The sequence below is a fragment of the Martes martes genome (assembly GCF_963455335.1).
Source record: "Martes martes genome assembly, chromosome: 2".
NCBI classification, from domain to species: Eukaryota; Metazoa; Chordata; class Mammalia; order Carnivora; family Mustelidae; genus Martes; species Martes martes.
Window position 1 is genome coordinate 96,345,243 of NC_137889.1, and position 576,716 is coordinate 96,921,958.

Consider the following 576,716-nt stretch of genomic DNA (forward strand, 5'->3'; position numbering starts at 1 on the left):
AGTGGCTTATGATTTTCATAGTACGTAACTTTAATTCTGAGGAGTCAGGGACCCAATAATAATAATGACGATACTAGGGTATATCTGTCGTTATTTAAATGAACAACAAAAACCCCTTTCTCACATAGTTGCTTATAAGAGGTGCAGAGTAGATCTTTTGGAACTGCCTTCCCATAGTGTGAAGAAAACCGCCTCTTTTGTGAAAACAAAAGACTCATCTGATGAGGGGAGAACCACATTACGTGGTTCTGGTGATGTCACTGATCTACTTTTCCTTTCTGAGGCTGCAGAGTTGCCTCCCTGTATCTCCTAAGGCACGGGACTATTCAGGGGAAATAAAACCTCCTTCTTTTAACTCCAGGGCCCCTCACTCACGTTAGTTGCTTTGCTTGTAAAATATGATCGATAATACATGTGTCGAAGAGCTGTTGGGAAAGTTAAAAAGAGTATCTACAAGACACTACTTTAAATTAATGATAATATATCTGTTTTACTTATGCTTATCATTATTCTCAACAAATAACACACATGCTGTAAAGGAGAGGACCATTTCTCACTGGGTCTGAAACCGCTGACCTCTGAGTACATTGCTGTGGCTTCCAGAGTGTCTGGAGCTCCTCCTCTGAATCGGTAGGTTTGGTCTTCTGCTCCAGCCCTCAGCATTTTTGGCAGTTATGTTCCCTGAATGAGTCTCATCAGTCCCCAGAATCTCTGAGGCCTCCATCTACTTAGAGGACTATTTCTGTTCTAGTTATTTCTTGAAGGGTGAAAACATATGGGTCTCTAGCTCGTGAAGTACTAGTGTCTGATCCTGTCGGGGCTTCACCAGTTCCAGACCTTGTTGGCTTAGGCACACGTAGATTTTCATCTGTAAATGTGAATGGTATCACCTACCACACAGGGAGGGAGTGAGAATTAAATGAGGTAATCAATGTTAGGTATATCGCCCAGTGCCTAACAAATCATAAAAGCTCAACAAGTGGTGGGGCACCTGGTTGGCTCAGTGGGTTAAAGCCTCTGCCTTTGGCTCAGGTCATGATCCCAAGGTCCTGGGATCGAGCCCACATCAGGCTCTCTGCTCCGTGGGGAGCCTGCTTCCTCCTCTCTCTCTCTGCCTGCCTCTCTGCCTACTTGTGATCTCTGTCTGTCAAATAAATAATAAATAAAATCTTTAAAAAAAAAGTTCAGCAAGTGGTATGGCTCATTAGCATCATCATCATTCTATATTCAATCTAGAAATAACTCGATTTGTCTTCCTGAGTTCATTGCTTGCCAACTCCTGCCAAGACATTCTCCTCCCATTCAGTTTTAGTTTGTGGTCTGAGGTAATCGTACCGATCAGGTGATGGATTCCTCTTTAGTGATTAATGTCAAGAATAATCTCACATCTTATGTATCACCTGGCTGGTTATCACTAGGGTACAGGTTTGATCTTAGCCTTTAGTTGAGTGATACTGAAACCAGATAATAAACTGTACAAAATTATGCCAGCTTGGGAATCCTGGGGTGCTCTAGAAGTTTGTTTTATTTTGTTTTTATTTTAACTGTAGAACTTAGCAAATTCACTGGATTAATTTTCATTGGTAGTTGAATCATGCAAGTTGCCTTTAGTTCTCTTCTTATTCTTTAATGTTAATTGCTTTTTGTGTCTAGTCTTCTTATTTTGTATGCAGGCTGTGCATAGCCTTGTTATATTCATGGTCTAACATGAGCTCATAAAAAGAACTCCACAATCAGTAAGAAAACGATACTGTCATAGATTTAAGATATCATTCTGTTATGAAGTTCCTTGAAGCATTTTGCTTTGATGGGTTTGGTTGTGCTGACGATCAAATTATACCCTCCGAGTACACAGTGTTATAGTGTTTTAGGAGAATACAGTTTGGGACTTAATTTGTTCTTTTTCAAAAGCCATCTCAAATCCCTTTAATGAGTTGTGGGGAGTAGCAGTGGTGAAAGACGAACACTGAAAGCCTGTATCAGAAGATATTGTCACGTCTATCACCTAATATTGAGGCTAGCCTGTTAATAATGATAATATTTGTATTAGGTGGAAAATGGTTTGTGGTGTTGATTAGTGCTTAAATTATATGAAGATATGTTCAGAGTATTTCATGACAAATGTGGTTTCCTCTATTACTTTTATAAAAATGCCTCAAAAAAGGTACCTATTATGTATGGCTGCTACAAAAAATTTATGTCTTTAGTTTTTGAAATATATCCTTAATGAACCATTATTTCAGGGAAAAAAAAAAGGCAATCTGCTCAAGCCATCGAGACCTGGTTGTTGTATAGTAAAAGTTTTAAAATTTTAAAGCTGCAGTGAAACCTAGTGGTCTCTTTATATTTGTGTATGAATGTCTTTGTTGCTTGTTGTAACTATAGAGAATTTTTTTCAAAGAGCACCCTTTTAATAACAATGGTCTCCCCCAAATATACTGTGGCACAGCTTTAAACTTTATTAAGTCTGTCTTGGACTCCCCTTCCTCTCCCCGAGTAAATGGAAGAAAAGTTTGGCAGGCTCCATGCTGTGCATTTGATTGATGTCCAGAACATCTGAAGGACTTTTGTGTCCTGCCTGCTCTCCATGAGTGCATAATGTGTGAATACTTAAAGAAGGTCAGCCCTTATCACACGTAATCTAGGCCTGAAAGCAGATCAACAGTGACAGTCATATCCCGTAAGTAAGAACACAAATCATCCTCTACACGCTTTAGACAAGTTGTGGGATATTTTCTCTCTCCTTTTACCCCTTCCCACTCTCGGGGGACGTTGGCAGAGCAATGAAAGCAGAGAGGAGACGTGCTCAGAATAATGTGTCACTTGTCGGAGGGAGGAAGGGATTGTTTATATGTGCTGGTCTTTCAATGGGCAGCCGAAGGGAGCTCCGACTTGTTAATGACCAGTGATGTGGAAGGCTGCAAATGAGACCGGGGTGGGGAGGTAGGAGGCAGCCCGAATGCGGCCGAAGTTGCGGTCTTTATAAACCCCAGAGTCAGGGGAAAAGTTTTCGTACACTCGAGTTCTATTGTTCATGTGCTCCCCCCTAATGCAGTAACTTTTTGTGTCACCATGTGAGTGTATGGCTGAAAATCAGAGTCGGAAGATGAATTAGTCAGTACAATTCTGAGAAGTTTAAAGAAAATATTTTAGGGCAAAACTCAATGGAATGGTAGGGTCCTAAAATGCTATAGCTTGCAAAAGGAAGAAGGAAACAACTGTTGTTTTTATGTGCCTGTGTGTTTGAACAGAAGTTTAATTAAAAAGTTAATGTTTTTCCAATCAGTATTTGCAGGGACTTTCAAATAATAAAGAAAATAACACTTTGTTGTTCTTATCAAGGATTAGAAGGATATTGTTAAATTTTCTTAGATACAAAGGAATGTACTTATCATCGTGGTTTTCACAACCTCATGGTTTCTTTTGAAATGCAATCAGCTGCGAGTAGTTGTAGTCAGTTCGCATGATGGAACATAAACTGTGCAAATATCTCCTCCAGAAATGAAGGCATGCCTTCCCACAAAATCACATTATGAGACAGAGGTCCTTCCCACCTTCTCCCATCTACTTTTCCAGCCTAACATCTGTCCGTTCTCCAGGCATATCCAGGCTCCCACGTTCTCTCAGCGGACATTGCTTTTTTTCTTATTCCTGAGTCTCTTTTTTTCGCCATTCCCTTTGCTTAGGCTTCCTTTGCCCTCCCTTCACTCAGTGAATATCTACTTATCTTTGAAGACCTAGTTGGCATGCCTCCTCCCCGGCAAGTCCAGTCCCCACCCCCAGTCCGAATGCATCTTTGTCCATTGTACTTTCCGTTTTCCTGCCGTTCCCCGGCAGTGGCTGTCCTGCACAGTCATTATTCCATTGTACATTTGTCCTCAACTTACAGGGGCAGTTGTGTCCTGCAGGCAGGTACTGTCTCTTAAATGGTCTCCTATCCCATTACTAGATACAGTTCCCCCACTTCAGTTTAAAAACTGCATATATACATAAAATTGGTGCATTTGGGGAGTTTCTATGTGAGAATGAGTCACAGATTGAAGTTGTTAACACAGTAATATCATATACATCTGCTTCAATTGTATGAATGTTCAATGAATTAAGTAAAAGTAGACGGATTAAACATTTGCCTTCGCAGGTGTAATTCAAATTTTTAAAACCTGATCTAACTAACGTAAGACACAATTTGTATCTTTGTGTTAGTGACCACATTGTTTATGAGCGAACAGTTTGGCAAATGTTACATTAAAGAACGTTACTGTTAACAAGGGATTTTTTCTTTTCTTTTCTTTTTTCTTTTTTTTTTTTTTTTGCCAGGAGGCAGGGGCGTGATTAGTGAGAGTGTTTTGGAAATTGACCATTTTCTGATATTTACCTTTGTTCTGGGCACCATATTCAGTAATTAATACTCATTTACTTGTCTAATCTGTATAACACTCTACATTAGGTAATAACCAAAGTGTAGAACAAAGTTCACATGATTTGTCCAAGGTTACATGGATAGCACAACTAGGCTCTTGACTTCAGGTTCCATAAATCTAGAATGAGCAGATCTGTTGAAGAATTCGACAGTTGGCAGGTAGCGGTGCACATTCTACTCATATGGGCAGTACTAGCCATAGTCGTCCTCTTCTCTTTCCTTGCCTTTCTCTCATGTTTCAAATAGACACCTTTCTGTTAATGTTCTCTGAGAGCTTCCTTTGAAGCCTTCTTTGGTGTGTACTGCAGGGTGAGTGGCTTAAGTCATATGCCAGTCTGGGGGTGGTTTTATTATATCTTTTCAGCCTTATTGTCTGGACCATAATTATACATTTTATAGCATCTCTTTCACGGTTGGCACCCAGCATATATTAAACAATAAAAGGCAGAATGGAGGGAGTTAATATGGATAAATTCATTTTGGATTTCTTAATATGATAATGAAAGAAGGAGGTCTGCATTACCAAAAAGTTGGACTAAGTGGGAGCCTCTCTTCATGCTTCTGATTTTCGCTTCTCCTCAGAGTTAGAAGCTCAGGTTCAGAGACTCATTCTATGTGCTGATTTTCTAAACCTTTTTTTTTTTTTTTTTTAATTCATCGAGCTGGTCAGTATTCAAAAGCCTTTAGTTATTTATGTAATATATAGTCTAAACTCTGTAATCTACGTTCTGAGTCCTGCACAGTCTGGTTCCACTCTGTCTAGGTTTCTCTCCAGCCATTTACTAATAGGAGCGGTCTGCTCCAGTAAGATATTTCTTCTCATGCTATTACACAAATGAAATATTTAATCCTACCTCTAATCCTTGCTCATATAATTTCTTCCTTTCCATCTCCTCTATTGCTGTATAAATTCAATTTTAATTCAGCATCCAGCTCTCCCTTCAGTTTTTTGGCCCAGTCTAATCCATCTCTTACTCTGATTTTCCATCTTTATTCCATTTGAGGACACTTCATCTTAAAATGTTACATTCTTCACAGTTCTCTATTATATATACTGTTTTTGCTGTGGCACTGTAAACTGCTTGAGTACAGTTATTTCAGCGAGCATGTAGTACAAAATTAGAAATGATTGCTGATATGAATTGCTTTGTACTGAATTAGGATTCCAGGGAGAAAGCAATAGCTCTCTCTTTAGGCTTTCAACCACTTATGGATGCTCATATTGGGGAAATGCGAGCAGTGGGAGCTGTCCCACATTTCAGCCATTCACTCGTCCTCTCAAAGCTCAAGGCTGGGTTCCAAATTGGCAGTGGAACCATGTTGTGATGTGGCTCTGAGCCGAATATAGAAGGTTTGAACAGGAGATTCTACTGCTTGATTTTTGTCATCTTTTCCCACATATTACCCTCTGCTCCTGATCACTCTTACTCATTTTAGTATGCCTCAATCTCCCTTTTTAGCTAAAAAGGATATAGATAAATGGTACTAAAATGATACCACCCTGACTTAAGTTTTCTGACAAGTCAGTTGCATGGCTTCTGTGAAATACAAAATGTATAGTTTCTGAAGTTTAGGATATTCCAGGATCTCATATGTGATTAAAAATCCTATATTTCTTTTACATTTTATTTCATGAAAATGTGAATTGAGGGCGTTGGATTGACAGTCGTATTTGTAAATTCATACAAAGCAATTTTTGGTATTCCTAACTGGAGTGTGGATTTGAATGGTGCCTAGTCGGGTGGTGCTGGGAGGTGCTAGAGTGTGTGGAGGGGTGGGGGTGTCATTGTTTTAAGAATGAGAAGATGGCAGAGATTTTTTTCCAAGAAAAGCATTCTTAAAATATCGAGTAAACACATTCTGACGGTATCTGAGATATAAACATTGAAATATGTCTCTTATTTCATTACCATAAATCCTTTATCATGTAAACTGATGGCATTTTAATAACTACTTCTGTTTATATCTGTGGTGACACTGTAGTTTCTCCACATACAGTCAATTCATTTATATTTCTTGCTGTTCTTCTAGGATTGACAGTTCCCAGAGTCAAATACAACACAGAGCCTTCAAAAATGTTCTTTAGTATTAAAAGAAGGCCACTCGGGATATCATTGGAAGTGGAATTTTACAAATTGTTTGTAGTTTATGTTTATTACAGTAAAAATCAGTTTGTTACAGTTTATTACAGTAAAAATCTTAAAAAATTGAATAACTGGTGTTAATAAGATGGGTTAGGTTCATATACTTTTTCTACATAGGAAACCTCAGACTATCGTCACTTAAAATTAGTTGATTAATGACTAGCTTAACTAAAATACTCTAACTTGAAATATTCATTAGAGATACTCTTTACACGGGACCCTTTTTCATATCTGTGCCCTTGATTCAGAGGCATTTGCTCCATTACTTAAATAGTCATGTGAGAAAAGTGTCCTAACATGACATTTTAGGACTCTTGCAGTCTTTCTATCATCTCATTAAAAAAAGCATTTTTTCCCCTTGTCTTGCTACAATTCCCAAATAGTGAACAATTCTTAGCAAGAAAAAAAAATCTGGACAAAAGAAGTAAGCTATTTCATGACAGCCAAGTATAGGCGCATGTGGCTTTGCAGTCCCTTCCTTGCTGCCTGAGAGATTTGGGGGACTTTGGCATGGCCAGTGCAGAGAGAATCCTCCCCTCCCCATGCGCTGGCCCTTGTGTGGGCAGCTGGGTCAGGCTCCTTTCTTAAGAAAACAATCCAGCTCAGGGTCCTCACCGCCCTTTGTTGTCCTCCCCACGAGGTGATCGGTTGAAGTCTGTGGTGACAGAACCAGTTTGTAACAGGCTTGTCTTTCACGGTCCTGTCTCAGGCTTGCTGGCAGGCTTGCCGGAAGCTCTGACAAGAGTGGCAACAGAGAAGGCTCAGTGAAAGAAGGAAAGGCAAGAAACAGGAGGCTGAAACAGGCGGGTCACAGTTACTGCTCTCCTGCGCAATGGGTTGGCTGGAAGAACTAAACTGGCAGCTTCACATTTCCTTGCTCATTCTTCTGCCTATGCACACGAGGGGTAAGAAGATCAGTGCCCCATGGTACAGTGCTGACAGGGGGCTGCGTTAATGTCAGGTTGTGTGGCTTTTATCACAGAAGGGAAGGTTCTGGGCAGAAGTACAGTGGCTAAACATTTCCAGTCCCCATCCTCCAACTGCTCTGTAATTTTACTACTTTTTTTTTTCCTTTTGGGCAAAAGCTTGCTAGATAGCATGGGGGGATGATTTTAAAGGGAATCAAAGTTTCTGGTTTTTTTTCTAGTCATTAAGAATTAAATCCAATCCAGTTTGGAACTTTGAATGTGAAGTTGCTTGTCAACATACTGAGACAGTTTGTATATGAAGAATTTATAAAAATAATTCTAATAAACTTTGTTTTGATCATTTAAATGTGAATACTGTTAGATTTTATAGGTTAGCTGATTAACTTTGAAGTTCGTTATAAGTTTTATGTAGATGCCTTGAGTAAATCTCCAGTTTTATGATTTCAATAATTATAAATTGTGAATAGGTCAGATGTTTGTCCACATTTCAGAACAAGGGCTTGCTTAGTGATCATTTTGTCCAGAATTATTCTTGTATAAAGTTGGCTAAAGGATGGCAATTTTTAAAAGTTACTTTAAACTTTTAAATAAAAGAGCAGTTGTAAAAGCAGATAAACTGTCTTCAAAATAGAGGAAAGATAATGTAATGAAACAACTTCTGAAACAACTCTCTGTGATAGTGATTTGCAATGAGGGAGTCATGAAGTTAGAGATAAGAAGAGAGTGGCTGTATAAAATTAAGCCAGGTGACAAAAGGAATATGGCTGAGATGGAAATGCATTTATAATTCAGTCTCATGTCCTTGTAAATGTGTCTTATAGAACCACTTTGGCAATACTATTTATTTGGAAAGTGTGTATTATCAATTGGCTTGTACTTTTGATTGGCATTTGTAAGATTCATGTTCATAATCTCAAATATTCCATGGCACTAGCACAATATTACATGTTGGGTCTTGGCTCTATGAAAAAAAGCTTTTAATTTCTGACATGGGTAAGTGTAACCCAAAGGAGTTTTATATATTGATATGAAGGAAGAGTAGGTAGTTGATTTACCTGATTTGCTAATTTATTTTCCAAAAATTGTTATAATAATATGGTACCTTCTCGAAGACAGTAGAAAAGCCTCAGGGAAACTGTTTCTTAAGAATGTTCCAGAAAGCTCAAGGAATGATATATGTGAGGTGAAATTCTTATTCCTCTATTCATGCTGCTACTATTTCGTGATTGCCTGAAGCTAATTTTTCACTCTTTTAGCGTTTTCCTTGAAAAATACGAATACCTGAACTCATTATTGGTTTATGTCAGTAAAAAGGAGAGGCTATATGCTACACACTGAACTTTTGAATCACAAATACCAGGGTTAGGATGTACCTTAAAAAAATACTGGAGAACTGTTTTACTTTTCTGGTGAGGAGGTTGAAGCTCAGGAACATTCCTTACCTTTCTCTAGGTAACAGTCTTTTAAATTCTCTGTCCAGAGCTCTTTCGTGTGTGTGTGTGTGTGTGTGTGTGTTTCTATGATTTATTCTATAGCAGCGTGGTTAAGAGTATTAAATCTGGACCCAGAATGTTTGCATCTTAGCTGTACCACTTAAAGATATCTTATTAGTTCCTCAATTTTCTCAACTGTAAAATAGGGATAATAAGAATACTTACCTTAGGGTCAATTTGATTACTAAATAGGCAAGTGCTTGTAAAGCACTTAGAACAGCGTCTGTAACGCATAGTATTTCCTGAGCATTTGTTACTATTCATGTTACTGTTAATGGTTTATGCAGAAATAGGGGACACCTAAGCTGGAAATGTAAATTGAGACCTGATTTTAAAAGACTCTGATAACTCACCTTAGTGTGATAGGCATACTAAATCCTAACATGTATTTCCAGCTTTGTCACAAATGAACTTTTAATTTTTTTAAAGCAGTTTCTCTACCTGTAAACTTTTATAATAGTTTTATAAAAAATAAGCTTCCTGGTTTTTATGATTTTGCCCCAATGAAGACAAAATGTGCTACAGACAAGGACTACTAGTTTAATCAAGACTAAGCAACTTTGACTATTGAAGTTGTTATTCATTGATAACTTGTAATGCTTTATGATCATTAATTCTGCCTGTATTTCAGTAAAAATGATGATCACAAAACTGGTAAATACAAAGAAGTGGTTGTGATTCTTAAGTGAATGGCAAAGCCAAGAGTATTGTTCTGAGACCTTTAATTCTTCTTAAAAGTAAATGTATTTCAAAATGACAGCTTGAGACATTTGGAGAACGTGAGCATCCGGCTAATACAAATATTCTGTTGATTATACTATGGAAACTTAAAAGTTTTATATGAAAGAAATATGTACAACACTCCAGTTCTACCATAAATGGAACGAGTCTCTGTAGAGTCACAGAACGTGGAAAAGAGAATTCTCACTTCGAACAGAATAGCTAGGGTGACCTGTGGGTAGGTGAATCATCTTAAATCTTATCATTGCTTAAATCGTATCTTGAATGTTTCCCTTGAGGAGATACAGGCTTAAGAAAAAGGGAGACAAAGGTACATCTTGGTAGAAGATTTGAACTTTGTGGTTTTTTATATTGGCACATTGCCAATTGCTTCCCAGATGGATTTTTTTTTAAAGCTAGAATCATCAAATGCAGAATTGCCTTTTTCTAAAAGTGAGAATAGGACCTGGAGTGGTGAAAATCTGCAGTGTTCATTTCTACTTGTGAAATGTTTTCTTTTGAGGATTGAGCTGCCCCTTTATTTTTAAAATACAGTAGAAAATCGCAGGCAATCGTGGCGAATGTAGTGCAATAGGTAAACAGTATTAAAGTATCACTTTGGTGACTACTATTCTTCTTAAGTTGTGCCAAAGGAATTTAGTGAGGTTATAAACGTGATCAACTGACAGACCTAAAAACTAAAGGACTCCTTCTGTTTATTGTTCTAACACATTGGTGGCAACAGTGTGCCTTTCCTGACATGGATGGGCCTCATGTTCTGGCATTTAAAAGGGTGAGACTTTTATTTAGCTTCCTGTTAAATATATATGTGAACATTTTTACTGTCCCTTCCCCCCTTCATAAAATCATGGTCATAGATTATCTCAGCAATCAGATTAAAGTCAAAATTGGTAGCCAACTTTTTGTCCTTAGGAGTAATTCTCCATCAATAATGAGTTATAGGAAAAAAAGGTGAGATAGGAAGTAATCAGCTGTTTTTGAATACAGGAAAATCCCTAAGCCTGGGGAACAAAAATAAGTCCCAGTCTTCCTGGCTCCTACAGTTTTATAGAACCCAGATATTGCATTCTGCTTCTTCATTGCCAGGTCCTACTCGGTAGATTTCCTACTTATAATATCTGTGTTTGATCTAGTTGGTACTCATTTAAAATTAAAAAAAAAACACTATGTTATTAAATATTTTAACTAAAATTAAGGCCAATAGAGAATATAACAACAGGTGGATAACAGACATGGGCTGTGAATGTGTGGTTTCAAAACGGGAATGGTAATATTGCTATAGGGCATCAATTTTTGGTAATATTTTTAAGTGAAAAATGATCCTTGTTACCATATGGCAAAATACAGTGAAAATCTGAACTGTTAGACCAACACAGCTGTTAAATGCATAAATGTGGGTCTGTGTTTAAAATGTTTTCTCCTACAGCTATTATGTGGCACTTCCAACAATTAATCTCAGGCTATTAATCGGCAGTAACTGCAAGTTGTGGTGAGCATCACAGATGTAAGAAATTTGATCTCTGTGGTAATTTACCTGGGAGGAAAGTGGCTAAACTATAGTTCTCAACTTAAATTCTTCAGAGTATATTGGATAATAGATGTTCACATAACTATTGAGCACAAACTCCAATTATTTGGCTGTACTTTTGTTATAGGAAGTTATATTCTTTAATTGTGGCAATCATAGATGTGAACTGTGTATGTGCGTGTTTGTGTGTATCAGTGCATACATATTTTTTAATCTTTAAAATCACAAATATATGAAGGCTTCTGGAAGAATAATAGCATTAGATCGGAGTACTCAAATGAAGTTTTTTTTTCCCCCTTAGGCCTTTAAGCTAGTTGAATCTGAAATGACATTTTTTTTTCTGAAATGACATTTTACAAATATTTATTGATTTAGAACTGCCAGGAACAAATTATGAATATGTTTTTTTGTCCCCTAATTTTTCAAATACATACCTAACTTTAGAATTCATACAGGACACAGGGAAAATCCTTAAATAAGACAAAGTATATTGGCAATTAATTACAAGGAAATTATCTTAATCAGTTAAATTGCCTATCAAGCTTTCTTTTGCTATATTTTGGGTTCAGAGGGACTCTTAGGGTCTTGATTATTATACTTTTTTCCATCTGTGAAATAGTTACATTTTCCATTTTAGTGGTTTTTTTGTTTTTTGTTTTTTGTTTTTTGTAGAAATGTTCATATTAAAATCTCTAGGGATGCCTGGTGGCTCAGTTGTTAAGCGTCTGCCTTTGGCTCGGGTCATGATCCCAGTGTCCTGGGATTGAGCCCAGCATCAGGCTCCCTGCTCCACAGGAAGCCTGTGTCTCCTTCTCCTACTCCCCCTGCTTGTGTTCCCTCTCTCGCTGTCTCTCTCCGCCAAATAAATAAATAAAATCTTTTCTCTTCTTTTTTTTTTTTAAATTTATTTATTTATTTGACAAAGAGAGATTACAAGTAGGCAGAGAGGCAGGCAGAGAGAGAGGAGGAAGCAGGCCCCTGCCAAGCAGAGAGCCCAATGTGGGGCTCAATCCCAGGACCCTGAGATCATGACCTGAGCCGAAGTCAGAGGCTTTACCCACTGAGCCACCCAGGTGCCCCAATAAATAAAATCTTTAAAAAAAAAATCTCTAAAGATTATTTTGTGACCATGCGCTCAAAATAACCTTAGTCTTGTTTTTAGACCCCACCATTTTTCTTTTAACATTAGAGAGGCTGTGGCTTTTGGATTAACTAATCTCTCTACTTGATATCATCTCTGTCACATTCCTTCAGTACTAAGTTAACTTTTCATATAAAATCACATTATTAGTATTGCTCGTTTGGTCACAAAGAATGGAAACTTACGTACAGAAAGAAGTTGAGTAGCTGACAGAAACACAGGCCTGGTGGGACACGGAAGCCGTGAAGGTCTGAGTTTCTACTCATGTGTGTCTTTAAGGGGCTTCCCCTCTTCTTTCCTCTATATGACTCTGTCCCTTTACTTCTTTCTTTTTAGAATTCTTTAATGGAGACCTCTTGCATTTAGGGTGAAATCCAGATCTTTACCTGGCTGGCAGGGCTTAGTGTCTGCCGGCCCCTAACTCCCAGTTCATCTCCCTAACTATTGATCATCAACCCCATGGGTCTTTTCTTTTCTGAAATCATCCAAACCTTTGAACCCACATGGATGTTTCACATATATATGCTGTTTCCAGGACCTGGACAGTTCTTTGCTTCTCTGCTTATCCATTTGCTTAAATGTCACTTAAGTTTTCCTTAACAATCCAAAGTAAGTGAGAGCCCCTTGATATTATCCCTCATTGTAAGTTTTATTTTTCTTTTATAGTACATATCATGACTTATCATTATACATGTCACTTTCCTGCTGGAAGTTCAGTTTCTTAGAGGAAAAGCTATGCCCGTTTTATTTATTGCTGTATTCCCAGTGCATACAGAGAAGACTACCTCCCTAGCCATACTCATTAGGCTGCATTCCCTGTTATTCCAAGACATTTTTTGCTTAGTTCTGTAGAGTTAACTGATAAACGTTTCACTGCCTCTTACTTCTAATTTTTTTGGAGAGAGAATTTGATTGGCTGCTGACCTTTATGGTAATTGTACTTAACCCAGCTGGGACCTGTGCAGTCACTCAGTACCAAGGTGGCCACCTGACAACAGACACCCTGGGCAGAAGTTTTTTAGAAGAAGTTTTGGATTAGATTGATGATCAAAAACCTCTGATGCAGTTGCCACTGTCATTTGTAACAGTGACATGAATATTTCTAGTGCTCTTTTGTTTATAAATGAATTCCTCCTGGCTGCCGAGTTATTTATTAGCTGTATGCGTAGGAAAATTATACAAAACACTTTAATATTTTTATATGAATTTTGGTATCCAGAAAATGTTACTACCAAAAATAATGGTACTATATTTCTGTAGTTTCTATAGAATTATTTTAGCAGCAAATGAAATGGTATGACTTTTTTTTTTCTCTATAAAGAAGATGTTATCTAGAAAATTCAAGATACCAATTTGGTGGCAAAAATTATATATAAAAAAGTAGTGCAACCACTTGGACACTTGGAAGACTAGTTCTGTCAGATTGTTGCATATAATTTTCACTCCTTAATTAAAAAGGTAGTTGTAGGGGCGCGTGGGTGGCTCAGTGGGTTATGCCGCTGCCTTCAGCTCAGGTCATGATCTCGGGGTCCTGGGATTGAGTCGCGCATCAGGCTCTCTGCTCAGCGGGGAGCCTGCTTCCCTCTCTCTCTCTCTCTCTCTGTCTGCCTCTCTGCCTACTTGTGATCTCTGTCAAATAAATAAAAAATCTTTAAAAAAAAAAAAAAGGTAGTTGTAAACCTTACATAGCACAAAGAACTTCTTGTAAATTTTGCATTATGATCCCTAAACAGGCTGCAAGTTTTAGGTGAGCAGTACACATTTTTCATTTGTTCAGATTATGGGAATTTCATGTCTGAAACTATGCTTTTGATCCCTTCTGGAGTCTGGAGGAAAATTGATATAGCTATCTAATTCATGAGATTTTTAAAAATCTCACGAGTACATGCAGAAAACTGGCTTTGGTTCATAGTTTTTCAGTACACATAGTTCATAGTATCCTGTAGTACACAATGTCTCATATTCATCTTAGTATCTTCACAATTTTAACGGGAGTCTTACATATAAGGAAACAGTGACTTACATCACTTTTGCATCATCTGTGGAACTTCTGTGATATGGGAATTGCATCGATGAGATACCAACGGAGTGTGAAGCAATTTAGCATAACAAGAAATCTTTTTTTTTTTTTTCCCCCTGGCCTTTTATGTTTACCTTCAGATATGAGCTATGCCAAGGCCAATAGCAGCGGAGCCTCAGAAAATCTGAGTCCAGGTTTTTTTTGCAAACTCTGCAGGAAATTATCCTTCTGTTACTATGTTTGTAGAAATATTCATGATCAAACTAGGTCTTTGCTAAAGTGTTTAGCTTTATTTTGATTTCTCTCTAAAGGAAAACTAAGACAGTATATTTCTCAAAAATGAAAAAAAAATAGTAACTTGCCAATTATAATTGCCCACCATTTTAATGATTAGGTACTTTATTATGGGGCTAAATCCCAACCGAATGTTTGTCTCGATTCAAGTTAATATGTTCAATTGAGTATTGTTTTCACATTCCATTACAAAATACTTTTATGTTTCTATTTTTAAAAAAAGGTTAATATTATAAAAGAATATGCTATATTTACCCTTGAATCATCAGCTCATTTGAGCGAGGGAATGTGCAGCAGCTCATTGGCGGAATACTTGAGGGGCTCTCTGAGTTTAACGCGGGCTCTGAAATCTGCCCAAGCTATTGAGACCGGGGCAGTGGTCTGGAAACAACAACAGAGCGTTCTGGGTGACATGGTAACAGCAGAAAGGCGGGGGGGGCACTTAACTGAGGCTGCTAAACAAATTGCCTTTTTACCTCTACATATATGCACAGCCACACACATGTGTTTCTTATATGGATGTTTTTGCAGGATTATTACAGTTTATTGAAATCAGAGAATATCACTAAATATTTCCTACCTAATTTCCTAGGCCCTGAGTGAAAACGTGTTCAAATTGGGGAGTGGGTCTAAAGGAAAAAGGATGCTCGTGCTCAATCATGTGATTTCACAGACACATGACATTCTCTCAGTAGGCATTTCTGAAGATGGTGTTTGGCATGGATTTTGTGAACGTATACTAACAGTTTATCCTTAACATGCATTTTAGCAGCTATTATGCATATTATTAATCTCCCCCACTTAACCTCTTGCATTGAAAAATATAATTTTCCGTCTTTTTTTGTTCCACAGACTTCATGACAAACATCTTGCAAATTAGATTTTCGTATATTTCATCTCTTTCTTATGCTCAATTTAATCTATCAGAGCCACACATTGTAGAAGACATCTGGTATTGAGCTTAAGCAGCTGGGTTTCATTTGCAAAGGTTTTGAGCAAATTCTGGTGCTTGCCAACAATAATATAGCAATTGGCCAATGTGTTTTCTCTGTGGCAGCTTGGTGCAGTGTGGTGGAAGGGACCTGAATTCAGAATCAGGTGATGTTCCACCTCTCTCGGGCATGACTGGCGAGACTGGAGGGTTTCCGCAGGTGTTTCGGAGAGCGCCCGCTGGGGGCCGCTCAGTAGCTCTTGAGGATGAACCCGTGAACAATGTTCAGTCATCCATTTGAGAAACAAGGAGTCTGCAGTTTTCCTCACAGGGTGGTTCACCATATTGCCTATATCAGAATCACGGAGTCATTTTTGAGATGCAGTTCCTTCCACCCTATCCCAGATCTACTAAGCCAAATATCTCAGAACTGAGCCCAGAAAGCTGCAGTTGATGAAGCTACCTCAAGGGGTCCGGGAAACACTGGATTGGAGTGAATAAATTTCAGTTCATTCTTTACCTACAGACAGAACCTCTAAACTCCCTTTTCTGACCAGAAGAGGAACCTACTTTAGTAATGTGTATTTGAAAGGAATTGTCAGAATTTGTTTCAAAAATGGCTTAACCACATATCCAGTGTAGCTGTTCTTTCAGGAAACGTTATATTACTGGGACCTCTTGTTTAATCAAGCAGCTGTTCTAGCACTAGTAAAACTGTGCTCCTAATGATGAAGGGATATTAAGTCTTAACTTACTTGGAATGCTCCAGATAGGACCTGAAGGATTTCTGGGAGAGGGAAACAGAAATGAGACTCCCAAATTTCTGGTTTCTTTCTCAGATGCATTAATTAATTTCTTTCTCCAAAAAAGTCACTGGACACCAAAAAAGTCACTGGTAGGTTCCTGGAAATTGTTTTAGAGCGTGGTCCCTCCTGAGCCCTGTACCCACCTCCAGTTACATTCAGCATGTTATTCCCAATTAAGATAGTTGGTCTTTTGGCCATATAGAGGTCTGGGGGACTTTTCTGAACATAAACTGAGTCATAACTCTCTCCTTTGCTTCTGCTGAAAAAGTTCCATACCAGAATTCTTACGATCATAGTTTAGTATTCTTCTTTTGCTGGTTTTTAGTTCAGAATTGAGTTTTCCAGACAAACACTTTTGAGTTCCAGGGCTATATGGAAACATAGCCAGGGAATGTGTGGTTGGTGTGAGGATTGCCTCTTTGGAAGTTAATAGGTAGTGACTGTCTGTTCTTAAAATGTCGTTAACTGGAAATGTACTTTTTACCTTATCTTGCTTTGGAAATTAGCACTCAAGATAGTCATTTTAGAGAGCTCCTGCCTTCTCTCAGGGACTTGATTTAAAATAAACACACACACACACACACACACACACACACACACACACACACATCCCCACTTAACGTAGGGAGCAACAGCCCAGCAAATATGACATTGAAAGAGGGGAAAAGAAGGGGCGATCTGAATGCTTCAGATTGTCTCATTCCATGATCCATGTCATGCATGGGCTACATCTGCAGCTTTTTAAAGTTTCTGGAGGAAGCTCAGCAATGCAGCTGTCTCTAATGTACTGTGAACCTTGAAAAGGAATTTCCTTTCAAGTAAGAACGGAAGTAGTTTGTGTGTGGGATGATGGAGCCGAGGTTTTCCTTTAACAGAAAATAAAGTGCCATTATATAAACAAACATCTGCCCAACCTAAAGTAAACCCAGCAGAAATATATGCTACAGGCCCCTACATTTTAAAAAGACCTTGTTCATTTTAACGCTCTTCTTGTGTTTTCCCATTTTCACAAGTTAGGGCAGTGAGGCATGCAGTTGTCAGATTACTTTTCGAAAGTCTGTCACTTCGAGAGCCAGAACCAGAACTTGGGTTTCCAGGTGTAGTTTGTGTTCTTTTGGGAACACAAACGTTTAAATTTGACGTCTAAATTTGCTATTCGGACTAAATGTTTAGAAAGTTGAAATGAAGCCTTTGCCATATGAACATACCCCCGCCATAAGTATTTCAGTGTATGAATAAAACTCAGAACCAAAGACCTCTGCTTTAGTTTTACTATTTATTCAAATACATGCTAATATGTAAAAGGTACTCTATATTCAACCACTTTTTGAATGTCCTAACTTCGTGCTTATGGAACTGCAAATTATCCACAGTTCTGAGCCACCACACATTGCCATCTGAGGTAAGAAGAAGACAAAGTTAGGAAAAGGTTTGAGTTATTTTTTAGAAAAAAAAAATTTGCATCCTGCATTGAAGAATGGGGCATCCTTTTCTTATTCCTCTTCCCAAGATTTCCAGCAAATGTTAAGCTAGAGATTACTTGTAAACTATCCTGAGTAGCTATTAGTGCAAACAAGAAATGTGATCTGCAGCTTTACACCTCGAGAGTGAGGGCTAACACCTCTACAGATTTATTTCTTAATGCTAAAATTACAAGGTCATTGTTCCTTCCCATTGTAAGATGTCATTTGTACTGGGATCCTTTAGATTTACACATTTGGTTTTATGGTTTTGGGCTGTTGTTGTAGAATGTTTTAGAATAATTGATGAACTGTCTTTACCAGGTAAAATTTCTGTGGTGTTTATCATAATTTTTCTACCTCTCCACTGACTGTTTCTTCAGTAATTGAGAATTCAGACTGGGTTTTTTGTTGTTGTTGTTTGTTTTTTTTTCAAATGGAATGAAAATATTTGGTCATTTGTCCTGTGGCTTGGTTTGGATTCTTGTATTTGCTACATAGGGGTTTTAAAGATCTGCTGAGGATTTCATATCACCTATTTGTACTTTCAAGATACTTGAGCAAAACTACCCTCCAGAAGTTCTATAATGTTAGTTCTTAGTCTGGATTCTTTGTTTCTTATTCCTGTGGCTTTCAGTGAATCATTACCTTATTATATACAAAATCATCAGAATTGTTTAGGGGTAAAGAAGAAAGCAGCATTCTTACAGTCTAATAGTCCCTGATATATTTCATTTGTGATTTTATAATTCACAAATTTAAGAATACAATTGTCAGCATTCTTATTCAATTTGTGAAATGTCTGCAAGCTAAAATAATAAGAGCTAGCAAGTTATAGTCAATTGGCAAAATAATTGACAGTCTGAGATTATTAAGATTTGGTAATGATGTAGATAAATGGGAACCCTTATCACTATTAGCAGGAACATAGTTTCAATCATATTGAGGAATGAAATATCATTTATTGATCTAGAGAATAATTATATAGAAATATTCATAAGATTAAACAATAGTTTAAGATGTGACACCAAAAGTATGTGACAATAAAAAATAATAGAATTGATCTCACTAATTAAAAAATCGTGCCTCCAAGTACACAATCAAGAAAATGAAAAAAGAGGCCTACAGAAAAGGAGAATACATTTGCGAATCATGTATCTGATAATGAACTTGTGTCCAGATTATATGAAGAACTCTTACAAATTAATAGGAAAAAGATTATTAGCACCATTTAAAAATGGGCAAGGATCTGGACAGATTTTTCTCCACAGAATATATACAAGTGATCAATAATCACATGAAAAGAAGCTAAATATCATTAGGTATAGGTGAAATTCAAATCAAAATCCCATGAGATCCTACTTCCACTCAGATGGTTGTAACCAAAAAGATAATAACAGGTGTCAAGGATGTGGAGAATTTGGAATCCTCATACACTACTTCTGGGATATAAAATGGTGCAGCCACTTTGGAAAACAGTTGGGCAGTTCCTCAAAATGTTAAAAATTTAGTTACCTTGTCACCCAGAAATTTCACTCCTGGGTACATATCCTAAACGAAATGAGAAACTAGTGCCCACAAGAAAGTTGTATACAGATGTTCATAATGGCATTATTCATAATAGCCAAAAAGTGAAAACAACCCAGCTGTCTGTTAGCTGATGAATGGATAGACTGTTGTTTATCTATATAACAATATTATTGAACAGTGAAAAGAAGTGGAAAAGAAATGGAGAACTGATACATGCTGTGACATGAATAAACTTGGAAAACATTATACTAAATGAAAGAACCCAGAAACAAAGACCATGTATTGTATTGTTCCATTTCTATCAAAAGTTAAGAATAGGTAATGCTAGATAACTAGAAAGCAAATTAGTAGCCATAAGTTGCCTGGGATGGGAGACTGGGGTCAAGAATGGGGTGACTGCTAATGGGTATGGTGCTTACCTTGGGGGTAATGAAAATGTTCTAAAATGAGACTGTGATACAACTTTGTACATATACTAAAAAGCATTTCACAGAACATGTTACATGGGTGAATTTTTTGGCATGTGGATTATATTTCTATGAAGCTCCTTCATAGGAGTGATAAGTAGCAAAATTGGGAGAGTGGGAATAAGGGAGAAGGGGCTCATTTGGCTTTATAGTATTTTATTCTGTGGTGATAAAAAAACCTGTTAAGATTTTATAAAAATTAGTTTTAAGAACACAGTAGTCTCTAACTTTTTTTTTGTATACTTGTGGAATTTTATATAACAAAAAAGATAACTAGAAACAAAATTAAGTACATATCTACTCCACCCCCTTTTAACTAGAAAGCATAATGGATTTTCCTTTTCCCTGATAATTAAAGACCTTGACTCAGAAAATACTTTATACAAATGAAATGTTGTAATAGGGCTCCTATATTGACTGTTGTTAGCTTTTCCTGGTATCAATTATAATAATATATTATCTCTGAAATCTGAGTTTTAGTGAGACAGTTTTGCCATTTTATTAGTAGGTTTATGAGAAAAATTCCTTGTGATTAAGAAGTACTGTTCATTCTGGTTAAAATCAGATCATATTTCCTTTGCTAAAAATGTAGCTGAGTAGCCCACCTGCAACCCTGTTTACTCAATTAAGGGAAAAACTTATCTTCTTGGGACAGCTGCTGTTCATAATTCTGATTCTGGGTCTTGTGGGAATCTCTTAGTTTGCTTATGAGCCTTTATCATGAACTTTCCCTATGTAGATTAAAAGATTGGCTTGAGGGAAAGAGAGCATGCCTATAGTCCAGGAGGGCTCATGCCTGAATCAGAGGTGCCCATTCCTTTTCTATTTGTTAATGTAGCAGAAATGTCTTTCCGGTCATGGGGTTAGAGTGGTTGGGAAATTGCCCACACTGACAAGCTCTTCTTAGATAGGAGGAGCTCATAGTCATAACAAAAACATTTTCCCAGAATATTGTTTCATGCTTCTCCCACTCAGGGCCATGACCATCATGAGGGCGGGAAAACGACCTCTGGGCCTTGAGGTTTGTGCATCAGAGTCTGAATAACAAGTGATGCTGAAGTTGATTCAGGGTAAGTTGGACTGTAGTTGGGGCAGCATTTAAATACAGTTGAAATGCAGTTGCCCTGTAGAGTACAGGTTAGGTAAGAGTTCTTTCTTTTAACTTCAGAGCCCATAAATATAAGAACATTTGGAACAGTTTAAACAAAAATCAAAGGTTGTAAATTTTACGTGGGGGTATGGCCATTAGCACACAAAAACTAGATTGTTGATGGATAGTGGTTTTCACATTGTGGTCCCTGCCTCAGCATTACATGGGAACCTATTGGAAATGTAAATTTTGGGGTCCTACCCCAGCTTGACGGAATCAAAAAGCTTGGGGGATGGGTCCAGACATCTGTGTTTCAACAAGCCCTCCAGGTTATACCGATGTGTGGCTAAAGTTTGAGAACCACTGAACTACATTATGTTGCTGGTGAGTAAACTTGAACTTTACCCCACATGCAGTGGAAATTTGTGGATGATCTGTGAGCAGAGTTATGGAATGATGAGTGTTTTAGTTAGATAGTAGAGTCTTCTGCCTTGCTTTTCTAGTTATGGACTCGGGGAAGCAAACAGAGACTTTTAGAAGGAAGGGGGCTGGGGGGATGGGTGAGCCTGGTGATGGGTAGGATTGCATGGAGCACTGGGTGTTATCTGTGAATAATGAATCACAGAACACTGCATCAAAAACTAATGATGTGCTGTATGGTGACTGTTATGCCCCAATAACGGGTCCGTGATTAAAGGAGCGAGACTGATACAAAGCGAAGGTCAAGCAAAGCTTTATTTCGTGCCAAGCATCAAGAATCTAACCGAACGTTCGGGGCCGCACCTCTTACAAGAGAGGGCGACCCTTGTCTGTTTCACAGTCTAGCTTTTAAGGGCAAAGACCATGCGGTCGGGCCTGGCCACGCACAGGTGGCCAATGAGATTGTAACACACACAGGAAACCCCACAGTGATGTTAGGTGACCAATTGAATTATAATTTACCCTAGTAGACATTTGAATCAGCCTATTACACCTTGATTAGGATTGGCGCCAAAAGGGTACCCAAAGGGCGGGGGCCCATGCTCCTTGGTAGCTAGGGAGACAGTATGCAACCCCCTACTGATCGGATGTCTCCACCTGGCTGGTTTCCGGGACCGCCTTTAAGTGAATCCCCTGGGGGAAGGGGAGCGAGGACAGTTCAAGGGCTAAACAACAAGTTTTGTTTAACCTCAATGAAAGCCTCTTGACAAAATATAAACATAAAATAGGTCCTTACAGTGACTAACATAACACAATTTTTAAAAAAGGAATTTTAGTTTAGAAAGTATAAAAATGCCACATTTGGTGATCTCATTTAACTCACACATCTCAGAAGGGTATATTAGTTTGTACTTGTAACTTAATATGAGAGTTGTTTAATGACTTAGTAGGACTTCAGAAGTTTCAGACAAGTGATTTTCATTCACTGGAAATTATAGAATGATGCTTTCTTTTGTATGCCATTCTATTCCCTAAACTTAGAACATGTTACAGATTTAATAAGACCTAGGTGTACTCTTAAATCCCGAGGATATTATCCAAATAATTTCAGAAAATTGCTGAGGGCATTCCCTGGGTCACTTTACTGTGTAATTCTTTCCCAAGTATGTTTTGCATTTTAAGTGTTTTCATTTTTCCTCTTAATCTCATTATGTATCAGTAACACATGATGTGTTGGCATCTTCTGGAATAACACATTTGTTCCAAGTGAGAAGGACTAGGTTTAGAAAATCTAGTCGGCCAAGAAGGTTACCGGATAGAAACGTATATTGAATCTAAAACTAATGTGCTCACACTTTCCATCAGAATTAAAATGGAATGAAGCCAAGAAGGTACTATTAGAAGTTTGCTGGTCTCTGCTTTGTATGAATAGCATTAACTAAATATATCATTTAGTCCTGTAGATAATAGACATGTTGAAAAAGTTCTTTTACCTCTAAGTCTGCAGACCTGGGGCCAACTGCATAAAATCAGATTATATTATACCTCTCCTTAAGAGTCATTAAGATTTCAGATTCTCTAGAACAATTTTCTTTTACTTCCAGATGGTCTTATTTTTATGTTTAAATGGCAAATTGGTATTAAAATGCAGTAGGTATTTCTACTCTTTAGCAACCTAATCCTATAATATATCTTAGAACATATTAGACTTAGGTCCTGTCCAGGATTTGGAGGGAAAAAGCAGTAGCCTTTTCTGAGAGGAATCAGAAAAATTGAATTTTAATTGTTGACCCACTACTAAATACTGACTATTTAATACTATTTAATATTCAATTTAATACTAAGTTATGACTTTGGGCATAATTTTCATTATCTCAGAAGATGAGATGGTATATTAAAGTATTGAAATAGTTAATATGGAAAGATGATTTGAGGCATGGATATTGTAGCTAAATATAAATAAATATATAGTGACTTGGAGAAGCCATTAATTTATACCTTCATTTATCATACTTTTATTGTACACCTAGTATCTTCAGTGTTGTCATGTGCTCTGTGAGCTCGAGGAAAATATTCCTGGTTACATTCTGGAGGGGAGGCAGACAAATACAATGAATACTTTGGGAACAAATAGATGTATATCTGACTGAAAGGAGGTAACAACTAAGTTGGCAACTAAAGGTTAATAAGGAACTATCTGGGCAAAGAAAGGAAGTGAAGAGATCCCACATAGAGGGAACCAATGTGACCAAAATCTTAGAGAGACCAAGGAGGGCATGGGGTAACCAGAGGATGGCCGAGTTTAGTGTTAACTACTGAATTGGAGGTGAGGGGTAGTGAGTGGCTAATTCGAGATTGTAAGCAGGGGACAGAAGATGAGGGTGTGTGTGGACCCAGCTCAGGAAGCAAATACTTCTTGCAGTGGATTGTGTAGATCCGTGACTGGCTTTGAAAGAGAAGTTAATATAATCGTATTTCCCATTGTCTTCCCTTTCAGTTAATGGCGGTTCCATCCTTGTAATCTATTAGGACAAGATCTTTGGTATTATCCTTACCTTTCCATTATCTCTCATATAAAACATACAGTCCATCTGACAGTTATTTTAATAATGTCTCTACTGTGCACCTCTGTGTACCACTTCAGAATCCTTTTGCAACTGTGGGCAGCCAGACATGACCAATGGGGGACAGGAGCTGAGGGAGAAGCACTTCTTCATTCCCCAGGATGGATACGCTGAAACTCATGTCATAATACTTTTAGTGTGGGTGAACTAGATAACTCATTCTCAAATCGCCATTTTTTTCCTTCTCTATTTCTTAGCCCAGGTCATGTACTCCTGTTTCCTGGGATGACATTCCCAAATAAACTACTTCTGAGCACACAGTTGTCTTAGGTGCTGCCTTTCTGGGAGACTAAGGTCATGGCAGTACCCTCAAAATGTATCTTCAGTCGGACCACTTCCTGTCGCCTCTGCCACTGCCAGCCATCAAACCACAGTCAGTGCTTGTCTCAACAAGAAAACAGCAGTTTTCTAACTGGCTTGGTACTTTTATTTTGGCCCTCCATAATCTTTTTTCAGGACAGTGAGTGAGTAAGTGTTTTATCCAGCAAGACCCTCTAGGATCTGCCCCCACTTCCTCTCTGACCTCACTTCCTACTAGTGTTCCTGGGGCAGGATAAGCTGGCACCTCCTGTTCCTCAAGGATTCCAGCTGCCCTTCCAGCTCAGAGCTCTTGCTTGCTCTTTCCTCTCTTTAGAGCACTCTCCCACCTCATAGCTCCCTCTCTTCACCTTTCCCTTTTCAAAAATTACTTCCGCAGTGAGGAAATTCTGACCATCCACTTTAAAATAACAGCCACTCGCAGCAAATTCTATCCGCCTTCGGTGTTTTGTTTCTCACCACAGCACCTAGCATTATTAATATGCTTTCAGGTTTATTTTGCTTACTCTCTCTTTCCCTCTGGTAACTATAAGCTTTGTTGGGGCAGGGAGTTGTGTCTGTTTCTTTCCACTGTTCCATCGTTGGGCCCACCACAGAGCCTTGGTACCCAGTAGGTGCTCAATAAATAACTATCGTGTTAAGCAAGTGAATGAATGAATATTTTAGAAAATAAAAGTATTTTAGAAAAATGTAAAGATGGTTGAAGGAAGATAGGTCTAGAGAACAGAGATTAGGAGCTTATTGCAGGCAACCAGGTAAGAGATGATGAGGGCTGCGCTTGTCATCTTTTAAGGGCATCAGTGGAGAGTTAAGAAAAGATGACAGAAAAATTGGAAGAGTAGAATGATTGTGTTGTGGATGGATTGTATATGACGGATAAGAGAGAGGGAGGCCTCTAGGCAGCATCTTGGGTTTCGGTTTTGGCAGCTGGGAGGATGGTGGCCTCATCAGAGTCATCAGAGAGATGCTGAAGGTGGAGCAGACTTAGGGAGCTGATAGGATGTAGAGGCTTCCGGAAAGAGGAAGGAGAACATCATATTTAAATATGTTGAATTTGGTGTACCAGCGAGACTACTTAGCGTGAAATGTTAGAGACCCAAGAGTCCTTCGACTGGGTAGGACTGGAGCTCAGAAAAGGGTACTTGGGGATTAACTAGAGCTAATAAGGGAGTTGTAACTTGAGGTAGTACCCTCACAAAAATCAAACGAGGAAAACCCATTTATTACTCTGCGTTCCTATATAAACAGAGGAGTTCTTAACTGTGGTCACTATTTCTTTCCTTGATTATTTTAGAAAAAAATGAGAATGAGAAAACCTTGAAAAAAATTAAAAAAATCTCCTTGATTCATTTTTGTTGGCACATTTTGAAAGAATGAAAAAGGCATTTATCTTAGGATGAAGTGTCTGAGTACCTCTGGAGTACAAAGAATTTACCTTGAGCTTGTCCTGGCCAGCCTCAAACTCCATATTTTACTTTCACAGCCATCATCTTTTATTGAAAACATGTTGAAGTACTTTTTTCCCCCTTTACTCACTGGAAATGAGTAAGTTCTTTAGTAAAATATCCAGAATGCATGTAATAAAAAATGTCTAGATGTTTCAAGTAAGATTTCTGGTATATGTTTGTCTGTTTAGTAATACAAATTTTATGTGGGTGTGTTCTTCACCAACATTTTTCATGTATTTTGAAGCTTAGCTTTTTGCCAATAGCTTTTATACCTCTGGTACTTTTTATTACCTTATTTAGTAGAGAGTTGAGTGTTTGGAACTGGTCTTCAACCTAGAAGTTTATTAAACAATTTGATTTCCCAAGGGGCCAACACTATTGGAAAAGATTACTATTTACAAATCTCTAGGCCAGTAGGGATGGGAAAGATACTGCCCAAGGAAATTTACAGAAATGAAAACAAAATCACGTCTGATCTGTGATCATCTTATAGTTGGTGAGTACACTTTAGCTTTGGACAAAATCTTGTTATTTGAATTGAATCCTTGCTATTTAATCTCATGTTGACACTTTACATTACAATAGTAAGATGTTAAAGATCTCATAGTCTTAGCATGATTGGATACTCCCCAGAGCACAGAGACATTAGGGGCTACACTGCCTAAACTGCTATCAATAGAGCATAGATTCTGAATACATACATGAGATTTCAGCTGTGTTGCTGACAGTTAAATTATAATTCTTCATTAGCTGGAAGAAATTCTAAGAACCACAATTCGAGGACCTAAGAGACTTCATGTTTAATTAAAAGAACCTTTCATATTTACTTACAAGAAGCCTGGGTATTGAAGGAAACTGTGAAAATGAACAATAACTGTATTAGCATTCTCTGTAGCGCCAGAACCAAGTCCCAAGATGTGTAGTTGGAAGCTGGAGACCCAGGAGAACCAGTGGTGTAGTCGGAAAGCTGGGCAGGCTTGAGACCTCAAAAGACCTGATGTTTCACTTTGAGTTTGCTTGCAGAAAAAACCTGCCTCAGCTTGAAGGCAGGAAGAACTCTCTTATTTGGAGGAGAGTCCACTCTTTTGTCCTATTTAGGTGTTCAACTGATTGGGTGAGGCCCATTCGCATTAGAAAGGCCAATCTGCTTCACGCAGTCTGTCAGTGTAAATGCTAAGCTCATCCCAAAATACCCTCATGGAAATACTGGAATGATGTTTGACCAGATATCTGGGCACCCCTTGACCCTGTCAAATTGGCACTTAAAATTAACTATCACAATAATTTATTTTAAAACTATTCAAATTCACTTAATCAATAAGCATTTTAAACATAGCTTTGTGGATTCAGCAAAAGGCAAGACATTTTGAGAATCTAAAATAGAAGACAGGGGGCAGGTAACCCTTAGTAAGACCAAAATAAAGTATTGTAAAATCAAGAAAAAAAAGCGTACAAGTTTTTTTCAGTGTTTACATTCTTTACTAAGACATTTTTCATGTATATTGAAGCAAACTACATGGGACTAAAATTGAATTTCTCATTCTGAATTTTAAATTATTAAATAGACATTAAGAAAAGCATATACTTGTTTTTTCTCTTTTATTCCCTTTTTATTTATTTATGTCAAAATATATACTCATCATGAAGTTGGTAGTATAATTATAAAGTAACGAACCAATATAAACTTACTCTGTTAAAAAACTCATCTGGTAGATAGCACAAAAAACATTCTTTAGCATTTTTTTTTTGTCCCCAAGTTGCATTATTTTATTCTTATTTCACAATTGTGAGCTATTTTGTGCTATGTCTTTCTGAATTCAGGCAGTATACAATGTTTTTCTTTACTGGACATGGTAGGTTAACAAAGTTTTGATTTTATTTTTTTATTTGAAAAAGCAAGAAGCATCCTTATAAACACAATTATTTAGCCACAGAGTATAGCTTTTTATATTCTTATGGGTATGTAAAGACTGCCTTTATCCCACCTGGATCCAGTCCCACCCATATTTCAGGGAGTGAGAAATACAAGGCAATGACCATTTTAAGAATCTGTAACTGTCCAATTTTCCCAGCACAATTTATTGAAGAGACTGTCTTTTTAAGAATGAAACTCGACCATTCTCTTATACCATACATAAAGATAAACTCAAAATTGATAAAAGACCTCAACGTGAGGCAGGAATCTGTCAAAATCCTAGAGGATAACATAGGCAGTAACCTCTTCAACGTGGGCCACAGCAACTTCTTTCAAGACATGTCTCCAAAGGCAAAGGAAACAAAAGCCAAAATGAACTTTTGGGACTTCATCAAGATCAAAAGCTTCTGCACAGCAAAGGAAACAGTCAACAAAATAAAGAGGCAACCCACGGAATGGAAGAAGATACTTGCAAATGCCACTACAGACAAAAGGCTGATATCCAAGACCTATAAAGAACTCCTTAAAGTCAACACACCCAAAACAGATAATCATGTCAAAAAATGGGCAGACATGAACAGACACTTCTCCAAAGAAGACATACAAATGGCTAATAGACACATGAAAAAAATGTTCATCATCATTAGCCATCAGGGAGATTCAAATCAAAATGGCATTGAAATACCACCTTACACTAGTTAGAATGGCCAAAACTATTAAGACAGGAAACAACAGGTGTTCGAAAGGATGTGGAGAGAGGGGAACCCTCTTACACTGTTGGTGGGAATGCAAGTTGGTGCAGCCACTTTGGAAAACAGTGTGGAGATTCCTCAAAAAATTAAAAATAGAACTACTCTATGACCCTGCAATTGCACTACTGGGTATTTACCCCAAAGATACAGATGCAGTGAAAAGAGGGGCCATCTGTACCCCAGTGTTCATAGCAGCAATAGCCACAATTGCCAAACTGTGGAAAGAGCAGAGATGCCCTTCAACAGAGGAATGGATAAAGAAGATTATGGTCCGTATATACAATGGAGTACTATGCCTCCATCAGAAAGGATGAATACCCAACTTTTGTATCAACATGGATAGGACTGGAGGAGATTATGCCGAGTGAAATAAGTCAAGCAGAGAAAGTCAATCATATGGTTTCACATACTTGTAGAGCATAAGGAATAACATGGAGAAGAAAAAGAAAAGTGAATTGGGGTAAATCGGAGGGGGGAGACAAAGCATGAGAGACTGTGGACTCTGAAAAACAAGCTGAGGGTTTTGGAGGGGAGGAGGTTGGGGGATGGGTGAGCCTGAGGGCAAGCATTGCATGGAGCCCTGGGTGTGGTGGATAAACAATGAATCTTGGAACGCTATAAAAATAAAAGAAAAAAAAATCTGTAAGTGTATTTGGCTTATTTAGACACTTCAGAGTCAAATACAAAACAAAAATCTGATTGTTTTTAAATTTAAAGTTAAGAAAAACCTTTAAATGATTTAATAATTCTGAATTTGGCTCATATTGGAAATAATAGAACTAGGGACTCCACTAAATAAATATTCTAATTTTCTCAACATCAGTGTCTTATTTTCTCCAAATGTGACTGGTGTGTCTCTTATTTATAGTTACAAGATTAATGACAAGGTAGCTACTTTCATAATGCATAGACTTTATAGACATAACTTTATAGAAAGCTATATGTTTATTTCTCTTGGTTGAGGATGTAAAAAAATGTTAAGAGAAAAGGGGAAAAATTATTGCTGTACGTCTGGAAATAGCAAACATTATTTATTCTTCTTTTATAGGTACGTTTTTAGCCTGCTTTAGTAAGAATCAGATGTGGTGGGTTTTGGAGAGATTCGTTTCTGTGAGTTAAAATTTGACTTGCCAGGCCTTCTGTATTTGCAAAGCTGACTTTGGGAACACTGGCCTTGCCTTGATACCTGGTGGTCATCTCCCCACTTTGGCACCTAGGAAATATTTGATGAAGCTGTGGCTTCATCAGGAGGAAGCTATTTGTGTGATAATATTCCCTGACTACTGTGTAGGATTGGTACAAAATACAAGACTTTGGCAATGCTTTCTTTGAAGACTCAAATCTAATGTGAAAACATTTTTTTTCCCTTTTTTTTTTTATGAAGAAGGTTTGTGGCACTTTCATAATAGCTGGGCCTGCCCTGTTGATTTAGATCAAAATCATTTCCTCCCATCATCATAACCATTTTACTGTTCAGTGGTGCAGAAGGCAGCGTGAAGTGTTGGTGAAATGTTTTGGATCATTCAGAAGTAGATGAAAGATAAAAATGGAAATATCTCCAACAAAGGTGATACTCTGGAGAACTTCTTATAAGAGCAAAAATGAAAGTATCCAAGTATCTCTACACTAAGAATTTTTTTTTTTAAGTTTTCTAATGATGTGAACGATTCAGATAAACATCTAAGACAAAACCAAAAGTTTATAAATCCTCTTAGACTTTCTGCATGCTTATTCCATTTTGAAGTTTTAACTGTTTTCTCTTTTAGCTTTTTGGGAAAGGAAACACAAATTCTCTTGATGTTTAATGAATATTTATGAAGTCCTCTGACAATTAAGGACTCATTAACATTTCACTTTAAAAGAGTTAAAAACACTTTTAAGGCCAAAGCAGAATGTGGTAGCAAGGAGAAACTCCCATCTCTCTTTGATTGTTGTGAACTGTCAGGTCAGAAACACTGCAAATGAATGCAGATTTTTTAAAGAAAGGATTCTAGGTAGTAGTTTGAAAATAATAGACATGTTTTATTTTTACACAATGACTTTCATTTTGTATTGACTCTTGTCTTAGTGAGTAATTTTTGGCTTGTTTTCTGAAGATACGCAGAAACCCTGCTTTTATATGTCAAATAACGTGTAGATCCAATTTTGGAGTCAGACTTTTTTGTGTTTAAATTTCAGTTTCAACTCTTTCTAGCTTTATGACCTCCAGCAAGTTCTCAGTGCCTCAGTTTCTACATTGCAGTTTGGGGGAAATGGTGCTATAGGACTCATTAGCTTGTTAGACAAAGCACCTGAGTTAATGCATGAAAAACACTTAAAATTGTGCCCGGCACACTGGTTTTCTTGGCTTTGAGAAATCTTTCCTTTCAATTTACACTTCTTTGGCCCTTGTTTTAGGGCCTTGGGAAAGGTCTTTGTTTCCCCAGGCTGAGGTGCTGCAAGGAATAGTTAGTGAATGAATCCTCACTTCTGATGGGTAGCGCTCAGCTTTCTTTTTACATTTCAGATTTTCTCCATTCTTTATTCCCAGCACCCCAAGGCTTTGTGTCCGGCCATTTCTGGCTACCTTGGACTGCAGCTATTCTCATGGTCCAAGTACAATCCACAGAAAGTAAGAATGCCTAAATATACATTCACTCACTTTCAAAAGCACAGTCTTTTATGAATGAGAAATTGCTAAAGTCAGCAAGCTTCTTTTTTTAAAAGATTTTATTTATTTATTTGACAAAGAGATCACAAGTAGGCAGAGAGGCAGGCAGAGAGAGAGAGGGGGAAGCAGACTCTCTGCTGAGCAGAGAGCCCGATGCAGGGCTCCATTCCAGGATCCTGAAATCATGACCTGAGCCGAAGGCAGAGGCTTAACCCACTGAGCCACCCAGATGCCCCAGTCAACAAGGTTTTTGAAGCAAGAGCGGTTACACCATTTTTGCTGTCACTCCTTATAAATCATTGTTATTTGGTAGTATGGAAATAAAGAAATACATGGGCATGAAATCAAATGGGGGCCTAGAAAGTTACATGCCGGCTCATCATTATTTTAAACATGAAATAGAAGTATGTGTTGGGATGAGCAGAGAAGTCCTAAAGCATCAGTCCACATCTGTCTCCTTCTGGGAGGCTTCACACTTACAGATGTCAGCAGTGACCTGAAAGCTAAACCTTGGTAATTCTGCTGATAAATATATTCCTCTAAAGAACATGCCACTTATTCTTAAGTAATTTACCATCCTTCTTTGCTTACTATAGGTCATAAGATTAAATTTGTCTTTGTGAAGTGCTGAGTTGCTGTTATTTAACTCAGAACTTATCTTTAAGTCAAGCCTCATAAATTTAATAATAATTAGTCATAGTTACCACTGGAATTTTTACTGCTTTCACCATCTGCTCCTCTCAGTATATGCAAGGTGTTAGATCTATTTCACAATAACTGAGTAAACTTTCACTTCTAATAATTACTTTCTGTTGGAGAAGTGATTGATATATTTATGGTTTTTGAGAAGATGATGGGAATCTTCTGTGACTTATTCTTCGGTTTTCTAGGTGCATCATAGGGAGGCTTCATTTCCACTGGTTATTTGTGCATGATACAGTATTGGTAATGACCCTGATATTAGATTATAATCCATTTACCATTCAGTGACTGTTGTGTACTTGGGTATTTACTCCTAGTTTTGATGTTGTTAAATTTGTCTTTATTATTCTTAGCCATCCAATCCTCATTTTGGAGTGTAAACTCTTTAGCTTAGAGAGCTAAAGAGAGAGCACAGTTAATTATTTCTGTATTTTCCAAGGAGGCTTGGAAATGGAATGGAATGCAAAAATGGAAATGTTCAGTGAATAGGCTTATCTCTTTCCAAGAGTTCTACCTTAATTTATAACCCTCATTTCATTGTATAAGTAGTAAAGTTTCAGGATGAACTGGTGCTCTGCGTGGAGGGATGAGCTTTTTTTGTGCTCTGCAGGAATCCTTTCTGACGTATTAACAATATACTCTAGAAAGTGCTTATAGTCAGCTTGTCTTTTAGTCCATTATTATAATGGTTATATTTGCTCGTATAAACTACTATGAAAAGTTATAAAGTCAGTATTATAGTTTTTTTAAAAATAAGATTTTATACTTTAAAACTCTGTTTTGAAGATTTGTGAAAGCTAAAATCAGAGTTGGATGAAAAAATGTGCCCGTTAGCATCAAATAATGAAATTCTTGGTCACGAATTTCAGCTAATAATACAGAAATTGTTCACATTTATATGGGGCAAATTCTGCTTAAGGAATTGTTGTAACCATTTTACATATATGTATGAACAAATACTGTTATTATCCTCATTTGACAAATGAAAAATGGAGATTCTTGGAGGTAAATTGGCTGAGGTCACACAACTAATCTTCCAAATTAATAGTTAACGAAGTGACTTATAAGTAAATTATACTACTTACTAGTGATACTTGATAGGCTGGAATATACATGCAACTAACTCTTACTTTAGGTAGAGTAACATATACAACATGGTGAATCTCCATGGAAACATCAGAAAAAGTTGCATGTGTCTCTGATTGGGCAATGTGACGTAGATGGTGAAGGAGAGGGACACTGTTAGAGGCTGAAAGAATATTCTGAACAAAGGCATGGGAGTATGAAGAACACGTTGAACATAGTGAGAGTAAGGTGTGGATAGGGAGTAGATCATGAGAGGCGGTAAGGCTGGGAAGATAGATGGGGCCAATTCATGAAGAGCCTTGAATGCCTTCCTAAGATCTTTAGAAACATTAGAGCTTTTGTTTGCTTTGTTTTAGCTTTTTCGTTTTGCGAGTTCATGCATGTGTGTTGTTATTTTTAGAAGGCAGCAGTGCAAATAATAGATTACAGAAGTGGGAGAGAGATCAGAGAGTACTATAGTAGTACTAATTAGGGACAGGGATTAAGAAGATAGAAAGGAGAGGCTCTAGCCAGTAGCTCATATTCTGCCCAAAGGGAACATGGTAGACTGTCCTGTCCTTGCTGTTGGGGGAAAAGAAATTGAAGCTACTCACACCTGCTGATGGTGATGATGAGTAATCTTCCTTCTCCTTTTTATTATTATTAATATTATTTTTATTGAGTGGTTTGGTTAAAGCAGTTAAGTGGAGTAGTGAAAGTCTCATCTTGGCCTTAAGACCTCAGTTCTGATCCTCAGTCATTTAAAAATGGGAATAATTGCACCTGCCTTGCTGGTCTCTGGTAAGAATTGTATGAAACAATTGGTAAGTATTTGATAAATAGTAGTTGTATTTCCTTCATTTGCTAGTTATTTCAGGCATTATTTATTTGTGTGCAGTGTACAAAGCCCATGGTGATAGCCTTTGTAGACAGTAAAGTGTTAACCGGCAAGCCGTCTTCTACAATTTTTAGATTGTCTTTATACATTTTAAAGTGAGTGTTTGTATTACATATATGTTCTCTTAGCTCTTTTCTTATTAAAAACCAGGAAATTAGAGTCCCGTGAAGTTATATTATTGGCTTTACATGATTATATATCAGTGGAAGAGCTGAGGGAAATGATTACATGTAGGCCAGTTTTAAAACTTCAGTAACACTTTATGTGGATGTTATAGAACGCACATGTGTATAATTTCTGCATCTAACACACACATATATGTTCATGTAAGTATGTTGTGAATTTTAAGATGTTATGAGGATATAAAATATCATTAGAGAGTAATAGGTAGTATTACCTAGCAGTTAGCAGTAACATGTAAAGTGAATTGCATATGGCATACGAGTCATGCTGTGTTATGCTATGTTAAAGATACGTTTATGGAAAGTGCTTTGAAGGCAAAGTTGATATGACATACTAAACAGCCCTAAATACGAATAAGTAATATTGATATATTTCACGTGATGCAGTGTTCTGTAGTGTCGTTTCCTTTAACAGTACCACATTTCTTTATCAGTACTAGCAGGAGCCTTGATAATGAAATTTCCACATGTCTTTTCTTCTAAATAGTGAAATCATTTTCTAGAATAAATGAGAAAGTGGCTAAAATTGACCAAGAATTGGAAATATGAATTTAGTGTCAGTATTTATGGTAGTCCCTGGTAAGTGATGAATGTCAGTAGCTCATTTATCATGCTCTAGAAAATAGATTTGTGTTTGTCTATTTCTTAACTAGAGTGTGTCTTTAAATTGGTGGTGGATTCTGGTAGTGGCTTTATACCTTCTGTAGTGGAGTGAAAGGTGTGTGCTTTTCTGTGTTACAAACACCAGAGTCTTTACTGTCAAGTTTGAAGCCTGGATTTCTGTAAAATGAAGCAAACTAACATTTATTGGGCATTTACTCTGTTTCAGTCACTGGGCCTTTTGTGCTACGTGCTTTATGTAGTACTTCATTTAATCTTAGCAACAGCCATGTGAAAGTAGACATTATCATGCCTGTTTTCGAGATGGAGAAATGGAGGTCTACAGAAACTAATGTATTTGCCCAGAGGCATACAGCTTATTAGTGGAACTGGGCATTGATCCAGCCATGTGCTCTCTTCTGTAAGTGCTGTCCGGGTTACATTGGGATTAGAGACATCGTTCAGAACCTTCCTCTCAAATCCATGTTCCAGTGTTATACTCTTCTTTAACCTTAAGTAAAATTTAGTTGAATTGGCTCTGTCAAAGTCTTATGTTTGAGTTTGAAGATTTTATGGCTAGGGAGCAAAAGGAGTGTCAGAAAAATTCAGCTAAATTTTCGTTTTCAATTTTATTTTGTCATTTTTTTTAAGATTTTATTTATTTATTTGAGAGAGAGTGAACAAGAGAGAGGACATGAGCTGGAGGAGGGGCAGAGGGAGAAGCAGGCTCCCTGCTGAGCCCGATGCAGAGCTTGATGCGGGACTCAATCCCAGGACCCCAGGATCATGATCTGAGCAGAAGGCAGATGCTTAACCGACTGAGTCATCCAGGTGCCCCAGTTTTTAATTTTAAAAAGGGGAGATTTTACCAAGTAACAGTCATAGTTAGAACACACACACATGGGGCGCCTGGGTGGCTCAGTGGGTTAAGCCTCTGCCTTCGGCTCAGGTCATGAGCAGGCTCTCTGCTCAGCAGGGAGCCTGCTTCCTCCCCTCTCTCTGTCTGCGTCTCTGCCTACTTGTGATCTCTCTCTCTGTCAAATAAATAAAAACATTAAAAAAAAAAAGAACACACACATATTTGAGATAACATATTGTAATACATGTGAAATATTTATGTTAGTCTATTCTCTCAGATGATCCTTGCAGCTTCCAGGATAGAGGAGTTGTTCTACACACCTGGTTTATTTTTTTATTGCATGTGTTCAAGGAGCCTCATGCTATACTAGGAGGTGAGGATGTTGTGGTTAACCAATGAGATGTCATTCTTATTCCTATGCACTGTGTATCTATTCTAAATATTTCATCAGAATGTAAAATAATAGCACATTTAAGACCTCCTATTGGAAAGATACCTTCAGAGTTTCTCCATAGAGTATTTGTAGGTAGGGGGAAAATGTTCTGCTAAGGGTGTCCCTTCTTCAACAGCTTTACATGATATAAAATCTCTGACTTTTCTTGATTCAGAATTGGCTGTTTTCTGCAGCATGGAAGAAAAACTGATTGGTGTTTGGAAATCAAGACTTTAAGTGAGTTAAAGTCAAGACATAAGCAAATGTAGTGAAAGTTAGAGAAAAGCTTGTCTCCCTGTAGTCAGCCTTTTGGTGTTCAGATATGAAAAAGAAAACCAACCAACCAACACACAAAACACCACACAGTAGAAACAGAAAAGACTGCCTGTGACAGCTTACAACCCAAAACCAAAGCAAACAAACAAAAATCAACCAAGACTAATTAGTGCCACATTTGGAAAACTCTTTTTCTCTTTTTAATTACTTTTCTGAGAATGTGAGCTTTCTGTATCTGTTTGTTTTACTCTCCTATTAATGAATCGTTTCTTCTGAAGAGCTTTTCAACGTTTCATAACTGGCAGCATCTAAGTGGTGTTAGGTCAGCTAAGGTTCTGTACGTTAATTATGCCGTTTAGAGACCAATTAAGAGCATTAAAGCATATATTTACGTTAGTAATTGCTTTCACAGTCATTTGGTATACATAATACTTTTGTGAACAGTATAGTGTTTCCAAGTGAAAATTTCTCTCTAGAATTCAAAAGAGTTCAATGTTTTCTTAATTTTTTTCTTTTAAAAATCATCTTAAACTCCTTTCTCTTCCACCATCCTTAAAATCTCTTAACTTATCTTAAACTATGTGTAGTTTTCTATCTCAATTCTGATGGCCAATAGTTGGTCATCCCCTGTGGGAGTTCTCAAAGTATGATTTGCAAGCATAATAATATGTGTATACATAATAATGATGTATTTACAATGATAATGCAAAAGAGATAGTGGGTAGAACTCTGGCAAAATCTTAGCACAAATCAACACAGAACCCCAAACTGTATTCTTATATTCTTCACTACCATGTACTCACAGTAAAAACAAGCCACCAAACCATTCATCCACTAAAACACCAAACCCGCCAACCAAATAAACACTCAACCAACCAAACACCAAACAAAGAAAGCTAGCTTCATCTAATAATATCCTGAATGAAGTAGTAAAAAAATTTAATTTTATTAAATTCCAACCTCTGAGTCAATTCTGGGTAACAGAATGTGGAGCATATGTAATGAAATTCTTCAGCATACTGAAGATTAGTGGTTACGTTGAGACTTTTTTCATGAAACACAACTTTTACTAGAAAGAATGACAAACTATGGTTTTTTAGATGTATTTACAGACATTTCCTCAAAAATGAATGAAGTGAGCCCGTTACTTCAAGGAAAACAAATGACAGTATTTATTCCAAATGATAAAACTCAAACTTTCAAAGAAAAATTAGGATTTTGCAAAGCCTGTATCTACAGAACTGATCTACCTAGCGGAGTCAATCAGTTTTTTTTTCAACCAGTGCCCATGTTTCATATTCATGTATGTGTAAAAAATCCATTCAAACTATGCACTAGACAGTAGATTGTAATTTATCAGAATATGAAAATTTCATCAATAGGGTTTCAGATTTCACATTGCATCTGACTTTTAGGAGACTCCTGCTTGTCCACTTTTTGTGAAGTATCAAAGATTAAACACTATTATGTAAGGCTCTTAAAATATATCTCCTTTCCCAGCTATGTATTTGTGGCCACATCTCCATATATGTCAGCCACAGCAACATACTGTGATTGATTTAATGCAGAAGCAGATATCCAATTTCTTCTATAAAGCTAAACATTAAAGAGATTTGAAAAAATGTAAAACTGTTCCACTTTGCTCAGAGTTTAAAAAATATGTTAAAATGGGATTATCAAAATTTTTTTAATTTAAGTATAGTGAAGTGTAGTTAACACACAATGTTTATGTTAGTTTCAAGTGTACAACAGAGTGATTCCACAACTGTGTGTTTTACGCTATACTCACCACAAGTGGGGCTACCCTGTGCCACCATGTGATACTATTCCCATACCATTGACTATATTCCCTATGCTGTACATTTCATCACCATGACTTATTCATTCTATACCTGAAAATCTGTACCTTCCCTTCCCTTTCACCATTTTTTCCCATCCCCACCCCCTCCTCTCTCACAACCATCAGTTTGTTCTCTATATTTGTGGGTCTATTTTTACTTTTAAAAATCTGTTCATTTGTTCTTTAGATTCCACTTACAAGTGTAAACATATGGTATTTGTCTTTCTCTGTCTGACTTATATTACTTAGCATATTACTGCTTCAGTCCATCCATGTCACAAATAGGAAGTTCTCATTCTTTTTGTGATAAATATTCCATTATATGTGCACACACACCACATCTTTTTCATCCATTAGTCAATTAATGGACACTTAGGTTGCTTCCATATCTTGACTCTTGTAAAATAAAATGGGTTCATTTTTATTAAATGAATTATACATTTTTAAAAATTATTCACTTTTGATTTCTAACACGGTAAATATTGACAACTTTAATTGCACAAACAAAAATTTGGTGCCTTCGATAATTTGATAATGAAAAGGGTCCTGAGAACAAGACATTTGAGAACTGCTCTCTGGAGGAGTCCTTGCTCTTAAACAGAAACCAGAACTTACCTCTTACATTGATATGTTTCTCACTTATTTGTTTTCAGGTGGGTCACCTCTCTCACCTCTAAGTTTCTCATTTATAAAATGAGCATTTTGAGGAGTATATTATATGAGATTTATAAATACATAAAGATTTTATTTATTTGTCAGAGAGAGAGCTCAAGCAGGCTGGGGGCAGCAGACAGAGGCAGAGGGAGAAGCAGGCTCCCTGCTGAGCAGAGAGTCCAATGTGGGGCTTGATCCCAGGACCCTGGGATCATGACCTGAGCTAAGGCAGACACTTAACTGATTGGCCACCCAGGCGTTCTGTAAATGATTATGTCTTATTTAATCCTCTCAAAAACTCCTTAAAATGTAGATATTATTATCATGAAGTGTTTGAGACCAAAGGAAATTAAGAATTTGCCTAAGTTCACAACTAATAACTGGCAGAACAGAAATCCTTGTATTTTATGAATGTAATATTTAATAACCTCTTTTCATGCTTTAGATATGAAAAAAAGAATGGATACCAGCAAAGTAGAAGTTATGTAGGACCGTAATGTGTTTGAAGTAGAAGGGAGGTTAGAAAACATATCTTGATACCATCTATTTTTTTTTTTTTTAAGATTTTACTTTTAAGTAATCTCTGCACCCAATGTGGGGTTCAAACTCACAATCCTCAGATCAAGAGTTACACGCTCCAGCTACAGAGCCAGCCAAACCCCTTCTTCCTACCATATTGTTTTCCTGATGAAATAATTCAGGGTATACAAATATATAGTATTGTGACCCCTAAATTGCTTTGAACCTGTCAGTATTTTTATTTATTTATTTATTTATTTATTTATTTATTTATTTATTTGAGAGAGAGAGAGAACAAGCAGGGGTGCTGCAGAGGGAAAGGGAGAAGCAAACTCCCTGCTGAACAGAAAGCCTGACACAGGGCTCCAGGCTCAATCCCAAGACCCTGGGATCATGACCTGAACAGAAGGCAGATGCTTAACCAACTGAGCCACCCAGGGGCCTTGAACATGGCAGGATTTTTAACATAATTGTTCTTATTTTTACTTAGCCTCCTTTTATTCTTTTTTGTTTAGCCAGATGAAAAGAACTTCAGTATCTTTGGCAAGAATAACTATGTTATTCTCACATAGATGTTTATGAAAAGAAAAACAAAAACAGGCGCGCCTGGGTGGCTCAGTGTGTTAAAGCCTCTGCCTTCAGCTTGGGTCATGATCCCAGGGTCCTGGGATGGAGCCCCGTATCGGGCTCCCTGCTCAGTGGGGAGCCTGCTTCCCCGTCTCTTTCTCTGCCTACTTGTGATCTCAATCTGTCAAATAAATAAATAAATAAAATCTTTAAAAAACAAAACAAAAACGAAAACAAACACAAAAGAGAAAGACAGAAGGTTATGGTAGAATAGCCATTGCTTTCTCTGAAGAATGACTGATAAATACTCTACTTCTGTTAGTAACAAAATTACCAATAGATTTTATTCTGGTCCTACGAACTCAGTACATGTTAGAAATTTAGCTGAAGTGATCTAGAAAGAGTGTATGAGAGAAGATTAATACCATGTTAAAGCAGAAGGAACTGCAGGTGTTTGGAACAGGAAAGTGCTTATGATAGTCAAGGCAGACAACCCATCTCCTCAGAGTAGACTAATAAGATTTCAGGATAACACTCATGTTTTTTGTGATTTCTAGAGAGCAGGCCATAGTACGTACTTACTATAGTGTGCGTGCTGATGCTTCCTCTCTTCACCTGCAACCCCAAATACCTTATGGAGGGTGGAATTAAGGTTTGGTACCATCACTCTGTTTATTCCTTTTTGCCTTTCTTCCTAGTTTGTTCCCATTTAATATTGCTAAGTAGAATTTAAAACAAGTAGGGCCTCTGGGTGGCTCAGTTGGTCAAGGGTCTGCCTTTGGCTCAGGTCATGATCTCAGAGGCCTAGGATCCAGTCCTGCATCAGGCTCTCTGCTCAGCAAGGAGTCTGCTTCTTCCTCTCCCTCTGCGCCTCCCCTCTGCGTGTGCTCTCACTCACTCATTCTGCCCTCTCTCTCAAATAAATAAAATCTTTAAAAAAAATTAAAACAAGTTTAATCGATTGAGTTAGTATGCTATGCCAGCATAAAATTCAACCTTTATTTAAATATAGTTTATGTAAATAATAAGCTCAAGGGAAATGAAAGTTTATTCCAGACTACTCTGTTTAATTTTGGGAATTCAGGACTGCTGTTCATTTTTGGCCGTTTGTCCTGTCCTTGCTCCCCTTTCTCTAATACAGCATAGTCTCCTTTCAGTCTATGCCAGTCTCTTCTCAGCAAACTCAGTCATGCAGACTCACAAACATAAATAACTTTTTATTATGTAATATTCCCTCAATATGTAAATGTAAATGTCAGCCTTAAAATCTGCCTGAAATTAGGTGAGTGAAGTCAGGAATATCCATATTTATAGCCATAGCCTATATATATTAAAAAAAAATGTACTTAGTTGTGAATGGTTTCCTGTGTTTGTAGCCAGGCAGGTTCGCATTTGTTTTTATCCCTCGTGTCCATGGCTGGTTATGATTTTAGGCAATGGGAAGTTATATGTCCTTTCCCCAAATTCTTTATTAGGTAAGGATAGAGTTGGGAACAGAGGTATTACATGTTACAAGGTTTGCAATATTTTGGTTACCAGAGCAACCATGGCGTCTTGCTGCACACGAGTCTTTTCTGTAGAAACACCTGTTATCACTCTTTGTTGCCTGTGCAGGGAATGCAGTCATGGGAAAAGCAGTCACCGTGCAGCTCTGCTATATTATGGTATTGACTCAGGGTCATTGGCTTTGCAGTGAATTTCTAATCTAGACAGGTATGTTTGGCTGAGTCTTTTCTGGTAATCTAATTCATTCATCGGCATTCCTTACACAAACATGTCCTGAGAACCTGTGTTTACTGCTTAAGCCTTATTGGTAAATCATCACTGTGCTGCCTTTTTTTTTTTTTTTTTTTAATAAACCATTCTGGACATTCTGGAGATTTCCAATTAGTAGCGTAGCTAAGGTTAGAAATCATGATTCTTATACCTGTTTGGAGTCTAGTTATCCTGTTACACATGTGACTTGTCTTATTGTAAGAGTTGGTGCTTGGTTACATGTTTTGAATATAAGTTACTACAAGATAAACATGTCAAATTTTCCTTTCAGGTTTTTTTTTCCCCCTTTCTTTACAGTACACTTGTTTTCTCTTTGTCCTAAGCCCTTTCTTGAGCTGGGCTGATCCAGGCTGGGAAAACTACTCTTTGCTCATAACCTGGGAAGGAACGGATGAGAGCACGTCATTCTCTGTGAGAGACGCTGTGTTCCTGGGGGTGCATCTGGCTGTGGGAGAAGAGGACACACAAATGGTGGGGAAACTCCCCTGAGATGACAAGCAAGGATGAAAGTTCACAAGCAGCGAGGGTGGGGGTGTTGAGTTGGGGGCAAATAGGAATATTTCACACCTGGTGTTTCCTATCTTCTCCATGGGAGTGGAGAAGAAGAAAGGAAACATCTGGGTCTTTAAGAATACTGAAGTTTTCTAGAAGACTTTGGGGGTTGGGAGGCAAAAAATGAGAAAAGAAAACAGAAAATGATCTCAGATCAAAGAGCACATACACTTGAATAGAGAGAGAGCCCTGCTCCCGTTTTCCCTGTATATCGTGGAATCTCACTGGCAAAGGCCTCTGGGTTTGCTGCTACTAAGAAGAAAAGGAAAGCTGCAAAACTTGGTATACATAGATGAGAAATATATAAGTAAATCTGTCAGCTACCGCCAGTACTGCAGCAGACGTTGAGAATGGCATGGTGCAGCTCGCTGAACAGGAGCTCTTGTTCGGGGCATCACCATTTAGGCACTAGATGAGGGACTGAGAAGTAGAAAAAGGAAAAAAGAATGTTTTAAATGTTTTGGTTTGGGGATCCTTAGCTAGGGGGGTTATTCAGTAGTGAGACATTTTTGAGGTTTGGAAAATACTAGGAACGTTTGGCAGGAAGAGATAGGTTTTATGACAGTAATTTGTTACTTGTGGGTCCTAACTCTGGATGTGTGTGTGTGAGAGAGAAAGAGAGAAGGAAAAGGAAGGCTTATAGAAATACTAAATCTTTTGAATGACTGTTAATATGATTGACTGTGAATTATTAAAGTTGAAATTGATGTGGTTATTCTGGAGTATTAGTAAAGATAATCAGATCTGTGACTATTGGGTCATTTTACCGGTAGGCAGAATTTTTCCAATCTCAATTGGAACCTCGTCATTCAATGGCAAGAACGTTCTTCCGATCCCTTCTTTTTTTAAAATGAAGAAAGTTGCTGTTTGTGTTGAATAGAGGTTTGGAATGACCAGGCACATGGTTTTTTAGCATAAGCACTCGTTGTTTCAGGGACTGAAATACTACTGCCATCTTTCTGTTTCAGGCTGGTTACATCCAACAGTCAAAATGTAGTATGGTTTTCCCAAGGCCTAGTGGCTGTTCATGTGAACCAGTTACACTTAAGCATTTGTCACTGTTATCCTCACATTTAAGTTTTTTGTGGGTTGTCATAGTTTTCATGATATGACAAAAACTTATGTGTGTTGATGTTGAATATTTTACCGTTGCTGTACCCGTTGTATTGTCAGTGAAAGTAGAGCAGAAGTGATATTGGAGAAAAGATTAAAGGTTTGCTAAGAGGTGGTAGAGAGTTTGCTGTTACTAGCAGAGATGCTTTTGAACAATGCTGCTAAGGAATAGATCTAATGAGATTTGGGATGTTTTTTAAAATAAGTCAGCATTAGTGTAATATTCCTTCAGGGAGCGTTTGTAATGCTCACAAGAATGTGCTGGTGGAGGGATCGGATTCCAGGCTAACCTTCAGTTGCTTTCAGTAGTTGACATAACACACACCTGTGTGTTCTCTTCCCTGACCTCAGGATTGTTTTGAAAAGCTTCTGACATCTGGGAGTGTGAAAAAGAGCAGATTTTGATTTGTTCTCTGACAAGTAGGAAAAATAAATTCTAAATGCAGCGTGTTACCTGTGTATGGTACTTGCAGTAAGGGCCTTGATTTATCTTCTGTCCTTCTCGTCAACTGTGGAATCCAAGGTTCCATGAAAGATTAGTGTTTTTCTGGAAGCGTTTTCACATGCTGGAGGTAGAAATATGTATATATATTTACAGAAAAATGTAAATAAATGTAAAATAGCACTTAGGTTGTGTTTTTTTTTCCCCCCTTGGGAAGAGTCATTTAGAAATTATTTCTCCAAATAGTTAAATTGTTTGTGTGTAGGAAGACTGCTGACGAAGAAAACTGACCTAATTCAGCTTTACCTTTTATGTAGTGATAGGTAATGCTCTCCTTGATAAACATACATTTGTTCAACATGAGTATTACCATAAATGCTGTCACTTAAGGGAATATATCTATCGAGTACCAGTAAATTTACTTCAAACTTGAACCACACTGCAATAACTTTGGTAACTGAATCAATTGGCCTTTTAAAATATATGTTATAACATATATCTTTTATATTTATAGTTTAAAATAAAGTGGGATCCTGGATTGATCTTTATTAAATTCACAGATTTTTCTTCTCAAAATTAAGCTTCACTTGGTTTGGCCTCAGCAGCCTATTCCTTGCAATCTATTTAATTGAGTGGCTTCTGCTGTTTATTCTAAAATGTAGATAAATGGCTTTCAGCACACTGTTTATAGTTTAATAGTTCCTGAAGTGAGTCAACATTATCTGCTAGCGTCTACATGTCATAACTAATGATCTCTCTGCTTAGACTTTCTTGCAAGTGAAGAGACACTGAACTCAACAAAGGCAAGAGCCTGGCACAGTTGGGGGTGGATGGATTGTTTGGGATGGCGCCTATTGGATAAGACTTTCTTTGCCCCTTATTGGTATGAAATTGGAAGAGCAGTGTTACCTTTACCACAATTTTGGCATGCACAAAAGCTGTCACAAAATGCTATATTCCAAAGGCTGGGGTGAAACTATTTTAGGAAGTAGCTGTTAGAGGGGTGTGTTTTATTTCACATTCTCTATCTAATTAGTAATTAGCACAAGTTTAATACTTTTCTGGTCAGGCTAGTTGATTGGATGATAGAGAATGGGAGTCACCAGCAAATTTTCACATTACTCTCTAGTAGCTACTGTGGTTTTAGTGATGAAAGCGAATATTTTTTGTCGGCCAAGAAAGATGGAAAGAAAATTAATAACTTTAATTGCTAAGTAATCATTGATTGTAAGTGGGGTCTATTCATTCTGAAAGATCATCATGCTCTTTCCTTAGGGAAAAGACAAAACAAAACAATGAACCAGTATGAGACTTTGCTTCTAGAGAGGATCAGCAGGTCTGATGACCATAATTGTTAGAGTTGATTAGTTTTACCAGTCTCCAACTCATTAAATAATGAGAAGTCTTGCCTTCTCTACTAAATTATTTTCTGGGTTTTTAGGTGGAGAATAGGACATTCTATAGCTAAACAGAAGGAACGGTTTCTTAATAGCTGAAATACCAACTCTTACATTTTGGTAAAATATTTTGTTTGATCTCATATACTCTTTGTGAATGTGGACAACTTTCTAACTAATCTAATTAAGAGAGCCACTGTCCTTTGCTCCCATACAAGTATCACTAGTCTTGGGGAGCACTTTGGTAGTTGAAATAGAACGTAAGTATAGATTTCTTACCTTCTTATACTGATTCTGAACTTTAAGATCATATACCCAACTTACCAAAATATTTCAGGGTGAAAAATATAACACACATAAATACCTTATGTCGATATGATTTCAAATACAGAAACATCTTAAGAAAGGGTTTATGAGAGGAAAATATTTTTCCTGTAGCATCCTTGGATTCACATTTTTTTTCTTTTTTAATTGTTTGTGTGTGATGAGACCCCATACTGGTAACTATTTGAAGGAGGAGGAAGGAAACATTTTGGCCTTAGAATATAGTGATATAGTTTGTGGGTATGTATATTATTAGCATAAATGAGGAGATACAAATTGGATAAGGAAATACAAAGGAAGAAAATTTAAAGGTAAGATCAGCAAGGATTTTCAAAGTCTGGGCCACTGAGTCTACTAGGCTTTATGCAATTAAAAATTAAAAATAATAAAATTGTTTTGGAGAATGTTTTGAAAACTGAAGCCATTTGTTTATCAAAAGAGGGACAGCTTGAGCAGTATCAGGCCAGAATGTTCCGATGTGTGCCATACTCAGATTTAAGATAACACAATCATTATAATAACATAGCCTCAGTTTAGATCTTTCCTCAGTGTTTCTGCCCAAAAGTCAACAAGCTTGTCCTTTGGCAAACTTATTCCTAAAAATCAAAGCTGAGCAGATGTGGTTCAAAATCTCAGCCTTATTTTAATGGCCAATTAATTCACAGGAAAAAATTTTTCGTCTTAAAATATCAAAAGTCTGTATGTTGCTAGTCATATACGTACCCAGGAGACAATTCAGCCATCTTGTTTTAATTCAGATGCCCAAACTGGATTATGGGAATAGTCAGGAGAAGGTGAATAGAACATATTGTGGCCTACCACCTAAATTTTGGTCCTCCTTCAGTTGGTCTGAGAGTGTTACTGGGAACCCTAAATGTAGTATTATCTCTAACCCCAAAATCCAGATATAAGTCATACAACTTGTCAAATTCTGATTAGAATGTTTTTATAGTCACGGGAATTTTTTTTTTCTCTATTGTTCTTAACATATATCATGGAGAGTTTTTCTAATATTTTTTTGTAAACTGCTTGCCTTAGCAGATAATTAGTATGTAATTGATTAAAAAAAACATTAAAACCTTTTCTTTACTGTATATATTTAAGGTTTTTTTGAAATGGATATATTTTCTTCATCTCTTTTTGTGCCTATAAATTAATTTTTTATTTTTATTTTTTAACCATCTGCTATTAGGAAAGGGTATCTGGTTTTTTGGATAAGGTTTTAGATTATTTATTTAAAACAGCACAGATACTAGCCTGGGGGCCAGATGGTTTTGTATAGAGTGTAAAAAGGAAATGGAGTGCAGGCGTTGGTGTGAGGGAATGGTCAGCAGCCCTTTTATGACTAAAGAACAACAACCACAACAGAAAGTAACTTCTGTTCCACTGTCCACTAATAGATTTTATGGCTCCTGAGCATCGTGGCCATTTTTTCTTCATCTCTGTGAAATCACAGTGCCGTGTAGTCAGCCTTGTGAATGACACGTGTCTCTTAAATCAGTTTGGACTTGCTAGTCATTTTATGCTGGGTAAAATAAATATCTTATGCTGGTTTAACCATATGTGATGAATAGGATAGTTATGTCTCAAATTCAGATTTTATATAAAAAATGTTAATAAGTCAGATGATATGGTGGATTTAATAAAAAGAAAAAATTAATGGAAATCATTTGGTTTTCAGGTTTCCCAACATTTTGAAAGGTTCCAAATTGTAAGAGGAGTTTGACTTTTAGGTTTGATAAACCTCTTTAAAGAAAGATTTAAAAATGTTTACATAGCTGATCAGCTGGTGAAGTTGTGCTTATTTTAAAATAAACTTAAGAATTGCACATTGAAGTACCACTCTGAGTGGCAGCAGCGTTATATCGAAAATAGATTTCTAGATATTTTAACGTCCTATATTTTCTGCCTTGGTTATAATCAGAGGCAGCTTTTAACCATCTGGAAATGATATATAATACACTGTGGTCAGTGACTTTTTTTCTTTTCTTTCTTTTTATTTATTTTTGTGATTCTAAGGTTTCCTTTCTCTTTTACCTTTCCACTGTCATATGCCATGTATCCTGAGCATAGCTCAATGCCTGACTGGAATAATCTCTCTTGCCAGTTTATAATCAAAGGGAGGACTGAAAAAACAGCTGAGCTGTATTAGGCAACCACAGTCTGGACTGCATTTCTTAACTGGGGAATAACACATCACAGGTGCAGGATTAGTGCTGCCTACGGTGCTGGTCTTTTTAGTGGAAACCCCTAGCAATTCTGTGCCTCCTCCTCATGTCTCATCCCAGGGAACCTGGCAACGATCTATCAAGCGTACAGAAATCAAAAGTGAGTAGTGGGAGAAGCTTTATATCTTAGAGCCTGTTTTTACCCTCCAAAAAGTGTTTGCAAGGCCAGTGAAGCCCATTTCGGCACAAGAAAAGATGATAGAACTTAATCTTTCTTGGCATAGAGGGTGGAATAGAGCAGTTTAGGGGGTTCAAAAACTTTCTGCACAAAAATCACATGTCAGGAAAGTGCAGTTCAGCTTAGCCCTCCCAGGAGTCTATAATTTAGCTTACTTTTAACTACGGAAACTTTTACATGTGTTTTGTGCTGTATATATGTTGGAGTGTGTGTGTGTGTGTGTGTGTGTGTGTGTGTGTGTGTGTTTACCCTGACACATTTTCCAACACTGTCATGCTTAGAATCAAGTGTTGGGGTTGTGTAAAGTCCTTGTGGTATAATTTAATTGTTCATAGCTCTGACACTGGGAATTCTTCTGTTCTCTCTGACATGTAACTCTGAATTCGTAGGTTTTAAAAGCCAAGGTTGCTTTCTTCCAAACAGGGTTTTTGAAAAATGCCAAAACTCTGTTCAAAGTATTAATTATGCTTTTAAATATTAGTACACATGAATGTTTTGAAAGTGTAGTTACTAAGTCGCTTACTTTTGATCAAGAATGTTATAAATTCTTTTTAGCAAAGTAGACGCTCAGAATGGAAGACAAAGATATTTTAGTACTTCATGTCAGTTTTGGCATCTGTCTCAGAAGACATTGTTAAGAAGCATAAAGCATAAATGTAAACGAAGCAATGTAGATGACACTGCAGCGGGTGAACAGTTGTTTCTTCACAGTTTTACCCTTAAAACTAGGAGGGCTTTCTAGTATTCAGATTTTGTTTGAATACATTTTGTTGGTGGTACCATCATTCCATATTGTCTTACCAGAGTTAAACCCTTTAAGTTACTGGTGATGAGTAGTTGGTAATAGTGCATTCTAAGTTAAGATTTAAAAATATAAACACATGTAGTCTCTATGCTTTATGCCTCAAATAGTTAAACATTTGAAATAGCGACGTGTCTGTATTTTTAGGTCAATATGCACCCTAACTAAGGTATCCTTTAACAGTTATCAAATTAGAGGTTACAGAAAGGATAAGAAACTCAGAGATCCTAAAGGCTTTCCAGGTTTTTTTCCTTTGGGGAAAAAGAATAGCATGAACGTGGTGATTTGGTTTCTGCTCTGTCTGCCTTCATTGTGACTTCTTGTCTTTACCTGTAGGAATATGTTCCAAGTAGTTTTACATGTCAAGCTGTCTTGGGACTGCTTATGAGGAGTAAGTTTGGGTGTGGTGGCAAGTTGAACATCGGCTTTGATTAGCCTCAGAATTCTGTGGAACAGAGCATTGGTAGGAGTCACTGAATAAAACCATAACTCCTGGTTCTCTGCCAAGTCCAAGTTGACTCTCTGACATTACTGCCATGGGGACTGTGGTTCAGTTTCTTTGCCAACAATATGGCTTTAAACAGGGATAAAATACACAGACACTTTTAATTTTTAATTTTTAAACCATCCTATCAGTTGTGATTATGCTATTTTCTGGATATAGATTGTTTGATGTTAAATTATTTTTAAACATAGTAGTTACTTGCTTGTCAAGTTCATTACTTCTTGTATTGATGCTTTCATTAAGATAACTTTAACCACGTTATAGTTTTGAGTATTTTCAAAGATTTTTAATTTATTTGAACATGTTGTTTGAGTTTCTCTAAATTTAAAAGCATATTAAGACCCAAGGGAAAGGCCAGATGCTGCCTTACCTTTAAAGGGTATACATGTGATGTCCAAAGAACTGTATTCACTCATAATCACTTGTGTTTACTCAGGCTCATAGCTCTGCATTTGTTACCTACCAAACAAATAAATATAAATGTATATGTTGTCTGTTCAGATTTATGTGATATTTAATCCTTTTATGATTTGCTCAAGTCATAATCTAGCATCCCATAAAATAAAATACTTGAATGATTGAAGTGTTCACTTTTTATCCAGATGTTTTGGGATCTCTTGGCAGGACTTTTATGATGTAAAATGTTGAAAACATGATTATCCTACAGAGCCTGAGTGATGTGGTAATGTGGATGTGTGAGTGTGGTGAAAAGAGATGCAATTGCCAATAAATGGAAACATGTAGAGATATTTTATGATAAAAGCCCTTGTTTCTGTAGAGAGCCAGCACATCTCTAACATTTCTAAACTAATGTGTTTTCTTAACCTACTCAATAGTGTCAACAATAAACCGCAGAAATGAAAACCTGTCAGTATCCCTGGTTTTGGTGCTTCTGTTTTCTGTAAAAGATACTGGTTCATTACTGCCACCCATAGTCCTCTTCCATCCTGTGCACCCCTACCTAGGACTGACTTATATTTGACAATTATACGTGGCATTATGACATCTATTTGATTGTTTGCATATACTGGTTTTTGGTTTTCCATATGTAGTTGATTTGTCTCACCATGTTCCACGTGTAGTTGATTTGTCTCACCAGCAAGATTGTTATTTTATTGGGGGCACTTCAAGGGCTCTGGGCCATTGTGTTTTGTGAATGGAATGGGTCTAATGATTATTTGCTAAATAAATTAATGCACAATAAGAAAAAAAATTAAAAACAATGTATTAGTTGGCTTTGCACAAATTTTCAATGTTTTTTAAACCCCAAACTCTGTATTTTATAGACTTTTTGCTCCCAGTGATGAAACTAGAAAGAAAGAGAAACTAAAAGTAAGTAAAATGAAGCAGGAGAAAGGGGACTTGAAGAGGGATAGAGAGTTGAGAAAAAGAGGTTGGGGAGAGAAGAAAAAGAAAAATAGGAAACAGAGGAATGTAGAAGATGAAGGGGTAGGGGAAAGGAATGAAAAAACTGAGACAGGGAAAGAAAAATCTGAAGAATGAACACACAAAAATTGAATAGTAAGCTTAAGCAGCACAGCAAATGACAGTGATTGCTAATATCACTCTTTCTACTTGCAAGGAACTATGACAGATCTTTGCTTGGAATATCTCCTCCAGTCCTCACAGCAAACCAGTGAGTGCTGGTGCTCTCTGCATCTTGTGTAAGGAAGGTGAAGTGATTTGCAAAGGGCCCAGAGCAAGGGAATAGTGGAGCTGGGGCTTGAACTATTTTGTCTGTTTAAGCCTCTGTCTTGGTCAAGCCTGTGTCCACTGCATGGTGACCATACCTGGTACTGGTTTCTCATCTGACATTTCACTTCCCACCCCTCACCCCCCAGCATGTCCAGGAATTTACCACAGAATCTTACCTTTGTCTCTCTGTCCGACTTCTGAGACTCTTGAAGGAGAAAGATTCATGTACAGGTAACATTACAGTTAATAAGAGAAAGTCTACTCTCCCCTTAAACTATATGTGATTTCGCTTTGGCATTTTTGAATCAGAGTCGTATTTGTATTTTGTTACTTTTTAAGAATTTACATATTCCAATTTTTTTTATTAATGACTGGGTTTCATTGTTCATATGTTTTTTTTTCTAATTTTTTTTGCAGACAACTTAGAAAACTTATCTGAAAATGGTTTCATATAATAAAAGAGGATTAGGCAATGAGAATTGAGATTGGGCCTTTTAACTCAATAAACTTACTAGACAGTAAATTAAATCACTGAACTGAGTTAAAGGATTCAAGGTTTAAATGATGAAAATAATTTAGTTATTTAAACACATTGTTTGAGATCACCAGAAGTTATTTTAAAGATTAATATTGTTTTTAAGCTCTGATTCAAGATTTATTCCGATGTACCATAAGCCTTTGTTTTAACCAATGTGTTTAAATCAGTTTTGTTTGAGAAGGGAATGGGCATTGAGTCACATTATTTATTATCATAACAGCGTGGATAGGAGTAGGATAGATCATTCCCAAAGCACTGCTCACCAGTTTAGTACTTTTAAATGTTTCTTCATTAATCTTTTTGTCCAAGATACTTAAAGTACAAACTTGTGTGATAGGAATTTCAATTTCTCTTCTTGCTCCTGCCTGCCCTCTGGTGAAGATGAGGTAGATCAGTGATGACAGTTGAAACTTTGTTAATTTTTGAGATATTCAGAGAGCTAAAAAAACAAAACAAACAAACAAACAAACAAAAAAACACCTAACAAAATGAAGAAAGGGGAAAGATTACTAGTAGATCCTGTGGCACAAAATAATCCTATGTCGTCTTTCAAGGAATTTTGAAGAGTCAAATCCAGTTCTTATTGTGTTGTGTATTACAATTTAAGCTTCCTTAATTAGAGACCTCTATTGTTCATAGATTGTTTTGTGTTTTAATGTGACAGTGAATTCTGATATTCTCTTCACTATGACATATGAAACAGTTTTTTATGTCACAAAACTTAAAATGTTTTATTTATTCTGTTTTTGAAGTGATAAGAATGTTACTGAGAAAAAAGTTTAAACCAAATATAGCTAAAATATACTTCAGGATATAATGGATGAATATGGAAGCTAAAATTTAACTTTTGGAGAGCTGTACTGTTGTAAATTCTTTTTATATATTTACTTTTGTTCTGTGTTTCCTGAATTTTTGTAAAAATCTTATTTTGTTTTTCTGTAAAACTCATGAGGAAGAGTACACAGTAATACAAAATAATATAGAAACATTTTTAAAATAATTGAATTATTAAGCATATAGATAAAAAATTAGGTATTGTGAGGTTTTATACCAAGCTACTAGCTAATAATTGTCCACTGATCCTGAACAAACACTTTATTTTATTTTATTTTTTAAAAGATTTTATTTATTTATTTGACAGACAGAGATCACAAGTAGGCAGAGAGGAAGGCAGAGAGAGAGAGGAAGGGAAGCAGGCTCCCTGTCGAGCAGAGAGCCCGATGCAGGGCTTGATCCCAGGACCCTGAGATCATGACCTGAGCCGAAGGCAGGGGCTTTAACCCACTGAGCCACCCAGGCGCCCCCCGAACAAATACTTTAAAGAAACTCTTTATAACACTGAGTTATAAGGAGTTATTTGCTAAATTATGCAAGAAGAGATGCCACAGAAAACTTAAAGTATTTAAGTATATACAAGTATACAAATAACTGAAAACACGTATATAACCAGAACATATATCCAAGTAAAGATATTCAAGATATTCAATAAAAGTAACTTCCTATTTAAACTTTGTGATTGAACGAAAGTCATACTATTGCGTGATAATCATTAGGTTATTTCATGAAGTTTGATTAATTTGCCTAAAAAGTCTATAAATCTCCTAGGTATGAAAATAATAAGGAATATAAATATAATCTAGTTGCAATTCATTAAAAACACTCAAATGCGCAAACATATGCCTCGGAGTCATCTTGTGGTTCATTTGCTCCCTAAAAATCTCATCATCCTCTAAAAAAATGAAAACTAATTTTATATTGGCTTCCACAGGCCTGTTTTTTACTATCAGGGTGATTTCCATAATTAACTATTTGTGTTAACTATAATGTAACCAGCTATGCCAGGGGGACAGCATTTGAACTGTCTGGATTCACACCGCTAAGTTAAAGATTGTTTTTAGAGAGACAGGGGAGGGGGGATGGAGGGAGTAGGAGGGAGAAAGGAAAGTGAAAAATGGAATGAGCTTCAAAGAGTGATTTACTCAGTGAAGTATTCTAAGAAATTTCTAGAAGTCAGACTTTTTCCATTTTTTCCCTTACATTTTTCTGTCAGGTTTATTTATAATTCTCTTACTAAATATAAAAAAAAAACAATTGGCTGGAAAGCTATTGATAAGAAATAATCACTTTTGTTGAAATCCTATTCAACTAATTAGAATTTTGTTGAAATCCTATTCAATTAATTAGAAGCTGTTAACTATTTAGCTTTCCTTAGAAGATTTTTTATATAGATTTAACCTGTTGATTTAGAAAATATGATGTACTAAGTTATACTTAATGTTTCTTTAGTAGTTAGTTATTTTTCAATTGCTTTCAATCTTTTATATAAAATTTATATATATCTTTTATATAAAATATAATCTTTTATATAAAATTTAATACAAAATCAAGTAAAATGAAGATCTAATTAATAGAGAATCTTATATTATTTGAATGAGCTGAATAATCAAATTTTTTTATCTCTTAAAGTCTCCCTTTCTCCTGTTTCAAATGGAGCGATACTAGAAATCTAATAAATATAATGACATGTAAAAAATACAATTTGATAATTGTCTTAGTCAGACATCTCATATTTGGGATAAATCTGCATGATTGCTATTCTGTTGTTTATCTGGATATTCACACTTATCACACATTATCATCAATATGTACCTTTGTCTTTTCTTCTAATTCTTATTTCAACATCATTATTATCTGGCTAAATTCATGCTTTTATAAAATCATTATTCTTTGTATATTCATTTAATTGTGCTTTTTATGCCTTAGTTGATGTGTTCTGTCTTCTTTTTGTTCCAAAATGCCTGGCTTATGTTTGTGAGGCTGGCTTAATTTTGCACAAATTGAATATGGTTTTATATGAAAGTTACTTTTTACAGATAAATCCCTTTTCATAATGATAACAGTTGACAAAATAGTCCAGTTTCTTATTGTCCCTTTTTCTCAAATGGAAACTGGCTGTTAAGAAAATCTTAATCAGTAATTAAGAACCCCCAACAAACAGAAGTCCAGGACTTGATAACTTCACTGGTGAATTCTGCCAAACAATCAAAGAAGAATTAATACCAATTCCTCTCAAACTCTTCCAAAAAACAGAAGCGGAAGGAATACATTCAAACTCATTTTATGAGGCCTGCAGTACCATGATACTCAAACCAGACAAAGACGCCACACGAAAAGAAAATTGTGAACCAATATCCCTGATGAACACAGATGCAAAAATCCTCAGCAAAATCTTTGCAAACTGAATACAACAGTACATTAAAAGGATCATTCACCATGATTAAGTGGAATTTATTCCAGGGATACAAGGATGGCTAAACATCTGCAAATTAATAAATGTGATATACGACATTAAAAAATGAAGAATAAAATCATATGATCAACACGGTAGATACACAAAAAACATTTGACAGAAATCAACATCCGTTTATAATAAAAAACTCTTGACAAAGAAGGTATAGAGGGAACTCACATCAAAATAATAAAGACCATATATAAGAAGCCCACAGTTAACATTATATTCAGTAGTGAAAAGCTATTAGCCTTTCTTCTAAGAGCAGGAATAAGACAAGGATGCCCACTCTCACCACTTCTATTCAACATAGTATTGGAAATCCTAGAGCACTTGTAAGAAAAAGGAATAAAAGAGATCCAAATTGGAAAAGAAAAAGTAAAGATGTCACAGTTTACGGATGCAAAGGACTTCACCAAAAAACAGTAGAACTAGTAAATGAATTCCAGTGAAGTTACAGGATATAAAATCAATATATGGTAATCTGTTGCATTTCTATACACTGGTAATGAAATATCAAAAAGAAAAAATTAAGAAAATAGTCTCATTTACAAAAGCATCAAAAAGAATAAGATACCTAGGAATAAATTTAACCAAGGAGATGAAAGATCTATACACTAAAAACTACAAGTCATTGTATGAAAGAATTGACACAAATAAGGGGAAAAATAGCTCATGCTCACAAATTTTAAGATTTAATATTGTTAAAGTGTTCATACTACCCAAAGCAATCTACAGATTCAATGCAATCCCCATCAAAATTCCAGTGGCATACAATTCTAAATAATGTTTATGGAGCCATGAAAGACATCAAATAGCCAAAGCAATCCTGAGAAAGAACAAAGCTGGAGGCATCATGCTCCCTGATTTCAAACTATAGTTGATCCTTTAACAATGTGGGTTTTAGGAATGTTTATCCCCCATGCAGTAAAAAATTCATTTATAACTTTTTATTTCCCTAAACTAGTAGCCTACTGTTGACTGGAAGCCTTACCAAAAACATAAACAATTGATTAACACATATTTGCATGCTATATATATTATTTACTGTATTCTTTTTTTTTAAAAGATTTTATTTATTTATTTGACAGACAGAGATCACAAGTAGGCAGAGAGGCAGGCAGAGAGAGAGAGGAGGAAACAGGCTCCCTGCTGAGCAGAGAGCCCTATGCGGGGCTCAATCCCAGGACCCTGGGAGCATGACCTGAGCCGAAGGCAGAGGCTTTAACCCACTGAGCCACCCAGGCGCCCTATTTACTGTATTCTTAAAGTAAGCTAGAAAAAAGAAAATGTCATTTAAAAAAATCATAAGAGAAAATACATTTACAGTACTGTACTGTATTTACCTAAAAAACCTACTTATAAAATCTGCACATTTCACACCAGTGTTTTTCATGGGTCAACTATATATTATAAGACTATAGTAATCAAAACAGTATGGTATTGGCATAAAAACAGACACATAGATTGATAGAACAGAAAGCTTAAAAATAAACCCGGCATACATGGTCAATTAACTTGGGACAAAGGAACCAAGAATATATAAGTAGGAAAAGACAGTTTCTTCAGTTAATGTTGTTGTTGGGAAAACTCAACCACAGTCTTACACCATACACAAAAATTAACTCAAAATGGATTAAAACCTCGATCCTAAGACCTGTGACCATAAAACTCCTAGGAGAAAACATAGGCATAGGCTCCTTGATATTAGTCTTGGTGATGATTTTTTGGATCTGACCCCAAAAGCAAAGGCAACTAAAGCAAAAAAAAAAAAGAAAAAGAAAAAGAAAAAAAGAAAAGAAAGAAAGAAACAAGTGGTACTATATCTCAAACTGAAAAGCTTCTGCGCACAATAGGAAATCATTGACAAAATAAAAAAGGCAACCTACTAAGTGGGAGAAAATAGTTGCAGATCATATAGCTGATAAGGGATTAATATCCAGAATATATAAATAACTTGCACAACTCAATAGTAAAAAAAAAAAAAAAAAAAAAAAAAGATTTGAAAATGGGCAGCAGGTCTGAATTGATGCTTTTCCAAAGAAGACATACAGATGCCAAACAGGTACATGGAAAGATGCACAACTTTATTAATATCAGGGAAATGCAACTCAAGATGAGATTTTACATCACACCTGTTAGAATGGTTGTTATCAAAGAAACAAACAATGTACAAATGCTGGCAAGGATGTGGGGGAAAAGGAACCCTTGGGCCCTATTGTCTAATTGGTGCAACTGCTATGGAAAACAGTATGGAGCGTCCTCAAAAAATTAAAAAAAAAAACAACAACCTACCATATGTCCAGCGATACCACTTCTGGATATTTATCCAAAGAAAAATGAAAATACTTAACTTGAAAAGACATATACACCCCATCGTCATTGCTGCATTATTTACAATAGCCAAGATACGGAAACAACCTAAGTGTCCTTCAGTGGATGAATGGATAAAAAAATGTATATAAGTACACACTGAAATATTATTCAGTCATAAAAAGAAGGAAATCTTGCCGTCTGTGGCAGCATGGATGGACCTTGAGGCCATTATGTTAAGTGAAATAAGACAGAGAAAGACAAATACCAGATGGTCTCACTTATATGGGGAGGCTTACAAAACAATACAAAACAAAGAAGTCAAGCTCATTGATAAAACAGATTGGTGGTTGCTAGAGGCAAGGGATGGGAATGAGTGAAATGGATGAATAGAGTCAAAAGGTACAAACTTCCACTTGTAAATAATTCATGGGAATTTAATGTGCAGCATGGCACTGTGTAATATTGTAATACAGTTAATATGCAATATACCTGACAAATACCATATTGCATATTTGAAAATTGCCAAGAGAGATCTTAAAAATTCTCATCATAAGAAAAAAAGCCAATGCATGGTAATAGATGTTAATTGGGCTAGTGTGATGATCTTTTGTAATATACACACATGTTCAATCATCGTGTTGTCCACCTGGAACATATAATGTTGAATGTCAGTTATATCTCAATAAGAAAAAGATGTTATAGTTTTTCTTTTTAATAGCGTCCTTAGATTTTAAGATTAATCTAATAAGATCATCCTACTAATCATTTAATCATTCTGCTGCTTCTCTTCCCCCTTGTCTTCTATTAACCTCCAAATTATCACTCAATTATTTTATCTCACAACTAGAAATATTAATTATGCGATAATGAATTTCATTTCACAGGGAGTTAAACACATATAGATTAATTGACTCCTAAGTAGCAGTTGAAGACTTTTACATAAATTACTCTCTTGATTTGATTATTTTGGCAAAAGCAAGTGAAGAAGTCTCCAATTGTCTCATTTGCATTTAACCATTCATTTCTTTAATGATGCTAATTAGAGAAATCATTTTATCATCTCACCACTTTTACTTGTACAGGTTACATTGTATGAATGCAACCTAACATGCTTATTCAGGATCTTATCTGTTAACTCACTTTATAGAAATAGTATCTCTATTATGAGCTAGCAAAATTTTTTTTCTCCCTGAGGAGTGTGTTTCTGGTAAAATGATATACATTCAGACTACATGTTAGTGTTAAGTATTTTAGAAAGATGATGCAGCACTATCTCATCTTTATAATTTTTAAAGAAGGTATGGTTTTTAACTGATTTGTCTAGTGTTTGAGACCAGGAATTGACAGAAACTTGCTTGGAGCTAGCAGACTCAGATATCTTTCCATATTAATAACTGAAGTAGTTAACTTAGAATGTTCTACAGAATACCTCAAAATAGATTGTTGGTAATTTGCAATATAGATTGAGGCACACACACATACAAACACATAAAATATGGTAAACCATAGTGGATTCAGTGTCACTACCAAGCCAATGCTCATTGGTTTGGTGCTGTATCCCATAATGAAGATTATTTAGGGAAGTTTCTTCTTCCTTGATGGATTTTCTTTTTTGATTGCCCGAGTGTTCCTTGTTCACTGATGTTCTTTATTCCCCATCAGGCTATGAGACTAATTACTCCCTTGTTTTGAACTGAGAAGCAGTTTGCAAATGCATTTAAATAGCTCCAGCTACTATCTAGAGCTACTCCATGGATCTAGTCTGATGTAGAAACACAAATCATGGTCCTTTTGAATTCAAGCTGTGAAAAATTTCACGATGTAAAATATGAAAATTTCATGATGCAGAATTCAGTAGTCCTTGACAGAGGTAATTAAATTTTCCACAAGAACTAAGATCTTCCTACATTTCATCACTATGCACATATATGTGAATCCTTCATTTTTTTCAGACAAACACAGACTACAGAGGATTCACCATATGAGATATATTATTTCAAAACTTGCTAATTTTTGTTTTAACATAAAGAGGCTGGCTTATTTTTTCTTAAAATATCCTTCCAACTTCTTCTGTTTAGTAACGAATGCACCTGTTCTTTTTACATTCATTCTTTTGGTATTTTTTCTCCAATTCTCTAAGCAGATAATTGTATGGCTATCTCTTGATTATTCACTTTTAGGCATTACCTTTGACTTTGCACTTTTGAAGCTTTACCACTTTCTCCCACTATATACATATTTCCATCCCTTATGCTATATGTCTAGAAGTTAAAACGTTATCTGTTTCCTTAGATTCCTATATTTCCATCACAAATTAATTTCCTAACTCTTGATCAGTTTAAATTTAAAACACCTGAGTTATTGTATTAATTTTAACTTCTTGGACTTCTTCTCCCAGAATTTTTGGACCTGCCTTCAGTTAGGCCTGATGTTTCTTCGGTCCAGTCACAGTTTTCATCTTACCAACCACCTTTACCATTATCTTGAGAGTATGCTTCTCCTTGCGCTTGGGTTGGATCTCCCATAGCGGAAACTCCTTTCTTCTGTCTTCTTGCTTACACATTCATTTGGAGAGAGCCTCTCTTCCAGTAGCTTCCTGAGAAAGGTGTATGAGAGGTAAATTTTTGATACCTTGAAAATCTTCAGTTTTTTTTTTTCATATCATATTTGATTTGTAATTTACCCAAGTATTGATTTCTGGATTTGAAATACTTTCTTTTCAGAATTTTGAAGACATTACTCTATTTTATTCTACTTTTCAGTTTTGCTATAGAAAATTCAGTGCCACCCTTACTTTTAATCTCTTTTGTTTTTATCTTTTATATATATAAGATATATGTTATTTAAGATCTCCTTTTTTCTGTCATGTTATAAAATTTTGTAACAGACCTTTGTATGTAGGTCTATTCATATACTCTATGAATCCTTTCAAACTAGAAAACCATGATTTCAGTTATGGGAATGGTACATAATTTATTTGTTTGATGATTTCCTTCCCTCTATTTTCTCAAGTCTCTCTGGAGATAATATTATTACTCATATTTTGAATTTCTGAGATTGATGCTCTAATTTACTAAACTCTTCTATCTCTATGTTTTGACCTACATTGTGGGAGATTTCCTGATCTTTATCTCAACTCACCTATTGGGATTTTAATTTATGCAATCCTATTTTTAGAGTTCCTTATTTGTTACTCCCTTTTGGTAGTAACATGTTCTTGATTCATTGATGTATTTTTTTTTAATGAGAATGACAGTATTAATTGTAGTTTTTTAAAGTTTTGTTCCCATTGTATGTTTTTTCCAAGTAGATTTCTTTTGTGCATGTGATTTGTTCTCAATATTTGGTGTTTGAGGCTTTCTTCATATATCTAGCAACCCTGAATTAGTGGCTTGTACATAAGAGAATGGATCACTCTAAGATCTGATTGGAAACTTAATTCATTTGGTAGATCTTGTCATATAATATTGAGGGGCTGTTTCACTGAGAAATCTCTAATATCCCTGTCTTTGGGTATTTTGTTTGTTCTTGACCTGTTCAAATTCCTGAGTAAAGAAGAGATAAGCCAGGCTGTATCAAGTTCTGGAAGCCATGTAGAGGGAGAGGACAGGAGGAGTCGACAGCCAGTGTAGATGGTCACTGAATGTTTGCAGTAAGATGGTACCCCCTGCCCTCCCCTGTGCTTAGTTTTCTACAGGCCCTCACCTTGATGGTAAAACAGGAATTCATAAGGAAGGCATCTCATAAGGAAGGTATAACAGATTTACTCTTCCAGTCTTCTGCTGGAATGCAGGGGAGGGGAGGGTGGAGGCGATGTTACCAGCCTTTAGGGATAGGAGAGGGCAGCCGAACTATACTTCTGAAAGCCACCTCTGGTACCATTCTGGGGTCTTTTTGGAGTTAAGTGGTAAAATTGGTTTGCTTTTTGGCTTTTCTCCACCTTTGGAAGGAGTCAGCATCTTTGCTTAGTTAAATCAGTAAACTGCTTTCCTTCTGCTTACCAGGTTTTTATTGATCTCTTTTATATTGTAGGTTCATTTTTTAAGCCTTTTTTCCTGTTATTCTAGTGGGATTCATAATTAAAATACTTTTTAATCTACCTTTCCAACAAAAAATATATTTCCACACCAACATTTTAATGACTACATAGGAATCTCTTTTTAGAGCTCTGACCTGTCGCCTATTATAAACATGAGCTGTTAGAAGCAATATTGCAAAGAACTTCCTTCTAGCTAGAATTTATATCAGTCTTTAATTAAATTTAAAATGTAAAAAAATTATGAATCCTTTCTTAAAGTATTTCTTACTAAAAGACATCTTATTTCCGGTATTAAGAAGATGTTTCTTTCTCTAACAGAGACCTTTCAGTGTAAACATTCCATTTAATCACTTTTCCCACCAGATGGGAAATCCTGTGTATGTTCAGTTCATCCTACATAGGCAGGCTGTGCCTGGAACAGGAAAGGAACCCGATATATATTTGCTAATGAGACATATGCATAATAAATGAATTTTAATTATTTTGTTTTAAAACTTCAAAGTGAAAGGGTCTGGTATGAAGGAAGCAGGATGTAATAAATTTTAAATAACTTATTTTCATCACTTGGAATTACTTTGAGATTACTCAGGTCATAAAGTTAGAAAGATTGGGAACCAGCTTTAAAAAGAAAGAAGCCCGAGGAGGGGAGAAAGATGGCGGAGAAGTAGCAGGCTGAGACGACATCGGGTAGCAGGAGATCAGCTAGATAGCTTATCTAACCATTGTGAACACCTACAAATCCAACGGGAAATCGAAAAGAAGAAGAGCAACAATTCTAGAAACAGAAAATCGATCACTTTCTGAAAGGTAGAACCTGTGGAGAAGTGAATCCAAAGCTACGGGAAGATAGACCCCGGGAGGAGGGGCCGGCTCCCGGCAAGCGGCGGAGCGACGGAGCACAAAATCGGGACTTTTAAAAGTCGACTCCACTGGGAGACATCGCTCTAGGAGCTAAACCAGGGGGAAACCCAGGCGGGGTCAGCATAACCCCGGGTCCCGCGGGGGTCACAGAAGGACCGGGGGTGTCTGAGGGCTGCGGAGCTCGCAGGTATTGGAGTGGGGAAGCCGGCTACAGCGACAGAGCCGAGGACTGAGCTCTCAGCCCGGGGTTACCTTGTGCCGGTTGCAGGCTGAGTGGGCTCGGAGTGCGGCTGGAGGCCACGGAGAAGGAAGCGACCGGCCGCTTTTCTCCAGACTCCAGCAATTGACTGCTTTCCTCAAGGCGCGACCGCAAGCCAGGGAGGCGGGGCGGTTGGGCGCTTTTCTCTAAGGGCGCACTGAGGAGCGGAACCCCAAGCTCTCGGCTCCTCTGAGCTGAGAGATTGGGAGGCCGCCATCTTCATTCCCGTCCTCTGGAACTCTAGGGAAAGCGCTCAGGGAACAAAAGCTCCCTAAAGCAAACCCGAGCGGATTACTTAGCATGGCCCCTGGCAAGGGCGGTGCAATTCCGCCTGCGGCAAAGACACTTGAGAATCACTACAACAGGCCCCTCCCCCAGAAGATCAACAAGAAACCCATCCAAAACCAACTTCAGTCACAAAGAACAGCAGAATTCCACAGCAGGAGAAAGCAAATCTTACCTGGACAAAATGACAAGGCGGAAAAACTCACCTCAAAAAAAAGAACAAGAGGCCGTACCGAAGGCTGGAGACCTAATCAATACGGACATTGGTAACATGACAGATCTAGAGTTCAGAATGACGATTCTCAAGGTTCTAGCCGGGCTCGAAAAAGGCATAGAAGATATTAGAGAAACCCTCTCCAGAGAGATAAAAGCCCTTTCTGGAGAAATAAAAGAACTAAAATCTAACCAAGTTGAAATAAAAAAAGCTATTAATGAGGTGCAATCAAAAATGGAAGCTCTCACTGCTAGGATAAATGAGGCAGAAGAAAGAATTAGTGATACAGAAGACCAAATGACAGAGAATAAAGAAGCTGAGCAAAAGAGAGACAAACAAATACTGGACCACGAGGAGAGAATTTGAGAGATAAGCGACACCATAAGACGACACAACATTAGAATAATTGGGATTCCAGAAGAAGAAGAAAGAGAGAGGGGAGCAGAAGGTATATTGGAGACAATTATTGGAGAGAATTTCCCTAATATGGCAAAGGGAACAAACATCAAAATCCAGGAGATGCTAAGAACACCCCTCAAAATCAATAAAAATAAGTCCACACCTCGTCACCTGATAGTAAAATTTACAAGTCTGAGCGACAAAGAGAAAATCCTGAAAGCAGCCTGGGAAAAGAAGTCTGTAACATACAAGGGTAAAAACATTAGATTGGCAGCAGACCTATCCACAGAGACCTGGCAGGCCAGAAAGAACTGGCATGATATATTCAGAGCACTAAACAAGAAAAACATGCAGCCAAGAATACTATATCCGCCTAGGCTATCATTGAAAATAGAAGGAGAGATAAAAAGCTTCCAGGACAAACAAAAGCTGAAAGAATTTGCAAACACCAAACCAGCTCTACAGGAAATATTGAAAGGGGTCCTCTAAGCAAAGAGAGACCCTAAAAGTAGTAGATCAGAAAGAAACAGAGACGATATACAGTAACAGTCACCTTACAGGCAATACAATGGCAGTAAATTCATATCTCTCAATAGTTACCCTGAATGTTAATGGGCTCAGTGCCCCAATCAAAAGATACAGGGTATCAGAATGGATAAAAAAACAAAACCCATCAATATGCTGCCTACAAGAAACTCATTTTAGACCTGAAGACACCTCCAGATTTAAAGTGAGGGGATGGAAAACAATATACCATGCTAATGGACATCAGAAGAAAGCTGGAGTGGCAATCCTTATATCAGGTCAATTAGATTTTAAGCCAAAGACTATAATAAGAGATGAGGAAGGACACTATATCATACTCAAAGGGTCTGTCCAACAAGAAGACCTAACAATCTTAAATATCTATGCCCCTAACATGGGAGTAGCCAACTATATGAACCAATTAATAACAAAATCAAAGAAATACATCGACAGTAATACAATAATAGCAGGGGACTTTAACACTCCCCTCACTGAAATGGACAGATCATCTAAGCAAAAGATCAATAAGGAAATAAAGGCCTTAAATGACACACTGGACCAGATGGACATCACAGATATATTCAGAACATTCCATCCCAAAGCAACAGAATATACATTCTTCTCTAGTGCACATGGAACATTCTCCAGAATAGACCACATCCTGGGTCATAAATCAGGTCTCAATCGGTACCAAAAGATTGAGATCATTCCCTGCATATTTTCAGACCACAATGCTCTGAAGCTAGAACTCAATCACAAGAGGAAATTTGGAAAGGATCCAAATACATGGAGACTAAACAGCATCCTTCTAAAAAATGAATGGGTCAACCAGGAAATTAAAGAAGAATTGAAAAAATTCATGGAAACAAATGATAATGAAAACACAACAGTTCAAAATCTGTGGGACACAACAAAGGCAGTCCTGAGAGGAAAATATATAGTGGTGCAAGCCTTTCTCAAGAAACAAGAAAGGTCTCAAATACACAACCTAACCCTACACCTAAAGGAACTGGAGAGAGAACAACAAAGAAAGCCTAAACCCAGCAGGAGAAGAGAAATCATAAAGATCAGAGCAGAAATCAATGAAATAGAAACTAAAAAACCAATAGAACAAATCAACAAAACTAGGAGCTGGTTCTTTGAAAGAATTAATAAGATTGATAAGCCCCTGGTCAGACTTATCAAAAAGAAAAGAGAAAGGATGCAAATAAATAAAATCATGAATGAAAGAGGAGAGATCACAACCAACACCAAAGAAATACAAACAATTATAAGAACATACTACGAGCAACTCTACGCCAACAAATTTGACAATCTGGAAGAAATGGATACATTTCTAGAGACGTATAAACTACCAAAACTGAACCAGGAAGAAATAGATAACCTGAACAGACCCATAACCAGTAAGGAGATTGAAACAGTCATCAAACATCTCCAAACAAACAAAAGTCCAGGACCAGACGGCTTCCCAGAGGAATTCTACCAAACATTTAAAGAAGAATTAATTCCTATTCTCCTGAAACTGTTCCAAAAAATAGAAATGGAAGGAAAACTTCCAAACTCATTCTATGAGGCCAGCATCACCTTGATCCCCAAACCAGACAAGGATCCCACCAAAAAAGAGAATTACACACCAATATCCTTGATGAACACAGATGCGAAAATTCTCACCAAAATACTGGCCAATAGGATCCAACAGTACATTAAAAGGATTATTCACCACGACCAAGTGTGGATTTATTCCAGGGCTGCAAGGTTGGTTCAACATCTGCAAATCCATCAATGTGATACAATACATTAATAAAAGAAAGAGTAAGAACCATATGATACTCTCAATACATGCTGAAAAAGCATTTGACAAAGTGCAGCATCCCTTCCTGATTAAAACTCTTCAAAGTGTAGGGATGGAAGGCACATACCTCAATATTATCAAAGCCATCTATGAAAAACCCACCGCAAATATCATTCTCAATGGAGAAAAACTGAAAGCTTTTCCGCTAAGGTCAGGAACACGGAAGGGATGTCCGTTATCACCACTGCTGTTCAACATAGTACTAGAAGTCCTAGACTCAGCAATCAGACAACAAAAAGAAATTAAAGGCATCCAAATTGGCAAAGAAGTCAAACTATCACTCTTTGCAGATGATATGATACATATGTGGAAAACCCAAAAACCTCCACTCCAAAACTGCTAGAACTTATACAGGAATTTAGTAAAGTGTCAGGATATAAAGTCAATGCACAGAAATCAGTCGCATTTCTTTACACTAACAACAAGACAGAAGAAAGAGAAATTGAGGAGTCAGTCCCATTTACAATCGCACCCAAAACCATAAGATACCTAGGAATAAATCTAACCAAAGAGGCAAAGAATCTATACTCAGAAAACTATAAAGTCCTCATGAAAGAAATTGAGGAAGACACAAAGAAATGGAAAAATATTCCATGCTCATGGATTGGAAGAACAAATATTGTGAAAATGTCTGTTCTACCTAAAGCAATCTACACATTTAATGCAATCCCTATCAAAATCCCATCCATTTTTTTTAAAGAAATAGAACAAATAATCCTAAAATTTATATGGAACCAGAAAAGACCTCGAATAGCCAAAGGAATATTGAAAAAGAAAGCCAAAGTCGGTGGCATCACAATTCCAGACTTCAAGCTCTATTACAAAGCTGTCATCATCAAGACAGTATGTTACTGGCACAAAAACAGACATATAGACCAATGGAACAGAATAGAGAGCCCAGAAATAGACCCTCAACTCTATGGCCAACTAATCTTCGACAAAGCAGGAAAGAATATCCAATGGAAAAAAGACAGCCTCTTCAACAAATGGTGCTGGGAAAATTGGACAGCCACATGCAGAAAAATGAAATTGGACTATTTCCTTACACCACACACGAAAATAGACTCAAAATGGATGAAGGACCTCAATGTGAGAAAGGAATCTATCAAAATCCTTGAGGAGAATGCAGGCAGCAACCTCTTTGACCTCAACCACAGCAACTTCTTCCTACGAACATCGCCAAAGGCAACAGAAGCAAGGGCAAAAATGAACTATTGGGATTTCATCAAGATCAAAAGCTTTTGCACAGCCAGGGAAACAGTGAACAAAACCAAAAGACAACTGACAGAATGGGAGAAGATATTTGCAAACGACATATCAGATAAAGGGCTAGCATCCAAAATCTATAAAGAGCTTAGCAAACTCAACACCCAAAGAACAAATAATCCAGTCAAGAAATGGGCAGAGGACATGAACAGATATTTCTGCAAAGAAGACATCCAGATGGCCAACAGACACATGAAAAAATGCTCCACATCACTCGGCATCAGGGAAATACAAATCAAAACCACAATGAGATACCACCTCACACCAGTCAGAACGGCTAAAATTAACAAGTCAAGAAATGACAGATGCTGGCGAGGATGCGGAGAGAGGGGAACCCTCCTACACTGCTGGTGGGAATGCAAGCTGGTGCAACCACTCTGGAAAACAGTGTGGAGGTTCCTCAAAAAACTGAAAAGAGAGCTACCCTACGACCCAGCAATTGCACTCCTGGGTATATATCCTAAAGATACAAACGTGGTCCTTCGAAGGGGCACGTGTACCCGAATGTTTATAGCAGCAATGTCCACAAGAGCCAAACTGTGGAAAGAGCCTAGATGTCCATCAACAGATGAATGGATAAAGAAGAGGTGGTATATATACACAATGGAATACTATGCAGCCATCAAAAGACATGAAATCTTGCCATTTGCGACGATGTGGATGGAACTAGAGGGTATCATGCTTAGCGAATTAAGTCAATAGGAGAAAGACAACTATCATATGATCTCTTTGATATGAGGAAGCGGAAATGCAAGGCGGTGGGGGGTTTGGGGGGAGGTAGGAAAGAAAAAAATGAAAAGATGGGATTGGGAGGGAGACAAACCATAAAAGACTCAATCTCAAAAAACAGACTGAGGGTTGCTGGGGGGAGGGGGGACGGGAGAGGGTGGTGGGGAAATGGACATTGGGGAGGGTATGTGCTATGATGAGTGCTGTGAAATGTGTAAACCTGGCGATTCACAGACCTGTACCCCTGGGGATAAAAATACATTATATGTTTATTAAAATTAAAAAATTAAATAAATTAAAAAAAAAAAGAAAGAAAGAAACCCGCATGGCAGGGTGACATACAGGTTTACCAACACCCACTTGGATAGCAAGCAGTGCTGTGGTGTTTATGCAGGCAAACTTGTAGCAAATGGCTTTAAATACAAGATACATATAATATGTTTACTTTGGAATTTAAGGATGAGCCTCCTATTGTATAGAGGTAACATACATCTATTGCAATGAATTATATGGTTGGATTAAATAAATACTATTTGCTTAATCTAGTCCCGGGTTTCTCAAAGTGGAGTCTGCACATGATCTGTTTCAGAATCTCATGGGGTCTTGAACATTCACTTTCCTTGGCTCATCTGAGACCTATGGAATCAGAATCACTGCAAGTGGCCCGGGATTCTGTCTCTAACAAACTCTGCCTGTGCACATGACAATCTACATGTCTTCTCTAGACTAAAATTTAAGAAACTTTGAGGGAGTTAGGTACATGTCTTGTATAAATTTGAACAATCTAATGAATTAAGAATTAATGATTGGGGACATTCTGGTGAATGGATTTAATACATTTTATTGTTTTCCCCTTCAATTATTACTTCCTAGGAATTTACATAATTAGCTTACCATGCAGAAAGGAAAATTTATATATATTTTTTAAACTTCTCCATTCTCTGATGTGACCAGTGGCTAGAGGCATTAATTTGTGATTTAAGCAATGAATGTGGGGCACCTGGGTGGCGCAGTGGGTTAAGCCTCTGCCTTCGGCTCAGGTTGTGATCTCAGGGTCCTGGGATGGAGCCCTGCATTGGGAATCTCTGCTCAGCAGGGAGCCTGTTTCCTCCTCTCCCTCTGCCTGCCTCTCTGCCTACTTGTGATCTCTGTCTGTCAAATAAATAAGTAAAATCTTAAAAAAAAAAAAAGAATGTGTGCACACTGCATAAAGCATCTATTGAGTATATTGCATCTCTGGCCTAGATTTTCTGTTTTTTAACCCAATGTATTTTAGATAATATTTTTGTTGAGATTTGTTTTAATTATAGGCAAGCTCGATGTGTTGTGAGAGAGATTGTAAATCAAACATTGCTTGGGTTGACAATTTATGCAGTGACGTAGCATGTATGAGAACTCCTGCCACAATGTCTGGAACATAATAGGTATTAGTTAATGCATGTCCCCCTCGTGAGCATCATTACTTTCCAAAAGTGGTGGTAGAGAGGGAAAGTATGAAAACCATCTCAGTGATAGGTCACCCTATATGAATGAAATCTTTCTATTTAAAACATAAAAAAATTAGATCTTTCCAATAATACTAGCTAACATCTATCAAGTATTACTACGTAACATAGGCATCCTAAGCTGTTGACACGAAGTAGGTGCTTATAATTATCTCTGCTTTAATGATAAGTGAAGCACAATATGATTATTTATAAAGTTAACCAAGGTCAACCAACTGGTTAATAGTAAAGTCTAATTATGAACTCAGAAAATCTGTCTCTAGAGATAACATCTACTATCGTATCCTGTCCTCCATTCAAGATGTACAACCATTGCTAGTATAACAGAAAGGCACTTTTCAGGTAAAAGCTGATGGGGAAGATGTATCATTTGATGTACCTTAGTGATAACTAAGTTTTCATCTTCCTACCAATTTTGCATATTGAATATTTCTAACAATTTCCTTAAAAATATATGATACACCTAAAGTAAAGAGACTGGTAGGAAGACAGTTTTAGGGCCCAAAAAATCTGGGTTTAAGTGCTGGCTTCATGATTTATTAGCTGTGTGCAGGTCACTTAAACTTTGAGTCTTTATTTTCTCATCTGCAAGTGGGAATGATATTTACCCATACTGTTACCATACAGAGTAGAGATGATCTATGTACTAGTGCTTGTTGAGCTCATTGTACTCAATCAAATACAAGTATTACAATTTAATGGATATGATGCTATCCACAAAGGGTTATGAGAATTTCTGTACTTTATATGAGACATATATTACATAATTATAACAATTCTATAAGTAGAGTTATATTGAGCATCAAAATCTTTAAAATAACTGCTTTATATTTAAATCTTTAAGTCTCGTGAATACTTAATATTTTGTTTAATCTCATTGTTCCTTTAAGTAGAAGACTTTGGCTGGGTTATCCCACAGATACTTAAACTCTTACTCTTTGTTCTTTTCAGCAAATTTACTTGATAACATGCTTTTGCGAAGCTCAGGAAAATTAAATGTGGGCACCAAGAAAGAGGATGGTGAGAGTACAGCGCCCACCCCTCGTCCAAAGATCTTGCGTTGCAAATGCCACCACCATTGTCCAGAAGACTCAGTCAACAATATTTGCAGGTTGGCCATATAAATTACTTAAATCTCATTTTAACAAAGATTCATGCTTTTTTGACTATGGAATTGTAGGCTGATATTTTCTAAAAACACATTTTGGGGAATAGTGCCTAACTCCATTACCTCTCAGAGCTGTGCCTGTGTTTGGAAAAGTATTAGATCGCATTTGGGCCTGAAATGGTGTTCTGAGAGTCTCCTTCCTTGCTGCAAATATCACACATGTACATAAACATAGAACACAAGTCCCAGGCTTGGGACAAGTGTCAAGGAGCAAAAACCAATTGTTTTCCTTCAAAAAAACTTGTCCTCAAAATAAATTCAATAGCAGGTGGTGTCACATGTGTGAGGATTTTTATTTGTTTTAACCATTCATCATATCAAAGGTGGTTAATATTTTGGAAAGAACACCTGAGTTGTTATGGATATTCACTGGCTCTGGGAAGCAGTATAGTGATAGAGCCCACATGATGAGTCTACCAGATGTTAGGAAAGACATTGTCAGAGTTCTAGAGAATAAATTCCTTAGTGGATAATCATATTTGTATCAAGACTTTATTTGAAACTGGATTATTTACTGCTTTCTTTTTTACACATCTTAATGCAGCTACATCCATTTTGGTGGACACTGTAGCCTGCCTTTACACCCCCCAAGGGGACAGCAGTGGGTAAAGAGGTATAGTGTAATGAGGCCAGTGTGCCCAGGGAGACATGGCAGAATAACCAGACAAGTGCAGATCTCAAGAGTTAAAACGGCAGGAAAGCAGAATCTCTGTCAAGAAGGGTAATAGACCCAAATGGGAGAATGGGCTGCTGGGTTTGAAGCCCGGGCAGAGTATCTGAGCAATCATTTGGAGCCTCTTGACCCGAGAAGGAGCATGAAGCTGAGCTGAATGCTTTTTTTTCTTCCTGAGAAAGAAAGCATATCATGAGATATATATAGCTCAAAAAATATGTATTAACTGAATGACATGGAAGAATGTTGGGTGTATTCATAAATACATATCTCCTTTAATCAGCAAAACAACTCAGCATGGTAGGGCATGCTTATTTCTTAAAATTACCTGTAAGGAATTCAGGGCCCAGAGAAGTCTAGTAACTCAGCTCTTATATGATAGAACAAATTTGGAATCGCTGAGTCTGTGCTGTGGTAAAATGATTCCAGAGGTCAGACATATTTCTGGGAAACACTACCTGTTTGTAGTAAATGGCAAAAGTATCAGGAAAATGTCAAAGTTTTCTGAAGAAAATATTGTCAGGAGGAAATGTGCTAGAAAGATATTTTACTGATTTTCCTGAGTGTGTAGTAATTAAGAATAAATCAATGTGCATCATTTGAGCTGTAGTTCTGGTGATCATATGTGTAGACCTTCCGAAATTATTCCAACTTTAATTATTTTGTCCTCTTGTCCTTGTTGGCCACTGGAGTGTCTGTCCTGCATTGATTTGGAAGAAAGTGTTTGGACAGGGCTCACTGGAGCACAGATGCTGTGTGTGGGAAGGAGAAGGTTGGTATGTTCAAAGAAGACTGGTTTTCCTAACATGCAGGGAGCAGGAGGAGGTGTGGCTGTAGTGGAGTCTGGAGTCAGGAAAGATGACCCATGGCCTGGTCGGCTCTATTAAGAATATTCATTTTATACCTGGAAGCATTGGGAGGCCATGGAGGGGCATTGGTTTCAGCAGGAGTAACAGTAGTATTGATGAGTATTTCAGAAGGACAGTTGGTGTGAGAGAACATGATCTTGGACTCAGGTGGTGCCTGCGCAAGAGGGATGTGCATGTGTTGGGGAGCTATGTAGAAGGAAAATTTTACGTTGATGAACTCTGTGTGCGAGGGGCCCAAAGGGGTTTCACAGGTTGTTGGATGTACATTGAGTTGTACAGTGTAGGCTTTTAATGAAAAAGGACAGAGGGGAATAATTAAGCTCCAATTTGGACATGCTGAGTTTAAGGTTTTTGACACCTGCAAATGGAGACACCAAAGAGTTGGCCATGGGAAATGGATCTGGAGCTGGGATAAGAGTTGGGGGGGAGAGTCTAGAGTGAGTAGAACATGAGTTAGTTTTTGTTGTGAAACAAATAACCTCAAAATCACATCGACTCACAACTAAAGATATAAACAATTAAAGATAAACTGGGTCTACAAATGGGCTGCAGCTGTGCTGGACCCTGCTGGATTGGGTGGGCTTGCTTGAATTCAGGCCTGTTCCACATGTTTGTTCATCCTTCTTGGACAAGAAGCTAACCAGGGCATGTGCTTTTTAACTTGCCTGGAAAGGAGCAACCTCTTGTTCTTGTAACATGTCCTCTAGCATTCCACTTAACCAAATCAAGTGATACGGTCAAGCTCAACTTTGGAGAGAAGCCATGGCTCGGGCAGGGCACGAAAATTGAGTACAGTAATAGAACAATCTGGTAGACCAGAGTAGGACTGAGCCTTGAGACATTTAATGCTTGGGTCAAGGAGGCTCTTCTCAGAAGATTCAGAATGAACAAAAAGCAGTGAGTATGGTAATCGTTGAAGCTGGGTTTACAGAGGGAGGCAGTAAGGTCAGCTGTGTTAAATGCTGTTAGAGGTCAAGTCGGATAAGAACCAAAATCTGGCAGTTGTATTTATTGACCTTCATAACTGCAGTTTAGAAATACGTATTCCAAAGTTCTGAATTCCTGACCATCACCCAACCCCTGAACTTGATCTCAAAGGAGTGAATATTCATTCTTGGGTAAAAGGCACATCCTTTTTGCGAACAAGATGTTAACTCCATTTGAGTCTCCTGTGAGCTGAGATCAGTTGTGTGAAGCACAGGGGCTGCTTTTGTTCCTGGGCCCCGAGACCTAGAATAAATTCAGGCCTCCATTCTTGTAAGCCCATGATGTACTCTTTTGACTTCCAACAATCAGTACTTCTCATACTATTTCTGGTAAAATATAACCCCCCACCAACTGCAATCAGCTGCATTGATACTTTTCTAAAGTACAATAAAAATGAATTACTAGAAAATAAATTTTAAGATCTTTATAAATTGTATGTTCAAATTTTTCTATTTTTCCATTATTGAGATTTAGTAGAGCTAAGTTTATTGCTATGCAAGTTTCCACTTCTGTATTAACTGCTCACAGACCAGTAACAAGCAATTTGCTGACCTGCAAGGGAATACACTTGGAGTAATATTGCATTCAGTATTGCACTCCTAGGTAAACCAGTTCTAAAGACCAGAGTATGCTTTGTTGAGGCTTAGAAAAGGGCTGGTTCAAGCTGTGTGGCCTGAGGCCTTATAGTAAGCAGTTCTTAGCCAATCTGGTTGTTGTAGGTAGGTCTCAAGCACATTACCAACCCCGTATTCCTAGACCGAATAATCTTAAAAAGTGGCCTGAATCAAGAGTATATCCTCCTTAAAAGAGATTCCGAAATTCCATCTGATAATTCAGAAAATATATGTAAAGTTTAGAGGGGTTTTAAACTCTTCATAGCAGCAATCACATTACCTGCCCACACCAAGGCCAGACTCATTCTTGGTCTTGGTTCCTACCTGATGCAAGTGTGTCTGCTTCCAAAATCCATTTCTATTGCCTCATGGCGTACATGTTAGAGGATGTAGCACAAATATGCTGAAGAAAGTATTAGAACCTTTTTTAATATCCATAATTCAGAATGAGGGGTGAAGCCACTACTCCATTTCCATTTCCAAAGGGAAGGGGTGAATCCTTCCCATTCCATTTCTAGATTAATTCCTAGAACCTGAGACTATCACTGTATACCCTTGAATGCTTCAAAGTCTCCTGCAGTAACTCTTTACATGACTTTCACCATGCCAGTGTTTTGTCTTATTTTCCAGTTTTCTTTGTCTATTTTTTTTCTCTATATAGTCTGCTCCTGCTTTATATATCCTTCCCTGTTTTATTTGGCTTGGCCTGTGATAGTCATCTTTGTTACTCCTCATCACCTCTCTCAAGTTCACCCAGACTGTCACAGAAGTCTATCCATTTCTAAAAATTATTTTTCATTCTTTTTCAGAGATGATTTTAAATATGCTACCATTTATCTTACTGGGTTTGACCAAGAATTCTGCCTGGACAGTTTTCAGGGTTTACAGGTATAATAAATCACATCGGATGTTTGCACAGAGGGTGCGCATGTGACAGCAGGCTGCCTAAATGAAGAATTAGATGAGTCTCCCGACTGTACCTTGAAGACTCAGAGTGGGAACAAGGGAAAGCTTAGGGGCTGGGAGCCTTTTTATAAAGTTTGCATTAACCCAAGAGTTTTAAACCCCTTGCTGAATGTGATGATGTGAGTTTTCAGACAGGCGCTCCCTAGCTAAGATCTCAGAACGTTTAAAGTGCACGCTCTTCTCCTCTGTTTATACATCTTCCATCACATCCGTTTTATTCCACTGTTGCTCAAACTGTCTGAATATTGAGCTTGATGATCTTTTAAAGAACCATTGAAGACTTTCAAGCAGAGAAGGAAAATGTGAGATTTCTCAGCAAGTATGCTGTACAGAGTCCTTCCGAGTCCAGCGAGAGGGGACAGGCAGGCCTGCTGGAAAGCTCTCAGAACAATCGAAACAATCAAAGTGAGAGACAGAGAGCATCTGCTCAAGGTAGTGGAGGTGAGACTATATAAATGCTGGATTCATATAAAAATGGAGACAAATTCAGAAGATCTTTTACCTCGTAGAAAAAAAATGAACAAAATGCCAAATCACTCGGTATGGCTGCTAGAGAAGGGTGTAAGGTAGTTACACATTCTTGAAGATAAAGTAAAAGACATTTCTCACATTGGAACTTTACTAGCAACCTAACTTCACCTGCCTGTAGAGATAGGATGTCTCCGAGGAAAACCAGAGATGGGGAGCAGTAGTGGTCCTATATGTTTTACCCTCTTTCCCTCACTACCATGGAAATCCGCCCATCTAAGATGATAAGGAAAAAAACATAAATTTTGGGATTCTATTATTTTGATAATTCCCAGTGTTCAACATTCTTCTTTGCCTTTTTCCCAAATCTGTAGGAAACATTTTGACTAGCTTATGATTTCTATCCTTATTGCCAGAAGTGGGATGACTTGGTTTCTCCTAGGATCGTAGCATTCATAGACTATGAGCTCCCTCAAAGCGAAGACTACATCTTCCTTAGCTTATGTCTGGGCATCTAACTCTGCCTGAATTGTCATGTGCTGAATAAATGTTTGTCAAATGAACTACCGTTAGTAAAGATCTAAGCAGCTTTCACTGTTATAGTTGACTAAAATTTACATGATTTAAATAACCTCTCTAAACTTTGTATGAACCTTTGAGATTATCTGTGACAGAAAACTTCAAAAACTTTATTTCCCTTGAAGGTGAAATAGGTGTTTTAGAAGACAGAATGTTCTCAAGGACTGATTTTAAAATCTACTTAAAATCAAACAGTCTTTCTAATCAATTGTGGCTGAAACCTAAGAGGAATTTAAAAGAAATTTAGGAATTCTAGTATTTCTTGCATTCTGAAATAAAATTAGAATAAATATTGATCAGTCAAGAGATCTCTATGCCTTGTGGGCGGAGAGATCCACTTCAGCAATTATCCATATATATAATTAATTTCTGTCAAGAGCAAAATTTTAAACTACTCAGTAAATAATTTATTTGATAATAAAAAATAATATTTTAATGGTGCTTTAAGATTTCCTGGCACCCTGATTGAGCAGAACAGTTAAACTCCTCTTAACTAATACTTAAAAATTATTTTATAGTGAAATTCATCTTTATGAGGATCTAAACTAGTTAGAAAAAAGTTCTACAGTAGTCCCTTCTAAACTGTGTGGTCGTGTGTGTGAACAACCCTAGCATCTGCAACAGGGAAACATAACATCTTAGTGGAAGAATAGAGGGAAAGGGACCACGTTGGGAATAAACCTTATAAACACTTGATTCCCTGAAACAAAACAATCAAGAGAGCAGCTTAGATAAAGATTCTGGTGGTGCAACTTTAGACATTTATGGAATTGGCTTCTGACTATCCTTCAAGAATCATGGATGAACTGGAGTCCAAGAGGCAGCTTATAAACCCAATTTGACGACAGATGAGAAGAGTGCAGGTTCTGGTTGCATATCCATCCCAGACTTTGAGCCCCGTGTACCTGTTTCTTACTTGCTTACTTGCTTCTTACTGAAAATGTCTGGAGAGAGTTAACTCCCTAATGAGCTCTCTAGATGGATGAGGCACGTCTTTGCTTTTGGAATATTGGGCAGATTCAAGGCACCCTCTGATAGTGTTAACAAAAGTTCATCATCAGTGCTTTGACCTCACCTGACCTATATTCTCAAATGCTTTGCTTTTTCATAAATTAACATGATGCTGAGAGGCAGTCAGTGATGATGACTGATCTCCTTGGTAGACAACTATTATATTTTGTTCATTACTTGTCTTTACCTGTTAATACAGGGGCAGCATTTTTGAAATGTCGCATCAATTTCCTTTTTTTTTTTAAAATTCATTATCACTACTGTAACCAAATGACATGCCTTTGTATACATCTCACTGCTCTCAGTTTTGCTTAAAATGATTTCTACTTGTGTTTTCTTCATGAGGCTTCATTTCTTCTTGTTACCACTTTCAACACAGTGGGAATGATGGGGTAATAATAATCAATATAAAGCATTTAAAAACTAAGATTTAACATGGGAGCCAGGCAGCAGATTATTCAAATAAACTGGTGCCAAGCCTTAATTGCCTTTTGTGACAGTCAGCAGGCATCTCTTAGTGGAGGTGGTTGAACAGCTCGGACTCAGGAGCACAGCTTGGTTTATGTTTGTGTTTGCTCAAGAATTTCAAGTTCTCAAGTGATTCTTATTAAGCTTCTGTAATTGTACTACTCCTTTCCAGTTAGTGTCTCTTGCTAGCTAGTAATTTCAGTGAGAAGCTTATAAATGATTTTTGCTTTGCTTTGTTTTGTGCCTGGGTGGCTCAGTCAGTTAAGTGTCTGCTTTTGGTTCAGGTCTTGATCCCAGTCCTGAGATGGAGCCCTGCACTGGACTCCCTGTTTAGCAGGGAGCCTGCTTCTCCCTCTCCTTCTGCCTGCCCCCACCCCCACCCTGCCCTTTTCATGATTGCTCTCTCCGTCTCTCTCATGAACAAATAAAATCTTAAAAAAATACTATTTTGCTTTGTTGCTGATAACATGCACTTGAAATTGTTCTCTAACCTTTCTCCTTCTCCTCCAGCTACATATTTGGTTTCTGTCCCAATTGTTGACTTATGGGACACTGACTTTTCTCCAGGACTTTTCTCCTCCTCCACACTCTTTGTATTTTTAGCCCCGGCCCCTTTGCAGACAAGGGAGTGTATTTTTTTTTTTTTTTTAAGGTTTTATTTATTTATTTGACAGACAGAGATCACAAGTAGGCAGAGAGGCAGTCAGAGAGAGAGAGGAGGAAGCAGGCTCCCTGCTGAGCAGAGAGCCTGATGCAGGTCTCGATCCCAGGACCCTGGGATCATGACCTGAGCCAAAGGCAGAGCCTTTAATCCACTGAGCCACCCAGGTGCCCCCAAAGGAGTGTATTTTTAAGGCTTGAATTTACTCTCTCTGATTTCTTTAATTTCCCAGGACATTGTTGGAGTGACTTGACCACAGCTTAACCAGTTATTTATTTATTTATTTATTTTTTAATCCTTATGAGTGTGTTTCCACATATTCAGATTTTGAGGAAGGGGAACTCATAAATAAGGAGAAATTAATCTTTTTAGATTTAACATATTGTATCACTTTTTCTAGCTCTGTGAATTCTTAATGTCAGAAAATTAAGAGGTGCCTGGGTGGCTTAGTGTGTTAAGCCTCTACCTTCAGCTCAGGTCATGATCTCAGGGTCCTAGCATTGGACCCCGCATTGGGCTCTCTGCTCAACAGGGAGCCTCTTCCCTGCTTCCCCCTCTCTGTCTCTGCCTGCCTCTCTGCCTACTTGTGAATTCTCTCTCTCTTTCAAATAAATGAATAAAATCTTTAAAAAAAATTAAATTGACTTTATTTCTGATAATTTCTGAATTTTACTTTTGATCAGAAAAGGAAGTTACACGTATGGTCTAAATAGGAAGGAAAGGAATAAAAAAAACAGATGGATATTATCTGCTCATATTGTTTGAATTTCTAAGGGATGGCTCTTTTATTTATTGTCTTCAGTGTTTACATGCTTTAGATTTTCCTAGCAATTTCAGTAAGTTGGCTAAAAAGCCCCCTAAGAATTCAGACCAAGGGCTGTTCAGAGGCAGTCTTTCTTCCATGACAGTATTCATGCATTTGACCTCAGTCTAATGAAGAGATTTATCATTGGCCCTTCCTAGCCATTCGTTAGTATATTTGAACTTTGCCAGTCTAGTTCTTTAAACTGAGGTATTTTGCATCACTTGAGGGTTATAAACTGAGTAAACAATTCTAAGGGTGTTGATGATAACTGGAGGGCTAATGTATGGCAGAACGCTGCTGCCATGGATACCGAATAGACAAGCCCACAAATCACAGCTAATGCCCTGCTCAGCGCTTTCTTCCCTTGACCTTTCAGGACGACGCTGCCGTTGTCTGTCTTGGACACTGAGCAAGCATATGTATGAGAAAAAGATGGAGATATAATTTAGTATTTTAATTCTCAGCACACGCAGTAGTGGTGGGTGACTAACATTAGGAGTCTGCTGGCATTCATCACCCTAACTTATGAAGACAGTGAAGTCGGTTTATCAATAGTTCTGTATGTCAGAGTTCTTGTTTTCCAGATTTGGCCCCAGGAGAGGATAGCGCAAAATGGGGGGATGAATGACTCAAGGCCTGATTCTGTTACCATTTTTTCTGCGACCCTGTACATGTTTATTAGACTCTCTGCCTTTAATTTCCTCATCTGTAAAATAGAAATACTATCACTTTCTTTCCATTGTTGGGAGGATTAAATGAGGTAGAATAAGTAATTTTTTTTAATCTAGAAAGCCATACATAAATTTAGAATTTTCTTTGCTTTCTGTGGTCCTGTTAAAACCCCTTCTTTCTGTTATTCATCCTCACCCCATCCCCCAGTATAAGCTCTGCCTGTTTACAATAGAGCTCGATGTTTCTTCCGTATGACAGATCAACCCCAAAGCAGAGGGACCAAATGGTAGAATCTTAGCTGGGTTATGCTGTGCTAATCCCAGCTCTTACCTGTCTTTCTTTGGTGCCTTAGTAAAAGAGAAGTTTATTTCATTTGGAGCAAATAGAACCAGCATAAATGTTCACCTGCATGGGGGCAAACCTACAGGGCCTCTCATTTGCTGTAAGGTTCTTGAGAAATTGCTCAAGCTCTCTGAGCCTCATTCGAAGATGAGCATAATACTGCCTTCCTCATGAAGTCATTTTCCTGGATGTGTTGGGGGGATGTCTACGGAGGACCAAGGCAGGTGTTCAGTAATTGGTACATATGGTTATTAATGGCGTATGTTATATGGAAAGTTTGGCTCCTTCTTTCTCACAGGTTTCTAGACAGAGAAGATATTACCGAATGTTTTATGGTTATTAAATCAAATTTCATAAAAGGAGTTTTGGAATTCTCTTAACCGATTGTAACCTGTAATGATCATCAACTTTGTCCTTGTACGTAATTGAACAAATGACAAACGTGTTCCTCCCCCCCGCCCCACACACACTTACTTTGCCTGCTTGGTCTTTAGCACAGATGGATATTGTTTCACAATGATAGAAGAAGATGATTCTGGGATGCCTGTGGTCACTTCTGGATGTCTAGGACTAGAAGGCTCAGATTTTCAGTGTCGGGTAAGGAAGATAAGTTAATTCTACTTTGTAACCTTTCATTGTCAGCTTTCAAACAGTCAGGTTTCACATTAGATAAAACAATTGCTTTTCTTGACTAGCCTGTTTTTAGTAAGTTGGAAAGTAATTTGAAAATTCTTTCATTGGGCCAATTCTGCCTTTATTAACCAAATCAAACATGGTTAACTTCTTGCGTTAGTGATTCATTCGATTGTCTTGCTCAGATTCCAATTTAGTTAATTGCATTAATCCAAGCCTTCTTCCTCGGTTTATAATTATGTGCCCTGGCTCTTATAAATGCAATAGTAGTTTTGTTGAAATGCAAAAGCTGCAGTAAGATAATACATGGGAAATTTAAGAGCAATTTCCTAATAGAAAACAAAATATTCAGGATGTTTGAGAAAAATCATCAGAATTTTAAGTGAGCTCTCTAAATAGTGTTAGTTCTTTAAAAAGCTTTCGATTATGTGACTTTGAAATGTAGGGGGCTCCACTAATCGCTGTTTGGGTTCAACTTTAGGACACCCCCATTCCTCATCAGAGAAGGTCAATTGAGTGCTGCACAGAACGGAATGAATGCAATAAAGACCTTCACCCCACTCTGCCTCCCCTGAAAACCAGAGGTAAGGAGAGGAATGCTTGGAGCTAGGAGGGCTTTAGGCACAGAATTGCTCTGTCCTCCCTAAATGAATGCACCTGTATCGTTTTCCTCTGCTGGGGCAGGAGACTGAAGCAATAGGACATAATTCAAGTAGTTCTTGGAAAAGTAGTCTTATGTGGCTTCATGCTTGAGAATCTTATTTCTTTAACTTCTCCCCACTTCCCTGTAAAAACTAGAGGTCCTAGAGCTTGTAGTATGTTTCAGGAGCATGGAGGAAGGAGACGGCATTTTACGCTTACCTCGAAGTGTTATTCAGAAGTTGCACTTCAGTCAAAAACTGCCGTGAGGCTAAGGTGCATTAAAAGAAATAAAGGACCAAATTGGATTATTTGCCAGATGCATTTCCTTTTGTCTGTGCTAGAGCAACTACATTTTAGTCAAATCATGTATCAGTATATTGATAGGATGGGAAAGATGTCTAGAGAATTTAATCTAAAAACTTATACATTTAAGTGTTGCTCATTGAAAAAAAGACAAATACTGCAACCTGAAAGACTTTTTGTTAAAAACCACTCCTATGTTTCCTTTCTTCTCCTTGCTCTCACCACGGAATAAATGACTGGGATTGTCACAGAGTCCTAAAGCTTAAGTCTTATATAAGTGGTTTAAAATGATTTCTCACGATTGATTTTATTTCTTGAGTAAATCTTCCTAATAAAATATAATGACATTTCATAGTTTTGATGATAACATTTTATAACACTTGTTTCTGCTGAAGCCTAGAAAGCTTTAAAGGATTCATTCATAATAATTCAGATAAAACATTCTATTTCCAGTCAGCATAGCAGGCATTAGGGATACAGAAATGGATGAAGAAAATTCCTGCTCTCAAGACATGCCTACTGGGATGTGAGAAATATGTAAATATTTAAATTATATTTGGTCAGGAATAGCTTAGTAGAGTTAAATTATAAGTGCAGTAAACAGGTCAGTGGTTTACTTGCTTGGGGTGGGAGGATGTCAAAAGAGCTTCATAGAAGTGACACGAACAGACTTTAAGGGTGAACAAGAGTTCCCTAAGTGGATAAAACAGGAATAAAAATTTAGAAAGTTCCCTAAGTGGGTAAGACAGGAATAAAAATTAAAAAGAAAAAATTATAATGGCTAACATAAGCCAAGAATTATTATCAGTATCACATTAATTAACCCATTCGAGTCCCACCATAGTCCAAAGAGGTACCCGGAATTATTCCTTGTTTAAAGATGAGGAAATTGGGGGCACCTGGGTGGCTCAATCCTTAAGTGTCTGCCTTCGATTCAGGTCATGATCTCAGTCCTGGGATTAGAGCCTTGCCTCAGACTCTCTGCTCATCGGGGAGTCTCCTTCTCCCTCTCACTCTCTGCACATGAGCTCTCTCTCTCTCTCTGCTCTCCCTCTCACTTTCAAATAAATAAATAAAATCTTTAAAAAAAAAAAGTGAGGAAATTGCAGCACAGGGAGTTTACCTAATTTTCCCAAATTTGCACAGTCGCTTAGTAGCAGTGACTCTAAACAGAGGCAGTAGTGAATGGAGAGGTTCCGTTTGCAATACTTGAGAGGCATTTGCAAAATACAGGCATAGCAAACAGCATGGCTGATTGGAGAAAATCTCATAATTAAGTTGTCTAAAAACCTCATTATTTAAAGTAGGTCTGTAGATCTCTCATTAGTATCACTTGGAACTCATTAGAAATGTGGAATGTCGGGACACCTGCATGGCTCAGTTAAGGTTAGGTGTCTGACACTTGATTTTGGCTCAGGTCATGATCTCAGGGTTTGAGATAGAGCGGGGCGTGGAGCTCCATGCTGAGAGTGGACCCTGCTTAGGATTCTCCCTATTCCTCTCCACCTCCCTCCAACTCACTCAAGCACTCTCAAATAAATAATAAATAAATAATTAAATAAATAAATAAAGATTAAATAAATGTGGAATCTCTGGCCTACCCCCTACTACCAAACTTACTTTTTAACGGTACTCCTCAAGTGATTTGTATGCACATTACAGTTTGGGTAATACTTTTGGAGGAAAAAAGTAGGACCTTTAGAGGATATCGCTAGCACACTTGTGCCTTACCGTGTGAGTCTGATAACACCTTGTTCAAAGAGAAGTCTGATGTCAAATTGCTGTAAAGTTCTAAATGTTTACTTTCAGGTTTCCTAGGCATTTCCTTGTGAACCAGTTGCAGAAAGTTGGCGGTTTATAGACACTGTTTTGAACAGCACTGGTATAAGGGCTCACGTATTAGGAATGGGGGAGGGAGGAGGGTGGGAAGTGGCTGGATGTGAAGGTAGAAGTGCTAGATTTTAGGATCTCTTTCCTCCAGGGGAGAAGGTTGCTTACATGCAAGTGAAGGTGCTGAGTTCTAGAAGTTGCAGTAGGGTTTAGGAAAATTCGGATTCTTCCTATTGCTGAGGGCTGCAGTGTGCATATTGTCCTGTAGATGGAGCCAGATTCTACTTAGCACTAAGCAGATGACGGACTGTTGTCTGAGGAGGTTGAGAATGTAGGGACTTTTAAAAATAGTAGAATAGGGGCGCCTGGGTGGCTCAGTGGGTTAAAGCCTCTGCCTTCGGCTCAGGTCATGATCCCAGGGTCCTGGGATCGAGTCCCATATGGGGCTCTCTGCTCAGCGGGGAGCCTGCTTCCTCCTCTCCCTCTGCCTGCCTCTTTGCCTACTTGTGATCTCTGTCTGTCAAATAAATAAAATCTTAAAAAAAAAAATAGTAGAATAAGTCTCTAGAGAACAGGGTGAAGAGGCTTTGAATAGAAAGGCAGCAGCATAATCCTTGTTTTAGAGCAGTATGGGAAGGAGGACGTAGGAATGGTTGATGCAAAATGCTGAAAATTATGCAAGGTGGTAGGCGTGGGTGGAGTTTAGTGGCATTAAGGTTTACTGCTTTGAACTTTGAGGATCCCAGGTAGTCCCTAGGTGAGTTCTCTGCAGATCCCATCGGTGCAGTCATTCTGGGGTCCAGTAAAAGTCCCAGCAGGCTGCAGTCTAAGAATGCTGCCATTTTTTAACATAGCTCTACCATAAAGCTACTGTTTCCTTTTTTTTTTTCTTTTTCTTTTTCTTTAACCTCCGCCAGAAACACCGCCATGGCCAGTGGTTTAAAAGGAGAGTGGGATGGGACAAGTTCAGAGTGGACACATCCCCTGTGTCCTGTGGAGCCACTGCTTGATGGAAAGGGGCACGGGTGGAGGAAGTCAGAGTGGGGCCCTTTAAAGCTCAGAACCCAGGCTGATTTTCTGGCCTAAGGGCTATGGAAATCATCCTCATAATTGAGATATTTGCTAATGAGAATGGGATGCTTACTTACTATGGCTCTCTTTTAAGTACCTTATGTATGCTAACTTACCGAATCCTCATAGCCTGATGAGGAAGGCATTGTGGTTATTATCCCCATTTCACAGACAGGGAAACAGAGGAACAGTAAGGTTAAGTACTCTGTGAAGGATACCTAGCTAAAGTAGTAGAGAGGAAATGGGTCAGTGGTGTTATCTCACAGCATCTTCTTCAGAGAGTTCTGAATGATGTTCTCAAAAAAAAAAAAAAAAAAAAAAGAAGTTTTCCTTTTGTAAGAGTGAGGAAACTAAATAAAACAATGGAAAATAATGGTTAGCCATGGCAGCTAATAATCAATACGCAATTTTACATTAAAGCCTTTTGTTTATTATATTTGCTTTGCTTTATTTATTAAATTAGCATTTTCTCTATTCTTAGGATATGGTATCAGGGGTTGCTCTCTCCCTCCTATGTGCTGGCATGTGCTGGCTCATTCTTCCCCCTCCCATCCTTCTAAGTTAACATTTACTGCATCCCACTTGTGTGGTTGCCAGTGATTCTCAAACTTCAGATGCAACAGAATTCACCTGGAGGGCTTGTTAAAACACAGACTACTGGCCCCACCCAGAGTCTGATTCAGTGTATCTGAGTGGGCCCTAGGCATTTGCATTTCTCAGGAGTTCCCAGGTGTTGCTGATGCTGTTGGTCCAGAAACTACTCTTTGAGAACCCCTGTACTTGGCATTGCCTAGTAGATTATTATGTATTATTATAGCAGATTCATTATAAATCTGTATGTCAGATGACTAGAAAGCAGAGACCTTTTCAGAAGACTAGAAGGCTAAAATATCCAGCTTGCCATTTGGTTGTTGTTGTTCTTGTTCTTATATAATTGCTCTTCCAAAAAAGGTAAATGAATAACCACACCACAAAACATCTGTATTACTAGATGCTCCATAATAGCTTAGGCGAGGTTTCATTACTAGAGATCAGAGAAGTTCTAAGTATAGGGGTAAAAACTGACAAATAAATTGTCCTTATTAAAAACAAACAAAATCTTTTCTACTAATCCAGAATTTTCTCAGACTCTTTTTTTTTTAAACTTAGGTACATTTAGCAGGAAATTAGAGATATACAATCTCATGCAACAAGTATTTATCAACATGTATTTATGTCCTTGAAATTTCATTTGTCATCTTCTGTTTTGAAAGAGAAGATGACGGGCAGCCAGAATACCGTTTAAATTCTTAGGTGAATACTGGTCTTCCTTTTGCTTTTGGTTATTCCCTTTCAGCACCAGAAAAGCAGAACATCCTAGGATAACGTTCTTTCTCTAGAAGGTGGAAATATGTAAAGTTATTAGATCAAATGCAGCACCTTCACATAAACAGTAAAATATGATCTGGGCAGCCTGAGTAACATTGCAGCTGGTGCTAAGGATTGGAAGCAATGTCTATTTTGATGTAGAGGCTTATAGGGAGAAGTGGTGCTGCCCTGGCGTCTGGTTCCTTGCCTGCAGAGCTGATCAGGGCACTAGAAGGCTGGGAGGAATGATGCGTGTTTGGACTCTCAGCATCAGATGGTTTGACCAAGATACTGTGAGTAAAATGCTCTCTTGGAATTATGTGTGGGCAGGAGAAATTGAAGAGAGCCCCACCCTACCCCCAAGTGACTTATTATAGTTACGTATTTTTGTTTACTTTTTTTTAAATGAGCACTTTTAGAAGTGAATGGTGTTAAGTAGAAGTTGTTGCTCTACTAAATGGGATCCTCTAATTTGGCTTTTGTAAAAACAAAGGAAGTTTATATGGTTTTTTGAAATAGATATGTTTGTGTGTTAAAATAGAGTAATTCCTCATATATACTACATGTGTACTTCGTAGAAAATGTATCAGAAATAACATTCCATTTTGAAATATGCTAATCTCAATGTAGTTTAAGTCAAATTACAGCACAGAACTTCCAGAGTTAAAATTTATCTTATTTTCCTACTCAGTTAAAAAGTATATCCTGAGCAGCTTACAGATTTGCTTTAAAATGCTATTCCTTAGCTTAGATATTGCCGATTAGAAATCAAAGTCTGTAGGTAAGTTATTTAAGCAATGAAACCTCTCCCTTGTTCGCCACAACACAGATAGATTGCATATACAGTAATGTACAGAATGCAAAGATGAGTTTCAAAATTTTCCATCTGATACGTATATTATGCCCTTGGCAGTGTGAACCAATGCATGAGAGTCTAAGCTTAAATTCCTTGCTAGAGAGTAGCTCTAGCATGTGTTGGAATGTTTAGCTCCTAACTATTTCTAGGTGATTTTGTGTTTGAGACAGATGAAAGGAATTTAGAAATAATTAGTCTTTTTCTTTCTCATGGAACACAGTAATCTGGATATAAAAATTATGTCCTCAGAATCATAAATACAGAGAACAAACTGGTGGTTGCCAGAAAGAAGGGGATTGGGAGGATGGTATCAAATAGCTGATCAGGATTAAGAGACACAGAGTTCCAGTTATAAAATAAATGAGTCATGGGTATGAAAAGTACAGTATGGCAGATCTAGTCAATACTGTAATAACATCGTATGGTGCAGATGGTAACTACACTTATCCTGGTGAGCACAGTTTAACGTCTAGAACTGTTGAATCACTGAAACTAACGTACATTGTATGTCACCTGCATGTAAAAATAAGAAAAAAATAAGTAAATAATAAAGTTACCATTAACCAAATATGTCTTAACCTACTGTGTTTCCAAGAAATATAATCCTAAATATTTTTATGCAGGAAAATAACTAGAAAATTGTCTTTATTGTTACAGTCAATTTATTTCTAGATGTTACTATAAGAAAGAATCCCAATGTAAGATGAAAGTAAGTTACTTTTACAATATTCTTTGTTGACTAAAATCCTTTGATAAAAATACACTTTTCAGGTGCTTTGTGCTTTATTAATTGAAAGATGTCTCTAATTTATCCATGATTATAATATTGAGAATACAGGCAGAGATGTCTTTGGGCAATCTTATTTCCAAGATCTGTTCTAGCTACAGGGTTTTTTTCTTCTATTTCTTATTGCAATTAGGAACCGTCTTATGGCCTTATTAAACAAACAAACAGAAAACAGGCCCTGCCATTTTTAACAGTTAGAAACTGCTTACTGATCAGAGAAGAGACAAGTAGTGACAGAACGCTATCTTGTTAAAAAACCGCCGGTGACTCTCACTTGTTTCTAAGACTGAGCCAGACTTCCCTGGAGGCTTCTCTGTTCTACTTCCTTGAGCAGCTGGAGTGACAGCGCAGGTAAAAATCTGCTGCCCCAGAGAGAACTGTGTGCTCTGTTCTTTTCCTGATAGGAATCTGGACGGATTCGCTTTCCGCTTTCCGAGACTCTGGCAGTGACTTGAATGTTTACATTGTTAATGCTCTGAGCACAGGTAATGGCAGATTAAAACATGACCAGCATGACCAACAGAAACAAAAGGTTTATTGATAAGGATCACCTATTCATGTTGGAAGACAAGGAGGCAGTAGATGAGGTTGCAGGGAATAGGGTTATTGAGGCAAAGAAAAGGAAAATGGGAGCTAATGCTAGCTTGAGGAAAAACTGCTTGATGGTTGAGGAAAGAATCCCTTAGATCCTTTCTAGTCTTGTTGCTCTCATAAATCAGATATCAGATAAGATGGGTAATACAGTGTTCTACGAATTCAGAGTGTATTCTGCACTTACCGTGGAAAGTAAGAGGCAGTGAGGCTGAGAGGTTCAGTGCAATTAATCACTTGGATGACAAAATGTTCTCTATGCAGATACTGATTATCTATTGTGCTTAAGTAGTTAGTTCTTGCAGTTTTAATTGTATGCAGCATTCTCTCTCTCTCTCTCTCTCTCTTTTTTTTTTTTTTTGCAAACTAAGGCTTTTTGCTTTCGTTATCCTTGAAATTGGAAACACGTTTTATGCGAAGTTTCCAGCGACCATGTTTGCACGTATGTGCATGTGTACCGTGGCATCTGTGCACCTGCCTGTGTATAAACACCGCGGACTGGGCTCTCCCCAGCAGAGGGACTGTGCTCACCTGGGCTTTATTGCCTACAGCCTAATGGAAGGAAATTTTGCTAAACAATTCATTAGATAAAAATCTTGGCCTCTTTAAGAGGATTTCAGGATTTCCTAAGTAACACTTTTCAGACATGCATGTGCTACTTTATACAATGTCTGTGGGCTTTTGAGCCTGAATGGCTTTTTGGACCTGTCCTGTCATGGGTCAAGGTCCTGAACTCCTTTTTATCTGGACCATTGGCAGTGTTTCTGAAGTTGTTGATATCAAACTGCTTTTCTTTAATGGCCTCTTACTTAGTCTTTTTGGAGGCAGACTACTTCCATTAATATTTTGTAAGTAGTGTACATCATAAGTAATTGTTAAACATATGTTCTAGGCTGATGAGTAAATTACCACATTAATCGTAACAGGATTTGGACTTGGGATTTAGTATAAAGACCTGTGGATTTTAATTTACAACAAAACTCCAGATATTTTAAAGTAAGATTTATTTTCAGTTTATATGTTCATGGTAATTTCTTCATTTTGATAATTTCATTACCATTTTGTAAAACAATGTCCTTGTTTTTAGGAGGTGCATTCTGAAGTGTTTATGGGGAGGAACATTATATCTGTAACTTCAAATGATCTACAAACCACACATATAAATAAATATAAATATGAATACAAATATATAAATATATGTATGTATATACATATGTGTGTGTGTTTATATATAGACAGACACACAGATACCCATACTGAGAGAGCAAGAGAATTGTAAAGCAAATAAGGTAAAATTTTAAAAATGGTAATTTTCTGGGAAGGGCACATTAGAGCTCTTTCTCCTTACAGGTTTTCTATAAGACTGAAATTATTTCAACATAATTAAAACATGTGTTCACACTGATGGTGAAATAGAAACTGTTGTAATCTTTTTAAAAGATTATTTTGACAAAATGTATGAAAAGCCTTAAAATGTATATTCTTTGAATAATTCTGCTTCTAGAAATCTAGATTAAGGAAATAATCACTGACATGTGCAGTGATGTACCTTTAAGAGTGCCCACAGAATTTTATGTATTTCAGCAAGGATGTATTACAGAAAAATCTTTACAATCTTCTAAATATATATTATCGGAAGACTCACTTTATAATTAGGATGTATCTGTGTATATACTGTGTGATCTTTAAAACTCATGTCATGGGAGAAATTTATTGTTTTGGAAAACATTCACAGTATTATCAATGAAAATAATCTAACTATAGAGCAACAGTATTTTTTTCCTAAGTTTTTTTTATTGTGGTAAAATACACATCCCGTAAAATTTACTATCTATAAACCACTTTGAAGTGGATAGTCCAGTGGTATTAAATATGTTCATAATGTTATACAGCCATCACCCTCCTCCATCTCCATAGCTCTGTTCATCTTACAACCTGTAACTCTATACACATTAAATATTAACTCCCCTGAGCTCCTGGCAACGACCATTCTACTTTTTGTCTTTTGATTTTGACTACTCTAAGTATCTCATAGAAGTGGAATCATACACAATATCTGTCCTCTTATTACTGGCTTATTTCCCTTGGTATAATGTCCTCAGATTCACCATGTTGTAGAATATGTCAGAATTTACTTCCTTTTTAAGGTTGAATAGTAGTCCGTGTGTGTATCTACATATACCATATTTTGCTTACCCGTTCATCTGCCAGTGGACAGTTGCTCTTCCTCCTTGTTTTAGCTGTTGTGAATAAATCTGCTATGGACATGGGTGTATGTAAGGCCGCCTTGCGGGATATTTTGCTAATTATTATTATTTTTTTTTCTGTTCATTGAAATGATACTGCAAAGGCATAGGTTAAAATGTTAGTTGTAATTTTCCTAAATAATGAGATGGTGGCGGTTTTATTCATTGCATTAGTTGGTGCTTTTTAGTTTTTATTCATGGGATATATAATACTTTTGAGTGAAAAAAATATTACATTGGGGCCCTTGGGTGGTTCGGTGGGTTAAGCCTCTGCCTTCAGCTCAGGTCATGGTCTCAGGGTCCTTGGATCCAGCCCTGCGTTAGGCACTCTGCTCAGCAGGGAGCCTGCTTCTCTCTCTCTCTCTCTCTCTCTCTCTCTCTGCCTGCCTCTCTGTCTACTTGTGATCTCTCTCTGTCAAGTAAATAAATAAAATCTTTTAAAAAAATTGTTACATTGAGTAGGATAAGGTCCCCAGCCGAAATGTTTAGGTAGCCATGCACTTAAAAGTATACAGCACTGTTGGAAAATTTCTTATTCATAGTAACTGAAGTCATAAATTAGAGTAATACCTTTAAAAATTAAATAACAGTAATCACTTTCTCAAGGGTATATGGTGCCCATAATAAGAACATTGCTAATTCTGTTACTACATAAGTGCACCTGGTTTTAGGTCAGTTTTCTCAAAATATGTTTCAGAGACTCTTTGTATATAAATCACCTGGGATGATTGTAAAAAATAAAATACTCAGAATAAAAATCTCTGAGGCTGAATTCAGCAAATAAGCATTTGTATAAAGCTCTCCAAGTTACTCTTATTTATATGAAGCTTGAGAAGTCATGCTGCAAGTAAATCTGATTTGTCAAGAACTGGAGTTAAAACAACATGAATAATATTTAATAATTTGTTTTATAAAAGGATCACACAATAATTCTTTGAGTAGCACATGCCCATTCTTTTAAAATATGATGCAGTTTATGGAAAAGTTAACTATGTGGTTTTGAAAGGCATCTTTGTTTAAAGCAGTGCACGTCCATATATTCTGTATTCGGCAACCTTTGAGGAACCCTGTTGCTTTGTACCCATCATAAGATGACTGTGTGTGTTTTATGTACAAAGAATATAGATCAGGCTTTTTTGCCCAAACTCATGATATGGAACACTTCAGAAGCCACATGAGAAAAACGTGTAAACCCTTCAGCTGGGTCTGAGATAAAGATGAACCACCTACTTACATTTTGGAGGCCTTGATCCATTTTCATTTGTTCATACTCTGTACTTCTATTCTGTGTCAAGCCTGTTCCTTCCAGAGGGGAAGAAATGCATGCTCTTGAAACAAGTGCCTGCATGAATTATGTTTCACACTAGTTGAGCTTCTAATAATTTTGAAGATATGTGTACATACTTACTGTGCAATATGCCATATTGTTCTTCTCTGTGGGCAGATTAAAAGGACCTGGGACATCTTGCATATGGGGCTTAGCCAACACTTTTAGGAAAGAGTTTCTTCCTAATTTTCAAGTGAAAATATCCTCCGTATTATGGCTCCTTTTCTTTTTAATTTCAGATTTTGTTGACGGACCTATACACCACAAGGCCTTACTTATATCTGTAACCGTCTGTAGTTTGCTATTGGTCCTTATTATTTTATTCTGTTACTTCAGGTAAGTTTCCAACATCTAGATGTAGAATTTTGAGTTTAAAATATCCGCCTCACATGACTGTTCTACCAGTTGACGTTTTTTACCACAGCTTTCTTTGACTTAATTAAATCTTAGATTTCCCAGATAATATCAGTGACTATTGATGGATATTTGTCTTAATGAAGCTGTTAATAGATAGCTGTCTCATTTCTGCTTCGGACATCAAAGTCACGCAGGTAAATTTCACTCTTAGGGAATTTAGGACAGTTAAGGAATTCAGGATCTAGTTGTTACTAAGGTTTGATTCTGAGTGGAGAAATGGCCATGTTGAACTGAGAATCACTCCAGTAATCCCTTATTTCCCAAGCTAACAATTTCCTCTTAATATGGAAGAATTTTCAACTAATTTATAAATTAGTTATTCAGATAAAATAAACTTGACTATTGAAGTTAAGTGACAGTTATGAATTATTTTCGTACACCTAAGAACTTATTTCCTATTCTGTGATATATCAAGGATGTTTAAATTTTTACATTTGCTTTTTTTAACACTCGTTTATGATACTGTCCTGCAAGTAGGAGTTGATTCAAGTAAATTCATTTCTAATTGGAAGCATAATTATTGACAAAATGATTCTAAAGTTGAAATTTATTTCATTTATTTATATTATTGCTTTATACATTGCCTGAGATGAGAGAGTTAGCTTTTATGTCTTCTGTAAATCCTAAATATTCATCTTTAATTAAAGGCCTTATGAGTATTGAAGCTATATAGAAATATTTTTGGAATCCTTGCCAGCAAATAGGCCGTTGAATGGAGAAGAATTGTAGATGGTTGAGATCAAGTAAAAACATGTAGTTAACTTAAAAATAGGTTAGCAAAATAATTATGATCTGTATTTTAGAAATGATAATGAAGGGTAATAAATACTAAAAATTTATCTTCTTTTGTGCTAAAATGAAATCTGCTGTGATTACTGTTTTATCTGCAGTGTTTTACTCCTGTTGCTGCAACTCAGTATCTTCATTACCTTCTTCTGTGCGTCTTTAGGTATAAAAGACAAGAAACCAGACCTCGGTACAGCATTGGGTTAGAGCAGGATGAAACGTACATTCCTCCTGGAGAATCCCTGAGAGACTTAATTGAGCAGTCTCAAAGCTCAGGAAGTGGATCAGGCCTCCCTCTGCTGGTATGAGAAGAACATGCCTCAAATTTAAAGGAAATGCCTTCTGAGAGGAAATGTGGATAACCACAGGGTTTCATTTTACTGAAACAGATAGGGTAGTGGACAAAGAGGAGCTCTGCCTAGTGGATTAGACATCAGATCTCAGGTGCAGGGCTTCCTGATAACATTTTGACATACTGGGGGTAAGGTGATTGTTTTTTAATGTAAGTGTATGGTTAGACATTCTGATAAGGAGCAGATTAGAAAACAGTAAAGGTGGGACCATCTCCCCTCTGTTTTCAGTAAGGATAGCATTACCGAACTTCGGCTTGGTGTTTGAAGGCAAAAGTATTACAATCGACTGGGATCTGAGTATTTCTACAGGGGAAGAATACTGCATTTCAGCTGGAGAGCTTACGTTTCAGGGCGAAGTCCTGGCTTTTCCATTCATGAGAGATTTAATTTTCTGATGGTCCGCACTGCCAACCTTGAAGAAAACATAGAATGCATCCAAGGCACTTGTTTTAATGAAAAAAGCATTTGGTTCCTTTATAGACCCTGCAAAAAGATTGATGGGATGGAAAATAACAATTTCAATGGAACTATTTTCCTTCACAAACTTTAAAGATTGATTTTCCTCATCTTTTTTTTTTTTTTTTAATCTTCCTCATCTTTATTGTCTGGTTCTGACTTTGGGTATCATGTTTATTTGATTGTTTTGGTGACCTTTTATTTATTTTAGTACTAAAAAATTTTTTTTTAATCTAAGGCAAGAATTATAACTTTATTGAGATAGGAAACTATATGTATTTAATGTATAGAAGTATGTATTTGGTGTGTGCAGCTGGAAGAGTTTGGGGTAAGTATATATCGATGAAACTATACCCACAACTTATGCCATGAGCATATCCATAATCTGCAAAAGTGTCCTTCTGCCCTCTTTATTTTTTGTTATTTTTTAATTTTACATGTAAGAACACATAACGTAAGATCTACTTTTTCAATTTTAAGAATACAACACCCTGCTGTTAATTGTAGGCACTATGCTGTGCAGCAGAACCCTTGGCCTGACCAATCTTGCATAAGTGAAACAATGTTCTCTTTGATTAATATGTCCTCTCCGGGTGATAGGACAGAAAACAAGTAGTGAGGTAGTCATTACGAGCCAACTGTTACTACTTAGGATGTAGATTTTTTTTTTAATGTAGAAGTTTTTATTGTCAAAATTTTTTTTATTCTTGGAATTTAATATATAGCAGATACAATTCTCACATTTAGAAACCTGGATTGTAGTTTTTTTTTAAAAAGAAAAGTACAATTATGAAAATCCTTTCTAGTATTAATAAATCAGATGTTTATGCTCTCGGAACTGAAACCTGCTTGTTTGTCAGTGTTTTCCTCCTTAGATGTTGCGATAAGTCTCAAACCAAAAGTACACTTTAAATTTCTGAATATAATTTAGTGACACTTTTTATCTTTGAGATAAATTCCTAGTCTTTCAAGCATTGCCAATTTCATTAGTACGTTCATTAAATTATAAGAAGATATATTATCGCTAGAAAAGAAGCGAATACAAAACTGTTTGTGTTAGGAAATGTTCCGTAGATTTACATAAGCAATGCTTTGTAACATCTGTAAATTAAATATAATATTTCTGTAATAAATGTGGGAAGTTTCCTCTCTAGTCCATAATTTAACTGCTAGCAGATTTGGCTCTCCTCTGCTTAGTGCTTAGTGCTCTTGATGCTTCTGTTCCCCCATTTGGAAAATGGAAATACACGGAACATTTCCTTGTATGGCATGTTTGACTCCTAAATTTTTCCTTACTTCCTTCAGACTAAGTGGCTGAATTGCATGTCAGCAATGCTTTTTGATTTTTTAATCCTCCTTTTTAGAAGATAACATTAAAAAAAAAAAGATTTTATCTTTTCCCAAAAAGCTTTCAGTCTGATATTGGTGCTGTTAATGGCTCTGGCAGTGATTAGTATTACCTCTTGAATTAATAAAACCAACTATTATGCAAATACAGGACCCACCGTCCCTGGTAGACATCTGCAGTAGGCATGCTAATGACCCCCCAAACGGCCCAATTCCCGGAATCTGCTATTTTACCTGGCAAAGGAGACTTACTGGCTGCTGGTCAGCTTGCCTTGAGATGAGATTACTGTGGGTTATCTGGGTGGACCCATTGTAGGTCACATAGTCCTTCAAAGTGTAAAAACAGAAGGAAACACTGCAGCTTTACTTCCTGGGAAGTGTATCTCTGCAAAGAGTGCATTCCAGTTTTCTGGACAGATCTTCTAAGAGCTCTCTGCTAGGTTCTTTATATATGCTTCCTGAGTTAGGCCAGTTGTCATCAGGATTCAGCCATGTCAGTCATGGAGTTCTTCAGATACTCTGCTGTGAGTGCGGATGGGCTGCAGTCGCGTGTGAAGGGACATTTGACCTGTAGGCCACTTCCTCGCCTGTTTTCTCTCTCCTTGCTCTGCCTCTCTCTCTCTGTAAGTCTTCACAGCGCTTAACTTTCTCTCCAAATCTAACCTCTTTTTCCTCTGCCTGTCCAGTTTACATTCTTGACCGTGGCAAGGAACCATTCCACTTCATCGTTTAATTTTCAACAATTTCTTGCTGTTTCCTTCTTTTCATTTTATCTTCTGTTTCTTTACATATTGCATATAGTGTCCCTTGGCATTCTATAGCTGAGAATTCTAGTATCTGTAATCTGATGGGGTTCAACCTTGTTTTTCTTGACTCTCATCTATGGTGGCTGTTTAAGGAATTTATTCCATGGGGTCTTCTTTCCCTTTCCCCCTCCCTTCCTTCCCTCTCTCCCTTCCTTCTTCCCCTCCTCCATACTTCCCTCCCCTCCTCTCCCCTCCCCTCCCCTCTTCTTCTCTCCCTCCCTTTCCTAACCCTTTCCTCCCTGCCTTGGGGAATTTCCTGTATTCCTTTGTGAGGTCAGTAATTCATTAGTTTTTTATTTCTTATATTTTGCTATAATCAAGTTGTGTGGTGGCAAGAGTTCCTTCAAGGTATCTAATGCATCTGGCTGCAGTGGTGGCCAATAAGATTCTCAGGAGAGGATTTGTATTTGTTTTTGCTGGGAGCCATGGTGTGCTACCAACCTCTGGCAAATTTAGTGTCCCTCCATGGTCCCAGCTTCATGCTGAAGCCCAGGTTCAGTTTCTTTACTTTTAAGGAGTTCAGGGTTTCGATTCCAGATCCCAGTGCTGGTGTTCTTCCTCTCCCAGATAGCAACCTAGCTTTTTGTGGGTTCTTAATGCTTACTGTTCCCTGCTCTGACCTCAGCTCTTCCCTCCCTCCCTCTCCCCGTCCTCCCCCCTCTATCCTCCCCTTTCTACTGGGAGATTTCCTTTATTTTGGGGGGTGTCCAACAATGCATTACAATTTTGTTTCATTGTATTTTATCTACAATCAAGTGCATAGTGGATGAATCCCTTCAGAGGGTCCCACTGCAGAAGTGGAAGTGAAAAGTATTCTATTCTGCCAATGACTGTGAACCCATTCAGGGCTTTCTCCCCCCGCCCCCCGAATATTATAGTAAGTAAGAGGAAATATTTAATGTGGAAGCAATAATTCAAACATTCAGAACCCACAATCAGTCTCAAATGCTTTTAAAAGGGGGCAACATAAATGAATAAATAAATACAAGTAACGTGTCTATATAAAGAAAAACTACCAGCTAAATATATTTTGCATGCAGTAATTGTGTCTTCTCTGGAGGAAAAAAAAAGAAGATTAAACAAATCTGTAGTGCTGTGAATACACTAACAGTGTGTTTTGGGATTTAACAGGTCCAAAGGACTATAGCTAAGCAGATTCAGATGGTGAAACAGATTGGAAAAGGTCGCTATGGGGAAGTTTGGATGGGAAAGTGGCGTGGCGAAAAGGTAGCTGTGAAAGTGTTCTTCACCACAGAGGAAGCCAGCTGGTTCCGAGAGACAGAAATATATCAGACAGTGTTGATGAGGCATGAAAACATTCTGGGTGAGTCGGTGCAGCAGTGTTCAGGGTTCCCTCGCTTTCCTCCAGTTTCTGTTCACATCTGCCCATGAACTCATCTGTCTAGACCTGTTATGAAATATATAGACGTTGGCTTCTTGGCCTGAGCCCAAGAACGTCACAAGCCTCTAATGGGAGACCTCACAGGAGGAATGACTAAGGCACTTCTGTGAATGATTCGTGGGCTGGAAATGGGCCCTGTTTTTCTTCAGGGACAGGAAATGCAAATGTAACACCAGCATTTCTTAGGGTTTCTTAGGGATTTGAAGGAGCACACAGTTAAATGTTGTGAAAAGTTCTAGAGGTTTTATCTGCAGGGTTTATATATAGCCAGAGTTTATATATGGAGAACTGAGTTTAAAAAAAAAAAAGAAAATCTCTCAAGTTAGCAATGATATAGCTGAATCATTCAAGTGGAAAGCGTGTGTGCCCCGACTCAAGACCCTGTTTTGTAAACAGTGTCTTATGTATAACTACGATGCCTGAGCTATTTACTGTGACCATAAAAATAACTTAAATATCAACTACCGACCAGGAAGGGATCATGTTTTCAGGTACAGACTCTCAATGCTCTCTCCCTCTACTGTTTTGATTGCCTATAATTGGTTTTAATAATTCAATACTGTCACGGGCATAATTGTAAAGCTGAATGAAATGCCCAACAAAGACACCTGTGACAAAGAATGATGTTTGGGGTTATGAATTATCCTTGATATTGTTCAGAACATGCTTGGGTTCAAACCTTTTTGTCTTTCTTCCTTTTAGGGTTCATTGCTGCAGATATCAAAGGGACAGGGTCCTGGACCCAGTTGTACCTAATCACAGACTATCATGAAAACGGTTCCCTCTATGATTACCTGAAGTCCACCACCCTCGATACAAAATCGATGCTGAAGTTAGCCTATTCCTCCGTCAGTGGCTTATGCCACTTACACACAGAAATCTTTAGCACCCAAGGCAAACCGGCAATTGCCCACCGAGACCTGAAAAGTAAGAACATCCTGGTGAAGAAAAATGGAACTTGTTGTATAGCTGACCTGGGCCTGGCTGTTAAATTTATTAGGTTAGTACCAAAGTGAACAAATACACTTTGTGTGATTCTTTTCTCTCACTTTTTACAGCTTGTGCATTCTGGAGCGCAGTGCTTCTAGGGTATTTAGTAGAGAAGGAGTTTTATGAATGATGACATTTCTTGGGAGGGAAAAAGAAGCGTTTATTTGAAGAAACATGTATTTGTGTCCTGTGGTGTGTGCGCTCATCAGTGACCTGGCTTCCAGAATTTGCATTTGGTTTGCTGCTCTCATTCAGCTCTTTAGAAAAGAGGTCCCTCATGTCTGGGATGATTTGGCGAGGCTTCTGCTTAGCATTTGTAAGTAGGAAAAGGTTTTAGTATAGATCTACGTGTTACATAGCGATAAAGGCAGGTTTTTTTTTACGTGATATAAAAAATGATAACTTGCATAGATATTCTGAGAAACTAACAAACCGCACACTCAGCGTTCGGCACTGCTATACTGTGACTTACACAGCGAATATGACACCGGGACACATACCCCAGCGTATGTCACAAAACAGTGATTTCAGACCCCGTGTTTCTGGGAGTGACAGCAGTAGCTTCTACAGAATGGGGAGGAGGACTGCCCAGTGGGTTCGGCTCTTTTTTGCCCACGCTCCTTCTGAAGGGAGCAGCCCATTCTATCTTGCAGAGGACTTAATTAGAAGAAATGATTCCTTTGCTTTGAAGGCAAAACAAAGAGTTTGCAAACTACTGGCATAGAGGGATCATCCTGTAACTGCCTTTTTAAAAACTCAGTCTAGGCTTAGCCTTTATTAAATTGCTGCATCCTCTTCTGTTTTTTTTTTAAATCCCAAAGAAGACTTGATAAAATATGGAGAAGAGCACAGAGGAAAAGCTATGGAGATGATTAAACATTTGGAAAATAAAACTCATGAGAAAGGACTCATGGATTGGTATTTTTACCCAGAGGTGAAGACTGAGGTGTGATTTAATAACAGGCCCCAAAAACAGGAAGGCCTTCACCATTTAAAGGGTGGTAAATTAGATGTTCTCATCTTTAAAATCAAATGATCTGGATTATAGATTTCAGTTAGAAATAAGAACCGCCTGTCAATAAGATGCGTAAATCCTCTCTCTCTCATGAATTCTTTTTTCTGACCTATAGCCTTTTTCAAGTCTCCTCTACCAAAAAAGAAAAAAGAAAAGAAAAAAAAAATGCCATGATTCTTCTCACATAACCAGCCTCTCTTTTGTCCTCCCATGTTAGATTTCTTGAGCGTTCCAAAGAGTAATCAGCTTTCACAATTCAGTAATTCATAATATCTTGTGATTTTGTGTCTTCTGCTCCCATCTCTCCTGAGCTGCCTTTTTTGAGGGATACCATTGGTCTTTGTCACCAGGAGCCTTTCCTTTTGTCATTCCACCTTCCACAGAGCACAAACCTTTCTTCCTGCTGTTTTCTTGATGTACCTTTTTTCTAGGTTCACTTTCTTTCTCTGTGGGTTCTGTTCTCTGTGTACCTCTTACATATTTCCCCACTGCTAGATTTCCTGCTGGGTCTGCTTTTTCTTTCTTGCTCCCAGTTTTGGTTGATCCATTCTAAAATGTGAGGTGCCTGACATTTCCTTTGTTCCTTAAGATTTTGGTTTGCTCAGTTGAATGAATTCTGTCTCTGTGACATTCCCATTTGAACTTCATTCAGTTTGGGTCCTCTGTCGTTTTTCTAGATTCTGAAGTAAAGCATTTTGTTGCTACCTGCTCTTTGTTTTTCCTATTTTCATTTTTCCCCCTCCATCATGCTGCCAGATTTATCTTTTTGAAATGTAATTTTGGATGGCAAGATAATTTCATAGTTTCCTATAGCTTAGAGTTCAAATATAGTTTATAGTCTAAACACACCTTGAAGTGTGTTTAACATGCTTTTAACTTTACTTGAATACCCAGCATTTCCTCTTCTGTTTAGGTAAACTACTATTTATCTTCACACTTTCTTCCTTTGGGATACCTCCTATTGATCCCTTCCAAGTCTGAATTTTAGTTGGCCTTCTGCCTTCCCCTGTGACCCTGGGCACACTGTCATGACCTTTCTCACTCTCTTGTCCAGTAATCATTGCCTACGTCTCTGTCATTCCCAATGAAGACTAGGTTCCATGAAGGTGGATACCATGTTTTTTTCTCAAATTTACATCCCTAGTGCCTTTCCTTGGTGCCCATTACTTAGACATTGCTTCAAAATTATGTATAATGGACAGATAAATGATTCCTCGTGAACTACAGGATGAAGAAAGAAAAAGCATCTTTTCTTAGCTCCAGAGGTTCTATGCACTCTGGATTAAACCTACCTTCCTAGTTTTATATCTTGTAAACCCTCCAACTTACATGCCTTCTTTTGCAAAACTGAAGTATTTGTGTTTCTCCATATGAATTCCTTGTTTGCTACTGCCTTGCATTTGATTGAACAGTCTATAGTTTGGAATTCCCTTGCTTCTCCCTGTACCCTAATCCAGTCTCAAAGCTGCTTTTAGGTCCCTTTACCCATCCCCAGCTAGGAATAATGACATCATCTTCTCTACTTCTGCAGTAATTTCCTGGCCCTTGTCTGCCTGATACTGTAAGTATTTTGTGCAAGCCTCCTCTTGTCTACTCGTCCTTGGACATTTTGAGAGTGAGGTCCAGGCCAGATTAATTAATGTATTTCCCATTTGACGTGACATATTGAATTATCCGTAATAGGTATTTCCACATTGTTTTGAATCGATACATCTTGGCAATATCAAAGTAAATGAGAACTTTCCTTCTCTATAGACCTTAAAACAAACAAGGAAGCGAGTGTTATATTTCTGAAACTCAGCTCTGCTGAATGTAAGGAGAATGAATGTAATGACCTCTCAAATTTCATGCAAACCCTGATTCTAGGAAGTGGAGGGGAATTTTTTAAGGGATAATTCAGAGATATGTTTGGCACATATTGACCATTCATCAAGAGAGGAAAGCTTAAGGATACTGTCTCGGATGGGTAACTGTGGCTGTTGGAGGCACAGACCTCATATGGCTAGAGAGTAGCTCTGGGGCCACTTACTGTTCTGGGCCTCAGTTTCCTTCCGTTAAATGGAGGTTGCCTTTGATAAGTTCAGAGGCCCTTTTCACATTTTATTTTCTGTGTTTCAAAGGAACTCTGCTCTTCTCGATGTTTGAGCCTCGCTTTTAAACCTTGCCTTTTATGTTTCTTTGGTTTTCATTCTTTTCCTGATTTTCCTGTTTGAGGGCACTGCACACACAGAGATAGTTAGAGATCTGATTACAGGTGGGGTCAAAACTAACCCAGTATGGAGTTCTCGGACTTCATAAGTGAACTTCCTGTGAGAATTGAATCTTTACCATGGTCTTTACATGGTAAGTGTTCTCTCAGGCTTTTAAGTAATTTCTGGGAGGTTTCCAGGGAAGTTGTGAGCCACAGGGAGAGCAGACTATACTTTAGAAGTTTCCTGCTTATGTAATTTTTTTTAATCCCGTATGCATTTTTTTCATGCACTCTCTCAAAAATGATGTAAGTGGTGATGTATTTCCTGCCCAACCGAGATTGAGTCCAGGTGATGCTGTAGCAGACATCATCCTAACCCCAGATCTCTCTGGGGAGGAGAAAACAGTGACCCGTGAAATCCCTTAAAGGAACTCAGAGATCTTTTTACTTTGGAGGATCAAGCAGCTCCACTGGTTCTCCAGTGTCAGAATCATATTTTCTTATGAGGAACGTAAATCCTGGTTTAGGGCTTCTCCGGTATTAATTTTTAAATAGAAAAACTACAGCAAAGACTGATCTGCGACACAGATCTCGCAGCTGATGATTGTCAGGTTGTCCAATAGCTGAGGAGGTGGGGTGGCGCAGCCCAGAGGGCAGAGCATTTCTCCAGTGTCTTTCTCAGGTCCTGACTACTAGCCATGCTTCCCCTTTGCGTACCTAGTGGCATTTTCAAAAAGTGACACGCCTAAGGACTCTCCAGAGGCCAAGGACTAAACGAATTAGCAGCTGGGTCAGCACGTTCAGTCAAGATTTCTGCAGCCCTATGCACTTTCTTTTGAAGGGTCTTTAGTTCGGGAGTTCTGTTTCGCAGAAATCACTGAAGCATTGAGTCCTTTCGAAAGTGCAGCAGAAAACTCTGCTCACTGGTTAACATCTGACTGGGCAGAGTGGAGGGCAGCCGGTCAGCAACACAGCCACTTCCCAGATGCTCCAAGAAACACCAGCGGGTGCGTGCAGCCCCTTCTTCTGGAGGCTCATGACAGACAGTCTCTCATGGTTGCTCAGTCTGCTTAGGAGAAGGTTCTGTAGTCTCTGGTGTATTTCACAGGGAGTTAATTTCAGAGCTCAGTTTCAAGCCTGGAACCAACCAGTGGCGCCCTCACCCGTCTTCTGTCCCCTGCCCTTCTTTCATTGTTCTTTAAAGCTCAGTTCTTATTTTTTAAAAAGCTTTGTAGCTTATTAAAGGTGTACGATGTTTGCTTCTCTTCTTTCTCTATTACCTTTTTACCTTCCTTCTCCCTCTCTCCCCCTTTTTTCTCTCCATTTTAGACAACCAGCAACACCCAGCAGAAGACCACCCATATGTGTGCCAAGGCTCAACGAGGTAGAGCTGCCTCGTGGGAGCTAACACCTCGATTCCCCAGCAGGTCACTCATGGCCACGGTGGGCTCTGCGTGTGACTTTCATGCAACTCGCCCTGCAGCTGATGGTCCAGTGGGAAAGTGCGCTGTGCTGAACCAGTGGCTTTCTCCTTTACATAATCCTTCTTGCAAGAATTCCTGCTATGCATTTATACTTAGGAAGTTTAACTGACATGAAAATTTTAACTCAAAATAAACTTAAGGCAAAAAGACTCTATTTTAAAAAATCCACTTTATTATATTCTACCACCAAAATAAAGAACTTTTGCCTGCCTTTCCTCTGGTGCATCATGGCTGAGAGCACGAGGCACGCCTTGTTCCCCAATCTCGTGCTTTTTGCCCATGTTCTTTCTCCAGGCCTCACAGGCTCCTGGTTGGAAGCTCTACTTTCAGCCTTTCTAGATTCATAGGAGCTCTGCGGTTCCCTCTGTTGTTTACTTTAACACCTGCGAGGCATGTGTGTCACTCTGGGCACCAGGGCCAGACCCAGGCGGACACTGCCGGAAGCCCACCTGAGTGTATGCGGTAGGTAGGGAGTTGCACTGTCTATAGACAATAAAACCAATTAAAATGATAACCATGTGCCCAAATTCTAACCCATGTCAGTGACAACAGCAGTCTCCCAGCAGGTCCCATCGCTTCCACTGTCCCCTACTTTTTAAGCCTGCCTTATCACCTTCAGAGGAGGAAAGTCTTAGTTTTGTATCATTTAATTTCCTTCTCTTCTTCTCTTTTCTGGCTGTTACTGTCTCACGCTATCTGTCTTCCTTGCCACCCTCCCCCTGCCTAGAGCACTTGCCTTGAGAACTCTCACTCACTTTGTGTCCCCAAGGGAGGAGAAGAGCCACTGACATGTGTGGTGTGTGTATACTTGAAGACCCTTTGTTCATGGCTGTTGACTTCCCACGTCACCATGCTGGCATTTTCTTCATCAGCCAAGGGACTTTGGTCAGAAATACGAAGTTTGTTTTCATACCTCTTTATGGAATCCTAGCTGAGGGCACCCTGCATTTTGAGATTCAAATAAAATTACCCTCTATCACCCTTAATCCTGCCTACTCCAGTAGGGAACTCCGTGTCATTCACAGCATCTGGGGATTCTAAGGAGTCGTGTTCCTCTCCTTCCACCTTCGGTCTCTGTCGTGCCTTTTCCATGTGGTGTAGTTGCTGGTGTTTCACTTCCGCAAATACCATCAATGCAAGGTTGGAGAGAGTTTTACTCGGGTATGGTTAGCCATAAAATTCATGCTACTGGAACATTTTTCAGATTTTTGTTTTCTACAGGAGCTTAACATCTTGTCATGACCCTAAGCCAGAAGGGAGAACCTGTTTTCTCCTTAATTGTTTTGCCTTATTCTCTGATTCTTCCAAATTACTGTTTTTTTACTCAGAAAATTATAAGTATTTTTATTTTTTATTTAATCCTGCCCCAGACCATTGTCTCTAAAGTTCATAAAGAAAAACACCCACTAATGTAAGATTCTAAATCATTTTTTTTTCCTGATGAGGAGTGTGCCTGACATCACTTAATTTAGTTTATTTTGTTCAGATTATATTTTTATGTTTTTCCAGTTCTATGGAAATCTTTATTATACTGCTGCTCACATTAACAGGGATAAAAGCCATGGGGGATTTAATGGAAGTGTTAATTATAAAAGTATATGTGGACAAAAATACCTACCCCCATGGTACTCTAAACTCAGTTTTTCTGTCTTTAGCCCTTTGCACATATATTTCCAACCCTTCTCCAAGGGAAGGGAGGAGAGGGATCATGTTTCTTCCGTGGTGAACGTCGTACCCATGTTTTTGATGGACTATTTTCAGTTCTCCTTGGTAGAAACGCATCTTCTCTGTACTTTTCTCCACTTTCTTTAGATGTCTTTTGCTCTTCAGAGCCTTATACCACCAACCTATCTATCCCTTAACTCTTGAAATGTACGTTTTTCTTATTCCTGATCCTACTGAGTTCTTATTTATAATATCCTAAATGAAATATATGTACATAAAAGTATAACAAATAGTAAGGCACTCATATAACAATTATAATGTGGACAAAGTCAACAATTTGCCTTATTTTTATCTGGTCTTCTTTGTGTTGAAAATAGCCCTTTGCATTCTCTCTATTTTATTCCCCTTTATCAGTCCCAGAAGTAGCCAGTATCCTGAGGTTGATACTCACTTTTGCTCTGTGTGATTCTGTGATTTGACCACATGGATGTGTAGCCTCCCCAGCACCAAGGGTTATTTGTGCACTTGGAGTTCATTTCTCTGACTCTGCCCTCCTTGTGCAATATCTGTCTTTCCTAAGGAACCTTGTTTCTCACTCCTCTGGCCCTTTCCTGGACAAGAAAGCAAGGAAAAGCTGAAGGCACCCTGTCCTTTCCTGCTTTCTTCTTCCCCCTTGCTCCTTTCCTTTAGTGACTTTATACCCTCTTCTTATGTGCCCTGTACCATCAGACTCTTACAGCCTCTTTTTGTCCCTTTGTTCTTGGTGCCCCAGCATTTAATATCTCTGGCTTCTATTTTTGCTCTTGAAGATTAACAAGCTTAACATGTTTTTCTCTGCCCTAATTTGGGAACAGGTAAGATAATGTTACTGAGAACCTGAGAGAGAAATGCAGTTTAATTACTTTCCAGTATAGAAACACTCCTGAGAGAAGGAGGGATGGAGCTGTACGTCTTGGAGGCTCTGACCCTCAATAACATCAGAAATGAATTACTTATAATTAACATGTTTGTCATTTAAATATAGTGCTAAAGGCATTTGCCATTAGGTTCACAGTAATCTTTTACAAAATTGACTTAACAAAATTCTGTTTATCATTTTACCTATTGGTAATGTCTCATTTTATGGTCTACCTACAAAAGAGATTTTTATATTTCTTTTCCAAGTATTCATTGCAAAGTTTACTGCAAACAAACCTTTTCTTTCTTTCACTGAGAATATATTATTTACCTACTATGTGCAAGCAATTATACATGGAGATGGATTGAGACGATACCCTTTAGGGCTGTAACAGATGATTACACCAGATATTCAGGCTTCAAGGAGTTTACACTTTTATGTGGGAAGACGGATATTTATTCATATACTACTAGGGCGACACGAAGGGTGGGGAGAAGAAGGTAGAGGAGAGACAGTAGTGCCAAGCTTCATGGCCTGTATAGGAAACTGTTTTTTGGGAATCTGACGGACCAGCAAAATCCTTGATTGTGTGTTTGTTCAGTGTTTGAAGGAATGAGAGTTTAGGGATGAACTCTGTCTAGTCTGGCCGTCACAGCTCTTATTCTATCATAGATAACAATTACCGTTCTGTTTCCAATAGATGTTTCCATGTCACACATTCTGTTAGCCCTTCCTGACCTTCCAAATCCAAATAAAGCCCAAAGGATCTAAGAGTAAGAATGGGAAGGAATCACCTAAAATCTTTATCAACTGTGGTCAGAGTGTATCTTTGGCCTAAATACACCCTTATAGGGCACATACTAAGACTATTCATGGTTTCCTTTCCCAGTCTATGTTCTGGAATATAATTTAGGCCCTTTACCAGTTTCTTTCCATCTGCAAGACCCCATGTTTGTTCCTCGGCATGGAACCCAGAATTCTGTACCCATACCCCCTGCTGTCTTCCTCTAATGATTCAGTTACAAATTATGACACATGAATGAGATGCCTACTATGTGCTCACAGAAGAGATGTCAGTATAATTAAAGATGGAATTTTCGTGGCATCTTTTAAATCGGATATTTTCCCTTTTATCATGAAGTTATTTCTTGGCTCATTTTCTTTCCTTATCATTTACTATTTAGGTACACAAATGACATTTTTCTGTTATATTGTACTGGTAAATACTAGGAATTCACATTTTTCTAGAAAATGAGCCTTTTAGAGCCCAGAACATTAAGATCTACATTTATAGATTAAGGCTTTTTTATTTATTTTCCTTTTAAAAAAACTTACACTTTAAGTTTTATTTAAAAAACAAAACAACCAACCAAACAAACAAAACAGGCTTCTTCAGAGTAGTTGCTCCTGGAAGATCCCGAGGAGCCTAATAAGAATACTGGGGGCCCGTCTGTTGTAATGGCTTTAGATTGAAGATTTTAGCTGGATATGAATTTAAAATTGTTCTAAGAATGAAGCTTTCTACATTTTAGTAAATGTTAACAGTTTGGAGATCTGCAGAGAGACATCTGCCATCCTTTAAATTTTCCAAAGTGACATATGTATTTTATGCTTCAGAAACTAGAAATCGAGGCAATAAGATCAAACCCAGAGATTCTTTCCAAAAGCCACTAGTGTTTAGGAAAGTTTGGTATCGCCTGTGGCACAGCCTGATAACTGTGATATTTGCTATATGTAATTTCTTCGTTGAGTAAAAACAAACAAACAAAAACCATGTAAATGCATGAGAGTCAGTGGAGTGTGATGAAAAGAAGAAGAAAATTCTCAAGAATCAGGAGATAACAAAGTTTATCCACAATTGCCCACAACCTTTGGTTGATAATAACTTTTTGGTCCCTTTTTCTTTCTTTCTTTCTTTTTTCTTTTTTTTTTTTTAAGATTTTTTTAAATTTATTTGACAGAGAGAAAGAGAGAGAGAGAGATCACAGAGGGAGAGGGAGAAGCCTCCACACCAAGCAGGGAGCCTGATGCGGGGCTCCATCCCAGGACCCTGAGATCATGATCTGAGCCAAAGGCAGATGCTTAACCAACAGAGCCACCCAGGCGTCCCAACTTTTTGTCCCTTTTCTGTCTGATAGCTTCTACCTCAAAACTGGGGTTTATTGCTCTTCTTAGTTCCACTGGTTTCTACTGATGTCGTGTCAGTGACACCTCTGATATGGGCTTCACACTGTCCTGGCTGCGAGATTACACATCTCATCTTGTTTAATCATCAGCTGATGGAGAGACCCTAGTGCCCCGCTTGAGTCATCTCCTGCAGAGCTCTAGCTCCTGCTCCACTGGGTTGAGTTGGTGGTCCCCAGGGCCATCCTGCAGATCGGGGTCCACCCATCCCCAGGGATGGGGGAAATGATAAGAAGTGGGTCGTGTTCTGAAACTTTGATGGAGCTGCTGGTTTTATATTCAGTTATTCCTTTCCTCCTCTTATTAAAAAATACATGTTATCTGGTTGACGAAATAATGGTGACCATAGAAAGCTTTGTCATGGGTCCTGCTTACCAGAGTAAAACAGGTTCAGGTCTTTGTTGGCTCTCTTCCCCCTTTAGATGTTTGTACCTCTAAAAACCTTGCAACACTTGGTTTAAAAAACACTGTCTCAAACAAACCACTTTGGCATGTACTTATGCCAGTTTGAAGAGCCATGCTATGAAAATAGGAAGGGGAAGACGATACTATGTAGACATTTACTAGATACTTAGCAATTATTTCAAGTTTATACTTGATGTCAATGCAAACTTGTATGTTGCAGCTTCCCTTTGATTGCCCTCTTCACTGGATTTTTACCTGTGAATATCTAATACAACTCTCGGCAAGAAATATTTTTCAGGGAAATGTTATTCCCCGAAAAGATATCCCTTCACCTTTGCCTGAAAGCCTGGTTCAGGAATCACTTTGATTTGTCATGTGTTGGTCCTTTTCAGCGCTGATAGTGCTTTGCTTTACTTTTTCCTCAGTGATACGAATGAAGTTGACATCCCACCCAACACGCGAGTTGGCACCAAACGCTACATGCCTCCCGAAGTGTTGGATGAGAGCTTAAATAGAAATCACTTTCAGTCTTACATTATGGCCGACATGTACAGTTTTGGACTCATCCTTTGGGAGGTTGCTAGGAGATGTGTATCGGGAGGTAAGTAACAGTGATGCCATTGCACCTGCTAGAGATCCTTGCTTTCTGATCGGAAATCAGAGTTATCATATTGTCCCCAAATCTGATTTTTATTTCCACCTTATTTCTGTCAGTGAAGTCACAATCCTCCCAGGAAATGATACTTAACCTCTTAGAATTCCATTTGACCCCCCCTTTCCTGCTTCTCACCAACCTGCTGGGGCCCATTCCCAGCTCTAGTGCCCCATCCCCTATGGCTTCCTCTCTGTAGATGAAGGTAGAGACAGAGATGTGGGGTGAGATACCCCTTCTTTACCCCTCCCCCCACTTGACTTTCTACAGTTCTTCTTCATAAAGCAATTTGAAAACATCAGTTTTTATCAAAAGGAAATTAAAGCATGAGAATGTTACTACTGGTCATGATAATTTTTCTGCAAACAAGGATTCCTTGGTAAGATGATATCAGAGGATATTATTAAATATTCAGAGGCATTATTATTGTTTGCTGTATTTAGTTTACTGCTGCGTCGTCTGCCTTTAAATAGATTCCAGCACTTTTTAGGTGAGAAGCTGAATCTTAGGCTCTTCAGTGACAAGTATCCTGTTGACGGTCATACTCACGGCCGGGCTTGGTTAGAAACCATGCTACTGTTGCTGCTGCCTCTCATGGCCAGTTTAAACTCACTTTTGTGAGACCTTGAGCTTGCCCGAGGTTCTGAAAGTCTAGTGAACACTTAAGTGGTACTGGAATTCACTCTTGGACCTGCCACCATGAACCTCTGACAAGTGACTCAGCTTTGTTCCCGTTCTTTCATCTCAAGAAGGAAGTGAATTAAAAAGAATTAAAACTGCCTGGTACATAAATAGCATTCAGTATATCTCAGCTCTTACTTAATATTTTGCTTTTGGTTGGTAGAGGCTTAACTTATATTTAGATTCATATTTGGGGCCGCCTGGGTGGCTCAGTCAGTTAAGTGCCTGCCTTCGGTTCAGGTCATGATCCCAGGGTTCTGGGATTGAGCCCTGCATCAGGCTCCCTGCTCTGCGGGGAACCTGCTTCTCTCTCTCCCAGGCCCCCTGCTTGTGTTCCCTCTTTCGCTGTGTCTCTGTCAAATAAATAAATAAAATCTAAAAAAAAAAAAAATAGATTCAAAGTTAAATAGCGAAGAGAGACGGTTAATCACCAGGCATTCATACTTTGGGAGACAGACCGTGTTGCAGTGACACAATGCCTTCTAATCACTTGGGGAGCTCTGAGCCTATTCTGAGCTTAATTTAAAATAGAACGCATTTCCTCTCAAGTGAGAGAACTCCAAAATGAAAGTTAACATGGGAAATGTTTCCTGACCAGATAGTGAGTAAATCTCCCGTCTTCTCTGAAGAAGGAAAGAGCTAACGAAAATATAAGTTAACTAATTGTCTATGCCTTGCCTCATGTTTTATAAAGAGTAGATGAGCCTATTTTGGAATAACATACTTACACTCAGGATTGGTTTATAGAAGCTGAAGGAGTAGTAGAGTACAAGATTACTTTCTCATTACACTTTCCTGAACATCTAAAACAAACCGGGCCACAAGAAACCTGTATCTGGAAGCCTCTGAGTCAGAATACAGAAGAAACGATCCTTCGCTTAAAAACAAGCCAGCCTTAGAAAAAACGTTAGGATTTTGACTGCTTTACTGGGTCTGCCTTTGCCTGTGGAGATTTGAGAGGCACTAAGGTGTTGCCTTATCTCTTTATGAGATTGGTTCGTGTTTGTCACAGCTGTTCGATTCTCAGCTCGGCCTCGTACCAGCTGTGTGGCCTTGGACAATTAGTAAATCCCTCAAAAGCAAGTTTTCTCACCTGGATAATATGGATAATAATGCTATCTCATAAACATGTGTCTAAGAATTTAGTAAGATAAATTATACAGCATACTTGCTGATACATGGTATAGACCATATTTGCCTGGTAGGCTCCTAACAATCAGGTTTGTCTCCTCTTTCCAGAAAGGTAAAACACACAGAATTCTATTCTCTAACACATTCCTTTATGAAGATGTTGGAAGTTATGGGCTTGTCTTTCTAGTCTAGGTACTTTTGGATGAAGTAGATTTTGGATGTAGGTCTTCTAAACTTGGGAAGAAAAAGAGAATTCTTGAGGTTTCAGACACCCTTAAGTGGCAGCCCATGTGGAAATTTTGATAATTGCATAATAAGGAGAAAGAAGTAAGGCCTGTAGTTCAAAGACAGACTTCGATTAATTCATAAATTCGTGTGGTTCGCTGTGTCTGTGGTGGTATGTACACTTACCCCACTGTGGTATATCAGTCCAGCCGGGCACTGGCACCAGAGCTAGGCACTGAGGGAAACATGAGAGGAGTCAGATAGATGGTCTTTGCCCTCAAGAGTTTTCCAGAACCACTGTCCTGAGAATTAGAAAGGGAGGAAGAACTCAAGGGAAGTGAGCCTCCCCCATTCGTTAGGCCTCGTGCTTTTAGTATTTCCTGTAGAATTGAAACACAAGAGAAGGAACGATGAACATAGATACGTATAATCATGCTGTGTGGTCTCAGTGAGGGACAGAATAAATGGTGAGTGGGAATGGTCTGAGGAAGCTTTTGAACCTTCTGGTCCTTTATGTATGGGTTTGAGTTTGCAGGAAAGGGCATAATACTCCAGATTTTGTCCGAGTACACCCCAGCGAGTTTAATGATGAGTTGGATAAAATCTGCCAGCTTGATAGTATCATCTTGTTCCAATAAAAAGCAATGACATTTCTATAATAGATGATTTAGGATAGGGAGGGAAGGTGCTCCAGATACATTGTTCAGAGTAACATCCTTTAAGGACAGAGGCTGCTTATAATTATTGTGAGGAGTTAATCAGATAGGATTGAAAAGAAGATAAAAGTAGCCTACTTTTCTAAAGGACACAAGGAATAAGGTAGAAACTAGATACTAGGAAAAATGAGACGGAATTTGTCACAATAAGGGCCACTTTCCTAAGATGACACAGACTTGAATTCCTTAACCCTTCTTTCAACAATACTGATTTTTTCTGATAGTGATTTTTTTTTTTGTAGAAAGTTTGGTGAAATACAGAAAATTTAAAGAAGAAAATAATAAAAATCTGACAGTCCTTGCACCTAAAAAAAATCATGGTTAATATTTTTAGGTGTGTATAATTTTTAAAATTTTAAATCTGGAAAAATGCATTCTTATGATTAAGCAGAAAGAAAATGTAAATCTCACATTTTGTTCAAGTAGGATACACTGCCAAATGTATCATGAGATTCATAATCTCATATTGCAGTAATAGAAACAGTCACATATTATGCAGTATGAGTTTGGGATGTGTCTGCCAAATTCGCATTGAGATTTAATGTAGATTTTTTTTTAATTTGGCATATAAGACCCTTTAAAAAATTGGAAATAAATTTGAGATGCTTGTTTTACTTAGCTTTGGGAAATTTAAAAAAAAACACTTGAAAACCTATAATAATATGTTTCATTAGGTTTTCTATTTATATTTTTAATTAGATTAAGTGTCATTTGGGCACATTTTTTTTTTCAAGACTTACTTTGCAGTTTCTTGAGCCTGAACGTGTTTTGAGTACTGATAGGACCTTGCTTTGAGAACAGTCTGTATGTTAGACTTTCATTTCCACCTCCCAGAAGATATTAATAGTAGCAATAATTTAAAAACAACCCATATTCTAGGTATAGTGGAAGAATACCAGCTTCCGTATCATGATCTCGTGCCCAGCGACCCTTCTTACGAGGACATGCGAGAGATTGTTTGCATCAAAAAGCTCCGTCCCTCATTCCCCAACCGGTGGAGCAGTGATGAGGTAAGGCTTGAGGTAACCGTGTGACCACGACAGACTTCTAAACAGACTTTACTCCTTTTGCCAAAATTCCAGATACCTATTACAGGAATACTCCCCCTTTGTTTTGATGGTGTTGGTAATGGTTCTTCGCCGCAGTCATTGGTGTCATATGTTAAATTATCTGTTTCTTTTTGCCAATTTGAGTTTGCTATTTCTAAAGTATATGGGAGGGGGTGGTTCCCCTTAGCCTGGACAATAGGTAACACTATTCCATTTACTGACGCTATCCTGACATTTGCCTAAAGGACGTTATTTCTCTGTGTGCGTCTTTGAAGCACCATGAGTTTTCTCCATGACAGACCAGTGTATACCGGTCTCTCATCTTGATGAGAGAAAAGATAGGCGTCTGCAGAATCTAGTCTTCTTTACACAGAAGGGACACAAGCTGTGGCTGGGCTGCCTGACTGCACCGTTCGTCTTTGTTAGTAGGGCTGATGTTTGCCCTTTGAAGAAATCCATATTCAGCCTGGCTCTCAGGATGCAGGGAGGAAACCTAACCAGGGCTGAAAAGGGGCTGTTCAGAAGGAGGAAATGATTTGGGTGGGCCTTGCCCTTCCTGTCTCATGTCATCCTCGACATCCTGCCCATCTATCCTCCATACTTGCCAACTCACCAACTCTCGGAGCCCTCTGGCAGGCGGACATCTTCAGAGATGAGTTTGAAGCATCCCCAGGATAAAACACAACCCCCACCCCCAAACCCACCTCATCAAACATGTAGCAAAGCCAACACAAACACAAGGAAAGAGCACTGTTGATAAGCTAATTCTTTAATGTACAGTGCATTTAAAAATAACCTTTGGTTCATTAGTTTGGTGTCTCATTCCTGAAATGCTAAATAACGCATATGTTTTCCAACGAGCTATGCAGAAAACTTTATGAGATGCTGGAATTATATTATTTTGAGGGTGGTTATGGGCATTGGTATTACTCAGAATCCCTTTACTGCAGACTTCTAATGAAGTGAAATTGTGCTTTTCCACAGGAAGACCAGTAATTGATGGAGCATAGGAGAACACAGGAGAAAGTTTTAGTGAGGCTGTGCACAGGTCATTAATCTTGTTAAATGGTACAGTGCGATGCTATTATTGGAGCAGACAGCTGTGATTTAGGAATAACCATGTTTGTTTGAATAGTATGGAATTAGATAAAAGATTTAAGCTTATCAAGTGTTATAAACAATGTAGGAGTGTGGAGTGGAATACAGATTCCCTGGGTATTTTTATATTTGGTTAAGACCAACTTCAAAGACACTCTTCTACAATTAGCAAAACCACCTGCTTGCTGCTGTCATAGGGAAGACATGAAAATCTGTTTTCGTTGTTTAGAATTTGTACGAGAAAAGAGTTTTTATGGAATTTTGTCTACATGGTTTTAGGAGTATCTTTGAAAAATGTATTTGTACTCCAGAAACCACACACTAAAGGCCACATGTCTGATGGCATCCTTGTAGATAATACATTTCTCTAGTGTTACTCCTTTTTTCCTTTCCCTCCCCACAGTGTCTAAGGCAGATGGGAAAACTCATGATGGAATGCTGGGCTCACAATCCTGCATCAAGACTGACAGCCCTACGTGTTAAGAAGACACTAGCCAAAATGTCAGAGTCCCAGGACATTAAACTCTGATGTGAGGAGAAGAAATAAGTGTCTCTGGAGAAAGCCAGGAGATATTCTTCTGTTTGTGGGCAGAGCAGAAGATGTTCCAGAAGTATCCACAGTACAAGCCTTGAACATCACCCTGCTTCCCAGTGGGTTCAGCCTCACCTCTCAGGGAGCAGCCTGGACAAAGAGAAGTTCCCAGAAACATGTTCTCATCATGTCTGTCTGTAGGAGGGAGAAACTGCTTGGGTAACTCGTTCAAGATACATGATGCATGTTGCTTTCTAAGAAAGCCCCATATTTTGGGATTGCCTTTTTTTCCCCCCAAAAGATGCTTTAATTTTGCCAAAATAGAACAAATCATGTAGAAGTTTTAAGGTTTATACTGTTACAGTTTAATAAATAATAGCAACGAAAGTTCTTCCCGGAAATTCTGCTGGAAGGTAAATTTTAAAATACCTTTTTCCATTAGTGAAATTTTGTTGCACTCTGCACACCAAAAGACAGTCTGTGGAGTTGGAGAACATAGAAGGGAACTCATGTGAAAATCTCCCCGCTTCTGCCTCCTCAGACCGCTTTGGCCGGCCCTGCCTTCAGGGGCCGCTGCAGCAATGTGAATGCACCTGGGCACAAATACCACCTGTGTGGGCCACGTTTTGGGGTTCCCGTGGGTGCCCTTTTGTAGCTTCAGAAGACACGGAACAAATGAAGGTTTTCTGTGACTCTGTTAGAATTAGTAAGTGTCGATGCCATTCTTCAGAACTACTTTGTGTTTCTGATTCTTTTAAGGCATTTCTGTCATGGTGAAGTCCTTTCCTTTTCATTGAACACAAACAAAGGTGTTTTTTATGTGCAGAGAATTGACTCATGCCTGGTTTTGATCTCTCAAATGAAAGGATCAATATTAAATAAAATCACAGTCAGCTGGGTTGAAAACAAGGCTCTTTAAAATAGAGATACTTTGCTCCTGTGTTGCAAGAAAGATGTGTCAGTAGGACAGAGGATGAGGGTGGGGGTACAAGTGGCCTGTTTCTTGCATATGCAGAAGAGCCTGTCTCAGAACCACAAGGGGAAAGGACGCACACCTTATTTTGTATAGACAAAGACAGTTTCTTTTGTGTCTGAGTGAAGGGAAGGAGAGGAAAGCATGTTAGGTTAATTTAACTAAATTTTAATTTAAAAAATATAAATATAACCTCCAGATGGGACAGTAGAAAGAGCTAGTGGAGGCCACAAAACATTGTAGCTGCTGTGACTTGTTTTTCCAAAATAGATACGGATCAAGCACATACATCTTACATGATAAGTTCACGTCTTAGAGGAGTGCTGACTCGGTTTGTTTTATTCTTGTGATGTTCGGTTCACTTTTTATTTATATATTTTTTCTTCTCTGTGGCGCTTGTGCAAAACATCTCCTCGCCTCCTCAATTCTGTGGGGTTTTAAACTTTGGAGGAATGTGAGTCAAATCATTGACAGGGCCAATATTCCTTAGCAACAGGAACATAAAGCTCAGAATTATGAGTGCCCCTCTCAACTGTGTTCATTTACATTTCCTTACTTGTCTTTGGTTTTCTTTTGTTTCTTCGAAAATCCTGCAGTGTTCAGTGAAGAATTGGGAAGTGCTTCTCCTTGGTCTTTTTAAAAAGGACGTTCCTTCCAGAATACTCTAGGGGGCACTGTTTTATAACACATTTTCACCACTTGGTGCCTGAAGGTTGGAGGGTTTTCGAACATTTGACAGCTGCAAGAAAAATGAGAAGATATTCCCCTCACTGCTGAAGGAGGCTTGCAGCTGGTGACTTGTTCATCCTGAAAACCTCTCAGAGCGCAGAGTGGTTGTGAGCCCCGCGTAAGTTTGGGGAGAACACAAGGAGAACTGGTGTTCTCCATTCTAAGCATTCACTTCCCAGTGGCTCGTAGCTGCATTTTATTTGTAACAAAGAAAGATTTTCTTAACCCTTGAATAGGAACAAAATTTCTGGTTTTTAAAGATCACAAGCAGTTGTTTCCAAATATAATTGTAATCAGAATGCTGCTTTTAGTAATATTAAAGTCACCTGAATAGCAGTGTAAACAAAGGTTCCTTTCCCTTGCATCAAATTGTATTCTTTGTGATAGCTTAGAAGGAATATGTGTCTAGAACTATGCGTGATAATCATCTGAGCCGTGGAGAGAAGCTTCAGTGCTTCTAATCTGATAATCTACAAACACATGAGGAAACATGGATGCCAGTTCAGTGGGGACGCGTTTGTGTTTCTTGGTTTTCTCCAAATTTAAGCGAGGTTGGGCTTGCTTACATCTTCGATTAAAAATTCATGTTCTTTTTGGCAAATTTTTATACATAGATAACTTCATATCAAAATATTCTGTGGGGAGGTGATGATTTAAAAGTAAACTAGATTTTTAGAGCAGTGTTAGTTCCAATGAAGAAAGGGAAGAAATCAAATAGCATCCAGATTTCTTCTAGATTATTTGTTGTTTTGGAAAAATCTATAGCTTACTTTCTAACTCTCAAACTGATTTACTCACTATGAACGTTTAAAAATTATTCTCAAGATATTTAAAAAGGTCCTTTAGTTCTTAGAGTCTTTCAGTGAGATAGGAATTTATTTATGAGTAGATTTTTCTTTGTGTCTCACCCAAATCTGCCTTGCTTAAGGAATACTAAATTGTTCTCACAGAGACTACCTACTCACTTCCAAATAATCCTTTTTGGTTTTTAAATTTTTAGTAGCTTAGAAGTGAATTTTAGTTTTTTGTTTTGTCTTTCGATAGAATAAGGGGGAACCTGGAAATTATTGTAGTCAATTGTTTCCTTTCAGGACTCTTTCAAAGTCTAAAATTTTTCTCCTAATCACTCCCTCCCCTTCAAGGGAATCCTAAAATATTAGTTGTTAGCTAATATAAGTTTTATAGGCTAAGATGTTCAGGTTTATAGTTTATGTATGTGTGTACATATTATATAAATATATATGTATATATAAATATTATGTTCAGCTTGGAGTCTGGCACAACTCCATTATGTGGATTAGAGAGTAAAATATTATAGATGATAAAGTACTAAATGAAACATAGTATTTATTTATGAAAGTGTGTAGTTGGTCCAGTCACAAGTGACAGTGCTATGAACACTGTGTATGAGGAGACAGGCCATTGGCTCCTGGACAGCACCACTCCGAAGTCACTAGTGACCATTCTTTTTATTCTTTAAACATAAAGCTTCTTAGAAAACATGTCACGATTTGATTTACAAGGAATCCTTTGACAGATTTCAATTGTGTAGTCAGGTATAGGAAATACTGAATAATGACAGAATTTCATGTTCCTCAGAGTCATGCATATTCATTAGAAGTTACGGTGGTTTACACTGTTGGTCTGTTCTGGTTCTTCTTTGCTGGTCAGCAGAAAGGCACTGGAAGAAGCCGAAATTTCTAAATTTGAATAGTTCTGCAGTTACATCTCCTTAGAAAACCCAGTCACATAGCAGTGGGAATGAAAGAAGGGGTATCAGAAGTGATTTAATTTAGCAATTATGATTCCTCTTGTAAAACAAAACAAACCAGAATGCCATATTTTTTGGAGAGAAGTTGGCACTATATAAGGGGTTTTGTTGTCTGTCTGTTTCAAAAGAAGATTCATTTGTGTTCTTTTGGGGAACCAGTGCCTTATTGAATTTGTATATACTGTAATTATTCAGGACTAGGGAACAAACAATTGTATTTGTTACAAATTGTATATGGCTTTGTTTTAACATTCCCCGAAATAAAATGGTTTCTTTCTCCCCTTGGAAAGAACATGTCTGTTATCCTACAGTTGTGTCTTTTTTTCTGTCTTCAAAAACATCGCACTTCGAACAGGCATGTATAAAAGAGAGCCATGCAGGTAAGTCTGTATGTTTGGTGGTGGGAGAGCAAGGCAGTGGTCTGATGGCTTCTATTCTCTCTGTAATTAGGAGCCACAGTCATCAGTTGTTAGAGGAAAGGTAGGGTAGTCAGTGGGCTGGGAGAAGGGAAACAGTTTAAAATTGCACTATGGAAAATGACAGGTGGGTTGTTATGGGCAGCACTGAGGGTCTGGTTCGCTGAGAAGACCGGCTGTGAGAACGGGGGTGGGCAGTGGGAGGGTTGCAGTCTGTGAGGGGAGAGAGTAGAGACTGGGGCCGGTGGGGCCTGATGGGCCGAAGCCCGCAGCAGTGGGTGCCACAGAAGGGCAGTGGACTGGAAGTAGCACAATGGTAGGAGAACGTTCCCAACTTTCCTCCCAACTGTGACATCTGTCGGGTATGGAGGACTGAGACCACTGTTGTTGCCCAGCAAACAGTGTCCCCTTGGACAAGAGAAAGCCCTCTGCAAAGGGAGGGGAAAGTGTTAGGTGATATTAGGTGATGGTTCCTGAATCTTGGAAGGCAGCATAGAAAGTTAAGGTTTGAGGAGATCTGTGGGAGACGGGATCAGGAGAGACGAAACCCAGACTTGTCTGGGCATGGAGGGCATATAGGAAGGCTTGCATCTTGGTTACTGGGACTCGGGAGTTCTCATGAGAATTGGCTGTATTTAGCTGGTTGCGCTGATGCCAAGAGAATTCATCCCAGTGCTGGGATTCTGATCAACTTGGCTCACGTTCCACGGTTTTCACTTTCTCACTTCTGTGGAAGTACACAGTCTGAGCACCATTTTCTCCCCTGTGCGTGGGCTAAAAATACCCGTCTCAAAGGGCTCTTCGGAGGAACAAATGAGATGAATATGTGAAGGAGGGGACGGCCCCACTCCAAGCACCTAGCGGGTGCCCGTAAATATTGCTTCTCCTTACTGGTATTAGCTCCACAGGATACAGAGCTAGCGACATTCAAAAGAAGTCACAGTTCACTGTGGGCACACTCTTCCAGCCCCTCTGTGTCCTGCGTTCCTGGGCTCACCTTTCTTTTCCTACCTAGTAGTGCAGTTGCTTGCAAATGTCATTTAAAATCAGAACTCTCAGGGTGGGACCTCGTATTCCTTGGTTCCCCAGGGCCTTCTGATGCTGGGCCTCTAAGACTCTGGGTCTCCCCATTAACTGCTCATCACTCTCACCTGGGGGCATTAAATACTTTTAATAACCACACCAACCCCCCGGATCTGTAAAGTCAGGATCTCTGGGGTTGGGAGTCAGCTTTTCTAAAGCTTCTCAGGTGATCCAATGTGCAGAGAGGCTTAAGAAACCCCAATTCCAGAACCCCATCCTGTCCCTGAGGGAGGCCGTGATAACCATCCTTGCAGAGTCTAAGAGCTTCTCTGTGCTAATGAAGAGACACAGGATGACTCTTCACACAGAGGAGTGTTTTGTTATGAAGACACCAAGGAGGGGGTGCCTCAGTGGCTTGGTTGTTTAAGTGTCTCTTTTTTTTTTTTTTTTAAGATTTTATTTGTTTGACCAGGCGAGGGAGAGAGAGAGAAAGCGCATGCACCCGCAAGCAGAGGGAGAGGGAGAGGGAGAAGCAGACTCCCCACTGAGTAAGGAGCACAATGTGGGGCTTGATCCCAGGCCCCCAGGGTCATGACCTAAGCCGAAGGCAGATGTTTACCCCACTAAGCCACCCAGGCGCCCCAGTGTCCAGCTCTTGATTTCAGCTCAGGTCCTGATTTCAGGGTTGAAAGTTTAAGCCCTGCATTGGGTTCCACGGTGGGCATGCAGCCTCTTAAAAAAATAATAATAATAAAAGAAACAAAGGAGGTATCACTCTTTGTTGCTTATAAATATAATTTATTACCTGTTTAAAAATTCTTTCTTACATTTTGTACATGTTGGCTGACGGAATAAATGCAGGCAATTTACAAACCAAGGGACTGCAGGAAAAAATGGGGAGAGGCAGCGGGAGAGAGAAGGGCCACACCCAGAGGGGGCAGCCCTCACCTCCACCACACAGCGGCACGGCAGAGGGGATGCCCGGAGAGCACTCCTCCGCCAGGGATTTTCTAGAAAAGGAATTGCATAGAAGATACAGCAAGAGGGAACTCCACAGCAACAAAAGAAGTGTTCTATATCTGAAAAGCCAAAGTTGTGTTGTCGTGTTTCAAAAAGAAAAATGACAAAGCACAAAATCTCCATCCGACATTTCTGCAGTTGAACCTGTTCCAAAGGGAACAGCGGGTGGATGACACAGGCTCTTCACCACAGACTGCTGGGGTTTTTCTCTAACAAACACTGCTTGTCTTCTTTAGAAAGAGCAAAGAGGAAGGTCACCAACTTGCTACAGCTCAACCTTCAACTCGATGAACACATCCAACACTGGCATCCAACACACACACACACACACACACACACACACACACACACACACACACACAGAGAGACACATCCTGCAGTTGGGCTAAACGCATTCTGTCTGGAGCACGAGGGCGTCACTACCAATAACAGATCTAGGGAAGAGTGAAGGGGAGAATGCAAGTCACTCACTCAACTTGTTCTGCTTGCTGTCCTCTTCATTCCCCAAGGCCGGGAGGGGTATGCACTTGAGCTCCCCCCCTATGTCACATGAGACTTTAAGAATATAGAAAGGCAAAGGCATGTTCCACTGGCTGCCGATCTCTCGGTCTTTTAAGCTGTTCTAAGACAGGTCTGTCTGAACAGGTAGAAGATAGCTCAGGCTGTGATTCCTGGACGTTGCCTCACCACAGTGCCGAGGTCAAGGCTCATTGACTCCTGGGCTACCGCCCAGCAATACCTGTCTACAAGTCCCATTCTGAACTCCAAAAGTGAGGGTTGTTGCCCCCAGGGTCAGTGCCATCAGTTCAACAGCAGCTCTGATGGTGCCAAATTCCAACAGATCTTTGGAACTGAAGGTTGACACCCAGAACTCAAGAATGTTTAGAAGGGATCCTGAAGTCTGAGGCCTCCAGCAATTCATCATCTTGCTGAGGCACAAATCTGAAATGGCTAGTGAAGAGACTGGAGTAGAGCAGCAAACACTTTGGCTGGCGGGCCACTGACTGTATCTTGGGGCAGTTTCCTTGTTTTCTTCTCAAAAGCAGGTGGGCGCTAACTCTTGTGACATTCTGTAGAGATTCCCAGGTTGGGATTCCAGAAGGGTTCCTCAGTACCCGGGAGTCTAAGTATACAGCCGTCTGGGAAATGGTCTGTTACAGTTGTGTGGTTTTGGCTACAAGTATGTTTGTAGAGTTCCTGTTGGTTTGTCCCGGTGATGCCTCTCTCAGCCTTTCTAAAATGGGTCTAGGGCATATATTACATTTGGTTGAGTTGAGACCATGACTATCCCACCACAAGTCAATACAAGGAGGGGACAAGCCTATCAGAAAAGCTGGGAGCCATAAACTCTCTTTTGAAGACAGGTTTTGCTTTGTTTTGAAGTAAGATTTCTGACAATGGGGGCAACCACGGGGCCAATATGTCCAACAGATCAGGGAGTAACTTGTCAGACCTAGTTCGTAGGGAACAGTGACCTACAATGCCATCTCCCTGATTTTCAAAAATAGGTTTGAGGCATGAATTTGGGAAATACTTATGACTCCATTTGGCTAACTTGACCTGTATGGACACAGGTTTAAATTAACGTTGGGTGCAATGTATTTATTCCCCTTATGCCTTATTCCAATAAAAAAAATCATTACAGATGCAAGGAAAATCTTTCAAAGTAATCATTACAGCCAGAGATTATACAAATAGATTTCTTAGGGTAGAGAAACAGCACTTCACTGCACAGAGGCAAAGTTCTAAGGATTTTAGTCAACATTAGCTCAGTAAGGTTAAAACAAACAAAAAAAAAGAACCCACAAAAACAAAAAACCCAAAGTGTAATAGTTGGTCCTATGAGGCACTCGGAAGATAAAAAAATGTTTTATTACCTTGAGATAATAATAAAAATATTTTTCCTTATTGGATCTATAAAATCTAATGCTCATTGACCACTATCATCTTTACAAATAATTGGCTTTAAGCAACAGCATTCTGATTCACAAAAGCTCCTCTATTCTCAAAGAAGATGGATCAAACCCAGTTTCCTTTCAGCTGATCCCATGGTCATCCTTCCCCTCATTGGCCTTGGACTAGTACTGAGTTCTCTATGTGAAACAGATCACTTGTCCAGAGCAATTGCTCAGCAAAAGCTAAAGCTCACATTCAACTTGAGACTGAAAATTCAACATGTAAACGTTTTCTACTTTCTCTACAGTCTTTTGCAGGTCCTCGTATAGTTTTGATTTGCTTGGCCCCATGGGGGCAGACCTTACACTGGCAAAGGCTTGTGAATCCTGGAAAGTTAGTGAGCACTTTCCTGGCTCCTTTCCTCACACACTGACAACAGAAGCAGACCCAGAGCATAGCCGCTGTGGTCCTGACAGTGATAGACACGGGGATCTGTAAGACAAGAGCCTCCTTTGCTCCTCTCTAGAAGCAAAAAGTCTTGATCCCACCGTTTGAATGCTTACTTTGAAGGTATCTGATATCTTTTAAAAAAAAAATTATGGAATGTCTAATTTCCAGAGGGTCCTAAACTCAGAATCTATGACTTTGTCCTAAAGAAAGGCTCTACTGGTTGAGAGTTGAGAGAGTAAAATCCCTAAAATAATTGTATATATGAAAATGGGGAATGATTTATAGTTTCTTAGATACCTCACCCAAAATCTTGCCCTGCCTTGGAAGAGCTTATATTGCTCATGTGAGGATGGGGATTTTTCCTTCTAGGGGAGGTAAGTGTCCACGTTGGTGCCCACACAGTTTGTGAAAAGGCTATTAGCTGTTAGGTGGCTGTCATCACCATGTTTTCAGTTACCAATTCTGAATCCAATTTCTAATCCTTCCAGATCACACTAAGGAAAGCTGAGTGAATGCGGTGAGAAGAAAATGAAAATATGATGAAACTTCTGCCTTTAGACAGCCTAACTCAGAAGAAAGGAAGCTTCTTCCTAGTCCTGCATTAGTAATCACAACTGTGGCTTCCTTAGACACAGTTCTCTCCTTTGCATATGTGAAACATTTTGAGGTGAATGCTGCTTACATTTCCAAAAATAAGTATTAGCGAACTAAAAGTAAGGAGATTCAAAACATTTTATGCCCAATCAAAAATGTAAATGTTCAGGGGGTGAACTGGGTGGCTCAGTGGGTTAAAGCCTCTGCCTTTGGCTCAGGTCATGATCCCAGGGTCCTGGGATGGAGCCCCGCATGGGGGGGGGGGTGGTTCTCTGCTCAGCAGGGAGCCTGCTTCCCCCCCCACCACTGCCTGCTTCTCTGCCTACTTGTGATCTCTGTCTGTCAAATAAATAAATTAAATCTTTAGAAAAAAAATGTAAATGTTCAAAGTGACAACTCTTCAGAAACTGTTTTATACAGGTATTTATGTAGTTCTGTTGTTTCTATTACCAAAAACCAATTCCAGACCTGTGGTTGTGTGAAGGAGATGATGACATACTAGCCTCGATGTAATTTTGGTATGGGTGTTTTAAGTAAAAGAGTGTAACAATAAGAAAACTATATATTTGAAGTGAAAATTTACCCACAGCTATCTGCCATAAAGGTCCCATTGACTCTTCAGCTATTAATTCCCTTTGTCAACTTCTAGTGAATTTTTGTTAAACTCAGGGTAGATTGCATTGTGCACCACTAGATGGCACCATGCACAAGTGATAGGCGGGGCTTTTTCCGGTCCAAAGGACGTAAGCTGGTCTTTCCCCATAAGCCACATGGAAGCCCTAGGAATCAAAGGCGGGACATGTCACATAGAAAGATGAAGCGGCTTTCTATGAAATGAACTGTTGAATCCGGACCTTCTAAGTTTGAGAGCAATCTAACAGCTATTATTTTACTCCAAAGGAGAAGGAAATCAGAATTCGTAGTGAAAATTATTGGACATAAATGGTGTGTTGTACGTAAGGGAGCTGCCGTTCACTTGACGGGCACATAACAGGTTCTATGACAGATGAGTACCTCACGTAGAAGGAATCAACACTCATCCCTTTTCACAAGGCATGGAAGCTCTTCTGAGCATTCTTCAGGTTTCTAATTCTTGATTTCCGTAGATGACGGATCCCAAGCCAGGAGCGATGAGCAAATCTTGAGAAGTTATTTCAAATTGAAGTAATGGGCAATAGCTCTCTTTCCTCCTCCTCCTCCTTTTAAAAAAATATGTATTAAAAAATCTTTTTATGTAGAATACAGTGATACTATCTTTTGGTCAAATATGCGTTGGTGCAAACATTATCCACTGAACTTGCTACTGCCAACTCTTCCTTTCACATTAGCATAGCATATATTGATGTGTGATGCAGAGGGTGGCCCGAGAGAGACAGAAGATAAGAAACAAAAGGGGTGAGAAAAGAGGCTCCATACCAGATTATCAGTAGTTCCTCAATGAGGGGGATGGAGGAGTCTTGGGAATATCAAGAAGTCAGCAAAATAGAAGAGGAAATGCACGTGTAAAGAAGGAGGAAAACATACAGAATGATTTCTAATTCAACTCCAGTCAGCAACGTGTATACCTCCAGCCCAAAAGTCGACCACAGCCATGTTCCGAAGGTTCTGATTCACCCACATCTGTGCTTGTAGTGAATCGTGTTTTGGCTACTGGGCTGTGGACCCTTTATTTCCCACTTGCTGAATGAATTGAGTCCCTGGGTTAAAACAAAGAGCCTGTGACAGTTCTAAGGAAATACCATAGTTTATACAAAGTAGTCTTTTGACTACTTACTTCTCAGTTAATTTTTTTAATTAAAAAAAGTCTGATTAAGACAATAATAGAACATAATTTGCAATCAGTCAGGAGGACAAGTAGTCCCAAGAAAGAAAAGAAAATGATAATAAAGGGATGCTATCTCTTGGCAAGCTATCAAAGACAAGGTTTGAAAGCGTGAGAAATAGGTTACAGGTTAGAATCCTCCTCTTCCAAGCTGGAACTGTTTGGAAGGCAGACTGTAGCCTGGGCAAGAGACTAGCTGACTCCTTCAATGATCGAGGTCAGAGTCCATGGTGGTCCTCGGACTGATGAAGGAGACTAGAGACATCACTGTAAGAGATCAGCATTTTAGAACCTTGAGAAGACCTATTACTGCCGCCCCTTCATTTGACACGTGAGGGAATTGAGGTCCAGTGAAGTTAGATAACTTTCCCAGGAGAACACAGCTAGCCAGTTACACACCCAGAACGAGAACCGATTTTCCAGTTGCCAGCTCAGAGGCTGTCCTCCATGCACACAGCCTCTCAAGTGGACAGAGTACCCGGGAGGTCACAGAACCACAATGTTCAGTGAACTTCAGTAGGGAATGCTTCTCACAACAAGGCTTGGAGGAGGAAGACCTTGCCTGAGCCAGCTGAAAGAAGAGACTAACAAAGCCCGTAAGCATTGACTACGTTTCTGGGGCAGAAGGATGCAAGAAAGATAAGAGGCCAAGGAAGCAAAGCCTGTTATAAACTGGTGACCATGCCCACCTTATTCCATCAGAAGGTGAGGCAGGTCTAGTCAATATCTAAATACTAACAGTACTGCTAACAAAAAAAGAAGTTAAAAGAAAATCCTTTTACTAGAATACTTGTAAATACTCATCAATAATAATAATAGTGATAGTAATAATGATACCTTTCTTTATAAAAAAAAAAAAACACTTCAAATTGCATCTTACAAACACACATGTGGTGAAGAAATGCTTGTTCGTGTGGTTAAACATGAATCACTGTCTTCCCTGCAATGCTACAGCTTTGTTCCCAGAGGGTGACCAGACGGGTACCCTCGAGGAATAAGGAATATTAGTTATTTCTCCTTTATACTTAGATTCTCCACTTCCCTGATACAAACAGTAACACTGGTTCTACAAGTTCTAGAAACAGAACACCGATGGGAGGGTTATCTGAGACACTTGATGTAAGCAGTTTGTAGCAAAAGTCTGTGATTTCTGTGTGAATTACTAATCTGAAATAGACACAACAAACCGTCCACAGCTTCAACTTCAAATGATTTAAACAAAAATAGAACGAGCCATGGACAGCGTCTGCCTCCCTGTCCAATTTGATGTAAACAACGTTTGTAGAAATTGGGTTTGTTAAGAAAGTTTATCCATATACCTGGATAGCAATAAAAAGCGTTTCCTAGGAAACTGTAAGATCCTGTACCACACAGCATACAGCCCAACTAAGAGGAAAATTAGGTCGATTTCTAAAGTCAAGGTACAAATTTACACAATTGTTCTTAACTCCTGTGAGGATGTCCTGGTGAAGTGGGCGTGTCTGTCCAGCAGTAGTGTCTGCTTTCCTTCTCTCTCCCGCTTGCAGTCTTGCCTGTGAAACTCATCGGTCATGGTCTATTCTGGAATTCCTTCTCAACGGCCAAGCCCTGGACGGCCACAGACCCCTGGTGCATTCCCACCCTTCATTTTCAGTTCCGGCGTGGGTCAGTACTGTCCTTCTGCTGCTAACGATACTACTGTTTCATGCCTTCCCATTTCTTCCAGGACGGCCGCCAGCATGCTCAAGTTTCCATCTGGGAAGTTCTGTGCTTCCCAGAGATCCAGGATTACGCCAGTTGGGCTGGATTTGGTGGCGAAGTAATTCAAGTACCTGTAATTGGGAATGGGAGAGTGTGCTGAATGGTGAGCTGTACAGATCTGTTTCCTCTGCAGTTTGTCCCAACCCTTCCTGCCTCTCCATTTGTCTTGTGAGGAGCTGGGTCCCACTGGAGGAGCTGTGGTTTACAGGGAGCCGTCCTAAATAACTAGCACACACTTAATTAGATCAGCCCCAGACAGGAGACGCGATGTTTAACTTTGTTAACCTCAACTCTGAGTAAGATAATTTTAGAGACGAGATGTCTATGGGTCATATCCTAAACAGGAAATCGAGACACTTATGTTTTCTTTCCAGCCTACGCTCTGATCATCTCTGACAGGTCATGCCATGTCTTGTGGTGCTTGGTAGTGATGGCAACATTCCACAAAGAGGAGGCTCCTGAGGTCTTTTTATAACTCAGTGTCAGTGCGTTGATTAGCATGTTAATTAAGTAAGCATCCAGTGGCAAGCCTTGCTCAACAGGAGATGAGGAAAGACAATTACTGTAAGTGAAGGGATCTACTATTTCAGGGGATTTAGCCCATCAGCTTTGCAAAGTGGATCACAGAACCCGATACTTATCTTGTCAGATAAGCCCAGAATCTCTCTCCCCAGAGTGATTGCAAGACCATGGTGCAAGGTACAAAAAAGAAGCTTCATACAGGTTTGCAGAATGAAAAGTAAATGGACGGACAGGAAAAACAGCAACCCCACCCACAGAGGCCACCCTCCGTCTGACAGTTCCCAGCCCCAGTGCTCTCTGTCTACCAGAAAGCTGTCCTGAAAACCTGGCCACACCCACCTGTCCAGGCTCAACTTATGGGCCAGCATCCTCCAGTCATGCCCTCTGGTCTGTGGGGCGTCCAGGCTGCTACAGAGCTTCTGCCGGATGGGGGGAGGAATGCTGAAAGCGCCGGGGCCGGTCATGGTGGTGATGGTGCTCGCCGGGTCCAGCAGAGGCAGATCGATGCCAGTGGGTTCCTGTAAGTTCAGGCACAGGGACAACACAGCATTATCTCCAAAGACAAAAGTAAGTTCTGTTGAACCAATCGACATAACGCCTTGCTTTGAGCGATAAGGAGAGAATGAGTGCTATTCTTCTTCCTGGTACGAATGGCTTCTTCCCAGCCGACAGCTGGGACCTGGCTGAGGACACCAGGGACGTTCCGAGCTGACTTTGCACAGCCTTGGATGTATAGGTTTCTGCTGCGGACTGGGCTGGGCGAGGTGGGACCTCTGTGTGATACAGTAACGCCTTTTCTCTCATCCTTTTCAGGATGAAAGAGGAGAGAAGACTCTCCATACTCTTAACGGTTTAGATTTCAAGAGGGGAGAAATGTTCAAAAGGGCAGTTCTTTGAGAATGAACAGATCTGAGATTAGAAGGCAGAGCTTCTAGAAACGGCGTCACCCTGAGGGGAATGCCCAAGTCAATTCCTTCTCTAACCTCTGCAGAAGTAGGGTCGGTTCTGCTTTTGTTGAAGGAAGTGGAACACAGCCCTCCTCCAAATGATATCAAATTAAGACTAATTTTTTTAAAGAAAATGGTGAACACAGTGGATTGCCTTAGGGCCAGCGCTAATGGCATCCTGCAATTGCTGTACACCCTTATTTTTGTTAAATCTAATTTTAGGAGAGAAAACCATAAATTGGCTCTTAAAATAGTTTCAGCTCATAAAACAGCACAAATGTGAAATCTGAATTTCATCTGCAGGAGAAACTCTAATCATTTTCTGATCACTTCTGCTGGTTGGAAAAGCAAAAGCAAATGTTGTCTGGGAACTATTACAGCAATAAAAGAAAATCTACTTAATCTACTTTAAATGTCACCTCTCTCTCTCTCTCTTTTAAAGCAGGTAACTTCTTGGTGTACATAATTAGCACCTGTGGGATAAACTAGCCACATACAGTTTGAGTTATCATGAAGTCTCTGGTCCCATGCAGAGTGCTCCGCTCAGGGGAGGCAGTGCCATCCCTGCCCAGAGCCCCCCAAACCTGGTTGCCCCACGGGGATCACTGTGATCTGTGTCTCAGTGTAGACCGACAGCATGCTCTGGATTCTGGGGCCGACAGCCAAGGCTCACTGCTAAGCAGTGAGGGGTCCATCTAGGGGCTTGGAGGGCACATTAGAACAAAACGAATTCTTTGCTGTGATACACATGGGGGTGTTGGCTGCCATCGTGGTATTTAGCCTTAATACCCCCAAACTGGCAGACTGAGCCTTTGAGGAGTCCATGCGCTCTTTGTGTTAACTCCAGCACATGCCAGTTAAAAGACTGGTATGAATGGGGCACCTGGGTGGCTCAGTGGTTTAGGCCTCTGCCTTCAGCTCAGGTCATGATCTCAGGGTCCTGGGATCGAGCCCCGTGTCTGGCTCTCTGCTCAGCGGGGAGCCTGCTTCCCCCTCTCTCTGCCTGATTCTCTGCCTACTTGTGATCTCTCTCTCTGTGAAATGAATAAATAAAATCTTAAAAAAAATTTATTAAAAGACTGGTATGAATGAAACACATTGGCACGAAATGGAGGTTGGAGTCCCAGAATGGGGATGAGGCATGCAGCTCTTTGCCCACACCTGGCAGAGCTCCTTCCAGGGGACGCCGAGGAGAGAGGGTGTCTGACCTCCAGGGTATAGGGCTTCAATGTAGGGGCCCAGAAGAGTGACATGGGGGCAGGTGGTGGTGTTTTATCAATGGATTTGTGTTGGGGATTTCTGAACCAAAGTGCTTCATCACTTGTATTAGGCAAAAAAAAAAAAAAAAAAAAAAAAAAGTGTAAAGAGTTGGGGTGAAGAAAAATCATGGTATTTCCACAACTTAGTGCCATCACTCATGCTGAGATCCATCCTATGTGGACAATAATGACAGGGCCTAGAAGGAAAGCCACCATATCCCCAGATGTGACCATCCGGTGGTGGCAGTGAAGATCAGGTTGGCACAAGGAGGGATCTGCTTTGTGGAGCTCTGACTTCTGTCCCCAGAAATTCTTCTCGCTGTTGCCCACAGTATTTCCTTACTGTGTACCCGTGGTCTATCCCAGTCTGTCAGACTCACCTTCCCAAAGTGTCATATACTGATGTTTCTCCTTTTCTCTCTCTTATTAAGAAGATTTGAGTGCTCCTTCTACCACATGGAGTCCCCACTTTTAATCACACTGTGTGGTAATTACCTCATTGGCTGGTATGAGGCCTCGGAGCTGAGGCCTATAGAGTGCAGAGCTGTGTCTCACATGGAGTAAGGGCCCTGTCCCCCTGACTTGACAATCCGACCCATCCCTTTCTCTGGTTGCCTGGACATGGCTCAAACTCATCTCAGACTGGACCACTCACTGTTCCCAGAGCCTTTTTTTTTTTTTTTTAAGGCTCTACCTCTGATAATTCTTCTTTCCCTTAATCTCTAACAGGGAAACCCCTCAAAGTCTGGACCAAAGACATGTCCCAGAGCCTCCCCTGAGCAAACTCACCCAAAGCCGCCAACCGGGGACCTCCTGCCTCACTTTTCGGGTGCACGCATTCCACCTGTCTTAGGCATGTTGGCCGTATTTAGGGGATACTTCTTTTGATTCCTTAAATTTCTTGGAGATGAAAGTATTTTTGTCATTCTCAGAGCCCCTGTGATACTCAGCACAGTGGCCTACACACAGAAGCTCTTCAAGTCATATTTGTTGACACAAGAGAAAATAAGTTTCCTAGTACAGAAGGAGTATAAAGCTGCCTCTTGATAGAAGCCCACCCCACAGAGTCCTGTGTTGAGCGTCCTTCCAATTAAATGGGACTAATAATATGGCTGTTCTCACAGTTAAATCCTGAAGTAGAGGCCAGGTAAAGGCAGGCCTGCCTCTCAGAGGATCTGCCACATATTCACTTTGCCATCCTTTTCTTAGTGAGTAAAAACCTTCACCGCTTCATGTGGGCCTTCAAGGCCCGAGTCACTAACCCCCGCTTCTGTGCCTCTTTCTTTCTCTGTTGCTGAAACAAGCCTCCCAGGGCATCATTCCTTGTCTCTCTTATCAGATGGCTGACAACAGGCTTGGAGGTAAAAGGAAAATATACATTTCCATTTCATCTAAAAATTTCAGTTGCTATTAGTTCTTCCTTTCCTTCCAGGTAAGAGTAGAGTTCACTCTCACAGAATGCTTATTACAATAATCGTTTATGATATTGGTACCATCTGTCTCCGATGCCACGATTCCCTCAGTTAAACATATGATTTTTCAACATTAGCCGAACAGCTGCTGTGGGTGACAGCGCACATTTTCAGCACCGTGTGGGAGAAACAACTTTCCACTCCCGTGTCCTGACTCTTCCTCCTGAAGTCACCTCAAAACACTAGATCTTCCTCATGGTTGTTTAAATAGGCTATAGAAAACTGAAGAGTAAGTAGATGGGATAAGTTCAGCAGACAGATGCTACTTTGCACATTTTAAGCATTCTTCTTCATGTACAAAAAGTGTATGGAAAGTGGCTGTAAGGTCCAGCAAATAGTGGGAAATGATAATCGTTACTATTATCTGGGAATCCATTAGTCAAACAAATGGCTAACGCTGCCTCGTGAAGCTCCACCTTTTCCAGGGTTCAAAGTGATGAACTAAAGCAAGGTGTGACCAACCCACTCGGGAAAATAAGCCATCTTCTTTACTCTGGGAACTAATATTGATTCATTTACTTACTGAGATTTATTTCTCATTCCTTTGTTTTTATAGTGGCTGACTGAGGTGTTATTTTATTATTTTGATAGGAAAGGAATCCAAAGTTTAATTTGATGACAGATGCCACAGACTACAGAGGTAGAGTTTCCTCAAGACCTCAGTAATCCTAACAGCACCAACGGGAGCAGCAGTAATGATGAACCCTGGCTGAACATGGGCCATGAGCCGAGTTCTGCTCAGTGCACTAATATTCACACCTTCGTTTCTCACAGAAGTTCATCCTTTATTATTGTACCAGTTTACACATGACGAACCTGAGGCAAGATGGGTGAAGTGATTGCCATATCTGCATGGAACTGTCCATTTGGGTATTTCCTACCATAGGTTTGTGTTTGGCTAACGCTAAGTAGAAGGCCTGACAAGACTTTAAATTTCCCTCGCTTCTCTACGCTGTTTTTTCTCTTGGGTGTTGATGGGTAGCTTCCCCGTTATTACTACCCACCCCCCCGCCCCCCGTGTCCTTCTTAAAAAAAAAAAGAAAGAAAGAAAAGAAAAGTAAAACCTTTCATTATTTACATTCGGGCATGCACTCATGCCCCTGCTTCTACTCTTTGAGATATTTTCAATTCTTAAACTCCACCTCTGTGAGACTAAAGGCTTTGTCTCTTGTTAAGGCAACTCTGGCCAAAGCAATCAGTGAGGAACAATTGGCCGACTCTTGACATCCCACGGTCTCTGTCAAGCACAGCCTGGTCTCCCTGGGGGGCAACAGGTCCTTCCTGACTAGAGAGGCCAAGGGCCATGGCTTTATAAATGACTGCTGGTGAGTGCCTTGAGTGGTGGGTGGCTGGGGGGAGGGTGCAGCGCATTCCTGGCACGTCAGCTCATTCTTGGAAGAGAGCACTTTGGAACTGCAACCCCAGCCCACCTGCCAGCTAGCCCTGTGACCCTAGGAAGGAGGCCCGTGCAGGAGAAAGACACCACAAATGGCGTCTTTTCTCTGTTTGGTTACGGTTTGTCAGTCACAATGTACCCCTACTTGGAGCTTTTGATGAGGATCCGGGGCTCAGGGCTCTCCAGAATCAATTGTTCAGAGCTGAGCCTTGTTCCTCAACATCAGTACCCAGCCCCACACCTCTCCCCTCTGTGGGCCGCATGCACCCGCATTCAAATGCTAACCACAGTGGTGGAACTCAGTGACCCAGAAGTAAAAGCAGCAGAGTGCCCCATAATCCCCAAAGTCATCTGACTCCAGTCATTTCTTGCCCCTCCCTCAGAGAAACGTGCTTGTCTGTCACACGTGCGGCCAAAGGCCTCTCGCAGGTCTGAGGGTTGGCCTCTCAGACTGCCACCGAGTTGCAAAAGAAATCATCTCTCCTTTACGTTGGCACAAGGCTGAAAGTCCTTAAATGGTGATCACGCTTTGCAAAAAGCGGCCCTTGCCCAGCAATGGCCGTCTCGGGGGCCTGGGGGGCGGGCGGGGGCCGCTGAACAGCTCCCTTTCACTTGAGGCCCCGCGCCTCATCCAGCTTTTCATCACGCAGCAAACGTTCACACTGAACTGAAGGCAAGCATCAAAGGAGCAGACGTCCTCGCCCCCCTCCAAAATTCCGCAGCCTTTGTTGTCACTGGAGCTGGGTGGTTATTGAACTTTGCAGACCTGCTGGGCCTGGAAAGTGAAAACACCCTCCGGAGCCAGCAGGGGTGGTGCTGTGTGCCTGGGAGATAGGGCCTGCTCCTCCGAGGGCCTGGCGGTTGCCATGGTGCCCTGACACCGAGATCATGCCTTATGAATGTCACCGGGGTCTGTGACTAAAGTTGTTTATGAGTCAAAAGTCTCATGGAACTACAGCAGGAAACGGTGGCCACGGCTCTCGGCAGGCTGTGGGAAAGAGGGATGGAACGTCCTGGAGCCTGACATGTTTTCCCCCTGCTTGGTTTGCCAAGGAAGACAGTCTTTAAATACAACGTGGAGCGCGAGACACACCGCGCAGAGTGACATTTCATTCGTCACTGTGCATGAGACAGTGAGGGAGAAGGAGTCTTTTAAATCATCGCCTGTCCCCCTGTAGTTGTAAAATATGACAGTCCTGCTCTTTGTGGTTTAGTCAGGGGCTCGGAGCTTGGCTCTGCGAGGCCCTGGGAAATGCTGCCTTCTGACCATTTGGCTTACACTTTCTCCTTTGTTCCTCCAGCGTGGAGGGTTCCTACTGTTCGAAAGGAGGATGGGGAGAACACGGCGCACCCAGGGAGCCTTCAGGAAAAGTGGCTCCATGCGCACGCCACCTCCATTCTACCCTATCCTTGAAATTCTAACTAAAAAATTAGAACCTGATCCTTACATTCATGTCCTTATTTTTTGAGAAGGATTTCCTGTCCTTTTCTTGTATATATCTAGCTCTGTGTGTTCATTAAAAATATTATTGTATTAATAAATAGGACCTATACAATACGTTTCAGGGCTCTCCACATGGCCCCTGTTGAGACACCTTCACCCTCCGCGCCTCTCTTTCCTTCCCCCGGTCATTGTCTCCCCTGACCTCTGAGGCAGACAAGAGCTTCTTACCTCTGACACGGTGCAGTTGAGCTGGAAGATCTGCCCTTCTCCTTCTACCTGCCGCACGCAGAGTTTGCAGACCAGCTCCACTGTGTTCAGGCTAAATCTTTCCAGGGTGAATGTGCAGTGGAGGTTTCTTTGAGACCCACTCCAGATATGATAAAAAGGAATTTCCTAAAGGATATAACCAAGTTAACTACCGATGAGCGACTAACACTGAAAACAACTCTCAGACACTGCCTGCCAGGTACTTTTCTCAGAAGTACATGTTACCTTATTTAATCCTCGCGACAGGCCCATGCCTAAGGACATCCCAACTCACTTTTCGGATGAAAAATAACGAGGTCCAGAGACGTTAAACACCACCCTCCCCCAATCCCACAGCTCCTAAGTGGCAGAGCTATGAACCCAGGGGAGTTGGACTCCAGAATCCATATTCCTAACCAGTCTGCCACTGCTTCGTCATTTACAAAAGAAGCCATTGTAAGTGGTTTTTCAAAAGTTTAGCGAATTCCCAAAATAAAACCTACACACTCCAGTCATTGCTCATTAAAAGGAATCCCTGCCGTGGTATTCTGGAGAAAAGCAAAGAAAGTCTAAAGAGTAAAGCACTGATCCAGTTCCCTTTCATGCCTGTGCACTCCCTCCGCACAGGACAGGGGAAAACCAAAACTCACTGCAAGCAGAACACTGCGGGCCCGGGGAGCTGCCGCAGAAAATCCTTGGCCTAAAAAGGACCAAGCCGCTAAAAGACAGAAATTTTCTGAAAGTCTGGACCACGTTCAGAGCCCATCCTAGAATCTTGCTTCCATAAAGGAAAGAAAAGGGTGATACATTTAAAAAATAATAATAATAATAATAAAGTGAGGAGAATATGGTGGTTAAGAATGGAGGCTCTGGAAACCAATTCAGTATAAATTAGAACACGCTCCTTTTGCTTACTTGGTGTTGTGGGGTAAGTAAACTTTCCCACGCCTCAGTTTCCTTATCTGTGAAAAAGTAAGCGAAAGAGTACCTAATCATAGACCTGCTGGGGTTAAATGGGGTAAATCAAAGTGCACGGGTGTCTGGCAGATGGTAAGCATTCAGGCAGGCTTGGCTTGAACTACTGTCAGATTATCATTATTATTAAAATAGTATTTTCTGTTATGATTGCACAAAGGATATTGCTCACAAAAGGGAAAGATTTATGGGGCTTTAAGGCAGTTGCAAAGAAGGGTGAGAAGAAAGCAAAGGGAGAGATCTAATGAGAAAGTCAAAAGCCAGATGCCACTACCGAGTGCTGAGTTACACAGAAGAGGCTGGTAGACAGCCCGATGAGAGCTTCGGAGTGTTAGCAAGCTAGCAGATTTGTTTCCCACGACTTAGGGGTAAGTACTAGCCCTACAAGACTAAGAATGAGCTGGAAATCTTCCCTTCACTCTTAATATGTTCACTGACTTCTACTAGAAAGTCAGTCAGTGGAGTTGCGGCCTTGGGGTGTGGGACTGGAGCCACATGTGTGTAGACACGGACTCGCAGCTTATCCGAGTGCGTCTGCGTCTCCTGAGATTGGGTATGAGGCTAGAGATCCCGTCGCACGGCCTCCTGGGAGCTCAGGCTCAGAGAAGCTGGGGGGCTGGTGACAATCCCTGGAGAGGCCTCTGCTTTTCCCATGTGTCCATGCAGTGAGACTTTGGACCAGTATTTTTATGCTGCTATCTAATAAAATCCTGATCAGATTTATTTTTAGGTGCTATTTCAATTTCCAAATTGGTATTACTTCCAAGTTTTCAAGGTAAAGGTATTTTCTTAACAAGGCTGAGGTCTAATTTGTGTCACAGCATGGAGGGAATAACACTGTTCTTCCCTTTTTCCTTAGGAATGCATTTTTTTGAGGTTCTTTTTTAATCAATTCAATGTTAGCATTTATTCTGAAAATGAAATGAAATGATGGACTTGGAAGTCCTTTTACTAAAAATAAAACAATGAGAGTACAATTATTTGAAGGAGAATTAAGAAAAATTCTTTCAAATATTCTGAAGTATTTTTCAGAAATCCTAAATAACTCGATACTATTTTGGAGAAACAAGTACTGATACAGAATTAATTTCAAGGAAAGGAATTCTCATGTTTAAATAATTTTAGACCTCTTTCTTGGAGCTGTCTCCGATTCTTTGGTTCAGCTCGGGAACCTTACCTGGTATTTCGCCAGCAATTTACTTTTCCAGAGCGAATGGGTGATATCGTGAATCGACAGGCGCAGGTTGTGGGTACTGCCCTTAAAATGAAGAGCCTTAGGTTCTTCTAGGAGCTGTCCTCCCATCTGTCTCTCAAGCTGCAGTACTTCCTACAATGACATGCCCAAAGTCAAAAGCAAATCTCTGAATCGTGTGACTTCTGCTGGCTGGCTCTCTCAACAAATGAGTATGTTCCTCACCGCGCCTCCCCCACTCGACAACTAACTCGCGCACACTCCCACTTCTGGAGCCTGGAGACCCTCCAACTGATGCCCCTGCCAGCTTGTGTGTGACTCAGTCCTCCTGACCATCAACTCTCTCTCAGCTACCTGCATCATATGTTGTGAGGCAAATTCAGTACAGTCTGCATTTCCCGATGGACAAGTGGAAGATTTAATCAAATCCTGGAAAATAACAATCAGAACCCCAAATGGGAAGAATTCCAAATGAAAGAAAAATCAGGCAGAAATATAAATAAGCAGTAAAATAAGTAGATTTTCAATGAACTTTTGGGGAAAAGGGCAAATCACTAGAAAACAAATCCATGTCTTGGACTTGGCAAAACCAGCCAACAAGTAAAGACTTGGAATGAATTTGGCACTTTTCTTTTTCCTTTCAATTTTTTTTTTTGTAGTTTCTTTACCTACAGAAATAATATTTTTGCCTAAGAATTATCTGTTGCACAATTCCCAATTATCAAAAACTAAAATAAAATATACTCACTATCTGTCCTATTAGAGGAAAATATACTAATACAGATTAGGAAGTTCTGGTAGCACCAAATACTGAACTAGACAGTCACTCAGATTAAATTTGGAAAAGAATACCTCATTTCTCAAGAACTGTGGCTGATCAAAAAATTTGCTATATAACTTTACTTAAACTATAAAGATGTAACATGAAGACAAATTCTAAATAGACTTTCATTCCTCAAACAAGCTAATGGGAGTTAACGAAGCATTTCAAAGTACAGCTGCAATTACCCAAATAGCAGCAAAGCATAAGTTATCAATGAACAAAATATGCTGAGTCTCCTTTGTCATCAGAACCATCCCTGCGCACTCTGCTCTTGTGCTCTGAAAGTTTCAGTGACACACATGTGTAGGCAATTTGTGACCTTTCTTTCCTTTTTAAGGGTTCAGGAAAATAATGGATTTTAAAAAAATATAAAAATATAAAAGGAAAAAAATCTTCTTTCTTGGGGACATTTCCAGCTGGAAGCAGGGGCTTCCATAATGCAGCGCCCATTCAGGTCATCAGGTCATTCCACAAGCACGTGTTGGGCATCTACCAGAGTACCGAATGCAGATGGATCACAGCAGAGAATTTTGAGTGTGGGGACCAGATTGGCTTTTACCCAGAAATACATCCACTCTGCATTTGTTGAATGAATTCTAACGCACACACATGTAGCCCAGTAAGTGCAGAGCTTACCAACATCATTGATTAGATGTAAACAGCTCATTTCTAGCTGCTTCTTAGTGGTTCTTAGCATCCATCATCTTTGAGTCAGGCCACTATTCTGAACAATGCAAGCTGCTGAAAGGTCTTATAAGGTGTAGGGAATATTAGGGTAATGTGGAATATGGTCTCAGGCATGGATTCCTCTAATTAGTGTTTAATGGAAGCGATGAGGCAACAGCACATTGATGGAGAGACGGGCATGGCCCAGCTGCTTCAGAATATTTACACCGAGAGGATTCAACCTTGCTGGCTGATGAGTAGCTATTACTTGTGACAGGAGTCTGAGCAGTCAGCCGACTCCCAGCCAGCCAGTCGGCCACCAGGACACATATGTTGTGCCCTGGCTCTCTGTGCCTACAGCTCAGCAGGCTCTGAGGGTCCCCAATAAGCCATACACGTCTACCCAACCCAGAGTCACACATGTTCCTCATGGAACACTTCACACTCCATTCCTCGACAAGGATCTGGCCATGTGGAAATGAAGATGAATAAGAAAAGCGAGGGTTAATTGCAGTTTCTTCTGCTTCAGCAGCAAGGCATAATGAGCTTATGTTGATCATGTTTGGTGTCTAGTTAGCATAATAGAGAAAGCTGATGTTCCCAGTGAACCTGGCACCTGACAAATTCTAAAGCTAAAATGATGTTTGTTTATAAGCCATTAGAAGAAAAGAAACATAATTAGAAATCTTTGAGATTACAGTCATGCCAATCAATCAGTTCTAGCTTCTTTCCAGTACACCCTAATTACCTCATCAAGACGTCTAAAGAGCAATCGATAGTAATTATCTGATTACTATAGATCTTCATTATGTCCAAATTATCTCCCTGGGATGTCTAAAAGAAGATGCATTGTATTCTGGGAGGAAATTGTACCCAACAATGTATAATCCACACCCCATTCCTACAATCAACATAGATTGCTGGAGGATATGGAGAACATCATCAGTTTTCTTGGCAGGGAGGACTACTGAAAAAAACCTAAATTGCCTATCGGCCATGACCTTGAAGTCAAGAAATCTAATTTCACATTTGAATGAGGAGTCTGGGTGGGAGTCAGCCCAAGAATAGGACTCAGTCCTTGGTTTCTTCGGCATTCACCTCAAAAGGCATAATTAAGAGTTCTCACTAATGGGGAAAGATGGCGTTGGCTTGAGCCTTTTTTGAAAGTACCAAGTAAAATGCCATTTTATTTTATTTTATACTGTTTTATTTTATTTTAAAGATTTACTTATTTGTTTTAGAGAAAGAGAGTGGGGGTGGGGAGGGGCAGAGGGAGAGAGAATCCCAAGTAGACTCCCTGCTGATCATGGAGCCAGACAACGGGCTTGATCTCATAACCCCGAGATCATGACTTGAGCCAAAATCAAGAGTTGGAAGCTCAACTGACTGAGCCACCCAGGCACCACAGTAAGATCTCATTTGTTTTAAAGATAATGGAGCTAGAGAACACATCTCCATAGTCTTAAGCTCTCTGTTTTTCCATCAACCAGGAATGACACAAAGTGGCTGCACAGAGCTGGGAGAACCTAACTTTTTTGTCCCCTTTGATTAGACACGAACCCTGGTGAAAAACTGCCCATTGGTATGTACCCATGCTTATAGCAGAGGTCCCTCTCCAAACATATCTGACTGCATATGCCTATCAGTCAAAAAATTGAGCATGCATTTTATGCTTCTTTATAAATGATATAGCAACATGTCAGTAAATTACTGTATTACATTATAAAATACACATAAGGTTAAAAGGATGAGCCAAGATGAATAAACATGAAAGTATTATTATCTTTTTGGCCCCCAAAGTTCATTGGGCCTGGGGTGTGTGAGGCCATTTTCGAGACACTGACTTGGGCAGATGTCTTTTCACTGCTAGCTCTGGGAGGAATCAGCCCTAGAATAAGTGATTCAGTAAGAAGAATCCCTACCAAACTTAAATTTAATGATCTTCCTGAGAAGTGGCAACAGATCTCACACTCAGGGTGTTTGACTTTAAGGAAACATAACAAAATAAAGGAGGAGACCATAGCCAAACCACAAATTAAAAATATTAAAGTGAATTAAAGATATTGTAAGTGATAAATAAAACACCTCCTTGGAAACTACAACCCATCTAAAACTACACAAGTCAGAGATGACTTGACACATACAGCAAATCCACATACAGGTTTGAGCTTCATGTGTTCTCTTACACACCAGGTTTTTCCAACAAGGATAGGACACGACTGCAAATGTATTTGCTCTTCCTTATGATTTTCTTAATAGCCTTTTCTTTTCTCTAGCTTACTTTATGGTAAGAACACTGTGCAAAATACATACAACATACAACATGTGTTAATTGGCTATTTATGTCATTGGTAAGGTTTTCAGTCCACAGGAGGCTATTAGTAGTCAAGTTTTGGGGAAGTCAAAAGTTATATGCAGATTTTCAACTGCCTGGGGGTTCAGTGCCTATAACTCCCACAGTGTTCAAGGGGCAACTATATAAATCTTACATCAGAAGAAAGAAGAAGCAAGCCCACTTGACACACTAGTCAGGCTTGTGTCCTGTATTGTTACATTTTTCACTGTCATAATCTCAGACATGTTATAACAGACCCCACTTAAAAATATGCTGTAACTTATATTTCAAAAGGCTTGATTTTCTGAATTCCTTCAGCATGAAATCATTTTATTATACATATGATACACAGAAGGAAAAGGACATAAAAATAACAAACGTATGAATCAATAGGATATAGCTTTACAGTTAAATACTTTCGTCTCCTTAATCTTCCTGAGAGCATTCATTCAACATCAGTAAAAAGCACATGGCCTGCTGGAAACCGTGTCAGGCTCTGGGGTACGAGCCCCCAACCCTGCCTCATACCCCTCAGGGAGGGGAGATCGCCATGTAAACATGTGACCCCAACATTGTGCTCAGCCCCAAGACAGCTTCCAGACAGCTGCTTTTGGATCACACAGTTAGGAAATATTATGCACTTTATGAGAGAATAAGAACAAAATTTATTTAAGTCAAAGGATTTAGTTAGACTTCAGAAAAATGTAGTGATCTTGGAAAGAAATGCCATCATAGGAATTAGGATCATCTAGGCTCGTTGTTCTCAGAAATATAAATGTTACCTTCCTTTGCAAAGGTTGTCCTCCCTCTTGGCAGGTTTCCCATCTCAGGGTCCTGTTTGGTTCTGGGTGACTCTACCTGCTGCTTTGATGAGCTTGCTCTGTTTCTGTGAGAAGGGGTCACTTCCTGACTTCCTTTGTCACATTGGTCTTCACCCCTGTAACTTAACCTTGAGAAGACTCTCTCAGGAGTCAGTTATTGGCAGAGGTGGGAACACATGCCAGTCCCCAGTCACAGAGTCACCAGGAGCAGGCCCCTGTGTGTGTGTCTCATACCAGGACCCGAGCAATCCTGCAGGATGGCTGCTTCCCCAGCCCAGTGGCTGCCCAGTGCAGGCTCTTCAGTGGCCCTGAGTGAGGGCTGTATTGATTCAGGGGGCCTGTGAGGGATCGCTTGAAAGGCAGGGACAAGGGATTCCACAGTAGAAACAAGCGGCTTTCACAATAACCAATTAAACCAAGACATTATCCATGCCAAGCCATTAGCCTGGGCCACTTAAGAGCCACAATAAATCTGAGCTGTTTTAAAGGCTTGTGTGAATGTACAGAGGGAGCACCACTGGCCAGTACCCAGATCTCTCCCAGGCTCTTAGCCCAGAGGATCAGTTCTCATGAAGGCAGCACAGGACAAGGCGAGTGGCAGGAGCCTCACAGCTCCCACACTCTGGTCTTCCTAACCCCAGGGTTTTTTCATGCTGCCTTACTTCGGGGGTTAGACCATCTTCAGGGCTGCTGGAGTGCCAGTCTCCCAGCTAGTACACGGAAGAGCCCCCGGAGCAACACAGCTGCTGGTGGAGATGCTCATGGCGCAGGTTTCAGAATGCAAGAAGTCTGCCTGAGGGGAGCCTGTGCCAGGGAGTACGTGAAGCGCTGGGGCCCTGGCCTGTTCTCCACGCTCTACGCTCACCCTCCTTCTGCTCAAGAACCTGCCTCCTCTCTTCCCTCTCTTCTCTGAACCATACAGCTTCTTTGGTTGCAGGCACTTGTTTTAGCTTCCAGCTCCTCAAGGAGCGCTCATTCCATTCGGGGGTTACTGGCTTTTAGCCTTCTCCCCCTCAAGCCCCTTCATCTTCCTCACCGCCCTCCTAGCAATTCTTTCCTGTCCTTATGAGAATCTTATCAGTTAGAGAAGGGAGGAAACAAATGATTAAACTCGAATCTCATATAATGCATTAAGATTTCTTCTGGAAGAGAAGGCTGGAAGGAGGTTAAATCAAGGCTTTGTTTTACATTGTCTGGCTTTGTTCTCTGCATCGTGTGGATGTGATTTGTCTGTTCACTCTTTATTCCTGACAGAAACACACAGCCCCAGTTCGGCCGACCCTATTGAGTGCTGCCAAGGAGCCTGGGGCCAGCACTGGGAACCTAAGCTTTGTGATCCAGAGTTTTTCAGCCTGGGGACAGCTGGACGGAGAGGGACCCACACTCCACGCTCTGTCCCTGGCACTGGACCAGATACTGGAGACCGAATTGCACAGTTCACACCCTGAGCCCCACCTTTACCATGCTTCTCCCACATGGGCCAGGGGTCTCAAGAGCCCAAACCAGGCGACATTCAGCCTGCCACACATGCTTCAAAAGACCAGCCCTCAAGTGTTGTGCTGGCTTAGTTTAAAAGAAATCGCATCTTCATTCCGTCTTTATGGAACCTGCCTTACTCCTGTTCATTCTTTAATTCTATGCTGAGACCTGCCCTTGTCACTGGGGATGAGAAATTTCTCTTTTTGCTGCCAAGGCTCTCTGTGGCTCTCACAGCTGTGGGTCTGCATGCTTCCCAAACAGAGGCCACAGAGAGCGGCTGTCCTTCTCTGCTGGTCCCTGCCAACTCTTCAGCCAAACTACTCTCCGTTCTCGCCGGCTGACTCCCCTCCTCTGGCCACAGGGCCCGGAGGCCAGCCCTCGGCCACCTCTGCCACCTGCTTGGGTCACCACCACTAGCTCTGCTACCTCTTCTTCCCGTGCTCACACCAGGGTGCTGTGCTCTCCTCGCTGAGTGTGTCTGCCGTGCTCCATCCCTCATGATAACAAGGCTGGACTCTGGGGACTGTGGGCAAACATTCCCCACCGAGTCACCTGGTTTCCAGGGCTCTGCCTGCTGCTCCCGCAGCTGCCGCCGCCACCGATGCTCAGTCTGAGCTGCCATGTCTGGCTTGCCTGGTCAGGGTGCTTTGTGACGTTTAAAACAAAATGGCAAAGGGGGGGGGCACTCAAGGAAGCGGCGGTGTCACCTGTCCACCTCTGAGCATAGTTCTGAAGAAAAGATGATCTCTCACATCTCTGGAATTAGGAATAGGGCTTTTGAGGTTGTTCTAGAACCTCTGAAGCCATCTTGTATTATTTTTCACCACTGAACTTGCCATTTTTAAATTTCTACATTAGTTTCTAATTTTGCCATAAGAAATTACTGTAGGCTTCATGACTTTAAACAACTCACATTTATTACCTTACAGTTGTATAGATCAAAAGTCTGATCCCGGTCCCACTGAGCTAAAGTCAAGGTGTTGTTAGGGCTGCCTTCCTTTTTGGAAGCTCTAGGGGAGAATTTGCTTTTCTGTCTTTCCCACCTTCCAGAGGTTGACTACATTCTTGGGCTCAGCGTCCCCTTCCTCCATCTTCAAAGTCGGCAATGGTGCATCTCTCTGGTCTCTCTCCCACGGTCATGGCTCCCTGGACTATAGATGAGAGAAGTTCTCCACTTTCACATACCATGTAATTAGATTAGACCCACCCAGAAAATCCAGGATAATCTCTTCATCTCAAGGCCCATACCCTTAATCATATCTGCAAAGTCCCTTTTGCCATGTGAGGTAACATATTTGGAGGTTCTGACCATTGGGTACAGATATTTTTGGGGGCCTCTATACTGCCTACCACAACTTTTATTTTTTTCCTTCTCTCTCAGAAAATAAACTCAACATAGCAGGTCATTTCCAAAATACATGGTAGGGTCAGGGCCAAGACTCATGAGAAGGTAATAAAGATTCAGTTTAAGTTTAGATTCACCAAGAAGATCCCTGTCCCAATACGGCTGACCAAATAGCCTGCCCACAAACCTGAAACTCACCTCACAATTAGATCACAACTAGATTTAGCATCCTCATTGAGCCATTATCTTCAAAATGCCGTTCTATCTAAATGTCTATCTAGGAATAAGGAACATCATCAAGCACTGTTTGTGCTAAGAAATTTAATAATTTTAATCTCCTTGAATCATCTAAGGGTCTCTGATGTAGACCAAAGGACTGTTAGTCAAAGAGGTCAAGTTCAATGACCAGAGCCACAGACCTGAGGAGGGGCAGAACTAATCGCATTAATGAGCCTACTCCAGGTTTCCCTACCACACCACACATACACTCAGCAGAAGGATAAGAGAAATGCATGTGCAATCTTTAACACACTGTTTGGTGTTGTCCAATACTTGTGTTACATGTACAAATGTATTAACTTAATTGCAGAGACCAGCATCCTGAAATTATAAAACACAGGTCAAGCTAGTTTTGAGGCTGTCTGAGGGAACTGAAAGAAAAGAGAAGGCTAATGGGGCCAATTTAAGAGAAGGCCAGCCTTCACAAACCTGGAAGAGGCAGGCTGGAGGTGTTCTGGGTTCTGCGGGGTCACAGCTGCCATGGAAGGGGCGTCAGAAGGACAGTGGGAAGGATTGGCAGCAGGAAGAAGACAAAAGCTTCTCCGGGCTACCTGCGACCTTCTGCAGCTGCCACCCAAGAGACAGTATCGCACAGCTCTCAACGAGACCTCCCACTTCGTCTCATTTTCAGCATTTCTTTCATTTTCTCTTCTTTTCCACATAATATGATCTTTCACGGAATTGCTATACTCTAGACGGCAGCCTGAATTAGGGTACGGGAAAGCTGAAGAAATCCAAAGACGGCTCTTCTCCATGCCAAATGACTACACGAAGAGAGCCAGCTTATGCTAATTTACATATTCAGTTCCTATCATATGTACATTTGTCAGCAATTCAATAAACATCACATGCTGTCCGTAATGTATGCAAATAACTCTTCTTTTAAGTTCTGAATCTCACGGTTTATGATAAATCTATTTATTACAAAAGGAAAATCTCAGAAACTGTACCCTCAGGATAGCGGGACAGAAATGCCTTATTTCCACATAGATGTCTGTTTCTCCCTGGGTGTTTCAAAACTTACTGAAATATAATCTTGTTCTGTGCTAATTTCTGGTCTTTTTATATTAGGATTTAAGTCTTTGCAAATAACGAGAGAACATCATTATTATTATTTTAATCACCTGGAGAGGTGGGAAGCAGAAAAACTGATTTTTAAAGATTTTATTTATTTGAGAGGGAGAGAGAGTAAGAGAGAGAGAGAGTAGAGAGTGTGAACATGGGCAGGGGAGGAGTCGAGAGAGAGAGAGGGAGAAGCACACTCTCTGATGAGCAGGGAGCCCGATGTGGACCTTGATGTGGGGCTCAATTCCAGGACCCCAGGATCATGACCCGAGGTGAAGGCAGATGCTTAACTGACTGAGTCACCCAGGCATCCCCAAAACTCTGATCTTTGATCCAACTTCGTCTTTACAATAGATGGGACCTCTCTGTGTGAGCCAAGAATGGCCTCTGAACTGTTTTTACAATCCCTGCCATTTCTGTCTGTGTGAACTCTCCCTCACTGCTCCCGCTGGTCCTTCGAGCACTTGCATAGGAGAAAAACCCACCCAAAAGGCAGATGAAAGAACCCCCTGTCTCCCAGTAGCCTTGACTTTTATTCTAAAACTCACCTCTGGCATCCTAATTCTCAGCAATTCTTCCCAACTCTTAAACACAGCTTTTAAGTTTCAGGTGACCATTTTTGCCTGCAGGCTTAACAAAACTCAGAGAAAGTGTCCTCAGGACTGCTGAGCTCCAAGAGCTGGGTGCAAAGATGAAAGGACGCACCCGGTTCGCTTGAGGCTGACTGATGGGGTGGTCTCCTTTTTTTTCCCCCCCTCCCTATCCACATGGACATTATAAACTCATATGATAAAAAGTGGGAATTAATATTCTCGATATGTTCACTTCCAGACACTGGGCCACAGGTTTTTCCAGTAGCTCTGCAGACTGTGTAATTCTGAACCTCTGAGAATGAGTGGCCAGCTGGGCTCCCCCTCTGCCCCAGTCCAACCTTCTGAGAGGGTTTCCGCAATTCCGAAGCAGTCCCCAGGACACAGTGGTAACTAAAAGAAAATATCAGGTCTGGGGAGACCCACTTTTGGTCCTGTGCCATTTGCTGCTTGGAGATGGAGGGCTAGAGGAGCTGGATTAAAGCCCAAACAAGGAAGTAGAGTTCCTTTGCATCAAAGCCCAGAATGGCTGAGGAGAGGCTGAAAGAAAAGGTTTGAAGAGTAAAGGTCAGGAGCTAAGGGAGGGTCCCTCGAGTGGGCAGGAGGAGGCAGGTCACTGTGCAGCATGGAGGGGCTGCTGTATAAACAGGGATGTGGGGAGAGAGGAAGAGAACCAGAAGAAGCGCTCTGTGAGATCTGAGGCTTCGAGAAGGTATAAGCGGAAGGAGCGCAGAGAAGCAGGGGAGGCATAATTTAGGGCAGCTACCTTGAGAGTAGAGAAGACTCAAGTAGACATTTATGATTTTCAGAGCAACTCAGCAACCTAGAAGTAGACCCAGAGGGCTTATTCAGGGGCGGTCATCTTGAGCTGTGGAAATGAGAAAAACCTGCAGCGGCTCTAGCAGGCAAGAGATTTAGAGTAGAAGTGAGTTCCCTGGAGATCTGGAGGAGAGCAGAGGAGGGTTTGTGGCAGGACATCAGGAAAGATTGAGGGACGTCTTCCTTGAGAACCAAGGGTGGCCCGTGTGCCTTTTGTGAGTGAGAGATGAAAGGTCAGAAATGGGGAGCTTCACAGGTGGGGATCTCTGCAGGTGGAGATGCTAATGAGGGTGAAATCCGGAACACATCTACATCGGCAGAAAGATAACGTGGGATGATGTGAGGGTTACCAGAATAACTTGGGGCAAAGATTCGTGGTGACTGTGACTGTGATTCGTAGTAACTTTGAATCTGAGAGGATGATAGGAATAAAATGAGTGGAAAGAAAGACCCTGAGGCAGGTACTGCTGGGCTGGGGGTAGGCACTAGGGGATTCGGGGCTAGGGAACTGAAATAGATCACGGATGGCAGAACAAAAGAATAAGAAGGGCAGTAGAAAAAGCCAGTCCTTCAGGTAGAACAATGCCCCAGAAGTGGTCTTGAGAAGGACCGGACCGGAACTCCTCCTCTTGGCCTTGGCATTAGCTCAAGGGAGTGGTCTTCATAGCAGGGACTGTGAGGGAGACCCCGTGACTCGGAAGATCCAGGTGCAGCTAATGTGAGTAGGTGAAGGAATGGTGGAGAGAGCGATTCAAGGATGTAGGGAAGTTTGTCCTTAGTAGGATTAAAGTTCCAAAAAGATCTGTGCAAGTGTTAAGGAGAACAGTTCTTAATCTTAGATGCACAACAGAATAACCCAGGGAGTGAGCAAAGAAAAGCCCCAATACCCACACCAATTAGGTCAGAACCTTTGGGTTGGGACCCCAGAGCAAGTCTTTTTTTTTTTTTTTTTTTTTTTGAGCAAGTCTTTTTTGAAACTTCTCCAACTGAGTCTTCTGTGCAGGACTGGAGAACTACTGATTCAGGAAGGATGAGAGTGGGGAGGGGGGAGCCGGTGGGCTCGAAGGAGGAAGAGGTGTTTGGAAAGGTCGTATTTATAGGCAATGGGCATTAGAGAAGCAGGGAGATGGCAGAGACTGGTGGGGAGCCCTGGCAGGGAGATGGCAGAGACTGGTGGGGAGCCCTGGCAGGCAGGGTGCCAAGATGGCAGAATTCAGGTAAGAAAGGGCCTTTCTAAAAATCAGCCCCAAGGTTCCAATTCAAGCATGGATGTTAGGCAGCATTTCTGGGACCGAACTAATTGTCTCTTCAGTATGTGGGCTAGACCGTTTACCTATAACTAGGATTTTGGTATTTTTACATTATTAAAAGGCCATGAGGTGCAGGAAAGCCTTATCCATTATTCATATTTGTTTCAGGCTAAGTGCTGGATCCCCAGATGCTGAGAATTTATAAATGTCTATTTGGAAAGCACTGACCATGATGCAAACTGCTCCTGGGTTGTGTTTACTGCTTAAACCTGTTTGTCAGTTTTTCTCGGTGTTGGCCATTTGCATTTCTTTTCACCAATTAAAACAATTAAAATTATTTTATTGAATTACTACCTTTTCTTGCACAAAGAAAAGGTTTCTCTTAGGAAGAAAGGTCGAGAGTGCCTAAGTATGAGAACTATGTGAATGAATATAAAATACGTGTATCAAACATTTCAAATATGATGTAGAGCTTCTATAGTGTGCTTTTTATAATGATTTTTCTCGGAATGGTTAAAAGATTTGCCTTAATCAGATCCCACAGCTCCACTACAAATACAGTTTTCCCTATGCAGAATTTAAGCCTAGGATGACTTCTATCCTGACAGGGCCTTAGATGCAGCACATCTGCAAGGAATATAAAAGAAAGAACCATAAGCTTGACACTACAGCTGCGCCTTCCCATCATTTATTCAACATCACAAACTCTTACAAGGTCACCCATCAAAAATAGATCCTGTGTCTCATCCCCTCCGTGGACGCAACCTGCAACACTCTGCTTTCATGACCCAGAACTACTTTCTGGATGGAAATTCCAGAAGGAAATACTTTGATGTGTAGAAAATAATTCTTCCCTTGGCTTCCTTGACACATTTTTTCCTCCAGGTCTCCTCTTCCTCCTCCGGGTGCTCATCCTTCTATAGCTCCCTCTGCTGGCTGCCCTTGCTCACCCCCTGCAAAGGCAGGGCTCCCCTTTGTCTCCTGTGTTGAGGGTGTGGCTCTTCCAGCAACTCACATTACAGAGGGGGAGGGGGGAGGATCTAGCCTGCAGCCAGCTGCCTGGGCTTGAAGCCTGTTTGCTCCATTCAACGGTTGTATGCCCTAGAGCGATTTACTTAATTTTTCTTTGCCCCGAATTGAACATCTGAAAAATGGGGTTAATGGTATCTTACAGGGTTGCTGTAAAGATTAAGTGAGTTAATAAGCATTTAGAATCGTGCCCGGCGCATAGGTAGTTCTTGGTAATGCTTGTTATTTTCAACAAGGTTGCTTGTCTTATCCCTCTGCTCTCCGCTGTCTCCCTGATCACAGGGATGACACATATCAATATTATATCATTCGTGCCTGAGTCTCTACTTCAGGATCTGCTCTCTGTCCAGAAAGCCGCGCCTGGATTTCTAACTGTGCCTGGGCACCATGGTCCTGATGTCTAAGGCAAAACTCTAGCTTGATATTTCTCAAAGCAAAGTCACCATGTCCACACCCTAGAGCTACCTTCCCCTAAGCGTGCTGCTGCTACTTAGAGGCACCTTCGATCTTCTGCTCCGCCCATGCAGTGTGGGTCACCAGGTCCCGCGGGAGTTCCTATAGGTCCTTCCACAACTCATTCCCTTCTTCTCACTCTTCCATCCTCCGCCCAGATCTACCACACTTTTCTTCTTGACTCTACCTTTTCACTGATGTCAGACTAATATGTCCAATGTATATTTCCAATCATGTCTTTCATTGGTTGTAATCTGTCCACTGGCTCTCCAGTAACTCAAGACGGCTGAGTCTCAACTCCTCTCTCTGGCAGTTGAGGTTCACTCAATAAAACTCCTATGTATCATTCCGGGCTTCCTGGAAATAGTATGCTCATATGAAGTCTGTATTTACTGTTTCCTCTGTGTTTCTTCCCGCTGTTCTCTTCACCTTGGTATTTTGTATTTTTTCTCATGATGCTGGTCAAACCCTCCCTTTCATTTGGGCCAATTTCACATATCAGCTCTTTTCCACATGTCCTGAAAATAATACTATGCCCCCACCTCCCCTGAACTGCCTCCCGTAGAACTTTGTATTCATCTCTAGCATTTATCAGACTCTGACTTGTCTCCCCGTCCTTGGCATACTTCTTTTATTCCTCCTTCTAGATCATAACTTCTTCAAAGGCACTATATCCTTTAAAGCTTCAAATGGGATAAAATGAATCGCAATAATAGCACCAGGAATTAAGCTCATTTATTCTGCAAAGCAGCAGCCTGTTGTCAAATGCTAACCCTCTTCCTCACAGTCCTCATAAAAAGAATGGGAAAGCATATAAATGAAGTGGCACACAAGAGGAACATACAGTGTGAGCAATTACGCCAATTCCTTTTATAGGAAGCACACAGCTGAGATAAACATGGAAGCACATTATTTACCATCCACATCTCGTTGCCAAATTCTTCTACTTCTTCTAAATTTTTCATTAAAGGAAATCAAGGAAGGTAAACAAAAGTAGCCCTTGGGAGGAATCAGCACAACGGAAACCACTCATTTATCAGCATGGCCTAAGAGAAATGTCTGTCTTTTTTTTTTTTTTTCCCCCAACTGCATCTTTGGGGCTAGACGCTTAGGTTCCCGCATTGGGCGTGCACACACACACCCCTTCTCTGGGTGTGCTCCACCACACCACATGCTGGCTTTGGTGTGAAGGGAGAGAAGGAGGTTTGGCAGGAGCGACATACCTTCAGGGCATCCTGGGTATCGTCCAGACAGTAGACTCGAACACTGTACTCCAGAGAGGAGCAGCAAAGTGGACCGAAGATGGCCAGCTTCAGGCGCTTCGCAGCAGCTTTGGTGGTGGACTGCCCCACCAGGGCATAGGTGCTAAGGTTCTCTGTGAGGAGGTGGCAAGCCTCTGTATCCAGCTGAATGTAGCAGGGGGTGGTGAAGTTTTCCTCCCCAACCACCACCACATCCTGAAGGAGAGAATGAATGGAGCTGTGATTGAGCCACTGCGGGTCCCGCTGGCCGCCATAATGGCAGCCAGGCAGACACAGCAGCATCTCTTCTGCAAGTGTGATCATCCTTTTCCCTGTATTTTTCCCCCCTTTCTTTGGCTTTGTTATACCATATTTCCATTCTTAATCATTGTCTCCCTTGCCCTTGCCTTCATATTGCTAATATTTTTTATTTAGATGTCCCCTATTTAGCATTTTTTTCCATCTGCAAGTCTACATTACTGGAATCAACATAAAATTCCAAAAGAAATTCATGAATTATCCTCTTAATTTCAGTACACCTGAGTTTATTACCGATTGCTGAGAATTTAATGTTTTAATCTCTAAGGGTCTGATTGAATCTAGAAGTACTGTTTTATTTCAACATCATTATAGAGTAGTAAGTTTTCCCTAAAAATCTAGGGGTTCAAAAAGGTTTAGAGAAATTAAGGAATTATGCAACACCATTCTACTGTGTTTTTCCAAACTCACCTATTACTTTTCAAAGCAGTACACTGCTTTTTCTCAGTAATCTGGGCTGCTAGACCCTAGAGAAAGTACAATATAGCAAGCTCAATGCTTTTCTCTGGTAAAACAGCCTATCCTTTCAGCTTTTGAAAATATTTAGCAAGAACTAAAAATAAATGGAAGTGCTGAATATTGTTAAAACAGTTACAAACTCAACTAAGTTTTGATTTATGCAAATGGCTCAGGCCACAGAAGAAAATCATCTGAAAGACCAAGTGTAGGACCTATAAACCAAGGGTCAAAATTCCTCATGCATCTAAGGGCAGCCAGGTAATAGGAACTTGTGAAGCAGGTAGGGCAGAAGACAATAGGGAGTAGGGGAGACTGGGGCAAAGTGTAGCACAAGCCTGTCTAAAGACCTCAGCCTCTACTGGGCTCAGCTCATCACAGCTATGCAGACATGCAGACCCAGTGAGAAAACCACCCTGAATTTTTCAAGAGAAGCTGGAAGTTCACATTTTTCATGTGAAATTTTCCAACTTTTATTAATTCAAATTTAAAAGAAAACTCCATGTGGGAGAAATAAAATACATGCGAGGGCCTGATTCTGCCTCCCCATTAGGCTACTTTCTCTCCACAGAGGCAGGAACTACATATGCTTTGATTCCCACTGCAGCTCAGTGGGCCTGGCTCATGGGGAGCAAAGAGCTATTTGTCACAAAAAAAAAAAAAAAAAAAAAACAAAAAAAGAATGAATGTGTCATCATAAATTGAGTCTCTGGGGCTGATCAAAGATATGAAAGAAGTTGCCACCTCAGGTGGTTGTGTATTAGCTAGGTCTTGCAACATCATCTGAACGATAGTTGGGCGGGGGGGGGGGGGGCGGGTAATGCCATCCACGAAATCATTTCTTCAACTGTGCCTGTCCTCAAAGATGAAGCTCAAACCGTACCGGCAAAGAAAGAAAGAATCTCAGTATCTTTTTATTTTAGCCCAAAAGGACACCTGGAAATAAGTTTTGTTTTGTTTTGTTTTTCCCCTCCAGCAGGGTGAGGGCAAGCCTCGAAATGAATCCATGAAGCATGTCACAGAAAGCCCCCAGTAAGACATAGTAGAGAATAAACATGCACCCTGTCCCTGCCACGGGTCTAGGAGTGCATTCTTAAGCATTGCCCTCTTCTACTCTTCTCATTTCTTTATTTCATTTTGTTGCCGTTACTGTTATTATTACTGAAGTCCAGAAATAAGGTAATAGGGTATCAAGCAGAGTCTTGTGCAAACAATTTAGAATCACTTGAGATTAAGACTTCGGTATGTTTTCGAGATAAATCATTTCAAGCTTAAATGGACGGGAAGTTAGGTCTGGCTAAGTCTGGTCATAATTTAACATAAAGCATACACTTAAACTTTAGTTTTGGATTTTCGGTCCTCTGGCAAGGAGTGATCCCCTCATGTGGCCAAGAGAACATGTCCTTAAGAAGGAAATTATAGTAATCCCAGGGATGCCTTTCTAATTGTAATACTACTTTTTCCTATAATATTAAAGGTTTGACTCTTCATGTGCATTTTTTTCTAAAAATTTCTTTCCTAAAAGAAAAATACCACAAGTAATCACAAAGTATATAATATATAGGTTGGAAGCTTTGAAATGATTACACAAAAATACAGGGGTAGCTTTCAAAACTATTAGACATTTTTTGATGAACATATTCCTGAAATATGCCTTCTTTGGAATATTCTAAAATGTAATGTTTAATTGGGCGATTTCCCACTTAAACAACAGATATTGTCTTTTCAAGGGATGACATGAAAATACGCAAGCTGTTTTTTTTTTTTTTTTAGTTAGTAGGTATAAAATCTTCATGGTAAATCTAACAAATTCTTTTGTTTGTAACTTCGGGTGCTAATTGAAGAATTCTGATGTGAAGAACAGGGTCTGTTTAAGGCACTAGCCTTAGGAACTTATGATGGCAATCGCCACAGAGAGCCAAGACACCACAGGTATTCTTCATTCTAGCAGAGCTTAGGAGAGGCCCCCTTTCTGTTTTCCCAGGTTCAGTTCAGAAGAACTATATGCCCTGTATGCGTCTACAATATCTACCATTTTCTGACCCAGGTGCAATGTTTTTCTACCTGCAAATTTCAAAAGTATATAGATGTTTCCTATCCTAAGACATAGTATGTATGTTCCAACAGGGACTTGTATAAGACTTTCAAATATACTCTCCTCTAGGAGTTAGCAAATGCTTGACCACCATTTTCTTTGTGCCTACCCATCAGTAGATAGAGCATTCAGGAACCCGTCTCTCTTCCTCCCTCCCTTCTTCTCATATACTCTCTTCCCCTCTTTCTCTTCTTTTGAGTGTAAGCTAAAATTCAATTCATGTTCTGCTTTCAAAATAAAAACCTTCCCATAATTACTCCAGTCTGTTTGCATGATTTTTTCTTGTGTTCTGTCTTTATCCTAATGGAAGCTCACCTCCCACTGTCCCTGTGCTGCCTGGTTCTTGAGCTGTATCTTCCAGTCTTCGGTATTGGGATCTGCGCAGTGATGCATAGTGAGAATGACAGGGCGGGTCAGCAGAGCTCCGGGAGGCCCACAGCTCACCACAGGGGTCAAGAGTGTCTGGGTGTCTTCCATGGGTGGCCTAGGAGAAGAGCAGAGATTGGCACCAGTGACATTTGTATAGCATCCACTTACTACGTACTCATTGAGATTTTTAGATCTGAAGTTTTACAAATTGTTTCTTCTTGGGAGTTTTTTATGTTTTTTGGTTTTTTAGTTTAGTTTTTTTTTTGGTTGGAGGGAGAGGGAGAATTAAATGGGAAGACATGTCCTTTATACCAAGACTTTATTTAATCTTCATGACTGGAGATATTTATGGTAACAGTGAATCAGCCAGTATCTCTTTGATCTCCTTCCCCCAGACACAGGTCTGCCTCTGGTAATTTCCTCTGAATTCGTGTACCAATACTTTTAGGATGGAACAAGAAGGAACAGAGTCCTTGGAAGATTACATAACCATCTTTTTTGATAATACTTGCCATTGCTCTCACAGGGTTTTACATACTTTTATTTTTTTAGGACCTAACTTGAGAAATAGTTAAAAAAAAAAAAAATCACTTCAGAGTAAGGACACCCTAGAGCTAAACTTCCAAATGACTTTCAGGAATAATCTAGGCTAGTAGAGCAGATTCATTCTTTCAAATATGAACAGACAGAATATAGAACTGTATTCTATAGTTCTAGAATTTAAAATGAAATCTACTTGTATACTTCATACTCAGAGACTCTGGGTGGAAAGAACTTCAAGGATCTAAATTATTTATTTCCACATTTTTAAAAAATTGTCTTAAGACCTTTCCCTAACATGAGTGTAATCAACAAACAAATGGAAAGATTAACCCAAGGTATCAGTTGATATGTGAGCAGTAGTTCCAAATTATTAAACGGATTGCTTAAAGTCTTACAGCTAACAAGTGCTGGCACTGGGACTAAAGCTAATGCCTTCTGAACAACAATACTCATAACTACTCTGTCAGAACAGTGTGGCTAAGAAATCTCGAACTCAGAGTTCCAGAGGAGGCAGGGCCCCCTGGGGTCAGCAAGCACCACTGTCCATTCAAAGTAGGAATCCTCTACAATATGCTGACATATGGATAGTGCTTCAAACACATTCAAAATTGTACTCCACTCCTACTGAGGGTCATCTCATCTATTACCAATTCAAATCTACAGAAAGTTCTTAGGATAAATGCAGTTTGCCTTCCTGACACTTCTCTTCACATATCTTTGGCCTGCTTTCTCTCCACTTTGGCATCAGAGCCTTTCAAATATTTAGAGATTGTTACGATGCCTCTGAAAACTCTTCTTTATTTCAGACCAAATAGCCTCAATTTTTGAACTTCAACTAGAAAAGCATGGTTTCCAGATATCTCTCCATATTTCTATCTTCACTTTTATATAGATGTCTGTTAGTATTCCAATGTCTTCACTAAACTGATGCATCTGGAAATGAATATTATGCTTACATAGCCAGCATAGTAGGACTACTATTTTCCTTGATTTGGAATATGTGGTTGTATCAATGCCTCACCGAACTGTTGCCTTAGATTATTCTCAGTCAAGTAATTATTTATAAATATTATTGCAGGCTTCAGTTACATAGAAAGATGGAGATAATATGGTTAAGCATCTCCTTTATAAAATGAGGCAATGAAGTCCCAAGAAGGCCAAGTAATTTGTTAAAGCTAACCACTCAGTGTATTCCTAACATGAAAGGCTCTTAGTCTAAGTCTATAGTTTTGTGGTTGCAGTGATGGTTTTTGAACCTATGTACAGAAATTTGTATTTAGCTATTTAATTTCACCTTAAGTTTCAGAGAAAATTGCAGATCATCTATTTCTTTATGCTATCTTTCTTCCAGATACCAGCCAAATCTTCCAGTCTTTTAGCCACCATAAATCTAATATGCCTGCCATTTATGGTCTCGTTCCAATCATTGATAGCATTGTAGTACAAAAATATGGCAAAGACCTTTTCAAAAACACTACTCGAAGACTCTCTCCAGTCAGACATCAATAATTTGAATTTGTTGGTTTAGCCAAATATAAACCAGTTAAAAGATACATTGCCCGATTCACATCTTTCCATTTCATTCACATGGATCTTATAGTGGACATATCAAATTCCCTTATAATTGGGGGTGCCTGGGTGGCTCAGTGGGTTAAGCCTCTGCCTTTGGCTCAGGTCATGATCTCAGGGTCCTGGGATCGAGCCCCGCATCGGGCTCTCTGCTCAGCATGGAGCCTGCTTCTCCCCCCCTCCTCTCTGCCTGCCTCTCTGCCTACTTGTGATCTCTGTCTGTCAAATAAATAAATAAATAAAATCTTTAAAAAAAAAATTCCCTTATAATTGTGATGGTCACTTAAGAAGGATTTTCCTCTAAGATTTTTTTCTTTTGTTTATGGTTAATATATTAACTACTAAATAATCTAGAAGTTCACCCTAATTTAACACTCAATGAATGATGGCAGCTGTTTTTTATATATATATATATATATATATATATATATATATATGTATATATATATATGTATATATATCTGAGTGTGCATATTTGGAAGACATATACTTGGAAGACAATTCTCCATGGATCTTTCATGTTTCCGTATGTCTTTTCAAGACAACTATATAGCAATCACCTTGGAAGATAAAGATACTACTTATCTTTAGAGCAAATAGCAAACATGTCTACTTCCTATTATAAAAAACTCAAGGGGCGCCTGGATGGTTCAGTGGGTTAAAGCCTCTGCCTTTGGCTCAGGTCATGGTCCCAGGGTCCTGGGATCGAGCCCCGCATCGGGCTCTCTGCTCAGCATGGAGCCTGCTTCCCCCCCCTCCTCTCTGCCTGCCTCTCTGCCTACTTGCGATCTCTGTCTGTGAAATAAATAAATAAAATCTTTAAAAAAAAAAAACAAACTCAAGTTCTCTAAGTTAGAGGTCCTTCCTGGAATGCAACCAATGAGTAGGTAGATATCATGTGATTTTCTCTGCTTCTCCCTTTTGAAACTGAGGTGTTGGGACTTGGCAGAAAAATGGTAAAACTCTTGATTGTGCTACTTCTGTAAGTAACAAACTGTCCTTTGTCTCTGACCCAGGAGTCTTGTGTCATCTATCAACATCCACAGAACTGTGGCAGCTATGGTAAAGAAAAATTGAGAGTCTTTCCTTAGCTCTTGACAATTATTATCCTTTTGACATATTTTCTCCTTAGTAAGACTTGGTTATCACTGCTACCTCTCATTCTAAAATTTTGCAAGGATCTCACCAACCTATGGCTTTTCTTTCTTCCTATTTAGAAAATAAAAATACTTTTTATCTCCTTTTAGTCTTTGCCATCTTTCTACCCTGAATGAATAATGACACAGTTTTATTAAATCTAAACTTATCAAAGTACTTGGAAATGTATTTTTTGGAATAAATGTATTTTTTGGAATAACACAATTATTAAGAAGTCTTTACCATCCCCTTTACCCCTTAGTTTTCATTTCCCTTTAACCCAGTTTTTCTTCCTTCTTTCTACTCTGAAATTCATTCTCTTAGTACATGGGTGAAGTTTTGGTCTCACTGTGGCATAGTTAATATTATACTATCTGTCCTAAGCAGTAGCCTTATTCTTGCTAATTCTACTTTTTCTACCATGATGGAAAAAAAAAAAATACCAGTGACTACATTTTTGTGAGCACTACTCTTACCTTTCAGTTACAAGTGTACCTTGAGAAGTGAGCATGAAACTTTTAAGGAAGGAGATTTAAGTGGAATCCATTTCAAGTGGTCCTTGCAATATAGTTGGAGATTGGAAACATCTGTCTCTCAGTCTGCTGTTAGCAGCCGCTGCTTGAGGCAGAAAGAGGAGGGGTTCTTCTCATCACTGAGTTGGAACAGAAGGGAGCAGCCTCCCTGCTGGGTTGGGGAGCTGTCAGACCCGTACTCTCCAAGCACACCCCTGGCATGCAATATTGATGGGCACCATTCTTGGAGGAGGGATAGCAAGGGAAGGAAGGGGCAGTAGGTGTCAAAAGAATTTATTAACCCACTGAGGTGCAAGAATGTAATGAATAGGGAAGTGGTGAAGCGGAATTCGTGATGGGGAATGAAAAACAAAGAAGAAATAATGATAAGAATCTTTCTGTTTTCAAGATGAAAGAAGTAGTGTTGAAATTGGAAACATTTCCAAGCATATATGGAAGGAGTGACCTAGGGAAGATTAAAGATTTAACTATGTGAAACCAAAGGTCAGAAGGTTTAAGTCCACATTTCCTTTCTTTACATGAAGAGAGGATAATAAGATACACAGAACAGAACTAGCAGAAAATACATATAAATAAGCCTGACTCATGTTTTTGCAGTGGGCTCCACCCCTTATGTCACACATGTTACCTGAGATATTTCAGCGAACATTCTCTCAAAATGAACTGCAGATGACATGGAAATGAACACAGAGCAAAAATCAGCTGCAGAAGCAGCAATTAAGTCAAAAGTCAGTAAGGAACAATAATTAAAGTTTTCAAGGCTTTTCAACGTCCAGCGAGGATAATATGGTAAATGCTGGGTGGATTCTGAAGCCTCTGGGACAAAGCCCCTCGGAGAGGAGTGTGAGTTTCCTGTCAGAAAGATTTTTCTCATCCCTTGCTTGCTGTTATCAAGTGAGGAGAGCTTCTCCTACACAGAAGGGCATAATTTACAAAACTTTCATAAAAGCAATTGCATTTGCTGCTCATGGCACACCTGTAAGGGAATTAGGATAAGTATTTATTTTACTTCTTTTTCCGGAAGAGGAAACTGAAATCTAGAGATATTAACACACTTGCCTACGGCCTCAAAACTAGTAACAGGCAAAGCTAGATTTCAAGCACAAATGATTTAGTTTCTTTCACACAGTGCTGTGTTTTGGGTGGCTTATCTGGGTTTAGGGCCTTGAGACATTTTTTTTTTTTTTTTTTGGCCTATTTGCTAGAGCAAGCTCAACATTACTTCTTGAAGAGAATCTGTCTCCATCCACCTCTGTGGAGACAAGATGCCTTCTATTAACATACATGTCTTTTGTCAGGTCCCTCAGGATGACAATCCCACCCAAGACTCAGCTGCCTTTTGAAGCACATGGTTTCACATGTAACTGGCAACTTGAAATATTTGCACTCTTGGTATCTGACAGGGAATATCTAACTCACTTGCTATCAAAAGCTAAATTGAGGAAAAAAAAAATTATGGAAGATGCTCTGAAGGGCTTGCCACCATTTCCCTAAACAAGCCAGAATCTATCCCTGGATGAAGCCAGAACAGCTAAGTATTATGCTCTGACTGAACTGATGAATCCTTGTGGAATTATTTCACTATATTTACACTTGGACCTTATATCATCTACCAACATGGAGGGACACTAACAGAAGGAGCCCTATGAAAACTCATTGCTGTCTTTATTTTAAGGATGTTGTTCATTGTATTAACAAAGAAAAAATGTCTTCTTTATGTGGAATGAAAGGAGAAATACATGAACTTCTTTTGGGTGTATTTTTCCTCATGGACACATGGATTTTGAAACTTATCACATTCCCCTCTTGAAAACTTTGGAATAGTAAATTCATGACCTAGTACCAGGAAATACACTGGGAATCACATGAAATGTTTTGTACTTTAACTGCTCACCTGACTTTGTTATCTTTTCAAATCTTATTTTTTCTCATTTTCTCATTTTTTTCATCCACTTATTTACATTTTTTCCCTCTCATTGTAAAGACTGTGTTTTCATAAATCACCTTGTACCATTTCTTTATAAGTAGGACTGCAGTATGTGAACACTGTGGAGAACAGTGAGAGAATAAGATTTAAATATACCTGGACTCCACTCTTTTCCCCCTATACCTGTAGCCTTCATACAGCTGTATGTTGAAATAAGAGCTTGAGGACTCAAAAGGGGAATATCATTGAGTTTCTCCAAGAAATAATAATGTCAACTACTATTTTACCAAGTTCCAAAAACATCTTAAAGAAATGAAAACTTTCTGCTATACGATTACTTACATAACAGAATTTTGGCCCTCTATCCTAACATACTGTTTTATTATTTATCCTCAGCACCTATATATGACAGTTTACACTGTCTCACCACGAACTCACACCGTGAACCCTTCTCAACTGGGATTTCATCCTTTGAAAAAATTCTAAAAGCCACCAACGTCCGGCCCCCGACAAATCCAGTGATTTCTTGCATTATTCTCTTTCTTTACATTTTACTTTTAATGATACCTGTGTCAACCGTGTCAACCACTTTACCATCTTGAAACTCTCTTTACTTTTGATTTTTTTTCTCCATAATGCTTACAATCATTCATTCTTTCATTCAGAAACATTCACTGAGGAGCTGCTCGGTATTCCTTACCATGCCAGATGCAAACTCCGTGTTTATCTGCCTTGTCCTTACGTGTTCTGTTTAGCTTGGCTCATCACATCCAAACCTTAAATAGGAATGTTTCCCAAAGATCTCTCCCCTGTTCTCTTCTTTCTGCCTCTGCATTTTTCTCCCCCTCAGAGGCTCCACACCCTGGTGACTCCCGGACTGTACCTCCAGCATTAATCACAGATCCCTATCCGCACACGCTATCCACATCAAAATCAGAATTTGTCCTTCCTCCTTGAACCAGTTGCACTCACAATTTTCCCAGTGCCCCAGGTCTCTACATATTCATATTGTATTTTGTCACTTTTCTGCAACACTTCTAACCAGGGGTGAAATCTTTTTTTTTTTTTTTTTTCCTGAAATACATTTCACTTTCCATCCTCCAGACTCAGGCTCAGGCCTGGTTTCTTCCCCTGCCCCCTCACAGCTCAACCAGGCATCCAGCCTCCACGGAATCTTCCAGTTCCCTCCGCCAACTCACCCAGCCCACCTTCCTCACCAGGTCAATCTTTAGATGCACTGTGATTCTCAGATCACTCGGCTGCTCACAGGCCTTTCATGGCGGGCCCCACAGTTTACTAAAAAAATTCTATTTACCTTTCTGTTTGGAATGTCTAAGTTGATTTCCTGGCCTTTTGAGAAAATAGCTAAGCGAGGACAGAACACATAGAAAGGGAAAATTAACCTTGGTATTTTGAATTCCGATTATTTTTCAATAAGCAATGACAAAGATCAAAATCTCAGTTTGAGACAGACTTGGTCTTTTTTTTTTTTTTTTTTTTTTTGGTTTGTTTTTGTTTTAAACAGCTCCTGCATACAAGGCAAAAAGATCCACATTAGTGCCATTAATCATGGAAATTGTATCCACGGGGGAAACAGAGGTTCCATGGCCTCTCCCGAGATCTGTAAAGCGGGAGAGGTAGAAATCATGAGCACGGCCTTGCAGCTTTGCCCCTTGTCAGAGACAGCTTGTCCTGTCTCTGCAGCTCATTTAGGCTGCTCAGTCTGCCATTCAGGGCTCTCTCTTAGAGCACATTCAGTAATGATAAGGCCCCCTTGTCACATCCACTCTGCCACATGTAATTAAGTTCACGCCTCCCTTTAGACAGTTCACATCATCAGATGACCAGCTGGATACCAGCCAACTGGAAAAACACCCAGTTTGGGATGCAATAAAGGGAATTGGAGAGAAAGAGAATGGACAAAAATGATCAAAATTGTCCTGCGAGTGAGTTGAAGTACCATTCATACCTCCTGATGTCCTCCCAATGTCTTCTCTTAGAAGTTCTGTCTCAGATCATGTGAGGATAGAAAGGGTCCTCAGTGAGCAGTAGAAAGAAAGTATGTTCAAGAATGCCCTAGAGGAAGGAGCAGAGGCTCGGTGTGCCTCGGTGCTGTCTACAAAGGAGGGATGGATGGCTTGTGAGAGAGCGGAAGAGCTTCGCGGTGAGATCACCTGGCTGTGAATTCTGCCTTCCCTCAGCTGTTAACTGTGAAAGCTCGGCTTCATGACTCGTTTTCCCCGGGGCACTAGTTTTTTGATCTTTAAATTGGAACTCAGCATAACTCACAGAGTTGTAGTGAGGAAAAAAAGAGATTAAAAGTAGGGTGAATAAATGCAACTATGCCTTCTGCTGTTAAGATATCCTAAAACGCATTCTTGTCCCTGTGCTTTTACAAGAAAATCGCATCTTGTTCACAACAAGAAAAGAAGTGAAGAGAGGACTTTCTCATTATTTGTCATGGGGATCTTCCTATGTTTGTACCTTGATTCATGGTCTCTTGTGTGTATTTTCTTTTTGAGATCTTGGGGGTTTCTCTAGCTTCATTTTTATAAACAGAACTTCTCTGATGTGCACCGAGTTCAACAGAGTAATTCCCTCTGTACCTAAGTTCAGGTGGCGGGGATGGTGAGAGGTAATTTATAGTTTCCTCTTCTTTAGAGTCAAAGGCAGAGGAACCTCAAAGCAGAAGTGTCTAGCTTTACCAATTTTTTGTTTTCCCTTTCTTTCATCTAAAGTGTGCCATTATTCTGGCCAGGGTGCTAGCTACGTCATGGGAAGGAAAACCCTACGAGGCGTGTGAATGCACACACACTTGAGCTTCAGCGCGCCCCGGAGCAGCCCCAGCAGGCTTGATGGTGGTGGTCAGACAGACGGTAAGAGACACGAACACCACCCTGCTTCTCAGCATAAAGCACAAGCCAATCCTCATTTCTGTTCCAGTAAAGTGTCCATGTTGGCAAAGGCCTCGAGGGATAGATGAACGTGGTGCCAACCTTGACTTTGGACAGGAGGAAGAAGACAGAATGTAGATACAGGGATCTTAGAGATAGCTGCTCTTCATTTCTCCTGCGGCAAAAGAAGGGCGCGCTGTGGGCCTGTGAATGTTACTTTGCATTGGGAATGAAGAAAATGAATATTTGATGTGAGTAAATACAAGCCTTATAGTAATTTTCTGTTGCTTAAATTTAAGGCATGAATAACGCTCAAGGAACTTTGCCATTTTCTTAGACAGGCTAGTGTTTGTCTAGGTGAAAGGAGACCACCTGAGGGGGGGAAAAAATGTTCTGGGTCCTGCAGATTATAAATGCCAATATCTCTACCCGAAAGCATGATAAGAGAGCTTTTCGGCTTTTGAAGAACAAGACTAAAAATGGATGTTTTTCTGAGGATGAGAGAGGGAAGACAGAAGGTGTAATGCGTTATAATGGTAACCCAGTTCGACATTTGTCACTCAGGCTTTGTATGTGCAGCTCAGGACCGAAGAGCCGATGCCTTTCCCCTTGGGAAAAAACAATGATAATTACATGTAAGGATCTTCATTTCAACAACGTCTTTTATTTTAAGATCTCAGCGTACTTCAGAAGCCTTAATCCATCAGGCCTTTAAAGCACTATTTAGTGCACGCGTTTTATGTGGGAACTAGCCAAGAGAGACCATTTGTTAGATTGTTAGAGGCCAGACGGAAAATCGTATTTAGGACTTCTAAACCCCCTTGTTATTTTTACTTAAAATCACCTCATCTTTATGATTAGGACACATCCAAAACAAAGCCTCATGATCCAATCTAGCTTTAATCAACCCTAGATCCCTTTAGAAAGGCTCGATACGGAATTTGTAAGTGCTGAACACAAGAAGGAGGTTGATAACACTTAAGCTAGGGGGAGTCACGAAAAGAAGAAGCCGCAGGTGAGGATAAAGTACCAGGCTGACGTGGGGGTGGGAGGTCAGAGGTTGAGGGGTTGTCTAATCTCTGTGGCCTTTGACCTTATAATGGGAAAGGGCTGGATTCCTGAGCCAGGCCACATGAAGCTGATGTCTCTGTGTCTACCCACGTATCTCTCTAGACAATCTATGGATCACATTTCTGGCCTTTTTTTTTTGCAGCTATAATGGCCCCATGTCCACTTGAGAAAAGGTCTTTAGCCCTCAGTCCATACTCAAGATCTGCAAAAGTGTCTGAAGCTTCAAAGATAAAGAGAAGCTGACCTTTTAGAGGTCTAGGAGAAAAAAGGGTATGTTGGAAGCAGGGCACTCAAGACAAAAATATGTTGGGTTTATTCTTTTGATTGCACAATTCTCCTCCAGGTCAGACATTGATAAAGTCAAGCGCACCAGAAAAAGCATATTTACCTCATATTTTCTTTCCTGTGTACAGTCACATACATTTCGTAGACTCTCCCTTGGGGAATGGCCCCAGCGGGAATCAGCAAGCTTACTCCTGAATAGCAAAAGAGAAAAGCAGTCACATAAGACCTATGAATCAAAAGGAAACTTCACAGAATGCCTTTGAAGCAAGTGAAAGGGAATGAGGAGAGTTTGTGGCCATGTAGCCACAAGCCTGCTTTTTCTCTAAAGACATGTAAATATTCAAAGCTGCCCTGCCTTCCTTCCTTATTGGCCTTGTTTGTTACCACAGCTCCCTCTGAACTGTTATGGAATTACTCAAAGGAATGATGTCATTTTTTAAACTCTTGTTTTATTTAAGGAATAGACAGATGGTTCCACTGTTGTTTTCCTTGTAAAACAAGGGGAAAACCAACAACTGCTCTTCAAATTTCAAACAGCTGTAATGATGCATCATTTCTAATTTAGGAAAAAAAATCCCCGCAAAATTCAAAGTCAGGGAAATTGTAACATCCATGATATCAAAAAGCATTGATTTCTGAAATATCTGGTTAGCATCAGTGTTTTTCCATAACAGAATAATAACTGGTGAAGAACTTCTTTCATCATGGACAACTCTAGGAAATGATCAGACAACTGCTAGTTTTTAGTCATAGCAGGCCAAGCAAGTTTTTACGTAGTTGCTAACTGATACCATTTTGTAGGGGGTGGGGGTCAAGCTTATTCTAAATTAACAGGGCCTACAGCAGCTGCTTGGCAATTTGGGCTTATATCAGAATCACCTGGAGGCTTGCTCAAACACAGATCACTGGGTCCCACGTTCAGGGTTTCTGACTCAGGGGGCGGAGAGAATCTGTACTCAGAAGCTGCCAGGAGACGCCAATGATGGCCGTCCGAGGACACACTGTAAGAAGAGGCCCGCATCACGCAGCATCATTACAAAGAGTAATTCAGGGTGGGCAGCAACCTGAAGATACTTGTCTCCATGATTTTATTCCAATAAATGGGGTTTCTTTTCAGCTCATTAAAAATTTATGGAGCACCATGGTGAGTATCCTGTTTGGCAGAACAGGATATGCCAAGAAGTGAAAGACAGTGTTCCTGTCTTTGAGTAACTTATAATTTCATTAGCGAGGAAATGGAATATGCTGAGTGAGCAAAGGGCAATAAGGAAACTTGCCCGACCATGTTGGAAAGCTCAAGAATAAAGACTGGAGAGTGAAGGAGGAACAGTTATTCAAAGGCCTTTGTGTGACTGGTTGAAAATGTTGAGTCTTGGCCTTCTTGAGAAGGAAAGTTAACATCAGAGCTGTGGTGCTGTGGGAAGCGGGATGTCATCCAGGGTATAGAATGGTTTGTTTGCTGAGGCACAGAGTGGAAGCAGGAAGGCCACACATGAGCCTACCGCCCCTTGGTATTTTTATGTTTTCTAATGGGAACAATAAAATGTACCTTTATGCTTTAGGAATGAAATAAAACCATGAATGTAAAGTAGTAAGAGTAAGGCCTAACACAGGTTAGGAAACTTGTTGTAAAATAATATATGTAAATTACCACTGCCTAGTACACAGAAAGTGTTACTACATGTTATCTTCCTCCTTTCTACTTAAGAAGCCTTTATAATAATTCATATATGAGAAAGTGACAGGTGTAGAAATGGGAAGGAAATGTAGAATCCAGTGAATATCATGAAAAAAAAAAAACCTGCCTTGAGAGTAATATCATGTTTAAGCAATAAAGGAACCAGAGAGTATATTTTGATCTATTTATTTGATAAACTTTTAAAAAATGTATTTTAAATCATGATTTCAAAGAGCATACATCAGCATGAGAATTAAGAGAAAAAGGTGAAAAAAACATATATAATATATGATCTCAGCTATGTAAAATGTATAGATAAAAGGAAAAATGATATTCCATTAAGGGTTTTAATTTATTAAAATATACTTTTAAAGGGATGGTGTGACAAATTGGCAAGGCATTGAAATGGGGGACTGAATAAGAGAAAGAATCAAAGACAAGTTCATATTCAGATCTGCAGATCCACTGGTTCTATACAGAACTTGGCTTATGGCTATTTACACATCATATTATTTGTGTATGCCACATGAGGACTTTAGGTCAATCAAATTGTTTCTTTTTGCTGTATTTGCAAAAGACTTAGTCTTGTCCAAAAGAGCTAAGATAGACTCATAGAGGAATCCATTAACCCTCTTAGGACCAACAGACACAAACTCCTTACTGATTAAAAAATATTAAAATTTAATCAAACATTATCAGTCACTAACGTAAATTCACCTTATAAGACCTTTATGAGACTTATTTTCTAGAAGCAGAAAACTAAATGATAAACTGAAAATTCAATTATATTAGAAGTATATACTACACATAATAAGGTTGTGATTCCAGACAGCGCCATCAGAGGTGGGCATGGGTACCTTACAATACCTTGAGGTTAAAGACTGTGTCATAAAAAGTTAATAGATAAAGATTTGATGTCTACCATGATGTCCTCTGATCTAAAGATTAGTATTCTGAAGTACTGCTTCCTACAGTAAATTGGAAGCGACCCAACTAATATGTTTTCTAATTAATTTGTCCTTTTAAAGTGTGATGACAACAGTGAGCACTTCTCGCTTGCCGTTGCCTTCTGAAGCTCTATTAAAAAGGAGGTCGAGGACAGTTCTAAATTACACCTTGGCAGAAAGTTGTGAGTATAATATTTCTAGAGGAAGTGTTTTCAGAGTTGGTTGGAGAAAGATGAATGGTTTGGCTGATTTTGTCTGAAGTACTGTTGATTTACATCAAAAGTGGATTTGGGTTAGATTAGGCTACAACTAACTTTCCATGCCTTGTGCGAACAAACAAACGAAAAAGATTTGGGTACAAAAATACATTTTCAAGAGCTGTGTAACTTAAATATCTAGGAATTACCTGAATTGGGAACAACGAGGTGACCCCCCAGAGAGTTGAAGGTGCCAAACGCAGTACAGGATGGGTCAGTCTGCCTCGCTAGACTCTGATTCTTCACGTTGAGGGCCTCGTTCTCCAACAAGGACTGGGTCATCTGAGGAGACAGCTTTGATGCGAACTCAGAGAGGTCATCTTGGGGGGTGACTGCACCTGAGGTGTTGTAGACTTTGATTTTCAGGTTGGGCAGTGGATCCAGAATTGGAGAGTTAGTCATTGGGATTTTGTCTGAGACATCATGCAAAGCATAGACGGGTCCTCTGTACATGGCTGCGGCCGATGTGAGGTCTGGGGGTACCACCAGGAGATCTGAGTCAGAAAGAGAAAGGAAGTCCATTTGCATTCTCCATTCAGGCAACTTCTATTTAGTCAGGCTCTCCTGAGACCTTCTGAGCCAAAAACAAACGAACTCAGTCAATATTAGAGATGGATAGACTCTAAGGTTCTGTTGAAAACAGGGCAATTAGATTACTGTGATCCAGTTTATTATTGGCTACAAACAAAAAGACAAGTTCATTCTAAATTTTGCTTTCAAATTTACTCATTGCTCTTAAGTCAACAGACTGGATTCGAAGACAGTGATCCCAACTCAGTGACATAGTAAATAGTTTCCCTTGTCTGTACTGGATTTGAGGTCATCCATCTGTACACCACTATATTCATGTCAATGCAAGGTGTCTTGTCAAGAGGCAAAAAAAAAAAAAAAAAGAAAAAAAAAAAGGAGATGTAAGAAATCAGTCAACCAATCTGTGTGCTCTTTTAAAGCGAAAGTTTAAAAGTATAACAGAGGAACCTGTTAAGAAAAAAAAAATGATTTGTGCACCTCGCCACCTCTGGTTTGTTATAGGAATGAGCTCAACAGAATAATGAATGAAACAGACCCAAATCCATGTCTTCATGGAGCTTACGTTTGAGCTGAACGACATGACCTGAATGTCACTGATTCTGACACCACCCAGGGATGCTGCTGACACGCGTAAGTCGCAGGTGTGAAGTGCAGCGTCAACTGACCTTGTCTCGCTGCTTTGATGTTCACGGGCTGAAAGCCTCCATTGAGTGCCGAGGAGTCAATAATATCAGACTCAAAGTCGCGATGGTTCTTGCGATACACAAATAGGGCCACCACTACAGAAATGGCCAGGCAGACTATCACAGCGATCACAATGCCGACATACAGAGCAACATCATCTGAGTCAGGAGCAGCTGGGGAGGACAAGGAAACATTGGACCAACTGCTTAGAGAAATTTCCCACAGTACACATCCATATTGCTGTAATTTTTTCAGACATTTATTGCTTTTTTTATAGGTTAATTTCAAATCTATTTCGAAAGCTATATAAAGCGACTGTGGCCTTTCAGTGGAAAATTATCTCTGATTTCTTTTCCTTTCTCACTCTGCATCTATCCACCCACTAATCTATCTTAAATTGGGCAGCATAACAGACCATTTATTAGAAGGTATAAAAAGAAACTGGAACTGAAACCATCCCAACCCACAGGGAAAAAAGCAAAGCTCATTACTAATTTCAGGTGAAAAAGTTTGGAAGGCTGCTTTGAATTCACCGATAGTTCTGCAAAAACATAAACATAAATACTCTGTTAGAAATAGCCGGCATGTTTTGAATCTGTGTATTTATTGAACTAGAATATTTTCCTAAGTATCCTTCCAAGTCATAAAATTACTTTCCGTAACACTCTTCTCACTTTCCCCTAAATCAAGGAAGGGGTGGCCGGGAATGGTATCCATAACTAAGCAAAACAAGCATTAGAAGCAAACGTGATGGATTTGAAAGGTGTGCTTTCAGAAGACCAGGATCCAGGAAGCAGAGGTCAATGCAGATAACTCCGGGCTTTTGATACAAATACGATATCACTTCTGAGAACCATGAGATTCTCATGGTCACTAGTCAGAGAGTTACATCTGAGCTACTCGTTACTGAATCAAATATGTCTGGATGGTGCACTGAGTAACATAAAGGCCTGGTTCAGCGATCAGAAAGGTCAGACTGCCCCCGAAGGCAATTAAGCATTGGACCAACACAGTGTGCAGTCTGCTGGGGGTCTGTTTCTGGGTAAAGCCAGAGGAAAATTCCTGTAAAGGTTGCATATTGCCTTGGTAGCATAGAACGCGCTTTAGAACGCGCTTCGATCAGACCGCACACGTGATAGAAGCTGATAATTGAAACAAAATGAACAGAACGAAACCTTTCCAGAACTCCACAGGCACCTTTAAGTCTTTTAGTTTAGTGGGACCCACAAACATTTTCAGCAAAGTTAACGAAAGTTTTTCCATTCACTGCAAAAGAGGTGATTAAACTGGTGTTTTAGGGGGTCAGGAACAGTATTTTTATGCTCCATTTTATACACCCATGATTTTGGGGAGAGGGAATTTTCAGATATGTAAGTCCCAGGGACTCCTAAGAGTTGAGGAGCCAGGACTCTGTCCTAAGACTCACAGCCACCCAGTTGATACGGGCAAATGACTCCTCATGTAGATTGCCAGTGGCTCACCCAAACTCTGGGGTCATGGTTTCTTTGACACATGGACAGTATAAAGGAATTCCCTGTTGGAAACTGCTTATCTCTTTTGGCATTTTGTGTTTAAATGCACAGCATGTGACAGATTTTTTTTTTTAAACTACTATCTTTCCCGAAGTTTCCAGAATATCAGCTTTCCCATCAGTCAAGTCGATATTGACAGATCTTTTCAGAATCCCGGTGACAGCCCGAACCCTCCCGACTGTGTGAGCCCTGCTTTCCGAGTGCGGACAACACTATACTGCTGGGCAGAATTCGAGGCCTGCCGCAGCATTCTGAACTCCAGCCAGAATATTCTATCTAAATCCTTAAGGTCTTACTTCACCAGGCTGTAATTACGTCCCCGACCTGCATGCTTCCTAACTCAACAGATCTGTCTTTTCTCAACCCTTTTCTTTTTAGCATCTGAACCCGGCACTTTATTAGATCAGCCTATTTCCCGATATGGTTTGTCAGCTATCGGGACCGCCTGGCAGACTGAGAGATGTGAAAGCTAGCAGAGGCTTACAATGACCCTCCTTTCTTCTCTTCAGCAGTGAAAATCTAATTTGTTTTTCATGTTAGAATATATTAGGTGCCTATTTCCTGTGTGCACATCTGTGATCCAAAGAAAGGTAAACTTGAACTGGGGGCAATCACGTTAAATGATTATTCAGCAACATAAAAACCAAACATCAAACTTACAAGAAAATCCATATTCATTCTGGGTTCTCTGTTCAGTTGAAATAGGATAAAGGAAACCTTGAAAAGAACAAAAAATGAAACAAAAATGGGAACAAAATCAAATTAATGAGGGAAACGAAATAAGAAGCATGAAAAATGGTTTAATTAAAAGAAAAGGAAAAGAAACCTGTGGTCCTTTAAAATTCTGGTTCAGTACAGAATTATGATTTCGCATCTCCTGTCTGTTCTGGAGCCTCACCAAGAATTAATAAGTAGGCAGATTGAATTTCAGAGCAAAACTGGTCTCGAGTCACTAACTTTGGAGTGCTTAAAGTCTTTCTTTTATTGAGCATAAACTCTAATGGATCTAATTTATTTCAGACATCAAGGGTCATTAGCATAAGGAAAATCTTTTTCCCTTATCCCTGCCATATGCTTTAATTCCCAGGACATATTCAGCAAGGCTCTAAGCAGTTTTTTTCTTTTTTATTTAATCATAACAGCTTGCTCTTGGTCTAATAGAACTAAAGAAGACCTGTCATCGTTGGTCAAAGGTTAAATACCCATTTACTGAGCTGACCAGAGACCACCCTTCCTCCCTCCATCTCAAATCCACTTTTTGGATTTTTTGGTTGTTTCTTGTCCCTCCATTTAAAAGGAATCCAATAGGTTTTGCCCTGGGACTAAGCAGTTTGTCGGTGCAATGGAAACTGGATGCTTTTTATTTGAAATCATTCAGAAATCAATAGGGCCTAGAGGTTATAAGGTTATTTATTTTAGGGCATCAGAGGAATAGTGTACATTGAGAAACATAAAAACTTCATCTCAGCGATAAATGCAGAAATAACATGAGCAGTTTTATTTTTCTTTCTTTTTAATATATGGCAGGTAAGAAAGATGATGATGATGATGATAAAAATAATGTCAGGAAGAAGAGTGGGAGAAAACATTTACAAATGCGGAATACAAAATTTTTAAAATGAAGACTGTATAGAAAATTTCAAAGTGTAACTTAAAACTGGCATCCCAAGTTTCCTAATATTTAATATTCTGCAACACACGAATTGATTAGATGATACAGTATCACTGGATTCATCAAATTAAAATGAATAAGAGGCATATGAATTAAACTTTCCTGGTAATACTCAAGGGCAAAAAGTGTAGAGAAACTGCAAGAATCACAATTAATTGGTTCAAAAATCAAAGGTCCATAGTGCTCTCATACTAAAGGTAACTCTTAAATCATGTCTCAGGTAGATCCTCTGTAGTTCGTAGAACACTCAGTTCTTACAAGCTATTTACCTATTTTGGGGAACTAATTCTGCGGAAACATGCAGTGCTACCTTAATGAAAGAGAGGTTTGCTGTAGCACAGACAAGTTTGCTCTGAATTAATTTTTAATGCTTTATTTTAGAGCAATGATTGCAACCTCCTACTCAGTTTTATAAATATTATATTCCTTATTCCAGTTGTCTGAGTCCATGTATTAGGTTTGATTTTCATTTTTAAACACTTCTGCCTGGTAATAACCTTTTTCCATTTGTATTCTGTGAACTCAATAAAAGGACATCTGGGACATATACAGGCACTGGAAGAAAGGTGGTTTATTTTCAAACCCAAAGACTTGAGACCGTACGAGGTCACTGCCAGCAGAGGAGACAAGGTAACTGATGTCATCACTCTGGTAGGGAAGGTGTTAAGTAGAGGGATGTCAAAAGATTCATTTCCTGCAGGTTAGGAGGCCTGGAAACCAGTGTGAAAGAGGACATCTGGGGATGATCTGAAGTTCACCTTGAAAATTTTGATAAGAATCAGTGTGGGCCTGCGGAGTAAGCAGGAGAGCTGCGTCTTACAGAAGGAGAAGGCTTCCTCCAGACAGACATAACACGACTGGATATTTCTCCATGTGAAGCAGTTCTGGGCATGCCTTGGCTTCTACCTCCTTTTCCCAACAGAATCCCTGTTCTTGACAGGCAGACCAAGGAATAATAAAAAGGAATGTTATAATTTTGATTTTAATCTCAACTTCTCCATATTTATGTCGATCTGCACAAATCAATAAATATTTTGGTGGCTTATGGTATTCATCTGAGACTTCTATTTCATTCTCGGCACAGATCTGGAATTCATTCACTCATTCATTCATTCGGCTAACAAATACTCTTAAACCCTATTATATACTAGGTTCTATTCTAGGCATGGGGTAGGATGGCTCACAAGAGATGGGAAAAGTCCCTGCTTTTGCTTAAGTTTAACAGAAAATAAACAAGTAAAAATAATAGATGAGATCAATTCAAATGTTGAAAAAATTTATTTTGAACAATAGAACAAAAGAATGTAATGTGGGGTGCCTGGGTGGCTCAGTGGGTTGAGCCTCTGCCTTCGGCTTGGGTTGTGGTCCTGGGGTCCTGGGATCGAGCCCCGCGCTGGGCTCTCTGCTCGGTGGGGAGCCTGCTCCCCTTCCTCTCTCTCTGCCTGCCTCTCTGCCTACTTGTGATCTCTCTCTGTCAAATAAATAAATAAAATCTTTAAAAAAAAAAAAGAATATAATGTGACTGGAGACAAAGGGATGGACAACTTAGGAAATCCGGGAATAAATTCTTTTGAACTGGGATTTGAGGGCGCCTGGGTGACTCAGTCTGTTAAGTGTCCGCATCTTGATTTCAGCTCAGGTCATTATCTCAGAGACCTGAGATCAAGAGCCCTATGTGTATGGGGCTGAGCACTCTGCAGGAACTCTGCCCCTCCCCCTCCTCCCTTTCCCTCTCTCTCTCTCTCTCTTTCAGAGAAATAAATAAATCTTCAAAAAAAAAAAAAAAAAAAAAACAGGATTTGAGCTGAAACTTGAACAATGAGGAAGAATTAGCCAAGCTGAGTTCAGGAGGGAACGATGGTCCAGAGAGGGACAGTAAATGCAAAAGTCCTGACCTAAAAATGGAGTGGTGGGAGGGGTGCAAGTGAGAGCAAGAGGGAGGAGGCAGGCTCTGAGGGGTGAGGAGAAGCCACATGTGGGCCTGGTGGGCCATGAAGAAGCATTTTGATTTTATCTTGAAGGAAATAAAAATCCGTGATCGAATGTAATTTTGAAAAGTGGGCTTTGGTTTTTCTGTAGATAATGGAGAGCAAAGGGAGCAAAGTGACAAGATTTTATGGATGTTTTTTGTGACACATGGCTTGGGAGATGTCTATCAGTAGGTCTATCAATATAGTTGATTAAGCATTTGCATCAAGGCAGTTCAAAAATAAAATAGAAATTAAAAAAAAAATGAAAGCCTCCCCATGAGTTATTCCTCATAGCCAATGAGGACTGATCTACCCAAACTGTTATTTTCCTACACGGGCAAATTTAAAACAGACCAGAGTATTAAGTGTACTCACTAATGGAGCAACACCCCAATTTACTCTGTTATGGAAACACTGATAAAGAGTTTTGGAAGGCAACTCTATAAAACTTTTTCCATCCTTTTCAAAACACTTCTGCAACTACAGAGCTAAAGCATCACTTAGGAGCCTGGGAATCGGAAAAGAAGGGGATTATTGTTCCATCCCCTAAACGAGGGGAACAGAGAATCACTTTTTAGAGTTTGTTTTTAGGCTTCTCCATCTGATCCTTCTCTCACGGAACAACAGGGGACATTTTCCTCAGCTAATGAGGTGACCCTGCTGGGAGCAGTCCTCGCCATAATGAAAAATAACATCTCTGGCCGAACATGGTGCAAAATAATTGTTTTTCGTGTCCCAATCAACAGCCTGGCTCATAAGTTAGGGATTTCAGTTAACTTTCTTACTACTTGAAAGTAAGCCATCAAAAAAGGCACCAGGGCTCTTGGATAAGGCAGGAACACCGAGTTTTTCATTCTTCAGTTTGAATCCTAGCTCTGCTGCTTCCTTAACTGGGAGAGCCTGGCCAGACTGCTTCCCTTTTCTACATATAAGGGTTCTAATCCAAGTATGGGAATGCGAGTCCTTACTCCCATAGAATTGTGGAAAGCGTAAATGAGATGTGTCAAGGACTGGTCCATGGCAAGCAATCGATAAATGACAGCTCTATCAACATCATTATGATGCACATTGCAAGCACACGAAGACTCTAGGTTCTTTAGGGATTTTCTTTGTAGAGTCAACTTAGCCCATCATTTAATGAGTGACTTTAGGAAATTTGAATTTCAGCTTCCTTAGTTAGGACGGAGACAAAGAGCCCCGTTTTTCAGACCTTTAATACTGTATTTTAAATACTGTATTTATTTTAATTATGTATTTTAAATACTGTATTTATTTTAATACTGTATTTTAATACAGTATCTTTATATACTGTATTAAGTATTTTAATTTTAAATACTGTATTAAAACGCACTCTGTATACTCCTTCACGCTCTCCTTTGAAAGAGGTTTACGGCCTTTGTGGCTTCTGGCAACCATACAGCAGCACACTTCGGGAGCAAGTTTCCAGGGCCAGAGTGCAACTTGATGCTAAAACAGTTTTCCACCAGAGGTGGTGCCCCTTCTAAAGGGGGTGTTTGGAATTGGGGCAAGGGAAGTGTTTGTTGTTGTTGTTGTCATAATGATGAGGGAGTTGTTTGTGGTACTTAGCAAGCAAGGGCCAAAGAGACAGAATGTCCTGCTATGGGAGGAACGAGCACACGGAAGGCCCGTCTGGAACAAAACGCACCTCCATCGGTAACGCCTTCCAAAACCATGGCTCTCGGATCGCCAGGAGTAAAGGCATGGGGCTCCAGGAATGACCTAAGACTTGTGCCACTGGTTGTGGGAATCTCAGTAAGTGCAGCTAGGGGAGGCCAACCCCACAGCGGGGCTTCTGCTATGGGAAATGCTCATGCCCCACGACCTCCTTTAGGAATTTTTAAAAGAAAATGTAAAGTAATTCTAAAGAACATATATTTTTCAATGGAAAGATTTTCCTGATCTGAGAGAAAAGGGACTAGAGGATGTTTGACTGTGGAGAGCCACTTGAAGTGAAGACCTAAGTAGTTTGAAAACTGAAGCACGAGGAGGATGTCTTAAAGAGTTAGTCAGAAATGCTCCTTGTGCTAGAAAACACCACACAATTGCTCAAAACAGCATCTGAAGAGGTTGTCTAGTCCAGTCTTTTTCAGGTGAGGAAACTGAGTCCCAAAGGTGAGAAGTGATATTTTAAAGTAACCAAAAATGTTGTGATTTAAAACTTGGTTTTCACCCTCCCATCAATTAAGATCGCATTGTCCAACTCTGAGTGGTCCCATTCAGAGTTGTGTGGACTGTCTATGTGGATTGTTAATCTAACAATGTTCCAGCTGATGGTGGTAAAGTGACTAGGGGAAGGAGTGCATTTTTCTAATTTCACAAGGTCATCCTTGAGACTGGAGGACGGGTTGCCCCTATTTTTCACCTGATGTTCCACTATTATAAAAGAGGAGAACCCATGCCCATGTATCCTAAAAGAGAAAGCAAACTTTCCTTGGTTTTATACCATAGTAAGTAACATTGAGTTATCCTCAAGCACATGGCTCATAATTGTGCAATAATATGCCTCAACAGAGTCTATTTGGCAAGTTTATATTTGAGAACTCTCAGAAACAAAGCCAGAAACTATACATAAATCTTCATTTCTCCAATACACAGCAACGGCTTTGATTTTTCTAGTCTTTTAAAAAATTTTCTTTTTGTGCGATACAGATAATGGACAATAGCCAAAATGATCATGAACTTATGACTAGCTTTTTAAAAGAATACAGACTGCTTTTATGCCTTAAGTAATATTTTAATAGAAAAAATTATCAAGCAAATATGCTGATGTGATAGATGCCCGAAGCTCTTTGCATCACCAGACGGGTTTATATTCCTTAAAATCAAGGCTAAGCCCTTCCTAACTCACAAACTCCCAGGAGTTAAAACAGATCATTGACTAGAATTTCTTATTCTAACCCCTTTCTGTCTGTCTGCAGACTAAAGATCCAGAGCACAGAGTTGTGAAGGGACCTGCCTAATGTCACAAAGCTGGTGAACCAGGAATGCAGAGGTCAGATCCCAGTTCTTCGGCTACAGCCTCAACAATACATGTAGATACTGTGCAGGCATTAATTAGCATATTTAAATGAGGAGAGACAAAGCTATAATAGAAAAGGGCCTGATATGTTCATGGCTTAATTTGCAATTCAGTTATTGAATAAGGTAATGCTAATTATTTCAACCATAAAACACCTCTTCATTAGAAACGTTATCATTGATATTCATGAGAAAGCTAAAATAAGAGATTTTCCTGCTTAAATGAAACAACTTCCAAACAGCATCTTTTGTTTCAAGTGTGGGACAAAGAGGGATACTGAAGTTGGGAGTTTCTACTCTGAAGTAACTGGAAAGCCATGCTGGAATGATGTAGCTATAAATGTATGATAATCGTGTTGTATATGGCACAAAATGTTACAATAAATAAATATTTAAAGGAGAAACATCATTCCTTTCAAAAAAGATGCCAACAGGAAAAAAAAGAAATAAACACCAATAATTGCAGGGACACTACACATTGGAAGAAAATCATATTTCAGAGCAATAAAAGCTGACAACCACTTGCTTCCAGCATCCAAGAGCCTGCATGAAAAAAGGCTTCCTACACCACGAGCCAGATTTGGGTTCTTTTGTTGGCTCTCGTGCTAACTTGTGAGCCCACAAGTTTCAATTCTGTGCCTCAGTTTCTTTCTTTGCAAAATAGAGTTCTTAGTGGAGGATTAGCAAAAGTTCTACTTATCGGGTTATTTTTTTGTATATTTTAACTTTAATTATATTGACACAAATCATTTTGCTTTAGGTTGGTCAGCGGATCACAGTAGATTGGAGTCAGAAGCAACTTATGCCAGGGCTTAAAGTTGGTAATTAGATGGAACGTGAATAAAATTAAAAGTTAATTTTGAAATTCTTTTAAGTTAAAACACAATGACACAGTAATTTTTTTTAATTTAATAATTTTTATGCCCTCCAAAGTTTGAGAGCCCCTGAGGCAGATTTAAGGAACACCTATAAGGAAAGTCTAGATGTACATATCTGGGAATTAAAACTCTTTCTTTAGATTTGCTATCAAATCTCTAGTCAAAATGGAGGTGAGTGGGGTTTTATAAGGGGTTCCTGCTTGCCCTCAAGTTTTACCCAAAATATTTCAAATATTCAAATATGCTTCCATGACCTTAATGCCTATAAATAGATATTATGATACTGTGAGGATTAAATAAAATAGAGAATTAATTTGTATCTTACTTGGGGACTAGGATGTAAGTTATAAAAAGGATATAACTCAATCGCAATTTAAAAGAACATTAAGTGTGTTCTATAAAAGTGCATGCTTTTAAATCATCAAGTTTAAGCACATTTATATATCTGAAGTTTACCAAACCACTTCATAAGATCTATCCTTATTTTTATGAGCCTAGCATTAGAAAACTCTCTATCCCCATGGATTTTCCCCTCTCCTTAACCTGGCTGCTTGATCTTTCTTTTTGTCAGTGATTTTACATACAGCCAAAATGTGAGATTTTTCTCACATTTCTTCCCACGCAAAGGCTCTTATTAAAAATCTCAAGGGCCATTCAAAATAAACATGTCCAGATTTTGTTTTTTTCCTTTTAGGTTGGTTCTTATCTAGCAAGCCCATCAGGACTGCACTAATGATGTCAAAGGTCAGGTCTGTCAAAGACACTCATGGTCATTTATTATAATTTACCACTCTTCTGAGGGTTTATTTATTGACAGGGGCTTAAGGAACTCCAAATAAATGAATACATAAATCCAAGGACATGACAACAAGAATTGAAAAGAACATTTGCTTATCACTGATGTCAGTTATCTAAATTGCCAAGGTAATCCCCACCCCCTGCCTCACAGGACAGCAGGCCATGCCTCACAAAATTCATCCAGGTCACTGTTCCTACAGGAACAACCACGGCCCTCTGCAAATGAACAGCAGGGAATTAACATCCCAGGATGTAAAAGTCTTCTCTTGTGACTCACCATGGATGAAGAAGGAACATCTGAAATTTCACCCAAAGGTTGAGTCAAATCAAACCTGCAGATTGGCTGCCTAAGTGTTTCTGATGCAATAGCCTCTATCCTCATCAGTGCTCCTGAATAATAACCATCAAATTCAAAGGTGAGGGTGCTGTAATTCACCGTGGTGAAGACACCTGACCGAAAGAGTAAAATGAGGAAGTGTTGACGCAGAGGCTGATTTGGATACCATCATCCTAGCTACTGGAGTTTTAGGAAAAAGGAATACTTAAGCAAAAGCCCCGGCAGGGCACGGACGTGACCTTGGAGGAGTCTAGGCTCTGCTGTGGTTGTAAAAGCTGGTACCCTTCTGGATTCCCTTGGAGCTTCCTTTTCCATCCTAGAAGCTGAAGACCTTGCCCTCGTCCTCTCACACGGATCTGCTTGGGGCCCCATAGGTGTTCAGCAGGTTTCTGTGGGCTCAACTTTCTAACCACATCCCTGCTTTCAAAAACAGGAAAATATTTTACCAGAAGGGAAAGACGCTAAAGCAAACCGCACTTACTATACCGGAGGCGGCCGAGCACAGTCCTCGACCAGAATATTTATTTGCCAGCTGGGACACCACGCATATCAAGGATGATACAAACACAGCTATGACATCAGTTTCTTCCAAACTGTAGATAAAAGCACTCGCTGTCTGACACTCACAATTACGCTTTCCTATCAAATTGCTGTGTTGACAAGAATCTCGCTGGAAACTGACTAGCACCTTCTCAAATGCCCACCAGACAGTTATAAACACATCATTCTCAAGTCAAGAAGAGACTATTTGTGAGGTAAATGATTTCGCCACATTAAAGGCACCTACGATTCCAGGGTTCCTGGTATGCAGTGTGTCCACACCACAATTTGCACAGAGTTCTGCTACTTCCTCTGTATGTGAGAATTAATGGAAGCGCTATGTGACATGCAAATTTTTTAATGAGTAGAAAGTGCTAAAGTTGCGGGCTGCGTAACATTTTAATTTCCCAAAGTCAGGAAGTTCACTGATGCAGACACGATTCCAGGCAGTTCTTATTTGTAAATTGTTATTTTTAATTTGTCTACTGTGGCATAAACCCTCTTCAGCAAGAAGTAATTCTAAATTCCGATCTGAACTGTGACATATCCCTACGTGGGACTCTAATTTTCGAATGGGATTAAAAACTAAAGTCTAGAGGAATAGCTGCTGTCATGTAATAATCTGAGTAAATTCATAAATGCATATGAAACACCACTTCTGGATAAAGCTGCATATGTAGTTTTGGATTGCTGTTTTCTAAAGGAAGAGAGAAGTACAGATTAAACCATTATATGCCAACCACGACAAAGGAGATCATACCAGAAATTCATTATAGAGATTATAAAAGTTAAAAGTTATTAGGTCTTGGTAATAGCATTGTATTTCAACATAAAAGGTAAACATGGTTACTGGCTTAGCATTTTGGGGAATTTTCAAGTGCTTTCTTCTTCTTTGTATCTGTTTCTCTCTGTGTCCAGTGTTCTCTCACTCTCTCTCCTCCCTCTCCCTCTAGCCCCCGCCCTTTTCTCTCTCTCTGTGCCTGGAACCATTTTATGGAAATCCAATTTCAAAACTGTATTGTAGAACCAGGGGCTGCTTTTATATAATTTTAGAAATGATATAAAGAAACCTAAATGGGCAGACAGTATAATGGACCTTCCAATACTGCCTTCTCAACAAGATACACTATTCTGTGCATTGTTAAGTAAAAACAGGGAAATCTGTTAAGTTTCTCATATTAGGCTTGTGTGTCTAGTTATTTTCAATAGTGAAAAATGTGCCAAGTTATCTACCCTTTCTTGTTGGATGCAACCCATACCATTTAACATACCTAAGGTATCCATTTTTTAAAATTTTTTATTTTTATTTATTTTTTAAAATTAACAATGTGCCTATAAACCAAAAAGGTCCAATTTCCTTCTTGGACAGTAATTGACTCTGATGTCTTTAATAATGCATTCCTGTGAAATAACAAAATTTTTTGAAGTTCTTAATTTGAATGAAGGATCTCCAGTGTAGGGACTACTTTTTCAGGCCAACGACCATCCATCCAGTGTAACATATACATGACACATATTATACTTCAGTATTAACCAATGTGCATGGATGGTCTAAAAATTTAGTGGAGCTCCTGAAATTGCTTAAAGACCATGACCTTGTTTCACAAATGAAATTACACAGCCTCTCATAATGAATCCAATTCATCAAACACTTTAAGTGTGCTTGCAAGGACAAAGTGATATGTATATAATAGGCAACTGGGAAATAATGCAAAACTATAACTCAGCTCCAAACCCCCATGTCTTCAAAATCCTTTTATGTGTATCCTTGATTTACTGGCTGTATGTAACTCTTGCCCCCCAGGGTTTTTATTCAGCTAGGGTTTATGTAGGTCTTTAATGCAAATACTTTTTTGGTAATCAAATTTTAATCCAATCTAATTTGAATCAACTGGACCAATCTTCTAGGGCAAGTCAGTGATATGGCTATTTCTCAAATTCCAAGATTCCTGCTTCCAGGATCATACTGTTGTTCTAGCTGATCCTCAATATCTCTTTTTTAGAAAGTCACTTATAAGTATAAACATAATGAAAAGCCAAGTATAAAGAACATGGTGAAGAAAAAAAAATATTGAAAAAGAAAGAAATTACTTGCAATCTCACTGGCCAAAAATAAATGCATGTTTCATTCATCTTGTTCCTAAGCTTACTTTGACACAGTTTTGGTTAAATGCATATGTAAGTCCATATTCTCCTTTTCCATGTTAAACCATCATAAACATTTTAGTGGCTGTATGGTATTCCACCTTACATAGTATGTAAATGCCATATTATTACTTAACCACTGCTCTAATCCTGGATTTTCAAGTTTCACATTTTTTTTCACAATAAGTTACAAAGAATGTAAAGCTTATTTGGCATATATCTTCTTAGGTATTCAGATTAATATCTTAAAATTTATTCATTAAAGTAGGATTACTAGACCAAACAGTATAAACAATTTTAAAGCCCTTAACTCATTATTGTCAAATTGCTTCCCCAAATAATTGTAAAAATTTGTATTCTAGATAGCAAAATACAAGAGACTTCACTTTGCACATTCGCTAACATTTAGCATTATTATACCTTTAAAACATCCATTTATCTTGTAAGAAACCCTCGAAGACTTTTGATTAAAAATTTCATTTAGCATTGGGGAACCACACATTTTCTAAAGTGTTTTAAAAACAAAAGTAAGAGGGGGTAAGCAATTTATAAAATTTTTGGTTAATTACTCAGAAAACTAAATAGTCTAGAAACTACAGAGTCTAAGAGAAACGAACACTTAAATTAAAACTATGAGCAAAACCAATGTCTGATATGTGCTACTTAGGCATAATGAGAGATGAAACTGAATTAATAATGGCCTAATTAGATAGTCAAAGCTATTTTAAAATAAGGTTTGCACTATACTGTTAAGTTCTACTTCCTAAATTTCATTCTTTCTCTATAATTATGGATTTAAGTATGTCTCTCCTAAACAGTATAGAACAGGATTTTTTACTATAATTTTGCACCTCCTTTAACAGGTAAATTTAGTTCATTTACCTTAGTACCCCTGACATATGATGATCCTTGGTCTATCACCATCTTAATTATTGTTTTCATTTACCATGGTTTGTGTGTGTGTGTGTGTGTGTGTGTGTGTGTGTGTGTGTGTGGTTGTAGTTCCTTTCCTGTCCTTAAAAACCTTATTTTGAATTTATAAATCCACCTTTGTGTGTGTAGTCAATCTTAATATTTTAACTGGTAAACTTGCATCAATGGAATTGAATGCAAATAGTGTTATTTATTGTTTTTACTGAACACTATATGGAAATTAGAAAATTTTAACTCAGATCACACTTTCCCACATGCTGTGTTAAGATTGTCAATAAATTCACTCCATTTTATTTTCATTTTATTTTTTGCCTTTTCATTGGTCTATCTTTTTTTAAAGAATCAATTTTTATTTTATATGTTTAGTAGTTTACTCAGTGAGAGTTTGTGAATTATAAGCTCTCTTTCTTTGGAGTGTCTGAAAATATTTTACATTTTGCTCTCGAGCAAATTTGGATTTCTTATTCTCTTCTACCTGTGTTTTAACCTCCCTTCTCTATAATCTATTTACTTTATCTTTCTTCCCTGTGTTCTGAGAAGTTTCATGGGATCTGCATTCCAGTTGACTAACTTTCCCTTCAGCTGTATCCAAAATTGTCTCTGATTTGATTTTTAACCTTCCACTGAGTTTTGGCTTTTAATTGTTTACCATTCCAAGCGTTCCATTTGATTTTCCCCCAAATGTGTCTATCCTTTTTACAATATTGTATTTTACATTTCTGCTTATATGCTTTTTAAAAACACAGTTTGTCTTTTTACTTTTATTTACTTTATAGTCTCACTCAGACTGCTCTAAGCCCATGTTGTGAGAGTGCTAAGTAACTCACTTACTGTGTTGTGCACTCTCTCTGGCAGCAGACTGTTCCCCTGGGGGATGTGAAACTCTGTATTGTAATCTCATTTCTAGGAGTGGGCTATTTTTGTCAGAGACCAATGCACTCAGGCTGTGGAAAGAACTCAAGAGAATGGCTTGTTATTTGCTACTGCTGGTACCCTAGAAGTTTCACCAGTTACATTAATTACATATCTTTTGTTTTTTATTCCTTTAGTACTGTATCTTAGACTCCACAGCAGATTTGGATGTAGGATTGTGGTTTTATTATAGGTTTTATTTAAGTGAAGATTTCGTTTTTATTTTCTCTGTCATGAATTGTCCTGTGGCTTCCCTGGGCTGGTGGGTAAAAATTTTCTAGTTGTTTTTCACGGTGGGAGTAGCCACTTATGAGACCTGACTTTATTCAAAGGGCTCTAGATTTCAACTCTTGGCCTCAGGCTTGTGCAAATTGTGGGCCTCTGCCTCTGTCCTAAAACAAAAAAGCTCACTCCCAATCCCTAGGATCTATATCCATGACCAATGTCCCTCTGGATTTTTCTGGTATCCACTCATGTCACACAGTTACCTCTCTAGTTTTATCTTGACGATTTGAGGATTTCTCTTTCTTTCAAACTTGACTTATTCTCCTTTTCTCAGACACACACATATACGTACATTCCATACATATGTATATGCATATCTTTTAAGTTTTAATATTTTACCCAATATTTCTATATATTTTGAGTCAAAGTTATTTGTATTGAGGTGGTTAAGGAAGGAATGTGACTGAATATGACTGTTTTGAACACATTACTGAATAGGCATTAACAGTAATCTATTCTACATATTTCACATTGTATTGCTCTTCACTGTCAATCTGGCTTCTAAAATATACTACACTACATTATCTAGATTTCTGAATTCAACAGACCTCTATGATAAACTCTGAATTTCTCCTACCTAGAAGTATGTCTACATTTATATCAGAATCATCTGTATATAATTTCAACTAGGAATACAATTTCAGAGTTACTGTACACTTGGTTTAATAGTAACTAGTTTTATTTTGAGATAAACATTGCAATGTTGATGAAAGATGTTAATGCCTCAAAGACCCTAATTCTCCTAAAGTAAATAAATGTTAAATGATAATCCCTAATTGTCAATTGCTACTTTCTGGCTGTCTTTTCTACCCCATTCTATTTCTTAGTATAGACCCTGTCCTTGCAAGCTGGGTACTTTCATTATTAGAAAGCTTTTGTTTTCCCAAATAAGGACCAAGAATAGTATTATTTCTTTGCAAGACTTTGGTGCAATGCTATGCCAGAAACACCCAGCTTACTGGTAAGTAGAAACTATAACTTCCACTGTAAAATACTATCATTACACAGTGCAGCACTATCTCTGTGGTTTTTATCACTGGGGAAATCAATAGTACAGACTACAATTTTCTGTTGCCCTAGAGTAGATATAGGAGGGCAGATGAAAGAGTTTATTGACTTAGTAGGGCTGTTACTACAGCAAATCAGAATTGTAAAAGGAAATAGCTTTTTAACTGACTGATTTTAATCCAAACACTCAAATGTTTCAACCTAACAAGAGACTTTATAAAAAAATAAACAAACAAAAGGAAACAACAAAACACTGTCTTGTAGCCTTGTTTCTCTTCCTGATTTATACAACCACTTCATGCCACCATTACTGACAAATATCTGTATGTAAAAAAAAAAATTCTATTAGTGCCATAAGAAACAAGCTAGATGCCAAGGGGATGCTATGTCATGAAAGTCTTAATTTGAATATGTCATGTTTGTATTTGACAAATACCATAATTTAGAAAATGTCATTTTGTGTAACCAATTAAAGACCCAAAGTTCCATCTTGCCAGATTGTATTTCTTGATAAATAGGTTGCTTTGGGAATTTTAAAATATGCACAATAGAAGTGGTAGGTGTTAAATCATCCAAAGTTGAAATACAGTATTGAGAGAGAGAGAAAGGAAGAGAGGTGAGGAACAAGGGGGGAGAGAGAGAGAGAGAGAGAGAGAAAGACAGACTTTAAATATTGCTACTTTTTGATCATATGAATCAATTTGTTCTCCACTAAAGGAAGAATATTAAATTATAAGAAATGTTAAAATAAAGAATAACTTGGTTGTGCTATGTTTTTATTTTAATCCTCAACTCAAACTCATGCCTAGAGGAACAAACCCTGTATCTCTGGATTAATGGTTAGGAAAACAGCTGTATTCTTTCATTCTTGCATTTCTAATACAAACTTGGTGAGATACACAGTAGCAGTCTGAAAATCATAACCAGAAGCTGTGCTTTACACTCAGCAGCCGCCAGGTCTCAAAGAATACAACATACTGTGGACAGAAAAATAAGAAGTCTGTTGGATTTCCATTCTGTGTCAGCAATGTAATTACTTATTTGTATTTTAAGTAAGGGTTTCTTTTTCAAGGTCCTTGTGTGTATAGGCAGTGGAAGGTAAACAGAATTTCATAAAAGTGGTGAAAGTGGAATACTTTATTCTTAAATGATAAATACAAATACTTCTACACAAATATATGTGGTTGCTTCTGTTTTGCAAAGAATTCGTAATATGTTATAATGAATGTCAACATCTGGCAACTCTTAGTTAAGATCCAAAGATAGATTGTTGTCTGATCCATTCATCTCCATAGGTGTGATATCAGAACAATTCTTACCACCTTAATTCGTGGTCATGTGAGATGGTAAAATTTGTATATCCAAGGACACCTCAATGAAAGGGGTAAGAGTTTGCAAGTATGGAAATCAAACTACAGTCTCATTAAGAAAAGCTGAGAAATGAGGTCTTGAAAAAAGGGGACTATTTAGCCTCCTCACTCATTATATTCCTTAGTCAATCTTCTATACCCATTTTTAAAATTTTTGTTTTATTAACATTATTTCCTTTAAACAAACACTAACACAAGCCTAGCATTTTAAAGGACTTATAGAGATGCTCCCACTGAGCATTCACTGTAAATTGGTAACTCTATCTGCAGAACCATTTCCTGGGATTTAAATGTATTTTACATTCATGGACATTGGTTCAGTAATGGCCATGAATTAGGAATAAATAGCTTACTTTATCAAAGTCATGTGATTCTACTCCAAGGAGTTTGGGGTGCCCTTTTATGCATTCAAATAAAACTAAGGAATGGTCCCCTGGTCTGGAAAGAGTGACAGTTCCCCATGGATATGACTGAATCACTCTTTGCTCATGAGAACTCAAGAGTGTGTATGTCGTTTATTAACTGGACAGTTATTATTCATTCTGGTTCCTGGGAGATTAGTTCTTTCAATTCTGACACAGAGCTAGTATTCTGGAATATTACTGCATTTTTTTCCCTGTTGTTTGGAATTCTTAATTTCTAATACTTCCAAGAAATCCAAATGGTTAAACCTCAGGCCTCGCATGTGTCTTTTGTTTGCTCAAATTGACTTACTCTGCATGCAAAGCCCATCAGTGCAGTTCTTGGATTGCAAGACGAGGCCATCACAGTCCTTGCCTCCGTTCTTGGGGGCGGGCGCCGTGCACTCCCTCCTGCGCCAGTGCGTGCACTCGGTCCCACAAGTAGACCACTTGCTCCATGAAGTCCACCTGCCATCCACTGCCACGCACACACACACAAAAACCAGCAGAAGGTCAGATGGAGAAGCAGCTACTTGTGGGGAGAAGGGAGTAGGGCTCATGTACAAATAAAACAAAACAGAAAACTGAAGAAAATGCCCCATCAAGTAGGACTGCATTCATGTCTGCTGCTGGGAAGTGAGCATGGGAGATACACATCATCAGGGTTCTGTGAAATCTTCTTCCTGAGGGTGTGACTGTGTCTTTACTGACCAAGGCAAGGAATTTCTTAAAGGAAGGCACAGAAATCAATGTTGTCACCAGGAGTTGATGAGGACCAGGAGGTACATAAAAATAGATCATGATGGCACCCCTTTTTTCTCTTAAAAGGGAAGCTTTTGGATTTTGCATTGAAAATTAGGGGACCTCTTTCTGGATCCAAGGTTTCTTCATGCATAGTGTCATGTGAGCAGTGCAGGTAAACCTGTGTGGCAATATGGAGAAGAGGTTGGTACAATGGGGAAGAAGTCTATTTATCTACTCACTGATCCAACCTTCCATGCATCCACCTATCCTTATCTAATTATACCTCTATCTATCTATTTACTTATCCATCCATCCATCCATCCATATCTATCATTTATGTATCTATGTATCTATCTATCTGATCCACCCATCCATCCATCATCTATTATCTATCTATCAACCATCCTTGTCTTAAATACTCTTTTCATTTTATTTTTTTATCCAGGCAGCTTGATTCTGTTGAGACCTTCTTCAGTGCTTTGTTGAAATAACTATTATTTTCCATATATGATTTGGTAATTTTATTCCATTATTTGATGATATAGATATTTCTATTTTTATTTTACAAATAATATTTACATGCATTCCTAATTTTTTTGCTGTGATTCAGTTATTTAGAATTGACTTTCTCCCTAATTTTTGTTGCTGGCTTGTTAGTAATCTCAGTGATACTGAGCTGATATATTTCTATCTTAAAAACACACAACTTAAATTCTAAGTTGAAAAAAGTACACTAAATTTCACTAAAGTCACACTTATAATGCCTTCTTAAAAAATTCTTACATAAATAATATAAAAATATTAAAGAGTAGTTAAATTTAAAAATTTTCCTGAAATACATAAATAATTATGATTACCTAGAATTCAATATAAAACAATGCCAAACATCATTTATTGAACATCTAATATATATAACATCTTACACTTACATATTCATAGAAATTATATCAATTTTAGTGGTCTATATAGTTTAGGAAATCTGTATGATTTCATATTCAAATTATTGTGTAAATATATTATGTATAACATGTATGGAGATATAAACATACTCATATGAAAAAATTATGAAAGCATTAATATTTCAATCATCCAGAGTTGGCTATTTAAGCAACTCCCAGCTATTTGGAGAAAAGACATGTGTTTTGACCTAGATCATCCTAAAGTGCACGCGTGCGTGCGCGCGCGCGCGCGCGCACACACACACACACACACACACACACACACATTTTATTTCAAGTCAGAATGCTCAATGCAATTTTAATTGTGGAAGTCAACATCTAGATAAAATATAGGAGAGTATAAGGTAAAATATTGAAATTCTAAACCTAGCTAAGTGTCAAAATTTGTTTCACAAATAAAATCTCTCAAAGGCTTCAGTATGGGATACTGTTTGGATATTTGAAAATGGACACTTGAGAATATAAAATATAGATTATATTTTTCTCTCCAGCTCATTCGTACAACCTATCTCTGATAAACTATTTATTAGAGGATGGATAAAACAAAATATAGACTAAATAAAGGGAAGTAAGGACACTGTTTCTAAATAATGAAATCACAGAAAAACAAAATACAAATAAATAAAAAATGAAATTGATATCATAACAGCTAGCTCAATGGAATGCACACAATTTATAGATTATTTCAAAGTCATTTTAGCTAAACTTTTTAATATATCATATAATTAAGCATTTTAGTTAGTCTTGAGTTTGGCAAATTCCACCTTCAATTTGCCTAGGGTAAGAGCTGGTGACAGTATGAGACAGGACAAAAAGATGCTCGGCGGCAGAGGGATGCAATCTCGCCATAGGTGCCACTGCAAATAACTCACAAAAACAGGTGACCAACAGGTACAGATAATAAAGAGCTGACTGCATTGTATTTTCAAAATCCATTAGCTCATGTGTCACAAAGCTTTGCCTTCCTTTTAATTCATTCCAAATATTTTATTTGTCCTTGCCCAGAAACTGACACCAAATATCAAATATTTCAGTCTAAAACATTTTCTAAATTTTAATCCCAATAATGTCCATGGCTGTCTGAAGATCAAGGGTTGTCATTCCTAAAATGTGCGGCTTTCAGTGCTGCCCAAATCCCTTGAATTACAAAACCTATAATCTTGGCTCCAGCAGTTTCGTTGAGTAATAGAGAGGGATTATGTCCCTAAGTGTTTAATCTCTTGTTTTATTCTATTTTGCATGTTTGGGTAATAAAGTTAAGTACAGTTTGGGGGAAAAACATTTGATTTCTCAACAATGTAAGCATTTGCTGGTATCATGGATATGAATAATGTTTATCACACATTCAGGTCAAGAATACAGGTTTTTGTATTCCTGGAATGGGAAGATGCATTTTGAATGAGAACACTGGTTTATTTACCTGGGCATAAGGTGGTACAGGCTATTTTCTGCACACTCTGCCCCTCACAGAAGGCGCCACCATTGAGTGGTGCTGGGTTGGTGCAGGTCCTTGTGCGCTTCTGATATCCTCGTCCACAGCGGCTGTTACACACAGACCACTCTGTCCAGGTGGACCAGCCACCATTGACTGGAAGGAGGTAAGTACAAAATGTGAATTACATGTGTGTTCATGCACACACAGACACACAAACCACACAGAACACATAAACAAAAACTCATCTGCTAAGTGACCATAAAAAATTTAAAAATTCAAAGCTAGAAGGGACCCGGGCCATCATTTCATTCAAAGTATTATCAAAGAGCAGAAGACTCTAAGCATAGTGAAAAATAAAATTGATTACCCAAATTTACTCACCTACTCAGAAAAGCAAATAGAACTGTGTTCTATTTTCCTTGGCTAGTGTTCTTAAAAATATATATTCCCCTTACCTATTCAAGCTTCAAAAATTTTGACAGCTTATCAAAAATTTGACAGTTTATCTCAAATATATAATTATTATTATAATTAATATAATATAATATAATATAATATTAATATAATTAACATAATATAATATAAATTATCTCAAATAATAAATGTTTACATCCTTATGCCAAGGCTGAAGGTGGATCTGAAGTATGAGAACTGAAAAAAATCATGTAGCTCTTTCTTAATAGCAGATGACTGATTAGTTTTTTTTTTTTTTAGCATATGTAAATATTACAACCCTTTAAGGACTTTTAATCAGTTTCAATAACCCAGTGAACCTGGTTAAAAAATAGCCTTAATATTGCTAGATTTTAAACTAACTGAGTAGCTATTTGATTGAACTGGCAATTAGTTTATGTAATTGAAATGGACATCCATGCTGTGTGTAAAGGCTTCTTATGATGTTTCATGGAGAGTTCAGTATAGGTATGACTGTAAAACCTATATTCTAATGCTATGTTCACTATTCACCTCTGGAGATCTCCCTCTAGAAAATACTTTGATATATTTTAGTACTTACATATGTGAGTTGAGATTCAATTACTGTAATTAAGCATTTGCTAACAAAAAATTATTTGCTGGTAGTTAAAACTCGATACAATGAGAATGAGTGTCTACCTCCTGATCATAAAGAAGGGGGCTGGACATTTGGGTACACCATACAGATGTACATCATATACCCAGCATCTCCTCTTCTAGAAGCCTATGCAATGGGAAATCATCATAAATGTGTTGTACATACAGACTCAGACAAGAGTGCTTTTTCATCACAGTTACTTTCTATATAAAGGTAAATAACTGTAAACAACTGTAATGTTCAACAATAGGAAAATGGTAAAGTAGATGCCTGTTCATGTGACTGACACCTAGGCATCCATTAAAAATGGTTCTAGAGAAGTCTATTTAATAATATATGAGTATTTCAACATTAAGTTTTAAGTAAAAAATATATTTATACCCCTTATTTTAAAATCTTATCTATCCATAGAAAATACCAGTAGTATGCATATCAATCTTTTTGAAAGTTGTTTCTGAATGACAAGATGACAGGGTTATGGACCTTTTCTTCTTTGACCATTTCTGTGTTTCCCAAATTTTCTATAACAGACACACATTTTCAATCTAAACATGATACTAACAAAAATAAATATACACAGCAGACTCAAAAATGAAGTACTCATTAGATGTATATGTTTTGCTGTGGACTTCTGGTGAGCCTCATCTATGAGCCTGCGACAACTTCCTTTATGGGGCCACGAGAAGGACAAACAGATGGTTGATAGGTTGAGTTTCAGTCAGTGTTCCAGAAAGCAGCTTAACCTGCTCAGCTTTACAAAACCAGATGTCACGGAATTGTCAGTGTAAATTGCTTACTAGCATACTGGCAGGCCAATATTTGGGGTTATAGTATACATGCAATGCTCTGGTAGGATTTTTTTCCCCCTGGTAGGATTTTAATGAGAAATGAATAATCATAAACTTCTAGAGGAAAAAAAAAAAAAGGAACATGAAAGTCCCAGACTTATTCTCCCATTCTACAGAGGAGGAGACACAGGCTCCTAGCACCCTGGACAAGTGACCCACTGAGGGTCAGTTAGAGGGAGAGCTAGTCTGAGAGCACAAGTCTCCTGACCCTTAGTCCAGTGCTATTTTTTTTTTTTTTTAAAGATTTTTTATTTATTTAACAGACAGATCACAAGTAGGCAGAGAGACAGGCAGAGAGAGAAGGGAGGAAGCAGGCTCCCTGCTGAGCAGAGAGCCCGATACGGGGCTCGATCCCAGGACCTTGGGATCATGACCTGAGCCGAAGGCAGCGGCTTTAACCCACTGAGCCACCCAGGCGCCCCTCCAGTGCTATTTTTTGAACTCAAAATGTTCAAGTTCCTTGTGTTTGATTCTTTCTAACAACAGTGTTCAGCTTGTATTTATAGATATTGAAAGCATGCTATACATAGGAAGAGAGATTTGCATATATATTAAACATCTATATAATGCATACACAGAGAGTCTGTCTTCATTAGTTATCTATGATTACTACGTGCTGTGATGCTCTCCGTTTCTCTTTTGCCCTTCAAATTGTTAATCAAGTCCTTCAGCCGGTTTAGAAAAAGACAAAAAGAGGAATCATTTCATTGTGACTGAAGAGAGGCAACAGCTTCCAATTTAACAGCCATTATCTTGACGAGGAAATTCAGCTTCAGAGTACTCAGAAGATTAAAAAATAGTCTGTATCTGTCTTGTAATGAAAACGAGAGATTTAAAGCGTCACCATATTTAGCCTTTGGAACATCACAGTGTCTCCTGTTTCTTGTAACTCCTTACAGTACGGAGACATCCATCCGAAGGGCACTATCAGCAGTAAGCACCATGAGCCAGATACTCGCCAATAGCTGCCCTTCCTTCACAGTCACCCACACCCGAAGGCCCCTGGAATATCCTTTAGCACTCATGCAGCCATGAGAAGCTTCCCTAAGTGGGTGGTGTGACATAGGCATCTCATGTAAGAAATGGCATGCCCTCAAAATACTTCCCAGGGTTGTTAGGTGACCTTTGATACAATAAACCATCAAGCATATGAGGACCTTCTGTATGTCCAACGCTGTGAGAAATGCGTAGCGTGGTCTCTCCATCTAGAGCGGAGCTTACTGCACAGCTAGGGAAATGAAACCACCCATAGAATGCCTGGAAGACAAGGGAGCGCTAAAAAGTATGGAGAAATAAAAGCATCACACGCTAGAGCAAAATTGGGAGCAGAACTGTTGAGTATTTCTGGAGAAAGGAGAGGCCCCATCAGGGATGAGCTGGACTAGAAAGGAGCAGAGTGTGGAAGGGAAGATTCCGGAAGAAATCATTCTGTTAAACCTTGCCTTGTGGTTAGGATGAGGGCCACGGAGATAGCAGTTTTCGCCTTCACTCTAAGGACCCTGGAGGGAGTGAGCGAGGCAAGTTCCAGGAAGTCAACGTTGATCTGATGTGTTTGGGGAACAGGTCAGCTACTTTACCTGACTGAGCCCCGGATGGATAAGCAAGAAGACTCAAGCATCTCCACCTCCAAACTCTAGCTCTGGGGGGTCTGGGGCACAGAGAGTGGAGGGCTTAGAGAGGCAGGGACATCTGCTGGCTCTGGTGTCAGCGCTCAGGTAGCTTTCCTTCATCTTCCCCATAAGCTCACTGACAAGGGCTAGGAATTTCCAAGCCTAGTCTTTCTATGAGTGTCAGGGAAGCAGGGAAGCCTCACTGTCGGAGCCCGAGGCTGGGAGAGAGTAGTGATGCGGATTGCCAAGGGCCTCTCCTGGAGATTTTAAATTAAAAGGAGAAATGGTAGTTTGACGTGAACTAGATTGGGACTTGGACAGCTCACTCACCGTAGACTATGACAGTTGCTGTCGTGCTTTTCCTCTTGGCAACGATGTTTTTGGCCACACAAGTATAGTTTGCAGTATCTGAGAGGCGGGCCTGCTTTATGATGAGGTTGTGGTCAATAGTAATATAAAAATTCCGATCTTCAACGGGATCAATTATGTCTTCATTTTTCAACCATTCCACCTAAAGATGCAAAGAGAAATAGATAAATCCCCAGTATGGATCCCTCAACGGCTGTCTGTCCTAACATGAGCTTCATCATTTGTGTAACATTGCTCCGTGCTCTGAGCTTCTGCAAACCAGAGGAAGTAACTTTCTGAGGTCACGTAAAGTATCACTCACCTGCCAAACATGATTCGGTCTGTACTCCATTATTCTCAAATGTCAATTAACCAATTGGGAAATACAGTGTTCAAATTGTTTTCACTTCGCCCTGAGGGCAGGAACAGGGAAGGCACACTGCCAAGTCCAGAACCCAATCAAAAATAATAGGCTAAGCGTTTCAAACTGAACTCAAAGCTTTTTGCTCTTCGATTTGTTTACTCTTGGCAACTTACTCACTGCTTTTCACAAAAGAATGTAAAGACTATTAAAAAAGCTCAAAGGGCATCTTAGACATCATGTAGCTCTAATAAACCAACATTTGGATTATGTACATGTAACCTTGCTGAAACATATGGATTAAATTTCCTCCAAAATGCACTTATGTTAAAATGTAGCAAACACATATTTAGAGATGCTTTCAAGCCAAAATACTTGGAGGAAAAAAGGTTTTGTATCAACTTTCAATATAATCCAAAGAGCATATACATTATACTCAAAGTTCCCTTTTTGTGGATCACTAGCTTGGTTTGCTTCTGGGGAGCCTGACCTAATACGTGACTGTTCAAAAATACTGAACTATTTTTTCATGCAAATAACATTTAGCAACAGCAATGTTATCCTCATGGATTGAAAGGAGGAAGATACAGCTGTATAAGCTGTCCTAATGGAGGATAAACTATTTCTTGTTCTATAAATTGATTCTTCTTCTTCCTCTTTTTTTTTTTCTATGCACAGGTTTTCCCATAAAGCAGAACATTTATATTTGCCACACTTAAACTTTTCTTTTGCAGTGATGGGATAATGGATACAAGTAATCTTTAGCAGTAGAGAGTCAACAGTGTTGCCATTTTCAAAATCTTAAGGAGTTTTGCTGGCACCACAAGAGGTCTGGAAATTAATCTCTAAATCTGTCAGTGGGTTTGATGTGGTACAGCTCTAAATTACAACCAACATAGGGACTCTAAAATAATGCTTCTCTAATCCTTAGATGAGAAGCCACAATTTAAAGGGGGAAACAAAAACCAACAACAATCCTGAAATAAACCTATGAGGATGTAGTTAAGGGCAACTGTTTGTAGTGATATAAATTTTGAAATGGTGAAACATTTCTAGCCTTGTCAATTTTTGCATTCTAACTGGTATAAGGTGGTATCTAAATGTAGTTTCGATTTGAATTTCCCTGATGGCTAATGCTGATGAACATTTTTTCATGTGTCTGTCAGACATTTGAAAATGGTTAAAACCAAAGAAGTTTTGAGAAGTGTCTGTTTATGTCTTCTGCCCATTTTTTGACTTGATTATCTGTTTTTGGGAGTTGAGTTTGAGAAGTTCTTTTAGATCTTGGATTCAGAGTCCAGAGTGCTCACCATTACACCACGGAACCACCTCTTTTTTATCTTGGATGGCAAAAATTAACAAGGCAAGAAACAACAAGTGTTGGAGAGGTTGTGGAGAAAGGAGAACCCTCTTACACTGTTGGTGGGAATCCAAGTTGGTGCAGCCGCTTTGGAAAAGTGTGTTGTTTCTTTAAAAAATTAAAAATAGAGCTCCCCTATGACCCAGAAATTGCACACCTGGGTATTTACCACAAAGATACAGGTGTAGTGAAAAGAAGGGCCACAGGCTCCCTAATGTTCATAGCAGCAATGTCCACAATAGCCAAACTGTGGAAAGAGCCAAGATGCCCTTCAACAGACGAAAGGATAAAGAAGATGTGGTCCATATACACAATGGAATATTACTCAGGCATCAGAAAGGATGAATACCCAAATTTTGCTTCAACATGGATGGGACTGGAGGAGATTATGCTCAGTGGAATAAGTCAAGCAGAGAAGGTCAATTATCATATGGTTTCACTTATTTGTGGAACATAAAGAATAGTATGGAGGGTATTAGGAGAAGGAAGGGAGAAATAAAGGGGAGAAATCGGAGGTGGGGACGAGCCATGAGAGACTGTGGACTCGAGGAAACAAACTGAGGGTTTTAGAGGAGAGGGGCTGGGGGGATGAGTGAACCTGGTGATGGGTATTAAGGAGGGCACTTGTGATGAGCACTGGGTGTTATATGCAACTAATGAATCATGAAACACTACATCAAAAACTAATGATATACTAAGTGATGACTAACATACCATAATAATAATAAAAAAGAAATGGAGAAAGGTTCTTGGTATTTACACTATGGTAGTGAGAAACAGAGTGGAATCCATTTAAAACAGTGGAGCTTGAAAACATGCATTTTTGTTTCCAAATACAGACAGCACTTTAAGTCAGGTCCATGCTTGGATATATCTGATCAGAGAGTCATACTCTCTTGACCTGGATTGTCTCAAAATCTGAATTTTGGAACACTGAAAAAAAATTAAATTTAAAAAAAAGAAACTAGCATGACACATGGCATTGGAAATCAATGAAATTATAAAATATTTTAATATGGAAGAAAATATCTTTTTTTTTAGTTTCTTTTTAAACTTGAAATATATTAAAAATTCCACATACTCTGGGAAAAAACAAAAACTAACGTATTCATTTGAACTTAAGATTTAAGATTGCTATTTTATGTAGTTAAAACAAAATAAATCAATAAGCAATAATTTTAAGAAATTTGGCCACATGTGTATAGTAGTATGATCTCATTAGAAATGCAAGAGGGAAGGTAGCAAAATTCATACTGCTATGAAGTGTTGACAATAATAATCAATTATCATTAATTATCATTGACAATAATTGAAAGCAGACATTAATTTTTTAAATCTAATCTTTATATAGCATATCTATGCCATTCTAAAGAAAGCTTTCTACTTATAGAAGGCACTGTCGGGCTTCCCTGAGTTGGTCTTGGATCCACTGTGTGTGTGCGTATGTGTGTGCTCATAGTACTTTTCTTTCAAGGACCCATAATTGCTACTCTTTGAAAGATGGGTCTCAGACTCCTGGACTCTGCCTCGAAATGCCTAAGAGTTCACAACTCCCCTGCCTCACAACCTCTGCCTTAGCCATTGTCTCATGGGTATGGAAATATGCTTTGTGTCCAGTTGGGGTCAGAATCTGAGCTGCTACTCTCCAGACTTCCCCTGCGGGATGAGGCTGCAGCTATCTCCTTGAGGTGTCACCTGCATGTCCACACGTACTGGGCTCCTCATTTTCTGTCCATCATCCCACCTAGAAAGTTCTCTCTCCTATGAACGCTTCCATAAAAAACCTCTTGCATTCAAATCTTGGCCTCATAGTTTGCTTCTGGAGAATCCGACCTAACCTGTGACTGTTGAAAACTATGGTTTCTTCTATTTAAATCACATCAGTTAATAATAGTGATATAATCCTGATCATAAGTGATATAAAGAGATCCTAAGGGATATTGCAAACAACTTGTTTATTTGAAAGTTTATTACATGGAAGAAAATAAGCAATCTACACAATTGACAAGATCTAAAAAGACCTCCATGATTACTGGGTAAACCATCTTTACTTTCAAATATCCCTCTGCATTTTTCTCCAATCTCTTGCCAGTGCTGGAGCAATGATTATGACCTGAGTTTTGAGGGCCCCTGAAGAACCCCAGAAGTACTGTGGAGACCCCCAGGGTTCTGTGGGGGACATGGCCCTCCTCCCCAACTCTGACACTAACCGGAGAAGCTTGGTTTTGCTCTGTTTTCATACCAGGCTCACTCGTAATGCCTTTGTTTAAAGAAACAGAGGGTTCACTACCGCTTAGAAATAGCCATAGAAATGGAGAGGTGAGCCGTGGGCTCCAGCTTCTGGTAAGTCCCCTACCCCCTGTTCCCTTCATGCCAGGACTCCCAGCTGCTGTGATGTCCTGCTTTGAGACCACATCTCCACAAGAAGCTCGGGTCATCACTCACTGCCTGCACTAGGATCCCCATACTGCTCTGTGCCTCCCCATCTCCCACCCTGCAGAAGTCTCCACAGCCTTCCATACCGCTTCAGAATGCAGCAGCAAAATAGTCCCAAACTTCAAACTACTTTTAGATTGTTTTCTTCATTTTTCTTTAACTAAAATCTAGCCCTTCATGATGTTGCTGTGTTTTTTCTGGAGTTCTGTCAAGTGGTGGATGTTTGATTTCCCAAATCCAACATGCACTCGTCCTGGGGGTGGGGGGAGGCCTGTAAGTGTCCTCCTTGTTCTGCCCTGTCTATTCTAGACCATTCTCTCCAAACAGCTTTGCCCTGAATCTCATGCCATCAGATTATGTCACCCACTCTATATTTTTTTGTAGTCATCTACAGACCTCTGGACTCATAGTCATTTAATCCAGCACATTTTCTGTCATAATTTCTAATTATTTTAATAACCACAAACATGACACTTCCAACATTTTGGCCTCTCAATTACGTGGTCCTCCTTCCTGTCATGATCTTGGTCTCTAAGAAACTCACACTTGAAGGCCAAAGACTTTCAATCATGGTCTCACTGTAGAATAATTTGGAGATTCATAATATATCAATTCTACATTCAATCCAGAGAAATTAAATGTAACCCACAGAAACCCTGATTCACTAGTCAAGACTGGTCTAGTCTCTGTATTTTTTAAACTCCTCAAGGAGCTGTGACTTACTGATAGGGTTGAGGAGTACCACTCTAGCTGACTGTCTCTCAAATGAGATTCCTGGACAAGAAGCATCTATGTCATCTGGAAGCCTGATAGGAATGCAGAATCTCAGGTCTGCCCACTTATACTTATTGAATCAAAATAAGCATCTCAACAAGAAATCAGGGATTTATATGCACATCGAAGTTAGAGAACCACCTGTCTAACTCTTGTCCTTATCATTGATTGCAACCCCTCTGAAACCCAAGTTCAGTTATCACCACTTTCTCCTCTTCCCTAGCTTTCTGGTTTACCCCGTCTAAGACCTATATTATGACTAACTTTCACCAGGACCCACAAATCTATTAAACTTCCCAATCTTCTCTCTCACCCCTCTCACGTTCCCTCTTCTCTCTTCACCACTTTTCAGTGGCCATGTCCATCTTCTCAACAATCCCTTGCCTCATATTCTCAGCTCCCCCATCCCCCTCCTTCCCTAAGGCACTCACTTGGCCAGTCTTACCCGACACCACCTTCAGAGATTTGCAGCAGAATGTGGCTGGGCACAGCCATGTCGAGTAGGCTCATCTTAAATTCATGATAACAGAACGCAAATGGGCCCTTAATTCTGCCAAAAAATCGTACTATATCTTCATCATCTGTTCATGGTCCTTCTAGACAGCTATTTCACACCTTCTTCTCTCTCCTTAAACACTACCTCCCTCTCTATCCTCACTTTCAGCTGATGACCACGAATTTCCTCCACTGAAAAAAGTGACAATCACGAGACATCTTCCAGAACTCCCACTGTCCCCCTCCCCACCCTTATTCTTCACCCTCTCTCTGGTTACTGGTCAGCTCTCCACGCTCCCACTTGTCACCTCTCATTTATATTCTGCACCCCACTCCCTCATGCCTGGTCAAGGGCAAGGCTCCTCTCTGTCTCTTAAATCATTAATATTCCCTCTACATGGAATTATTTCCATCAGCATACAGACAGACAAGTATTTTTCACAACTTCCGACTCGTTTCTGCCTGCAGTCACCTCCAAATTTCACTGCTAACCTTACAAAAGGCCTTGGAATACTTGCTGCTCTTCCCTCCATTTCCTGTCCTCTTTATCTCTGCTGAATCTATCCTAATGCACAATCACCTCCAGCTTTTCACCTGTCCTGCTCTTTCCGAAGTCACCCATCCCTTTCACTTTGTGAAATGTACTGGTGAGGTGGTAGTACTTAAGTCACAGGACTCAGCCTCAGGTTGGACCCCGCTGATTTCTCCCTCCTCCTCACCTGCTTTCTTGGTCAGGGCACCTGGGTTTTGTTTTATTTCACTCCAGTTCCCACAGCTTCCTGGAGCAGATGTCTGTTCCCCTGTGGAGGCTGTCCCTGAACCTCTTCTTTTTTTCTGTTTTCTATCTACATTCACTTCCTTGGTGAGCTCATCCAGTCTCATGCAGAGGTCTTTCACACTAAATTTATCTTCAGTCTAGACCCGCCCCTGAACTCCAGACTCATATATCCAACTGCTTTCTTTCAGCTCCACTGCGGTGTCTAAGACCAACCTCCTGAACTGCACTTCCAGACCCGCTCCTCCCACAGCGTTGTCCATCTTAGTTAATGCCAACTCTACCCTCCCAGTTACTTAGACAAAAACCTCAGACTTGACCTTGACTCCTCTCTACCTCTCTCTTTGCCCACTGGAAGTCAGAGCAGCATGTTAGGATTTGACCATTTCCTGTTCCTTCACCACCTTCAAGCCACCATCACTTCCCTCCTAGATTACGGCAGCAACTTCCTGTCTTATCTTTGCTTTTCTCCTTGGCCATCAACAGTCTATTCTCAACACAGCAGACTGATCTTCAGACTCCAAGTTGGATCATGTCACACCTCATCTCTAGCCCTCTGAAGGCTCCCTATCTTGCTTTGTTCCAAAACCGAGTCCTTATAAGGACTCACCAGGCCCAGCATCACCAGGACCCCTGACCTCTCTGAGATCACCTTGTTCCCTTTCTCTCTTCTGTCATCTCTTTAGCATGCTGCCACCTTTGGTGGTCCTTACACACATCAGTGTTGCCCTTGCCTGGCAGATATTGAGTCTGCTGGTGAACCTGCCTGAAATCATCTCTCCGTTCCCCAGGTATCTGCATGATTTTCTCCTTTCCCTTCTTCAGGTTTTGAGTTGTCACCTTCTTAGTGAGTCATTACCTGATTTACCTTTACAATTGCAACATCTCTCTCTGCCTATGCCCATAATCTCTCACTCTCTTTTCTGTATTTTCAGCGTGGCACTTCTCACCATCTCAGATAGTCTATACTTCACTTAGCAGTTGTCTCCTCTACCAGAATTTAAGCTCCACAAATTTTGATCGATTTTTGGATCACATAACATTGAGCTTTGGGGCCTTAAACTGGCATATAGTAGGTGCTTAGTTAGTATTTGGTGAATATATGAATGGAAACAAGACACGTAGTGGGATCAAGTCTGTTACACACATTTTCAGATCTCTATAAAGTTGCTGCTTTCACTGGAAAAAAATAATATAAAATATATTTAGTGAGTGCCATTTCAAACATCTCTTCTAACTAAGTCCTACTGGAGATTAAAAACACAAATCTCTAGTGCCTAAGGTGAAATCCTTCAGAGCTGGCTGGGCCTCCAAATGACTCATTGGAGAAATCACAAGATAGAAGAGGACTTCTAGAATTATGCTCGGAGACCCCCAATGTCTCAGTAACATTTCTGAGTCTAAAGTGTCATGTGGACAACACGTTTTAACTAAGGCATCTTTGAAAGTGGCATACCACTCTAACCCCCATTATACCTGTTTGTCCCCTGGGGAAGTAAAAGAGGGTGTTTGAGTAATTATTGCAGACTTCATCTGGTAAACACAGAATCTAGGTGATCATGGTAAATCTGGGCCTAAAATCCAGCTTCCCAAGAACTTTAATTTTTAATAAACAAAGAGGCAGGCACCTTGTTTTTTTCAATTTCGTTCCACAAACACTGAGTACCTACATGTGAGGCATGGTGTCAAGTGCTGGGGGAGAAAGGGACAAATCAGATAAGTGCTTGCAATACATGAGAATAATTCTGTTTATCATGTAAGAGGCTGTCTAAATCAGCAAGGGAAATCAATACAAATCTTTATAAATGTATCTTTTTATATTAAAAAAAAATCCTTTTCATGCAGTGTCTCCAGAACCCAACAGCATCAGATAAAGTGACATTCTTCCATTTGAAGTAATTTCACAGTGAATCTCCTTACATAAACTGTATGTGAAATCCCAAGAAGCAGTAAAGAATCTCTTGTTGTGTTAGAAATTTATTGCACGGAATAGTAATTAATCATATTGTTGCAATGCTATTTATTTGTAAGCTAATCTTGGTTCATCAGGAGTCAGTACTTTGGTCTGGCCTCTGAATTCTGTTCTTATTTGGGTCATTTCAATGCTGTTTGTTGACTTCACCCTGAGATGTGGCTTCCTCCCACCCCTCGCATTTAGCAAACCATCTGATTTATACATGGGAGAAGTCTTTCTGAGTTAGAAGTTATTTTTAGCTATGTATAAAACATTCAAGAAGAGAGAAAAATAGGTTGTAGTTCAGAAAACAATAAAAGGCTTTGCCCATAAACCATAAGTTGTTGTCAGCACTGCAGTGAGACAAAGTAGTGTGTCTGTCCTTGTGACTCAGTAACTGCAGTCTTTTCAATAATTTGGGGCACATTTGAAATAATTGACTCAAGTGTTTATCAAGAAATGGGAATTTATTAACAGGTAATAAAAATAGTTACAGGGCAATGTTAGGATGTCCTATTTGCATATTCTGTTGTTATGTTTGCTGTTGATTAATCCCACTGTGTGCAACTGAAAATCATCCTTTAAGAAGCAGCTGAGAGGGCTGCTCTGGAACCTGACTGCCTGGGTTCAAAACTGAACTCTGTCACCTCTGTGTCTCTTGTGGTTAAGTTCCTGATCTCTGCCCTGCCTCAGGGTCCTCATTTATAAAATGGGGATAATCCTCAAATGCATTCCGTAAGGTTTGTAAAGATCAAATGAGTTAATACACAAATTACATACAGTGCCTGACATACAGTAAACATGCTTAAATTATTTAGTATTCATTAAGGATATATTTAAAGGAGATAGGAAAAAACCCAACTACTCTAAAAAATGGCAGAGAAATGGTGTTAATTTAAAGACGAAAGGGAGAGGCACCTGGGTGGCTCAGTCAATTAAGTGTCTGTCTTCGCCTCAGGACCTGATACTGAGGTCTTGGGATCAAGTCCAGCATTGGGCTCTCAGCTCAATGGGGAGTCTGCTTCTCCCTCACCCTCCGCCCCTCCCCACTGCTCGTGCACTCTCTCTCTCTCTCTCTCTCTCAAATAAGTAAATAAAATCGTTTAAAAAATGGTGCCTTGGGGCACCTGAATGCCTTCGGCTCAGGTCATGATCCCAGGGTCCTGGGATGCAGCCTTGCATCGGGCTCCATGCTCTGTGGGGAGCCTGCTTCTCCCTCTGCCTTTGCCCCTCTCTCTCACTGTCTCTCATGAATAAATAAATATATTTATAAAAATAATAAAAACAAAAAGGAAAGTATCTTGATGTCTGAATTCCTTTAGCTTTCCCTGACATTTTTTATTGAGACAAAATCAACTCACCATTAGATTACAACTGTAAGATTGCACTAGAAATACATAAATGATTAAGTATTAAATTGGCCAATCTAGTTTGTATGCTAAACCTAAATACATATTTCCATTTAAATTTTGTGAATCCATGTCTAGAGATGCCATTAGCATGTGTGTGCTTTAGAGAAAGTATAACATGGCATTTTAATCAGTCTGCATAAATATTATTTTCTAATTTTTTTAGATTACAAGCAAATCATCACACTAGATTCATTCTTAAAAGTATAAGTAGGAAAGATTTTTAATAAAAGAAATTTTAGCAAGATTAATTTGAGAAATAGTTATTCTTATACTTCATAATAAGGCATAAATGAGAGGCAATTTATATTTTACTATTACTTTTACCTAGACCCAGACCACCCACATTTTTATATTTTTCATTTTATCTGAGTTTCCAGTTGTGTTTTCCTGCGACTTCAAGTTAGTCATCATTGCTTGTTCTTTTTTCTTTGAACATTCAAAATATTTGTCATGTGTTTTTAAGTCACAATTACAACTCAATATAATATGTACAGACAAAAGAAAAAGAACAGCTTAAAACTGGTTTCATGAAACCGGCTCCAAATAGAGAACCAGCCACTTGGTCAGGTTTCAAGTTTTTATGTTAAATATTAATATTCTTTTCTTGAAAGATATTACTTATTTGAGAGAGAGAGAGAGAGTGCGCACAAGTGGGGGAGGGACAGATAAAGAGGGAGAGAATCTTTTTTTTTTTTGGTTAAGATTTTATTTATTTATTTGACAGACAGAGATCACAAGTAGGCAGAGAGGCAGGCAGAGAGAGAGGAGGAAGCAGGCTCCCCGATGAGCAGAGAGCCCGATGCGGGGCTGGATCCCAGGACCCTGGGATCATGACCTGAGCCGAAGGCAGAGGCTTTAACCCACTGAGCCACCCAGGCGCCCCAAGAGGGAGAGAATCATAAGCAGATTCTCCAAAGACTGCAGAGCCCAGTGCATGGCTCCATCCCACGACCCCAAGATCATGATATGAGTCAAAACGTAGAGGGGGATGCTTAACTGACTGAGCTGCCCAGCTGTCCCTCAATATTAATATTCTAAAAAAGAAAATGGATTCTTAAAGAGTCTAAGGAATAAATGATTCAAGCATATTCTTATTTTCCATAAACAACTTGACCCTCATAACATGAAAATAATTTTACATTTGTCTACTTAAGGAAATATGTTTTTTTGGACACACACATTTCTTTCTTGGTACCCTATGATGTCCAGTCTATCCTCCATCTCTCCCTCTCCCTCTCTTTTTAGTAATAAGGCATTTCTTTTGTTTTTACTATTTGGACCCGTACAGCCTCCAAATTTGATTATGCCCTTAGAAATTCCAGGTTACCTATTTGTGTGCTGGGGGGAAGTGATGAATAGATAACATAAAATGGTCATCAGTTGGGGAGCCTAGGTGGCTCAGTCAGTTAAACACCTGCCTTCAGCTCATGCTCATGACTCCAGGGTCCTGGGATCGAGTCCCACATCAGACTCCTTGCTTGGTGAGGAGCCTGCTTCTCTCTTTCCCTCTGCCTGCCACTCTGCCTGCTTGTGCTCTCTCTCTCTGTCAAATAAATAAAATCTTAAAAAATGGTCATCACTTATTCTTTTAATGACATTGGTCTCTATCCCATCCCCCAACCCCTCTATAGAAAACAGCAAACACATCTTTGGATTTAACCATTTATCCAGGTTCCCAGAATAGGGAGCTTCCTTCTGGTCATCTCTGCTCTCACTATGGCCCCAAGTTCAGGAGTGACTGTCCTAAGCTCTCTTCTCTGTTTCTCTTTCTCTCTACTCAGAGAAGATTCTGGGGCAGCTGGACTGGTCCAACAGGAAAGGAAAGGTAGATATTATGGCTCATGCTGTGGTTATGGGACAACTGCCATCCTTTAGAGTGACAGTTGCCCTGTGGTCCCAAGTGTGAATCTTTAAGAAAGAGTTCAAAAGCAGAACATTTTCCCTGCACTGAAATTGGGAGGGCAGTGAGTGGGGTGAGCAGGATGAAATGTGTTGGTGAGGAGTGAAAAAAGAGAAACCAGTGGGCTGGTATGGAGTATTTCAGGCACCGAGTGAGGTACTCTAGATACATGATCTCTATTCCTCACAACTGCTCTATGAGGGAGGTATGTATAGACCCATTTTTCAGATGAGGAGAATGAAGTTCAGAAAGCCATGGAGGGGGCTCCAGATCACAGGGTGGTAGCTAGGAGAAGCTGGGAAACCAAGAAAATGTTAGTTACTCCAGGACACGGACCTGGGCTAGCCTCTAGCTAGCGCTCTGTCGGGAAGCAGTGTGACCCTAGGAAAGGGCCATCAGCCCCAATCTCTGTTATCACCACCACCCTGCTCAATCTTACGGGACCAGCACAGGTTCACTTTCAGAGCCAACACTACAACTGAGTGGGTGTGCTTTGATTTCAGGGGCATCAGGAAAGAATCCTTGCTCTTGGAAGATGCACCCCAATTTTTGGCAGTGACTTGAAATGTCTTTAGGAGGGGGCTAGTTTTTAAACCCATCATTACAGGGTTCTCTTTACATGCAAATGACCTGAGATATAGCATCTTGACTTAAACCATATAAAGTATTACATTGCCATATAAATGACTAAGGGAAAACTCTTTTCAGTTTAAAGAAGAGTATGAAGGTATGTGGATTTCAACCTGGAAATCAAGTAACCAGCAATATGCAAAAATGTTCTAAGGAGTGCAGAAACAAAAAGATATTTAAGGGAAATCTGTATTTATATCTTTTTTTAAAAAAATATTTTATTTATTTGTCAGAGAGAGAGAGCACAGGCAGGCAGAGGCAGAAGCAGGCTCCTTGTCGAGAAAGGAGCCCTATGTGGGACTCGATCCCAGAACACTAGGATCATGACCTGAGCTGAAGGCAGCCACTTAACTGACTGAGCCACCCAGGCATCCCTGTATTTATATCTTTAACTTCCATATACACTTCATCCTAAAACCAACTGCCCTGAAAACGTGCCCTCTACTTTTCAAAATGAAGGCTTCTCCTGCATCCCAGTGTTCCCAAGATACATTTGTATGAGGGTATAAAAGCCTCTAGGGTGGCCCAAGTCAGGGACAAGCTAATAGGGAAGATTAGTGTGGTATTTGAGAGAGGAAAAGACTATAATGACAGGGTGACAAACTCTTTTGCAAATCAGGTCATTACAATTCTTGGCATTCATCAAAATTGAAGGAGGCCCTCCTATGCCACTAATGGGTTCCTGAACATAATATGTGATAATAGAACACTATCTGATTTAGTGTCTTTAAGTTTAATAAGCGAAAGGAACATCTAGTGCAAAACGAAAGATACTTAAAATTATTTTTAACGTACATATTTTTTACTAACAGCGTTCCATCAAATTCTATCCCTAAAAAAAACCCCTCCCATGTGCACATACCCATATGTTATGACTCGCCTGTGTTAAATCTAACTGAACACTCTGCTGGCTGTTATTTTCTTAGGCAACGTGCTCCGCGGCAAGGGTGCTGAGCAACGTGAGATCGTCCTGTAAAGGGCAATCTTCATATTGTGAGACTTTGTTCAACATTCAATCAGGAAAATGCAAACACAAATAAGGTCATCTTCCTCTCGTGAAAAATGTTAGGAAATGGGAAAAAGAGCCAGTTTCTGCAGAAGGCGCTCGCCCTATTTGCAAGGCCAATTTCCACCTCCTCCTCACACAATCTCACACTCAAGAGCTGCACTCACTGCTCACTTTGTCCCTCTCTGACTTCCTGAGGTCCCAGGTCATCAACATATTACTGGATGTTTTTGTGATCCTGCTTAATCTAAGCAGATGACAAAAGTCTTTTTTTTTTTTTTTTTAACAGACCAAATAAGGCCAAAGGTATAAACTCCTCTCAAAGCTGTTTCTTCCTTCTGTGTCAGGTCACCCACAAACACACACATGTCTCCTATCCATCCTAAAAACCAACCAACAAAGGAAATGACTCTGTGACACACCTGTTCTTCGCAGCCTCACTTCCGTCTCCTCTCTCTCCCTCGGTGGCTAAGCTGTCCTTATCTATTCATCTGCCCACTGAGCTTCAATTTACTGCTGTCTGGATTCACGCTCACCATTCAAACTACACTCTCAGAGGTGATCAGGGGCCTCCCTCGCTGCCCCATCCAACAAGCCAACGGCATCATCTTTCCCTATATCACTCTCATGTCATGTAATTAACTGTCTTTCTCCAAACCTCTTTCCTTGGTCCCTTGATTTTATCCACCATGGCTCACATTGTCCTCTGCAGGGCTCTCTCTTTGATTTTCTCTCCTTTTAATCTTATAGCGGTGTTCCCAACTTGGTGCATCAGAATCACCCAGGGAGGTTTTAAGACCTGTTCTTGCCGCCCCGCCCCCTGCAGAGGTTCTGACTGAATGGGGCTTATGAAGGGCCCAGGCCCTGGTGTTTTTAAAAGCTCCTCAGGTAATCCTAACGCGGAGCCAGGTTTGAAACCATTGGCCTATATGTGCTGGTGATCTCCTTCACTCTCAAGGCTGTTCGCCAAAAAGTCATTAACTCCAGTCCCAATGTTTGTTCAGTTCCATTCATATTTCCATTTATTTTATTTTATTTTTTTTTAAGATTTTTATTTATTTATTTGACAGACAGAGAGAGATCACAAGTAGGCAGAGAGGCAGGCAGGGGGAGAGGAGGAAGCAGGCTCCCTGCTGAGCAGAGAGCCTGATGTGGGGCTCGATCCCAGGACCCTGAGATCATGACCTGAGCTGAAGGCAGAGGCTTAACCCTCTGAGCCACCCAGGCACCCCTCCATTCATATTTTCAATTACTTTCTTGATAACTCCATCTGAATGCTCAACAAAAATGAAACGCAGAACATGTGTTGAATCGATCTCAGTATCTCCTCATATCATCCCTCTCTCTGTAAACGTGGTCCTCCTGGTTTTCTATTTAATTATGGAGTCATTACCCTCCCAGTCCTACACTCAGAGCTTACAGGAATCCTCTTGTACCTTTCTTCAAAACTATTTTATTCAGTTATGAATGATACTGAAAACGGTTTTTCAAACCTGGCTCTTCTTCTCTACCCCTACTCTTAAGTACTGTGATACTATTTTAATTCCAACAATTCTTACTAAAAAACAAATTTTTAAAAAAGATTTTATTTATTTATTTGACAGAGAGAGAGATCACAAGTAGGCAGAGAGGCAAGCAGAGAGAGAGGGAGAAGCAGGCTCCCCGCTGAACAGAGAGCACGATGTGGGGCTTGATCCCAGGACCCTGGGATCATGACCTGAGCTGAAGGCAGAGGCTTTAACCCACTGAACCACCCAGGCGCCCTTAAAGACAAATCTTAAAAACAGTAACTTCAATTAAAATGTTCTCCATTATGTCACTGTTCCTAGGTTGAAATCCAAACTTCACATGAAATCTTTTACAAGTGTCCTCAATTATTGCTCTAGCTTCACCTTGATCACTTACTACTACTCTTGAGACATATGAACTTCCTGAAGTTTCCTTAGCATGGGATCATCACTAACATGGCCACATTGCATTTTCTGTCATTCTACCCAGAATGCCTTTCTCTTCCTTTTCTGTTGAGAGAATTTTACCCGTTCTTCAATATTCACCTCAGAAGGCACTTTCATTCTTAAGCCCTTTATGTCTGTTTTCCTTTTATGTGCAGCTGAAGCAATCTTATCAAACCATTTGTCATACTGTACTGCAATGATTTGTGTAATTTGTACCTGGGAGTTCTTGACAGCATGTTTGCTTATATGTATGTGATATCTCCAATATGATACATTTTGAACATCTCTGAATATATATGTTTAGTTTTGTATCTAGTTTTGTGTTTAGCACAGTATCCTAGCAGAGATGTTCAAAATGTTATTTATTGTTTATCCAATGAATATTTGCTGAGTATCTACTACATGACCTCACTATTCCTGGCACCTGGGATGCATCAATAAACCAAACAAAGTCTGCCCTCCAAGTGATTCCCAAGACAGAAGGCAATATATAAACAATATAAATGTACTGGATAATTTCAATGGTCCCTAGAGCTAGAAAAATTTAAAAAAATAGTTATACAGTGTTTTAGATCAGGAGTCAGAAAACATTTTCTGTGAAGGGTCATATACTAAGTATTGTAGGCTTTGTATGTCAAGATTTCTAAACTGTAGGCATAGACAATATGTAAATGAATAAGCATGGTTGTATTCCAATAAAACTTTATTTACAAAAACAGGTGGTGGGCCGTATTTGGTCTTCAGGCTATATTTTGCTCACTCTTCTTTTGGTTGACAGGGAAGACCTCTCTATAGAGCTGAATGAGCACTAGGACATGAATATATAGAAAAAAACAACCATACTGAGGCAGATGTTCCAGGTACAGGGAAGAGCAATGACAAAAGTCATTGTTTGAGAAGCAGAAATAAAGCCTCCATGACTGAAGTGTGGTGAAAGAATGAATGAATGAGTATGTGAACAGAGGCAAGAATGAGTGCCCAAGCAGAAAATAAAATTACTACTATGAAGCAGCAAGTTTATGTAAAGAGGCATTCCCTAAACTGAGATATGTAGCCACATTCGGAGAGAAGAAACAAAGACATGGGATGCATAAAACTCAGTATCTACCTAAAATTAGTTTACTCACTGAGTATCCATTGAACAGCTATTATATACTGAGGATTATTGCAGGTACTAAAAATCAGACAAAATATTTAATAATTATGACTTCCAAAGTTTTAGACAATCGCAATGTTGGATTCTATTGATGATTAGCAATGCATATATTTTGATTTCTAGAAGCTGAAATATGACTTCTAAGTACTGCAAAATACTGCCTGTCACAGAACTAAGAACAGTACTATGATAAACAAGCAAATAAAAAAAATGTGACCTGGGAAAGTGTGTGTGTGTGTGTGTATTTATGTTATCTATCTATCTATGTACCTGTTTATATGTACATAAAGACAGAGAGAAAGAGAGAATGAGAGAAGTAGAGAGAGAAATACCAATTAATTTCATTTTAGGAAAATATTTTGTAAAAAATTTCCTGAACATCACTAAATGAAATATGTTTAAAAATTATTGACATTTTTCTAAAAAAATGGACCAGAAGTTGAGTTTAATTTTTCTTTCACATTCTAAAATTTTCATTTATTAAATGAAGTGTGTGTAGATAATAACAACAAACAACAAAAATCAACATTTTTATCCTACTTTTGGAAAACTGATGAGATGATCTAACACTTTTTAAATAAATGACTTTCCCCCAAAAGATATCTTTGTCTGGATACTATCTGATTAGCTCATGAAAATCAATCAAACACAGCTACACACAATCTGTGTAATTTTAATGAACTGAATTTCCAAAACATACAGTCCATAAGGCTTTTATTTTATTTTATTTTTTTGTTATAGGAAAAAATATGGACTTCGGAGTTGCCAGACTTGGCTCTGTAGCCAGGTCCTCCCACTTGCTACGTTTGCAGCCTTGCGCAGGCTGGAAGCTCCCAGAAGCACGATGTTCACATGTACAGAGGGGAGGACCATCCCACCCAGCGTTGTAGGAGGATTTAATGAGATGTGGAAGGGAAAGCACCTGGAATTAGGAAGCAGGCAATAAATTTAATTTAATTGCTTCTTCTCTAAGACTGAGTTTACCCCAAACAGAGCTGTATCTGCATAAATGTATTTTAAATGTTGATGATTCAGTGTTCCTTAGTGTCTCTATTAAGAAGTACATATCTTCATATTCATAATACTAATCAGGAAAAGCAAAAACTGGGAGAATTCTTTTAATTTCCACTGCATGGGGCTATTGGTATTAGTTTATGAGCCTTCATTCATACAACTCTCCCAGTGAGGAAAGTTTCCCCTTATTTACAGCTTCAGTCCCTTCTAGTGTATGTACCAGAAGAGAGGTCATATTTCTAGCCTTCCTATAGGAGAATTGGTTCCCAACTCTTCTAGGAGGATAAAATGTTTAGAAATCCCTCCAACAGTTAGGTCTTTCAGTTCTATTGATGCCTTCAGTCTGGCAGAGAGTTCTCAAAACACTAACATGATTTTATTAATGAAGATGAGTGATTCCCAATTTGATTATAAGTTTCAGGACTGGGGCAGAGTGACCCCCATATTGTGTGTTCCCAGGAAAGATATATAAAACTGCCATCTCTTCCTGCGTGTGGTGTGATTTAAGAATCAACTGTTTTTTTATGGCTCCTAGATGCATGGTTTTATAGTTTTACTGTTACTGATATTTTATAAAATTCAGAACTATTGGCTATATAAGTGCTGTCAGGGAAAAAAAAAAAAGGTTTTGCAGCAAAACATGGAGATCATTTGTCAACGGCTCAGGCTTGCAAAACCTTTTCTGAACAGGCATTTCGGGATTCAACAACCTCATGTTTCAACTCTCTCCCCTAAAAACTTTATTCTTCAGTTTAAATTTAATTTTTGATTTATATCATCAGCAAAGGCAGAGAAAAGTGGATTACCATTCCCAATGGGTTATCCATTCGTAGCTCATAATTAAATATGGGATAAATTCTAATCTCCAGTTTAATCTTTACTTCCCACACTCATTTTCTCACCTTTATTCACTCCCCTTCCCTCTTTCTAATTAAGCATCATAAAAACTAAGATACCTAAGACAGAGCCCCAAACTTCTAATGTTAAGTGTAAAGTGGGTGACTCATTTACACAAAATAATTATTTTTCAAACATTATTTATCTTTAAGTAATTTGTTTCATGGTTTGCTACTAAAATTGTGTAAAGCCTAACTATGTTCATGTTTTACTATTAAAAAGTAAAACACAAATATTTGGACAAAATGATGTAATAAAAATAAATCAACAACCATGCCCTCTTCCTTGTTGCCCCATCCCTTCCAGATCTCAGGCAAAAAGAATATATCCCAGGACAATACATGTATCAGGGGCTTTTTAGGAATTCCTGGCACTAACTAGTATTAGCAATCATAACTATTTCCAAATATAGTAAATGTTTGCTCTCAGTCATTTTTACATTTTGTTTAAGCAAATCACTGCCACAGTAAGAAAAAATAATTTACAATCTAAATTCCATTCTGAGCACTAGGTATCACTTGAACACTACAACAAAACTTTGCTGGTTAACCGAACATAACAAAAAATAATTCTATTCTTATTTTCTGACCAACTGTTCTTAAAACAACAATGGAGACAAAATATTTGAAACCACAATAATATAGACCTTATAACAATGATGGTGTTTAGATGATAAAAGTACACAGTCGAATATTATTAAACATTAGGAACATGAGCCATATTTGCTAGAGTACATATACTTTACACAAAAAGCTTTATGGAAAAGCGTACCTACACTATGCTCTGACTACCTTCAGGAAGACCAATGTGTTGGCTTCATATGTCTCATCCTCATACTGCCAGAGTCAACACGAGCGTAGAGGCATTACTTATATTAGGAAATAATTAGGCTAAACTCCATCTCTGTAAAACCGGGCCACGTATGGGCCACAGATGACAATATAACAACAACAGAAGCAAATAAATTTTTCCAATAGTCAGAAAGCTCCCAAAGTTAAGGTACATGGAGACACATAAGCAGAAATTATAACAAATTATAAATCCGTTGGTGATTCACGTATTGTTACAACACCTTCAACATAATCCTATAGGCTGAGTTTTGTGATTTTTTTCAGTGTTATCTTTTCTATCAATAAAGCTGAATCCTTTTTGAGAATTTTAAACACTTCTACTTAACATGTTTCTTTTTGTAGCTCGGGGTAAATGACATACCTGGATTTTACTGATAGGAAAACGAAACTTAAAAAAAAAAAAAAAAAAGGAAGGAAGATCAATTCAATTCTTCACAGAGATCTTTTTAGAGATAGTTGGTCATAAAATTGCTAACAATGAGAGGTGCTTAGCTTCCCCTGAAGAAGCTACTGGCGCCCTTTGCCCTTTAGATACATGAACTTGTTAACAATGTGATTGGTTAAGGAATCATTTAATCATATATGTCAATAATACAAAACAAAGCACCTTGCAGTTTTCTTTCCTATTCTACTCCCCTGTGAAAGACAGATGTGTTGTGTCTAATTATTCACTGATTGGTATCGGGAGAAACATTAACATAATTGGCACATTTGTTCTAATTAACAGAGAGAAACTGCCACATGCCACCCAACATGAAAAGTGAGTCCAGCAACCATTAGCTAGAAAAACCCACATCTATCAGAAGAGGTTACTCTGTTGAACTCAAACTGGAGCCCCTCGGGTCAGAACACCAAGAATGAGAATGTCACAACAGAGCTGAGAAGAGTGTGTACCCCTAAGAGAGTGGGGATTCAGCCCAGTGTCGTCGGATGCAGGTACATTAATCAAACAAATGGGAAAAGCAATTATGGGGTGATTATCAAATGCACACTGAGCCAAGCCAAGCTTCTAGAAGGAGCATTAGTTAGATGCTGGGAGTCTGCCAAGTTTACTGACCAGTTTGGAAGTGACAGGTTTGAAGGTTTTTCCTTATTTGTTTTAACCCTGCCCTTTAGACCAGTGGTTCTCAAACTTTGTTGGATTTAAGAATCATGGCGGTGGTGGGGGTGGGGGTGGGGGCTTTTAAAAATCTTGATAGTCAGCCTGCACATCCCGCCAATTCCCAGGTGATCCCAACATGTATCCTCATTGGAGAACCAGTACTGCATGCAGACTAGTTCTCGTGTTCTTGCTAAAAATGCAGATTTGGGGTGGGTGGGGTGGGATAGGGCCTGAGATTCTGCCTTTCTATGCAGTTCCCAGGTCCTGTCCATACAGACAATCTACACATCACACTTTGACTAGTAAGGCCTTGGCAATTCTAAAAGATGTCCATAGTTAATAGCCTTCCGGAGACTTTTACTACCTAGGGTTTGGCTCCAATTTCTCCAGAATTTGAAATCCCAGAATTATTTTCTTTTGATTTCTCACAGTGGCAACAGTTTCTCTCCATCTCTTGCATGACTAAGAAAGTCTTCACTATAGGAGGCAAACAAATGTTCTTTACCCATAAGTTGTTGGTAAAAAAGTGCCTTAAAAACAAGAAGCAAAAGGCCATTTAAAAAAAAAAAAAGTGTGCACAATGACACGAGCTTTCTACCTCTACCTCCCACCACCTGCATAGCTGTTGTAGAGATATTGTTCCAGATGTTCTCTATTGTCAAGAATAGAGGCTACTTTGTTTATGTACCCATTTGCTTATCAGATTTGCAATAAAATAAGATGCTTACTCACTTCTGTGTTGACTACTGTCCAAAATACTTTTACGTTTCAATGGGTTTGTGAGAGTGTGTTTTTATGCTTTAAAAAAAGTGTTGGTCTTCAAGCATGTTAAAATTGTATCTTTAGACAATTGTGAAAAAAAAAAAGCTAAAGAATTAAAAAAAGCAAGTGGAAAATGTAGTGACATTTTGCTCAGTTGTAACTTCTGCAAAGGGAAGGAATTTGCTAAGAAAGGAATTTGTTTTCCTATTGAGGAAACACTCCCTTAATTGCACATATGTCTGGCTCATTGCTTTTGAGAGCTGAATGTACACAGACCATACTGTGGAGGCAAACTTGTCTTGAAATCTGAAAACTTTCATTTCTAAAGTCTAAGTTCAACTATGAGAAGATAAAAGCACATTGACCTAACGAACTATTGAATTAACTAATAGGGACAGCCACCAAAAATGCCCAAGGTAGAATGACTCTATTAAGTAATCTCTTCCATGGGAGCAAAACGGCACTGAAATGTTCTTAAAATGCTAATTTTTTTAGGGCAAAGCAAACATAAATTGACGAGTCAAGTCCATTCTTAGTTCCTAACCAGTCTTCACTACAAATTTGCTTTTCAGCAAAAGGAACTCCTAGCATTTCTTCTTATTTACCAAGTAAAAGTGGGACTCTTACCAAGTCTGGCCACCTTTAGAAAATACTGGCTTTCTGCTCTCTAGCACTGCCATTTCTTAACCCCCAGTGAGTTTACAGTAAGTAGTGCCTCTAGGCAAATGGGGGGAATCACTGAAAGAAATTCCAAAGCAAGAGAACTTATTGAAGAAACATATACTTTTCTCGAGAAATAAGGGTCATGGAAATAAAAGACCATCTTGCCCTGTGATTAAAGACACAGTCTAGGCCACTGCCTGGTGCTAAAGTGCCACTGAGAGAGAGATTATATTTGAAAACAGCTGAGGTCTGTCGATCACTGATTTTAGGTCATCTAAGAAAAGCTCTCTCTAGTGGATGTGCTACACTTTAGCATGGAAAATTTTCCTTTCCTCTGGAAGACCAAATAGTTTCTAGATTTTATTCATTGAATAAAGTAAAATCTAAAAGTCGTGTACAGAATTTTTTATCCCCACAGAAATTAAGGTATTTCCTTTATTTCTCCATCTCTCTCCATCTCTTTTACTTTTACACTGAGACAAGCAACCATTTTCTCTTGCTTGTGTTAGGGCAAGGTCCCCTGGATGGATCCCTGCTTTCATTCTCACCCTACAAAAACGAATTTTCCACACAGCAGAGAGAATGATTTTTGAAAAACAAGTATATCCCAACATGACAATTCTGTACTTAAAATCTCCAGTGGCTCTTCCTGCATTCGGAGATATATCCAAGCTACTTACCTTGTCTGTTAGTCTACAAACTTGTCCTCTTCCCTCTGACTAAAGGACTTCCTGCCCTCCTCACGGCTTCACTGTGTGTTTGGGCCACTGGCCTCTTTGTAAATCATACAGCCGCATCCACTCCTTCCGAGGGTGTTTTGCTTCCCCTGCCTGGAATGTCCTGACCCAAATCTTTTCATGACTGGCTCTCTCCTGTCACTCAGACCTCATGTCGGGTAGTGCCTCTACAGATAGATTCTCCTTGACTTTAAAGTGACTTCCCATCCCCAACAACCATCAACCTCTCAAAATGACCTCGTCTTATTTCCTTTCACTGGCAATTATCGGACGGCACCTTGGCCATTTATTTCTATTCCTGTGTAGTCCTTTTTTTTCTCTTTTAACCCATTCGGGACTTTGGCTGACTTGTATCTCCTGGATACTAGAAAATTATGCAGCACACAGTGAGTAGACAATAAATATTTCTTGAATCAAGGAACTAATAATTAAAAAATAAAAAGTGCATGTTGTACTATAGTTCAAAGGAACCACTACGTATGTGCCCAAGTGAAGCCACAAATGTGTTATAAGTCCAGAAAAGTTTTTAATTTCTTACTGTTTTTTGAAAAACTGATGTTGGCATCGTTTAACTCTATTATTCATTTTAACTTGGTTTACATGGTTATTTGGATTTCTGGTGATCTCTGTGTATAACTACTAGAGGCAGATACTGGAAGTAAAGCATACGGGGTAACCATGATAAAGAGGTGATGCTGACAACTGTTGACTGCACCAATGAAAAGCTTGCAAGCTGACTGCTAATCATTAGGGAACCTAATGCTTGTGCAGAACTGTTTGCAAGGCTCTCAATCAGCTCGTAAGAAAAACCCCTTCTTGTTGCTATGCCCATGCTAGGAGAAAACTCCTGCAGATTCTACTGAGCACCGAAAGTGGTATCTCCCCCCAGATTTGTATTCAAGCTCTTCTTTTCTCTCCAAAGCTCTTTCGCCTGCAAAGAATAGAAAGCACAGCTCGGAAGACAATGCATCTGCGTGGAAATGCATCAACATGAATCTCCAATTATGAGAGAACGGCAGTGAAACACGCACACCTCTCATGAAACAAAATGTTCAGTGGCCATATTAGTAATCAATTAGACGGAGTGCCACCTGATGCTGCACATTTGGCAGAGCCTCCAGCTGCCAGCAGCTTTTTGCCCCGGCAGTATTAGCTTTAAAAAAAATCTGTTCCCTCCTTATCAAAACCAAACTCAGCAAAATAATCTATTCTGTTGCACTTCAACCCATATTTTTCCACTTGCTAATTAGAGATGCAAACGTTGATAAATAAAATGATGGTTTGTAAGCATAACTGGGTCAATAAGTTGAACATTGTGTCCTATTCCTCCAATTAAAATCCTATGAGAAATAGCTCAATTATAATTAGAGAAGCAATTATCCCCTTGTTAAAGGTGATACAAATCACAGGTTTTAGTGAAAAATTCAGTTTTGCCCCTTCTGCCATGCCAACAAATCTTATATCCATTGACGTTTTTTATCCCAGTACTCTCCAAAAGACACAATCTCATGAAATAAAGTATCTCTGAGTACATTTCTGCCTCATCATGTGACGGCAACATTTTCTAGGTATGAACTAAGATGATCAAAGAGGGATTCATTTCACAGAGTGCTGCTATTATGCTCCTGGAGCAACCCTGCACCCATTCATGACTGCATTACTTTTCTGGCTTGTTTAGGGAGATGGGGAGGCTTGTCTATTGAAATGTAAGAAAAACATTATAGTTTTGGCTTGGTCTTAGCAAAAAACAAAATAGTGGGCAGTACCATTTTAGAGTGTTTCTGGTCGTTGGTTTTCTTTCTCTCATTTAGTCTACTCTTAATTTTGATAGGAGTATTACTAACCTGCCCTATATTCCTTGAACTAAAGTAACTCCCAATGAGCTCCCTCCCCCCCTTGTTTTTCTCCTGATCCTAGTAGATTGGAAATTTGCTCTCAGGCTTCAGATTGATGGATCACCACACCTTACACTGAATTCTGTCAATCGGGTTGTATCTTCAGGGGTAACAAACACACCCATTTGGAATCAAAGTTCTATCTCCATTTCCTAAACTGTAGCCATAGCCAACAGGGACTCTTTCCTTGTTTAATTAAATACAGTCAGAGAATCTACTAAGTAGATTAGGCAGGCACAGAAGTCAACAGATATGTTTCAACAAAGGTAGTGGCTGTGGCTATATAAAATCCTTGTATATAGGGGCCAGACCCATTGGGTCATCCATAGCAGGTGTTAAATTCTGAACTAATTCTGTATGTGTTGGGAAGTAACTGAACGCTCCCCCTCTCCTTCCCAATACTGGAGGGCTCCCTGAGCCACCCTCTGATTCAGCAGCTAAAGGGTTTATACTGGAACAGCACAAGGCCTTCAGACTCTGCCCCTGTGCTAAGGAATCTGTGTAGGTGTCAAGTATCTTAAATAAATAAAGTTGATAGAAAGAAAGGGCTTGGCAAGAAGATCAGAGCAGGGGAACATCAAGCCTAGAACGCTGAAACTCATGTGCTTTATCCTGGAGGGCCCACAGCATAATTTTTTCCCCCTCCCCAATAAATATGAAGGTGAGTTCTTAGTCAAAGAGTCACCACCTGTAGAGATGGGAATACAAGAAATGTGGATTGGTCTCTCCCTCCTCTGAAATTTTGTCACTCTCTTTCCTTTGGCCCTAAAAAGGAGAACTACCAACAGTGGCCTCAGTCCAAATTTCCTCTTTGAAGTAAAATATAAAATAAAATAAAATAAAATAAAATATGTTGGCTCTTGGGACTGTGATGACTAAGTGGACAATAGTAACTTTAAAAATCAGAAAAAGGACAGCAGCATGTCAGGACTTGTAGCGATTTACATGAACAAGGCATCTGTAAAATGGGTATTTACATAGAGGGCACCTGGGTGGCTCAGTTGGTTGAGCGACTGACTCTTGGTTTTAGGTCAGGTCATGAACTCAGGGTCCTGGGATTGAGCCCCACGTGGGTCTCCACGCTCAGTGGGGAGTCTGCTTGAGAGTCTTTCTCTCTCTCTGCCCCCTCAACTCTCAAATAAATAATTTTTTTCTTAAAAAGTAGATATTTATATAAACGAGGGCCTTTCCTGATTTAAAGCTTATAATGCTATCTTCATCGTAGCTTTTATGGACTCTAACCAAAGCCCTGGCTAGAGAATACAGTAGGGCATGTTGGTGGTCGTTCTTCACAGGACAGAAGCTTCCTCTCTGCATGCCCACACAGCACTAGCACAGGTACAATGGGCTCAGGGACTATTCAGAATTCAAGAGATTGAATTCAGTCTTCTGTGAATCAATGGGTGATAATATAATAATAATACGAAGAGTGGCTGATGTTTCTTGAGCTTTCTACCTGTTCTAAGTGATTCACATGTACCATCTCATTTAAATTCCCAAAGTACACTCCCAAAGTACACTATTATTATTATTATTATCTCTATTTTATAATTCAGAAAACATACGTACAGAGGACTTTGCCCAAAGTCAAAAAGTTAAAAATGGTGATGCTTGTGTTTTCACCTAGAGTTCTATAAGCAAATTAGCTTAACATTCTATGGTGGTGAATAAAGGCAAAACAGGGGATGATGTTAAATGTTACTTATGACCTCAGAAATGCCTCTGCCGCTATTTGTATCAAAGGTGATACCACTGTATTTGAAGATTAGTGGAGTTCTTTAGAAATTTATTGACTTGTATGGGAAGGAAGAAAATAATTACCGCCTCGTGTTCTGCAAATAATGTACCTGACTACTTCTTCAATGGAGCTAGACACATACTTACAAAACTAAGATCAACCGAGTTGATCAGCCATGTATTCATTGGAAATTTACCACTGGAGATTTTCAGAATCATTTACCTTGGATGCAAAAGAAGCATGAATTCTTGCCAGTATGGCCTGATACCTTAAGGGTTGATTTTATTTATGGGAAGGCTCAAGAGTCGATCTGTAAGCTCAATATTTCATTCTATGTAATTTTTATGCTCTAGAGTCTTCAAAAAATTTAAATATTAAGTAATGAATGCATTCATCATAAAATTAAAATAATCTTACAATCTTTTAATTCACCAAGTTAACATTTCATTCCTTTCTTTTTTCTTGATCTTACCCCTCTTAAGCAACTGACCATGTAATATATCCCATTAAGGTATTTATTAGCTTTCTGATCTTAGTGATTCTAAGGGTGTTGGATAGAATCTACCTAGGAGTTTTAGCCTGCTCTTGAGCATGGTTGTTTGATGTCTCTTCTGACTTCAAAAAAAAAAAAAAAAAGCCACATTAAATATAGTTCTTTGAATGTCAAATGGGTATATGATTTTGAGCTTGCCAAGTGTTAATTGGTCTCTTCCCCACTGATGATACAAATAAAATTCACAGCCAATTAGTTTTCAGTCATGAATCTTTACTCCTTGACAAAGTGAACCACTTTCTTGGAGAGGCTAAAAAAATGAAAAAATTACTAGGATCTTGTCATTGAAAGTCTTTGCAGGGATCAGCAATCTGTAAAAAATGTTGGGTAAAAATGAGGTTATGGATACCCACCCTACTCAGAATATATTTTGGTCTTTAAAGCAGTTTAATGAAGGTTTGCTTTAGAATTTTAAAAAATACAATTAAGGAGACAGATGCACTATTTTAATAAATGAAATGAAATACTGAATAGAGAAGAGTTGCCTCTTTCATCACACTAAATCATATTATATATCAGTGTTAGAAGATAAAGTATTGATGTGGTTGGATAAAACAGCTATGATCATGCAAAGTTTCTGATGCACTGCTAGAAAGTACCATGGGATGCCACTTAGCAGGCAAAATATAGTTCTCCTCTTTCAGAGTAAAACAAAAAGTTTCAAGAAGAGCGCTAGTTTTTTTTTTTAATTTTTTAATTTTTTAATTTTTTTAAAAAGATTTTATTTATTGGACAGACAGAGATCACAAGTAGGCAGAGAGGCAGGCAGAGAGAGAGAGAGAGAGGAGGAAGCAGGCTCCCTGCTGAGCAGAGAGCCCGATGTGGGACTCGATCCCAGGACCCTGGGATCATGACCTGAGCCAAAAGCAGAGGCTTTAACCCACTGAGCCACCCAGGTTCCCAAGAAGAGTGCTAGTTTAAGTCTTTGCATTGGCAATGGAGAGATATAAATGCCTGTGAGAGAAAAAAAAAAAAACAACGCAGTTGTTTTCCAAGTGCCTTGCCTAAATTTCTAGTTCATATTATTAAAAATAATTTGGAAAGAGCAATTAATCTTCTTATTGTGAGACCAGCTCCTTGAGCTGACTCCCACCATTGCTTCAACCTTCAAAAGACTGAAAAACTATGAGAAATCTAATAGTAAGTGTACAACTATGAAACATTTTTTTAAACAATGATGTGTCAATAATATTTGTTTGGAATTTCATAGATAGGGAGGATTCAGGCTTATTTTTACAAAAAAAAAAAAAAAGATTAAGGGGGCCCACATGCAGGCCCAAATTGCAACAACTGAAAAATGCCTCTTTCCATACATTCAATAAAGAGTAAAAATTCCAAAGGACTAAATATAGTTTTTAGGTTAACAAGCACCAACAAGTTGGCAGTAATATATGTCACTTGTCAAACTGAAGTGTTTCTGGGCCCACAAAATACCAGATTAGCTAGGACAATAGTTTTTGATGCCTATGAGGATGTCTCCTAATAATCATAAAAGGTAAAATTTCAAGAGTTTAGAGTTATTTGTTAACAAATGAAAGACATGGTATTAGATGATTTTCCTCAGCGAATATGCTTTATGATGGGGAATGGCTCAAGGAGGGCATGGTACTCTCTTGTGGTCATCTAGGCCAATCCCCCATAGACAGACATTTTCAAAGGATACTGTATGGTTTGGTGCTAATGAAAAACATGGTATGTATCTGATTTGTCATGCTTCATTAACAATCAATAGGCTTTGTTTTAGCAAAAACAAAAAATGAAAATGAAGAGCTTGATGGAAAGCTCATGGTAGGAAACTAACACTTGTTATTTCTCAAGCATGTTTTTATTCACGGTGTATAGATATGGCCTTTAGATTACATCATGGAAAAAGAAATGTATATGTGGGGTGCACAGGCTCACAGACACACACACACACACACACACACACACACACCCTTTTTACATTTTTTGCACATCATCAAGGACAATAATAAAATTGATAGTACATCATTATCTTATCACTTTGCTATATGCCAAATGCCAGATAAAATAAAGCAATGTTTCTGATTTCTTGAAAGAGAATGACAAAATTAAACCAAGCTGCCTGTGGCTTTGTCCAGTGGGGCATTCTAATTGACTCCCAAGTCATTAATCAGTTCCCAATCAATCTATTTTGCCAGCAGCAGGCAGTTAGGACTCCATTACCAACCATTCATCATGCCATACCCTAATTCACTGCACCATTAGCCATGGATTAGGCCTCTGTTAGAATAACTAAGTGCCAATAGCTAAACGCAAAGAATTTCTGTTACTCACCTCAGCCACTGGGATCCCTTCAGGTGGTCGACACTGGAGCAAGACTTCCTGTTCCAAGGACACTTCCTTTCCCAGGGGTTCCTGCTCAAATGTCTTCCGTAGATCTGGAAAGCACAGGTAATAAAATACATGACAAAACTAATAATTAACAGTTAGTCATTTATGGAAAATCCTGTAAAAATATCCCAGCTTAGTATTTTATGTATCTTTTTATTTTTTTAATCACACATTGTTAGTATTGTACCATAATCTGGGTTATTATAGCATGTGTGGTAAAAAGCATGAAATTCAGAGATTATTAACTGCTTCTGCAGTGGGAAAAAGAATGCTGGAGTCCTGAAAGAATGTATGTAACTTCTTCCGGTGTCTCAAATAGGAAGCAAGAAAAAGGGGAACTATGGGTATGAGTCTAAAAATATCTCAGTATGTAATTATGTAGCCATTCTTTAATTAGAAGATCAAATGGTCATTTTTGCCCAAATATACCAACTGCCTAACTACATATTTATATAGTTATAGTTGCTAAGATGGTTATAGGCAGTAGACTTTTAAAAATTGTTATAGGTGGCCACAAACATATCAGAAATCAGTTTGTAATTTTAAATACCAAAGTTAAAACATAAATTATTTAGCCGTGGAGCTTTGAAACAACATTAATTTTTTAAAAAATACCAAATATTTTATTTCACACATGTATAGTTTCAGCTCCTACCAATGAAAAATTATTGAAATTTTACCCAGTTGATATTGATTATAAATTAATGTTTCTATCCTTTCATTCCATGGCCCTGATAAAGGCTTAAGAATCTAAAAGTACCATTTTAGCTTATTGAACTATGGGTGGAAACCCAAGACTCTGGAGGTCATATCCTTATGTCTTTCAAGGAGCTATCAGAAAGCACCATCTGGAAGAATGGACAGAGAGAAAAATCCATGGTTACATACTTGTCATTTATTCAATTTCTTGGCATAAGAAAACTTTCAAGAGCTTATGGGTTGTGAGAAAATTATGGATCTGTGTGATCTGAAGTAAGACAAGAGGCTCTAAATGGTGATGGAATTTCTGGCAGAAGGCTACTTCTAATTTGATTATTGAGAAATTGAGAATATTGCAGAAATAAACACTTAAAATCCACAGGATTATCAGAACTTATAAGTTATCAAAACCATGTCCTTATTTTATACATAAGAAACATATCTATCAAATTACTCAAAGCCTTACAGCAAAATAATCAATGCTACATTAGGGTATTAAGGAGGGCACGAATGGCATGGGGCACTGGGTGTTATACGTAAACAATGAATCTTGAAACACTACATCAAAAACTAATGACATACTGTATGTTAACTAAAATAACATAATAAAAAATAATAATAACAAAAGAGAGAATAATCCATAGTAAAAAGAAAAACCTGTTAGGTTTATTTTTATTATGGATTATTCCAGCAAAATAAAAACCAAAATAACCACAGTGATAAATGAAGGATGGTACCCACCAATTAAAAGCATAAAATTCACACATGTCACCATCTTCATTCTAAATGGGTTCTTAAAAATACACACTTTTAAGCTTTATTTATTTAAGTAATCTCTATACCCCAGGTGGGGCTCAAACTCAAGACCCTGAGATCAAGAGTTCCAGGCTCCACCTACCGAGCCATCAGGGGTACCTCATTCTAAGTGTTTTTATTGCAATAAGTGATATAGGTATATACATCAAAAACAACAAAAAGAACCCGCTGAGCCCCAATTTGTACATATTTTGCTATTGCACACATCCCTTTCACACATCTTTTGGTAAATCTGTGTCCTTTCAACACAAATGATAAAAACAAACTGAGGGTTTTGGAGGGGAGGGGGTTGGGGGGTATGGGTTGGTGAGCCTAATGGTGGGTATTAAGGAGGGCACATATTGCATGAAGCACCGGGTGTGGTGCATAAACAATGAATTTTGGATTACTGAAAAAAAAAATACAATTAAATAAAATTTTAAAAAACCAAACTTTTCTACTCCGTCTATTCTTACATAGTAGCTTCTCTTTGGGCCCACTTTGGCAGCACATATGCTATCATAACTCCTCTTTGTTTTGGATCTGCATTAAGATAAAATTTCAGCAAAATGCCAAATACTAATTAAAAGAATAGCGACAATGAACAACTTTTATGGGATAAAATGTTCTTGACAACATATACCTCGTTTGTAAAAAAAAAAAAAAAAAAATCATTCTGAAAAACTCCCATCTGATGTAGGGTAGGGTAGGGTGAAGAAATAATTACTGAAATTAGTTCTCAAATTAAAGAACCTACCAACTCACTCTTGATTAAATTAATCGGCATATCACAAAACGTAGTGCTAAGAGTAAGAGTGAGGCATATATGTCTCCAAATAGTTAAAACAAATTCTTTTAATATTTGTTAATCACATGCTTTGGTTGACACTTGATTAGGTACTTAAGATGATGATGTGTAAGATAAAGTCACAAGACTAGAAAGGTAATCGGAGGTCTACCGGTCAAGGCCCGTCTGCCATGCCGAAGACTGACAAACCCTCAAAAGCTTTTAAGCAAAGGAAGGCAATCGGATGTCACATTGCCTGCATTGTGATAGGTGGACTGAGGTGGTGGTAAAGAGACAGAAAGTAGTTAGGGACCCATCTGAGTAGACCAGGAGGGATGATGGGGTCCTGAACTCAGCTACTGATAGTGAGGAGGAGGAAGCAATAGGAGAAAGAGGAAGAGACACAATCTAGGAATAAAAAGATCATACATTCAGGAAGACCCAGGTATTTGGAAAGTGCCAGGAGGCAAGAAAAAAGTCTATTCTTAGTAATTCTATTGCGGTTGTTAAGATGGTACCATCACTAAGTGACATAGTACCGAATTAGGCAGGAAAGTGAAGGGAAAGATAGCAATGTATTTTGGTAGAGGTTCAGTTTGGTGTGTCTGTAGGATATTCAGATGGAAAGTGCGATAAATTCAGATCATGATTTCTCAGCTGCAGTGCTACTGATGTTTGGGACTGGAGAATTCTCTGTTGTGAGGTTGTCCCGTCCATAGCAAGATACTTTGCAGCATCGCTGGACTCCACCCACTAAAAGCCGGAAGCACCCCTCCCAGCCGGGGCAAAATAAATGCCTCCAGATGACGCCTAATGTCCCCTGTGAGCAAAATCCACCCCAAGTTGAGAACCACTGGCCTAGAACTTAGAAAAAAACATCCTCGTAGGAGATTTGTGCTTCGTTGTCTAGGAGATGGCTGAAGCATGGGAACTGGATTAGATTACATCACCAGGGGAAAGACTGTGTTCAACAAGCAGGACACAATGTTCTAGAGAAAAGGCTGCCAGCAAAGTGACATGGCCTGAACCAAGAGGCAAGAGAGGAACCAAACAGACATGTGTCAGAGGAGCTAAGAGGAGAAAAAACTCTTAAGAAGATGGGAAGCAGGACAAACGCAGGGAAAGGCTCAGAGGGGCGAAGAACAGATTGGTTTGGGAAATTGAGGCCCGAGGGGCGAGCGGAAGCCAAGCTGTGTTGAGCAGTGCACAGGAATTGGGAATATGACCATCATGAGAACCTACTGCTTTTTTGCCAAATTTTATGGTGACAGGAATCAGCAGCACCAGTAAGGGGCGATGGGTCTGAATGCAGCACGCTCTAACTCTTAGGATATAGTGTAGTTTTTGGCATGGATTTCAAATTCCTACCATATGAAGGTACATCTTATGAGAACCCTTGTTTCCTAACTGAGAAAGGTGACCACACCTCAGAGGCACGCGCTTCGAGGGGCCGGATTCACTGAACCATCATTGAATGCCTGATAATTACTTCATTTTAACGGCTTGGCTTTAAACTCCATATAAATTTTATGTAATTTCTAAAATGATCTCACATTTAACTCCCCACGAGGCAATACTTCTTCCTGAAAAATCCTTTTAATTTCTGCCATAAAACCTCTTTTCTAGCTTTCAGGTTGTGTAATGAGCATAGGATATATCGTGGCTGTCCAGCTAGGCAGCTCCTCGTTTCAGTGTCTCTGCATTACTCTGAGAGAAGAGGGTGGGTAACATTTTAAGCATATCCTTTATCATTTGCAGAGATGTGATAGAAGGCAGGCTGGATGCCTTGCAGGCACAGAGAACACAAGGGTGACGAATGAATAAGCATGAAAAACGGACACTTGTCAGCTAGGAATTAGATGTAAAACAGAACGGTTCAGAATAATGTGGGTATTCCTGTCAGGAAAAGAGATGAATTTCTGCCCTTGGAAGACCTTTAGGAGTCTACATTTCTGTTTTCTTTCCATTCGTTCTAAGGCTGATACTAAAATAAGTCTAAAGTCCTTTCATTATAACTGAGATTACTTTTGCAAAGTCAACTTGGCCTACCTCTGATTTAGTCGTTGATTCCAGCAATCGAAAGAAAAATCAGCTTTGTCATATGCATGCGTTCTGAGAGATGTTTACTTAAGAACATGAATATTGGCTTACTAAATCCATACGGCAAAATCCAATTAGCAGATGTAGAATCAGACTTGAAACTATACGGATTTCTATTTACCATTTACACAGTAATCAAAGAGAGCCTTTCAGGGCACCTACAAGCATGGGCACACATCACAACGTCACATTTTTTTATTGTAGAGTTTTGAGGTTTTCAATGAATTTTTTTTTCACAATAATGACACTGTGGTCACAAATTATTTATGATGCGGAATATACCAATTCATGGCATTCTATGAACTTCGCTTTTTGATGGTGTAAGAATGCTAACTGGGAGTCTGACGACTGTGCCCTTCACCTTCCTCATTTGTAAAATGAAAATAAATGTCTGGATGCTTTTAAAGGTCTCTTTTGCTACATATAAGGGCCAATGACTAAATAGATTAACATTTTAAATGTATGTTTGAGGGGAAAAGACGTTTTCCTGTGTTGAATAAAATACTTCTTGGTTGTGATGGATCTGTAAGGAGCTATACCAATTGGATCAGTGTCCATGAGAAATAATAGAAGAAATCATTTTTAAATAATAAAGGAGTTGATGTATTGTTGAAGAGAACAACTTACAATTTTCCCCTCAGGACTATTTTCATGGCATTTGTGGACACTTGGATCTATAGGTACAGCTAAGAGTTAGAAAACAGGGAAAACAGTGCGACCCAGAAGATTCGGTATTAAAAATATCAGAAAATTCTTTATACAAATCCAAGGAAGCAATCACAAAAGCAGACTAAAATTAAAGCTTGGCTGATTGTAAATGCATTCAGATTAACTTTGACAGAACTAATTTTCTGTCTCCATGGAGAGATGGGGAGAGAAATGCCTACCCAAAGCAGCATGTAAGAAAGCCCCATCCCGCCAATGTGTGTATTTATGAAAGGGGCAGAAAATCATGTCTCTATCCCTTTAGCAACTCTGCCTGACACTATCCAAAAAGGGTGCGTGTGGCTTACGACTGGAAAGTCGAGGATGCCTGGGCCTCTGCTTTGTGTATAATGCATCAGGCTCCCAGCCAAGCACCTATAAGCCCTACTGATTATGGATGGAACCCCCCCCCCCAAAATATCAGCCGAAGATCTGTCTATTGTGTCTGAGCAGAAAGGTTGCTGATATTATTTTCTTTGAAAAAGATAATGAATATGTTCTTACTGAGTTTTTTAGAATGATTTATATTTATTAAAAATGTTTATTTCCTCAGCAATGCTATTTCATTGTGCAGAATGATTTATCAGAATACAATATTTTTTAAAAGACCAAATCTTAGCAATGTCATAGACTGACACCATGAAGTCAAGAACTCTCCAGTGGGTATCCTTCAATTCGATAGGCTGTCCTGGTGGAAATGAAAATCCTTAAACTCCGCAGAATAATAAGATAAAAGGCATATTATATTATTAATGTTGGTTTTTTTTTTTTTTTAGCTCTCATAAGGCTTGGTGAATATTAAAAGAGATGTTGGATCTGAAAAGGTTTTGAAAGATTATAAAGCACAAAACATATAATAAATTATTATAATGATTTCTATTATTAATACTCAAAGAGTTCTGGAATGAAAGATGATTGCACACAGGAGTCAATTTTCAGATGTCATTCTCTTACAGATTTTGGCCATATGGTCTATAAACTATAGAATCTAATATTCCTTACTGTTCTTTTTGGAACTGAAAGTTTATTGCTATGTTTTTCAAACTGTGTGTCATGACCCCTTAGACGGTTATAAAATCAATTTAGTGGGTTAAAAAGCAACATTAAAAAATATGAAATTGAATGAACAGAAAATGCCAAGAGGGATAATATAGAGTATTGTGTGTGTATATATAATGTATGTGCATATATGTATATGTGTATTATATATGAAATATATACACTGACACACATGTATATACGTATATATACACATATATGTATCTATGTATATATGTAGATATATGTGTATATAATATATATACACACATATCTGTGTGTATTTCTATGTGTAAGAAGAAGTGATACAAATACATTTTTTATTGCAGGTCACTGTGAAAATCTGAAAGTTCTGGGAGGCAAGATAACATTGTAGCTAAAAGCAGGGTCTTTGCGGAGAGATAACTGGGTTCAGGCCTGACTCTAGCACTGGTCTATCTGTGTGACCTTGAGCACACTGTTTAACTTCTCCCTGCCTTAGTTTCTTCAGCTGAAAAATGGGCACAATAATAGTAACCATTTTATAGGGTTACATCAGAAGAAGTGCCTATAAAATCCTAACATCGTGCCTGGAATATACGTGCCCAAAAGATAGTACTCCCTCCTCACCTCACCTTTCCCCACCACAGTAGCAAATTTATCATACTATACAGATATTAGGTATTATCATTACCAGTCAAAATAAACATAATAAAGTGAGACAAAACAATTGTGAATGTAGGAGGGCTAATTATTGAAGAGGATGTTTCACAAAGAGAAATCTAAGGACTATCATGCTGTGCATGATAAAAAGGCAGATTTCATACTCAGATTGAGCCCTGGGAAGCTGTGCTTGTAAAACGTCCCACAGGTGTGTTTTATGCACAGTGCTTAAATCTGAGAGCCACTTAATGACTGATTATTTATGGAACACCCATGTTGTACATGGCACTGGGCTAGATACTATAGGCAGCAGGAGGGAGGTTTTGAGAGGTTGTGGGAACCGAGCAAACCTACTTCAGCAGCATGGTTCTTACCCCCTGGTTTTTGATGGTCCCTCCACTGGTATTTCCAGAGTGTCGGCAGTGGAAAAGTTTTTGTACAGGCTGACAGCTGACATTGTCTAGCACAGTGGCTGAAATTTCACATGCATCTAGGGACCATTTAGGTAACACAAATGATAGAAAATTAGGCACCATAATTTTTTTTTTCTTGAAACATGATGCCCACCTGGGCTATTTTTCATTTCTAAATTTTAATAGAGACAAGAATACAAAACCAATATACTTTTTTTTTTCCTCTTGCTGCTCAGCAATAAGCTATATATTGCCCTATAGGAATGCAGACTCAGCAGCCTGCAGACCCCATATCTGTTTGCTAATGGAAGCTGGTAATGTGAATTATTATGTGATTTTTTTTCTAATTACGTAGGTTGTTAATTGCTTAAAATTTTATCAAGAATTCTTGTGTGGGCCAGCATTTTGAGGGCCAAACCAAGAAGCCTGTGGATTGCCATCTTGAGACATTGATCTAGCAAATTCAGTGCTGAGTGTGTCAAAGTTATCTTAGTGTTTCTTGTGGCCTCTCTTTTACTTCAGAGAAAACCCTCTGGATTTCTTCCCACAGCTATGCTCTTGTCTGACTCTTAGACGCTTAACCGAAAAAGACAGCTTGGTGGGCAAAGCTGTTTCTGTTAGTAGGATTGCATATATAACATTTTCTGAATTCACATTTTGTAATTATTAATTTATCTTCCCTTGCCTACTTTCAGGCAAGAATGTTAGGAAATAAACATTGGGATTTCAGAATATTAAATAAATGGGTATGATTCTATTTCAAATAAATGGAAACTATTAGCACACAAGTCAGGAGAACCAAAAGTTTTCTTGATGGCTGGCAAGACACTCCATCATTATTTCCGTAATTTTTGATGATTACGTAGGATAAATATGTCCCCACATTCTTTTCTGAGCCAGTGTCTTCATTGCTACGGTTGCTACATAAACAAAACCCTGAAGCTCTTTCAGGTAGGAAGGAACCTGTCCAGAGTGGTTATGATTTCTGCTCAGCTCTTGTTCTTTAGAGAAGGAAGAGCAAACGTTCAGCCCCACCGCCTTCCTCTGTAGCGTATGTGCCCAAGTAGAAAGTCATTAAATTCTTTTCTATGGAGTCTGGATCTAGCTTCACTTTCAGCCTCCCCAGCACAGAGCCCTGGGAGGCTAGAACTAAGCAGGAGTTAGCATTCAAGATACAATCCATCTGCATCCCAACCTGGAGTTCACTGCAAGGAACTTTCTGGAATGGAGTATGTCTTGTATCTGCATAGTTACGGCCAGCTTTCTATCGGGTATCATATCACTGCTAAGTGTCACTTCAAAAAGATAATATTACTAGTCCCAGCGAACTGAATGCTAAATTTCTTCATTTTAAAATTTCTTTAGGGTCGTTTGGTGCTTAGTACACAGGAGAAATTTAATAAATGTTGAATTAGAATCAATTTCCAAAATAATCTGGCAAGCCCTTTTACTGAAGGTTTGGGAACAATTTCTCTTGAGGTAACTATAAAAACTCTTTGAAATTGCACAGGTCAACCCTCTTCCTTTACAGATAATGCACCTAAAACCCCAAGAGTTAACTTACTTGTTCAAGTTCATCAGCCATTGACAAGCAGGCTACTCCATTTTGTGGGTCTACATAGTGGTTGTATTTGTTTCTTAAAGAAATTTCCATGAAACATAATGGCTTAAAACACCAGAAATTTATTTTCCCATAGTCTGGAGACCAGCACTTTCACTGAGCCATACAGAATCAAGGGGTCAATAAGGCCCTACCCCCTCCATAAATTCTCTGTGAGAATTCACAGCTTGTTGCTTCTAGATTCTGGTGGCTGCCAGCATTCTCTGGCTTGTAGCCCCATCCCTCCAACCTCTGCTTCTCCAGTCCCATGGCCTCCTCCTCTTCTACGTGTGTCAAATCTCTCTCTGTCTTTCTCTTATAGGGACATTTGTGATGGCATTTAGGGGCCACCTGGATAATCCAGAGACCCTCTCCATCTCAGGATTGTTAAGCACATCTGTGAAAGGTCCTTTTTCTATGTAAGGTAAGATTTATAGGTTCCAGGGATTAGGACCCTGATGCCTTTGAGACAGTTATGCAGCACAGTGGTTATGAGTGTGGAGCCTGGATCTACCTGCCTGACTTTAATCCTGGTCTTGTACTTATGGAGGTTTGGACGCTTTTGTTTCTTCATCCCTAAAATGAGGATAATTACAGTATTTATTGCATAGGGTTATTGCAAAGATCAAATAAAAGAATACACATAAAAACCCTTATGAGGGCAGTGTTGTTACCTAAAAGCCCTCAGTAACTGTCCTCATTCAGAGACCCACTCTGTCGAGCCCCAAATCCATGTAGCTGTCGAACTTTTACAGAGTTCCTGGTTGTACTGAGATTTAATTAAATAAATAAATTACTTTATTTATTTACTTATTGCTACCAAGAGACCATACTCCAAGTATCGGAATTAAGCTTCTTGCCTCCCAAATGGAGCTGGTCTTGACAATGGGGCTTTTGATCTAGGGAATTTCTGTCCTTAGAAGAGGTTCGTGGTGCAGTTTTCTGCCAGGCTTTCTAACCATCTTCTGGACTTTCTGACATGGGTCTGTCCTTGCAGTGAGCAAACACAACTGCTTTACTGTGACTCACATTTTCATATTTCCAAATTTTTGATTAGTTCTTTTACTTGTTCAATGAACAGAGGGGTGGCTGAACATTTTTTAAAACTTTTAAAAAACTTGTCTTAATGTATTTTCAAAGTGCTCCTCTGGTGAATAAAACAATTCTATGTTAAAATATAGTCACAATACTTGCATTTTTAGAAGGAAAAGAAGTATCTTTCTTCTAATAATGATAAAAGGTGCTAATTATGTTGTCACAGTAGAGTACCACTTATGCTTAAATCACCAACTCTGCCCCTTAATGGGAAATAACTGCTGTGGACTGACCAGTATGGCATCTTTTGAGAGGTCTGGATTAGTCTCCTGAACCTTGGGCACTTATTAAAAGTAAAAAATGCCTACCTTAAGTCCACAGAACTCTAAAAAGTTTGCTGTGGTTTCCTTTTCCAGGAATAGATGATCTTATCTTGGCTGGAATTTTTAAAATCATCATTATTATTTTTTTTTAATTCAGCAACTCTTACAGTGATCATTAAATGTTAAGGGACACAATGTTGGACGGGGTTCTCTTTTTTACTTGCCTTTTCTCCTCAAATATTCTAAAAGATAAAACAAAACAAATAAAACCCAACCAACCAAACAGCAGAAATGAACTACATGAAGTTTCCTCTATAATTAGGTTGAAAGGTGAAGAATTGTCACAAGTTTGTTTAAAATTCAGCGTTACCATTTCCTAAACAAGTGACTGGGCCAAGTTACCAAAGTTCCCTGTTCTTAAGTTACCAAGTTTCCTGCTTCTGTTTCAGTTTGCAAAATAAGGATAATAATAGAATCTACCTCATAAGATTGAGAGTTTATATTGGAACTTTACTTATAACCTCTTTCAACATTTTTAAAAAGTAATGTTTTTTACCACTCTTAGGAATTTATGGCAGACAATTCCAATAATACCATAGTTTATATCCAGGAATAGAGATTGGAATGATCTTTAAGGAAATCAGCAGAAGGATTATCTTGGCAAAGTCTTCAGTTTCACTTAGGGATGGCTATCCCTTATGGCACAGAGGTCATTTAAATGGAGAAATCCTGAGTGAAAGAAGTCCCTGCAGAAGGAAACACATTTAAAGCTATTCTTTATTTCTTGGCTTTGGGGCATTTATAGGACAAACGTATTTGTATTCAGTTTTGCTAAAGGGTTTTTTAAAAAATAAATATTTTAGAGCTAGGACTGTAAATGACATCCATTACAGAGAAGAGGAAGAAAAAACCCATACAAGCCACTCTTCTATTCACATTGCATCTTTAGTTTTAGAAAAAGAAATGATTATATGCCATCACAATATTTTTTAAGGTATGTCTTAGGGAAAAATAATAAGAAACATGCCAACTTTATAGATGAGGAACCTGACATATCAAAAAGTTAAGACTCTTTCCTCGGAGTATCAAGAAATGAATGCAATGATTGCAGACAAGCTTTTTTTGCAAATAAGCAGTTTAGCCGTAAACTTCCCTTTTCATCCAGCATAAAACATTACTTTAATGACACATTTTAGTCCAGTGGGTTAGCAGTCATGCTTATAACACATAGATAGCTGATTTCTCCCAAAATATAACTTATGAGACAGTGTTCTATCAATTGGTTGTCTACCTCTCAGAATAAACATGAGCTATAAATATCAATAGATTTGTGGGAACTCTGCAGAACTTAGGAATTTCTGTACAAATACAATAGAAAATATGTTTGGAAAAATACAGACTGATGCAATCAGGTATGTCTTATGGTTTTTAATCTTGAAATAGGAACCACGTAATCAAATATTTAATATAACAGTTGAGATTTACATGAAACACGAAGAAAGTTACGGTTAAAGATGTCTGTCTTACTATCTAAAAGGATCTCAATTGTGCAGTTGATCTTACCTAATACAAAATCTGGCCTCTGTAAGTTATAATTGGCTTATCAGGGGCTTAAATGGTTGCACAAGGGATCAAACCACAGCTCAGAAACGCAAGTTAGTAAACAGGCCATTTATTCTGGCGTGCTGGTAAACCGGCTGAACTCTACCAAGATATTTGGTGTTAGGCTGCCACACTCTGTCATGGTATAACCTAAATCTTTCAGAACACCTGGTTAAATAAATGTATTATAATGTCAAATCATTGTAATTTTGTATAATTTAATCTTGTTTTCTGCCCCGTAGACAGGTAGGGAATGGAAAAGAAACAAAGCCACGAGCAATGACTTCTTTATATAATAATCCACAAGATTACATCTATTTAATTGAAGATACTATTGCTCTACAACAGAAACTTAATTAATTAATTCCTTTAAGAGACTTATTGAGGTCTGACACTATGCCAGCCATCACTGTAGACATTTTGAATTCATCAGTGAACAAACCAAACAAAAATCTTTGCCCACATGGATCTCACTTTCTCAGGGGGTGGGGGAGATGGGCTACAACTCATGATCATAATAAATAAGCAAATACATAGTAGGTGAGAAGTTGATAAGTATTATGAAGAAAATAAGTACAAAAATGTACTGGAGGTTTGAAGGCGGGGTTGGAGCACAGAAGAAATCACTTTACTTGATGTCCTTGAATTACTAGGGTGACAAAACATTTTTACTTAAAGAACATATCATTAGCATTGAATAACATCATCACTTTGTCCCATCGTATGCTTTCAGTTTAATTCCGTTTCATTCCATTCATTTATGTCTTCAGTTCCTTAGCACCAACCATGTGCAAAACACCATTTTAGGGGCCTCTGGGTGGCTCAGTGGGTTAAAGCCCCTGCCTTCCGCTCAGGTCATGATCCCAGGGTCCTGGGATCGAGTCCCGCATCCGGCTCTCTGCTCAACAGGGAGCCTGCTTCCCCGCCCCCGCCACCTGCCTCTCTGCCTACTTGTGATCTCTGTTGTCAAATAAATAAATAAAAATCTTTAAAAAAACAAAAACAAACACACACACACACACACACACAAAACCCCAAAAAACCAAAAACAAAACCCACTATTTTTAGGCACTGAGGGAATCATGATAAAGAAAATAAAGTGCCTGATCTTGAGAAGCTTATATTCTGGTGATGGAGACAGTCAACATAGAAGGAAACAAGTAATGATAAAGAGAAATGGTCTCAAGAAAAACAAAAGCAGGTTTGGGGTTAAGAGAGTGACAGGGTTGGGGTTAGTGGGCTTTAGGTAAATCGGTCAGTGTTGACCCCACTGAAGAGGTGACACTTCAGCAGAAACCTGAATGAAAGACGAGAGTGAGCCTGAGCCACATTTAAGAGTTGGGAAAGAATATTCTGGGTGGGAAGGAACAGGTAATACAAATAGCCTATATCTGAAATGAGTGTACTGCATTATGGAAACAAGGAAGCTGGTGAGGTTGGAACAGACCAAGCAATAGGGGAGAGGCAGGAACCCAAGGCCTTCTGATAATTCTGCACAAAATAATAGTGAGTTTATAACATTATGCCTCTGGAAAGTAAGATAATTTTGTGAACGACCACCTGACATAAACATCACTGTCACCGCCTCTCCTCTCATACCCAGAGTATTTGTTAGAAGCACGGACTCTCTTGTTGGTCAGACTAGCTTCTCCATATACCAGCTGTGAACTCAGGCAGGATTTTTAATCTCCCTTTATTGTCAATTTTCCCATCTGTACAATAGTGATTATCGCACGCGTCACATGGAATCATTGCAAGGACTGAAGGAGCTAATCTATGTAAGTGTTGGTCAAAGGGTATAAACTTTCAGTTACTGAATGGATAAGTTCTGGGGATAGTTTTTGGCAGCACAGTGACTACAGTCAATCACATTGTGTTATGTACTTGAAATCTGCTGAGAGAGAAGTTTCTAAGTGTTTTCGTTAAAGGGAAAAAAACGGTTAACCATGTGAGTTGAGAAATGAAGTGGTTGAAAGAGTGCTACCATTCTAATCATTAATTCTAGAGCCCATCTCTCCAGTACTAGCCACATGGGCTATCAAGCAACCAAGCTGTGGCTAGTCTTAATGGACAAGTACTGTAGGTGTAAACACATCAGATCTCAAAGATAACCATAAAAAAAAGAACATAAAATATTTCATTAATATGTGTTTATATTGCTTACTTTGTTGGAATGATAGTTGGGATATACTGGATTAAAAAACGTATTACTAAAATTAATTTTGCCTGTTTCCTTTTACTTTTTTAAGGTTGGCTACTAGAAAAGTTTAAATGACATAGGTGGCTGGCATTATCTTTCTCTAGACACTGCTATTCTGGATAGTATGAGAGAGACACTACAGACTCACAAATGTGGATAAGGCTTGGTCCAAACCCACAGGTGGTCACAAGGTGGTTCTAATCCCAGGGAAAAGGACAAGTGAGCAATGAGAGATGAGCAGAGAAGGCCACCTTGATCCTCCTCCGTTCTTCTCAGGAGCTATCATATTCCAATCTGTAGCCGGTGGCATTTGTGATTTATTGGTTTGCACACAGAATAAAGAAAAAAAATCCATAGGAACTATCCTGTCATTCCCAGGAAGATGGATTCCCTGTGCACATAAATCCACTCTGACTCCTGAATCATAGGAGAAGGGTGACCATATGGAGTGCTCCTCCATCCTCGGGCACGGGGGGAAAATTACAGTCTAATTGAATGTGAACTGGCAGAGAATTTCATCCTCTAGGATTGAGAGCCAAGGCCCAGGACATGAAGTTGTAAAACAAGAAGAGCCTTTTTAAGTTTTTAATGTCAACTCAGGGAAAAAAAAAAAAAAAAGAAAGAAAGAAAGAAAAAGGAAAAGAAATGTTAACTCAGTATGGATAAGTTTTCAAAATGCACCCATAAAGTTTAAATCATAATTTCTGTTGTTATGAACACCTATTATCATCCACTGAGCATTTGTTTTGTGTCTGGCACTATGCCATAGGCTTTACAAGTTTATCCAATTTAATCTTAAAATAACCCTATCATTTGCATTTCACGGTTGGTGAAACTAAGGCTCAGAGGGGTTAAGTCACATGACCAAGGTCATATTAGTAAGTGATGGAACTAGGATATGGACATAAGTCAGCCTGGCTCCGAACCCTGTCCTCTAACTATTCCACTACACTACTGACATTGTATCCCTCCCCACAAACAACCACAACCACATCACCAAGAATGACAGCACCAAAATAGCAGTCCTATCAAAAGTAAGACATTGCCTGAAGAATGACAGTGTTTGCTAACATTTTGCCTGAATTATTCCTACCTTAACACTAGGAAATTTCCCATTGGCTTTATAACAAGGGATACCGGAAGAAACAACCCAATGAAACTGGTAGCCATATTGCCATAAAGACTCTACTTGGGATAGACTTGAGGTCTCTCAGAAGCAACTCCTCGCTCTGCAGTGGAAGCCACAGCACCCACGCAGGATGCCAACACAATCCTCTAGGAAATGTGTGACATTCTGGAGCAGGCATGTCATGGTCTCAGCCCAGGCCTGGCTAAATTCTAACTTCCATATTTCCTTGTTTGCTCTTCTGCCTTGATTGTGTCACAAACTTATTTTTATATTTTGTATAGCTGAATAAATGATGTATTATAAGCAAACACGCAGCGAGTATTCATTCCTGCCTGATCTACTTCTGAAAATAGAGCTTTCTTTTTTTGTGAAAGAACGTTGAGCCCCTCCACTGTACACGTGAGTATAAGTCTAAATAGGTGAGACATAATTGCATTTATTTAACCTTAGCATCATAGTTATCTTTGCCTGGGACAAATTTAAACTTTAATTGCAGTTTATGTGATGGCCATCTGTCATATATCACTGGGCAAAGCCCCACAGGCTTACTTGAAACAGGGCAAACTAGGAAATTGTCAAGCTTTGTGGAATATTGGCAAGAACTTGTTTGGTAGAAATCAGTCTTAACAAAGAGAACTGAAATTTAACCTATTTTTTTTTAATTAAGCATGATCTATATCTATATAGCTACATCTTTACATATTGGATGGTCTTCTTTGGCCATAGACACATTAGTTCAGTAAAGTATAGAAATACAGGCAAACTGTTCTTCAATCTTATTGCATAAAGATGAAAAGGGGCTACGGGCAAATTAATCTCTCACTGAGTTTGTTTTCTTATTATTTGAAAATGTCAAATTACGTTCAGCAAAGTTTATATAATACATTGCAAAGAAAGATGGGATTCTTACATGTATTTAGTTTTTATGTGGAGAATAGAGACATATATAGAGTGTCTCTATACATACATACACATGCACCATACATATATACATACACACACACCATACATATGCTATGATATTTTTCATATATATGTACACACACACATACATACACGTATACCATACATATACACACACACCATACATACACTAGTATTTTTTATATATATATATATGGAATTGGCACAATAAGAGGTTTTTCATTTGGAACTCTACAGTCCTTAAACTTCAGCTTTTAGGCAAGTCAATTTAGTATGGAATATAAATTGGCGATTTAAAATATTCATTATAATTGATATTAATAAATGCATAGCAATGAAAGATAAAGATATAGTCTTACATCCTTGTACCTCTTTTGATTATAGTTAGAAGCTAACTTTTAATTCATTTAAATATTTGACCAAAACAATTGGTCTCTTGTTTCTTTACAAAATGTTTAAAAATATCTTTTGGCTTCATAATTAATAAAATAAAGTCTTCAAGATTTGTGGCAAATGACTACAGTGAATGTAGGGGTATGCCAATGAGATCCCTTTTCGGGACTGACCCCACTTTTGGGGAGTGTTGCCTATGAGAGAGCTCTGTGTCTTTCTCCTGGAATTGCCCTCGGTAGAGGAGAGCTGACTTGATCCAGTTCACACAAGCTGGTGGGAGCTGGGAGTCAAGCAGGGGCCCACATCCATTGATTAGTCTATGTGGGGCAACTGTGAAGGGCCATTTGAGCTCCAGAGCTCCCTATGGGGCCATCTTTTGTCATACCTGTCCTTCAGCTCAATTTTTCATACCTGCCAAATCCTATGGCCTCCATGGGTATTATTCCTAAGAGTACTGTTCAATATGTTGCCTGCATGCACGTCCTCATCTCAGAGTCTATTTTCTGGAGAACCCATATAAGACAAAGAGAAAATCTCTTTAGATATGCTCTGAGAGGAAAGATTAATACATATAGCATTTTAATAAACTTCACTGATATTTTTTATAACAGTTTTAATTCAATAAAATTTATTAAACATCTATGATGTTCTAGGCATCGTGCAAAGCATGAAAGATATAAAGTTAAGCAAAACTGAATTAAGCAAAATTGATTCCAAAGAACCTGCTGGCATGAAACACAGACATTACAACAAGTGAATATAATTCAACTGAGACAAGCCCTATATTAAGAGAACGGACACACTGCTCTGAAAGGATTGAGAAAGGGATGCCTATCTTTCTGGAGACCCATGAGGCAGGAATGACTTCACTAAGGACATTTGAAACAAATTCTTCAAAAAGTTCAAGCCTCTTGAATCATTCTTTCTTCTTCTCTCTCACATCTCACATCCAATCTCTTAACGAAAGCTATTACCTCTTAAATATACAGTAGTCCCCCCTTGCCAGCTGTTTTGATTTTGGGGGTTTCAGTTAGCCACAGCCAGCTAAGGTCCAGAAGCAGATGAGCCTCCTCCTGACTAATCATCAGAAAAGTCAAGGGTGGGCTAACGCTATGTTACAATGCCTGTGCCATTCACTTCATCACGCAGGCATTTTATCATCTCACAGCATCAGAAGAAGAGCGGGGGGTAAAAAACAGTAAGATATTTTGAGAGAGAGACCACATGCACTAACATTTCTTACAGTATATTGTTATAATTGTTCTATTTTATCATTATTGTTGTTAATCTCTTACTGTGCCTCATTTAGAAATTAAACTTTATCATAGGCATATACAGAAAAAAACATAGCCTATGTTGGGGTTGGTACTATCTGTGGTTTCAGGCATCCACTGGGGGCCTTGGAACATAACCCCCCCACACAAATAAGGAGAATTGCTGCATCCAGGAGCCAGGCTGCACCCCCTTCGCTGCTTCTAATCGATGTAAGTCTAACATCGCTCATAGACACAGCCTCATAACTGGGCTTTGTGCTTCTACCCTTGATCTATTCTCAATACAAGTCGTGATTCTGCTAACATGGACGTCAGATCATGAATTGTTCTGCTGAGAACACTCCAAGGTTCTCTTCTCAAGCTAAGAACCAAAGCCGTTAGACCTACAGTGTCCTGATCCATCTGCCTGGGAGGGCCAGTGCATACCTGCCTCTGAGTATTGGTACCTGTGGCACGTACAGCTCCCTCTGCCTGAGTCCCCGTTCCCCGCCTTCATGTTTCCTCAACTGTGAACATCTTCCAAAGAAGTTCCCTGACCACCCTCCCCCAGGACAACATACCCTCTTTTCCTGCTTTACTTCTCTTCATAGCACTTACCATCTGCTCTGGTCGTGATTATCATCTATTTGATTTTGAGTTTGCCCTTGCCCACCTGAAAATAAACTCCACGAAGGCAGGTCATTAACTGTTTTGATTTTAGCTCCATACCCAATACCTAAAACTGTCCCAAGAACAGACTAAACGCTTACTAAATATTGTTAAATAAATGAATGTTTACAAATAACGAACAGAAGTAAGAGAAGGGTGAAACCCTTCATTGTGAACAACAGCTGGAAAGCACAGACATCAAAGAATTGCTAATCTAGTGTGACGAAAATGGAAACATTCTCTCTGGTTGGAGCTGGAAACATAGGTTGAATGTCTAAACTATGAAATATGGTTGTCATGGGCTGAATTGTTCACACATTGAAGCCTTCACGTCAGGACCTTAGAATGTGACTTCATTTGGAGACAAGGCCTTTAAAGAGGTAATGAAGTTAAAATAAGGTCTTTAGGGTGCCTTTAATCCAACATGACTGGTGTCTTTACAGGAAGAGAAATCTGGGACTGCAGTTACAGAGGGAAGAACGTGCAAAGACATGAAGAAATCAACCATCTACAGGCCCAGGAGAGAGGCTCTGGGAGGAGCCAACATTGTTGGCACCCTGACCTCACACTTGTAGTTTCCAGAACTGTGAGCAAAGAGATTTCTACTGGTTAAGTCACCCAGTCTGTGGTACTTTGTATGACAGTCCTAGCAGATTCATATGATGGCACATGGCACCATAAGGGATCTTTACTTCATCTCACAAGCCACTATAACATTTGAGCAGAGAGGGAGGCACCCTGTGCAGAGAGCTGAGTTTCAGAAAGATTGTACTTGTGGTAATACGGAGGACGGACTAGAAAAGGGAAACAGTGGCAGCCATGGAGACTAACTGGGATATGTTTGCAGCCACTGTGACTTAGATCAAGTAGAAGAAGAGGGAAGAGCAGAGTACGGAATTGGGAGAAGCCTCAGAGCCAAGACTATTGGGACTCGTTGGGACTCAGTGACTTGTGAGAGGTGGGTGATACTGACATCCATCACTAACAATTTGATAAAATGCACGCATACAAAAGAGTTCAAATAATATAGTTCACATGGATTTCAGCAGTCTCAGACTTGAGAAAATATCTCAATATGGAACCTTAAGACAGATTAACCAGCATTCATGCCGCTCAAGATGTGAATAGCACTCCTTGGGAAAGGGGGTCTGCAGAAGAGCTGCAGGCAACATCTTTCTGAGCATAATATGCATTCGCATATTAAAAAATCTGAGAATTTTGCAATGAATAAACCTATTTAACTTCATCCAAAAAAAATATTTCCCACATTTATTTGCTTATGGAACCCTGTTCTGTGTTAACCTCTTCATAAGCATGAATACTCCAGAATTTAACACAGTTTGGAAAACAGTGGTGTATTTTGAGGCATTCTAGTGGTTCCAAAAAATAAATAGAGAAGCTTTGTATGGGTAATTTCTATTTCTAGTAGTAAAACTAATCAACATTGTTTTAACACACTGGCAGAATAAACTCATTAAAGAAATAGAGTTGGTTTTCCTATAGCCTCATTCTTACCAGATTAAAAAAAATGAAAACTCAGAATCTTTTTTAAAAAAATCACTAGTTCTTTCATATCCCTGTCTTAAAACAAAAAATATATTCTGGTGACGTAAGGGGAATGTGTAGCTCCAATGCAGAAATCTGGGAGTTCTGACCAGGGTTCTTTGAATCTAGAGCCAGTGACAGCCTACATCTGCCCACATTCTAGCCAGGTTCTGAAGCCCAGCGCGTCCGTACGCCATGACTCACATGCGATGCGCACGTAGGCCTTCCTGCTCTTTGTGGTGCCCGCTGAACTCCAGGCCACACACTGGCACCAGTAATCTTCAGGCCCAAAGAGTTCTTCGACTTGCTGGCGCGAAATCTCAATGCTCACTTCCCGGACAATGAGACCTGACAAGAGAAAGGGAGATTTAAGTCAGGAGAAGCCTTATTACTGGCAAACTACAAAATATCATACCATGTATTTCCCCCCAGCGATCCATCTTGATGCCATCGATCAACAGCCCAGATATTGTCTCTCTCCACCTGTGATCTTCTTTTGGCTCCCATTATTTGATGCCCAACTTTTTCATTTTCTTATTTGCTATTTCAAATCTTCTGCTTTCATCAGAAGATGAAAGTGGAGTAGATCTATCACAGCACAAAATTACACTTTTTTTCCAAAGAGTTGGACAAATATTCACCTTCTGCTGAGTTAGCTTCCTTGGTATGGTCAAACATGAACACGGGTTTCACATCTTCTAAGGATTGTGCCCCCATTATATAGGTCATGGGTAAGATATCCATGAGCTATACATAACCTTACAATGATTAAATCTACCTAACTCCTAACATGAAATGACAGAGAATAAGCTAAAACTATAATCATAAGTATATAAATTATTAATATATATTGGTTAATGTATATAAGCATATATCACATTTTATTATCGTTTCATCTGGTACCACACAGCTATATACAATTTTATAACACTTTACATAGTTTTATAATAACTATAACTTCCTTAACAAGAAATGAGAATGACCTAAAACTGTAATCATAAGTGCAAAAATCAAACATATCTGTATATAATACATCAGATTTTATTATAATATGACCCAGTACTATATAAATATATGGTGCTTATCTAAAACTACGTTATTTTTATAGTTGTTTTTAGTTATTAAAGTAAACTGTTTTCTTTTTTTTTTAAAACTGTTTTCTTTAAAAAAAAAATACCAGCCTTAGTTAACAAATCCCTGCTATTCTATTCAAAGAATGTATGACTTTAAGTTTTCATGCATAATATTTTGAAAGCCCAAATGTTTCTCTATAATTGTAATGTAACCAAAATCCTGTTAAAAGTGGCTTCCAGCTAAAATGCTCAAATAATTGGATTTTATTTTACAGCATTATGTAATCTTGAATAACAAAAATTGAACTAAGAATCTGGGGTTATCATTTGAAGAGTATTTATCTTGATAAATCAAAGTCTTTTTTAGAGAGTCATTCTACAATGTGCCTCTTTGCACTGAGCAAGAAGGATCATCTGAACAATGTATGTGGATAACTGCCAATTTTCCTGCACATTCTTTCAGAATGAAGTGCCTATTGAGACAACTAACAGGGAGACCCTTAGGGTTAAGTATAAGCACAGTATGAAAGATGAAATATATTGCTTTGTACTTTTTATTCATGTATTCATTCATTCATTCATTGAACAAATATTTATTTCATATCAGTTATGGGAAAGGTATTGCCCCAGGGACTTGTGAATCTCTGATGAGTAGGACAGTCATTACCCCCAAAGAACTTCTATCATTGTGAAGGGGGTGCATATTAACTACAGATTATGCAATTTATTACTTAATTACAATTGTGTTCAATGCTACAAAGAAGTACACAGAAAAATGAGAGTGAATAACAAGTGAACCCAACTTAGCATGAAGGATTCAACATGAGTTAAATTGGTTAAATTATCTAAGGGGGAGGGACAGAACATATGAGAAGAAGCGAGAAAGAGAATGGGGAGATTGGGAACCCAGAAGACAGTTGAGCACCAAGAATGGCATGAGATAAAGAGAGACAAGAAAAAGATCAGTCAAAACACAGTGATGTAGACCAGCGGTTCTCAAAGTGTGGCCCCAGAACAGTTTCATCAGCATCAAGTGAGAACTTGTTGGAAGTTCAAACTCTTGGCTCCCATTCCAGACTCAAATTGAATAAGAAACCTTGAGAGTTGGGCCCAGAGATCTGTGGTTTAGCATGAACCCAAAGAATTTAGATGTGTCCTATAGTTTGAGAATCTGTTGCACACCATGTTTAGGATTTAGAACTTCTTTCTGAAAGTCATGGGTATCATTAAAGTATTTTAAGCAAGTAGATGACATCATCAGATGAGAATTAATATCTACCTACATATGTGTATGTGTATACACACACACACATGTATGTATGATATGTATAAGATATAGAGCTTAGTTCCTAGAAGATATGATTTCTTAAACTGTTTGACTATGACTTCTTGGTATAGGTGATATGAAGGTGTCACCTAAAGACACCAAAAAAAGAGTATTCCAGAACTTACCCTTAAACCTAGAACATGCTTAAATGGGTAAATGCCTTCAGGAAAATTAATGAATTCCCAACAGAAGTAGATGCTGTCCCACAGGGAAAATAAGCAATATTTTCTATCGAGAACTGAGAGGACTTGAGTCATAGAAACAACTCTGCCCTCAGATCTACTCAAGGGTCCCTGAATTGAAATGAAGCCCAAGAAAGTGGATTTTGTAAGCCCAAAGCAGGGCAAGGTCCTGATGATTTAACTCTATGGCCAAAAGTTTATTAAACATATTTAACGTGATTTTAAAGTCTTGAAAATTAACAAGGCTTTTATGCTTACACAGTGACCGTTTAAAAAGAATTTTCAAGGGTTGCCTGGGTGGCTCAGTTGGTTAAGCGTCTGTGTGCCTTTGGCTCAAGTCATGATCCTGGGGTCCTGGGATCAAGCTCTGCATCGGGCTCCCTGCTCAGTGGGGAGTCGGCTTCTCCCTCTCTCTCTGCCCCTCCACCCACTCATGCTGTCTGTCTCTCTTTTTCTCTCAAATAAGTAAATAAAATCTTTAAAAAAATAAAAATAATAATAATTTTCAAGTAACTGGCATATCTAAATCCCTCACCCTTCCATGAAAATGTTACTGTATTATTTTAGTCAATGTCCTAATAATAAGACAATCTCCACAGCAGAAATCCTGACTTATTAACAAAAAACACCACTTCTTTCCCACTCTCCTAATCCCTGCATAGGTCTTCTCATTTTCCTGTCCTACTGTAATAATTCTCATTTTCTGATCTCTAGATGATCATGGGAAGGTGGAGCCCAGCTTTCCCACTCGCCTCCCACTTTTCTTTTTATTCCACTCTCTGGAATTTCATACTTTTGCCAGTTTTGCTTGTTTATACCCCCTCTCTTTATGCAGAAATTCAGTTACTGGAAATGAAACTCTTCTTTTAAAAGTTATTGCAGGAAATTTACACTCACCCAAGGGCTGATAAACCTGCAGTGTGTATTTCCTCAGAACTGTAATGGTTTCTTCCAAAATGCAGGGCAGCAACAAACGGGCTCAGGATATTAAAACCACACACAAATGTTTTGTGTCCCAAGATGATAACCTCAGGTTTCATTCCTTATTCCCTCTCCCCGCCTTCTCTGCCTGTTTACTTCAAGCAATTACAGGAAACCTAATTAAATGTTAGGGCAACTTCACTAGGGCCTCTGTATCCTTCAGCCCAAAGAGGCCCATGGATATTTCTACAGACCACAAATCTGAGGCTTTTTAAGAAGCCACAGACCGACCCTCCTGCTACAGGGATTATTCACAGTATGAATGTTCTGAATTGTGTGGCTCGGGCTCGCTGTGGGTGCAGGAGTCAAGCACACACCGATTTTTGTCTTCAGCTTCACAGGTGCCCCATTCAGGAGGAGATGGATTGATGAGTTGGGTAGGGTTGTCCTGCCACACACCCAAAGTTTACATTCCAACTTTTGATCAACAGCACTAGACCAAGAAAGGACTGAAGCAGTAAGTGTCTCAATACTTCGAGTTTAGAATGCCCTACAATCAGCTGCATTAGTCAAGCTCTGAGATACTTTGTTATAAGCCATCTTTCCATTACCGTAGATAAGTTCATTACCTATGACATTCTCCTCAACAAACCAGAGGCTAGTGGTTTGGGTAAGAGGAGGTAATATCTTTTCTCTTTGAAAGTAAAATTTTAAATCTGCTTGAAGTCCCCAGATGGAAAAAGGAAGCTGCCTTGAAATTTGTAATGCCATCAGCATTACTTCCAAGGCGGGCTGCTTTGAAGAGCATTTGGGAACTTGAAATTGGTTTCAGGTTACTTAAGGCGGGGAGCGGGGTGGGGGGGAATGCTTCGTTCTACAGATTTACTCAAATACAAATGGGTATTTTCCATCAAGTCTGATAAGATCAAAGATTTTCCATCAGTATTCTTCCTTTAATAGTGGCATCTCCAGGATGCATGCTGTTTGAAGTTTGCACTGATCTGCTTTTATAATAGGATTCAGTGTGGTTTGGGAGCCAGAGTGCAGGCAAGTAATTAGCATGCTATATCAAGAAGACTTATAATGAATATGAATATGCACTTGCTAATAGGGAGTTTCAAATGATTTTAGAAATCCAGATGCAAATGCAAACCTCTGATTGGATCTTTGTATGGCTATACATGCATATGGCAATAAAATCTGGTAAAATGATATTTATTCCTTATCTTTAGCAAAATTTTAATTTTCTAATAGGGTTCAGGCACCACAAATATTGTTTTCTTATAGACTGTTACAAAATGATCCAAATACATGATGAATACTATTGTATAATTATTTAAAGCAATATCTACATTCCCAGAGAAATTTAATCTCTAGTACCGTCAACAAACATTAAGAGTCAGCTAATGTCAAAAATTAGGTTAAGTTCCAGAAATTGTAAAAATGGACAAAACATCGTCTCCAGCACTGTGTTCTTTTATCTCGTTTATTAGGTGATACTCCAAAATCCTGCATCATCTCAGAAGATTTTATAAAATGTGGTCATCAGGGGCGCCTGGGTGGCTCAGTGGGTTAAGCCTCTGCCTTCGGCTCAGGTCATGATCTCGGGTCCTGGGATCGAGCCCTGCATTGGGCTCTCTGCTCTGCAGGGAGCCTGCTTCCCCCTCTCTCTCTGCCTGCCTCTCTGCCTACTTGTGATCTCTGTCAAATAAATAAATAAAATCTTTAAAAAAAATAAAAATAAATAAAATGTGGTCATCAAATCCTCGCCTTCTGATATCCCATGTATGTTTTGCTAAACAGCATATTAAGCTCACATTAGATGTAGGTGTTATGTATGTCTGAGTTGTATTTCTTCTTAATGACTGTACTTTCATAAGGCAAAGGGAAGGTTTGAGACATCATGTTGTGTAGACCTACCAATTCAGCCTCCTACAACACTCTCCCTATTGGGAGAAGAACTGCAGAGGTCACTTGACCAAATCTCATTATAGTATGTTCATAGGACAGAGGTTGCTGGGAAATGAATGATGCTCAGGTAGGGATGATCTGCAATATGTTACAACACTTTATTGAATTAGCATGGTCTCTTTTTCATGTTATCTCCCAGAGTTTAATCCTATTAGTTTTCACTAATATGATCTAAAACATGGTACGTATCAGTGCTAGATGTCTTTTTTTCCCAAGATTTTATTTATTTATTTGACAGAAAGAGACACAGCAAGAGAAGCAACACAAGCAAGGGGAGTGGGAGAGGGAGAAGCAGGCTTCCCACTGGGCAGGGAACCCAATGCAGTCCAATCCCAGGACGTGGGGATCATGACCTGAGACGAAGGCAGACACTTAACTGAGCCACTGAGGCGCCCCTAGATGTCTTAATATAAATTAAAATCACTCAAAATAGCGGCATTATTTAAAAGGCTGTCATAACAAAAAACAAAACACACCACCAAGACAACAAAACCCTGACAGTTTTTCAGCTACTCACTAAAATAATCAAAATATGGTAACCCGAAAGGCAGAACCTTACAATCAAGACATGGGTCATGTTACATGAAGTCATCTTTAAACTACATCTCTTTAAACTACATCAGGAAAAGACACTGGAAACACATAATTTATCAATTTTTCTCTGAAATGTTTTCCTTGGATTTTTAATATATTTAATATATAAACAGGCCATCTAACTAATATTACTTTGTATCATTAAAAATCACAGGTATATTAGATTTATTATAAGCATAATTTGTTAATTACATTTTTTATCTTTGTGATCAAGATGAATTTACCTAAAAATCAAAGAATAACATGGCTGGGACTGAATGGGTCAAGGGAGTTGCTTGGAAGCATTTCATATCTAGGTCATTGACCTGACTTCCTGTTTTACGTGATAATTTCTAGTTACTTGGTTCTGTTTGGAATTCCTTGTCCAATGAGGATCTGTGTTTCGCTTCACTATGTTTTTGTTTTGTCTAGAAATGAGAAGAAAATATTTATTAGATTATGTATCTGGAGTGGGGAGTGGTTTTAGAAAGCTATATGATGACCACAGATGAATGCTGTTTTTCCCCCTTAAGACTTGAAATGTTAATTGCAAGATGATATTAAAATAGTTATAAATGATACTCTGACAACACTAATACTGTTTTTCCCTTGCCTTTGCAGAAGTGTCAGGTTTTAGATGTTACAGGAGAACCAGTCCTCCTTTTTCTGATTTGACTTTCCAAGTACCACCAAACTTAGAGCTGCAAGTATTAATGATAATTGGAGTATGAGGGTATGCAAAATGCTCTTTCTTACACAGACAGTGGTAAGGAGTTAATAGATTAATTCTACCAGTTGTGATCCATGATTTATTCGCATTCTAAACTTTAGTGATGAAAAACCTGTTGAATGTCTGTTCCAAGAACTCCTTCCGTGACCAAAAGGGGAGCTAAAATCTTTCTGTATTTAACTTCCTCCTTGTGTGTCAATTTCTTTGGAATATAATGAAGTGATTTTGTAAAAATGTGATAAAGCACACTCCACTGACATAGCAAATACATTACTCATCTAAATATTTTTCATAAAACATTAAACTTATTACATACATATTTGAAGACATATTCTAACATTTTCTTTAAAGTATAATTCTTAATGATTATCTAAATCATAACTACATGCATTACTTTCTGTTTTTATTTCATGAAATACACTGGTAATTTCAAAAGAAGTAATTTTAACAAAATTAAAAAAAAATCCTGTCCATAAGGGTGGGGGGAATACTCTATTCTTGGAGGTTGATTTAACCATGAACTTGTGAATTACAGACCTTATTATTGCTATACCCTTATCATTACTCTACCCTTATTATTACCAGCCACTCATTTAATAGGTATTTATAGAGATTCAGCCATGTGCCACACACTGTTCTGTGTGCTGGGGACGCAGTGGTAAAGAAGGCAGATACGGTCTCTGTCCTTCGCAATTCATTGTGGAGATAGTTCTTGAGCACCAAGAACATTTCCAAGGTAGCCATAGAGATGAGTTGCTTATGGATCCTTTCTTTAGAAGTTTACTGTCTGGGGACGCCTGGGTGGCTCAGTTGGTTAAGCGGCTGCCTTCGGCTCAGGTCATGATCCCAGCGTCCTGGGATCGAGTCCCACATCGGGCTCCTTGCTCCGCGGGGAGCCTGCTTCTCCCTCTGCCACTCTGTCTGCCTGTGCTCGCTCTCTCTCTCTCTGACAAATAAATAAATAAAATCTTAAAAAAAAAAAAAAAAAGAAGTTTACTGTCTGACACTAAAAACAAATAGGAGTTTACTAAGTGACCCTGTTGTATGCATTGTGTACTCATCGGTACAGTAACTGGCACACATACTTGTCCAGTTAATGTATGCTAAATGAATGAATGGTTTATACATCTATAGCTATAATACCATGTAGTGTTAAAGTCCACATATAAGTAAATTGAATTGCAACTCAGAAGAGTAAAAGTAACTAGCACCTACCTTGTGTCTCAGTTCTTCCGCATAATGATCCTTGGGAATGGGTATTTTTATAATATAGGTAAAGAGCAGAGTCAGAGTTTAAATAATTTTTCATGCAGCCAATAATTAGCAAAATCAGGATTTAGAGCCATATTTATCTGAATCCAATGTTCCTGTTCCTTTCACTATATCAATATTCCTCAAACTGTCTCAAAGAAGTGTTCTTGGGGCACCTGGGTGGCTCAGTTGTTAAGCATCTGCCTTTGGATCAGGCCACGATCCTGGGGTCCTGGAATTGAGCCCCATCTCTGGCTCCCTGCCCAGTGCGGAGCCTGCTTCTCCCTCTCCCTCTGTTCTTCCCACCCAGCTCATGCTCCATGCTCTCTCTGTCTCTGTCAAATATATAAATATATATATTTTTAAAGGTGTTCCTTGGTCAAATAGGTTTGGGGATTTCTGTTTAATGTAACTTCCTCTTAGAAACTCAGAATGCAGATCAGTGAATTGAAGGCTTTGGTCAGAAGTTCTGCCATAAAAAATACGTTTAATTTGGATGGCCACTATTTCCCCCCAATTTATTACACCATATAACCCTACAGTCTATGTAAAGACAGAGCCCCATCTCATCAAGTCTTTCAACATGGTTTTGTTCAGCATTTTCCATCTGTTGGTTTATTGAATAAAAGTAATCTACTCTTTGGAAAATTCTGAAAATCCCATGAAGAAAGCTATCGTGAAATAGCTTCAGATGGAGAGATCAGGGTAAACCTGGGGAAATGGAATATTTGAGTTTGATGCTGAAGCATGGTCTGGGTTTAAAGACTCAGAGAGGAATCAAAGACACTTCAGGAGGATAGAATAGCACAAAGCCAAAGGGCAGAGATGAAAAAGCCTGGAGCACTACAGGGAAGAATAGTTTACATGAATGGAGTAAAGAAATAAGACCATGGAATTAGATAGAAGAGAGACTCACAGAAAGCCTTGAATGGCAGCTGGAGAAGTTTGTTCTGTGGAGTGGGGAATCTGTAAAAATGGCAAATTGGTAAAATGGTGTTTTTTTCCAGTGACACATACTTTAGGAAAATTAATCTTTCTCAACTAGTAAACAAGACTAATCTGATTTACTTTTAATGGAATTTTAATAATTTTAATTTTAATTATTATTACAAAAGCTATTTTCAGATTTCTGATCTTACATCAAGGCATTAATCTTAAAAGCTTGAGAGCAATATTCTTGGTGAGCCTCTGAAAACACTGTCTGATGGTGGAGACCAACACTTATATCAAAAATAATAATACTCGGGACGCCTGGGTGGCTCAGTTGGTTAAGCAGCTGCCTTCGGCTCAGGTCATGATCCCAGCGTCCTGGGATCGAGTCCCACATCGGGCTCCTTGCTTGGCGGGGAGCCTGCTTCTCCCTCTGCCTCTGCCTGTGCTCTCTCTCTCTCCCTCTCTCTCTCTGACAAATAAATAAATAAATAATATATATTAAAAAAAAAAAAAAAAAAAAAAAGAAAAATAATAATACTCATACCACTGGGGTTTCATTTTATATTTACCTCATATAATTTAGAAACAAACATTAAGTGCAATTGCCTCTGGAGGGACTGCCACTTATAACAGTTCATACACAGGATATTGGGGACACATACTTGCTTGTCTTAAAAGCATTATATTTCATAATCTTAAGGAAACTTTTAAACCAAACTAGAAAGGCTCATTTAAAAAAAAGGCAACTTATCCAGGGCAATTATTGTTACAACCGGGATATTAGATAAATACCTAATACACAACAACCTAGTAATTTCCTTAGATAAGAAAATAAATTCTTGTCCTGTATTTACTGAATTTTGAAAAGTTCTAAATTCATCAAGCCTTGGTTTCTTAAGTTACAAAATAAAGATATGAACTTGGCTTGTGAGGAAAGAAATGGAATAACAGCTACAAAAGTACTTGAAATCTCTTAAATATATATACTAAATTAAATACACACACACATGCACACACACACACACACACACTGTATAATAATAATAATTATTTTGGGAATACGACTATACTCTATCCACAAAATTAGAACTGGAGTTACTAACATAGATTCAGGAGAGGGGAGGAGCACCATGATTGGAAATTATATTAGACACACACCCACTTGAGAAAGACATGGCTAGTTGTGGAACTTTGTAGCAGAGCTGGGAGAATCAGGTCTGGGTGGGGACATTAATCATCTAGCGCAATGCAGATCTGTCTATGATATGGAGTTTGACAGCAGGAATGAGTTTTAGTGATTTACCTTTAAGAGATTTACCAATCCTCTAGGATTCTCACTATATTAAACTGTAGATAAAGTGAAGTTACCATGACAAGATGAGTGGAAGAGTCTACTTTTTTCTGTGGTCGAAATGCTTGCATAGCTCATCTATTACAAATTCCTTATATCCATATTCTATTATACAGGTGAGACGGGAACATTAATCAGCTGAATGGAAATTACTAAACAGGTTAGCTCTAACTAATTTGGGACTAAATAAGCAAACTTCCACATTTTAATGACGATTTAAAATTAATGAGCACAATCTTGTCTTCTAAGGTCTTCCTTCACTTACCAACCAGAATGTGAGCTCTATCAGGGTAGAGATTTGTGCCAGTTACATGCTGTCTCTGTGGCATTACAATGAGTATTTATTGAATTAATGAAAGAATATTTCCCCTAGGACATTATTAATACTTATTTAAAAGATACGTGAGCCCTCCCCCCCAAAAAAGAAAAGATACGTGATCATATCCAAATGTATTTTAAAGGAAAGGAACTTTTAGTCATGATGGAAGTTGTACCTCCTTCCCTAGTCAGAAAGACCATCAAACACAACTTTGAATTAAACTTGGAACGTGCTTGGCATTCACACTAAGAATGGGGTGGCAGGGGAAGCTGAGTTATCAAAATGTTTTTTAGATTCTTCAAAATTGTTTTTAATAGCTGAGTAAATCCAGGTCCAGTACCGATGAAAATAATTTTTCTTTGTCTTTTAAAGGAACTCTAATATACAAGAATGACTCATTAATTTACAATAAGAAGGAAAATTTAACTCACGAAATTCCAAGTAGAAATGAAAAATATTAGCATTTTATATTTTCAAGTGAGGTGTATGTATTTGAACTACTGCTGAGATACCGATTTTCAATTTTAACTTTATATAGGGACTGGAAAATAACTGTGTTCTGATAGTTTTTCAAAATATTTCTATACATTCTGAGATTTCAAAAACCTTCAAAATATTCTATATATTCTGAGATCCTTGCTCAAATCATTCTACTATCATTTGAAAGGGAGGGGGAGGGATGATTTAATAAAAACAATGAAACCCAGTACAAAACAGCTAATTTTTTTCTTTTTCATACAGAGTATGTCTCTTTGTTCTTCAGTTGATTCCAAGTTGCATATATTTAGTTTTTGATAAACATAAGGCTATAGGTAGAATTCCACATGACAATATTAATCCAGATTTGACAATAAAACCTTATTTTTAATTGATCCTTGGCAATTAACTTAATGGGGGGTATAATCTTTAGGGAAGATCTGGTTCAAATTCTGTTTTTTTTCAATGACTAGATGTATGACCTTAGGAAAATTCCTTTACTACCCTAAGTGTCATTTTCCTCAATAGGACAATTGGAATTAAAATTTCTAATTCAATGGGTTCTTTTAAGGATTCAAGGAGATGATACATGTAAAGCTCTTTGCAGAGTAAACCCTTACTATGAGCTAACTAACAAGATTTCAGAAGCTAGAATAGTTTACACTATACTAGGTCCTAAATAACTCCTCTCATTTCAGAGGCTTCATGAAATAAAAGTCTATTTTCCCATCACAACAGTCTTCAGGACAGCTGTCCCACATTAATTCTCTTAGTGATCCAGCCTGCATCTCTGTTGAGCCTATAGCCCCTCAACCACGGCTACTGAGCCAGGAGAAGAGAGCACAGAGAACACACACCTGCTCTTAAATGCCTTGGCTTAGCAGCAGGAACATAACTTTCCGACAGCTCATTGGCTAGAAGTAATCACCTGGGCCTGAGGAACCACCAGGACACCAGGACTTGTAGCACTCCCCTGTCTCCAGAAAGAACAGGAGAACTGGATAGGAGTATTATACATTAGAACTGATAAAGCTACTTCAGTGTGAACAACAAGGCATTGAATTTTTAGGAAATCACAATGATATTAAGAATTACCACGTCAAATGGAATATAAATAATTGTTTTCTGTGGTATGAAAGTCTTCACTGGCAGAAGGAACAAAATGTAGACAAATTAGACTCTAAGACCAAGAGGAAGAAAACCTGATTTGGGGTCCTGGAATGACTACTGTCATGAGTAACTTTGGGTAGGCCCTTCCATTTCTTATTTTCTTAAACTTTAAATCAGTAAAAATAGGCAGCCCTTTCCCAGTGTACTTCACAGGACTGTTGTGAGGTCAAAAGAAATCTGTAAGAGAAGGTTCTTTTAGGGACAGACTGAGGCGCAAGGACTGCCAGCTCCTTATATCTTTTTGGGAACACAATCTGACCACATTTTCTAGCTTCCTTTGTCTTAGAAGTGGCCACAAAAGCAATTCTGGACAATAGAATGGGAGTGGAAGGTCGTTGTACCTTTTCGTGGGCAAACTGGTGAAGAAGCTTGTGGGTCCCCCCCTTGCTGTCTTTCCCTTCCTGCTGAGTGGATGCAGAAGAGGATGAGGCCAGAGAGGATGACAGAACCACAAGATGAAAGGAGTCTGGGTCCATCCATACCTGACCAATGGGAACAGACCTGCCCTACAATCAAGGGCACCTTCCTGGAACTGGTATGTAAACAGATGTACCACTGTATCACTTTTGGGTTATTCTGTCTTTGGTGGGGTCTGTTACTGAGGCTTAGCATAATGCACACTTAAACGATATACACTATAAATAATATGCTTGGCTCACAGTGGGTTTTTCTAAGTGACTACTGGATAAATGGATGACGAAAATACTTATTAATCTCACAATGCTTTTCTTTTTTTACTATGATTCAGCGTTTAGCTTCAAATTGTTAAAAACATTCTTTTATTTGGCAACATCTTGTTAGATACACAGAGAATTTCTATTAATTCTGAGAGTTTTCAAATATCTGAATGTGTGATTTTAATATTATGCTCAAAGTGCTATAAAACAGAGCAATTTGCTTGTTATATAACAAAAATCTCATTTTCAGAATGGTACGCTTGCAGTCTTTTTCAAAGTATCACTTCCAACATAAACGCTGAACAAACAAATTGATGTGAAACACTAGGTTTTAATGTTTAATTACCAGCATCATTTCTTTACAAGCAATCTCATTTTGGTGTTTTCATAAGAGCTAAAAAAACCTAATCTTGAACAACAGAACAGTGGCACCTGATTCTGAAAACTGTGTATAACTTGTAATGTATTCACATCCATTTTGTACTAGCATCACAAAGAAAAAGGAGAAAAATGATTGTTCCTTACCCTGAGCTCCAATTCACTGAGAGAGATATTTATGTAACTATATAACACCGTCAACTGAACAAAGAGCTTCAATCATGTATCTTTTCCTACCTCCAGGCAAAGTTTTGTTCTCCTTCCCTTCTTTTACAAATGTGTTTCCTTCAAAGGATACATACCCTACTGGATAAACAATCTCTATGAGAAAACAGGAAAGCTAGCTATTTAATATGTACAGTTCAGTGTCCTGAGTTTTGGAATCACAGTAAATAATATTTTGTGACGATACTCACACTAATAAAGATGATGACATTTTCATGATTAGCCGTGTTTTTAGTAAAGGGAAATTAATGGGGAGGACTATCCCGTCTGAAAGATACATACAACATGCTGACAAACAAAACTGGGTTTCAGCATAAAATGTATATGTTATATAGACAGTATCCATATGCACCTAACTTCACTGTGTGAGTTTATATGCATATCATTCATCTAGGATTTTCTTTTTACCTACAAGTTGGAATGCATTTACTTCATACTCTATTATAAGCCCATTTAGTCACATTTCTGTCAGATCCCACTTGCATATTCAGTGTTGAATAAATCAGTGGTTAATAAACGTCCTTGAAAATGTGTTTGGAGATAAATAATGAACTGCTGTATCTGATCATAAATGTACATTTTTACTCTCAGAATCCTGAGCAAAAAGATAGCCTGACCTATTACACAAATATATGGAACAAGAGAAATAATTAGAGAGCAATCATGTCAAAGGAGCCTGGTTTATTCTTATTGAATGGATACACTACAGACAAAAAAATAAAAAACGTTACAACTTCAAAAAATTCCACTGCAAAGGAAATACTAAATGAGGATAGGGAGTCAACCTTTTCATCATAAGTGCTTTTTGTCACATCTCCACGGGCTTGGGGCGCGGGCCCAGCCCCACAGCGTGAGGAGCTGCAGGACGCTCACATTGCCCGCCCGGCTGCGCCGCCCCCTCGAAGGACCTGCTCCAGACGACCACGGGCACGCTTTCAATTTACGGGAAGGTGGTCTGACAGGCAGACTGGGAGGACAGCCGAGATGGAAACACAGATCAAGTACAGATAAAAATATGTCCACCTTGAAATACACAAACAAGACTTTTAGGTAACAATGTGTGGGGTAGCCTCTATTGAAAAATGAGAAGAATACAATCACTTCTTTCTCATCGATGATTTTCACCGTCCCCTTCAGATTCCACCCCAGCCTCTCTCCATAACCCACTATGTGTACACATCCAACATCTATACTCACTTAAATAATATAGATTTCTGTCCCTTGCCTGTATCTTATAAATGTCAACCTCCTCAAAGCTTCGTGCTACTCAGCAGGCTTCAAATTTGTTTTTAAAATCTATTATGTGGGTGATCCTCTAGCAATACTTTGAAGTACCTTCCCTATTAAAAGTGAAGAGGGATCAGGGGTCCTAAGAAGAGAAATAATGGTAGTTTATGGGTATTATTTCACACATTCCTGACTATGAAATAATTCTCTCTGCTTAAAAAAAAAATAGAACACATATGCAAAAGAAAAAACATCAAAAATAAAATCTAGAAGGAAAAAGGGGTCACATAAAATCTCGCTAGAGGTTCATGTTTTATATAAAGCTGCAGTTGGGACTTTACAAAGGAAATCTCTGCACTTCTTATTTCTGGTTCAGAGGATTTACATGCTCTTTCTAATGATCTGGGCCTTCAGCACCGGGTAATGTCTCCCAGTCCCCAGCTTAGCCCTCATGCAAAATTGAAGCACTTTGGAGGCAGTTTAGTAGCTGCAGATGAATCTCAATGTGCAGGAAAAGGCATAATGGCTGTTTAGCACTTGCTAGGAGAAGCTGAGGAAATCAGGGGGAAAAATCTATTGAACTTAAGCCATCTGGGAAGCCAACTGAGAGCAAGTGCATTAACAACGTGTTTACATTCCCATTGTGTTGCTAGGCCAAGCAAAATGTGTGTGTGTGTGTGTGTGTGTGTGTGTGCGCACGCGCGCACGCGTGCACTCATGTGCACGTGCATGCTCACAGAGGGAATTATCAAGTGCAACTCTTTTGATTGTATCCGCTGTTTTCGTTCGGTTTTGGCAACTGTGCGGGGCAAAAATTTTCATTAGAAATATGGCTATGAGAATGTTCAGGTCTCCATGAGACAGGGGGACTGTTGGAGGGTAGGGCTTGGAAGGATGCTATGGGCATGAGGAAAATGAGCAATAAGCAGGAGCCTAGCTGTGCCGTGCTTTCCCTGTATCTGGCCCACCGTACAACACAACAGATTGGGGGAGGCTGCAGAGAGCCAGTAAAGAACAGCTAGGGAATGGCTTTCGTTGCCTGTTACATTTAGAGTTAACTTAGAAATACTGGCCAAATGAGGGAAAATAGCCAGGTAAATGCCGTCAGTTTTGGCTCCCATCACCCCTACTCGCTGTCTCCAACACCGCGACACTTTTTTTCTTCATGGTATTTAATCAGCTATTTTTAGAGCAGTGTGAGGTGCCCAGCAAAAGTGAGAGGAAGGTACAGATTTCCCCTATGTGTTCTGCTTCTGCACAAAGAGAGCCTCCCTTACTATTAACATCCCCCACCAGAGTAGTGCATTTTGTTTTATAACTGATGAGCTTCCACTGGCACATTGTTATTATCATCCCAAATCCACAGTTTATGTTCAGGTTTGCTCTCGTTGTACATTCTACAGATTTGGAGAAATGTGATGACGTATCCACCTTTATAGTGTCACACAAAGTAGTTTCTCTAACTTAAAAATTCTCTGTGCTCTACCTATTCACCCTCTCTCCCCATACCTCTTGGCAACCACTGATCTTTTTAACATCTCCATAGTTTTGCCTTTTCCAAGATGTCATATAGTTGGAATCATACAGTAGATAGCCTTTCAGACTGGCTTCCTTCACTTAGTAACATGCATTTAAGTTTCCTCCATACCTTTTCGTGACATGAGAGCTCATTTCTTTCTTTCTTTTTTTTTTTTTTTTAAGATTTTACTTATTTATTTGACAGAGAGAGACACAGCGAGAGAGGGAATACAGCAGAGGTAGGGGGAGAGGGAGAAGCAGGCTTCCCGTGGAGCAGGGAATCCAATATGGGACTCAATCCCCCAATGTGGGACTCAATCCCAGGACTCTGGGATCATGACCTGACCTGAAGGCAGATGCTTAACAACTGAGCCACCCAGGTGCCCTGAGAGCTCATTTCTTTAAAGCACTGAGTAATATTCCATTATCTGGATGTCTCACAGTTTACTTACCCATTCACCCACTGAAGGACACCTTGGTTGTTTCCAAATTTTGGCAATTATGAACAAAACTGCTGTAAAGATCTGTGTTTTTGCATGGGCACAGGTTTCCAACTTTTCTGGGTAAATATAAGGACTGTGATGGTTTTACCATGAGGTAAGAGTATGCTTAGTTTTCATTAAAAAATGCCAAAATATCTTCCACGTGACTATATTATTTTGCATTCTGACCAACAACGAATGAGAGTTCCTATTGCTCCAAATTTTTATCAACATCTGTTGTTGTCGGTGTTCTGAATTTTGGCCCTTCTTTTTTTTTTTTTTAAAGATTTTATTTATTTGACACACAGAGAGAGATCACAAGCAGGCAGAGAGAGAGAGGAGGAAGCAGGCTCCCTGCTGAGCAGAGAGCCCGATGCGGGGCTCGATCCCAGGACCCTGAGATCATGACCTGAGCTGAAGGCAGAGGCTTTAACCCACTGAGCCACCCAGGCACCCCGAATTTTGGCCCTTCTAATAGACAGACAGTGGTATCTCATAGTCATTTCCATTTGCATTTCTCTGATGACATGTTTATTGCAACTTTTGGTAAGATGTCTGTTAAGGTTTGTTGTGCTTTTGAACTGTTGCCCCCAAAACCTATGCCCGAATCCGAAGCAGAGTTTAACATTACCTTACTTGGCTAAGAGTCTTTGCAGATGCAATTAAATTAAGAATGTTAAGATCCTGAATTACCCCAGGTGGACCCCATTTCTAGTGATAAGTGCTCTTGTAAGAGACACACTGAGAAGACTGACATGGAATGGAAGGTGATGTGAGGAAGGAAGCAGAGATTAGAGTGATGGAACCACAAGCCTAGGAATGCGGGGCAGCCACCAGAGACAAGGAACAGACCTTCCTTTAGAGTGCCCATAGGGGGCGCTGCTCTGCGGCATTTCAGACTTGCAGCCTCCTCAAAACTGTGAAAATAAATTCGTTGTCTTAAGCACCAAAGTTTGTGATAATTTATTGTGGCAGCCCTAGGAAACTAATACAGTGACTAAGGGCATTTACTGTCTCCATTCAAGGAGTGGACTCAAGAATCTGACAGAGCAAAAAGGTGAGGAAAGGCTGTCTGCCATGCAGTGTTTTTCTGGTTTCACAAATGCCCCACAGAATGGGTGTGGGGAGGAAGCCTTTTACTCACTCACGTCATTTCATACAGAGGCCATCGTTGTCTAGGATCATCAAGACTGTAGCTATAAAAAGAGGCATGTCATTCATTCCCTGCCATTCCTGGAATTGCCTTGTACAGAACATTCCCCTGGGTTTTTCCAGCTAAATTTTAATTCACTCAAGCCCCAGAGTTCCCCCCCTCTTCCCTCTGGAGGCTGCTATCCCTCAGTCTGAGAAGTTTAATAGGCAGAGACAGGCGAAAGGAAATTGCAGAAAGCAGGGGCTCTCTACCGTGTAACTCTATACTACACAACTATCAAGGGGTTTCATGAATTTATTCTCATGATGAGAGGAGAACCTGAGCAAATGGTAAAGCATAGTTTTTATTCTCTCTCTTTTCCCTCGTCTTTTTTTCCCCTTTCAGACTGGGATCTCTTTAAGTGCATCAGGTCTTAGCTGTGTCTCTACTTACAGAACCGAGAGAAGTATCTGGGGCATGGTGTTTGAATAGAATGTCAGTCTCTGTCCCCCCTCTCTGCTGTACTTCCCAGCAGTGTCTCCTCTTGTCCCACTTCAACCTGATTGTATGTTAGCATTGCTAGAGCTTAAAATGAGTGAATGGACAAAGAATAAGCTATGCCCTTTTCCCGATTAAATCATTCTCTCTGGGGTGGGGCCAGCACATAGGTGTTTTCAAAAATCCCCCCTGGAGATTGGCAAATGCAGTCTGGGTTGACAGCTAGCCTCCTCATACTTTCTTGCTGCTCCTGCCTTCACGGTCTTGGAGATTTCTCCCCAAATTTGTAAAATCAGGTTAAACCCTTGATGCAATTAGGAATGAGTCCAAGACTTCCCTAACCTGAGTTGTTTCTCATTACTAGATATTATACTTCCTACATGCTGTGCTTGCTTTTTTGCCAGACCATGATATTTTGTTAATTGTAGCTTTCATGTTATACATACTGATTTTGTATCTCTAAATAGTGCTTTTCAGAGGAACTGGAAAGAGTGGGTATTTCAACAGATATCCCCAAGATGGCTCTGAGAATGCCCTGCTGAGAGATGACTCTGGATTGATGATATTTGGGAGAGAAGACCAAAGGGTTCCTGGTGAGGAAAGCACTCTCCCCACATGTCTTAGCATTAGCTCCTTCACTGACTGTAGCATTTTTTAAACAAAAAAATTCTGTTGTGTCTTTGAATGTGTAAAAAAAAAAAAAAATGCTGGGTGCAGAGAGAAAAATAGCATTGGAATTTTGAGCCAATCATTGTGAGAATATTGGCTAGTGATATTTAGGCATATAGAGAATTGACTAGAACAGATCACAACATGTGACAACCCAGAATAAAAAATGGCAACATCCTGGGTCATTATGTCATATAATTACCAGCCTGGCTTACTTATATTAGCACAATAGGTAACAACATCAACAAAGTGTACCTTATTTTTGAAAAAAAAGTCATACTTTTTATAAGCTAACCCTCTCTTTCAAGCTGAAATGTTTTCTTAAACTTCCTTAAACAGGACTCTTAATTCACTTCATGCAACAATCCAGAACTCTGTGAAGTAGGTTCCTTCTTATGAAGATAAAGAATAAGAGACTCTCCTTAAACTCTTCACATGTTATAGCCAAAGGTTAAATTAAAAATACACTTCGGCTTTTAACACTGGTGCTATTCTCACTTTGAAGTGGGCATATTAAAACTCCAGGCCACAGCATATGCATGGTTGCTGGGCACACGGAAAGATTGCTATAGCAACACAATCACTGGTTTCACTCCTGAAATGCCTTGTTTGGGTAGCAAGCCATCGAGATGAAGAATGGTCCTTGGGCTCCTGCTTCTTATCACAGTCTCTGTGTGGGCTTGGAGATGGGTAGCATTTGATTTAGCTCTTTCTAAATTGGGGAAAATACACACATACACAAACACACTCAAACACATATGCATATGTATATACTTGTATATCTACATACATATATAAATAGATATTCTTGACTAAATTGTATTAATCAATGCTTTCATCTTAACTGTGGGAAGACAAAGGAGTAATGCATTATAAGTAACTTTGCCCTAAGTGTTAATTGACTGTAAAGAATTCCTTTGTGTTCATTACATTAAAAACTCTTGTTGTATATAATTTTAGAAAATTTCTGTTTTCCTCTAATGAAGTGACAGCTCACTAAAACTGTACTGAAAGGTATAATGTTTCCTTGGCTCCACTTTGCAAGCATGTTCTGGGTTATATCTGTTCAAAAATACATGCTATTAAAATTTTCTATACAGTATGTAATTCAAACAGGACTAGTGTTCCCCATGGAGCAGAATTAAATTAAAATTACATAGTTCCACAAATATGGCACAGCCAGGGTCTGTGATGTATGTGCTGGGTCTACAATACTGATATATGTAAGTATTGGAAATGCCAAAAATGAACAAACAACAACATGAAAAACTTCACAAAAGCAACAGATTAGAAACAAAAGGAACCCAAATGGGTAGCCTAAAATTTTTCCAGTACTTACTTCTGTTTGTAAGGAAGGGAAAGAATGGAAATAAAACCCAGGTTTCTACACAGTGAGAGAGCCCGGATCAGTCAGCAAGCCGAGACTCATCTTCATGCTAGAATGAAGTGAGAGCAACAACTAAAATCTACATTCTGGAACTCTGACCCAAGCATGTATTTGTCATTGCAGCTGAGACGACGTCGGCCATGTTAACTCAGGTGTTTAGAGACTTAAAGTCAATGTGAAATAAGGATAAATCCATTGTGAGCACTAACAAGTAAGGAATAAGAAAAAGTATCTATTTCAGGATGATTGATATCCTTTATCTCTCGCCACGGTATCAGACCGACTTAGTGGAAAAGCCTTCATATCCTACATGGATCCTTACCAATTTTCTATTTTTACTTTGGGGCCAGCCTTATAATGGGAAAAAAAAAAAGTTGTTAATTTCTGGTATTGAAATAAGTACCTTTGGGAAGGAAATCAAATAAATAATTGGTTTATATCCCAGAATCATTTATCTTCATTGGCAGGCAAATAGATTACAGATATAAGGCTCTATTCTTGCAGAAGCAGTACTCCCACTGACTTAATAAAAAAATTATGGAATGAAGTTCAAATAGAGTTTCCAAATTTTATGCATCATTTCCTAAACTTTAAACAAAGGCCATGGAATTTATATAATTCCTTTTGAAAATGTTCACTCTGTTAATGAGAACAGAGTTTAAAGTAATTATTTTACTTAGAGAAAAATGACTTATATGTGTGTACTTAATATGTAAAATAGCTCTTCTTATGGAAACTATACTATCTTATCTATTCCTCAAATCACCTGTTCATGAACCATCTCAAATAAAAACATCACCTACATGTTTCACTAAATTTCAGTTACTCCAATTTAGTAGAATGAGTAGCTATAACCCCACAAAACAAACTTTTATTATCTGCGGCGCTTAGAGCCTTGTGTTGCAAAATTCATAGCAGACGGAAGTTTATAAAACAGAGACCACACGATACCATTACAATCTAGTTGAAGAGAGAAATATAAATATACATACACACATCTATAGTTACATATATATATTTTGTAACATATGTATTATCACATATGTATTTTATATACATATATTACCTATACGTATATATCAAATATATATTTATATATTATATATCTTATATATATATGAATATAACTCCATACAACACATTATAAGAAATTGTCATTTTTTACCTCAAAAATGATTGAATATTGATACTCTCTAGTGGTTTAACTTACCACACATACACAGTTCACACTTATGAGTATCATAAAAACGGAAGTACAAATAAGGGAAATGTAGAGATGTTACCTTATCACTTGAGTTTTATAGAAGGTTTCATCCCCAATATTGCATTTAAGATACTACTTTGAGCATGAAGAGGATTTTGATAGAAGTAGGATAGGCAAAGTATGGGGTAAGGGATCATTACTTCATACATACCTACTTACTGAGCTCCTGCTAAATACCAACACCAAGTCAAGGATGGAACCAGAATAGTGAAAAAGAGAGACATAATCCTTGATTTCATAGAGCTCACTCTTGAGTTTATAATATCTAGATGGAAGGGGAGAGGTAATTTGAGAAAGGAAACATAACTGTCCTTCTCAAGGATCTGACATTAGTAAAGACAGGAAGCAAGCAGACTTTTTCTCTTAAGTTCCCTATGACTTAGGTAGGACCAGTAAGTCCAGATAACAGAAAGTTGATTATACTCAACCTAATGAAGAGCATGCCAGTAATGCACTGAGTTTAAATGCCTGCCACAGTCTCACAACTTAAATTTCTATGATTCCAAGACAGCAAGATGTAAAGAAAAGAGTGTTCACATTCATTTAATACAACCTGAACAAATCTCATCTAGTTTCCCTTTGAAAATGTATGAGCAGCATCTCCTAAATCATGTCCTGGTAATGACATTAATGTCTCATGATATTTTACTAGAGGTTCTGTGAAAAGGAGTTCAGTTGCCAAATATGATGAGGTTAAAAGTTTTCCAATGCAGAGCTTTCCTGGGACTTTTACAGGAAAATATACTTTATACTTTTCTCCAAGAGGGGAATATAATTATTACAGTGTTTCCTAAAGTATTTGACCACAAAGCTTTTGCTTCCTTTTTTGTTTTTGTTTTCCCAAATAGCACTTACAAGACAAGCACTTACAAGTTCATGGAACACAGTTTAAGAGGAAAAAACAAATTTGCCCAGTGTCGAGGACATGCGGTGGAAGAGAAGCGACTAGAAGGCTTTCTAGTAACTACCTGGAGAATGGTTTTCTGGGGAAAAAGGCTGAAACCAAGAAGGTGTTGGAGGCTAAATCATCTAAGAGGCATATAATAGAGGCCTATATATACTAGGGAGGTTATAGCAAGAATTAAGAACAGAAGGATGTTTTGTAGGAGAATTCTGAGAGGAACCGTCAGTAGCCGATAATCACTTTGACTGCTGGAGTAAGGGATGAAGCTGACATTTCTGTTTTTGGTGACAGAATGGAGAGAAGAGGTATCTGAAATAGGGATAGAAGAGGAGGAAAGAAACATTCAGTCATGCCATTCTTGCGACAAACAGAAACCTGAGTGAGCAGAGCATATCTGCAAAAGCTCTTCCTGGGGTAAAGGCAAATTCACTTAAATCTGTGCCCAGTTCTGGCTTCTCTTCATCGTTTGTTTGTTTGTTTGTTTGTTAAGGTTCACCCTTTTGTTCTTTGGCAAAATATTGAAGACCTTTAAGAATAAAAAGAATCAAATCCTAAGCACTGGTTCAAGCTATTCCATAATGAGAAAGGGCCCAGGTATAGAAAATCTGACACAGAAGGGCAGGTGGAAGAATGAAAGATAAATATTTAGTTGACATGCTGAACCAGATTTTCTTGAGAAAAGGGGAAAATGTATTCATAGATTTTTTTTTTTTTTTGACAAACTGTTATGTGTTCAGTAGCTATGGCAGAATTTAGGTAGACCTTACTGGGTACAGGGCCAAGACAAAGAATTCAGAGAGCCCTCGGTTCATATCCTTGCTCGGCCACCTCCTAGCTATGTGATTTGGGGCACGTTAGTTTCTCCACCTTGCTGAGCCTCGGCCCTCTTGTTTACAAAAGGAGAGTCCCAGAAATTATCTCATAAGACTGTCGTGATAACTAAATGGCAGAATACACATAAGGCATTCAATATAAAGCTTGGAACTTTTTATTGTTGTTGAGTTGGTCCTACAGATAATATTTTGCTAATGTGAGAATAATTAAAGAGGAGAAGGGAAAACCTCGCGGATTATTAAAATTTCAAACCAACTGAGGTTTTCTAACCTCCCTGCTTTTTTGTAGAGGAGAAATATTTGCTTTTCAATGGTAAATCTTAGGTACCATGGAAACAAGGGTTGAAAAGACTTCAAGTAAATAGAAAGCAAGCAGCCGAGCCTGAGTTTTTCTTAAAAATGTAACCTACGATTTTGAGCAGATCAAGATTTCTATGGAATTCTGAAAGAACATAGATACTTATTACTATATTACCAAATCAAGAACTTCTGACTATTTAAGTTTTCAAAACCATCTAATATATACTGCTTTCCACTTTTCTGTTTCTTATATTACATATTTGCAAGAAATGCAAATGTGGTTTAAATGGTGGAAGGCAAACATTAATAGTAATAAATGCTCTTTAATCAGTACATTTTATCATCAATGGTACAGCTTTGCTCAGTGAGTACAAATCATTGTTTACTTCATATTTCAGAACTGGAGAGTCTATTTAACACCTACATAATTTAAAAGGAAGAATTTTGTGAGTTGGAGGAGAATTTTTTTTTTTTTCTGGTATGGTTTTGTAGTTTTTCAATGAGAAGTTACCTTTGATGAGGATTTTAGAAAATGTATTTAATTTTTTAATGTATCTGATTTCTACCGAACATGCTTCCAAATATTATTATTCTAAGGCAGAGTTATCTATAAAAACAAACTCATTTGCAATGACTTTCTCTCCTGCATCATCCAAAAACCATTTGATTTTTTAAATGCTAAGACATTACTCTGATTTGTAACATACTTTAAGACTTGATGCATTCTAATGTTTCTTGCTGTTAAGAACCACTAACCCCCCAATAAGACTACAGTCAGACTGTATTAAGTGAAGAGTTGAGAACCAAATATGCAGGTGAATCCAACTTCAGGAAAAAAAAAATCCCCAAAACCAAGTATTTCAGTTTCAATACCATTTATAATCCTTCCGACCTCATGGGAAAGCAAAGAGCTCTAATACAAGAAGCCCACAAATTTTCCCCCAATACTTGTTCAGATTGGAGATTTATGATAATAGGCAAAGAGATGCAATTGAAATGGTTTGGACTTTTTCTTCAGGTTTCATTATCTATTATGAAAATAACACATTCACAGGGTTGAGGGAAAAAACAAAATTATAAAAGAAATCTCTCACCCCAGAATTTGAGCTGTCAACCGCTTATATATTTCTCCAAAACATTCCAATGCATAGAAAAATATATCTGCATCCTTTACGTAATGAGGACATATTACATGTAGTGTTCTGTACTCTGGTTTTCACTTCAAATTTTATGTGAGAGATTTTTCTACAACCTCGCATACAGAGAAACCTCATTATTTTAAAAAGCATCACTATACACCATGTAGGGATGAACAGTATTCAATATGCCTCTCCAATAAGGGTGCAATCAACAACCTTGCATTTCAGTATCTGTGCTCATTTGGAATTTTACTTTTAGATCCTAAATTTGTAATTACTGAGTGAAAGCATATATACTTTTAAGTATTGGTTGGTATTTTCAAATTGGCCTTCAGAAAGATTGTACCAATTTGCAATCTCACCAAGAAGGATGAGATATTCCATCCCATTCCTTTACCAACACTCTATACTAACTGTTTTGATCTTGACAATATCTTAAATGCTTATTTACCAGTTTGCATTTCTTTTTCTGTATCTTCGTGTTCAACTACTGCTCAATTTTCCATTGGGTTGCTGACCTTTTCCTTAAATATACCTTAAGAACTAGTAATATATTAATTAAATTAGTCCTTAGATTAATGTATGTCCACAGATACATTCCTGTGTGTGTGTATTTGTCGCCTGGCTTTGTGGTTTTCTTGCTTTGGATATTCAAATATATGAATGCTTTCTTCAAGGTGGGGAGCAAGATGGCAGAGGAGAAGGAGACCTAAATACCATCAGGTCCCAGGAGTTCAGCTGGATAGTGATCAAACCATTCTGAACAGCTACAAACTCAACGGGAGAGAGAAGAGAAGAAGAGCAGCAATTCTAGGAACAGAAAATCAACCACTTTCCAGAAGGTAGGACGTGCAGAGAAGTGAATCCGAGGCAATACTTCGGAAGGTAGACTGTGGGAGGAGGGACGAGCTCCCAACAAGTGGTGGAGCTGCGGAACACAAAATCGGAACTTTAAGAAGTCTGTTCCACTGAGGGACATCGCTCCATAGGCTAAGTGGGGGGTGGGGCCCTCGCAAGGACAGTGTGGTCTCAGGATCCATGGGGTTACGAAAAGACCAGGGGTGCTTGAGTGCAGCAGAGCTCCCAGGTATCAGAGCAAGGAAGCCAGCTGCAGAGACAGAGCCGAGGTGGGAGCTTTCAGCTCGGGGTTACTTTAAACCATGATCTGTGGCACAGTTGGGCCACTGCCCAACAAGCAGCAGATCCGGGGAGACTCACCTTCCTCCTCTGGGAGGAGTGGCACGGGAGTGCGCTGCAGGAATCTGCTGGGTTTGGAGACTCCAGATGGAGCCGTGTGCCAGAGATAGAATTGCTGGGTCACAGGCTGGGTGAGCATGGAGTGCACCCAGACACCAGGGAGACGGGAGGGACTGACTGCTTTTCTCTGAGGCCGCACTGAGGAGTGGGGCCCTCAGCTTTCGGCTCCTCTGGGGCTGGAGATCGGGAGGCTGCCATCTTCATTTCTGTCCTCCAAAGCTGTACAGAAAGCGTTTAGGGAATGAAAGCTACCAAAAGTGAACCCAAGCAGATTACTTAGTCTGGCCCCTGGCAAGGGCAGTGCAATTCCACGTAGAGCAAAGACACTTGAGAATCACCACAACAGGCCCCTCCCCAAGAATAGCAGCAACAACATCCAGCCAAGACCAAGTTTACAGATCAGTGAGAACTGTGGAACTCCAGAGCTAGGGGAAAGCAACACAAAGAATTCATGTTTTTTTTTCCCCATGATCCTTTAGTTTTCCAAAGTTAAAATTTTTTTAATTTTATTTTTTCTTATTCTCTTTTTAAAATTTTTCATCTTTCCTATTTTAATATTTTTAACTATTTTATCTTATCAAGACCCTTTTAAAAATCTTTTTATGTTTTCCTTGTTATAGTCATATTTTATCCCTTCATTGTATTTAAGCTTATTTTTTGTATACATATAGATTTTTTTTTTTTAATTTTGGGATACAATTTCTTCTAATAGATCAAAATACATCCTAAATCTAGTGCATGGCTTTATTCTAGTCTCTAGCCTAATCACATTCTTTCCTCTTTTTTTTTCTTTTCTTTTTTCAACAAACTTCCCATCTTATCAATTCCTTTTTTTAGAATCTCTTTTTTAATTTTCTTCTTTACAGTCATATTCCATTTCTTCATCATGTTTACCCGTATGTGTGTGTGTGTGTGTGTGTGTGCGTATTTCTTTCTTTCTTTAAAATTTTGTGATGTAGTTTCTTCTAATAGACCAAAATACACCCCAAATCAAGTGTGTGGCTTGATGGCTAGGGACCTAATCACTGTGGATATTAGCAATATGTCAGAACTAGAGTTCAGAATGATGATTATCAAGGTGCTAGCTGGACTCAAAAAAAGCATGGAAGATATTAGACAATCCCTTTCTGGAGACATAAAATTCCTTCCTGGAGAAATGAAAGAACTAAAATCTAAACAAGTTAGAATCAAAAAAGCTATTAATGAGGTGCAATAAAAAATGGAGACTCTTACTGCTAGGATAAATGAGGTAGAAGAGAGAATTAGGAGACTGAAGCAGTCATCAAAAATCTCCCAACAAACAAGAGCCCAGGGCCAAATGGCTTCCCAGAAGAATTCTACCAAACATTTAAAGGAGAATTAATACCTATTGTCCTGAAACTGTTCCAAAAAATAGAAATGGAAGGAAAACTTCCAAACTCACTCTATGAGTCCAGCATTACCTTGATCCCAAAACCAGACAAAGACCCCATCAAAAAGGAGAATTACAGACCAATATCCTTGATGAATATGGATGCAAAAATTCTCACCAAAATACTAGCCAATAGAATCCAACAGTACATTAAAAGGATTATTCACCATGACCAAGCGGGATTTATTCCTGGACTGCAAGGTTGGTTCAACATCTGTAAATCAATCAATGTGATGCAGTACATTAATAAAAGAAAGAACAAAAAAGCATTTGACAAAGTACAGCATCCTTTCCCGATCAAAACTCTGCAAAGTGTAGGGATAGAGGATACATACCTCAGTATCATCAAAGCCATCTATGAAAAGCCCACCACAAATATCATTCTCAATGGAGAAAAACTGAGAGCTTTTCTCTTAAGGTTAGGAACACAGCAGCAAAGTCTGCTATCACCACTGCTATTCAACATAGTACTAGAAGTCATAGTCTCAGCAATCTGACAACAAAAAGAAATAAAAGGCATCCAAATTGGCAAAGAAATCAAACTCTCACTCTTTGTAGATGATATGATACTTTATGTGGAAAACCTGAAAGACTCCACTCCAAAACTGCTAGCACTCTCATAGGAATTCAGTAAAGTGTCAGGATATAAAATCAATGCACAGAAATCAGTTCCATTTCTATACACCAACAGCAAGACAGAAGAAAGAGAAATTAAGGAGTTGATCCCATTTACAAATGCACCCAAAACCATAAGATACCTAGGAATAAACCTAACCAAAGAGGGAAAGAATCTGTATCCAGAAAACTATAAAGTACTCATGGAAGAAAGTGAGGATGACACAAAGAAATGGAAAAAATGTTCCATGCTCATGGATTGGAAGAACAAATATTGTGAAAATGTCTATGCTACCTAAAGCAATCTACACATTTAATGCAATCCCTATCAAATACCATTCATTTTTTTTTTCAAAGAAATGGGCAAATAATCCTAAAATTTATATGGAACCAAAAAGACCCCGAATAGCCAGAGGAATGTTGAAAAAGAAAACCAAAGTTGGTAGCATCACAATTCCAGACTTCAAGCTCTACTACAAAGCTGTTATCATCCAGATAGTATGGTATTGGCACAAAAACAGACATATAGATCAATGCAACAGAATAGAGATCCCATAAATAGACCCTCAACTCTATGGTCAAGTAATCTTTGACAAAGCAGGAAAGAAGGTCCAATGGAAAAATGACAGTCTCTTCAAAAAATTGTGTTGGGAAAATTGGACAGCCACATGCAGAAGAATGAAACTGGACCATTTCCTTACACCACACACAAAAATGGACTCAAAATAGATGAAAGACCTCAATGTGAGACAGGAATCCAGCAAAATCCTTGAGGAGAACACAGGCAGCCACCTCTTCAACCTCAGCTGCAGCAAATTCTTCCTAGAAACATCACTAAAGGCAAGGGAAGCAAGGGCAAAAATGAACTATTGGGACTTCATCAAGATCAAAAGCTTTTGCACAGCAAAGCAAACAGTCAAGAAAACCAAAAGACAACTGACAGAATGGGAGAAGATATTTGCAAACGACATATCAGATAAAGGGCTCGTATCCAAAATCTATAACAGACTTATCAAACTCAACACCCAAAGAACAAATAATCCAATCAAGAAATGGGCAGAGGACATGAACAGATATTTCTGCAAAGAAGACATCCAGATGGCCAACAGACACATGAAAAAGTGCTCCACATCACTCGGCATCAGGGAAATACAAATCAAAACCACAGTGAGATACCACTTCACACCAGTCAGAATGATTAAAATTAACAAGTCAGGAAACGACAGATGTTGGCAAGGATGCGGGGAAAGGGGAACCCTCCTACACTGTTGATGGGAATGCAAGCTGGTGCAGTCACTCTGGAAAACAGCATGGAAGTTCCTCAAAAAGTTGAAAATAGAGCTACCCTATGGCCCAGCAATCACACTACTTACTGGGTATTTACTCTAAAGATACAAATGTAGTGATCCGAAGGGGCACGTGCTTGTGAATGTGTATATAGCAAAAATGTCCCCAATAGCCAAACTATGGAAAGAACCTAGATGTCCTTCAACAGATGAATGGATAAAGAAGGTGTGGTATATTTATATATAGTGGAATACTATGCAGCCATCCAAAAAAAAATCTTGCCATTTGCAACTACCCCATTGATGGAACTAGAGGGTATTATGCTAAGTGAAATAAGTCAATCAGAGAAAGACAATTATCATATGATCTCTCTGATATGAGGAATTTGAGAGGCAGGGTGGGGTTGTGGGGGGGTTAGGGAGGGAAAAAATGAAACACGATGGGATCAGGAGGGAGACAAACCATAAGAGACTCTTAATCCCATGAAACAGAGTGTTGCTGAGGGGTGGGGGGATAGGGATAAGGTGGCTGGGTTATGGACATTGGGATGGGTATGTGCTATGGTGAGTGCTGTGAAAAGTGTAAGCCTGATGATGACCTGTACCCTTGGGGCAAATAATACATTATATGTTAATAAAGAATAAAAATTTAAAAAAAAATTTAAAGAAAGAATGCTTTCTTCTAAGACTTCTTTATTTTGTCTTTATTAAAAGGGCTTTGCCCATGACTAAAAACAACCAATCAACTAACTACCCAACACATTGCCAAGATTTTCTCCTAGTGATGTTAGTGATGATCATAGCAGTGGCGGTGGTGATAATGATGATGACATTAAGCCCTGACATCAAGAATTTATTTTAATCTAACAAATGAGATAAAATCCAAGATTTATTTCTTTATTCATTAGCTTATTTCATGCATTCAATTTCCAACTGCCTACTTTGTGGACTGAAAACCAATCTTAACACATTGCAAATGCCTTAACTGAGTGTTTCCTGGTCCCTTTTTTAATCCATGAATCTGTATGCCTTATTCTCTGCTCAGATAAAACTCTTCGCTTTTTTAGTTTTGCAATATATTTACAAGGAGCTGAGGCTCCCTCATTATACTATTATGTCAGAATTCTTCCAGCTGTTTTCATAAATTTCTTTTCATACAATGTTGGTGGACTTTTTAATTGATTTATAAACAGTAAACACCAAAATATATTATATTTCTACATTTTAAGGTTTTCATATTGTACAAAGACTGCAATTCTGAAACCATCCCGGAGAGACTATTTTTTTAAGTTGCCAGAATTGTATAAAATATATATACATATATATAGTTCTTCTATCCAAGAACACAGTAAGTTTTTCCATTTGTTTAAATTGCATTTTTCATAATCCAAGTAGCATTTAAAGTTTTTCTTTCTAAAATTCTGCAATTTTTTGTTAACTTTATACATACACATTTTCTTGTACATAGTTATTCCAAGTGATATCTTTTATTCCATTATAATTTGAATGGCCATCTATAAAAGAAAAGTCGATGGGTTATATGAATCTTTTTTTTTTTCAGCCACTCTTCTGTATTCTCTTGACGTTTTTTCAGTTTTTTTATTTAAAAATGCTTTTTCCAGATATATAAAATCATACTATTTGTCAAAAATTATCAGTTTTTCCACTTTTTAAAACAATTTTTATATTTTTCAGTTATTTGTCTTGCCTGGTTGCACAGGCTAGTATGTTAAGAACATACCAGATAGTACTGATATCTGAGGGCATCTTTGTTTTTTTCTAACTTGAAAGGTTAATACATTTGTCTGGATGCTGGCTTTCTTGTAAACTTTTAGATGAAATGAAAGGCAGCCCAAAGGTATACTGCTTTCCACTCCATCCGTGAACCTGAGGAGCGTTGGGCAGGCATTGGCAGCTGACAATTCTTCCCTTAATTCTCATCTGTCCCATCCTGAGGTTGAGGAGAAACATACCACATAGTTCCATTTATAACTGCTTTATGAGGTATTTTTAATAATTGGTACATGCAATAGTAATTGATTTTATGTGGAAATAATAAAAAACAGAGTGTTTTAAGAAGGGAAATGTCTTACTGACCTATCTATGTTCACACACGTGTACGTATATATTACCAACATGGCATGAAGCTGGCAGAGGAGCTCAGTATCAGAGTAGTTTGGGTTTTATTCCTAATCTTCCTGTATAAACATTTTCATTAATTCAGTAAAGAGAAGCCTAAATATGTTTGTGACTTTCATCTTAGCTTTTGTGATGTCTTTCTTTTGCCTCTTACCATTAAAACTTGTGTGTCTGAAATCTTTACAAGTAAATGAGCTGAAACAAATAAAACTAATTCACTTGGGATTTTGTAGACATCTGGTGGAGTTATTTTCTGAGTAATTAGAACGAGAGGTGGGACGATTCCCTGAAGTAAAGCTACCGTACAGTTGGATACCCGTTCGTTTCCACAGCCATCAGATTGCAGGCAGTGAGCATATTGATTCACAAATTGACAAACAATTATGTAGAGCCGCCACCTGATTTTCTAAGACCATTTGTGTTTTATCAGTATATGCTTCACGCACTTTTCTAAAAGATGCCTTTTCTCTGTCCTCTCACAGTCTGTTCCATTTCATTATGTCCCGTCACCTCAATGTGCCCTTCACATGGTTAGAGGCAGCGAACATAGATCTCCCTCAAGAGCTGCTCTCTGCTCAACCTTGGTTCATCCAACATTTGGATACAAATATGAATGAACTACAATTTGGCTTTTGACAACATATACCTATTTTGGCAGGCAGAGATAAAGAAAATAAAGATATTGAAATGCTTCCTATTTAGCTTGGAAATGTTGTTCAGTGAAATCTTACTATTTAAGATACGTCTTAATATTATAAATCATAGATCTGGAATGGATTTTAAAATTCCATTGTTATTTGTTCCAATTGTTATTCTCACTGTTAGAGAACAAAAGCACTTAAACCGCTGTAGAAAGATACACATCTTTTCAGTTTATAATAACTGTAAGAGATTATACAACTATCTTCAGTCACCCATCATGGAATAAAAAGATGCTATCAAGAAAGTTTCCTTTTTAGCCAATCTAAATCCCACAGGTTATTAAAATCTACTTTATCCTCTCTCTGCCTTTAGTATTTTACTGTCAGGGATAATATTTGCAGAGCAGTAAAGTCAGGCATTTTCACCATGCCAGGAACAGAGATAATCTGATCAAGGCCCACCCAGATGGTGGCTACACTCACCCCTTTGCCTCTTCCTGGATCCCACACTATCACTGTTCTCAGTCACTCTCAATTTAACTTTACATAAGAGATAGATAATTAGGATTTATTTTCAGATGTAAGCCAAGGACACAGGATAGTTTGAATCTGCAATGTTTACAAATTGTTTAAAAATACAAGGGGAAATTATGCATGTGAATTGACATTTGATAGTTGTAAATAAAAATGACAAACTTATCCTTAATTGAACATGTTCCCCAATCTCAGGATTTTAGACCTGACAACAGAATTGACACATGAGTGAAATTCATCTTTAGACTAGGGCACTTGCCAATCATCCCATCTATTCATTTTTCTCATTAATCTTTTTCAGGATGAACTATGTCCATCAGGAATCAAGTCAAGATTTATTGATCACATTTTACTTTGCAATGCGTGGGATGAGGCCACCAAATTCTACCCAAACTGAACCAAAACTTTTGCCAAAGGATAATCGCTCTATTTTTATTCTCACAATTGAAAGAACAGTAAGACATCATGCCAAAGTGGTGAGTTAGTGAATACTCAACAGTAGTCCAAATGCAGCAGAAAACTCACCAGAGGTTTCGTCTACTCTCTCATCTACTATGTGGTCCTTCTGATGAACCCATTCACTATTGCACTTGAAGTAGATCTGGGTGGCAGGACTGGCTTTACAATACAGGTTCACAGGCTTATTCTTCACAATATAAGCTTCTTCAGGCTCAATAAGAAAATGTGGTAGAGGTTCAGGTGGATCAGATGGAAAGGTTTCTGGGAGTTCATGAAAAAAGTCGTCGTCTGGTGAAATAAGAAGAAAGTGGAAAGAAAACAGTCAAATCATAGTAGCCACTTGCCATTTACTTGATATTCACTTAAAAATAATGACTCATAAATGATCTAATTAAGGATGTGTGTGCCTGCTATGTACCTGCTGTGCATTAGGTCTCTTACTGGTTGTACAAGTAATTTTTTGGTTATTATTCTCATTTTTATGCATGGTGAAACTCAACATCAGGGAAGGTAAATATCTTGCCCAAGCGTGCATGTAGTAAATAGCACAACTGGAACCAGAACCCAGGTTTGTCTCACTCAAAAACTGTGATCTTCCCAATATAGTACTACACCTCCCACTACACAGTGTTCCCCTTGAGAGCTGACAAAAGCAAAAATGGTTTCATTAGAAAAATTTGTTTGAAAAATACAAGGCTCACAGGTAAACCGTAAGGTCTTTGCACGAAGCTGAGAAGGAACACTGGGAACATGAAATTAATGACCTTCAAGTTCAGATTCAAACCTATCTTTATTTTCAAAAGATACCACTGCATGACATTGTCATTCACTTATTCATTCATTCAACCAAAAGTATTTATTGAGCTCAGGATTATTCTCAGCACTAGAAGGAGAGGTAATAATATTGAGTCAGTCCAACAGTAGATTGATAGTAGAGCCTAGAGCCTAGCAATGCTGTTTGGTCTTATTTAGAAACCATACCTCAAATATCAGATGTATGATATGACTAGTCAAACCTATCCTCATTAGAATATTACTGAGTATTAGCAAGATCAACAATAGTCAATAGTCTCATTTTCTATAGTACTGAAAATTATCAAATATATTGCTCCCACTTTGCTGCTTCAACATCACCGAATAAACAAAACTCCAAAACCACTTGAGATACTTATACACTTGGAGGTATGTTTTTCTTAACTTGAGTTCTATATGATTCCAAATAAAAATAGAAAATTTAAAAATGCCCTAAAAAACCCTATTATCATATTTCACAAAAGTCAAGGTAAAAAGTCTTTCCAATACACTGAAACTAAGTCAGACCTGATAATTTTCTTCCTGTGGCAGATTGTGGGAAGCAAAACTATTGTTCATTCTGTTAGTTGATAAAGCACCCCAGGCTAATATGTAAGGTTAAAGGTGTGAGGCTCAAATTAAAAGTTTTAAAAATTCTTTAAAAGTATACACATTTGGTAGTAAATACATGACGTAGTATAGGTAAAGTCTGGTTGCTCATACGTTACCTTAAAACTCATTTTATTACTCATTCAGTTGTTGCTCTGTTTGGGGAGATGGCCATTTGTCAAACGGCCATTTGTCTGCTAAGAAACCTGGTCTGGCACTTTTTCCATCTAGCTCATGGGGCAGCTGTCAAACAGCAACCGTGTTTGATCTCTGCCAATATGTTCTGCAGTAAAAATTGGCTTCACTTGCATCACAGACACAACTAGCTTTCAAAGCTCCTCCCAAATGATAAATTTCTGACACTGGGATGTAAATGATGCTTCCTGGCGCTAGCTTTCTTTCTCACTTTACTTCCTTAATTTGCTTTCTTCTGGCAGGGCATCATCTCTGGTTTTTCCATTGCAGAACATCAAGGATCCAAACTGTCAGCTAACTAAATAATAACCTTGTTTCCATCAATTTCGGTTTCTTTATTCAATGTGCAAGAACATTCAAAACTGCTTGAATAAACAGTTCAGAAAGGCAAAGGAATAGGGGACTGGGGTATTGACAGATCCATCAACATAAAGCTGAGATCTTGAAGGTCTTATTCACAATCCCTCCTTATGTGCTTATTGTTGTATGTGATGATAGACAGTTCTGATAATCAATAGAGTGCCACAAAATATCAAACTGAAATTTTGTAAAATGTTTGCTGTTGTTTTTAATTGTTATTACTCAGGAAGGCAGAGTGTTGATTCTTCGTTTTCTTCTTCTTCTTCTTTTTTTTTTTTTTTTTTTTTTTTTACTATTGGTGTATATTTAAACATACCAAAATGTGTATGTATTTTAATATATTTATTCAGGTTTCCAAAATATAAAAAGTTTTCCTTTCAGTCATTGTTTTAGAAAGTGAGATTTGTTCTTTTAGAAGGAATGATGATTGCAAAATATCAGATGACTGTTTACTACCTTACATTATTCAATCATGTAGCAAAGTACTTATGTATTCACATCCTACAGAAAGATAGGCACTAAAAATTGATTACCCTTTCTTGCCCAAAGCATGTATTTCTTCCTTCTGATTATTTTATTGTAAACTACTGGGAAGACTAATGGAAGCTGGAAAAGTCACACATATGTTTTCAACTCAAAAGGGGCTCTCTTAAGTGCTGGAAAAGATAGTAATGATTTAATGACATATTTAAAAAATGTATGGACAAACTAATTTTGTATTGCTTAATTTTGAGTTTTAAGACAAGAGGGTCACTACCAGTAAAGAGAAATAATTCTACATTTTGGTTTGAAGCTTCGTCAAGTGTTGATTTTTCAAGGTGTTCGTTAAATAACACTTAGTATGCAACTTCTTAAGGAATGATTCCATCATTTGAAATATTTTCATTTTGTGGTAAATACAGTTTTTTTTTTTTTAACATATCATTCTTGTTTCTGCATAAACCCCATCTCTTAAGTAGCATCTAGGGAGATGCCTTAACCAATGACATGATATTAATTTGTTACAATTTCTTATAACACACATACACTGTTTAAGTCTATGGCTAGATAAATTCACATCAGGCAATATGGCACATTACTTCTAGTGCTCAATTCAGGGGATGGGAATGGTACTTCTAAAGATAATTTTCAAGACCTTGAGTCGGTAAGGTATAAAGAAGTGGGTAGATTTGACAAAATGGGAAGGACTGATTATCAGTGGGCTCATGTGCTGCTGGGAAATTCTTTCCTTCTTCATTTGCAAGAAGTTGGCCTGGACACCATGCACAACCATGTCAGCTGGCCCAGACAACAACTCCCCCACCATTGGGTCACGTATGTTAAGACAATACTTTCTTTGCTCTAGACAGAAATGATAAGTATTGGCATTAATTTCAGAAATTGTCTTTTAATGAAATGTCATCTTAAATTTTTTTCTAGAGTATGTTTTGAAAATCAAACAAGCAAGCCAATTCTCTTCAGCCAAAATTATTAAGGAAAACTTCTGAGTATTTAAACATCTAGCATGGTTATATCTATATGTATTTAACAAGAAAAAAATGACTATCTCCAAACACCATGTGCATTTAACAAGGAAAAAGTGATCATCTCCAAATACCATGTGTATTTAATAAGGAAACAAGGACCATCTTCAAATACCATGTGTATTTAACAAGGAAAAAGTGATCATCTCCAAATACCATGTATTTAACAAGGAAAAAATTGATTGTCTGCAAATGAGCATCTACAAATACCTCTTCATGCACACTTAGCTCCTCTGCACTGTGTGTGTACTTGCCTTGCACACATATGGAGGAATCTACTTTTCAGTTTTGGCAACCAGTTTTATGCAACTATTACCAATTTTCAAAAGCCAGAACTATATAACAAATGCCTAATGCTAGAATGAAAGCTCTTTTGGAGGCAGAAATTATTGTCATATTCATTTTTATTTTCCATTAAGTCTAGCATTCTAGCATTCTGCCAGGCACATTATAGGTGGTCAGTAAGAATTTTATAAAAGCACTATTCTACAAATGGCAACTGCAATCATTTGGAAAGGGTTCATGAGGTATTTTAGAGTTCATAGCGCCTCAAATGAATTTACATACCAAAGGTTGTAACAATAGTTAAGATCTCCAAACTGGACTGGCTACAGACTTTGTGTGACCTAGTGCAGAGTGAAGATTTGGGGATCCTCGTTGTATTAGGAATTCTGAAACAGTGACAGATAAGCGTTAAACCAAGAGTCCTGTGTAACAGGTCACATACCCATGAAGTCAGTCCTGTCTACCTACAAGTGTCAGTTAACTGAGCATTCTACTTCAAGGAAAAATCTGAGAATTAAAATTACATCTTTATTAGTAGATTTTTGTTTTGGAACTTATTTGCTATTTCTCAGCTTCTTATGGTGATTAGATGTTTTCTAGAAGAATCATGGCTTTCCAGAGAGAGAAACTCAGCCTCCAAATAAGTCTCTAAGTAGTGTGTTTGCAATGGTGTGCAAGGGAAAGTGTGCAATTTTATTTGTTCATGGCTTTCCCTTTGGATGTACTCCAGTGCTCATCCATGTGTCTGACCAAAAACAAGTAAACTCCCTGCAACACGAAAGCTAAATCTTTTGGGGCACTAGCAGACTCCTTAATACATGGATATAATACAGTCTGAGATTTTAAAGTCCAATACATGGAGATAACAAGGTTTGAGATTCTACCTTGAGTTGGTAGACTATTTACTGAGCTCAGTTGCTAGTGTGAAATTCATTTTACTATCCAAATAAACCAGCTTTCTGATACTATTAAGGTCATGCTACAAAACTTGAAGCTATAAAAGAACAATTTGTTTTTTCAGCAGGGAGATCAGTGAATGCATCCTATTAATACTTTATTTCTTAATATAAATATCTAAAGAGCCCTGAAGTGTTCAGGGAGATAATGGCAACTCAGTTTGTGAACAGCAACTTCAGACAATGAACTTATTTCTGGCAAAGTGCCACAGTTATCCCAAATTATTATATATTGTATAAAGGCACACCCCAGATGCTCATACGGATGGCATTATGCTAATTGGGCCATACGACTTGATTAATAAAATTGCTAAACAAGTTTTCTGCATGTAGTTCATTCAAATTAACAAAGTAAAATTTCCAAAGTTGGCTTTATTCTGTACACTGAAATCAAGATTAGCTTAAAACTATTATTGCCTTTTCAATTTTGTTGTAATATTATTATTCATCTTATTCTCCTATAACATTTGACTTAATTTCCCACTTTCTACCGTTACTCAATATTGATATCACCATTTTCATCTTGATATCAGGTAAATCTCAATATTTCCTTTTCTGTTTTCTCATATAGACTTTGTTTTTTCATTTATATACAAGAAGAGAAAGCTTTGCACCATGTATTATTTTTATAGACTTTCATTCCACCTAAATCTTGACAGAAAAATATTATGCTATGAACATCAATCTAGGAAGCTTACATTGCTGGTTTTATTGCTATGTATCAAGCCTTAATTTTCATCAACTTAATACATAAGTTTCTATATTTCTGAATCATAAGGCTTAAACTATTATTGCTTATATCATAAAATATAGGACTATTATCTCTTTGTCTGAGACCTGAAGCGTATTCTTCTGAAATGGAATTTACTTCCAAATGATTCAAGAGCAATTTAAAATGAATGACTGCAAAGCTAATTTTATCTGCATTTGGCTGCCCATCCATCAGAGAGATAATTCATGATATATTACAACAAAGGCAGCTGAAATTAACTATTTGAATGAGACTCTAGCTTATTTTTAATATTTTGATTAAAATATCCTTTGGAAGACAAAGACTGGTCTATATTTCAAGCAACATATTAATGGACTCATCATTTAAATTTAAGTAGCTGAATATATAATGCCTTAACAGTATTACACAATTTGGAAGTACTGCATGATTACAACTCCAAAAGAAAAAACTTTTTTTCTTCTTCTTTTCAAGAAATACTTTTGAAATCATGCTTAGACATGATTAATGGTGACACAGAGTCAACATGCTATTGGGGATGCACTTTCTTGTGAAAGAGAGGCACCTTCTTCTGCCCCAGTCTAAGTCTTTATGATCTCTGAATTTTATTACTATAAAGTCCTCCTAAGTGTTTTCCTGCCTGTAGTCTTTACCTCTACCACATAGTCTATACTGTGCTTTTAGAAAAATGTTTTCAAAAATACATTTACTCTCTTTCTCAATTAATTTAATAAACACAATATAAACCAAGAAGCTGTTTAGTTTTGCTCATCATATTAGCTAAAATATATTGTATGATTGATGAGGAGTTGAAGAAATGTGACTCTTTGCATATACTGGGTATAGAGTAAGTTGGTATCACAGTAGAGAAAAATTGACAGTAAAATTAAAAATTAAATCTCTGCATATCTCCAAATATGTCATCCCATTTCTTGGAACACACCTTACAGACATAATGGCATTTATAGGTGTATGTGTGTGTATATAAATATAATATTATATATATTTATATATGTGTGTATACATATATGAGGTATATATCTCATGTGTATATGTGTGTATACATATGTGTACATATGTATATAGATAATGTATATGTGTATATAAACACATGTGTATATGTATGTATATATAGTATATAGTATATGTATATATAGTATATATAGTATAGTATATATAGTATATAGTATGTATATACAGTACATACATATGTATGTATATACAGTATATATAGTATAGTATATATACTATATATAGTATGTATATATAGTATATATGTATGTATATATAGTATATATAGTATGTGTATATATACATATATACACATATATGTATGTATATATAGTACATATATAGTATATGTGTGTATATATAGTACATATATATAGTATATGTATGTATATATAGTATAGTGTATATGTATGTATATATATAGTACATACATAAATATGTATGTATATATAGTATGTGTATGTATATATATACACACACACATACACAAAGATGTTTACTACAGCACTGTTTATTTAAAAATACATAAAATATATCAAGAAAAGGTAGATGGAATTAACTGTTTGAATGAGAACAACTAACAATCAACTGAGGAATGGTTGGGTAATTATTTATGATATGTCCTTTCGAGAGAATACTGTTTTGTCAATAAAACCAAGGAGCAGAATTGTGTGTATTAAATCAGAAGGGCATTCATTAGTCAACTAAGCAAATGAAGCAAATTTTTGACTAATTTGCATAGAATGATGCCACTTTTGAGAAGAGAAAGAAAGGAAGGAAGGAAGGAAGGAAGAAAGAAAGAAAGAGAGAAGGAGGGAGGGAGGAAAAGAAAAGAAAGGAAAGAAAGAAAGAAAGGAAGGAAGGAAGGAAAGAAGGAAGGGAGGGAGGGAGGGAGGGAGGAAGGAAGGAAGGAAGAAAAAAGAAAAAGGGTGGGAGGGAGAAAGAATGAGCATGCAACACATAGATGAGTGCTTGAGTAACCAGGGACTGTAGCCTTTCCAGGGTAACAAATCAAACGGCCATTACACTCCCCACAACATCATCACCCTGTTTCATAACTCTTACTCATTCTTCAGATATCAGACATCCCTTCTTCTGAAAGCCCCCTCACTTCCAAATCCTGGACCTCAGCCCCTGGTCTCATCTCCCATTGCTCTCTACTCTTCTTGTTTATTATTTCTTCCCCACTAGAAGGCAAGTTTGGAGCTTTAGGAACAGTGCTTGTCTTAATTCATTCCTGCATAACAGATACCTAGTCCAGTGCATGGCAAGGACTGCAGGGTTTTCTTTTCTTTTTTTTTTCTTTTCACTTGAATTGTTGTTCCTAAAGAAGTTTCTATATGATAAGACAGAAGTACGTAGGAAATACTCTAGCAACAGAAATAATGAGAAGAAATCCTTATACAAAATACAACAGAAATATATGTATATCTAAAAGGTAGTCCTTTAGCATTTATAAGGACAGATCCTGTTCCCACATGAAAAAAATTATATTTATCTTCTATGCAAATATTAATGTCATGTATCATGAAATGTAATAGCCTTGGACTAAAAATATTCCCTCACTAAATAATCAAAGTTGAATCTAAAACATTTTGTGTGTGGAAAATAATATGATACATCTATTGACTGTGCCTCCTCAACCTCTTGGTCTCATTTAAGGCTTGACTTCACTGCACCACTCCCTCCTTTTTGAAACTTTCTCCTCCCCTGGGAACTGCGCATTAGCACTTAGTTGCTTCCCATACTATCTTTTTGACCTTTCTCTTTGTTTTCTGCTGTCTGAGTACAGTCATATTCTTACCAAGTTTCTCTCCTTTTAGTCTCTCCCTTGAGCATCTCATCCACAACACTGGCTCAATTACCAGATTGTGCCACACACACAGTCTTCCGTTCTACCTCCTTTCTTCTTAAAATCCTTTGATGCCTTTGCATTGACCAACAAGAAAATCAGATTCTCTACCAAGGCCAGTGAGGAGCCACTTGATCTGATTGCTGCTGGTCTCTACGTTTCATTTCCTACCCTCACGTCCTCATGACCTTTTCACCATTCTCAAGACAGACAGACTGGTGTTTGTATCTTTGAACACACCCAAAGCAGGCCTACCCTAGGGCATTTGTACAAACTCTTCATTCTTGTAGAAAAGATCTCTCTCCTTGCCATTTAGGTTTCAGCTCAAGACGTCTCCTACACAAAGAGATTCTTGATCACCCAGTCTCAATCTCTCGATGTGTTTCTTCACAAACACATCATTCTATTTGATTTCTTCGTATCACCTACCCCTCTCAGATCAGTTTACTAAGTTAGTTGTCTCTTTTCTTTTCCCCTCCCACAAAACTCAAAGCATTATGGGATTAGACGACTTTATTTTGTTCAACAGTCTAATCTCAGCATCAACATCAGATGAACATCTTCCCTCTAAAAGTAGCTTCTCTTTTTGACTCAGCTCCTTATTTCTGATTTTAATATTCTCACAGTCAGAAGCTTGGAGTCCTGTCTCTCCTTCAGATCCAACTGATGTGTACAGTGAAGATCAGCTCCATATTGTCTCTCTCACCATTAATCCCTATTCTCTTTTCTGTTGCTCAAATTGAAGCCTGTACCACTTGCAAATGGATTATTACAAGAGTCATGCTACCGACTGACTTTGCTGCAGACTTGCTCCTGATTTTCCTCTCTCTATCCCAGCTATCCCACATCTAAGTGGAAGATAGAATCATAACAGCTTCTGCTGGAAACTTTGTGTTCAACAGAACACGGCCAAAAATTTACTCAATTTTCAGCTTATTTACCACTGTTCCACCAAAACCAAAATTGGTGGTACCATATTCCACACTAAGGTAGCTTTTTCAATGTTTTCCCACACGCATGTTAGCTGTGCACATGATGCTTTATTTCCTATGGACTCTTCACTGCCTATTTCAATGTCACTGAGAAATCTTGTCCTAATCCTCGCAGAGATAACTGTTCCTTACTGTTCAATTGTGAAATCCTCTGATGCAATTCGAGAGGCCCAGTCATTTCTGTATTCCTTACTATAGTCCAGCTCCACCATATACTTAGTAGGTTCTAAAACCTTCATTCAATCAAAGTGAACACATCTAAAATTGATTACTTGCTCCAAGAGCTATGAAAAGTATGTATTACTTCCCCATAGTAATGTATTATGATAATTCAAATTACCTGAATATAATCTCTCTATCCATATCCTTATCAAAAAATCTGTACTTTTTTTTTTAACTTTGATGGAAATTTTCAAGTATGTGAAAAATGATAAAGCAAAGAACCTGAACACCCATAACCGAGCTTCTGGGAATTTCAACATTCACATGTAAAGGGAACTGAACATATCAGAGTGCTAGGATGAGATAGCAAAGGAGACAAGTGTCACCAAATTAAGAATAAGAATTAAATTCAAAATATTGGAAACAATGAAAATAAAATCTATGGTAATATATGTACAATGTTCAGCCATAAAATTAAGACCCCAAAATAATAATGATCAATGATAAAAACACACAATTTATATTTTTAAAATCTGACTGTTAAAAAACTGTAATCTCAGATTTCACATGCAAATTAGAAACTCTTTTTAGTGACTCTGGAGTGAAGAAATTATCCCTTAAATTTAGTGAAATAATTAATAATACACCTAAAATATATACTACCCTCTGGAGCCATAACGAAGTTCGTGAATAAAGGAAACTTCAAGGTTATAAAATCTTGATCTTTCAAGAATTGTCTTCAACTTTCTCCTCTTTCCCACTTCCAACATAAAAACAATCAACAGTGCTACTAATTTTATAGCCTACCTGTTTCTTGAATCTGCTTCTTTTTCTGTTTCTGAGTCCACTGCCATCATCATTTCTCACCATTTTCAAAGCCTCATGAGTGGTATCCCTTGCCTCCTGATTAAAGGCAAGTTCTAAGTCACTTCTCTGTTTAAAATCCTAAATCTCCTTTCCCATAAGATAAATGCAAGCTCATTACATGGTGCACAAGCCCCTCCATGATCTAATGTGTGTGTACCTTCGCACCTTCCTTTCTCACCACTCCATTCCCTGTCCTCTATGTTCCAACAAACACAGTCCATCTACCGTCTTCTGGACACAACCTGCAATTTCTACACCTGCTTCTGTGGCCCTCCTCTCCTATTTCACTGTTCCTCCTCATCCTCTAAACTCTGCCTCAGGCCATCATTTCTTCCAGGCACTTTTCTCTTCCTTTCCTAACCCTGTCAGCCTAGAACCTACCTCTCCCCTAGCCTTAGTGATTGCTTTGTTAGAGGCTTAAAAACACTTCTAGCACTGCCTTTTATAATAACTTTGTAGTGAACTAACTGGCTCTTATTATAGTCTTTGGAACTGATTATATACTTTTTGAATAAATGGGTGCAGGGCTTTCCGTATCCAGGGGAGACCACAGACTTTGGGTCTGAATTGGGTAATTGCTATGAAAATCGACTTTGGGACCCCACAGACTTGGATTTGCATCTCAACACCACTTTTTACTGTGCGTGACTTTTGGCATTTCACCTAATCTCAGTTTCCATGACTATAAAATGGGTAGGCAGGGTGCCTGGGTGGCTCAGTCAGTTAAGCATCTGCCTTTGGCCCAGGTCATGATCCCAGTGTCCTGGGATCAGGCCACAGTCTATCTTCCTCTCCTCCTGCTGCTTTCCCTACTTGTGCTGTCTCTCACTCTCAAATAAAGAAATAAAATCTTTTGAAAAGATAAAATAAAATAGGGAGACAAAGCAAGGTGGTGATAGCGTTCTGTTCGGGGTATGTGAAGTAAAGCAATAGGAATGATTCAGCGTAAAGCTGACCACAGATAAGATCTTCACATATGGTAACTATTTTATTGTTTTCTTGTTGTATTGCTGTTGTGGATACTAACCCTCTCTCATTTTCCAAAACACCCTTGAGCACTAGGAAGTCTTTAATCTGTCTTCCCAAAGTATCCTTTCTGACCAGTGCCTAGTAAACTCCTATTCTTCTTTCCAAGTTCATCTTAAATTTCATCCCCTCCAGGAATTCATTCTAGACTCTTTGAGCATGGATTTGTTGTCTTCTCTCTGTGTTAACGCCACATAATATGCATTGCTATGTCATCACATTTAACACAGTGATAGGTCACATTGAACTTTTCTGTGCCCCCCTACACAGACAGCTTATTTCAGTACAATTATGTGTAATTCATTCATGAGTCTGTATGTATGTAGCACATATTTGGTATGTAGCAGGACCAAAGGACGATATTTGTGGAGTAAACTGATGAAAAGATACATAAATTCCTCAAACTGTAAGTTTCTAGATTTTTTTCAAATTTAGAGGCGTGAATACTTCTTATTTTCCTACTTTGTAAAAAATAAAACTTTAGATTTCGTATTAGTGTCCTCTTATGAGTCCTCATTCTTTCTTGGGGGTATAGAAAATCGTTTTGTCCCACTACAGTTTTCTTCTTTTAAATTTTGGACATAATTTATAAATAAAACGTCAGGATTTGCTTTCTCATTAGTAATCTCCCTACACACCAACACCACTCACCTTATCACTTCTCAAAATAGGTTTACTGTCAGGGACTGGTTTGGAGGAGCCAGGAGCAGGTGGTGAGAGAAACTCTGCTGGTAAGTCAGAAGCCCAGTGCTGGTCCTCGTCATGCTCCCAACCATCTATTGCTTTTGTAAGTATGGTTAGGTAGGTAGGTAGGCTGATAAGTAGGTCTATATAGTGTGAACAAAAATCCAAGGTGTGAGTACACCATACACAGAAAGAGCAGAGCTTCTAGAACTTGAGAGCACTCTAGAAGTCCTCTAGTCAAGAAGTCTTTGCTTCCATCATGACTGTGCTCAAGACTTCAGGAGGGAGGCCAGGGATCCAAAGGTGGGGAAAAAGGGCTCAGAGAATTATTTTATTTCTTCGTGCCCTGTCTCCCTGGCTGGGTGCTTGTATGGGAACATAGGATGTGGAAAACATGGGTGAGTATTGCTTGTGGCTGCAGAGAATAATGTGATGTATAGTTAAATATCTACATAGAATTTTGATTCAGTTTTCTCATCTTATAGAAAAGGAAAATGAGGCCCAGACAGTCTGAATGACTTGTCTGAGATTGTGTGACTATTAAGTGACAGGAGTAGATGTGTCAGGCCAATCTCAAGATTTCCTGGCTCTGGTATATATTTTCTGATTACATAAGTTTTGTAGCACCATTTCAATACCCTCTTCTAATTCACTTAATAATTTATTTTATCTTCTTATTTTTGAGCTACCCATAAACTATTGCCTTTTTAATGCTGTTATGGTTTTTTAAAAATTGCATATTTTAAATTTTATTTATTCCAGTTGCTAAAATTCTATAATAAAGAAACAAATAACAAAAATGGAAATTCAACCCTCAACCTCCCTCCCATTCCCCATTCTACCAACTTTTGACACTAGTGTGTTTTGTTCTGGACCTTTCTCTCTGCGGTTATTTATGTGTGTGCAAATGTGTGTGGATACAGATATAGCAATAAAATATAAAATGAGGAGACAAACCATGAGAGACTGTGGACTCTGAGAAACAAACTGAGGGTTTTGGAGGGGAGGGAGTGAGGGGTTGCGTGAGCCTGGTGGTGGGTATTGTGGAGGGCACGTATGGCATGGAGCACTGGGTGTGGGGCATTAACAATGAATTTTGGAACACTGAAAAGAAATAAAATAAAATAAAATGGAAAAAAAATAAAGGAAATATATATGCATATGTTTTGTATTGACTATTGCTTTTCACAGTAAATTCTCTGCCTCACTTGAGCCATCACTTGCCAAAGTTGGCGTTATCATATGCCTACTATGTTCTAAACACTGTCCTACAATGTTTAGGATAAGCTAATATCCAATGATAAAACTGAAAACATCAACAACTAAAAACCACTGTACATTTATAGTTTTGGTAATGTTTACAGGACACCAAAATTTCTGCACAGGTTTTAAAACAGAAACAAACAATATCATTGTTATCTTTAGCTCCAGTAATTGAATTCTGGATCCATGTGTGTCTTATTTAAAATTATAGTTTCCAAGTAGCATGTGATATAAATTCACATTTCACGACTTTGCCAAGAAAAGATTAATTCACTGATTGTGGGAGGGTACTGATTATGAGCCAATACCCCCACTTTTTATCCCTTTTGATGGAACAAAAGACATTCTTCCAAAATTTACTGTTTTGGAAGATAATATACCCAGGATCCTGAAGAAGATAGTAAGGGTATGAATCACCTCCAGCAAGGTACAGGGTTGGTTAATGTTTTACATTTTCACCAGCCCTGCCACTGGAAATCACAACACTTGACACTGGGTCACAAAATTATTAAACTTTAAAGTAGTAACACTTCCTTCTCCATGTGAGACCTCACTTCTCCTTGACACTTTACTCCTAAAATCCCTCTAGGCTCCTGGCCTTTTCTTTCTGCCTTTAACCCCCGTAACTAATTAAATCTGGACAAGTCTTTGGTGAAAATAGTTTTCCTTCAAAGTTATTCATTCAAAGTTCCCCTTAAGGCATTCTTTGTCACTTTAGCCTAGCCTGCCATCTTTACATGAAGTTGAAAGAGGTAAGCTATTTTTATAAAATAAAAACTCTTTCAAGACGTAAGTCTACCTTGATGTTTCAAATAAATACTAGATGCTAAAATATGACAAAAGCTTCAACATTGTTAGAAGTTTACAAATAAACAAAAAGTTCCAAAGACTCTGGTCTCATTTAAAGACAGTTAGAATTAAAAAAAAAAAAAAAAGACTATTGTATTTGGAAGTACTTTTCTTGGGGTCTGTAACTAAATTCTTTGACAAAAAATGGAAAAGGATTAACTAACCAGTACAGTTGAACTTATTTCCAATAAATTTGTTTTGGGAATCATATTGGGCCTCAGAATTAAGTGGCACATTAATATTGTCATGTATTTAGAAGAAACCAAAAGTGAAGATCAAAGGAAATAAGGAAATAAGACTGGAAACATAGCACTCCTAAGGTATTTTCTCTACTAAGATCAAATTAAAACTTGCCATGGTGCCAACTACTTTAAACCTACTTCTACATTTTACAAATAAACAGATATTATTACTTTTATTTTGTTTAAAAATGTAAAGATCAGACACATACCATTTGTTGTGGATCCAGGGTACTCAGCTGTAGGGCAAAAGACTGAATGAGATTTAATGATGGGCTCCATCATCACTTGCTTAAAGCTAGTGACTGTGTCTAAGAAGATGTGAAGGAAGTTTTCTTTATGATACCATTTTTTAAAAATGATTTAATGATGTCCTATTGCCATCTCATTTCTTAGTTATCTTATGGATGCAAATTTCATAGTAAGCTCCTTATGTTCATAGATGAAAACTCGGGTTTTGAAAGTTTGAGTGTGTCTCCCAAGACTGTCCATCCGATGAATGGAAGAGCTGGGAAAGGAATCCAGGTACTCCTAGTTGGTTAAGACTGAGTGATGCTGCCTCCCATAATGTGAAAACTTCGATTTGTCAAATCACTGTCCATGATTCTCTCACAGTATTATTATTAGGGACAACATCAAAACAACTATAAAAATAACAAATACGAAGCACTTACAAAGGCCAGGCATCCCACTAAGTACTTTAGATTTATTCCCTCTTGTAGGTCTCACAACACCATGGGTGATATTGTTATCTCCATTACTGTAAAGATGAAAAAGCAGGGGTACAAAGAAGCCAACTAGCTTGCCCAAGGTCCACCCAGCTCCTAAGTAGCAGTAATTTCCTTTGATGAACATTCAACATACAGACTTGGAGAATCATCTGATGAAGAATCATCTTTGAGGAGCTTCTCAAGGAGGCACCAACTTCTATTTATTATTTACAGGTCAAAATGGGAAATATACAAATGGTAACTTTTTAAGATCATTTTATACATGCTGCATCTGCTAGTCTTTTTAGAGATCACAATGATGTGTTCTTACTGCTCTTTTATTTGGTTTACTTTTTAATTTATTCAGCCAACATATTCATAATAATTGCTTTAAATCACCTAGAAAAGCTAATGTCTAAGTTAAAGGAAACAGACTTAGCAAATCATTGTCCACAATATGGAGAGGTATAATACAACACAATAGGCACAGAATATATGTAAGCAATTTGAAAGTTGTTAACTGCCACACAAAATGAGGTATTAGCACTGTTAAAATGATTGTCAAATAAGTAATAATAAGTCAAGACAATCTGTAGAAAGATGTAAGGAAAATATTCAAAGATATACAGTGCAACTCCTCTGCAAAATAAAACAACTCCTAGTTGTCACTCTTGAGCCAGAAATATCTTAAATTGCACTTTCTCCACCTCTAAAGGCTCCTTCAGAATATCTATAATATAAATAATGATTACAAATGAATGGAAACTGAGGCAAAGGAGGGTTATTTGCGGAAAGGTAGGGTACAGCTGAGGGGCATTAGGATACAGCTGTGGCCTCTTCCGTTACAGGAGGTGGATTTCTTTGAACAGTATCCATTTCCCTTTCTCTGGGGCCTCTGTTTTATCAAATCTCCAAAAAAGAAATAAGAGTTGACAATCTTTACAAATATAAAGGAGGCAAACGATTTGTGGAAAGGAAGAATAACAAGGTTTTCTCATGTTAAGGAGGTGTTTTATCAGAAATGCACTCATGCCTGGAAAATCTAGGTCTCTGAGCACATGTGGTTATTTTCAGAAAGGTGTAGCCTCTCTGTCTTCCACTTCAGTAAACTCAGGGAGTGAAAAACCATTCTGTGAAAGCAGCTAGCTCATTGACATTAGCAGCATATCATTTTCCCAAAGTTTGAGAGAGCAATGGATTGATTTCAGGGTTCACAGTGGGGCAGGGCAAGACAGCATGGCTCACATAGCTTTTGGAAACAATATCAATTCATAGAGCTATTTCAAGGTTTCATGAAGATGTGATAAACTACTTGATTGGGTTACACATTTCCTCCTGCAGGGACTATTTTATCTACTCCTCTTAGATAAGTCAGGCTGATTTGTTGTTTTCATGCTCTGTCTTTCTTTAAATCTACTTAAATAAGCAGGTTGATTTCAAGGCAGACCCCTAACTCCCTCTTCCTCTGTACCCGGGTTCAACTCAAGTTCTTGTGAAATCATTATCCTTGTCATACCTTCCAGGCTGACTGCTACTAAAAGTGAATCAAAAAGTAAATAAAACTAAACTAACATAATATGGGCATCAAAGTTATGCTGTTTTATGCAAACGTGGATGCAGAACCATGCGGTATTTGTGAAAATGTCTCCAAGGCACTGTGGCCTGTGCAGAGCCAATGCCTATGATTCTTTAGAACCCACACATGTTGCAATGTGGGGGGGGGTTGGGGGGAGGTAGGAAAAGATGGGATTGGGAGGGAGACAAACCATAAAAGACTCAATCTCAAAAAACAGACTGAGAGTTGCTTGGGGGGAGGGGGGACAGGAGAGGGTGGTGGGGAAATGGACATTGGGGAGGGTATGTGCTATGATGAGTGCTGTGAAATGTGTAAACCTGGTGATTCACACACCTGTACCCCTGGGGATAAAAATACATTATATGTTTATTAAAATAAAATGGAAAAAAAAAAAAAAAAAGAACCCACACATGTCCCTCAGGTCCAAGTGCCGCTTCACTCTCACCAAAATCAGAACCACATCCAAATCAAAGCAAATAAAATCCTTCAAATAGCCAGGAGAACGAGGAAGCTATCTGAACTTGGCTGTTTCTGTTGAGATCACTTCAGGGAAAACTTCCATGTATGTGATCTGTCTGGAAAATCAAGCTGCCTTTTTCATTAATTGGGAAATCAAGTTGAATCCCACTGAAACAAAGACTCAAAAAAATATTTCGCTTTACCCATTCACTGCTTCCAGTTCTTCTGTATTCTCAGTCCCATGCTACGGGTTGAAAAAAAAGTCCTTACTACTGATTCCCTAGTCACCTGATATGTGACAGGAACAACTGCGTAAGTGAGAGATAATGTACAAAACATTCTGCACTCAGTGCCAGGAGACCCAGGTTGCCCACACAATATCGTCTCTAAGCTTCAGTTTCATCACCTGTTAAATGGAGGATGATGTCACGGAAACACCCTTCTCTTTGCCCATCGCCCACTTCTTGTTTTGTGACAGAAAGTTTTCCTACACTCTCAGGCCAAGTGGTTCCATTTCCCATTCACTTCCCCTCCACCCTCTGAGAGATTCTAATCCTGGGACCACAATTACTGGACCCCACCCCCGTGAGCACGTGTCCCAAGGTAGTGCCATCAAAACAGAATCTGGGGTTTCGCTGTACAGAAAGGAAAGGTCTGCTGAAAGGGCTGTCTGCCAGTATGGCGCTGCTAGGCTGCTAGTGGCCATCATAATGGGGGATGGAAAAAGCAAGTGTGAATGAAGCCCACACAGAGAAAGGCAGAGCTGAGGGATGTAGAGAGAAAGCCCTGAGGTCGTCTTTCGGGTCAGTGGATCTGGATTGAATCAGATGGATCTGATTCTGGGATGTCTGTTATGTGAACCACTAAATTCAGTTTTTTCTTTTGACCTTAAGCATGTTTCACTTGGTCTTCTTTCACTTGTCTCCTGAAGATTCTTAACAATTAGAATGTGAAGACTGAACTGACATACCGATTTGAATAACACTTGTAAGAAGTTCTTATGTGTTTAAACACAAAAGCTAAAATTCTTGGCTTTACAAAATATGCTTTCACTTTTATTCAATTAAATGAAGAAGCTTAAAAAAAATAGAAGTTTCCTAGGCTGTGGGCACTCCGCCACAGTTTGGCAACACTGTAAGAAAATAAAACTAGTTCTGTAGTAGTTCAGAGGCAAGCAGGTACACAAACGTGTTAAATGATAATAGGCTACTATAAAAAAAGTAAAAACTCGGGACTATAAAAAAATGCAGAGCTACCACGTCACACAATGCTAGGGGGCGCCAGTCACACCACAGTTTCTGTAATATCATCCCCTGGAGTAATGCACAGCAGCCCTAGCTCAACCACACCTCTGTCAGCTGGTACACTGGGCCAGCCAAGCACTTCACCAACAGATATTCACAATCTTCGTAAGAGTCTTTGGCTGTTGCATTTTTTAATGAACTGATTATTGGCCCCTCTCCTTGAGTTTTTGAGGAGAGTTTGTGATAGACAGCTGGTACCCCAGGTTTACCATTACACAAACCAGATGCAAATCCCACTGGCCCTCCTTGGCTGTGCTATCATTTGTTAGCCATCAGCTGGCAGAGGCCCCACTAAATCAAGCATCTATAAACACTAAATGTTGCATCTCAGGATGACAAAGGTCTCTGGGCAGTGGGAGATTCATTGAACATCAGATTAATTATTTGGCAAAACAAATGGAGCTTTCATGACTCAAACGTCGTTTACAACAACATACTTTCACACTGTTGCCTCAGCGACAGCACTTCATTTTAAGTGGCAAAATCAAACTAGAAGTAAATTAGTATCCAAATTAATCCAACAGCTGCATGTTTTGATAGTGATTAATATGCACTGAATAAAAGGGATTTTGCTTCTCTCTTGTTCACGGTTACAAGAGAGAGAGAACATAGTTCTTTGATATAATGCCCCTTCAGAAGCAGTGCCAAGGTAGTTCATTGTTAAGTTACAAGGACACCACTGCCACCACCAATAACCACAAAAAATGTGGAAGACCTTCGGGGAGATGCTGATCCCCTCTCCCCTCCTCTTTTACCCTCCCTTCTCCTTTTCTTTTTTCTCTCCTTTCCTCTCCTTTCCTCTTCTGTTCCTTTCTCTTCCCTTCCCTTCTTTTCTTTTCTTGGGCTCAGACTCAGAGCAGGACACCTCTCCTTCACAGGACAGGATGGCCTCAGGCCCTGTGCTTGGGTTGACTGCTTTACTTGTAGTTAGATATTGAACCTCACTCTTCTAGAAGAAGCAACTGTCATCTGGCATTTGAATCGTGCTGGCCAAACTCTTTCAATAAAGTGCCACGATGCCAAATCCATATACATCCACAACCGTATTTATCAACATACTAAGTTCTGCCGCTAACTTGGCTGCATGTTCAAAATTACCCAACTCCACCGTACCCCACCACGAACCCCCGGTGGGTTGTCCTAATCCAGGATTTGAAACCTCCTGAAGTACCATGTGGCCTGTGTGTCGCAAAACACCAAATGTCCGGAGGCTGAAATGTTGCGTTCTCAGCTGAGTGGGCAAAGTGCCACCATGCTTGCCTGGCTGGCTCTCACTAGACTGCTGATGTCGGGAGGCTTGGACACTTGCAAGAGTTATACCGCATTACTGATATAGAGGCATGGTTTAAGTCTCAGTATGATTCAGTATATAGTGCAATGAGGCAGTTTCAAGTATGTCTATCAAGTATTTCATTTTTTAATTCTCCTGGATTGACTTTTTTCACCTATAGACACCACGACTGTATTTGCAGCATTGGTTTAGCTGCTGAAAGACTTGGAACCAAACCTTGGGAGTCTCGAAGGGGTATGTTTTACAGAGGAGGCAGTGGAGCCCAGAGACCTGGAAGGGCAGGCTGCAGGTTTCAAACATGGGTTCTGCCTCTCTAGCGCTGTGACGTGGGACGTGTATCTTAGCGCTTTTTCTTCCTCTGTAAGCTGTTCCAACAACTAGGGTTACTGTGGGGATGAAATGAGTTTCTACATGAAAAGTGTTCACAGCAGTGCTGGCATGAAGTAGACACTGAATAAACATGCCATCATTATCGTAAGTTCGTTATCATCATTGCGTTGATAATTTTCCTGCCCTACCAATTTCCTCAGTGATTTATCTTATTCATTGTAGCTTATGTACTTTTCTAGGCATTGCCAAATTCTTTATCAAGCGGAGCTCAGTATAAACAAAACAAACAATATAAATAATTTATTCTTCTAATTTCCTAGCAGAAATAGTAGCCTGCTTTGCTTTTATAAGCACATCCTCACTGAAATTTTATTTCATAATACTGTTTAAAGATTTTATTTCATAATGCTACTTCTAATGGCTCATACCATATTTAAAAGTGTTCTTCTCAACACTCAGATATATGTTGGAATGTCAAGTGATTTTTTCAAAAAGATCAATTTCTAACATATGTAGAGTGAAAACTACATATGCCTTGAATATCAATGCATATGAAAAGTTATTGAGAATAAACAACATAAAAGGCAAGCAGGGTAATGAGACCCAGGCTGTTTGGGATAATTGGTCATTTTTAGAGATTTGAGCTCTGGCACTCATCCACAGAGCAATATCTTCCTTGTTATCCAGGATTTAACTCTTATCCAAGCAACTCTTCCCCTGGAATTTCTCCAATCTAAAGAATTGTCTGAGAAGCAGGTTTTTGGTTTTAATTTTAATATCCAAACTGTAAGTGTTAACATATGTATTTTTTCATTTGAAAAGAAATAAAATTTGTTCTGTGGAATACTGTGGAGCAAAGATGCTGCAAATCCACTATCTGGTCCTATCACAAAATAGACCTGGAATTACCTGCTTTTCAGAGGAGAAAAGTATGAGTTTATAATGAGAGGAGAAAAGTATGAGTTTATAATGAAGTTAAGGTAATAAGCATTGTTTTATATTAAGAAAATATATGCAATGTTGAAAACACTGATCGACTTTCAAATTACATCTGAACCAAAATTTATTATAAGAGATGAGTCACTATTTCTTTTCATCTTAAGCCTCTTAAGGAATCTAAACTATCTGAGTGTCCAACAATAACAAAGACTACATAATTAAAGCCCTGGTTTTTCCCCTGGATTCTTTTAAATCTCACAAAATCACTTCAGAGCCTAAAATCTCCCATTAAAACAAAAAATCAAATGCTAAACTAGTCATACAATTCATTGTAAAATGTAGCAAGGAGCTAATACTGGCATGAACTTCGTTAATATAAAATGCTAGCTGGAAACCTAATTGTAAAATAATCTGCAAAGGAATTCCATATTAGAACCCTCTGTGATCATCTGATGAAGTCCAGTAGAAACTAACTGTGTATTTTTTAATTATTAAACTTATCTTTGTCACATTAAAAAGCAGGGCTGAGCACTGAGTTTGTTATTTGAAAATAACAGTAACTTCTCTGTGTGAGGCAGTTTATGCCAAAACATTTTTAGTGGTGTGCAAGTATAATTTGCAATGATATCAGGTCTATAAGAGTTGAAGAAAGCAGAGAAATATTACAAGACTTCAAAGGAATTTAGGAAGTTAAGTTCATATTAATGTCTTGCATTTGACTAGTCATTTAAAGTTCAGAAAACCCTTCACAAACCTACCTCATCTATCTTCACTAAGAGCTTGGAGATCAAGCAGGGAAGGGTTTATTAATCCCTGGTTTACATACGATAATACTGAGGCTCAGAAAGCCAAGTAACATCTCCCCACATTGTACCTTAGGCCAATGGGAGGTCGGGACTAGAAACCGGGTCTTCTCATTTCTTTTCCTGTGTTTTAACAGCATGACTTGTGCTACCTTATTTGAATTTAGATGTTAGATTTTTTTAAACATTCTACATATTAAATATCTACACGTCAGCTCTAAATCTTTATCTCCTCGCCTCACAAACCTTATTGGTTCCTCCTGGAATATATTAGGATTCATTATGTTTTCCTGATTATATCCAGACGCTTGAACATTATTATTTATTATACTAATTTATCTTTCTTTGTTCTGATGTTTAAACTTTTCACATAGGTTAATTTGGCTGATTCCTGCAGATTTTAGTTGTTTCAGGAAAACAGATTACATGGTCTACCATTCTTAGCTCATAGTAGGGGTTTAAGAAATTCTTTTTGAATTGACCAGCTTCTGCTTAAGGAGAACTTAATAGATTGTGTTAGCACTGGAATACAAACAGGATATTCAGAAAATTGTTTTACATTATCATCTCTAGATATGGCTGACAAATTCATTCTGATGAAAGACAGATATGGTGCAGTGAATAGATGCTTTCACAGGAACATTAGAGCCCATGAAAATAACCCAGACACAGTCTAAATTAGCCTCTGGTGTGCTGACAGCCTGTGCAGCATAGTATATGAATACCCCTTTCATGATTTAAAAACATTTTGACGTCTAAAATAACATTAAATTTAGTTGCCTGTGATGTCTGAAATTATAATATATCATAACTGAGTAGTTCAATTGAACACCGAGATATTTGGAAAAGCAAATTCAATAAGATAATAAGTCTATGTTTTTCTCCCTATACCTATGGAATCTAAGTAAAACAACTTGTGTTTTTACAGTATCTTTTTTTTTTAACTGTCAATTTCAAAACTCTTTACAATTTATAGTCTTACTACTACATTTCAGGTCACTTTATGGCATGGTAAGAGTTATGAATTGACTTAAAATACAAATATGTGAAATTAAAAACAAAAAAACCAGAAACAAAACAAGCAAAAACATTTCACAGAGCAATCCGTTGAAAGTAGGCCAGCTCTGATGACTGCTAATGTTTATTTATGACGCACTTCATTAAACCCTTTGACTTTTCCAAGGGCCACCTGTAAACCAGTTATGATTTGTAGGTCTTAGGAATGTTTTCAATTCTCAGCCATTTTTCTCCAAACCAGGTGTCTGAGACATTTCCAAAGCCCAGGTAAGTGTAAGGACCTAAGCCAGAACTACCCAATACAAATAAAGGCAAAACACATAGGAATTTAAAATCTTCTAGTAGCCACATTACAAAAAGTAAAAAGAAACAAATAGGATTAATTTTAATAGTATATTTTATTTAACCCAGTATGTTAAAAATACTGTCACTGTAACATTTATTCAACATAAAAATTTACAGATATTTCACATTCTTTTTTTTTGTACTAAGTCTATGAAATCCAGTGTATATTTTATTTATAGTTTAGCGACAGCTAGTTTACCTGAGCTAAATTTTCACTGGAATTACTTGATTTGAATTTGAGATATAGTTCAATAGCTATGGGTAGAATCAAGCATCAAAAACATTCCAAACGTACTTAAATATTTTGTAATAACTGACTCCAGTATCAGTTTTTAATTTAAATTAATGAAAACTAAATAAAATGAAGAGTTCAATTCCTCAGTCATACTAGCAAAATCTTAAGTCCTTGATCATTCAATGTAGCTGGAATTCTGTATTAAATAGCACAAATCTAAACAGATTCAACAAAACAACTTTTCAACTGGAGCAGTAGGTGTAAGAGGAAATGAGGATGGTATGCTAGAGGAAGAAAAGAAGGAGAGTGGTAAGTATGGATAAAGCTGCTTTTTGTAATCCTAATTTTAAAAAAATTGTTTCCAATATTATTCTGTCATTTTTTTGGTTTCTTTGTTTCCAGAATAGTCTTGACATTTATTTATTTGCTGACCACAAGATGACACAGTTTTAAGGTTAGAATGGTGCTCAAGAGCATCCATTTCAAATCCCTTCTATCAGTAAGAAAAGTTTTTTTTGCGTTTTTTTAAAATATTTTATTTATTTATTTGACAGAGAGAGAGATCACAGGTAGGCAGAGAGGCAGGCAGAGAGAGAGGAGGAAGCAGGCTCCCCACTGAGCAGAGAGCCCAGTGTGGGGCTCCATCCCAGGACCCTGAGATCATGACCTGAGCTGAAGGCAGAGGCTTTAACCCACTGAGCCACCCAGGCACCCCATAAGAAAAGTTTTAGTCTGGAGTTCAACTAGCCAATGCATTGGACACTAGCCATATATGGCAACTGGGCCCTTGAAACATGGCTGGTCCAATAAGTATAAAATCCATACTGGATTTTAAAGACTTAGCACAAATAAAAGTAAATGTCTTTCTAAAATGTTTTAAGACTGAATATCTGTTACGATGACCATTTAGGATGTATTAGATTATACAAGATTATATCGTTATTAAAGTTAACTTTACTTGTTTCTTTTTATTTATTTATTTTTTTAAAATATTTTTATTTATTTATTTGAGAGACGGAACGCACGCACGTTAGTATGAGCGGGGGGAGGGGCCGAGGGAGAGGGAGATAAGCAGACCTCCCCGCTGAGCAGGACCTCCATCCCAGGACACCCCTGAGACCATGACCTGAGCTGAAGGCAGACGCTCAACTCACTGAGCGACTCAGACAACCCTCTTTTTATTTTTTCAATACAGCCACTAGAAATTTAAAATTTCATGTGTGGTCACATTATTTTTAATGGACAACACCGTCTGGAAAGAAACCTCGCATTTGCTCGCATCACAGAGCTGACCGCTGAGGCTGCATTGCTTGGTTTTCGGTTTACTCTGAGCATGTGATTTCTGATTTTCAGAGTTCCTCTTTACCAGTACGCTGCCAAGAAAAAGCTGCATATTCTTGGCCACAGTGGGGCTTATGACCTGGTTTCCTGTCGCTGGCTTTTGCAGGCAAAGTTAGGGTGGACTCCAGGGCCTCCCTGAAAAGCAGGGTTTATCTGTTCTCATTTTCAGCTAATTGCTGTTTTGTTCTGTTAACCTGTTTTTGCTCACTTATGTTTGGCAGCTTGATTTGTGCTTTTCATTCTTTAGGAGTTGCAAAAGTAGCAAACTACACCACCTATTGTGGGCAACTGCATGCAATTACTACACGCAGTTTTACATTTTTATCACAGTAGGACAGAGGCATTATAAGAAAAGCACTACATGAATAATTATATGAATAAAATAATCACCATGTTGTTCAAAAGAGTATGTAATTCAAAAGAATGTGCAGTTCCAAGTGGGCATTCATTTTATTAATAGGCAGGCAGTCTGTGGAAGGAAAGCTATAGTTTTATGTGTCTCAGTCTTTACACTGTCTGTCTGGTTCTCGTATATGCAGCTCAGCAGCCCTGAGGTTGTCAAGGAAGTTGGGAAGGTGTTGGACCTCTGCTGCTACCTGTTCTGTCTGATACACTCTCGGTGGCAAGAAGGGCAGAAAAACAGCCTTCATGGTGTTACACCAAGAGATGCTAAGAGATCACTTGGATCTGTGTTGCTAGGCTGTACGCGTACTGCAGGGGATCTGGAAACTTTGGTTTGGAGAACCTGTAAAGTGGCATTGTCACATCAAGTTTCTCAGGACCTTCCTGGCATAAATGACGCAACCATATCTGGCCTCAGCGTTGTGTCTTAGCACTTGGGGCTGTCACTAATGGCTCAGTGCAAAGGGACACAAAGGGTGCTTGCTCCTTTTGCTGAGGTGGTGACCCCACGTCTGATGCGCACTGTCCTTTGTGAATTTCCCTGACACCTTCACTTCTAGAGATAGGCTGCTTCTACTCCATAAACTCCCTGTGCTTGATCCTTGAAAAACATTTTGCCTGTAGCTCTAGGGCTGTAATACAACACACTCTTGCATGATTCATAAAAGGAGGAGCAGACTTCTTTACTGCCTTATAACACTGTAGTAATGTAACGTGCCTCTAAGGATCCCCCAAAGAGAGCCCTTAGAATATGAAATAGTCAAACCTCATTAAAACACACCATTTAATAACACCATTTACAAGCACAGACTTTCAATAGGAAACATAAAAGGACTGAGTTATCCGGAATGATTGCCCACTATAGGTCCATCAAGTTCAGTACTTCCTTTTAAGGGGTTAATAAGGTTGTTTATATGACTGAAAATGGAAAAATAGCTAATATAATTCACCTTTTTAAAAAAATTTTTTTAAAATTTTATTTATTTATTTGACAGAGAGAGATAGATCACAAGTAGGCAGAGGTAGTCAGAGAGAGAGGAGGAAGCAGGCTCCCCGCTGAGCAGAGAGCCCAATGTGGGCCTCAATCCCAGAACCCTGAGACCATGACCTGAGCTGAAGGCAGAGGCCCAACCCACTGAGCCACGCAGGCACCTACAATTCACCTTTTTAAATGTTCATCTTGCTGACAGACTGAGAAGTGGAATGGCAGTTTATGTAAACATCGACTTAGCACCCCATGTGGGTATCTATGTGTATTTCAAATTCATATAACAACACATTCTCTAGTTTTAAGAAATAATTCCTTTTCTAATTACTAATTTCAGTGAATTTCTAGGTGAGCCAAGCTAGGATATTAATTACATAGTATCTGCCATTTTCTCTCGGAATTATTTACCTGAAATCTCAATTATAAATAGAAGAGGCATACTCTTGGGAACAGAATACCAAAGGCACAGAATTTTGATAAACTTGTTTTTCTAATAAAAATTTAACAAGTGCTGGTAGAGGTGGGTGGGAAAAGAAGGAATACACTCAGAGGACGGACAATGCCTAACACTTGTCAATTAATTTATGGCTTCAATAATATAGAGTTGACATAATTACTATTTGACATTAATTCTATGTTGTTATGGTCAATCTACTGCCTTTCATTCATTTAGCTGTCACTCCTTTCTATGAAAGAATTTCTGAGACTCTGAATTAAATAATATTATGTTTGTTGAGAGCCTACTGAGTTCAGGTACCATACTTGGCACTTAACCAACATGGCCTCCTGAATGCTTACAATAATCAGATCGAGTATAAGTTTCACGGATAGATGAGGAAACCCTGAGTAAGTGAGGGCAGGTTCCCTGAGGTCATGTGACTTGTCTGTGGCTCTACAGAAAACTGAATGCTGTTCTGCCTGACCACATAGCCTGAGGTTTTCCATTAAACTACACCACTACCACGAACGGAGTTATGCAACAATAAATATGAAATTTTAGAGCTATGTTACCACTCATTACCAATGGACAAGTATTAAACCAGGAATTCTGCTTACAGAAGTCCTCATAATGGTTTCCTGGTGATAGAAAATAATGTGAAATCTCTCTGGTGATAGACAAAAGTCTATTTCTCAGTCTTCGTTTCCAGAATTTATAAGATGATGAATCATAGATATGATTCCAAGATTTACCTAAGGTTTTAATGTCCTAACTTCCACCACTAAACCTAACATTGCTCATTTCTATCACTTATTTGTACTGAGCTAACAGCCAGACTGTCTTTATGTTGGAAAAGATTCACCTGAGTTAAAGTTGGGTGACTTACTGACTAGCATGACTGTGGCAATTATCCATGAGTGACTGCTGAGGCTGGATTTTCCAACTTGGTGATATTATGGTATTTTTAATTGCTTTAGATAGCATCTCAATTAAACTTAGGATGGATTTTAGTGAGCTGCAATTTTAATTAATTAATTTATTTATTTATTTAGTTGTTTTTTTTTTTTAAAGATTTTATTTATTTATGTGACACACAGAAAGAGATCACAAGTAGGCAGAGAGGCAGGCAGGGAGAAGGGGAAGCAGGTTCCCCGCTGAGCAGCGAGCCCAATGCAGGACTCGATCCCAGGACCCTGAGATCATGACCTGAGCTGAAGGCAGAGGCTTTAACCCACTGAGCCACCCAGGTGCCCATGAGCTGAAATTTTTAGACTGGTTTATGTTTACAGTAACTGTTTATCAATAAACAACTAAATCTTTAATTTCTATGTCCTTGACATTACCTTTTGTTTAAATAATGTCCTAAGTATGGATGGGTAAAGAAAGAACGAATAAAGAAACCACCACATGGTTTCAGTCATATAGAGCACAACAGTTCTATATTTTAGTAACATTTAATAAAGCAACAAAATTTTTATTCATAACTCACTCTCCAACTGTTAACACTAATTTTAAGCAATTCGCAAATAGGTTTTCCTAATTATGCCACAGAACAATCTTTGAATCAGTCAGGCAAGAAATGGCATATGGCAGACATTAACTTTGCCATCCCTTCAGTCTTCTAACTGATAACAAACTGAACAAAAAAAAATTGAAACACAATTCAGTGAGTAACCTTCTATCTCAATGTAGACTTCTCCAAGTTTATATCCCTCTAAAGGAAATACGGTAAATCTTCTAGTAATTCATAGTTCTGTATGCATACATACAGATTACAAAGTTAAGATAAGGGAAAGAGCGAAAGTTTGTAGTTTATCTCTTTGTCTCAGTTATTGATTTGAACAGACCATGGATGAACTGGAAAAGAAGAAATTAAAAAAAAAAAGTTTCATAATGAGAGAATGTTAAATGCTCAGAACTGTGACAAGGATCCTAAGTAGAAAACTGAAGATTTCATCTATGTTTGGAAGCATAGTACAGACTGTAACAGGCTGTCAAGAAAAATTATTGAAAAGGTTTGAAAAGAAATGCTATTTCTTTAATCAAATCAAAGACTGGAAATTTAAGTTAACATTACAATTCTTGTGATTATTTGACTTATTTTTCCTTTCTTTCCCTGCATCGTCTTATTCTCTTCTTTGACTTTAGGTCCATAACTCATAAATCTGTATCTCTAGACCTTTATGGGTCAAGAGCAAGTTTCATCTTGCTAGACACCTTCACATAAATATATGTAAGTTGCATTTTCAAATTCAACACGTCCAAGGTGGAGAGAAGGGAGGATGTTAAGAAAGCTGGCATTTTTCTGCCCCTACTGTGAGCGAGGTGATTTACATCCATACAAGTTTTATCTCATGACCACCATCTGACTGTCCTCCTATGTTCCCTAACTCAAATACAGAAAATTAAATAGAAAATTACTCTTAAACTAGAAACCTAAGAATCAAGTTTAATTCTTCCCTCTGCCGTCTCACAACCACTTCATTTTCAAGTCATATCAGCTGGACCTCTGCTGATATGACTTGGAATTCCACCCTATAGTCCTTTCCCACCAGCTTTTAATAGGATCTTCACCAGCCTCACCCTGAAGCACCTATCTGTTCTTGCTAGGGGGAAAAAAAAAAAAACCCACCATATTATTTATTTGTTTCTCTAAAATGCAGTCTAATCATATTTCCAAATTTCTCCAAAATATTTTCACGTTTCTCCTTTATCTCCGGCATTAAAGTCAATCCATTTTTTTTTTTTAATCTGTCTTCAAAGGCCTTTATGATATAGCTATGGTCTACTTTTCTAGCCTCATCTGACATCTCCCTACCTTATTCTGATCATATAGGTCTTTTCTTCTTGGCCTTAATCTTTAATTCTTGGCCTCTCATTCTTATCTTCAGTCTTCACTGAACTTACACGTGTAACCTTCCCTCTCCATCCAGCACTTCCGGTTCCTCTTACACATCCCCCCACCACAACATCTCTTCCTTCTAACAGTTACTCATTTCTCTGTTTACTATTAATTTCTGTCTCACTGGAATTCAGGCCCCACCAGAACAGGGGTTTTGTCTGTTTTGCTTATCTATGTATTTATCATTGAAAATGACTAAAATAGTTTCTAAATCTAGTGAGTATTCAATAAATCTCTGCTGAATGAAGGAATAAATCCCCTGAAAGACACTGTTCCTTCCATCTTCTGTTTCTAAGGCATCCATATCCCTTGCCTTATTATTCATCTTTCAGCCGGCAGAAATCTCTGCCATCCGTAAACTCATAGGTCTAGTATTGCCTACTTTTTGAGGATTTTCTTGATTCCTTAGGTATATCAATCAATACTCATTCTACGACTCCACAACAGCACTGAACCTAGTCTAATTTGGGTTATGATTTTCTATCTCTGTATCAGCAACATGAGAACAACGTATCTTGTCATCCATCCTGCCTTGCTAACGGTAGGAGCTTAATACATGTTCAGTAAATGGATTGTTTAAACAAAGCTGTAGATGAGACATGAACTGAGAAAATAAAACACGGGTTTGTCAACTGGAGTTATAGTAAGGCTACTATTTTAATTGGAAAACATCCCAAACAAAGGGAGACAAGGTGTAATTTCTTAAAGCTGTACTGACTCTTCAGGCAGAAAGAGAGATCGAATGATCAGCATTGAGCCAATAACAGGAACTTTGGAGACTCATTATCATCTAATACCTTCAGAGCAGCTGACATTAATTTTAGATAGACCTAAAAGGACAAATGCCATCTATGTAAGCAAGACTTCTAGAGCATTAAAATAGTCCTTAGTGTTTTTTTCCAACTCCCTTTGTCTATCACAGCTTAGCTTAAAAGAGCTAACAAAATCAGAGCAGAGGAATTTGCTTCAGGCCACTAGTGAGTTCTCTGTGCTTGAAGACCCTACATGGTATGTCAAATGTTAATCAGACAATGAAATAAACCAGAGTTGGCATGAGAAAATAGGCAAGCATTGATTTTCTTTTCACTTTTTATTTATTAAAATGCTATAGAGCAAACAGATAAACTTTCTTGGCTTGGTATTTATAACCAATTTCCTTGTTTTAACAGGGAAATGTGAGTGCCTTCAGAGGTGAATTGAAAGCCTGTCTGGTTAAGCAGCTTTTTCCCGGGTACAATAGGCTCCTCACTATAATGTCATTTGGTAAGGTTTTTTCGCATGGGTTATAACTTGACAGACATAGTGTCATAAAATCACTAGGAACTGTAAAAAATGAGAAAATCCAGACTACTTTAAAAAATATGCAAACACACTGTGTATAAGACAGACTTGTCCTTATGCTTCAACATTTGCTGAGCCTATAGTTAAAAGAAAGAAAAATACTTAAGAATTTTTTGTGGTGAAGTTGAATAGGATTGGGATTAGACTTGGGGAAAATCAAGTCCTTTGGTTATTCTAAAGAATACGGAAGCTGCAGCATGATCTGTAAATTCAGAGCCATGTGTCTGTCTCCACACTGCCTGAGTTCAGTATTTAATGCTTGTGTGAATTGGAGCAGTTTACTTAACCTCTCTGTTCCTCTCTTGTTTCATTTGAGAATTGGGGATCATTTTATCACCAACTTCAAAGCACTGTTATGTAGGTTAAGTGAGTTAATATGTATAAAGCACTGGGAACAAGGGGCTATACAGTTCTTGTTAATAAAATAGTTTTTCATGGAAGGAAGCAAGCTCAAAACCTCACAGCATTGAGCATACAGACACTTGAAAAGTTGTCAGTCAAATGGGTATTTAATTCGAATTTTCACCCAGCAAAGCATCTGTTCTCTTCCAAATAAAACATAACTCTTACTAACCTCTGACAATTTATTTATAAATCATGTTCTGCATTTCTGGGGAAAGGTTTTCAAGGTATGCATCTTTCTGGTTTCTAGATTACAATGAAACAAGCGCTAGACGTGGATGATTACCCTGTTTTTAATCAATTACCTCTTCAATGCAATGCCTCCTGAAACCATTTCCTAAAACATGTAACAACCGTATCACATAATTGTGTGAAACCCAAGATACCCGTGCCTGTTGTTTAACATTAATTTCTTCGAGCTTTCTAAGAAGAATTGCTATTGACTACTTTCATTAGAAAACTATCGACCTCCTCCAGTGGCGCATCCTGAGAAGAAAGTCACTAAATATGCCTCCTATTTCATCTCTTGAGTATCAAGGTGCAATAGGCATGCTGAAGGATATGGTTTATTTAATCCAAAATTAAAATTTTACAGGCTACATTACCTAAAGTAAATTGCTTAATACATTTAGAAGAACGGCTGCTTTCTAAGCGTTTGGCATCTTACACTTGAGGCGTACATTAGGTGAACCCCCCACAGACACGAGGGCAGACGATGGTCTCCGTGATATTTCAGATGTCAAATCCGGTCCCTCCCTCCCCAGCCACATACACAAATGCAATTTTCAAACAGGAAAGTTTTGCTCGACCAGGTACCTTTGATGCCACAGAGATTTCGTAACCTTTCCTCTCCCTTTCTTAGTCTACAAAATTGAGAAACAGTCAAAACTATTTTACGAGGTCAAACAGCCTGATTTTCCATCTCTTCAGCCCTGTCTGGGTGCTACTCCGTTTTTTACTTTAAGTATTCATGCTGTATACAAAAATAGATCCGAGTCACCTTACAATAAAAAGAGATATAAAACACAGCACTCAAAATAAAGCTGGAACTAATGTGTGGCTGGTGGTTCATGAACACAAGGGAGACATTCTTACTTGGCTTCTAAGCAAAGTATTCAGAAACCATGCTATAGTGTTCAGAGGATATAAATGTAATAAAAGAGAACAATCTAGATTTCTGTACAGTTGAGTGCAAGAGATGGCACCGGACTCTTGGCCCTTAGGAAGAGGAGAGGGAATAAGAAAAGGGTAGTGGGATTCTGCCAGCACTCCTTTAAGCGGGGAGTTGCTAAGAGCTGCTTTCTGCAAAACTATATATAGTCCACTTCAGCTAGTTCCTGCAGCATCCTCTGCTACCAATAAAAGGCAAGCCACCACAACTTTTGTCCCTTACTACCATAATATCCTCCTCAAATCTCTCCCTTACTTTGACTCAAAACTCTTAAATATGACCATTCTCTTCAGACCAGAGGGATGTCTTAAAAATATAAATGGACACATGCCACGATATAGCTCACAACCTCCTTTTGGCTTTGACTACGGCCCAGAATGCTTTATATTTACGCAACGTGATACTAGCTGCCCATCCTGCCTACCACACTCCCCCTCCTCACTCTGTTCCAGCTACTTAGGCTTTTTTGGTGTTCCTCTGAACACCTGTCAACCATCTCTGGCTTCCGGATTTAGTGGTTCCTGATGGAACCTGATGGGGCAGTTCTCCTTCCACTCTGCTCTTGCAACTCATCCAGGACCCCTCCCTACGGTCACTTCCCCAGAAGCCTGTTGTCTCCATTCTCTGTCTCCTTATTTGCTGCTTCATCCTTCTTTGTGGACTTTACCTTCACCCAACATTATGGCCTACGTTGATTTGTTAGTATGCTTCTTATCTGACTCCTCCCCCGAAAGAGTTTATTTCACTGTTGTATCCACAGCATTAGCACCGTGACAGGTACATAGGAGGTATTCAACAAATGACTACTGAATAAGTGAATGGACCTCCAGTTTCTAGGAAATATATGGCTTTGCTGTTAGTCTACAGGCTAGGGAATGAAAGATACTGTTTTTACAAATGTGGAAAAAGGGTGGAGTACTTCCATTAATTCCGCTTTGGGTATTAAACTATGTTAGGCTTCAAAATAAGAAAACAAGAGTAAATATATTATTTTCTCTTGGGTTCTGAAGCAATTCTAAATATAATGAAGCTGTTTCGATGACAATCTCTAATCAAATCACCATAGATAAGATCTGATCTCTGGTTGGCCTCCAATTGTCATCATTTGGTAAATCTAAAGAATGGATTTGAATTAGCCCTTCAACTATATTATAAGCAGGTTTACACCTCAACGCAAATTTGGGGAGTGTGCACTCTAATGTTAAGATAAGAGAAAGAAAATGTCAAAGCAGCATCCTTCGAGGACTTCTCTGAGTGAATTAGGAAATTAATCCAAGAAAACAAAGCAGTATTTCAACACAGACCTTCCCACAATATTTCCAGGACTCACGACAAACGTGCAAATGGAGGCCCATATACTATATGTCTAAATATTTCAAGGATACAAGTCAAGCTAACAAACTGTTAAATAAAACATTTGTTATCCTCTAATCTTGACAAATATACCTTCCAGGGTTTTCCTCTATGGCTAAATTCTACATTATCATTCTTTAAGGGCTCTGAGTTCCATGTTAAGGCCTATGGGGTCTTGGGCAGAGCGGATGCATTCTCTTTCTACCCCTAGATCCCTTAGTTGCCATGACCTGCCTTGCAGGCACCCATGAGGCCATCCCTGTATAGTTCAGAAGCTCTGTCCACAATCCTTAGAGACAGTTGTGTCTTGGCCACCCCTTAGACCTAGGAATTTATACACAGAAGGCAAGGTTTGCCTTTGAGAGGACAGACCCAGGCACATGGTATATGCATGCCTTGGAATCAAGCAAGAGACATTTGAGCAGAAAATTTTGAAGTCCTGGGTACTCACTGCAAACCTAGACTGGGAGGTGGGGGAGGAGGGCAGAGAGAAGCCACAGTGGGGAGTCTCTAGAGTGCAAGGCCCAGAACAGCAAACCTCTAAAGCAGGCTTATGGGTGCTATGGTCTGTACCAGAGTCTTTCTACAAAATAGGAAAAGAAGGAAGTAGAGAAGTATGGGTCAAACAGTACACGGTTCATATAAAGTAAATACAAAGTTCAGGGTAAAAAAATCACATGACTAATTCTCAGGTAGTTAAAAATGTCTTGAGAGCTTAATTACAGTAATACAAAAGATTGAATTATAGTATTAAATATTTAAATCAGCACTTCAACCATTAAAGAGTAGAAATGACACGGCAAATAACATAGGGAGTAACATACACTGAAAATACTTAAAAGAGACTAAGAAGTGAACATTTTATCCTATTTGTCTTTCCTTCACCTACCTTGTCTAGTGGCTTGTCGTGTGGTTGACCCTCAATTAACATTTGGGTAAGAAGTGGAAGAACAAATAAAAAACTAAATTAAAAAAATATGAGAGGGGGCGCCTGGGTGGCTCAGTGGGTTAAAGCCTCTGCCTTCGGCTCGGGTCATGATCCCGGCGTCCTGGGATCGAGCCCCACATCGGGCTCTCTGCTTGGCAGGGAGCCTGCTTCCCCCTCTCTCTCTGCCTGCCTCTCTGCCTACTTGTGATCTCTGTCTGTGAAATAAATAAATAAAATCTTAAAAAAAAAAAAAAAAAAAAAAATGAGAGAAGCTGACAGACATAGAAAGTAAATAATCAGCGCTCTGAATCAACATAAAAATAAATGAGAATTAGTTAATAGGGGCATAATTGAAGAAAATATTTTAAACATCGTTAAAATTAATACGAAGAAACCATTATCAAAGTACCTTCTCTTAAGATTATTTAATCTCAGAGAAAAATAAATTCTCTATACTGCCACACAGGGTGAAAAAACTGATGATGAAAAAACTAGATGATTTTAAATGAAACCATTCTCAAGAAATGTATAGATATTTTTTCTGCAATGAAGAAGAACGAGAACAATACAATATAGGAATGCAAAGGTGATTGTTATCAAGAAAATGTGTTAATATAATGTGCTTATCTGAACAACAACCAAACATCATATAATTATTTTGAGCCGAAAATATATTTGATAACTTTTAACACTCACTCTTAAGAAAACCACCAAAAATTAGATTAGGAGGACAATTTTCTAATAATGAAGTACCTATTTTACCATGAAAAGCAATGCTCTCAGTGGCAAGCTCCTTAAGTGACTGCCTTTAAATCCAGGAACAAAATAAGAGTGTTCTCTATTTAATATTATTTAATATTATATAATTTATAATAATGTCACTTAATATTTCTTATATAAAAATGTTGAAAATAAAGGCAAGAAACATAAAAGATATTTGATTCATTTAGTCATTTTTATGAACGCCCTTGAGATTTAGATGAATCTTTTTAAAAGAATCTGTCTTTGAGGTATAGATATATGCCATAAATATGGTGCATGCACACACACACACACACACACACACACACTTTTTCAGTGTAAGATGTTAGCTCTCCATCTTGCATTGTTGACCTATAAGGTGATTCATATTTTCTACTCTATGAAACAAGTTATCCGATGTTAGAGAATAAAAGGAAATAGATTGCTTGCAAATACTGAAATTGTTCCTATGTTCTACAGAAGAAAGAAGATATGTAGGTATAGCAATATTTATGTTGGTTTAAAACAGGGTCAGCTTGAAAATGAGTAATCTATTATATTTTGAAAGTTTTATTTTTTAAAAATAAAATGGGTTTTCTCTATTTTTATTATGATAACTAAGTTATGAGTGTATCACTCTGAAACAAATTATAGTCCTTGACATTAGATTAAACTTAACATGAAATAAGTGTAGGCTACAACTCCCTGATTCACTTTTCCAACTTTTTCTTTTTTCCTCGATTAAGTATTTTCAGGTTACTTTTCAAATAAATTAATGTTATCGTCTATAAACACCATATATCCATTATTTTATTGCTAGAAATTCAAATTTGATCATTTAAATCAGAAGTTTACTCAAAACTACAGTTGCTTTTTACAAATTAAAGGAAGAGTCAGCAAAAACAGAGGGCATGCCTAGTGCCCCTGGACAACAGTTTTGGTGGCCTCACCCTTCACTGGTGTTTTAGGCTAAACCCAGTTAAGTACTAATACCATTCCCTACTCAGGTTTCAGCTCTGGAGGGTTCTTTAACATCACACAGACTTTGTATAAGCAAATCACAACTCATAATAATCAGTTGCTTGATTATATTTTGGAATGTAACAGCACCCAGGGAAAAAAGTCAATCGAACAGCTATGACAAAAAGTAAGTAAGGCTTTATTGGGGGGGGGGGGCTGTCTTTAACATTCTTATTTTAAAATCACACTTTTTAATTTTCTGCTTTATAATGAACTACAGCCAATTACTTCCCATCAACACTGATAAAAAGAGCTGTCCAACTGTTCAACATTTGCTCTACTAATTGAATGATCAATTATTTAAATAAATGATTCTCCCTATCAAGCTCCAAGAAAAGTCTTGGTCGTTGTTCCAGCTCCAGATATAACACAGTGTGGAGCAACAAAAAGACCAAATCCAGATAAAATTCTCAATTGTTAAGAGAAAATCCCTCTAATTGGGCTAAGATTTATGGCACTAGAAACTGCTTTGGCATCTCATGGATTCTGATCTTTTCTGAGACAGCTAATCTCACCTTCTCATAGTCTGTTTTGCTGATTAATTCATTGGCAAGTATCACTATGTTCCTTAAGAACATGCACTTTGTTAGGTAATGGATTTTAATGATTAGTCTAAATGCACTCCTTCCTTGCCAGCAAAGAAAGACTTCTCCCCAAGTTATCTCAGCCCCCAAGAGGACTCTGGAGAGTGGGGGTCGGGGGCAGTGGCAGGGGAATTCTCAGCTGACAGATGGCAGATGTGTGCTGCATTCACGCCCTACATTTAGATGGATTAATAGTAGCTGAAGGTCATTCTGTGGATTTGCTTTTTTAAAGACAAAATAACTTTTAAAAGACTCAGACGGCCTGGGTAAGCAGATACTATCCACAGTGTTCAGAGTATTCAGAAGGATTCCTTCCCTATAAGTGACAAGCTTTAAAGATAGAGACATGCATCCAAGCAAGGAGTGCTCACACCGGTAGGAACAGATCTCTGCCCCCCGCCCCCACCATAATTACTTTTACACGCAGAGTCACACACTACTTTCACCCATGTCTAAAAGCCACCTAGTTCACAGAAACACAAGATTCGGTAGTTTATAGAGTGAGTGGCCTAACTTTCACTGGCAGGTCTCTTTCTTCCACAAATTAAGACTATGTTAATGGGAATGAAAATCGTAGGTTTTATTGAACTATAATTGACATATAGCACTATATATATTTAAAGTGTAGAGCATAACGACTTGAGAGGAAATACACTTTAGAATTCATATTAGTTGGCAACTGAATCGTCTAAAAAGTGTGCAGTAAATGTAAAGTATAACCCACTTTCAGAATAGGGGCTAAGAATCAGATTCTCAGAGATTAATCTATTAATGGGAGGAGCATCTACTAAATCGGGCAGAATTTTATCTCAAATCAGGCTGGATTAAAGTGCTGAATAAAAGCCCACTTAACTGTAACTATTTTTATGGTATCCTAAGGCTATTAAAGGGGTGATGATCATTTCAGAAGCTAAAAAAAGTCACATTTTTTTGCATGTCCAAACAAACATGGTTTATGTAAATTCCAGTTAGTAAGAGCTTCCTTCAGAGAGCTTAAGAGGGATCACTGAAATGTGAGCGATATGGAGTCAGGACTTTGTCCCAATGCCTGTCAGTGATTAGCACCCCCATTGGTCTCAAACAGATATTTCTTGAATGACTGAATGAATGACTCCAGGTAGCTCTGAAGATTTCAAACTTCATCTAATTGTCCTTCCATAGTACATTTGAAAACACGCACTTGATTTTAAAATCTTAATTAAGTTAGATTAACAACCACAATGTGTAAAATTTTACTTTACTGACTTCCTATAAATACTAAACATGATATTTTCAGGTTATTTAAGCTTACTTAGAAATAGGTGACTTGCTAACTTTGTACTGTATTTCTAGAGTAAATGGTGAATTTTTTTCATAAAACATAGAATGTTCTCCTAATATTTTACCAGTATTTTAAGACCTAACCCGATTGGCCATATGATTGTGTTCTTGGCTTAAGAACTTTAAAATCATTACTTGTTTTGAAAGTAGGAACAAATATTCATACTGAAGGTAATTTATTGGTTCTGATACACATAATTTAAAGACTATTGGTGAATAGGGGAAAAAGGATAACTGGGGCAAGGAGTAGAGAGACAGTAAGGAAATATAGTTTGATCAATAATAAATAGGATACTAAGAAACACCCCAGAGACGCCATGCCTCCAAGTTCACTTAAGTCTTAACGTACTTTACATTTCAAATCATATCTCACGGAACAAGTGATAGGATTACACGGCTAAATCCATAAGCATTGATTTTTTGTCTCAGTCACAGATGCATGCTGTGCACTATTGGAAAATTTGCTTATAAAATAGGTTTGTGCCATATAGTGACTAGCATGTAGTGAGTGCTATTTCTATACACTTGCTGAAGTCTTTAATAAGCAATCATCTAAGCTTTAGAAACATCAACAACATTAAATTATGCAGAATCCTCTGAACCTGCTCATGGATCTTTCTCGATTCCTTCATTTTTCATTGTCGTGGAGGCCCTCCTAGTCCCCAAGAGGGGTATCCTGCTTTCTAAAAATCACAGCACACATGTGCGAGCTTTCAAAGTGTTTTTAGGAAATATCCCCAGTGGACTCTGGAGAGCTTGCCTTCCGGTCAGAAAAAGAAGAAGCGCTCAAATGGGCTATTATTTTCACTGATAGGTTGACCCCATTCCTTGTGGAATTTTGGATTTAGTTTCACATGATTTAGTTTCACATGGTGGTAGATCAGTGCTCAGCAGCCCTCAGAATAACAACCACTTGGCACTTGTGAAGAAGGATAAGGAACCTTGGGAGGGGACAGGCCTAAGATAAGGAGGTGACAAGATGGCCATGACACCTCACGCCTTTGTGGGCTCTGACAACTACTCCTGGGGAAGGGCTGTTCGAGACTGGGCTAGGAAATGGATAAGAGCCACAAATAGTCCCTGGAAGCCTTGATGACATAAAGACGCTAGTTGTTACTAGGGCATTTTTGCCTTTTATCTCTTTGCTCATTCTCCCTCAGAAAGCCTTCCAAAACAGCCTCTTTAAAGCATCTGTTTTGAAATTCTTCTTTGTTCTTTACTTTATTTTCATGACCACTACATTGACTTAACTCTCTTTGATGTAAAGCAATCATATTTGACCCCGTTTTCTTATGCTCCTATTTTTATTTTAGCTACATTCTCATATTTAATTTCTTTCAATGTACTTTAAATGTATCTTTAAAAATATTCTGATTTTAATGTTTAAAATAATATAGAACACTGAAATTTATTTAAAAATAAAAATCAAGGTCATCAATTTGCTTTTTATGTCTCATTAACATGGTCAAATTTGGGTGCAATGTGAATAACACATTATAAAGAACATTTAACATCACTAGTATAATTGTAAATACAAATTATTGTTTTTCCTGATATCGAAGACTTCTATATTCCTTATGTGACCATCTTTAACATAACTTCTTAAAATTAGTCATTAATTTAAAAAACAAAACCTTGTACACCAAATCACCAGATTTGCTGTGATGCTATTTTTCTCATCTTTTTTTCTATGGTGACAAACAGCTCCCTTTTGTGAATATTCTGGAGTAAAACCACACTATTTATTCAGAATTCATTAAACAATCATCTCTAATTTCTATGATTAAGCATTTAGCTTCAGATTTTGCATGTAGCTAATAGCACTGAGCCCACTTTAATTAACTTAACCTCATTAAGGAAAGGCTCTCTCTCCTGGGGACCACGTGACAAGTAAAATGTGAAAGTTCATATTTTGTTCAATTTTACCATACCAATTTTAAACCTTCATTATAATGAATATTTGTTAAGTATGCAACGTGGACTGAAGAGGATTTTTATTCAGTATACAAGAAAAGGAACCAAGATATTTAGAATTCAAATATTTTAAAATTCTAATCCCTAACATTCTTATTGTTTATAAATAGATTCTTAATGAACTTTTCATTTTAGAGTCATACATTTTTGAAAAACTTTACTGCACTATCATCAAACCACAGGAAACAACGTGAATTTCTTACTGGCACAGAATGAGACATATGCTTTGCTTCTGAATATGACAACTCATCATTATTGAACATCCACAGTGATTCTAAGAGAACCACTTTGAAGATCGACATCATGGAGCAGGATGTGTTGATTGTATATTTCTGTGAAGTTATTCATGAAGGTGCTTGAAGTTCACAGCAGATTAGCTGTGAAAACAAAGGATGTGTCTGAGTGTGGGTACCATGGCACTGACAGAAAAAGGAAATCACAGGAATGTAAAAGAACTATCCCTATTCATCTATTTTCTTATTTCATTTTTCAAATAAACATTTCTTCTCTGGCTTTCCCCAAAAGGAAAACACCACCATCATATCTGCCTATCTATGAGGCAGTAACTTTGAGTAGGGTTAACTTTAACAAAAATTATTAAATTTTGAATATGTCTAAAGTTTAGATATTAGGATGCCAAATTAAATTGTACAACTTAATTATTTGGTATGTTACTTCTAATGTTTAAGTGTTTTATCAATAATGGGGGTTTGGGAATATTGTATGAAATATTACATATACACTTACCAATGACCTAAACGACAACCTAAGTGACTAGACATGAAAACAAAACAAAACAAAACAAAACAAAACAAAACGGAAACCATGCTAAAACACTAGATGAAAATCATAGACTTCCAAGACTTCTTGGATATTCAGACAATGGGGGCTTCTTATGCCACATCGAATCAGTTCAACAGTACTGGCTGCTGACCACAGTGCTGCAATGTATGTGTGTGAGGGTCACCTAGTCAGTAGCAGCTGTTACTGGAAGAAAGAGCAAAGCCCACTGCTCGGGTCACTAAAATGGCTGCCTGCAAGCTCAGGAGCCCAAGATGAAACTAAGTGAGGCTCTGATGTCCAGGTTTCCCAGCCACACTGCAAGCGACACTAATGAGTTGGTTCAGGTCACAGCTGGCCTGTTTCCCAGGCCAGCATCTGGACCTGGCAGACATAAAGTCCTCTTTACCAACATCATCTTCCCTGACCTCCATGAGTATGTCCAGATTCTGTGGGACCTGAAGCTTAAAAAGTTTGGCAGGCTATGTTAAGAAGAATAATCCAAAACCATGTATAAAAAACTTAAATGCAAATTATTTTATTTAAAATGAGAAAAGAAGTCATAAAAATTAAAAATCTGAAAAAAAAGACAAGTATTACAAACATCATAAAATTCAGAAAGGTAACATTTTTTTTTCTCAACCGCTTGTCACACTTCCATAGTGTGTGTGTTTGTTTTTTTTCCTCTTTGCATTTATTCTGCTTCCCACTCTTTATGGCTTCCCCAGGTGACAAAGGTCTTACATTTAGTATGTATTTATCTGACTTATCTCATTTCCCTGAGTTATAATAAGGGCCTATAATTGCAAGCTTGTAGTCTTGTTGCCATGTTGGTCTTTGAAACATTTTTCAATGCTGTTTCCCTCTAGCTTCTTACTTCTCAGCACAGGTGCTTGGCTCTGCTGTGGATGGCATGCCAGCACTGGTCTGGTTAGTACACCTGTTAGAATGAATCACTCTTCCCCTGGTCATATGACCCAGCAGGTATGATGATGGGTTTGGTTCCATGGCCACCACTGGCTTCTCCCTGCAGCTTTAATTCTCTTGGCTCCACTATCACTGGCATCTCTGATCTTTCTTCACAGCAACTTGTGATATGGGGTTGGGATCTTGAATCTAAAATTTTTTTTAAGCGGAAAAGAATGGGTGAGAACTGTAGGGTGTGGGAAATAATTATGTGTCCTTTGTTTAAATTAAAAAAAAAAAAACACTAAAAAGCTCACATTCAAAGAAGTACTGTCCTAATTTGGGAATTGTAAGATCTCTTTTCCTTTTTAATCTTTCTGGCCCACTATACAAGATAAACTTCCATACATAAACCCAATGTACATGTTCTCCAAAGATTTTTTTTCTTTGAAGTCACAAACATCATCTTTCATATTTGATTACTTCTAGTACACCGCATGAGAGAAAATGTTCAAATATCTTGTGCCAATTTGTATAAACCAATCTTTTTGGAACAGATTATACCTTAGCTTTCAGTTATGAATATATGAGCAAACCGGCACTCAAAAGGAATTCATAAAGCATAGGTGACCCATCCCTGAATTCAGATAAGTACCTAGTATAGAGTCCACAGGTGGAGTGATCTCCTATCTGCCTAGGTCCCCTTTTGGCAATGGGATAAATAGCCTTGCCATCATTTGATTCTAAATTGATTCTCCCACTTAGCCACTGCTTTATCAATGCTTGGGTGAATGTAAAGCTGGAAGTGAGCGACTTCCTCAGGGTGCACTGCTTTTGATGGGTTAGCTGTCAAATGCTCCATTGTCCAAATTACACCGCTACTGTAGATTTCCTGCTAAGAAACAATTTACTGTAGCATAGGGCTATCAGTCTTGTGGGCTGTGTTAGTTTTGGGGGATCAAAATCTGATTAACTTACCGCAGATACACAGCAGTTCCCACCGTTGCTTTCCCCAAATTTCCATTTACTGTATTGTTAGCAGGATATGATAATAGAGAGCCTATATGAAAGGATTGCTAGGATAAACAGTAAGGAAGGCTGCCAAAGATGCATGCAGTATCAAAGCCAAAGATAAGCATGAAAATAACAAATAAAAGAAGAGAAGAGGATGAAGAAAAAGAAGCTAAATCATCAGTATGTTTTCATATTTTTCTTCTTCCAAAAAAGAAGAAGATATAAATTGTCTGAGATATATTACCTAGCATAATACAATATATTGGAAATATATTAAAATAGAGTATATTAAAAGTAACTTATATATATGTTATATATATATACATGTGTGTGCATGGACTTTCTTTATTGTTGTTAAATACCTAAAAAGAATGGAATGTTAGAAACAAATCTCTTTTGGTGATTTAGTGTTTTCTCCTTGTAAAAACTATTCCCATATTTTAGTCATCCTCAAGATTTCTGTTTGGGAATGTTAAGACCCACTTATCGCTTTACAGATTCAATACAGCAACTTAATGATGAGTCTGTTTACCTTTCTACCAGCGTATTTATATAAATACCAAACAACAGCATACCAAGGAGATTTCTGTGATGAGCAAAATGCCGAGCTCTTTACTCCTTATTCAATAGGAGGGAGCTGAATACTAGACTTAATTTAATCATCGCATTCAAGACAGGACCAAACATCAGTTCTAATATTGCATTTGTGATAATATTGACATCCATATTTGCTAACTTAATTGAAGCACGACAACTAGCTTTAATATAAACTTCCCAAGTTTTAATAAGCTGAGACAGGGACATTCTCATTACACCAGCAAATAAGGGCACATGTCACCCTTTCATCTTCTCAAGAAGACCCGCTCACTGTCTCTTCCCATCAGGATACTCAGATTTGTCTCTGTCATCTTTCACTTAAAAAAGAGGATTCTATTCTTTCAGAACATTAGTCCACTCTAGTACACTAAACACTCTCATCAATAGCATTCACCGATCTACGCCATAAAGGGTCATTTATTAATTTAGTAGCAGAGAGTGAAAAAATGATTTGCTCTAAAAGAAAGTAACTAGGACAGTCTGTTTCAAACCCAAATATTTTATTATACATAAATACAACTAATTATATATATCTCAAATATATATGTAACTTATATATGCACATGCGGAAACATATTTGGTTGAAATCTATGTGTTTTTCAACAGGCTTTATATGAAAGCTTGTCAGTGGTAGGGCTAGGAAGACAACTGATTTTTGTCCTAACTTTAAGCTCATCTCTGCCTCCTCTTCAACTTCATGTGGGAAATATTTCTTGAATAAGTATTATGTACTAGGTTCTGTGCTTGGGCTTGCAAATACAGTGTGCATATAAATAGTCTCTGTCCTTAAAGATTCACTGTATAATAAAGAGAAAAACTGAAAAATGATTACAAATACAGGAATAATAGATAGAAGTATAAAGCAAACAAAATAAATTGTGCCTGCAAGGGAAGAGGTCAGAGTAGAGTATATTTTAGCAGAATCTTGACAGACAACCTGGTTAGGTGGGCAAGTGGGTAAAGGGTACTTTATACACTTGCCATGTTACAGAAGCAAGACCCAGAGAGCAGCTGTGAAGAAGCAGAGGAAGAATGATAGAGCTGGAACACAGGTCACATGTATATGAGCATGGATAAAGGGCGGAGAGACGGTAAGGGCCTGGCAGGCAGAAGCAAGAAACTTGAATGAATCCTGGCAAGAAGCCATTAAATAGTTTCTCAGGAAATAGTAACAGATCCCAATTTCCATGTAAAAATGATTACTCCATACCCTACACCCCAGCAATTGCACTACTGGGTATTTACCCCAAAGATACAAATGTAGTGATCTGAAAGCGCATCTGCACCCCACTATTTATAGCAGCATCCACAATAGCTAAACTATGGAAAGAGCCCAGATGTCCACTGATACATGAATGGATAAGATGATACGGGGTGTGTGTGTGTGTGTGTGTGTGTGTGTGTAAAATGTATTGTATGTATACACACACAGGAATATTATACTGCCATCAAAAAATGAAATCTTGCCACTTGCAATGACATGGCTAGAACCAGAGGGTATTATGCTGAGCAAAATAAGTCAATCAGGGAAAGAAAATTATCGTGTGATCTCACTGATATGTGGAATTTGAGAAACAAAGCAGAGGATAATAGGGGAAGAGAGGAAAAAATAAAACAGAACAATATCAGAGGGAGACAAACAGTAAAAGACTCTTAATCATAGGAAACCAACTGAGGATTACTAGAGGGGAGGGGAGTAGAAGGATGGGATAACTGGGTGATGGACATTAAGGATGGCATGTGATGTAATGAGCACTGTGTGTTATATAAGCCTGATGAATCACTGACCTCTGTCTCAGAAACCAAAAATACATTATATGTTAATCAATTGAATTTGAATTAAAAATGTTTAAAAATAAAATATATCCATTGAGCAAAAAATAAAAATAAGAATAATTACTCCAGTAGTTGTGTGGAAAAGGAACTCAAAGAGGTAGAAGGCAGAAAAGGGGATGGGTAGACACAAGAACGTTGCAAATCTGGTGATATTACAGAGCCTGTACCCGAACTCTGGATTTGGAAAAGATGAGAAAGAAAATGTAAAAGACCCTTCAAGGCTCAATTGAGAAGATGAGGTCTTTGGTTGGGTATGGGTAACTGAGGAGAAGGATGTTAAGTTAAGATGAAGCGTCTGACTTGGCTGACTGGTGCAACCAATAAAAGACAGAGTTTAAAAAGGGGGAGAAGGATGATGTGTGCCCAGATGGAGGACTGGAGCCCTTTTGGCACTGGCAGTGGGAGATCTTCCAGAGTGAGGCGAAATGTCTTCAACCGCAGGAGCAAGTACCGATTCCCTATTTATATCATCTATTCCCTTAGTGCTTTGTAATTAAAGATAAAAAGACCTTTCATCCTCATAAAGCCCTCATTTTATTTCAAACATGCTTTGGAAATGCAACTGTGCTTTTGATTTTTTTCTCTATTGTACAGATATGTTGAATTGCTCATATTATAAAAAATGGCAGATTACAATTTGTAAAGAGAACATTCAATGCTGGACTGCTCATTTTCATTATATTCTTGTAAAGAATTTATATTTTCATTAAAATTCATTTTTATTGTCACTAAACAAGTAAGGACTAAAGCCAAAGGATTTTTAATGATATTTCATAGAACTATAAAACATAGAAAGAAGGTTTATAATACAGGGTATCATATTCTAGGTTTCTGCAATGAAATGTGTCCAAAGTTTCAACTCTTATTGATAGCACTGAATGGAGTTGATGGTTCTCACACTTAAATGAGGAAGCAAACATGTCCTCATTAGCTTGCAAATCTTTGAATTACAACAAAGTGATTATTTCAGCTGATGGCTAGCCACACTTGACCTCCAGTGCTGACCACTGGCTGATAGTCCAGCCCCATGATGACAACTTCCACTAGGCAGCCTTCCTGGATGTCCTTGTTGAAACTCAAATTACACATGTTAAGAGATGCACCTCCTCAGTTTTGTTTTCTACTTATCTTTTTGAGCTCTGATATGTTCAGAATTCTTTTATTTGGCTATCTTTTACTAATGAGCTGAGAAAAAAAAAATTAAGCTCTAATAGGATGACCATTGTTGCAAAAGCTGAAATCTAAAAGTTGCTCAGAGCTGAACCACACTGATACAAAGTTAAAACACCAAAAAACCTCAATCCTCTCTAAACAACATCTGACATTCTCTCTCTATACAGCTTCTGATTATGGTGTCACTGTTATTGCTGGTACCTATTCTGAAATTTGTCTTGACTCATTCTGATTATCCATCAGAACCTGCAGTGTCTCTTTCTATAATTTCTCTAATGTTTCTCCCACATATTTCTTCAGCCATCCCCTCCCCCTCCACGTAGCTCACTCTTGTATTATTACAACGAATTTCTAGCTGGTCTCTTACACCACTATTATGCTTCAATACAGTTTCTGCAGATACTTTTAGCTAAGCATTCACATGTACACATTTTTTCAGTCTTATCTTCTTTACTACAACAGCACAGCTGCATGGTTTGGACATCAGTGCCTTTGATTTTTCTGAAGTCCTCTGTGCTTCTCTATCTACTGCCTGCTTATCCTTTGAGATGCAGATGATTTCTCAGTCTCCCTGATGCTGATGTTCTCCCTAGCAAATACAGACAAACTTCGGCAGACTTATCATTTGCTAGTCTGTCTTGAGGATAAGAATGTTGACGGCCTGAGATACCATGGCCACATCCTTGTTTTGCTGGGAAGGACAGATGCTGGACCTGTTCTCACTCTACCAAAAAGGCCCTTGTCTTGTGCTTCACTTGTGCTTAATTTAATGTGGTCAAGTACTTTTTTTTGTTTTTGTTTTTGTTTTTTCCTCTAGGAGGATCTTCTTGTGGATCTTAATGGATAGTCATATGGGTTATAATACAAGATTAGAAACCTATACAAGATGTCAACAAAATACAGTGTACATGTATGGCAATGTTTACACAAGTATAAACTCTGGTCTTCTACATATGCTACTCTTTCCTTCCTCACATAAATAAAATGTGAGATTTAAAAAATATAAATTCAAATCTGGAAGAAAAAATATGTATGCTAGCTCATAAATAATATTTTAAAAAATGCATTCATGTTTCATGTGACCCTGTGTCCTATTTGTTTGAATTCAATACATTTAAGAATAAACAGCCATACCTCAAATAAAATATCCTGACATTTCTAATTTTGTGCCAATTTCCGACCTAGTTCTACTTTTAAAATGTAAAAAAAGGAGGTGCTCTGAAATTCCATCCACATGCAGTGCTAACAACTCAATAAAATGGTTTTAAAAATAATGTCAAGTATTTCTAAAATCCTGTGTTTCTGTCATGGCTGACCCAAATATGAACCTCTATAACTAGCTTTGTTAAAGGACAAAGTAAGATTGGGGGGGGGGTGTGATAATGCATCTTAAACATCAGTTTAGTGTAGGTTTTTACTTAGCTGACAAGAGACCCCCTTCCTAAAATATTTCTAGTTATAATAACCAGATTATGTCAAGGAGTTTGCTGTTTAGTGGATACTGTCTAAATGACAGACTGCTTCCCAAAAGTATGCTAACGATTTTCAAGCCATATTTCCAAGGTAGTTAGGTAGATAAGAAAGGCCCATAAGAACTCTGTTCAAGAGATGGATAGTTCTACTTTTGTTCCAGAGGGATATTTTTCACATTCAATGAGTAAGCACATTTGCTTTAATACTGAAAATTACCTACCAGAGATGATCTATTTTTATGCAAACACTATAAACATTACACATGTCACATTAATAACAATCACACAGAAAAGGGATCTGAGAAATAGGAGTCCAGGAACATGAAGAATAATGTAAATTAAAAAAACAACCAACAACAACAATTATAAGACAGCAAAAAAGTACAGTAATTTACCAATCTGGCACTACATAAAAGTAGCAAATGTACTTTATGATGTTTATCTTTGCTATAATTTTCAGAACATAAAACCATACCTTGATTACAAGTCTGATCTATTATTCACAGAATCGTTTTAGAGAATTTGTTTATAAAGTCTCATTGCAAAACAGATGCAAATTAGTTATCTTGGAACAGGTAGGAAAAGCACAATTCTCACACAACTGATCAACAATTCCTTTTGGTTCTGCACAGAAAGACCCTGCACACTAATTAAAAGAAAAAGAAATAGGGGACCTGGCTGGCTCAGTCAGAAGCTTGTGATTCTTGATCTCCAGGTCATGAGTTCAAGCCCCATGTTGGGGGTAACGTTTACTAAAAAATAAATAAATAAACTTAAAAAAAAAGAAACAAGCAATAAACAAAAAATGAAACTGGAGATGAGGCCTCTGACTCCCCACTGTTCAGGTTTCTACACTTTGACTTTACTTCGCCATAGTCATGTAGGGCATTTGCTTTTTCTCTTCTTAACTTTTGGAGATGGAATTAAAGTATGGCAATGCCTATAGTTCTAACAGTCTTGTATAAGAACAATTCATATTCTGAGCACTGACTCTGTGCCAGGCATAGGGCTAAGGATATATTCTCATTTAATTCTTTAACATCTCTATTAAGTAGGTCCTATTCCTAGCTCTATTCTAGAATGAGGAAACAGATTTGAAAAGGTGAAGTAATTTTGCATAAATTCATCTAATTTATAAGTGGTGAAATCATGATATAAATACAGCCAGACTCCTGAACCGTGCTTTCAATTTCTCAGCTATACTATCTCTCTCTACGGCCCAGGACACTTGCTTTTTTTTTTTTTTTTCTTTTTTTAAATTAATGGTAACAAATAAGCATGTATGTTAGATAAATAAGTATTTTCTAGAATCTGCCAGTTAAGACTCCATCATGTAACTGAACATTTTTTTCTAAAAATGTTTTGCCAGGTAAAGGAAATGTTGCAAAAAGCTGCCCTAAGCATATTCCACAGATCTCCCAGTTGGCAATTTGATAGGCCTGTTATTATTCAAACACACTTGTCCTTAACCATACTAGAGCAATCAAGTGAAACAAAGCAGGTTACTGAGAGTACTTATAAAGCTGGGCACACGGTGATACAAACCCACAAAGCATTCAGAGCTGTTGGAAAGGAAATCTGGTCAATTCAAATACTAACAACCACAGTTAAGGCAATTTCCCAACATTTATCTTCCCATCAGTTCTTATGATGGATGTTTTACTACTTGGTTTGAAAAGAAAAATCCAAGTATTTACTACAGACGGTATATGAAAGATGTTTGCATAATAAAATAAAGCATTAGTCAATGAAATGAGATAAAGCAGATTGTTAGATGGATTTTTGCCCCCCTTTTCTCCCACGTACATAGGGATAAGCTAAAACATGAGCTTACACCGTCTTCTAGAACTATGCTATCCTACACAATAGCCGCTAGCCACATGAGGCTATTAGGCACTTGAAATCTGGCTAAACAATTGATGAAGTGAATTTTAAATTTGTATTTCTGTTAATTAATTTAAATTTTAAAAATTGATTGATATTCAATTCAGTTACTGGAAAATTTTTAAGTATCTTTAGTGTAACTCAGGTACATAAATTTACTTTTTCAAATGCAAATTCTATGAAATCAAATACTGATCATGCATTTCCAATGAAAATTTAGCATCTGAGCTGAGATGTGCTGTGTCTATAAAATACACACTGTGTTTCAAAAACATTAAAGAAGAGAATGTTAAATATCTCATTAATAGTTTTAAAATATTGATTACATGTTAAAATATTTTAAATGTACTGAGTTGAAAATAATGTGAAGATTAATTTTACCTGATGCTTTTTTTTGAAGTGTAGTTATAACAAAATTTAAAATTACATATGCGGTGCCCATTATAGCTCTATTCGATATGATTCTAGATAGTTTCATTGTTTTAGAATTTGAAAGTTCATTGCTTGTCTTGAAAACAGTTTAAAAGTATACCCCAAAACTTATGAAAATGACAATATTATCTCTTAATCATAATTTCCATTCCTGTTCTTGGACAGTCAGAAGTAACGTTCTGATTCTTTATTAAGTAGACTCAGCAAAAGAGAAATCACTCAAAAGGGACACAGAGATTCTTTGGGGTGCCTTACTCACTCCATTTCTCTAGACACCACTGGTGGGTTAAAACCAGGATTTGGTAAATGACTAGCTGAAAACTGGCCAGATGACTTATGCAAGGTACACTTCTAACAGATTCCAAAACAGGCACACTCTCCAGAACTTCTCAACAGGGGAGTTTGCAACTAAAGAAATATACAGCATTCTCATTCTTGGCTTCTAAATTTTCAAAAGAGATAGTTACCACCTTAAGCTTCTTACTGATCCCAGTGGTATTTATCCTTTGGATTACCCTCTAAAACTAAAGAAACCCAAAGCAAACAAATAAACACACAAGTAAACAAATAAGATGGCTAAGTGTGTCCAGAAATCTGAATTGAGGGCCAAGTCCTATGTGACAGAGAGGAAAGGTCCCTACCTCCCTCTGGACCTTACCCCCTTTAATCAAGGAGAAATCTGAAATGAAAAGAGGTTAAAAGGCCTCAAAATTGACACAGTTTTAGAAACTCGGTAGCCTGGGACTACAACTAATCTAAATTATTTTCCTGTATATTATACTGATTGTCATTTTCTGACAGTTGCAGAAATTATGCTGAACAATTTTCATATATTAAATCATTTACAAAAGATGGGCTAGACAGACAACTGTCATTTCTTTCTAGTATATCTAGCACTTTTTCTTTTTCTTTCACTGCCAATTCAATAATCTTAAATGTAAACTCTTGGAACTTGGTGAGAATTCTATTAAAGAGAGACAAAATGTAGTTACTGGATAGTGTCATGGCTATTTTGATGATAAATCTCTTAACTTTTTTCAGCTATGATACTGTACAAATTATGAAATGAGCCATGTTCTTTTTGTGGGGAAATAGGTATTTTTGGATAGGTTCTCATTATTTTTTAATGTAGGTTGAAAAATAAATTAGGACTTTTTTTAACAGAAATATATCTTTGAGGCCTAAAAGAGCTAAATAGCTTAAAAATGTACTTAATTCTCAACCAAGAACTCTTTCCCCCCAGAAACTTGGTTCATTATTGAGTAATTAACAGTTATTTCTTCTGTGAGTCAGTAGAAAACAATTACATAACAGATAACACTTTAAGGCCAAGAGAAAGCATTCCAGCTAAAATGATTAGTCATTAATTAGTCTAAAATGTTACAATTTTTTGGCATAATTTAAACAATTGGCAAAGCAATTTTAAAGAGTGAATTATATAAACACTTTACTAATAGACTACTATAGAAATCTTGGCAGTGCAAAATGATTTAAAGTGTCACAAGATGGAAAATCAGAGAATTTTAATTTTTCAGATGTTTTATAAACCAATTCAGCTAAACATATATTACCGGTTCAGAAGGACAGAAGTGAGGCCATATTGATTTAACTACGACTATCTAAAAGTAAAAATCTCCCAGGAGACTATAAATAAGATATATACAGCGTACATTCCCTCAGGGAAATTCCTTCAGATCAGCATGCGCAGTATTAGATGTCCACAAATGCACCCTTTAACCTGGACACAAAAGAGAAAAGAAACAGAAGGGATTTCTACCCTTGGGGAAAAATAGTAGCCATTGGCTTAGATTTATTGTGTTCTGCTCTGTTATGTGTCACTTCATGATCCAGTGCAAGGTGGGAGTAGGACAGATGGAGGAGTGAGATGATTCAGAGGGAATCTCAACGTCACGTCTGTGGACTGCAACGTGACCTTGCCCACAAGTGTGTTAGGAGTTATTCTTTTAAAGAGGTCATAGGGTAAAATGCAAAATGTCGAGTAAATGTAAGTAATTTGAATTGTCCAAGCTGGAACCTTTGTGACCAGATCATACTAGCTGGCCGTAGAGCACTGTTGAAGGAATCAATGGGTAAATAACAAGAAAGGAGGTAAGAGACTCCTGCAAAATGCTCATAGCGCACATGCCACCTGGGCTGGATTGATAATCCACAAGGCTTTTACTCTATCTTAAGGTTCTCCTGGAGTATTTTCTAAATTAGAATCATCCAAACTGACTCTCTGGGCTTGATGAGAAGTTCTACTGAGTACCGTTAACATTTCCAAATATTTAATTTTTTTCTTCTAAATATTGAATGAGGATATTATTTCCGCAGTCTAATTACCAAACTCCCACCTCTGAAATATGGATATGGGTGTAGTTTTACCAGGTTTATGTGGAGAATATTCAGCATGCTGATATTTCCTCCCTGTGACCATTTATTCATTTGAAATTAAAAACCTAGAATGGGCATATTTTATTACAGCCAGCTATTCCATAAATTACAGAGTTGTTTGTTTTAAAAACAGAATTCAAAAGGCAATTCTTACACTACCTGCTTTTTTCAAGATAGCTTACTCTATGTCTCTCCTTTAGGCATCAACCCTGGAAGACAGTTTTGAATGTAAATAAGACTAAAGTTATGATAATGGTACCTAGCTTTGAAAACCTATGCTCTGATAGTTTTATTGAGAAACAGAAAAACAAATGAAGATGTCTGGCTGGGTAGCTAAGGACATCTTATCTATAAACCTGCACTGAGGACTATTAAAGCATTGCCCTTCCTCGTGCTTTTGATGTACAGAAGTTCATACTTTTGGATACCACGAAATAAATCTACTATTTTCGGCAGTATTGCTACTCTGTTTGTGTTATTTTAAGAGTGAGTTAAGCTTGACTTCTGTACCCAGCTGCTTTCTAGCTATCTAACGGAGACTCCTTTCCCCTCCTGAAGCTTCATGAATAATTTGTGAAGGCAACTTCAATCCTACTAAAGCAATTTTTGAAAGGCAGTAATGAAATCCCACAAACTGGGGGAGCTAACGGTGCCATTTGCCCCTCGTTGCACTATGAAAAAAATGTCTCTAGTCGGAAAACCCCTCGTGGTGGAATAGGGATTGACCTACCCTGACTGCCAAAGGATGAAAATGGTAAGTTAAATTAAAGAAATAAATAATGTAAGGAAACGGAGTTCACTTTAGCAGCAAACTATAAAGTAACCTGTATTTTTTTCTGTTGACTTCCAGAGACAGGTGAGGAGTTAGGACTGAAAAGTTCAGTGGTGGGACAAATGCCTCCCCAAGGATTTGTTTACATAAATCAGAGTGGACGACAAAATATACAGTCATAATTTTGAGAAGGTATTTGCTTATGTATGTATATATATATATTTTTTTTCCTCATCTGTCATTATCTGGGATTATTTTTCTCCTTTGTTAGTGTTATCCCACTGTTTGCCAGAAAGTACACTCTGCAGCAAGATGCTCGTTTCAAAGCAATTCAGCAGCACGAGCAGCCCTAGAAGAATTGATGAAAAGATGGAATAGGAATTGAGGGGGAAAAAAAAAACCTCACTCTCTTCTATTACTGACACCTAAAACAACAGGCTGTGAAAATGGTTTCATTAAAAAATAACAAGCTTATGCTCACCAGGGGATAGATCGGGGCAAACTGAATCAAAAAATTCCTCAATCATTGCTCAAGTAGGTCAACTAGAATTAATTCAAAGGGCAAAGATTCACAGTGAGCCCCCTATTTCCCACCAGTCTGCTTCTTTAGCCCTCCTCCCTGGCCAGGAGGTAAACAGTTTGATGGAGCCCTCCATGATGGGCGGGTCTTTTGGCCAGGTCTTTCTTTGCATCAGTATAAAAGTGGCCCCTTTGACTCTTAACTCTAGAGAACAAACAGATGGTTACCAGAGGGGAGGGGGATGGGGGAATGAGTGGAATGGTAAAGGGAATTAGGAACTCACTTGTCATGGAAATGAGCACTGAGTAATATACAGAATTGTTGAATCACTATATTGTACACCTATAACTAATATAACACTGTATGTTAACTATACTGGAATAAAAAAAATAAAAAGTGCCCCCTGTCTTGTATACTATTAGTTTGTGCTCTGTAAGTTGTCTACTTTGAAATGCTAAGAGACTGCTAATTAGAGCCAAAGTTATTTGCCCTTTAGCAATGTTCTTCTGTGTGGTGTTTCTTTTTTTAATGTTTTTCACCTTACTTTTCCAATAAAGCCATTAATTCAGTTGGGTGGTTAAATGCTGGTCTTCATCATGGTGAAGCTATCTTAGTTTCCTCTAAGACCTAAGGATATAGCTCTCCCAAAGCACGCCTTCTCTCTTTCACTGTCATTGCAAAGCTAAGGAACTCTCTTCTTAAATAAAATGCAGCATGCTGGTTTAAAGAAAACACAGTTCTAATTGTACTGACTGAAGGTCTTACAGTCCTGAGTTTTGCTCTTCAAACCATCTCACTTCTTCTCATGCAAAGCAAATCAGAAGTTCCCTGAGGGCCCAGGGATTTACCATAAAGATCCACTGCTTCTATGAGACACTGACAAGATAATTTTGGAAGGCCAAGATACCATAAAATGTGGAATAACCTTGTTCAAAAAATATTAAAAATTTCAAGAAAACAGCAACAGCACATTAAACTAAGCATGGGGCCTCCCAAGGGCCACAGGGTTTCCTGGTGCACACCTGGGAATCACTGTCTCTGTTCCCACTGCGCTGGAAGGAGCATGGTGGCAATTTAAGAGCAGGAGTTTCTCTGACTTCATCATGAAAGAACCTCTATATCTTTTTAATAATCAGCCCCTGTGGTATGAGACATAGGAAATAACATGCAGACTATGATAGATAACTGATAACCAGGACAAGGAATTTCAACTTAGGGTAAACCCACACAATATTAATCTTGGGGCCTGTGCCTTTAGAACCTTGGGAAGCTTCAGAGAAGCCTTCTACTGCATAGAAAACATGTGCTGCCCCTACCAGAACACTTGGGTTCAGGGTCTGGTGCTCATTAACCAGCTATGTGATCTTGTGTAAGTTATTCCCGCTCTCTGGATCTCCTTTCTCTCACTTGTAAAATAAAAGTGCTGGATACATGACCCCGGGGGTCCCAGGAATATTTACTAAATCTCTGCGATGAGAAAAAACAGAGATAGCTTATATTTTCTTTTCTCAAAGAGGGAAACATCTCTATTTTTAATGGGCATTTAAATTTTCAAGAAGGATGATGATGATGATGATGATGATGATGGTGGTGGTGGTACTATATGCTAAGCTCTGTTTAAGTACTTTACATGTTACACTTGACTAATTTAGTTTACATTTAGCTCATCTAATTTTCCTGAACACTTTATGAAATAGGGACTATAATTATGCCTACTCTATAGGTAAGGGAGTTGAGGTCCAAAAGGCTTAAAGACATTGGTATGTACTAAGCCTCTACCATGTGCTAGGATCTATGGCAGAGCCCATGGGATCAATGCATTCAGGCTCAGGGAAGCCAGGATCCTAAGCACCAGAGAAGGACAAGAGAGAAAACAAAGGCACAAAGTCATGTGTGTGTTGTCTGGGAGCCCCAAGAAAGAATAGAATACAGAAAGGAAAAGTAGGAGTTTGACAAGGAGAAAGTAAGAAGAATTATCCTGAACACAAAATAGATTCCATTCATGTTTCTGAGGAATACGTGCTTTACACAAAATTAGAAAGTTTAACCAATTCCAAGGTTAATAAAATGATGCATTTACACATTTGCCAATCTGTTATATATTTTCAACTAAGCAAGCATGGATATGAGAACTCACATTTGTTTTTCTTCCACCAAATGATTTTTAAATAGTAACATTAGAGAAAGGTTAGTAAGAAAACACTTAAGCACCTATAGGAATTAATTAATTATACCCTAGATGAAGAACCTGTTTTTTTATATCCCTGATTTTTTATTAGATATTATAATAACAATTAGTTTTCAAGTAAATACCAAGTATATCCTTCCCAAATAGGAAAAAAAAAAAAAGTGTTTTGGGCAGGATACACTGTGAATAGAAACTTAAGTAGCCCTTCTGATATATTTTGTCTGTGTCACTAGCTGCCCAGGACATAAATGTACCCAATGGGGCCAGTATCATCCTTACAACTCAGTTCCTTGGACAAATGTCCATATATGGAAGAAATAATGTATGAGTTTTTACTGCCTTTCAAAATTTTAGACATAGACCTCAGGGAATAAAGTACATTTAAATCAGCTGTGCGAAGCAGAATAGAGATCATCTCATTGTGCAACATCAAGACAACTATCAAAAACATTTTCTTAAAACTCTCATCTATATTTTAGAGCAGCAGTATTATTAATTGTCTGCATTCTGCTCCATCTTCATAATTCACTGTGTCCACTTCTACATCTGTTTCATAAAATTGGCATCTTTATTGTACCCTTGGGACACAATTTCCCAATAAGAACTAGCCAAATGTAGCTTTTTTTTTTTTTTTCTTTTTGCTTCCTATGTAAAATGCTACAGAGGATAACATACATCCTTGCTCTCAAAGGACAGGAAGAAAATTTATATCAGTAACCATATGCAAATTGAAACAAAGAGTTTCATGACTATAATCAAAATCATTTGCCTGGGTCATCAAAATGACGTGGGTAATCAGAAGAAATTATTTCCCCAGAATTTTAATGAAAGGTATCCTGTACTTCTGAGTAATTGGATCTATTCTGCATTTTACTCAAGTTGTAACCAAGAAACCATCATCCCCAATAGTGACACCAGTCCTGCCCAATTCTGGTGGCCATTCTCTGCAAACTGTCCACCAAATTAGTGAGAATAATAGCTGCAATTCAGAAGTCTAACTTCATTTGATCACTCATTATTCATTCATTCAGCAATTATTTGAGTGTCAGCTAAGCAACAGGCAATCCATAATGTTCTACCGGAGCAGAGAATTCCCCCTATTGAGTATCTGGATCACTCTAACTATTGTTGACTTGTTAGAACTGTCCATCTGAAAATAAAAGCTTGCATTTTAATTACTAGTTTAGACAAAGCAATAAATACACACCTCCTGTTTCTTGTTTCTGTTGCATATTACGTACTTCTAGAAGACAATAGGGTATTGATTTTCAACCACAAGTAAACAAGGCATCTGGACTTTGTCTTAATGAGATAAAGTTTAGTCTGTGCTTTCTCAGTGGGATGGTTTTTGCTATTTAATTGGTAGCAAAAAACTTCAGCAGCGTGTCCTTTTTCTGCCAACAGTGAATTCTATGTGGGAATGAGGTTGCTGCAAAAGGCTTTCAGATATAAATGCAGCTTTAGAACTAATTAGATAAAAATCACTGGAAAAATACTGGTTATTACTTGTGCAGAAACTGAAAATGCTATTTTACTCCATGAATTCCCTGAATAACCCAGGAAAAATAGAGTGCTTCACTGGAATTTTCCAAAATTAGGTCAATTTACTTTTAACATACTATTTATATCAAAGGTCTCTTTAGTATCCTAGACAAAATTAGGATAACAAATATGAAAAGAAGTGTATTACCTGCGATGTTATGTTCCTAAAATAAAAATGTTATCACTAAAAAATAAGAGAAAAAGCAACGCAAGACACAGAAATTACCAGGCCAAAAACAATATTCTAAAAATGTTAACTGAGACATGATTAAGTACCAATTACTTTGACTTAAGCGGGGCCTTCCCCAGAGACTACCAAGGAAACCGTGTCAACAATTTCACAAAAATGTATTGGGGTGCATACAACAGGTGAGAACCCTTCCAAGTTACTGAGGATTAAAAAGAAAAAAAGGCAAAATATTTTTTCCCCATTAATGTTTTCAAATCAGATCATGCCACTTCCCTGCTGAAAATCCCTCAGTGGATTCCCACTGCATTTAGGATAAATGTAAAATCTTCAGCATGGTCTGTAGCTCCATTCTACCTCTCCATCTTCATCTGCCAACACTGCATCTCTTACAGGTACACTAGACTTCTTCCAGTCTCTCAGACAGGCTTAGTCTTTCCTGCCACAGGGCCTTTGAACTTACATTTTCCCTATCTAAAATTCCCTTTCTTCCTTCCCAGATAGCTACGAGGCATCATCTAGGTGGTCAAATGACATTTCTTTAGGGAAACATGCATATCAAGTGTAGAGTACAATTTTGTTGTTCTCCTCTCTAACACCCAAGTGGGTTTCCTTCATTAAACTTTTTTCTTAACCCCCCTCCTTCACAGTACTTCTTAGGAACTACAATTATATATGGGAGTAGGATTTTTGTTTGTCTTTAATATATTAGCCTTCCCTATTAGGTATATATTCCTCCACTATAGACCCTGTGTCTCCATTGTTTATCTGTAGCATGATGTCTCCATATATTCACATATATTTCCTAAAATAAAAGTTAATTTTTCAATCATTGGTCTTGGTTCCTAACATTGCTACGATAAAAGTAACCAATCTTTTACATATAAATAAACTGTAATAGACAAAATAGGAAGCATACCCTAAGTGGATCCCAGTGAGTTGTATCCTTGTGTAATCCCCTTTCCTTGAGTACAGAAGAAAGCTGTGACTTGCTTCTATCTAATAGCATATGGTGAAGGGGATGGAATGTCACTCCCATGATTAGGTTACATGATTTAAGACTCTGTCTTAGCAGGTAAGACTCCCTACATTGACTTTGATGAAATAGGCTGCCATGGTCTGAGAGGGGCATATGGCAAGTAGCTACAGGGAGACTGGAGGAATTCAGGACAGACTTCATCAACAGCAGCAAGAAAATGTGGCCCTTAGTGCTACAGCCGTAAGAAAATGAATTATTCCTACCGCCTGATGGAGCCAAGAAGTGGATCTTTCCCCCCTCTCCCCACCTCTGGCACTGACCCCATTGAGCCTCTGATGAGAACACACACCTGGACTGCAGCCTGGTGAGACCCTGAGCAGAAAATCCAGGTAAGCCACGATTTGACCTCAAGATAATACATGGGTGCTTTTTTAAGCAGCTAATTATGCGGTAATTTGTTATATAGCAATAGAAAACTAACCCAACTGCTAAACTGGATCACCTCCAAAGCCAAATTGCCATCAAATGCCTTTTTCTTCTTTTTTATTCTGATTTTATCAACTGAGTTTTGGATGGTAGGGTGTTTTCTTTTCCTTCTCTCTTTTTTTTTTTCTTAAGACATTACTCATTAGCGGGGAAAAGAATTCTCTCCCCCGTTGATATAGAATTTTAGAAGTATTTTTCTTTCCTTTTTGACATACCTGAAGAGTTTTAATTTGTTCATAAACTAAGTGCCTACCATGTGCACTGCAGGATGTGTAATTTGGTGTATGATTTTGGGGGGGCATAGTGAAGCTATTGGATAAAACATAAAGTCCAATAATATAATATGGACCAAATAATAATATAAAGAACTCAACATACACATCCAGTGCCTCTTCATGATGTTTTTATTCCGGCCTCATCCCTCAGAGGCTGGGGTGGAGTCGCTGCTGGGCTCAAGGACAGAATAAGCAGCAAGGGTCCAAGAACAGTGAGGTTGACTGGACCTGAGCACTTACGGTGTCTGATACTCTCTCCTCCTGTATGAGTCCAGAAACAGTATTTTGTTCACCTGTATATTCCCCAGATGAACAGGTGACATTCAAGGAATACTAATTTTTAACTTAAAGCCCAAAAGATATCAGATAATATGATCCACATATCCAGAATAGCTTCTTGAAAGTGGTCTCATGTTGGTTCTTAAAGATGTAGACAACTGCGATTATTAGCAGAGAATGGAGGAAAGCTCTTCACCTGTCTTTCTGCAAGTTCAGGTATGATTTATCTAGCTTTTTCGTAAAAGTTGTTTCTAAAAATGTATCACTTGCAGTTTTATTCATTTTGTGACATGTCATGTTACTAATGCAATATCTTCATTTAATTTCATTTCCACATACTTGTAATTTTGTTCCAGAATGCTTTCTAATCAATACCATTATGCCAGTTAAAGAGATCATCTATGTTTCACTAAGCTGGTTATAATTTTTAAATGACTCCTACCCCTGTATAACATCTGTCAGATGTACGTTTCCAGGTTTCCATCTTCTGCTGAGTCTGCTGTCCTGGCACCCTGGAGGCCTCGACATGGAAGGAAGAGCTCTGGGTATGGACAAAGAAGACCTGTGTTTAAGTCTGAGCCCTGTGATCAAGCACACTTCTCTCAGGGACTTATTTTGTATAATGGGCATAATCATTCTCCATTTGTTTATTTCTTGAAGAGCTGCTTAGCCTTGAGGGGAATAAAAGTGCATGCAAATCATTCTTCCTGTTTTGATCACAGAAGTCCAGTAAGGGAGAAGAATAAATAGATAATCTCAGAGGGTCTTAAAGGGTCATAATACCTAACTGTTCCAGGGTGGTTTTAAGGACAAAGATAATATATACAAAATGATTTGCAAGCCATAAAAACCCTCTATCACCATATAACTATAGCATAACACATATTTACTATTTCATGACTGTACCCTATGTTTTCCTACTCTCTAGTCAGTGAGGCTACTTCTTTAGATTATTAACTCCACTTAGCTAAATCTTTCTAAACCTATCTGAAATTCTGGCTTCTTGGCAGCAGAGCCTCTAGAATTCCTCAGACTACAGAGATTGCTCCTTTCTTCTAAAGTTAGAAACAAATTTAAAATCTCTTTGAGACATTTCTTCTGTGATCCTAACACTGATTACATTTGGGTTATTTACTTTTTTCATGTATTAGATACCAATTCTTTAAAATACACTGTAAGGGGTGTCTGGGTGGCTCAGCGGGCTAAGTGGTCATGAGGTCATGATCCCAGGGTCCTAGGATCAAGTCCTGCACAGGCTCCCTGCTCAGCGGGGTGTCTGCTTGCTTCTCTTTCTCCCCTCTGCCCCTCCCCTCCACTGTTTGTGCTCTCTCACGCTCTCTCTGTCTTTCAAATAAATAAATAAAATCTTTTTAAAAAATTAAAAATTTAAGAAATAAAATACACGGTAAGGCATTTAATGTAAGTTTTCAACTTGGTGAGGATAAATTCCTTCTTTGCAGAGGAGGATGTCAAGAACTTCACAGTCTTGGAGGAAGAAAGAGGAAGTCGTAGACATCTGGGGCAATAATTACTAAGTGGAACAGGAGTAAGTGCAGTAGGCATTAAGCGTCAAAGAAGAGCAAAAGTTTGCCTCTGGTTGGGGGCATTAGGTAAGGCTTCTCAGAATAAGGCCTTGAAATAAGCCTGTCAGTATAAAGAAAATTTCCAAAGGCAGAGACTAGGAGTCAGCTGGGAAGAGAACACCTGAGGAAACAGCCCCAGCACAATGTGTTGATAGAGCAACACCGAATCTGTTCTTGAACACGTCAGCTTAGCTGAAATACAGCCCCCGTGCAGGGAGAAGCTCAGTGTGGAGATGAAGAGAAGGCATTTAATTTGACAGACAGCGGGAAGCCATTGAAAGCTTCTGTGCGCAAAGTCAACAGCACTCAGTAAGTATGTACCAAGACTTTTTTTTTTTTTTTTTTTAATTTCTACTACCTTGCAAAGCCTTGTTTCCCTTCAGGAGCCCTTGTGAATATTTTAGGTACACTACTTCTATTGTGGAAACAAAATAAATATACATTTTCCGTATGCATGGTCAGCTGTAGATCGATCACTCTTTCCTAAGTCTCTTTCTTCTGGTCCAAGTTCCTGTCCTTCAATTTCCCTCAGTCTCTATGTCACTGTACTGTTCTGTTCTTTGCAGTTGTCCCTGGTTTCAATGATTTGCTTTGGGTCATAATTAAAGAAGGAAACACTGGTATTTTTCCTCAGTGGTGTTTCTTGAGTCATCTTTTAAAGTTCTTTCTTGTAATCAATAGGATATTTCCAAAGAAGCCAGCATGGCTCACAGATGGATCGCTTTCCAGACATAGAAAGCTACCTTGGGGGAAGGAAACTACTTAGCCTCCTGTGTGGCAAGTACATCAGACATATATAACGCAATAATTAAATTGATGAACAGTCAATAGACTCTAAAGGACTGGGAGGAAAAAAACAAACGAAAAACCCCAGCACATAAACATTCCCCTTCTCCATTTTTTTTCCCCTTCTCCATTTTTAAGAATAGCTTTTATTTTACATCACCAACTAGAAAAACAAATTAATAATGCAACTGTTTACAATTCTGAAGTGGTTTATAATGTCTGCTAATTTTCCCAGTGGGGAAAAAACCCTTGAGATCTCAAAATTTAAGAAATACGAGGGATTCAACAGTAAGATACCTGGTCCAGATTCTCATTTTAGTTGGAGAAGTTAGATGACTTGCCCTTGTCATAGATTTGCTATGGGTAGAAACAAAGTCCACTTCCCTTGGTCTGGCCCTGTGCCAGAGTTTGCTAAACCTCTTTGCATGTGCTCCATGTTCACAATTTGGTATATTTTCTCACTATTTATTATCTGTGAATTTTTTACTGAAATCAATTTATGTTTTTACTCAAGTATATTTACTACAAAAAGAATCTGCCTGTCATGACAGTAAACGGAAACCAGTTATCAACTGCCATCAATAGAGGGTTACCATAAGATGTAAAAGGAACACAAAGCAATGCTTCATCATTTAGTTAGATACTTTTACTTGCCATATGCCCGGAGCCAAAGGCAGCCTCTCCTTGTTAAAAATGTATATTAGCAAATGTTAGGGTAAGTCAGCCAACCAGCCAAAAATTGACTCTCAGCTTAATTGAATGAGGTCTGAAAAACAAAACCAACTTTACTTTCATAATAGATCAAGGTAGGATTCCAAGATTACCTGCCTTCCTGAAATCTTAACTTCCAACTCAGAGCCTGCATGAACAATTTGTTGGTTCTGTTTCCTATTTCTCCAGTTTCCAATGCTCTGCTTCCTATTAGTAGGAATACATCACGCATATCAATGTTAAGTTGGACAATAACTTGCCTGCCTCTAGTTCAACTATTACATTATCCAGCACAAGTTTCTTGGAGGCAATGCCATGATCCCCAGAACTGTGTCAGGCTCTCAAAGATCTTGAAATCACCTGAAAAGTTATTGTTTGATTCCATTAGGGCCAGCCCTGATCTCATTCTCGAAAGTGACACTTGACAACTCTAGTTTAGGCAAGGGTTTTACGTGATGCAACTAGAACACACTTGATTCATAGTCCAAATTTTCAGGATGTGGCAAAAACAAAATAGGTAACATAACAAAAAATTAGGTCATAACCTCTGACTTCTTTTACTTTTACTTCTTTCAGTCACCCTACTTCATTAATAAAGTTTATCATTCCTCATTTCCATTTTAAATTTCTGAGTATAATTTATGAAGCAACTCGAACATTAAAAAATGAAGTGATAAGTTCCTAGAGAATGAAAGTAAAATTCAAACCATAATGCTTCAAATTAATATGTAAAATAATTTATATGTTGTTCAAAAGCTGTTTCACTCCAAACTATATTTTCAGCAATTTCATTATTTTAAAAATATGCCCATTCAAGAAAATACACATTTGCTTTTAAAATTAAAATAATTCAGTGATTATAGAGGGCAAATTTAACAAAAATTATGTTAAATGGGCATATTTTAGGAGTTCCATGAAGGATGTACAACTCGTTATTTATATGTGAATGACTGTACCTTGTTCCTGAAACTCCTAATTCCATTAAAGAAAGAGAAGAGCTACAAACATGCAAGAACAAAGAGAATGGGAGAGTGGACAGTAGAAGATGAAGGTTGTAAAAAAAGAAATGAAATACAGAAATAGGATGATGAATTATTAAAAGCTAAGGTTTTAGATAACGAAGTTCTTATCCAGAATTCTATATGCAACATAGTATCAACTCATTGTCTGAAGAAAACCAAGGTATTTTCAGATATACAGAGGGCACTACAATTGCATCTTTCACACTTTTATGTTCTTAGTAAGATACTAGAAGATGCATTTCACCAACACTGCAGGGTAAACCATACAAGAGGATGTGAAGTATTTTCTAGAGGCAGAGTATCCAGCAAAGGTGAGAGACAGAGAGTTATTTCCAGGGCAGTAGGCAGGGAAATCTCAGGTAGACCACTGTAAGGCAAGCCTGGTGTGGACCAAGAAAGTTGGAGCTTGGGCAGAGGACGGAAGGCTCCAGAACAGTTGAGTCCAAGGGACAACAGGTAGATTACATAATGCATTTGGCTTTGCTGGGAGCAATTTTAGAATTTGGTGGAAGCATCTGAGCATAGGATAATGTTAGTACTTAGAAATCTAAGGAGACAGAGGAATAAAAACCTAGAGATGGAGAGAGGGGCAGAGAGGTAAACATTAATTTCAATAAAAAGAGAAAATTGTACAAGAAAATAGATTCATATGATGATATTTACAAATCATGAGGCTATAAACAATATTAATTTGACCCTAGTGTTATATTACTATATTGGAGACACAAGGGAGAGGAGCATATGAGGAAGAAAAAGGAGTTAGAGCTAAATTGCAATTTGCAATAGTTATATCAATCACAGGGGCTAAAGATGTTACAAAATATTAGAATAAACAGTTCAGGAATAAATATGTAAAAACCAAAAGAAACATTTAAAGGAGTCTAAAGGGGTTGGCTCAAGGGTTTGAGAGGAATGGATAAGGAATCATTTAACTTTTAATGTCACATTTGACTATTACTATAAAAATGTATTACATATTTAATTAATCTGGAAATTAAAATAAATGGCTTTCACATTGTTAAATGAATTTTTTTATGTTAAATCAATTGTTAAACACGTTTATTATTAAACAAACTGTTAATTTCTATAAATATCTCAAAGCAGATACTTTATACCACTGAATGCAAAACTATGGTAAGAATATTTCAGTCATAGAATATTCATATTCTTCTAAATATGCATTTTCTTCTAATTCTGTTTTTTTAAAGATTTTATTTATTCATTTGAGAGAGAGAGAGATACAGAGAGAGAGAGAGAGATAATGAGCAAGGGGGAGGGGCAGAGGCAGAGGGAGAGGGAGAAGAAGGCTCCCCACTGAGCCGGGAGCCCCTCATGACCTGAGCTGAAGGCAGACGTTTAACCATCTTAGCTACCCAGGCACCCCTAATTTCTGTTTTAAATGGTTTAAGGTGTTTCTGAGACCTCGCAAGAACAAAAATGTTTCCTGTTGTCTGGATAATATTCTGTATACAAGATATCAACGATTTTCACCTGTAATCTTCCTTCTCTGTTCTTTACAAAACAAATATATTCAGCCTGTTTTCATTATGGCTTTTGCGGTTGGAGTGACTCATTCTCAATTGAAAATATTAAAGACAGGATAAACTAGAACAACTTCTTTGAATTGCTGATTTTCTGTATGCTAGAATTCTAAAGGAAATCTTGCCTCTCTCAATAACAAACCATTTGTTACCAAACATAAAAAGAAGCACAGTCAATTTTATTGGAAATACACTAACTTAACACTGAACTGTTAAATAAAAAGGGGAATCAAGCTTGGCTATTTAACACAGTGAAACATCACTGCTTAGCACACTGAGGTAGTCCCTGTATAAAAAATTGTGTGGAAATATCTCTGGAGGTTCCATGATATATAAAGGTATGCATAAAGGAGAAGAAAAAGAAACATTTTTCTAGCTACTTCATATATGAGAAAGGGGCAACCTTCTTTCATAATATTTAAGTTGGCTACACCATATAACACCTAAAGATTGTGGGGTTGAGGGTATTAATCCCTTTCCTTTTCAAGCCCGTGACTTCACCCACATTCACATCATTTAGAGAAATGGACACAGGCTAAAGTAGCTGATGCCAGCAAAGTTTCTCAAGACATTAATCCTGGAAAAGGCAGGTGAAAGTAGTAAGGCAAATTACTTTATAAAACAACTGAATTGTATTCTAGGTTATCAGAATTCCTTATTTCAAGCCATTGCTAATACTTGTATCTTTACATAGTTCGAAATGCTTTGCAAGAACTTTCCTATCTGCCAGATTAGTTCAACCTCACACAATCATTAAGAGGTTAAATGACAGATGTTATTATCCTCATTCCAATAATGAGGAAACAGACTCAAGAAAAGTGGCTTCTTTGCTCTTTGTTTAGTTTTTGAAAAAAGAGAAAATAGGGCCCAGGTCTCCTTCCTTTTCCACTATTGTTTGTTTGTTTGTTTGTTTAATTTTTCACTTCATCTGTGATTCCCAACTTGCTGGACTCAAAATACCTAAGGGATTCAGAATAATTTTAAAGTGTCTAAATCCTTAGGTCCAAATGCAAACCTGGCATTATCTTCAGAGGAATCAATAGCATGTCCTACATATCTATGTACTTCTAGTTTTCAAATGTGCATTGGTGTCAGTCTGGTAAATAAAACATACGTTTATGTAAAAGCTTTTTTACTGCATTCACAATAGCCTGTTATCTTTGTATATTCTCAAGTCAATGGAAATGGAAAGTACAATGACTTATTCCATGGGATCGTGTCAAACAGGTATGAATAAAGTTGGAAAACCCCCTTTCTCTCACGATGCTCTCAGAGAGACCCTCCCTGATCAGTTGAACTAAACGAAGTGCCCACTCCACCCACCCTTTTCTCTATCTCAGCCCCCTTTTCCCTTCATTGCACTCCTCACACTCCGAAGCATTCCCTTTATCTTTTGACTTGTGGTGGAGTTAGCTCTGATCCACTCCTCACTTGCCACAAGAGGGTGTAGTCCCTGGGAACAGAACCAGTGTCCCTCTCATGTACTGTGGTGTATGCCTAGTGTTGGCCTGGAACAAAAGAGGGGCCTCATCCAGCTCTGGGGATTTCATATGTAGGGATTGTTGCTACACTCACCTGGCTTATGGCTCTGCCCTCTGAGAGCAGAGAATCACAGCATAAATTAAAAACAAAAACAAAAGCAAAAAATAAACCCCCCCCCAAAACAAAACAACAACAACAAAAAAACCCAACAACTCTGCCAGTGAAAATGGTGACCGCTGTTGATGGGTTTGGACTCTAGCACATCATGTCAGTTCCTTACTGACTTACTGACTTACCTACGTTTTGTATTTGCTTCTTCATCTGTAAGTAGGGTACTGTCACCTCAACTTTGCAGAAACACAGCTGATTCTCAGAGGAGGCAGGCAGCAGACCCCGGGCCACACCAACAGGTGCCCAGGTAGCTCTTAACGCTTTATGCATGTGCCTGAAAACTGTCCTAATCCAGCGGGTTGTACTGTCGCTGGTATCACTCCAAAGTCATGACAGCCCATTCTAGGTCACAGCCTCATTAATAAAAAAGAGCAGACCCACAGATTCCATCTGAAGGGCTACCTGTGCTTCCCCACGTTGGTGCATTTGTTAAAAGCTCGACTCCTTCTTTAGGATTCAACAGATGTGACAGCATTAACGAAAATCCCCTATTATATTTTCAACTCCTGGAGGAGGGGAAAGAAGAGGGAAGAGAGGCGAGATGTTCACAAAGGAAGTCTGTGATCCTTAATCAGCCTCAGACCTCAAACACAAGGCAGAAGGAGGCTGCCACCGCCCAGCACACATGAAAGAGCCACTTTGTTAGTAACGGGGGACAGTGTTAGGGGACACAACGTTTAGCTAGAAGAAAGTCAAGCCTCAGGCAGAAATCAGGGCAATTATGGAACAAATCTGGGGGCATCACATTCACTCTGAACACTAAAGAGATGATGGCCTTCTGCTCAGAGGCAAATGACAGCATTCAAATGTGTGTCCCACCCGAAATCAGCCCCCACCCCCTTTACCCAGTGTGAAGAATCAAAGGGAGCTCTCAGTTCAGCCCAGCTCTGCCTCGGGGTTGACAAATGTGAGATCAGCCCCTCCTCATCACCACCTGGTTCCCTCTGGACCATCTAATGGTTCAGAGGGCAGAGGAATAATGCAATTTGTCAGGAAAGGGACAAATGCGGCAATAACAATGTCCACGTAAACTGAGCAAATGCTTGGTTTAATTGTCTCTACAAGTCAACCTTGCAGGAGTTCAGCTGGGAAAACCGATGATCCAAAAGAAATTATTTTCTTATCTTTTATTGAAAATTTCAAGGAAAACACATGCCACAGCCCCTTGGGATAAGCCAGAGAATTGCTAGACAGGGAAGATGGATGTCTTCCAATGTCCTGACACATCTAACTTTAAGATATTGAGGATACTATCATAACTTTCTGCCTTAAATGTCTTTATTAGAGAAACAAGATTTATGCTTTTGGTTTAGGGGGCCAAAAAAACCTTGGATGTCCATAAAGTGTCCTGTGTCAGTCACTTAGCCTATCTGATTAGGGCCATATAGGGCAGAATTTTAAAGAGGAGTTATCTTCCTTTGGGTGGTCAGGTTTCTCTTCCTCGTAGTTTACTTTTATACATTCCCTTGAGCTTTCTGGCACATTACTTTTTTTGTTTGGTTCTGTTAAGAGTTCTTGCAGGAGATAGTAATGCTTCTAGTTTTCTGATTTTCAAAAATTAATCACACATCTATTTAACATCAGGCTCCCTCATATCCACCCATAAATCTGCACACCAGAGGAAAAATACATATATTTTAAATAATTCACATAATGCATAAGAACTTGTATTACACCGAGGGAAATCAGGCAAATGAAAAAGTCACAATTAAATTGGATCTCAATCTCCTCTCTATTCATAGGTTTTAAATCCTCCTAGCTGGCTAAGTGATGTCTAGGAGAATACAGCTGGTTATTAAGTTGGACCTTTTCTGATGGCTTTCAGCAGGGCAATCATGGATCCTCGACCAGTCATTATTTTCCCTCCAACTGGTCCCCTTCTGCTTATATCCACTGGTACTGCCTTCATTAACGGCTTTACCATTCTTTGCTTAACAACTTCAAGACCCTCCTAACTGGCTTCCCCTGGCCTCCTGTTCCCAGTCCCTCCCAGCCGTTCTCCATACTGCTGTGGAATGTTCTTATCCAAAGCACAACTCTAATAATGCCTTTTATTAAAAGATTTTTTAAAAGATTTTATTTATTTATTTATTTATTTATTTGGAAGAGAGAGAGAGACAGAAAGAGAGTGAGGGATGGAGGGAGGGAGAAGCAGGCTCCCTGCTGAGCAGGGAGCTGGACAGGGGACTTGATCTCAGGATCCCGAGATCATGACCGGAGCTGAAGGCAGATGCCCAACTGATGGAGCCACCCAGGCACCCCTGTAATCATGTCTTAAAGGTCTCCTCGTTGCCTTCAGAATGCAGATGCCAGCCGCACAGATTGGTGTAGGGTCCCACAGGAGCTTCCTGTGTCTCATCTCTTGCTGTCGCCCTTCTCTCTTCAACAGCTCATGGTTAAGTCGTGCCAAGTGATTCGCAATTCTTCACATGGACTGTGCTGTTTGACGCCTCTTTCTATTCATAACTTCCCACTTCTAAAGACTGCTCTTCTCAATCCTCTCACCAGGCTGACATCACTTTATATGCTATTTAACTCAGTGGTCTCATCAGGAGGTCTCATTGGGATCTGCTTTTCTTTCCTCACACTTTATTGTAATCTTAGGTTAGCTTTCCCCCACCCCTTTTCTGGACGGTAAGCTCCTTGAAGGGACTGACCTTTATCTTGCAGTTGGTTTTCAAGTCCCAAGAGTTGTGCCTGGCATGCATTAGAAGATGCTTGACAAACGGTTATCGCATAAATGAATGTACTAAGAGAATATTGAGTTCCAAGTCACCATATTTGGTATAATATGAGAAACACTGGAGAGTCAAACATCTACACACACACAGACCCACGCCTGAAAATCTACTATTCGTGATTTATTCCATAAATGATTTCTTGCCTTATTTCTGGGAGACTATTGAAATGTAAATACTCATGTGAGAATTAGCACAATGAGTCACCAACTCCTGACCTTGAACAAGTTTTTAGGTTCCCACTGCTACCAGACAGAACTGAGAGCGCAAGTCTGCAAAATACAGGTGGCAAGAAAACAGGCAGATGGCAAAAGTGTGAGGCCACGTTGCACAGGTAGCAGAGGGAAGGAACAAAAGCAAATTTATCGGCTTCGTAATTTTCCTTGGCACCAATTCTCACTTTCCTTCTCCCTGTTACTTTCACTTATGGGAACTGAACACGAGTGAATGGACAATTTTTCTATCATGAGTACAGGAGATCTTGGTACAGAATGGAAGAAACCCATGTGACCCTCTGCTAAACCCACTTTCCTTTTCCACACACTCAGTTCCCCAAGTGATATCCCAATGCCCTCTGTCATACAGTAGCCTCCTTGTCTTACACTTCCTTGATTTTTTTGGAGTTATTATTTATTTTAATATACCCAAGGCATTTCCTGTTCAGGGCTTGTTTGTTTATCTGTTTGTTTGTTGTATGGCCTCTCTTATGCTTCCCACATTTCTCATAACACCACTTATGCTACATAAATGGGCTTTTGCTTGTGCCCTTTATTTCCCTGCATACCTTATCAGCACTTCTCTCTCAAGGGCCACCCACGATGGAGCCTGGCCTCCAATATTTTCCCACAGAGGGCTCCACTCCTTTCTAGAATTGCTATTTATCAACCTCATCATTCAGATTGGATCAAACATCTAATTATTCTGATTATACCACATTTGTGTGGAGGGTCTTATTACCTTTCCACTTTATTGAAGACAATGAGATCCAGAATCATCACATCTGAATTCACCCTCCCGAGGGGGTTACTGAGGTCTTGGGGAAAATGTCTTTTAACACTGTCATACACTTCATTTTTGCTCTTATAACAATGATAATTTCTGCATTAAAAACATCTTTCTTCCAAAGAGTTGAACACTTTTCCTCCTAGCCTACCTGTGAGTCTATGGAACAGCCAAGGAAGCGGAAAATAATAAATGTCCTGTCCCTGAGTCGTTCAGCTCCAGAGCACCCCACCGCAAATCCTGCATATGTATAAGTGTTTGATGTACAGAATGGCTCCCTGATTGTCCTTTTAATACAAGAGACACACCCTGAAAATGGGAAGGATGAGACCTCGCCCTCAGAAGAAAGTTGTTTTTTAATTTGCACTAGATCCGAATGCACTGTCAAATTTCTCTATTCCTTATTAAATAATGGAGGCACATTAGACAAATGCCTATTTCTTTTAATCAGGCCTACCCATCACCACAAAGAGCACACCAAGTTAACTTACTGAAGTGCTCATATGGTTGGTAAGAATTCTGAAATTAAGGAAAGATGCTTCTTTCAGTTCTTCAGAACCCTCTCAAATTTCCTGTTTCAGTTTATACCTCCTTCTTTTTTTTTTTTTTTTTTTTTTCAGAATATAGGTCTTTTTGGAGAGGAAAAGCTACCAAAAGGAGAGAGAGATAAGATGAAACAATAGAGGGTCATACAAAGAAATCGGGCAAGTATCCAAACGTCTACCCTACCTGCAAAGTTGACCCTATGTCTCCAACACCTCCATGACTACTCACAGGTGTCCCAAAACACAAGCCAAGTATGGAACTCAACCGGCTTTGCATGAAGACTGTCAGCAGTGATTTGAATTCTGTGAGGCAGAATTACTTGAATTTACTGGCAGATGATGGCAAATAAGCAACTAAGGTGCTTAGATCCAACAGTTTTTGTATTAAACATGAATGTAGATCCCATTATTGTGCAACCATGTGATTACAAATACTTCAGAGATGTCAGTTTTTTCTAATCCCAAGTCCACATTCTATCCTAATAAAATATAACATGTAAAAGATAATTTAATAACACTCTGTATGAAAATATGAATGCCTACCACCTTATCTACACGATGTACATAGGCAGGTAGAAATTCCTGACCTAATATTTTAAGGTAATTTTTTTCAGGTTCAGTAAAATGCTTTTGAACTTGAGCATATTTTCTTTGAGGAGGTTATATAGTGCAGTGAAGGAGAAAAAATGATCTGGATAATTATGCTGAAAATATAAAGAAAAGAATTTTGGGGATTATTGTGACCTTTCTTTTGCAAGTGGGAAATAAAATAAAGCCCAAATCTTCAGTACAATAATATTTACTCATCATATTAAATTCATATAACCTTAAGCCTCTCCCTTGATTATAAACCCATTTGAGCCCTGGCCACCACAGCTAGGAATTCCTCTTTTCTTATTTTTCTGTTACTTTAGCCTGAGCTGTGACAAGATCCCATTAACTCTTAAAGGTTGTGCCAGGAACACAAATGTAAAGGAACCAACTAAAGAATTGATTTAAGATACGAGGAACATGCAAGTTTTATTAGCCATTAATATTTGTCTCGGGCTGGTCACCCTGTCCTTATCCCCTACCTCCTTTTTCAAATCACAACTTTTTCATTCAAAGTTCCCAAATACATTTAGATGATGATCCCCAAATTATGTGACAAAAGAAATCACTGAAATTGTCAAACCTGTAGCTTCCAGTCTTAACTTGACTTTCAGAAGCCAAACCTCAGATGGGGCTGAGAACACAGATGATTTATAACAAACACCCTGAGTTTCTCCCGAAGTACAGATTTCTAAGAAAAGCAAACATCCAAAAAAAGCAAGCCAATAGAAAACAGAATAAATATGCCAAACTGATTATTCATCAATTGAGTTGATATTTATTGATGGTGTTTAATGTGCAGGTCACTTTTCCAGTCCCTGGACATTATTTACACAGTGTGTATAAGATCAATTGCCTGGTTTTAGTAAGGTCAGTGTCTCATGTTCCTTAAGGCAAAACAGATCATTTTTAAAATTAGGCTTTTTACATGGATCATAACTTACTTCCAAACAACCTCGATGATGAACAACAAATCAGAAAGTATAGGATAAGAAGTGTGGGTTTATTGCTTGAGTTCAGGAAGTGCAGGTGCTACAAGGCACCCCTAAGTGATGCTAACATTCTGAAAAGAGGCCCTTGGAGCCCACTTTTCAAGTGCTTCGAAAATCACTCTGAAATTCTTGCATTTTCCTCCAGCAATCACTGAGCGATAATAATGTCCCGTTTCCCTCCTGTCCCTAACTTCAACTTCATCAGACTATGTAAAAACATTCCTGTAATGGACGTGTGAAGACTGAAATAGGATAAATCAAGTGAGACAAAGAGGCCGTTGGAAAAAATTCATTTGTGAATGTCCAGAGGGCAGAATTAGAGCGGAAGTTAGAAAGATTTAAGTCAATGTAAGGAAGGACCTCTAAGCACTTATTTTACGAAGTGGACTGGCTCACCAGTGGGGAAGAGAACCATCTGTCAGTGTTTCTGGAGGCAGCGCTCAGACCACAGGTTTTGAAAGATTTGAGGCTAACTATGAGTTTTTAGAGGGAGGAATCACCCTCTAGAGGCTAAAACACACCATCACTTGAAATGGTGGTGTGTACTGTATCCTCCCTAAACAATTAGAAAGTTTAATTTAAAAAAAGTCCACTCAACTGTCCATCCCTGAACTGTGTATGCCTTTAAGAACCAAGTGGAACACCAAATAATTATTTCAGGGAAAGTGATTAAAACAAACAAGCAAAAAAAAAATGAGTGGAGAAGGGTGCAGATATGACGCAAATTCTCTGTTGTCATGTATAAATGCTATCAAATTTTCTGACTGTAGGGGATAGAAAGAAAATGCACAAAACTAAAAAGAGATATAATTCTATTCAGGATAAATGGGATTTTTCTGGCAATAAGAATAGTAAGACCAGTTTGCTTAAATATACTTAAAATGATTAAATATCAGCATTTCAAAAATATACTTTCATTTTCAAAAATCTATGACATTAGTATCAAAATGTCCACATGCCATGTCCAAGTCACGGGGCAAGAGAGAAAAATATCTGACAAAATTAAACAGTTTTTGCTTCTTGAAAAAGTGAGTATTAGTAGTGTGTGCAATGTCAAGCTGTTTGAAACAACCCAAAACCTAGCAGAGTACGTGCCCCAAGGTAAACACTCAATAAAGTTGCATGGAGCACACTTCTGAGAACTACATGAGTGTTAAGTTAGCTCATACTCCTGCTCCGGCAACTTAAAGAGTACTTCATCTGTTGTTTCATTTCTTAGAAGGGCCCTATGATGTAGCTTCTATGACACCTCTCTTACTGGTGACACACTGAGGCCAAGCAACTTGCCCAAGGTAAGTGCTAGAAACAAGAATTAAACTTAGTCTGTTTAATGCCAGAAACCAGGCACTTAACCACTGTTAAGTCTGAGCTGAGTGATCTCCACACACTCCTTCTCTAATATATTGGTTTTTCTTTTTAAAATTTTATTTGTTGATTTGAGAGAGAGAGAGAGGAGGAGTGGTGGGGAGGGGCAGAGAGAGAGGGTGAGAAGCAGATTCCCCACTGAGCAAGGAGTATTCGGGGCTTGATCCCAGTACCCTGGGATCATGACCTGAACCCAACACAGAGACTTAACCTACTAAGCTATCCAGGTGTCCCCGGTCTATCATTCTTTATACATTTCAGAATGAGCCCTGTCAGGACCTCGGTAGTATAAAGAAACTAGGGCTCTAGTGGCACACAGAAAAAGAAACTGTATAGGAAAATGACTTGCCAGGTAGAGATTTAATACATTGTTTTACATAAATTAGCACTGTGAGTTCTGAATGTGCATAAAGTTGAATCATTTCTTTTAAATGTGTCTCCCACCACACACAGCTCTTTGACCTATATTCTGCTATTTTCATTATTAATAAACTCCCAATGTTTGACATCATGTACTTGTTGCATAGTGATTTTCACATTTAGTGAGCAGAAAAAAATCATCCTCTTGATGACCATTTTGCAATTCTCCCTCAAAATGCTTCCTTGGGATGTTGTTCAGATTGATTAAAACTAATTTAGAGGAAAAAGGAGGTAAGCATCCTCAGTTCCTAAGCTAATTAGCATCATATGAAGTCTCTATAATTGACATAACATTTCTTAGTTGTATTTCATCATTTATATGGTGATTATTCACAAAGTAGAGCCAACGCAGGAAGGAAATGGGGATAGCATAAAGGGAATGAGTAGGTGAATATGCATACATAGGACTGAGTGTATGCTTCTGGCATTATGACAAGTCCAAGAAAAAAAAAAAAAAAAAGATATCTATCATGTTGCCCCAGCAGCCACTCCAGTTATTTCTTTTCCCCTAACCTGTTACCAAGCACAGTTAAAACAACTATATATGGGGGCACCTGGGTGACTCAGTTGGTTAAGTGTCTGCCTTTGGTTCAAGTAATGATCCCAGGGTCCTGGGATTGAGTCCTGTATCTCACTCCTTGCTCAGTGGGGAGCCCGCTTCGCTCTCCCCTCCCAGCTCCTGCTCTCTGTCACTATCTCTGTCTCCCTCAAATAAATAAAATCTTAAAAAAAATAAAAAATAAATAAATAAACCAACTATATATGAACACAGGAAATGCAGAGTGAATGAGAGAGAGAGTCCTTAAAAATCCAAGCATGCGCTATCAATTTTATGTAAAGAACTCTGCATATGGTGAGCATGTTAGCATGAACAATACCTGTTTTGTCTTCCGTAACACTGACTGCAAAACATTAGGGACATACATTCAAACGTGCCCTACATGAATAACCAGGGTTTGTCTCTGAAGTTAGCTAAAGGCTTTACAAGTCTGTATGTTTAGCTTTATCTCCCCAAGAATTATAATCTTCTACTTAACCTCGTATTTCACTTTACTTGATTTAAATGCATCTCTCTCGGGGCGCCTGGGTGGCTCAGTGGGTTAAAGCCTCTGCCTTCGGCTCAGGTCATGATCCTAGAGTCCTGGGATCGAGCCCCACATCGGGCTCTCTGCTCAGCAGGGAGCCTGCTTCCTCCTCTCTCTCTGCCTGCCTCTCTGCCTACTTGTGATCTTGTGTGTCAAATAAATAAATAAAATCTTTAAAAAAAAAAAAATAAAATAAATGCATCTCTCTCTCCTCCAAACTTCTTAGAATGTTTCCAAATCCTAGAGTTGCACGAAACGCACTGACATTCTTGCGACGCGGTCAATTCTTGGGGAACGTTCATTTGTCTTTCTGTGCTTTCCTGCCTGCAACTTCACTCCTCCTTCTAGGCCGTCTCTCCCTTCACGTGCCAAGTAGCCTCTGGTGGCTTCGTCTCCCAAAGAAAATAATTTGCTGACATTTAATGATCATGCAAAGTGATTGGAAACTTTATTCGTATTCCTTCTTTAGTGTGGAGAAGCGGTCATTTAGGAATAAGCAAGAACTTGGCCGAGAACTGTGTTCTGAATGGGCTGAATTCTCCAAAACCAGGTCGTGCCGGTTCTTCCAGTGAGGGGCTGGAGCAGTGACCACCCAACCCACCCGCCCGTGACTGGAGATGGATTGTCCTTCAGCTTCAGTCTTGCTGTAGTGAATGACTTACATGCTTCAAAAACAGCTGCGTCCTCCCTTGAAATATCAGTCTGGGGTTACTGGGGTTACTGTCCCTTTTCAGAATTCAATTCTAGAACTCTACAAGTGGGACCAGAAATGCCACGACAAGAGGTTTTCACTTTGGCTTGTTGACAGTTTTTGAAGCCAGGAAGAGTCTGTTTTGTTTTTTAAAGATTTTTATGTATTTATCTGACAGAAAGAGAAAGCACAAGCAGGGGGAACAGGAGATAGAGAAGCAGGCTCCCCACTGAGCAGGGAGCCTGACGCAGGGCTCAATCCCAGGACCCAGGATCATGACCTGAGCCTAAGGGAGATGCTTAACTGACTGAGCCACCCAAGCAAGGAAGAGTTTTATGTGACCATTTAAGCCATTTTTAGAATAAACCTCGTTAGGGGGCACCTGGGCGGCTCAGCAGGTGAAGCCTCTGCTTTCAGCTCAGGTCATGGTCTCAGGGCCCTGAGATCAAGCCCTGCATCAGGCTCTCTGCTCAGCATGGAGCCTGCTTCCCCCTCTCTCTCTGCCTGCCTCTCTGCCTACTTGTGCACTCTCTCTCTGTGTGTCAAATAAATAAATAAAATCTTTAAAAATAAATAAATAAACACATAAACCTAGTTAGGAATTTCAAGAAACACAAAATGAAGAAAGAAAGGATGAAAAGAAAATGCATTACACAATTAATCATTCCGTGATCCAAAATATGTATCTGAGTAGGGGTAGCAGGCTGCCGGATGGGAAGTAAGCCTAGCAACCTGACGCTTGTCTTCTCGTACCACAATGGGAATATCCCTGACTGGACAAGCACCTGCTGCCCATGACTCTGACTCCTGACTATGTATAAAGAGAAAAGGAAGTATCAAATAATGCCACCATTATGGAGAAAGAGTAGTTCCGTGCTACTAAGAGATATCTAACTTTCTATAGAAAGATGAGCAATGATTACAGATCAGTCCCTGCTCCTCACAATCACAGGCCAACACCAGGTGAGTATCTGAGACTGACTCCACTCTTTCCCCCCGACCCCTGCCTTCTATGACTTCAGAATGTTTTAGGGCTGTTCACTCTGTATCACTGCCTTTAGTTTACTTTGGAAGTACCCATCTCTTTAGGCGAGACAAAACAATCTCAATATTTTGGACATCCTTTAACTTTTTTTTTCCTCAAAGAGCGCTATTTGAGGTTGAGATAATATAAATAAAATACAGATTTTCTTAAAGTCAATGCTGACAGCTGAAACATTAAGATATCAAATTTGTGAAAAATGATTGATGGCAATAGAGTAAACCATATCCCGCTGGTTTATTGGTTGGTTTCTAAATAGTCCCTCAGGCTCACCCAGTTTTGTATCAGGGAAATTCAGATGACAAAGTAACTTACTATGATATAAACACACTGAGAGAGAGAGAGAGAGCAATTCTTAATTTCTTTACAGTAATGAAAATCACGAAGAACTTACATAATTATCTAAAAACCTTGTATTTTACTCCATTGGCCTTTTCCCCTGTAGATTCTTTATGATAATATGAGATTTCTTTTCTACTAAGCCATTTTATCAGTGATCATAATGCAATCATAATAGGTCTTACAGCTTGAGTTTCTCCTTTGAGCAACGGTGGATACTAACAAGAGGAGGTTGAATTCCCTCCAATTCCAGGGAGAATATGCTATGGTTCTCTGCAGTCTAATGCAGCCGGCTGCCAGCAAAGGATTTCTGGGAAATGCTATTTATGCCCACTCAATTAAAGTAAACGGATATTTATTGAGCACCACTGCGCATAAGACAGAGTATTGCAGTAACGTGGTAATGCAGTCACCACCTCACTACCCTAAAGACCCTCACATTTTCTGCCTTCAGAGCTCTGCTCCCGGGGAAGTCATTCTTTGTGTGGTGCTTTTCTGGTACATGCTGAACATTTATGAAATCCTAACTACTCCTGATGCTATCCTGGATACACTGAACGATATGAAAAACCCCAAACAGAGGATTCTTGCCTTTAGGACTTAATTTCTAAAATGGCAGCTCAGAATCAACCCAATAAGTTCTTATAGATATGGGGAGTCTGGCTCTTATTGGCAAGAGGTTATAAATGAAAAGGACTTGCTTTGCAGCACAGTATTTCCATAATTTCTGATGGTCTTTTTATGAAGAAGTGGCATTTTCAACATTTCTGCTTGAGAGGTCCTGAGAATAGTTACAAATAATCAGATATAAAAACAAAGGCTTAGCAAACAGAATTTGTTCATTTGTTCTGCACTTACTGTGTGTCTGAAAAATTATGGATCCATTTAAATGGTGAGTTTTATTTGAGAAGTATTTGAATCTATACCCTCTGAAACATGGTAGGAACCCACTAAACAGGGACCAAGACGGAACCTGGAGGCTCCTCTTCAAGTTATTCTCTGTTGTTACATACAATGGAGCTTTTTGATAGAAAATCCAGGCAGACTTAGGCCCTTTTATAAGCAGTTTCATTGAGAATGTCGGATATATTTGTGTCAAAGGGGGCAAATAACAAAAAAAATCAATACCTTCCTAAGTCTAGAGAGTCAACACATTTAATTTGTTCTCGCTACTGGCACTTGCATACTTATATCTTTTAGGAGAGGATTGATAAATATTTCCCAAGGAAACCTGATGTAACTATATTTTATTGACGCATATGCCAAAGTATACAAAGTAGTTTTTAGAGTTTCAAATTGCTTGAACCTTGTTCATTTTGCTTTCCTTTCTTTTAGATAAAAGAGTCTCTTTTAGACTTCATTACAGTGAGCTGCAATACCAAGAAAATGCAAGAAAACACTGGCTTCCATGCAAAGCTCCTATACACATAGCAGAAGACTCGCTAATCTTCTACAGAGGCTTCCATATACTGTCATTAGGAGTAACATAAAGAACATACATAAGACCCAAGGCAGGGCCAGAAAAGGGAAATTTAAATAATTCAGGTCATGTTTTTAAAAGAGCTTAAATGAAGAAAACTCTCCACTAGAGAAGAACAAAAGCTACCTAGATGAAATTCTACAAAATTACATAATTCACACTTATATTAGCAAACCAAATTCCAGGATTGATTTTTGAGGTCCACCACCTTTTAGATGCTGAGATTTGGGGCCAGTTCTCTGAGAGAATAATTATCCTCCATCTCGATAATGTTCTAGCTCACTCTTTCACTCCATCCAGGTAACTGTAACTGACACTTTTCCCTCTCTCGATGATCAGGTATGTATTTCCCATTTGTTGTTATCTAAACAAATCACTCTAACCCCCCAAACTTCCCCATGATCTTTTTAGAACAGACTCTCCCATCTTCACTTACCCTAAAAGTCTCTTTACTTTCAAATACCACTTTATAACTGTAGTGTACTCTTCATAAAGATAAAGACCTAGCAAACTAGGAAGGATAATATCTGAATCAACAGCTTTGCAGACAGGCAGAATGAGACAGACCCCAACAAGCCCCCCTTTCTCAGTCACTCACCTCCATCCTCCATTTCTGGAATTTATCTATTTTCAACAAGGTTAGGGAAGTACAAATAAATTAAATTTGATATATTTATTGGACATCTATTTGAATGTTTAGTACCATTTCAGGTACTATGGTCGATCAAAAAAAAAAAAAAAGACGTTCTTTTGGTTTCTCCTCTTATGTAATACATCTATTATTTGATATTTGACCCAACATAAGAATCAGAAAGTTAAAACTGAAATTACTTCATACTCACTTCTACTACGCGCACTCTTTTTCACACACATACACAATGTTGTTAACATAACAGTTTTCATCACAATATAAAATATAATGGAGTTGGCACACAATTGTTTATGAATAATTTAATGCAACTATTTCAGGCCCCCAAAGTAACTCTTTTTATTGTGTTTTGTAAAGCTGTCATTAAGCTAATCATACTGCCTGGGAGAGTCCCCATTACATCCCCTAGTAGGGATTTTATGGTTCGTTTTACTGAAACACTTCTTTTCTTCTTTATTATGTAAGATTTGGCTGCCTTTTCCTTTTCTGCCAAGACAGGAAATCAAGTTGCTAATGTCGCATGGATCATAACAAGTTCATCTACTGGTACGGGTAGAAGATCTGTGGTAACAGCAAGGGCCAACTGAGCACAACATGTCAGATGTGCTGACTGGTCCCAAGACAGCAGGCAACATGCGACAAAAAAGAAAAGTTCAAGACCTCACCGACGACAAGCTGCAGCAACAGCTTCCCAACTGAGTGACATGAAGCCCATAATGGAAACATTACTCGTTTAGGTAGCACACATGAAAGATTAATTTCCTGGATTGTCTGCATTTGCATAGTAATAATAAGTTCATCTTCTTGGCCTGTTCTGGCCTCAATTAGCAATTCTATTGTCATACCTGAGATTTGGGGAAGGAAGGAAAAGAGAAGGCTGAAGAAAATGTCCCTCTGGAAACAGCAACACTAATGGAGCTTATCACTACCATCATTAATTTAATCAAAAACCTTGAGGCACAGGGCTAGAGCAATCTGTTAAGAAAACATTTTCTAAAATGAGAGTGCTTCCCATTTCAATTAGGGTCTTGCTCTTTTTTTTTTCCCCTCTCTTTAAGACACACGTTTTCTCTCTCTTCTCTCCCCTGACCCCACCCCCATTCCTGTCACTGATTAGATCTGCAACTGGGTGCTGTATTTTTACTAAGGAATGTCTTCTCGGGAAGCGACAATTTTGCAATAACATCCCTCTCCCCTAACCTTCTTAACTGACTTCTTTTGTTTTAATGACATCTCAATTAGTTCAGACCCACTGTGCCAGAGATAAAGTTCGTGTATCTCAATGAGAGAATACACTAGAGAAAATGGAGTTTGTTTTACTGTGTGCATGTTAATATGCTACTTTCTTTAATTAGTTTTACAGATAATGAATGCGGGTGGATAATCTGCTGTACTTGTACATATGTTTAACACATATGTGTGGTTAGGTGAATTTTCTTTCCTGCATACAAAATCAACAACAACAAAACCTATGAGGGAGTCACTGAGAATGAGATTCTTGAAAATGAAACCCCAAGGATGATTACAAGAATCATGGCTATAACACAGAAATATCAACCTGCAACTTCAGAATTCTGAATTTGTTGATTTTCAATCCTCAGGAACATTATTATTATTCGATATACATAAAGTGGTGGTGGTCTCAGCTCGATGAATCTTCCCCCTCCTACCCTCTAAGGAATAACCTTTACAAATGCAGACAAATCCTTTGACAAGCCCCACTGGAATGATCAAACTTTCTGTATAAAGATTTATATTTTCTGCTAGAGAGAATTTTCTGAGTTGGAAATCATTTAAATATCTCAATAGAAATAGAAATAGAATAGAAACAAAACTGCAGTTCAGACCTCTGTGATGCTAAAGACAGACTACACAGGTACCACCTCTACCCCTGGGCACTGGCAGCTGATTCCAGTGGGTGTTTTTGTATGGCAGAAGGAACTAAGGTGACTGGTCTTGGCTCGCCTTTCCCAGTGGAGTTATACTTTAAAATTTTAAACAGCTTTAAGTAATATGGAATTATGAGGTCATGAAATTGTATGAAAGGGGTTCCATCTCTGGACCACTACAAGATTTGAAAAAGGTTTCACAATAAAATATATTCACAAGACATAAAAGACTGTTTTATAGCATTCTCTTCCATTCAAACAAACACATTTGAGTTTTTTTCTGTCTTTGTTTCTAATATGCAAAATGTTTGGAAATTGGGGAAGATAAATGACAAACAAAAGATATTTTATGAAGCAGCTACATTCCAAAAATATTTTAGAGAGACAGGCCTTTAAAACAAAGAGTATACATCCAAGGCATAAGTAATCTCCAACTTTTCCTTTAAAATGTGAAAACCCCTACCATGGGTCAGGGACAAGAGCTGGGACAGCTGTTGTGCATCTTCAGGAAACCAGGGAAAGTCCCAGAAGGCACAGGGAGAGGGACACCTGTCCCAACCACACAAACGCAGAATGTTGTAAGTTGTTAATATATGTTCAGTGCAGAATCTCCACAGTAACTTAATGTACTACCAACTTGTCAAGGCTTCCACCATGTCAAGAATGTACGTAAATTAACATAGATCAATGGAACAGAACAGAGAGCCCAGAAATAGACCCTCAACTCTATGGTCAACTAATCTTCACCAAGCAGGAAAGAATGTCCCATGGAAAAAAGACAGTCTCTTCAACAAATGGTGTTGGGAAAATTGGACAGCCACATGCATAAAAATGAAACTGGACCATTTCCCTATACCACACACAAAAATAGACTCAAAACGGATGAAGGACCTCAACATGAGACAGGAATCCATTAAAATCCTTGAGGAGAACACAGGCAGCCACCTCTTCAACCTCAGCCGCAGCAACTTCTTCCTAGAAACATCACCAAAGGCAAGGGAAGCAAGGGCAAAAATGAACTATTGGGACTTCATCAAGATCAAAAGCTTTTGCACAGCAAAGCAAACAGTTAACAAAACCAAAAGACAACTGACAGAATGGGAGAAAGTATTTGCAAACGACATATCAGATAAAGGGCTCGTATCCAAAATCTATAAAGGACTTATCAAACTCAACACCCAAAGAACAAATAATCCAATCAAGAAATGGGCAGAAGACATGAACAGACATTTCTGCAAAGAAGACATCCAGATGGCCAAAAGACACATGAAAAAGTGCTCCGCATCATTCGGCACCAGGGAAATACAAATCAAAACCACAATGAGATACCACCTCACACCAGTCTGAATGACTAAAATTAATAAGTCAGGAAATGACAGATGCTGGCGAGGAGGCAGAGAAGGGGGAACCCTCCTGCACTGTTGGTGGGAATGCAAGCTGGTGCAACCATTCTGGAAAACAGCATGGACATTCCTCAAAAAGGTGAAAATAGACCTATGCTATGACCCAGCAATCACACTACCGGTATTTACCCTAAAGATACAAATGTAGTGATCCAAAGGGGCACGTGCATGTGAATGTGTATAGCAGCAATGTCCACAATAGCCAAACTATGGAAAGAACCTAGATGTCCATCAACAGATGAATGGATAAAGAAGATGCGGTATATATATGCACAATGGAATACTATGCAGCCATCAAAAGACATGAAATCTTGCCTTTTGCAACAACGTGGATGGAACTAGAGGGTATTATGCTGAGTGAAATAAGTCAATCAGAGAAAGACAATAATCATGTGATTTCCCTGATATGAAGAATTTGAGAGGCAACATGGGGGGTTTGGAGGGTAGGGAAGGAAAAAATGAAACAAGATGGGATCAGGAGGGAGACAAACCATAAGAGACTCTTAATCTCACAAAACAAACTGAGGGTTGCTGCGGGGAGGGGATAGTGAGAGGGTGGTTGGTTTATGGACAGCCGGGAGGGTATGTTCTGTGGTGGGTGCTATGAAGTGTGTAAATCTGCTGATTCATAGACCTGTATCCCTGGGGCTAATAATACATTATATGTTAATTTTTTTAAAAAGGGTGTATGTAAATTAAAGTTTTATGTAATGAAAACAACAACAACAATAACAACAACAAACTGAAAACTCTGTGCCCATTCCTCTATGCCTTAGAAGATGTAATGTGCACACAGGATCATTTGTATTAGTGTGATTAAGAGCCAGGCGCTAGTGATTTTAAAGTAAGTATTCCCTCACACCACTATAATTTTCTAAAGTTAAAGACACCCATGACAGTGAAGCAAGCATTTCTGTATAGTCATTGTAGAATGAACAGAATTATGTTCATGGCCTAAGCTAGAAGGTCTTAACACAGTTAACTATATAACAAAATTAGTTTCCACAAATATTAAATATTAAGTAAAAAGGCCAACATTAATTCACATGTAAAAAACTCTCGTCCCTTACATGACAGAAGAGTTATAAAGGGCTTTCTTTTTTTCTGTGATTCATGAAATTGTTAATAAATTGCACTGGGGGATGAGAAAGCTGGTGAGTAACTTCTGCAGGTAGTAAGATACGATTAAAATAAATAAGTAAATAAACTAGGATAGCCATTAAGTTACCTCTCCCCGACTCACCCCATACATATATGCCTATCTATAGAAGCCAAAGTTAGAATACCCAAATTTATATAGATATATAGACATTTTTTGTTGTTTTTTAATAAACATAATGTATTATTTATTTCAGGGGTACTGGTCTGTGATTCATCAGTCTTACAGGATTCACAGCACTTACCATAGCGCATACACTCCCCAGTGTCCATCACCCAGCCACACCATCCCTTCCATCTGCCTCCCCTCAGGAAACAAACTGAGGGTTTGTTTGTTTCCTGAGATCAGTTTGTTTCCTGAGATTAAGAGTCTCTAATGGTTTGTCTCCCTCCCTGATTTCACTTTGTTTCATTTTCTCCTCTCTTCCCCTATGATCCTCTGCCTTATTTCTCAAATTCCACATGTCAGTGAGATCATATAATTGTCTTCCTCCGACTGACTTATTTTGTTTAGCATAATACCCTCTAGTTCCAGCCACATCATTGCAAATGGCAAGATTTCATTTCTTGGTGGCTGCATAGTATTCCATTGTATATATATACCACATCTTCTTTATCCATTTATTTGTTAATGGACACCTAGGCTCTCTCCATAGTTTGGCTATTGTGGACATTGCTGCTGCAAACATTGGGGTGCACATGCCCCTTTGGATCACTACATTTGTATCTTTCGAGTAAATACCAGTAGTGCAATTGGTGGGTCATAGGGTAGCTCTATTTTCACCTTTTTGAGGAATCTCCATGCTGTTTTCCAGAGTGGCTGCACCAGCTTGCATTCCCAGCAACAGTGTAGGAGGGTTCCCCTTTCTCTGCATCCTCGCCAACTGTCGTTTCCTGACTTTTAGAAATATCTTCTTTTTGTTAACTTTATATGGTGTATGTTTTTATTAACTTTATTTTGTTAACTTTATATGGTGTAAATATTAACTCACTTTTCTTTTTTTTTAATCCTTTGCTTTTTTTTTTAAAATCCTTTGCTTTTTATATAACTCTCTATAGACATAAAAACAGGCTTACTTTATAAAGTTTTTGAAAACACACAGGAACACCTCAAAAAATTTAAAAAAAACCTGTAATTCACCCATCCCAAAAATCCACTGAAAAAGACTTCTTAGCAGTTATTTTAATATATATTTTAACTTTAAAAATTAAACTATGATCTAGTATTTTTTTTTTTAAAGTAGGCTCTAGGCCCAATGTGGGGCTTGAACTGATGACTCTGAGACAAGAATCCCACGCTCTACTGACTGAGCTAGCCATGTGTCCCGATCTAGTGATCTTTTACTCAACATTATAATGTGAGCACTTATCCATGCCATTAACTATTCTTGGTGAATATAATTTTTAAAGTGTCTTCAGTTTCTTTATATTTTTAATTTTTATTATAACTTTTAAGAAGTTTTGAATAATTTAGATATTCCATCTTATAACTATCAATGTTTCCTTTACGGTTTCTTCATTTGGTATCATCCATTTCAACACCAAAAGAAGTTAAATATTTGCTTCTATTTTTTTGTGTAAACTTTATATTTTTTAATATTTCTGTTATCTCTTTAATCTACCTAAAATATCCTTTATTCTGGCATATATTTTATAGTTTAAGGAATTATCAATTTTGTGGAGCCTCACAATATTCTTCTACATAACAGGCCTTAGATATTTGAAATCTGTGATCATGCCCATCATCTCTCTTCCAATCTAATGACAAGTCTTTTCTATGTTAAATATGATCAACTTCTTTCTTCAAAAAGGTTTGAGAAGTAGTCTCTTCTGTATGTTTTCAAATTTGCCAATTTTGTTTTGGAAGTGTGATATGGCCCAGGTTTTTGTTTTTTGTTTTTGTTTTTCTTAAATGTGCAGTCACTGTCCATGCATCTTAAGGCAAGAAATTATAATTCCATAAATGTAGCTAAGAATAAATGGGGTCTTGGCTACCACATCATATCCTTGGCATGTATTCAACTGGTACTTAACAAAAATCTCCCAGATCTTTTTCACAGGAACCAGTGCTGTCAAGCCCTGTTTTGTGAAAATGCTGGCCATTAATCTACCAGGCTTTCATCTGCATAGCAGCATATATGCGTTTGATATACATTGTGCTTTCAAATGGTGATTGTGTTTCTGATTTAAATGCAATTACCCAGAAACAGAAGGGGACTCAATGACTGCCTTTGATAAGACTGATAATGTGGAGTATCAGATGCTGGGGTCCCTATTCAGCAATCCTTCCTCATCCACGCATTCTGTCTTGCCGCTGCATAGGGAACTGGGTGGCCAGAGAGTGAGCAATGCCTTCACTGAAAACACACACCTATGGTATGATAATAGGAATTTCAAGGAATCCCTTTAAGGATACCAAGAAACAAAACTCCCCAGAATAAAAGAGGAGTTTCAGGCACCAAAAGAACTAAGCAGACCACTTTTTGCAAAGCCCTTTGTGATCTTCTTAAGCCTATCTATTCAGAGTAAAGGTCAAGTGGGCAAACCCAGCAATTCTATTTTCCCACAAAGCTGCTACAGTTTTCTGTCCCCTGACAGCCCCATCACTAGGAGTCTATTATCTTCCATTCTGTTTCCAGCACCACCCAGATCCTTAACTGGAAACCCACTAAACAGCTCCTTTCTTTCAGGGGTTGACTTTCAGCTTCTTGTAATGGTTCATGTTATACATCTAAAAGCTTTCTTCCCTTGCTCTGTTTGTTTAAGGAGGGCAATCTGAAAAAGCAGAGCCCACCCTAAACAGCCTTTCACTACTCCCTAGACCAAATGCAAGCAAACTTGCTCAGGGAAGGCCTCCTCTAGTTCTTTAGGGGGCACTTTAAAAGTCACATAAATGCCTCATATGAAAGCTGTCTTTAAAGACCATCTTCAGAATTTGATTCTACTTGAAGAAGCACTTTGCATTTTCCTTTAAATAACAGTTAGTGATTGTTTAAAAAACAACCCAAACCTAACCTGACTGGAGTTCCCTGTCTTATATGGACTGGAGGTTGCCTCTGCGTTCTATGGAGCCCTCAGGGAGTAAAAGACTTTTCTTGCCCCAACACTCCTTTAGATTGGTAGTTGCTTTCTTGTTCAAGTTTTAATCCGGATCAAAAAATGAAACACGAGGAAATAAAATCTAGTTGCTCTCTGTTGACAGGTACTTGGCAGATCAAAAAATCAAATCCTCCCGTTTTTGAAGTTAAATGGAGAAAAAGGAAAGGGGGAAAAATGCTTCCTGGCAGGTTCTAAGCTTTCCATTTAAAGGTGTTTGTACACTGATATGATCAGAGTGAGGCCAAAGAAGTCACATTCACAGCAGGTGGAGTCAACACATCTCATTAAAGCTCAAGTTAGCTATTTTCTTACATTTCAGGGCATATTTTCTTGCCATTTCTCAACGGGCAATTCTTGACACTTATGTAAGCACACCTTTAAACACACACATATCCTTAAGCAGAAAGAGAAAATAAGTATGAGTAGCTTAATGAAAAACGAATGGCCAAAAGAAATATGGTATTTCTCTAGTCGGAAGATCAATGTGTATCTTAACATTAATTTAGGAACAGAATGGTGATACTCACTTACTTATTTACATGTCATGATAAAATACATTCAAAGTGAATGATTAGAAGAAAAAGTTTGGCTTAGGGTGCCTGGGTGGCTTGGTCGGTTAAATGTCTGACTCTTGATTTTGGCTCAGGGCATGAGCTCAGTCAGGGTTGTGAGATTGAGCCCTATGTTGGGCTCTGTGCTAGGGCTGGAGTCTGCCTGTCCCTCTCCCTCTGCTCCTCCACCTACTCTCTCTCTCTCTCTCTCCCCCTCAAATAAATAAATAAGTACAAATCTTAAAAAAAAAAAAAAAAAAAAAAAGCTTGGTCTGCCTTCAGTTACCAAGTAGAAAAGAAATGCACCTAAAAATACGAGCCACAGGACCCAAATAGCAGAGGTTTAGACCAGTTTTTTCCTTTTATCTTTGTCACATGGCATTCTTTTACCATAGTGTGACTTTTCTCTTCCTAGTATTTATGAGACAAAGTCAATGAAGAGAACAGTCTGAATGATTAGGTAGCAGTTATCATCAAATAAAGTATATTCAAAGAGCCATTCCTCATGCACATTACATTATGACCTGTTATTTCTGTCCAGTTTCCACCTTGGAAGTTGCAGTGGAAATAGCAACTGAATTAAAAGCAGCTATCTTTTTAAGATGATGAGGGACGCAAGGTTATACGGAGCCCAAGAATATGAAAGAGCCCGGAGTGGTCCTACGGGCAAAGAGTTTACAGGAGTTCTGGTGGTGGTTTATAGGATGTTGCCATAAATCCTTGACCTGGCTACAAGGTCTCTGTACTCTACTATCAACTCCCTTCTTCAACCTCATCTTTCTGTCATACCTTCTCGACCACTCACACGTCATTCTTATCCAGACAGATCTACTTGTGGACCTCAGAAAGAATGGTTTTCCCTCTAGTCTCCAAAGGTTTGCACTTGAATTTACTTCTACCTAAATCCTCCCATCCCCATTAGTCTCAGCTGCCTGACTGGGTAAATCCCACTCAATCTTCAGTACTGGACTGAATCCCAGCTCTCTGTTGAATCCTGTGCAGTTTCATAGTACCCCTTGCTCACCTCCATAACACTCTGCAGTGGTGGAAGAAAGCAGAGTTGTTCAAAATATGTCCAAGGCTCACATGCATTAGACTCTCCTCTGAGAATTTTTAAAAAATATTTTACTTATTTGCAGAAAGAAAGACAGAGAGAGCATAAGCAGGGGGAACAACAGGTCAAGAGAGAGGCAGTCTCCCTCCTGAGCAAGTAGCCCAATGTGGGACTTGATCCCAGGACCCCGAGATCACAACCTGAGCCAAAGGCTTAACCCACAGAGCAACCCAGGCATTCCTCCTCTGAGAATTGTTAAAAAACAGATTTTTGGGTCCCACCATGGTGCTACCGAATCAAAATCTCTGGTGATGGACCTGAGAAATCTTAAAATATACTTCCTAGCCAATACCTATCTATTTCTTAGCTTGAGAACCACAAGGGAGGGAAATACATTATTTGGAAGAGTGAAAATGGAGATTGAGGGTACTTTTGCTTTTTAAAAAGTAGCAAGAGGGTCTGCCTTCATGGCTCAGTCCGTTAAGTGTCAGAATCTTGTTCTCAGCTCAGGTCTTGATGTCACAAGTCATGAGTCTGAGCCCCATATTTGGCTCCATGCTGGGTGTGGAGCCTGCTTTTAAAAAAAAAAAAAATCAAGAGAATAAGGGGTAAAACATAATGATATTTTTTAAATGGAATATAACCTTTGCATGAGGGTAGAAACATCTACATGTCTGAGAGTCACAGTTTCTTAGTTGATTTTTTTTTTTCCTTTTCTGGTCTAGAAAAATGAAGCCATGATATATCATGTCAATTCCATTCCCTCCTTCAAGACATATAATAATAACTCCTTTTAAAAAGACAGGAGCAAAAATATGTGTGTGTGTGTGTGTGTGTGTGTGTGTGTGTGTGTATTCAAGAGAAGTACTTTTAAAAGAGACATTTTAATTAACCCCAGTTTAGTAGACAATGCTGAAACACAGGGGACTTAAGACACTCCTGACCCATAGCTTTTTAGTGATAATGATGGTGATAAATGAGGCTGCACTCTCCAGTCTGGAAACACTTGCCACAGGCACGATTTCTCAGCAACTTGCTTCCCTCACTTCTCACTGCCCCATAACAAGTAATAATGACGTTAAGCTCAAGAAGAGAAAACCGAGGGAACCAACTGAAAAAAGATACAAAAGGAAATGAATATAAATGAGGTTGTGCAGCTCTGGAGACGTTTTTTAAAACTCAAATTCCAATGAAGATAGTTTAGAAATTGGAATGACCCTCAAGGTTGGTTCTGCAATGAGTATCCATGTTTCCTGAACAATTTTGGTGTTGTTTCTCAGGTTTTAATTAGCAGTGGTGCCACCCTAAGAGGATTCTCAGCAATTTCTCGTAGACTCCAGGCCATTTACTCTCATTATGAAAGTCTGCTTTCCTCGTTTCTGCCTTATCATTGATCTTAGCACAGTTGCTAATGCCAACAATCATCTAATTATTTTCTATGTAACACAGAGATAAAAATAAGTTCTTCTGTAAAAACCTACGATGTATTTTATTTCATTTTTTAAATGTCTGCTGGCTTTTCAGAAAAAGGGAAATAACCATATAGTTTTCTAAATGTTAAACTATTTCTTTATGTGAGTCAAAAACGTTGATTTTGGCATGTTGCCTACACCAAGAAAATCAGTGCTTTGAAGGCAATGAGTGACCGACTACTTACACAGAGCTTGTTATAATCTCTCACCCCCTACCTTCTTGAAAAAGCAGAATTCACAGTGGTTGGTCAGAACCCTGTTTGGGGCTGGAATAGGCCAAGACCACTCAGAAGTTTCTAGAGCCAATTAAATACCCCTGATTTACTGATTTAATAAAGAAACTCTGTCTTCTGACCTCAGAGGGTCAATAAGAACAAACATCAATAAAAGGGAAATGTTTTCATTGAAAACATAGGGAGATCAAGCACAGGGTTTCCAATGTGATTCTGTGATGCACTAATTTATCAGTGAAATGGGCATGGTGGGGAACAACTCATCAAGGAAAAGAGATCTCTGTTCCACAGCCTTCAGACTATGCTACTTAAATTTTTACAGTCAGATTACAAGCCAAACTACTGAGTAGATGGAGACTACTGGGCACATTTACCTAACTTTCAAAGAAACAATAGTTCTTTCTTTTATGTTATTTAAGTCAACTGCAAACCTGAAAAAAAAAAATTATGCAGTATCTTTGGCTGATAGCCAATCACACTAATAGACTCATGTGTGTTGATTTCCTTTCTGCTACACTGATGGGGCTGCTGGACTGTTAAGGATTGATGAGATCTTGACTAATAGATTTGTTTTATACTTCCTTACAGAAGTCCCTCAGCAGAAGATCTGATAGTCTCAGTGATGTGAAAACATGCAAATAATCTGCCATGTTTTTAAAGATATGGGATACACTCTCTTAAAAGCAGGTACCAATTCCAGTAAAATAAAAATTCATAGAAGAAGAATCACATGGGAAAGTGCTAGAATAATCCTTTTGGTTGTGGGATTTTGCATGATTTTTAGATCTTTCCTCATTAACATTTTTGAGCATTTACTTATTTTTTCCAAAGGTTTATTATGAACACTAATACAAACATACGGCAAAGTTGAAGGAATTTTACAGTGAGCATCTACGTATCTACCACTTACATTTTATTAGTAACTTTACTTGTTTTATCACATTTTGCATGTATTTGAAAGTAAATTACAGACCCTAGTATACTTTCCCCTAAATATTTAAGGATGAATATCATTAACCAGAGTTCCCTATTTGTTTAGTTTTTTAATGTAGTATTTACACAAATTAGAATTCATAAATATTAAGTTCAAATTCACTAAGTTTTTACAAATGCACACAACCTCACCCTGACTGAAATCGGAACTTTCTACCAAGCATGATCTGGCTTCAGCCTGTTTCTCAAACTGCCGCCCCAGTCCCTCACACCTGGCCCACTCATCTCCAGTTGAACCACCCTTCTTTCTTGCGCTCATACAACTGAGCCCCTGTTGTCCTCACAGCCCAAGCACAGGTTAATCCTTTTCTTCCTGCCCCTCCTCATTCTTCAATTGCTACTTTCAAATATCACCTTCGTAAAAATTCCCTTACTTAGCCTAATCCTCCCCAGTTCCATCCAGGAACACTACAACAAAAACTTATGATGTACTTATATGCTGGCTAATTGAACATAATAAAAACAAATGCCCTTACTGCTTGCCCTTGTGGAGTATGTCTGCCCAGTTATGCTCCATAATCATCCTTATCGAACCTTGAATCATACTTTATGTTTTCCTTATATAATGTCTGTGTACTTTGCTAGACTCTGAACTCCTGATGGCTGGGACTCTATTTCTAATTCACTATGCCATCTAACATAGCACAACACAGTAGGTATACAGCAGACGGCTGTTGACTGAATGAATTAAAGTCCATCTGTGTGCTTCTTTCTTAGACAGTACTTGTTCATGCTACGGTAACATGCCATATTATTTCTTAGCCCATTTGTATGTTTATCTTTTATCTCATCCTGTAGACAGTAAGTTTTTGAGTTCTAATTCTTACTCACTCATTCATATATGTTTATTAAGCACCTAATATACACCAGACGTAACTAAACGCTGGGGCACTTAATAGGGAATGAGACAGAAATGTTTCTGTCCTCACCCCACAACAGGAAACAGAAAACAGAGAAATATAATGCAGCCTGAAAAGTGCTTTGGCAATGTGAGAAGAGACACCCAACTTGGATCAGAAGGGAAGGAAAGACTTACCATTGAAAGTAGCCTCCAAGTTGAGGCTTGGAGTAGATCTTAGTCTTGCTATACTTCTTTTTTACACTAAAATTCAAGACCACCTTCTCTCTTATGTGTGAACTCCCTTCACTTTTATCAACATGGACTGTGGAGCACTTTTCCCAACTCGGAGAAAGAGCTAGTAATAATAAGGTGTCAGAGTGACTCTCACTTGGTTTCTGGCAAGTAAAATCCAGGACAAGTTCAAAGCTATGACTATATTATCTTTCTCCCCAATGGCCTTCTTCTTGAATATCCCACAGTGACTATGAAGTTTCAGCTCAAAGGACTTATTATTTTTCTACTCTGTGCACTGGAGTCTAGCTCCAGAATATGAAAGCACATTTCAAGGGCCACAGAAGCACTGAAGTCTGTGAAAGCTCATTCCTCTCCAATATTTGTTAACTTTTCTCAGAGTACAGCAACACATCACAGCAGATTTTTGTCTTGCTGAAAAACACAACAGGAAATAGGATAGGTTGAGCACATTTTGCATGTTCCACATTTTCACTTACTCCTTTAAATCCACTCATTCGTTAAATGAATAGAGAATCACATGCGTGTTTGTCCTGACTGGTTTGGTAAGCACAAATTCCAGAGACAGAGAACAAGAAAGCAGACAAACGAAACAGTTTTAAATATTACATGAATACTCAGCGGTCTTTCTGATTCTGATATCCCTTCTAGGAAAGATATTATTTCTGAAGGCAAAACAAATTCCAATGAATGAATCAAGCTGGACAGAGAGGCGGAAGTTCACTTGTGCTTAAGAGTAGATGGAAAAATCAAGATGTTACATATCAGCTGTACCACTGTTAGTGACAAAATTGAACAGTCACGGCACTCCTGATCTTCAATGAGAAAGTGAGTGTACCCGTTTTTCAAATGCAGAGTCAGTTCCACCACAAGTCTTGTTTTGCAAATGCAAATTGCCAACAGGGAATAATTTGAGCATGGCGTAAATTTCCCACTTGATTATACGTTATTTTGTATGTGAGAAACGAGAGACGAACACAGAAAACTGTACCTATCTGAACCTGCAACATAGGAATACACAAAAATCCATGTGCGTATATGCGTGCACGCGCACACGCACGTGCACGCACACACACACACACGTGCACACACACACACACTCACACACACACACCCCTTACATACCTACCAGCTACTTCGGTTTACCACACGCAGTAACGACCCACATCTGGTGCTCCAGCTTCCTGTCAGATTTCAGATAACTCTCCTTCCGCCTCCTCACAATAACTTCCAAGCTGCAAGTCTTCTGTAAATAAACGTCAGGTCTCTTCCACGGTAAAATCCATATTTATTGCAGCATTTATGTATTTCTTAACCATGTGCATGTTTAAAACTACGCTCTTATTTTCCATCTTTATCAGTGCATATGCCTAATTCAAAGCTTGAGTGCTATGCCCCAACCCCATTTTTCCAATAAGTACTTGTGATTTTTATTTCATGATTTTGCATTGTGGGGTGAGTTTTAGGACCATACGCTGGGTTGTAGCAGAAACTATTGTACAATTACCCATGGCTAAGTCTGATTTTCATGAAGTACCTCTCTATAATTTGAAAGGGTCCTATGACATTAAATACAAATTTAACTTAAAATAATTTTTATTCTAATAATTTCCTGTGATTATCCATTTACAAGATTGATAATAACTAGGGATATAAGATATTATAACTTGTTTGATGAAAAAGTTTCCAAGAAGAAAACTAACTGCAGCAATCATTAACTACTAGATTAAAAATAATAACCCATAATCTGTTTCTCCGAAATTGAGAAAATGCCCCTCTATTACATAATAGTATCTTCAGAAAGTCCACGAATTATTTTCTTGGAGGTAGACTATTAAACTTCTTTGAAGCTAGGAAAGATTCCCCAGTATAAGAGAGCAGGAAGAAAACCACAGTCATGAAATTAAAGGTGAATTGCAACCACAGTGATTGTTCAACGATTACACTGAATAGTGCAAAGATACACAACTAATTACAGAGACGACTAGGGATGGATGGTCTAGCTCTTGTTCTGGCATATTGAGTCAGCCATCTTACTGAAAAGGTGAAGATGGCTTACTCATGACAAAGGTCCTAGGGTGTCCCTGTTAACTAACTCTAGAAATAACTTAAGAGCTAAAAGAACAATTTCAAGCTACTAGTATAACAGAATATTCTACCAGTATACCCTGGAATAGTGCTAATTGCTCTGTAACCAAAAGAACTATAGAAAGAGATAGCAAACCAATTAAGGAAGGGTGTGGGGCTGCTGTCCCCCTGACATTATGCTCAATTTTTCCAGAACACAGTCAATATTATGATTTTGGAAATAATGATCTTTAATGCAATTTCATGGCTTATGTATTTTCTAGTGTCTACTTTCTATGAAAGATGTATCATGGGATTTTCATAATGCTTCAGTGAAAGCAGGAAACATTTTTTTGAAATGCTCATAAACTCTGAATAAACTGCCTTTAATCAGACTTAGATTTTTGCTTGCCTTTTTCTTTCTTGTAAAAAAAAAAATAGAGACTTAATATAAAACAGCAGGTCTGCAACTTTCTCACTAAGGAAATAAAGGGGAAAAAACCTGACAGAGCAAATCCAAACCAATTAAGCAGAACAGAAACCATTTTAAAGTGAATAAAAGCATAGCTGAACATCAAATATAGGTCTAATACTGATGTGAATAAATTATGCAGCTCTAATTGTGAAATTTACATAAGTGTATCATGTCAATTCTAATACATTCATTATATTTTATTAAAATATTATTAAAAATTCATATTTAGGTGGCTCTGAATACTGAAACTAGTGGCTTCACATTGTCATAGTTCTTTTGGTATAATCTGAAATTCTCAAGGATTCAAAAATGCAAGAGATTTTAAATTAATGGGGTCGATATTTTTATTTATTAAAAATTCACAAATCACAATATTATATAAGTGAGGAGATCAAAGCCTGTCTTTATGCTGTAGCATATTGTACTGGAACCTGTAGCACAAGGGAAGAAAAATCTAGAATTTTATTAGAAGGGTTAAGTAATTGGCAATAAAGGATATAGCCCTTTTCTCCTATATAGATATGACAAAACAATAAACTATAAAATAAAATACTGAAAAATTATTATTAGCATAGATCGCCATATTTTGCAGTGGGTACAGTAGATAGTAAGGACCAGTCTAAAGCAGAACCACAATGAGTTTTCCTGCAACACTGCAATTTCACAGAGATGTTACTGGATCACTAGAATGATACAGCATTAAGATAAGGTCTCATGTGATGCCATATGATTCTGTAATAAAAGCAAAATCCCAACTAAGAAAACTTTGCTAAATTGTTTTTTGCAGCATCAAAAGAAATAAAATAGAATGGCAGCCTCCTTATCGGAGCCCAAGACTTCAGTGTGATTAATTTCACAATTTAGCTGTAGTTTATTTCGGTGTAGAGATAAAGGCAGAGCTGCCAGTCAACTTTGCACATGCATGCTTCTAAATTCATTAATAATCTGTAAGGATTTTGTTCTCTATCACTGTAACACAATCCATTGTAAAATAAACTTTGCAGGAAAGGAGCTCCGTTTACAGATATTGGCACTGTTCTAGCAGATCAAAGTTATAGAGAAGTCTAGCAACATAACCAAATATCAAATTTGTTCTTCCAGAGATCACTCTATTTTTAACAAGACATTTCTCATAAAGATAGTCCTGGACCTGAACTTGGAGATTCCATAACCACTTCAAAGTAATACAAGTGAAAATCAAAAACTGTATGTCTTCTTCCTCTATTAAAACAAAGCTCCCAAATAACCACATATCACTATATAATTGTGCAGATTAGAAGAATGAATTCCAGGGCTTTGGAGTCAAGATGATTTTCTGGGAACAGGTACCCTCTTAATAATTCAACCATGTAAAAGTCTCTTTTTGAAAACATCTGTAAATGAAATCATAAAAAATACATTTAGGGGTGCCTGGGTGGCTCAGTGGGTTGAGCCTCTGCCTTCGGCTCGGGTCATGATCTCAGGGTCCTGGGATCATGGGGCTGTCTGCTTAGCGGGGAGCCTGCTTCCTCCTCTCTTTCTGCCTGCCTCTCTGCCTACTTCTGATCTCTCTGTCAAATAAATAAAATCTTTAAAATATATATATATATATATTTAAAAGTATTGTAGGAAGCATAGATACACTTCTCAAAACAAAAGACAATTTTCAGAAAGTGCTTTTAACTTTTCACTGATAAATAATGATAGCAAAAATGCAGTTATCACTCCAACATCCTTAAAAAGATAGGTATATTCTTATTACCTGCATTTTGCCTCCAAGGAACCCAACTAAGCACACATTATCTGAGGTGTGCTGGAACAGAAAATGCTTACCCTGTGCAGAACTTCCAAAACAGCTGGATTTATTTTAAAATTTAAGAACAGTGGTCCTGGTTTCTGAAGATACCTAGTTTTCTAGAAATGAGCTACAGATACCTTCTTTTCATGTTATCCCTATACAGTGAAGTGAATCAGCAGTAAACTGGGGGCCTATGGTACTAGTATTATCTCTAAATGCTGCGTCCTTCCTTCTCACCATGGGAAGAGGGCACAAGGTAGCTATGTTTATAATCCCTAAATCCTCAAAAATTCAGATTTCAGTCTCCTTCTGCCCTGTCATGTAGCTAGAAAAGTTATACCTCTGGTGCATTTCCAAGTTCACAGGCCATGATCAGCTTATTTTTCTTTTACAGGCCCTTGCAATAAGCAGTCCATTATAAATAGTCTTCCTCATCAAGGCTAGCCCCAACAAATACAGATAAATAATGAAACATCCTAAGCTTCTAGAATGTAAAAGATTTATAAGCATGGCTGACAAGAATGACATGAAGAAGGGTTCAGAGGCCATTAGAACCATAAACTCAAAAGGAAAAATCTGAATCATTTAGCAAAAAGAAGAGCGTTAGTGTGAGTTTTTATATTCTTTCTTCCTCTTCTCCTTTCTATGTTTTAAGACAAAGTTTATTTAACAACACATGAACAGTCCCTTAGTTATCTCATATGATTAGCGTCATACATGTGTTTCTGATAGATGAAAGAGTAATACTTTCAGAAACAAAGTAATTTTTATTTGAACTATTTTTGAAGGAAAATGTAATTGAACCTTGTTTGATTTTTTTTTTAAAGCATCATTCCTCAAAATGCATTTTATGGAACACTGGTTTTAGAAGTGGGATGGGGGCACCTGGGTGGCTCAGTGGGTTAAAGCCTCTGCCTTCGGCTCGGGTCATGATCCCAGGGTCCTGGGATCGAGCCCCGCATCGGGCTCTCTGCTCAGCGGGGAGCCTGCTTCCCCCCTCACTCTCTGTCTGCCTCTCTGCCTACTTGTGATCTCTGTCTGTCAAATAAATTTAAAAAAAAAAAAAAAAAAGACTAGAAGTGGGATGTTAATGGTATTTCAGAAAAAAAGTATTCTTTGGTCAGATAAATTTAGGAGATGCTGATGTCAATGTGGATTTTCCTTAGACAATGAACATTTTCATTTTGACTGGCTAATTGGATGGGAAACATAAACCCATACGTCAGAGTGTGTAGTGACCCACAAGCACCAAGAAGTGGAATGTCAATCTTGCTCTTATATCTCATGTCACTACTCCTTCACCAACTCCTTACTAGAGGTTGAAATGTGAGAAAGCTAGAGAAAAGGAGAGAGTGTGCAGGAAGAGAGGATGTGTCAAGAGCATACATTCCCATAATACTGATTGCTTTCTCTTATTCATATTTCTCTCCAGTCTCCCCGCTCTCTGTGGCCACAATTTGGCCAACTGTTGCTATTGTTTTTGATTGGCAGTTCGGCCACCTCTATTCTGTTTGGCAAGGTAGCTAGCTATCCTCAGCTACTTTTGCTGGTATTACTATACAGACATTTTAAAATCCCAGATAGGCTTCCCGCTGTTCTACATGCATAGAGATGCCAGAAAGATACATAATGGGATAAAGGGAAGCACCAAATTATTTTCAGTGAGAGATGACTTATCTGTGTGTTTATTGGCCTTTTAATTTTTTCCCTGTGAGTTAGTGCTAGCTAGGGAACGGTAATGAAAAAGAGATAGCCCAGGTGAATTCAGTCACATTGAAAAAAGTACTTCGCTCTCTAAATGTGAGGAATTCAAACAAGACTACTTTTTAAAATAACTTTCATTAATAGTTAGTTAGTAGAGATAATTCATATCACTTACCATGAAGGGGGATGTTAGATTCTCTCCAATTATTCAGTATTCTCATAATTATTTCAAATATTGGTTTGATTTTGATTGATAAATAAATAATTCATTAAGTAAGTATAAGTAGAAAGCTCTACTTATTTCTTTAGAATAAAAAGACAATAGTGCATCTATAGTGAGATTCGTTTATATACAATTTAAGGTATTATATATAGGTTTCAAAATGGTAGTAATGATGATGGTTAAAAAAAGAAAACTAGAATTCCTAAGACTTGACATTAAAAAGATTAAGAAGAAGAAGGAGGAGGAGGAGGAGGAGGAGGAGGAGGAGGAGGATGAGCAGCACGAGCATGAGGAAGAGGAGAAGAAGGAGAAGAAGAAGAAGAAATAATAAAGGGAAAGATTCCTGGAGTGCTTGAATAACATTTCACCATGCCTCAGTGAACTTTTGAAAGGAGTTCAGTGAAATGAAATTTACAAAGTACTCATGAGCCAACAGCTCTAACATGATTTTCTTTAATAAAGTTACACTTAGTGCCTACATCATGATTTTCATCTTCAGGGAACTTTACAAACAGTAAGTAATTTTTTAGCACTCCTGAGAATTAACGATGATATTTTGCATTTATAGAGTCACTCATCTCAAGAATTTAAAAGAACTTCACAAATATTAAATTTCAGCCATACTCAATTGATTTTTAAAAAGAGAAGAGGAAACACTAAGAAAAACTGGTGAGGCCATTAGAAATAGACTTGTATAACATTAGAATTTAGAATACCTGATCTCTAAATTTGATTTTTGACGAAACAAAAGCATTCCTTCACGAAGGCTGTTTAAAATCAAGAATGTTTGAGAAACTGGTTCAAAAATGGATACAGAGAGTTAACTTCAATTTAAAGCCACCAGACTTCATTTTTGCATCTCATTTCTATGCACTTCCGAAAAGTCAAATATGGCCATCTCATCATTATCCGGCTTAATGAAAGGAAGCAATGGCACTGCTAAACCAAGACATAATATAAAAATCAACCATAATGGACTTCAAATGAATTTATTACTCTCCTTGCAGTAAATCTAACTTTTAAAATTGTATGTTTCAAAGATAATACTGAAATTGTTTTACATTTAATTAATAGTTGAAGGAGAACTCCTTGGTTAGTGGTAAGAAATTTATCCAAGGCGGTTTTTTTTCCTTAAATCAATTTTTAACTAATAAAGACATTTCTAAGTTACTCTGGCTAGGTGTTTGCTTAATATATTACTACTCAATTTTTGTTTATCCTCAATAACTGCAAACCAATGTTTTAAAAATCTTATAAAAATAGGTGTAATTTCTGTTTTACATATTTTTAAAAAGATTTTATTTATTTATTTATGTGACAGAGAGACAGAGTGAATGTGTGAGAGAGAGAGAGAGAGAGCAGAAGCAGGGGGAGCAGCAGAGGGAGAAGGAAAAGTAGGCTCTGCATAGAACCCCAATGCCAGACTCTATCCCAGGGCCCTGGGATCATGACCTGAGATGAAGGCAGACGCTTAACAGACTGAGCCACCCAGGTGTCCCTCTGTTCTACATATTTATGTATACATACACACACATATATATTATTTTATTTAAAGATCACAGAAAAAAATAAGTAGTGTTACCACAGTTTTATGGATGAAGTAACTGATGCAGTCATCCTACCTAACTAGTTTGATACATCTAGGGGTAGAGTGAATGGTATAGTCAGGATCCAAACCAGTCTTCTACAGGAACATGGGCTCTTAAACACTGCTTCAGAATGTCACTTACATGAAGTCAAATAGTATAGGAAACCATTTAGACCAACAGATGCCAGGCAAGTAGGTAAATGGATAACCCAAGACAGAGGAAAGAAAGGCAGCCTGGGTCAGTCCATTTAAAAGCCCAGTTTGGTGAATGGCTTATATAGCCTACTAGACATGTGCCCCTGTGTACTGTATCACCTTTTTGGGTCTCATTTACCTTAACCGGACAACTGCATGACTTTCCCAAAAAGAGAGGGAATTAGAAAGTCTTGAAAGTCCCTACTATTTTCTTCTGCCCCTATTACTCGCAGTTAGGAAAATTTTGGTTAGGAAAAATAATAGCAAGGTTACAAAGAATAATTAGCAATGTGTTTAAATAGTTTGCTAAATAACAGTCAGTGTGCTAAATAACAAATATCTGCAGAGGTATCCTTTATTTTTCTCTTAGACATCCCAAGCATGAGTATACGCGCACCAGCATGTGCACACATGCGCGCACACACACTCATACAAAATATATAGTACATGTAGCTTCTTCTCGTATTATTTACTATGCTGATAAGTCTGGCAAGTGTTCCCTAGATTAAGAGGACATAATGATGAACCAGATCATTCCTTCCCTCAAAGAGTTTACATTCCAGTGGAGAGAACATGTAAAGAAATATGCTTGTTGGAGATAGAGTGAGTAGGAAGCTGATAATATTTCAGTGAGACCAGTCAGGAAAGGACTAGATGATAAGGATAAGGAAACATTTTTCCAGGAAAGGAACAGCTAATGCAGGAGACTTGAGCTCGGAATCAGGCTGGATAGGCCAAGAGACAACAAGGAAGTCAGTGTGACCCTGGCAAGAAGAGACTGGCACATAACCAGATTAGAGGGGCCACTGGGAGACCAAGGAGGGCCTTAGAGGCCTTTGTTTATTTCTGTCGTTATTTTTCAAATTTAATTAGAAGTTACTAGAGGGTTATAACCTACTTATTTTTACTGCTCACAGTATGAATTAGTGTTTTAACTACTCTCAAGAGATTCCTTTGGATAACCTAATGATAACTATCTGCTTGCCTAAATACACTTAGATTTTATATGAACAATCAAAGCTATTGGTCAGTCATCTTTCTTCCTCAGGCTTCTGTAAAAATCCAGAATCTTTAAGAATTTAATAAATTCCTCCTTTTGGGGGCGCCTGGGTGGCTCAGTGGGTTAAAGCCTCTGCCTTTGGCTCAGGTCATGATCTCAGGGTCCTGGGATCGAGCCCCGCGTCAGGCTCTTGGCTCAGCAGGGAACCTGCTTCCCTTCCTCTCTCTCTCTCTCTCTGCCTGCCTCTCTGCCTACTTGTGATCTCTGATAAATAAAATCTTTAAAAAAATAAATAAATAAAAATTAAAAAATAAAAAAAATAAAACAAACAAACAAAATTCCTCCTTTTGGAACTCACTGAAAACTTTATATTCAACAATATTGCCCTTTTGTTATCTTATTCTTCAATTTTCAGTTTACACATTTTTAAAGATACAACATGAAAATTGACATCTCTAAATAGAATTCTACCAGCTTAAAAAAAGTGTAGCAAAGTTTATTTGAGCTATTTATTTGTTGTCTCTATTTAATATTATTCTTTATGGGGTTTCTGTGGGATTACTGAATTTTAAGTCTAAGGGATGATAGCATTTGATCTGTTCCTTATTGTATGATATAAATACTCTATTTTTTACTAAAGATTAAATCAAGCTAACTTTACAAAATTTTTAATTAAATCATAAATTTTTATTTTATATGTAACTGTATGTTAATCCATTAAGACCCTTTTTAAATAGGGACAGAATGAATTCCTTAGTCTTCATTCATGGTGATGGCTATTAGAATAGTACATCTCCATATATGCTGATAATCTACTAAAGTGTGATAGAACAAAATATTGGAAATAGAGAGATCAGCAACCAAATTGGGGTTAACTTTGTTAACATGGAGTTCTACAGTGAAAAGAGCACCGGTTAGAGGGAGACCTGCTTCTTATTAACCCCATTTCCCTTAGTCACTGTGCGATCCTGGGGAGTCCACTGTGGGCCTCAGCAATCCCATTTACAAAATGCGGACACTTGCCTGAGAACAGGTAGGTATAATGGACTGCCTTATGAAGTCCTTTAGGAACAGTACAATTAGCCAAGAGGACATTACATGTATGACAAGTTTAAGGAGAAGGGTCTCAGAACCGCGGCAGTGGACTAATAATTCTCTCCTCCACTGACTGCTGGAGCTCAGAGTCTAGCTTTGCTCCTCGTGAGTCTTAGGGGGATTATCACCACTCTGCAAATCCAAGATTGTGCTCCATTAAAAAATTAACTGAAATATATTGAAGCAGTCTTCAATTATATTTAGAAATGTACAGAGAAGCATATAAATAGCGACTCTTGGTAGATTTATTCTAATGGAACCTGCGCTGCAGGGTTTAATAACGTTGGAGGTAACTGACAGCTGTGGAGGCAGAGCCTTGGGTGCGTCATCCAGGAAGGGAAGGAGGGAGGGAATCCAATCTAAAAAATGACAAAGCTGTCACCTCACTCAACTTATTTTCATTATTAGTTGCCTTTTGCTTTTTCTATTTTTGCAAAGGAGAAGGTTTAGAGGCGATCCATGTATCATGTACATCTCAAATCTCAGAGAATGCTTTACAAACTTAACTTATTAAGGTTTATGTTTTCCCTCCTTACTTATAAGGATATATCATTTTCATCCTTACTTTTCTCTGCTTCATTCCATATGCCCCCCTCCTCCTTTTCTTAGATATATGGATTATAGGGATGAAACTTCTTCTTCTTTTTCTTCTTCTTTTTTTTTTTTTAAGTGAGTAACAGTGAAAAAAAGAAGGAGAACCGCTGAATGGAGTTTAGGTTTTGTTCTACAGCATCTGGAATCAAATAGGGCTTTTCTCTGTCACCCTGTGATAGCAACAGTCAGCATGTAGGGTTTTGCATTGTTTTGTTTGGTTGTTAATAGTACCCTGTAGTAGACTGAGAATACCAAGTATGCAAATTCACTAAAATGATACTCCTAGTAATGCTGTTTTATAATGTCTAATCAAGCATTTTATCTGTAGATATTTACTGGTTTGGCAATAATATATCTAATACAAGGGGAAGTACTTATGGGGAGAGTGTATCAAGTTTTTGACAATTTTGTTGCTAAGATAAGCTTAAAAACATTGTGAGCAGAGCATATAAAGCAATGATTGAGTTTTCTGAGCAATCTGAGTTAGAAACAAGAATACATTCTCTTTTTAAAATATTTATTTTAGAGCGAGAAAGTGAGAAAGCGTTCCTGTGAGTAGGGGGAGGGGCAGAGGGAGAGACCCTTCAGGTGGACTCACCGCTGAGCATGGAGCCTGACCAGGACTGGATCTCACAATCCATGAGATCATGACCTGAGCCAAAACCAAGAGTTAGACACTTAACCAAATGAGCCACCCAGGCACCCCAAAAACATTCTTGAATAGGGAGGAAGTAAGTCTTAAGTTAGGTAGTGCAGGTTGGGGAATTCACTGCTGGATTGGAGGACAGGGCGCATTTGAAATGTGAATCCATTTTACCATTAAGATAATACTAAAGAAATTACTTATCAGAAATATCAAGTTTCTGGGGCGCTGGGGTGGCTCAGTTGGGTAAGCCACTGCCTTCAGTCATGATCTCTTGAGTCCCAGGATCTAGACCCACATCAGGCTCCCTGCTCAGCAGGGAGTCTGCCTCTTTCTCTGACCCTCCCCCATCTCCTGCTTTCTCATTCTCTCTCTCCCAAATAAATAAATAAAATCTTTTTTTAAAAAGTCGTCTTAAAAAAAAAAGGAATACCAAGTTTCTGGGAGATAACAAAAGAACCTGCAAAATATGGGTTTTTATTTTATTTTATGGGTTGGTTTTTAGAAAAGTAGATCTTATAAAGTATCTAAAATGAAGGAAGGATACACTTCTCATAAGAGTACCTAAAAGAGATGCCCTCATTCAGAGCCTCTCTGTTCTTAAGTAACTAACAATTTAACTAACAAACTATTTACATTAATTTACTTTGATACAATAGATAAAATACTATATATATTTATATAAATATATATATATTTGATATAATAGATAAATAGGTAAAATAATAGTAAATAAGAAGAGAGAAGTGCAGGAAGAAGTAGCCATAGGGGAATCTGGCAAATTTTGAAGACAGAAGAAAAAAAAAATCTACAAAATAGTAGATGAGAATCCAAAAAATCATTGTCTCAATCCATTCAGAGAAAATAAGCAGGCCATATGGTGGTACACCCTGAGGGACTACATAGTATAATATTAAAATTCTTATATAGAGTAGTTACGCAGTACTCAATAAGCTATGCTCAAAATGATGACTATTTAAGAAAATCTTTCATGATAATATCAGAAGTCAGAGTAAATCTAGAATTACTAAATTAAAACGTCAGTATGACATGTCATTCATTATATTTTGTATAATAGTTCAAAACACGTACCATATGACCCAGCAATCCACTCCTAGCTATTACCCAAGGGAAATGAAAATTTATGCTCACACAAAAACCTGTACATAAATGCATATAGTGATTTTATTCATAATTACCAAGAATTGTAGGCAACCTGCAACTGGTAAGTGGATAAATGAACCATGCTACATCTATAAAATGGACTACTACTTAGGAATGAAAGGAATTAACTATTGACACATACAAAAACATGGCTGAATCTCAGATAATTATACTAAATGAAAGAAGCAAAAGAAAGAAGCCACATATTTTATTATTATTTTTATATGACATTCTGGAAAAGTAAAAACTATAGAGCAGGAAATAGCTAAGTGTTGTCAGAAGCTGGGAGTAAGGAAATTAACTGACAAAAAGTGGACATGAAGAATATTTTGGATGTGAGGGAAATGTTCAATGACATTCTGGCTGAGAGTGGCAGATCCAAGTTTAAATTTAGGCTTGCCTAATTCCAGATTCACTGACAATGATAAATGTTCTATATCTTAACTATGCTGGCTACACAACTGTGGTGGTTATATAACAGAATGCATTTATCAAACCTCAGAGAACTGTAAACTAAAAAAGATAACTTTTATTCTACGTAAATTATACCACAATTTTAAAAAATCAGTTCATTTTCTCATGTATAAATGGTGGCACCTTAAATATGTCTATTGACGGAGTAAGACTTGGGTGCGACTGCTCTATCTTGGCTACCAATTTTCACTCAATGGTCCTCACTGCATTGCTTGCTCTATTATTGCTTCTGCACACACAGTTACATAGACTGGGAGAAGCTTACCATCACTTGTGCTTATTTGTTTCTCTGACCCAGTCAAGAACTGACTCCACATAAAAATCATTTTTAAAATATATTCATAGTACCTTGAACCATGCAAGCAAGATAAAAAAAAAAGCTCCTCCTTAGCATGTTGAAATTGTTGTATTATTTCTAGAAACATTTTTTAGATTACTCTGAATCTAGCTTGTCCAGTAATAGCTGAGTAGTTAGAGATTAGATTAGATTAGATTAGAGAGAGAGAGATGATTGAAAGATAGATAGATAACAGATACTCACATAAAATTCATATTACAACTACTGTGCTAGATTCTTAAAAAGAGGAATATCTGAATTAAACTCTAGTGAGAATCAAAGGCCAGAAATAATAATAGTTACTATTTATTGAGCATTTACTATATATTATACATGTTGCGGAGCTACTTATATATTTTAAGCTTGAAAACTCCCCTATGAGGTAGGTGACCTATTTGTAGACAAGGAAAGCTCTACAAGAAAATTTAACCATTTGCTTAATGACACAGTTATATGGAAGGACTGAGATTAGAATTCAAGTCTACTTAACTCTAAGTTCATTAAGACAATGATAGAAAACAGAAAGTCTACCGCAAGACATACTGTAAAGAATATTGTACTAGAGGTAAAGGAAGCTGCAGGAAAAAGGATCTTTCAGGAAGAAGGGATATGGAGCCAGCCCTTCTAGGGTAGACACAACTTTGATAAATTAAGGTGGGAGGGACTGTGCCAGGAGAGGAAGCAACCACTTTTATGCCAGCACTCTTCTAGCTAATGTAGAATTGTGAGTGTGATTTCTCCTATGGTCAGGATTTGCCAACTCAAAGAAGAGACCTAAACCTGATTTCTGGACACTGTATTATGACTTCTGTGGGAAGAACACTGAACTGGGATTGTAGGTCCATATGGAACCTTGGAAAATCTCATCACCAAGGACAAACCATACAACCCAGTTGGGCCTTAGTTCCCTCATCTGTGAAAGAAGTACAGTAACAACATTATTTGTCCTATCTACCCCTTGAGATTGTTTGAAGAACAAATTAAATTACATATATATGAATTTAATTTCAAATTCTAATAATAGTATATAATGGAGCTATTTAAGGAAAGACTGTCAAAAATGTCTCCACATCCTGCTTTCCTGGCCCAGCATTACCAGATACACAGTGCAGAGAACAGCTCTAATTCAGCGTGGAGCTGACAGAAAGTGGTGGCAACAGATGCAGATCTGTTACAAGTGTTCATAATGCTCAACAGTGTGAGAAAGTGTGAAGCAATGGAATTTTCTGCATATTTCCTTTGATAAATTACAACTACCAACAATACCTGCAGATTTTTAACATGGAAGTATGGTATGTAATAACACCTGGGACACACACTCTTACATAGAAAAACTGTTGAGATTAACATTTTATCATTTATGATTTATATTATTTAAAAAGAAAATAGTCATTTTAAACATTGACACTTTAGACCTGGCAGGGCCCCAAGGGAGAAACTACTTCTGGTGACAAAAGGAAAAACCACTGTGACCGGGTCCACCTCTAAAGAGCAAATCAATTAAGCTCCCCCACTCCACCTTGACCAGGTTTTTATCTCTGGAATTCTATTTATTTACATTGTATGTCCCCAAAAGCAAAGAGAAAAGCATCATCCTTTCACCAACACCAGGACGGTTATGAAACCATCTCTTAAATTGTCTAGACAGCTATTTTAATTATCATATCTAGAATTGAAGTAATTCCTTTCTTCATTCAACAAATACTTACTGAATTCCTATTAATTTCCAGAAACTGGATGAGATCAGGGGCTAACAGTGGCTAAGACAAGCGTATTTTTCCTCATAAACTTGGAAGGCCCCCCAAACTAATGTAGTATAGAAACCATACGTGAAAGTGCCCAAAATTTGGTTTGACACAATAAATATATAGTGATGAGACTTAATGGTATTAATATTGAGTTCATACAATATGAAGACTACATCTGAATCATAAAAGTATGAGAAATTTATAATCCAAGCAGTTAGTCAGGCATCTCTGACAGGGTGTTTGTAGCATTTAGATTTCTCCTTAAATCTCAATCTGGAAGTCTTGTTACTTTGATCCTGCCAGTGGCAACTGAATTAAATGACACATCTAAATAAATGGATCTACAGAGACCTTATTCAAAATGGCAGGCGTTGCTGATTTAAACGAGGCTTGAAATCCACCATAGCAACTTGAAACTCTCCCTACTTACAGCTGAGTAAAGTGATGTTCATTTCCAGAAAAGAAACACTGACAGAAGAAATGTCATTTCTGAAAAGTAACTGAGAGAAAGAAACAAACAAACCACCAACCTTATCCCATCATCTCTGAATCTCTCCAAGTGTGAAACTGAGACACATCAATGATTAGGCAATAATGAAACACTAACGTCCCTAATGTTTTCTAATCGTAAAATAGAAAAATTAGAAATTCTTGATATCATAAATATACATCAAGAAAATACACACAGGACTTAACAATCGCTAACTTTCAATAATATTTAGTCTTTCATTATTAAGAAAATATTTTACTACTTTTGTCTGAAATAAGATGGATGACAAGTAATAAAATACTCATAAAAGGGCACTGCTTTATTTCTCATCTTAGTCAAGCTAGATTTTCAAGCTAGAATTTTTCAAGAAATAATTCTTTCAACAAGCATCTCATTAGTGTTATTACAACCATTATAATACACTGAGGTAAATATTAACTAAAACTATTTTAGAAGCTATTTATTTTCAATCACATATTTCTTAAACACTTAAAAATTTTTGACAGAGAATCACATTTTCAAAATCAATGTGACAATAATAGCTCTTGAAACATTATTCTAAGTCATAAGTCAGGAAAAAAAAAAAGTGTTGAAGGGAAAATAAGAAAAATCAACCCCCAAATTTGGCGATACTATCTTTAGGCAAACATTTCTGATTCTTTAGACATAGTACATTAGTTAAGACAAATAAGTAATGTATATGGTACATTATTTTATAACTGTCAGCTCTAAAACTTTGCTTCAGTGATGGATATACTTTGTTACTATATTTTAGTTTTTCACCTAGAAGAATCTTTTTCCTTTGAACCTCTAATGAGAAGTATTGGTTAACACAAAATGAATGTGCTGTAAGACTTTCTTTGAAATCAGGCAGTCAACTCTTTGCATATAACTTTCTAATAGGAAAAAAAAAAAATAAAACAAAACGAAAAACCCTACATACTTCATTTTCCCTAAAGAGCAGCATGAGATTTCCAATCCTCTGCTTGAACACATAAAATATTAAGAGCCAATTTTCAGCTGCACCTCTGTCACTTCCATTATCATTCTACACGTCCAGAGGTGATAATGGACTCTGTAAATTGCAGTCTTTCTCCATCCCAGACAACTGAAGGTTTCACCAGGGGACAGTTCCACACAAAGGGTGGCCCAGATGTATGTTAATGGCACCGAGCAGCGAGCCACAGACACCCCCATACAAGATAATGTAATGTGTTACCCAGAGGAAATTCAAAATGAACAGAAAACAATTTCCTTAGGAATTCAATAAAATCAACAATGACCTGTTCTTGCTCACAAATCAAACGTGTAGCACTGTCTTCACAGAATCTTGGATACAGAAGATTAAAATATTCTCCTAACATCCCACCTGTAAGGGAATTGTCTGTGTAAACCAACACAGAATGAACGCTCATGGACACTGATATTTAAAGAATTATGGAAAAGGCTGTTATTTCCCATTGACTTTTTTCAGACATCCCAAAAAGACCTGCCAGGATTAGCAGAATTATCATCCAGCATGAGTGAAAAAAAGGGTGAGGTAAAGGGAAAATGTTTGTCTTATTCATTGCTGAAATGATACCCACCACTCTTCTGTGGTGCATAATTTGTTTTTGGTGTTTTTTTTTTTAAGATTTTATGTATTTATTTGACAGGCAGAGATCACAAGTAGGCAGAGAGGCAGGCAGAGAGAGAGGAGGAAGCAGTCTCCCCGCTGAGCAGAGAGCCCCATGCGGGACTCAACCCTAGAACCCTGGGATCATGACCTGAGCCAAAGGCAAAGGCTTCAACCCACTGAGCCACCCAGGCGCCCCAAGTGCTGCGTAATTTGTCTATGAGAAGATAACTGTCTTGGAGGAAACTGAATGGGGTTGACACAGTTTTTAAATGATTAGAGTTCCTACTATGCCATGCAAAAAAAAAAAAAAAAAAAATCAAATTTTAGGGAAGATATACAGGAGGAAGTGATTTGGATATAGTTTTGCTCCCCTTTCCATAGGCATTATTCTAATGATAGGTCTTATTCTAGTATGAGGTGAGTATTCCTTGAACACATCCAACTGAGTACTGATGCTTTGGGCAAAGAGGTGGGGCTACAGGCAGAAGACAGGTTGTGCCAAGAGGAAAGAACGCCTAGACAGAAGAAAGAGACAAAATAAAATTAGGTTGCTTTGTCCATATAATTAAATGTAGCTCTTTTACATATTAGACAGTAGTAATACACACATATATATAGACAATATAGACAACAAGTGTATATAGACAACACAGACAATATACATATATAGACAGACAAAACACATTATTAGACAATAACACATGACAATAAAAAATAATGTGTATGGATATATACACACACACATAATCAGTGCTTATATGCTAATAAAGCTAAATGTTGGATAACTCAAAGTAAGGTCAATTTAATTCTATAAATACACTTCAAAGTCAATTCTGTATTCTTCAAAGTAAGTTCAGGAAAGAAATACCTCAAAACCACACACACACACACGTACACATGAAGGAGGAGAAAAAGAAATGAAGAAAGAAGAAAAAAGAGGAAAAAAAGAATCCAATATAATTATTTCCCTATTTATTAATGCAGGTAAAATACTATCTGTGAGCTGCACCTCTACTCCCTTCCCCCTCTCTTCAACAAGCAGCAAGCCCACAAAGGTTAGGAGGGCGTTGTGCTAAGCATTAAGGCTGTAGAGACTCCAGCCTTCAGGAGAAGACAGACAGCAAGCAGATCATACCAGACAGCGTGGAGCTTGCTGAGGGAGAGGTAGGAGAGGGCTTCTTTGGATGGCACTTTGCCATCTTTTTAGTTTTCAGGATTTAGTCTTGGGATTTTACCTCTTTCTCGTGCTTATCTCTTTCCACAAGAAAAATGGGGTATAAAATCAAGGCACAAACAATTTTAAATGTATACATATTTATAATGAAAAGCACTGAAATCCAGAGTAAGTATAACTACAGACACAGGAAGCATATTGGCGTTCAGGGGAGTGGGAGGGAAAGAATGGAGAGCCATTTCTTGAAGGTACAGAGCCTTCTTCCAGGGTGAGGAAAAGTTTTGAAACTAGAGATGCACTGTGAAGCATAAGAGCCACCAAATTGTATAGTGTAAAATGGTTAATTGTATGCTATGCATACTTCATCTCAATTAAGAAAAAAAAAAGTGAAATATTTCATTTGGAAATTTGTGGCACTGTTTGAAAGAGTTACTGTAAAGTATTACAAAGAATGTACAGGATCAATCAGTCCCTTCTCTCTGGTTTCCTCTTTCTTACTCTCTATATACAGGAAAGTGTATGATTCTCTTCCAAAAAAATCAGAAAATTTTGATAAAATAGGGTAACTATAACAAAGTTAACATCTTTGAGATACTTTTTCAAGTTCGTAAGATTGTAATAATACAGTAGCATAACAGGAGGTACTATGATTACATATGCCAGTCTTCTCAAAAACTTTCTTTTCTATGAATTTTTAATGATGCAAGTAATTTTTCAAGGTCATTGAGAGAGCAAGCAGTTATTCAGATGTTACATTTGTTCACAGTTTCTTGGCAGCTTTGTAAGAAAATAAGCGAGTGGAATGTGGAGGAGGAGAAATGACGTACTGAAGAAGAGGTAAGTTAGAAGTACCATGTAATTAGCTGCGTATACACTTGACTGAATGTTTAACCTGGCAGAATATACCTAGGTATTCTTGAATCTAGAATGGGACTTAGAATTAATCACCTTCTGATTGTAATTGTCATTAGTGACATATACATACATTTTTAAATGTCCACATCTGTAAAATTCATTTTCTAATGATTTCAATGTATTGGTATCCAAATATCTGCTAACCATTTATATTTAATTTTGTGATTAAGTCTATGGTAAGGACATTAAGAAATATACACTTATTAATATTTGTAGACCAGAATGAAATATTCCTTATACACCTGGAAATAAGAAGAAATTATATTGCCTTCTTAATGTTAAACTATAAAATGGAAATGTAGTGGAACAAGAAAGGGGTAGGAAAACATATATATGTATGAAAAACAGTTTCTCAGTCCCTGGAGAAGGCAAAGGGCCATTAATCATTCAGGGGATTACATGGAAAGGGGAGTCATAAAGATCAATACTCAAAAAATCTTTCAAATATTGTTCAGGGGAGTATGAACTTTGGGCAGTAAACTACTTCAAGAATTTCTTCCCATTGGCAAAGTCATGTCTAGGCTGGAGATAGTTGCAGGGGCTTATATTGTCCTCTTTCCATTAGCAAGACCTTTTCTACTACATTTGGTGTCCATCTGTAATGGCCCAAAGCCATACGATTTATCTAATCTAATTTATCTAATTCTCCTTGTCCTGATTCCAAACATATATGCCCACAAAGAGAATGTGTTTTTGTCATACAGACCATGACACTCTTGTCCCTGAGATATTAGTTCTTACTGTACATGAATAACTTGGCCTTCCATATGATTTGATTTCCCATGAATCTAGACCATGGGGAGATAATGCGCCATCATGGTCCAGGGCAGTATTCCACTCCATGTAATGTTCATGGTTCTCATTTTAAATTGGAATTTTGGTTTGATATCTCAGTAAGCCCATGAGAGATGACTGAATCCACTGGTATCTGAAATCAAAAGTGTTAGGGCCAGGCCCTAGATGTTAGTTTATTTGCAAGAGAATGACCACTGCCCCATGAGACTTGTGGGGGAGGGTTGTGGGTTTTATCCGAGAGGAACAACATCTAGCCCCTATATTGTTGAGGGAATGCACACAGTGGTACCATTTCACCTCAACTTTAATTGTTGTATGAGGGTAATGATGATAACAAGGCAATTAAACATTAATTTGGAATATAATATTAACAAATGGAGCAGACCACCAACTATCTAAGAGAGATAAAAATCACAGAATTAAAGAGAAAATCTACTCAAGTTAAAAAAAATTGTAACGTAAGTTAATTTTACATTTAAATTCTCTAGATATGAAAAAGGTGTACAAGTAGAATAAGAGGATTGCAGGAAAATCAGTTTCAAGGATAGAGAGCTGACTGAGTTGAGGGAACTTAACCATAGCAATGGTAGAAAGAGATTAACTTGCTTAGATAAACTCAACTGTGTAAGTCTGCGTATTGTCATGGACATTGTCATTAGAGCTTTCTTAATTTTTGAATGCAAAAGATTAATTCTGTTCTGATGTTCAATGTAAACCCTTAAAGTGAAGTAAATGGCTTTTTTAGGTTTGATTTTTAGATAAAAGATACTGCCTGATTAAGAAAAAATCTTAGAACCAAGATATATTAAGGAAATTATAAATATTCAAAGACTCACCCAAAAGTTGGACATTAGAAATTTCAGGTAAGGTGAAGAAGGTGAAGTTAGGTACCTACGTACAAAGAGGACGTTTCTTTTTAAAAAATATAATTACACATTTTGTTACATTTAATGGGCACAACACATTCACTGATATTAAATACTATTAAAAGATATTTCTTGTATAAACAGAAGAGAGAGATTTGTTTAGAAAATTAAAAGCAAATGAGAGTATTTTCTAAGCCCATAAGTACTTAAAACCAAAAATATTTAATATGAGAAATATAAGCAATAAACTACTACGTTCATCTCTAACTTTAATGTTCCCAGAAAATGCAGTTTACATACATGATACTATTGAATGAATTCCAAATCAGTTGATATAATTTAAAAATAACTTCACTTACATGTTTATATACACATTTAAAAATAAGTCCTGCTTCTTGATGATGTTTTTCGAGTTCATTCAATCTGAATTCAGAGGCATTGAAATACACTCATTTTCTGTTATTTCCCTTCCTCAGACCTGTTATGTACATGAATTGTAAATAAATATTTTTATAAATAGAGAAAGGAACCACATTCCATAGAGAGCACACATTTGTGATATACTCTGAAAAAAATGTGTTTCTTAAAATAAACAAACATGAACAAGAGAACTTTCCCTTATTCTCTTTATCCATCTGCTGTTAAAGAATTGTGGTGAACATATCAAACAACCTTTCTTTTTTTCTAAAGATTTATTTATTCATTTTATAGAGAGAGGGGAGAGAGGCAGAAGAAGAGGAGAATTACATTCCCTACTGAGCAGGGAGCCTGATGCAGAGCTGGATCTATGGATACTGAGATCATGACCTGAACTGAAACCAAGAATTGGAGGCTTAACCAATGGAGCCACCCAGGAGCCCAGCAAACATTCTTATCACTTCTGTCACTTTTCATTTGCTGGGAAAAGCACAAGAGAAAATACTCTAAGAAACGAACAAGATGACAGCACACTGCTTCAAGTCTTCTGGTCTGCACTCAAATTGCCTATTTGTGCATTTAATGCTGTTAATATTTCAGCACAAGTGGTAATAGGATAAAACTGACGTTTTTGTCTATTTAATTCTGAATCCTTAGTCACAAACTTTGGAGAGAAAGAGAGAAACTGCAATTTACAGTGAGAGAGACAGAGACAGATTCACTTTGTAAGAACTGACAGCCAGTAAGAAAATGGGGACATCAGTCCTACAGCTGAAGGAGATGAATTCTGCCAGTAACCAAAGACTTTGGATGTGGGCTTGAGCCCCAGATGGCATTATAACACAGACTGACACCTTGATTAAGCCTGAGGAGACTCTGAACAGAGGAACTTGCTAACCCAGTTCCAGAGTACTGTCCTACAAAACTCAGAAATGTGAACAGCTTTCCTTATGGTGCTAAACTAGCAGAGTTTATCCTTAAAAGTAAGTCCAAAATCTCCAGTCTAAGACCAATTTATTTGCTTCATAAGGAATAGGAGGAAAAAAGTGAATAGCACATATGATATAGCATTTAATGTCTAAGAATATTTACTTATGATAAAGATATCTTTGTGTTTTCAACCATGTGTTTGTTTCTGCTTGAACACATGGGGGGGTGCATTTTACCCCCTCATTTAAAAATTTTTTATGACATTATCTCAATACGGCTGACAAGAAAAGGAGGCTCCAAACTGCCCATTATTAATCTAGGCCAGTTTTGTTTGTTTGTTTGTTTTGTTTGTGTTTTTTTAGAGGTTTAGGAGTTTCAAACTAACAAAAGTAGGACCTAGTATGAACAGGCCTGTCCCATAGTATTACATTTGAAAATCCTACCATAATATTTATTAAATGAAAGATTACATTTCTGCTTCTGTTTTGGCCATGAAAAAGAGGCCACTGAAATAAAAAGATGATTGAGAGGATGTTTATATCGCATCTTTCTACCAATAGCATTTTTTCCTGGATGTGATTTTTCAGTCAGGTGAAAAATAAACACGAAAACAGATATTTCTGCCATTTCTTTCACATTATCTTTTTCACAGAAGGTAACATATAGTTTCAGACTGCCTTTTCCATTTCTTCCTTTTTCTTTCTAAAATTACAAAATTTGGCAGTGCCTGGGTGGCTCAGTCGGTTAAGCATCTGCCTTCAGCTCAGGTCATGATCCCAGTGTCCTGGGATCGAGTCTTGCATTAGGCTCCCTGCTCACGTGGAGCTGGCCTTTCCCTAACCCCCTGCCCTCCAGCTCATGCTCTCTCTTGCTATCTCTCTCTTGCTCTCACTTTCAAATAAATTTTAAAAAATAAAATAAAATAAAATAAAAATAAAATTACAAAATTTGTCTCTCATTTTTTCCCCCTCAACCTCAAGATATATAGCCCCTTACCAGAGCTAACCGAAGACAGAAAAACTTCAGTGAGATCTTTTCTAGAGACTTTCAAAGTTAACACTCTCATTTTTTTCAGAGTGGGTTGATTATAAAAATATATCTTCTCTGTCAACAGGTAATTTTGATTTAAATGAAAAAAAATAATAATGATTTGATTTTTACTGAGTCCTTCCTATACAGTTTTACACATGTTAATTCCTTAAATCCTAAAATGTTTCAGTAAGTGCTAGGTTACTGTTATTCAATAGAATACTGAAATTCATAGTAGCCCCCCAAATGTAAATGATACAGCTGGAATTTATAACCATCAATTTAATTTTTACCCTAAGATTTTATCTACTAATATGTAAATAAATGAATTCTAAAATTATAATTTCCTTTGGTTTGCACTAAAAAGATTTCTGAATTCTCTTGTAGTTACAGAGAAGTTACGTGGACATTCCCAGCACCTTTTGATTTATACTCCAGCAAACCATGCAGGAATTTTCCTGGGTTGTTTACTCACTACAACTATTTTAAGAAAAAAATAGGAAGTTAAAAAGAAACCTGTGTCCCATTTTAAAGTGTTTCTTAGATTAAAGGCAAAAATATTACATGGGTTCAGTGTTTCTCCTGTTCCTCCCAACTCTTGAATTTCCTTTCAAATCCATAGTATTTTCTTATATTTAATATAGAAAAATACACCTGGAATTCAATTTAAGTCCTTTCACAGGCATTGTATTGTTGTTTTAAGAACTGACTTTGGTTTGTATCTAAAGATTAAAAAAAAAAAATCAAAACATACAAAGTCATTCACTAGATTGACATTGTACCATTCCAGTATCAGTGTGTAGTAAAAGTCCTTAAAGGCCCATTAAGGCATCAGACTATCCTGGCTCCAAACCTGCCATTGTGTATTTTGGTTCAATAATGATTATGCACATTGACTGAGAATATATCAGACCCATGAGTCACAGTGTAAATGGACAAAATACAATAAATGTATACAAATAGACTATAATTACAACGCAGTTCAATGCAATGGATTTGATAAATTTCTTTGTAAATTGTAAATATTCTAACAACCTTGTGAATGACTCTACCCACAGTTTTATCAATAATGATAATAGAACTGGAGGCAGAGCAGTTAATGTGGGCTCCAACTCCATCTGAAGTAAATGGGGGACTTGAATGTGGCATGAACTCATCATATTGCATTGATGGTGGACCATGTGATCCCAGGATGACCTAGAAGAATTCCCCTAAAGGACTCAATATAGAAAAGCAATCATTTATTGTGATAGTATTCATTGCAATACAGTGTGGTGAACACATTCATTTCTTTAAATAACACTGTTCTCAATTTTGCATGCAATTAGCACTCTTAGAAATATCTTTGAGTATTTTTCAATAATCTTCTACAGATGTAACATATTTATTACTTACTTGTGGATTTGGAACTTGTATGACCTATAATTCACCTCACATTAAGCACCTTACTGATGATTTTAAATGGCAACTGAAGTTATTTTTCATAATAGCCAATGAGTAAAAAATACTAAAACAGGTACTAATTCAGACTTCATTGTTTCTTGTGAAAATGAATTTTTCTTTGGTTCAAATATGAGAAAAACTTTTTAAAAAAGGAGGAAGAGTAACAAATTTTAAGAGAGCCCTCCATCAGGACTGTCTAGGGTAACTACAACTTACAAGCCTGCTTCTAAAACTGTTTATATGGACGGTATCAAAATTCAAATGATTTTTATAAACTATAAGGTGTTTTTTATATTATTTCCCTGTGATAAACTTTCTTTTTGATGAGTTCTGATTATGCATATGGATACATAAATACTACATTTAAGGCAATTATAGTTTTATATTATAATAGTAAACATTTATAAAGAGAATATATATTTATATTTTTATATATATTTGTATATATACACATTAACATATAATATATAAACATATTTTATACATTAACATTTAATAACTTTATAATAATACCTTTTCTCTGTGGAATAAGTTCAACAGCACACGTGACAACTAGGTGTCAACTGTTTATGGATCTTAATTAGAACTACAATCCCTTTTGCCAAATAATGTAACAGTGATAGCGGTTATATCCCATCATATTCATGGGTCTACCCACACTCAAGGGGAGAAGATTCTTCAGGGTGCTCACCCTGGGAGGAAGTATTCCTACAGGTCATCTTAGAATTCTCCCTATCTTTTATGCAGATGAAAGATGCTTGTTATTTACAAAAATTATAAGTACATGGTATTTTCTACATAAGCACAATGGACAGTTTTAAATATTTCAGATATTTTCTGGTACTCTGGAATATCATATTCTGAAAAGCCATATTTCATTATTACAGAAAATATTCATAGTTCTTAACTTTCAATTATTGACAGGGATATCTATTCTACTTAGTTAAATACTCTCCGATGATATAAACAGGTTCTCTGTTTATTCTTTCAGAAGGACTTGGAGGGAAGACTTCTTAATGCAAAACATCTCTTCCTCCAAGGATAGCATAAGGCATGAATTTATAATAACTACATACTGTTAGACTCATTCTTCCCATAAAGTTAAGAGGCAGTACAGTCCTTTTCCAATATAGAGCAGAAGGCAAGAATGAGTTGAACTGATGTCAAAAGAGGAAAATCAGAGAAAGAAATCCCCTCTTGGAGATTAAAATACTGTATTATAGACACATTATACTCAAATGTAGGTATAAAATTTTTCTCCTAAGTAAAATTAGAAATTGTTGACTCATTCAAAACACAATTAAAAAGAGAGAATGGGGGATTCCTATTCATCTAAAGACCACTTTGATTTTACCTTAAAAACATTACCTCAAGGTGATAAATGAGATTCACGGTAGTGTTAAAAATGATACATTCTATTTTCTGGTCACTTGAGTTGGTTTCTGTCACAGTATCTTTAGTCTGTTTCTATAAAAAAGAAATTACCAGCAACAGCTTTGGGTCTTTTATGGGGCAGGTCCACCTTCGGCACACTGTGGCACAGCTCAAACCTGGTGTTTTTCTCCTCCCTTGTGTGACCCGGTACTGCCACCAAAGAGGACATCAATCTGAGAGGACAGATTAGACGCAGGTGGAGAATCCTGACCAAGCCTGTAATACTGCTGGTGAAATCACAGCCCCTTCCTACCTGGCTCACCACAGCCTCCCCTTCACACAAATGTGGCCGAATAAGAGGAAACCCTTCACTTCTTTTGATTTTCTCATTTTTATCTTGTGGTTATATGACTGGCAGTTGGAACTATTTATTGATTTTTTACTTGTTTACTGATTCCCACATTCCTTTCCTCAATGGACTTGATAGAATTTTGGGGTTTTTTAGGTAAGGGAATAGAGGGAAAAAAAGATATGTTATGAGACCATAAAGAAACCACATTCAAAAATAGCTGTTGGGGTATCTGGGTGGCTCAGTCAGTTAATCATCTCCCTTTACCTCAAGACATAATCTCAGGGTCCTGGGATCTCAGGGTCCTGCGGTGGAGCCCCGGGATGGGCTCTCTGTTCAGCAAGGGAGTCTACTTCTCTCTCTCCTCCTACCCCTCCTCCCTCCCCCTCTACATAAATAACTTGTTTGACATATGTAGTATATACTGATTATACTAAAGTGGACACACAGTAAATAACTGTAAATGTAAACAACAAAAAATGGAAACATGGAACATTCAAACCAGCCATAGGATACTAGTACAATGTAACTATGAATTTATTTATAAATTTAAGATATATTCATTGAGTGATAAATATGTTCCAGGTACTATATTAGGCATTAGGGATCAAATCATAAGCAAGACTCATTCCCTGCTCATAAAGGCCCTTTTTAGTCTAAAAGCATCAGAGTGGAGAACACAGTCATGCTAACCTTGAATATAAAAACGAAATCCTCAGGAGTAATTCCTAGTTCAAGGGTAAGTTTCTATAACATAGAAACACACAGGAGGTAATTCTGTCATAAGGGAAAGTCAGAGAAAGCTTTCCAGATGAGATGAGAAGAGGCAAGATCTGTAGCACTTTAAACCTTTCCCAGAAAAACTACAATTATTAACATGTATCCTGGGTTTATGTGGCAAGTTTAAAAACAACTTATACAGAGGATTTTCTTCCAGTGTATTCAAATAATTAACGAACGACCCTCCTCTTGTTGACAGGCATAGGCAAGAAATTTAAAAGCGAATATGTGAGTGTACTCTTTGATTTTCCAGATTGCTTGGTTAAGGGAGACGAATCACATACTGCGAAGTCATCTCACACTCAGGCACTTGAACGTGAAATAACACACAGTTGGTAAACAGTTAAGGGTCATGAAGGGGTGAAGGCCTTGAGGCTGCTCTGCTAGTCTTCAAATCTTTGAGGGTGGCAGGGTCTTTGATCTGTCTGCCTTTTAAACAAGGAAACCCAGAAAGATCTCAGATGATCATTTGATGTGTTTCTGGTGGGGCAAGTAGCCCTCCAGCTGCCCCCTCCAGCATGCTGTGCTCTCCCACAGGCTAAACTCTGGGCTTTCATGTTGGAGAAAAACCAGGCTTCCACTCACATCGAGGAGAAAGAAAGAGCTGATGGAAAAGGTCAGGGATTGTGGGATCAAAATGCCACCTTTGCATGGGGACACATGGTCCCAGGGACAGTGGAGCTGCTAAGTGTGCAGAAGCATTGCTAACAAGTGAGAACAAGAGGCTTCTGTTGCCAAGAGGAATCGTGCTCAGGAAGGAGGACGGTCAGGAGAGGTCTCAGCAGCAGAAGGCACCAGGCTTTCCTGATTTAAAAGGCAAGAAGCCCAACTGTGGGGACCGTAGAATAAGGCACCAACAGAGGCTGAAGCTCCCTCAACAAACCGTGAGGCAGAAAGATGCATGCACCCATTCGAACAGGAAGCAGGAAAGTGAAACATAGGGCAGAGGGCAGGACCACAAGCCCAAGAAGCCACAGTACTGAAACCACTGTGCCCCCCACCCAACCCAGTAAAAACAGATAACCTGCATCATGTCCATAACTCGGGAGACAAAGAGGCTGATGAAAATGGGGGAGATTCCGAGTACTGCAAATGCAGATATCTGCCCATGTCTTGTAGCTGCACTGACACACATTAACCAGGAATCCATTTCCTCAGCAGACCTACGTTGACTCTATTTTCAAACCCCAGTGTTGGGTGCTCCGTACACGAAGATGAGTAAGAAGCAAACGCTGCCCACTGGGGAGAGTGCAGGGGATGGAAAAAGATATGTGAACGAAATGGAGGTCTCTGTCCTAAGTATTTTTAAACTCTACAACTATATTATTAAATTATTAATATTCAGTTAATAATAGATTAAGGAGCCTTTTAATAAATTGATTGCTAATCCTTCCTGTAAATGAGCTTTCTCGGGAAGCACAAGATGAAATATATTAATATAAATCCTTTTCTATAAGCTGAATATGCGTTTACACAGAGAGCAATACAACTTGGTTTTCGCAAGTGCCATTTTTATCAAATCGACAAGAAGTGTTGGATCTGTGGATGGCAAGAAATATCTCATTTTAGTGACCCCATCAACTCTAGTTGGAAGGTATTAATACTGAACTACAACATAAGGCTCATCTGAAAAGCTCTGTATTGGCTTACTTTTAAGGAAAAAAATATTTGGTAAAAGCTAAGTGGGCCTGCTGGGAGGAGCTGGAACAAGGGGCAGCAGAGGCAGGCTGCATACTAATGAATTGGTTCCTAAGGAAATGAAACTGTTACTGTTTGTTTTTGTCATTTACAATTGATTCATGTGCTGCATCTGGCATTTTAATCTTAGCATTTGAGAGCCATTCCATCTTTCTTTAAGACACGAGAATTAGTCAAAGACAGGTAAAAAGGACAAGTATTGAGCACAGCATCATTAAGAAGAGTCTGATTAGAGAAGTTTCTTTCCAAGCCTTAGGAATTGTCATTTGACAACATTCTGTATGGTATGGGAAAGGCTTTTTTAAGCCAGGAAAGTAAGAGAATCTGAAATACTACTACTTTAAATTCTTTAACTTATGAACATAATCACATGGGCTCATATTATCCACAAGAAAGTAAAATTAAATACAGGGTAACATTTCACTAATAATACTTCCCAATGTCAAAGACACATTTCTTAGTTACAAACAACTCACACCATTTTGAAGTTGAGATAATTTGTGGAATTTATTTGTTTAAATTTCTCTCACATATCACTGTCTTACTTTCTCACCACAAGCCTGAAAACAATTTCAAATAGGCTTTGTTTCAACCTGAGTCTATTGAGGGGGTCTTCCTAACCTAGCTTTTGTATAAGTTGTGAAAATAAATAAATAAATAAATAAATAAAAGAATCATTTTCAGAACTTAGAAAAATTACTGGTTTCCTGAACGAGGTTAAGCGCTACATACTAACCTTGGTCAAAGTAAGTGAACCTGAAGAGTTTTAATGTTCAAATGAAATACCATAATTGGGTGTTAAATAATGAAAAAAAATTCTTTCGGAGCTTCTCACGGGGAGATAATCCAGGCAAAGAGTAAGTATGTCCCCAACGGTAGGGAGAACCAAGTAGCTGCCTGACATCCTACGACGAAGGCACACAGTTCCAAATGAAAACTGTACGGGTCACCAGCAGGCTATGTTAAGTAAACGATAAAAAATTTAAAATGAACAGCCACAAAGACTTAGGAACATTGAGGAGTAGAAGTGGGTAAGTCATTTTGAAGAGAGTGCCTGTATCAACCATTCCTGTCAGGCGATAGCTTCTCATGCGACACTGCAGTCCATAACTACCATCTCCCCAAAAATGAAGGAATGCCAAGAGGAATCGTTTAACTGACGTTTAACTGAAAACTATCATACTGACACACTTTAAGGTAGATAACTATCCCAATTCTCTGATGTGATAACAGGAGATTAGAATACTTGGTCTCTGCAGCAGCTCTAAACTCTGAAGGCATATGAATCATTGTGTGGGGTTCACACAAAAAGTTCTAGTTCCTCCGTACATACTGTCATTTCTTCCGTGTAAGAAGGAAGCCAAATAGTCTTTCTCTTATTCCCATCCTTTCTGAACAGATTTAGTGGTTCTTTAAGGTAGATCTGCGCCATCATTTTGGGTAACATGTGGGATGGATAAAAATGAATAAAGAATATTCAGTAGTGTATTTTAAGATCTACAGCAATTTATATCCTGGAAATTAGAAAACCTAATGGTGACAAATACATATAAATGGATCCAAAGCACCAGTATTTAAAACAAACAAACAAACAAACAAAAACAACCCAGCAGTTTGGATTTGCACATTTTATTTCCTTTCTAATTTCAGGACCAAAACTACAAAGGAGTGATTTCTCCCATTTTACAGGGCACGTGAAGACTTCCTCCTCTTTGTTCCTCTTCACAAAACGTCAGGGCTTCTCTCCACCATATTTTCACTTAAAATTGGACTTCCCCATACCGCACCCTACCTTCTCCTAGGTGCCAAGAAGCTAATCAAGTTCCATGGGCCTGTATCTGGGCAGCATCTGTAAGTGTATATTTCAAAAATAGATTTTTACCTATAAACTGAAAACTTCACCTTGGACACAAGGAGAGATATTTTGAAGATCTCCAAATAAGTATAACTATGTCTAACCAGAGTTTTTGCAAATGACAAGTTACAGTTTTGACATTCTTAGCTCAGTGAATATTTTTCCCCCCTCAGTGAATATTTTTATTAATCCATTGAATAAACATTCATCGGGTACCTATGCAATGCTGAAAGATACCCAGGTGCTGGGGATCCTGCCTTGAACAAAACAGGCAAAAATCTTGGCTTTTATGGAGATTAAAATCTAAATAAAGGTAGGCAATAAATATGTGATAATAGGTAATCGGCATATATTCCCCATAAATGTCACATAAGTTGGATGAGTAATTAGGAGATAAACTGGGGGACTTACAACTTTTATAACTAATCTTTAAAGTTGAAAGAAATAAATTCATCTAATTCTATTTTCCCCTAGGTTAACATTACTGGAAGCAGAGCAAGAACAAAAAAATATTGGCACTAAAACTTTAAATGTTTGGGAAACACATCCCAGCCTTTGGAGACCTTGATTAATTAACCCTACAGTTCTTCAGCACCTAGTAGTATTTGCCAAAATCTATGTTTGGGTTGAACTATGGATACAAGGGTAAACGAGATTAAAAAAAAAACCTCAACCCTCAGAGGAAACTCCTACTATTGTACTTGTAAAAACTATCAATAAATCTCATTGTTGTGTTCATTTCAGTGACAGAGATATTTTCTGTCTTATTAACTTGATGGTTTTAAGATATATCCGCAAGTTCTTTGGCACATTTTAATTGTGGACTCGATCTAGTGACTCATTTCAATGAACAGAATATGGTGGATGAGAAGGTATGGAACTTTAGAGAGTGGGCTGTAAAGGGCAGAAAAGTTTCCGGCTTGCCCTTTTGCCATCTGTGTGATCACCTGTCTGTAGAAGCCAGCTGTCATGTGAGGATACTCAAGTCATGATGAGTGAGTACTCAAAACAAAGTAAGGCTATTTCATGATAGGTTTTGAGGTGGATTAGATATTTATCAAATTTTATGCTTAACAAACATTACCACAGTAGGAAAATAAGAACCTTCTGGTTTGCTAAATATTTTAAGAAGGTGCTGAGGAAAACCTATTTCCAGCAAATCCAAATTACCCTTATGGTCTACTTGCTTAGCAAGGCAGAAATTACTAATTATTCTGCTTAAATTGCAAGGACCCTCACTGTTAAAAAAAGAAAAAAAAGAAGTATGAAATATTTAAACTCTCAACAAGATAAATAGTGCTGAAAAAGTTCTATCTGTGGTGAATGTCAGGAAACACTACAAATTTTTTTTATCCTTATCAAAGATAAGATACAAAGATAAAAACCATTATCCAAGTGAAATAAGCACAAATTAGAAAATTTAAAAATATCCCTCATTCAACTTCTTAAATTTAAATATAGGAAGAATGACCGAAACTTAAAACTGATTATAGGCTGGGAGTAGGAAAAGGGCACACGGTAAACCAGTAGTGAGGAGGCTGGAATTAAAAGCAGAAAAAAAGATTTTCCTTGCAAATGGTGATGTCGGTTTAAAATTGGATGACTAAAAATAATACAAATATAACTATAAATAAAGGCCTCACGTGTCTGTTAAAGCTAAAAAAAAATCTAGCTCTGCAGAAAATAGAAATCACAGAACATGTTTTGCATATTCTCTATTTCCTTAAGAATAGGAATACGTTTCATTATTTTTTTTCAATTTATTTATTTGACAGACATATCACAAGTAGGGAGAGAGGCAGGCAGAGAGAGAAGGGAGGAAGCAGGCTCCCTGCTGAGCAGAGAACCCGATGTAGGGCTCGATCCCAGGACCCTGAGATCATGACCTGAGCCAAAGGCAGCGGCTTTAACCCACTGAGCCACCCAGGAGCCCCATGTTTCATTATTTTACAGACCTACTCAAAACTTCCAATTTCAAAACACCTTTGGAATTTCAAAACATTAGTGTACATCAAAATATCTGCTGAAGGAATACCAAACAAAACTTAATAAATAGACCAAAATGGAAAATATCTTGTAGCTTCCATTTAATGGCTTTGCTGTAATAGTCTGTCATAGATGTGTTATTTAAAGAAAAAGATACTTTCCACGCTAATATATTTTAATTAATCCACAAAAGTGTAAATTAAATTCCTATGATGAAGGAGTGAAAAGCCTTTCATTTCTCATTTCCATCATGAGTTTACTTTTTTAATTAAAATTTCCAAAATATTCTTATACGAAGTTCTAAAGTATTTAATGCATCTGCCTGTCTTTTGCCAAGATCCTCCAGATATGAGGATTGTGAGGGATAAATGACTATTCATGTTTCAACTATATTACTTTGAAGCCACTGACGCAAAGCAAAGTTGTGTTTTTTAGGTAATAGTTTTGACTCAATATTCTCCATCTATTTAAATATCCTATGTCTCTGGGTAAGGACACAAAAACTAAAGAATGGAAATCCAAAAGCAATGGTTCATTTTATCCTTTGGAGCATCATTTCACTGCAGCCTGTCCCCTGTGTGGAGCCCCATGATACACATATAAATTCACCTTTCAATCATTTGTGTGGGTTAATGACACTGAGTAATAGCACATTAGCAAAGTGCCATTCCAGACACCAGCCAGGCATGCCAAACAGATAATCTGACAATCGTTTCAGATTCATTTTCCACGAACAGAAACACTGTTCAGGCTTATTAACTGGCAAATCTGCATAAGGCAGAGCATAGAGCACAGAGCCTCCATTAAAAGTAGCAATCTATCTCATTAATGTAATTTACAAGGATATTTGGCCCATTCTATTGTTGTAAAATCTAGGAAAAAAATACGTTCCTGTTCAACAAAGCTGTCATTTACTTGCAGCAAATTCTTATCATGTCCCTTATGCTTCACTGAAATAAAAAGATCATAAATTGGTTAATAACAAAACTGTTACTCAAATATCCTATATTTTGCTGCCTTCAGAACAGAGCATTTGGAATTTAACTCCTAATATGTTCCTGGAAATATAATCTGATGATAGGCTCGCCTGATGGTAATTTGTTCTAAATCCTCCGTTTTTGTGTTTTGACTTTCTGCTCACAAGTTGCCTTAAAACTTCCCCTTAGAAGACCTACTGCATTGCAAATATCTGTAAACTGATTTTAATAAAAATATACTTGCCTAAGATTTCTGCCCTATCTCCATCTGTGGGAATGTGGGGTCCTGTTTTACTTTTACACCTGTGAATGGGAAGTTCATCTGTGAATACTGTAGTTCTCATTACATAGCTGAGTGATACATGCCCTTTCTGTCTCTTGAGAGCTTGCTTCTTCTTTGTGCTTTACGAACAATGTGTTGTATCGTTCTCTTTTTTTTTTTTTTACTGGGAAATTTCCCTGGGTTTATCTTCAGATTTTGTAAGAAGAGCAAATTCCATTTAGAATTCATCTGTCTTTAACAATAGTTTAATTCTCTTTCATGTTCTCCTGATACAGGTGTAACTTTACATTAAATTGAGATGACCCTTTGTTAAGTATTCATTTTCAAAAAAGCTATCAAAAGATGAAGTCTTATTAAGATGGTCACATGCAGACAGATTTTCAAAGGCAGTGACCTATGCTGAAATTACTTAAGAAATACTAAATCTCCACTCCTCTATGGCATATTCCAAGTCTAATATCATTTGCATTGAAAACTTCTACACGGGGAAGACAGTAGCCATAAAAAGACTTAATTATGAGAGGGTGAGGTCAGCACAGAGTCTCAGAATGGCAGAATTCTGGAAGGGAAATGTTTGCTCGGATAATAGCTCCCACCTGACAGTCTGTTTCTTTTCAAGGTCCAACTCCCTTACGTAGATCACAGGGTTTTTCAACCCTGGTAGGCTACAATCACACATTTCTCCTCACCTTCAATTTTCTCTGTGTTGAAGACAGTGATATTTCATATAATCAAACTCCTTGCTTATCTCACCTAAATCTTCACTGATAAATTCTTCCTTCAATGATTCTGTACTTGATATTTTCCTTTCATTCAGAAACCATTAGTGTTATTTTTTTCCCCACTTGTTTATATTGCACAAAAACATGCTTTCATTCCTGAGAGTTGATTTGCCTTCTGTGACCGGGCCTCCGTCACAAAGGTGAGATGCAATCAAACTGGGCTTCTCACACACACATACACACACACACACACACACATGCACATATGCATACACACATACATTTTGTACACAGAGTTAAAAGAAGACATGGAACAAATAGAAAGAAACTAAGCCTAAAGACCAGAAATGTACAAACAGAAATGTATGATAAACAAAAGAATAAAATACAAATAATGTATCATAAGAAAATACTGAGAAAATATAAGGATTACAAAGCAGAGCTCATAAATTTGACAAATTGAACCCATCTGCCCATCCAGCACTAGACCAAGAAAGAAAACTTGGCCAGAATCGCAGAAGCTCCCTTATGCTGTTTTCCAGGCACTACGCACCTCCCCCAAGGGTAACTGCTATTCTGACTTCTAACACCACAGATGAGTTTTTCCTGGTTTTGAACATTTTGTTTGCTTCCCAATGCCTCGATATTTAATAAATGTCGGTGTATCTATCTGGCTGAACACATTCCCGACGAAGGCGTTTCTGCCACAGCCTGCTTTTCTCTGTCACAGGAAGCCTCATCTGGGAGTCATCTTGGGCTTCTACCTCCCGCTCTGTGTGCTGGTAACTTAGGTCAAATGTCTCACTTTCCTGAAGATGAAGGCATAATCTAATTTTAAGTTAAGAAGTATCTTTATGCTCTGTCCTCTGAAAATTGACTTAAAGAGGACGAGAAACCCTATCCAGGGACCCCATGAAGGATCCACGATTGAAGGGAACAAACACGTGAGAATATGGGCTCTGAATCAGAGACCCACTCGGGGTCTTGCTTTCGTCATTCCCACATCTTGGCTCCAATCTCCCTATCTACAAAGAGGAAGTGTTACTGACACCCAGTTTGATGCACTGGTGCAAGAACTCCGTGATGGCATCTAAGAGACATATAACAGGGGCGTTGATGCATTTTTATATGGTAGGCTTTTTCTCTTCATTTCTATTCTGTGACATTCAGAAAAAAAAAAAAAATATATATATATTTATATACATAAATACAGTACATTTTGCTCCTAGGAAACCTCCGTAGTCATTATTAATTTTTTATGTGATTAAGTTATCTTTTTAATTATTTTAATTCTATGTCTCATTTGTTTTGTTTGCCTTTTCATGTTCATTGATATCAAAATATTTCAAAAAATATGGTCAGTAGGGACCCAGAATAAAAGGCATTTTGCATGACCAAGGTAACTAAGTTCATGGTCCCTTTAAACTCATAAAAGGATTTTATTTTATTTTTTTATTTTTTTTAAGATTTTATTTATTTATTTGACAGAGAGAGAGTACGTAAGCAGGGGAGCAGCAGGCAGAGGGAGAAGGAGAAACAGGTTCCCTGCTGAGCAGAGAGCCCGATGTGGGACTCAATCCCAAGACCCTGAGATCATGACCTGAGCTGACGGCAGATGTTTAACCGACTGAGCCACCTAGGCGCCCCTAAACTCACAAAAGGATTTTAAAAATCAGTTCTCCCATTCTAGAGCAAAGGGCTACCCAGTGGGGAGATCTGAGAACTTACTGTTAGGCATCTTGTGTCAGCTTTTCTTCACTTTAAGCAAAATTTAAATTTTAAATTTAAAAATTAAAAAAATTTTAAATTTAAAAATTTAAAAAATTTTTAAAAAAAAATTTTTTTTAAAAAAAATTTTTTAAAAATTTATCTTTCTTGCTTAATGTTGAAACAAAACTATTACCAGCTTCTTCGTTCCCTGTTAGGCAGCAAGATCTCTAATGATAACAAGAAAGTCCCTAGTACATTTCTCAGAGGAATAAAAAGTGTTTTTAAAAGTTCGCATAATTATGCCAAGTACACATTGTTTCCCTACATTGCCATATACTGTCAAGTACTGGCCAATGTTCCTAGTCAGGCAGGCAAATACTTCTGAATGAAGACTGTATGAGGCACTGTTATAACTTATTAATACTCAGTAACTTCAGTCCGTGTGTCCAACTTTCTACTTCAAATATATCATTCCATCTGACTCCATTTTTTGGCCTTGCCTTTTAAACACATCCTTTCTAGAATTAGAGAACTTCCCTCTGGGCTCCTTGCAGATTGCTCCAGTAATGAGCCCTATTTTCAGCTGTTAGTCATGCTCTCTTTCTTCAGATCTCTGATATATGGATTAGCTCCTCAGTAAATATTTCTGTTTGAAAGCTGCTGGCCTCCACTCTTTGTAAAGTCTTAAAAGGCCTGGCATCTACCAACTCCACAGGGTACTTTGCAATTGTAAAAAGGAATGTCACAGTTTGGAGATGACAGACAGTGGGCGATTTTCTTTTCCCCTGAAGATGATGGTAAAGTGCAGTAAAACATTATACAAATTACATTAAATCTCACATAGCCAAGGAAAATATAACTCTTTAGAACTGGGGATGGCATTAGCTTTGTCAGAGACCATTTCCTCTAACTCTACTCCTTTTCTAAATTGAAAAACAAACTCATATTTTGATATGGTTTCTAAAATGTTATGGTTACTTCATATGCTGTTAAGAACCATACATCTCACATTAACCAAAATACAAAACAACAACAACAAAAAACCACCCATATATGAAATAAAGATTGCACAGGCTGAAAATAGCTGATAGAATGAGAAGGGTGGAGTTTTAGAACTAGGCTCTTCCTTGCTGTGGGAACTCGGGCAACTTTCTCACATCCCGGTTCATAAAATAAGAACAGTAAAACTTAAACTGCAATTTGTCATGAAGATTCAGCAACGGCTTATTTATCCTTTGCTTTACATGTATAAATACTGTTACTAAATTGGGAACTTAAACCTCTCTCTCACGACATGCGTGTCATTCTTGATTTCAAGTTGATTTCCCTTTAGCTGTCTGTGTACATTCTTGTCATGCATCTCTATTTTTGGTTAAAAAACTATGATCACTGTCCTTGTGTAGGCTTCTGTGACATGGAATTTTAGACCACTGGGTAGATCTTTGGTGTGTTATTAAAGATCATGCCACAAGCAAGAGATATGTTTTGTATTTAGATATGGGAAAGACAGTCAGTTACCCCTAAAATGAGTGACTGCTAAGCCTTATAATTAAGGCACAGGACAATGAAATTAAGGTTTTGCAGAGACACTCCTCAGGCTTGTTTTCCTAATACAACTCTATAAGTTTGGAGCACACTCCTTTAAACAAACTGCTTTCTGCTTCCTAAAGTTGTCATGCAACACTAGAGTTTAAATCATCTTTCAGGAGGGAATAGAATTTCAAGCCTAATCTGAATTCAGAAGTGGTAAATTTAGAGAATCCCTGAGTTGTCCAACCCGTCACAGCCTAGGGAGTGCTTAGGAAACAGTCAACCACCAAAAGACTTTGTGAAACAATGGTAGAGGTCGGAAACTTAGAAGTACTCACCAACATACCCCACAGCAGCAGCAGAGAGACCCAGGAACCGGCATTTATTCGACAAAGTGCAAACATTATAATCTAAGGAGGTAGTTGGGACCTCCAGACAGGATCAGGCAGCACAGAGCACTTCGTAAGCAGAAGGCAACTCATAGTAAAGGGCTGCCCCATCAACTCTGCTTTGAGGAATCAGGGGTTTTCAATCATGGCTGCCCCTTACAATTACCTGGGGGGGCTTTTACCAAACACAGATGCTAGGCTCCACCCCAGTGAATCCAGATTCAATTGTTCTGGATGGCAGCCCTAGGATAAGTATGAGTACGCAACTCCCCTAGCTGATAGGAATGTGCAGTCAGGATGGAGATCCTGCAGTGTAAACCGCAGCGGAGGATAGAGACTGTGTTACCATTTGAGTGAACGATTTCTTTCCCCCTCAGTTACCTAAACGTGTATTTAAAATAACAGAGAGGTTCGGAACTTAACTACAATACCCAATGGAAGGTGTGAAATGCCAAATGAACTCTTTTTAACAGACACAGAAGTCCTCATATCTGTAAGGGTTAATTTAGTTTATAAGGGATCCAAGAAAGTGAAAGTATTTTTCATCCAGGAGCCCTCCCACACTCAAAAAAAAAAAAAAAAAGTAATTTCTTTTTCACAGGTGTTAATTTTATGTATCAGCTTGATTGGGCCAAGGAGTGCCATTATTTGGTTAAACATTTTTCTGGGTTTGTCTTGGAGGTTGTTTCTGGATGAGATTAACATTTGAATGGTAAACTGAGTAAAGCAGATTGCCTTTCTCAATGCCAGTGGGCCTCATCCAATCTTTTGAAGGCTTGAATAGAACAAAAAGGCTGAATAAGGGAGAATTCACTGTCTCTGCCTATCTTCCAGCTGGGACATCAGGCTCTTCTTTTGCCTTACACTCAGACTTGGACTGGAACTTATACCATTGACTTCTCTGTTTTTCAAACCTTCAGATTCCTACTGGAATCTTACTATCAGCTCTCCTGGGTCTCCAGCTTGCTGACTGCCGATCTGGGAACTTCTCAGCCTCCATAATCACATGAGCCAAATCCTTATAATAAATCTTTATATATACTGGTTCTGTTTCTCCGAAGAAAACTGATACAGTGGGGCTTCAGTTGATTATTTCTGAAATACCTCTTGCCGTAGGAAACAAGTTGCCTAAAAACACTAGTTTCCATGTCCTCAAAAATTAGCAAGAAATACTATCATTTGCATGCACATATGATGGAATCAGGCTGCAAATTTTCTCAAAGACCACCCCTTGTCATTTTTCTGCCATTGCACACAGCCTGCTCGTTATGTCTCAGATGAAAAAAAAAAAGGGGGTGGGGGGACGTTAGGATGACCACAATGGAACTCACTGGAACAGCAGCAGGGAGTTCTAGCAGTTCCCACAAACCAGTCCATCACTACCTTATTTTCAAGACCTCCTGCTAACAGTAAATGCCTGGGCTTTGGTTCTGGTATATTAGACTGTCCACTCGCAAAGAACTCAAGTTCCATTCAGGCATAATAAATCATCTGCCTCATACCAGCAAATAATTCACCCAGATTCCTTTCTGTCTTTCCTTTGTTGACAGTTCATCTCCTTTCAAGCGAACTAAAAAGTCTCTGGATATTCTTCAGTTTGCAACTATTAAAGTCATATCACCATTTTTCACACTAAGTTATTAACTCTTTCTCTTTATTTTATAAATATTCACTCTTTAACTCGACTGTTATAAACATGGATATGTATGTGTAGTTTTCTCTGCTCATCATATTGGTAAGGCAGCAATCCACTAGAAATCTTAAATATAATTATAATGCTAGAATATGACTTTAGTATAAAAAATGGTAGCCCTATAAGCTTTTCTCACTTTAACAATCAGATACAGTCTTATTCTAAGAATGAATAAAATAAAACTAAAAAGCAAAACCACTTATGGCTCTATATTCTATTTTTCAATTCAGTGTGAGTCAGAAGGCACTCTTTTTTTTTTTTTTTTTTAAGATTTTATTTATTTATTTGACAGGGAGAGATCACAGGTAGGCAGAGAGGCAGGCAGAGAGAGAGGAAGGAAAGCAAGCTCCCTGCGGAGCAGAGACCCCTATGTGGAGCTCCATCCCAGGACCCTGGGATCACTACCCGAGCCAAAGGCAGAGGCTTTAACCCACTGAGCCACCCAGGCACCCTTCAAAAGGCATTCTTAACAATCACCCCAAATCAGGCCTCTGCTGACCTACAGGTTCCCTGTCCTTGACGCAATGTCTCAATAAAATAACTGTATCTCAGCTTTGGCTGCAATCTCTCATTTTGACTGTTTTCAACCTGGACCTCATTAAACATGTGGCTAGTCCTTGTAAGACTAATTTTAGGGACACCCTCAGTGACACCCTCAGAAACATGGAAAGAAAGGAAGGAAAATAAAAAGAACATGGTTTTTGAAGCTTAATACACGAGAAACAAGTTAACTATATAGCAGAAATGAGAATCCTAATACAGTTCTTGGGGCATCCTGTTCATTCATTCATTCATTCCATGTTCTAACATGTCAGGCACCATTGTAGGCACTGGGGTTAAAATGACAGAGTAAACAGTCCTTGCCCTTTTGTAAGCTTACATTCTTGTAAGAGGATACAATAAATGGACAAAACCAATAACCAAGTATATTTATTAGTATATTAAAGAATGGTTAAGTGCTGTGGACGATGATAAAACAGGCTCTCTGGTAAAGAGACATACGGGAGGTATATACGCAGGCAGGTATATGTTCAGCTTTGTGATTCAGAGTAAGGATGGAGGTTTTTCCTCTGAATGAAATAAGGAGCCATTCAGTGATTCCCAGTAGAGAAGGAACATGATCAGACACAGTACCACAGTGATTTCTGCAGCTCTGTTGAGACTGTCCTGTACAGAGGAAGGGTGTGAATATTTCAAACTAGTATGAGACACACCATCAGTGCTTAGCAGTTTCTGGTTTCTTTTTCTTCCTGAGCACATGAAGGGGTCTATTTCCCAGCCCGCTCTGTAGTTAGATGGTGCCACAGGACTGGTGTTGGGTGATGAAAGGTGACCAGGAGTGATGCGTGTCATTTCCATGTGGAGGCTTCAGGATTCTCCTGTCTCTCTCCTTCCCCTGTTTTCGGGGAGCAGCATTGTGAATGGCACAGCCTCTGGCAGCCTAGATCTCTGAGTGACTATCAGAAGCTCCCTCCAGACCCTTTAAACTTGCCAACATAAAGTAGGCATTTGTGAACAAGACATACCAATTGTTTTGGTGATAAGCCACTGAGGTTTGAAGAATTGAGAGCTGCTGCTCAAAAGCCTAGTCTGTTCTGAGGAAACAACTAGTTAGGAGGCCATTACAGGAACTCAGTCAGAGATGACAGTATGGACCAAAGGGTGAAGCTGAGATTCTGGATAAAATCTGAAGGTAAAACCAAATCATTTGACAAATTCCCATTATCTTTATGACAAATTACTTTTAAACCTCAAAACACTTGCCAAACTTTTGTCCTTGGTTGTAAATTGTTTAACAAATGACAAATATAACCCATCTAAGCATATATAATCTCTTTGGGCCAATATAACATGTAACATAATCACTATAAATGGCCTTAAAACGAATGCAGGGTGAATATCTGACATTTATATTCTGCCTTCCTGTCTTTGCTATGATCATATATTTTGAGAAAATATGTAAATTTCTGTAATGGAATAGGGTATGTTATTAATGATCTGTTTTGCCAATAATTTCCAATAAAAAGACATATTATTAAAAAAAAACCTCACTGCACTATCAACCGCATTGTGAATTACTAGGAATTATGCTAAGACAGAATATGGCAATGTCTATTAGAGTGATACTAAATGAGGTGTGCTTAAAACTGTACCTGAGTTAAAGATATGCATAAAATTAAATGCTATAATTTATTTATTAATAAACATGCAGTAATAAAACAATGATGTGTGACAACTTATCTAGGTACTTGCATCATGATGGAATAAAAAAATTACAGATTTTCCTAAGATCAATGCCTAATGCCTATGGCCCCAAGTAATCCATTTTGTAGTGTTTTTAAAATCACCATGTATATGGACACTCATACAGTCCTAAAGTAAATTAACAGTCACAATATTATATAATGTAGACTCCCTCCTCACAAATCAGTGAAGTACTTCATATTTGCTCTGTGTATTTCACAGCACAAGTACTTGAAAACTGAGTGATTATCATGTCGGTGATTATAATGTGGCCCTATATCATATAGGCCAGATATGCAATATATCTTGATTTTAGTTAGTCTTAAATGGGAAAGGTAAAGGAGATATTATTTTGATCAAAGTTTGTTATTTTCTCCTACAATTTATTGTGACATTAAATCTCAGCTATGATATCAGGTAGTGTTCTTTAAGCCATATTTCTGCTATACCCAGATGGGTAATACTATGAGTAATACCAGTAAGAGAAAAACATCTCTTACTACATCTAACATCTTTTCCATTACAGATATTGTGATAGTTAAGAGAATGTTAGATAGCATTAGAGCATTTTACAAATTTATGTTGGAAACAAATAAAAATATTTTTCTAACATCAGGTTATTCAAGGGGCAACCTTTTGCTGAAATACTTTTACTGATTTAATCAGTTTTAATTTAAAAAATTCAGGCTTACCTTTTTGGTTTCTGATTTGTTCAAGTTCAAGATGTCAAAGATGCATACAAAATAAAATGTATAATTTCAGAGCTTATAGCCATTACAGAAGCTTTTTATTACTTTAACCTTAATGTAGAAAATGTTCCTGAAAACACTGCATACTCACCGCTGACAATATCACCTTTGTCTAGTTTTAGACTATATGTAAGTATCATTTTCTGAGCTATCATTTCCTAACCTATAAAATACAAGCATTCATCAACCATAATCCCTTTCCTCTGCAGCATTCTTTGACTCCCAGTCATTGTCCTGTCAACACTCTTTGGCATCGCTTCTTCACACGGTACTGCCACTGCCAACATTCAGGTTCTCCTCATCCTACACAGTGGTCTCCCAAGTATACGGTGTTCTTAGCTTCAGTCTGGATTCATGCCTTGACTTTGCTCTCAAAATTATTCCCAAATCTAATCGTTTGACTTAGTCCTTGGCTTAAAAACGTCTTTAATGTATTTCTTCTTCCAGATCCTGAAGAATCCAGATGGTCCTGGATCCCATCATCTGATTTGGATGTTCCTCCATCATGACCCTGCCCCCCCCCCCAAAGCATTTCTGTTTCATAGAATTTATTGCCATGTACTATGATGATTGATTTATTGCCATATTTCCCTCCAGGCTCCTTGAAAGTAAGTAAAGCATTTGATATGAGATCGTTTGTGTTTAGTACATTGCTTTATACCTAATAGTGAGCAGTGTGTGCCTGTTGAATAAACAAAGGAATGAATGAATAGGCATCTCTAATACCTGAATGCAAGGTTTCATTAAAGTACTGAGGTAGCATATTCTCCAAGACTCTATAAATATTTATTCCCATTTGAAAATATGCCCATAAATCTCTAGCACATATTTTACCACAAGAGATACAAAAGGGAAATGCTATATAAACATTAAACTCTGTGGTATACTTTTTAATATTCATACATAAAATCACTCAAAGTAAAACACTGCCTTTTGTCTAATTTATTCTACTTAGACAAAGAAACCAGACTGGTTAGATTTATGACATGGTGAAACGTGCTATGTATTGATTTACACTATTGCAAATACTTACATTCCACCAAAGTTTTTCGTTTTAAGAAAGAAACTACAAATGTTAAGTGATATATTAGAGAACTCCCTCCTACCACATCCTAGTTATTTTAAATGGAATCTAAATTTGGGGTCTAAATTAAGAGAATATATATAAGTTCCACACAGCATAATTTAGAACAGGAAGTTTCCCTGGTAACCACATATAAGTTGGCAAGCAGCAAAAGAACTATAGCCTTAGGTTCCTTGTTTAAAAAAAAAAAAAAAAAAAAAAAAAGGAAGTACTTTATGACCTTGAATTCGTTGTTGGTTAACTCCTTCCTCCTGGGCTATGTTATAATTTTAGGTTTGTCTTTTTCATTTAAGTCAGCTGTTTACAAGTGGGTTGAAGAGAATTTTAGTAAATCCCATCCCATTTTCTTCAAAACTTTTCAGATGTTTTGTATGAGGCCTAACAACAGTGATGACCTTTCTTTTTTCTTTTGTTAATACACTGGTCCAATCAATAAAGCAATCCTTAGCCTCCTTCAGTCAAACTACAATGAGCTCAATTGACTTTACACTCTATTTTGGAAATGTTCTGGAAACAACCATTAAGTCATTAAAAGGAATATTGATGCTAAACTCATTCCTTAAATGTAATTTCTGTAAACATAAATAAAGAACTTTGAAAATAGTGTACTACTGAGTGCAATATACTACCACTGTTATTCCTAGCATTATTATTCATAGTAACAATTAAACAGAAATATAACATTCTAAAGAGAATTTGGCATTAATTTATTTTACATAAATACAAGAAAAGAAACAGACAGATCGATTGTGCTTTATACATTCCCTAACAGCAATAATCCAGGTCTTCTGAGCTGTTTTAGCAGATTTTTAAAGAAGTTTTACTTAAGATCAAACAGTGCACTACTTTCATAGCTTTTAAAAGTTAGTTCTTTGTTAAGAGGCACACCTAACGTTTTTAAGTGCTTTAATGTCAGTGCTTTGGTATCTGTGATTCATAGCAACTGATGCTCTAATTATTATATATGATTTAAGGAGAAAACTGCATGTACAGGCAAATTCTACCATTTACAACAGGAACTCATAACACAAATTAATGGTAGCACATGCCCCTTAGTGGTTAATATAACATTTACAAAAGCTTTTTGTTAACTGTAGCAATATTCTGAAACTTCAGGGCCATCTGGAAATAATTCCATTCACAGTCTCAGGAGAAGGCAAGAGTTGTTAGCACAGAATATTTCAAATATTTAGATAACTTTAGATAACCATAACGTTAGAGAAAGTAGTAGCTCATTCTCAGGTGGACAGGCATGCTCTCCAGCTTTCAAAGGCATCCTCAGAAAAGGAAGGATCAGTGGGAGAAAGGAGAATTTGCCTAAACCATGCAGTCTGGCACATACTTATTTATTCTCCGCCATGTTAAACTGTGTTATGCACAAAGGGAATGATGATATAACAATGTAATAAAAATGAAAGAACTCAGGGTAAAAAGGAAGGAAGGGAAGGACAGGAGAAATAATAACTCTACTTTTCAAGACCTGAGAAATGATAATAGTGATGCAAAAGACACAGCGGCTAAGAAAGCAGAGCTCATCAAATTTCTGGTGACAGTACATTTCAAGCAGAAGAATCAAGGGACCGAATGAAGGCAAGCAGAGCTCCGTTATGAGACGCTGAAAAGTACACAGTGAGAAGATGAGGAATGGGATGGGATGGAGAAGATGAGTTCTGCGGTGAAAAAGGAAGAGGGGAAATACGATGTCAGTCAAAAGAAACAGCTTTCTCAAGCTGGAAAAGGTTTTCAGAAAGGGTTGTCTTGGTCAAATTCAAATACAGCAAGCTACCAATAATTCTTGCAGAAGTAACTAAAAGGAAAAGGCATTAAAAATGTGACAACGCTAAAATTCTGAACTTTTCAAGGTATTTCTGGCAATAAACCTCCCAAAGTTCATAGCAAAATAAGCATTCAACCCACATTTTATTGCTTTTCTGAACTGCTGATCCCATTGTGAACTTTTAATTAATATATAAAAGAAGCCCATATATTAATTTATTCTAATCATTATAAAATAATTAACATTTTGACTATGACTCAGATTCTGCATGTCTATGTCTATGAAATAAAGCATAATTAACACTCATATTAGCTTCATCATCTGTGTTTTAGTGAGTGACCTTATTGCTTCAATAAAACCTTACTGAAATGTCAGCATCACCACAGATATAAACGGAAAAGAAAATTACCATTCAGTAGTTATTTCTCAATAATCTTCCTACCAAAGGGAAATTTTCATTTCTGAATACGTTTATCCATTAGTCATATTAAGAGAACACCTAGGAGATAATTCATTAAGTGTCTGAAGTTTTTAATTTCTGCTAAAGGATAAATAACAAAACACTTTAAAGGTAAAAATATTCTGTAAATACAAAGTGCTTTAAATTGAACACCTACTGAATTATTATATATCCAGGCATGTCTCATTTCACTGCATGAGATCAACTATAGAATATAATTTGTGTCTCGTAATTTTTGTATGTTTTCTGTTTCTCCCACTAGATGAAAGGATCCTCATGGCAGGGACTGAGTTCCTTTAATTCCCCAATGCCTCCCTCATGGAATAAAGGAGGAACCTAATGCATATCTGTTGAATGAACAAATGAAAGGGCAGGTGGTAGCACAAAAGTTAGGGGAACACGCCAAGTCCCTCCTTTCTAAGGTTCTAATATTGGCAAGTAAAACATTTTCAAAGACTGGCCCAGAAAGCATCTATGTATGTATGTATGCATGTATGTATGTCTGCATGTGGGGGGTATGGGAGTGTGGGCTGGTGTCTTAATCATTTTCAGGAAACACGGAAGGAAATGTAAACATGTAAATTACATGTAACTGGAGACTGACAAAATAATCACAGGTACAAACGGCAAATCTCTTCAGTTTAGTACTGATTTGCCATTTTAAAGACAGAAAAAGGACAGGATTTTGTGTAAGTGATCATATTCACTCAGGAATAGAAAACGAATGCAGAATTCAGGAAAAGAAACAGAGTTAGGCAAAGATGCCTATTATATGCTATTTTAATGAACATTTTAAAGATCTACATATGGAAAGCTGCCTACCTGTAAATGGACAAATCAGCAAAAATGTCATTCTATTTTTGGGATGCTTCATTCTGTTTACTGTGAAGCTGTGATAGAGAAGACCACAGGACAGGTACAAGAATGTGTACCCAAATTCTGATTCATTTGCTCATTAGTGAACCTGTTTACCAAGCTGTAGGGTTAGAAATGATAATAATTACCACATAGATCGCTCCAGAGATCAAATGAGGTCTTTTATTTGAAAGCACACTAAAAATCATAAATATTGAAATGTGTTAATGCTATGTTTCAAATAAGATGATTTTATTTCTGCATTTTTTCTTCCATTTTTTTACTAAGACATTCCTGAGACATTTACTGATTTGTTCTACTCCAGAACGCAAATTTCCATTTGAATATCAATATTGTCCAAACACCGAAATGGGATTGTCACCGGCATTGTTTAGGCAACATGATGATTAACCAGAAAATTCTGGCTTACAGGAAAAGCTACCTTAAAGATAAAAAGAATAAGCCCAAACCCTTAAAATTAGTACATTAGTTATCTCGTTACTATTTATTGTGCAAAGTCTTATAGGATTCTGGGCTGTGTACATGAAGGAGAGTGTGTAGCTGTGAAAGAATGGAAATGGATGGCAGATATAAATATCTAATGTAAAATGAGATATATTTCCTATGCTGTTCAAATAGGAATGCATAGGTTTTTTGTTTTTTGTTTTTTTTTGGATGGATTATACTTTTATGCTTAGGCATACTAATAAAGTACTCCTTTTTTGCACTATCTGAATAGCCAAGATTGACAGTTGAAGACACTTTATGTATGTTTCCATCATGTTTCTTCCATTTACTGCTGATTAAAAAAAAAAATAGACTAACTTTCCACACTTTGCTATATAATTTAAAAAGTTGTTTCCACTTTCTGTTAAAATTTTAAAAAGATTTATTTATTTATTTTAGGGGTGGAGGGGCAAAGAGAGAGGGAGAGGGAGAGAATCTCAAGCAGACTCCCTGCTGAGCACGGAGCCCTGGGGGCTCCATCCAAGGACCCTGAGATTATGACCTGAGCTGACATCATAGCTGGAGGCTCAACCAACTGCACCACCCAGGCCCCATGCTGTTAAATTTAATATGTAATCAATTTAGCAGTTTATCAGATACCATGCATAGTTACTGAACTATCCTCTTGCAATGTTATAAACCTGAATCTTCTGCCCTTCATTTTCATGATACTCTTTCTCAGGATATATACCAGATAGCTTAAAGGTTTTGTCTTCATGTTTCCTTGCACATTAAACACTTTCAACTTGATTTAAGATTCAAAAATACATTTGTAAAAAAAATCTAAAATTTAATCATTTATCTTTATTTCTCTCTCTCTCTCACACACACACATACACACACACACACAGAGTATCCCAACTTCACCTTTAATGGAGATGAGGCCACCATTGGAATGACCCGTGGGGATGTCTACAATTGCTCTGACATAAATGCATTACCTAATGAGACCAACAAAGTAAATTTTTACAGATGCAATGTTTAATAACAGGACAAACTTTTCAACTAATTGAGGTAGGTTTTTTATGTGTATTTTAACTCATTCTCATCTACGTATTAATGCAGTTGTCTAAGGACCTCTTTTTGGTAGTATTTGGCTCCCGAGTCATATTTTTTTAGTAGTGAATAACTACATTTCTTTTCTTTTTTTTTTAAGATTTTTTTTTTTTAATCCACTTGACAGACAGAGATTAGGCAGAGAGGCAGGCAGAGAGAGAGAGGAGGAAACAGGTTCCCGGTGAGCAGAGAGCCCCTGGGATCACGACCTGAACTGAAGGCAGAGGCTTTAACCCACTGAGCCACCCAGGCGCCCCTACATTTATTTTCAATTAATAAATAACCCTGATTTTTATCAGTTCAGGACACTCTTTTCAATTACGGAATAACTGAAAAATCATTATTCAGCTTCCATTATATGTTTGGATATATGTCATAGAGAAATTATAGAGTATTTGACATATTGAGGGGCAGTTTTAAATTAGCCAACATTGTTAGAAAGTAATACAAACTAAACCTCAAATTAGAATAAAGATAATAGTTGCAATATCAGTTTGGGTAGATATGAAATGACCATGGGCTGGAGTTGTTAGGGATGAGATGTGTCCAGAACTAGAATCTCAGACTATGGGGAGTTAAAAATGTATATGGAATTCCAAACCAAGAGATACCTTTAAAGATACCTTTAAAGGAGTTAACCACAAGACCTCTTTGGAAAACTGTGAGAACAACAATCCAGTTGTAATGCAATATTCATGGTTGGAAACATGGTAGAAATATGTTAGAAATAGACCATTAAACACTGAATTTCAAATGAAGGTATTATCATGTACACTATTTTTAAACATGGGTTTCTAAATATCTTTATCCAGCAATACATTTTTTAAGCCAGTAGATGGAAACAATAGATAGTGAACTTTGTTCAACTTTAACCATTTTTTTAATTTGTGAAAAAAATCAATAGTTCTCCAGAAGGTGAAAAACACAGTGCAGGTTTTTCAATAAATTCTTCTTTTAAATTTTTAAATTGGGCTTAGCTATTCTTTTGCAACTATGTGCTGTAGGACAAAAGTTGTCTAGGTTTTTAAGGCATCCAGTAACTGGTTCAAGAATTTATAAAACGTTGACATAAGCTTGCTGCACATTCTTGCTTATTTCAGATAGCTTTGTGAATCATTGATTTGTTAACCCAAAGTTAAGGATGGCTGGCCGATCAACAATATTCCAATACAAAGGCCAATCTTAGTATTAATAAACAATCTGAAGGGAAATGATAGATAGTAAATCTCCTCTACTAGTCCCAGTTAATACTTTATTTCAATTACAATGCCATTTTTTTAGTTTTAAAATATTAAATGTGCCCCAAATGCCATATATATAGTACATTTTATGATTAAACCAAACTATAATACCAAAATTCAGAAAAAAATATAAAACTGTAAGAGTCAGTTAATTCACTCTAGGGTTTTTAAAAATGCTCCCCAGATTAAAAAGGGCAAGAAAGAAAAATCAGTTACATCATCAGTGAGTAAAAAAAGGACTGGCTGACTGTATAGTTAAGTCATTGGCTTAAGGAGTAGTGCTATTTGGGGAATGCAGAAGCACAAATCAAATAATATTTAAACCCATTTACATTTTACAAAAGAGCAAAGCATTTATAATTTAATGACAATGTCAAGGGAGAGTTCAGATATTCGACCAACATAGTAAGAATTGCATCTTGTGACTGATTCAAAGATTTAATAAACTTTAAAAACATTACTTGCTGACAAGATTTTTCAGCGGTTAAAAATTAGACTGAAGAAGTCCCATAATTTGCTTAGGTCTTCGGAGATTCTTTCAGATCTTGTTGCCACCTCCCTTTAAGTATAGCTAACAGAATTCAGTGCTTTTATCAAAGAAAATGTCCCTCAAAGATGTACCTCTGTTCAGAACACCTTCCCACATTTAATGAAATTCTCAAAATTGGACAGGTAAAATTCTGGTGCAAGCAAATTTGGTGGAAGAAGGAAGGTGTTTTCTATTTCTAAGATGCAATGTTAAAATTAAAACTTACTAAACTAAATCTTAGCTAACATTAAAACTTATTTTAAAATCCAATTTAAAATGAAGATGTTCATATAATGTATTTATTCATATGCTCTCAAAGTGTAGAACTGGTACAAGTTTTTTAAGTCAGTACCAATTATGAATGTCTTCATTAATGTTAGCACCTGGAATTACTGACTTTCTTTAAATTTGATTGGAAAAACTAATTGGGAAAACTTGACTTCATTATAAATTGGAATATTTTACGTTTATATAGAGATATTTGGAAATTGGACTTATGTAGGAATTTCTCCAAATGTAATGAACATGACCCAGTAATATACGCTCGTGCATATCATTTATGCAGGCATTGCTAATTATTTTTAATGGAAGTCAGCTAGTCATGAAGCTGGAAGTTTTTCTCTTTCCCTCCATGTCCCATATCCATTTGCATTTTTCTTTTTCAGAGGAGAAATTATTCCTCTCAATGTTTCTGCATAAAACCTTATTTTCTAAGCCTCAGTGAAAGGAAGACTGTAACACATTTCCCACTTCCCTCTCCCAGGGATGTTCTTAACAGTAGGATATTCTTTTTAATCATCTGTAAACTTTGCTGGATATAAGACAGACAATTTGTGCCAGTATAAAGATCCGGTTCTGTTGGTCTATAAAGGCTGCCCTGAAATTGATAAAACTGTTGTCTCTAATACCAGATGGGAAGAGTTTGTCAATTCCAAGGTGAAATTAAGTGCTGACCTTTCTTTGGTACTCACGGAACCTTTGAAGAAAAATGTGAATATTATTTGGAGTTGGGATCCACATATGTATAATAAAGAGATAATAATTGATATGTACCTATCAAGAAGACCACATTAGCTTCACATATACTGTTGCTCTGCACTTGCACCACCATCTCAGTAAATTAGGACAAGGTTATCATCCGTATTTTATGAACAAGAAGCTGAGTCACCAGCAGAATAAACGATGATCCAAGGTTAAACAGCTATTACATGACACACCTAGGATTTAAAGTCCGGAATTTTGACTCTAAATCTCTGATTCTTTTGGTGGCCAACTCAGTCACTTCACTTATAAATTATGAATTTCGTGGGAATCTCTTTGTTGACCACAACATAAAGGGCCAAAAAGGAGGAGAGGCTTTAATCTGAAGATCTATCAAGTTCAAATGCATGGCAAAGGATCCAGATTCCAGGCAATACTCTATTCATATGAAGAAATCACCAATTATTCAGGGACATAATATTATCAGCAACACTTTTCATTTGTATAGGATGTCACACTTTTCAAGGCATTTATCCTATTTACATTGCACAAAGAACAATCCAATAAATTCTAGCTAAATAATTATTTTAAATGGGAAGGATTACAACCAGAAAAATGAAAATCCAAGTACTAGGAGATTATACTATTCTGGAGAAATATAGCATTGGCCATTCTGCATAAATTCTTGCTTATCAATTTAGCAGAGGAGTGGCATTCATACTACTTACTTTAACTGCTACATATTTTAACTCTTTCCTGATCTTTCAAACCTCAGAAACAAGGGTTTAACCAAAAGTGCCAAATGGCTTAGTTTTCTTTCAAACTAATGAATGACCTAGATTGGCCAAGAAGAGGTATTTTAGTACCTGGTAAGAAATTAAAAGTGCTGACTATATTTTGAACTGTACCATACCTGAATATTATGGTGTGTTAAGTATCTGAGAAACACGGAATGAGAAAAAATTCTAGGTTGGTTTTTTTTTTTTTTTAAGATTTTATTTATTTATTTATTTGACAGAGAGAGATCACAAGTAGGCAGAGAGGCAGGCAGAGAGAGAGAGAGAGAGAGAAGCAGGCTCCCCGCTGAGCAGAGAGCCCGATGCAGGACTCGATCCCAGGACCCCGAGATCATGACCCGAGCCAAAGGCAGTGGCTCAACCCACTGAGCCACCCAGGCACCCGAGGTTGTTTTTATTTTAATTAGGTAATTATTAACTGTCCATCCTCAATCCATTTGTAAGATTTAAAATATGTTAATGTGTGCTACTAACAGAAAAATCATTTTTAGCCCAATCTGGGTTTAAAAGAGAGCTATTATCATATCTAGGAGAACCCCAATTTGATCAAGTGACATAAATATCAGGCACTAATGACAATAGGCACTGAGACTTAGTACATGAAATAATATTTAAAAATATATTTTGAGATATAAATACATATTGATACAATCATGTAAGGCACTTATGAAAAATTATATTCATTAATCTTGTGCTTATTCCACAAACTGTGTATTATTAATGGGCTTTAAGAAAAGCCTTATTTATTCAACAGTCATTAACCAGGGGTTTATTTAGTGAACAATGTGGGCCAATCGCTATGCTGGATCCTGGACTCCTGGACTCTGTAGAAATCGCTAATGGTTTCCTAGAGCTGTAAACAAACTGTAAGACTTAATGTAGTAAGTATAAACTCATGGTACAAAAGACACAGGTGTAACACAAATAATAATTAATATTCCCCACATTCGTTTATCATTCAACCATTTTAGTCATTTATTATTTAAAGACAGTATCTATGAGTAACATAATTATAATGGTATTATGGAAAGTTCAGAAAGAACAGCAAAGGAAAAAAAATAATATAAAAATTATTTTCGTGTTTCATGTTTTTTCCCCAGTCATTTAAAATATATGTATATTATTGTTTTCTACATTTGTATTTACACTCTCATAAGCATTTTTACATAATCTCCCATAATTTTATGATAAACTTTTAAGTAGGCACATCATATCCCATTCTGTGCACAGATCTATCATAATCATGCCATATATAGTGCAAAGACCACAGTCTTTCAAATCTCACAAACCTGGGCCAAGATTTAGATTATTGTTCTACTACCATTTTACTCGCCTGTGTTCTTGTCTGTGACATGGGAATGATAATGTAGACCTTGCAAGCTTTTCAATCGGAGACTTACACTTTATAAAGCACTTCTAACAGACACTTAAAACTCAATAGAGAATGAAGAAACAGCAGCTACTGTTTATTATACCCCAAATGTTATAGAATTATATTACAATATTTTGAATAATTATTTCTTTTAAATTGTTTTCTTCAGTCTCACCTACAACTCTGCCTACCACTTAGGATAATCCCTAAATTTCTTATTTTCTAACCTCAAATCAGGAGTATATTATAGTAGTTATTTTGGCAAAAGGAAAAATTATTCAGGGAGCCATAGCAAAAAAGGGAAAGACTAGCTTATTTTTAAGTTCAGCTAGGTGACAAGTATTATATAAGAAGAAGAGCATTCTATTCTAAAAAATCATATGAGATATGAGCACTTTTGTCAAAGTGTTCTAAATTTAAATATGTACACAAATGTGAGCTACTATCATTAGTTATAGGATTTTTTATTCATTGATTGGTTGTAGCTCAACCTTTGAGGCTATCTCTTCCATGTGCAAGGGGAAAAAACAGTGGAAAATCCCTTCTGATGTATCAGATAATCCTTCCAAAATGTTTTTAAATTGGGAAATGCATTTTTTGGAGGTCATGTAGCATTTTAACAGAGTTCAGATTTTACCTTTAAATGTTTTATTTTGGAGTTGATTTATATGAAATGTTATGTAACACTTCATGAAGTCTCTAAGGTGGGGAAAGACACAGAGAATTATTTAACTCCTGATACTTTGCTATCTTTTGCTGCAGTAAATCATTGTTCTACTCAAGTAAAAATGCATTTCTTTATGCTTAGAGAAGAAAAAAAAAGTGCATGCTTACAACATTCTCTATGAGTAGAGTGTTTTGATAATGAAACCTGTTTCCCCTCATGGAAATCAAGAAAAGGACAGTTTATCAAGGACCCGGTGAAATGCACTTGGGTGAGTAAAATATTTTCAGGCATACAGCTTTAAAACATACTTCTTATTCTAGGTCAGATTCCATTTGTTACGTTATTTCCAACTCGAAAAATAAATAAATTCCAGTGATTCTCAGAGTTCAAGGTGGTAGGAATATTCTGGATACACTAAGTGGAGGCGGAAAAGTCAGCTCGACACCCTCGGGCAACTGAGGACCTGGCCACTGTCCCCTTCAGGAATGTTTCGAAGGACAACAAACCACTCAACTGCTGTCTTCTCTTTATAAATAATTCCCACAGACTATGGACGAAGGCTCGATGTGGCTTTCAGCTTCATTATGGTTTCTTGAAGTGTTCTTGGGTCCTTACTTCTGCACAAGTGGTCTCTGCCTTTGTGGGAAATCCTAGTGATCTCTGGGAGTGCTTGCAAAAGCAGGCAGCATGAGGGTTTTCTTCCCCGGAAACCTCACTCCTGTGCACTTTCCATGCAATCAATCACGACGGAAAGGTCAACAGACAGCTTTCAAATAACGGATTCACTTAACTTCTGACATTGATCTGGGGCAGAGAAGGGAAGCTGTGGGGAGATGAAGGCGGGAGCACCCCACTCCATCACAGGAAGCCTGAGCTCCTTCAAGTCTTAAGAAGAGACTAAACCCAGTCCAGTGGGCTCCCTCTGCTCAGCCACAGACATTTGCCAAAGCCATTAAGGTAAGTCTACACTAATGTCAAGTTAGAAGTTGGTGGCACACGTGTGCACATATGAAAGGTGGAAGCATTGAGGAGGAAAAAAGAGGAGTAAAAGGACAGTCGTTCACTGTGATTAACAGGACAAGACAGGGCCATGTTGCAGAAAGGTTAACTCAAGACATCCTAGGCCATTAAGTGCAGACCTGAATTTCAGAAAACAGAAGGCCCACGAGGATGAACCCCTCCATCCTTCGAACAATTACCACACCTTTAGCGTCTGACTCATTGGTAGCTGAAGCACTCTAACAGTAGTCTTGTAGAGCCAGCTGACGTGCAGACTTCATATAAATGATAAAATCCTTGCAGATTTATTTTTCTTTTTTTCTTTCTTTCTTTTCTTTTTTTTTTTTTTTTTTTTTGGAGCAGTCAATCCTTGAAAACCTAGCTCATGGAACCGCTATAGTATTTTCTTTTTAGTAGAAAATAAATTTAATTTCCATTTTGGTTGCATTCTTAGCACCTTGTCATTCCAAGAAGAGTATTTGTGAAGGTTCTCCAGTTGCAAAAGAGATAGGAGCTACTACAAGCCTATCCTATCCATTTAGTTTCCTCCCAGGCAATAAATCTTGTGAGGACAGGGCCCATAAGTGCTTCACTGACCATGACAGCCCTAGTGCCTACAGCACAATAACTTGCTCATAGGGTCCTAAATAAAGAAGCTGGTTGATGAACAGATGAGTTCCCAAGAAGCTGTGCCTATCACAACCACATTAAAGTTTTTTCTCCCGCCAAACTTTGTATACTCATTTCATCGGTCATGTTTCTATGGGTTACTTTTGATTTGGCATCGAAATAATGTAATGAATACCCTTGATCCAAGGTTCCTCAGCTGGATAAACAACAACTTGCTCTTATTTTGATTAAGGAGAGCCATTACATGTTTTTTCCTCAAGCTATTAGTCTACGAGGAACATGCTGTAATTTATAAGCCCTATCAAAACTTTCCCTTTAATGAAATGAATAGGAAATTAATGCAGTCAGGCAGAAAGCTCTTTTAGCTAATAGTGTTTAGCACTTTCTTCTTTGAAATACTAGAGAGCAATTTTCATTTACTGGTTATTGAAGGAGGGAAAATTCAGTCCCACGGATATCTCCTACATGGAGTTCAGGTACAAGTGTGGCACATTCCTTCCCTTGGGCAAGCCGTGTGCTATAACATGGAAAAATAAATGTGCCAGCTTTCTGACATTAACAGCTATTATAAATGGTATTACATGACCTACCACTAGCAACTAAACTCTTAGAATAATACTATTTCCAATGTGTTAATAAATATTAGTAGAATTTACATACCATACTCCTCGGCATTAAAAGAGATGTGATTCTAATTCCGCCCTGACACAGGTACAAATTAATCTTCCTATTTTAGTTCTTGGAAAGCATTATGGTGTTTGACATACCAACATAGATGACAGTACAATTAGATTTTAGTTTTTAAAGATAAATATGCAGTTATTCCTCTGTTTTGTATGGGCCTCTCTTTAAAAGAAGGATTAGCTGGAGGCATATTTCACTGACTCAGAACTCTCCAGATCATTTTTTTAAAAGATTTTATTTATTTATTTGACAGACAGAGATCACAAGTAGACAGAGACACCAGCAGAGAGAGAGAGGGGGAAGCAGGCTTCCCCCTCAGCAGAGAGCCCGATGTGGGGCTCGATCCCAGGACCCTGAGATCATGTCCTCAGCCGAAGGCAGAGGCTTAACCCACTGAGCCACTCAGGGGCCCCCAGACCATTCTTTAGAGCTCTTGTTGTCTGCAACTAGTATCAGTCATTCCATATATACAGTATTTACATATAATTTTACTATTTAAGAAAAGCTGAAAGGAGTTTGCTTTCTAAGAAGGCTAACCATCCCATTTGTGATGTATTTTTTATCACTAATTAGCTTAAACCCTTTCTTTCATAGCTGAAAGTCATTTCCAGTCTATCAAATATTAGTCTTATCACACACTAAAGAGTGTGGAGAGCTCAATTACTATTGTGAAATTATTAAGTGCCTTGAAACATACATGGCTGGAATAAAATAATTCGGAGTGAGATAGCTTTAAAAATAACAACCTATACCTTGTACAAATATTACATAGGCAAATAGGAATCCTAAGAACTTGCACAGGACCGAGGATCCTCTTGTCTATTATAAGCCCTTTTTCAGGATTCAGCTTTGAGGTAGTTTTGAATTTCACATCTGATTCTACCTTTGAAAATAGTCTCACAGTGATGAATGACCTCTTCCATGTAAAACAGGTTTTGAAATATATGTATATTTGCCAAAGCTTCTTTCCTCTTATATTGAAAATGTTTATTTCTTTATTGCAAGCCTGTAGTGATGCAGCCACAGATAAATGCTACTGTAAAAAGAGAGAGATTTATTTTCCCTCAATTTATAAAAAATGTCAAGTAAATACTACAAATGAATACTACCCTTATACTGATAAATCAGGCTTCTAAGAAGTGGCCTTTAAAAAAAAATTCCAAAAATGTGGTTTATTAGTTTGAAGAATACTTTTTGATATTTTTACCATGGTGGTGTTGTCATACTTCATCACTAGTTTTGACAAATTAATGAGCATTTACACTTGATATTTACCAAATACTATTCTTTCTAGTTTGTTTTAATACATTGGATTTCAGTCAGCTCCGATCACCTTATAAAAACTCTGGATTCTAACTTTATTAGAAATGTAATGAAAATAATTCTCATATAAACATTTTCTAAAACTTATACCTAATTACAGTTACATGGCCTAACTACGAACAGTTGTGTGACAAAGCCTATTATTCAACACAGGCCTGACAACCTAGAGGTAGCACTCAGTAAATGCCCATCACCATTTTTAACATTATTCACAATACAAGTGGACATTTACATTGCATGGAATTCTTAATAAAGTTGTTTCCTATAATTTCCTTTCAGGGCAAAGCACTGATTTTAGTTAAGTCATTTTGAATATTCAGTGATAGACAATATTACCAGTATCCTTAAAATTTCTGCCCTGCCAAGACTTCTACACATCTCCCATCTCAGATTTGCAAAGGATGTTATCCAAGATTATGACTATTTTTACATTCTCTTTTTCTTAAAAATCTTCTGACTTTTATTAATATTCCCCAAATAAATGTCATATCTTAACTTCTTACTGAGGAACAAGGTTTAATTCATAGGTCTTCAATTATCTTCAAATTCATAATTATTGGACAATGTATCTAATTTTTCCCTTTCTTAACATTAGTGGGTTGACATTCATTTTGATTAATTTACAGCCTCTTCGAGTCATCTGACATAATTCTTCTCCTAATGCAATAAATCCAGCTTCTTTTTTCTACTATTGTTTGGCTGCTATTAGGACACAACCTTTTGAAACTTATTGAAGACTGGAAACCAAATGAAATAAAAACGTCGGCAAATTTATTAAGAGCACTAAAATAATAGCATAGTAGCCATATGATTTAGGTGCTTTTTATTTCTACTCTTTTTACTTGCAGAATATGCAAAAATCATACAACCAACTCTTTAAAAAAAACGTAAAAGAGCATCCCCCCTACCCTCTAAATTCCTTAGTGTTGCCAGACACTTAACACTGCTTCTTTCCTCTGCCATTTCATGTTGCTTATACTCAGTGGAAATTTTTGCTGGTATCCTCGATGTAACAAAGCAACTTCAGTTTCAGAGACCTGTGGCATTTTCTTCTTTCTCTCAGTCCCTAACCATCACTTCATATCACCCCAACAGGAACTTCAAATTAATGTCATCAATCAATCACCACTACCTAATATCGTTAAAAATCCTGAAAATTTATTTCCTACAGTTTTTACCATGTGCAATTTTATCTTAACTCCAATCACATTATACAGGAAGATAAGACTTCTGTTCTTGGAGTCCCATTGACATGTTCTATGAAATAATAAGCATTCAGTGGCTGGTAACAGAAAATGGCACTTTCTGGTTCTCAGCTCCTGAGAAAGGTTCTCCTTTTTTCTCTGCCTTTATACACATGGGCTTCATCCTCTTTCTTACTGAACAGCATTCCTCTCTGAGCAAGTTCACCTACCACTCAGTTCCAAATATAGCACAAAATAAACTTAAAAATTTCAGCATTTCTTTCAACTCCTCTGTTTAAATCTCCAGTTGTCCATTTGGGGCACCCATCATTTCCTCTTGACCCTAAGACTGTGGCAAATATATATAAAGAGTCTATAAACTTGTTACGTGAATCACATCTTTGTGCACTCAACTTCTTAGTAGTGTTCTTAAAAAGACTAGCAGGAATTATAATCATAGTCATGATACTGAATAATTTAGGGTGTACTTCATTACTGATTTTGTCTATTATTTAGAGGTGAAAAGAAAAAAAAATAATGGGAGAAAACATACATCAGTTCCAGTCTACAAACATAGTAAAAAAACTGAGCTGTGATTTCAAAAAAGATGCTGACACAGTACAATAGGGAATGAAAAATCAATCCTTCTGCCAAAATCAAATTAACAGCTCTTTAAAAAATGTTTTATCGTGAAGATATTATATGTGCGTATATGGGGGCAATACCCTCACTTATATGAATCACCGGCTAATGTCTTTGCCTTATGACATCATACATTTCAGTTTAAATTTGGGGGTGGTCTTTGTATGATTATTGTATGTATTATTTAATTTTCACCTTTTTCACAATTACTTCCAATAGTTTCTATCTTATTTGAATTATTCAAATTCAACTAGTCTAAAACTCAGAGGTTTAGCCTATTTATTCAAATACTCCTGATACTCTCTTAAAAAACAAAAATCACAATGCTAGATATGGAGGAAATCAAAGAGAAAAAGCAACAAATATTCACTTCTTAATTTCAGAATTTAGCTTCCTGATTCAATTGGTCCATTGTCAGAATTTTATGTTAATTATTCATTAACACAGAACAATTTATCGATTAAGAACAGTAGCAAATGAGCAACTTAAGGCCCCCAAAGTGTTACCACCCTGGTACAGGTCAATAGAACTAGGCAAACAAGAGGCCAATTCAAGAGTTCCTGCCCAATTTCCTTCCACAGCCAGGTCTTTATGAGCAAGCAGTCATGGAAAAGATCCTAGAAAAATAAACTGTGGAAACATTTCAGCAACTTAATTGAGATTTTGCAAGGCTCTCAAAGCCTACATTGTTATAGCCCCCTCTCATCAAAGACCATGATTCAGCTTTAGAAATGGTGCTATTCAGACTCTGCTGTATTAGCCATATATCTCAGGAATTTACTTCCTAATTATGCAGTATGTCTTATAAACACTTTTTTTGTTGTTGTTGTTCTGTCATTGGGTGACATAATATTTTAAGCAAGTAAAGAAAATTGGTTTGATCATTATTATGAAAAGTTCTTCCTCAACACATGTCAAATTTAGGTTATGGAAGCACACCGCATTTGTGGGCTAGAAACTTCAGGGATCTCCAGATGAATTCATCACTTACTGTGCTACTGAGGAAAAATAGGTGTCTGCTTAACTTTACTTCTGAAAGTAAAACTTCTGGCCTCTAATTTGAAATAGGGGGGTGTCAGAAAGGCAATACCACAGTTTCTGCAAAGAATGAGAGATTATACCTTTTGAAAAGAAGTACTAAGTTCTCAACTTTGATTTGGTCCCTGACACTGAGGAAGTCTAAGAGTGGATTTAAAGAACATAAGTCATTTCAAGGGTAAAGAAAGAGTAAATCTAAAGTGCCCTTTTTCAGGGGAGTACTACCAGAAGACTAGGGCATGTGCTCATTTGTACATTTGTCCTCTTTCCGAATATCTAGCAAAAAGAAAAAGATGAAGAACATGTTTCACTTATTGACTTCATCTAATTTTGTCTTCATTGTAAATTCATCCTAACTTAATAAGTGGCTAAATTTATTTTTGTGACCTTCCTAGAAAATATATTCAAAGTAGACAAGATTCTGTTACATGAAAATAATAAAAAATGACTTGGAAGTAAAATGACTTGGTGGTTGAAGGATATTCAACTCTGGGGCAATAAGTTCAGAACAACAGTGCTATGAGACTATTTGTACTTAGGATGCTGTTTTTATCTGTCTCAGATAAGTAATTATCATAAATTACTACATTTGACTGATGCCCAATAGTATAGCACATTCCAGTCAAAATATGTCACCAAACCACCAACACTGCATGATGGTTTTTGCCCCTAGGTGATAGTGATGTTAACCATAATACTCATTAGTAATTTATCCTGTCACTCACACACTTTAAAGTTGCTTTTTTGAATGGTTTTCGATGTAATAATATATTACGTGTTACTTTACATTTAAAAAAAAAATCCAGCATGTTGAGTAAGACTACTTGCCACAGAGGGAAAGAAGACCTAGCAAAATGACTGTACAGTCAGCCTAGACAGATGGTAAATCTAGGAAAAATTAATCAAAAACCACATCACCAATCTGAGTTTTTAAATCAAATAAAATGCTTGCTTACATATATGTCAATGATGATATCCAAGATAAATCTGATTTTTTCCCATAATTATAGTCTTCTAATGGTTTCACTCTTTGAGGGCAAGTGTATGATTAAATGTAATACAAGCAGGATATAGTATGAGAGACTTAAACAAGAAATGGTAAATGTATACACAAAGCACACATAATAAGCTAGATTATTAGAAACTGCACGCTGAATGGACTGAGCATCATTATAATTTTATTTTGAGGTTCAGGGTAAGAACTTAATAAATATTTGACGACATAATAAATGGGATGCATTTTTAAGTTTTTACTCTCATGAATTTGAAATTATCAAACATACTAAAAAACAGTGGAGAATAATCATTTTCACTTCTTCTTCAACATAATGTCATACTGAGCAAATTGACTGACAGATACAAAGGAAAGTGATTACCTATTTAGGCTGACTAACAAAAAAAGAGCTAATGATACACCCATAGATAATGAGGATAGATAAAGGACAGCTGGTAACTCTGGAATGAGTGAGAGCTTCCTAACGACAGCTAAACAGAGCAGCCCAATGAAATGACTTAACCCTTCCTCTCTCATTCTGGTTATCTCTTTTTATTTATTTATTTTCTCTTCTTTAACAATGTTGGGGTTCATCACATGTCTTTTTCTATGTGGCCTCTGTCACATTAGAGTTTCCATTTTCTACAAATTCTTAATTTCCTTCTCTGATTTTTTTTTTTTTTCTTTCACAGATGAGCGATACTGAGCATATCCAAGACCCCTTCCTCTAACCTCAACATTTCTTATCTCATACTTGGCCTTAAAACCTCATACCTTCTCCAGATCTCAACTCTCACGATGGTGCTGATGATTCCAATTCTCTCTGTATAGCCACTTTTCCCTCCTAGTGGGCAATCACATAATTCTAGGATGCTGACATCATTGCCAACTCAAAGTCTTCCCAAATGAGGCTCGTGATGTTCCCTATGACGGTTTCTCCTGTATGAGTTTCTCAGTTTTGTCAATGGTATCAGACATTCCCATCCTCTGGTTTAAAATGCCACAACCGGCTATAACTGATATAGGGCCTCCTTCACTCCCCTGAATCGATGTGAAGCCATTAATTCAGTCGAAAATGTTTAGCATTAATGTTTCCTTCTAGACCCTCTAAATTCCACCCCTTCCTGTCCGTTGCCGCTACCATCACATTAAAGATGTTAGGATCTCACACTGGGTTTACTTTAAGAACCTCCTGACCAATGAATTTTTCTTTCAGTCTCCTTCTTTCTCCTTGGATCCACTCCTTCAATGATTCCTAGTTAGTATCTCCATAAAATGCTGCCCTTTACCACAGAACAGAGTTTAAGGGCAAAGGTTCTGGAATCACACTTGCAAATTATGCATTCCAGCTCCAACTTTCACCAGGTTACCAAACTTGTAAAAGTTACTTAACATTTTGTGGCCTTATTTCTTACCTACTACATGGGGTTGTTGAGAGAAATAAATGGGGTAACACAAGTAATGTACTTAAAAATATCCCTAAGACATGTGATCTAAAAGTGATGGCCCCTGTTATTGGTGCCATTGTCATCTTTCTCATTAAAAGCTTTTAACAGTTCCCTATACACTGTGTGAAAAAGCCCAAATCTCTTAACCATGGCAATTAGGTTCTGTCCAGTCTGGCCCTATATTAATAGCCCAGGTTAAATGGATAATGTTTTCTGATATGACTTCTCCAGTCCTGTCAAGGTGAACTAATAAAACACACTTTGAAATTATGTTTTCTTTCTTTCTGTGACTGACTCATGCTGTTCCTCTCTTTTCCCTTACTGTTTCCTTTCCCTCCACCTTTACTGTGTTGTTCATTCTTCAGTGTTCTCTAAGAGGATGGACCAGACAGAATTTTTTGCAACCCAAAGTTTCTAAAAAAAAAAATGGTTCCTCAAACTTGGACAGAGCATTGTGTTATAACCCAACTTGGGGATTACAAATACACATTAATATTTAAAGGGCCATGAGAAGTCCTATGATAAACAACTTTTTAAAAGTGTCCCAAATTTTACTTGAAACTGAGCCATTTTTTTTTTTTCCTTCTAGAAACTATCAGAAATCTGGACATGAATATTTCAGAGTCAGGAAAAGAACTGAAAATCTTTTAATTCTTAAACTGTGTTATATCCACAATACCTTACTATTATTCTAAATTTCAAAAGGGAGTTCAAGTAAATACTGGAGAGTTGAGGGTGCAGAAAACTTAATTTTCAATGAAGTGAAAGAATCGACATATGATACCCCTGGAATAACAACAATAAAAATGTTTAATAATGTCAAATTAAGTTTACTTTGGACTTAACAACAGTATATCAGTTAAAAACTTCGTAAACCCAGAGACAGATTTTTTAAAAGCTTTTTTAGTAATCATAAAAATATCTACTCACATTTTTCAGTGTAATTATAGTGTTGTATCTGATGGCAGTTAGTCAAAGAAGTATAATCCAATGTTGATTAAAGTTTTATTTTAAGCTTCCTTACCCATGGAATGATTTCTTACAGACTCTTAGTCTATAATTCTATGCTCTTTTCCAGACATTTCAGCCTCCAACTCCTAATGTCTAGGCCTTGCCTTGTAGCTCGAAAAATTCCATCTTTTTTTATTATATACACTATAAACTGAAGCAGAGAAAGGAAAGAAGATGCTGAAATATCAGATACAAATAAGAGGAAGAGATTTAATAAAAATTTGAAGATTGGCATCCCAATCTCGTATAACAACTGATACAATCACTGCTGCTTACTAAAAATGTATGTAACTTGTTATTAATTTAATTTAAAAATAACTGCAATCATGTAGGCTAAAGACTATTATGAGACAATTAGATAGTTGTTAAGAAAAATAAAAACATTCCTCAAAATGTAAGTTTTTATCAATGTTCATTTATTTTTATTCTCATTTAGGTTACTAGACTAGCAGGCTATTTTTTCCCCAAATAATTATTTGCATAATAGTAACCAAACATGAACAATAAAAGTAATAAGATTAAAAAAAAAAAACCCTAAGTAAGTATTAATCGTCCACACTAGTATCTAAATTGTTCACTGTTTTCTAAGTAGCCGTAATCAGAATATTCCAAAGAAGAGTGTGTTTGCATTTAATGTCTATAATTACTACGCTCTGTCAGACAGATTTGGTTTTCCACCTGTGAAATATTCGATTCTTAGAAGACCACTTAAACTTTACCTATATTTTATTTAAGGTACAGCAAATTGGAAGTACACCTGCCAATTGTATTTTTATAATCATATCAGGTTCAAGATACCACTGTCACACATAAAATATCTGCATCTTTCTAAAGGGTGAAGTGCTTTTATATTTGGTTTCCCAAATTCTCCTGGACGTGTTTCACTGCAAAAGTTTTAGCATGAACAAAAGAAAACTCCATTAGACATATATTTATTAAAAATGAAAATCCCCCTATCAACCATTTATAGTACTTCATATTATCATGTAAATGTTCATCTCTTGAAAGCTAGGTTGTAATTTAATTTTCCTATTCCATTGAAACAGACCACTAGAGGGCAAGCAACACTCTGATCTCAGTTATAAAAAAGTAAATGGATTATCTCCCTAAAAAACTAGGTATATCCAACGTTCATTCTTATCTCTTTCCTTCCTTTACTCTTTCATTCAATAACTATCTTTTCCAGTGCTTACTGTATGCCAGACACAGAATCCAGAATTAAAGCAACCAAATATGGCTCTCTCTCCCTCTCCCCTTGGGTCTCTCTTTTTCCATCCACACATATGCAAATATATTTGAAAAATCATTTATATATATTTTTTCTTCCCTTCATAATTTCTTATATTTAGAATTTTATTATAAATACAGTGTGCTGTAGAAAAGTCAGATATCCAGACTGTACGAGACAGTTGTAGGAGAGTAACTTAAATATCTCTAGTACTGAAAATCAGAGAGCAGCTCTGGCTATAAAGTATATTAATAAATAGACTCTACAGCTCGTAGAATGGTTCTACAACACTGTCCAAAATTTGACTCAGCATTTTCCTAACTCGGTTTCTCCCTTCTTTTATTAGATGGCCCCGCATTGTTATACAAAGAGAAAAGTGGTAGAGCAGTTGTCAGAGACAATTAAAGTCTTCTCCAGGTCCCCATTAGCCAGTGCCCTGAGAAACAAGCTGAATGATTTCATAATTTCTGTTGAATATAAAAGGACACTGATACCCTGGGGATATTGATCCAGAAAGACAGAAAGAAGAGCTGGGAAGCTCTTTCAGCGATACAGAAGTTAATGATTTTGTGATTCACCCAAGAGAAAAACTCTTACAACCTTTGATAATTGCAAGACAGATAGTGCCACCACTGACCTCGTCAAATTAGCAGGAGCTACGAGTTCCACGGCAGTAGCCAAACCCAAATGCTACAAGAGAGTTTAGCAATACTCACGTAGTTTAAGTGCTTTTGCATGCATGTGTTTTCTCTAACATGATGTTGCTTTTAATCATTGTTCATCTCGGGGTCAAAATGCTTCCTAACCTCAACACTTTTGGTGGCAAGCTAGACATACCTGGCACATTCCGCCAAATGGATAAGGAAAAGGGAAACTACTTCTCTTCCAAAAATAAGGCACAGAGAACTAACGTTATGAGCGTTAAATGTTCACCTTCATTAAATTACACAGGAGGGAAATAAAAATATAGAAATTGATAGAGAAATGTTTAGCCAATAGGCAACAATGTATATCTGTTAACGAGTGGTTTCTTTACTTAGTATTTATACTGATTCATTTCTTCAAAAGATATCTACAGACTTCCTACTCAGGCTCCTTGGATACAGCAGTATCCTGATCTGTTCTCACATCCACATTCTCGCGAGAGAAACTGCACTGTACCCTCTCGATGCAAAGCTATAAAGTTGGGCCAAGGTTCCCTTTCTTTGAAGGTTTCCTCTCACATATAGAAGAAAGCATGAGGATTCAGACACCATGCAACAGGAAAATTGATAAAACTAGAAACTAGGTACCAATGACTGCGGAAGTGCAGACGTGGAAGTTTTCTTCCAAGGAGCTGGGAGCAGGGGTAACCCCCTGGGCACTGACAGGAAGAAGATGAGAGGGAAGAAGATTGCTTTGTCAAGATCATCTTGTTTTGGAAGAAACTTGCAGGATGAGTGAAGAATATCTGTTAGACAACTGGAAAGGCGCATCCCAGGTACTGGGCACCAAGTGGTTGAAAAGGATGGCAACACAGGAGGAATATGGAAATTAAAATGGGGCTGGACAAACTTCCCCGTAAGAGCCAAAAGAATGTCTATCAAGTAGGACTGTAGGAGTTATAAGATTTTCGGAGCTGAAAGGAACCTGAGAGGTCATTTAAAGCAACACTGGCCCCAGGCATTACCTACAGCCTTTTCTTTCTTTCTTTCTTTTTTTTTTTTTATTTCTTTTCAGCGTAACAGTATTCATTGTTTTTTCACCACACCCAGTGCTCCATGCAATATGTGCCCTTTTCAAATACTTGCTAAATTAACTAATCCCCTCTCTTTGCAAATGGGGAAACCAAGACTCAAGAAGACACGGATCCTGTCATTTCTGACAGAGTGTTCACCCAATTTGAGAATTGTGACTTCAGATGAGGAGGTTACATGCTTTTATTTGGAAGGACCGGGTGCTGCTGGGATTTTGCTTGGTGCTCTAAATTTTTGATATCTGCTGTGCATTCTTCTTTGCAAAAGGTAAATGAATATTTAATTTCAAAAAGAGGGGGCTGGTAAAGGAGGCAGGACCCCAATGTGGAGGGCTTAGCATGTGCCCCTTGCTCACAGGGAACTATGACATAATATAGTTGGTGATAACAGACCATTTAAAGATGTTAGGCAGAGAGACAAGCTTGAACTTGACAAGGGAACACGTGAAAAATATGTGAAAAAATGTTAAAAAATATGAAAACAATTGTTACTTTTGCACTTCCCACGCATAAGAAAAATACTCTGATGAAGGTATAAAGGATGGATTGGGGTCAGGCAGTTCTTCCTCCACTTACACATCAGGATATAAACAGAGAAATTGGACGAACTATTTTCAAACAAGCATGGAAAATTTCGCACTCACAAATAGCAACCGTTTTATCCACCCCTTGCAAAATTATAGAGTAAGGGAAACTGGGCATGGTTCTGAAAAGAGTTCATGTATAAAATAAGGCAATGAGAGAACTTCACCTTACATACTCAAAATCCGTTGGCATTCAAGTCATCCCTGGGAGAAAATGTTCATAGAAATAACTGAATGATGTAAATACAATTAAATTGATACCTGCTTACATACAACAATAAAATCTAAAATTGACAATTTTTCACCCTTTAATAGGGTCCAAAGATTCTCTACCTGAATTATATTCGTTTTGTCAATGACTATGATAAATTAGATTTTCAACTTTTTCAGTGCCAGGTTCCTGGAACAAGCTCAGGGATTTGCTACTACCACTTGAAAGTCATTTTTGTTTTTTAAAAGTAGGTTAACTAGTAAGAAACCAAAGCAAAAAGTCATTTTTCAGGTAATAAAAATTATTTCTCCAAAGTGTTGACTCAGTAATAAGTCATTATTTTTAAGGACATAAAAATCCTTGGCAAATTAATTTACCTTACAAATGCTGGGTGCAGATGTTCTTTACCCTCAGCAAAGGTCTCTCTCCAGAAAAAAAGAAGAAAAAAAAAAGAAAGAAAAACAAACTATTTTCTTGATAGAGGTTAGCACCATTCCTCCACAAGTGGTTTGACAAACCTAGTTCTTGTCATGGTGTAAATATGTAAATCACGCTGAATGACCGAGGCTAAAAGCAAAGTGACAGTTGACTGTGACTGCCATTAACCATGGATCACATCCTGGCATGTAATGCAATTATATGGCAGGAAACAACTAATGTGGGCTGCCTCTGGTGGGAGAAGGGCGAAAATATTGAATTTTTCTCTGTAATCTATTTACATCTTGCAATGGGGGCATTAGTCAGATTAAGGTTCAGAATGCCAGGCGCACGCAGGTCTGGTGTGCTAAGTGGTGCCTCCATTCATAATGTGATAAGAAGGAAACCATCAGTGCAACAAATACATTATGATCCCACTGAGTTGGGGGGATGTTTTTGCTCATAAACTCCCCTGGCTGGTACACCGTCTGAGGATATAGACATCTTTTAGATATTGCGAGATCTGGCAGCACTCAGTATCAACACCAGTTTTTCTTTTCCCTCACAAGTAGACAAATTATGTTGAATTTTATTAGTAATTCATGTTAACTTCCTCACAAAGTTCAAACTTAATATATATTATCGAGACACATGAACCAACATTATGAAAATGTACATCTCCTAAAATTCTTTATTTTTATAGCTGAATATATTAGTTCACACCAAATTTAGGACAGGAACAGAAAATGTTGGGTGAGGGGTACTAAGGCAACAGCTTTAGAATGGGTTAGCAAATCCCTTTGGAATGTTCTGGGAGTTTGAAAAACCCAAGCCTAATATGTTCTTCTTGAATGCTCATGTATTGCCAATCATCATGACAAACCACTTAACTTGTTCCTCCCTGTTTCTCAAAGAAGTCTTCTGAGAGGAACTGGTTTTGGCAGGCTCAATACATTTTCCCTCATTTTTCCGCAGTTCCTTCCTCAGGAGAGTATTATATAATTGTTCAAAAATTACAGATATTATATAATAACTCAAGATCGAATCTGTTACAGATAAGTTTGATTAGCTAAGAAGTAATTCAGCTAACAAAATATGAATTTATATTTAAAGGGAATTTATATTCAGGGAAGAAGAGAAGAAATTTGTATTCCTAATTAAGTACAAACAGAAATTAAACCCAGACACTTAAAAAAATATGTATGACCTTAACATGCTTTGACCAAATTCCTAAAGTTTTAGTTCTATTGGTCCTTGCAGTGGATGGGAATTCTTTTTATGCTAGGTTAATTCTTAGAGAGTCTTCTAGGTGTCGAATAACTTCCTCTAAGAAGCCTTCCTTGAGAATCTCCACAAGCTGTCGTAGGTTTCTATAATTAACTTTACCTTTTCTTCATGGCATTCACCACAATTGCAATCAAATAGCTTTCTATATCATTCTTCTCCGTTTATCTCTTACACTAGGCTGTGTGTTCCATGAGGGCAAGAACCATGCAGCAGTTTTACTTACACTATATCTTTAGAGAGAAGAAAGGTGCCAGGATGAGGTGTCTGGGTGGCTCAGTCCCTTTAGCACCTGCCTTTGGCTCAGGTCATGATCCCAGGGTCCTGGAATGGAGCCCCACATGGAGCTCCCTGCTCAGCCAGGAGTCTGCTTCTCCCTCTCCCACTGCTGCTCCCCCTGCTTGTGCTCTATCTCTCTCACTCTCTCTAATAAATAAAATCTTTAAAAAATGTATTTTAAAAAAAGGTGCCAGTAAAACAGTAAGGATTTAATAAATATTTATAAAATGAATAAATATGTGAATGGTGATTTATTCATTAATATTTCCCTATTTTAATAATACAGAATTTTAAAATGTATCTAATTTCTTATTTCTGAAGCAAACAACTCATACATAAAAACTGTATGGTTCTAACAACTTGCGGTATTCCTTCAATTTGCATAGAAAGACTAAAGATAATTTATAATATATAGATAAAAAGAAAGAAGCCCATTGCTTTACATAAGTAAAATGGGCAACTAACGATGATTTAAAAATAGCATCAAAAATATCTCACTTCTTGTGCAATATGTATTCTAGTATACATGCAATTAATTTACTAACTGTAATTCAATCCTTAATTACAAGGTGTTCATAGAACACACTGCTTCCACATACATCGTCTCAGTACATTATCAAAAGGTTCTTAGGCTGAGGTGTTATTGTTTCTATTTTATAGATGCACAAACCAAGGCTCAGAAGGTTAAGGGTCCTGTCCAAATTTGAACATTTGGTAGGTGACACTGACAGAATGGAAACTGCACAGACGTATATTCTGAACAAAATCCCGGTGACAGAATTCTAAGGGTATTCTATAGCTTGCCTCTTAAAATAAGATATTTGTGCTTAGTGTCTTTAGGTTTTCTTTGGTGAGCCAAAGTTTTTGTTAGCCGAATAAAAGGGATAATTGAAAGCATCTACAATTTTCCTTTATAATAGAGAAATAAATGAATGTTAAGCATGAATAATGTAGTTAAGTAGCTCTAATGATCTACTATGCATAGCCAATAGTCAACAGATGTTCCACATAGATCTAAGGAGAAAAAAAAACCTAACACATCTAATAGGATTTTTTTTTTTTTAAATAATGCACTTTAAAATGAAGGTCAATTTTCACTCAAAAAAATCAATTTCAGCAATTCTTACTTTTAAAGATCACATTTTCGTATTCCACAGCTATATGGTGACTTCAGCCAAGTAAAACTTGGCAGCCTAAACAGTATATATAGATGTTACAAAATTTTTATAAACATTAACCAAACAATCTGTAAATGATGTGGTTTTGTGCATGTATCCATATTAATTCTGGAAGTACATGTGTGTATGCACATGTTACATTTTATATTACAATATGTAAACTGTGTCTACATAGGACAACTCAAGTAAAAAATGAGGTAACTGTAACTATACATATGCTTTTGCTGGCTCAGCCATGCAGGAAAATCGTCCTTATTTTCTTTCAGTACTATAGTGGTAACGTTTACTTATATTTTCAAACCTAATCCTTAAAAGTAATTCCATTACAGTCCTTTAATTTAGAATTAGAATAAAAATATAATTAAAATGAGACATATTTGATACTTGACTAAGATATGACTTCTTGAATTGACCCCAAAACAGAGCTCCTCACAGAAAATTCTCGAACTGGATGTTCTAAATGTGAAGCAAATGAAAACAAATACTAACAGGATCAGAATATTCTATCCTTCATGCATTCAACCAAAGCATACGGAGTGCTGAGTATGTGATAAAGAGTAAAGACACACATGGCCCTCGGTTTTAGTGAGACTGCTGGAACTTGGGCCAATATTTCAGATTATGGAGATCATATGCCTTTTTTTCCAAGACCACTGGCTGGTGGGTAGTGAAAGTCTGGAGACAAATATGTATGAACACCCGGTGGTGGTCAGCTACTCTGTTCAGAGCAGGCACGTGGACCCTTGGAGTGCCGAGAGTACTGGATTTGCAGGATCCCTCCCTGTTCCCCAGACCTTCCCAAGTACTGCGTCTGAGTCCTATGCCCCTGTAATCAAAGTAACATGCTCATCAGTCTGGATAATCGTTGTTACTTCAGTGTCTGCATCTGGTGTTTATCATCTTGGAGAGCCAAGCAACAGAAGGCTTCATTTCAGCCATGCATTTTAAAAATCTCTTCTTGGAATGACACTCCCTGTATGCCCTGAAGGACCTCAGTGCATGCCAAGTTACTGTGTTCCCCGCGGACCATACACATGGAGAGCACTACGAATGGAGAACTGAAGTGCCCAGGGTAGAGGTTTGGAGGCAGCATGCAATCACCAAAGAGCCTAAGAAGGGGGAGGGTGTATTCACAGCTCAGTCACTCACTGCTTAGCTTTCTCTTCTGCAAATTGGGGGATAAGAGCCACTTCTCCTTACTCAAGGACTAATTATGAAGGTTAAATGCAATAACATATAAATGTCTTTATAAACTGGGGAGCTAGATACAAACAAAGATTAATAATAAAAATACAAAAACTGTTATTCAAACACAAGGTACTATTTATCTTCTTCCGTATACCTAATTCAGACAATTCTTCCTTCCACCAAATATAATGTTTACTTCTTTGAAAGCTGTTGTTCCTTTACGTTTTAACCTATGAATTAAAGGGTTTCTACATCCTTTATGACCTTCTGTTGGAGTCACACATACTACACATAAATGTTTGTTTGCCTGAGGTAGGGGGGCTAGAACACACTCTTTTAAAAAGAACCAAGGTGTTTTAGCCATATCATAAATACACACACACACACACACACACACACATCTAAAATACTGAAACGATGCAGACACGTGAAATAAAACAAAAAAAGGAGAGCCATGACAAAGTGCTCCTAAAAATATCATGATAAAGACAACAATTTTGAGAATTAAACTATTAACTCAATACCACAAAGATACACTCTCCCAGGTTGGGATTATCCTATTCCCATCCCTTTACCATCCATGTTCCATCCATGAAAAGGAAAATATTTTATGGTCATGAGAAGTTGGAATTGAGGCACAGGAGAAAAAAAAAAAAAAGGATACCATTAAGAAGAGACATCTGGTCATTTTGGCATGATCATATTTCTGTTACAGAGTGCAAATACATTCTTTATGAGAATGTGCCATTGATTACATACTCTGCATTTTAGCACTGTTTCTAAACATACTGTAAATTATGTTAAGTAACTCATTGAGTCTCTGATTTAGCTTTTTTTCCTCAAGCAGAAAGATAATGTCTGCTCCAAAAAAGAATAAACCAGTAGGCAAATCACATTTATAAACTCTGCAAGTGACGTGAGTGACGTTAAAACATCTGGGAGACGTTAGAGACTGCATTAACTCTAATCATGGATCACATTATGGCAGAATTTTTTCCCCCTAATGAAGAGAAAAGACTGAGATAGTGAATGTGTTACTCAACGTAACCCTGAAGTCCTGTCCCAGAACTGATAAAGTACCAGAGAGAAGGCCTTGCCCCACCAGATTTCCAGAACTAAGTCTACACAATCTCCTTTATGTTTGGCTTATGTGTCACTGGTCACAGTGTCTGGAAAAACAAGGCCCGTTTTCTCACTCCAAATAAATCACAGGCTATCCAGCCCCCAATATTTACATTGAACAAGAAGAGGATCCTTTCCCCTTTCTTCCAGCAGCACACTATTTATTTGTTAATTGACTAACCAGAAGACAGAAGACAAGACTTCATATACAGTGATAAGATCTAAACTCTGCAAACTATAACATACATAGGAAAACCCGGTTTAATACATATGCTATAAAATATAATTAAAATATTTTAAATATGCATATTTATAGAGAAAACTATATGAACGTCCAATATCAGGTATATAAATATGGAGAAAGGCCTAGGACATGAATTCCGACAACAGTAGTTCACCTTGGAAATGCTTTGTTTGTCATATTCAATATGCAGCACGATCACTTCACTTTCAAATGTCTTCTCGGCTATTCAGTCTTTAAGAATTATATTTCTATTTCATTTATAGGAAAGCAGTCAAATATCTGTTTTTTGTGTGTAGGGTTTACTTGGTAACTGGGTAAGAATAATTGAGTAAAGTATGACTATCTCTTTGATAAAAGGGCTGTTTGCCTAAGATAGAAGTTCTTATAAGTAAACTTTCATGATTTCTTTTTTTTTTTTTTTAAGATTTTATTTATTTAACAGAAAGAGACACAGTGAGAGAGGGAACACAGCAGGGAGAGTGGGAGCAGGAGAGGTTTGGAGGCTTCCTGCCCAGCAGGGAGTCCGATATGGGTCTAGATCCCAGGGTCCTGGGATCATGACCTGAGCCAAAGGCAGATGCTTAACGATTGAGCCACCCAGGCTCCCAACTTTTGTGATTTCTTAAAGGAGGCAAGAATGAGGCTCTAGTGAGAAATACAATTTAATATTTAAAAATATATTTGCAACAAAAAATACTGGTTTGAGTGGTACAGGGCTAAAGAATTAGAGAGATTGGTTGATAGCATTATTTTTAAAAGTTTCTTATTTGAAATTCATTTTGAAGCTGAGAGGGAGGAATAGGCAGAGAGAGAGAATTTGATTAGAGAAACAGTTCCTATTTTCTAGGGATTGCACTTCAGGAAACATCGCTCAAAGTTAAATCGACATTTGGGAAATGTTGCTTCAGGACACAGAGGAAAAGGAGTTAAAGAAAATTTTATGATGATGCTTGGGTTCATTGTTAAGCTGCAAGCAGCTGGTTAAGAAAAAAAATTCTCGGAGAGTGGTAATTGACACCTGAACCCACTCACAAGTGGAACTGGGCTTTTGGATTTAGAGCAAGGACAGCCTGGGTTTGAATCCCCCAGAGGAGTAAGAATCCATTTGGAGCCAGAAATCAGAGATCTCCCTTCAGGCCATCACACCACCCTATTATTCCAGGGTGATTAAATGATTCCCTTCCTTTATAGACCATAGAATAGACTTAACATTATTTCATCATCACTACTTAGACCCGATGACCCAAAATATTGTTGCACTTACTAATTCAGGAAACTTCAACAGCAAAGCAAACATAAATACTTTCCCCTGACAACTTCCTTTTTTTTTTCTTTTTTTTTTTCTTTTTTTTAAGGCTTTCCTCCTTTATGTGTTGACTGAAGCAGTAGTTTGACTGGAATTCACAGGAATGAAATACAATCAACTTACCTACCTAACTGCACACCAAATGTTTTCCTATGTCAGTACAAGTGATAGAATTAGCTGTGTGAACATTCATTAAATATTTTAATTGTCTGTATGCATAGGGAACAGAAAGAGACTGCTTAAGGGAACAGAAAGAGGAGACTTTCTCTGAATTCCCGTGTATTCCACTGTCTGCCCTACTTACCTTCAAACCTAAATTGCAAACATAGCTGAAGGTATTTTTGTCTTGCATAGCTGTGGATGCCTGCATCTTTAATAGAAATGATTTATAAAGAGGTTTTGGAACATGCTGACTTCATAATGAAGAAACTTTACTCCCAGAGGACTCATTAACCCAGACATCACTGGTGCCCAGACCACTGGGAATCACACAGAACCGTTTTCTGAGCAATGCCAAGATGGATTCTTAGCCTTTCAAATAAGCTGAAGTATACAGAGATCTCTATCAACTCCCAAAATTGTTGAGATTGAAGAAACTGAAGCCCCAGAAAGGGAAAATGACTTTTCCAAAGTCACAGAGCTTCTTAGGTCTCTAGATAACCCAAACTAAAAAGAGATGCTTAGATCTCTTTTCATGTCACACCACAACCACATACAAAATAAGAAACACATGTGTAGATGTATCACTGTTTTGTTATACCACTTTTCTAAGATACTTGCCTTAATATAAGACAAAAAGAGTTATGGGAGTTATCTCAAGAGTTAAACCTAAATCAAGAGTAAAATTCAAGTCTTACCTTTTTTATTTTTTATGATTGACTCACTATATTCATGGAAGTTATATTAGTTACTCTAACAAACTCCAAAATCCAGAATGGTGAAAAGATGGTAGAAGTTCACACCTGAACTCTGATACAAATAGTTTATCTGAAGAGATATTCATTATCTCTTTGGATAAATGACTAAAAATGTAACAACATGAAACAGATTTCTTGAGTCAACATGGAAGCTGCATTTAACACACTTTTTCAGAAAGATTTTGAAGCATATGCTTCTTTTTGGTAATTTGGGTACCTGGTGCAACTATGTAGCCTTATAAAGTAATGATTCCACCCTCCATCTTTGTACCACTAGTAGAAACATCGGGGGGAAAATGTGAGGAAAGGTATTGAGATCATCATAAATTTTCCAAAATACTTCATAAAAAACATGGACTCTAGAAAGAAATACTCATATTTTTTAAAGATTTTTCTTATTTATTTGAGAGAAAGTGAGTTAGAGAGAGAGAGAGAGAAAGAGAGCACTAGCAGGGGGCAGGAATAGAGGGAGAGGGAGAAGCAGACTCCTGGTTGAGCAGGGAGCCCCATGGAGGGATCCATCCTGGGACCCTGGGATCATGACCTGAGCTGAAAGCAGATGCTTAATCAACTGAACCACCCAGGCGCCCCAGAAACAGTCATATATATTTTTAAAGTTCCTATCCATTTTTATATATCCCAGAATACAAGGGAAAACAAAATGAGTAAAATTATGAAAAAGCAAACATAATTCTCTATTTAATTTTATCATTCAAGTTGGTCTTGGCATGGTGAATAAGAAAACTGACAGTTACAAATTGTGTAATTCAACTTAATGAATCTCAAACTGAAAATAAATGTCAAAAATGTGCATTTTTTTCCTCAGGAAAAAAATGACCAAATTCTTTCCAGTAATTTGTTTCTGGATTAATTTAATATTATATACTATATCATATTCAATTTTGCCAGATCATCTACAAATATGTCATCCGTAGCTGAGCAGTTTCACGTGAAAAAAGATGGTATTTAAGCATTTTATAAAAGTATAGTTTTCATTTTTGATTTCCAGATTCTAAGTTATTTGTAAAACAATATTTGGAAAATATCTTTTCTATAAAAGAATTTAAACCAAAAACATCCCAAAACCTCAGCTGTTTATATTGGTACCCTACAAATGGCCGGGAGCTTTAAATAATCATTTTTAAAGTACACTGCTAAAATTTCTTCCAATAAAAAAGGCTGGATGAAAGCCACTCTGAACGAAGGTAAGAGAGTGAGAGCAAAAGCATCGTCATATATGTATGAGGGAGGGAGAAAGGGAGTGAGAGAGAGACCAAATGAGGATAAGGGAGAAGGAAGAGAAAGGGAGGCTTTATTAAAATTCTAACAATTTAATCCTTTTGAAGAAGTTATTAACATGAAAAACCACATACTAAAAAAATAATTTTTTTCAGTCCATGGAGAATAGAAAGTGTCCTGCATTTTCAATTAGTTTTTTTTAAGTTCAGAGTTGAGAGTCAACCTCCAAAATCTCAGAGGATCCTGTTATCACCATTAACCTTCGATACAAAGGGTTATTACAATCCCCAGCAGGATTCTTAAAATCACTACGGTGTTTTCATCTTAACCTCTTCTTTCTTTTTCTCTTAATAGTGAATCTGTATCTACTAGAGACTTCTGGGGAGAATATCCTGTATTCTTAGCTGTATGTTCTCATAATTGTTCTATTCAAAGACCCCGAAGTCTTCTATAGTTTCTGGTTTTGAAAACCCCCAGGAACGGGAGCAAACAGCAAGAAATTAAAGGGCTTCCTGACTTGTAGGCTTATTTTCTAGCAAATTATAGTATTTCAACAACACTGACAGGTACTCCAATATGTGTCTTTGCTGGATTCCTTCAAAGATGAGCTCAATACCCAGATCAGGATCCTATGCAAGTGATAGGAGCAGAACAGGGCAGAGAAGGAGCTAAGCAAAAAAAAAAAAAAAAAAAAAAAAAAAAAATGTGCTCTCAGCTGAGTCAGGCTGCAGCCTCTTAGACAGGGATGTACTACCCCCAGAGTTCTGTTCCCACCTCGAGGAAACCTACCAGGCAAGGCAGCTCCTGATTCTGCCAAAGGCAATTCTGGGGGAAACTTTGAGCCTTTAAGCACCAACATCACAGCAGTTGGAGGATGCCTGTACTGGGTCAGTAAAGGAGATCAAGACAGGGACCCAAGAGCATCCACTGTGGTGCCCCTTCCTTAGAGATCTCTACCCCCTCTCACTTGACATAACTGATCCCCTCCACATGTAGCAGAAACAGATGTTAGGAAAGACCAACAGTTGTGATTGTAGTTGGAACTGAGAATGCCTGTGCAATGGATTGGGGTATACCTTGTGAAAGAATGCTTACCTACACCGTAGAGAGAGAGGCAGAGAATAATAATAAAAATCTAAGAAATTAATTTTTTTAAAGATTTTTATTTATTTGACAGACAGAGATCACAAGTAGGCAGAGAAGCAGGCAGAGAGAGAGGAAGGGAAACAGGCTCCCTGCTGAGCAGAGAGCCCTATGCAGGGCTCAACCCCAGGACCCTGGGATCATGACCAGACCCAATGGCAGAGGCTTTAACCCACTGAGACACCCAGGCACCCCTAAGAAATGATCCCACTTTAGTTTCACTAAACTGACAAAGATGGTCCTATATTCAAATTTGAAGGAACAAAATAGTAACAAAATAATTTTTTTAAGATTATTTATTTATTTAATAGAGAGAAACAGAATGAGAGAGCACAAGCAAGGGGAACAGCAGGCAGAGGGAGAGGGAGAAGTAGGCTCCCCAAGGAGCAGGGCTCAATCCCAGGATCCCTGGATCATGGCCTGAGCCGAAGGCAGTTGCTTAACCAACTGAGCCACCCAGGCACCCCACAAAATAATCAAATTTAATAATTGCAGTTAAATGGATGTAGTTTAAAAAAACCAAATGGACACCTAGAGTCAATTAGGGTTCCAATTCCAAATACATAATATATCAGATTGAAACAATGCTACCTTTAGGAATAACTGTCTAAAAGTGTCAGTCCCCTAATAAGTTTTTTTTAAGCCTTCATATAATCTCTATACAAATAATTAATGATTTTTATTTCCAGAAGAAAAATAAGAAGAAATATATGTCAACCCAGCTAGGAGCCAAATAAATAAGCAGTTAAAAATTCATTGTACCCCTTGGGGTGCCTGGGTGTCTCAGTCAGTTAAGCAGCTGCCTTCAGCTCAGGTCATGATTCCAGGGTCCTGGGATCCAGCCCCACATCAGTCTCCTTGCTCGCCTGCCTACTGTTCCCCTGTTTGTGCTTGCTCTCTGTCTCTCTTGCTCGCTTGCTCTCTCTGTGTCAAATAAATAAATAAAAGCTTTAAAAAAAATTCAATATACCACAGGGACACCTGGGTGGCTCAGTCAGTTAAGTGGCTGCCTTTGGCTCAGGTCATGATCTCAGTGTCCTGGAATCCAGTCCAGCATGGGGGTCCCTGCTCAGCTGGGAGCCTGCTTCTCCCTCTCCACCTCTACCTGCCCTGCTTGTGCTCCCTCCCTCTCTAATAAATAAAATCTTAAAAAAAAAAAAAAAAGAGAAGAAATCATTATACCACAGATCTGACTTAAATTCTAGAAATTATCACACTCCATGTTTAAAATAATTGTTAGTTTATATTCTTGGCTTTATCAAGTTTCATCCAATGTTACCTCACATCTTCAGAGTACATGCTGCTTTTCACATAGGGGAATTCAATACACATTTAAAAGCTGAATTGCCATGGACTTTGACGAACTCTTACTAAAGATTCCCCAGTAGCTTTACTTTAACCAGGGATGGCTGGATGATCACAGAGGCTGAAGAGAGTGAGGGTAGGACGAAAAGCTACAGATCAGAAGGTCTAGACTTCGACCCTAGCTCTGCATTTAGCTGTTGGACTTTGGCAAATTATTTCAAACAAGCAGAGGCTCCGTTTCCTTATCTTCAGTATTTCTCTGGCTTGTTGAGAGGACAAAAAAAGAGAAAGCACAACTGATGCCTTGCATGCTGTAAGCAACGGGGCCTGTTTTTCTTGCTGCAGTTTGGGAGATGAGAGGGGATAACAACTGAGGGGAGGTGGCACTCTGGTAGGCAGCTAGTAAATGTTCACCTGTGCTTACGTTTTCTTTGGCCTGCTCCGCCTGAGAAATCTATAAAAGAGAGAGAGAGAGTTCTGGCTTTTCTTGACACGTTGAAAGTTCTTTACCATACCAAGCCCATCCTCCTGTGGTCAGGACCTGGAGCCTTCTGTGTGAGGCAGGATGCCTGCTGTTGGTTTGCCACAGTCCCCAACAGTCTGTGTCACTCTCCACTCAGCCCCCATACTTACATAACCTCACTGGTCCCATTAGGCGCTGGGGCTAGTGACTGTTGGGTCTGCCAAGGAAGGATAAGACTCAGAGCCATGAAATATAAATCTGCATGGGGGCAGCTGAAGACGCAGGGCTGCATGGTGGAAAGCAGCTGGATCTGGGCGCCAGGGGACATGAGCTGTAGTCCCAGTTCTGCATTAACACCTGTGTGAACTCTGGGCTCTATAGGGGTCTGTTTCCTCATCTGTAAAATATATGTTCTGGGTAGGTCAAGTTTCTGAACACAAGGCAAGACAGTTCCCCATCTGGGTTTCAGCTTCTCATGTGTTCTTTTTAAAAAATGATGCCAAATTAGTGGGTCACTGAAGCCTGGCGGAATTAGAGAAAGCCCTCCCTCCACATGCCCCTGTCAAAAAGAGAAACATTGCACACAGAGTTGATGGAATACATTTGGAAGCTCAAATGCCAAAAGGAAGTATAATATACATAATAGTAGCAATTTTGAGAATGCCCTCCCCTGTGTTGCTGGCCTTGTGCATTAGTTCTAACTGAGTAAATATAACTAATTGTTTCCCCAAGTTTATTCCTGCTAAAATACTGATGCAGGTTCGAGTACTATAGTAAATACGAGCTACTTTATTCTTCTTAGGCAAATTCCCAACCTTAGCCTCTTAAGACTCTGCAGAACGACATTTTGAAACTCAATAGCTATGCGTCTTCAATCATTAATTCTCTTTGTGCTTTTTGTCCTGGAAAATTTTAATAAAATGACCTCTGTGAATTCCTCAAGATAAAAACTTGTGAAATACCTGGAGCTCAAAGGGTTTCACCAAAATTATCACCCAAAATAAGCACTTAAAAAAAAAACCAACAAAAAAAAAAAACCTTATGTAACGCTCCTATCAGTGAGCTAAGACCACTTACAATAACAAAGACGTATGTGGCAAATGCATTTGCCAATGTCCAAAATACTTGTTTGGAAAGATGACTCCTTTTCAGTCCAAAATTCCATTTCAGTCCTTCCAGTTGAATTTCTATACGCTCTGAAGTAGAAACCAACTGAGATAAGCAAATCAACTTACAGAAGGTTCCCGTCAAGGTGTTCTTGTTCCGTTGTTGTGTAACTACAGAGCTTCCCCAGATGAACACGTTGACAGAGCCTCTCGAAGGGGATGACCGTTTGGTGGCAATTCCCAGTAGGAAAAATGACAAGGAGTGAGAATGGGAGAAAACAGGGCAAGATCAACCTGGGAAAATGTATTCTAGGATTTTGAAAACAAATCTTGCCTTCTACCTTGAAAAAGAATTAATGTTCTATTGGAAGCTTTTACCATTTTACTTTCTACAGTACCTTTAATAAAAAATACAAACAGGCTTCATGAAAGAAAGTGCACAGGGAAAAGACATCCCGTTATTCAACAGGGCAACAAAGGAGCTCTTCTGGCTCCTCGACGATTCTCTTCAACTTCACCAGAGGGTTATAACGTTCCAAAGACATAAAGTAAAGTATACTTAATTCTAAAACCACTGTGAATATGAACTAACTGTTTTCCCCAGTGATTTAAAAGGTATTGCAGGATCTTGCCGTCCTCCTGGTAGGGTGATTATTCATCCCACTTCCTCGGCACAAGCACCGTTTATGCTTGCTGTCCAGGCACACTTCTTAATAGCTTTCCCATTCACTCACAAAAAGGACCCAATTTAGGCAATAATTATGTGGCCTCCCTGTCTCCGGGTTGTAATGCATCTAATCTTCTATTCAACACACTGCGGAGAGATGGACAAGTAGGTTCAATGATAAGACTGAATCTAATTAAGAAAATGCTCAAACAAAAGAGTTTCTAGTACTAAATATAAATAGATACACTTGTATACAAATGTTAGTCAAGATACACTTTAAATCTGGGCTTGTTAAATAATGAAAAAAATTTTAATGAAGAATGGTGAGAAACAGCTAAAAATAAACTAGTAAGTGATACTAGAACCAATGTGTTACACTATGATGTTTTAAACTTGTGGGCTAAAATCAAAATTAAAGCCCAAACTATGTAAATCATCACCACTAACGAAAAAAACATCACCGCTAAAGAACAAAATTCCAAACATAGCACAATGAAGTAATTTAAGTAAAAAAAAAAAAAGAAAGAAAGTTTTGGCTTCTCTTAAACTTCCAATAGGAATTGGAAAATAAGATAAGTTAGTTATATTACCAACATTACAAACTCACAATAAAACACAAAAGAATAAATTTTTGCATTAATTCCTTCATGAATAAAAGTTTCTGAGGGTTTTTTTTTGGTTTGTTTGTTTGTTTTTAAGAAAACATACTACTGACAAAAAACCAATAATAGGAACCATAACATGTCTTTAATATAGACACAATATCATAGCTTTTTAGGATAAAATTTTAAATCAAATGACAATGTTAAAAAATCAATTAAAACTACAAACTCAAATAAATAAAACCAAATGGTAAAAATTGACTGAACTCAACTCTAGCAATGTTGAAAAATTTCAATTGCAAATATTGTAATAACTAGAGACAAACACAGATCACACTCACATTAATATATAAATATGTAAGTATTTTTGAAATTTTACACCACTTAGGACTTTTCATATTTTTCCTTGTCTTTGCATTATTTTATTCTGCTTAATAAATTGTATATATTGAGAAATAATAACCGACTTTTAATCACCAAGATAATAATTGCACATAGAGCTTCTGATCAGTGTTACCAAATTGAGTTAATAAATTTAAATCAAAGAAGGACCCTTGATTTTTACTTCTTAAGCTGTACAACCTTTGATTTTTTAAAATATTGGAGTACCTCTCACCCTTTAAATCTTTTTTTTCATGGTCTTCAAGGCATTCTACAGAGATATCAATCTTAATATATATTTCATATATATATACCTAATATAGTAAAACATACATTAGATAATTATAGTGAACATTATTTTCATATATTTTAGGAAACATGAATTATTTTCATAGACTTAAAATCAGTATGTCAAATAAGAAGAGCCATTTGCTAAATATTAAGAAGACTTCATTTGAGAAAATATGGAGTGATTTTCCTACCATCTAATCTGATGCCTCCTTATATGTATTTTAGTTCGACCATTTCAGAAACTTTAATAAGATCCTACCACACACATGGCTGTGATACTATCCTGCAGAATCACTTTACACTCTTCTCACACATTCTTCCCACCTTTTTGTTTTCATATTTCTAAAACTGGAAAATACCAAAGCTTCAGAAATCTTCACTGGCGTTGCCTGTACGGTTGACCCTAGTCGTGCTCTTCATCTCTCCAAAGGGCAGTGGTCGTAAGAAAAAGTTAAAAAGCCTTTGTCAAAGGGAGAATGACAAAGTAGGAACACTGCAACTCTAAAACTTATGACACTATCAAATTTTAAATCAATACCTATCAATTATCTAACTATAGTTTCAAACTTATTTGTGAAAGATGTTAATTAAGCAAAGCATTCTGATGTCTTGAACTTAAAATCTGAGTCTCCTTATCGTTCATATAAATCCCTGCGGTCCTTTCAATTTAAAGCTACCCGACGGATTTTAGTTAGTCACGGAAGTGTCTACAAACGTCTCTGAAGTAGTTCTACAGGTTGCTTCCGCTGCATTCTACCCACTGGCTCACCCAGAGAGATCCATGCGACAGGTCCCCCTCCCCTTCACACAGCGTTTACAGAGAAGGGGAAAGATCTAACACGGCAGTCCTCTACGTTCAAGCACTGACATCATTTCATAAACATCAGGGCACCGAGGAGACCATTACTCAATATCCAAACAAGTTTGGAAACATGTAAAACCGTACTGAAAAGGAGACAACAAACTTGCACAACTTGACAAACTCAAAACTCTGTAGCTGAGAGATGCGGTAATGTCTGGCCTAAAGTAGCTTAGCTACAGAATATGTAATAAAACAGCTAAATTTGGATTGGAGAGCCATTTTGCACTGTAAAAATGTAATGCAGCCTGAGAGAGCAAAGGCAAAGAGGAACCCGAGAAATCAAAGACCAGGTCTCCATAGCTTCTCACTTCAAGACAAAGACAAGTGCTATTAACAGGAGCTGCTGGAGGGAAGAGCTCTCAAAATTGAAAGGGGAAGAAAACTGGAAGAGGAGAAGAGAGAATAGGATCTTGCACAGCTATAACAAAACATTTTCAGTGGCCTCTAAGTTAAGTGAGAGCAGTACTTTAAAGGGAATAAGAGACATTGCTTTATTCCTTTCTCAAAATTAGCTACGTTTATCCCGGCAGAAAGTTCTAGCACCAAATCACATTTGTCTCCTTTTCTCTCTATCAAAATACTGTTACATCAGTTTTCCAACTTGCAGTTTTATATATTTTATCTGCAGCATTTTATCTTCTTAACAGGAGTCTAAGTTTCTTAAAGACAGGTGCCATATGTTATATTAGTCTGACCCATTTATCTCTATGGGATAGAGCAATTATTGTTTCCTAAACTGAATTATTCTCAGCTGTACTGCATTTTTTTCTCCATAAAAAATCTAAACTGAACTGTGATGTGAGAGAATACACTACATGTTAAAATAGAAATATATTCCAACTTCCCACTCTACCAGTTCTTGTCACATGTTTCTCTCCATGTCAATTTTAAATTTCACTAGTGAGCATGTAGGCAAATATTTGGATGCATCATTACACCTATGTAATGTGTAGGTCCTATGTCAGGCGCAGTTTAATTTACTTGACAATCTGAAGAAAACTCCAAATAAGTCTAAATATGCAGATAAATTTCAAATCATAAAAATATTGTCCCCCTTTTTTTTAATCCGTCGGTTTCTCGGTAATTCTTGAATCTCTCTTCCATATTTGGTGTCCATTCTGACGACGAACTAAGACCCTCAGAACTCACGTACATATTTTTAGATGGAGCTATCTTAAGCATAATGGATCAAATGTGACTTAAGTTTATTTCAATTTAGCTACAGAGATCTTTTCCTTCACATTTTTTGAGGACTGGTCTGTCCTGGTAAATTTCAAGAATACATCTTATACCTTACTTTTAAGTAGGCCAGGATCTTGACATACAACTATTGCGGAAAGCTGAAGGCATTTCAGGCAAGAGCAGTGAATGATGGACTTATCCACTTGCTTTTATAGTGATAAATATATGGTTACACTGGGCAGGAAAACAAATATTCCCCGAAATACGTGCTAAGCACATGTGAGAACGAATGGGGCCCCTAAGATATATCATGATCCCTTTTTTCATCAGAAGGTGATTAGTTCACTCCCACTACAACAACAACAAAAAAACCAGCCAAAGTATATGCTTACTTGGAAAGAAAAATCTATACTTAAAAATGTAAAGCTCTACCATGGCGATTACATTTATCAGGGGTTTCTTTAGTCTGTCTATGCCTCCCGTAATAGAATTCCTGTAAGTTAATATAAGCCATAGTTTTAGATGGAAGAATATACTGAAATAACAGTGCACTATCAAAACAGCTTAGTTACATGCATGTCTTAAAGGGGAGCTAGCTTTATAAATCTACATTTAATGTCTTTTCATAGCTTGATTATAAGTTTTTATTGTATATACTTTATTGCATAGGTCATTAATCTAAGTCCCACTTAGAAAAGATGAGAATATTTTATTTCTTTTAGAAAAAGGTGTAAATTTAAAAATGTTATCATTGAAAGGTGAAATTTTGTGTATCAATTAACAAATGTCTAATAAATTAATATATAGTAAACTAGTAAAATTTTAAATGTATTTGAAAGTTTGGGATCCATTAAGTAGAGTTTCTTTGGATTTAATTCTCCAACTTACAAATGACAATGGAGAAGATTGTTAACTTATGTAATTGAAATAAAAATCATTGGTTATATGTTTTTTTGAAATTAATGATTTAGTGTCCTTTGAAGTCATAAAATTTATTTTAAAAAGAAACTCATTTTTTATTCATTTAATTTATTATGTGACAAATTATAGTACGTATGTGCTACTTATTAAAATAGAAAGCAAGGGGGCACCTGGGTGGCTCAGTCGATTAAGTGTCTGCCTTCAGTTTAGGTCATGATCCCAAGGTCCTGAGAATGAGCCCCCATAGGGCTCCCTGCTCAGCGGGAAATCTGCTCTCCCTCTCCCACTCCCCCTCTTGTGTTCTCTCTCTCGCTGTGTCTCTCTCTGTCAAATAAGTAAAAGCTTTAAAAATTAAAATAGAGAACAAGAGCAAAGCTTTTTTTATATCTTAAATAAACCTTTAAATAACTGAAAAATGTCTACTGTTGTTAAATCATCCCTTTTCTGAAGATGTCATCAAGTCTTGTTTAGATTCATGTTTTGATAGTATTTAGGCATATGAAAGAAGAGGATAATCTGCAGGGAAGGAATTTATTTCATTTTTCTTTTGTTTCCAAAATAATATTCTTTTCATACTGGTTTTGAGCCTTTTTTTATTTAGATGTTGTTTGGTCTAAATTGACAGTCTTGAAGTCTTTCCTAAAGTCATATTTGTCTCTTTAAACATCTCCGTGGCATTCCATTATGGGCACCTGCTGCTGGTAATTACAGGTCTGTCTTCTAGCCACTTCCTCTGCCTTATGTCAAGGCAAGGCTCAGGCTGCTTGATTACAAACAACTATCAGTTAAAGACCACTGCACAGCTCTCTGCGGTAATTATTCAGGACAAGTTTGGTCTGTGTTTACCGAAGTCTTAACGAAAAAGAAGCAGTTACTTGTTACCATTTCCTCTTTGCTGGCAATGTAGCATAATCCATAACATATTTTGGTCACCCTAAAAGTGCCTACGAGAATATCTGATTCAATAATGCTTTATATAATGATACATTTCACTATACTATTTTCTAGTCTAAAAACCAAAATAAAAAGCCAAAGATAATAGCTTGTGGTCCCACCCAAAGAACTGTGAGATCATAGTCAACTATAGGGAAACAACTAGGTTTAATATGTACTCCAAAACAGACTTAGTTTTCTTGAGTCTGGGCCACTGGACTTCCCCCACACAAAAACGCCTCCCCACCACCTCATACCCACACTATCGTACAGCTTTGTCTGAATATGTGCGTCTCCCACCTCAAACTCTTATGCTGAAATCCTAACTCTCAAAGATGACGGTATTCAGAGGTAGGGCCTCTGAGAGATACTTAGGTTATGAGAGTGGTGTGTTCATGAACGGGAATAGTGTTCTTTTTTTAAAATATTTTTATTTATTTATTTGAGAGAGAGACCACACCCTGGAGCACGCAGGAGCAGGGGAGAGGCAGAGGGAGAAGAAAATGACAAGCAGACTTCCTGCTGAGCTCAGAGGCAAGGGAGGGGGAACGGGAGGTGGAGGCAGTTCTATCCCAGGACCCTGAAATCGTGACCTGAGCCAAAGGCAGATGCTTAACCAACTGAGCCTCCCAGGCGCCCCAGGATTAGTGTTCTTATAAAAGAGATCCCTCCGAGATCCTTCACCCCTTCCACCATGAGAGGACACAGAGAGAAGACGGCCATCTGTGAACCAGGAAGTAGATCCTTACCCACATGACCATGATGGTGCCTTGATCATGGACTGCCAGCCCCCACAACGGTGATAAATAAATTTCTGTTTTGTTTAAGTCACCCAGCCTGTCATATTTTCTTGTAACAGCCTTAACAGACTAAGATACATGCTAGAGGCTTGTTTACTTTATAGTGGAAAGAAATAAGAAGAAATACTCTATAGGGCAATTTTCCAAACAACAACAGTCTGAACATAAAACCATTTCATCACATGATACAAAAATGAATTTATTTAGCAGTATTCCATATGACAAAATTCTATAATTAATCAGAAAGCTTCTCAGGGATTCTGGGTTGCTATCTGACTTGTAAACCTTTTTTAACTCCCCATTCTGTGTTTTGGCAACTTGATCAGACCAGTTAGAGTCCAACTGTAGTCACATTGCTTACTCATCAAATGTCTGAGGTTTATTTTCTTCAACCAAGTTCTTCACTACTTAACAGTCCTGAATTACAGGGCAGACCATATGAAGTTAGGAATGAATTTCTGAAGGAAGGGTAAGGAGTTTGGCCCTTCAGGTAGGCTCTAAGGGACGGTGAACTTTCACTCCCGAGACTATCTTCACTTTCTACCTAACAACTGTGTATTCAGCTCACTATCCAGTAGCTTTCAAAAGTGGATGATGAAGAGAACCTGGAAAGTTCCCCACTAACTCCACCACCATAAGTTGTCACCGAAGCCCCTCCAAGATGTGCAATTTATGCATAAACAAAATATGTATTCATCCAACATCATCCAAAAGATCTACATCACATGCCCCCTGTCTGTGTCGAGCACCACGTCGCATGCTGGAGATTCCATGAAGAACATGGCTCCTGTCCGCCTCATGCTGTCAAGCTAGCTGGGACGAAGGGAAAAGAAGATTGCTATAGTTGGATGTGAAAGGTAGCTTCATGAGGGAATAAAAATCTAAACTAAGGCAAAAAGATGGAATAGAAGTCAGCCAAGAGGAAGGGATGGAACATGAGGCGTGAACACTTGTTCACAGCAAAGAGGATAAGCCACCATGCTCACTCACTGCCAGCTTGCTAAAAAATCTCTGAAGGATGTTCCCTCCTAGATCTGCACTGGAACACCCTGTGCCAGATCTGGGGGAGGTGAACGGTCTCAGGAGGCTCTAACACAGCTCCAGTAACAAAGTTAGAAGGGTAAGAACAAATATCTCTGTCAGCAGCATTAAGAACTTTAGATCTGATTCTAGATCTGATTCTAGATACAGTGGAAAGCCACCAAAAGGTTGCTCCACTGATGACACTGGTCAGAATGTGCCTGACATGTGTGAGGAGGACAGATGACAGCAGAGAAGGAAAAGAAGCAGGAAGAACTTCTTCAGTGATCCAGCTAGGAGAAACGGACATATGTGAAGCATGTTTAGGTAATACATATCATCTTTTGTAATAAAACATCATTAAAGGGTTGAACATGTTTGGGGGTGGCTCAACCCGTTAAGCCTCTCACTCTTGATTTTGGCTCAGGTCATCATCTCAAGGTCCTGGGATCAAACCCTGCCTCCAGCTCTGGGTTCAGCAGGGAGTCTGCTTGAGGATTCTCTCTCCCCCTCTCCCTCTGCTTCTCACCCCATTTGCAAAGGCATGAGCATGCGCACATTTTCTCTCTCTCAAAAAAATAAATAATCTTTTTTTAAAAAGGGGTTGGACATGTTTAAATGATTGCAAGTACAAATATATAAAGTCTCTAAATATATTTGACTCTATGAAATAATTTAATTTTTATTTGTTTGCTATAACAACTTGGTTTTCGGGGCACCTGGGTGGCTCAGTGGGTTAAGTCGCTGCCTTCGGCTCGGGTCATGATCCCGGAGTCCTGGGATCAAGTCCCGCATTGGGCTTCTTGCTCAGCGTGGAGCCTGCCTCTCTCTCCGCCTCTGCCTGCCTCTCTGCCTGCTTGTGTGCTTTCTCTCTCTCTTTCTGACAAATAAATAAATAAATAAAATCTTAAAAAAAAAACAAAAAAACCAAAACCTTGGTTTTCTGAATTGCTCCCTTCCCTATCACCCTGCAACAAAACAGTAGCAGATGAATACACATTCTGGCACAAAATAGATATTGTTCATATCATATTTTTTAAACAACCCTCATTAATCACACAACAGAACTTCCTAAGATAGTTTAATGTTCAGAAAATTAGAGTTTTGAGAAGATTGTGTTTATTAAAAAACAAACAACAACAACAACAAAACAGGTATAGCCTAGAAGAAGGGTTATAAAAAATAGTCTCACCTTTTTAGTGGTTGCAATCCCCCCTCCCCCGGAAATCTTGAAAAGAAACTACTACAAACCAAATGTTAAATACAGCAAAACCAAACAACAACAAATAATCAATCATTAAAAACTTTCTAGGCTGCTTCTGTTGGGTTCTTCAAATGGAATAAGAACCTATAAATACAAGAGATTTTTATAATTGCGTTAGGACTAAACCACACTTTGCTCCCAGAATTCTTATTATTTCTCCCTGGAAGAACCTGGATGTTTCCTACAACACTGCACTTGAGAAAGTGAGGAAGGAAGGTTAGCGTTAAAAATAAAAATGTTAAACTCTGCTTTTCGGTCAAAGAAAATGACAAAGGAATCAGTGTTCTACATGGCTCTTTAGTGTTTCCTGTGTGCATACCATTTTGGTGCAGTGAATGAGTTACCCTATTTGTTTATTTAGTTAATAATGCTTGTATTACATTCTACTCGTTAAGGGTGTACAGCTGCATTGTTTTGGGTTATTAATGTTTGGGTTCTGTTCTTCCTATCAAATTTGACACATCTTGATAAAGAAGGTTTTTATGTTTTGTCTTATTTTAACCTTACAATGAAGCATTTTTAGACAATATAAAACAAAAGAACAAAAGGAATTGTTTAATGTCTGTGAACTAAAAAATGTAATACTGAATTTATTTGTAGTTAAAAGCATTTTCTACATCCATATTTGTTTTCAAGATAGGGTTGTTACTTAAGCAACTTTCATTCTTTTAATACATGCTGGAAAACTTTTTTCAAACAGAACTGTTCTGTGAATTCTGTCCCCTTTCCCTCCTTATAAATCATAAATAATACATGTATACCATTGAGAAACTATAGAATTCAGCTACAGTTAGTTCATGAACTAACCCATTAGAAAAATACTTTATTAAAAGCAGCATTTAACATAATTAGTAAATGTCAGTCATAATATATATATTTAATAGTTTGGTATCTAATTACTTTCTCTTTTTGGCCTATAATAAGACCCTTGCACACGTGAAAACTTTGACCTTGCTCAGAAATTTGTTTAACAAATTTTGCTTCTACCTTAGGATCAGTAAATGCTTTGGTTTGTAAAATTTTCTGATATAAGTGAAGAAATTTAATTGTTTCTCTGCCTCCAGAAAGAATTTAAGTGTTAGCAAAAAGTAAAGAATTTGCTTTTTTTTTCTTTCCTAGCCTTTTTACCTATATTTGTCTTTACAAATAAAGTTAATTATAGTGGAGGAAAATATGAACTTACTTTTTTCTTTGAAGTTTGTTTAATACTAGCTTTTTTATTTTTTTTAAGGTTTTATTTATTTATTTGAGAGAAAGAGAGGGCATGCTGTAGGCGGGGTGGAGGGAGAAGCAGAGGGAAAGGGACAAGGAATCTCCACACTGAGTGCAAGGAGCCAGAGCCCGAGACAGGGCTCCCTCCCATGACCCCAAGATCATGACCTGAGCTGAAATCAAGAGTCCGGTGCCTAACCTACTGAGCCACCTAGACACCTCTTGATACTAGTCTTAATAGAATATATTCTAGAGTCAGAATTTGAAACACACACAAAAAATACTTTAACTTGATTATCCATAAAACTGAAACAAACACGCTGACTTTCCAAAAATTTTTTACTTGTACCATTAAATTTTCATAACCAAGGATAAAAATGTGATTTTTAAATCTACCAACTTCTTGTAAGAATTTTACCTGCAACAAAGTATGTTTTCGTCCCTTCATCTGGCATTTTTCCAGCGGGTGAGTGCAATACTCTCGTTCCTGTGATATATTTAATTATTTCCATAGCTGTGCCAAATGACAATCATTGTATAGCGTAGACCTATGTAATGAGAATGCGAGCAAAGCAGCAACAGCAATTGCTAATGCACATTAGATGCTTATCTGGTCCCAGGGGCTGTTCTTGGTTACTCACTGTTGCTAACTGTTCATCCTCACAACTCTACAGTGAAAATACTATTATTATTCTGATATTCTACTTGCAAATGTGGAGTGCAACTAAGAGATTTTTGACTTGGATGCAATTTTCAAGCTTTGTTTTGGAGTTTTGCAGTTTATTTCCCTTCACCACAAGATGGACTTAAAAGCTGCTATTAGTATTTCCCTAGCCCAGTTACCACATGAACACTCTTGGGAGTAGACATCCATATTTTTTCAATGAATTCGGATTAATTTCCTATGTCAGGAGATTACTGAGTCCACACATATGCATACATTGAATATGTTTAAGTCCCTGATAGTTAAGAAAAGGAAATGTAAAACTACAAAACGGATAAAAGAGAAGAAGCTGAAACCATTCACCATTCTTTTTTTTTTTAAGATTTATTTTATTTTATTTTATTTTGACAGAGAGAGAGCACAAGCAGGGGAAGTGGCAGACAGAAGGAGAGGGAGAAGCAGGCTCCCTGCTAAGCAGAGAGCTTGACTAAGCCACCCAGAGGGCCCCACCATTCACCATTCTAAACAGTCATGATAATCACACTGAAGAATAGGCGTCATCAAAGATTATTTTTTTTAGATTTTATTTATTTATTTGAGAAAGAGAGAGAGAGCACGACCAGGGGGGAGGGCAGCGGGAGAGGGAGAAGCAGATTCCCCACTGAGCAGGGAGCCCTATATGGGACTGGATCCCAGGACCCTGAGATCATGACCTGAGCCCAAGGCAGATGCTTAACCAACTGAGCCACCCAAGCGCCCCAAAGATTATTTTTATTTTCTAAGCATAAATAAATTCAATTGAGCACCAAGTTATACTATTTATTACATATACTCAAAATGTTTTTTTTTTTTTTTAAAGATTTTATTTATTTATTTGACAGACAGATCACAAGTAGGCAGAGAGGCAGGCAGAGAGAGAAGGGAGGAAGCAGGCTCCCTGCTGAGCAGAGAGCCCGATGCGGGGCTCGATCCCAGGACCCTGGGATCATGACCTGAGCCGAAGGCAGCGGCTTTAACCCACTGAGCCACCCAGGCGCCCTCAAAATGTTTTTAATGTAATTTTTCATACCAAAAAAAAAGATACATTTGTACAAGTACCCAAGAAAGCAACAGTGCATTGACATTGAGGGATTGAAGGGTGATTTTTTTCTAAAATCTATCCCAAATTCTAATATAATAATTGTCCTATTTCAACCACCCATAATCACCTTATTTCCAACATAATTCAATTTCATAATCCTGGTTCACAGATGTGTACAAACTTTTTGTGTGGCCAAGTATCCTGATATTCTTTACCATCTTGCAATAGAATTAAGTTTTATACAATAGAAAAAGAAAAACATATGGAAAATTGTCACTTTTAGCACATGTCATCTGAAAAAAATAAAGTGAGTTTAGAATTAAAAGCCAAAGCCCATTGGTTGAAATGAGGCACATTTCCATCTGTTATTAATGTCTGAGTTACACACTAAAAATGAGATTAGTCATCAAGGCCCTCATGAAGTATGGTAGTAAACGGGATTTTGGTTAGTCATTTAATTGTATAAACTCTGCCCATGTAACTTCCAGTTCTTTCAAAACAAGCATTTACAATGGCCAGAACTGAATTAAAACAGTTAACACCACCAAAAAAAATACTTCTTGATTTTATTAAGAAATGCTTGCATGAAAATCTGAATAAAAAGGAGATCCCTGCCACCTCATTAGGATTAAATAGTAGTCCTTCTCTTCCTTTTTTGTTTTTTGTTTCTTTTCCTTTCATTGTCAAACAATGCAGGTTTAGGTGAGGTGTTTTTTTTTTTTTTTTAATCATATAAAAAATTGACTTAAAAAAATAAGAAAATAAATGATGTCTCAGGTTTGACTAAATTTATAAATAAATATTTTGGGGTAGACTTAAATTTATGAATAAATTCTCCAATTTAGAAATAAATTGATAAATAATTCTCCATGATTAAAAGCGTGATGAGAGTCCAAATGGCCATGTGAAAATATACGCAAAGCTTATGCCCAAATGATTGAAGTTATAAGCTTTAGCAGGGCTCCCCACTGTTGCCTGTACAGCGTTTCACTAATGGTCTGATAATGGGGGGTCGGCATGGAGGTTCTTATAATACTTTTATCGTTGTGTAAGCACGACAGCCACTGATAATTACTGCCCTGTTCTCAGCTCACACACTAGATTACTAAGCAACCCTCACATTTTGTTTCCACGATGGCCTATAGTTACAGAAGGCTGTCTTTGAGAATTCTTTAAGATGAGACTTATTAAAGACTCTTGGATTCTAATATAATTTGCAGTAAAAACACCTTATCTTTCAGATGATTAAATGGAGATTAGAAAGTACCCAAAAGATGGGGAAAAAAGGGGAAGGGAGGATATAAAATGAACATTTTAATTTTTTATTTCATTGCAGGAAACATCATATTGCTTTTAAAAATAGTACCATAGTCATTATCTTAAAATATTAACATATATGAAATTATACCTCTGTTTTCACTTTTTCCCTTGTTCTCTTTTCTCAGTCACCTTGTGTCCCTCCTTCATTTACACACATTTACCCTCATTTACTCCCCCTCATTTACCCTCATTTACACACATCCCAGGGCCTTCCTGTTGTTTCAAAGTGCACTGGCAAACTAAACACTGAGGCTTACAGAAGAAAAAAAAAATCACATCACTTAAAATGAGTATCTCAAAGCAGTGTACGTTATTATGTGTTTCGAAGGAAACAACTCTTTCTGGATGTCAGCTTAAGCTTCTCCATATGATTTTTCTCAGACTTCCTTTTAAAACCATCACTGCCATTTATTATCTTCTTGTCATATAGACTGTTACTTTTGTTTCATCACAAATCTTTGCCTGTTTATTAGCAGCCCTGCCACTACTATCAGATGGCATTTGTTTTACTTAATGTATGTAGTTTTAGAGAAAAATTATAGAACTGCTCTTACTGCATTATATGAAAAAATTCCAACGTACATTTAGCTGACACCGCATCAGCTGCTATTTAAACTGGGCTTAGCTAATGGACTTTTAATGTCAGAGGGGTTACACGCAGTTACTGGCTATTAGCAGAAATGGCTCCTTTCTAGAAAAAAATCACTTTTCCTCAAGTGTGTTGTTTGAACATTCCTTTCCCTAATTTAGTGACTGTCACTGAATGCAAAACAAACTCAAGGACTCTGGAATGGGCTGTTATCTTTAAGACCCTCTTTTTAACCTTGCAATTCAGCATTAAACAGGCAACCACCCTCATTAGCATTTAGGCTTGTAATCACAAAACTTTGTGAGGCACTATTATTTATTTTGCCATTCTTAGCAGAGTCCTACACATTTTGTTAAAAGAACCCCATATCATCCAAGAATGTATGACACGTATGATAAGAGAACATACATAACAGTATTCTGAACACTAGCATTTCTTTGCACCTTTTAAAATTCTAGTTCAGAAACGCCAAGTGATGTGAAAATGTATGGCAAGAATTAACATGATACATACTAATATGTATACATATTTAATGTTAATTAATTATTATGATACATATGATACAAGAATTATATGATACACCACATATTGATATACCATATAAATATTTATATATTAACCTGCATTTAACACAATTTTGAACATAAGCAAGGAAGCATATTACTCCTCTATCTGGAATGAAATTCTGTATCTTCTTTCATTAGTAATAACCTTTTCCCCTCCTCAGTTAATTTTATATCTTTGTTTGTTTAAATAAAGCCTTCAATGGATGTGATAGAGATACTGGGAAGTAAAACCACCTGTACAGGATCTAAGGGAGTCCAAGAAAACCAAATATTCTGCAGTCTGGAAACATAACTCCACACTTGATTAAGAAATTGAAACAAATCATCACAGAATTCAGGGAAGAACCACACAACTGACCTCTCCTTCCATCAGGGCACAAAAGAGGTCACGTCAGGCAGGGTGTTTACCAGGGAAATCTTTCTTCCAGAGTGTACCTGGTGAGGGACTCATGCATGTGGTTGAAGATTTTGCCTCTCCACGCATGGAAGTTATTCTCCCTTGGCCAACTAATTATAGTCCACCAAGTAGGAAATGACGGGAATTTCTCCACATATTGAAATAAGCCAGTAAAAGTGGGGATTCCTTAGTTTCTCTCGCATGGAAGATAAGAGAAAACTTGTTTCTATAGATAAGCCATTTTGCCAAGGGACAGAGGTGTCTCTACTGGTGTCATATTATGCAAATGACTTAGCACCTGGCAGAGAGTGAGGAACTTTTTGCAGAAAAGTAGAGTATAATTTTTCAGTTAGAAAGCAGTGATGAAACCTGCTTCCTCTTTTAATGACTACCTTTATAAATTTGTTTTACAAGTAAGTTTTATTTTCATTTTTTGATAGGTGTTCTTTGTTTTCTAAGGATGTTGCCAAGGCGTTTCGAAAAAACTCTCCTAAAGCAAAAATAGTTACACACAAGCACGCGCACACAGACATAATTTGTGCCAGCATATATATGTTCCCAGGGAATTACTGAACTATATTTGTCTATTCCTTGTAAGTCTTCATTTCATTAAGACTCTGCCTGGAAATACCCCGTAGGAAATAATTCTATAGTTATTTAATTCAATAAAAAATGACATGTACCTTTCACGTTATCATCATTTCTAATAAATCCAATTAACTGATAACTCCCACCCCTACTGGGAAAATATTATCTATTGTTAAAACTTTTCCTAGCCATCCTTTTTATTTTTTTATTATGTTATAGTAAATAAACTATACCTCTCTTCACTGTGGTCCTTCTAATTCTACATAAATATATGCAAGTGTATGTAAATCTAAACAAAAATAAATACTTTGATCAATATGTACAGGTCAAGATATAAAGACATCGATGATACTTTCATAAAGATAAAATTCCACTTAAGCAATATTTCTGTTGAAGAACCATCCTTAAGAACGCCTACATAAACTGGGTGATGGATGTTAAGGAGGGCACATGATGTAATGAGCTCTGGGTGTTACATAAGACTGATGACACTGACCTCTACCTCTGAAAGTAATAATACATTATATGTTAATTAATTGAATTTAAATTAAAAAAAACCTACTTAATTCTAAAAATGCTACTGGATTTCTTATGTACATGAAATTTAAACTACAATGTTCATATTCTTATTAATGACAATATTTAACAGAGTAGTTCAGGAAACAAGAGTGCATTTTATAATGACCACTGGAGGATTAATTGTATATTCTATTACTAGTGAAATAGACTCAGACACCGTATATCAGTAACACACTAGTGAAGTCTAGATTTCTCAAACAAGCACATCCTGCTCAAACAGGTCCAAATAAAATCCAAACATAATTTTTTTCAAGTACACACCTTTTAAGTACTTTCCAAGTTCTTCTGCTGTGTAAACTGAAATTGGTGCAGACCAACACTCTTATTTAGATAAAAGTTGCAAGTCACAGAGCTTGTTGAATAATATTATGATGAAATGCTGATCTGAGGTCTCTATTCCGGATACCAAAAATAATCAATCATTTGAACATGCCTGTTTTTCCTCAGCTTCTGAGAGCAGTTACTGAAATGGGCTTCTGTTTTCCACCAAGCTGCATGCTTGGTTGGTGATGGCTGTGGCAGCCTGGGAGGGAAATGTCTTAGGCTCTTCCAAACCTTGAAAGTGATCCCTAATACATTTTTAAAGCTTATATTCTTTCGTCATCTTATGAAGATTCAGAGGAAGAAGGAAAAGTTGCTAAAGAAAACGACAGGCATAATTACTGTTTTATTTAGGATGACTTCAAGATTGCTGCTTGCTAAACTTGAGCATTTCCACTGGGTGGCTACAATGTGTATATTTGGCAAATTCTTTATTCAGGGGAAGAGAAAATATATCATTTTCCCCTTATCAAAAATGAAATTAAAATGTCAACATATTTCACACAGACATAATGCTCAAAGTGAAATGACCATTATTTACTCTATCTTCCCAATCATAAAGTTTCTGTTGTGGTAGTAATTTGGTTATTTGCCTGGTTTGGGTCAGATATAATACAGGACTCTGGAAATAACATATAATAAAACAGCAGAGCTTTTTTCACTGATGATGATTTTCAGTTCCTGCAAAAGTTAGAGAATACCACTTGCTAAAGAGAGTACTCTTTGATCTGGTTGTAGAAAGGACTTTTTTAGGCTCCTGAAATTCTAGAAAGATAGAATGACTTAAAATATGCAATTTGATTACAAGGAACAAACTTGCAAATTCAGAGATTAGAATTGTCCAAAATTGCTCTCTTTACTTTTATACATGAATGTAATTCATTATGCTTATATTTATGAGTGGATATCATCACACCACACACCTTATCACGTTGCACAAAACTTCCATGGTATAACAGAATATACGTTATGAATTAAAGTGATTACATGTCTATGCAAATGGCACACTTTGTTTCTATGCTACTCTTTTATATTTTATACACACTAATTTTCTTGGAGTTTTGGAAACACCTGCATTTCCATTCATGGACGTATTTGCCCTTATAACTGGGCTGCAAATGTATTTTGATACAAGTATCTTGAAACAGGCACTGATATGCCAGCACTAATCTGTTTGTTGTTGTTGTTGTTGAAAAGGAATGCTCATATATAAGGGTTTTCTTCTGAACAGGAAAAACAAAACAAAACAAAACAGAAAAGACCAAAAAATATAGTTGAGTTCAGGCAGTTCATGATTAAATAATCAATTAAGACATTGACTAAAACTGAGAGATGTTAGCATTCATCAATAAACTTGTTAAATGTGCTGAGGGAGTTTCCGTTGTTTAACCTCCTTAGTTAGAAGAGAAGAGAATACATGTTTATCTACATGAACCATTTTTATGGCTTTCATAATTGCTGAGAGATGAAACTAGCCACAGGACCCAAATGACAATGATTAATGAAGATAAAAGTCCTATCTTCACAACATTTTAAAATAAATAAGGCTGGTTACTGTGGAATTAAATTTGATTAGTCAGTATCATCTGTTAACATGATTATTTTGAGCCTCCATATTTAGAATGAGAACTCTAACACTGCACACCAATATAATGAAGTCTCACCTGGTTCCCCTCACTCTCACATTCCCCTACCACGCTGCATGGAGATACGGTTTGTTCTTTAATTAAAAGAGGGTATTCCCCAAACATTCGAGTTTTCAGATATTAGACTTCACTTTTGCCACACAAAGCATTTTTGCTCTCTGCTAATAAAAAGTATAATGACATTAAGGACAATTATCTGCATATTTGGCACTTCCAAAGCTATAGCTCACTTTCCAAATTATAACTTCAATTGAATTGATGTTACCATAACTTTAACACTGAAAACTCCACGTAGAAAGCTAGATATATTTTTGGTACCTCTAAAATCTGGAAATATTCTTTGTGTATTTCAATACATCATTATATAATCCCAAAGTAGCAACTTTTGTGGAGGCAGGAACGCTCAATATGAGAAAACACATTACAACTTAAACACAAACTCTTCTTAAAAACCTGAAATTATAGAACAGTATTTTCTAACATTTTGCTTACGAAGAATCAAAATATTGTCAACATAATGTATGCATCAGGTTTTCATGAAAAGGCAAAAATTCTTCTGAGAGCTCTAATCAGGTAGAGAGAATAAAAAAGTTTACTACCTCTGGTCTTGTTAGCTCAAAAAATTATTACCATAAAATCTTTTATTAAAATCTCCATAAATGTGGAGAAGACAAATACCTAAAATAAGAAAAACTATAAATTTTTCAATTACTGGATATATTTTTAAGATCTAGAAAAAAGGAGACAGTAGTATTTTAGTATTGCTCAAGGCAAACTTACTCCACTTTAAAAAAGTCACATAAAAAATAGCACTGAGTTTCATTGAGTCTCGTTCTAGTTTAAATATCCTTGGACTAAGCAATACTGGGACAATACCCAAGGTCTCAGTTTTATGTAGCCCTCCTCCACGAATACATAAGCAATACCAAATCCAAACAGAATGTGAAATCAATGAAAAGCCCATAAGTAACTTTCAGAAGTTAAGATAACAAAGAAGGCAAGTGAGAAATCTGGGCATCTGTGAGAGTAGAACAAGCAATCAAAAATTAAAGCCAGAATGAAAATACTGTAAGAAAAAGATCTGTCTTAACTCTAAGTAACATAAAATACTCCACAAATCCCAGTGTTATCATACAAGTTAGCTAGAAACAACATTCCCACTAATCATGAACAAAATAGAAATAACCATTAAACAACAAGAACCAATTAAATGTGAAAGTGTCAAATATGTTATCTAGATTATCCACGTTGTTCTAAATTATGATACTAAAACTCTTTATTGCAATTTAATTCAAATATATGAAAAGTCCTGGTGACTTTGCTTTGCCTTCAAGTCCACCTATTTTTCTATGTTTCTTCATGTTGTTTTAACATGCATTCAATTATGTTCTTTAGACAATACATCTTTGCCATTTTTTTAAAGGAAAACTATTGACATTTACATAAAGGGTTGATTTTCCTTAAAATTTTATCTGAAAGCCTGGCACTTGGCATGTCCCCACCCCCCAAAAAGAAAGTTTATGGATTTACGGAAAGTTTCCTTTCAATACTCATTGTAAAGATAGAAAGTCAAGGGTAGAGCTTGCAGCCAGGACTTACCCAGCAGTGGCTCAACATGGCATTTTTAGAACTGGCATTAGGTTAATTTCCCCAGAGTGAGCAGAAAGGAAGAAATGGGGATATGAAGGGAGAGAGCTTCCCCCAGACTGACTCTTCAAGGAACCACGCAGGTCACTGTCCAGGAGTTTGCAGTGATCTATTTCGGAACATCTCCTCAGACAGCTTCATTTGTTGCTTTTGGGGAAGGAGAATTTGCAGTAATTCCCAGTCTGAGTTCACAGTTACTGACCTTTAGTTTCTTTAACTTCTAGATTCTTTGCCAGTGGTTTACAGAGTTAGAAACCAAAGAATAATGTTTACTTCCTATGGGCCAGGTATGGCCCTAAACATTTTACATGTATTCATTCAATCATAATAGGACTGAAAGGATGTATTATCTTCATTTTACCTCTGTGGAAACTGAGGTACAAATGAAGCTAAATAACTCACCCATGGCCACACAATTGGGAGATGGCAGAAGCAGGATTAGGAGACACTGATAAATGCTAAGCCAATGAGCAGAATGGGCACATACCACAACAACCCTTAGCTTGTGCCTCCTCAAAGCCAGAGCAAATATACATTAAATTTAATTGAGATTTAATATAAGTTAGACAGTTGCAATGCAAACTTGGCATTGGAACACCCCACATCAAACCAAATTGCCATCCTTAAGTTCTTCGGTGTAGAAATTCTGGAAACCCCACCACCATTCCCAATAGAACCTTAGCCTGACCTATGTTCACTATCTTTGATACTTGAATCCAGAAAGTACTATACCTATGCTGACTGTCATTTTTCAGAAAGTGAGGTATAATTATATGCTTCTAAGTCTGTCCTCCTTGAGGGCTGAAACTGCCCATTTTAACTTTGTGTCCCTGACAAATAGCACACAGTCTGAGACATAGTAAGTGCATGGCAATTGTTTGTTTAGAATTTTACTTCTAATATCATACACTATCCAGATGAGCTAATGGGTTTCTAATCTATGGGGAATGTGAACAGGTTTGTTTTTAACTGCCACAAATACAACAGTCAAAATTTTTTTTAAAAATGTAGATTAAAAATCGCAAGGCAAGGACTCTAGCTCAATCCCCACCCCCCACTCCTCTCCCTTATTATCTTCCTGAAGTGGTTGCAGCCTGTAATTTTAATGTTTCTTCTGAGAGTGACTCCCTCTGCTGCTCCAGCAAAGCCATGACCTAAATCAGAAAAGTGCTAAATGCAGTTCAGGCCTAATAGAGCACACCCTGGCTGTTGGCACTAATTGGAGAAAGTAGCATACATTATAAAAACAGTTATTTTTAAGTCTCAACAATAATTCTAAATAAGCTAGGAGGGCTTGCTTTGGGAGAGCTCATGCCTCCTTTATGTCTTTGGGGAGGTTGCTTAAAAAAGATCAGTATGAATTCTGATCAGGACATCCAGGTCCCAGACTAAAATGGGATAGTCTAAGAACTTGCATTGCTTAATGCTGAATCCCCAGTATCCAGAGTACAGAAGACTAAGAAATCAGTGCATGTTAACAATCCAATAGTTCTTCCTTCTTTGCAAGTATTTCAAAAGTTTGTCCTCTTGAGGCATTTTAAGCATTCCTTAAGCTAGAATACATGAAATTACTTTTTCTAAACAAAAGTAAACTAACCTACTTCTCCTGACTGCAAATGCCAAATGTGATTTTATGAATTTACTCTGCTCTTAAAATGGAGAAAGTATGTGATGTAATGAAATTCAGTTATCCTTCGAGCCAACTGTCTATTTGTACCACAGCAATATGCACAAATGCATGAAAGTAATTTGACTCTTTTGTAGGATGTATACTATTTGTTTAAAAAATACATTATACATTAACTTATGGTAGTAGCAAATATTCCCAATATGACTAGGGTTTTCACTAATTTTCTCTTCTGACTTCGGTGATGTTAACACTCATAACACTAGTTGGTGCTAGATAAGCAGAATATCAATGCTGTGTAATCCAGAAATGAAAGCATTTCTAAAACAGGAGGTACTAACTCTGAGGCACACTGATCAAATACTCTCTGTCTCTTCCTCTCTCTCTCTTTACCTAGTAAAATCTTTCATTCTTAGAAGTCAGAAGCAACACTATTTTTTTTCCCGGAGCTAGGAGTTTCAGGCAATACTGAATGAAACAATTAAGGCATAGCCAGAAAGGAGAAAGTTGTTGCCTAAAGCCTGGAGAATCTCCCAAGGACCTGAATAAAATGACTGCTGTCTTCATTTAAACTACAGTTACAAAATATAGTACACTCACAAATAAGACCTATTATGCTTCTTTTTTCATCTTAAACATCTGTTGTTTTTTTGGCTACTTCTGAAGACATACATATTTTCTAAAACTGCTAATTTTTCTAGTACTTCTCTAACAACAGAATAAATAAATCTCATCCATATTGTCAAGTACTCAAATTAACTTTCTCATCTTAATTGCATATGTAGTTTCATTCATAAAAATAGTTCATTTCCATCTTTAAGTGTTCAACACTTGGAAATCATACCTTGAGGGAGCAATAGTATCTTTGGTTTCCCTAGTGTTCTAGTCCAAAGAGAGAGGAGAAAGGAGAAGAAATTTAAAGGAAAAGGAGGTCTGAATGCCAGACTGATATAAAAGTGTGATTCTGAGAAGAAAATGTGCTAGTGGTTCAGTAGTAAACAGGCCAGGAAATGGGTTAGAGTGACGGTGACAGGGGCTTGTTTGGTGCTTTCTACATTTTTAATACCTAACAGGCAACACAGGAAGAGCTGGTGTCCTGAAACATGGAGGCTAACAAAGATAAAAGTGGTAGTATAGTGTCTTTCAAGACTACAAGATTCAAACATAGTTTATTCTTCAGCAACTGAAATAACTAAACAAACGATTTGGAGAGGAACACCACTGAAATGCACATACCCTACAGGATATATTTTATTTTTCCATTTAAGACCAGAGAAGCAGGTTCAATCCCCAATTTTTGGACTGCCTGGTGTATTATAAAAGTGCAAGTGGCACAGCTCGCTCACTCAGTCTTCAGCGTCTTTTTCTTTTAATCTCTTCTCCCTTCCTTCAATATTAATCCACTTACAATCTCTTGTTTGATTATCTTTATTGATTTTTTTTTTTTTCCTGACTCTAGTCTTTTTAACATGGCTGTCAGTAAGCTCTCCGCAAGAATCCTGTAGCTCCTGTTTGGCATCTTTGGGGACTTTAACTTGTCCTTTTCCCAAACAGTCCCCTCACTGCCCAGTCCTCCCCTGACCCACCCCCACCTGAAGCCCACCCCACGGCTGGGTCCTTTGTGCGCCCAATACCGGTAGACGAATCCCACAGGGAGTCACGCGATTGATTTCACGACTATTCATCAGGTTGTTCGCTTAAACTTCCAAACACTTCTCTCTAAACACCCGTGGCTGCTACTCAGAGAACTTCTTAGCAATTTCGAGAAATCTACAAGTGTATATGATCCTTTGCAAAATGGACAGATGAGCTCTGGAAGTATGCATAAGAAAATCAGGGCAGAACCTCGGGGATGGGAGGCATCTGGTAAGAGGGTAAGGAAGGATTTATGAGCGTGGCTACTTAGCTAGGCAGCAGGAAAATTTACTCCCTTAGTAGCAATCGCTAATTCACAAAGCCTTGCTAATCACTTCCCCCCTCACTAGGACCACACTAGCTAACGCTCAGCACTCCCCTCCACCTCCAACACCCTCTCCTCGCAGAGCCTTCGCAGATCGGAGGGAATGCAGTCGGGTACCTCCAGAGTGTCCGAGCAACGCCTGGGGAGTTCGAGGCTATCGCCGCACCTCCTCTGCTCTCCAAATTTGGAAAGAAGTGTAACCGAGATGATGGGATCCCTGAATTACCTACATATGCTGCATAAGCTCCCTTCACCCCCCGCCCTATGAAAAACGGCTGCTTCCCCTAAGCCAGCGACACCACAGAACTGGTCGAAAAGACCGAGGTGGGCGCTCTGCTTGACCAAAAGGTTGGGGGCCCAGGTGACCCGAAACAGACCCCAGAGGGGGCAGCGTTGGCTCTTTCCTGTCCTTCTCCCTTCCACTCAGCTTCCTGGGCTCAGAAGACTGAAAGCAGCCGTTGCCACTTCAAACTCGGAGGACAAGAAGGCAGTCAGTCCCCGTGCTTCCCCTCGCTCCTTATCTGCCCTCAACTCCGGACGGCTTTTCTCCACACCCCTGTTTTGCCCACGGCCCCCGGTCACTTATTTTAAAGCTCAGACGCGTTAAATTAAAATGTCAGAGTTATAAACTGGCCCATTACGCGGGGGAGTTTCGTATTTGGTTTGAACAACCAGTCCGTTTCCCCAGAGCTCTGGGGTTTTAAGTTTCTCCGCGGCTTACTGGGAGGAAGACTCGGAAAGGTTAAGAGTGTGGAGGCGTGCACACCGCGGGGCCTGCCGCAGGCTGGGTGGCGGGTCCGGGTGGGCTGTGCATCTCCACAGCGCCCCAAGCAGCAGAGTGGCACCGGCGCTGGTGGGTCCTCGGCAGTAATGGACACATTTCCTTAGCTGAGAGCCCTTCGGCGTGGCGTCTAACGTGCTCAGAGACGCCCTGAAGATCCCGCAACCCCAGATGTGGCTCAGCACGGGGAGCCTCTGCATATCAGGGTGTACCTATGGTACGCCACACAGCCACCCGCACCGAGAGTGTCTGCAAACCTCTGTGTGTACAATGCGCAACAACATGTGAGTGTGGAGCAGAAAGTGCAAAAGACACCCAAGGCGCCCAGATGCCCAGAGACAGATAGACGTTGGTACACACCCCGTGCGTCCCTTGACCATCCGTGCCCATCTCGGAAGATGGATTAAAAATAACAACCAGAGCTTCTTGACTAGTTGGGAAAGTGGAACGTGAACTGATTTCCAGTTGAAAGCAACGAGGCGAATTAAGGAAGCCAGGAGAACTGGGGAGGAAGAGAAGAAGGAGGAGGGAAGAGAGAAGCGAAGGGAGGTGGCCGCGGAGCTTGGCGGACTCTCTTACCTTGAGCCGCCGAGCCGGTACCGCTGGCACTGAGGAGGGCCAGGGCAGGTAGCACGAGCATTTGCAACACGTATCCCAGTCCCAGTCCGCAGCGGGCCGCTGTCGCCCGTAGACCTTTCCTCATCGTCGACAGAGGTGTGCCGGGCGGAACCACACAGAGAGACGCGCCAACAGCGGAAAACCCCACTGGGAAGCCGCTGAATCCGTGCACCACGAAGCAGTCCGAAGAAATAATGATAACCAAGAGCCACACTCCACTTTCTCGAAGGGCAGGAGCCAAAAGGGGGTGGAGAGGAGATGCTGAGGAGGAGTTTGGCCGTCCCTCTTTCCCTGTGCCTTCTAACTGGCGGCTCGGTGAGCGGTTGCTCTGCCCCCACTTGGGAAGTCCGAGGAGGCGCAAGGCGGCCACCTCGCCGCTCCCCCCAGCCACAGGAACAGCCGCAGCTCCGCCGCGCGCCGAGCCTGGACTGCTCTCCGGGTCCCCTCTTCTGTGCGGAACACACACAGGCAAGGGGAGTGGGGGTGGGGGGGGAGAGGCGGCGGAGGGAGAGGAAGCGAGAAGTGGGAGGAGGTGGGAGCAGAGGGAAGGAGTTGGGCACAGTGGGGCTCTCTGGTCTCCAATCTCAGTGTGCTCACGCCAGCGGAGAGACGTCCAGGCTGCCGCTGCTGGGTGGCAAAAAAGGGTCACCTCCTAGCGTTGGGGCGCACGGGTGCGCGGAGGCACTCGCGGTGGAGGCGTGGAGGGCGCAGCCCAACTCCGCTGGGGGGTAAGCGGCGGCGGGAGCGCGCCCGCCCGCGTTATGTAAGCAAGGATTGGAGGGAGATGCGCGCCCAGCGCCGGAGGTGGAGACGGGCTGTTGGTTTACCGGCGGAAGCCTGGGCGAGAGAAACCTGAGGGCAGAGGCGGCTGCGGAGAGTGGGAGCGCGCCTGCCTCCCGCGGTGCGCCAGACTCGGACTCCAAAAGCGCAGCGGGCGCGCCCCGAGCCTCTTGGCTGAATCCACTGGAGCTCAGCCTGCTGCCTGCCAGCTTCTCCACGGCGCCAGCAAAGCCTGAGCCAGACTCCCCAGGACTGGACTCGCTCTACGACTTTGGGGTCTTGCGATTGATTAAGCTGGGTGCGGGCTCTAGTTGAAGTCCGGCGTGGTGGGGATGAAGGCAAGAAGCTTTTGCAGTGTCCCCAACCCGCTGCAATCTTGGGATTGCCAGCTCCACTCAAACTGCTCTGTGTTCTGGGTGCCCATGACTTCTCCCTCCTCCGTAGTGGAACAGAAACTAAAAGCTAAAGGAAAACTCATTCTTCAAAAGAGCTTTATTTGCGTGCATCCTGGTGGCTGGCAATGTTGAGTATGTAAAGGGTGGTGAGATGATACCTGGTACGGGAACTCCCAGAAACAATGCACAACAAAAACAAAATTTGTAGACATTCATTTAAAGTGACGGTAGAACCTGTGACATGCTTTCCAAATTCCTAACAGGGTGAGTAGGGACTCAAACTGCCAAGAATTTTTTACCTTTTTTTTTTTTTTTAAAGGAAAGCATAGTTAGTCTGAGTGGCTAGGTTGTGGATCTCTGTTGTAATGATGAAGGAGGAATGTAAGAATGGGCGAATAAAATGACAGGCTAGACAATAGGAAAAGTGGATGGATTAAAAAGGTCGATACACATTGGCAGTCCAACATTCTGGGAAGAAGAAAACCACTTCCTGAGATTAGTACATTTCTAAACTAATAATAATAATAATAAATAATGTATCAGGGAAATTTTAAGCTCTTGGTGCCAAGCGGACAATGTCAAACACACACGCAGGCGGGAGGCTTGTGATCTCACTCTGTTATCCCGGACAGGTCAGGTACACGACATGTCTCAGTTTCTTCATCTGTGAAATATTTCATTAGATGGCTTTAAAGTTCTTTTCAGTGCTAACATTTCATGATCCTGCCTTCCAAGCTCCATCTGAACCTCTAGGCAATAAGACCTGTCTTGGATGAGTCTAGTAGATCTAAAAAGGTCATACTTGGCGAAGACATTGACAAATCTGACCATTTCTTTTTCCTGTGGAGGTGCTGCCTGTCATGTTAAAGTCTCTTCTTTTCTCTCTTCACTTTCCCTTACCCATATACAGATATCACAAACTTTTAGTAAAACGGTGGCTTCTGGCTCCAGACCATCTGGGTTCAGGTCTCAGCATGTCTTACGACTAGCTGACAGATACTGAACAATAAAGCTAGGTGCCTCAGTTTCTTAATCTGTAAGATAGGTCTAGTACCAGTAATTATCTTATAGGGCTCTGTAAGAAATGAGTTAAAGATGTGAGAAGTGCCTGACACAAAATTGTTCGCTGCTGTTCTTGCCATTGATGAGTTTCAACCGCTGCATGCTATCTAGACTAGTGCTGCTCAACAGAACTTCCTGCAATGAGGAACATGTTCATATGCTCTCCAAAATGGTAGTCATCAGACACGTGTGGCTACTGAGCACTTGCAATGTGCCTAGTATGAAATGAGTATTTTAATGTAATTAATTAATTTAATTTTAATAGACAGACAGCTAGTGGCCACTATGATGGAGAGTGCAGCTAGGCGGCTCATACCCGACATTTATTCTGAGTATTATACCACCAGAAGGAGTTATGATTATATTTCATATCGGTCTTAACAATGTTTCCAGGAAGGACAGCAGCTTAATTACTAAGAAATCCTCACATATATTCACTATCATAGTAGCAACATCTAAACGTTTTTTGTTTACTCATTTACAATTTTACTGCTTATCTTTTCTAGTCAGAATTTCACTCGTTTTAGGGCAGAGACTTTGCCTTGTTCCTCATTTCATCCCAGCTCTTAAAGACGGAGCTCAATATATAGTCAGTGCTCAATCAATATTGGTTGATTGTCAGAAATTCTCAATAGGAAAGAATCCTCAAAGTCTAGTTAGTTAAATACAATCAAATTGTTACATAATCTTGTTTGGGACATTGAAGTGCTCAAAGGCAGATATTGCATGAAATTAATCCTTTGAAAGAAAGAGGAGGAGACAAGAAGGATAAAGTGGTTCAATACTGAAATTCAGCCTAAAGAGGGCAGGAGAATGGTTTGAGAAATGACATGTAGAAATTAGGTGGAAAACAGAGGGAAGAGTGAGAGCACAAGAACAAGGACAGGAAAAGTACCAGCAAATGGACCAGCTTTTTTAAGCAGGAGAGTTTCCTACAATCCATGGTTGCAGATGGAACTTTCCTTGTGTACCAACATTCTGCATCTATTTTTTTTTTTTTTCTTTATGAAATAGTGAAGTGCTGCATAGGCTTCTGAGCATAGGATTTTAACTGACTTCACTTAGATCTGGGCTCAAATGTCCTTGCTTAGAGAGACTTTCTCTGACTAACAACCCAAAATAGCATATACCTAGCCCTCAATAACATTCACTAGCTTTGATTTGCCATATAGCACTTCTTTTATATAAACATGTGTGTGTGTGTGTATATATATGTCTACATATATGTATGTGTATATGTATGTGTATGCATATTCATGTGCGTGTGTGTGTGTGTGTGTGTGTATCTATGTGTTTATGTGTATGTATGAATATATACTCTCCAATAGAATGAAGGTTCCTCAATGGGAGGGATTTTTTTTTCCTAGCGCTTTCACCACTCTGTATCCAGAACCTAGAAAACGGCCTGGCACATAATAAGTGGTCAATAAACATTTATTGAATACTGAATGGAAGAATGAGAGCCAATGAACTTTAAAACTAAGTGAAGTCCTTGATTGAAACTTCTTTGTTTTCTCAAAGACAAAATTTCACATTATGAACAGGCTTTTCTAGTTATTGAATAAAGTAAAGTTTGGGCAAATTTTCACCAAAAATGAATTTAAATATGACTTTTTCAGGGTTGGAATACTGCAGGTGTTTGAGGAACAAACAGGAAATTCATCTCATTTTGAAAAATAAAAAGCTTCATTTAAATCCATGTACAAGGGCTTCCTTTTTCTTGGCTGCAATGAGTGGAGAATTAACTCTGGGATAATAAATCCCAGTGACAGGTGCTAATGGGAATTAAACATGCAAATCCCTTGCATATCCCTCCAGAAATCTACACCAAGAAAGTATGCTATTTAGCATGTAGACTGCTTAGTTATAAAATTATTTATTCTAAACTACTATGTAAAAAGTTTCCAGCTTAAGGCTTAGGACCTAAAAACCAATAGAAAATGTATTTTAATTATAGAAATATTTCTTTCACTTTCTCTCTCTAATATGTGGTTCCCTACTTTTTGTATTTTTATATATTTTTAAAAACAGTTGTGCCAGGGATATTATTAACTGTCAACATAGAAGGAGGAGGATTTTAGCGAATATAAATAAGATGGTGATAAGAAAACTTTTCCTAACTAGGAGATAGAAAAATTACTCAGGTAAAATTACTGATGACATAACTAAAAGGAACCAGATGGCCCAGATTCAGTTGATTCAATCCTTCTCTGCCTCAGCCTACAGAAAAGAATTTGGCCTGCCATAAACCATATATTCTGGGACTTTATATTTAATGTTAATTGTATTAGATAAGATAAGACCCTTTTGGTTTTGAATGATAGAAACCCAACTTAAACCAACTTAAGCAGAAAGGAGAAGTCATTACTTTATATAATTCAAAAGCCGTGGATAATATTAATAGTGACTAACACTTAATGATCACACAGTGTATCTGATTCAATTCTAAGCTTTCTATGTATGCAATCTCATTTAACCCTCAAGATGAGGATTAAATTAAAGTAATATAGGCAGGGGCACCTGGGTGGCCCAGTCTGTTGAGCAACAGATTCTTGGTTTTGGCCCAGGTCATCATCTTGGGGACCTGATCTCAGGGTTGTGGGAGGAGCCCCACATTAAGTTCTATACTCAGCGTGGAATCCACTTGGGATTCTCTCTCCTCTCTCCCTCAGCCCCCCTCCTCTTAAATAAATAAATCATAAAAAATTTTAAAAAATAAAAATTAAATTAAATTAAAGTTTAAAAGTAATACAGGCATATCTTGGAGATATTGTGGGTTTGGTTCCAGACCACTGCAATAAAGTAAATATTGAAATATAGTGAGTTGTGGGGTGCCTGGGTGACGCAGTTGGTTAAGCACCTTACTTCGGCTCAGGTCATGATTCCAGGGTTCTGGGATCGAGGTCCTGGGATTGGGCCCCCCTGTCAGGCTCTCTGCTCAGGGGGAAGTCTGCTTCTCCCTCTCCTTCTGTCCCTCCTTTGCTCATGCTCACATGTGCTCTCTCTCTCAAATAAATAAATTGTTTAAAAAACAAAAAGAAATAAAGGGAGTTGAATAAAGTTTTTGGTTTCCTAGAGCATATAAAAATTATGTTGATGTTCTACTCTATATTATGTGTGCCTTAGTGTTATGTCTAAAAAATAATGCACATACCTTAATTTCAAAAATACTTTATTGCCAAGAAATGTTAACCATCATCTGAGCCTTTAGTGAGTCATAATCACTGATCACAGATCATCATAGCAAGTATAATAATAATGAAAAATTTGAACTATTGCAAGTACACAAATGTGACACAGAGACATGAAATGAGCAAATGCTGTTAGAAAGATGGCGCCAGTAGACTTGCTTGGTAGAGGTTTGCCACAAATCTTCAATTTGTAAAAGAAAAAAATGTGGGGCTCCTGGGTGGCTCAGTGGGTTAAAGCCTCTGCCTTCAGCTCAGGTAATGATCCCAGGGTCCTGGAATCGAGCCCCACATCGGGCTCTCCACTCAGCGGGGAGCCTGCTTCCTCCTCTCTCTCTGCCTGCCTCTCTGCCTACTTGTGATCTCTGTCTATCAAATAAATAAAATCTTAAAAAAAAAAAGAAAAAAGAAAAAAATGCAATACCTGCAAAGCACAATGAAGTGAAGCACAATAACACTGTGTATACTTGTATCACTATTCCAATTTGTAAACAAGGAAACAGAGTGGTTATGTAATTGTGCCTAGCAGACTATTTTCAGTCCACTAGAGTATATTTGCTGAACTTTGAGAAGTGTATAGCTCTGAGATAGCACCTTTTCCTCAAGGAGTTTTTCGTTGGTGTATAGAGATAACATTTATAAGAAAAGAATAAAGCCCCCCCCCCCAAATAAAGAAATGAAAGACAAAGAAGGGATAAAGGAAAGAGGGAGGAAGGAATAAGGACACAAGGAACAAAAGAAAGAAGGAAGGGAAAAGGAAAAGAAGAAAGAGGATCAAAGAAGAAATAAAGGAAGATAAGAAAAGAAAGTCCAGTGTGATTTCTGCCTTTGTATAGCATACTGTAGTTGCTATAAGAAGGAGAAAACAATGAATGGCTCAATAAAAATTATATGGAAAATAATATGATACTTAATTTAGAAGGGAGATTGCTAGGGATAGAGATTTTAATTATTGCTTGCTAGAGCCTTTCAAATACCTCATTTTATTTTAAATTTATCTGCCAAATTGGACCATGGTGGTTTCTCTTGTGTTACAGGTTGAAGAAAAAAGATACTTTATGGAATGGTGGGAAGATTCTGAATCAGGAAACATCGATTTAAGTCTCTATTTAGCTTACATATTTGCTCCACTAGTCCTGTAACTTCTTTCTACTTTAGTTTCTTTGTTATATAAAATGGGAACAACATGAACACATAAATTTGCCCCAAAGATGAAGTGCATGTAAAAGTACTTTGTAATGTGTCTGTGGACATTACTGTGATAAGATATGTTTGGTATTGTCCATTATACTTAATTTGCATAATCATCTAAAGAATAGCATTAGTGATGTTGGTCTCTATACATGAGTTATACCACCCTAGTGTAAAGTCAGAGTTGTTCTCAGTATCTCACTCCCTTTTGCCCACATTACCTATTCAATTACAAAATCCATCCAATTTTACTGCTTAAAGGTCTCCAGAATCTATTCCATTACCTCCAGCCCCACAGACACACAATGTATTGGCATGTTCCCCATGGTCTCTGGTAATTACTTCCTTAGTAGCTCTGCCCTCACATTCCAATCCATGTTCTCCACACACTACCAGATGACCTTCTAAATTACAAATACTGTCATTTTACTGTCTTTCTCAAAGTCCATTATGGACTTTAAAGTCCACTTCTGACAAAGTCCACTTCTGTCCTTAAAAATAGGAGTTCTGGAGTAAACATAGTTGCTAGATTGCATAATTTCTTTACTCCTTTCCTATTAATACAATTAACTTTTTAAAATTAACATATAATGTATTATTTGCTTCAGGGGTGCAGGTCTGTGAATCATCAGTCTTACACAATTCACAGCACTCACCATAGCACATACCCTCCCCAATGTCCATCACCCAGCCACCCTATCCATACCTCCTTACCCCCCGGCAACCCTCAGTTTGTTTCCTGAGATTAAGAGTCTCTCATTATTTGTCTCCCTCCGGGGAGAAGGGAGGGAAAAAATAAAATAATACAATTAATTTTTGCCTTTGCTATCCTTCTTACCATAAGTGGGATGTATTTGCTTGCCTCACCAGTGGTGGCTTAGCCATGAGACTGATTTTTGCCAGTGAATGTGGACAGAAGTTACAGTGCGCCAGCACCTTCCACTGCATACTTCTACTTGTTTTCATGTGTTCCTGCCATTAGTCTCGAGAAGAACATTTCCTAGGCAACCATCCCTTCAAGGTGGCTATGAGACTCATAGAGAGATGTACAGCTTAGAGTCTGGTGCCTGCTTAACAAAGTTATAGCAGACCCAATGACACATGAGCGAGAAAAAAAAAAAAAAAAAAAAGCTTGTTTCTTCAGCTGCTGAGATCTGGGGAGATTTTTTTTTTATGCTGCATTATCACAGCAAGAAGTGTCTGATACGCATAGTATAAGAAATCATGTCCTCAGATGAAGTTCAAGATAAATCAGATGATAATCTCCCCCATAGTGCTAATGAGCTAGTAGAAAATAAGACAGACCAGAGAACTACAGAGTGTGTCTGAGAAGTGCAGCCAGAGAGGTGTGGCTATGTGGATGTTGGAGCTAAGAGGAAGGGGTACTTCCTTCAAATTGAAATGACTGATGAAGTCTTAAATGGTATTACATTAGGCCTGGACCTGGAAGGGGAAACAGAATTTATGTTTGCTGAGTTGGAGAGGATGGCATTCCAGGAAGAAGAAACAACTGGGGCAAAAGCAGGGAAGAATAGAATATGTAATGAGTGACTTATTTTGGAGCACAGACAGCATTATAACATTATACTTAGGCTGTTACTAATTATAATTATAATTTTTAAAAATTCTGTCAACATTTTTGAACACTCACTGGTCGGATTAATATAATAATACTATACATGAAGTAGGTATTTTTATTATTTTTATTAACTCATTTTAAGCACAAGTAAGGAAATCAAGGCTGAGTTGAGTTAAGTAACTTGCCTAGCTAAATTCATGTCCAATTGGGATCTGAATTCAAATTTATGTAGATGCAGACAAAGACCATGGGGTAAATTTCGAAAGGAAGGTAGGGGTAAATTTGGAAAGGCCATAGTTTGTTATGTGGACCAGCCTACATTATGGGTATACCAGAAATCTACGAAAGGACTTTAGGCAATGAGATGATATAATGACAATGTCTTGAATGAATGTGTAAAAAGGATTAAAGTAGGAAGAAAAATCACAAAATTTATTCCAATAATCAAGATGAGAAACACTGGGAGCCTGAATATAACTAGTAGTAGACAGATAGCAAATGAAGAGGATATATACACAATGTTTAGGTAGGATGATGCTTCCTAATTCCAAAACACAGAAAGAAAAATTTGTATCATTAAATATTCATAACATGATTAAGAATAAACTACATAACCCTGCAAAGCTACTTGCAGTAGTAAACTACCTTCAACTTAATTAAAGTCATTAATGAATTAGAAATAAGATTTAAAGCATGAGAGGGACCCATTAATTTCTTAGGATTACTTGTGTTCATTAGAACTTGAAATGGTTTCTTCAATCACTATTGCAATGATTCACCAACATTTTGATTATATATCCATATTTATATTTTCCATAGTCCCTAACACTGTGTCTGGCACAGGAAAGGTTGTTAACAAACATTTTAAAAACAAACAAATAACGTTTAATAAACTCTCATAATATATAACCTAAATTAGTTATTACATGTTAGAAATCTTTTACTTTCTATTTTTTCCTGAATTTAGCTTAAGGTCACTGTTAGAAATGTGTAGTGCTTTATTTTATAAAAACATGTCATAATTATGGTATAGAATTCAACCTACAAAATCCTATTAATCACGTATAAGTATAAGGAAAACATTACAGAATACATATGATTCAACAAAAAATCAAACAATTTATAATTAAATCAAGAAAAATGTGACATTTGTATTTATGGTATAAATAAAGAAGAAAAAGAAGGAAAATATAAAATATTATTGAGATTTCTAAGTTACTCTCATGACATTTCCAACAACTTTCAACAATTAAACCATTCCTTCTACTTCATGTCTAGTTTCGATTGGAAACAGGAAGATTTTATTTTCTTTAACAAATATTTGTACTAGTGCTAACTCATCTTATTTTGATCATGATGGTTTTTTGTTTGGTTTGTTTTATTAATATATTGAACTGAAAGGAAGAAAGAAGATAGAAAAGGAAATACTTTTTTTTTTCTGATAAAATTGAGGAAAATAAATGAAACATATAGGCAATGAAAGGAATAAAACAATTTAAGTGAGAATATCCCAGGAATATTTTAAACTGAACCTTGTGAAACAAAAATTAACAAGAAAGAGATGAAGTTAATAGTAAGGAAGTAACAATGGCTAAGATTATCACCCATGTGGTCCACCAGGTGGCCCCATGGGCTAGAACAGCTTGGTATTATACAGTAATATCAGTGGGCAACCAAGCATTAAAATTTATGGGAATATTACAAGTCAGGTACTCTTAAGGACAAAGAGTTTAAAATTATTTTCCTGCTTGTTCACATGTGTTCCTTGTCTAGACTTTGAACTTCTCAGAAGGTTTTACTCCACTATAGTATTTGAATCATCAGCATGACCGACCCCAATGCCTAACTCATAGAGGACCCTGAGAGTGGCTGCATAATAAAAAAAAAAAAATAAACAGTGAATGAGTAAATGATATAATAAATGTATGTGTATTTTAAATTTTTTTTAAAGATTTATTTATTTATTTGACAGAGAGAGAGAGAGATCACAAGTAGGCAGAGCAGCAGGCAGAGAGGTGGGGGGAAGAAAGCTCCCCACTGAGCAGAGAGCCGAATATGGGGCTCCATCCCCGGACCCTGAGATCATGACCTGAGCCAAAAGCAGAGACTTAACCCACTGAGCCACCCAGGCGCCCTGTGTATTTTAATTTAATCAATGCTGTTTTTTATTGTATTTTGCTATTCTATTTCTTGTCAAGACCAGGAAAACCACTTGACAATTACTAGTTTCAAGATAAATTTTCCCTTAGATTTCTGACACTAGTGAGGTCAAAGAGGACCTCATCCTTCATCTACCATTTTTATTTGTTTGCTTGTTTGTTTTTGTTTTGTCTATGCACATGTTGCTTTTTAAAAATACAAGGACACATTTACAGGTGATGGTTTACTTTTCATTTTATTGACCACTCCATTCGAAGGCTAAAAACTACACTGGTTATCGTATAGGAGGAGTCTATTGAAGAAATCTGTGATTGTAGGAGAGAGGGCCGAATAACTTGAGGAAAATTTACTTGAATACCTGAGAAAGCTGAAATCTCCAAAGAATATGTAAAGTAAGTTATCTGAAGAGGGGCATTGACATCTAGAGACTCGTGTTGGAACTTCACCTCTGCCTCCATGCCCTTGGCATAGCCAACTTCTTTCTCCCAAGAAGTAAATCTTTTGCCTGGTCACAACCCATTACCTGGGAAATTGTTATCTTCAACAAGTCTCTTTGCATTGCTCATGATCTTTACCTGCAATATCCTTTCTTACAAGTAAACTAACCATTCTTTAAAGCCTGGTCCAAATGCTAATCCAGGTATAAAGTTTCCCTAAACCCTATAGTTGGAAGTGCTCAGCCCTTCTCTAATGTCCACATGTTGTATGTAACCTTCTAGTGATATCTCTATAAATGTATAGTTTCTTTCTATTAGTTTATATGGCGCATATGATTTGAATTTGGATCTGGGACACCTTGGATTCTTTAACAACAGCTAATCTTTTAGTCCACATGTAGTTAAGTGGATATTATTTTTAAATGTGTTAATGACTCTTTTCTTTTGCCTTTCAAAGAACAAATAGATTTCTAGTCATCTCAAGGCATTCATCTAACAAGGGAAGGAAGGAAAGGTGAAGGAAGTGGGAACACCTACAGTTAAAGCAGAAAGTACATATGAGAAAGAGTTCATACTTATTTTTTGAACTCCAGGATAGAATTTCTATGTCTGAGGCCAAACAATGAGTTTAAAAAGTAGCTTCTGTAGTATAGAGAAGATGTCACTTCTTTTTTTTTTAATTTTTATTTTATTTTATTTTTTATTATTTATTCAACAGAGAGATAAAAAGCACAAGTAGGCAGAGAGGCAGGGGAAAGGAGGCTCCCTGCTCAGCAGAGAGCCTGATGCGGGACTTGATCCCAGGATGCTGGGATCATGACCTGAGCCGAAGGCAGATGCTTAACCGACTGAGCCACCCAGGAGCCCTGAGAAGAAGTCACTTCTAATCAAGACAGAGGCTGTTAAACTTGATTTAGAAGATTCAACATGGGGAAGTGAAAAACCCAGAAGACGACTCTCACTTTGTCTGTCTCCATGTATTATGGCAAAAAACAGAAATGAAGAGGAAAAAAGTCAAGTGTTTTGTTTTGTTTCGTTTTCTTTCACTTTCCATGAGGTCTACTTATGAAGGAGGAGAGTATAGAAACCCTATGGGCTGAGAGGAGGAGAAGGCATGATCATCTTCTATCAACTTAGTGTGACTCAGTGGAAAAAAATGTAAAAAGAGAAACTGCATTCTGAAGGCGATTTTGTATGAGGGAGACATTCGGGATACCTTTAATGAAAAAAGACACACAGGGTAGCACTGATTTGAGAGATACAATGGATTCAGTGATACCACTCTGGGAGGCCCCAGGCAATGGTGGAAATCAGTGTTCTGCAGGGCTAGCATGACAGAGTGAGAATGAGCCACCAAGCACCCTGGTGACAGTCATCAGATGTTTCAGAGCACATGCTCTATCATGAAAGTGCTGGGTTCTGATTCCTGCACTGCCTCTCAATAACTGTGACCCTGGAAAGTTGCCTAATAATTTCATCGGCACTTTTACCTGCAAATCGGGATATTAGTAGTACCTATCTTATAATGTTGAAAGGAGTGAACCAGTTAATTCATGTAGAGCATTAATAACCATGTATAGGATTGAGTAAACATTAATGTTAGCTACATTAATAATTATTATAATTATATTTCAGTAAATAAACATTTATTTCTGTCAAAGAAATTTCAGTGTAGTCATTTCACAGAAATAACACTTGTATATCAAAAATCTTTCTAACATTTTGAATATTTTAATTCCATAAATACTGTAATGTGTTATCTTCTTTCATATGCATATTTTTACTTTCAAAAATGAAACAATGTAATTTATGAATATTTAGTTTAAAAGCTCAACATCTTCCAGATTCCAGAAATTTGGCAAAAGCATACTAGAATAAAATGTTTCAATTATGTGATTATAACATAAAAATGTGAGCAGCGTATGTGTTTATGTTTGTACCTTATGTTCACAAAGTCAAGATAACGCTTGCAGCAAAAGAGTCCTCAAAGGTCAGTTCTGTGGAGAATAGAACAATATCTACAAATTTTCACAATGTTTTTTAAAGGGAAAAAATACACTCCGGGGAATGTGACACAGTTGTCATAGGAATTTAAGGAATGGGAAACGTGCGTATCATAAAAATGGCTTTTAGTTTTCCTTATGATATAAAGTGGTTGTTACTCACCCACCATGCTTTTCTAATAGTAGTAGTTGATTTGAAATGAGTTGGCCCCACCTTTTACTTCTACAAATGCATGCATCTATGAAAATCTCACCGTGTGAAGCTCAAGTTTACGAAAAACTCCCAGAACAGAGCTTACTGACCTATATGAGTATTTAAAGCAGTAATTTTCATCTCATTAGTACAAGAGACTAACCGAGTGAATATATCACTCAAGAAATATAGACATATCCATTTTTTAACATGTCAGCATTCAGTTGAAAGATTGTCATTGATGTATGTTTCAGACTTCCCCCCCAACCCCACCCTTCTATACATGTTAGAGGCTCATGTGCAGAAACCTGCCCTTTTGGAGATAAAAATGCCTATTTGGAAGTGAACAGATGGTGTTGCTCAAGTTCAGAGACACATCTTAGACAGAATCTCAGGGGGAGGAGGGGCTGTGGGGGGAGGAGGACTGGTGTAGTTTGAAAAGGCTTCCTGGGTGATTCTGATAGCCTCCCACCTCGCCCCCACTGTGCAGCACTGATTTAAAGCTTAAAGATACATAAATGTCATGTTAACGCTGATTTGAGCTGCAGAGTAAAAAATGAACTCTTTTCATTTTCTGGTAGAAACTTGTCTGATTGCATTTCTTTGCGTTTTATGTCATAATTTTCAAAGCCTGAACCTCCCAACAATATCTTAAGATTGAATCATTTTAAAACTTCTGATTAGTGCAAATACCACATTATTTCCATTTGTATGATGGTGCTAAATAGCAGGTCCCACATGGTCATTCAAAGACCATTTCTATTTTGGGTAGGTTTCTATATATATATACATATATATATGTGTGTGTGTATATATATGTATATATGTATATAGGTCAATATAAAAACACATCACACATCTGTGGCATTATAATGTAAGCAGTGACATTCATGAGTATTATTACTGGAACCATTTAAGTAAAGTTTGAGATTTAGAATAATTAAAATAATTGTAGCTAAAATTACCTTTGAAAAAGCCTTAAGTCAATCATGAAGAATACTGTATGTTTTATGTATACAAATTTGCTCAGTAATTCTTATGCATGCTAAAATTTAAGATTTTCTGGTTAAACTCCTAAAGGAAAGGAGGAAAAAGTCTACATTTAGTCTCAGCATTTAAACCAATATGACCTTCAGGTAGTTATTGAATCCAAAGAAATGATGGATGCCAAGGAGAAGTGCCAGAAAGTTGCCTTGATTTCCATCTGGGGGTATGAACCTTTACTACAGCCAAAAGGAGTTGCCTGTGGGCCCCAGAGACTCTAACGTTTCCTATTCTTGGGAAGGTGGAAAAATAACTCCATTTCCTTTGTTCAGATCATGTCGAAATCAGACAAAGTTGGAAGACCTAAAGAGATGAAACTCTCAGAATTGGATGAGTAGCCTACTGAAAAGGTGGTGTTTGAAGTTGTGTTTTGATAAGGCAATGGATCCTAGAGCCCTTCTTGCCCAGTTCTGTATGTTCTCTGGATGGGGACTGTATATGCAAAGAGTGAAAAAGATGAAGAAACTGAGAACAGTGCCAGAATCCATGAGAGTCCCGGGCCATAGAAAATCTAGCTTATCTCTGAGGGCAGGCCTGCCAAGAGGCCAAGTGCCGCTTGGCTCGCAATGATCTCTGCATTTTGTGTTTGCCTTCTGAGACAACTTGCCCTGATTTTCAAGGTTACTAGTTGGTGTGCGGTGATGGTGGTAAGTGGTGGTGAGTTGTGTGTGTGCGGGGGTGTGTATGTGTGTGTAGAGGGTATGTCAACCAGCTCATTCTTCTGGGGTTCAGGTCACATACTTCTTTGTTGTTAGTTTAGCACATACATGCATGCATGCATGAACACACACACACACACACACACACACACACACACACACACGCCTCCTTTCTCCTTGTAGCCTGGGACTCCCAATTTCAATTCCCTTCTCACATTTTTTATCTCTTATACTGGGTCCTTCTACTGCCCGTTTTTCTTACTAGTTCAGTCTTCTTATTTCCACATCCACCTCCCCTCCTTTTTTTCAGCTATCTTTTTCAAAGAACCAAAGCATGACTAAGTTTTCAATAGTGATTAGAACTATACCCTCGGGAATATAATTTTACAAATAAGGAAACTAAGTTCCAGACTCTCAAACTAACCTGTCCAGATAGAGACAGTTTAATAATGGGCTCAATACCAACAACCATGTCTTCTAATTTCTGGTCATATTGGAAAAAATCTGGAATAGGAAATATTGTGATATAAGTTCTACTTTTGATATTTACTAGCTGTATGATTTGGGGCAAGTTGCCTAATCCTACCAAGTAAACTTTGGTTTACTCATCTTTCAATAAGGAATGATAAGACCTGAATAGAGTTGTAATGAAGCATCATTATGTGAATGGATATAAGATGACCTATATGATATATAGAATATGGTCAGTGCCCAATAAATCTTATTTTCCTACCAAGTTGAATGTTTTACTTTTATGTCACATGATCTTGCAAAATCCCTTTACTTCACTCTTTTCTCTTCTGCAAAAGTACTCTGTTTTGGCATTGTTTCACTGGTTTTTCTCTCATTCTAACGTATATGCTCAGAATTCAGAAGCTGGAGAAACTTTTCCAAATCTGTTAGTGACATGTTGAATGAGAGAGTAGTTTCCTTCCTACCTGCCCTGGTTTGTCTGAAGTTTGGCAGATGGAATGTCATAGACCAGCCTGCCTTGTAGGGTTCTTCTGCCCATCTGAATGCTGAAGTAACCCCAAGCGGCAGCAGCTCACCCTCCTGCAAGTGTTGGGAGTCTTGGAAGCCCCTACAGTACTTGACCTTCACCTCTAGCACCATCCCCACAGTTCTGTCATTCTCTGGCCATTGGCAGACAGCAAAGAGCTTAAGAGGTAGCGAGTGAATATTCATAAAATGTAGAGAGGCATGCATGATTGCATGAAAATACAAGTCCTCACTTCCCCGTCTGAGCAGAGTGGAGAGCAAGGGTTTCTGTGCAAGAATCAGCATCCTACAGCTGGTGATCCACTTCTTGGCCTTTCTGCGTAAAACTCTGAAAGAGCAGGCTCTCCGAATATCTTAGAACCAGCTCCCTCTCCAGCCCCTCCTCATTCTGTTTACCTCAGAGAAAGGCCAAGTTACTAAGGTCTAGTCAGTTCTCTATAAGGACTCTTTTAAATTTAAAAGCAGAGAAAGGGAGACATTTGGGGGACATTTCTAACCACTTACTCCCGAGTCTTCCTCTCCGCACTCCCAGCCTCCACGCAGAGCTTGAGACCACTTCATCTTGGAGTTTCTCCCTCAGGCTACCATCTATATCCTCTCCTAGGCTTCACATTTTGACCTAAGCATGGATGGCAGCCTATTTCCCTCGAAACAGTTGAGACCAGATGACATTTCAAAAGCAGCTTTGCTTACTTTATGAGGAAGTACAAAATATAATATAAAGAGCAGATAAATAGTCATGTTTCAAAATTATAGGTTTCTATCCCTTCTGGACGGTGCTGCTTTGACTTTATTTGACTCCATGCCCTACCAGGTCTCTGATGTATTCACTGGCTGCCATCTTTCCTCCTGCTGTGTATGAAGACACCCAGACATCTCTTTCCCTTCAAGGTCAAATATAGAATACTGCAACCCAACGGCTTTATACCATCTGACTCCATACAAACCTCCAGTCCCCAAACTATGCCTCCTGCAGTTAATGGCCAGACTGCGGAGGGGGAAGCAATGTATGACCTCATCTCCTTTTTCAGATGGTCTGTTTGGCCTCGCCCTGCATCCTTTCTGATTTACTTCTTAAGATCCTGGTAATTTTACTTCATGTGAGAAGAAGTGAAATTGTTAATGTCCATTTGTTATGGGGTTTCTTGTTCAATTACTATTCATCTGCTAAATCAGCTTAGTTATTATCTCTGAAATAATTATCAGCCCCCGGGCTAGAGCGTGGGGGAAGGAGAGAAAGAGAGAGTCACTCCCTTCCCTGGGCATATTTTTTATTTGCATATCTATGCCCACTTCATTAGTGTGAAGACCCTGAGTACAGCTTTCATGATTTTGACCTTTGTACCCCAGACGATAACACAGTTCTTGCCAGAGTAGGATCCCCCAAAATACTATAGTACTTGGTTTATACATTGGCCTACACGTCTACCAATCTTGACATCCAGCCATCTGAGACCTGCACACATATAGCAACAGAAGGATCACATGCTCCAACTCCCCCTCTCTACTTGTGTAGTTTTGCTTTTTTAGATCACCTGGATCTGGTGTTAACTCTAGCCTTTCAACTGTCAGGCACTTTCCTTATAAAACCTGCAGTTCTGTTGCGGGAGCTTTTCCTCAACCATGGAGATTTTTCATATCAGACGTACTAGTCAATGCTACCTATATTTTATCATTTCTGATTTTTGCCAGACTTCCCATTTCTATAATCTCCCAAGATAAATCTTGAGTTACAAGACTGTATTTCTCCATATTACTCAGGGATAAAATGGAGGATCTGGCTGAAGATAGAGGAACAGATAACACAGGAGGACACTGAGAAGAAATGGTTTGCCTCTTCTTTAAAAAGGGCGAAGCAGGACAATTTGTAAAAATAGACCAAGTCAATGAAAAGGGTAACAGCCTTGTAGATCAAAGATATCGAAGGCTTGGCAGGTACCTTTCATTTCACCACAACTTCTTGTTCCTACTCTCAGAAGTGTTCCATAATCCGCTACCCGAAGAGAGGCCCCACCACCATCTCCACTCTTCACCCCACTCCTCACCACCAGATTTCTCTCTCTTCTCCAAATGAAAACTCCATGAAGGTGAGAATCTTTATCTTCCTCTCCACTGACTTCCTAGGGCCTCTCACAGTGCCTGACACATAATAGATATTCAGTAACTACCTAAATAACTAAATGAAAGAAGTGTTACTTCTTAAGAATCTGGAATTTAAAATTCCCAATTTGCTCATCTATCCTGAATTGTGAAATATTTAGAATTACTAAATATCAGGATATTGATGATAATTTTATATTTCCTTTCAATACAAAAATTATTAGAGTCAAATAGCAGCTTCCCTTGGTGAATACTATTTTTAAAAAGATCTCATTGAAGATATTTTAAGATGTGACTGAGTTTTGATAACAGATATCAAGCAGAAGATAAGCAGAAGGAAAAAAAAATCGACTGTAATTGTTGTGATAAGGACCATATTAGAGTGAGAACTGCCCTCAGGGAAATTATGTACGTGGACAATAGCAAGCTCAGTGGAATACATTTAGCAGAAAACATACCAGTGGCTTAAATGCTGATATAAATGCAACACTCCACACATTAATCATCCATGCTTGAGTGTCTGCTTAAGTGGATGTTGCCCAATATTTAAAATGCCATATTCAAATATATTGTTGTTCAAATTGATGAAAATAAGAAAGTTCCCATATTGTAATGAGTATCAGGAGATAAGACATTCTAATTTATTTAATAAAATTAATATTTTGCTTCCTTGTTTTCTGTAATAAAGATATTTTCAAAGGAGAGATAATAGAAAAGTATATATTTTAAAAGAAATTAAAATCAAGACAGATGATAAATCATCTAGATGCCTTACATTAGCAATGCCTATGTGAAGACAAATTAAATCCTAAGGCAGAGAACAATGCATATACACATAGAGATACATAAACTCTCGAGATGATTAGATGGCATAAGGCTGGAAGAAAACAGTACTTTCCAGAAAAGAAAATGGATACATTCTATATATTTTGTTTTAGTAAACTTATATAAACCCATGGAAAAATTCTAGGTCAGATAATTTGTGAGCTTTTTCATAAGTTAAGTTTCACTAGTAACTAATATGAGACTTTAAGAAAACTTTACATTTAATCAACACCTTTTTCTTTTTGGACAGTTGTTTTCTGGATTAGCTCAAGGGTCTATTTTTCTCTGATACGGGTTTGGACAGGATGTTAAAATGTTGACTCATACAATAACTAAATGGAATAACTATGATCCATGTTATTAGTAAAACAAAATCAATTCAACCGATTTTGTTAATCTCCAGTGATTGAAGAAATGGATCCTTCTGACACGGAATGATAAGGGTCTGTGTTCAGGGATGGGAGAGGTGGAGTCTTGCCTTTAAATTACAGACTACTCCAGGGGCACCTGGGTGGCTCAGTAGGTTAAGCCTTTGCCTTCGGCTCCTGGGATCAAGCCACGCATTGGGCTCTCTGCTCAGCATGGGAGCCTGCTTCCCCCTCTCTCTGTCTGCCTCTCTGCCTACTTGTGATCTCTCTCTGTAATATAAATAAATAAAATATTAAAAAAAAATTACTGACTACTCCAGAATGTTAGATTCTGGTTAAAATCAATTGAGCCAGAGAGTCCTCAGGATGGTGTGGCACATGTTATCATTGTGCTTAATTACACTGCTCTCCAGAACAATTACTCTCCAGAACAGAGGACCTGGAAATGCAGAACAGCTGAGTGGAAAGTTTGGGTACCCGTGAGCAGCATAAGATTCTCTTTCCCCACACTCCTGCCTCTCAACATAAAGTATCTTGGACATTAAACTCTCAGCATGAGAGTATCTTGGACATTAAAACATTGATTGAGTGTCTAAGACATGGAAGACATTAATAGAAATAGCTGCTAGTATTTCTCAAGATTGTTTTAGAATGGTTTATTTTGCTGGTGGAACTGGACTATATCAGGGTCTTCAAATTTTTCATAAGTACCAAAAATAACAATTAAGATTAGCTTGAGTAAGCATACTTGTATCTAATCTGGTTCCCTATAACACTCTTCCAACCCCACCCCTTTTTAAAACAAATGTCCTTTTACTTCACAAAAGAAAGTTAAACTTCTCTTCCATTCTGTGTTGCAGCCACTTTTGAATCATCTTAGCGTAGAAGCCTCACTCCCAGCACTAAATAAAATGACACTGACAAATTCTGTTGTTTGTACAGAGGAAATAAATGAATCTAATAACAGTACCAAATCCATTTGCAAACCATATGGTTTCTAATTCTTTGCTTTCAACAAAATTGAGAGAGTACCTAATTGATTTGCCATTTGATGATAGATCAAATAGATTAGAATTGATAGTGAACCCTATCTTATTCTACCAATAAATAATGTTTATCCCTGGATATACATATTAATTAAGGAATAAAACTGGATTCATCTTATTAAGAGATGCATTTCTAATGGAAATTTTTCTCTTTATGTATAATAATTGTTAAAAACATGTAATATATTCATGTTGTATTACTCATGTTTGTACTATGAATAATTGTAACTCAATCAAAAATAAAATTTTTAACACTTGAAAGCCTTATAGCCACAGAAAATTTTTTAAAATTTAATTTTAATTTACATACTATTTTATCATAGAGAAGTATGATGTGGGATCAGTAAAAAACTAAACCTAATAATTTATTACATCTTAATAATATTTTCTGGGTAAATGGAAGGGATATATGAATTCAAGAGAAAAATCGTGATGTTAAGTTTCTGACTGTTGAAAAACTTTCCAAATATTTTTTAATCATGAATAAAAGCAAGTGTAAAATTGCTATGATATTTGAGTTCCACTTGTTCCATTTTAAAATGACAAAAGACTTTCTTTTAATTTCAGTAATTGCAACATGTTAGAAAATATACAAATTGCAACTAGTTAAGCTTCTAGGAAGAAATTAAACATCAAGTAAAAATTGTGTGAAGGAGTATCTAAGCTTTCAGCGTTCCTACTACTTAAGTATTAAAGCACAAGTTTGAATGCTGTTATACTAGTTCCGGTGTATTTATAGGATGCTTCTTATCCACAATAAAAGGAAAATTTATTCAACTAATAAAAATTATAACCCAGAAATGAAGATTAATATAAATGGATAGAACATCAAATCATCATCTGGTCCAGTTTTTAGGTGGCTGTGCAGATGGTATGCTTTTTCTTGAATTTTATGAGCTGAGACTTATTTATTGTACAAACTAATAATTGTTCTACCACATGGACTTGTTATGTGGAAAGAACCTGCTGTGCATATGAATCTGAATTTAATTACATTCAGTATTTATCTTTTGAAAACCTAATAACTGCTCAGCCTATAGGAAAATGAATAAAGAATAAATATAATTATCTACAAGTGTTCCAATTCAAAAAATATACATCTATGAAAACATACACATATTATATATTTGTATCTGGCATTTGTGTATTATTGCATGCTATTATTATAGTACATGAATATTTTTAAACATTACTGTTAGTTATTATTAAATTATATAATACATATATACAATAGACGTTAAATTTCTTGCTAGTATAATAATTTACTTTTATATTGTACGTACTCAGTAAAAATTAATGATGTATAATAAATGTTAGTTTCACGATATGACGTACATTCTCCCTATGCAGGTAGTTTCTCTGTTTATCCCTATCACTTCCTTTTGAAAATTCATTTCATCTATTATTAGAAGATCCAATAAGAGAAGATGTAAAGTAATACATCACAAAATTAAAAATTTCCTAACATTTTCTAAATTATATTTATTATGCCAGAGTTAATATTTGTAGCACTAATTATCATTTAATAATAGATATTATAGTTTATAATGGATTCTGATTCATTTAGATTCTATAATTAACAACCTACTCAATTATCCCATAGTAATTAGACTTTAGCACATCAGATATGATGGCTAAAGCAAATTATTTATATCGGGGTTGAAAAAATACAAGCAGATGAAAATAGCAGCTGCCCTTAATAATTGGATATGATTTTGGTTTATTTGTTTTGAATACATTTTTAGATTTTTTACTGAAGAGCTTATAAAGTAAGAAAAAATAGCCATACTAGTGTTGTTTGTATTATCATCCTAATTAAAATTGACAAAGTTCTTAATTTAAAATTATTTTTCAGAAAACAGATGTGCATTCGTTGTGGGCTATATTTTCTTTTTTTTTCTTTCTTTTTTTTTTTTAAAGATTATTTATTTATTTATTTATTTGTCAGAGAGAGAGAGAGAGAAAGAGAGAGAGCAAGCACAGGCAGACAGAGTGGCAGAGGGAGAAGCAGGCTCCCTGCGGAGCAAGGAGCCCGATATGGGACTCGACCCCAGGACACTGGGACCATGACCTGAGCTGAAGGCAGCCGCTTAACCAACTGAGCCACCCAGGTGTCCCTAGGCTATATTTTCTATAAATAGGACTTGACGTTCAATTACAACATTGTCTATGCTTCCATATGAAAACCAGACTAAAAGTACTTGAATTTAAATTAAATGCTTTGCGATCCTGCCTGGAAATTAGAAATTTATAATTGTTGGTTTTTATCAATGGAAGTATAAATATGGCAAGGTCCTTTATTTTTTCCATCATCATTTTTTTTACTATGAAAATCTTGAGGTTCACACTGGGTGGGAAACATTCATGCAGGTAGAAGCACATGTTGTAAATGAGGAGAACCCAATTTAGACATGTCACTTATCCCAGTCAGTTTTAGCTTTTTAAATTGTTTAAAGATGATGCTCAGATCATGGGAAACAATAAACCCACTGCACATAATTGTGGTAAAATCACAACTCTGACATTGTTTTGACCCTTTGCCTCATACATTAAAAAAAAAAAAGTATGTTTGTGTATCTATACAATGTGATGCTCCCCAAATGTAGGCATTTTTTAATGAACATTAGCAAGCTAGAATGCCTCCAGGAGAAGACATTTAGGATTATAAAAAGTCTACAGTGTGTGTCATGTGAAAGCAACTGAGAGTACTTGAGAATAGACTCAACAGAGCCATCTTTAAATATTTAAACAACTTTAAAATAACAAAGGGGTTAGTTTTTTTTTTTTTTTTCCCTATATTGCTCCAGAATTCAGAACTAGGATTCATAATGGAAAAGAGAAGAGTCTTTTCTTTGGAATGGAATAAACTACCTCATATGATAGTGGGTTACTCATGGTGGAGCTTCCTAAAACCATCATCTCGTAGAAACATTGTAAAACAGATTAAACTCTAGAATGTCTGTGTATTTAGGGTTTGCATAGTATTTTGAAATTTCTTTAAAAATTTAAAATTCAGTGTTTCACACATGGATTATTATCCACACATGGATTAGCAAATCTCTCTTTGCTTTTATATGGTTATAAGACAGTTTTAATTTTGAAGGCACTTTCATTCATTCAATCAACAAATGCTTATGAAACAGTTACTGTATGCCAGATGTGGTGTTAAGTCCAGAGGTAGAGTAAAGAGCCAGACTAGACAGTGTCAGCCTTACGGAGGTCAGAGATTAGTAGGGGCAGACATTGCTCTATAATCAGATTAAATCAATGGCAATCACAAACTTTGATAAGTGGTGTGGAGAAAGTGTCCAGTACTTTGTGATCTTATATAAAAAAAGCTATAAGCTTCTTTCCATTTCACCGTTACTATCTAATATAGTCTATGTAATTTTTTTTACCTGGAGTACCACCCAGACTACTAACTGGGTCCCATGCCCCCACTAGTGCTGCCCTCTAAACCTTGTTCAGACCACAAGTATCATTTCCTCAAAATGCAAAAATAACAATAACAATCATTTCCTCAAAATGCATATCAGATCATGCCTCCACCCTGCCTGAATCCCTGTGATGCTTCTGATTGCTGTAAAGATAAACACCACCATTCTTAATATGGCCTGAAAAAGATTTTATACTATGGCCCATTTCTATCTCTAAGGCTATATGAAGTTATTTTCCCCATTTTCTATATTCCAGCCACTCTGAGGATTTTCAGACCATGACTCATTATTTTCTACCACAGGGTCTTGGTACGTGCTATTCTTTCTCCCTACTAAGTTCTTCATCGATTCTTCACCTAGATAAATCCATCAAACAGAAACTCACATGTTGCCTTCTTAATATATAATCATAAGTCACTTACTCAACAAATATTTATTAAACCCTTATTATGCACCAAGTATTATTCTAGGTATTTGGATTACACAAGCAAACAAAACAGTCAAAGAGACTTGCCCTCAAGGGAGAATAAACAATGATTCCTGCTAATTTGTACTCTATCTAAAAAATTAAGCCATTATTTAGAGGCTTTGATGGAGTCATTATTTCGCTGGATATACAACTGTATTCTTACAGATTTTTTTTTAAATATTTTATTTATTTGACAGAGAGAAATCACAACTAGGCAGAGAGGCAGGCAGAGAGAGAGGAGGAAGCAGGCTCCCTGCGGAGCAGAGAGCCTGACACGGGGCTCGATCCCAGGACCCTGAGATCATGACCTGAGCCGAAGGCAGAGGCTTTAAACCCACTGAGCCACCCAGGCGCCACTCTTAAAGATTTTTCGATGTTGTTTCTAATAATTCCTATAAATGTAAGATTAGATAGAAGATCGTATAAAACATGGCCCTTTGACAAAAACATGTACTACTTTATATTTACAGTTTATAGCAGTCTTCGTTCATTTCATGTCCTATGTTTTCATAACTTAGTTCACAGTATACTCATACATATATATTTATACATGTATATTTTATGCATGTAGCTATTACGTATGTATAGTGTGCATGTATGTTATATGTGGTAACATCAGTAGACTGTACACTGTACTCCATGGAAGGATGTAAACTAATATTTTATCTTGAAATTATTAATGAATCTGTTCAAAATTACTTTTAATATTTTGGAAGCTAAAGTTAAGATTTTATAGAAAATGACAATAAAATTTACTTCTTTCCAAGCAGTGGTCATTCATTAACCAATTAGTAATTTCAGAAAGCCTTTATTCATCACATTTTATTCAGTGTCAGGCATGAAAGGAGGTTTTTACAAATTAGGAAACCTCTTCTCTGGTCTGAGGAATTCATAGTCCACCTAGAGAGACAACATAAATGAAACAATATGAGGTAGTATATCTACAATATGAGGTAGTATATCCACAAAGTACAACAAACTGTAGTAAAAATTGAACATAAAAAAGAAAACACAGAAACTTTTCCTCACCCCAATTATTTTCAGTATACTTCCTTATTCAGCAAATATAAGCAGTACAACCACGAATTTATGTTACATCAGATAAAATTCACTAGCTAGAATGTGATTTCTGCTAAGAAATAACTGCTAACTAGTGTTTTGTACTACTTGAAAAAAATGTAGAAGTAGCAACCTGAAAATCTCTAGGAAATTTCTGGGGGCGCTAGATTGCGATTATATTCTTATGATCAGGATATCTCAGTTTGAAAGCTCTTCAAGTAATGGATCTTAGGGGAAAAATAACAGCTCAGAGAGAGTTTCTCCTTTGTAGCTCACTGAGATTAGGAAAAAGGGCAAAGGCAGCTGAATGTATTTACAGCTGCGTGCAATGTCGCTGTGTCAGTTGAGGCAACTGCCAGATAGGATCTCACAGTGGAAATTGTAGCTCTGATTTCTTCCGTCCACCTGATTGTGGTGAAAGCTGAGAATTTAGAGCAATGGATTGAGAAAATACCGTGAAATGAAAGGACCATTGGTCTGGATAAAACTACAGTCAGTAAAAATGGAAAATAAACATCCATGTATTTGGCCTTTAGCAGCCTCAGAGACTTCAAATAACATTTTACCAAATTGCTTTTGAGTCCTTCAGAGTTGTAATGCTTTTTCTTTGGGTCACTTGATAGTTTAAAACCTGTTATCAGTTGTGAGATTGTATGAAAGGAATATAACATATATATATACATATATATATATATATATATTTTCTTAAATGCCACTTAATCCAATAACATTTAGGCCAAAGGGACATACTAATTTAAAAAGTTTTTGTCAATTTCCACTGCAGATGATATGGAAAATTTTTGTAGCCTAAGAAGTTTTTTATTTGATTCAGGATTGGCCAAAACAAACTTGTTTGCCCTGGCCTATATATTGTTTACAGAGGGCTCAATCCTATTAGAGAATTTAATGTTACTCCAGATTTCAGGTATTATTTATGCTAGATGGCTTTGTATGTAGGGCACACAGTTTAAAGGGTGCACTCTGTAATATTAAATGATATGAAAAATGAATGCTGAGAACAGAATTTAAATTTGCAAAAACTAACACGCTGACAATTGACAAATGGCCCAATTAACATTACAGACGTTTTACCAAGTAGAAAAATGAAAAGCAAACAAACAAAAAATTTATTTGGATTAAAAGCGAAGTTTAGAAATTTGTAAAAATCAGGTTTTTTTCTATTTCATGAGAGTGACAGGATTATTTTTCTAAATTGCTTACTTAATGGTTCTTTAAGGAGAGCACAGTATATGTGATTAACTGCCCAATGATTTAGGCAAGTTATTGAAAAGATTTCATGTAAATTGGATATTTATGTCTTGGATCACTCCATGCCAGTGGACCAGTCTCTTAAGTCGCTGGGAGCACAGGTGTCTGGTTCACTGCTAAAGTCTCAGGGCTGGACAAGTGTGGGCACACAACAAACAACAGACCCTCAAGACAGTTTTGTTGAACGTATGGATAAAGGAATAAAGGTGCTAACAAGAAAATGAGCACAGAAAAACAAAATATGGCTCTAAACAGGGACAGAAGTCAGTGAACTCAAGCTCAGGATTATGAAAGCAGTTTTGCTAAATTGGTCATGCAACACGAATAGAAGAGGTTATAATTCTCCCAAATAATTTCTACCATCCCCTCTTGACAGACGAACTTAAAATCACTTACGTATCCTCAATGAAGGAATTAGATAAAGGGAAATACATTTAAAATAAAAAGAGCACACCTCTGCTGTTTGTTATTTTTGCTTGTTTTATTTTGGAAAATTGCTCCTTGATCAGAAAAGTGACCAGGAAAAGACAGAAATGAAAAGTAGGGAATCCACAGCAAAACCATCACAAAACATAATTGGAGGTTTTAAATTTTTCATCAAAATTTCTCACTAAAGACTAGTTTGTGCCTCCCTCCCTCCGTCCTTCCTTCCCCTACTCCCTCCTTCCTTCTCTTTTCTTTCTTCTCTTCTTCCTTTCTGTCAAAACTTGGGTGAATGGAAGATGCGTAAAAGGACTCGAACATCTGTTTTGAGATTTGAACAGGCGTAAGGGACGTTTTGGGGAGCTATTCACTTTAATAGATGTTAAGAATACAGGCTAGGAAAATATAGGGATTTAGAAATAAAGAGGACCCTGAAAGATACCATTCCCCTGTCTTCCTTCACTTTCTCATTCCCTTCAAAGCCTTTCTCTCTAATCACACTATTCCCAAAGCATCAACCATGCATGTTAAATACCTTCCTTGATTTTCCAAATTTTTTTGGTCTTTCAGCTACCTTCATTGAATAGAGAATCAATGGATTGCAATAGTTTATCCACATCTCCAAAGGGTATCAGAGTATCACCAAAAATCTCATATTAATAAGACTAATATTAAGTTATGAAATACTGCTTCCTGTTTGTCACATGTCTCAGAATCATGTGCATCAGTAATTCCTTAATTCATGAGGAACACTTTCTTCTAGAAAATAATACCAGACACTGTAGAAAACGTCAGATTGCGTCTCAGCTTGTTGGCACTGACTAGCTTTCCTGGAAGTACAGCCCTTGAGAGCCTGATTCCTTGAAATGACCTATAGCATGGGAAGATGGGGATCAATTCTCCCTCTGTCACTCAGTCTGCTAGGGATTAGATCTCAGGATGGAGGTGCCAACTCTTTTAAAAAACTGAAATGTTACCATAGTTAAGTGATATTAAGCCTGGGTGCTAGGTTCTTCAAAGCAGATTCATCTACAAAACCAATAGAAACACATTTGTTGCATTATTTCATCATACACCCCATACCTCAAACATTTAACGTGTTGTCAGGAATAATACTTTGAGCTCTTAAACCTTAACCAAATGTAAAAGCAGGGACCCACAGAAAATTAAATCTGCAGTGAACCAATAAATCAAATGGTATTATTTTTGTTCCTGGTTATTCCAATGACCACGAAAAGAAAAGAAGCCAATAAAAATATTACTTAAAATGCAAATCGAATTTCAAAGAATGTTCTACCAAATAATACAAGTACTTTAGAAGAATCACTGACCATACAAAAACTCCAATTAAGTGGGACATCCTGATCTATTTAACTTTAAAAGGGAGGGGATGGGGAGAGGGAGAATAAAAGACTTATAGAAGGAGGCTTTAGGAAATATATTGATTTGAAGTATTTCATTCCTGACAATTCCCAATCTTTTGTGAAATAGGTCATACGTCAGTTGTTGGTAATGAGGTGATATTAATAAAGGAGATTTGAGGGTTAAAGGGTTAGTATGAGTTGTGAAACCTGTCTAGTACCACTATTGTCTTACAGGGGTTAAGTTAGGTGAGAACCCAAAGAGCATTAATTTGTGAGATGAAACCATGTGCTAGATAAATGCATATTTTTTTGCCTTGACCATTAAAGTCATGTTTAAATAATCCCAAATGCCTAAAGGATAAAATATGTATCACCTGAATATTAGGCTTTATAAAATCTCTCTATTTATAACAGACAATGTTCTGGATTACTAATGTTTATCTAGTATGAGCATGAGCTCAGTTAGCAAGCCATGAAAAAATAAAAGAAACAAACACACACACACAGACACACACACACACACATGTATTGCACCAGGCTTTATATAAAAATATTCACTAGGCTATATTTAATTAGACTTCATTCCATAGGTTTGTCTAAATATTTGAGTTGCATAAAACTTTTTTCCCAAATATTTTTTACTAAAATAATATTGAAAAAATACGTCTTGCCAATCAGGTAGAAATTTTAATAGCTCTTTTATGACCCAATTTAGCTGTATTATCAAATATTCTTATTATATAAAAACATTATTAATGTCCCTCCACATGTTCTAAAAATTCAAATTCAAATTATTTAAAACTACTAAGCCATTCCTATATGTCAGGTACTGTCCTAACATACATACATGACATCTGTCAAATACATTCATAGATATATATACACATGAATACTTTCAATGAAAATAGATTCAATTGATCAGATTTTTATGTATGTTGATTTTTCAGGAGAAAAATCACAGAAAATGAATAGATATGAGAAAATTAGATACCTGCACCCATATTTGAAGTTAAAAATATTTCTAAAATGAGATCCAAGGTCAATATATATACATATATATATATATATGTATACATATATATATATATATGTATACATATATATATATTCAGCCCTATTTTTTACAACTTTTATTTGAACGTATTTTTTAAATTAAATTTGACAACTGCACTAAATTTTAGAGTATTGAGATCTATCAAAATACCCTTTTCCTAAATAGTACAACAGAGAGAAGTTATAATCCTGTAAGTCTTATCCACATGAAAAAAGTATGTTGCAATATAATGAAAGGAGATAAGAATATTATATTACAAAACTTAACAAAATTTTTAAGAATAGCAGTGTTGCTACTGTGGGTTGAAAAAAAAGAAAAAAAGGAATTTCCCTTTGTGGGCCTTAAAGACCATTTTGTTTGGTGACACAGTATTAATATTTATTTTGATGAGAGCCTGATTTAATATGTAATTTTAAGTAATGAACAACTTGTATCCAACATGCTTTTTTTGAGTAGCATATTACACCTACCGAAAGTAATTTCTTTTTCTACTTGGAGATGCTAAGACTCTTGCAAAAATGAAGATGCATAAAACCAATGACCCTATTCTAGGAGGCCCAAGCTCTCCACTGTGACAGAAAACTATGTAACCATTTTGTTCTTGATTGAAATAAACATGTTAAAAGTTATCAGTATCAGCCAGTTTACTGTTACCTTCACTCATACATAAAGTTCTTTTCCTGACAAATAGGAACAAGGGGATGTTCACTTCCCTAATTCTGTGGGAAGGCCCTGGCGTGATGCCGTCTTTGGATTATCAAATCATGTCATCCCTCTCCAGTGTATATTGTATAGAGAAACAATTAAGAAACAGAAAGCAAGTCTGGCAGAGAACGGTCATGAGATTACGTGATTATGAAATTTGTTTGTGAGTATTTTACCACATCAGTGACTCATAGAATGAATTCAGTAAGAAAAACTTCATTGGAGGAAATCCAGAAGTAAGCTTATACTTGCTTAGAAGCTCGGATTTCTTTGCTTCCCCCATGAGTTTAAATTTGGTATTTTCGTCTTCCTACTCTAGTAAGACCCATCGTATTGCAATCAAAGCTCAGTAATATGTACTTCCAGGAAGTGAGAGATCTATGAGTCTGAGTTGTAAAGCTGGTTGCCTTCTAGACGTAAGTACAGTGATCTGTGAATACTGAGAGGAAGAATATATAAATAAGGAACAAAAACCAAACAGAGCATTTCTATGACAACTCTATAGGACCAAAATTATATAACGAATCATTGGGTTTCCTTGAGGATATCTAAACAAATGCTAGATTATGTTAGTGTCCCTTTTTTTTTTTTAAATACAGAAGTAAAAATGGACTTTTGAGGTAGAGACTTCATTTTGTCAAATTCTCCCACATCCCTTAGTCATCCTCCACACCCAGTCCCTAGACTCCTAGACTCTACTCTTCCACCCCTCTAAATGCTTATTGTTTTTATTGTTCATTACAAACATCAATTCAGGGGCGCCTGGGTGGCTCAGGGGTTTAAGCCTCTGCCTTCGGCTCAGGTCATGATCTCAGGGTCCTGGGATCGAGCCCCGCATCGGGCTCTCTGCTCAGCAGGAGCCTGCTTCCCCCTCTCTCTGTCTGCCTAGCTCTGATTTCTCTCTGTCAAATAAATAAAATCTTTAAAAAAAAAAAAAAAAACATCAATTCACCTTTAGGTCTTTCATGGAATCTCTTTTCCACACATGCTTTGAGCCCTCTTTAAGAACCAAGCACCATGCTATATGCTTTATAAAAGTTAATATATTTACTCCCTCAAAAACACTGGGAGGTTAATAATACCCGGTTTCGTATATGAGGGAATTGGGACTTAGTGAGATTAGATGACTTGTCCAAACCCATGCATCAGAAATTGTTGAAGCCAGCCTGACCTCAAGTCAGTCAGACTCTAAAACTTCTACTGAAGTAGGAAAGCTGGAAGGGCTCCATTTTAGAAAAGCTCAATCTCTGCTGATTTTTGCCTAGGTCCCATTTACTCATGTTCCATATTTTGGCTCTTAATATGCCAAAGAAGCTATGTTCCCACTTCAAGGGGGAAGCAAGAAAGTTAATCATTCTCTGAGTTTTGTCCTAGGCCCTAACACCTAAGAAGAGCCAGATTCGAACTATGCTCCAGGACATTTGGTTCAAACAAACCTCGGCTAACGCTAGCTTCAACACCCCTACCTTTAATAATTTATGTAATGACCCCTATTGTTCACCTGATACTTGCCTTTATGTGGACTTTACTATGGATTCCTGAAGAAACATGTACCCAGACCCTTGCCCAATATAAACTCCCAGCCACAAACAACGACGCTCATTCATTCTTCTTTCCTTTCTGAGTCCCCCAGACACTCTATATGCTATTCTCTGTTACTCGCCCGAGTCAATAACCTTGTTTTAACTTTCTCCGGCTTGAGACCAAGGACCCTCTTGGCTGGTCCTGTGGAACCCTCCCCTGGGTTCTCGGACTCAGCCTGCCTGCATCACTACCAGTACACACACTTCTAAATTTAATTCTCCAGACTTCATCCAAGAGAAATTCATGTTACTTCGTGGCAGCATTCAGATTAGTCACTCGTTTAGTCTGGAAGTGCTTTCTAAGTGCCTGGAGTAAACTCTCCATAGAAGATGAAATGATTAAGGACGTGGAAATCTCAGGTTTAAGTCCTGCCTGTGCAAGTTACTTTAAGTCTCTGTGTTTCCACTTGCTCATCAAGATGGGGATAATTATATTCACCTTTTGGGTCATTGGGAAGATTGAGTGGTATCCCATGTGATAGTATCTGGCACATATAAGGACAAGTTTTTAGAATGGATTCTTATGCTATTACCAGGGACAGAGTCCTGCACTTCATGCAAAAGAAAAGTGGATAGAATTTAAAATCTAATTGAGGAGACACAAATACCGATATAAAACTGATTTCAGGACAATTGCAATGCATGTTCAAGATTCTGCAATGAAATGTATCCATATTCCTAAATGACTAAGAATAACAAAGAAATGAGAGGAAGACTAGACATGTACAGAAGGATTTCTGGGAGAAATTGTGTTGCAATATGTCAAAGTGATAAGTAGTGCTTGAGATTAAGAGTATGAGAGGGAAAGGAGAGGCATGGGGGCACTAAAGAGGAACTGAAGTCCTCACTGAAAAATAACATCGAGGTGTTTCTATTTCATCTATCCTCCAAATGAAATAAGGGCTAATATTTGTTTAGTGCTTTCTAGATGCCAGACACTGTTCTAAGAACTTTGTACTAACTCTGTCCTCACAGCAACTATACAAGGGAGGTGCTGCTCTTGGTTCCTTTTCACAGGTGAGGGAACTGAGGCACAGGATGCTGACTGCCTCACCCAGGGTTATGCATCTAGTAAGCATCAGACCTAGGATACCAAATCCAGGATTTCCAACCCAGGCAATCTCGTTCCAGAGCCAAAAGAGCTTCTAAAGAGGCAGTCAGCAGATGCTGGGGCTATAACCATTGGAAGGGTGTGCTGAGGAACATGACTGAACATTAAACAGAAGAAACTGGTAGGACTTGTTATGTCACTTGAGGGTCAAGCTCAAATGTTTCCTGTTTAATTCTTAATCAGAGGATCTGAAACCTACCTTTGAAATGTAAAGTGTGTAGGGATGGCGTGGGAATTTTGCTGCAGGAAAGGATAAGCAAATTGGATTAAAAAACTAAATTCCGCCTCAGAAACAAGCAATGCCATAGAACAGTGCAGAGATAAGGGGATGAGCAAAAAATACACATCACATTACAAAAGTCCCAATTGACAGGAATCAGAATAAAGTTTGGGGAGGAATTTAGAGGAGAGCAAGATTACACCTAAAATTTAATAAATACAGATGGAAGTTTGGGCACAATAGAATGGAAAGGTAGGAGGATACAGAAGCAAGGCGCCATCTTGAAAACCCTGAGGTTTTCAATTTGAGTAGCAGGTGGGATTGAAGTGCAATCAATATTAAGCAAATAAAAAAGATGAAAAAATTAAGGTGAAATGGAACAGATTTATTTTTTGTGACATTGAGCTTAGGGCAAATTTTAACCCATCTATGAAACGCATTTTCTCTCTGGAGAATTTTTGTATCAGAGTTAAGTTTTGTCAAACAAATTTTAATGACTTACTTGTTGATAAAGTGAGTCATAAAAATGCTTCAAAGAGTATAAGAAAGAGAAACTGAGTTTATTTGAAGTGAAAAAAATAAGGCTCAAGAGTGACAACAATTATTATACACAAGTTGTGTATGTACATGTATGTATGTATATTATGCTATAAAATATGTATTCATTATATATAGTACAGTAACCAACTTATCATCTCCAATGAAAGTAGGAGAAAAATTACAAGAGAAGTATTAAAGACAAAATCTGAATGTTATAAAAAGTTGCTTCTCTATATGTATATCATTGGAAATGGAATTTATTATCTGGCTGGAATATTTTAATACATTTCGGGGGAAGCAATTTGTCATATTCTTTTTGTTAAATTTTGCAGCTCTGGTTTCACTGACTTTCCTTCTGTCACTGCCTTATATCCACAGCATTAAGTAACTGCCCCACAGGGCTTGAGTTTGGAGAATCCAGAGGTTTCCTAACTTCGTGTAAATGAGTTATCTAAGCCTTTGACCTTTGAGAAGTCTCAGGCTCTCCATGTGTACTCCACAGTGGCCTTGCTTCACAGAACGTAGACGAGTGGCAAGAAGAGTTGAAGCTCACAGAATCCAGTGTAGAAATCCTCATGGAATTACTTCTTCGGATTCACATCTGTGATCGGTGCCCGATTCCTACTTATGAATCAAAAGGTTGCCTTAAAACTCATGTCTTGTTGACTCCTCTTTTTATGTCATCCAATCCCTAAATGGTATCACCAAGTCCCACCCATGCTTTCAGTGGAATCAAGGCAGGCAGGCAGCTAAGTGAGTTGTTTAGGTCTTCTTTCTCTGGTCAACAATACAAAATTGATTTGGGTTGAATTTTATTTAGTTTTCCAACTCAAGATCTAGTTTGTATTTAGGTTGTAGGATTGGATTTCTTCCTTTGATTATTGTCTTCCTGTACACATAATGTTAAGTGAACTGGTTTTAAAGGGTGAGAGCTATAGTTAGGTTGGCAGTGAACCTCTGGGCATTGGAGGTGAGGTGAACTTGTGCATAGAGCCAACATCAACTTGTACAATTCCTGAGCTTTCTGGTCAGCTCTACCAAGGCTGTTCTCCCTAAAACTCTTAACATAAGAGATTTGGACATTGCCAGTGATCTGCAAGTTATTACTCTTTGGAACCATGCCGATGGCATCAGAGACTGAAGCTCAGTGGTGTCAATATTAAATGATCCTCATGTATCCTGCTATTTATGCACCATGTCCTCAACTTAAAATGACTAGACTATATTAGATCTATATGAGTTTTAAGGACGACTTCTTAATTTCATTTCTCTTTATTTACCAACCTTAATTTGGATGATAACTGTTGACCAGTCCAATAGAAAAATGCACAATGAAGTGTTGGCTTGATAAGGGCTGGGATTTTAGGGCTGCTTGTCTACTGTTGTATTGCCAGGAGAACATTGCCTGGCACTTAACAGAAAAACAATAAAACTTGTCATATAAATGAAGATATTGCTTTGATTAAAATACAAACTTTTGAATAAAAACACTGCAAATCATGTATACACCAGAAAACCCATACGTGTGTGTGTGTGTGTGTGTGAGAGAGAGTGCATGCACATATCTCATCTGATAGACTCAATGTATTCCTAAACACTGCAATAATGATTATGTATCAATTTCAGCTAATTACAGATTTAAAATAACTGTATTATTATTTTAATTCCCAATATATCACTGTCTTGCCAGGAGATTTATACTAGCCGGGATCCATGGTTTTTTATTGTTTTTTTTTTTTTTTTCTTCATATGTCCGAGAGCAAGAAGAATGTTCTGCTCTTTTCTTGCTTTTTTACTGCCTCCAAATCTGATTTCAAAAACCCTCCTGGAAGACCTGATTAATTGTAATGGAGAATAGTGCAGAGAAAGAAGAGCAGGGTATAGGTGAAACAAAATCTGGGCATGAGACACAACATATTGGTGATTAGGTGAGATCACACAGAGCAGTCTGGCTGTGTTGGTAGACAGGGAAGAAAAGAAATGAAAATTACTTAATAAGATGAACTTGAGTTGATGTTTCCAAATTACCTGCACAAAGCTCTGTACTTTCTGTTTTACTGTTGTTTCAAAATGATTGATTGATTAAAGCACCACACATATATAAATTATGCTGCAAAATTAAACATTTTAATGCTAGAAGCTACTTTTCAGTCCATATATTTAAATTATGGTGCTGTCCAGAGTTTTAGGTACCACCCACTTGTGCCTAAAGGACCATCTCTTTTGTGTTAGTCATTCTATTATTGACTTTTTGAGGATTAATATGATTTACAAATCATGACTAGAGCCTTCATGGGAATAATGTGGTAAAAGCGCTTTCTGCTTTTTCTTGTTCCTTCTTCTCTTTTTCTTGACCTTCAGTTATACATCTGGAAAGTAGCCCAGAAGGTTTTCATGATCTTTCCTGTCAGCCCTACTGGAGTTAAGTTCCAGCTCTCTGAAAAAAGGAAGAAACTCCCAACTTGATCCTCAACTATAAGGACCTAAGTCCCCAGAGTGACGAAAGAGCCCCTACTTTTTGTACTCGTGTTATTTTATCATCTGTGTTAAGATTGTCTTTCTTCCTTCTTTTTTCATGGGTTGTTTAGAGATGCTTATTTCTCTATCTTAAAAACCTTTTAGCTTTTAGCATTGCTGTGAAACCACTCTCTTTCCATGCTTTTCCCTGGTAAGATCCTTTCAATTTTTCTTATGGCTGTGTCTGTGCCATTTTTTCCCAAATAGTATAAATGTGTATAGTTTGCTTATGGAGTAAAAAAAAAATTAAAAGGTTTTCTGCTCCTCTCTAAAGCATCAAATCTTATTCGGCAAAGCAGATCCTAAGCAAACTTTGTTTTATACAAAGTTAATTTTTCCAGGTGAGTGACCAAAGTATTTGAGTTATTGAGATTTTTCCCAATGACACTTGCATTTAACCTCAGTTGCTTAGAGACATGTAGAGGACAAAATTAAAGGCACATTAGGAATTTCTGGGAGAGGAATGTGTCCAAAGTTAGAAAATAGAAACACTCATCCAAAAAATACACATGAAACAACAGTCCTATAAGGTTTTAAATGTCACCTAGTACCACAAAAAAATCAAATTGCCAAATTCCTAATTACGTTCTACATTTCTTTGTACTGCAGTATCATAATCTCATTACAAAGAACTCTGACTCACGTTCTTACACATAATTCCTCGGTCCCTCCCTATCTCCCTTCCTTCCTGCCTGCCTACCTGCCTGCCTCCCTTCCTCCCTCCCATCTTTCCTAGGTGCTCAAAGCAAATTATATGACAGGCATTGGGTATTTCAGTGGGACTATCCAGCTTTCTTTTTCATTTAGGGAAAAAGCCACATTACTACTTGAGACTTTGAGTTTAGTATTAGTTATACAGTACACAGAGCTGAATTACATTCTCACCTCAGAAAAGTTTAACTCAGGTAGAATCATGTGAGAAACTCTGAACCAAGGAGTGATGCATTTCTCAGTTTTTTATGCTATATAGCTCTGCAACCTTTAAGAATATAATAAATTCTAAAAATTGCTTTATATTTAGCATTCTCTAAAGAAGAGAATTGATGTTCCTTTTCTCTCTCTCTCTCTCTCTCTCTTTTTTATCTCTCAGATTAGGAGATAATGTCTTCAGGGAAAAAATCCAAAGGCAAAAATCTTTCACCTAATAACTCAATGAAGGCTCATGGCCTTTTAAATATACTTGTCTTTTTATCTGTGGTTGACATCCACCCCACTGGGTCACCAGGGTCTGCTTTTGATGCTAACAGCCTTCTTCCACGAAATGGAAGTGGAAATTATTCCTCAAAAGCAAAAAGAATGCCCCATCCCCCCAAAAAATACAAGGAAAATTTTTTTTACTGACATGTTAAAAGGTTTATATCCCCCAGTATTCACAAAAGAGAACACATGTGTTAATGTAAAACAACAACAACAACAAAAACTCCAACCAGACAGAAAATTATACTTTATGTAGGAGAAAAAGCATGGGAGTTAACTAGCTTTGGTGTAATGATGTGAAGATCAGATATTTCTCCAGCAAATCTGAATACCAATCATCCTCAAGTTGTGTGCTTTTTTACTAGCATTTGGACTATTTCATTGTTGAATGTATATCCTTGGTCCTAGCAAAAGGGAGAAATGGAGAATAACCATGGGTGAGCACTCGGAGGGCCAGCCAGACCACATAATTGTTACAAACCACACGCTCATAGGACAAGGGCTTTCACAAATTTAACAGTGGAACTCTCTGTTTCAAAAAGAAAGCTTCTTTTTATTTTGTTAACTCTGCAGTTTCTGAATACTGGCTGTTCTCCTTAATACTTTCTTAGGCAAACCACTGAGACTCTAAATGGGAGTTTATTTTAACCTGAAGAAACAGCTTTTACAAAAGAGATTAAACACATGAAATTTTCTAAAACATGATTTAGGGAAAAATTTAGGAACGGATGTTGGTACCTGGATGTGAGATCTAGTACAGAAGTGAAGCCCAGAAGCCCAGGTATCTGTTTATTTCACCAATGTATTCTGGCCTCAGGAGACAAATTTATGGCCTTGTGGATTAAAGACTCTCTGATTTCTACTAAGAGCTAAGAGGATGGTGACCCCATTTTGCACTTCTTTATGGAGCTGTGACCGTTACACAGACTAAACTTCATCAAATTAATCTTACCTATAACAATGTAACGTTGCTTCTTTCATTTTTCTTTCTCAAACTTCTTAGAAATTTAAAATTTTAATTATCTCCATCAATTACTTAGTGCAGTATTCTTCTAGGGATGTGTTCTGAGTGTTTCCCAGCTCCTGGCCTTGGGCTTTTCCTGGGCCAAATGAGTTTGCTTCCTGGTGGAGTTCTGGAAAGGGACTAGCCTCAGCCATTCCATGTGTATCTGCTGGCTTCAGTGCTTTTAATAATCTGAAAGCTGTGAGAATGCTCCATGCCCTTAAATCAGACTCAATGGACTGTATGTTTTATATGCGGTCCAATGGCATTGGTCCACCACCTGTTCCCTGAGTGATAAAAGTGTGGTGAGTGAGATGGAGGAAATCTGAGGTTCTAGCAAATTTGTTGTAATTATTTTTCAATGCTATCTGGAGATTTTTGGGGTTGCTTCTGTTGTTCCCTCAGCTTTGGCAAACATAAATTCAAAATGACAAAATTGACAACAAATGTAGAGTTATTAAAAAAATCACGAGAAGTTAGTAAAATCACAAAGACAATTACGTTTTACTTATTATTGATTATTTGGTGGCTGTTGATAGGCTGGCAAAGTCTGGAAAAGCAAGAAGTTTGGTAAATTGTGTATATTTTATATATTTATTCCAAAAAATGATGCTCTTGCCTTTATCTTAATAAAATTTAAAGTAAAATAATCAAGTTTAAATTAGTTTATGTAAGCTATTACTACTGATTCACATTATTAGTAGTTCATACTACATAACTGCATGCAACTCAAATTAAAATTTCATTTCTATCAGAAAATATGATTTAATCTTGATTTGAGATCATCAATATATTTCCTTTATTTTGTTAATATATTTTATCTCTCCTGAATTAATTCTAATGGTAGTAATAAAATTTAGTCAGCATTCCCTAATGTGTCTGAGAGTCACTGTGAGATCAAATAAGATACATGTTTCATTAAGTTCTTCCACCTTTAGGCAGATCTGGAAAATATATAATCTTGAATTGTTCCAAACAGGATTATTACTATTGGCACAATTAAGACTGTATTTCCCCGTGACAATTTCAACTATAAACCATGTTTGGCATAGAGACAGTATCTATTCTGGTTTATAGGTCCTTTCTTTTGAATGGTTGTGCAATTATCTTTAAAATCAAAGCCTAAAACTAGAAGGTGTTTCCTCAGTTTATTTCATCCAAAACATATCCTCTTTCATCAGTTAGAAAACCAGTGGGAATCTCTTTAATTTTTACTTCTATATTTTTATCTGGCACTGTACTATCTACTGGTAAATACAAATTGTTCAACATATTTTTTTTTCTTTACCAACTAATTGAACTGTGTACTACTACTTTTCTATTTTAGGTATAATACATTCTCTCATGCTCATGCCCTTTTTATTAATAATAACAGTCTGAATTATTTCTTCTAGATAATAATCACCTGTTTTAATATTTTCAGCTGTCTTCATATTTGGTCATTCTTCTGCTGTATTTCTCAATCATTTCTATTAAAGCTAGTTGTTTTCCAGTGTTTTCTAAAAATACTGTACTGCTATCACCACAAAAGGATTATTGCGCTTAGCTAGATTTTGTAGAAATGTTATTAATTTTTTAAGAACAACATTGCCATGTTCTATATCAGCCATTACTGGTTTGTGTTGAATGCTATTGATTTCTTACTGGTTATTCACCCTTTTCCCCCCTGGGTTCTGGTAACTGCTTGTATTCGTGTGTTTCTGTGCAAGTGAGATTTCCTGTTATATTCTTTTGTCGATTTAAATGTTTCTAATTATAGAGGAATCCCAAAGATGATCTTCCAAATGGCTGTGAAAAAGTTTATAGTAGAAACAAAATATTTTGACTTGGAATTTATTCTAAACTTCCTATTCTAGGAAAACCTATTTCTCTGGAAAGAGAGAGAAATGGAGGCGATTGTTTATTAGGTGCAGAGTTTCAGTTTGGGGTGATTAAAAAGTTTTGGAGATGGATAGTGATAATGGTTGCATAATAATGTGAGCATTTTTAATGCCAATGAGCTATCCATTTCAAAATACACAAAATGGTAAATTTTATGTTATATGTATTTTACCCCAATGTTTAAAAATCTAATTTCTTCAGTTTCTTTTTTCACTTGAAATAATTTTTCTGTAAAGTTAAATCTAAGTACTCTGCCAGCAGGATTGCCCACAATAAATCAAACTGTGCAAAGAGCCAAGATGCCCTTCAACAGATGAATGGATAAAGAAGATGTGGTCCATATACACAACGGAATATTACTCAGCCATCAGAAAGGATGAATACCCAACTTTTGCATAAACATGGTAGGACTGAAGTAGATGTGAAATAAGTCAAGCAGAGAAAGTCAATTATCATATGATTTCACTTAATTATGGAGCATAAGGAATAGCATGGAGGACATTAAGAGAATGAAGGGAAAAATGAAGGGGGGGGAAATTGGAGGGGAAGGGAAGACAAACCATGGGAGACTATGGATTCTAGGAAACAAACTGAGAGTTTTAGAGTGGTGGGGGGGATGAGGTAGCCCAGTGATGGGTATTAAGGAGGGCACATATTGCATGGAGCATTGGGTGTTATATGCAAACAATGAATCATGGAACACTACAACAAAAATAATGATGTACTGTAGGATGACTAACGTAACATAATAAAAAAATTTTTAAAAAAGTGCTCTGCAAGCATAAGAAAAAGGAAAATTGTGATAATAAATTCAAAAAGGACTATGTTTTGTTAGAAATATTATCATGTTCTCAGAATGAATGTGATTACTCTTTTCCAGAATTATCATCCAATAAGCATAGCAAACGATTAAAAAAAAAAAAAACTTTGGTTTTTTTCTTGCCTAATTATCATCTTCATTATAATTTTTTTTCATATTCTAACTGGCAATCCAGAGCTGCATTTGTAGGTTCTGAATCATAAATTGGGTATGAGTAATTCTCTTTTTCTTTCTCATTGTTTTAACCATTAATTACATCATCTAGTAAATAATATATCTGATTTCATTTGACCTATTCAAATTGAAAGTTAGATGATTGATAATAAATTTTTATAATTTTACAATGCTTATTTTTATTATTTTGATTAGTAACTAAGCCATCTTTAAATATTTAGTAATATTCCATTTGTGGATTTCATACACCATATTTGACAGAAGTATATTCATTTTTATTGTTAGCATTTAAAAAAAAATTTAAGCAGCCTAACTCTGAAAATTTCCTATTTTTCTCTTTTTAACATCTTTATTTGTGGAGCTCCATTTACATATCCTCTATTTCTATCATGATCCTGATGTGTAATCAAATCACAATGATCTACGGGTTTAAAAAATAAAGCATAATTGCATTTAAAGAGTTTAAAGTCAAATATATTTGGCAAAAATGTATATTAAACATAAAATGTCAATAAAGTGAATTTATACCCCATATATTTGTTGGTTATTTAGTTGCTTTCTCAATAGTACTTGATTGTAGCAATTGGGAGACAGTAGCCTGAAACAATGAAGTTCTATCCTAGAGGGTTCAGTTTATGCTTGAACCAGTGATTTATTATGCTATTTACTCCTCTAGCGAGAATAACGAATCTTGGAATCAAAGGTATATATGGAAATGGCTCTTCTCATTATTAAATCTTACAACCCACTCAGAATTTCTTTACTTCTATTCCCTGCAACTTGGAGCTCTTAATTTCCAAAAGAGGGATGCCTCCACCAGGGGCCATAACAAGAGGTCTATTGAATTGACTGTTATGTATCTATTCTGGGCTTTTCATGGCTTTGAATCAAAGGAAAAGAAAACTTGGGTGGCTGTCACTCTAATGGATGTAGTAATGATCAAGAAGAAATTGACATTCTTTTTTAATGAGGGTATGGTGGACTATGTCAGGAACCCTGTGAATTCCCTGAAATATCTTTTATTATTTCCATATCAAATAGTAAAATCAATGAAAAATTACACCAAGGGAAAAAAAGAGGTAGAAATATTGAGTATTCAGATTTTGGCTTGGAACAAAGGTAATATACAATGGATAGTGAAAGAAGGATAACTGTAGCCTAATTATTGAAATGAGGGATTTAAACTCTGGGCATATTATCCCTCAATTTTTATGTGTGGTTGTCACTTTATTATTTTATATAAGGTTGGTTGGTGGTGTTTAATTTTTAGGTTAGTCTTTAAGATAGAGAATATTCAGGTAGAAATGTGACTGGTTTTCAAGAAGGTATTAATAATTCCCAGAGATAGATATTGTAATTTTCACAGAGCACACCATAGTACATACACAGAGAAACAATGACTGTTCGCATATATGTCACACCATTTAGAGGAAAGTGAGATGTTGTTTAAGGAAGAGATGTATTTTGCAGGCCAAAAGAGGGTTGTTATTGTTGCATGGGAGTTCAAATCTATGCAGAAGATAGATATGGAGTAGCCAAGGGACAAATACTGTGCAGGTTACTAAGTTTTTGGTTCTCTGTTTCAAAAACACCCTGGTCTACACTACAGTGTTATACTGAGAGTAGGACTTGGCAAACCCAATTACTTCTTTCCAGCTGGTTCCCTGTTAGTGTCTTCCAATTGGGGGAACTAGAGGAAGACTGGAAAGCAAGAAAAGCAGAAAGGTTAGATTCCCTTATGGTTTTACTTCCTCCTCCTGTCACTATCTCTCTGGCAATGGTTTTGCATCTTGGCAGTGGCTGTTGATTTCAATTTCCTTTTTGTTGTTGTTATTGTTGTTTATTTCACATTCCAGAATCAATTTGTAGACCCAAACTAAAATAAATTCTCTTATACCAGTGACAAAATGGAGCTAGTCAATGCAGACACATAAAGGAAATTTAATCCAAACTTACAGTAACATATAGGTTTTCTAAAAAGTCGGCAGAGGACAAAAGCCAATCCCCAAATGCGAAGTCTGTTCAAGCCACCTTTGAACACCTTTATTTTCCTGACTTAGCTACCCTGATCCAAAAAGATGCCTAGACAGCCAATTACAAAAAAAAAAAAAAAAAAAAAAAAAAAAAAAAAAAAAAAGGCCAGTACCTTCCATCTTTATCCCATAAAAAAATCTGTGAGCAACTTGGAACTCATTGCTTCCATAGTCTTGAGTTACCAAGCTTACACTGAAAACCTTGCAATAAACTCATCATTGCAGTATGTGGTGTTTGCCGGGACCCAAAGACATTACAGGTCACCTTTAGTGTAAAGAGATACGTCAGTGTTTACTAGATATTATTTTTAAGACTTCATAATCTTTTTAAAACTCTTTTCTTGGCCTTGATTTGATTTTTCCCTTTTATTTGCCAAGCATCAATTCTCTTTTCCAAACTCTTTTTTCTTTTTGAATTTAACTCTTTCTCTTTTCCAGAGGGTTTTATTTTTTTTCACATTCCCATGACATTACTACTGCTAGGTGTCTTTTGAGGTCGCCTTCATTCCGGTCTTCCAGTCCTCTTTTGTCAACCCATTTTTTTCAAGGGAGCATATGACTTATTTGCAGTTTTCACAATTCCAAAGCTCACTTTGCAATACACTTGGTATATATTTACTGATCTATTTCTTCCTCGAGGGTCTCTATTTCAATTGGTCAGTTTGATCCATGAGTCACAAACTTGAAAACCTCAAGTATAATTATATTCTTTTTGATATTGGCCTTAAGTAGAGTAGATAATTTTAAGGATTCACCATGAGCCCCCAAGGTCCTTTTGACTGTGCAAAAGAATTCAAAGACTACTCCTAAAGTTATGGAAACTAATTTATAGCTATCATCACATCATAGTTGCTTGCTTCTGCCACTCAATGAATCTGTCCTCCTCAGTTCAAGCTTTCTGTGCCATGTGGCCTCTGAAGATAACGCGAATCAGTACAGAAGGCTTCTATTCTCTTTATTCCACATTATGGAGGCCTTTTGCAACAAAAAACACACAGGATTCCCTGATACTTAAATATCCAATATATATTTTAAAAAGTGGCCAAAATATAATTCTGGAGTTTTTCTGCATAACTGAGTTTCTTCTCCATTCCTTAGGCAAAACATCCTGGCAGAGAGTATGGCCTGATTAGCAAAATCTTGTTGTGTTTCAGTGCTTTCTGTCTTAGGCATTCCCACATGTTTATTGTGAAGTAGACTTCATGCCAGAGCTCTCTGGCTTCTACACTTTTGCAGTCCTAGAATTATTTTCCATAAAAATGTTTGTCTTATGTTAAAATATTTAAAATAACATAATATAATTTTTATTTTCAAACTTTAATATGTTATCCCCTTTCTTATTGTGTGCTAACTCCAAGATTAATACCTATTCATCATGAATCCTCTGATATGTCTACATTTCATATTCTGGGCTAATCAAATATAATTAAGATGCATTAATTAATAAGAAGATCATACTAGGTTAAATATATTAGAAAACAATAATACAAAGCTGAGCACACACATTAGACAAAGCAAACTCACGTACTTTCCAGGCATTTTACCAAAGTTGTTGTTTTTTGGTCTGATGCAGATCTTAATGAAATAAAATCCAAAGGAAAATTTAACATCTTTATTTATGTAATAGGCCACTGAAATAGAATATAATGACATTTCCATCAGTTTTTATTTTAAAAAAACAATATTTGATAGAGCGTCTGGGTGACTCAGTCAGTTAAGTGACCAACTCTTGATTTCCAACCTTGAGTCCCTATCTCAGAGTTGTGAGATGGATCCCTGAGCTGGGCCCCGCACTCAGCGTGGAGTCTGGGATTCTCTCCCTGTCCCTCTCCATTTTGCCTCTCTTCCCACCACCATTTGCGTGTGTGCAGTCTCTCTAAGAAAAATAATGTGAATAAATGAATGAATGAATAAATAAATAAATATCTTTTAAAAACACACACAATATTTGAGCTTTTGTTTCCCTTGAATTTTTGTGTAGTCATATATTCTCCTCATTGTTTGATTAAGTCAAATTGTTAAACAAGCCTGACTATTTTGAAGCCAGCTTAAAATCTTCACAGAATAATTGTGAAGTATTTTTTTAAATATTTTGTTGGTAAAACACCATTCACATGTGTAACAGACTGTAGTGTATCGCTCTATTTTCAAGGTGGATGCAGCAGTCAAATTCCTTGTGCAGGAACTTAAGGGACATGGAACACACATCATTTGAAAATGGACTTTTCCCTTTCATCAATATCCCTCAGTACAGTTGAAAATCACTGATGTTATCACTGTATTGGTGCACCTCATATTTTTTTTAAAAGCAATGGTTGGGATTGCCATTAAAGTCTCAAATATTCAAGTAAAATTTGCCTGAGTTTGGACTTGATACTCAGACATATGACAAGGATAATAGTGCCTCCACCTTGGAAGTAACAGGTAACACATTCTCTCATTGATAGTAGTAAACCCTAAGGAGAAGCTACCTATTATATCCAAATAACCTATATGTCAAAAAGTATGCTTTCGTGGCTCAAAATCAAACACATTATTTTTTAAAAGTGTTTTACAAATTCTGTGGCTTAAGCAGAGGCTTTCTTCACACTTGCAATCTTCAGCCAATGGTTCCATCTCATCTTGGAAGCTGTCATCTGTCCTTTGTCCACTCCGATATGCTTTAACTCATGACTCATCTTTGAGGACAATAATTAACCTACAACTTAAAAATTAATCACTTTAAACCTCAAACTGAAGCATGAATTTATTCCAGACATTGGAGATGACATGACTATGACGGAAGTTTAAGAAGTTTATCTGTTAAAAAAGACACGTAAAATTCAACATTAGGAACTATACTCATTTGTATCAGGCATGAATATAGGCAGTGTTCTATTTAAGGCCTAAATTATTCACTTAAAAACAGGTAAACAGAATACAGTTAAAACTTTCAGATTCTATAATAACAGTTCCCCTATTATCGTTATGTGCTATCAACTATGTGCATATCATGTATTCTTAAAGAAATCATATAAGTTTTCTGCCCCCTTTTAAGTTGTAGTAAAGACTTCAACATTGAATTGTAGCAGATGATACATTAAAGTGATTAAAAATTTTGTTTTTAATGCAATGTAAATCTGGGTTTTAGAATAGCATCTTTACTAATTACTCCTTTTATAATCTTGAGTAAATAAAAATTTCTCTATTTTTTCATTTCCTCACTTTTAAATTCAGGAACCAGGACCATTATCACAGGGTTGGTTAAGGATTAAATATGATAATGAGAGCAGCCATCCTGGTGCAGAGTAATGACTCAATGAGTGGTAGTTACTATCACTGTAATTATTTTTGCTGTCTCTACAGAGTTTTTTCTGGTTAGGAAAATTAAAGAAAAGCAAACAACACCAACAGAATGTCAGCTGTATTTGAAAATGTACTGAACTAAAGTCAAAAGACATGAGTGCTAGTTTTGATGCCAACGAGAATTTACAGGTTCATTCAATGACTCTAAAAAAATCAATCAATCAAAGTGAATTTTTATTTTGTTTCCTTGTTTGTAAAATGGACTGATGCTTGAATCCTCAGTTTAGTGAGTTGTGAGGACAGTCAGGTAATGTGTGTGATGAAAATATCAACATCCATCATATTTCATCTCAAGTAGAAAAACTACTGGAAATGATATGAAACCAGTTATTTTCTAAGATTATAAAATAGTGTGCAGACACAGAAGGACATAATATAACCACATATAAAGTTTTAAATAATCATAATAAAATTATGTGAGCACTCAGCCCCCAAAATCGAATGTTACTCCTGTAGCTTCCTGTGCCCCCATCTCCACTCTGCAGGCTTATAGCTGGAGGACGAGGTAGCACAATTTTGATCTTATGCTTATCATCATTTTGTGTATGTATTTATTGCCATAAACAATATATTTTTAAATGTACAGAAATGATATCACCTTATGAGCAATCTTCAGTGACTTAAAAAAAATGACTGCATCATGATATAATTTCCATACTATGAAATTCATCTATTTAAATTATACAATTCAATGATTTTTAGTAGAGTTGGAATTGTGCAACCATGAACACAATCTAATTTTACAACATTTTAATCACTCCCCCAAGAAACCTTGTACCCGTAAGCAGGTACTCCTTGTACCTCCTCAGAGCCCCCAGCCCTATGCAGTCACTAGTCCACATCCTGTGTGACTTGCTTTTTACCCATCACTGTGGTGGTGAAATCTATACATTTTGATGCAAATAACATTACTTTATAGTTATTGCTGATTTTCTTTTTGTCTGCTTCATCTTTCAGCCACTGGGAGCAGCATATTTAAATCTCTTCTTATAATGGTTGATTTTTTAATTTTGGAAGCCGTGTTATTAAAGACATACACATTTAGAATTATAGTCCTACTGATTTGAAAGTTTTATTTCCATATAGTGATCAATATCTCCTGAAGCATTTTTTACCTTAAACTCTCTTTTATTTGATATTAATAGAGCTATGTCAATGTCTTTCTGACTAGTGTTTGCATATATATCTTTTTCTGTACTTTTACTTATGACCGAGGTGGATTTCTTATGAAGAACATATTGGCTGGTATTTATTAGATTTTGAAAAAGATATTTTCTCTTTTAAAGAATATCAGAGTAGAGGTTTAATCAATATATAGGTGTATAGATATGGCTGTGTGTTGATTTACATATATTTATCTTTGGTTTTCTACTCTGGCCTATGTTAGCTTAAGTGGTCAATAGACAACATGATAAAAAGGCCTTATTCATTTGGGTGTTCTTTATTCTTTACTCTTGGAGGTTGATGTAGTAGCCTTTGCTGAGAAAACTTTTATATTTCAGCAAAGCAGGTGTCTAATCACCAGAGACTTAATGGTATTAATTTAGTTAATTCACTTCCCAATTTAATCTCAAAATGGAAGTCCTGAATAGAAATGTTTCACAAACTTGAAGCAACACAATTTCTAGTGCTTTCCTGTAAATCCTGGAACAGTATAATGAAACAAATTTAAGCTGTCTAAGCAACTTTCAGAGGCAAAATATGTGAGCCCTGGAAGCCAAGTGTATGTATTAATAATACAAACACTTATGTTTGACTATAAATACTAATTTAAGTTTCTGTTTACAGACTTTTGAGTAAAATTCCGTTTGTGCAAACAAAAATGGAGGTTTCAGAAAGCAAGCTGGAATATACATTCTTCAATAGATTTAATTAAGAATCATTTTCCAAGGAATGTGAGTCCAAATTGTTTCACTGAAGCACAATTACTACAGGTAAAAAGGTATTCTGGAGCAAGACAGATCTGGGTTAGAGCCTGGAGGCATCCTTTATGGCCTTTTGAACATTGCTGCCTTCTTTCTCAAGTCTGTAAAATGGGGACTGTAATGACACTTACTAGTTTTGTATTTTTATTTTTTGAAAAATTCTTCTTTAACTATTGCTTTGTTAATAAATTTATTGAATATTAACTGTGCCACTAAATGCTTATCTTGAGTTATTGGATTCAATCTCATACAAATTTATGCGTATGTACCATTACTATTGCTGTGATCCAGATCAGGAAACAGCAGGGACTGGAACCCTAATCTCTCTAATTTCTTCAGTGTTATGCAGTGTTATCTCATAATATGAGATTGTATTCTGATTTTCTTCCTGCTCCCAGAAACTCTTCAAATAGCTTTCTTTTACCTGCTAATTATAGATATTTCCTAAAATCCCTGCCCTTCGTCCTTTCACTTCTGTCTTGTGATCTCATCTACATCTATGTCTTCAGGTTCATCTTTATTGATTATTAAATTTCTATCTCCAGTCTTGAGGGCCCTCCTTGTAATCAGGTTTAATTTTATTTTCAAATACCTGCTGAATAGAATCATCTTAATGTCTTCAGACTTCAAATTCATTATGTCAGAACCTAAACTACTCATCTTTCCTTACAAATGACTCCTTCTTCTGGTTAGAATACTGCTATTTTCCAAACAACTTGAATTTGAAGCCTAAGAAATGTTTTTTACTTGTTCTTCTTTAAGGCTAATATTCAGCCAGTTGTGAACCCTCCTTTATAGCCGCCCCATTACATTTCCCACTTCTCCTCCACTTTTAGTCCTGTTTGGGGTCATAACATCATTACCTGGGGTATCCTCAGCAGCTCTTGACTGATCTCCCTTACCTCCTGGCTTCTATAGAAAACTTCCAGATGGATTTTCCTAAAGTCAATCTCTAATCATTCAGATAAAATTACAAAACAACAAAAGCAACCTACTAGAACAATAGAGTTCTATTACTTGCTAACTTTAGATCAAAATTTTAAGAGGCCTCTTCTAAGCGGTCAAGATCATTCATAATTCCATGCAGGCTACTCTTTCCCTTTCAGGCTAGTCTTCCACAAGTTTCTTTTTCTTTTTTTTCTTTAAGTAGACTACTCTGTTGGTAAGCTGAACTATTCTTATTTCTTAAACATATCTTGTTCTTTTAAAAATGTCACATGATTTTGAATTCTGCTCCCTGTCTCTCCCCCTTTCTCCATGACCTAGTCCTACTAAAGTACAGTATCTGACACCATTATCTCCTTTCTAACATGTCCTTTAACATGAAATATAATACAGTCTACTTAATTTGTTTTGTGTGGACATGTCTTATCTGGTATTAATGGTGTTAAGTGGTGATAGAGAAAAGAACACTTAATGAGGACTCCCATGGAACAGGCATGATATCTTCTTGAGAGTTATGGGTGGTAGCATTAATTTCATTTACAGATAAAGAGACCCAGAAAGGTCTAATAGCCACTGGTGTTCTGAATTCCACTTTGACAAAATTCTGGTAAATTCTGGTAAATCTCAAGGCCAAGTTTCCATATACTAAAAGCAAAATCTTAGGTCTTGACATGACACACTCGTTTCTTATTTGTCTTTTTTACCACAGAGACTTTTGCAGTGGTGAGATTGACCTGTGACTGAAAATTTACCTATTTGACTTTGTTCTAATTTTTCTCAGTACTACTAAGGAGTCAACTTCTTGCCCTTACATATAACAGCTCTAAATTCAATGAGGAAGATATTTACAGTTCTGTAAATATCACTTTGGCATTTTACATTTTGTATGAGAGAGATTTTTACATTGCGGTTCATAGCACAGTTTGAGGTTTCTAAATGCCAGCTAGAGACATTGAAAGCACCAAGTTTTAAATTCAACATTGAGAAATGTGCAGAACTTTTGGGGGTTGCTATGAAGAGTGAAGATGGTATTTGATGAGAAAACACAGAACTCTGACTTATTTATGTATTGGTTCACAGAAGAAAGGATAGGATAACATCTGAATAAGATAAGGAGGGGTGGCTCTGCACTTCCTTTATATTCTATTTACATGATCACCTGAAGCATTAGACAATGGGTAGGCATCAAAATAGAAACTCCTGGGAAATATCAATTTCTATAAATCTTGGTAAATTGTGAAGAACAGAGGTATCCATTGCAGATGTGAACATGTTGAAAGTATATGATATCAGTCTATTTCATAATCTAGAAAAAACAACAAATTTGGAAAAAATAAGTTTTTGCAACAAACATTTAGATGTTCAGCATGGCTTAAGATTTTCCTCAAATTATGATCACAATATAATCAGTTTGTTGACATGGTAGTGACAAATACATTATACAAGTGGCTTTTATCTATCACATACAGATCATTTCTATGCTATTTTTGGAAGTTAAATGTTGATAATTATGGCAGGTTTAAGCAGGCATGGGCTGCTGGTGCTGGCATGGAGATACTGATAAGTCTCATCACAGTAGAAGGTTTATTGTTCCTACCATCACTGAGGAAAAGTTAAATGATTTACTTTTAACTGTAATGGTTTCTTCAGCTAATCTTCATTGTTTTCCCTAAAAAGTGTAACATATGGTCTAAAACCACAAAATAAAACTAAAAATTCTGTTTAACTGGCTGTGGCTGACATTTGCCTTTTCTCAGAAAGCAGCCTTGACTAGAGCTAACTGAAAGACATTTTTGGTGAGCACTCTGACCTAGAATAAATATATCTCAATAAGTTAATAATTTTATATTTTATAATTGGCTCTAAGAAGAAATAGCCAGGATGATATTTGTGTTCTTTACACACATATGAAATTTTTTTTTAAAGTTTGCCCTCGAGCTAACAGAAAGTCACTAATCATGTGGAATTTGAATGAGATGATTTATCACTGTATTCACATATGGGGCGAATTGGTTTTAAAACAAGAAAATCTCACAGAAAGTCAAAGACCTTTTTTGAGGCAATTAGGAGGTGTGTTGACAAGCTTTAGCATGGAAACTTCTATCATCGGTCCTCTTCCCACTCTTGAGTTTTTCCCTGGGTTATTCCATTGTTAACCATGGCTTCAACTATCACCTACATACTGATATTCTTAAAATTCCAATTAAGATTTTAAATCGTGCTTTATCTTCAGCTCCAAACTGCTATATCTAATTATTGTACTATATTAGTTATCTATTGTTTGTAACAGATTACCTCCAAACTTTACAGCATGGAACAGCAGATATATTTTACCTCATATTTTCTGTATGTCAGAAATCTGGGCCCAGCATTTCTGGGTCTTATGGTCCAAGGTCTCACACAGGGTTGCGATCCAGGTGTAAGCCTTGGGTATGGTCTCATCTAAAAGAGGAGGATTTGTGTGCAAGAGCACTGTCATGATTATTTGTATGGTTCACTTCCTTGCAAGCTGTTGGTCTGAGGCCTCTCTCAGTTTCTTGTCCCATAAGCCTCTCCACTGGGCAGCTCACAATTTGGCAGCTGGCTTCCCTCAGAGTGGGGGAGTGAAAGGAGGGCGGGCAAGAAGCCAGGCATTTCTAATCTTAGAAATGTCAACTCGTCACTTTTGCCATATTCTCTTCATTAGAAGTGAGTCATTTGGTCCAGTTCCCCTCCAGTGAGGGGATTGCTGAAGGCCATGAAAATACCAGGAAGCGAAGCCCTGGGCCGTTTCAGAGGTAGCTTACCATATGTACCAACTGAAAACTTTCCTCCAGTGTTTCCTAGGCACTTGAAACTCAGTCCAGCCAGAACTAACTCCACTGATGTTGCACCCAAACCTGCTTCCCCTTCTGTGATCTCTATCTTGAATAAGGATAAGATACTGTCATTTATGCAGTTTCTGTGTGTGTGTGTGTCTGTGTGTGTGTGTGTGTGTGTGTGTGTTTTGAATGCGTGCTTATGCAAGTTTTAAAAAATTATTATTACTATTAATATTCTCTGAAGGGCTAGTCTATGTCGGCTTATATACTAGTCGTTATTGAGAGATCCTGGAGCCAGAATGCATTGGGAAGGGAATGTCGTCTGGGTGTGTAATTCCAGGAGACTTCATGTTTGATCAATTTTTACCTGAAAGACCAAATATGTCTACTTTTTTTCCATCTGGCCTGTCCTTTTTCACAAATGTATGGCACGATGATATCTGGTCTCCTTGCTGATGTTGTTTTCACTCTCACGTCAGATACAAGCTGACTGTCCTCACATTTAGTGCTCTGCTGTCCTTCCACTTGTTGAGGTTGTAGAGAACTTGTCTGTCCAGCACACTGCTGTGGAATTTCAGCAGGGAGAATGAGCCAAGAAGAGTGCATCGAATTTGCATTAGGGTCTTCTCTAAACTCCAGCTCTTATATTTTCAAATTATAAGAATCAAAATCTCTACTTCCTTCCTTGTGTTCTTCAGCAAAGGACAAATTTTGGACCCAAATGCACTATACATTATAGTTATTTCTCATTATTTTCTTTTTTAGGGAGGGGATATGGGTGACATTTTCAAGTGCTGAGTCCTGTTTTTTACTTTATTGATAATTTCCTTTGGGATCTAAAATGTGTTGGAGGTAAGGTAAATTAGAATTCTGGGTTCAACTGGATATTTCACAGAGTATTTTTTTAAAATCTCTTTCTTGCCTTGGCAACAAAATTTGATTCAATTATATAATCTATTCTATTATAGGCTTAATAACATCTTGAAAATTTTTCCTGCCAAAAATGACTTTGAGCAAGTTTCCCTTTTTTCAAATGTTTATTTGTCCTTCCCAAAGAACTCTGATAGATTAGTGAGAACTACTGTTGCCTTGATCTCAATAGATTGCATTTCTGACAATAACAGTATGTCTGTAACTTCCTTGACATAGAGATAAAGCTTAATTTAATCGCATGTGATCTGTTGCTTTTTCTGGAAGCTTTCTGAGAGTTGGGGCAAATCTTGGCAAGCCTCTGTTTCTCTGAAAACTGTTACTTATACGATCAAGTTTATGAATATCAATCCCGTTTTTTTTTCTTTTTTTTTTTTGAAAGTCAATCCTGTTTTAAACAACATTTTTACTTATGGTTTTCCCAAAATTTTAGGTGAAAGTGCAGTTTTTATGCTTTACTTATATCTAGTTCATCAACTAATGCTAAAGAACCAGTGTCTCTATCCATTCTCCTTTACTTCTTGTCTGTTAAAAGACTATCTGAGATTGGAGTGCTCAGTAAATTCTTTTCAATAAATACCAAAACAGAGTTTATAGACTCTGCTATTTCCTTGTCGTTCTTGAGCATAAATTTGGTACCATAAAGATGAAATGGCCCCAGTGATCCCAGCTTTATATTGATTTGGAGAATATTTTTCTCACGAACTACATGGTTAGTAGAAACGAGGGACGTCCAAATGTTCACTCCCATCTTGCTATTCTTTATTGTTTACAAAATTTTCTTTAGAATGACTCTTCATTTTTCTCCTAATAAATGCTTAACAGGTTTTTTTTTTCTTTTTTTTTTTTTTATTCTCTTTTCTGAAACTCAGTAAACGTCACAGGTATCAATTACATCAAGATCTTCACTTGCTGCCAACTATTTCAAACATTGATTTTGCTTTTATGCCTCCAGTATATGTCTAGAAGCATTTGTCTGTATTTTCTGGTTTGGCATTTCTGCCACTTCCTATACTTGTCAGCTCTCTGAGCCATTTCGTGGATTACTTTGCTGTCCCCATTTTTCTCAAGTACATCATCAACTTGCAACAGACAACCTTTGCAAGGCTAGTGTCATTCTGGGTGTTTTTGCTGTTCTGCCGCCATTCTTTATGACATTATTATATAAAAATATGAAAATTATTTCTCCCAACATTGTATATGTTAGTGCCAACAGACGGTTTCCATTTTTGTCCATATTCTCTCTTTTCCTTCAATGAGTACTTCCATTTATTATAGGAACATTTCTGCGGGTCAGGATAAATTTCAAATGTGTTCTCAGCACTCCCAGGCAATACCCACTGTATTTCTCAGTCAATTCACTCTTACAGAGCTGATGACTTTGTTTTTTTTATTTCACTGATAATAAGCAAGCAGAGAGAATAAAATATATTTATCTTTCTACCACCAAATTGACCAGCCATAAACATGTGTATCTATATCATCTATCTTCTTCCTGCTACAGGGCATCCAGTGACTTGACTCTTTTTGAGGGCACTATACTCATGTGTTTGATCCCATTCATTTTCTTCTATTTAAGGACTTTTGCTCCTATAAATATACTACCTCTTTCTTGCATCATCAAATTTTTCCTGTTAAGGAATTATGCCCATTAACATGCAAACATAATATAATATTTTTAGTCTAAAGCAAACAATATATACATGATGATAGATGGATGATTACTTGCTCTTTTCAGTAATCCTAATTTTACATCAGACACATTAAAATTAAACATGTTACCAACACATATGCATTAACAAAGTCACTTGATGTAATCTCATGGAACCAACTTTCTTCTATGTACCAGATACACAAATAGCAAATGGAGGCCTTGTTCTGTTATAAGGAAGATAGCAGATTGACCCAAAACATATTTACATTAATTCTTAGATTATTATCAAAAGGAAAATATATTTAAAATTTAAAGAAATCCTAGATTCTTGAATCTAAAACTAGAGTTTTGGAAACATTTCTACGTAAAAGGAGGGTGGGGGATTAACTCTGAAGCTTGGTCAGTAATAAATTTGCATCTATTTGCCCTGAGTGTCCTTTGAGTTTCTCTTCCTCTTGGATATAGAGAAAGAGGAATGATCATGGATTTGCATATTTAGGATCTAGCTAAGTATTTTTTTATATGTTTCTATTATCATGTTCAGTATGAAAATGACCTTTTAATACATCTTATGTTGTGATTGTCACTAAAAATAGAATATAATCTTTCAAATAGAATCAACTTTATGATCACTCAACTAAGTGCAGGGATTAGTATGGTGTAATAGATAAAGCAGAGAAAACAAAGTAGAGGTACCAGAGTCAGGAGACTGAGTGCATCCAGGCCTTGTGTCCTTTGCAAACTTGTTTTCCTCCTCTGAAGATTGATAGTAGTGGATTAAATGATCTGAATGGTTGCTTTGGCTCCGAAACTCAAGGGGATGCTTTTGGGGGGCCAAAAATAATTAAAACTAACCTTTTTTGAGCTCTTCCCAGTTACATTTCAAGGGACTATTATAAATTCTTCATATGGATTATGTAATTTAATCCTCACAATAACCTTTTGAATTTTTGTCCCCTTACTATCACAGATTAAGACACTGACACTTCAAAGGCTAATTAAAATGCCCAAAGGCTTTTATTGGTAATTGGTAGACCTGAGATTTAAACCCAGGCCATTTGACACAAAAGCTGAGGAGCTCTTAACCACCTCATAAGACTACCTCTCTCAAAGAGTGGGCAAATTTATATAGCAATTTATAAGTACAATAAAGTGTAAATTTTGAAATTTTATTAACATGGTAATTTCTTCATTCTCTACCTCTTCACTCCTAAGAGGAAAACATTGCTTCAAGGAAATGATTACAAGGAATACAAAGAACAAAGAATTACATCTTTGGCTGTTGAATATCTAAATTGACTTTGAAAACTCATAACAAGGTAATTAGACTTTTGAGCTGGAGATTTGCAGTATGTAAGAAGCAACGTTTTTGAATTTCAAATGGTTGAGCTCCTGAGAGTATTGAAATGGAGTTCATGTTCCTACTAGATTTTAAAGGGAAAATGTAAAGAACAAGTTTATCATTTACTCAGGAGTTAGAGTAGCCTTGACAGGGAAGAAGAGTCTGATAGAAAGCAAGAGAGTTAGAAAAGGGATCTATGACGTATTCTCCTATGTCAGAAAATCTTGTGGGAGGGAAGAACTAAGTTCCAGATAATTCTTCTACAGAACTGGAGAATAGTGGAAATGGGAGTTGATTTTTTTTTTGGGTGGGGAGGGGTTCAACTCTAGGTGTTGTCAGCTTCTCATTAGATCCTCATGGAATGGGAGTATATATGAAATGGGTATCTAGAGTGAACATGGCTCCATAGAAACCTAGAGGGTCTGAGGCAAATGTTAACACATTTTCTAAGCCTGTGTCAGTGGGGAGGAACACTGCTATTTCCGGTGCTGTCACAGAGTCTGTGAAAGTTAGGAATTTAACTCTGGAATAGACTCAAGGATAAAGAGAATGCAGAATGAAGGGACATCAGCTAGAGAGACCATGAAAGATAGGTGGTGATAATGGATGTCAGAAGAAATTAAAAAACAAAAAACAAAAAACAAAAACAGTCAGTATGGCGCAGATCACAGGATAACAAGTACATGTAAATAACTTGGGAATTACATGTAAATATCTCAGGAAATTAAGTATTTCCCTTTAGAGAAAAAAGGAAGAGGTGTAGAATCTTGAACTGACTGAAAACATCTTGGTAATTGAGTTAAATCTATTATGTTTGAGAAACTGCTTGGGAAAAACCAGAGTTGACTAAATTAGTCTGTCATTATGGAGAAGAGAGGCTTGAAATAGAAACAAGTTCAGTTTGGAAAATATAAAACAGTTAAATAGCTCTTGAACATCCAGATAAGTAGACTAACAACGTCATAGTAAAGAAGGAAGACTATATTGAGAAATTAGGAAAAACTTTTCAGAGGACTTGTGTTCTGAGTTGAACCTTGAAATATGAGTATCATTAAGCTAAAAATATGGGAGAGAGGTAGGGGTAAAAACCATACACCTGCTGCAGATAATATGAACAAAGAAGTCACATGGTTGTGAAATTCACTGGTGTATTCAGGGGACTGTTGTGACTGGAGCATCTGAGTTTTGGAAGGTATAGCAGAATATATAATGAGGAAAGTAGATCAGTGGTTAATTATAAATGAAAAAGAATGCCATTCTTATGAGTTTGGATGTTTTCATACCTGTAGACAGGTATGAGGTAAGAGACAGGTAAGAGGCTGTTGAAGAGTTTTGAGTAGGAAAGAGACATACATACTGGCATTTAAAAAATTTATTTTTTATTAACATATAAAGTATGATTGGCCCCAGGGGTACAGGTCTGTAATTCGCCAGGTTTACACACTTCACAACACTCACCATAGCACATACCCTCCCCAATGTCCATAACCCAACCACCCTCTCACTACCCCTCTCCCCGCAGCAACCCTCAGTTTGTTTTGTGAGATTAAGAGTCTCTTATGGTTTGTCTTCCTCCTGATCCCATCTTGTTTCATTTTTTCCTTCCCTACCCTCCAACCCACCCCCCCACATTGCCTCTCAAATTCTTCATATCATGGAAAACATATGATAATTGTCTTTCTCTGATTCACTTATTTCACTCAGCATAATACCCGCTAGTTTCATCCTTGTGATTGCAAAAGGCAAGATTTCATTTCTTTTGATGGCTACATATTATTTCATTGTATATACATACCACATCTTCTTTATCCATTCATCTGTTGATGGACATCTAGGTTCTTTCCATAGTTTGGCTATTGGGGACATTGCTGCCATAAACATTTGGGTGCACATGCTCTTTCAGATCACTACATTTGTATCTTTAGTTTAAATACCCAGTGGTGGGTCATAGGGTAGCTCTTTTTTCAACTTTTTGAGGAAACTCCATGCTGTTTTCCAGAGTGGTTGCATCAGCTTGCGTTCCCACCAACAGTGTAGGAGGTTTCCCCTTTCTTCGCATCCTTGCCAGCATCTGTCATTTTCTGACTTGTTAATTTTAGTCACTCTAACTGGTATGAGGTGGTATCTCATTGTGGCTTTGATTTGTATTTCCCTGATGCCGAATGATGTGGAGCACTTTTTCATGTTTCTGTTGGCCATCTGGATGTCTTCTTTGCAGAAATGTCTGTTCATGTCCTCTGCCCATTTCTTGATTGGATTATTTGTTCTTTGGGTGTTGAGTTTGCTAAGCTCTTTATAGATTTTGGATACTAGCCCTTTATCTGATATGTGGTTTGCAAATATCTTCTCCCATTCTGTCAGTTGTCTTTTGGTTTTCTTGCTGTTTGTTTTGCTGTGCAAAAGCTTTTGATCTTGATGAAGTCCCAATAGTTCATTTTTGCCCTTGCTTCCCTTGTCTTTGGTGATGTTTCTAGGAAGAAGTTGCTGTGGCTGAGGTCGGAGAGGTTGCTGCCTGTGTTCTTCTCAAGGATTTTGATGGATGCCTGTCTCACATTGAGGTCCTTCATCCATTTTGAGTCCATTTTTGTGTGTGGTGTAAGGAAATGGTCCAGTTTCATTCTTCCGCATGTGGCTGTCCAATTTTCCTAACACCATTTGTTGAAGAGACTGTCTTTTTTCCATTGGACCTTCTTTCCTGCTTTGTCGAAGGTTAGTTGACCATAGAGTTGAGGGTCTATTTCTGGGCTCTCTGTTCTGTTCCATTGATCTATGTGTCTGTTTTCGTGCCAGTACCATACTGTCTTGATGATGACAGCTTTGTAATAGAGCTTGAAGTCTGGAATTGTGATTCCAACTTTGGCTTTCTTTGTCAACATTCCTCTGGCTATTTGAGGTTTTTTCTGGTTCCATAAAATTTTAGGATTATTTGTTCCATTTCTTTGAAAAAAAAATGGATGGTATTTGATAGGGATTGCATTAAATGTGTAGATTGCTTTAGGTAGCATAGACATTTTCACAATATTTGTTTTTCCAATCCATGAGCATTTTTCCATTTCTTTGTGTCTTCCTCAATTTCTTTCATGAGTACTTTATAGTTTTCTGAGTACAGATTCCTTGCCTCTTTGGTTAGGTTTATTCCTAGGTATCTTATGGTTTTGGGTGCAGTTGTAAATGAGATTGACTCCTTAATTTCTCTTTCTTCTGTCTTGTTGTCGGCATATAGAAATGCAACTGATTTCTCTGCATTGATTTTGTATCCTGACATTTTGCTGAATTCCTGTACAAGTTCTAGCAGATTTGGAGTGGAGTCTTTTTTTTTTTCCACATTAAGTATCATATCATCTGCAAAGAGTGATAGTTTGACTTATTTTTTGCCAATTTGGATGTCTTTAATTTATTTTTGTTGTCTGATTGCTGAGGCTAGGACTTCTAGTACTGTGTTGAATAGCAGTGGTGATAATGGACATCCCTGCTGTGTTCCTGACCTTAACAGAAAACCTCTCAGCTTCTCTTCATTGAGAATTATATTTGCTATGGGTTTTTTCATAGATGGCTTTGATGATATTGAGGTACGTGCCCTCTATCCCTACACTTTGAAAAGTTTTGATCAAGAAATGATGCTGTACTTTGTCAAATGCCTTTTCAGCATCTATTGAGGGTATCACATGGTTCTTATTCTTTCTTTTATTAATGTATTGGATCACACTGATTGATTTGCGGATGTTGAACCAAACTTGCAGCTGAGGAATAAATCCCACTTGGTCGTGGTGAATAATCCTTTTAATGTACTGTTGGATTCTATTGGCTACTATTTTGGTGAGAATTTTCACATCTGTGTTCATCAAGGATATTGGTCTGTAATTCTCCTTTTTGATGGGGTCTTTGTCTGGTTTTGAGATCAAGATAATGCTGGCCTCATAAAATGAATTTGGAAGTTTTCCTTCCATTTCAATTTTTTGGAACAGTTTCAGGAGACTATGAATTAACTCTTCTCTAAATGTTTGGTAGAATTCCCCCAGGAAGCCATCTGGCCCTGGGCTCTTGTTTGTTGGGAGATTTTTGATGACTCTTTCAATCTCCTTACTGGTTATGGGTCTGTTCAGGTTTTCTATTTCTTCCTGGTTCAGTTCTGGTAGTTTTTACATCTCTAGGCATGTATCCATTTCTTCCAGATTGTCAAATTTGCTGGTGTATAATGCTCATAATATGTTTTTTTTTTTTAAAGATTTTTATTATTTATTCACTTGATAGACAGAGATCATGAGTAGGCAGAGAGGCAGGCAGAGAGAGAGAGGAGGAAGCAGACTCCCCGCAGAGCAGAGAACCCAATGCGGGGCTTGATCCCAGGACCCCGAGATCACGACCTGAGCCGAAGGCAGAGGCTTAACCCACTGAGCCACCCAGGTGCCCCTCTTAATATGTTCTTATAATTGTTTTTATTTCATTGTCATTGGTTTTGATCTCTCCTCTTTCATTCATGATTTTATTTATTTGGGTCCTTTCTCTTTTCTTTCTGATAAGTCTGGCCAGGGGTTTATCAATCTTATTAATTCTTTTGAAGAACCACCTCCTAGTTTCATTTTCATTGATTTGTTCTATTGTTTGTTTGGTTGTTTTTGTTTTGTTTTTTGGTTTTTGGGTTTTTGTTTTTGTTTCTGTTTTGTTTTGTTTTGGTTTCTATTTCATTGATTTCTGCTCTGATCTTTCTTTTTTTTTTTTAAAGATTTTATTTATTTATTTGACAGAGACCACAAGTAGGCAGAGAGGCAGGCAGAGAGAGAGAGGAAGGGAAGCAGGCTCCCTGCTGAGCAAAGACCCTGATGTGGAGCTTGATCCCAGGACCCTGGGATCCTGACTTGAGCTGAAGGCAGAGGCTTTAACCCACTGAGCCACCCAGGCGCCCCTCTGCTCTGATCTTTATGAGTTCTCTTCTCCTGCTGAGTTTAGGCTTTTTTTTTTTTTTTTCCTTTTCTTTCTCCAGCTCCTTTAGGTGTAGGGTTAGGCTGTGTATTTGAGACCTTTCTTGTGTCTTGAGAAAGGATTGTATCGCTATATATTTTCCTCTCAGTACTGCCCTTGCTGTGTCCCACAGATTTTGAACAGTTGTATTTTCATTTTCATTTGTTTCCATGAACTTTTTTCAATTCTTCTTTAACTTCTTGGTTGGCCCATTCATTCTTCAGTAGGGTGCTCTTTAGCCTCCATGTATTTGGGTTCTTTCCAATTTTCCTCTTGTGATTGAGTTCTAGCATCAGAGCATTGTGGTTTGAAAATATGCTGGGAATGATCCCAATCTTTTGGTACTGGTTGAGACCTGATTTGTGACCCAGGATGTGATCTATTCTGAAGAATGTTCCATGCACACTAGAGAAGAGTGTTATTCTGTTGCTTTGGGATGGAATGTTCTGAATGTATCTGTGATGTCCATCTGGTCCAGTGTGTCATTTAAAGCCATTATTTCCTTGTTGATCTTTTGCTTGGATGATCTGTCCATTTCAGTGAGGGCGGTGTTAAAGTCCCCTGCTATTATTGTGTTATTGTCTATGTGCTTCTTTGATTTTGTTATTAATTAGTCTATGTAGTTGGCTGCTCCCATGTTAGGGGCATAGATATTTAAAATTGTTAGATCTTCTTGTTGGACAGACCCTTTGGGTATGATATGGTGTCCTTACTCATTATTTTTTTTTTTTTTCCAATTTTTTATTTATTTTCAGCGTAACAGTATTCATTGTTTTTTCACCACACCCAGTGCTCCATGCAATCTGTGCCCTCCCTAATACCCACCACCTGGTTCCCCCACCCTCCCACCCCGCCCCTTCAAAACCCTCAGGTTGTTTTTCAGAGTCCATAGTCTCTCATGGTTCACCTCCCCTTCCAATTTCCCTCAACTCTCTTCTCCTCTCCATCTACCCTTGTCCTCTATATTATTTGTTATGCTCCACCAATAAGTGAAACCATATGATACTTGACTTTCTCTGTTTGACTTATTTCACTCAGCATAATCTCTTCCAGTCCTGTCCATGTTGCTACAAAAGTTGGGTATTCGTCCTTTCTGATGGAGGCATAATACTCCATAGTGTATATGGACCACATCTTCCTTATCCATTCATCCGTTGAAGGGCATCTTGGTTCTTTCCACAGTTTGGCGACCGTGGCCATTGCTGCTATAAACATTGGGGTAGAGATGGCCCTTCTTTTCACTACATCTGTATCTTTGGGGTAAATACCCAGCAGTGCAATTGCAGGGTCATAGGGAAGATCTATTTTTAATTTCCTGAGGAATCTCCACACTGTTCTCCAAAGTGGCTGCACCAGTTTGCATTCCCACCAACAGTGTAAGAGGGTTCCCCTTTCTCCACATCCTCTCCAACACACGTTGTTTCCTGTCTTGCTAATTTTGGCCATTCTAACTAGTGTAAGGTGGTATCTCAATGTGGTTTTGATTTGAATCTCCCTGATGGCTAGTGATGATGAACATTTTTTCATGTGTCTGGTAGCCATTTGTATGTCTTCATTGGAGAAGTGTCTGTTCATATCTTCTGCCCATTTTTTAATATGATTATCTGTTTTGTGTGTGTTGAGTTTGAGGAGTTCTTTATAGATCCTGGATATCAACCTTTTATCTGTACTGTCATTTGCAAATATCTTCTCCCATTCCGTGGGTTGCCTCTTTGTTTTGATGACTGTTTGTTTTGCTGTACAGAAGCTTTTGATCTTGATGAAGTCCCAGAAGTTCATCTTTGCCTTTGTTTCCTTCGCCTTTGGAGACATATCTTGAAAGAAGTTGCTGTGGCTGATATCAAAGAGGTTACTCCCTATGTTCTCCTCGAGGATTCTGATGGATTCCTGTCTCACGTTGAGGTCTTACTCATTCTTATTATAGTCTTTGACTTAAAATCTAATTAATCTGACATTAAGTTTGCCACTCCAGCTTTCTTTTCATGTCCATTAGCATGGTAAATTGTTTTTCACCCCTTCACTTTAAATCCGGAGGTGACTTTAGGTCTGGAATGATTTTCTTTTATACACCATTTTGATTTTTTTTTTTAATCCATTCTGATACCCTGTGTCTTTTGATTGGGGCATTTAGCCCATTTACATTCAGGGTAACCATTGAGAGATATGAATTTAGTGTCATTGTGTTGCCTCTAATATAAAGTGACTGTTACTGTATATTGTCTCTGTTCCTTTCTGGTCTACTACTTTTAGGGTCTCTCTTTGCTTAGAGGACCCCTTTCAATATTTCCTGTAGAACTGGTTTTGTGTTCACAAATTATTTCAGCTTTTGTTTGTCCTGGAAGCTTTTTATCTCTCCTTTTATTTTCAATGATAGCCTAGTCGGATATAGTATTCTTGGCTGCATGTTTTTCTCATTTAGTGCTCTGAATATATTATGCCAGTTCTTTCTGGCCTGTAAGGTCTCTGTGGATAAGTCTGCTGCCAATCTAATATTTTTACCATTGTATGTTATAGACTTTTTGTCCCAGGCTGCTTTCAGGATTTTCTCTTTGTCACTAAGATTTGTAAGTTTTACTATTAGATGACCAGGTGTGGACCTATTCTTATTGATTTTGAGGGGAGCTCTCTGCACCTCCTGGATTTTGATGTTTGTTCCCATTGCTATATTATGGAAATTCTCTACAATACTTTGCTCCAATATACCTTCTGCCCCCCTCTCTTTTTCTTCTTCTGGAATCCCAATTATTCTAATATTGTTTCATCTTATGGTATCACTTATCTCTCGAATTCTCCCCTTGTGTCCCAGTAGTTGTTTGTCTCACTTTTGCTCAGCTTCTTTATTCTCCTCATTTGGTCTTTTATATCACTAATTCTCATTTATCCTAGCAGTAAGAGCCCCCATTTTTGATTGCACCTCATTTATAGCTTTTTTAAATTTCAACTTGGTTAGATTTTAGTTCTTTTATTTCTCCGGAATGGTCTGGAGGACCAGACAGCATTTCTCTAATATTTTCCATGCCTTTTTCGAGCCCGGCTAGCACCTTGAGAATCATCATTCTGAACTCTAGTTCTGACATATTACCAATGTCTGTATTGATTAGGTCCCTAGCCTTTGGTACTGCCTCTTGTTCTTTTTTTTGTGGTGAGTTTTTTTGCCTTGTCAATTTGTCCAGATAAGAATATATGAATGAGAGAAAAAAATACTAAAAGGGTGGCAAAGACCCCAGAAAAATGTGCACTAACCAAATCAGAAGAGACCCCAAATCATGGGGAGAAGAAAGGGGGTAAAAAGAAGTTCAAAAAAAAATAAATATTTTTTTATTAAATAAATGCAAATATATACATATATATTTGACTGGTGAATATAACAGAACCACCCACTTGATTTTGGGTGTATTTTGGTCTCTTAGAAGAAACTACCTCCCGAAATTTTAAAGAAAGAAAAACTTTTATATATATATGTACACATATATATATACATATATATGTATATATACACAAAAATAAGGGTAAACACGATGAAGGGATGGAATATGACTGTAAAGATGAAAATTTTTAAAAAACTCTAAGAAAAGACTTGATAAGTTGGTTGGGAAAAAAAAATAAAAAGAAACTAGAGAGAATTTGCTCAGGCTGGAGACTAGAACAAAGCCCTGTGCTAGATTTGGGGTATATTTTGATCTATTAGAAGAAGTTGTATCCCAAAATTTTTTAGAAGAAAAAACCCTATATTCATACAAAAAATAAAGTTAGATAATGAAGGATAAAATATGACTATAATAATGAAGGTTCAAAAAGATTTTTTTTAAAGAAAGGAATTGTTAAGATAAACTAGTTAAAAATGTTAAAAAAGGAAAGAGTGAAAGTTTAAAAAATTAGGATAGGAAAAAAATAAAATAAAAAAATTAATTAACTTTGCAAGACTAAAGAATCATAGGGAGAAAACCATGAATTCCATGCTTTGCTTTCCCCTCCTCTGGAATTTCGCTGTTCTCCTTGATCAGTGAGCTTGATCTTGGTTGGATGTTCTTGCTGATCTTCTGGGGGAGGGGCCTGTTGTAGTGATTCCCAAGTGTCTTTGCCTGAGACTGAATTGCACCTCCCTTGCCAGGGGCTGGGCTAAGTAATCTGCTCTGGTTCATTCTCAGGAGCTTTTGTTCTCTGAACGCTTTCCGTAGAGTTCTGGAGGATGGGAATGAAAATGACTGCCTCCCAATCTCTGGCCCGGAGGAGCCAAGAGCTCGGGACCCCACTCCTCAGTGCACCCTCAGAGAAAAGCACTCAATCACTCCCACCTCCCTGGTCTCCAGTCACGCTCCAAACTCACCCAGCCTGTGACCGAATGTTTCTGTCTCTGGCACACAGCCCCTCTTAGAGTCTCCAAACCCAGCAGATCCCTGCTGCTCTGCTCTTCCAGGGGGGTTTCCACGGATCTGCCACATGTGGGGTCCCTGCTCAAAGAGCAGTGGTCTCACTGTGCCATGGATCACAGTATAAGGTAACCCTGAGCTGAGACCTCTCTCCTTGGCTCCATCCCTGCTCTAACACCTGTGAGCTCTGCTACACTCAGACACCTCCGATCCTTCTGTGACCCTGAGGGACCTGAGATCATGCTGTCCCCACGAGGGGTGCACCCCTGCTTAGTCTCTGGAGCAATGCCCCCAGTGGAGTAGACTTTTAAAAGTTCTGATTTTGTGCTCCATTGCTCTGCTGCTTGCTGGGAGCTGGCCCCTCCCCCTGTGGTCTGTCTTCCTGTGGCTTCAGATTCACTTCTCCACACGTCCTACCTTTCAGAAAGTGATCAATTTTCTGTTTCTAGAATTGCTGCTCTTCTTCTCTTCAATCTCCTGTTGGATTTGTAGGTGTTTGGAATGGTTTGACAACTAACTAACTGAACTCCTGCGACCTTATGTCACCTCAGCCTGCCCATTCTGGCATTTTTATAAATTACTCTTGCAAGTCTCCATGCCTGTTTATCCAACTTCCTACCTGACATTCTCCCTTGCATGTTTCACAGACATGTAAAACCAGTTTAAGGGTAAAATTTGGACTTACTTTCAGATACTTTCTTCTTGTCTTCTCTATTCCCTGAAGTGGTGCTTTCTGTCCCCTAAGTGGTCTTACCATGATGCCCTGTTCTAATTATCCCTTTATATTTAATATTTCTTTTTCTATTTTGCCAATACTTCTAGTGAAACAGATTTGATTTATGCATACTTCTTTCTATCTCACCTGTCATCACTTGTAGTCCAAGTCACTACCAGACCCTACTCCTTGGATCCCTGCAATTGACCCTAAACTTTTCATCTTCCATTCTTATCTCTTCCCAACCCACCTTTTCCATTACAGCAAAAATAATATTTCTAAAACAAAAGGAAGTTCATGTTCCACTTTATTCCTTCAATAACTCCTCATTGTCCTTAGAACAAAATCTCAAATCAACATTAACAACAAACTGTTACATGCTCCTTTGCATGCCTTTCCAGTGGCAGCACATGCCTCTCCTTATTTTTAGTCTTCAGTCATACTGACTTTCTTCCAGTTCCTAAAATGAATTATACTCTTTCCTTGATAATGGTATTTTCATTTCTCCCCCAACTCTTTCTAGTAATTTTGCACCTCCTTTGGTTTCAGCGAATATCATTTCTGAAGAAATCTGCTTTGAATCTCAATCTGAATCAAGACCTTGTTTTAACTCTCACCACATCATTTCCTTTTTTATACTACAATTTTAAATTATATATTTATTTGTTTGGTTATATGTTTACTAATTGGATCCCCTGCTAGACTATAAGCCCCATTATCATATCTGTTCTGTCCTTTGATCAATCACCAGCTGCTAGCCCAGTGACTGGCACACAATAGATTCTTCTTAAAGGTGTTGGATAAGTGAATAGAAGAATGACAGTCAATGATAGGAAAACCAGATATCAAGTTTGAAGAAAGAGAATCTGTTTAAAAACTTAGTAATGAAAAATAATGAAAGTTGGAAATTAACACAGTGGTAAATGAGAGAAAAACAAAAGATCAAAATTTATCACCTTCATATCCTGAGGTAGGTGGCCCTAGACTAGTATACCATTTCCACACCCATCAGATTCCTAGATGCCGTATATTTTAATGCTCCACTTTCCTGTGAATGGTACTGTCTGAACTAACATAGCCACACAATTTCTGCCAATAGGTCTGCATCTCCAGGTGGTAGAGAAATAGAATGGGAGGAAAAGGGCATGTTCCCTCTCTTTAAAGAGATTTTCCAGAAATCCCAGAAAATATTGCTTTGTACATCTTGTTGGCCAGACATTAAGTGGTCATAGCTAATTTCCAAGGGGCTAAGACTATGGTTTCCCATTGGAAATTGGGGTTCTGTTCCCAAGAAAGAAGGATAGAATGAGATTGTGTTTGGGTTTAGACGATTAGCAGTCTCTGCTTTGTGGTTCCAGTGGGACAAATCTGAACCACCTTTAGAAGTTCTGAGCACTCAGTTCTGATTAGATGAGCTCTGCTATGTCTCATTTCATGAGTGAAAAAAAAAAAAGAGGTCAGTGAACATGACTATCTGTATTGACATACTTTTTTACTTCCCATCACCCTGATAACATAAGGCCCATTCTGGTCAACAAATGGTTTCACTTATGCTGACATTTTCAACAAACTTCATTTCAACTGAAACTTTGTGAGGAATTCACAAAACATCCTTAAAATGCTTAAGCAGTTTGTTCAGTGTAAATATTTAAGACAAATAGATCCAAATATACAAATACTGGCTGTCTCATCTTTCTTGTAGATAAATCCAAACGTATCAATGGGGGCAGTGAAAAGTCAGCTAACTTTGTTCAGATGTTATTTAGCATATCCCTAGATGCAATGGAAAACACTTTGGGTTTTTTTTTTCCTTTTTGCTAATCCTTTTTACCATTGTATAGTGTTTCAAAATTTGGAGATATAATCCTGCTAATGGAAAATGTGTCCAAGTTGAATCTCATCTATAGAAATGTGCTTTGCTCACAAAACACATTTTGAAAATATTTTTAAAAAGAGGAAATACAAATATATCAGCTTTATGTTTCATTATACCATGTTTCAATTAAATAGCATTCTATACTCACAAAATATCTGTGCAATGTATAGAAGTTAATCTTTTAATAATGTCTCTTGTTTTTCCTTTTGGCCAGATTTGGAACTTTCTGTTTAGTAATAACGTCTCATCTCAGATAAGAGCTTTTGTATCCAAAATTCTATCACATTGAAGTACAGTAACAGCTTGATGTGATACCCACTCACAGTTCTAACACCATGGTAACAATAACAGGAAACCAAATAATGATCAATTATGTAGTATTTATAGAAGAGCAGGCAGAGATCTGGGTACCTGACACATATTATTTAATTTAAAATGATTTTAAACATGATTATTTTCACATTTCATTGATGAAGAAACTAAGTTCAAAGATATTAAGCATCATTTCCAAAAGATAAAGCTCACAGAATCATGCTAAGTCTGTGTGGCTCAGGTCCTCTGTTACCTTGCTCTAGATTATGTACATCTCTGCCTGCAATCCTCTTAATATTGATGGACGTTTGTCTTGATGAGCATCTCATTTATTTAAAAACCTGGGAGATATAACTGAAGAGATCTGGCTAATTTGTTTGCTTGTATGGGTGGCGTGGGTGCATAATTACATTAGTCCTTATCAAAGCTTCTTCACTTGGTGTCCATTGGTCCATTGACCCCAGTGAGTTCAAGAATGTGCTTCAAAGTGTTTGTGAGCACCCTACAACTTTATACATTTATTTAGAGGGAGTGTTCATAGCTTTTATTAGATTTTTACAAGGATCTATGATTTCTAAACATCTAAAACTCTTGAAAAATCAATAAATATTCATGAATTATGAACATGACAAACTAGTAAGAAATGTGCTCATATATATTTCTTTTAAATATAGCACTACTCTTTTTAAGAAGCCTGAGTGGGTGAGAGGGTGAGACGTGTCGAAATATATGCACTATTTTAAATTACTATAGGAGAAAATTGGAGTCAATATTCACTAGAAACTCACTGCTCTATTGGAAGTTACAGGGCATGTTGTAAGAATACAGGAACAGAGATGTGAAGACTAAATTCTACTTGAACTCAGCCTTTTCTCTCTCTGACTTTGAGGTAAGTTCTAATAATAACCCTTTCCCTCAGTTTTCTCATCATAAGCTAAAAAAGAAATTGCAATGATAATATAAACCTCATCTAGCCAGTGAGGCACATGAAATAATACTAAGAGCAAACACAATAATTTTTAACAGTGAATTGAAGCTCTGAACTTCTTTATTTCATTCCAGGTTTTATAATGACAGAGGAGGCAAGTCACTTTAGCCATCTGGGACTTCAATTCCTCCTAGGAAAGTGAAAATACCCTGGCTCCCAGAAGCAGATAACAATAACAACCGAGTGATACTCAAAGGTTATTTCTTCAGTGAAGACTGCCTATCTGAAGTAGTGTCAATTTCACTAATTCAACAAAGATCCAGATGCTTAAACTAGATTACTGGACCGGATACGTGAACTAGATGCTTAAACTGGAAATGGAATTAAAATAGTGAACTAGATGCATGAATTGAGTTATTTAATTCAACACTAAATAAATTAAATAATTAATTCAATAGTTTGCATGATTCAAAAGTTTCTTCTCCATGATCCATCCTTCACTACCTGATATTATGTAACCTATCCATTTGTTTGTCTGTTTTTTCCCGGCTGCACTACAATGGACAAGCTATGGAACCTTGGACTTTGTTTTGGTATTTGTAGTACACACAATAGTGTCAGTAATATAATAGGTACTAATAAATATTATGGTATGAGTGTTGGATAATTTACATGTATAAAATGCTTTGATAAGACATGGGCAAAAGGTACTGCTGTTTACTTGCAAAATATTACTACAACTCCCTGATATTTTTCTTTATTATCTTTTTCCTTGTGATTCTTTTTTATTCCCGGTTCTTGATGAGTGCCCTCTTACTTTCTTATTACTTCCACCCACAAATCTTCTCCTTCATCTCTGTTGGGCATGGTCATGTCACTCCTGCAAACATGACACAGGAGCCAGAACTGCATGGTGACAATCCCTTGAGCTCTGGTGGCCAGTCATGGATGAACATCCTGATTCTGTCATTTCCTAGATGTGTGTCCTGGGAAAACTTGATGGCTGTTTTTAAGACTTAGCATTTTCTAATCTGTAAAATATAATTTTGAATTTTGAATATAGCAAGAGATAAAGAAAAATAAGAAACAGGGAATCATCAACTATATCTTGACTGGACAGTGGGGACTAGAAAATCTTTAAAAGAAAAGTGACCATAGCAATAACCTCAATGACAATTAGCAAAAGGAGTGGGTTTTGAAGTAGTGACATGGATTTTGGTGAGATTTAAGATTCAGCAGCAGCTTTTGTAACTGAAAAAAGCTGTTATATCCATCAGTGACTACACTAATTACCCCTTCTGTGGTTGTTCTTACTATTTAGACTTTAACGAATGCCCTAAATATGTGTGTGTTTTGGGGGAACATTTGACTACATTCTGAAGCACATCAGGAGCTCTGATGTGGGCAGAGACACAGATTGTTGGGGCCATATGGGCCTGTGGACTTTAAGTAGAGTAGCATACTAAGAAACCTTCTTGGAGTATTTCTTCCATCCAAAAACTCCTACTTGGTGCATATTCCTCCTTCAAACCACAGCACATAAGTCATTTCATGCTGAGTGCTCTAACTTTCTCAATAGGAAGGTAAAATATGAGGATATGTGGGATAATTTGGGAGGAAATCAAGTTATTACAGATGCTATTCTAGTAAACAACTCTGATGGGGACAGAAAGCCCTGGTCAGTTGTATGCCAACTTCTCACTTTTGAATACTAATTAAACGTATCTTATGGCTGTCTTTTGGGATAATGGGTCTTAAATCCTGGCTGGGGGTGTCTGGAATGGTAGAATTGAAAAGAGTTGGGAAAATGTTACTGGTATTAGATGATTCTAGGATTGTGGTCTTCCTGCATGAGTTGTAATGTGAAACCCATTTTATCATATAGACTCTAATTTTAACAGGACTGATGGCAAAAGTGAATGACCTTTCCTTTTTATTTTTTACTTGTTTTGAACACATCTTGACATGTACCCATGGGTCTTGGTTCAGTTTATCTTCATGAAAAACAAATTAAGAGAGTTATAAATTTAAGTTTTTGCTCACTAAGGCAAAAAAGAATACTGCACTTACTTGCATGCATATTTGTACCTATGTAAGCAATTTGTCTCAAAATGACAGTAAAATTGCAATTGGTTTGCATTTCCACAATGTAGGCCTATGCCATTTTTGTGACAGAGCAGTGGGAAAAGACTGCAAAATCTGTTGACCTATGGGAGTTTGCCAGTTACTATGGATACCTTGCCATATTTCCTCAGCACTCACCAGTTGTATTTTGCTAAAGGATTCTTTTTTTTTTTTTAATTTTAATAAACATATAATGTGATTTTAAACCCAGGGGTACAGGTCTTTGACTTGCCAGGTCTACACATTTCACAGCACTCATCATAGCACATACCCTCCCCAATGTCCATATCCCCAGCCCCCTCTCCCTTCCCCACTCCCCTCAACAACCCTCAGTCTGTTTTTTGATATTGAGTCTCTTATGCTTTGTCTCCCTCCCAATCCCATCTTGTTTCATTTATTCTTTTCCTACCCCCAAACCCCCCATGTTGCATCTCCACTTCCTCATATCAGGGAGCTCATATGATAGTTGTCTTTCTCCGACTGACTCAGTTCGCTATTGCTAAAGGATTCTGACTCAAAGCACCGGTGGCTTTGGTTTCTCGGTTTTTTGTGGGGCTCGATGGGAGTGCCTGGTTGTTGACATTTCTAGGAGTAGACCTTAATCAATGATGGACAAGAATTGATGGATCACAACCCCAGTGTCCTTGCCTCTTGGGTGGGAGGACTGTGAAGCTTCCTTTACGGAGTCTTCTTATGAGAAGTCCGTGAAAGGACTGAGGCCTAGCTGTGCATCACCCTGTGATAATCTACTCATTGACACACTCTGTATAAACCTCCTTTCCTGCCTCATGCCTTCATCTTATTTCTCATGCTTCCTGGGATCACTTCCCAAGTGAACTATTCTACTCAAATAATTATTTTTTGTTCTTTTCCTGGAGGGACTCTAACCCAAGCCAGGGAGTAATGAAAGGATGCAGAAGCATTGTTGTTACCGGATGATCAGAGAGACCATAATGGATGATCAGAGAGTAAGTTATGGTTAAGGGTAGACCGTATTCATTTGTTCACTTTTTCATCCATTCACTTATTCATTCACTCATCATCTACTCGGGGAGAGTCTGCAATGTGCCCATAACTAAGGTAGACTTGTAATGATGAATAATAGTTGGCTTCTATTTGTGGGGAGCTTACAGTTAATGAAAGATCAGGTATTTTAAAGGCTGATTTCCAAATTTTTTTCTTCCTGTCCTAGGAACCAAACCCTAAATTGACAGGATAGAATAAGGAAGATTCGCTCATTCCTCAGATATAAGTGAATAAAGTTTTAAAAATAAGACCAGGGCACAGCTAAAACAGGGCCCGGGCTGCAGGGATTACCATTTTTGTTTCAAATGCAAAGGGAAATCATTGCCAGACAGACTTTCTACACCCAGCTCATAAGGCTGTCATTAGAGAATTCTTTTTTCTTTCTTTCTTTCCTCTTTTTTTTTTTTTTTTTTTTTGGTGGATTCCCTGGGTTTAAGATGCTCCATAAGTACAAGGCGTTATGTTCACAACTCTCACTATATTTTTTCTTAAAAATCACAGTTTTTGTTTAAAGTGGTGTGTAGGAGGGTTTTAGAAAACACATTTTATTCCCACTCTTGTTCTGTTCCCTCAGTACCATCTGGTACAAGGGAGGGCCTTGCTAATTGACACTAATGACTGGGAGATCCATTGCAAATTACTGAGTTTTGTAGATTAGCAAACATGATTAGAAAAATCAAGGAGTCTGCATTGAACTAATATACTTTGTTGAGAACTAAGAAAAAAATATGAAACACGTTATTAGAGCTTAATCTTTTAATATAAATCGAAACTTTATAGGGGTTGACTGTGCCATTAAGGAACACTGGAGCATAATGTTCTGGGGAAGAAATTAGTTGTAATTTAAACAGAAAATATCCTCATACTTTATGTTTTTTCTGAACTTTCCCCATATCCACACTACACATGAACCAGACCTAGAGGTAGTGTCATCCCATAAACTTAGAGGTCATCTAGTATCATTTGTTCTAATGCAGGAAATGCAGAGATTATTTTGTGTGTGTGTGTCTCTTTATGCTGTGTCTTATTGCTTTATAATAACACTGCTTATGTTAATGGAAATTTTGTGGTTTGTAAACATTTTAAACGTCAGCTGGTGAGGCACTTAATGTTTATTATTCTCAATTCCCATTCCTGTGTTATCCTTGCTCTTTATCAGGCAACAAAATCTTTCCCTTCCTCCTACACACCAGTGTAAACAGTTTAACACTCAGAACCCATATATGCATACAACTTTCTTAGGCCCAGCTGTGTGTATCTTCTGCATCCTTCAGGAATTCAATCATCAAGAGATCAGGAGAGGTGACTGGAGGAGGTAGGGAGGGAGGGGGAAAGAGAATGAATGGAGAAGAAATAGTCTCAGCATAGATAATTCAGACTTTTTTTTTCTGCCCTTAAGTATTGTTCTGTACAATACTATATATTGTAAGGCCATACCAGTATCTATCAGCTTCTTTTCAAATAAACATCCCTTCCAGATCAAGTTGAAGTATGGAATTTTGAGGTCCAGAGATTGTTTCTCTGAACTTCCTACTTTTCTAGTCGCAAAGAAACTGGATGAAAAAGGTCATAGTGCCATTTCTGTCACTGGGATAGAGTCAAAAGCCAGGAGGAGTATGGCCAGCAGAGGTGGTCAAGGAGAAGCCCCAAGTTCCCTCTCCTGCTGAAAGCTGCACTACAAAGCATCCTTTGTAGAGTTATAAGTTAACTCTTCTGGAACTAGAAGCAGGAGGAGAAAAGGATGGACATCCGATTGACTATGTGATGGACATCAGAGAAATGATGTCATCTATTTCTTTAAAAAGACCAGGACCTTATTTAAGCCTTAACCTTTTGTAATTTGTCTAGCTTTCCTCTAAAACAATCTCTTAATCCATGCTTCTTCCTCTAAAATAAATGATCTTTAAAAATTAAAATTCGGGGTGTCTAGATGGCTCGGTGGGTTAAGCCTCTGCCTTTGGCTCAGGTCGTGATCCCAGGGTCCTGGGATCGAGCCCCACATCAGGCTCTCTGCTTGGCAGGGAGCCTGCTTCCTCCTTCCTCTACCTGCCTCTCTGCCTACTTGTGATCTCCGTCTGTCAAATAAATAAATAAATAAAATCTTTTAAAAAAATTAAAATTCAAAAAGTATAAAAACAATTATAAAATTTACTTTATCTGGTATGCTTACAATTCAATTAGCAATCTGTTAAACTTATTACAAGAAGGAAATTAAGAAAGAATGCAAATACATACCACAATTTTCCTGTTCTTATCTTACTGAATCTTTTGTAATCAAGTTTTTTAAATTTTTTATTTTAATTCAATTTAGTTAACATATAATTATTAGTTTCAGCGGTAGAATTGAGTGATTCATCAGTTGTATAAAACACCCAGTGCTCATTATATCACATGCCCTCCTTAATACCCATCACCCATTTATTCCATCCCTAATACCCCACACCCCTTCCTTAATACCCATCACCCATTTATTCCATCCCTAATACCCCACACCCCTTCCTTAATGCCCATCACCCTACCAACCTCCCCTCCAGCAACCCTCAGTTTGTTTCCTAGAATTAAGAGGCTCTTATGTTCTGCCTCCCTCTCTGTCTTCATCTTATTTTGTTTTTCCTTGCCTTCCCTTCCCTTCCCTTATGTTCTTCTGTTTTGTTTCTTCAAGTTCTGCTAAACTTTCTCATTTCTTACCCAGCAAGTTGGAGAAGATTAGAAGAGATTATCTTAGTCTTAGATATTAGGTGGATTTAGTTTTTCCCTCCTTCTCTAATTCTTTAGAGTACTTTCTCTAATGTTGTACTCTCTTTTCTGCTGTTTTAAATACTGTCAATATTTTTGTTTGAAGGCTGATTTGTAATGAGAATGTCATAAAACTCTAGACTCCTAAAAGGATTTAAAATCATGAAATGTAACTGACTTAGTCAATGAATGGGTTGTACTTATAATAACTAAAACCTCACATTTCTTTCTGGCAAATATGTATACTTAGATTTATTAAAATTAGGCCAGAGAAATATTTTGATAAAAAAGCATCATTCATTCACGCTCCTTAAAAACAAATGAAATAAAGCAAAATGTAGTAATTTTTGAACACTTAGTATGTACAAAGATCTGCAACAGTAGGGGAAAAAAGCAATCTGCATATGAATAGCTAGAATAATGGTTTTTTTCTACAGTTTTCCGGACAAAATGTATCCACTTCACAGTATACTTTTTTTTTTTTAAGTTTATGTTGGTTCATTTAACTGAAAGAACTGGGAAAAACACAATACAAAAGAGGGGTTAATTGCTTACGTTTGCATCAGAAATGCTTGACAGCCTGTGGTAGTGCTGAATTGAATAGAAAACACACTAAGAGTTGGGGGATACAGACTTTAAAAACTATGGTGGATGTATCATATTCTCAGGAATATGTATCATAGTCTCAGGAAAGAAAAAGGAATCATCGGTGCGCCAACCAAGAAAAGGGAAAAAAAAAGGCATGGAGAGAAACTCTAATTTTTTTTTTTTTACTATGGAAAATATTCTTTAGATATGAACAGATAAATTGGTGAAGGAAGAACTGATACTGAGTACTGTCTGGTGCTCCTGTCTTTGCTGCAGTTGAAAAGCAGTCACTGCTAAGAACCTGAGAGCTATTTCTCAGCAGTCACCATAATGTTTACCCTCAGGGATTTGGGCCCAACAACTTCAGCAACCAAATTGGCTTAAAGACATTTCATCTCAAAAGGTCTCTGTCATGTTCAAAAAGAACAAATCATCGTTAATCTACTGTTTAAATTGAAAGTGAAAGACAGTAGACATTAACCTGAGGTCTCCACTCCAGTCTCATTGCACAATTGCATTAAAATGCCCTGGTTAGGATGACAGTCTATGACAACACTCTGCCTCTGCTTTCAAATTTTAATCATTCTCTTTACAGACCTGGATGCTGGTATGCAAGTGAAGACACATTAAAACGAATGCAGGTGATAATCGGGATATTCCACTAGAGCCTTGGGAAATGTTCTAAGCAATGGGGGAAAAATACTGGGACCAGAAAAGGCCTTTCATAAATGTATAGTCAAACTTCTCCATCCTTATGCAACACACACCTCCTTTGTTTCAGATTCTCTAATGTAAGTATATAGTATTCCCATTTCAAAGATAAAAACACTGAGACCCACATTTCTCTTTGTTATAACTTGACGCATTAATATTCTTAGTAAAATAGAACTAAAATTGAAGAGATGATGAAACAAATCATCAAGGAATACACAGAAGGAATTAATTTCTAAGCCCGGCTTATATTTTTGAGCTTGTCAGGCTCAGGTTTTTATTTTAACTGTCATTATCTACTGCTTTGTTTTTTTAATTACCCAGGAATTCTTCTAAAAGGACTGTGTTCCAGTTCAGTATGTTAGCTAGGGCAGTGTTTCTGAAGCCATGGGGACGTAAAGTTGTTTGTGGTACCATGAGAGGCATTTGGTCCCAGGGTATCCTGGGGCAAAGGGAGTAGGCTGTTGGTGGGGTCCTGTGAGTTTCACTGCCATTATGATCTGTTTACCAACTTGTGCCAGCGGCTATCAGCCAAAACGCTGCACTGATATAGGCAGCTAACCTTCAAAGAAACTCATTTCCTTAATTATAGGAGGAAGTTGCACTGCCATTCTGGCTTCTGTTACAGGAACTTAATCTTTCAAAGTGGCTTTCTTAAATAAATCTGGGGACTAAGTTTTACTTGCCACTTCACAAATGGTAAGCAAACCCTACTCTGCATTTTTTCTGTTCCTCTAGTCAGAGCAAACAGTCTGAGGCCTTCTTTGGACTTGATAGTACAGTGCTTGGTCACAAGCTCTCTGCCCCTTAGGCCCTAGTGGCAATTATTCACAGATTAGTAGGGAGTTTATAAAAGATAATTAATAATATAGTAGTAAGATGAGTTTCTAAATTCACGTTAGCAAATAGGAGAAGAGTGGGCCAAGGTGGAACGCCAAGAGGACTATAAAACCAAGAAAGCCAATTTCCCATGGCACATTCATCAGAAATACAAAACTGTGTAGACCTCTACTGAATTTTCAGATGTTTTGATAAAAATGCCTGAAAAAGGAGTTGACTTCCTTTTGAGAATACAGAAGTATCCTTCTGGCTGTGAAGAGTAGTCAGTCACCTCCACCCATTTAACAAATATTCATTGAACATCTACTGTTGACCAGGCACTGTTCTAGATAATGGAAATGAAACAGAGAATAAAATAACGCTTTCATCTTGTTGGGTTCTTTTAGCATGGGAGACTGGCATGCCTCAGGTGGCAGAAAATGTTGTGAAGGTAAACAAAACAGAGTAAGGGAGATAGGAGGAGTCAAAGAGGAAGTGTTGCTTTTTTACCCAGACAGTTTAAGAAAAGCCTGGCTGCTGAGATGACAGGAGAGCAGAGAGAAGGAAGTGTGAGAGTTGATAATGGGGCAAGGATTTCATGCAGAAGAAAATGTAAAAGCCAAGACACTAAAGTGGTAAGGTTGATCTGTTCAAAGAATAGAAAGGAGGTCAGTGCCACTGGGTAGAGGGAGAAGAGGTAAGTGGAGAAGACAAGGTCAGAGAGGAGGCAGGGAACCAGATCTGAAGGACCTTACGGCTTTTTATTCTGAATGACAAAGGAAGTGATTGGGGGCGTTTAGCATGAGAATGAAATGATCTAATTTAGACCTGAAAAGGATGGTGGAGACTTATCTCTGTGGAGAATAGATCTGGGCCACTGGGATTTTAGTTAGAAGGCCATTTTGATAATCCTAGAAATGATGAAATTCTGGCCCAGTATGGTGGCAGTCAAGCTAGTAAGGAATAATTAGGAACGGGCTATATTTTGAAGTTACAATTTAAATGTTTTTTTGATGGATTGGGTGCAAGTTATGAGAGAAAGAAAGGGTCAACAATGACATTAAAGATTTTGTCCAGAACAAACGGAATGATGAAGTTGACATTTGCTGAGATGAGGAAAAATGTGGAAGAAACAGGTTGGGTGGGGTAAATAAAAAGTTTGCGATACCTATTGGACATGTAAGTGGAGTTGTGGAGGACACAGATGGATGTACAAGGTCTAGGATAGAGATATCTATTTAGGGGTTGTAATTTTATAGTTTATACTTAATGGCATGGAATGGAATGAGTTCCCCCAGTGACTCAGCATCTTTAGAGACAAATATATGTCTGAGAAACAACATCTGGTTGCATATGTTCAGGATGTAGAGGAAGAAGCAGGAGAGACTAAGAAGGAGCAGCTGGTAAAGGGGACACTAAGAGAGATGTGGGTGAAGAACCTATGTGAAGAGAACAGGTATAGTCAATTCTGTCAAGTTCTATTAATATGGAATAAAATGAAAATTGCGTTTAGCCATGTAGTGGCCAATGGTAAGCTTTGGTGGGAGTTGGGGGGGGGGAGATGTAGTGGGTTTAACGGACAGTGAGAGAAGAGAATATGGTGCCAATTACTCTCCTGAGTAAATTACTCTTTAAAGGAATTTTATGATAAAGCAATGTAAGAGAATATGGATAGCAGCTAGAAGGAAAATATCTTCAAGGGAAACATTTTTAAAGAAAGGTATTTTAGTGGCACCTGGGTGGCTCAGTGGGTTAAGCCTCTGCCTTTGGCTCAGGTCATGATCTCAGGGTCCTGAGATCGAGCCCCGCATCGGTCTCTCTGCTCTGCAGGGAGCCTGCTTCCCCCCCCCGCCCTCTGCCTGCCTCTCTGCCTACTTGTGATCTCTGTCTGTCAAATAAATAAATAAAATATTTTTAAAAAAAGGTATTTTAGTATTTAGATGCTGATGGGAATGAGTAGTAAAGGAAATATCTTAAAAAGTGGAAGAGAAAGGGGACAGTGACTGGAATGATGTCTTTGAATGTGTGGTGCCCAGAAACAGGAGGGAATGGCTTTTGAGAGGTGCATGGAGAGTGCCTCCATAATAATGGGAGAAATATAGCTAGACTATGAAATGCACTGGTAAGAGTGGGTGGAAACTCTTCTGAGTGCTTCTGTTTTCTCAGTGAAATAGGAACCGAGGTCATCAACCAAGAAAGGGTGGGAGAGATAATACTGCAGGCTCAGAGAGTGATTGTGGAATGAATGTGAGCTTGGTGAAGTCCAGGTTGGGAACTGGGACCAGGTCAGGAGAGAGGCCATGGTAGGTGCTTATGGGGCCATAGTTCGACAAGTAGTGTAGATAGAGCAGAAGCCCAAAGGCGTTACACCTATCATGAAGGATCAGACCACCGTTAAGTTTCAGGTGCAGATAATGTTACAGAATGAACTAGGCTGGGCAAAAAAGAACACTTAGATGCAACCTTTGTTCTCCATTTAATAGAAAATAACACCTATGCCAATTTTGAAAGGTCTCAGGGTGACATCTCTGGTCCTGGAATGGTTGTTGATTCTCTAACCCTCCCAACACTTAGAAGTCACTCAAATTTAGTGTCTTTTTCTTTAAGGGGAATGAACACGAGGGCAAGGCAGCAGTGTGAAGAGAATTAGGAAAAATATGTAAGTGGTGAGCAATTGATTACTTTTCAAGCCTTACATTTCCTGTGTTATTTTAATGGAGCAACAAATCCTGTAAAGCAAAAGAATTTGGGGTGACAGAGTGAGATTTTAGCACTTCCATGAATCCTCTTCCTTTAATTGGTTTTACAGTTAATCTCTCTAGACCCGGTCTAATCATCTCTCTGGAACTCAAGTTAATAATTTGCCCAATGTTTTGCAAAATTAATTTCCAAATTATATTTCCAAGATTATATTTTGGAAAATACATCAAATGAATCCTGGTTAACCTCACCATTTCATTGTTACTTTATTTTCTTAAGATATGGATATAGAAATTAAATGTATGCTTATTTTTATCTGCAAATATTTTGTAGAGACTTATTTATCTTCACTGTGGCTTTATATTTAAAGTGAAATGACTTGAGAACTGGAAGACCATGGTGTTACAATCATTCCTTCAAGTAAATTTTATGAACAAGAAGGAATTTTTAAAAATGCTAGAGTTTCTACTGTATTATGTTTTAAATTTGTACTCTTTATGACCTTTGCATTTCATTTACAATCATGTTAAAATGAGACTTTTTCTCTTATAACATTTGTAAGTATTAGAAAAATCTTCATACTCAGTGGGCTTTAAAGATCAATCTGTAATATTTAATAGATGTATTGCAAGTATAAAAGGCATATTCTCATCAAAATCTGGATGTAGAATTTCCCTGCATTTTATAGCCTATAATTTTATTTTCTCATTACCCAGTAAGAATGTTGTTCAAGGTTAGACTTTGTTATTCCATGGTTCCATTTTCAACATATTGATATTTGGATTAGGGAGGCATTGTTGAATGGTTTGTAACATAAGATTTAAGAGTCATTAGTTCACAGCTGATTTTGATGTACTCCAAAATTAACCAAAGCTTCCAATTAAATTTTACAAGTAAATATTATAATAGATATATTATAAATCTATTACATTACAGTAGATTACATTAAATTAAAAATTAAAGTAGATATATTAAGTAGTTATATTATAAAAATTATAGTAGGTATGTTAAAAATATATTTGCTGCTGTCTACCATAGAACCGGTCATATAGGGAGAATTCTTGGACTGGTGTACCCTGTATATGTTACTTAACCAATGAAACCCTCAACTTCTTCTGTACATTAAAGGGATAAATGAGATGACTTTGTAATCTAAGCTTCCCTGACTTTAAGATCCCATGCATTCATCTGAAGTCACATTAAATTTGCCCATTTAAAAGAAAGGTGTCTAATATATAATCTGCTGGGTAAACAAGACCAACCTTTCCTATCCAATTAAATGTTTCTTAGATTAATTATTTATTCTTTTCTTTGCATTGCCGCCACTTTATTTGTGAAACTAAGCACCTGGACTTTTGAATTGGCTTCGGGGTTGTCTTTTGTGGTGTCTATTCTGCATTCCAACAATAGGTTGCTCATTTGTTCATTCATTCATTCATTCAACAAATATTTATTAAATATCTAGGGTGTCTGTTCCAAGCACTATTTTGCCTCAGCAGATACAGAAATGAACAAAACAGTGGAAAACATTTTACTTCATGGAGCTTTGATTCTAGTGAAGAAAGAAAGACAATAATAAGCCAACAAAATATACACGTGTTGAATAGTCACAAGCAGAATGAGGAAAATAATCAGGGTCGAAATTTAGGGAAAACCGGGTGGGAGTTGGAGGTGTAATTTTAAATAGGATGATCAGGAAAGTGATAAAATGATTTTGTAAATGAGAGTGGCCAAGCATTTATTGTGAGTACCATGAAACATGAGTACCATGTTTCATGAGTGTCAGAAAATGTCACCAGAAGGCATTTACAAGAGAAGGAAAAATGTAGAAACATAGACTCAAAATTCAAGACTAGAGTCAAGTAGAGGAGATGAACAAATAAAGCAGGCAGTAAATAAAAGAGGTGTCTATGATGTAATGCCGAAAGTATGAGTCCAGATTCATTGCCTATAATTTCCGGTTGTGTAGTCCGGGAAAATTACCTACCATTGCTAAACTTGAGTGTGTTCATCTATAAAATTGAGATTATAACCCATACCTGTGTCCTCAAATAAGTATAAAGGCTAAATGTGCTTATACATTTGTTTGTTTGTTTGTCTCTTATGACTTAACGTAGCAGCCAACATATGATGAGTCGGTGCTTAGTTGTGTTCAATGATTACATAAAAGAGCAATAAATAATTTTCTAAGAATTGGCTTTTGTTTTACAGTCTTACCCGTTGCACATAAACAGAACTTTTTCATGGTAAACTTTTGTTAAGCCTTTTAAATTTATGCTTCTTTTTTGAAATATCTGAGCTATAAAATAATCGGAGCACAGTAGCAACCGTGAATTGAAAACAAAACCAATCTTATTAACAACACTGATTAAAATGTTAAATCTTTGCTCCGTAAATATAAGTTTCTATGAACGAAAATAAATGTTAACATTAAATCTACAGTTATTTTTGTTAACCTCAAGCCTCCCTAGGTGGTGAGAAAGAGTGTTATTTTACAAAATGAAAGAGTCTATTTCCTTGTGCTACAGGAAGGTTTTAATTCTGATGACAATGAAAGGCATCCCTAGTACCTAGGTAACAGCTATTTACATATTGGATTGGAATTTGCAATTCAAACCATTTTTAAATAGAGTAAAATAAGCCTTGTCTCCTTTTATGGTAAAACTGGGTTAATCAAATACATTGATCAATTTCATTTTGTAAAAGAGGTTGTATGAAAAGAATACAATATAAGTACTCTATATATTTATTTTCATACTCAGCCATGTAGGACAAATGTGCGCTACTATATAGTATTATACAGGCAAAATGATGTTACTTTTTATCTCACACTCTCACATCTTTTAGTATATTTAAATTAAATTAAGAGCCAGGTTTAGGATTGCATAAAAAGCCACAATTCTACTATTACATTTCTATACCTAGCACATTTCCAAAATGGTAAACTGGATACAAATAAAGGCAGGAAAATTGGTTTTTGATGCATCTTAGATTTTGCATCAAAAAATATTGAAATGAGCACTTAAGGCAAATAGTTGTCTTTCAAGCTGTAGTAGCTTTTCCCCTCCTAACAAAATCCATCAGCTTTTGAAGAGGAGTAAGTCGTTCATTTGAAAACAGAGGTCATATCTGAAAAAAAAGACAGTACATGCATGACTAACAAAATCCTCTCATTCATGAGAAAAGTTTTATTTAAATTTCAAATCAGAAGTGAACCTTAACCAAACACTTTTTGACCAGGAAAGAAAATGAACTCTGTATTTCTATGGAGACAGTTTGTGAAGCATAACATATGATAGATCTTATCTTTCTTATGACCTTGCTTACCACTTGAAGGTGCCCGAGGTCATGAAAACACATAGCACAACTGATAATGTTTAATTCACTTTATTAGTACTCAACATTCTGTGTGGCACCAAATAAATAATCCTTGAAGCCAATCATGATAATTTTATTAACCTTAAACAAACCCTTGTATTACATACTGGGAAATACTTTTTTGATGGTTAAAAACAAGCTTTAATAGCAGTTATTAGCAAACAAATGTAAATCATATTGAACGACAGAAATGAACTATTTGTTTCTAAGCGTGGTGCAGAGCTAATGTCACTTAAACACTTTATATCCAGCATCTTTATTTGCAACATTAACTAGCCATCTTTGATTTTTTTTAATATATATTATACAACTGGCTTGGGAAAATACTTGTAAAAATACATTATACAAAACTAAAGTTAGTCGATCACTTGGGAAATAAAAAGAAACATGTTATTAGAAATGGAGGTTATTGAAATTTTCCATCTGAATGTGACTGAATTAAGCTCTACAGATAAAATTTGACATTGTAAGAAACACAAGAAGGGAGTCATTTTAATATTTTCAAGTTCTGGATATTAAGCATTTTATGGATCAGATAACTAATTATATTTTTCACTAGCTGTCAAATGATTGGTTTGTGCATGGCTTGCTATCCTGGATAAGCTTATGCTGAGGCCACTAACTATGTGGTTTGGACGTGCTTTCATTTGAATTACATCAAATCCAAATAACTACCAACCTTCTAATAACAAATACAACATATCAATGGAGAATAATCTAATATGACTTATTGGAGGTGTTTTTGGAGGCAGAGAGCCTACATAGCACACATTTTCCACATACAATTTCTGAACCAGAATTGGGTAGATAAAACCCAAAATACATCATTTATTGATACAGTGAATATAGGAAGACTTGGCTTATATTTGAAGGCAAGGGGACTTCTTAATATTTAACCCCAAAGCAAATGAGATTCTTCCCCCCATAGAAACTTCTTAGAGGAGCTGAGTGGAGTGAATATATTCTTGATATGCATTTGTACCCCAATGAGAAGGAGAAACAGACGGATGGAATTGTAAGTACTCAGTTTCACCTTCCATGCTTACATGTTAGAAAATCATTCCACCTGTGATGGAGTCAGAATATGGATAGAGAGGGTGAGAATATTAGCCAGTGAAGACTCCCTCTATATGCAAGGAAATACCAGTAGTGGATAAACAGGCTAACCCTTGCTCCCCCTAAAACATCTCTTGGATATGGGATAACGGAGCCAAATAGGGAATAGTACAAGGTAAACAATGACTCTGTGACCAAAATTGCTATTTTAATCAATGTTTATCAAGTAGTTGTCATGAGCAAAGAATAATGCTTTATACAGATATTTGCAAAGAGGTTGAGCTCAAGTAATAATTGTTTAATTAATAAAAGAATGAAATAAAAGTTCCAACTGAATATAAAAATCAAAGTCAAAAGTTAATTGAGCTAATTGGTACTGATTCCAATTATCTTTGTTTAGGTGTTGGAAAGAGAAAAAGAAAACAAGCACTATTCAGAGCTCTAATTTGCCCTATCATGTGTTTAATATCTTTGTTTCTTTTGTGGTAGATGGCAAAAAAAAAAAAGGGCTCAATTCTTCCCTGCTTCATGTATGCAGTCTGTCATCTAATTTTACAGTGTTCTGGAGTTGATGATATGGCTTTTTGGGTCAGTAGGTTTTAGAAACATGATGAAACAAAAGCTGGAAACGTGCTTGAATGAACAAGCTTGATCTCTCTTGCATTGCTGCCATCACCATGCCTCATCTAGAACATGCTAGAGTATAAGAAATATGTAGTAGAGTCAAATATTCCAATTGTCCCATCAGAGGCCTCCTAAGTAAGTCCAATGTCAATAAAGTGAGTGCAACAAAATTCAGCAGATCCAACCAGAAAGCAACCCAGGCACCTAGGTATTGAAAGTTTATTGTTGTTTGCTACTAAGTGTGTGTGTGTGTGTGTGTGTGTGTCTGTGTGTGTGTGTGTTTTAAGATTTACTTATTTAGGGACGCCTGGGTGGCTCAGTGGTTGAGCGTCTATCTTCGGCTTGGGTCATGATCCCCGAGTCATGGGATGAGCCCACATGGGGCTCCCTGCTTGGCGGAAAGCCTGCTTCTTCCTCTCCAGCTTCCCTTGCTTGTATTCTCTCTCTCACTGTCTCTCTCTCTGTCAAATAAAGAGATAAAATCTTTAAAAAAAATTTACTTATTTATTTGAGAAACATTATTTGAGAGAGAGAGAGAGAGAGAGGGGTGAGGGCAGGGAGGGGCAGAGTGAGAAGAGAGAATCCCAAGCGGACTCCTTGCTGAGTGCAGAGCCCAATTCAGGACTCCATCCCAGCCCTGAAATCATGACCTGAGCTTAAATCAAGAGTCCAAAGCTCAAGCCACTGAGCCACCCAGGCGCCCCTTGCGGTTCTTTTTATACAGCATTATAGCAGCAACAGATAAACCGTATAGCCTCTTTCCGTTCTGCCTTCCTCCCTTTCTCTATCCTTCATTCATTCTTCCTTTATTCTTCCTTTCTTCAATAATAAATCAAAATTTATTTGTCATATGCTGTGTGCTAAGCACTATGCAGAGAACTGGAGATGCAAGGATAATAAGGCATTAACCCAATCACTTTATCTTTATGTCTACAATCCTTGTCAATTTTCTCTCTACAATCTATGCTCTCTTATGACTATCAAAGTCAATAGGCTATAAAATTAAGTGACTATCTGCAGCCAAGTATAATTTTGTTAATTGTTGAATTCAAAGCCCTTAGAGCATCTAAATAATAATAGACAGTGCTTAGTCATTACTTTTATTGTTGGCTCTAGCCTCATGTCCTAAAGCCTGGGCACAAAGCCATGTGCATATCTGTAAGACTGTTGGTGTCTGAAATGTTTGGGAAGAAAACAGATCAAATGGAAGATACTTTAATCATAGGAGTTGCCAGAAAGAAAATATACAAAATATGGGACTCCATGAGATATGATTGTATAACTATCTATACTAAATGTCATACATTTAATGACCTTATAGAAAAAGATCTAAAACACATAGATTCATATTTTAATTAAACTTTTTTATTGAAAAGACTTTCTATATAACACAAATATGTTATATATAAAATTATAATGATATATTACTGATTATAAGAATATATAATACATTTCTTTTATATATAATATATATTATATTCTTATTATATATATTCTTTTATATATAATACATATTATATATATAAAAGAAAAAAATTTAATGCTATATGCCTATTAACCCAGACTCAACAATTATCAATTTAAGGACAATTTTGTTTCATTTATATCCATACTTTTCTTTTTAGATTTCTTTCTGAAGCAAATCCTGGTCAGCATATAATTTTATTTATAAATAGTCAGTACATATACCTAAAAGATAAAGTCTTAAAAAATCAGTAATACCATTACCACACTAAAAAAAAATACTTCTTTATATCAGCAAACTCTGCAGTCTGTGTTCAAATATTGCCAATAGCCTCATAAGTGTTCAAAGCAAGAGCCAAAAAAGTTCCGACACTGTAATCGGTGGATATATTTTTATGTGTCTCACTTTTAAATGATTAATTCTTGTTTTCCCTTTGCAATTTATATTTTGAAGAAACAGTAATTTATTTGAATCCATGACAGCTTGAATATTGATGTGGAATCATATAACATATTTCTCTGACTCTTGTATTTTCTGAAACTTGGAAGTTACATCTATGGGCTTAATCATATTTAGGTTAGATTTTCTTGCAAAAATACTTCAGAGATAGTTTTGCTTATTTCCATCAGGAAGCACTGATGTCTCTCTAAAATGTATTAATTATCTAAATCCACCAATTCATTAAGGACTGCAAAATGGTGATATTCTAATTATATCTCTTTTACTTGTTAACAAGCTAGAACATAATTATAAAGAGAAACTTCTCAACACATATTTGGTTACCCTGGGATTCAGTTGGTATAGGAAAAGGTGAATAAATTTATCATTCTGTATTAGCCAGTTTTCGAAATAACGAATTGGAGATGTTGGGTCTTCCATTAGTGAATAACTTTTCTTTCTCTCCCTCCCTTTCTGTTGTTTCTTCTTCTTCTTCTTCTTCTTCTTCTTCTTCTTCTTCTTCTTCTTCTTCTTCTTCTTCTTTAAAGAACCTTAATGACCCATGGGTTTAATCATATTTGTTGTATTTAATTCATTGGTCAGTGGAAGATCCTTCAAGTTGGCTTTTTAGTCCTTTTATTTAAACACCAGTAGTCATCAATGCTTTCTTTTGCTTTCTGGTTGCGAAAATATGACAGACTCATTTCGTACATCTTCTTCCCTAAAACTGGAATAGACACTTCTTCAAGGAGTCTCTGACACTTTTGCATGGGAAATTATATTAGAGACTACAGTCCTAGCACTGGTAACAACATGCAAGTAAATTCATCATACTTTCCAAGCCTTTTCAGTGGGAGAGCTAACAGATAATACTTAATTACTTCATTCAGACTCTTTTAATACAAATTTAGGGCCAATTGAATTAGAATTATATGTGTAACTTCATTGATTTTGTGTCTACATCTCTTATCAACCAGTGCTAGAAAACTACTTTCTCAATGACTCCAATATAATTACTCTTTGACTTTATTCTACAATAAGGGTACAACACTATCAGTATTATCAGAAAAACACTGTCAACAGTGCCACCAAAAATTTGATCACACAAAAAAGTTTGAAATTATTGTTTTCAGTTTTTTGTGTGTGTTTAGGATATTTGTCACTTAGGAATATGCAGCCAAATTGTGTGTTGAGTCATTTGAAATAGTTCCCCTCTTTGGTTATGCCAAGAGCAGACTAAATATTTAGAATATACAAAATATTTAAAATATAGCCTTATATTTCAAGATATTTTTCTATGTCATTTAAACTTTCCATCATAATTATTTAAATTATTTTCATTATTTTAAGGTCAAATTGACAAATAAAATGTAGCAATTAATCTCCAAAATGGCCCTTAAACATCTTTGCCTCCTGGTGTTCATGCCCTTGCATAGTTCCCTAAGGCTAATCAGTATGACCAATAACGTACTTAGAAAGTGATGATGTGTCACTTCTAAGGATAGGTCATAAAAGACATTGTGGCTTCCGCCTTCATCTTTTGAATCACTCATGGGGAGAAACTAACTACCATGTCTAATGCATTTCTCAATAGTTTCTTAAAGGGTACATCCTTTGGGTCCTCTTAAAGAATGGAGTGTTTAGTGTGCAGTTGCACATGATAGATCTACTTCCACATGTGTCTTCTTAAGCCTTCTGATTCCTCCCTTCACATTATACTAAAGAAAATCAACTTTGTTGAATATAGGCTACTCTCAAATCCACGTTTTAGTATAAAGAGGTTTGCTAGAGCTACTTTTATCGCTGGAACCACCATGTTAAATCCAGTCTGTGACAAGATGTGCATCCGTATCAGTCACTTGGCATGATCAAAAGTTACATTCTGTTCTCTATGGTTTAACACTCTTAGAATTCATTACCACCTGCATATATTTCCCAAAGTTTCAGGTGATATAAATTAACAAAACATTGCAATCACTATGAAGTATAAACTATCTTCTTCTTAGTTAGACAACTCTTATTTCCTTCAAGCCTACTAAATCTGACATGACGTATAAATCTAGAGGCAATAATAGGTAGTTTGGGTGGGTCTTGCAGTACACAGCATTTTTTTACATGTTACTGCCTCAGTAAGTATATTAAATGGTCTCCAAGCAAGGAGGGGCTAGTTCCTTAAACATGGGAAACACTCACTGGTAAAAAAGACTTAGAAAAACTAGGGGGTTCAGGATGCTCAGCATTATTCAGTTCACTCATGTGTTTCTATTCCAAATCACAGTGTTCCAATCTTTCCCAGTCAGAGCTCTAACTTTTAGTTAGAAATCTGTGAGTTCAATTTATACTACAATTTTTCAATTGAACAATTAAATGTTGGGTCTTATATTCAACAGGCTTGGCTTTGTGGCTGTAAGGAATGAGTGGTTCCATTAGGTCTCCATATATACATACACACACACACACACACACACACACACACATATATATACATGAGCATGTACATGTATGCTTATCAATATACTTATATAAAATATTCTATACATATTTACACATGTATAGAATTTACATTTATATATATCATATACATTTACTCATTCATACATGTATGTGTTATACATATATAAAAATAAGTTCTATTATGATATGACTACTATCCTTTTAATGAGACACTGGGCCTGGGAACCCTGAAGTTTTAGAATGTCACATAAAGAATCAATGAGCTCTGAAATATGCAACTTTAAAACTAAAAAATATAGGATAGATACTTCACATATATTGTCTCACAGAATTATCAGTACTATAATCCCTAAATTAATCTCAGTATTATAATCTCCAAATTAAAGAGTGTGAGGCTCAGAGAGCTGAAGAGCTTGTCCATAGACATGGAGGAAAAAAAGGACAGAGCAAAGATTCAAGCTAGGTTTATAGCATTTCAAAGCTCTGTTCCTTTGTTCTGTATAGCTCTGCGTCTCACTTCAGGATTAGACATCAAGTATTTTCAACTACATTTATCATCCCATGTGAAGAACCCACATATCTCCCATTTTAATGAGAGTAAATTGAGGAACATCTGAGGTGACCTGACTGGACTCAGCTCATCCTGTCTGCGTGGAGAAATCCAGGCATCTGTGTGTGAAAAAGAAAAGGAGTGAATAAAAAATGTGGTAAAAGCAGAGAACTGACTTTGCATTTCTGTAGGTTTAAGTGGGTGGTATTCTTATACCCCTTTCTAATTACTAATATGTGATTCTCTGGGCAAAGGTTGCCAGATTATGCCATGCCAAAATGGCTACAGGGCCTTTCAAAGAACAAGTAATTGATGTTGACTTGCAAAGCCTTGCACCATGCATAAAGCCTCCACAGGCAATCATGAGCCGAAACATAAAAAGCTTAGTGATGAGTGACTTCTCCATTCCTGATATGATTGATTATGGGAGTCACAAGTGATGTGGGAGTGATCGCTAAATGGAATAGCCTCAAGGAATGAAGTCTTTTGTCCAAGAAGATGAGTCTAGGAAGAGGGTATAGCCCTGAAAAGATGAATTATGGTTTGGATTAGGAAATGATAAATGAGATCCTTCTGTTGATATCAGTGGAATCCAGTGGCTCTTTGAGATAGTTAGGGAATGTAACTGCTTCAGGAGATAGAGAGCTGTGGTAAAATAGGTTTTTACAACACTTTAGTTGACATGACTTTTCCGTACCTCCTTAGGAATAGGACATTGACCACAATTTCCTAAAGTCCTGCTGTCATCTGCATATCACAATTTTGTTCTTTCAATCTGTCCTGAATTCCTCCTCCCCGGATTATATGTTGACTATTTCTGAAGAAGAAATAAACACTAATAATTCAAAAATTAATTATGCAAAATTGGGAAAGATTAATTCATACCTATATTTGTATTGTTACAGTGTAAATGTTGTAAAATTTACCAAGTCCACTTACTGCAGAGAGCTTCCTTGAATGGAATGATGACTCCTTTTGGTCTCTGCTTATAAAGTTTGTTAAGTGTGGAAACTACTGTCATGTCCTGCCCTCTTCCACACTCCCTGCTGCCCCACTACTGCCCATGATCCTCAGACCTGGGGTGCAGGGGATTATTCCTGGTCTGTTGTTTCTGCTTGCCTCTGCAGAAAGGAAACCTTCTCTCTGCAAACCTTCCCTCTGAGGTTTGCTCATCTGTCACATTTAGCAGACACGGGGGGACTCTGTCCAATTCTGGAACCGAGGCAGCTCCCTTTGCTCCTTCTTGAAGTTTAAGCTAAAATTGTTGAACTGACCTTGTCCTCCTTATCCAGAACTTCCTTTTGACTTCTGAGTGGAATGAAAACTGTCAGAAAAGATCTAAGCCTTAAACCATTCCTCCCATCATTGCCTTTCCTTTTCTCTCCTTTTCACTTTTCATCCTTTAGCCCAACTCCTTCAACCACACAGGACCCTCCTGAGATTCCCTGCTGAATTTCCTGAGTTTGCTTCAGCTATTAATTGAAGCATCAGGACTTTAAAAAACAAACATGTATTTTCTTCTCTTATTTTTATTCTTATGTAGTGCAAGATGGGATACTTTGATCTTTTTATCTGTGATAGACCAAATTAGGACAGAAATAAGAGCTAATTGCGAGATGTGGTTGTCGATTTAAGGAAAAGAAAGAAAATCTAACTGCATGCAAATCACTGTGCCATACACATTTATATATGCTTAAAGCAGACTTAGCCATGTGGGCTGGCTGTCACATCCTTTAGGATAATGAAGGAGATCAGATCAGAATCTCTGAATGCTATTAGTCTATCTGTTAATTTCTATTCCTGGATGAATGGAAGAGAAATTATGGAACAAGATGATGAGAAAACCCATTAAAGGTTTGTTCTTTAACAAGAACAAACTTTAAAGCTTAAAAGAAGCTTAAAAATAGCTGCAAGGTAGACATGTTCTGAGTAATTTCATAATTTAGTCAGTAAGATGAAACTTTAACAGAATAAAATTTAGGTCTTTAGAGTAGATAATTTTCACTTCTACACTATGTGTACTCATACTAACTGAAGATGTTGAAGAAAAGATTCATTTTTTACATGTTTTTTTCTTCCTCATGAGGTTGGATTTAAGAGAAATAGACATAATTTTTTTGGAGAGAAAAGTGTGAGAGCACGGGTACAAATTGGGTGAGGGAGGGAGAGAGGAAGAAGAAGAGAGAGAGTCTGACACAGGCTCCATGCCCAGTGTGGAGCCCAAGGCAGGGCTGGATACCAAAACCCTGAGATCATGACCTGAGCCAAAATCAAGAGTCAGATACTTAACTGACTGAACCACCCAGGCACCCCAAGAAGTAGACATAATTTTTGGCACGTGTGTGTGTGTTCATTTGGACTGAATTTTGGTGTGTGTGTGCCTTTGGACTAATGTTTAACTTTCTGTCCTTCAGTTACACCGAGATTAAAATGAGATGATAATAGCATACCAAGATTAGTTAGTACATAAACAAGATAATGCCTGTCAAGTTTCCAAAGTTCTTTAGAGAAAGATATTGTCACTTGGTTTAACTCATTTGTAAATGACCAAAAATGTAAAAATCAAGAATTTATTTCATTCTTTAAATTATTTTATAAAACTTCAAGTGTATTGGCATTTTTTGTTTGCTTTATACATAGGACTCTGAACTCCATTCAGGTTCAAATGTGATCAAAGCATTCATTATACAGCAGAGGCAAAAGTTCCATGGTGAATAAGAAAGTTAATATAAAACAAAATTATTCACACTTTTAATTCTACGTGATTAAAAGAATAAAGCATTTGTTAAAAATTAAAAAAAAAAGATATACCAGTATTAATCTTTTTACTATAGTCTGACATTATGTCTCTATAGGCTCTTTTCTTAAATATTTCACATTTAAAATTTTAAAGCCCAATTTAATTGGAAGAAATTTCAACCACAGTTTTCTCAAGAGAGTTATTTTCCTGTAAATTGTAGTTCTTACCCTTTATTGGATCACTGATCCTGTATAGTATCTATTGAAAGTGGTGACAACTCTGCTTAGGTAAAGCTGAATGTCAATCAATGGTCTTCACTGAAAGTAACTAAAATCAACTCTGGGTGGCTCACACAGAAATATGATTTACCAAAGGATTGAAGTAATTCCCTGAAACTTTGGGTGGGGTGAGAGAATTATGGTTGGAGGCTATGAAATCCAGAACAATGCCCCCCCCCCCCCACTACAGAATATTGTTGTCCATCCAGAGATTCTATATCCAACACTGGAGGCTACTGCAGGAAACTGGACTTTTGCTGCTTTTGGAAACCATATCCAGTTGATATTACCTGTGCCATGAAGTTTTGAGGTCTCAGGGCATAAGCATAATGGGCCAGGAAAGTGCATGGTCAGAGTCAATCAGGCTGAGCCCATTGGTGCTGAGATAGCAAGAGAAGCTGAAGAAGCATACTTCTTTGTTCATTGATTTAGCCAATAACATGTAAGATCTGCTATGCTTAGTAGGCACTGGGAAATTATAGGGAATATCACAAAGAAATAGTTCATGGATGTGACAAAGTTTCTGAGAAGACTGAAGATGTCTGTGGCTAAGTCAAAGGAATTTTATAAGAATTTTCTCTAGAGAAGCACCTGGGTGGCTCAGTTGTTAAGCGTCTGCCTTCAGCTCAGGCCATGATCCCAGGGTCCTGGGATGGAGCCCCACATCAGGCTTCCTGCTCAGTGGGAAGACTGCTTCTTCCACTCCCACCCCCCTGCTTGTGTTCCTTCTCTTTCTGCGTCCTTCTCTCTCAAATAAATAAATAAGATCTTAAAAAACAAAAAGAATTCTCTCTAAAAGCATTTGACATTGTTGGAATAAGCTGTAGGGTTGCTTTGGGAAAATGAACTAGGGTAGAGGCAAAAAAAAAACCCAATACAGTAATACCACCCACAGAGCTAGAACAGAAAATGGGAAATCCCAAGATGAAGGTAAGAAAAAGCCCATAAAGTATTACTAAGAAAATCGTGTTTAAAATGGAATTAAAAATGACTTAACCCATATAGAAAGATTATAAATGAGGCAAAATTTCAGGTGGTTGTGTGTGTGTGTGTGTGGTTTCAAGAATAAGTAGTGACTTGCAACCTGAATTAGTTAGCTTGAGTTACCATAACAAGATAGCACAGACCAGGTGGCTTAAACAACAGAAACTTATTTCTACTATTTCTGGAGACTAGATGTCCTAGTTTAAGGTTTAGCAGGCCTCAGTTTCTGGTGAGAGCTCTTTTCCTGGCTTGCAGATAGCTGCCTTCTTGCTGGGTCTTCGCATGGCCATTCCTCTAAGTGTGCACAATATGAGAAAGAGACTGAAAGAGAGAGTGTTCTGGAGTCTCTTCTTATCAGGACACTAGTACCATTGGATCAGGACCACTACCCCTATGACTGATTTAATCTCACTTAACTCCTTCCAGGTCCAGTTTCTAAATACAGTAACACTGGCAGTTAAGGCTTCAACATTTGAATTTTGAGAGGACATAGTTCAATCCACAGCAAACATTAAGCATATTTTATGTAATAGTGTTGATATTTTATGTCAAGGATTTTGTGGCTAAACATTTTTAACCCAAACACATGTCATTGTGAAATATGCTAAATTCTTTGCTTATTTCATGGACATGTTTGTTTTGGAACATTCTTTGAACTAGATCTGGTGTTGCCCAGGATGTACATATTTATTTAACATACATCATCAGATATGTGGTAGATTTGGTTTAAATTCACAGCATTTATTCAGTATCTATTATTTACAATAGCTACAAGCTAGGTGTTTTTTGGTGTACACCCTCATTTAATGCACGTAATAAACTAGTATTACTCTATAAATTTAAGTGGGATTAAAAATTGTCCTTAGGAAATCACTTCCACTCTTGGGAACACAATAAGTAAGATGTAATAAAACATTTTATTTTATTTTATTTTATCCCAGGGGTTTATTGAAAACTCTAAACTAAGGAACTTACTTGTTTGTTGGGATGCTATTATGTTAGTTCAGGACTTACAGAGGACTAGAATAACACTTTGAATTTCTGGATAACTCAATTTCTTAGAGGCTCTGGAAAGGACTACCTGATTCAGAATTTGCCAACTATCTTTAATTTACAGAACTGCATATATATTAATACACAGAAGATCTTAAGAGAATATATATATATTTTACTGCCATGATAAACCCATCCATTCTGAAGAGGGAGTAGCAGTAGGAAAACTTGCTTGCTAATCCTACAATCATTAGTACATTGCTCAAAACCTGATACTTGTTGAACACAGAAGAGGCTATAGTAGTAATTGCTCTGAGAACTGTAACTCTACACAATTGTTTAGTCTGGCCAAGCTGTAGATTTAAAGTGCCTTTGATGTAATGTCTAAAGGTATTTTTAAATTCCAAATCTGCATTAATACAGCAAAGAGGCATAATGCAATATTGAAAATAAAAAGGCAACCAAACAAACATACAAACAAAAATCCATGCTGCATTCATCAGAAATTATAAACGAAGAGCATTCATTACAATGACCTCAGTCTTAATGTACAGATCTGTCTTCCTCTGAGATAGTACTTGTATATTTTAAGTTATAATGATCTCGTAACATTTCTTCTCTTCCCTCACCTAGTCTGGAGTGTACAATCTGAAGTAAGTTTCATTTGTTAGATAATATTTTAGATATTATATATTATTTAGATATATTCAAAGATTGATAGATAATTCTTATTTGCTTATGGCTAGGACCACAGGGATTTCTTGAGTTGATTGTATGTATTTCTTTCCTTGAGATAACACATACTTTACCCTTTCTAGAGCAGAAATCCCATTGTATAATTTGTTTTCACCAAGGGATTTGTTTGCTTATTTCATGGGCATGTTTATCATGGAATATTCTCTGAACTAAATCTGGTGTTGCTCATGATGTATGATGAATATAGTTAAATTAGAGGACAGAGATAGACAAACCAAGTTTTAAGAGATCATAAATATGTATTTGATAATGTTGACTAAACAAAAATTTTCTACCAGGTCCTAGAAATTATAGATTGATAGTTTTACAAAATGATGAATATCATTAATGGTAATTTAAAGCAGAATTGACTTTTTTATTGGAGAGGGTTTTTTGGGATAATAAAGTGACACTATATATTTTATTCCTACTCTTTTTACTGTCAGTATTTTATCTTTATTTTAAAGAATCAAGATTAATGGTTTATTTGGCTTTTCATTTAGATAGCTTAGTGATAATTTTGTTATATCTTAGTAACATTTTCAATGAAAAAAGGGAAGATTTTAATAAAAAATGAAGCTGTCAATATTCCTGATTATCCTGAGCAATAAAGAGAGCCTTTGGCTATATAACTAACGTACACAATCAAATGGAAGATAATAAAATTGAATAAACAGTAGTTGAATTTTAAATATATTTCATCTCTATTAAAGTTTACATTAACATTGTTTTTTACCTATAATATTGATTTAACTTATTAAAAACTGTACATTGTAGGAGAATCAATATAGATTTAAAGAAAGTTTAGTTTTGGGGTGCTTGGGTGGCTCAGTGGGTTAAAGCCTCTGCCTTCAGCTCAGGTCATGATCCTGGGGTCCTGAGATCGAGCCCCACATCAGACTCTGCTCGGCAGGGAGCCTGCTTCCTACTCTCTCTCTGCCAGCCTCCCTGCCTACTTGTGATTTCTGTCTGTCAAATAAATAAATAAAATATTTGAAAAAAAAAAAAAAGAAATCTTGTAAGAATACTTAAAAAAAAAAAAGGAAAGTTTAGTTTTGGTGTTTTAGTAACTTACAAATTATCTTAATATTTATCCTAGGGGCACCTGGATGGCTCAATCAGTTAAGCATCTGACTTCAGCTCAGGTCATGATCCCAGGGTCTTGGGATCAAGCCCCATATCAGGTCAGGCTCCTGCTCAGTGGGGAGTCTGCCTCTGCCACTCCTCTTCCCCCTGCTCATGCTCTCTCTCTCTCTCTCTCTCTCAAATAAATAAATAAAATCTTAAAAAAATTTATCCTAGCAGTGTGATTAAGAGTTTAGAATAAACCCCCCAAATTGAAGTGTTTGTGTTGTCATTCTCTCATGACCGTAATACCTGTTTTTTTTTTTGTTGAGATATTAGATAACCAAAACAATAATTCCCAGGGATATCCACACCCTAATCATTGGAATTTTCGAGTATGTTACATAACTTGGTGAAGGAAAATTAAAGTCACAAATGGAATTAAAGTTGTTAATCAGCTGACCTTAAAATAGAGAGCTTTTCTGGATTATTTGACTGTGTCTAGTGTAATCACAAAGATTTTTAAATGTGGAGCAAGAGTGAAAATAGGAGGTTAGAGTGATTCTATGTAAGAAGGACTTGACTCACTCTCCTTTTGAAGGTGGAGAAAAGGGTCACTAGCTAAAGAATTAGGTGGCCTCTAAAAACTGGGAAAAGGTAGGAGACTGATTCTCCTCAGAGCCTTGACAACTTAACCCTTCAAAGTCAGCATGAGAATCTTTCCAGTGGGCTTTATAAATGTCTTATATAATGTAACCAAATCATGGAAGTGATTATCCCCTCATACTCATAAGTCCTACCTCCACTCAGGAAGAACATATACAGGGTAAATACACCATGGGACAGGAATCTTGGGGGCCATTTTGGAATTTTGTCTACCACACTTTAGGTGTCTCTCTTTCTCCCCCCAGACACACAAGCACAAACACACTCATAGACACATACACTTGTTTTATATTATCAACGTATGTCATCTTGGACATCTCGTCTTCTTATATTTGTTTTTTAATTGTTTTTCTTTTTTACTAGTTCAGTCATAATATTTATGTTTTAACTACTGGATCCCATCTGATTCATGAAAACACCATGAAGAATTTAAAGAGAATTTCTCTGTGCATCATTTCTCTTATGACAGTCAATTATATACTCCCCATCACCAAAATGACACCACTGGTGACACTAGCAATTTAGATCATAGTTTTTAATATTTATATTAAAAATCTCTTTAATCTATGAGAGTTAAGTAAAAATTAATGCATAGATCCACATTTCTGGTGACAGAAAAAACTATGACTGAAAAATTTTCACACTGATCTAGCACTTTATATTCTCAATGAGTCAAGTGATTAATTACATTCTAATACTCTTATGAAGGAGATTGGGCATTTTTATAAATTAGAAAAATTACAGCAAAAGTCTTAAAGCAAGTCTTTATCATTGTCCAAGAATGCATGCCTCCCAAATTGAAGATTTCTTACGGGAAAAATTGCCAAAATTTTTTCATTAAAGGATAACAAATAATATTATAAAATACATTTTTATACTAAGTTTCTAAAAATACTTGATAATTTTATGAGTAAAAAGAAGTTACAGAATATATAAAATATTGTGCCTAAATGTTCATGTGCTCATAATTTTAAGTGTATTTAGAGAACGTAAATGAACCCTATGCAGTATTAGTTCTGTGCATATAAGATAGACTCCCCTCCCCAGTGCCTAACCCTGTTTTCTGACCCAACTATATTAACTACAGATGAAAAAAAAAAAATAAACCTCTTTAATACACTGTTTTTTTGGTTAGTGTAACTTAAAATTTAAAATAATATATAAGAGCAAAAAATTGTTTAATGTATTACATTGAGATATTAAGGAATAAACCATAGTTTGAATACACATTAGTATTATTGTAGAAAGACTGCAGTAGGTCTTCAGAGAAAACCATTCCCTCTCTCTCTCTCTCTCTCTTTTTTTAAGATTTTATTTACTTATTTATTTGAGAGAGATATTGAGAGAGTGAGAGGGTGAGAAGGGGAGGGGCAGATGTAGAGGGATAGAGAGAATATCAAGCAGATTCTGTGCCAAGTGCAGAGCCCAATGCAGGGCTCAAACTCACGATCGGGAGATCATGACCTAAGGCAAAAACAAGAGTCTGATGTTTAATCAATTGAGCCACCCAGAAGCCCCACCATCCCATCTTTTTTAAGAGAAACTTAAGTAGTAGCTAAACAGAGAAATTTCATTATGATCTGGGGAACAGGCAACCTTGCACTACAAATCCTATTTGGTTACAGGATAAGAAACATCTGTTGATTTTACAAAAATCTTTTTATTAAAAGAAAAGCCATTAGTAATCTCATTGTTATATCCCCAAATACTACTTCTAATAGAGATAGATATCCTTCTTGTCTTTCTTCTTTCTTTCCAATGTAACTGCCATGTGGATAAAGTATGTCTTGTGGGATATAATCATAAAGTATATTTATTCTCATAAGGAATCAGACACTCTTCTATTTGACTAATACTGTTCAGAACTGAAATGTGCTCATTGGGTATGGAAATGTTTAAAAGTATTCCTTCATCAGATTCTTCCTTGGGTTCTTTGGAGACTGTTTTGCGTGCCCCTTTTGCCCTGAGGGAGTCTTCACATGCAAGTGAATGACCTCTCCTTGTTTTCTTTTTCTCCCTGGTTTTTAGTGTTTTACTGCTGCATAAGATTTCCCTCACTGTTGGTATTCCATTGCCCCTCTGGTGGGCAATCCTAGGTAACATCAGTGCAAGTCCACCAGGCTATCTATCAAATGATACCCACATCTGGTTCCCCAGGTATATTTTGTTAAGAGGACCTTGGGAAAGAAGCAGACCCCAGTGCAAAATCACCTCTTCTTCCCTTAGGAGATGAAACTGTCAGGGAATTACTCATCCTTAAATTTCTCTAGCTCACTCAGACATTTGTCCACCATGTACACCAACTGCAGGCAGCAAATACTTGTTTTTCCATAAATTGTTTTCTCATTGTCCTCTCTTTTTAGTTCAGGTGAAGGGAGAATTTCACCCATTCTCCTTGGGGCGGTGAGTGAATGGATGCCATGCATAGCAGCACACCAAACACTCTAGCCAACACTTTCAATCTTCTACTTCCTTTCTTGTTGTGAATGAGAGGGTTGAAAACAAGTGGTTTTCCACAGTTTCCTTTTATAAGTTCCACACGATGGTCTCACATTTCATTTTAGAACGTAAGTATCTTTTTTCTTGATTGTTGGCAGAAAATAAACTAAGATATTTTTATTTTAATATTGTATTACACGAGCTTTAAAAGGTGAACACACTTATGTATATTAATTAAATGCATAGTTTTCTTTTTCTAAAAAAGATTTTATTTATTTATTTTATAGAGAAAGAAAGAGTGTTCACACGAGTGGGGGGAGGGGCAGAAGAAGAAGAAGCAGAGTTCCCACTGAGCGGGGAGCCTGATGTGGGGCTTGATCTCAGGACCCTGAGATCATGACCTGAGCTGAAGGCAGACACTAAACTAACTGAGCCACCCAGGTGCCCCTAAATGTATTGTTTTCTTAACAGTCTGGTGATTCAATTGCAGATCATACTTTATTCTCTTAAGTTCTAAACACTTTTCATCTTCATACATGTTATTTGAAAACTTGATTTTAATGGCTGTCTAATATTTAACAGCACAGATGTATGATCAATTATTCAATAATTTTCCATTGTTGGACATTCATGTAAAATCTGATTTTTAGTATTATATATTACATTGTAATGACAGGCTTTTATCAAATTTCCCTTCTAAAAGGATATGACAATTTCAATTCTTACCAGTACTGTTTAAGCAAGTTCACTTTTGATAACCTTGACCATATTTTTTCAATTTAATATGTAAAAATGGTATTTTATTGATTTTTCCATTTACATTTATTTAAGTGAAGTTGAAATGCTTTTGTATGATTATTGGTTTTTTCCCTCTATTTGATATGCTCTGTGTCTTAATAGGTGGGTTCATTTTTCTGTCACTTTTATATTTATATTCACTTTCAACATGTCATTCTGCAGTTTGTTTGTAATCCTTTTCCTTTATTTTCTATTTGTCTATTTATCTTTTACTTCTTTTAGTTTGAGAAAGCTCTCTGTATTTCCCCTCCTTTTCTCCTTGACAGTTTTAAGCTATAGACTGCAATGGTGTTTTTAGAGGTTATCCGAATATAAAATCTTGACCAAAAAGTTTTTTAAAACAAGGCCTGTATTTAGTCAGCAACTCTTTCTCCTGTGTAAGACACCTAACTTAAGATAATTTACATGCCTAGTGCTCACTTCAGCAGCACATATACTAAAATTGGAATAATACGGAGAAGTTTATTAGCAAGGACCCTGTGCAAGGATGACACACAAATTTGTGAAGTGTTCCATATTTTTTCAATGGCACTAAAGTTGAATCTTTCAACAGTTGCTCTGAATATAAATGAGCTAAATGCTCTAATCAAAAGGCACAAGGTATTAGATTGGATAAAAAGCAAGACCCATTGCTGTGCTGTCTGCAAGAAACTAATTTTATATCCAAAGTCACCTCCAGATAGAAAATGTCCATTTACAATGATAATGGACATCAAAAGAAAGTTGGGGTATTGATCCTTATATCAGACAAATCAGAATTTAAACCAAAGACTGTAATAAAAGATCAAGGTTAATTAGTTAAAGGGTCTATCCAATAAGAAGTTCTAACAATTGTAAATATTTATGCCCCTAACAAGAGACTAGCCAATTATATAAGCCAATCAAGAAGAAAATTAAAGAAACACATTGATAATAATACAATACTAGTAGGGGACTTTAACACACTCCCCTCACAGCAATGGACAAATCATCTAAGTAGAAGATCAATAAGGAAACAAGGGCTTTGAATGACACACTGGACCAGATGGACTTTACAGACATATTCAGAGTATTTCATCCTAAAGCAACAGGATACACATTCTTCTCTAGTGCACATGGAACATTCTCCAGAATAGATCACATACTGGGTCACAAATCCGGTCTCAACTGGTATCAAAAGACAGATCATTCCTTGCATATTTTCAGACCACAATGTTTTGAAACTTGAACTCAAACACAAGAGGAAATTTGGTAGGAATTCAAAAACATGGAGGTTAGACAGCATCCTATTAAAGAATAAGTGGGTCGACCAGGAAATTAAAGAAGAATTTTTTAAAAATCATGGAAACAAATGAAAATGAAACATAACTGTTCAAAATCTTTGGGATGCAGCAATGATGGACCTGAGAGAGAAGTATATAGCAATATAAGCCTTCCTCAAGAAACAAGAAAGATCTCAAATACACAACTTAACCTTACACCTCAAGTAGCTAGAGAAAGAACAGTAAATAAAGCCTAATCCCAGCAGGAGAAGAAAAATGATGATTAGATCAGAAATCATTGAAATAGAAACCAAAAGAACACTAGAACAGATCAATGAAACTAGGACCTAGTTCTTTGAATGAATCAATAAGATTGATTACCCCCTGGGCAGATTTATCAAAAAAGGAAAGGGAAAGGACCCCAATAAATAAAATCATGAATGAAAGAGGAGAGTTCATAACCAACACTAATGAAATATAAACATTTGTAAGAACATATTATGAGCAACTATATGCCAACAAATAGGCAACCTGGAAGAAATGGATGCAATCCTAGAAGTGTATAAACTACCAAAGCTGAAACAGAAAGAAATAGAAAACCTGAACAGACATATAACCAGCAAGGAAATTGAAGCAGTAATAAAAAAATCTCCCAATAAACAAGAGTCCAGGATTGGGTGGCTTCCCAGGGGAATTCTACCAAACATTTAAAGAAGAATTACTTATTCTCTGAAGTTGTTTCAAGAAATAGAAATGGAAGAAAAACTTCCAATCTCTTTCTATGAAGCCAGCATTTACTTGGTCACAAAACTAGACAAAGACCCCACCCAAATGTAGAATTACAGACGAATACCCCTGATGAACAGGACGCAAAAATTCTCACCAAGATACTAGCCAATAGTACATTAAAATGATTCTTTCACCATGACAAAGTGGGATTTATTCCTGGGCTGCAAAGGTGGTTCAACATCTACAAATCAATCAATGTGATACTCTACATTAATAAAAGAAAGGACAAAAACCATGTAATCCTCTTGTTAGATGCAGAAAAAGCATTTGACAAAGTACAACATCCTTTCTTGATTAAAACTCTTCACAGTGTAGGGATAGAGGGAACAAACCTCAATATCATAAAAGTCAACTACAAAAAGCCCACAGCATATATCATTCTTTTTTTTTTTAATATTTTATTTATTTGACAGAGAGAAATCACAACTAGGAAGAGAGGCACGCAGAGAGAGAGGAGGAAGCAGGCTCCCTGCGGAGCAGAGAGCCCGATGCGGGGCTCGATCCCAGGACCCTGAGATCATGACCTGAACCGAAGGCAGAGGCCCTAACCCATTGAGCCACCCAGGCGCCCCAGCATATATCATTCTTAATGGGGAAAAGCTGAGAGCTTTTCTCCTAAGGTCAGGAACATAGCTGGGCTGTCCACTTTCACTATCTTGTTCAACATAGTGCTATAAGTCCTAGCCTCAGCAATCAGCAATCAGACAACAAAAAGAAATAAAAGGCAACTTCATTGGCAAAGAAGGTTCACTCTTTACAGATGACATGATACTTTATATGGAAAACCCAGAAGTCTCCACCCCCAAACAACTAGAACTCACACATGAATTCAGCAGGATAGAGTGGCAGGTTGTAAAGTCAATGCACAGAAATCAGTTGCATTGCTATACACTAGCAATGAAATAGAAGAAAGAGAAATTAAGGAGTTGACCTCATTTACATTTGCACCCAAAACCATAAGATACGTAGGAATAAAACTAAATAAAGAGGCAAAGAATCTGTACTCAGAAAATTATAAAACACTTATGAAAGAAATTCCACAAAGAAATGGAAAAACATTCCACAAAGAAATGGAAAAACATTTTATGCTCATGGATTGCTCATATATTGTTAGAATGTCTCTGCTACCCAAAGTGATCTACACATTTGACACAATCCTTACCAAAATACCATCAGCATTTTTCACATAGCTGGAACACACCATCCAAAAACTTGTATGGAACCAGAAAAGACCCCAAATAGCCAAAGGAATGTGGAAAAAGAAAACCAAAGCTGGTGATGTCACACATTCTGGACTTCAAGCTATAATACAAAGCTGTAATCATCAAGATAGTATGGTACTGGCACAAAAGTAGACACATAGGTCATTGGAACACAACAGAGAATTCAGAAATGGACCTTCAACTCTATGGTCAACTAATCTTTGATGAAGCAGGAAAAAAATATTTTTGATATTGATTGCATATTTAAATTGTAATATTTTGAATGTTTTGAGTTAAATAAAATATACTATTACAATTAATTTCAACTGTTTCTTTTTAATGTTTTTACTGTAGTTACTAGAGGATTAAAAATTATACATGTAAACACACAAATCTTCAGCAAAGTGGAAAAGAATATCCAATGGAAAAAAGACAGTCTCTTCAACAAATGGTGTTGGGAAAATTGGACAGCTACATGTAGAAGAATGAAACTGGACCATTTCTTTATACCATACAGAAAAATAGATTCAAAATGGATGAAAGACCAAAATGTGAGACAGGAATCCATCAAAATCCTGGAGGAGAACACATGCAGTTACCTTTTCGACCTTAGCCACAGCATCTTCTTGCTAAACATTTCTCCTAAGGCAAGGGAAACAAAGGCAAAAATGAACTATTGGGACTTCATCAAGATAAAAAGCTTTTGCACAGCAAAGGAAACAGTCAACAAAACCAAAAGATAACAGACAGAATGGGAAAAAATACTTTCAAA

The 576,716-nt window shown here is 37.7% G+C and overlaps 2 protein-coding genes across 5 annotated transcripts; one reads left to right on the top strand and one right to left on the bottom strand.

Annotated features, from left to right (window-relative positions):
• Positions 1 to 7,396: 7,396 nt before the first annotated feature.
• Positions 7,397 to 113,201, top strand: BMPR1B (bone morphogenetic protein receptor type 1B; the record flags this gene model as incomplete). 3 transcript variants are annotated; one of them, XM_080797313.1, is made up of 11 exons in its annotated part: positions 7,397 to 7,469; positions 69,757 to 69,916; positions 79,583 to 79,685; positions 80,203 to 80,305; positions 90,961 to 91,057; positions 92,088 to 92,226; positions 96,018 to 96,210; positions 96,991 to 97,288; positions 107,546 to 107,721; positions 111,405 to 111,535; positions 113,076 to 113,201. In XM_080797313.1, the coding sequence occupies 11 exons, from the start codon at positions 7,397 to 7,399 to the stop codon at positions 113,199 to 113,201; spliced, it is 1,599 nt and encodes a 532-aa protein (XP_080653439.1). The 3 variants fall into 3 exon arrangements, with proteins under 3 accessions (XP_080653439.1, XP_080653441.1, XP_080653440.1); XM_080797315.1 differs by lacking the exon at positions 7,397 to 7,469 and adding an exon at positions 60,342 to 60,499; XM_080797314.1 differs by lacking the exon at positions 7,397 to 7,469 and having other exon boundaries at positions 69,802 to 69,916; positions 79,588 to 79,685.
• A 12,342-nt stretch (positions 113,202 to 125,543) lies between these two features.
• On the bottom strand, positions 125,544 to 472,440 carry UNC5C (unc-5 netrin receptor C; the record flags this gene model as incomplete). 2 transcript variants are annotated; one of them, XM_080797108.1, is made up of 17 exons in its annotated part: positions 125,544 to 125,709; positions 126,500 to 126,678; positions 132,907 to 133,071; positions 135,077 to 135,226; positions 149,269 to 149,502; positions 152,471 to 152,639; positions 162,587 to 162,674; positions 165,515 to 165,859; positions 166,562 to 166,753; positions 168,773 to 168,829; positions 184,714 to 184,878; positions 187,524 to 187,691; positions 191,399 to 191,579; positions 220,141 to 220,244; positions 240,254 to 240,397; positions 273,369 to 273,590; positions 472,317 to 472,440. In XM_080797108.1, 17 exons carry the CDS (start codon positions 472,438 to 472,440, stop codon positions 125,544 to 125,546), a joined length of 2,853 nt encoding a protein of 950 aa, XP_080653234.1. The 2 variants fall into 2 exon arrangements, with proteins under 2 accessions (XP_080653234.1, XP_080653235.1); XM_080797109.1 differs by lacking the exon at positions 168,773 to 168,829.
• Positions 472,441 to 576,716: the final 104,276 nt, after the last annotated feature.